The 550,080-nt window shown below is 39.2% G+C and overlaps 6 protein-coding genes, 1 long non-coding RNA gene and 2 other non-coding genes across 9 annotated transcripts; 5 read left to right on the top strand and 4 right to left on the bottom strand.

Moving 5' to 3' along the window:
• Positions 1 to 19,700: 19,700 nt before the first annotated feature.
• Positions 19,701 to 49,540, top strand: coro1a (coronin, actin binding protein, 1A). Its single transcript, XM_007251024.4, has 11 exons — positions 19,701 to 19,848; positions 30,716 to 30,919; positions 38,306 to 38,428; positions 42,023 to 42,152; positions 42,500 to 42,681; positions 45,769 to 45,888; positions 46,667 to 46,771; positions 47,808 to 47,953; positions 48,050 to 48,107; positions 48,837 to 49,052; positions 49,185 to 49,540. The coding sequence occupies exons 2-11, from the start codon at positions 30,722 to 30,724 to the stop codon at positions 49,275 to 49,277; spliced, it is 1,371 nt and encodes a 456-aa protein (XP_007251086.1). The 5' UTR covers positions 19,701 to 19,848; positions 30,716 to 30,721; the 3' UTR covers positions 49,278 to 49,540.
• Positions 49,541 to 54,311: 4,771 nt separating this feature from the next.
• cldni (claudin i) lies at positions 54,312 to 66,194 on the bottom strand. The gene is made up of 3 exons (XM_007251023.4): positions 66,065 to 66,194; positions 59,133 to 59,265; positions 54,312 to 57,111 (listed from the first exon to the last, which is right to left on the bottom strand). Exons 2-3 carry the CDS (start codon positions 59,262 to 59,264, stop codon positions 56,608 to 56,610), a joined length of 636 nt encoding a protein of 211 aa, XP_007251085.2. The 5' UTR covers position 59,265; positions 66,065 to 66,194; the 3' UTR covers positions 54,312 to 56,607.
• A 9,850-nt stretch (positions 66,195 to 76,044) lies between these two features.
• On the top strand, positions 76,045 to 124,486 carry ppp1caa (protein phosphatase 1, catalytic subunit, alpha isozyme a). The gene is made up of 7 exons (XM_007251022.4): positions 76,045 to 76,519; positions 109,650 to 109,781; positions 111,470 to 111,700; positions 113,986 to 114,090; positions 116,141 to 116,364; positions 117,975 to 118,109; positions 119,504 to 124,486. The coding sequence occupies exons 1-7, from the start codon at positions 76,465 to 76,467 to the stop codon at positions 119,618 to 119,620; spliced, it is 999 nt and encodes a 332-aa protein (XP_007251084.1). The 5' UTR covers positions 76,045 to 76,464; the 3' UTR covers positions 119,621 to 124,486.
• Positions 124,487 to 128,853: 4,367 nt separating this feature from the next.
• Positions 128,854 to 149,160, top strand: kmt5c (lysine methyltransferase 5C). The gene is made up of 9 exons (XM_049467893.1): positions 128,854 to 129,160; positions 132,874 to 133,006; positions 134,635 to 134,800; positions 135,140 to 135,249; positions 137,254 to 137,417; positions 137,650 to 137,669; positions 138,997 to 139,133; positions 140,589 to 140,746; positions 141,315 to 149,160. The coding sequence occupies exons 2-9, from the start codon at positions 132,894 to 132,896 to the stop codon at positions 147,026 to 147,028; spliced, it is 6,582 nt and encodes a 2,193-aa protein (XP_049323850.1). The 5' UTR covers positions 128,854 to 129,160; positions 132,874 to 132,893; the 3' UTR covers positions 147,029 to 149,160.
• Positions 149,161 to 196,692: 47,532 nt separating this feature from the next.
• shank1 (SH3 and multiple ankyrin repeat domains 1) lies at positions 196,693 to 463,971 on the top strand. The gene is made up of 27 exons (XM_049467895.1): positions 196,693 to 197,072; positions 324,041 to 324,592; positions 359,067 to 359,270; positions 361,823 to 361,894; positions 362,224 to 362,332; positions 367,604 to 367,758; positions 370,685 to 370,852; positions 373,711 to 373,827; positions 375,795 to 375,872; positions 377,513 to 377,579; positions 379,143 to 379,312; positions 379,951 to 380,075; positions 383,686 to 383,834; positions 386,513 to 386,626; positions 389,723 to 389,798; positions 430,631 to 430,713; positions 431,037 to 431,161; positions 433,310 to 433,445; positions 441,412 to 441,492; positions 449,429 to 449,437; positions 450,985 to 451,011; positions 451,131 to 451,187; positions 452,194 to 452,306; positions 452,849 to 452,969; positions 454,101 to 457,728; positions 458,938 to 459,843; positions 460,176 to 463,971. The coding sequence occupies exons 2-27, from the start codon at positions 324,092 to 324,094 to the stop codon at positions 460,258 to 460,260; spliced, it is 7,476 nt and encodes a 2,491-aa protein (XP_049323852.1). The 5' UTR covers positions 196,693 to 197,072; positions 324,041 to 324,091; the 3' UTR covers positions 460,261 to 463,971.
• Positions 463,972 to 469,001: 5,030 nt separating this feature from the next.
• On the bottom strand, positions 469,002 to 472,671 carry LOC103033075 (uncharacterized). Its single transcript, XR_454906.4, has 3 exons — positions 472,579 to 472,671; positions 471,371 to 471,427; positions 469,002 to 470,055 (listed from the first exon to the last, which is right to left on the bottom strand). It is a non-coding gene; the product is annotated as an uncharacterized LOC103033075 (long non-coding RNA).
• LOC125784544 (small nucleolar RNA SNORD88) lies at positions 470,143 to 470,232 on the bottom strand. Its single transcript, XR_007427326.1, has one exon. It is a non-coding gene; the product is annotated as a small nucleolar RNA SNORD88 (small nucleolar RNA).
• Positions 471,512 to 471,603, bottom strand: LOC125784545 (small nucleolar RNA SNORD88). Its single transcript, XR_007427327.1, has one exon. It is a non-coding gene; the product is annotated as a small nucleolar RNA SNORD88 (small nucleolar RNA).
• A 2,230-nt stretch (positions 472,672 to 474,901) lies between the features above and the next one.
• Positions 474,902 to 512,702, top strand: si:ch211-51c14.1 (protein kinase C and casein kinase substrate in neurons protein 3). The gene is made up of 10 exons (XM_007251017.4): positions 474,902 to 475,169; positions 487,478 to 487,545; positions 493,342 to 493,498; positions 495,084 to 495,319; positions 497,431 to 497,586; positions 499,475 to 499,650; positions 502,871 to 502,991; positions 504,762 to 504,838; positions 506,347 to 506,426; positions 507,686 to 512,702. The coding sequence occupies exons 2-10, from the start codon at positions 487,486 to 487,488 to the stop codon at positions 507,793 to 507,795; spliced, it is 1,173 nt and encodes a 390-aa protein (XP_007251079.2). The 5' UTR covers positions 474,902 to 475,169; positions 487,478 to 487,485; the 3' UTR covers positions 507,796 to 512,702.
• Positions 512,703 to 550,080: the final 37,378 nt, after the last annotated feature.

Here is a 550,080-nt window from a genome sequence, read left to right as displayed (position 1 = left end):
CCTCAGAGCCCTGGAGATTGCCTTATCCTAATCTCCATACGGCTAGATTGGATTTCAGTTCCGCTCTAAATTAAATTCCATTGCTTTGGAACCTTTAACCCCAATTAAGCGTGTAACCTTGTACTCTAGACAAGGCAAATTATTTTTCCTAATGGTTTGCTGTTTGCACAATGGCCGACAGCTCCAGCTGAGCTTTCCTGTGAATCTCGGCACTCCTGAGGTCCTCCAGTACCAACCAGAGAGATTATCGTGTGTAACGTGTCTCAGCACTTAAAAACTGTACAACGAGATGTACAAATTCGTCGGTACTTCTTTGCCAAAAGTTAGCAGCAGTATTTTTCAAAGGCCCTTGCGTGCGTGAATCGGTCAGCAAATCGTATTGCCATATAAATATATAAATATATACATGTATACATATATACATATCAGGGGTACTCAATAATAGGCGGACTTCTCCTCAATAGGATTTGATTCCTAAATATAAAATCTAGCAAACGATAAAAACTCTTAACTTTCCTTAAAAACCAAATTCAACAATGGCACTTCCACTATGATCAGAGGATTACTGGTTTGAATTCCAGATTATGCTGCTGGCCATCAGCAGCCAGAATCCGAGAGAGCACAATTGGCCATGCTCTCTCTGTACAGGTAGATGGTAATCTCTCTCTCTCTCTCTCTCTCTCTATCAATCATGCCCAAGGTGATGTCAGTCAGCGCAGGAATCTGTTAGTTGCTATATCAGAGCTGGGTATGAGCTGGTGATGCTATATTGGTCATAATTTGAAAATGTATCGTAATGAGGAGTCAATTTTTAAGAAAAGTATTTTTAGATTATTTCTATTGGCCATTCTATTGGACTCACATTGTTCATTAATGTGGATTAAAGTGCCAGCGCCCTATGCAGTGGAGCGAGTTTATACATCACAGTTACATTTCTCGGCTATGTCTAAGAAAAATGTGTATATTCCGCTGACAAAGCTGGCGTTCTTATTTGTAATACATTAATCATGTTTTAACACAAGAAAAAAAATAGTAGTTGTTCCAAGTAGGTGTTCCAATACTTTTTGTCCATGTAGTATAGTTTATTTTTGAGGACTATACTTTGGTCGTCAGCCTTGTTTTGTGTTATAGGTAATATTGCCTTTTGGATTTTGGATAAGTCATGGAAATTTTAAATATTTTTTTCCGTTTATCGGCTGAAGCTGTTTTGGTTCTAAAAAATAAAGTAATAATTTACTTTAAATTAGCTAGCTGGCTGCATGGGTACTACTACTAGTCTGACTGGAGATTTATCTGCACTATAACTGTACATTTGCACAGAGAAAAATGATAATTTAATGCTGTCTATTTTCTTTCAAACTAATATAAGGCATAGATGTGCAGAAATTTTATTCAGCTAGTATTTTATTCAAATAAGATAAAGACCTACTATAATCAGTTTTTCATGGATGTTTAGTTTTATTGTCCATGCCTGAACTGATGATTTTAAAGATTGTATGGTCATGAGAATTTGCACCGAAGGCATGAAAAAGTTAAGCATGAACATTTGAAAAATATTGGTTAAATAGTAAAAAAAAAAAAGTGTATGAAACCTGCATACAGATTTGAGTACCCCTGATGTATGTATGTATGTATGTATGTATATATATGAATTACAGTCACCTCAGGTTTAGTTTACTGTTCTTTGCTCTTTGAGCTGCCAAAAACACACGCATATATTTTCTGTTCATATGTTTTTATTGTTTATTGTTGAAAGCAGACAGCCACAGCCAACCCCTGCATTTCATTGACATTTCCATTCATTTTAGATTGTGCTTTATTGCCTGCTGCACTGAGTAGATCGGTTCTGCTGCAGACTGTACGCAAGAGAGACTAATAGATAGAACTGATGTAGAACTGTTCCCGGTGGACTGCGTTTGTGCATGCAAGTTTACCGCGTTTTTACCGCACTGTCGGACTTGTCGGAGCACTGGTGTGTGTTATATCAGGAGGACGAATCCCTCCTTCCAATTTTACCTCCTGGTTTACCTCCTAAATTTTTTTTTTCTTCTGTTTTTTTTTTATTATTTGTTTTTAGCAGCAGGAGCAGACTAAATAGTAACAGAAACGACTAAATACTCACAGAGCTTTACTGTCTCTACATATCTGTCAGAATCATACTCTCCTTTCTTTTTTTTTTTTTTTAGTTTTTTTTATTATTTATTGATTTTTTTTTTTACAGTTGTTGCCATTTGCCATGGCCATGGTGGTTTGTCTCTTTGTTTACGTTGCACGGGCATTTATTTATTTGTTTGTTTGTTTGTCTATTTATACGATGTGTAATGCATTCTGTTTACCATGCTGTTTTACATCATTTAATATAATGTACTATAACAATAATATATTTTATGAAAATGCTAAAATGATGCATGCTAGAAGAAGAGACCAACTAATTCTATTAGTAATCTGACCAGTAGTGAAGCCATCATATCCTCGTGTGACTGTAGGAGAGTCTATATAGGAGATCGGTGTGTTAAAAAAAAAAAAAAAAGAAGAGAAAAGAAAAGAAAAGTAAAAAAAAAAAAAAAAAAGATTTAGAACCAAGAAGTGCATGCTAGTTAGACAGTCTTGCCTATTTATTATTATTATTATTATTATTATTATTATTATTATAACCGGCACAACACAACACACTCCTAGACCAGACACACACATCTCCTCTGCATACTACCACTACTACTTCTACTACTACTTGCCAAATGAAGTATTCAGGGCATCAGGTAAAAGATCAATACAGAAATAAGAAAAGTTCCCCAATCCCGAAAAGCAGAGGAAGGTTATACATCCCTTTCCTATAATTTTATGCCCCCTTGCTTCTTATTCCTTTTAACCCCTTTAACTCCACATAAAAATACAATAAAAAAAAACATTTATTAACAAATAAATTATACAGATGCCCGTAACCATGAGTAGTGCATGTGAATAGCTTGAACAAAACTACAGAGCAGTTTCTCCAGAGAGAAGCCGAAGCCCACAGTATTATGTGTATGCAGAAAGCTGGCTGAATGCATGCGCATTGTGAACACTGATACAGCTTATACATTATATATGTGGGTCCGTCCAGCCCCAGAGCTTTACGTGTAGTCACAGGCAACTAAAGCTTCGGAAAGGCGCGTCCGTCTGTAGGAAAAGGGGACAAAACAGAGGCAATACAACCATATCAAACAACAAACTGCACTGTTTATTTTTTACGACAAACAAAAAAAAAAAGGGCTTCGGGTTAAAGTGAATATATATATCGATAATGAAAGTTGTCAACCCTGTCAACTCTTTATAAATAATGTAAATACCTGTATGTATGTAAATTGTATATGCATACGGTGCAGACAGTATCTAATGCAGACACTCGAATACGTTTTTATACCCATTCATGTATACAGCAGAGGTATTCTAAGTGAAGCTGTGGAATTGAATGTGTTTCGACTCACAGGATTAAAAAAAAAAAAAAAAAAAAAACGGGGTGAGGAGGGAACCTGTAAAAAAGGGAAAAACCGTGAAAAGGGAAGAGAGGGAAAATTGGGCGTTGCATATCAGATCTCCAGGGTTTGTTCAGCAACGTTAGATAGACACCATGATTGTGAATTCACCATGACCTCATAAGGAATAAGGATAGCTGTGTTGTTATCATAATAATGTAATGTCATAATAAATAAAAAAATATGCAGGCGTGCGCTTTACACTGATAGTCACCAACTGTATCTGATGTCATGAGGAATCGTGAATACGGCCTGATGATAGTCTGAGAGCTTCTGTTTAAGCATTTACACTGCTTATAAAAATAAAGGTGCTACAAAGGGTTCTATTTCATTTGGTTTAAAATATATGCATGTGAAAATCCTTTTTTAAAGGTTTCAATAAGTCAAAAGGTGTAAAGGTTCTTTACACAACTCTTTTACAGAAGTGATTCTTCTATGTCAGAGGTTCAGCCTGGTCTTGAGAAGAATTTGTACATATATGAGTAAAAAACTAAAATTTTTACAATTTATACTTGTGTACAAAATGTTTGTGCAAGCAAGAGAATGTAATAAAGTAAGCAGTGTTATTACCTTACCTAGGCCTAAACTTACCCCTATTACACATATTAAACCTTATACCTTATATAGCTCCATTAAACTATTTCTTTTTTAGAAGCTCCATTTAAAAAACAGTATGAATGTAACTGTAGTGTTTTCTCGATTCTTCTTCGAGTACATGGCAGATGAGGGTACAACAATAATTTAGTATCAGTGTATATCACAATTTAAAATGTTTTAATAACAGTGCTATGAGTTTTAAACACAAACACTGATGTATTTCGATATGCATTATTTACACTTGACACAGATTTAAGTCAATTACAGTGTGCATTAAATTAATTGGCAAACTTATTTTAAATATGGTACCTACAAACTTTGGAAAAATCGTTCACGCCAGTTTTTCTGTGGCTTTTAATGTATATACTGAGATAAATAGCTGATACACAGGTTGTGTCTATTTATACAACAATAAATAATAATAAATATATTAATTCAACTACACTTTTAGTCGTATGTGTACAAATTGTATGAGATTTTGTTCAAATATGGATCTTAAATTAAGTTTCCAATTCTAGGTTTAGTTTTTGCTGGGAGTTAAGAACATAATTTACACATAATGTCACACCGACCATAAATTACAAAGTCCAAAACTGGAAAATAGGTTCTGTGGCATCACTCAAACACCCCTTTGCATCACCTTTATGATTTAAGAGTGTAGCGCAGGAACGCTGAACGCCAGGCCTGTTTACATTTCAGCTTCGGAGCAGGACATGCGGCGAGCTCTGATTCTGCTCGGTTTGCAGTCGATGCCGTAGGGAACTGATGTTGAACCACATCGAATGTTGCTGACTGGGTTTTGGTGCAGACCTGACTCAGTCGGACGCATTGACCTTCTCACATTTCTAGGGATCGTGTGTTCTCTACTAAATGAACCCGGGACTTTTGCAGTGCGCAAAAGCACAAGACCTGCAAAATATCAAGCTCAACTTTGATGTGGTTCGTTTGATTGGTTGGTTGTAGATGCTGATTTCCGATGCGGTTCTCTTATCAGCCTGTGTTTAAAAGGGAGACGTTTGTTTGTTTGTTTTTCTGTTTGTTTCTATATCGAACTATTTTTTACATGAAGCGTTCAGGCGGGTTGTGGAAAGTGGGCTTCAGCTGAGGGATGGGGGTCTTGACAAGCTAATACCTCTGATAACAACTGGATATCTATGCAGATACATATAATATATATATATATATATATATATATATATATATATTAGACACACAAGCATGTTTGTGTTTGTTGAGAATTTAAAAAAAAGGTATGTTTCTCCAACTGTAATGAGGAAAAAGATCTGTGTAGTCACAGTGTAGTTCACTCACAGACATCTCCATCATGCCATCCTAGGGTTTCTGCAACCTGGGCACGTTTGATGATCTACTTATCTGACCTTGAGCCAGTTGTTATTTGCATTTTTTTTTGTCCCATTATTTTGTTCTATATCCTCTGGTATTGAAAACCTGAGAGCTGGTCCTGAATGTTTTACGAGTAAAGCTCCTTCCAGATCAGTGTAGAAGGGACTTTTAAGAAGTGGGTCCCTGTCTTTCTTTGAGTGCGTTTCCCCTCCAGGGGTGGATTTGGTGTAGAAGCCATTCCTAAGTGCTGCTCTAGGATGATTTATGGCCTATAGTTCCTAAAGTGGAGAGATAATGTATGGTAGAACGTCCCCTGCAGCATTTATGCTCTTGTAGCTTCTTGCTCTTGTAGACGTTCAGGGCAAAGGACAGGAAGAAACTGGAAAAGACGGAAAACAAAAACTACGCCACAAACGAGTGGCACAGGAGGATATGGGCGATTGGTCATCCTTGTCTGTGTACTGTGTCGTCTGATACAGATTCATGCATATGTTGAAATGTATGAAAACATGATTACTAATGTTTTTCCTTAGTATGCAGGTGCTGGATATCCTGTTAATGAGCATTTATAACCTGATAACGTTTATGATTATTATTAAAACTATTTAAACTGTTATTCTAGGAAGGATTGGGACTTTAAATGACACTGTTCACCTACTCTGATGAGGTTGCCAGTGCTAATAGGGGAAAAACTCCCCATGGGTTGCTCTCTGTCTGTCCTTGTGCGCTCACAGGTGTGGCGTCATCTCTCTCTTGAACGTATCGAGTTGTCGTTTGGGTCCATCTAGTGGTCAGATTTACTCTACTGCACCCTGGTGCCATTCAGGATGGGAGCAAAAAGTGACACTCATTCGAAACAACTTGAACACAAACCCGTCATTAAGTTACACTGACGTACATTTGTTTTAAGAACTCGTTTGTCAAGAAATGGCACATTTTTTCATTTTTTTTCTTCTTACATGATTTTGTCTTTCACCTGTGTGTATATTTCTGTTGGCCATTTGTACATTTCGTTGACTACTCCATGTGGTCCTTCATCCCTCCATCCATTTCACCCAGACAGATCCTTCCAACCCCCCTCAGTCTCCTGCAGCGATTGTGCAATAAATCGAAGTCTATATTTTTAAACTTTTCTCTGGACTCCAATTATTTATCAGTGCATGAAACACTGTAATAAACTGTGTGTGAAAAGTACAACAAAGAATGAGAATATCAAGACAGGAAAGGCTTTTATTATTGTAATGAAGTTATCCTGGTGATGAGAACCCAGCTAACAATTTTAGGTCAGTAGAAATTTTCCTGGAAGTTACATTCAATGTTCAGTAAGTTAGAATGTTCAATATGTCAAGTTTTCTAGATGTTTTTAGAACATTTTTATGTAACATTTTAAAGTTTTCTGGTATTGTTGCTGCAACGTCATTTGTGTCAAAATTTTAATTTTACCGTGGTATGAAAATGATTGGGCACCCCTAATAATTTTCAAGATTTTCTTTATAAATCATCGGTTGTTCGGATCAGTAATTTCAGTTAAATATGTCATAAAGCAGACAAACACAGAGATATTTGAGAAGAGGTTGAAATTCTACCCCTTTGAACAGACACAAATTGTTTTTTCCAGTATTACCAAATTATTTTGCGAGAGCTGAGGAGCAGTAAAGTTAAGTAGCCTCACCGCTGAACTAGCTACCAAGACGCAATGCTACTTTTTATGCTTGTTATGAAGAAAAGGGCTAATCCTGCCTCTGAATAATATCCGTTTCAAGGCCATGTTGCATTAACACTTCACTATACCGGTCATCCAAACAAAATTTGGCACATTCTACCTTTCATGAATGAATGATGAGGATACGTGAAATCCTGAGGGAAGGGGCACAGTTCTTGACATAGCTAGGAATGGTGAAGTATCCCTGGCTAAACATGGAGCTAGCATCCCCTGAGTGCATGGATTCTTGCAGTTAAACACAGGATAAAGGTAAGTAACTTTAATGGGACTTTAAAGAAGTGCCAACAAATTGATTGGTGATCATAGACCACTGAAGTCGTGTCGTTATTTTGTAGTCGGCGCCATGTTGTTTATGCCCATATTTGGAGCTCCTTTGGGGTTCCGTGTCTAAGTTCAAGTCAATAAGGGATTTGAATGGGCTTTTCAAAAACTGGCCTCTGTCACATTCTGTGGTAAATAAGTATGTTTAGAACCCTGTACGTTTTATTCTGTGTACATTTACCTCCTAAATATCACTGGATCCTCTGAATTACAAGATCGTTTAAGGGAAGTAATCAGCAAAAAATGCTAACTTTAAGCTAATGCTTAACTGACCTCACAGCACAGCGGCTGGAAATGACCCCGGACTTGAGTTTGCTCAACACCAGTGAACTCCCATCAGAAAGCGTTTTGGATTATTATGCTTCTTCGCAGAGGATCATTAAAACATTTTAAACAGGTGAAAACTCTTTCAGTAATGTTGAGCAGTGTGATGTTGAGCAGCGTAGTCTGTGTTAGAGCTTTAAAAGGCAGATAATAAGAGAAAGAAAGTGGCTCTCAGTTCAGCAGGGCTTCTCTGCAGGTTTAGTATTTAATTACGGTCATTAGTTTATACTAATTACAACACCTGACCCAAATAATCAACTAACAACTAACTAATCAACTAACTACCTGCCCTCACTGATGGTAAATGTTAAAACGTGTTACAGCTGGTTCTGGAGTATCACTGACCTGTTTTAGTGATTTTATGCTGTGACACTCTCAGCTCCCTCAGTAAGTGCAATTAGTTCATTATTAGGCTCAGCTGTGTGTAAAATGCTTCTAACTTACGGCTGGAGTTTGCTGTGTTGCGCCAAAAATAGTCTCCTGCTAATCTCTGCAGCGGCGCCGGGAGGTCAGTTCACTCTGCTGTAGCATTAGCTTAAAGTTAGCATTTTTCTCATTACGACTCTTAAACGATCTCATAATTCAGAGGATCCAGTGATGTTCAGGAGTAAAATGTACACAGAATAAAATGTACAGGGATCTAAACAGATTTATTTAATATAGAATGTGACAGAGACGTGTTTTTAAAAAACCCTATTAATTTTTCTCATAGAGAAAAAACACTTAGACACGGAAGCTGTACAACCACTACAGAATGACGCACAACTTCAGTGGTCTATAGACAAAGGACTGTACTACGGCGCACTCATCAGTAAACGTCTATTTTCTGGTCTATTTTCACACATAATATGCACCAGGTTATAAGGTGCATTATGCAACACTATAAAGGAAAGGTGTGGTCATGTTTTCCTTTCTTCCTTTCTGCTGGGTGGGAAAGCTAAGCTAAGTTAAATATACAAAACTAATTCTTAAAAAATACATTTTCTTTTAAGTCAAACGAGCACAGGGTATTAATCTACACAGACTTCTCTCTTGAAAACTGTTTATTTGGGTGAGTAAAGTGCTTCTGTTTATTTACAGTAAGCTTAAATTTCCAGATTTCCTCTAAGGCTGGGGGCAGCAATATCATCATTAGCAGCTAACGATTACTGCTAGCTGTGGTTAGTGGCTAATGCTGCCCAACTGTGCTGTAAGCTGGTAATGCTAATGTTCTAGCAGTGCTAGCCAGGGTTAGCAGCAGGCTTCAGGCTAATAATACTCAGCTCTGAACGGCAAAGGAGCTAGCGCTTAGCGGGTAATGCTAATGCTGCTTCAGTGGCTTTACTGTTCCTTACAACCAGACTGGTAAAATCATAGACTGTGTATAGCTGGACAGAGCATTGTCTCTTAAAAGTGAAGCCACCACAGGTCTGGCGCCCCCTGCTGTTCGGTTTCAGAAAGCTGTGTAACTCCACCCATCCCCATAGGTTTCAATGGCAAAACAGACAACTTTCAATCATGTATTTTTCTAATATACTGTAATTCTACCTCCATTATTTAAATGCAACAGCTAGTGTAACCTCTGCTTATATTGTCTATTTTTTATATCCCCACAGAATTCGTTTTTTAAAAACGTTATTCAGCTCTATTAAAAAAAGGTGTGGTTATTGTAAAAGGGCTGGTTATGGGCGGGACTGATAACAGACCTTCAGCTCCGCTCCGCCCCGCTCTGCAGTCTGTGACCGCAACGCAGCCCTTAGGGTGCACTGATGATTTTTGGAAAAGTTTGCCTTATAGTGCAAAAACGTTTTTTTAACTCCAACTGAAAAAGTAAAGCTCATTAGATTGTTTAGATTGAGTTTAGAACAGTTTCACACAAAATACAAACTAGTCCTGAGTTAGTTGGGAAATGAATTGAGGGTTTTAGCATACAGTCGCTGCTTTGGTCTGCAATGTGATTAATGTATTTACACCTAGGCCTGTACGATAAATTGTAATTGGGAATCATAATTGTGATATCAGTTTTTGTGATAAACACAAAGAAAATTTTATAACAGCAACATTTTAATTGCATTACCTGTATTCAGAAACACAGTCTGCTGAGATAAACTGCACCCTGCTGATCTCGACTATAGTTGTGACCTGTGTTGTGAAGGCGCGCTCTAATTTTGAAGGAGATGGTGTGACTGAAATCTGAAGGCTGCTCTAACATGGGTATCACCACCATACAAATAATAATAATTACTATTTCATAATTATTCATTTGGACCAATCAATTTCATTTGTTCCATAGGAGAGTACTCTTACCACTGAAAGTCCAGCCCGGGTTTTCTGGCTTGCCTACAACAACTCACCACATGCATACAAAGTGCAGGCTGCTGAAAACTGAACGGGGTAAAGTCAGCCCTATTGCCATCTCAAATGGTGCTTTTTCACCCAAAGAACTCTAGTTCTTGAAACAGCTCCTTTCGGGCTTCAGCAAACCAGCCCACGGTTCCACCAGTTTTAGGGTAATCGTCAAAACGTTGCATTATACATCATATTGCACAGCGGTGGTGAACATGGTTTACGCTAAAGAGCCTAGTATTCTTCCTGCTGCAAATGAACATTCCTGGTTCTGGTGTTGTGCCAAATTCAGCATCCCTGCCAGAAAAAGCGCCCCCTCTAGAGAGTGTGCATGTATGTCTTATTAGCTTTAACTTTTTTTTAGAAAATAAAAATACCCAAGATGCTGTTCTAAGCTACGCTGACTACTAGAAAAAAAAAGAAAAATAGTCATGTCACCTGCAGCCTCTCCCGAGAGAGCACATACGCTCTCTTTCGGAAGCACATACGCACCGTCTTCTTGATAAAAACGCTTTAACGTTACTTAGAAATACGCTCCAGAGAGGGGGTGCTTTTCCTGGCAGGGGTGCTGAATTCAGCACAACACTAGAACCAACTTTTGTAACGCAGCAAAGGATTTAAAATTAGGTTCACGAACCAGAACAGTAAAACCAGAAAGTAATGTTCAACTAAACAATGAAATATTAGGGGTAAGCTTGGATTTTTTTACTGTAAGTAAGTGTTGGGGATTCATCAATCTTAGTTGATGATCAAATATTTGCAATATTTCTCCCTCCCCAGAAACACAGTGGACATTCACAGTGAAATTCTTTACCAATAAGCGGAAAGTAAGTGAAATTTTTCCCAATGGAAATGTTTTTTCAGTTTGGATAGTCAAAGTTAGAAGATCTATCAGCTATATCTATCAGCTAAAATGAATGAAAAAAAAAAAACTATCATCGATTTGTTATTGATAGTACAATACTATAATGCCAAGAATGAGCATAAGTCCGCTCTAGTGTTGTCACAATACCAAAATTACGTCTTTCGATACAATACCTGCCTAAATATCTAATTACTGATACTGAAGCGATACCTCGGCTTAAATACAGAGCATCAGAAAAAGTAATGGAATAACAGATAGATGTTAAAACATTATTATTTTAATTAAACAAAAAACACTAACATTGTAATATTTATTCAGTGTTTGCTATCTTTTGAGCACAACCTTACAGCAGGAAAAATATTTTAACTTAATGAATCAAAATGAATCAACTTTTATTATATTATACTATTATATTATGTTACAGCTGCTGAGTTATTGAACATATCTGCACAAAAATAAATAAATCTCTGTTGCAGCAGCTGAGCTTTATGGTCATGTTATTAAAAACATAAACATATCTTCAGACAATATTTAATCCCTGTAGCAATATTTATTCTCATTTCCCTGCTTAAACATACACCACATGCTATTTTCACGACCATTAAAGCAGCACTAGGTAGGATTTTCTTGATTTTTGATCTTTTTAAAGAAGTAAAATTACAGCTTCAAACTCACTGCAGCGCTGCATTGAGGTGTAATAGGAGGAATAGCGGTGTTCTCGTGTCTGTGCCGGAGCTCCTATGAGCTCAAACCAGAGCTCATAGGACCAACGCTCGCGAGAACTGCGACCTGCTTTCCGACCCTTAGTTCTAACAGTTCTACAAGGACTACTGGTTCATTCTTTACAAACTAACATACACACAATCTGGCAGAAGCTGGAAAGAGACCGAATATGTCTGTGAAAGCCAGAAAGCGAGAAAGAGAAACTAATCCAGCTGAAACATTTATTATACTCTACAACTGTAGGGGGAGCCCACAAGCACAAAAACTCAATCCTACCTAGTGGAGCTTTAAGCAGGCCCAAGAACAATAAGCTAGTGTTAGCTACATACACAGTAATGTTTTTAGTATGTTTATCTTGCTCAAAACTTCCATAAAAAACAAATAACCTTTTCTCCAACCATTGCATTTATATGTTTATGACAGAATCTGCCTTTTCTATACATATTTACCTGACAATGGGAGATAATTAAAGAGAGACTCTTAAAACTCTTAAAGCTCTTCTAAGAAATAACCTCCTCACTGAAAGGACTGACGAGGGCTCCCCCTACTGTCCAGCTATGCACAAACCATGTTTTCCATAGTAGCTAAATCTCTTTAGGACTCTCATAGCAATAAAATCACCATTTCTCACTCAGATAACTTTTATATATATTAATGTCTGCTGTGTAAACCAACTCACTTGTGTCTTCTTTTTTTCTTTTGCAATGCATGAATTTTTAGCCTTTTTAATATATTAAACATAAATTAACTAAACAAAATAAACAGGATTATTCAGATTTTAACCTTTTTGACCCACACTGTATCTTTTTATATATTTTTGACTGTTTTAACTCTTGTATGTTATTATATATACCACAAGGACTGTCTGCAAAATTGCTGGTATTAGAAGCTGTGCTACTAATAAGCTGTTCTTTTCTGACTGAAGGCTCTTTTCCGCCGGCATGGTGCCGGTGCTGGTGCCAGGTTCCCGAACGGTTCTTTGCGTTTCCACCGCAAAATCACAGGTTCTCGGCCAGAAAAGCCGGTTCCGTTCTGGCCCCACAGTCTTGCTGGCCTGGAACCAGCGAACCTGTGACGCGAGCGTCCAAAGGGCGTGGCGCTGAAGCGTCTCCGGGGCAAAGTTGTTTACAAACATTACCTCCATTTACAGCTAAGAGCAGCAGAAGCAGCTAAATGAATAAAACTGAATAAACAGTGCTCCACTGAGGACAGCAGCAGTTTTAAAGTTTTAAAAGGAGCTCCGGTTCCGCCATGTTGTTTTCAAATTGCCCCACCGAACCTGTTGACGCCCACATTCAGATACGTAGTGAGTGACTCCTTAAAGCAGTGGAAACACTGGCCGGTTCTTAAAAGGTTCCCAGAAACCGGTTCTGGCTCCGGCACCAGCACATTGTTGGTGGAAAAGATGTATGAGAGAGGAGGCAAGTGCTGGAGTGCTGCGTGCGCACACACTCTCCCCTTGTGGCACTCTTTGGAAATACAGCTCTTATTTTAAAACACGCTCGTTAGTTTAGCATCGGTCCTAAATAAATGGAGTATTGTATTGTTTTTAATGACAAAGTATTGATTTTTTTTTTTAATAACACGCAATACTAGTCCGCTCCGATGATATTTATGATTTCTTGTAATTTGACATTTCAGTGAATGACCAGAATACCTCTGTAGCCTGATTTAAGGCTACTTGCATCCAGTACACCTATTATAGTGCACAGAGTGCCACCTGCTGGTATACTTTATTATTAGCTAGAATTAAATAATCACATCAGAAAAGTTTGTTTGGGGGTTTTATCTAAAATTATTAAAGTAGTCACACACACACACAAACACACTAAAAACCCTTCTGACACCCCTGTGCTCTCTAATTATAGCAGAGTAGGTCAGAAGACACACTCAGTTTTATCTGCACACAGGATCAGATCTTATACCAACAAGTTGACATGATGTGTGATAGAGCCAAACACAGACATACTGCTTACACAGATGACAAGGCAGATTAACAGATCAGCACTCTGCTGGTTTATGGTCTAATGGAGATTGCATCATCTACAGTCAGTGTTAGTGGCATCTTATTTCCTTAGATGACTTCGGCCAATTTTAGTGGTTCAAGTTATCACTTCAGTTTCCGTCAAAGTAGCACCTATTCTAACAGGCCAACATCTAGCTTTACTGCCAGGCTTTCTGTTCCCCAATTAGTAAGTGTTTTAGTTCAACTCATTTAGTACTACAATACATTACCAGACTGAAATTCAATCTTTTTGGACTTTTCAGATTTGAATCACTTAGGGTATACTCCTACTAGGCACTAGGTTCGGTTGAATCATGCTATATTTGTTTACAGGAACATCGCAGCACGTCGCATGTGTACCGTGCTCAAAGGCCAAGGGAACCATGCTCTAGAACCATTGCCAAATGTTCAGACTGCCAGCCCAAACCTGTATATTTTCTCTATATGTGTGCACAGTCGTGATCAGCTTGCACCAGTGTTGTGCTAAATTAGTACTGCAGAACTGAGGGTACAACAGATTATGCTCCTGATTTCCATTATTTCTGTTTATGATTCACTATTAATTTTAAATGTTTCGTTACAGCAAACAACAGAACAGTGCTTTTGACAGCAAGTTAAAATTTGCACCAGCAATGTGGCAAAACAGCATACAGTGGTGTAAAAAAGTATTTGCCCCTTTATGATTTTCTATTTTTTTGGCATGATTGATAAAACAAGTAAACACAAAATGCAGTTTTTTAATGAAGGTTTTTATTATTAAGGGAGAACAAATCCTTAACCGTAACCCTTACACTAAAACCCTAACCCTAACCAACATGACCAAGTGTTTGCCCTGTAAACCTAACAACTGGTTGTGCTACTCTTACCAGCAACAACTGCAATCAAGCGTTTGCGCTAACTTTGCAATTCTTTACAGAATTGTTAAAATTGCATCACACGCATGAACTGCCATTTTAAGGTCATGCCACAGCATCTCAACAGGATTCAGGTCAGGACTTTGACTGGGCCACTCCAAAGTCTTCATTTTGTTTTTCTTCAGCCATTCAGAGGTGGACTTGCTGGTGTGTTTTGGGTCATTGTCCTGCTGCAGAACCCAAGTTCATTTCAGCTTGAGGTCACGAACAGATGGCCGAACCAGCCCCAGACCATCACACTACCACCACCATGTTTTACTGTAGGTATGATGTGGTCTGGAATTTATTTCAAGCAGATTTGGGTGCAGAATTGAATCTGAGTGAGGATTTAACTAAGGTTGGTGTACTCTAAATTGCCCAGAAAATTGAAAACTCTAAATTGATCTGGTAAATTGGATACTCTAAATTGATCTGGTGTGTATGTGTAAAGTGTGTGGTAGGTATGTATATTTTGTGAGTGTGTAAATGTATGTAATGACTGTGCCCAGATATGGATTGGCACTCTGTCCTGGGTAAATGCTATAGTGCCTGATGCAGTCCTCCAGGTGGACGGTCATTTCCAGTTACGAGTACGCTGTGCGCTATTGGCTGCCGCTTCTCACCGGTGTGTGGATGAGTGTGGATGTGTAATGTGCTTGTGTGTAAAACGTGTAAATTGTAAAGCGTCCTTGGGTTTCTAGAGAGGCGCTATATAAGTTGAACTTCATTAATTCATACTTAAATGGAAGTCGATTATCAAAATCACCCAACAGAGTGGCTTGCAAATGTATTCATACCCTTCAATCTTTTTCACATTTTGTCTCCTTACATCCACACACTTACATTTATTTTATTAATATTTTAAGTGATAGACCAACACAAAGTAGCACATAATTGTGAAGTGGAACGAAAATAATACATGGTTTTCAAAATTTTATTTATTCAAATTAACATCTGAAAATGCTCATCACCCTGAACACCCCATCTCCACTGTGAAGCATGGTGGTGGCAGCATCATGCTGTGTGAATGCTTTTCTTCAGCGGGGACAGGGAAGATGGTCAGAACTAGAGAGATGATTGGAGAGATGTATCTCTGTGGACTGAGTGTGCTAACTGAGAGCCTAAACGCTCATCTTGTGATGCACTGTATGGATAATACTCTGGTTGCTGGTTTGGAGGAGCTTTACAGTGGACCATCATGCACGTTCTATTCAAACAAGCCCAGATTGGGACCTGAGTGTGGACTCATTTAGTCAGCACAAGTGTGAAAACACTTTAAACGCAAGTAAGGTTGATGGACTTAAATATAGAAATAGAGTGGCTTTCAAAAATATTCATATAACTTGAATTCTTTCACATTTTGTCACCCTACAACCGCAAACTTACCACTGACGGACCAACACAAAGTAGTGCGTAATTGTGGAGCAATGATACAGTGAGTCCAAGAAGTATTTGATCCCTTGCTGATTTTCTTTGTTTGCCCACTAATAAAGACACTATCCTTCTGCACTTTTAATGGTAGATATATTCTAACATGGAGAGACAGAATATCAAGACAAAAATCCAGAATATAATTTTAAAGAATATATTTTAATTAATTTGTATTTCAATGAGGAAAATAAGTATTTGATCCCTCTTGCCAAACACACTCAATACTTAGTGGCAAAGCCTTTGTTTGCAAGCACAGCGGTGAGACGTTTGTTGTAGTTAACCACAAGTTTAGCACACACACCAGGGGGAATTTTGGCCCACTCTTCTTTGCAGATCCTCTCTAAATCATGAAGGTTGTTGGGCTGTCGCTTGGCAACTCTGACCTTCAGCTCCCTCCATAGATTTTCGATCGGATTGAGGTCTGGCGACTGGCTACTGGGCCACTCCATGACCTTAATGTGATTTTTCTTGAGCCAATGCTTTGTTGCCTTTGCTATATGTTTAGGGTCGTTATCATGTTGGAAGACCCAACCACGGCCCATTTTCAGATCCCTGGCAGAGGGGAGGAGGTTGTCCCTCAGGATTGTGCGGTACATGACTCCATCCATCTTCCCAGTGATGCGGTGAAGTAGCCCTGTACCCTTGGCAGAGAAACACCCCCAAAACATTATGCTTCCACCTCCATGCTTGACGGTGGGCACAGTGTTCTTGGGGTCATAGGCAGCATTTTTCTTCCTCCACACATGGCGGGTGGAGTTGAGGCTTTGGAGCACCGGGCCGAGGTCTGTTGATTGTCATGTTATACTCTTTAAACTTTCTGATAATTGCACCAATAGTTGTTACTTTCACATCCAACACCTTACTAATCTTTTTGTAGCCCATTCCAGCTTTGTGAAGGTCAACAATTCTGACTCTGAGGTCCTGTGACAGCTCTTTGGTTTTATCCATGTTGGAGACTTGAAATCTGTGTGATCTGTCTGATTCTGTGGACAGGTGTTTTTCACACAAGTGATTAGTGAGAACAGGTGGCTTCAGGTCAGGTAACAAGTTGATTGGGAGTGTCTAACTGGTCTGTAAAAGCCAGAACTGCTAATGAATACTAAGGGATCAAATACTTATTTCACTCCATGAAATACAAATCAATTAATATATATTCCTTAGATTTATTTTCTGGATTTTCTTTTTAATATTCTGTCTCTCCATGTAAGAATACATCTACCATTAAAAGTATAGAATGATCATGTCTTTATTAGTGGGCCAACGAAGGAAATCAGCAAGGGATCAAATACTTCTTGGACTCACTGTACATGGTTTTCAAAAGTTTAATCAAATTGTAACGCTGAATTCCCACAGACTTTATCTTTAGCACAGGATTTAGAAGCTCCGGGCCTGGAGGCTGCGTGGTGGGTAGCTAGTTAGCTGTTAGCACACAGTACACATACACAGGAGTGGGCTTCACAAAGGGCTAATTTATTAGCACCACAGACCATACGAAGCCAGGTCACACGGCTGCTACTCATTCTATTTATACACAAAAGAAAAATACAGTATTCTTATCAACGTCACTTGGAGTAGTACAGAGTATCAAAAATGGAGGGGCAGCATAAAGTTGCAGTCCGAGCTCACCCTCCTCTCCTCGGGGTCTCTCTACTACTAGCCCTCATGGGAAAAAAACCCTGTATACATACACATAAAAAAAAGCTACCATCTCTTAAAGGGGCAGCGTAGCTGTACCCGTTACAAAATACAAATCTGAAAAGAGTGACAAGCAAAAGCATTCAGCCCACTTTACTCTGAAACCCCTAAATAAAATAGAGCGCAATCAATTGCCTTCAGTCACCTAATTAGTTAATAGTGTTTAGTGGTGTGTGATTTAGTCTTAGTTTAAATACACCTGTTCTGTGAAGTGGATTGTTAGTGAACACTAGTGAACAAACAGCATCATGAAGACCAAGGAATTCACCAGACAGGTCAGAGATAAAATCGTGGAGAACATTCCCCAAACTTTCAGCATTGCAAGGAGCACTGTTCAGTTCACCATCCAAAAATGGGAAAAGTATTCTACAACTGCAAACCAACCAAGACATGGTCGTCCACTCAAACTGACAGATCGAGCAATTAAAGCACTGGTCAGTGAATCAGTCAAGAGGCCCATGGTCACTCTGGAGAAGCTGCAGAAATCCAGAGCTCAGGTGAGAAAATCTGTCCACAGGACAACTATAAATCGAGCATTTCACAAATCTGGTCTTTATGGAAGAATGGCAAGAAGAAATTCATTGTTGAAAAAAAGACATAAGATGTCCTGTTTAAAGTTTGCAACAAGTCATGTAGGGGACGTGGAAACGTGGAAGAAGGTGCTGTGGTCAGATAAGAACAAAAGTGTAACTGTTTGGCCTACATGCAAAGCGTAATATTTGGCAGAACAGTAACACTGCTTATCACACCATGTGAAACATGGTGGTGGCAGCATCAGGGCAGGGGAGCTGGAAAGAGTTGATTGGAACATGGATGGAGGTAAATACAGGGCAATCCTGCAAAAGACTTGAGACTGGGAAGGAGACACACCTTCCAGCAAGACAATGACCCTAAACACACAGCCAGAGCTGAAAGAACATTTATTTGTTAGAATGGACCTAAATCCCATTAAGTATCAAGCAAAACATGAAAATTATTGTTCACAGACACTCTCCATCCAACCTGGCTGAGCTTGAGATATTTTGCAAAGAAGAATGGGCATAAATCTCAATCTATAGATGCACAAAGCTGGTAGAGACAAACTCCAAAAGACTTGTAATTGTAATTGTAAGTAAAGGGAGGCTCTACTACGTCTCTCATGAATCATGTATCATTTTTTGTTCCACTTAACAATGATGTGCTACTTTGTCTTGGTCTGTCATTGAAAATTTGTGATTGTAAGGTGACAAAAAGTCACAAAGTTCAAGGGGTTTAAATACACCATTCCCACTGTGAAACATGGGGGTGGGAGCATCATGCTCTGGGGATGCTTTTCTTCTTCCAACCTGGATGAGCTTGAGATATTTTGCAAAGAAGAATGGGCAAAAATCTCAGTCTCTAGATGCGCAAAGCTGGTAGAGATAAACCGCAAAAGACTTGCAGCTGTAATTGCAACAAAAGTAGGCTCTACTAAGTCACAATTATGTGCTACTTTGTGTTGGTCTATCATTGAAAATCTCAATAAAATACATAAAAAATTGTGGTTGTAAGGTGACAACATGTGAAAATGTCCTTGTGCAAGCCACTGTATCTGAACCTGATCACTATAATAGGAAAATCTAATACATACTGGTCCTTTAAGCAGCCGAATGCTTTAATTAGAGGGCGTATCCACAAATATTTGAACATGCAGTGAGCATTAAGTTAGTCTCTCAGACTGAACACCGAGGAGCTTCAGTCAGTAGAGGCTCGTGAACTGACTTCAGCACGGGCAGTTTAAAATCAGCGCGAGGCTCCGGGCTGCAGGTCCCCGCCGAGTCACATGGCGCGTGCAGGGAGGGAGACAGGAGGGCCACACAGAAGAGTCACAGTGTCATCTGCTGCGGCTCGAGCCGCTCGACGCTCTTTAAAAGGAAAAGAAAAGCAGAAAGAGGAGGAGATTCTCATCTGCAGCTCTCCGACTTTCACTTCCTCTCTGTGATCTGAACGCACATCTCCTGCTGCCAGTGCCGCCCTGCGCTCACTGCACACTTCTCTCTCTGCGCCTGAACCAGCCAGAGCCCAGCCCTCAGCCCAGCACTCGGCCTTCCACGACTCCTCATCTGCAGGTACTGTACCTCCTTCAGTTCCTTTACCATGTTTTTGACCACGCTTTCACCCTTTTGTTTTTACCTCAGCCAAATGCATGAACACCTTACTCTCTCTTTGCACACAGTTTTGTGTGTTCCATTCCTTTGTGTACTAATGAAGCATCCTTCATTTCCAGTTTTTGAGCTCTGGATGTTCAGGTTCTACTCTACAGCTTCTTCTTGCTAGAAGAGCTCGGCTACAGTTAAATGACCGCTGCAGTCCATTAATGAGTCAAAGCCATGCAGAGCAAAGAGCACAAAGTGGTGGGGTGAGGTGCGGCTGGAGGTTTGAGGAAGTAGGTGAACTGGGTGTTGTACAGCTCATCACTGTTGCAGAGGCTCCCATATCTTTAACAAACATTGGGCTTCATTCATCAATATTTTATTAAGAGTTTTCTGAGGTCTGTTTTTATGTTTTAACTTACTAAGAACAATCTACGCCGGATTCACGACATGTTCTGAAGCTGTGTTCTTAAAAAAATCTGTGTTTTAGCATAGAAACCTGCAATTTTCTAGAAAAATAAGAGCAGCTGCTCTTGGAAAGCAAAGGAAAGCAATGTACTGTATTATACCATTCAAAACTTGTGTGAAAGCGCAGCTGATGAATGGCTGTGATACACTCATCCGGTCTGCCATTTCCTGCTAAAATATTTAAATCCCAGTGGCTAAAAAAAAAAAAAAAACAAGGGTGAAAAATACCTGCATAGGTGGGGACACTGAATTTGACCATCAAGTATGGCTTTGAAGTGCTGGTCCTAAATATAGTCCTGGTAGCCTAAACCTTGATATTGAGGTACTGATGTATAATTTTCTGCGCTGTCTTCTCAAAAGTGTGCTTGGCAAGTTCTTCACGCAAGTAACAGACATGCTATTTTGATAAGAAGCCCTTAAATAGAGCGATTAACAGAGCAATCACTGAACAAGGCTGGGCTTTATCAACTTGCAGTTGCAAGAAACAGGATTTGAACACTTTGGGATTTGGGCTTTGATCTTTATCTAAGGCACAACAATAGACAAACACAGTCTGCTTAAACTAATGCCACACAAACAATTATATTACATTTGCATGATTTTATTGAACACATCATGTTAAAATTTACATTGAGGGAGGGAAAAAGTATGTGAACCCCTAGGCTAATGACTTTTCTAAGAGGATGTGATGAGGTTGTTGATGTCTTGGTTAAAGCTGCCCTGCCCTATAAAAAAAAAACTCACACCAGTTTTGAGTTTGCTGTTCTTAAGAAGCATTGCTTGATGTGAATCATGCCTCACACAAGCTCAAAGAGCTCTCAGAAGACCTACATTCTAAAATTGTTGACTTCCACCATGAAGCTGGAAAGGGTTACAAAAGTTGACATTCTTAAGAGCAAAATTCAGATAAGAAAACTGAAAAAAAAAAGTGAATATCAGATTCTTCGTACAAAAAAAGGGCATAAGTGGGCTTTATATGTGGATTTGTTCCTAAGAATGATTGGGGAACTTAAGCCTATTATGAATTACTTTAGATTTTATTTATAGTTGCCTACATCAGAACACAGCTAGTTTAGCTGTTAAGCTGAGTGTACGTTGTGCAGTGTATCAGTGAACGAGTGCGATCTACACTTTTGCTTTGAACTTCCTGCAGGCTTCACAGTGCAAAGGGTGCAAAGGGTGGTGACGATACACATGCACGTCAGGTTATGATGCTTGATTTTGATACAGAATATCATCAAGTGTTTGTAGTATCACAATAATATTTGATAGGGATGTAACGATACGACACAAACTTAATGTGGCACAAAAAGCCAACAGTTGACTTGGGAATAAAGTGAGAGATACAAAGAAATGAAAGAACAAAGAACTGAACCCACTTAACACCATATGGTCAAAAAAACACTATGGACAAAAGGGTCCATAGTTGGGACACCTGTTCATTCATTGATTTTGCCAGTACTAACAAAAAGATGTATTATTCTTCTTTGTATTTGGAGTAACTTTCTCTACTGTCCATAGAGAGCCTTCACGGCATTCATTCATTGTATCTCCTCATCCTCATTCTCTCATCCAGCTCATCCCTTCCCTCATCCTAGAACTACTGGACTATTGGACAGTTCCTCTTCTCCACAGCCCAATACTGGGAGCTTTATACCCCTTTAGCCCATGGCCATAGATAAATGCATTCATTAGAAAAGGTGTCCACAAACATCTGGACATATTTGGATATACTGTGTGATTTTCACTCTAACTGAAGCTCTAATCTGCAGATCTAGGTTTCCTGAAAGTATCCCAGAACAAAGCTGATTCTTAGATGGTGAAGCGAGCATCACACTGAACACTAAACACTCTCTCTACTCTCCACCAATTCAAATGATCTCAACACTAAGATGTTTTTGAGGAAAGTGGGCTCAGGGTTGGTAATATGCACAAGTTGGGGCACACCCAGTTAAATCATGTCAGATCTGTAAAAGAGACGCACTTCTGCACATTCTACAGTTTAATTGCCTTACTGTTTTTGTTGAATGTAGCATATTGCATAAAAAGGAACATTAAAACATATTAAATATTTTACATATTTTTTTTATGTAACATCCACTAAATAGATAGAAATTGGGTTTTAAATATGCATAAAAGGTGTATCTTAGTTTGTTTAGAGATAGTAATTGTAGTCCTTGTAGTACCATAGTATTAGAACATTGAGTATTGCAACTACTACTGAAAGAACAGAACTTTTAGTAATATCTCTTTTATAGTATTTGATAGTATCTTAGCATTGCAAAATGTATTACTTTAATGGTATTTGTACAGTATTTCTTCATCGTACTTTAATATTGAAACATGTAGTAGCTCTTTGCTGTACCTTAATATTAGCACATATAGTACTTTATTAGTAGTAGTTCTTTTTATCATACTTTACTGATAGTATGTGTAGTCCTTTTAGTACTTTAGTATTAGAACCTAGAGTATTTTAGCAGTACTATTTTTAGTTCCTTATAGTACTTTAGTATTGCAACTACTACTAAAAGAACAGCAATTATTTGCAGTAATACCTCCTTTATACTACTTTATAGTATCTTAGTATTGAAAAGTATTTTACTGTAATGGTATTTGTATTTCTTCGAAGTACTTTAATATTGAAACGTAGTATATTTGTGATATTTTATATCTTAATGTTTCTCAATATTAGAACATATAGTACTTTATTAGTAGCAGTTCTTTTTATCATACTTTACTGATAGTATGTGTAGTCCTTGTAGTACTTTAGTATTAGAACCTAGAGTATTTTAGCAGTACTATTTTTAGTTCCTTATAGTACTTTAGTATTGCAACTACTACTAAAAGAACAGTAATTTCTTTCAGTAATACCTCCTTTATACTACTTTATAGTATCTTAGTATTGCAAAATGTAGTAATGTAATGGTATTTGTTTGGTATTTATTTATAGTACTTTAATATTGAAACATGTAGTAGTTATTTGATGTACCCTAATATTAGAACATATAGTACTTTATTAGTAGTAGTACTTTTTATCATACTTTACTGATAGTACTTGTAGTCCTTGTAGTACTTTAGTATTAAAACATAGAGTATTGTAGCAGCATTACATGTAGTTCCTTATAGTATTTTAGTATTGCAACTACTACTTGAAGAGCTATACATTTTTAGTAATACTTCCTTTATAGTACTTTATAGTATCTTAGCATTGCAAAATATAGTAATATAATGGTATTTGTATGGTATTTCTTTAATATTACTTTAATATTGAAACATGTAGTAGTTATTTGCTGTACCCTAATATTAGAACATATAGTACTTTATTAGTAGTAGTACTTTTTATCATACTTTACTGATAGTACTTGTAGTCCTTGTAGAACCTTAGTATTAGAACATAGAGTATTGTAGCAGCATTACATGTAGTTCCTTATAGTACTTTAGTATTGCAACTACTACTTGAAGAGCTATAAATTTTTAGTAATACTTCCTTTATAGTACTTTATAGTATCTTAGCATTGCAAAATGTAGTAATGTAATGGTATTTGTTTGGTATTTCTTCATAGTACTTTAATATTGAAACATGTAATAGTTATTTGCTGTACCCTAATATTAGAAAACATAGTACTTTGTTAGTAGTAGTACTTTTTATCATACTTTACTGATGGTCCTTGTAGTCCTTGTAGTACCTTAGTATTAGAACCTAGAGTATTGTAGCAGTACTATTTGTAGTTCCTTATAGTACTTTAGTATTACAGCTAATACTTAAAGAGCAGTAATTACTATTAGTATTACCTCCTTTATACTACTTTATAGTATCTTAGTATTCTTTGTACTTCTTAATAGTACTTTGATATTCAATCATAGTACCTTTGTGATATTTTACAAGTACATGTGTAGGCCTTTTTTTGTTGTATCTTAATATTAGAACATATAGTACTTTATTAGTAGTAGTATGTTTTTTATCATACTTTACTGATAGTACTTGTAGTACCTTAGTATTAGAACATAGAGTATTGTAGCAGTAATATTTGAAGTTCCTTATAGTACTTCAGTATTACAACTACTACTAAAAGAGCTCTTATTTATACTATATAAGAATATATAGTACTTTATTAGTAGTAGTACTTTTTATCACACTTTACTAGAATTACTATAACTTTAATATTGAAACATGAAGTACCTTTGTGATACTATATGTACTTTAGAACATATAGTCATATACTTTAGCAGCAGTAGTTCCGGTAATACACAGCATATATCCAGTGAAAAATCAACACTGTTAAAATAACAGTGTTAAAATAAATTAACACTCTGAGTGGTAAAGATTCACACTCACATTGTTTTTTTTTTTTTCACTTATAGTGTTGATTTAATATGAGCAGGGTTGCTTTACTGTATAATACCTTATAGTATCTTAGCATTAGCAGCTTAACATTACACTTTTTATTACTAAAATGGTATTTGTATTTCTTTAAGATATTTTAATACTAGAACATTAGAGTACTTTAGAGTATTTTAGAAACTGTAGTTCCTTTATGCACTTGATTATGAGAATATACATATTCATAGTTATTTATCAGTATTATTAGTACTTTCTTATAGTAGGAGTGATAATGGAAGACTCTTAGAAGAGAATACGAGGCAGTTCTGTTATATGATATTAATACAATATTTATCTAACATTAGGGTTTTGGCCTTGCTCACTTAGTGAGAACGCTAGACTAAGAGGAAGCGCTGTAAGAGGGCTTTGCTGGGGTGTTTGCTCAGTAGGATGTGGTGTAACTGAAGTGTGCTGAGAACCTCCTCTCAAACACACGCGCCTTCATCACACCTCTCACACGCTGCCGCTCAGCAGCCAAACATAGACATACACTGCAGCCTGCAGCTGTGACGTGGAGCGCTAGGGGCCACATTATAAGTGTATTAAAGTGTGATCAATGTGTGTTAAACTCTTGGTCGGGTGTTAGTATCTACAAGAGGATGAAAGAGTATTTGTTTAAAGGCTGAATAAATAAATAAATACATACATACATACATACATACATACATACATAAATGCTGAATATTTATATTCCAGCAGACAAACCAACAAATCACAATACATTAACCTTAGCAGTGTTACTACAGTCACTACCCTAGCACTGGTATTTTAATTAAAAATTTATCTCAGTATTGCACATCCAATTATAAATTTACCCCAGTATTGCTATTCCAATCATACATTTTCCTCAGTATTGCTATTCCGATTATAAATTTACCTCAGCAGTGCTATTCCAATTATAAATTTACCTCAGTAGTCATATTCTAATTATATATGAACCTCAGCAGTGCTATTCAAATTATAACTTTACCTCAGTATTTTTATTCCAATTATAAATTTACCTTAGAATAGCACTGTGCTCTTCTAATTATATATTATCCTTAGCAGTGCTATTCCAGTTATAACTTTACCTCAGTATTGTTATTGCAGTTGTAAAATTGCCTTATTAGTGCTCTTCTAATTATAAATTTTCCTCAGCAGTGCTATTCCAATTATAGATTTACCTTACCATTGCTATTCTAATTATAAATTTACCTCAGTAGTGCTATTCTAATTATATATTAACCCCAGCAGTGCTATTTTAATGATAACTTTACCTCAGTATTTTTATTCCAATTATAAATTTACCTTAACAGTGCTCTTCTAATTATATATTTTCCTTAGCAGTGCTATTACAATTATAACTTTACCTCAGTATTGTTATTGCAATTGTAAAACTGACTGATTAGTGCTCTTCTAATTATACATTTTCCTCACCAGTGCTATTCTAATTATAGATTTACCTCACCATTGCTATTCTAATTATAAATGTACCTCTGTATCGATAATCCAATTGTAAATGTACCACAGTATTGATAATCCAATTATAAATTTACCTTAGTATTGCGATTTTAATTATGAAGTTGCCTTAGCAGTGCTATTCTACTTATGCATTTACACCAGCAGTGCTATTCTAATTATAAATTTACCTCAGGATTGCTGCTTCACTAATAAATGTACCTCAGGATTGCTGTTTCAATAATAAATTGACTTCAGCAGTGCTACTCTAATTATAAATTTACTTCAGAATTGCTATTCCAAAATTACATTCACGTCACAATTGTTATTCTGATTTTAAATTTACCTCACCAGTGCTATTGTAATGATAAATTTACCTCAGGATTGCTGTTTCACTAATACATTTACAGCAGGATTACTATTCCAATATTACATTTACCTCAACAGAGCAATTCTTATTATGAATTAACCTCGGTTGTGCTATTCCATTGATAAACTTTCCTCAGTAGTGCTCCTCAGTAGTATACAGACAAAAGCAGTCTAGCTAAGGCTACGTTAGCTCAGCTAATGTTGCTATCCTAGGCGTGTACCGCTTGTATCTGTCAGCTGGAACACAGCAAGCTTGAGGAGAGGTAGTAAACAGACACATGCATGAAAAGTGATAAGTGGTACTGAAAGCTTTATTTCATTTTATTTGCACAAGTAGAGTGTAGAAATTAACTGGCATTTGCTGGCAGTTGGCTCCCTTCCAGCTACCTCCCACTGTAGCTAGCTATACACCAGCACCCTGAGACATAACACTATCACTGTATGAAAAGCATGAATATCTGGCTTCTCCTCATGAGAAACAAAGCATGTTAGCCCAGATTTGACTGGACTGGACTCTAGGTTCAGCCCAGCTGATCATACTGTAGCTGCTGGGTTTACAGAAGTGTAGAGAGAGAAACAGAGAGGTGAGGAGAACAAAGAAGGATGCAGAGCTTCCCCAGCAGGCTGGTGTCAGATCAGCAGAGCCGTGCTGCCGCTCTGTTCTAGCATCCTCTTTCTCTTTCCTTCCTCTATTTCAGAACTCATGGCCTGAACGGTTTGACTCACATGCTCTTGATCAGCAGGGTGAAGCGCTGAGCGCAGGAAGCAGGCCAGGCTTTAATAGGCTGAAATATTCTGAAATATATTGGCATTAATGTGCTTCTGCCATCATTCCTGCAAAGCCAAATATATTCATTCCCTATAAATACAAAGTGGACTGGTTTGTTTTTAGGCTGGCAAGTTAAAATAGAGCACAATAGAGTCATTGCTAAAATCATCAGATTAATCTGCTCTGAAAGAAGACCGGACCACAATGCATGTTTTAAAAGTACTCTTCTGCATGCTCTGTGCAATTACACATTCTCACCAGAGAGGTCTCTAATTCCCCAAATCCCCTAAAACCACAAAAGAAATGTAATTATACAGCTTAGGAAAAAAATAAGAAACCCCTTCAGTTTCTAAATCAGTTTCTCTGATTTTGATATTTATAGGTATATGTTTGAGTTAAATGAACATTGTTTTTTATTCTATAAACTACGGACAACATTTCTTCCAAATTCCAAATAAAAATATTGTTATTTAGAGCATTTATTTGCAGAAAATTAGAAATGTTTGAAATAACAAAAAAGATGCAGAGCATTCAGATGTCAAATAATGCAAAGTAAACAAGTTCCTATTCATAAATATGTACAGAAATCAATATTTGGTGGAATAACCCTGGTTTCTAATCACAGTTTTCATGCATCTTAGCATGTTCTCCTCCACCTTTCACATTGCTTTTAAATAACGTTATGCCACTCCTGGTGTAAAAGTTGTGATCATCTTCCTCTTGATTATATCTATTATGGCTCTTATGTTTTTTCCAGAGCTGTATTTAAGGTGCTTTTATATGTAGTTTTTGCACATAAAGTACGTTATACCATATTTAGTAGTACTATTATTTACTTTAATGCAAAAACATATAGAGCCCTATCGTCCACCCTGCGCAAGGTGCGTCCTGATGCTCTTTGCTATCTTAGACCCCATCAACAGTCTATTTACACGCCTTGCACCCTTGTCGTTAAAATAGCGTCGGAGATTAGGAATATATCTACACTGATGGGTGTGGTAGTGTGGAAGTGAGGAGTGTTCATGTAAATTTCTGGCATGTTGCTATTTAGGTGGCAAAAAAAACACAGGAACGCCACTGACTGAAATTAACCTAGACAAGAGTCCAATTTTCTATAGGTGTACACCCCTCTTGTTAAACACACACACACAAACGCATGCAGAGCGCAAACCAGACTTTTAACTCAACAATAAAGAGAATAAAGCATTAAATAACATTGCTGTTCCCTTAAATGTGCTGCTGGTGTACCTTCACGGTGTGAACACACAGATCAGTTTCCTCTGCTGAGACGCACAAATCACTGTGCTGTTAAGATACACAAAACACATTAAAGTCAGAGCGCACATGCCTCTTAAAGGGAATGGCAAGTAACACCCTGATTGGTTTATTTCATGTTATGCCCGCATTTCGAGCAGCACAGGGCATATTTTTTGCAGCCTAATGATACCAAAGAAACATCGACACGCCCTAAATGAACCTGCTCAATCCGCAGTTGACCACAGAGATTAAGCCTAGTCTTGGACTACACAGTATTTTGAATGTAGATTTTCCATTAAAGAACAATATAGTCTACAACTAGGCTCTTTATAGTGTTTTAGTATAGTGATTCTTCATAGTGTTTTAGTAATTGATCATGTAGCATTAAAAGTTGTATTTTTTATAGTACATTAGTGTCAGAACACACAATGTTTTACTGGACATTCAGTTCTTTATAGCACTTTAGTATTAGAACATAAAGTACATTAACAGCAGTATTATAAGTAAGTCTTTAGTATTAAAAAGTAGTATTGTAGCAGTAGTACTTGTATTTATTTATAGTACTTTAGCAGCAGTGTGCATTAGGGATGCACCGGAATTAAAACTTTGGGCTGAAACTGAAACCGAAAAAATTAAACCTTTGGCCAAAGGTTGAATACTGGAAACATTTTTGCAGGTTTTTAATCATTTTTCCACTTAACCATTGCTGCATACACAGAGTGCCACATTCTATACTGGGTGAGATTTAATTGCATAATCATAAACATCTTTACAATACTTTAGTATTAGAACATAGAATACTTTAGCAGTAGGACATGTAGTTCTTAATAATATTTTATCAGTAGTACTTGTAGTTATTTAATAGTACTTTAGTTTTAGTACATAGAGAACTTTAGCAGTAGTACTTGTAGTTCTTATTAATACTTTAGCAGTAGTACTTGTAGTTCATTAATAGTACTTTAGTTCTAGTACATAGAGAACTTAAGCAGTAGTACTTGTAGTTCTTAATAATACTTTAGCAGTAGCACTTGTAGTTCTTATTAATACTTTAGCAGTAGTACATGTAGTTCTTTAATAGTTCTTTAGTTTAAGTACATAGAAAACTTTAGCAGTAGTACTTGTAGTTCTTATTAATACTTTAGCAGTAGTATTGTAGTTCTTATTAATACTTTAGCAGTAGTACTTGTAGTTCATTAATAGTACTTTAGTTTTAGTACATAGAGAACTTTAGCAGTAGTACTTGTAGTTCTTTAATAGTACTTTAGCAGTAGCACTTGTAGTTCTTATTAATACTTTAGCAGTAGTACTTGTAGTTCTTATTAATACTTTAGCAGTAGTATTGTAGTTCCTAATAATACTTTAGCGCTAGTACTCGTAGTTTTTAGTATTACTTTAGTTTTAGTACATAGAGTACTTTAGCAGTAGTACTTGTAGTTCTTATTAATACTTCAGCAGTAGTATTGTAGTTCTTAATAATACTTTAGCGCTAGTACTCGTAGTTCTTAGTAGTACTTCAGTTTTAGTACATAGAGTACTTTAGCAGTAGAACTTGTAGTTCTTATTAATACTTTAGCAGTAGTAATTGTAGTTCTTAATACTATAGTGCTAGTACTTGTAGTTTTTTAATAGTACTTTAGCAGTAGTACTTGTAGTTATTTACTTGTAGTTTAGATGGCTGCTTCAAAACTAGAACTTCAGTTTTAAAGTTCAATTTTATGTTATTTAATGTTGTATTTTTGCCAGGCATAAGTGTAAACTACTGGCCTGTGCTTGTTGTAGAAAATGTATATCTCTCTCTCTCTATCTTTCTCTCTCTCTCACACAGTCTCTCATTCTCTGTCTTTCTCATTCTCTCTTTCTCTCACTTGCTGCCATCTTAAGTGCTAAGCTTCCCTTTTAAGCCATTTCCGGTGTAACAGTTAATGGGTGTGCCGTTAAACCCTGTAGTAAATGTATGTGAGAAGCAGCTCTGAGTGTTTTAAACATGCAACTGGATTTAATTATTGAACAGAAAATAATGATGGAATATATAATCAAACATATTTTCCCTCTTTATCCCACAGCTATAAAGATTTTGAGGTTTTATATATATATATTTTTAATGGATGTGATGAACTCTGCATTACTTCTCTCACTCCCTCTCTCTCTCTGCCCTCCTGCAGGTCATCATGTCCAGGAAGGTGGTCCGGTCCAGTAAGTTCCGTCATGTCTTCGGTCAGGCGGTTAAGGCTGACCAGTGCTACGATGACATCAGGATCTCTCAGATGACCTGGGACAGCAACTTCTGCTCCGTTAACCCCAAATTCGTCGCCATGATCGTGGACGCCAGCGGAGGAGGAGCCTTCATCGTCCTGCCGCTCAGCAAGGTGACCACCGGTGACCTCCTCCAACACAACTACAGTCCAGAAACACTGTTATTCAAATCATTAAACACTAAAACTTTATTTCTCAGACAGGGATTAAGCATAGGTTTAGATTTTATGTTTCTTTCAAAGGAAAACACATCCTCCCAAACACTGTATAGTCCAATACTAGACCTAATTCCAGAACTAATTCCAGCTATAGTGCAGAAACACTGTTATTTAATTAATTAAACACTAAATGGTCGTTTCTCAGACAGGGATTAAGCCTAGTTCTAGATTATATTATATATTCCTATGAATGGAAAACCCACTCTGCAAAACACTGCCATATCCAAGACTAGACCTAATTTCAGAACTACAGTCCAACTATAGTCCAGAAATAATGTTATTTAATTCAATAAAAACTCTAAGAGACGTTTTTAGACGTGGATTAAGCCTAATTTTAGATTGCATGTTCTTTCATTGAAAAACACACCCTGCAAATCACTGCATTGTCCAAGACTAGGCCTAATTCAAGAACTACACTCCAGAAACACTGTTATTTAATTCAATAAAAACACCAAGGGCCATTTTTCAGACAGGGATTAAGCCTGTTAATTCTATACTGTATGTTTAATTCAGTGGTGAACTCACTCTCTAATACACTGTGCTGTTTAGAACTAAGTTTAAACTGTCCCAAAGTGTCTGTGTGGGTGTGCATGTCAGTTCCTCTCTCTCATAACAGCAGAATGCAAAGTTTCATAGCAGCTTTACAGGAATCTAGTAATAAAACAACAGATAACCTGATTTAAAACTTACATATAAATATAAATAAACTTAAAACTTAAACTTAAAAAAATGAATAAATGAATATTAAAAATTAAGGAGTTTAAGGAGTTTCTTTAACATGTCTAATTTAACTCAAACTTTAAACCTCTTTACCCTATAACTGAATAGTTGCCTGTTCTTAATAGTATTTAAACTATTAAACAGGACAAGAAAGAGGCAGTTGCACAATCATCATGTCCTCAGAGTGAAAACCGATGATACAGTGGTTTTAGGGTTAGCTGACTGAACAAAGCATTTAGAAAAGCTCCCTATATGTCCCTTACATATTTTTGGGAACTGCAGCTTTAGCGAACAAGATAGAAATATATTATAAATATAATTTCTGTCAAATTAAAACCTTGTATCAGCATTTTTAAAGCAGTTGTGGCTCGGTGGATAAAATGCCTGGTTATGGATTACAAGGTTGCAGTTTTTTTTACAGTATTAAAAAATATTAACATAATGATTGCCTTATTTCACCTTTTAACATAAAGTAAATCTGAATATTTGTTCTTTATTTGTATTGAAATTTTATGATTAATGCTCCAAACTGCTTGGAATAAAATATTTGGAGAGTAAAGGGTTTTGCTTGACAGCTGTATAAATATATATTAACTGTAAAAAGTGTTTAGAATGTGTTTTCAGTCATGTAAAAGCAGTGTGATTGTAGACACATCAGAGAGAAAATGATTTAATATATTCTAGTGATTTATACATGTGGAAAGCCACACAAATAAAAGGAAAGAAAGACAGAAAGTAAGAAAGAATGACAGCAAGAAAGAAATGTTAGATGTGTGCAGAAAGATGAACATAGCTGCAGATAATTACACTAGCTATAAAATATAATGAATTTAAACATATTGCAACTTGAGTAACTTGAAAAAATTCTATTGATCATAGGAGACAAGACAGTAGTGAGTAAATATCAACTAATAGCTGCTACAATATCTGAAAAAAACAGTTGGAATAGCGACCTGCAAGTTGTTTATGCTTGATATTATATTAAATTCTCTAGATATTAAATCTTTATTTTTCTTCTTTCAAATTTTTTGAAGTATAACAGTATCATGATGAATGGACCAATAGAATTTCTCAAAAAATTACTTTTTGATGTTAACGTCTAATGTAAGTTAGGTTTCTTGCTTTTCTTGTAAAGTTGCTTATAATAGTCAATATATGTCATATATTACACTGTAGTAACCAATTTTTTTTTTATGTTTTTTAGATCCCAAATTAATTGTGATAAAAATGTAATTGTCTATTGACTATTTTGTACCCCTTAAAATAGTTTTAAATATTTTTTTGATATACATGTATACAATATTTACAGCATTAACTTTAAAGGGAAGTGAATATAATATATAATTACTATAAATATTTAGTCATAAATCAAATAAAAGGTTAACATGCAGGCTCATTGACATTTATGGACTCTTTCCGCTAAATAAGCACAGTGGCCGATATTGAGGTCATGAAAAATAACAGTCTCAGCTCCTGCACTGCAGAATCAGTGGAGGCCTGGCTGCGAGTAGACGACCTGCATGACCTCTTCTTCTGCCTCTCCATCACCCAATAAGGAGAGGAGTCTGAGAGTGTGAATCAGAGTGTGTTTAGTAGAGCAGGTGTGTGAGAGGTTTCCACGTGCGGCTTTGTGTTTCCGGAGTGTTTGAGTTTGAAAAAGGCGCGCTGCAGGGTGTGTGTAGTGCTGAATGTGTGGGTTTGAGGCGAGTTCTGCTCCTCTCTGCGTCATCCTCTCTTTGAGTTTCTCGCGCCGCTGATCTCTTTACCTTATTTGGTAGCTTCTCTGTCTGCCGTCTGCACAGGATGTGGTGACAGTTTGCAAATCGAGCGAAGAGTGAGGAGACGGACAGCTGCCTGTTAGAGAGCTGTTCACACACACACACACACACACACACACTAAGAACTTGTTCACTGGCTGCTGGCTGATAGAGATCAGTAAAGTCATCGTTACAATTGTATTTCATTGAGGCCCAGTTCTGTGGAAATGAATTACAGCTTATTCACCTGAAAACAGCATCAGATTTGGCATCTCAAAAAATTAGAATATCATTGAAAAGTTACTTTATTGCAGTAATTTAGTTTAAAATTTGAAACATATATATATATATATATATATATATATATATATATATATATATATATATATATATATATATATATATATATGTTTTTTTTGTTTGTTTTTTTTAACACAGATTGATCTATTTTAAGCAATTATTTTGTTTATTATGGCCTACAGTCAATGAAACCCCAAAAACAGTGTTTTTTAGAAAATTACAATATTATATAAGATCTTTTAAAGGTACTTTTGGCTGTGTGCTGGAAAATGAAATTTTGAGTTTTACATTTTGAAATAAAGTAACTTTTCAATTATATTAACTTTTTTGAGATGCACATGTATTAGATTTTTGTGATGATGTATGATATATCAGTGATTATGTATGTTATAAACCATTCATTTTATATATATATATATATATATATATATATATATATATATATATAGAGAGAGAGAGAGAGAGAGAGAGAGAGCTGTCACAATAACCAATTTTTCAGATAAAATTTTGATGCACAAAAAATTGGGATAAATGCAATTTTCATTTTAAGACAATTTAAAAAGTGCATTTAACGGCTCAGATACAATAAAAATATAAAAGCATTTGAATATTACTTTAAAAGAAATGAGACTAGTGTAATAGTATACCATATCCATATCATTCATATTTAGACATTAAATTTTAAATATAAAAATGCATAATGCATATCCTAAATAAGTTTAATATAGATAAAATAAAAACACTGCTTTTGAAATCGACATACTGGTTTATTTACGTCATAAATGGACTCTTTGCTAAATAAGCACAATGTATTTTGCTTGTATTGGCTATTGTAATCTATCCCTGCACCATTATTTCTCTTTGTTTTCTACTTTATGTTATTGTGCTTTTAATTTCAACTATTCAAACTTTGCAATAAAAAGAATTATAAAAAACAATACACAAATAAGCACAATGGCCAGTATTGAGGTCAGCAAAAAGGATTGAGGTAATGTCCAAATATTGTATGAAAATGTATTATTTTTTTTTTTTTTTCAAGAATATACTACTATATAAGAGAGACATATATATAACTAGTTTTATACATGTTTTATACATTCATTACAAAAACCTATAAAAGCTTGTCTACCTCATAAAAAAACAGTAACTTATCAAAGTGCAGCATATTTAGTGCCTGCATATAAACTGCAAACAAACAATTAACATGAAATACAGTAAAAAGCAACTAGGGCTGCAACTGGTGATTATTTTGGTAGTCGACTAATCTGATGATTATTTTTTAATTTTAGCAATTATTTCTGCCATGTCCTCCATCTCTAAAAACAACAGAAACAGCTGAACATGAGCTTTTAAAGGCATTTAATTGTCTAGATGTTGTATAATGTAGAAAGTACTTGAAAAAATTAAATATTAAATATGTAATCTATTGAGTTTAAGCACTTTTGGAGACACAGACTAAGTTGAGTGTGAACTGTGTGAGTGAGAGGTTTACCCATCTTCCATTGCGCTTTTGTCTTCAGCACTTTGTATAATGCAGTACTGTTATAAATTAACGTTGACAATGAAATTAGTAGTTGATTAATTTAATTAATTAACACTGCCGATTATATCGACTAATCGTTGCAGCCCTAATAGCAAATGAGCTGCTTTTAGTAAAATATCACAATATTACAGTTTAAATATGTAGAAAAGTTGTTGAATATGTGTGAGAAATGCATGTGTTTTTTTATTCTGAATCACTGTGAGAAACACAGAACACAGAAAAACACTTGAGAAATAAGAAAATAAATTTGACAAATTTTAAACAATTCTATACATTTCCTATAAATAAGTGTGTTACTGTTCATTGAGCATCACTGGGATTCCAAAGGCTTAAACTGATGATAGACACTGCCCTCTTTCTTTTTTTCATAATACATTTTTATATTTACTGTTCCTGTATACATTGTAATTTGTGCTTTTTCTGTCTCTATCTCTGACCCGATCATCTCTCTTTCTCTGTCGTCTTAGACATTTATCTGAGAATGAATGGCCGTTCTGTCATCTCAGATTGGGTGCGTTTCTGAATGGAAGCCATTGTCTGTTAATGAACGCAGGAATTTTGCGTCAGGCCGGTGGTTTTTCTTCGGTTTGTGCACTGAGGAAGTTTTCTGTGTGAGAAACATCTTATTAGACGTTGACCCACATCAGTTTACTCTGGCAAAAGAAGCAGAGCAGGAGAGGGTGAAATAGAGAGTGAGCTAAAACAACAGGGGAGGAAAAGAAAGACATGAATCCACCTACTGTACAGATTTTTTATAGTATTATTGGTTTGGACACACATGATTTAAGGGGAGGTCTCAATTTTATTCTCCTCCTATTTTATTCCCAGGCCTAATAAATCCTCCCACTTCTCTTCACTTCTGTGCCAAACAACTTTACACCCCAGAATTTCAGCACAAATAGTGTCCAAGGTGTGGTCCACATTCTCAAATGTATTATTACTACAGCAGCATTATGTAGAAAATGTATATTTGGGGAGTGTAATTCACTTCTACTCCTCTGCAATAAATACAAATCACACTTTGAGCTCTCCTTCAGTAACAGCTGTACACATGCATTTCTGGACAAGCTGAGAAACACAGAAGCAACAATCATGATTTTCACCAAAGATCTACACTGCAGTAACAGCCCTTTTGACTGTTTTAGAGTCAGAATGACAGAGATGTCATTCTCCCTATTACAATTAGTGGAGCATCAACATGTTTCTAAAACTGATATTGAAGGCAAAAATTATAAATGTATGTATAGTACACAACGTTACAAAAGGATAAAAAAAAATAAAAACTAAACATAAGTTAAACATCTGCCAAGAAAAGTGAATCAGGCTCCTGCTATTTTGCTATATTAGTATATTTAAGAATAAATTTCATGAATAAATGATCACGGTTAAACTTATTCCTCCCATTGTTATTGCTTCAGTATGACACCTGTCTTATTATTATGTAAGAATTTATATGCCTTGCTTCTGGGCTCCCTCTACAAATGGAGAGCTGGACAAGCTAAGAGATACAAATACAGCAACTGAAGTGAAAGAATCATGTGGACTGAGGCTGTAAAGCAATATTAAAGGATTTTACACTAATATGAGAGTGTCTCATAAAGCTCCACAAAAGTTTCATAGTGCAGTAGAGCAGAGTACCAGAACAACAGAGACGCTATTCTCCCTATTCTAATCAGTGGAGCATCAACATGTTTCTGAAACTGATTATTAAGGCATAAATGCTGCATAATGTTGCTTTAAAAGCAATTTTACTGAATTTTACACTAATCTGAGAGTGTCTCATAAAGCTCCAACAAAGTTTCATACTGCAGTAGCAGCGTTTTTGACCGTTTTGACAAAGACATCAGTAAATCAAATGTCTGCTATTTTGCTATATTTAATATATTCGAGAATAAAATGCATGAAATATATAATCGTTTTTAAACATAATCCCCTACTTTTATTGCTTCATTTTGATCCCTGACTATAATGGGATTAATGTAGATTGGTGGTAGATTCAGGAGGACTGGTTTCCCAGACGGCAGTTACTGTATGCACAGTCTAGACTACATTTGCTTTCAGTGGTATAATCTATAGTCCTGTAGTCCTGTAGACCATTAGTTTAAACTGTAAACCTGATTTAGCCTGTCTGTGTAGTGGAGTGCGGTGTGTGGACGTTGACCTAAGCTCTTGGGTCTTCTGCTTTTAATTCTGTAAGCCTGATTTATATCTTCACAGTCTAAGGTCAGGTCTCAGTGCACCATGTTTTTCATCTTTCTCTTTCTTTCTCTCTCTCTCTCTCTTACTTTTTGTCTCCATCACACACCCAGGGCTCTGGATGGGAACTGGCTGCTGTGTGCTGTCGTCTCTAACATGGTTACAGCTAATTGGAGGCATAGCTGTATAACTGACATCAGCTGACAGAGTTCCTCTCATACACTCTCTCTCCCTCTGTCTGTCTCCCTCTGTCTGTCTCTCTCTCTTTCTCTCTCTCTCTTTTATGCCATGGCCCTCTGGTATGCATGACCCCTCTGGTACTCACCGGTACTCCCAGTACCCTGGAAAACCAAAAAAGTACAGAAAACTCTAAACGTTTGTTGCTATAAAGTAGGTCTATATGCTACAATGGTTTAATAAGCTTAAATTAAGCAAAAATCAATCTACCAAATCCCTGGTAAATGGTAACTTGCTCTTACAGCCTAAAACAGTCAGGCCAGGCAGTCAATCACTACAAAATATACACATGTATACCTGAGAAAAGGTAGTGCATGGGGAAACTACAATGACAGCAGGACCCCACACAAATATGCAAAAAGATGGTGCCAGGAGCCCATGAGAATGATGCAAATTTTACTGAAAGAGGCTGCAAACATTGTAATCCTAACCTCACTAAATACAATCAAATTCTCACAGCATTGATTCAAATCCAAAATCTAACCTCTGACCCTGAATCTGTCCCTGTCTCTGTCTCTCCTCCTGCAGACTGGCCGTATCGACATGTCCCAGCCCACCGTCTGCGGCCACACTGGACCCGTCCTGGACATCGAGTTCTGCCCACACAACGACAACATCATCGCCAGCGGCTCTGAAGACTGCAGTGTCATGGTGAGAGACCCTGACCTACCCTGGTAAAAAGAAAAAAACATATAGAGAAAAGTCTAAGCATGCTGTAAATATACTAACAGGTTTTTGTACTCACTTAAAATATATTAAAAGTACATTAATCTTATGCTTTTATCATTTTTGTAAAGTAAACTTTGATTATACTTCTTAAAAAGTACAATATAGTGTATTTTAATTAAATAGACTACTATGAAGTGCACTTCTAGTTTAATGTAATTCAATATACTTCTAAAATACTTATATCCAAATATACTTTTGTACATATTTAGCAAAGTGTGTTAAAAACAACTGTTACAGTAGTTCACTTAAAGTGCAATGTATCATGTAACTTTTTAAAAAGTAAATTAAATTACTACTACTAATTAAAAAAAAATAAAGTAAATTTGTAACATGCAAAAAATTGAAGTACAGTATATTAAAATATACTTTTATACCCAACAAATTATACTAAACGTTTGCTACTTACAAAAGGCAGGAACAAGAAGCATATTTGTACTCTAATGTAAAAAATATTTAACATCAATTGTCTACATTCTTAATATATCTTTTGTATACTGTAAAAGTGATACAGTTGTAATGCTTTATAAAAAATTATTATAATTTTACTGTAATCATATTTAAACTATGGGTTTACATACATGAATTAGTATGTTTAAATGTTACTTAAGTATATTTAAAATACTTCCATTTTAGTTCAGTTAAGAACACTCAGCACAATTTAAGTAAGACTTTTGTACTATTTTTATACAGTTAAAATATAAAAACTAAAAAAAAAAACCTACAAAAAAGTAGTTCCATTTTAGCACTCTTTAAATATACTGATTAATAAAGTGGCTAAAACAACACTTTAGTGCACTATTGCATAATAATGCTTAGTATACTTTAATATACTGTTTTTATCAGGGTATGACTATTCATTGTTAAACCATACCTGTCAAGTCTCCCGTTTTGGCCGGGAAACTACCGTATTTTACTCCTCTTTCCCGCCGTCCTCCCGTATTAGTATTTTCCCGTAAATTTCCCGTATTCTATTAAAATAAAAAAATATATATTATTGAGGAGACAGGGCACTGACCGCTCTGTGTCTCTTAACCAATCGTGGAGCCGATTCAAGGAGAAAGTCCCGCCTTTCAGGAGAAACAGCCAATCAGCTTGCAAAGGAGGGTCAGTGTGGGGAAGTTAACTGAACTAATCAGGGGTGGAGTGATCAAAATAAAGAAGTATTAATTAAAAATTATTGTGTAGGCCCCTTAGGACTAATTTTTACTGATGGAATATATCTGGTCCATGTCCTTTTAGTAAAAGCTCATGATACTATTTTTAGGTCACCAACAGTAATTTTGCAGAATTTGTGCACCCTTTGTTCAATTTTAAATCCATTAAATAAATAAAAAATATATCATATAAAAGAGTGCATTTATTACAAAAAAGACATGAAATCTTAATTTTTTAAAAAATATATAGAAAAGGGTTTTTAATTTGGCTGTATTAAAAGAATGACATATGTAGGAATGTCCACAACATTTCAGATTCTGATAATCTAATTGTAGTGTGTAAGTGGTTCATTTGTGGTTATTTTAGATTTTTTGTAAACCTGTCTTAAAATGTAAGGGGTACTGAACCTTCGTTGGGCTGGTGGGACGGCTTTAAGCGTACAGAGGAAAATATCCCTTATTTTTAAATCTAAAACTTGACAGGTATGTGTTAAACATACTAATCTTGAAGTCTAATTAGCCTAAATAATTTCATATAAGTTATGGGAGGATATATACAAGTGTCTACAGTAGTGATGCTGCTGTGCTGAACTGGGTATTGGCCGTATATGGTCACTTCCTGTGTAATTTTCACCTCTACCATATAAACTGCAGCATTAAGACACATTCGGGTTTTCTCTATGTCTTAGTCATCGATGGGCAATAGCTATGTGCATGTTACCAACAAGTCGTATGATGCCTGTTCACATGAAAACCTTGAAAACTGTTCAGTGTTTCACTGTTTTCAGTAAAAAAAAGTATCTGAACACATGTGGACAGACCTTAGTCTAGGGCTGGACGATTTGTAAAAAAAAAAATATATAATGTTGATATTCTTTAAATATATAAGCAATTCTTGATCTTGATTAAAATGTTTAGTTTTTACAATCTTAAAGTGATGCACAAGCTATTGTTTCCTTTACATTTAATTAAAATACCTTTTTAGTTTTTTTTTTTTCTTTTTTTTTTTTTACAAGTAGTAAGCAGCCCACTTCACCCTTAAATCCAGCTTTTATATTAAAAACTGTGCAAACATAACTCATCAGCATTTAAAATTAAAGTAGTAGTGTTCCTGAGTGGGGAGAGGGCAAAATAGCATAATAAATGGTATCAGTGTGCTTCTGCTACCATTCCTGCAAAGCCAAGTTTGTTTATTGTAAAACAATGTGGTCTGGAAGGTCCCAGGAACTTTTTTCCTGGATTTGTCAGCTTTTGCTGGTACCTGAGTAACCATGATGCTGCTAATTCTTGCTCAAATTCCCAGATTTATTTTCTCTGAATAAAGACAGCACCACAATGCCTGTTTTAAAAGTACTTTTTAGCATCCTCTTACCAAAAATCTACAGACTGTCTGGAAAACTTCTACTGACCAGACACTAGGACATGTTCCACATGTAAGATGCAAAGAAGTATTTGGATTTTAACCTTCCAGGACCTTATATCTATAGAGCCACCAACTGCTCGTATATACTGGGCTAAGGCAAGGAAGCTAAGGAGATGGCGGGACACCTTTGAGAGGGTAAAGCTGCTTCTTGTGCATAAGTGAACAAATTCTCAAAACTGTTGTGATATACTGCAGGAATATTCCTTTAGATGTGACTGTATTTTGATATGTCTGGGTGGGTCTGTCAGGAGCTTGGGTGGGAATCGTGGGTGGTAGGAGAAAAAAAAACAAAACAATAAAAACAATTGTTCACAAAAAAAATGTACAGACTGTCACTTTAGGGAAAAGTGTAAAATATATATAAAAATCACTGCCATATAAAATAGTTCTTTACAGGGTTCTGACATAAGCAAATGTCTGTCTAGACGGTATCATGATAACCATACTCCTGGCGATATGACAAAACACTGAATTAAAAATATATATTTCAAGAATACACTACTGCATGATACTAATAATGCTCTTCAAATCTCTCCATATATCCAGGATTAAAGTAAAATAAATGATTATGGAAAGATATAATCTGTCTCTAGTAGATATATAACGGGAAATGAGAGCAGTGTGAATTTTTCTTTTGCTAAAAACAGCAAAAAAAGTAATTCCCTGATGTGATAATTAGAGGTGGGTCATATGGCACGATATTTCAGGGTATAATAACGTTAATGATATTCCAAAATGTTGCCGATAACATTGCGTATGACACGATATGGCACACCCCTACTATCTACTGAGGTTCCCTCTGGCAGCTTTTATAAATTTATTTTTAAAAATAAATATGAATGAGAATAAACTGTCTATAACTGTGAATGAGAATATCTCACTTAATTTAGTGTAATGTTTATTCCGTGTGTGTGTGTGTGTGTGTGTGTGTGTGTGTAGATCTGGGAGATTCCAGAAGGTGGTCTGACGCAGCCTCTGAAAGAGCCAGTAGTGAAGCTGGATGGTCACTCCAAACGTGTGGGCATTCTCAGCTGGCACCCCACAGCACACAATGTCCTTATGAGTGCAGGTAAACCCACACACACACACACACACACACACACAGGCCAACACATGTGTCTGTATTCACACATCTCCACCCATGACTTCCTTTTGAGGGTACATGTAAATATATATGTACATATATAGTACTAGTCAAAAGTTGCTTCTTATTTAATGTCTTTCATTATTTCTTGATTTAAATATTGTTCTACATTGTAAATTAATATAAAAAACATGAAAACAGTTAAGGGACACAAATAAAATGGAATAATTGTCGCCCTCTGCTGTTTTTTTTTTTAAATGTATTGCATTGTAATCGCAGTGTCTCTCCTCTGTGTCCCCTGTATCCTCTGTCTTCTCTATCTGTAACTGCAGGCTGTGATAATGTGGTGATCCTGTGGAACGTGGCGAGAGGTGAGGCAGTGGTCAAGGTGGACTCTGTGCACACCGATCTCATCTACAGCGCCTGCTGGAACACAGACGGCTCACGCATCCTCACCTCCTGCAAGGACAAGAAACTGCGCGTCCTGGATCCCCGCAAGGGCACCGTCATCGCCGTACGTCTAATTACTCATCTTTTTTTTTTTTTTTACATTTTTAGCTTCACATATTTGTATCTCTAGATACATATTGATTCATAGTTATTTTTTAGATTTTATCTATGTGTATTTCTTTTCTCTATATTGTTTTTTTGTCCTTAAATTTCCAGATCTATATATTTCTAATCTCTACATATTTTTATAATTTTATGCTGTTAGCTTTATACATTTTTTACCAGTTTACCATTCAAACATTCATCTTAAATTGTTCTGCATTTCATATGAATACTAAAGCAATCAAAACTATGAAGAAAAAATATTGTGGGATTATTTACAAAACGCAAAAGTGTTGAACAAACCAGAATATGTTGTAGATTTAAATGTGTTCATTTAATCCATATTATATAAGAACATTAATCCAAGAACTACATCCACATATCCACATTAATCCAAGAACTACAAAGTTACCAACTAAGTAAAGAAAAAAATACTTTAAAATGAAAGTCAGTTAATCCAAAAAGAAATCAAGAACTTATCCTTAAGTAGAAAGTTTCTTTAAGTGCAGTCACAAAGATGATGAAACTGGCCCTCATCAGGACCTCCCTGGGAAAAGAAGAGCAAGAGTTACCTCTGTTGCATAGATAGGTTCATCACCAGCCTCTGAAACTTCAAGTTAACAGAATTAAAAGAGTATTTTGGTTTGTTTAATACTTTTAAGTTACTACATAATGTGTTTCTTCATAGTCTGGATGACTTCAGCATTAAATTACAATGTAGGAAAAAAATGTATAAAACTTTTAACTGGCACTTTAACTACCTTATATACTATACATTTCTCATTTCCTAAATATTAAATACATGTATTTTTTATTTTTATGTATATATATATATATATATATATATATATATATATATATATATATATATATATATATATATATATATATATTAACACTTCACTTCTATCCATCTAGCTTTTTGCCTTGTTTAATATAAACAGACAGTTTCACTACTAGCTGAATTGTTTATGAATGTGTATAACATTACATTGATTTATTTTGATTTGAAACACAAACGGTAAACATTAATAATCATAGACTAGAACTATTTGCTATTAGAATATATTCATATTCATATGTTCTTATGTACGAGTGTGTCATATAAGATTGTTTAATGATATATTAAACCAGTACACTGAATCCACAGGGCCACACCTGTGTTCTGTTTACAGAGATTAGTCTGTGTGGTTTTAGACTGAGAGGAGCCTGTTTCTGTCTTTCACATTTAAATACTGTTTAATATACTGTTTAATATACTCTTACCTGAAGTGATAGTTTATTTAAAAATTATTTTTAAACAGTATGTACTCAATCAGTAAGACATGTCTGGTTGTCTAGGCTTGCTTGGTATTAGCATTAGCCGCTAACTGCAGCGTTAGCTCTTTCTGCATTCAGAGGTGAGTATAACGGACTGTAGTCTGCGTGTTTACTGTGTTAAAACAAGCTATGTAGAATAAACCGCTGGCTGATATAATCTGGGTTACTGGAACACCTCAGTGTAGCGATGTCAAGCGGCGTGTACTAGCGCAGCAAAAACTGATGAATTAGAAGGGAAACATGGCGACCCTCTTAATTTTTAAATGTGCCTTAATTCGGCTTATGTATGAAAATAGACCAGAAAATAGAGTTTATTGATAGTGCGCCCTATAGTCTGTAGAATACAGTAGTTAGTAACAAGTAAAGGGAGCTTATGATGCTAACTGCATGACTAAATCTTCACAGGCTCGCTTTAACTTGCCTCAAATAATTTTTTAACAGTCTGTAATAAACCTATTAGTGTAGTTTTTTTCATTTTACATGATGTAAACTGGGGTAAATAAGCTCCTAGTAAGCTACATTAGCCTACTAGGTTAGTTAGCTTCTGTTCGAAGTTAAAGATCCACATGGGGTGAATTTTTAGACCCAATCCTATTTGTCTTTTTTTTATATATCCCTACCCCTTGTTTTTGAGTGTAACTCTTTCCTTTGGAACAGAGTTACAAGAGAAAGGGGTGAATTGGGACAATTCTTTGAACACTCAATACAGATAGCTGTATAACCCAGCAGTGTAGCGCTAAAGTTCAGCAACCTAGCTGCTGGATAACTAGTTAACTTTAGAGTATTGTATGTCTTCAGAAAGGGTGCAGAAATTAATTAATATTGTTTATTTCCTAACTGCTCTGTGATGGGGAGCTAAATGAGCTTTTATAAGCTTTCATTTTTAATTTTTACTTTTCTGTTTCACCTTAAATGCTGCAACCTCTGATGTTTGTTACACCATTTAAGGTGGAATGGGAAAGTTAGCTAGCTAGCTACCGACACAAAATACTAGCGATTTTTCATTGCCATAAAACATTGAAACTACACATTAAACTATGATAATAAAAGTAGTTATGATAATTTGTAAAATGGAAAATACTAAAATTTGAGGGTTTCTTTTTTTTTTTGCTTGTGCCGCCATCTTGCAATTGATTCTCATAGCCCTCTGTTTTGAGTGTGACTTTAAATAATCTCAGTTTGAAGGATCTTGTAGTTCTAACACTTCCATCTACCCCTTCAACCTAACAGCCTAACATGAATCAAGACTCTCTACCCCTCGACATGCATGCGCAAAGCAGAGGGGTAGGGCTAAGTGGAAGGGTTAAGGGGTGAAATGGGATTGGGCCTAAATATCATGCTTAGTTTATATCGTATTATAATATCAGATGTTGCAGTAAGCTATTATGAAGCTCATGTAGCAGCTGGATGAGTTCAGCATCAGTTGTTTGTTTTGTTCGCTGAGGAAGTTCAGCATCGGTTGCTAAGAACAACAACAAAAAAAAACAGGAAACGAAGAATCAAACGCCCACTAACTGTGTTATTTATTGTACTCTTATCACATACACATGATCATTATAGCACATTTTTTATCTGTATATTGTGTATCTGTTCTACCTGCTGTGCTCTTATCCAGGTCACAGTCCTTTTATCACTTTGTAAACGCATTGTTCATTGTTCATATGCTGTATGAAGTGTATTCTCGAATATGATGTATGGTGTGTGTGTGTGTGTGTGTGTGTGTTTACAGGAGAAGGATAAGCCTCATGAGGGCTCCAGGCCGGTCAGGGCTGTGTTTGTGTCCGAGGGGAAGATTCTGACCACTGGTTTCAGCAGAATGAGTGAGAGACAGGTGGCGCTCTGGGATCCGGTAAGCAGTCAATTACTGCAAATATGCAGATTAGTAAATTCAGAAACAGTACAAAAAAAAATATGAGGAGATTACTGTTTTGAAATGTTCTATAACTTCACAATACTGTGTATTTGTGTGTTAATAAAACGTACGAGTACAGTAATACTGCATGATCAATCCTACTGTTACTAATACTCATCTGAGTACTAATACTTTCAATAAAACTATTAAAATACTGTCCTCAATACTCACTAATACTGTAGCTGATTCTGTTTGTTACCAGTGCTCACCAATGCTGTCTTCAGTTCTCATTTATACTGTAACTAATACTGTTTCTGTTACTAATAATTAGTAATGTTGTCTTCAGTACTCCCTAATAGTGCCACTAATACTGTAACTAATACTGTTTGTTACCAATAATCACTAATGATGTCTTCAGTACTCACTTATTGCCACTAAAACTGTCACTAATACTTTTACTAATACTATATTTAATGTTGTTACTTATACTGTCACTATACTGTCTGTCACTAAAATATAACTATTGCTCTCATTAATACTACCACTATCACTATAATTGACAGTATTATTGTAATCACCAATTCCAATTCTATCACTAAAACTATCACTAATAATTAATACTGTAATCACTGTAATTAATACTGTTACAAATACTATTACTAATTTTATTATTAATATTGTCAATAATACTAAAACTACTAGCGTAATTGATTCTATTACTAATACTGTTACTGTAATCGTCTGATTGCGTGTGTGTGTGTGTGTGTATTTGCAGGACAGCTTTAATGAGCCGCTGACTCTGCAGGAGTTGGACACCAGTAGTGGAGTTCTGCTGCCCTTCTTTGACCCAGACACTTCGGTCGTTTACCTGTGCGGAAAGGTGAGGCTCAACACATCTGACCATCAGCAGCACAAATAAATCCTATATTGAAAATACTGTGTACATCAGGACTGGGCTTAATTCCAGTACAGTATAATTACACCTATTGAATTGGCCAAATTAGAGCTACCAAGTTCAGATATTTAATGCAGATTAGCCAAATTAGATACACAGAATCACAGACTGTGATTAAGCCTAGTCTTTGACGGTACAGAATTTTAAATAGCAATTTTCCATTAAAGGAACAAATGGTTTACTACTTGACTTTTACCTGTCTGGAAAACTACCTCAAATAGTCAAACAGTAATATATCTAAGATATTGATGATTTTGAATGTTTTTTTTCTAATCTAACCGTCATGTCTGAACAGGATTCAGACAGGCCAAAATGCAGATAAGATACTTTATTAAAGAATGTATCAAAACGGAGAGTAGTCAAAACGTTTAGTGTGAACACCAGTAAACAGTAACACAGAGAGCAATGGGATTCAATCCAAAGTTCATACAAAGACAGGAAATATATAACAGGAAAAAGGGTAGACAAAAATCGAGGTAGACAAAAAATAAGGTCATGCACAAGAGGGTAACAAAAGCAATGAAACAAACGCTTTGTAAGTGGTAAACCAATTAATAGTTGGTGAGTAGTGTGTGGAGTGAAGATGTATATATAGTGGTGTGAACAGGTGTGATCAATATTCTGGTGATTGACAATCTTCCGGTGTGTGGTACATTCTGGTCATCGTAGTCCAGGGGCTAGAGATCACTGGTAGAGCTGAGTGTGGTGGAGCAAATAAGGAGCATGTTAATTAACATGAATTAGTGAGTGAAACCAGGAAGGTTAAATTAAGGAAAGTATATAAACATGCAGTAGGTGAAGTTTGATTCAGAATTAAATATATCACTCTGAGCATCTCCTTTCATTTTTAAGGTAACTATAAAAAGCCATCATGTTCCAATGGACAATGTACAGTTCTCACACAAAATAATTATTATTGGTTTTTGTGCGTAAATATCTGTGCATATGTATGTGTTGACAGGGCGACAGCAGTATTCGTTACTTTGAGGTGACGGACGAGGCTCCTTACGTCCATTATCTCTCCATGTACAGCAGCAAAGAGAGCCAGAAGGGGATGGGCTACATGCCCAAGAGAGGACTGGAGGTCAACAAGTGTGAGATCGCCAGGTACACACCATTAATCCGCACACACACAAATATATACAACACAGCAGCTTATTAATTTCTACAAATTCATCATCATGATGTTTTCTCTAATTTCAGATTCTATAAACTCCATGAGAGGAAGTGTGAGCCCATTGTAATGACAGTGCCACGAAAGGTAATGTCCATGTTGCACTTCCACTTATTGTTCTCTCAGTAACCACTATTTTGTATCTCTATTCACTGACCACTTTTTATTTTTAATATAAACACCCACATTGTACATCCATTCACTGGTCATTTTAATAGAAACCCAAACTTTGAGCTTCCACAAACACATGCACTGGTCTCTTTATTAGAAACCCCTTCCCAGACATTGCAAGTTGCAAGAATTAATTATATATATATTTACATTAACTCACATCAACATGTCTCTTGCAATCATTTAGTCCCTCATGGGCAATGCTAAAATCACTATTACAACCTGTACCGTGGACAAGACTTTCTTTATTTATTTCCTTTATTTATTTCACTAGATGGTCCTTTATTTTTTTTATTTACTTTTACCAGACATGAACGCATCCAGTTCAGTAGGGGGGAAAAACACTGCCCGCCCACACTAAAAACTGATTGGCTGACTTACAAATACTTTGAAGAGAACGGGCCAATCAGAACCCTCTTTGTTTTGCATGCGCTTCATAAATATGCACATGAGTGGAGTGCCGTATTCTCTCTCTCTCTCTTTCACGAATGCGATTGGGAAAAAAAGCAGGAGATTTTATCTGATCTCATTTTAGTAGAAAACCTTTCTTTAAGCTTCCTCTCACTGGCCACTTTATTGGAAACACCCACTTTGGACAGTTTAATTTGATCAGCTGCTGTAACGGCTGTGTGTTGTGTGTTGCAGTCTGACCTGTTCCAGGAGGATCTGTATCCAGACACTATTGGACCGGAGCCGTCGGTGGAGGCTGATGAATGGTTCGCTGGTAAAGAGGGGAAGCCCATCCTCATCTCTCTGAAGGACGGCTTTGTGGCCACCACCAAAAACAAAGAGTTTAAGGTCATCAAGAGCCTCATGTCCACCACAACGGCCTCCTGCGGCCAGCGGCAGGGCAATGGCGAGGTATGACTACAATACACACACACACACACACACACGCACACATATTAGACTGAGCTTTCATTATCTGAATTTGATTTTAGAGCCATGCATGATTAATTAATATCTGTCTCTCTCTCCTTCTCTCTCTTTCAGGATGTGCAGGCGCTGCAGAATGAAGTGAAGGAGTTGAGGGAGATCGTGGAGGAGCTGAGTAAACGAGTGAGCGAGCTAGAAAGCAAAAACTGAGGGCCGGAGCGACGGACTCAACTGGAAATGTGAAAACATAAACCACACAAGTGTTTTAAGGGTAGAACCAAGGGGGGAGAGAGGGGATGGGGGGCTGTCGTGTTTTATGAAGGGATAAAAAGAACATTGCAGCTTTTTACAAACCAAATATCGCCTTTCAGGGATTTGAATTTATTTTCTAGAGTTTTTTAAGATGTTTTTCCAAACTCATTATAATATATGTCAAAATAGAGCATTTCAATAAATGTCAACAATATTTTAAACATTTTGATGTTGTCTTATTATTATCATTTTTATTATTAAAAAATACAAAAAATATAGGTACTGTGATAAACACTGAGGAGGAGCTACCGTTTTTCATCAGGGTGAATATAATAACGCCGTTTAGAGTGTGTTATTGATATTAATTACAAATGAGAGACTGCAGCTCTAACTCAGTGTGACAGAGTTCACGCTCTTTGGATAGGTGAGATCCTTTGCTCATCTGCTACTATTAAAGGAGCAATCAGTAGTAAACTGAGTGAGTGAGTGTGTGAAATGGCTGCAGCAGTCTAACTGATTTCAAAACACTGGAGAGAGTTGTCTGCCCCGCCCACCCCTCCACAGACATGAAGCTCACTCAGGTTGCCAAGCTCAGAACACTGAACCTACACAAATGAATGGAAGTCGAGTTCAATAATGCTAACCATTACACTTTATAAACCAGCTTATGTGGATTTTGTAAAACTCGAGTAACTCAAATTACTTGAGTATTCGTATACGTATCGTAAATTTATATTTTATCATATTTTAACTTTTTTAATCTTACTTTTTTAATCTTGAATTATGCAGTATGAATTTGCATTTACCTGCAATGCCGTGCTTTACCATATGATCGATGTCACTAATTCCCGCTTTCTCAGCAAACCTTGCTTAACTGTGCACTCGTTTCCACGCCAAGTATTTCTTCATAAATCACAGTTCTTGCGCGAGATGTTGCGTACGCACATTTCACCCTTTAGAAATGAGCCCCGAGGCCTCTGTCTAGGCCACTCCAAAGTCTTCACTTTGTTTTTCTTCAGCCATGCAGGGGTGGACTTGCTGGTGTGTTTTGGATCATTGTCCTGCTGCAGAACCCAAGTTCGTTTCAGCTTGAAGTCACGAACAGATGGTTGAATAATATCTTTAGGATTTTTTGGTAGACAGCGGAATTTATAGTTCCATTTCCATTGGTGTGTCTAGAGAAACTGTAAACCACAGTTAAACTTTGTTTTAACACTGTTTCACACAGGGCCATGTAAGTTTAGATTTTTTTCCTCCATTAATCATAAAAACCTTGATTTAAAACTGCATTACATGTTTGCTTGTGTTGTCTTTGACTAATATTAAAATTTGTTTGATGATCTGAAACATTAAAAAGTGACAAACAAGCAAAAAAAATAAGAAAGAGGACAAACACTTTTTCACACCACCATATAGGTTCAGATTCAATGACTGTTGAAGGAATAATTGTGAACAGGCCACCAGTAGCTGTTTGTTTTATTTCTCTTGTGTCCCCAATAAAACCTCAATAAAACTTCTGTACAATATCCGCTTTCTAACATGTACATTTCCACACTTCCTCTGTACCATTTTTATAGCTGCCACTAATGATTAGAATGTAGGCAGAAGCACAGCACAGAAGATACTGTAGACAGAAGATAGCACAGAAGATACCCGCAGTAGAGCTACAGCAAGTCATACTTGTCAGAGCGTGGAGGCCACAGGGGAGGAGACCAGCTGCTTTATCTGCAGACCACTTGCTGCACTTAAAAGGGCAGCTGTCAATATTGTAGCTCCTATTCACAGAGCTTCACAGGCTTTTCTGTGTAAAATGAGGAAGATTTTTCTGAGTTGGCAACACCTCTGCTACCTCTCTGTCATTGTGAATAAAAGCTGTTCTGTATCACTCATGTATTCTGGATATTTAATTGACCTACTCTTGATATTTAACATCTCTCTTTATCTTTATGTGAAGCACAGAGTCTGAGCTCTGAGAATACTGAGGAAACTTGGACATTAGCTTATAGATTTTGGATGATGGATTGAACAGTGCTCAAAGCTGGGATCTCAAAGTTTGGGAGATGTTCCTTGGTCTTCATGATGCTGTTTGTTCACTAGGGTTCACTAACAAACCACTAAGGGCTTCACAAAACAGCTGTATACAGCTTATACTGAGACTAAATTATACACAGCTGGACTCTATTAACTGATTAAGTATCTTCTGAAGGCAGTGGATTGCACAGTATTTTATTTAGGGGGTTCAGAGTAAAGGGGGCTGAATACTGGGTGTAGTGACCTTTTAAACAAAACGAACTAAAATGACTTAAGCCACCACAATTAGAAGAAGAGCTGGCGATAGCGGTTTGACTCGCTGTAGCGGGTATTATAACAAAGTCCATACCTTTAAAACGTTGGATATACCAATCCATTTATTGGTCTGACATCAGCAGTACATATTCCAGCAGTAGTTCCAGCGTTCATGGTCTTTAAATGTCCCGCTTTACACACACACCAATAGCGTTCACCGTGCGGTCAAAATACTGTTGACTTCCTCCCCAACTCTCCTTTCCCACTCTACCATACATTCACCTATAAACCTTGGCAGCGCCCCCAAGTGGAAAATGTCAATATAAACCAAAATTTTAAAGAAACATAAATAGCTCCAACACTGGGGCTGAATACTTTTGCACGTCACACTTTTCAGAATTGTTTATACATTTTGAAAATCATGAATTATTTGTGTTCCACTTCACAGTTATGTACTACTTCGTTTTGGGCTATTACTTCTCAATAAAATACATTAAAAAACACAATAAAATACAAAGTATACAAGGCTCTTAAATAGAAACATGTGTGTAAAATATACAGACCAAATGATTACCAAGTAATAATAACCCAGAATTATAAACACAGGGTTCAAACGGTTAATGTTGGCAAAATATTAAGACTTTCAACAGCAGGTCAAATTCAACAAATGTTCACTGTAAACTGTGTATTGCTGCCACTAGATGGTAGCATTTCCTTTTGTTGTTTTATTCTTGTGCATTGTTTTTTTTTGGGGGGGGGGGGCAAAAATATTATTTATCATAACCCTAACAGTCATCCAGATTCTGCAGGTTAGGCCAAAAATCCTTCTGAAACCACCCGCCCTGCCCTGCCCCCCCATACCCCTCCCCCCGACCGACACATTGATAAATACTACAATAACTATATATTCTCTGTCTTGACTGAGTTATATGAACTTAATACACATAAACAGCCCACAAATACAACAGCTACAAACTACAAAAGTATACAATAGACCCAACAATAAATGCTTAACTTTCCTACAAGTACAACCGTTCAACAAAGATCACTCATTTGTATGCCTACAGGACGCCACAGCAGCCAAAACATTAAGTACACACAAAAACTCACCAGTCAGGCAGCCTATTACTTAGTTTCAAGTTGAAGGGCAGGCTTTAAAAAGGCTTTTTAATACAATATGACACAATATCTGTATTTCCATGATAGTTAGCTAAATATTTAATTAATCCAGCATGCGCGCTCCGTTTTACGAGCGCAAAGAAGGCGTTAGACAGCCATGGCCCCGCCCCCGCTGTGAAAACCATGAATCTGATTGGTTAGATTGTCCTATGACTTTTCTAATAGACTTGTCACTCCCCGATCTGTACCCCCTGCCCGATTTGTGCCGCGCATGCGCACTGCACACTGAGCAGGGGGCGCAGATCGGGCAGCCACGGCTGTCAACAGTTGTCGGCGCTGTGAGATCGCTGATCAAGCTTAACTTCTGTTTTCTGAATTCTAGATAGACAGATAGGTGTTTAAAGTAATTAAAAATCGAAAATAATCTGTTAAAATGTGTGAGCCTGCGGTGTTTTTATTTATTTTTGTTACATATACCAAGTCTGTAAATTACTTCACATTTAAAAATTCTTTTTATTCTTAAAATACACAGCAAATTATTATAAATAACAGGTACAACACATTCATCAAAATATCAGCTTATTTTACTCTCAGAAAAAAGCATGAGAGCGAACCCATATCTCTCTCAACACACACACGCGCGCACACACACACACACACTTTCCTTGCCCATTCCTTCGTTGGAGGATGGCGTGAATGCTGTCCTCCAGTGTACGAGCTGTTTGCGACAGTGTGGGCGGAAGTACACCTTGGCATTACCTACCCGATCTGTGCCCCTGCTCATCTCGCTCAGTTTGCAGTGCGCATGCGTGCACATGCGCGGCACAAATCGGGCAGGGGGTACAGATCGGGGAGTGACAAGACTCATTACTACACCCTTCTCAAAATCAAAAAAGGGGCACACAGTCACGTGAGCAGAAGCTATTTTAAAAAGCTCTGATTGGTCAAGGACCGCTGTCAGTCAGATAAGAGTCCTACAGCAACTGAAAAACACAGACTAATGCTTAGAATTAGTTGCTGTTTTTTTTAGTTAATTTATAAAATAATTGCTTGCAATCACAACAATTATATTATATACTTCCTGATTAAATTTTTTTAAATTATTTACATGCACTTTTTGTCACCCCTTCTCTGAAGGGTTAGAAGGGCCTTACTGCACACCACTGCTTTCACTCATAAATAAAGTTAACACACAACATGACATTGAATTATACATATTAACAGATGATAAACAGGTGATAAATAGAAAGAAAAAAAAAGTTCCCAGAAAAGTGTTGGGTCACTAGAACCGTTTCAGTCTTCAATGTCTTAGAATAGATTCTATGGGCCCTATTTTATTGATCTATAGGCGAGCTGTCAATCACGCATGGCACAGCTTGATCTAGGGTGTGTCAGTGTGTCTTTGGTGTTGTGAGGGTGCAAAAAATATGCCTTGCACACAAACACACAAAAAGCATGTACTAATTTTCTGAATGAATCATAACAGGAACAGGAAATAAAACAATAAGTATTTTTGATGAGCTTTTGGATGTGTTCTGACCTCATCATAAAACATCACCTCAAAAATAACAATCAAGACACACAGAATGAGAAAAATTGGCTTTTATTACAAATATATAATGAGGCCCATTGTTTTAACAAGACAAAATAGTATGACATTACAATTCATTGTAAAATGCAATGAGTCTGTTTTTATAGTCACTTTATTATAATCCTAATTAATTATGATCTAAGAGCTTAATAACACGTTATTTCCCTGCTGATTAAAAAACAGTTATTGAAATGTTTATTTGACCTGAGGCTGCCTTTGTACACAACATCTCTGACCAGCGTTCAATGTGCTAAATCACCCCATACACCCATCAGCCATTACATTAAAACCACCAGCCTATTTATTGTGTATGTTGCCAAAATAGGTCTTGTTTCAACTGGTTGCTCTTTCTTTCTCAACAAATCTATCAAATGTTGGAGATTCACTGACGTACTGTTCACTTGCTGCCTAACAGGTATATATTATATCATTAGAACCATCATAATCAACATTCTTCACCTCACCACTCATCAGTTTTAATGTTATGGCTGATCGATGTTTGGACATTTAGCTACTCGTGTTGGCGTTAGCTGCTCAATTGGACAGATTTACCCGCACCACCAGCACAAACAAGAGACCAAACACACATTTAGACACGATATGATTATAGCATAGTGTTAACACTACACTGCTGTCCTGAGAAAACACCTCTTATCCACAACACCACATTTAATTATTATCTTTAACCCCCAGAGTCATCAAATCACCAGAGAGCATGAATAAGAATCAAACACACTTATCAGACTGAAGGTCTTCTCATGACAGCAGCAGCTTGTTAAGAAGTACAGAAGAATATATATATTTAAAAAAAACATGTAGGACAGAATACAAAGAATAAAAACATGAGCTGAACAAATATTTACAGATCTATATGTATCTATATGGACTTCGGTGGTGATTTCATATCTACTGAATCAAATCGACTGAATGTTTCGATTTCCTTTGTTCAATATGTCCCCGATATTCATTCTTTAAGGACGGGATAATTATCTCATTTCTATACAAAGCTCCTCAATTAGGGATGCACAGTGAAATTTAGCTAATTCTTGTCTCTAAACAAGTTGATCTGGGTTATAACAATTGTGCGCTGTATTTAAACCCTCACGTTTCTATAAAAAAAAGAAGATTACGTTAATTAAGTTGGAATTTTGGCTAATATAAAGAAAACCGTCACGCAGGGCACCTCTTTAGGTTTAAATTAGGGAGCATATTTCTAGCATATTGCTGTGTAGCTGTTTGTCGTATATATATATATATACATATATATATATCTATATATATATATATATACACTATCAGTCAACAATTGTTACCATTGTAAATTAATGCTGAAGTCATCCAGACTATAAAGGAACACATAAAGAATCAAGTAGTAACTTTAAAGTGTTAATTAAACCAAAATACTCTGTGAAGCATTTAGTACGCTCTTATCTGGGGTGCTGTTAACTTGCAGTTTCTAAGGCCGGTAACTCTAATAAACTGCAACAGAGAAAACTCTTGGTCTTTCTTTTCTGGGGCAGTCCTGATGAGAGCCAGTTTCATCATAATGTTTTTGATGGTCTTTATGACTGCACTTGAGGATACTTTCTAAATTCATGAAATGTTTCAGATAAATTTGATCTTTATTTCTTAAAGTATTTGTTTTCTTTACTTAGTTGACTAAAGTATTTCTTGACATTATATGGATTAGAACAGTACTTAAATAGGGATATTCACTGTAAACAAACTCTCTTACCAACCGACTGTAGATAAGTTCAGCACAGCTGTTAACTAAAAGCTGTTCCAGGTGACTCTAACTCATAAAGCTGACTGAGACGAGAGGTGCTACTCTTTTTTGTTTAACACTTTTTTGGTTACTAAATAGTTCTATAAGTTTTTCTTCATAGTTTGAATGACTTTAGTATTAATCTATAATGTTTGACATTTTAAAATATTGGAAAAAACACTGAATTTAAGGTGTGTCCAAACTTTTGACTAGTACATTATGTATGTATACTGTAATAAGGATGTGTAAATATGTCCCATTCCACACTATTGAAGAATTAGGACCATTTTACCATGTTCTAACAGGTATGTTGGAACAGCCATTGTTTGGTTTGGCTGTAAATAAAAAAATAATATATATAAAAAGTAAATTATGATTCAATTTAATTTGACTCAGTATTGCTATAAAAACTTTTTGGGGGCTTTCTTTGTTCACAATAATCAAATTTAACATTCCAAAATCAACGCAGTTCAGTCACCACCATCTTTACACCCCTACCTGCCAATAAACACCCTAAGACCACCCCTCTACACGTAGTTTTTGCTGGGGGCGGAGGCACTGTTGCTGTAATATTTGGCGGTTCCTCCTGAGCTGCCGGAGCGAGGTCGGCTGAAGCAGCACAGCAGACCACCAGCCAGCAGGAGGAGGATCCCACCAGCCCAGCCGATGAAGATGCAGGGCCCCAGCTCCCTCCGGCTGGCAGCGGGCACCAGCGGGTTGTTGAAGTTCTTGATTACGTTGTTGGCGGTCCAGCTGACAGGGATGATTAGGAGCAGGCCGGCGATGATCATGGCCACTCCAGCCACCAGGCACACTTTGGGCTTGGCGTCTTCGTTCTCGATGCAGGTGGTGAAGTCGGCGCCGGCGAACAGTGCTAGCAGGGCGATGGCGGTCAGCATGCAGCAGATGATGGTCATGGCACGGGCGGCCTGGAGGTCAGAGCCCAGGATCAGCAGGGATTCGTAGGCCTTGCACTGCTGCTGACCTGTGCTCTGCACCACACACTCCATCCACAGCCCCTCCTGTTGCACCTGAACATACAAATACACACATAGCAATCAGCGGGGTAAGAAAACATACATAAATTGATCATTTCATTAATCCTATGGGCTCCTGTGGTTTTTGATACTGTGAAGTGGATAAGACAGGGATCCCGCGGGCTCTTAAAAAGTCTTAGACTGTCTTAAATTAAAATCCAGGTAATTAAGGGCTCACGTTTTCTTAAATTTACTGTAAATTTGCTGTAGGCATTATATTTTCAGACGCTGCATTTAATGTCTGTGGGAAAACACAGTGCCCCAGCGTAATCACCTAATCCGGAGAGAGAACTAAGGTTAGCGGAGAGCTGGCTAACATTAGCAGTGAGCTAGCTAACATGCTAACTTTAGCCGCAAGTTAATGTTACAGAAGAGAGAACTAAGATTAGCGGAGAGCTAACTAACATTAGCCGAGAGATAGCTAACATACTAACTTTAGTGGCGACTTAGCTAATGTTTCAGAGGGGAGAACTAAAAGTAGTGGGGAGATAGCTAACGTTAGCGGAGAGCTAGCTAACATACCAACTTTAGTGTCAAGTTAGCTAATGTTTCAGAGGAAAGAATTAAGATTAGTGGAGAGCTAGCTAACATTAGCGGAGAGCTAGCTAACATACTAACTTTAGTGTCAAGTTAGCTAATGTTTCAGAGGAGAGAACTAAGATTAGTGGAGAGCTAGCTAACATTAGCAGAGCAATAGCTAACATACTAACTTTAGCAGCAAGTGAGCTAATGTTTCAGAGGAAAGAAATAAGATTAGTGGAGAGCTAGCTAACATACTAACTTTAGCAGCAAGTTAGCTAATGTTTCGGAGGAGAGAACTAAGATTAGTGGAGAGCTAGCTAACATTAGCAGAGCGATAGCTAACATACTAACTTTAGCAGCAAGTTAGCTAATGTTACAAAAGAAAGAACTAAGGTTAGCAGAGAGCTAACATATTAACTTTAGCGTTGAGTTATCTAATTTTACTGGGGAGAGAACTACGGTTAGAGGAGAGCTAGCTAACAATAGTGGCGAGCTTGCTAACATATTAACTTTCGCGACGTGTTAGCTAAAGTTACTAGGGAGTTTAGCGGAGAGCTAGCTAACGTTATCGGAAGGAGAACTAAGGTTAGCAGGGAGCTAGCTAACATGCTAACATACTAACAAATGATAACAAATGGGAAACGTTAAGTTTTGATTTCCAATACAATAAATTATTTTCTACCGAATAAATTATGACTAGAATTTTGGGTCTTAAATTATATTTTTTGAGGACTTAAAAAGGGTGCAAGAAACCTGTATAAGTACTTTACCAAAATCTGTATCAAATTTATATTGACAAAAATTTTGGGACACACAAACTTCTCATTCCTTCTCTGTTTCAACATTAAGGGTATTAAACAAGAGTTTATTCTGCTTTTGTTGAAGGAACTGCCTCTACTTTTCAGGAAGGCTTTCTACTAAAGGTCAGACTTTTAGATGTTCACCATTGTAAAAGTATTGGATGGAGCACTATGCTACCAGAGAGCACAGTTTGAATGCGCTACAGCTCAATGGCAATCATTTATATTTATTTATTCTATATATTCTATTGCCTACATGTTTTTTTAACAATGGGTGCAAATCAAATAACTGTATGGACTAATTTAATTAAATTAGAATTGGTGAATGCACCTATTATGGACAGAATGTAAGCAGATCTATTACAAATTACTAAATTTGTAGTTTAAGGAGAGTCTGTGATTGTTTAGGCGCATAGATAGCGATGCTAACAGTTGTACTATGGGAGTTCATTATCTATTAGCTACATTAGCTTAGTAGCTCCTGTGTAAAAGTTAAGAAGCCAATGTTTGTATGTTACGTGATGAAAAAATACAAATTCTGCAATGAAATGTGCAAAATAACGTCCTATATTGTCTACAAAGCCACATGCATGATGTTCAGTGTTATCATATTATCATATATCAAGTCTACAGCATCTGTATATTTCTTATTTCTTTTTTTTAAACAGGGTGTGTGTGTGTGTATGTGTGTACCTGTGCAGTGATGATGTTCTGTCCGGTGAAGGATGACACCTTCCAGTTGGGCAGGACGCAGGTAACAATGCCGGCGATGAGGCCCAACACTCCCAGCCCCACACACACGATCTGAATTCCTGAAGAACCCATCCTGAATGAGAGAAAACAGAACCGTTAGCATGATTTGTATTTAAGCAGTCAGTCTAAACAACAAACATGGGGTTCTAAGTGTAAACATTGATACAAACTGACACATAAACAATAGAATAGTACAGAGATTCTTAACTGGTGGGTCAAGACCCAAAAATGGTTCGCGGACACATTCTGGCAAGTTTTTAAAAAATAAATATTTTTTTCCAAAATTAAAAAGAATTAATGTTCATCTTTTATATTGGTAAAAAAGAGACAGATTGAGTTATTTTTACTCATATACTCTAAATGCAGAGATATGCAGAGAAGTGAACAATTTAAGTTAATTATTTAGTAACTTTTGTACATGTAATTATTATGTTTCTTCGCAATTTCTTAAAAATAAGGTCCTAAATTTACTTTACATGCATACGTATGTTTAAATGGGTTTCTGAAGGCTATTTGTTTGGTTTGTATTCTATGAAAGTGGGTCGCAACTTAATGACCATGAGAAAATGTGGTAACCAGGCTGAGACCAGTTGAAAACCTCTGGTAAAGTATATAGTAAAAGTTATAATAGTATATCGAACCTCAAAAAAATGATATAGATTTTTAATTAACAGTTCACATGTAAAGATTGGTGTCAGTATTATTTAAAGCCAGACTGTCAGAGATCTGTTTTTTTATATTAATAAAAATTATAATTGTAATTGTAAAACAAGTATACAGTATATATTTTACACTTCATGTTGGTGTCATTCTTATTTATTGTTTTAGATAGGAAATAGAAAGGAATAAGACCAAAATGCGGTCATGCTTATGCATGTTTGATAAATCAGAGGTTTTTCTGTGTGAAGTTAAAATAAATGCAGCAAACCAATCCCTTTCAATAGATACGCATTTAGGAGAAAAACTGAAGGTGTTATACTGTATGTACTATTTGCCACAAATAATCAACTAATAAGCGTTTCATATTTTACATGTTCCTAATATCAAGATATTGAGAAAAAACATGCCATATTGAAGATAAAATGCTAATTTATTGATCAAGTCATATAACAATAACAAAATGTTCTTTTAAAGAGGAATGGTTTCAGTTTTTGGAAAAGCACTTTTAGCACTTTTCTGGAGGCCTAGAATGTGATCAGGGTTCTTCTTTTGTAAAAACTGACTAACTTTTAGCCTGCCTCAGCCAGTTTATCAGTTTAGTAAAGCCATTGCTTCTTGGTGGCATCTAAAATGTGCTGATCATAACTGAAATTTAAGCAGGAAATGAAAGCTGTGGTTGGTGCTTTTAGAGCATACATTCCATTTGTGGTATAGAACACACAGACAAACCAGTGAGCACACATCCATTACAGTGCCCAAAGAGTAAAATAAGTTTAGATGTCTCAAATATTGATAAAGGAGAAAACCTGCCAATCCAGGGGATCAAGCTGGGGGCCTTCTTGTTCGAAGCCCACTTCTCTAATGTTAAGGCCATGATTGCCTCCAAGCAATTTTGATGGGTGGACCCCACTTGTAGCCATGATTTGGTGATAAGTGACAAATCAAGTGAAGATTTTCCTGAGAAAAACTTTATAAACCAGCTGGCTAATCAAATTTTTCAGACCAATCAAAGCTATGGGCATCCAATGTCCCCAAAATCTTGTTTCCTACCACATTTCATTGCTTTTCCCAACAATATGTTTCTAAACATGGCAACATGGTTTTATATGATGAATCTTTGCACATCTACAAGGGAAAGCTAAAGCATGGAAGAAAGTAATTCATAGCTAGAAAGGTAACAAGCAAGACTAGCCAGTATGCTAACCAGCTATGTTGATACATCCCCCATGTGACAACACAAACGAATCTAATACACCCACAAGAGACAAACTTGGGGTGACATGAGCACTGAGAACTCATGCTTCCTTCCCTCAGCAGCTGAAGTCTGAGCGAGAGAGCACAATTGGCCAGCTAACAGTTTAGCAAAGTTCGGAAAAGGTTACAGGAAGGTTAACCTGTAATGTTACAAAAAAAATGTTCCAAGAACATTCTAAAAATGTGTGTCATTATGATGGTTTACATCACATTATTAGACGAATACTAGACGAATACTAACATTTTGGAAAAATTTACAACAAGTGAAGTTTATAAATATTAAATAAAAATGTCAATGGGTCAAAAGTGACCCGGCTGAGATTTAATTTTCTATATCTTTGCAATAAATTAAATCAATCATTCAGTATTCAAGGTATTCTTCAATTAACTTGTTTTTGATTATAGTATGTCCTTATTTAATTTTGATCTTTCTTACTTTTTGAATAAAAGCCCTTTTTGTATCACTACACCTCTAATGCACATGGGTTAAAAAATATCTGCATTCATTTTCCTTGTAAATTCCTGTGTAGCTGAGGGATTCTTTAATATATACTAGCAATAAATTAATTCAGTCATTCAGAATTTAACATCGCTGGCCTTTAATGTTCCAAAAATTGTTAACTGGGTAGATGTATTGTAGATGTAACTCTCTCCCCTCATAACTCCTAGTGTAATGTTGGTCAACACAGGCATCTGTTTGTTGTTGTATTGGAGCTGGGGTTCCAGCGCTTTCCTTGGTGTGCATTGGCTGCCTAGGAACTGGCTTTACATGAATCCGAGGAGGCATATGCTGGTCTTTCTTCAACATCCTAGTGTTGGAAAGGTGGGAGAGGGTCATAGCTAGTGATAGGGCATTCCAAATTGGGTAGAAAATGAGGTAAACTTAGAAATAAACTGGCTATGCTAGGCTTTATAAACGTTGGGATGAATTTATAGAGTTGTTTTCAAGGGATTAAAGACAAGAAGTACATCTGGTAGATGAGGAATCCCTCTCTAAGCTTTAGTGTCTGTTTCAGCTCTTATGAATTGACTTGCACAACAGTGCTCTATTGCACGCAAACATGCGCACAAAGTGGCCCCGGGGTGGAATAAGCACAAGTAGCTTAGGCGACAATCCCACAATTCCTTCCCCTCCCTGTTTCAGCAGGTCCGTACAGGAATTTCGTAGCTTTTGGCTGCGGTTGGTTGAACAACAAAGTCTAGAAGAAATGCAGCTTCAGGCTCAAGTCCTGACAGGTTTTATCCCTTCTCCACCTGCTTCACCGCACCCAGACTCATCCCGGCCCAATCTCACCTAGATCTACTCTAAACACGCTAGGGTTCTGGGTTCTGTAGATGGATGGATGGTAGTTGGGTTTTTGAGAAGAGATTATGAGTGTTTTTCTTCGGAAAACTTCAATTAACCATTTAACGGTTGGTTTGTATTGTTTTCTATGAACCGAGGGTCCTCATGTAGGGCTTATATGGATGGAACATAGGCTAGGTGCGCTCGTATTTTGGGATCTGAGTGGATTTGTATGCATAGTATGTGTTGGGACCTAGTTTTTATCTTGTTAAATGGGCCCACATTTATCTTATATGGGTCCCAGTTAGGCCTAAAGTTAGGGGCCCATGATGTGCCCAACACTGACATTCATATGTGGGACCCACATGCAACCATGGACAAATCTTACTGGGTCTTAGAGTTGGGTCTCCCATAGAGGCCCCACATGCACATGATTTCTGGGTATTAAGTGAATAATAAGCCTTGGAATGCAATCCGATCTTAAGATTATTTTAAGAATCTTGAAATAAAGCCTAAATAAAAACATAATAATAATTTGATGAAGGGTCTTTTTTAATCAGTGCTCCTCACACACTCATCCTAAGTGGCCTATTGTCCACTTATTAAGCCGCCTACACAGCTTACTCAATGAAGAACCTCTTGATTCATATTCATCCCTCCAAATTTCTCATCTTTCCTCTTCAGATTGATTCAGAAACCACACATACACACACACAGACACACACACACAAATCCTTTCTTGCACTAACACGCAGCAGCATGTACTGGTGAAGGCCTGGCCTGGGGAGGAGGACAGGTGGTGAGTGGGCTCAAAAACAAAATGACTAACAGTAATTACCGCTGTTTTTAGTCTCCACTGATCTGTTCAACAGCTCTACGGCTGACTAACGGATAAAGCCGCATGCGGAACCATTCCTTCGCCTCCCTTCCACACTGTTTGTCTGCATTTCTTCAGTCTTGCATCAGTGAACGATCAGTGTCCACACAAACCGCAAGGCTTTTCGGCTTAGAAACCGCAATCTGAATGTCCATCGAGGTGACTCTGCATTGAGATGCAGTGAGAAGATGTAGCAATACACAGAATGTTTTATAATGAATCTGATAAAACGGGCCACTGTTCAGGATGCAAATCGGAATAGATAGGCACGATATTGGCTTTAAAGAACCATTAAGGATTATATTTTCTGTAGTAACTCATAAAATGATCAGGAAGTATGCTAAGTTAAAGCTCTTGACTGTGTGGTACGTCATGCTAAACTTCCCACCGCCATTCCCCCAGTCCCGTTCCCACACTCAGGGTTGTCAACTATTAACAACAGCATGCAAACCAACTGATTCAGCCATATAAAAATAGGCAAGCTGCCTATTTTTCTGCCGGACAGGTCATCACTAAGCTTCCGTAAGATTGCTAACCATAGGTGATGGGTAATTGTCATTTATTAGAGACAAGAATTTAGGACATTCAAACCTATATATTAACTGGCACGCTACAGAGTAAGACTTGTTGACGCTTGCCACTGTGTGTCAATCTGGCAACCCCCGTGAGCTCTGTGTCTGGGGAGGAACGGGTGGGGGAGAAGACTCTATCCAGTGTTTAGAAATTGGACTCTGTGATTGAAACACTTTGAAAGGGTCCATACAAAACACACATTAAAAGACCTTTTTTTGAATGCTCTTTTGTAAAATGACTTGTTAACAATCTAACAACTGATGCAATGGTTCTTTGTAGAATCTCTTTGAAGAACCACTTAAAACTAAAAAAATTCTGCATGTTCCTTGAGAGGGTTGCCTTCTAAGAATAATTTAGGATATGACTTTTACATTATGGCGCCAACTCTTCTCTCATTCTTCAAACTTATTTTAAGTTACTCAACTTCATACGTAGTATATCTTATATCAGTAGACCAGCTAGAAAGGATATTTGTCCAATTGTTATTTGTGAGATAAGTTTATTTGTTTGAAACACTTTGAAACACACTAAAAATCACTCAATTTAACTTCATTCTAATAAGACTATTCTAAGCCATGAAACTGCTGCTATCGGTTATTTGTGCAGTTCCAAGGAACCACGCCCTGAAGAACCATTTTTTTTAGATCTTTTTTAGACTTTTTAAAATGTACAGATCTTGCACACCATCCAAACATTATAGGAATAACTTAAAAAGTGGTATTGAACATGTACATAACTCTTTCTCAAATTCTTTAAACTCTTGATTATAGTTAATGATAAAATAGCTATTTATGCAATTTCATAGATGAACCACACTTTTTTTAAGTCCGAAGAACCTGTACTTTATCAAAACAAATAGAAACTGTCTTTATTATTTGTTGTGCTGTGGAATCTCTTTCATTTTGCCGCCATCTGTGTAAAAATCTGTCGACATGTTGGCGCCATTTTCCAACCTCATTCTAACCAATTCACACTTCACAACAGAGCTGCTGCTGAAATTACGTTCTGTGTGATTTCATAAAGAAACCTCACCCTAAAATACATTTTTAGAACTTCGTTGAGATATTTGACACAGAAACATTCCAAAAAGAACTCTATAACTCTGAGAATTGCTATAAAACGCAAAAACGCCCTATATAACAGTTCCAAACTCTAAAACATTCTTCAAGCTCAACAACTAATGCCAGACACTACACTTAGCAGTAGAGTTGCTGGAATTGTTTCATCTTTAAATGGTCTAAAAATCTATCTCATACTTCATTCTTCAACCCCCCTTTTAACAAGTATTTTTAAACTCTTAACAGTCAGTCTGCTAAAAAAAGGGTTCTTCATCAAATTAATGGAAGAGTCACACTCTAAAGACTTTTTTTGTAAGTACTTTTGTAAGTACTTTTGTAAGTACAGACCTGTCTTTTGACTCTTTAAAATCCTGAATTTTGTGTAAACCTTCTACGAATGATAAATTTAGTAAAGATTCTGTACTACATTATGGTGCCAAACTCTGAGCCATAATTTAACTACTGTTTCTAAACTTTAGAGCAGAACAGCCATTGGAAACGGTTCTTTGTGGAATTCCACCGAAGAACCACGCCCTTAAGAAACTGTATCCAATTCAAAATTTTGTCATGTGAAAATCTAAAAGCTAAAACATCTTTTTTTTTTCCTTTTCAGATGAAGTTCTTTCAAAAACCAAATCTGACACTTCTGTGGCAGTCTCTGCGGCTCATATATTCTTTTATGGTGTTCTTGATATTTTGTTGTGTATTAAGTAAAAAATTGCATACATAAAAAATATTCAAAAATAGTTATTGATTATGGTTCTAGGATGTATTTAAGTCAGGTCAAGCTACATTAATGTTGATTTAAGAAAAGTTTTAAAAATATAAAAAAAAACATTACCAAACAAACTCATTACCAACATTTATTTAAAAGTGCAATGGTTTGTAAAGTGCATGGCTTCAGCAAATCTGTTGTAATGCATGTATTTTTGAAATGTACTCAAATGTGTTACATTCAGTTCAGTTTTTTTTGTTATTATTATTTACAAACTAATAATTTTATAACATTTTAAGTACATTTAAGTATTTTGTTTATTCTTTATTTTCAGATCATTTTATGAATTTTGAAATTTTTAAGATGTAAATAATGCATGAACTGGAACAGTACTGCACAGAAACGCTCTAAACACACTGAAGCAATAATAAATGAGAAGATTTTCTGTACCTGCACTGTCTGTGAAGACTTGATGGGTTCTGTAGAGTTGCTGTAGAGTTGTGAGTAAGATCTGCTGCAGTGGTTGTGAGTGGAGTCTGGACGCTGGGTAACGGTGAGGTGATGGGAGGTGTATAGGTGCTGAATCCTTTTGTAGAGGAATGTAAGGGAGGAGGGTAGGGGCGTGCGAAGGTGGCGAGACTGGGCTTGTCCTCTCTCTCTCTCTTTCTCCCCTTTTTACTCTGCCTTATGCAAGAAAGCTTTTGAGGTTTTTTTGTGTTTCCATCTTGAAACTATGACGGATTTCTGCATCACAGAGAGTCAGGTGATCTCAGACAGACAAGACGTAAAACTGCAGCGTGAAGAAACCACAGAGGGCCTCCAGTTCCCCTAGTTCTGGTTTCTGCTTATTGTTTAGTAATAGGTTAGCGTGACTTTAATAAATCATGTATACAAACTAGTGCTGGGAGGTTAATCTAATTCACTCAATTCGATGAAAAGAATTACTGTTTTAGTTACATTTTCTAAATGTTATTATTAAGATTATACATCTTTGGATAAAGAAACTGCCAGAGGGAATCTCAGTAGATAGACTTGCTCTTTTTGTTCCTAAAATATAATTCAAATATATGAAGGTTATTTTGTACCTTGTTCAGTATAAAAGTCGCTTGTAGGGTTGAAGGGAGCTGCTTGCTATTCTGCTTTGTAAAAGAAAACAACAAATGTAAAAGAAACATTAGTTTATTAGTAATTTGTTAGCTCTAAATGGTCTGAACATCAATGAAATCTGTAATGTAATTAAGTAGAAGATGGTCGGTCACAAGCCATCAAACTATTTTAATGATTTTTTGTGTGGCATTATTTCACCCAAAAGCAGTGTGAAAGACTAGTGGAGAGCATGCCAAGTCATGTAAGCTGTAATTAAAAATTAGGGTTACTCCACCAGATATTGATTTCTAATTTTTTTCTGAGTTAAAACATTAATATTTTTTTATTCTCACAAACAGATCAACACAACAATAACACAAACATTATTCCAGCAACCATCCCATATATCTAGCACCGGAATGTTACTATTCACACACACACACACATACACACAGACTGGGCAGATATTTATCTTCTTTATTTCCTCTTTCTCTATCCATTTCAATTTCTCTGTTCTCTATTTCTTCACATACAAACCAAAAAATATATATATTTATCCATTGTTTTTATAGTTGTTTTGCTCTTCTTGTTCTTGTTCCTTGATATTTTTCTTTTTTTCTTGCTATATTTTGTCCTTTTGTTTTCTCTCACCTTTTTTGTTTTCTGTTTTTTTTTGTACATTTGTTTGTTTTTTTGTTTCCTCTTTCTTCTCCGCCCTTTTTGCATTTTAATGTGCTTATAATTTTATGTCTATAATATATCTTTGTATTAACACTAATAAAGATTACATGTCATTTGAAGAGGGGGGTTTCCTTTACATTATTTGAGGTTCGAAAGCACTGCATTTCTTTGATTATTTTGAATTTCTTATTTTCTGCTAAACAATGCTCTAAAAGACAATAATTAATTTAGAATTTGGAGAAATGTTTTCTGTAGTTGTCAGTAGAATAAAATATCAATGTTCATTTACTCGAACACATACCTATAAATAGTAAAATCGGAGAAAATTATCATTTTGAAGTCTTTGTAGTCTCTTGATTTTTTCCAGAACTGTATATGCTATCTTTTAGTGGCCATTTTTAAATATACATAAAATTTCAGTCAAAAATCAACCTATACAAACATACATATGTAAAACCTATATTTTAGACAATGATTAAAACATTGCTGCCACCCAAACACATAGTGAATACTGACTTTACAGAAGAAGGAAACAAATTGCAATGTTTAAATACTCTAATCTAGACAAGTCAATGTTTGAATTACAGTAATTATATTGTTAGACAGTGGGGATATGCTGAATATTCGTATATGTCAGGGGTGTCCAAACTTTTTTTGTGGGCCAGAAGGGGAAATTTGAAGGAATTATTTGAAGTTTGCCCGTTTTTCTGCGCTACAACTGCTCACCCTCTCCGATTTTAGATTCTTTGGCCCGTTTTTCTGCGCTTCAACTTCACTCTCTCCGCTTTTAGACTCTTTGGTCCATTTCTGACACCTAGCGTTCAAACTTTGAATCTCACATTATAAAAACCTGCTTAACAGCGGGCCAATTTTATTCTATTTCTAAAATACCCGCGGGCCGTACTTTGGACACCCCTGGTATATGTACTTTTATTTAAATTTGTTTACTACATATGTTTAATACACTGAACCAATCACGATTATATGTATGATCCATGCATTATGTATATGTGTCCAAAATACAATACTTACTTATATACAATATATACAATATATAGGTACATTTAAATGCATGTATGCCCAATCCTTCATGATACATGCACATATATGGCAATCTGGTATCAGATTTCCGTGTGGGGCTTTTAGGCCTGGTAGTGTGGCATGTGTGCATGATTCACCTCTGTAATGGTGCAATATTTTGAAATGTCAATCATGATGACACACTTGTCTTTTATGCTTTAGGAAATCATGGCAAAAAAGAACAGCTGTTCCTTTGTTTTGATACTTTTTTTTAAATAAAACCACAATTATTTAAAAGTTCACAATTTAACAGTTAAGATGAGTGTCAAATATAAACCCCCATTCTGAAGATCAGAGTTACAGAGCAACTTAGCAACTTAACATCATTAACATATGTACAGTTCTTCTAGATGACATATGTATATATTTAAACATAATAAAAGTGTACTTGAACTATATGCAGAATTATTAAAGTGTACTTTTTTTCTGCTTATAATCTGCATTTCAGCACACTTTGAAAAATATATACTTTATTTGGCTTCTAATATTGTACTGGGTTACTGTCTTATTATTATATATTATTATTATCTGGGTCTCTTTCCCACCACCGTAAATAAACCTGAGTCTGTAAGTTTCTCAATATTGAATCATTCTACTCTGAATGACTGTTTCAACACAACCACCAACCACTGAATCATGCAGACGTACTGGAACATGTATACAATTCCCCTTTTTAAATACCACATGTCATCACTGTCCTGCAAAAATCATATTTACTTATTGTTGCTGTTTTTTTTTTATATAATATGAATCTGGCAGCTGTTGAATCGAGTAACACTTCCCTGATAAATAAATTAAAAGAGATGCTTCAGATCAACTTAAAATATTTTTTACAAATATTTTAATTTGAATTAGAACATTTTAATTTGACTTAACGCTTTTCCTTCTCTTTCAAAGTGAGCCTATCCCAGCTGGCATTGGGCGGAAGGCAGGATTCACCCTGGACAGGCCGCCAATCCATCGCAGGCCAATACATCGCAGTCACCATCAAAAATGTCAAGATGAAATTGGCTCTCATCAGGACCACCCCAGGAAAGGATATACAAAAGTTACCTAAATTGTACAGAACAAGTTCCTCAGAGTTACCAGCCTCCTAAAAGCACCACAAATAGGAGTCAACTAAATGTTTCACAGAATATTTTTGGCTTGTTTAACTCTTTAAATCAATACATGTCATGCATTTTATTGTTGTTTTTAAAAGTCAGTGTATTTAATGTCATACCTACACTGAGTTTCATTACACTACATGATGAACTTGTGTTTCTTCATTGTCTGGATAACTTAATTTAGAAAAAAAAATGATTTAATGAAAAGGTGTGTCCAAACATTTAACTGGTAATGTTCATTACTGTGCAAAGGGTTTGGGGGAGAGTATATTAGCGTATTATACTGTATAAACTCCAGATCACACTTAAACAGATGCAAGTAAGCATAAATACCTAAAGGGTAGTTGAGATCTTGTGAGACTGTCTGTAAAACAAAGCTTCTTCTTCTGAATGCCCCCAGCCAGCATCCCAGTGGATGTGTTCAATTCCATGAGCAGCTCACCTGATTTAACATCATTAAGTGTCATGGTGTTGATATATATTGTATAAATAAAAGTAGACTCCTTTGAGGAAAACTGAATGAACTTAATGAATTTGGTGAATTGATATCACTACACTTTCTACGAATAGTATTTACATTCATTCTAATATGAGTAAATTAGTGTTTTATTTAAGATAATGATAAAGATAAGGAACTTTTAGCTTTGGCTTTCACAGTAACATTAACTAACTTAAAAGGAATAAAGGTTATACCTGTTTTTATATATGGAAGCTTAGTTCTTTGGAAGTTTGTCTGATTATCTAATAAATAACAGAATTCTCAGAAAGCTCTCATGATAAAAAACTAGCTTGGTAACAATATGAACTACTACAGTATATGAAAACTGATTTCCCACTACAAAGATTTCATCTGGAAACAGTGAGTCATAATATCATGATCAGTGAGTTTTGGAGATCATCCCACACCCTTTTCCCTGAAACCTGATCTGGAGCATCCCGAAACCAGGCGGGCCTTCCCGCGTCGGGTACAGATGTGAAGATCAGAGACTGAGTAATAGGATCCTATTTGGTAAGATAGGGGCGGATTCATGCTCACGCAGGGAAAGGTAAGGAAAAAAACTCTGTAAGGTTCAGGAGAGGAGATGATAAGTAGGAAGAGAATTTCAGGAATGTGGTGTCTTTGTTGACTAGAGACCAATCTGTAGTAACATCTGAGCTGAGACTGAGAACACTGATAGTGATGAGGGTTACAAACACAGAAATCAGGAGTTCTAGTTTCCTAAAATCATTAAAATCATTATCAATATCATGTTCTTTGTTTTTGTTTTTTTTGTCATACTGATATTTTTCTGATTATCAAACAAACTTATAATACTCAATACTAATATCAGACAGAGAAAACCTGAGTAAATATAAAAAAAGCAGTTTTAAAATGATGATTGTATTTAATAAAGAAAAAAACAACTAGCCCAACCAATCTAGCCCTGTGAAAAAAAGGGCTATAACTTGGTTGTGCCACCCTTGGCGGCAACAGCTGCAATCAAGGTTTAGCAATATCTGGCAATGATTCTTTCACATCTCTGTGGAGGAATTCTGTTCCACTCTTCTTTGCAGGATTGTTTTAATTCAGACACATTGGAGGTTTTTTAAGCACAAGTCCTTTTTAAGATCATCCACATTATCTCAATCAGACTTTGACTAGACCACTTGTTTTTTTTTGCCATTCAGAGGTGAACTTGTTTGTGTGCTTTGGATCATTGTCCTGCTGCAGAACCCAAGTACGCCTGAGCTTTAGGTCACAAGCAAATGGCCCTGAAGCAGCAAAGCAGCCACAGACCTTCACACTACCACCTCCACGTTTTACGTTATGTTTTATGCCAGATGTAACCAGACACACCAAAAAGTTCCACTTTTGTCTCGTCAGTCCAAAGAATATTTACCCAAAGTCCTGGAGATCATCCAGAATTGTATTATTTTTGGTCAGCAGTGTTATTTGCCTTGGAACTCTTTTATGGAGATCATTTTTAACCAGTCTCTTTCTTATTACTGAATCATTAACCCTGACCTTAATTGGGGCAGGTTCTATTTAACTGATTTCTTGATTGTACAGATCTGGCAGTAATCAGGCCTGTTTGTGATTAATGAAATTGAAGTTATATTATTTTGATATTAAAGTGTGTTTTAAAAATGTAAGTATGACAAAAGATTGCAAAAAAAAAAAAAGGAAATCTGTAAGGGGTCACATTTTTTTTTACGTCACTGTATAACACAAGTAAAAAAACATGACTGAAACCCTAGAATTCTAGAAAAACTGACCCAGTCAGAAATGCTCACAGTGGAGGTGAATGAAATAATTCAATAGTCTCTGAAATCTTCCCCACACAAAGTTATTAAAATGAATAGTCATAAAACACTGTTACCTACATACTTTTTATTTTTCAGATTTGCCAATATTTTCCCATCATCAATGTAGGACACAAATGCCTCCTAATTGCTTTACTGCAAACTATTTTTTTTTCCCTTTTAATTATTATTTTTTTAATGTATATTATTTGATGTTAGACACAGCAATCAAATTATCCTAACAGCTCATCAATTTTACATTGATTTAACATAATGGTTTTATATGTATTGTTTTTATATATACTTTACTTGCATCAAATATGTACATCTTGTTTGTATTCAGCGTCTCATCATCAGACAGTGTGTTCATAACTATTTGTTGAAAAAACTTCAGTAAGTATTGAGTAGGTTAGTGAGACTGTGTGTGTAGAAATATTAAGAGAGAGAGAGAGAGAGCGAGAGAGAGAAATCACAAGTCTGAAGAATGTGCTTTTGTACATTACCAACACAGACACATGATGGCGCCATTTCCAACAGTTAAATCCCCTTATTTTCATCAGCAAGGCCAAAAGTAACCCACAATTTGCTAAATATCCATTAACCCAACATTGATCAGCAATTGAACAGGGCCTAATGTGAGCCTAAGGTCACCATGCCCAGTTCTAAGTGTAATAGTGACCTAAAGGGGTGAAAAGTCCTCCTACTATTGAGCTGTGGAGCAGTGGATCAGTGTTCTCTGAGTGATGGAGCTCCGTTCAATACAATTGGGTACAACTAAACGTATTAAACCAGTCAAAAGTTTGGACACATTTTAAATTTAGTGTTTTCTCATTATTTTTAGCTCTTCTGTATTGTAGATTTTTTAAAAAGTCACCCAAACTAGAAAAAAAATCCATAAAAATTATTTAGTAAACAAAAAAGTGTTAAACAAACCAAAATATGTTGTATATTTTAGATCTTGTGATTTTCTCAGTCAACTTTATTAGGTTGCCTCTTGCAATATATTTCAAACAACAGCTGTGCCAGCTGTGTCAAAAGTTTTGAATTGATGTAGCATTGCCGAGTAGCATCTCAGCGCACTCGGAGGAAATTGCAGCGACTTTGTTCCGATACATCAGCTCACAGACACCTTGTGCTGAGCGAAATCACCCTTTGGAGTGATGAGGGGAGAGAGCACCATCCACCCACCTAGAGAGAGCAAGGCCAGTTGTGTTGTCTTAGGGCTCCGGTAGCCAATGGCAAGCTACATAAACAGGATTCGAACCGGCATAATCCATATTATGGCAAGGATAAATTCATCATAGTTCCCAGCCTGAGAAACCACAAGTTAAAGGCAAACCAGATAAGAAACACCTAAATGCTTCACAGAGCATTTTGGTTTGTTTAACACTTTTAAGTTTTATTACATAACCTAATGCTTTTCTTCATAGTCTGAATGACTTTCCTATTCATTTACAATTTAGGGGGGAAAAAAACATTAAATAAGAAGGTGTCAAAACTTCTGACCGTGACTGTGTGTATATATATGTTATATAAAGCTACACAAAGCTAGTTGGTGGATTAGCAAGGTAGTTCTGTCTATATTAACGTGATTCCTACTGAAACATTTTGTTCATGCTGTATATTAGATTAACCTTTTAGGAATTAATTGAAAAAGATCCTGCAGCTGGATTGTTATCTACAAATAGTTACATTTAGCTGCATAAATACTCTAATAAAATGTTCCAAAAAAAAAAAAGCTCCACTTGAGTAAAAGTACAAAAATATCTGCCTTCAATTGTACTTCATGCTAAATAACAGTACCATGATTTCTTATGACTCTAATGTTCTGTCTTTAGATTTTATTATGAGTACTAAAGAACTCATGTCTCCAGATGCATAAGAGAAATGTTGCTATGTGATATGGTACAATATGTAAAATCTTAAAAATGATTAAGACATAATACTAGAGTTAAATTGTAGCACCAAATATATATCATGTTTATCAAGTAGTATAGCAGTATATTATACAGTATATTAAACAGTAATAGTATAATATATTACAGTATAGTATATTACAGTCATCATGCTGATTCTTTAATTGTGATGTTTTTACAGAATAACTCATGCAAGACTGTATTCTGTTGATTGTCGTCCCTCCATACAAACCCATTGTTTTTTTTTTCATTACAGTTTTCTCGGTCACTTTGGAGAATTGAATCAGAATTGAATTTCTCAAAACCAGTTCTTAAATTTGCACATCACAGAAGCTATTTCTCATTTTATAAAAACAGCTAATTATTTTTTACATCCAATCAATTGCTTGGATATTGTGGATATCACAATATATTATACTTTACTCTGCTGAACAGTCCTACCCACCAAAACGGCTCACCATTAGTTCACTGCATTAATATTTACATTCAAATTAGTTAAATCTAGTTGTCAGAGTCAGTAAAGCAGATTTTATATTTCTATTTCTATTAGATTTTTCCTAGTCAATATCTCCTGAATTTACAACTAACTAAAGTTCTCCTAGATGCTCGGTGGAGCTGAAAAATGGATAATGGATGAAGAAACAAGCAGGTGGACATAATGTTATGCTTAATCGGTGTATATTGATATACAGTACAGTAAGTGATCTGTGATCTGACAATTGCTGTGATTTTAGAAGCAAAATATCTGATATGTATACATAACTGTACAGAATAATAATGAATGTAATTCATAAAGGTTATGTTGTTTATTCTGGAATGTAACATAATGGAATTTGAATGAAAGCAAATCATCCACCTGGATAAGCCTGGTTGTAACCTGATTCTCAGTCATTGAGTAAATCCTTATAGAGTAAACTGATACACGACCAAATTACTAATCAGTTTGACTTACTTGTTCGTAATCGATGACTAAAGAACTTTTTATTCTGATGACTCCAACAGGTTCTCTGATATATATACGTACCTTTGGGGCATGGATAAAGGATTTACAGGGAAGTAGGTACATTAGCTGCTCATCCATTATGTGGTGCTGTTTGTACAAACAGTTTTGAGGAATGCCCACAGTGTGGTGCAAATATTAATTCAGATTTGAGAAATGCATCAAAGCGACTGAGAAAAACTGTAACCAACACAAAATAAAGCAAATAATTCATTAAAATTAACAAATCAATAATAACACAAATAGTAATAAATACATTGGAGGGAAGCTAAACTGTGTACAATACAAGTCATTGTACAGAAGGTCGTAATAATAACGTTTCTTTATTTTAATGTTATTTTAATACATATACATATACAGTTTTTTTTCCGAATTGATAAACTAGAGTCAAGGGGAACAAAGTGCATATAGCCACTGTCAAGAATACAATAGACATTTTTTTTTGTTTCTATTTTAAAAACAATAAATTAAGGTTTCAATTAAAAAAGGTACATTTGTGAATGTAAAATGTGGCTAAATATATAATCAAATGAACAATGTAGCATTCTTTTTTTTTATTTTTATGATGATCAAAGCTAAACAATACAATAACAAGTGGCAGATCTACTAATTTTCTAACTAAAGTGGCTACCAAAAGGCCACAATATTCATAGAGGGGCCAAGTATTATTTCACCAGTCACACTATGTTCGAACACTTCAATGTAATTTTAAAAAGTGAGAAAGATTGACACAAAAAATCTTCAATCAAAATTTTAAGGATTAAAAGGAAAAGTGTATGTTGCAAATTAAAAACAGAAAAAATAAACTTAATATGTATTTTGAATATACTTGATTACTTTATTCTTTTTTGCAGCTATTAAAAAAATGCTGTCAATTTTGTGTTTTTTTGTGGATTTGCTTCTTAAATATTTTGTAGGTTTATGCTTTTTTTTCTTCTATATGTATATAGTCTGCTATCTTGAACATTTTCCACAAAATTAACTGCACAAAAATCTTCTTACCAATTTTACGTGTATTTTTAAAGGCCAGTAATGTGATGTAAAGTCCTGTAAAACGATTTTGGTCAAATTTTGGCATTGAAGTCAAGTATTTACATCGGTGAATGGTATCATTACCTCTCTACTCCCTCCGTCTTTCCTCAAGTGACATCACACCCTCACAACCTCGCTGCGTGATCGACCTGAAAATCGACCAATGAGAGGCTACAACTTCGCTTTCAAATCTTAAAATCTGCCCAATCAGCGCGAACCGAAGCATAGCGTCCCCGCCTCCTGCCCCATCCCTCCTCTTTTTTTAAAGTTCCGTAGTGAAGGAAATCAAGACCGCGCGGAGGGAAAAGGGGAGAAAAGTGCTGAGATCGGTTCAGGTTCTGACTCGGATCCGGGGAGAAGCGTGAGGAGAATTCCCGCTAGTGTATTTTTGTATTATATCAACCATTTTGGTTGAAGACTAAATACGGGTACATCTTATAAGCCTGCGAGCTAAAGGTTAGCAGCGGCAGGCTAACGGACAACCAAACGACAAAGGAAACACAGCCAGCAAAGCTCAGAGTTTAATAACCGTATATTTCCTTTTATAACTGTTTACCCTCTCGGGTTGGGGCCTTATTTTTTATTTAGCTCACTGAAGATTATTCCAGGCGAACAGAAGCCTGACCTGCTTGAATAGACGACAAGAAATATTTTAAAAAACTTAAAATGGCGGAGCCGGACAAATTAAACATCGACTCCATAATACAGCGCCTGTTGGAAGGTGAGAATTTCTTCTTTTCTTACGCGTTAATCTGTATTTTATCAATGAAATGAAGCACTGTTTAGTGTTTTATTCATTGCTATCGTGTTTTTTATTTTTACAGGCCGTGTACGATTTTATTATTCTATAAAAACACCACATTGTGTGGCCGGGTTAGCTAGCTAACAGCTAGTTAGCCTAGCTAGCTGTTAGGTTTGCTAACCGGTGTAAGTAATGTTAGCTAACGATAACGCAGCGCTCGGTTCGCTAACGTTACAGCCGACACTGGCTTCAGCTCGTGCTCGTTAGCTAACATGGCCAACTAACCAGCGCTAGCTAGCTTACCTTTACATTATTAACCGCGAAAAATGTAACCATTAACGTTATTTGTATTTCTAACGTGTTATATGTATTAAAAACGCCCTATCCAGAAATGGCTTATATAATTTTCACGTTCAGTCCGTTTTAGCTAATTGTCTTTTGCCTTTATTGTCATATTTGAAACGTTAGCTAGCTAACGAGATAGCTTAGCTAAGCTTAGCTTAGTTTAGAATAGCTAGCTAACTAGCTAAAATGCCATGAAATAGGTTACTTTAAAATGCACGATACACGTCCAACGCTTTGTTTTTTCCTTTTTTCTATTTTCTATATTTCTCAAAACATTTAACGGTAATTATAGTAATATAGCAATAATATTAAAAGCAATAATAGGCTAAAATAAGGCCTAAAATGCTAAAGAACCCCAACAAAATAAGGCGTTCTCTTTGCCCCACCTTACCTTTTTAACATTTATTTTGTTCATACATTTCTAGCTTAATTTAGCCTCAATGCAAAAATACCCAACAAACGTCTAAAATTCCACGTTACCTCCCTTTGAACATTTCTTTATCCTATTTAGTCTTATATATTTTTTTAGCCAAAATATATAAATACAAACATATTTAAAATGGCAGGTTGGTGGGTTGGTGTTTTGATTTGTATTTGTCAGAAATGTCTTATTTCTGATCAATGCAAATAAGCAAACCAGTCCCCATAAAATTGGGCATTTTATTTGGAACACATTTCCTTTTAACATTTATTTATTCATATTTATTCGTACGTTCCTATATTTATTTAGACTAAATGTAAAAATGCACAAAAAACGTTCCATGTTCCTAAAATTCCATGTCTGTGTTATTGTTTTATATTGATCATATCTCTATTTTTGATAAATGCAAATGAGCAAGCTCCCTTCCCCCCCTCTAAAAATATAATATAAATATAAATGGGCTTTTTTATTTAAATCATACATTTTTAACTTTCTTTACATATATTTGAAAATATTCTTTTATATATATATATATATATATATATATATATATATATATATATATATATATATATATATATATATATATATATATATATATAAAATAATATTTTCAAATATATGTAAAGAAAGTTAGAAATGTATGATGTGGTTTTCATATGGTTTTCCACTGTTTATGTATTTCAGTGACTGGTTTTGAGCTAGCTGTTTAACATTTGTCCTAACATGCTGTTGTGTTGAGTTTTGGAATATTATGCTTGCACTTGTCTGGATTTCCTTTCTTAAATTGTTACACTTTAAAAAGACTAGTCATTCTATTGCTGTGTTATGATTGCAATTCATGCAATCTGTGCATGCAATAGATTTTTTAAAGGATGGGCTGAGCAAATTCATTCATTTTCATTTATGTCATCACTAAATTGGCCAGTAAAGCTGTACCAGTGCTTCCTAATCTTAGTGCATGGCTCCCCCAGGAAGATAATGCTGCTTCCCTGCTCCAAGCACGCAAGTGTTCATTACGCCAAGCCCTGTTCGATCATATAGATACTATAATGTGTGGTACATGCGCATTATGAACTGCTGTACGTTATCTCCATTATCTACTTTGGGTGTGACCATGGTGTAAGTGGTGGAGAACTGATCTGTCAAACAACATTTGTGAGAATGTCCACAGATAGATATATACATGCTTAGTGTTTAGACATTAGGAAATAGTAGACATTAAGACATTTCAGTATTTTTATCTGAAATCAAAGTCATGCCAAACTTGGAGAAGAGTATTTATACTCCTCTAGCTAATGCTTGGCATTAGGTTTGGTGACCCTAGGTTCCCTAGAGCTACACATTCAATTGGTCACTGCTTACCTATGGAGATTATGCAAGGCTGAGCTGTATAGTGTTGCCTTGCATCAATTGTCTGTTTCAATAGGCCTTAACAATGGCCATTTTTAAGCACCGATATCCATACTATGCAGTTCCTCCTTTCATGCATTACACTGTGAGCTCAGATTAAGTTGCAGGATTGTTTGCTTAGCTGTGTCTTGTGACAAACAGCCTGAGAAGAAATGCCAAAAGAAACATACGTGACTGTCAAGAAAAGAGTTACAGTTCACACTTCACATATTTTTTATTTTCTTTTTATATATAAGATCAGGCACTGATAAGTGTTAAGGTAAAGTGCCTGAGCAGTTTATTTTGGTTGACTTGGCTATTTTCAAAAAAATAAGTAAATTAGGACAGGTACATTTAAAGAATTTTGGTTAATCAGGCTTGTTTTTAGGCCCCTGTTGTTTTTGGTTTGCAAGGCAAGTAAAATGCAAAGGCAATGCATGTCAGTATTGGTGTCGTACTTCACACTATTGGTAGAAGTGCACTAGAATGGCTTTGGAGTCTTGCCCTCGTTGAGGGCAGCAATAGCCTAAAGGTTAAAGGAGCAGGCTGTCAGGTTGGAAGGTCGCCGGTTTGATCCCCTAGACTGGCAGGAAGTAGGGGGCAGGGCGGCAAAGGAACAGCCCTTACTCTTCTTTTAACATTCATTTGCAGCTGAGGTGTCCTTGAGCAAGGTGGCTAACCTCCAGCAGTTCTCTGGGCACTATTTTAGCAGCATCTGGAAGAATGAGTGAATTCTCATTATTAATATGCATTTAATATGTAGATTTTCATTTAGATATGCCAAACCTGTATACATACTAATACTGGAAAAGTTAAGCATATTATTCAATCCCATTACTTTTTACAGTTCCCAATAGGGATGGGTGATGATGCCGTAAAATAATATCACAATATTTCATGGTATTTTCACGATAACGATAGTCTTGGCGATATGACAAAACACTAAATTAAAAAATGATTTCAAAAATACACTACTGCAACAAAATAAAAATGGTATTGCATTATTACATATGATGTGATATTGCACACTCCTAACTGAGATATTAAAAAATACAAGAATTTTATTAGATTTGTAACTGAAGACAATGATTCAGAATGTCATGATACTAATAATAATGCACTACAAATATCTCCATATATCCAGGATTAAAGTAAAGTAAATGATACTGGACAGATATAATCTGTCTCTAATAAAACATATATAATGGGAGTTGGTGATATGGCACGATATTTTAGGGTATAAAATCGCTCATGATATAATAAAAATTGACGATATTATTGTGTACGATACATTATGGCACATCCCTAGTTCCCAACACACTGCATTAAATATACATGTTTTTTATTTCATCAAAAAAGGTGTACAAATGTACACCAACAGCTTGTCTAGTCTTTGTAGAGAGGTATTCTCAGTAGAATCAGACTTCAAGCAAGGGGAGTTGGTAAATAAAGCATTGTGCTGTGGGGCAGTGGAGCTGTGTTCTTTAGAATGATAATGCTTTGTTCAGTATTATTGAGGTGTGTCTAGATCATCAATTAAAATGAGTGTTTTGGACAGTACAACAAGTTACCCCAACAAAATCAGGACAAACACTTATACCTTTTATACATTTTAAATTAAATTCATTGAGATTGCTCACCTTAGGCATTTCCTATATGGTTGCTATGGGGTAGCTAGTTGATTACTGTTCTGTTGTGAGTGGTTGCTAGGGTGTTAATAGGTTGTTGCATTGGGATGCTTGTGTACTAGCGTCGTAGTGAACTGATTGGACAAGAATGCTTGCTACCACCTTCAGGGCACCTAAGCAGACACCATCACAAAGAGTGGTGGTGCACTACTTTAAAACATGGTATTTAGGATCAGGTATCAGAATTTACTTTGTCAGGACTTAATGGAACACACCGTGGGTGTAACCAGCAGGTTAAATGCACAAACTTTAGTGTGCTGCTGTTCAGTGTGTGCTGAGGTCTTCATGGAGCAAAACAAGCTGCAAGAAGCTTCATATGTGGTTGACCAATGGTAGTCACATGATTTGCACACATCTGCATGGTTTCAGATATTATTTAACTTCATTGTGTCTCAGGGTTGTTCAGTCAGGCTGGTGGGAATGTTGTATTCTCTTTCTCACTTTCCATGTAACCTTTTTTAAATGTACTTTTAAGAGCCTGTAGTCAAATTTCACACATACTACAGATGCATGATACTGTAATTGAGTATCGACCAATGCCAATCCTGTATTTTCTAAAAAACTAAAATAGGATCCTATGAAAAGTTTTTTTTGTTTACATTTTCTCATTTTGAATTTTTTTGATTTAATAGTGATGTCAGGTGATGTAAAAATGTATCTAATTACATGCTCTGTTTTTAATCTAAATTAATCATTCGTCAAGGTGCTTTTAAACTGTAAAATTCAACTTCAAATGAATGATGCCAGTTGTTCAGTCAGTAATAGATGCTGTAAATACCCTGTATCTTACACCACACGACCATTTTTATAGATGCACCTTTTATTTACCTAAAAGTTACAAAATATGTATAGAAGAGGGTAACACTTCAGTATTTTCAGGAGATTCGAGGCTTTTTAAATATGTTTGCGTAACTAAACTTTAAAATGAGATACAACTATTAATATTTATAACTGCATTTTATTTAGTAAAATCTAAATAAATTCTCGAAACAGTCTTTGATTTTTTTTTATTTATATTTTCTGTCCTGGGGATTTTATCATTATGAAAAGGGCGTATTAGTGATGATGGGTGACAGCAACCAGCAATACATGGTCTTTTATAACAGATGAATGGTCCTGTTCTAGTTGGATGAATAGTTTCTGGAGTTTGATTTGTTATGTGGAGTATGGCTATAGTTCACTTAAGCCCTTAGTTATTGACCTCAGAATACCGAAATGCAGCTAGAAGTGCAATGCTAGCAAACAGCTAAACTCAACAGTAAGTTTGGTGTTAATCGCAATGCTAACAGTTTTCCGAGAATAATTATTCACTCATTTTTTAATAGCAGAATGATGCTACTGTGCCGGTTCGATATGGTAAGTTCTGCTCTTTGATATGATGGGTATTATGTTTACATTACACACATTTTCAGCTATAAATAAATGTCAGAACACCTGCACCAGGCTGCAGTGAAACATTTTTTGTGTGTTCTGTGTTAATCATCTAAATTCTTTTTTTTTTTTTCTCAATCACGTTATTCTGTCCATGTTTTCTGCATCACTACAATCACTTGGCCCTTCTAAAAGCATCTAAAAGTAAGCTGTCATGCACAAATACCTAACACTTGGCCAACTCACTGAAAAAAATCGCACAGCTTGCAAGTTCACATCATACAGTGTGTGTGTGTGTGTGTGTGTGCTGTTTTCAAGATGGATGTCTCCATTTTTCTGTTGTTTAATTTCTCTATTGATATTCCCATCACTCACACAGAAATTTGCAATCATTTTTCTGTACCTATCTTTGTCGATTCAGTCACACATTTACACATCTCTAATTGAACCAACCATACACATACCAGTCCCCCAATCGTATCTTCTATACCCCTCTTCTAATACTAGAACAGCAAAATATATATAAAAAAAACATGGTGATATTTTGTTTTTAATCTATATAAACATGAGAGAGATCTGATCCAGGATAATGCAAGTTCACTTTTTCATTGCTTGTGTATATGCATGTGTACATCTGTGTTGACGTAAATGTGCCTAATGTATCCATTTTGTTTGAAAAGCCAAGTGCAGGGTGCAAATAGGACTGGGTTGTTTGATCTTGTGTAAATGTTGTTTGGTGTCATTAGATGTTACACACTTCTCAGTCACTTATAACAGATCACATTCCTTCCTTTCTGGATGGCCTAAGGCAAAATGATGACTCCTTCTCTTCAATTGTTCTGCCTGCTTTCCATAGCCTTCATCTAATTTTTATTCCTCCATCTCTTTATGATGCCTCCAGTGAGTAGTGCAATTTGTGTTAGAACAAGTGAAACACAAAAATGGGTAATTTAAGTTTGTTGTGGATTTTGGTGCTTGGAATTGTAAGAAATCCTGACTCAGTGAGCTGATGTGGTGCATCTGCATGCCGTTGATTGGCCAGCCACTCCGAACGACTTAAACAGAATTACCTGATTTTCTGTAAGACTATTTTCTAAGTGCTTTGGTAGAGTAGTGCCTATGCAAATTCTGTGGCACTGCATTTGAGCAATTTATAGATTTATTCTTTCAAGTAAAAAAAATAATCATGAATAAGTAGATACGTGAAGTTTGTAGTAGCTGGTCCATTTGTGGTTTTCACTCGCAGGCAGTTAGTAGGCTGTTGCTATGTGTTCACTGGGGTGAAGTTGTTCTTGCTAGGTTGTTGCTGTGGAATTTCAGGTGGATGCTGAGATTGCTGAAGCGTTCCAGGTGGTTGTTGGGGAGTTTTTAGGCTGAGTTAAGGCAGTTGCTGTGGTATTCCAGCTAGTTGATATGGGGTAGCTTGGAAATATTTTTATGTTTGCTGGAGTTTTTGCAGTGTGGCAGTGATTCTGCTAACTGGTTTCTAAGGTGTTGCCCTGTTTTCTCAATGCAGTTGCTCTGTTATCTGGGCTAGTTTCCATGATTCTGCTAGGTTGTTGCTATGGTGTTGCATATATGTGGCAGTGGTATTCAAGTGTGGTATTATATGGCTTTTCTAGTGGATTGCTAAGGTGTCAGGTTGCTGTGGTGCCCTATATAGAGAGAAAAGGTTGCAATAATTGTTTAACTTAAAAGAAAAGCAACTAAAAATCAATAGAGAAATGTGGGCCATTTTAAAATGGCTCATTAAAAATGTATGTAAATGTATAAACATTGGAAAACTTAATTTAAATGGTTCAGTTTAAGTCTGTTTCTTACATTGTGAGTGAGAGCAAATTAGATTTGATATTATGCATCATGCACCTATTAGAGTTCATTAACTGCTGATTCATTGGGAAGATATATTTAATGATCCTCTTTCATAGGCTAAGTTACAGTAATCAGTTGCAGCACTGTAAAGAATTATAGATCAGGGCAGGTCCAAGAACAGCCCACTTGCAGCAGTTTTGTTTTTCATGCGTATCAAAGATCTCTTGCTCTGAGTGCAGCTCCAGCTGATTGCTGCAGAGCTGCTGTGTTTGCAGTGCGTTAGGCAAGTTATGACTATCGCAAATCATTTTTATGACTTGGACGCTCTGTTTTAACCGTGTCCAGGCAGCGGAGCGTGAGTGTGTACGCTAATTGAGGAGGAGGGAGAAAGCAAGCAAGCAGGTAATTAAACCTGTTGGCTGTTGCATAACAGGACGTCTGCTCTCCAGCGACCGGCTCCTCTCGGCAGCTTCCGCTCTTAGTAGAGCGAACAGAAAGGTCACAGCAGCTGAGGCCTTGTGTTCAGAGCTGTTCCCGGTTCAGCGGCTGCAGCATTACAGAAGCTGCTGAGAGGCTGTGGAGCAGAGCTGCACAATTCGGCGAGGATTAGAGGTGTAGCTTCACACAGTTGCTCGGAGTTGGTGTGATGTTTTGCTGATGTCTTCTTTCTACAGAGCTTCAGTTAAAGCAGCGCAGTAACCCTGTCTGTACCCATACCCATCTGTCCTCATTCTTATGCTGTTGACCTTTTTCATTCTATCTGTACCTTCACTCATTTTTACCTGTACTCCTCTTAGTTTCACCATGTTTATCTTAACTCTTCTATACCCATCTATACTGTAATCCATAAAACCCAGAACAAAATGTAAAGGAGTGTTATAGCAGGTTTGCAGTTAACGCTCTCCTTTGTTAAACATGGCCCTGCATTGCATGATCATTTTACAACTTCATTCAGTTAATCTACATTTAACGTTTTCATCTATTGTTTAGTGTATGCAGTGTATTCAAAACATTCACATACATGTACACTGCGTCCATGTTTTGTGAGAGGTCCACGCCTGTGTCTCAATCCACACACGCACTTCTTACCGTACTTTAGTGAACTAAATTTAATGAATGCTAATGAACACCTAATTGTTGCACAATATTTCTAACACACTATAAATTGTTTATTGTTCCCTGTTCTCAGTTGCCGCTGCCATCTTTGTGACGTTATGCAAAACAGTATATATTTTTTGCAAATTACTTGCCCCATCTTCCTTTTTTATATATATATTTTTTTTATGTTTGAATGAGTATGTATAGTACACAGTTGCATATTTGAAGCTGAGATTATACAGATTGATTGCTGCACACAATAAAAGCAACACAGTTTTGTATTGTAGTGTTTACTGTATTTGTGCAGAAATATATTGTCATTTCAAAACTCGGAGTATCACAGGCCAGTAGTGCAATAGCAGTTAATAAGCTGTCTGTATATATGCAGTGTTTCTGTAGAGGGTTTGACTGCAGACTTTTCTTATTTACACCTCCATGTTTTCTGCCACAGTTAAGAGATTGTTGCTGTTGCTCTCTGCAGACTGCGAATGAAATTCTGGGATTTGAAGGGAGCTGATGGAAGCTGGTGGTTTGAGCTCTTCTGAGTCAGATTCTGGCATCAGCTCAGCGCACTGCTTAAGCCCATGTGGTGGATGAATGTCAAAAGGTTTTAGCGAGCAGCGCTTTTATCTCGTCAGTGTTTTGATTGAAGGCTCTTAGTAGCGTTCATTATTCTTACAGGCCCTTTTGTTGCTCTGTCTAAATCTAAAATACTTTACTGGCACAAACAGCAGACTCGTTACATTGACTTTGTTACTGTTCTGATGTTTCTAAAAAAAATTAGCAGCCGTGGCTTTGAATTTACTGTCATGTCAGTGTTTGGGAAACGTATTTATTTACCGTAACATAACCAGCTGTTGTAATGCGACAGTTAAATAGAAACAAATCTCATTGCTAAATAAATGAATATTGAGTGTACAATATTTATATTTTTGTAATTCCATCTTTGCATTTTTAAAACATTATTGATTAAAGCAGTTGCTTTTAGGTTAATAGTTTATAATGTTTTAACCTCGTTACACGTAACTAACTAATCATGATTAACTTTGATAATTTTTTTTTAAATGTACACTTAATTGCATAGAATTTTTTTTAACTACCATCTAAATTTATATTAATTTATTAACAGTATTAATGAAGTCATGTTTGATTCCTTATTAAATATAATCCCTGGTGGCTGGGTTACTTAGAACTCATATCCACTGCAGCTGTATATTGTTTACACTGTAAAAAAAGATAATAATCGCACAGGGATTGTTGTCTGAATTATTTATATTTGAAACGGTGTAATGGTCAGGGTTATTTGCTGGTGTATGCAGTATTTCCTGTTTTGCATACATCTGAAATGCAGTAACCAGCACATGCATAGAGATGGGATGCCTGGTCTTCATGAAGGACACACTCGTCACACTGGTCGCTTGTTACAACTTCTGCTGACAGCACTGTTGTCTGTGCTCCGTGTTTATCTGGGGTTTGTGGTTGTCTGCCAAACAGGACGCAAAATGGGCAAGACTGATAACAGCCCTGTTTTTCTTATGTTATTCTGCTGACCAGTTTTCCTTTAGTGAGCTCACTAAATACATAGACAAGTTTGTTTTTGGTTCTATCAATCACAAAATCAAATATTGAATTATAATTGTTTAGTTGCAAGATTAAGAGTCACTAAAATAAAATAAAAAATAAGAGTTCTGCTAGCTTCAAAGGTCGATATGTTAAACATAGCATAAATTAATGTGGTATATTCTATCTAAAGATGATTGCTTGTACTTTTTTAAATTACTTTTATTATACACTGCTCAAAAAATAAAGGGAACACTCAAATAACACATCCTAGATCTGAATGAATGAAATATTCTCATTGAATACTTTGTTCTGTACAAAGTTGAATGTGCTGACAATAAAATCACACAAAAATCATCAATGGAAATCAAATTTATTAACCAATGGAGGCCTGGATTTGGAGCCACACACAAAATTAAAGTGAAAAAACACACTACAGGCTGATCCAACTTTAATGTAATGTCCTTAAAACAAGTCAAAATGAGGCTCAGTATTGTGTGTGGCCTACACGTGCCTGTATGACCTCCCTACAACGCCTGGGCATGCTCCTGATGAGGTGGCGGATGGTATCCTGAGGGATCTCCTCCCAGACCTGGACTAAAGCATCCACCAACTCCTGGACAGTCTGTGGTGCAACGTGACGTTAGTGGATGGAGCGAGACATGATGTCCCAGATGTGCTCAATCGGATTCAGGTCTGGGGAACGGGCGGGCCAGTCCATAGCTTCAATGCCTTCATCTTGCAGGAACTGCTGACACACTCCAGCCACATGAGGTCTAGCATTGTCCTGCATTAGGAGGAACCCGGGGCCAACCACACCAGCATATGGTCTTACAAGGGGTTTGTGCAGACACATGCACATTTGTGGCCTGCTGGAGGTCATTTTGCAGGGCTCTGGCAGTGCTCCTCCTGTTCCTTCTTGCACAAAGGCGGAGGTAGCGGTCCTGCTGCTGGGTTGTTGCCCTCCTACGGCCTCCTCCACGTCTCCTGGTGTACTGGCCTGTCTCCTGGTAGCGCCTCCAGCCTCTGGACACTACGCTGACAGACACAGCAAACCTTCTTGCCACAGCTCGCATTGATGTGCCATCCTGGATGAGCTGCACTACCTGAGCCACTTGTGTGGGTTGTAGAGTCCGTCTCATGCTACCACGAGTGTGAAAGCACCACCAACATTCAAAACTGACCAAAACATCAGCCAGACAGCATAGGTTCTGACAAGTGGTCTGTGGTCCCCACCTGCAGAACCACTCCTTTATTGAGTGTGTCTTGCTAATTGCCAATAATTTCCACCTGTTGTCTATTCCATTTGCACAACAGCAGGTGAAATTGATTGTCAATCAGTGTTGCTTCCTAAGTGGACAGTTTAATTTCACAGAAGTTTGATTTACTTGGAGTTATATTGTGTTATTTGAGTGTTCCCTTTATTTTTTCGAGCAGTGTATATTAATGAATGGAAGAAGTTGATTTAAGCTTGACTAAGCTTGTGTGGTGGGTGAAAAAATATGTAAATCAAAGTTATCGTTGTGATGTCATTGAAAGCAACAGCATGTTATTTATAAGTGTAACTGTGATGGGATGACTAACATTTAGCTTTGTTTTTACAAAACAATATTTTTATGGTAAATAAACTGACACACTTGCAATGCTTTGTTGGCAATTCACTGTTTCCCTTATGTTAGGAAACAGTTTAATGGACACGCCCATTTGTGGGTACCATTTGTCTTCATTGCCCACAGTAGGTGTAGTATATTTGCTCTTTTGCACCTATTAGTTTGTGGTTTTGAAGAAAATCTTTTTGAACATTTAGGTTTCAAAATGAGCACATTTGGAAAAAGCTAGATGTAATTTTTTAAGCACTTTGCTTTTTAAAACAAAAAATAATCAGCGAATTACATGATCTAACTGCTTGTGACTGCCCTATTAAATTTTTTTGTTCACATTATCTGAATAATTGAAGATAATGAGGTATTTGTGTGTCCTTTGCTCTCTGAGTGCAGTGTTAGATGTGTGGAGGTGGTGTTATTGGAAGAAATGCTAACTATGCAGAAAATCAGGCTAAAAGAGGATTTTTGCCCCCTGCTCTTTACCCTGAGAGCTGGAGGCTGCTGATCCACTTGAAGAATGGAAAAAAACGCGCAGTGGATTTCCGACGCTGACATGGCTGGTCAGTGTTTGTGCACAAACAGCCGCCTTCTTGAGCCTACTCGGCTTCTCTGTTTAGTCTGTGCTGTTTCTGGGTGACTGAGTGTTCCAGTCCAACAGTGTTGAATTGTACAAGTCCACTTTGCTTATTAGTGTGTGTGTTTGTGTGTGTGTGTACACGAATGTGCACAAATGTGCGTCATCTCTTGTATTTGTAGTGCTCCAAACAATGAATTCAAGTGACTCATGTTGCATTTCCTGTATTTAGTCTGAAAATGTGTGGGAGATTCATGCAAATGAGCTCTTCAGTCTCCTGTCGTTTCTTCTGACATCTCTCTCCACTCTGCCCAGTGATCCTGCCATCACTCTCCACTCTGCCCAGTGATCCTGCCATCACTCACATCATGTACTGCTGCCATCCACTATGGTGGCTTATGGCTACTCATCTAACTAATGACGAAGGCAGTAAGCTTGAAATTGCACATTTACATTTTATGGCATTTTATGGTGCCTTATCCCAAATGGCTCTGCAGTGTGTTCACGTTACAGAGATACCTGACTAGTGTTGGACTGGTTTCACACGTGCTGCATCTTGCTCTCCATTTTGACGCTCGTGTTAACAGATTACAAGCTTCACACTGTTGCACAAGCAAGTCAAGCAGCAAGACAGTTAAATAAGCAATTCCTGTAAAACACAGTGAAAATGAAACACTTGTGAAGCACTATTACCAAAAGAATTCGCTTGTCTGCCTTTGCGCACACACACGAATTTGGGTAATGTGTCTTGGTTCACAATCTCCACTCTAATTCATCCCAACAGTTTTCTATCCACCCAACGCCATGGCTAAGTTTCTGTTATTACCAATCACTTTCACTTTGTTATAATGGCCCTGACAGTTGACTGTGGAATATTTAGTATAAAATACATTTCTTGACAGGGCTTGTTGCACAGGTGGCATCCAATCACAGTACCACGCTGGAGTTTACAAAGCTTCTAAGAGCGACCCAGAATCAGTTTGAATGCCTAGGGTCCGGCTTGGACTGTTTATATATTTGGGAACAGATTCTCTGTAGAACTTGATTGCAAACAGTGGCATTTCTGAAATAAAGCTCACTTGACTGTGCAGACACACTAGGTGTAAAGCTGGCCTTGGGAGTCTTATCCAAAGACTGAGGTGCACTTGGAGTTTGGCAGCGCTGGCCAGTGCACTGTACCCATGCCAGACAGTTACTGCCAGTTCTTGGTGCTGGGTCATGGTGATCAATCATCCATGCCAGTATTGATGTTGCTTATGTCTGTGATAACCTTTGTGCATCATTAAATAATCGTTTGGTCTTTTTCCTGTGTTGTATATTCAGAATAATACTTCTATAGGATTTCATATCCAAATTTAAGTTTCCAATCTAGTCTTTTCAAATTCCAATAGAAGTCATTTATTGAATATTTTATTGTTAGTAAGTAAAACAAGAACAAAGCCCAAATCACTAAGGTCTGCTTATTGGCTGAATTAAGGCTCTTACATTGTAACATAGTTATTATGAAACTTTGTGTTGAGTCTAACTAATAAAAAAGGTACTTTTTGGTGGTCCAGTTTTCAGGAAAGTGGAAGATGAGACTATAATGTAAAAGCCAGATGTTTAATGTTAACGGTAAATCCCCTTCTGCTTCCCCAATTCCCATAACTAGCAGAACTTTTAGGTGATGAGCGTTTTACCAGAATTGGTATAATGATCTTTTCTCCTCACCTTCACATTTTTCTCTAGTGGGTGAAGTTTGTCAAATTTGCGGGTATAAAAATAAGAATTCAGGACTCTTACTTACCAATTTTAGATTTGGCTTGTTTTCCCATACATCAAACTTTCTTTCAGCTGTGCCAAGCAAAATAAGCTGGCAATTAGGGGTGAAAAAATAATAAAATAATGATATTTCATGGTATTTTCACAATAACAATACTCTTGCCGATATAAATTAATTTGTTTTTTTCAAGAATGCACTACTACAACAAAATGATTTTTTTTTATTTTATTATTGCATACGATTTATGTCACACCCCTACCTAAGATATTAAAAAATACAAGAATTTGATCAGATTTGTAACAGAATTCAATGATCCAGAATGTCATGATACTTATTATGCACTCCAAATATCCCGATATATCCAGGATTAAAATAAAATAAACAATACTGGACAGATATAATCTGTCTCTAGTAGATATATAATGGAAAATGAGAACAGTGTGATTTTTCTTTTGCTAAAAACAGTAAAAAAAAAAAAAAAAAAAAAGTAGTAAGTGGGTGATGGCACGATATTTTTAGGGTATAATATCGTTCACGATATTCAAAAATGTTGGCAATATTATCGCGAACGATACGATATGGCACACCCCTACTGGCAATCCAGGCTTGTTTTAAGAGAACTTCTAGAAAACGAAGGAGTCGCAGTCTCCAGTATCAAACAAAGTAATGTGCAGCAATTTAGGAAAATAAACTTGATGCCTCTCTTCACAAGTAGTTCTAAATGATTTCCTGGACCAGTCAATTAGATTAGCCGTTAGATTGTTTGTCTTATAAATACTTGCAGTGTTTCTTGTTAATAGAACATTGTCCGATTTTTCAAATTAATTTACTGTAGTATTTATTGACCTACATAAGAGCAGATTGTGAGTACTAGTGAACATATCTCTGTAATACCGCATTTATGGTTCATTTGTGAGAAGGTAGAATCTGTATAAACACATACACATGAACACATACACATGAAAAATGTGAAGTCTGCATTAATCATAGCTACTAAACAGCATATCCCTCACCTGAATGTTCTATTAAGCTTTTTAAATGCCATGTTATGTTTGGCAGTGTTTTATCACAGCACTCTTAAGCACTCTTAAGCTGCCATCCAGACCTTTCTGCATTTGCCTTCCCTCATTGGATTTGCTTTAACACCTCGTTGTGGGGGCGGAAGGGTGCACATGGACGTCCGTGTGACGGCTGATTTTCATATGAAACCAATTAGGAGTTGGGTCACGACTTGCGACACTCATTTAAGTGGGATTAGGCTGCGTGTCAAGACTTCACCATGCAGGAGAGTCATATGATATCAGCCTTGTTCAGGTGAGAAATGCATACTATTGCACTTGGAAATATTGGAAATAATGTGGCATGAAGTGCAAAGACATTTTCAAGCTATGTGTCTCTTTGTCATGGGACTATTACTAGTTACTAATATAACTACTTATTATTTCTAGTTATCAAACACTAGGGATAGGCAGTAAATCATTATAGAGAGGCTTCAAATAATGTGATTAGGTTCCTCAGACCTCTCCACAGTACTGTAAAACCTCTAAATTATCGATGTGGAATCAACTTTGTATTATTGTGTAACACTTATTGTTATATTTTTCGCTAATATTCCGATTAGGATGAACCCCTCACTTGTGTGAAATGTCTCAATCTGCCAATAAAGATTAAAATTGATCCTCTTGCAGTATTTTCTGGATCAGCACAGTATGTGTTGTATCTCTGTACCTTGCTCAGTACATAACCTTCCACCCTGCTGATCTTCCTAGTCAGTGTGTGTTTGTTTACTAACTGGCCTCAGATCATCGCCGTGTGCACATCACCTCCCCCCTTGCATTTGGTCTAAGCTCAGGGTTGCTTATTGGCCCCGTGGCTAATTTTAGAGTAAGCGCTGTCAGGGCTTTAGCCGCCCTTAATCTGGGTTTAAAGTGACGAGGAGCACCACCCTATTTATACTCACTTTTCACTGGCTGAGCTGAAGGGCTTCCGGTCATTGGTGAGGCCCTGAACTCTCTCTTTCACCGAGTCTCCGTGCACACATGCAGATCTCTGATTTTACCAGGTCCTGCAGTCAGCGAGCTCCTCCCACTGTGCCCTGACTCTCCCTTGACTGTGTTCCTGCCCCACATTCATTCCTCTTATTGCTCTGTTTGTGATTTCCCTGTAAAAAAAAAAAAAAAAAAAAAAAAAAAAAAATTGATCTCATTTAGTTTCTTTTTTAAATAACTGAAAATGAGAAGTAGTTGCTTCCTTCATGTGGTTGTGGTTTTCATTATTTAATTGAATATTGATTGCTACTTAAGGAAGGAGTGGTTCTCATTTTTTTTTCTTCCCCTTGTGATTTATTTGTTTTTTGTTAAATTCGATTTAAAGTCCATTTGGAGAGAACTTCCTGAATTGAAGGACTAGAGCATCATATTTTCTAACCTTCACCTTGTAATTCAGTGTAATATCTTGAATTTTATTAGACTAATGTTTGAACATACAAGTAATGTTAAACAAAAATCAGTGTTGGATTAAGTTGTAAATTTTCATATTTTCACTCAGAAATTCACAAATTATAGATCACAAACTCTTAAAATTAAAATCTATAAAATTAAATCTTGTACATTTTTCTTTCACTTAAAATAAAATGAAAAAGCCGGTGCATCTAAAAAGCAGTAACGTCAAAGAAACCACCATAGGACAATTAAAAAATGTAATCACTATATTTTTTTGGAACAGGTGAGATACTGGTTTAGAATTGCCTATGGGAAGAATAAAACATTCATGATTGTGTCCATTCTTGGTTAAAAGCTCGGTTCTCCTGTTTTTTTTTAGGAGCGCCATGCAAATGAACTGACTCCTGATTCACTTTCTTTTCCAACCTCGCAGCCCCTATCATAATGCTTGGATCTGATTGTCTGAGTAGTGTCGTGATGTATGCAACTCATTTAAAACGGCCTGCAAGTTTTGTGGGCCGTTAAATCTGAATTTTAAATGCAAGAAAAAAGAATTTATTTTCTTCACATTAACATTGGTATAGGGTATGTACCCTGAATGGGGTCTGCCTGTTGCTGACTTACTTGCTGTAGAACTAAAGACAGGGTCATGTGCACCCATGATTTTAACAGATTCTCATGAAGGCATCACCTCGTATCTTGCAGGAATCAAAGCATCTGCTGCAAACATTAGTCTTGATACTAGAAACCATAGAACATCTGCCTTGACAGGATGGATCATCATGAGAAGACAGCCTCCATGACTCTTTCTGGCACAAACTGTTCCTGGACCACTTTTTATTTTGGTACATAAATCATTCACCTTCTTCAGGAATGTGGGATTTGCAGTTGAACCGTGGTGTTCTGCAACCGCAGAAGCATCTGTTTTGCCCGTGAGGGTTTTACCTGTATGTAAAACCTGTTTACTGTGAGGTGTAGGTTGGTGGGATTGAGTTGTTGATCGTACACAAACAAGCCTTTTTCCAAATTGCACTAAGCCCTGTCTTGCGTAACAAACCTGGATCTGTGACTCACTGGAATACATTCCGAGTGTCTTTTCTAGCCTGCAGGCATCCATGTGAGATGTATATTTAAAGCAGGGCGCTCAACTGTTGTGATTCATTTTGTGACGCCGTACTCCAGGCCAATCTTAGCAGTTTTTGGCTGTGCAGGGGGGGTAGTGCATTTTTGAGTAGAGGATGAGTAGAATAGGATGTTGGCTAGGACTGGAGTTAACTAGTTGCTGACCCTCGCTGTCACATGCTTGCTCACTTTTGCGATTAAGATCATTCTTCTCTGGCGTTTGTATCCACCACTTTTCAGCTGCATTAAATTGCACTTGTTGCTGAAACAGATGTGTAAATGCTCACCTGCTGCTCATATCTTTGTCGCAATACTCTAAATTTAGTAGAAATCCTTCCCTTGACAGTAGGGACCCCTGGCATAAGTGTTTGTCTTTAAGGGTTTCAGAAAAGTCACTCCGAAAGGCCATGTTTGAATAGTGCCGTAGGTCTTTGTTGTGTATGAAGCAGTGTGGTGTGTTTGGACAGCGCAGGGTTTCCTCGTGTCTGCTGAGGCACATCGGCCGTCAGTGTCTGCCTTCAGATGCGAGTGGAAGGCTGAGTGCAGGATCAGTTGACCCATTTAATTCCCCAGCCTTGTTTGTTTGTATTGTATCTTGAATAATTGATTGCAGGAAAAGCTTGATTGCACATGATCTGGGACACTGGGGAATAGCCCGCACTGGCTAATGGGTCCTGCACTTTCCTCTTCTCGCTCTGTTCCATTTAAATGGTTCACTAGGACCGTCCTGAATGTGTAGAATGTTAAATTAAGGTCTATAATGGAACACTTCTGTGAAAATTAAAAACCTAGTTGATCACTGACCCAAGATTTTTTTTTTTTTTTTTTTTTTTTAAGAAGTGGAGATGATGGGCTAATGTTGGCTCGTCTCCCTGTAAACACATTCACCAAACATCTCCCAAGTCCTCTTTCAAAATACATCCAGATCTCCTTTTGTTTGGTGTGGTGTGGTTTAGAGCAGTGTTTTACTAATCCTCACTTTCATTTCAGAAAAGCTTTGCTAATTAGCCAGATCAGGTGTTTTGAAAGCCGGGTAAACCCTAAAATGTGAAAAAAATTGTATTGAGATGTTTGTCTAGTCAATAAATAAAATTGTAAAATTAAAATGTCATTTAGTGTGTTGCTGTATACACTGTTGCATATTACATTTCAAATTAAATTTGGATCACTTTTATCTGCTGTCTTAACATGCCTTGGCCATATCTAGTGATTTGGTAAGTGCGTTTGGTAGTTAGGACCAGACTGTTATATTATTGGCCTGGCACCTCTTCAGTCTTGTTCTAAAAACTGTTATCATGCAGGTGTTAAACCTGTTAAGTCTTTTTACCATATTGAAATAGGCATATTTCCTACTACTCCAGACAGGATTTAAATCAAGATAAAATCTACTAGAGCTTGTAGATGTTACATATTCCTTCCTTCCTTCCTCCAGGCAGAGCACCTCATTAATGTTTTAGTACAAGGAAAACCTGCTCTGTGTTCAGTGGTGAGCTGTGTGCCCAAAAAAGTGCATTTTAGTTTTTTTGCTGCAAGGCTGTGTTCACATTACAAGCTGTGGTGCTTTAGATTGTAGTTATATGAAATTATCAGGGAAAATCTGATTAAACAGAAAATGTTATTATGAATGGACGTTTTGCTGTTACATGAGTCTGTAACCTCATGAATGACCACCAAAAATAAACAAACCCTGACCGGGGCATTTAGCTCAAAGGTCATTTGGTCTGGACAGCTTGTCAGCTGTTGATGATTGGAGCGAGTGTTTGAAAGGGGATGTAGATGACTTTTTGAGTTAATAGACTGCTCTGCAATTATTTTGTAGATTTAAATGAGAGAAGTTTCAATTAAAATTAAGCACAATATGAGGACAGGCATAGCCTAAAGATTAGATGTTGGTTTAATGCCCACATCTGGCATCCAATATATGTATGAATATATATCTGATGTTTGGGCACGCAATCTGATTTAGTGCATGGTATTTTGCTAGAGCTCAACAATATATCGATCATTTTTTGTATTGTGATAAATGTTCTTATTTTATCGACAATAAGCATATCAAGGATATCAATACTTGAACACTGACCCAACAAATCACCCAGCTCTCAGGGGGTGATTTATGTACACCAATAGTGGTGGCTTTTATACTGTATATACAAGTCAATATCTGCATTTTATTGACCGAAATAAAGAAGTATATCGTGATATAGACTTTTGGCATATCGTCCAGCCCTATTAGAAGCATTGTGTCATTGTAATAAACCAGTACTTGATTGCAATGTGAACAATGTGACCAATGAAGACTGCAGCAACTTATGTGCAGACTAACAGTCTTGCGTTTGGTTTCTTATTTTTTGCATAATTGTCACTCCTAAATGTTTCAGATCTTTTCAGATATTTATTTACATTAAACACAAAATGTAAATTTGAAGGATTTGCGCGAGCATAAACTGCCTTTTTAAGGTCAGACCACAGCATCTCAATAGGATTCATGTCAGAACTTTGACTAGACCACTCAAGTCTTCACTTTATTTTTCTTCAGCCATTTAGGTGGACTTGCTTGTGTGTTTTGAGAGATTGTCCTGCTTCAGACCCCAAGTCCGTTTTAGCTTAAGGCCGTAAACAGATGGCCGGACATTCTCCTTCAGGATTTTTTGGTAGACAGGAGAATTCATGGTTTTATTTATCACAACTCTTCCTGATTTTGAAGCAGCAAAACAGTCTCAGGACCACCACACCCACCACCACAACCTTATCTAAGGCTGGTGAGGCCTGCAGTTCTTTGGATAATATTGGGTCTTTTGTGACCTCTTGGATGAGTCATTGCTGTGCTCTTGGGGTAATTTTGGTCGGCCGCCCACTCCTCATTTTCACTGTTTGTGGATAACAGTTCTCACTGTGGTTTGCTGGAGTCTTAAATCTTTAGATATGGCTTTATAACCTTTTCCAGTCTAATAGATCTCAAACCTTTTTTTTCTCTCCATTTGTTTGTTAATTTCCTTCAATATTGACATTATTTCTAGCTTTTGAGTATTTTTTGGTCTACTTTGCTTTGTCAAGCAGTTCCTATTTTTGGGTTTTCTAGATTGAGAACACATGGCAGTAATCAGGGAAAAAATAAGAAATAATGAAGGGGCAAAGACTTTTTCACACCACTGTGAATGTAAAGATTTTGTATTGTATGTTTTGGATAATTCCTGCTGATCTGTGTGGTGACAGCTGCTTTTATTTAGTGATGTTGGACAATTAGAAAAACAGAAGTAGGGGGTTTTGACGTATTTTCCTCCTTCAGAGAGATGTAAATATGTTTTTGTTGGCCATCCCAGAAGAGCAGGCCTGAACCCTGCATTGCTTTCACAGCGGTTCACTGATCCCTCAGGCTATGTGTGTGCAGCACATAGATGCAGACTGAAGTGTGTGTTTGTATGCAGCTTACGTGTGCATTTATGAAAACAGCAGCATGTGAAGGACATGGGCTTCAGTATGACAATCCCTTAAATCCCTGGTTTGCTTTTGCTGTGTAAAGCAGAATACAATGGAAAACACGTTGGCCTTTTGTAACCTGCATTTTGAATCACCCGTATAACAGTAGACCTCCCTTATTTTTGGTTGTGTAGGGGTAATTATTTTTAGCAACAGGTGCAGCATTGTCTTCAGTTCAGTTCTACCATTGGCATCTACTGTTTTAAAGCTCACCTTCCGCGAAAATCCAATTTTTCTAGTTTTTTGTGGAATACAGTACCGGTAGGTCTCTCCGAGTTGAATGTGTACACCTGCACATTAAACTGTTTTGCAGCCCCCATTGTCTGCAGGAGCTAAGCAAAGAAATCCCCCCTCCCCCCCTCCGAAAAACGGGTGAATTTTGAATTATCTTTCTGCCTACGTAGGCAGAAACTCACAGACCAGCCCACCTTGGCTCGAGAAACTCCCAGAGGCGGAGCTGAAGCGACGCAACATCACCGCTCATCAGTTAGGAGGTGGGAGGCAGTGAGCGGCAGAGCGGTGGAGGGGCGTCGCAGTGCTCCTAGCCAATCAGAGGAGAGATATTTGCATGCTGTTTGCATGTATGAATATTCATGAGCAAAGCTGGAATCCGGTCATTTTGGACACACCCCTAAAACAGTCCATTAAAAAAGAGCTATACAGAGACACCTGAGCACTTTTTTTTTTACAAAAACGGCTCACATGTCATTCATTCATACTAGAGACCACAACTAGACATTTTAAAATGAAAGAAAAAACGACGGAAGGTGAGCTTTAAGCTGTTCAGCTACTTAAGTATGTTTATAGAAAACAGTGTGTCAGAAACCTCACTAGTAAGAGATTCCTGAACACCTCCACGTGCTGTAAAAAGAGTGAGTGAAGATTTAGACATGCAGTTTGGCTTTTACTCAGGCTTTTATTATATTTAGCCACATTAACTTACATTAGTGCAAAAGGTCAAGACCCCAAACCAAAGGATCTTGGTTAAGTGACTGCATTTAGATGAGGGGAGGAGGGGAATGGCTTGCTATTCTATTAACACAGTAGTTCCCAACCCTGGTCCTGGAGGACACTCTGTCCTGCACATTTTAATTGTTTCCTGCTCTTGCACACCACCATCAATTTAGGAAAGGCATATAAATTAGCTGATTAGATGGATCAGGTTTGTGTGAGCGAGAGAGAGAGAGAGAGAGAGAGAAATGCTAAAATGTGCAGGACTGGTGATGAGAATCACTGCTTTAATGCACCAGTCTTTAATACTAGATAAGAATCTTAGATTCATTTTTACCTTTAAAAATTGTTTTTAGTGAATCACTGATCTAAAATCTGTTGACAATGCACAGTATGTTTCCAAGATGGGTGCAACATAAATTATACTGAGTGGCTTTTATCAACCTCTGGGAATAGAAAATGAGAGCAGTAATTTTCCCTTTTGTATGAGGCAGCAAAAAATGTTGTAGCTCTATTACACAACACACAACAGAAGTGTATGTGTAACAAGTATTCATTGTTAACAAATCTTTAGGTTACTTGCGTAACCCCGGTTCTCTGATAGCATGAGTGAGGTGTCTCACTATGGGATACGCCCCTTCCGCGTATGCCTCAGAAGCTCTATTCCACTACGCCAGCCAATGAGGCTGGCTGACAGCTGTGACGCTCGTGCTCCCACCCCCCGTATATAATACGGTGGCACAGCGTCACCTCCTCATTCAAAAAACAGGCACACCTCTTCCTCGCTTCACGCTGCAAGGAGGGTGGTCTGGTGAGACACCTCACTCATGCTATCAGAGAACCGGGGTTACGCAAGTAACCTAAAGTTCTCTTTCAAGCATTCGTTTCGGTGTCTCACTATGGGATATCCTAACTCCCGTATTGTCAGACAAGCCTGCCTGAACACACTGTCAACCAGCTAAGCCTCACAGTGGAGACTGAGTGTTCCCCGAGCCGGCGCTCAGCACCGCATGTGCTATAGTAGGTGCTGTTATGTCCAGTTTATAAAATCTGGTGAACGTATGAGGCGAGGACCAGCTCGCCGCTGCACACACCTCCTGAATAGAAAGGCCACTAAAGACCGCCCATGAGGTCGCTATGCCTCTCGTGGAGTGTGCCCGGATGCCAGGCGGGACTGCTAGCCCCTTACTGGTGTATGCCAAAGCGATCGCTTCTGAAATCCAGTGCGATAGTCTTTGTTTAGTAATAGCTCTCCCTGTGTACGGCTTAGCCCAAGATACGAAAAGCTGATCACTCTTCCTAAAGCTTTTAGATTTATCCACATAGATACGCAGCGCTCGCACAGGACATAGTGCATTTAACCGCTGCTGGTTATGTGAGGTAAAAGGCGGTGGATAAAATGCCTGCAGCTCCAAAGGGAGACAAGGCTGAATGACTTTGGGAATAAAAACAGGGTTTGGACGCAAACATATCTTTGTATCCCCCTGCGAAAACTGCATACATGAGGAGTGCACAGAAAATGCATGTATCTCACTCACGCGTTTAGCTGAGGCCAAGGCTAACAAGAGTGCTGTCTTAAAAGACAGGATCTTAAAGTCTACCTGGTCCAGAGGTTCAAAAGGTGCTGCCGACAAGGCTTCAAGCACCAATGACAAATCCCAAGATGGAGACAAGGGTTTGGAGACTGGTAGCAACCGCCGTGCCCCCTTCATAAAGCGGCACACTAAAGGATGCTGTCCCACTGTTTTCCCTTCAAATCCCAAATGGCACGAAGCAATAGCTGCGAGGTAAACCTTAACTGTGGAGAAAGACCTGCCTTTATCAATCAGGTCTTGGAGGAAAGACAGTATAATCCCCACAGAACATTGAAACGGAGTTTCAAGTTTATCTGAACACCACTGTTCAAACACCCCCCACTTGTATCCATAGAGGGACCTAGTGGAGGGGGCCCTCGCACTCTGAATGGTTTTAATAACATTAGGCGGTAAGCCTGTTGCACTTAAGTTAAACCACTCACGGGTCAGACCTAAAGGACTAGGCGCTCCGGGTGTGGATGAAACATCCCCCCCCCCTGCCTAAGTCAGTAGATACCTGCGCAGTGGGAGGGGCCAGTGGTTGCCCTGGAGAAGCTGCGTGACTGCCGTCAGCCAATGCTTGTCCGGCCCATGTGGAACCCCTAAGACTACAGTCAGACCTCTCTCTCTTACTCTGGCTAGAGTTGGGGAGATTAACGTTATCAGTGGGCACGCGTAAAACTGTGTGCGCATCCATTCGCGTGGATAAGCGCCGACCCCCAGAGTGGCACTCCGATTGTGCGGCGAGTAAAACAGAGGGCACTACGCATTCACTAGTGACGCAAACAGATCCAGCGTTACTCTCCCGTAACGCTACAAAATCTGTTAGACACTGCTCCATAAAATCAGTCTGCGTGCCAGCGTGCGTACCGGATGGGAACGCAGCCCTGCCTGGCGACTGACATACACCGCTGCTGCCGTACTCTCTATCCTCACGAGAACGTGGCATCTCTTTAGAACAGGGAGAAAAAGTCTGAGTGTTAGCTGAACCGCCAGCATCTACGGACAGTTTATGTGCATATATAGCTGCCGGTGATTCCACCTGCCATCCACTGTCCTCTCTTCGTGCATGCCCCCCCAAACAGACAAATCTGTTGTCACTACTTGTCTGGCATGCACTGTGCGCATAGGGACACCCTGTGTTAGGAAGCGCTCGCGCTTCCACTGACACAAAGCCATCAGCGCCGTTCGGGTGATTTTCACTTTCTAGCGCATGTGACGTAACTGGTCCAACCTGAGCGAGGCCACTCAGCGCCGAAACTCCCTCATGAACCATCGGTCCAGAGGGACACCGTCTATAGCTGAGGCCATCATGCCCAAAGGTGGGAATATAAGCTTCAGCAGAGCTAAATAAACTATCATTTTGAACGTGCGTGTCCGTAAATGATTGTTTAGAGCATGTAAATGCAAAATAGGTCTCACTAGTAAGAACCGGGAGTAGAACATGCCCCGAACTTGTCTGGGTGATGCTACTCTCATTACTCTTTCCTTCAGTAATTGGGAAATTTCCCCCTAAAGAATGTGAGCCGATTCCCCTGGGGCTGGAGAATGAACAAGACCCCTGAAACGGGGAGGCCGAATGTCGAACTGCAGCCTGCAGACATTTCGCTTTGCTCTGAGCACCTCGCGAGATAAGACGCATGTGCTCCCGTTGTTCAGCTATGGGGCGTTCGCGCCCTCTAGCGGAAACGGAGTGCAACTGCAACTGCCGTCCACTGGGCATGCGCGACACGGCCGCGTCAGGATAGCTTGTGTGATGCTTTCTAGCCCAGAAAGCAGGGAAACTTTCTGAAGCTTTTGTTCTAAGCATTTTATGTTTTGCAACATTTTGTGTTTTATTTTGACTCATAACATATGACAAGCATAAAACACAAACACTTCGCTTTATTTAACACATCACTGCTACAATGAGTGAGGGTGTGCTTGGTGTGCGAACTGGGCATGTTTGGCACACGGAACATACGGGAGCGCTGGAACTGCGTTCCGCCTGAACATTGGGGAGGGGAGCCAGCTAAACGGGGGGTAGATTGGCTCCCTCCTGGCGCCAGATACCCATCAGGCTGACTTCTTCTGCCTCCTCACTATCCCCGTAGGTGGGTTGGAGGGCGGCTGGGCAGCTTGTGGGGGTGGCTGGGGCTTCCTAGGCCAAGCAGCCTTACTCTCAGCGCTTCCGCTTTGACCCGGCTTGTCCATCTGGGGTTTCGGCCGTTTGGGGATGCGAAAGCTGACAGTCGGACGGGCCGCCGCCTGCGTGAAAGTAGAGCGAGGGGGGGGTGAGGGGCCAGGCTGTGATTTCCTGGGTAGGCACAGCTGGAGCGCTTCATCATCCCTTTTCTTTTCTTCGCACCGCTTCTGCATCAGTGCGAGAGCGGAGCCGAAGATGCCCCCGGGCACAACTGGTGCATCCAGAATGGCCTCTTTCTCCCTGTCTGAGAGATTCGCTAAGTTCAGCCACCTGCCTCTTTCCTGGACAACCATAGTGGCCAAGGCTTTGCCTGCCGCTTGGACCGCACATCTCTGAAGACGGAGGGAGAGATCCGTAATCACACAAATCTCCTCCCACTGAGGTGAGCCTGGCGTGGCTGACGTGTCGTCCTGCAGCTCAGCCTGTTAGGCTGTAAGCATGGAGATGGCGTTAAGGGCTCTCACAGACAGGGCGACCGCTTTATAAGCCCGATCGGTCATGCTGGACTGAAAGCGGTCTGCTTTGGAGGGCAGCGTGGGGCTGGAGACTGCTGAGCGGCTGGGGTGCAGGTGTGCTGCTACCAGGGGCTCCATGGGAGGCATGCGAAGAAGGCCTTCTTTCTCCATACCCTCCAGATCAAGAGCAGATGCTCCTTGGATAGGAGTTTTCCCCGTAAAGGGCTTCTCCTTCCAGCATGTAGCTAACTCCTCCATAAGCTCTGGAAATATGGGGAGTAGCTGTCTCGCTGCCCGCTTCGCCCTAGGCAATCTCTTTCCCTCGTAGCGTGACTTAGCGGTCTCCGCTAGCACGGCCGGCCACGGGATGTTCAGCTTTTCAGCTGCACGCTTGAGCACATCCTGGAGGTCCACATTCAGAAACTGAGAGGGTGGTGTCTCTCCCGATTCATCAGTGAGCTCCATGGCACATGGGAGTGTAGCCATCTGGGCGGAGGGGAGGAACGGGGAATCACTGAATTCATCATCCTCGTCAGAGATGAGAAATTCGGATCCGGCGTCCAAATCATCCTCTTCTCCCTCCAGCTCATCCTCTTCTGCGTCCAGCAGAGTGGGGAGGGGGGCGAGGGTGTCTAGCTGGTCACCCCAGCTTAACCCCGCGGGAGTGGATGATGCAGCGGGCATGGCGACCTGCTGTGTACTGGGCGGATTCGCATCGCCTGATATGAGCGGGTCCCCGCTCGACAGGCTGACTTGGCGTGCCAGCCTGCGGCGTAGGCTTTTGACAGTGAACCGCGCGCAGTGATCACACGAACCGGGATCTTTCAGCGCTGCCTGGGCGTGTCGCAGCCCGAGGCAAGCGGCGCATATGTGGTGCGTGTCCCTGCTAGATATTTTATTACCGCAGGGACACGACCGTGCGGGTTCACTATCCCCACTCGGCACTGCCTGCATTGCTGCAAACAATTAGCTGGTGTGCTAATTTGTGCTAAACTGCGCTATTCGGGGGACGACGGCGTGGTGGCCAATCTATTTCACCGTTAGCACAGGGAGCTAATAACTAGCCGCAGCGCTAAAGCTAATTTGGTGTTTAGCTTAGCTTGGCTCGTTAGCTTAGCTAGTTCGTTTAGCCGTCGTTTGGAGACAACCCGACTAAACAGGAAAATATTCGGTCTATGGTGAAGACCTAAATAAATCCTCTTTCTCTTCAAAGTCGCTAAGCGCCCGGCGACGGAGGTATTAACTCCGTCTGTGGACTGTTTAGCTTAGGCGGCCTGTAGAAGAGAGAGTGTGTGTGTGGAGGCTTCTGGAGTGAAGCGAGAAGAAGGTTTTGAATGAGGAGGTGACGCTGTGCCACCGTATTATATACGGGGGGTGGGAGCACGAGCGTCACAGCTGTCAGCCAGCCTCATTGGCTGGCGTAGTGGAATAGAGCTTCTGAGGCATACGCGGAAGGGGCGTATCCCATAGTGAGACACCGAAACGAATGCTTGAAAGAGAACTACACAACGTAATGGGGACAAACACAATGGTAATACACTCAACTCTGCCTTAGAGGCCGACCGATCGATCGGCCAGCCGATTTAATCGGCCGATTTTTGTTATTTTTTTATCAATCGGCATCGGCCGATTTTCTTATTTGGCCGCGCCGATTTTAATCCGGCACATCTGCGGGCAGCTACTTGGAACGCAGCGCAAGGTTTCAAGAGTGAGCAAGACTTGGGTAAGGCATCCATTTTTACAATCCAGTGTCCCAAAGTCTATATTTTCTCTCATGATTAGTAATCTGTGATGTTGCTTCATTTACTGAAAAAGAATAGAATTTCAACTGCATCGGTGTTGTAGCATTTCTCTCCAAACGAAACTATGCTTAGCGTTGATGGCAGGAGTGCATTTGGAATGCGCCCTGACTATGCAAGGCAAGCCCTATCTATAAGCTCTAGTATAAAATAACTGACGTCTCTTCTTCAGAAACGAAAATCTAAGTAAATAAAATCAAATTAACACTTGATATTTTCAGTATTTAAATTATTTTTAGACGAAATGAAAAAGGGCAGGACTAAAACTGTTTAAGGATATTCGCAGCATCAGCTGCGCTGAAATAATAATTACTGGTTAGTCAGGATTATTAGAGGACTGTACTTCTCCTTATATATAAACAGTGTTGGGCACGTTACTTTGAAAAAGTAATTAGTTATAGTTACTCGTTACTTCTCCAAAAAAGTAACTGAGTTACTAATGGAGTTACTCCACTATAAAAGTAATTAGTTACCAGTAAGTAACTATCGCGTTACTTTTTATTATTCGCCCGTCAAAAAAAGGAAATCAATTATGCATTTACTATTATTATTAGAAAAATAACAAAAAATAACAAACGAAAATAAACCCAAAATGTTGACAAAAATATAATCTAACGAATTTCAAAAAAATAAAACGAAATTCTCCACACAACCAAAGAAAATTACTAAAACTTGTAATACTGAAAAAAGCGGAAAAACGCGTCTGGGGATGAAATTTAACAAACCAAGCCACACTCAAAAGAAATATGTATATATAAAACAAAATAATGGACAAAAACAACAATTTAATGCCCGTTAAAATGGTATTAATATAACAGCTTCACCAAAAGAGAATAGAGCTTAGATCGTGCCCAAAAAATCCGACCCAGCCGGAGCCCGTGCACATTCTGCCCAAGCCCGAACCATAAACTGTCATTATGAGCCTGACCCGATCCGCCCCATAAACTGTCTGTTTTCGGGCTGATTGAATGAGCGAAATATAATCAGAATTATGTTAATTAACACTGTAACATAGAAGCATAGAACTATTATTTAATTTAAATGATTTTTAAGAACAGCTACACACAATGCTGCAAGTCAAACGCGGAGGCGTTCACGTGCGCCCAGAGCTACGTGATTACAGTTTTCATTTTTATTATAGTTTAATTTTATTTTATTTTTTCTGTTCATTTTAGGGTGGGCTTGCTAGCGCGAGCTCTTTACACAAGAACTAACGGACCACGAGTGCCGCGCGCTCGGCACAACAACTCCCGCTGTACAACTCCGCTGTACAACAGCGCTTATAAATAAATTAAACACAAAAATGAGGGTATTCTATCAGTAATTTCAGTTCGTTTTAGTTAGTTTTATAAACACAAAATACAGTTCGAGATAGTTATGTTTTTCCTTTTAATTACCGTTTTTATTAGATTCAGTTAACACAAATGTTTTTCACTTTCAATTTTCGCTATTTCGTTCGCTTTAGTGAACAATAATAATTGGTTACTTAGCAACATTGTGATTATCACACCAGAGCTTTATATAAAATAAAAATAGGAGCCCGATTTCGGGTCGGTCCTCAGGTCAGGTGGGATTCGGGCAGAGAATCTAAGCTCTAAAATAGAAAGCAGCAGCACCACAAAAACCGGAGCAGCTAAAAAGAGCTTAACGTCCTTAATTCGGAACTTGGGTTGTCCACGGCAATCACTGAATTGATTAGAGCACGCAAATCGTCACAATTGTGCCTCACTTCACCACGCCAAACCACAGGCACAGCGGCCAGAAGCTCAAGTTCACCGGACAGAGGAGGGGTTAACCAGGGCAAAGCGAAATAAAAAAAAAAAGTTCATAGAGCTGCTAAAGTAACGTGCAGTAACGGGGTGTCGGAAATGGTAACGGCGTTATAGTTACAGTCATAGTAATAAGTTAGATTACTCGTTACTGAAAAAAAGTAACGGCGTTAGTAACGCCGTTAGTTTTAACGCCGTTACTCCCAACACTGTATATAAATAAGCTTTATTGTAAACGAATTAATAAAACAAATAGTTTCTAAAATAATGGAGTTAAAATAAAACATCTCTTTTTCCTTCACTACAAACAGACATTAAATCATGCCGCCTCCTGCTGTTCTGCTGTAACTCACCCGTTTAAAGCGGTTTGCGCTGTTAGATATTAAATGAAACGATGAGCAGAATTTTCTGTTTTGTCGGGTTCTACTTTAGAACCCCCTCCAGACTTTTCTGATAAAAGCTCATTTTATCCTGAACCTATAAAGTCCGCGCTCTTCAGCTTTCTCAACTCATTTTCCGCTCACGCACCGAACCTCCAGTACAGCTGATGAGACGCGTTTCTCTGGCTAAGGAGCTCATTTGAAGAAGAAAAAAAAAACAGATAAAGCTATATTTAAATTACAGCACCTGTCTGTTTTTGCATTATTTATAATTTTATTCTTAATTTAAACGTCACCCATTTTTGTAAAATAATAGCTGCAGCCCTAATGTGAACATTTTATAACATTGTCCTCCCATGTCCATTCGTTTTCAACTGCATGGAGTTGAAGAAGAAATAAGCTTTGCCGTTTTGGAGTAACTATCTAAAGTTGTCACATTATGGAAGTCTTCTTGCACTCTGTTAAACATATTAAAATGAATAATTAATAGACTAACAGACTGCAACAAGTCATACATTTGTTAATTAGTAGGCCCCTACAGTAAATTTTATATAATAGCCAACATAATATTTCTACTATAAACATGAATATATAGTGTATATAGAACATATGTTATATAATGAATAAAATAAAATGTTATGGATAATACAATCTAAATAAAATTAATATTTTTTTTATTAACATATAGTGATATAGTAACATTAAAGTCACTATAAAATGCTAATTTATTTTCAATAAATTGTGTGAAGTTTACAACTGTTGTTCCTCCTCTTACTAGTATGATTTTAAGCATGCCAAATAAATATAATACGATAGCATATCGGCCCTAAAAATCGGCAGGTCACATCGGCCATCGGCTGACTCTGACCACTAATGATCGGTATCGGCATCGGCCTTAGAAAAACCCATATCGGTCGGTCTCTACTCTGCCTGCATCTTCAAAAGTGCCCAAACACAACAGATTCTAAAACACATTTCCTTATTAAATAGCAGCACTTTCCACATTTAATGGGAAATTACCTTTTTAATGGAATGGTATTTAAATCGCATATTCAACGGTTTTATCTTGTTTGAAAATGATTGAGAAGCAGAAAACGAGACCTGTTATCACACCAAGCAGAATTGGAGGGCATGGCTGAAATAATGGTTGACTAATCGAAAACATAATCACCAGATTAGTTGACTACCAAATTAATCATTAGTTGCATCTCTTTGGCCGTCTACAATATAACCACTTTCATTAATTCTTTTAAATGAGCAGTTACGCCAGGTTTAAGAGAATACAAATTATTTAACAGCCCACAAATTATTATCCTCACAAAAGTTTAGAAGAAGGTTGAAGGTCATTCATTCATTGGTTCAGCAATGCAACAGTATTAAATACACTATATGGACAAAACAATAATTTTGGCCCTTTGCTATATCTTGAGAGTTTCACAGATCAAGTTTAAATGCATTGTTTGGATTCAATCAGTATGTATTGTATTAAGGGTTCGTAAAAGAGGACAACACTTTATGAGCTTAACAAGTGCTTTACTGCATTACTGTCAGTCAGCATCTTCTCAACAATGTGTTCTTTTCTCTTCTCATGAATTACTTATTAGTTGTTTTACTAGCAGAGTTGTATTTTGTGCTGATCTCTGTAACAGAATGCCCTCTTTTTACTGCTAGTCTACTTTTCTTTCAGTTCAGGTGCTTCCAGATAATCAGTTAAGGAGCAGTCTAGTAAAAGTTACCTGCTCATTTGTGTTGGTTGCAAAATGTTGAGTTTTTGCTCTTAAACTGGGACATTACTTGGTTACTCTTACTGATATTGATTAGACTTTAAGTGCTGTTGGTTCTAATGGACACAGTGTTTTACATCTCTGATGTCCTCCGCATCAATGGTCAACAGTACCTTTGCTTCTGAATCAGGTAGTAAATGTATACGTGTTCTGCATTAATGACCATGTCTTGGGATTTCTGAACAGAAGCCATGCTGCTATTATCAATTTTTTTAAATAAAAGGTAATTAGACATGTTTCAGAATTTTGATGTAGAAATATTAATATTAGTAAACAGTAAATAGAAAAAAATAGTATTAAGTATTTCAAATGTTCCAGAACATTCCCAATAAAAAACATAAACAATTCAGAATAAAGTAAAAAGAAAAAAATGTAACAATTGTAAATGACTGACATGAACATGTAATACATTCACTTATACAGAAGGCCTACTAAGTTATCATTTTTTAAAATTCTAATAATTTTTACAAAGTTTTAAAATGATCATTCTAAAAATGCAATAGATGCACGTTAATTTAATAAAGAATTAAAGTAACGTGAAAAATTTCTAAAAAATTACTTAAAAATTTTGCAACTGGGAAATGTATTACATTAACCCTCTATGGCATAGTTTTGTGTATTTGACCGTTTATATTCTTACTATATGCCTTTATTCTTGTTGTGACTTAGATTTTTTTTTTTTTTTTTTGATGCCTTGTGCAGTAAGATCATTTTGTTAGATTAATCATGATTAGGCACTTTCTCATCTCTGGTCCTGGAGACCTCCTCCTCCTTTTTCCTTGCATATTTTAGGTGCTTCCTTCCTCTAAAACACCTGATTAAAAGCTGATCAGCTTGTTATTAAATGTCAAAATCTAAATTTAAGTTGGCAAATATCCACAGGGATTCTCAAGCTTTCAAAAATATTTTTTCCTCCTGGAAAACATAATTCCTGCCCTAGAGAGTTAATTAATTGTCTATACCCTGTTACATTATTAGGGTATTGGGTACATTTATAATTTTTTGAACAAATTAGTTGCTATATTGGATAACTAAAGAAATATTACAGCAGTAAATGCTACAAGCCACAACCCGCACAAACCTGTTCTTGTTCTTGTTGGAGCCGTTTTGTTTCTCATGATTGTTTCTGTTTCTATTGACGTGTGAGTCTCTCAGTAATTTCTAAGGAATTGTGCCGGCTCCCTTACAAGTAACTGCACATGTCAACATCTCTAGTGTTTTGATGCTGTTTAAAGAAATAACTTGTAAAATCCATTTATGTACAAGTGGTAAAATATTTGTGAAAATAGCTAGCAAAACATGCCTGTGTATTTATCCTTGTATTATTTACAATATAATAGCTGTGTATGGTTTAATCATTGTAAATTATTCAAATAATAACGTTCATTTGACTACCTCCAATTATTTCTTGTCTCTCTTTGCAAGTGTTTGCTATTTTTAACATCTTAAGCCTTGCCATTATTCCCTACCATTTGTACTGTGCTTTCAGTCTCACTGTCTGATGCTCATTTATTTATTTTTTTTTTTCCCTTTCACTCTCTGCAGTTAAGGGCTCCCGGCCAGGCAAGAACGTCCAGCTGACAGAGAACGAGATCCGTGGCCTCTGTCTCAAGTCTCGGGAAATCTTCCTCAGCCAGCCGATCCTGCTGGAGCTCGAGGCGCCGCTGAAGATTTGCGGTGAGTGCTTTCGGAGGCTGAGCTCTTTCTGACAGCACTGGTTTTTATCAGCCCCGCATCAGCTGCCGGCCTGAGCAAATGGTTCAGAACAGCTGCAGCCTCCGCTGGCAGGGAAGAATAAACAGACGCGGCTTTTATAGCACGTCCGATCTGCTATCTGGATGCTAATAAACCAGGCCTAGCGTGGACCCTTCGTCCTGCGCTGTCTGTTGCTTTAGTAACGTCACCTGCAGATAATAAACATTTATAAACTCGAGCGGGGAAAAGTTATGCCATCAGCCCGAGCCCAATGGAAAAACAAAGCCATGTTCGTGCGTTTTGTACTCATGAATGTGTGCTGTCTTATCAGTTTTCTTCATTAAAGTACACAGAGATTGTGGAATTGTGTATACAAAAATCTCTGGGAAAAGCCTTAAAAAAAATGTAGATAAAAAAAAAAAAATCCTTTGTTAAATTACTCTCCCAATGATTTTAATGTGACACAGTAAAGACAATTCTGGTTCACACACAATAATATCAGCACAATAATTTTACACGAAAAAAAAACAAACTTCATATTGCAATTTTTGTGATATTCTGAAACAGTATTTTTTGTTATTTACTGTAATTACCTAAAATTATATATGTTCACTTCATATACAGCACGTTTAGGTTAGGTTTTTGCTGTTACATTACTTTTATTTATTACAGTTGTTTTGTTCCACTGTTTTTATTTTATATATATAAGGGGTTTGGACAGTTATTGTTTAGGAAATAGTTTAAAACATTATAAACATTTTGTTATTTATATAAGTACAACATAGTTATTTTGTTGCAGTAGTGTGTTCTTGAAATACAAATCTTTTATTGCACACCTTTACTGGTTTAATGGCAGACTGAATTAAGACGATACAGTGAGAAAAGATAAATTTACCAACAAAATGGTCTATATTGTCTGTGCAATGCTGTTAAATTATGTAAATTGTGTTGCAAAAGTGGTGTTAATTTTGTTTTTGAGTGGGAATGTCCTTAATCTGGCATTTAATTTTTACCATTCCCAATTCTGCAGATTCTATACCCGTTCTATACATTAAGAACACCACTTATATAATCTCTACAAAGCAGCAAAATAAGGAAAATGTGTTTGTCTAGCTACCACCACAATACTCAATAGATGGAGAGAGAGAGAGAGATACTTCATTGATCCCGAAGGAACTTTAGCAGGCAGTAGCACTAGCAGTTACACAACACACAGTAGAAACAAACAATATTAATAGGGGTGGAACAACACAGTAAGAATATAAGATTATACAACATGCTAACTAAGGCTTAAAATTAACTATACCTTATACGATACAAATTAAAATAAAAATGCTGTAACCTTAAGATAAATATCTCACCTACTAGTGGTCAAACTATATAAAATATGAAAGTAACTGTAGATAAGGGGTAGTGCAGTGATACAGAATAAATTGAGAATAAGGGATGGCAGGTATCAGCAGATCTGACAATACTGAATATAAACCTGTGCAAGGTTTGTATTTAAGTGTAAGTATTGTCCAGGAGTGTGAATGTACCATCAAGAGTCAATATTGCCCAGGAGTTCAGATGTACATGTGACCTCTGTATCTCTTGTATCTGCCTCTGTGACCTCTTTTAAAATTTTGGACTATTATTGGTTCTAAAAATCAGTTGTTTCCTCCATACAGGTGACGTCCACGGTCAGTACTATGATCTACTGCGGCTCTTTGAGTACGGAGGCTTCCCTCCAGAGAGCAACTACCTGTTTCTGGGGGATTACGTGGACAGAGGGAAGCAGTCCCTGGAGACCATCTGCCTCCTGCTGGCCTACAAGGTCAAATACCCTGAAAACTTCTTCCTGCTTCGCGGCAACCACGAGTGCGCCTCCATCAACCGCATCTACGGCTTCTATGATGAGTGTAAGCACTTAACCTGGGATGTTCCATCTTGCCCATATGGATCTATGCGTATAACAGGCCACTAATACATTCACCGTTAGACGTTGTTAGATTTATTGCTGTGGATGTACACTTCATTAGTAACTCCATCCTTGTGCTTCTGCCAGCTGACCACTGGGCTACTGTATTACAGTGTAATCCTCCGACTGGCTGGGACAGTATCATATTTTATTTTTTTATGATGAGCTTATTTGCTTTGCATAGTGTTAATTTTAGTGTTTAGAACACTGATGAAATACAAGTTTCATTATGTAAAGGCTGATTTGTTAATGTAAGAAAAATTCTAAACAATAGTCTACGTATGGAAGTGTTTAAATTGCAGTTTTATAAGAATTTCAGTGCAATTTTAGTAATTCCAGTCATGAAGAGAAATTGATAATTGTTTACCTTTTATTGACCCAACACCATATGTTTTTGAATGATGGGCTGTTCTCTCCAAAGCGGTGATCCTAACATGGTTGAGGGTGTTTGGGTTTTTTTTTTTTTTTTTTTAAATCTATATCTAAGCATTTACTTTATAACTTACATGCAGTGTTCATGTCAGTCTGTAAACAAACAGAAAATAATTAACCCAGAATCTGATGGTATTGTAGTCATGTAAACACTGACTTGCACAGTTTTTGTAAACCCCTGCTGCCAGTAATATCATATAATGCAGTAATGTTTTGACACAACCCAAATGTACACACTGTTTGCTACATAGGTTCTTTGAGAACATGAGGGCTATCCCCACATGGGTTGAGTTTTCACTTTCATTCTGCTGCACGGATTCAGGCTGGCACTCTGTGAATGTTTGTGCATAAGGGGATTGCCATTAAGCGGGCTGTTTAGTCATGATCCCTCTGAACCCAGCAGGGATAATGAGGTCAGGATTCAGATAGGCCTTTAAAATAGTCTTCAAATAGGCTGGAGCAATAGAGATGTACAAATATCTGTCCGTTGCATTAAGTAAATCTGAAAGTCAGTTTTAGAATTGATTAAATGTAATGTTTTAATAATCTGTAATTATTATTATCTTTTTTTAAAAACCAAGGATATTAAAATGTAGTTTTTATTTTTAACCAAGAATAGATATAGAAATAGCCAGTTAGTTAAATTAGAATGATTCAGGAAGTTATTTAAATAGGATTATTAAGAAGATGTTTACAGTCTTCAGCAAGCTGTTTAGTTAAATTCAGATTTTTCAGGAAACTATTCGATTCAATTGGGATTCTTCAGGAAGCTATTCAGTTTAATGTGATTCTTCAGAAAACTCTTTGGTTAAATTTGGGTTTTGCAGGAAGCTAGTGGATTTATTGTGGGTATCTCAGGAAGCTACTTAGTTAAATTAGGCTTTTTAGGAAGCTTTTGAATTGAAAAAGGTTCTTGAAACTAATCAATACAGTATCTTTTAAGGAAGCTACTTAGTAAAATTAGGATTCTTTGGGTAGCTATTTTATTTAATAAGGATTCTTCAGGAAGGTACTTGGTAAAATGATGATTACAGGAATCTATTCCGTTAGTAAAATTAGGCTTCTTCCAGGAGATTTTCTATTATATGATTCAATTTGGAGTGTTTGGGTAATGATTTGGATTTAACAGAAGTTTTTTTATTTAATTGGGATTCTTTAGGCTGCTAGTTAATCTAATGTCTTTCTGGAAGCTACATGGTTAAATTATACTTATTTAGGAAGGTACTCGGTAACATTATGATTCTGGAATCTATTCAGTTTAATAGTTTCAATTAAATTGTTTTCAATTATTTGATTAGATTTATGATTCTTTAGGAAGCTATTCAGTCCAGTTGAGTTTATTTAGGTTATTTGGACTATTTAAGTTATTGAGTTTAATAAGGAAACTTTAGGCCACTATTTATTTAAAATGTTTTAATTTGTCAGGAAAGCTTTGCATAGGGTTATTTAGAAAATGTTTGATGCACTAAATGCTAAAGAATCCTAATTGATTAGAATTGTGAGGTCTGATATTAGCACCCTCAATAAAGCCTTGTGATTTAAATTAGACCCAGGTTGTGAGTTTTTCCATTACACCGGTTTATATGGACACTTCTGCATCTGACAGTGCTCATAATGGTGCAGCATCTTAGAATAGTCTGGATCTTGGTGACCCCAAGGAGGAGGAGACCAGGTTTCAGAGAAAGACTCTAGCGAAGTGACTCCAGACTGAATTTAATTACATGCTATTTAATAAGGATTTTTAAATAGCATATTCATGTCCTAATGCTGAGGTGTGTGCATGTGTGTCTCTAGGTAAGAGACGGTATAACATAAAGCTGTGGAAGACTTTCACAGACTGCTTCAACTGCTTACCCGTGGCCGCCATCGTAGACGAGAAGATTTTCTGTTGCCATGGAGGTGAGTGCAGACGGCGGCATCTCTGTGCTTATTTTAATCTGTCTCGTCTCAGAGATGATTTGAGTTTGTGTTTATACTGTTTTATTAAAGTTGTTGAATCTCATGATTCTGCTGGTCTGACGTTCTCTGGTGACTGATGTATTTGTATTATACCTCCAGTATTAAGAATAGATCTTGTGTGTAGGTGTATTGCACCATTAGAATTTGACATTGCATACTCCAATGTGGGTTAACATTCCAATGATGGATATAGGGATTGTCTGGGACAAAGAAATCAGTATGGTGTAAGGTGACCTTTATGCTGTAATCCATTTAGTAACATTACACAAAACCACTCCTATTATTCTGTAATTCTTTAATTGTCTATTACATGTGTCTGACCCACATTGTAAGTGAATATATTTTAATATTAAGGTAAAATATGTAAATAAGTGAGTTTTTTTTTCTGCTTTTTCATTTAATATTCTTTTACACTGTTATCTGGCAGGTACTGTATATTAGGGCTGCAACGATTAGGTGATATAATCAATGATTCTAAAAATACTGACTCCAAATGTTCATTGTTTATTAATTTGTAGCACTAGACAAAGTATTGGGGACAGAAACACAATGGGAGAAGGGTAACAGGCTCAATCACACAGTTTACACTTAACTCGACCTGCGTCTTCATAAGTGTTTAAACACAACAGATTACATTTCCTCAGTAATTGGCAGCAATTTTCACATTTAAAGGGCATTTGAAACATTTGAAAGGCGATGAAATTCCAAATTCCATATTTCTTGTTGGAGCCTGGCAGAAATGATTGTTCCTAATTGACTACCATACAGCCGTGCTGTATATCCAACACATGTTTATGTTCAACCAGCAATACAAGAGTGAAGCTTTAGATTTTTTTGGTTAGAGCGATAGATCTGTGGGGATGAGAAAGGAGTGACTGTAGCAGTGAGGATAGGGAAGAATGTAGATTGGGTATTTCATACCACTTGCATAGGATATCTTTAAGAATTAAGGATGTGTCTTTTCTTTACTTTTCAAGGAACACTTATTGTTTTTCAATTTTTATTATTTTTAAGCCACTGATCTTGTACTGTCAGAAGTTCAAAATTTAAAATTATTCAATGTCCTAAGTAAATCTTTGTCTTTGTAACTAAGCTACTGATTAGGCTGAAACACTAAAGTACACCTGTAAAGAGGAATACCACTAATTTGATCAAAAGTTTGGGGATAAAATGGTTTTAATGTTGAGAAACTTACCAACTCTTGTTTCTTTAGTTTTTGTTTTCCTTTCAGTTTAAACATGCCTGTTTAAATGGTTAAAGACTGTTGCTTTTAATAGACATTATGCCACATTTTGCTTGTGGGCTTTACCTTAATGCCTATAGTGTTGTAATTTGGGTTTAACTTTGAGACATCCACAAATTATCAGGCTTTTCACATGCATTTTTGGGCAAGCTGAGCTATAAAACAAAAAAAAGATGGGGACTGAGTCAGTAAAGTAGTATTTACAGAATTTTGATTATATATATGATTTGGCTTATTATGCAAAGGTTAGGCAGAATTGAATTCTGGTCCTGCTCACTGAGTGTTGCGTAGTGTGTTTTTCTGTACTGCCGATCTTAGAGTAGCAGTGATTAAGACACTATCCCTTTCTATCACGGCCAGTTGAGGGTCAACATGATTCCAAAGCTGCTGTTTTAAGGTAAAGTGCTGCATAATGTTTCATTAAAATGCACTGCACATATTGCACTGTGTCCCGGGCATCAGGCAGTGTATTCACAACCATTTTGATGTAATAACTTTGAGAAGCTTAATCCCTCTAAAAGCTCCCTCACACAGACGTCCAGTTCCATTCACCAAACAGTAAACAGTTCTGACTCAGCACGTTTTCATTGAACCACTTTCATGTTAATCCACTTTGAATGACTCTGTTTACATCTCCACCATTTAATTCTGGAAAAAATAGGTGCAATGCCCTCTAAAGAGGTTAGCCAGTCCTGATGCAGCTCTAACCAATTCCCATTGTGCATTTTCTTTTTTTCCCCTTGTTAGGTCTTTCTCCAGACCTGCAGTCTATGGAGCAGGTGCGGCGTGTGATGCGGCCCACAGACGTGCCGGATCAGGGCCTGCTGTGCGACCTGCTGTGGGCTGACCCAGATAAAGACGTGCTGGGCTGGGGCGAGAACGACCGTGGAGTCTCCTTCACTTTCGGTGCTGACGTGGTGGCCAAATTCCTTCACAAGCACGACATGGACCTCATATGCAGGGCACATCAGGTTAGATTTTAGACAACTCTTTTACTTCACAATTTAATTCAAATTCAACTTTATTAACTCCTGTTGGGAAGACTCCCTTAGAAAGTATGCAGCCTTTCTGATTGGCTTATGTATACTGAACATGTAATTAAAAATAACTGTATATGCAGTGGTGGCAAATTCATAACCAGAAGGTAAAAATCCTTCCTGGAATTTTGTTTCAACTGCCTGGAAATCTCTGCTCTTGGAACCGAGGATGGGACAAAATATTGATATCATTATATATTGTAGCATTTTCATTTGTGTTGTATTGTGTCAAATATCAGTATATTTATTGATTCATAGGTGCTCTAAACTAAGGCCCAATCCCATTTCAACCCTTGGCTCTACTCCACTGTTTTGCATGTGTACATCTAGGGGTAGGGGTTCACGATTCTTGTTTTGCTGGAGTGGGAGGGGAAACTATTAGGGCCCTTCAAACGGAGATTTTTAAGAGGCACACTCAAAACGGAGGGATATGAAAATCACTGGCAAGATGGCATTCTTTGGCACAAGTGACCAAAGAAAACCACAAATTTGCATATTTTCCTTGTTAAAAAATTATGATAGCCACTATATTACCATAGATTTGTGTGCGATGACCATGTTTTATGTCCATTTTCTTCATAACAAGCATACAAAAATAGTTCGTCTGAGTAGCAAGCTTGCTTTTCAACAGACTGCACAGGTTGAAGCATTTAAGGTGCAATGTAAAAATAAAATGAAACAAAAGCTAATTTCAGCTCCCCATCATAGAACAACTAAGGAATGGACAATAATAATTAATTGCTGCACCACCTGTGCCCTTTCTTAAGGCATATGATGCCCTAAAGGTAAATAGTTATCCAGAATCTAGGTTGCTGAACTTTAGCACGCCACTGCTGAAGCTATGTCTGTATCAGATACAGATACAGGTTCCAATTCTTAGGGGGAGGATTCTTACCCCTTCCTCTTGTAATTCTGTTCCAAGTGGAAGAGGTACACTCAAAAACAAGGGATAGGAATGCGAAAGAGAAATGAGATTGGGCCTAAAGCTTGCCCACCTTCCAAATTTTGTGTACCAAAGTTCAAAACTTCTTTACTCCAGGTGATGGTGCTAGTCAAATAAATAGGGTTAAAAAAGTAGTTTGTATTCAGTAACACAGATGCTGTAAAGTGTCAGAGAATTGTTTTGCGATACATCGAGTGTAGTGATGCCATCATAATTGTGGGCAGTGTATTGAGGTATGTATTATTATGTGAGATGCTATGTGATTCCCACCCATAATTGGAATAAAATCCTGTGTTTAATTTGCCACCATTTCAGAACTAATTGTCAGTTTGGACAAAAATGGCTTCCATAAAGACCAAAAAAGGTGAAAATCCATCTACCCCATAATAGACTCCACACAGTGCTGCCTCTGCTGTGAGCAAAGCTCATGCCGCTGAGGTTTTTCCAAGCTTATGAATTCTCTTAAGCTGCTTTGATGCTCTTCCTCTACAAAGCGTTCTGCATCTAAAAGCTCAGGCCACTGTGTGATAGGCTTTCTACTGAGCACAATCCACTCCGGTCAGATCCAAGCCAATGATAAAAGCTCTTCCTGTTCCCGCAGGTGGTTGAGGATGGCTACGAGTTTTTTGCTAAGAGACAGCTGGTCACCCTGTTCTCTGCTCCAAACTACTGTGGAGAGTTTGACAATGCTGGAGCCATGATGAGCGTGGATGAAACGCTCATGTGCTCCTTCCAGGTAAGAGGACATGGCATTACTAGTGCCGCACTGTTAATTGTGGCAGAGCGCGCAAACACACACACATACACAATATAATAATGTCAAAAATGTTTCTTTATCTTTGGTGACTGTCTATTTCCCAGCGACACACCTGTAAAACCATTGCTGCTGCAAATCGACATATTTATTCACATTCACATTCACATATTTATTTACATATTTCTGCATATAATTTATGCTGGCAGCCATGTTTAGCAGTCAAATGTTTTCCATTTTCTCCCCAATTTACACGGCCAATTACCCAACCCACTCATTAGGACTCCCCCTATCACTAGTAATGCCCCAACACACCAGGAGGGTGAGGACTAACACATGCTTCCTACGATACATGTGAAGGTAGCCACCACTTTTTTTTTCGAGCTGCTGCTGATGCAGCATTGCCGAGCAGCCAGCATGCTCGGAGGAAAGCGCAGCGACTCGGTTCCAATACATGAGCTCAGAGACGCCCTGTGCTGTGGAGCGCCAAAGAGCGCCATCTACCCATCCGAAGGGCCAATTTTGCTCCCTCTGAGTGCCTGCTGCCAAATTTCTTTGATTTTTACCAAATTGAAAACCTCTGGAAAATAATCAAGAGGAAGATGCATAATAAAGAGCAATTAAACCAAGCTGAACTGCTTGAATTTATGTGCCAGGAGTGCCACAAGTTATCTAAAAGCAGTGTGTAAGACTGGCCTAGGAAAACATGCAAAGACACATGAAAACTGTGATTAAAAACCAGGGTTATTCCACCAAATATTGATTTCTGAACTCTTAAAACTTTATGAATATGAACTTGTTTTTTTTTTTTTTTTTTTTTTTTTTTGCATTGTTTGAGGTCTGAAAGCTCTGCATCTTTTTTTGTTATTTCAGCCATTTCTCATTTTTTTGCAAATGTTCTAAATATTTTTATTTGGGAGAAATGTTGTTCATAGTTTTAGAATAAAACAACAATGTTTATTTTACTCAAACATCTACCTATAGATTGCAAAATCAGAGAAATTAGTCTCTTAAATTGTGTATATAATTGCTACACTCCCCAGTGTGCATCCTTACAGGCACGTCCCCAACATCCCCACCGTGCTTATCTGGTATACATACTCCCTTTTCTATATGATCAGTATTATTAAAATATGTAATGTATGCCTGACCTCATTTTCTTTTCGGTACACATACGCTGCTCTTTCGAATGTAGGTGTGTGTATGTGTGTGTGCGCGCACAGTAATCGCAGTGGAGCCAAGCATGTCTCTTTCTCTGTGCAGAAGTGCTCACACTCTCTCTGTGGGCGTGTGTGTCTATATATGGTAGCTCTAAAGAAAAGCAGCCTCACTCACCCTCCCCTCCTTTTTTCTCTCTCTCTCTCTCCCACTGCTAGATCCTCAAGCCTGCCGATAAGAAGCTGTATTCGTACGGAGGAGGAGGAGGAATGGGCTCAGGGCGTCCGGTCACTCCGCCGCGCAATTCTGCCAAGGGTGGAAAAGCCAAGAAATAGCACCAGCTGGACCACCCCCATTAATCCCACCCCCTTTTAAAAGGAATCCTCCTCCAGTGTTTTATCACCTAATTTCTGCTTGCTGCGCCCGTAGCTGACGGCTGGCTTCTCTCTCCTGCTCTCGTCCACACCCGGTGTCTGTTGATTTGAAACACACACGGACGTTTAGAATGGAAGTCAATGAAGCTTCTGCTCATTGGCTGCTGTTTTAAGTGGTTTTGAGTCTATGGTACATTACAATGTTACAAATGCAGCCAGATCGATATTAGCTGAAAAACACTGGAGCAGTCCTTTACCCCTCTCGCCCTCCACCCTACCCCACTCTCTACCTCCCTGCTTTTTTCCCCTTTGTCACCAAATGGCAACAAAGCAAAACAGTACCCAGGGTTTAAAGTCCTTTCTCTCTTTTTTTTTTCTTTTTTTTTTTTTCTCTCATTCTCAATTGTTTTTCCTTTTCTCTTCGATGCAGTGAGTGTGTGTATGCGTGTATTAATGTGAATGGACCGTCTGTGAGGTTTGTTATACTGTTTCTTCTATTTGTTTTTGTTTTTTTTATTCTCTCCTCCTTTCTCTCCATCTCTCTCTCTTTCTTCTACCCATCTTTCTCCCTGCCCTCCCCACTCACTGGCCAGTCTCTCTGTCCCAGAAGAGTCATGCTAATGGTCAGAAGAGAGCGAGGGGCGCACCAGTGGTCCAGAGAAAGGCGTAGGTGGTGACCCTTTTCTTAGGTGTCACTTTTCTTAGGTGTCACTGTTTCAATGCTGAAAACACACAGCTGCACATCCTCTCTTAGGTAGTGGTCTCTGATTGAATATTATGAACTGTAACACAGATGTGTGCGCACACACATGCTCTTTCATATTTCTACACACACACATGCCCACCCACACCCCCTATGACTGGGAGAGTAGTTGAAATGTGCAGGAAGATGCTGGCAGCATTGCGTGGATGTGCGGTGACTGTATAAAGAGGGAAGAGCTCGCCACAGGTGCATCATTTTCCATTTAGAGAATCTGTGATTTGAGAAACAATCATGTTGAAACTGTTGGTTTTTTTTTGTTTCTTTTTTTTTTGTTTCGTTTTTTTGTTGTAGATGGATCACAGAAGCTTTGAAACTTTCTTGCTTAATTTGTGTTTTTCCTTTTTTTTTTTTAGTCTCTTTTTTGAATATCAATTATCAATAAAGAGAATTGTTTATTTAAACATCCTGCACCATCCTGCATCATGTGTACCTACCTACCCCTCTTTCAGCTGCCTCCGGTTGCTTCTTTCTTTTTTTCTTCTCCTTCCCACCTTCCCGTCTTTTGGCACTACTGTGTATTTCCTTCTTGGTTTTAAAAGTTTTGCTCTTTAATCTGTTCTGTATTTTGGGAGGGGACTAAACATATCTCACTTCTAAGATTGGCTCGTTTTTGCTGATTGTTGAAAGATGAATGGATTTACACATGGATTTGCCTATTCCCGCTCTTCTTCTTCCCATCTGATGACCACTATTTGGCCACAGCATCCTTGAACTTCCTTAAAACTCATTCCTACCTTTGCTCCACACGCTGCTTTTCACAAAATCCGTCCATCTGAGGGTTCCACCCCTTCTTGGGGGTCTGACTTTTTCACACTTCATGCTTGGACTCTCACTTTCCCCTCCTTGTTTTTCCTCTTTTTTTTCTGTCACTTCTATTCCAACCCGTTTGCTCTTCGTGCAGACTTGCCAGGCTGGATTTAAAGTTTGACTGGGATTACTGTGGAGTTACTGCTGTAATTATTTAAGGATTTGGGAATCCTTTGGCCAGCCTCACGGACTCCTGCCTCTGATTCCGCCAGATGGCGCATTTCACCCCCGCTGACTTCACATTTCCCACGTTTCTGCTGTTTCTCCATTACATCATTCTGCTGAGGTACTGAAGACTGGCTGAGCATCAAATCCTGTAGTAACACTGCCTCCTGCTGGCCATTGGTGGTGGTGCTGAGCCAGGGGTGTTGGCTTGGCACTATTTGATACCGTCTCCCCCACATAAATTCATGTCTTGGGCATGATGGGTACAACTTTTGAAGCAGAGCTTTATTTAAACATTTTAAAATGGTTTAAATGGTCTGTTTTTGAAGGACTGCATTGTCTTATCAATAGCAGGCTTTGTTTTTAATGTGTGAAGTTATCAGGTCAAAGGAGAGCCATGATCTTTCACTAATGATTTTTTCCCTCATTGACCTCCACTTTTAGACAGCTGTTTTAAGTCATGCTTAAGCAAAATGCTGAAACGTGTGTTCTATGTGTGTGTGTTAAAAATGTGCCGGTGGAAAATGGAAACAGGGCTTAAAAGGGCAATACATACATGCATACTCTCTCTCTCCCCATGTGTTGATTTTAATATTAAACCATGTAGCACAGCCACAATCATCAGCCATGTTAAATTCAGGCGAGATAAGTGAATGATATTGTTTGTTTGAGATCATTAAGCTGGTTTGGACACTCTTTTAGCTGTAGCCTCACTACCAAAGCCTCAGCTTGTAGTTAGTAAAAATCACCAGGTCATTTAGGTTAAGATGTTGAGCTACGTTAACTTTTAATGCAAATTGCTGAACACAAATGAATTGGTTGAGTGTGTTGGCAGTAGTTCACACTTTTTTTTTTTTTTTATTAATTATTATTGAAGGAGCACTTTATCAGGTTCGTCTCGAAAAAAAAAAAAAAAAAATATGGTCATAAAAATTGCCAAAAAGTCAAGGAAAAGCCATGGAAATGTATTGGTTAAAACTGTATAAACCCCATTTATGCTAGCTAAACATGGCTAGGCTCGGTAGTATCTTTCTATCTGTCCTCAAACATTTCATTGTATTTAGGAGATACTTACTCCTAAAGGTGAGTCGCACTGGCTTACTGACTGACCACAATCCTAACCTTAGTTAACAGTTTTATTCACCTAATTTTACCAATATACACCTCCCCATGTTAGTTAGTTAGCTAGTTTACGTCGCTAGGTAGCTTAGCTTCTTTGCTATCAAGCTGAGGCTTTGTTTGTAGGCTGTGTAGCTCTGTCCACGATGAGGGGCTGTATTTTGTTGTGGTTAGTTCAGAACCTCATAACTAATACGAAACCTTTGGAAGGATATAAGTAAGTTTTTCTTTGAAGGTGGAACTTGGTTCATAATAAATGTTTGTTAAAAGCCTGCTTTAACCCTCTATACCATGATGTTGCACTAAGGCAACAAACCACTGTTTTGGTAATTACACAATCCTCTTTCATTTTTAATGTTATGTTTAAATATATAATGTCACAAGACAAGCCTCCATGAAAGAAAATGAGAGAGAAGAATTTGGTTTAACATTCGACCTGGAGGTTGAGTAATGATTTTAGCAACCAAAGCCACATAGAACGAAATATCAGTAATTGATTAGATAAATATAGTATAACATGTTTTACATTTAATAACCTTGAAGATACAATACTGAAACATGTACATGTGCATCAATATGTATTGAATTATTTTGAGGTTTTAAATTACATTTTAATTTTAATTGACCTATTTAAACAGTGTTTTTGATTTGCTGTCTTTTTACATCTTTTTAAGCATTGCTTGTTTTCCTTCCAAATAAAATAAATATCATGCTACAGAGGGTTAATAGAGTAGAAGATCCCTATGTATATCAAATATTCTTAATTATTCTGGGAAACTTAGTTTCTTTCATTGTCTAGAGAATTAATCTAAAGAAATTATTAAATAAAAAATTGTCTCCACATATTTATCCTTTAAGATAATAATTAACTATGACTACAATATAATCAATTTAAGAGGGGGAAAATCTCAGATGTGTTTACAGGCAGAGTTGGGTTGTATCTATATATAATAATAGATTTAATTATTACAGAAGACTCATTTCTCCACCATGTCCTATTGAGAGGGGTCCGTACACATACACTTACACACGCTACAAACAAAAAAATCAAATTATACAAAACACATAAAAAAACATGCCAGTTTTTTTTTTTTTTTCGTTATACATTTTAACAATTTTAGACCATATTTCTTCTTCCAGAGTTACGCTTTTTATAGGCCAGGTTTAGTTTCAGCAGCTACAGTTTGTGTGGAGTGTGTGAAATTCAGACGGGGGTGCTTTAATCATGTTGAGGATCATAATTGTTGTCTGATGGCCATTGCATTCAAAAGGCAATAGTCAAGTTTTTATAGCCTCCCCCCCCCCCCCCACCCAGTTCCACTGAATCCTCCTTTTTCTGTTCCCATCTCATTCGCTGTGCTCACTTGGGTGGGGGTGTGGTTTGAATGGAATTCCATGTGATGTGTGCGATGGGAGTGGGGTTAATATATGGACCTTTTTAAACATTTTAATACCCAAATCTTTGGGACCGAATAAATACATGTTATACAGTCAGATCTTTGGGCTGTCGGATAAGAGGCCCTCTATCCATCTGTCATCTTCTTCCCAGTGATTGTGCACATTTCTAACTATTTAAACTACAGCATCACTGATAGGAAAGATTTACTATTATTATTATTATTATTATTATTATGATTATTATTGATTATTATTATTATCAGTTTTATTTCTGATCTGTTGTTTTTACCTGATGGACAGCAGTGAGGTGATTTAGATAATGTATGTATTTTGTTTTATCTTTGATGACCAATCAGGGATGTTCTTTTCCTCCATGCACTGATGCTGGGTGACCTATAATCATTTTAACTGTAAGATTTTGAAGAAGCGAGTCGGCTGTTTTGAGTGGGAGGAAAATTTAAAAGTAAGAAGTAAACTGTTTTTTTATGTCATTTTGTTTTTTTTTTTTTTTTCCGAATTATCACAGATCTTCGTCTTTCTGTTACCAGGTAGAAAATAAAAATAGCGTATTTGTACTTGCTGGTTGGTTCTTTCATTTCGTGTTTCAATACTATACATAAAGATGATGGGTATGTCCTTAAAGGAAAACTCCGGTGTAAAATTTACTTTGGTTGTAGTAAAACATGATCATCAGTCCTAACCTTTTGTTGATTAGCCCACCTCTGTTTCTTCCGCAGCTTCCCAAGAGCCAGCAATGTTATTCAGTTTGTCCAAACACCCTTTGGATAGGGTGATGTGGGGCATATTCTTCTTTACTTCTACCAGTAAAACTCTACAAAGCATTTAAAAATTGTAAAAAGTTATATAACTTTAGAATAAACCCAAATAAACATAACGTCAATGGTGAGTGAGGGTCTATCTGTAATTAACTTTATATAACATTAAAATAAACCCAAATAAACATAGTGAGTGGTCAGTGAAAGTATCTACCTGTAAAACTCTATTTAACATTAGAATAAACACAGTCAGTGGTCAGTGAGAATGTCTACATGTAAAATTACATAACATTAGAATAGACCCAAATAAACAAAGTCAGTGGTAGTTGAGAGTGTCTACCTGTAAACTCTATTTAACATTATAATAAACCAAAATAAACATAAAGTCAGTGCTTAGTAATAGTATCTAGCTGTAATTAAACCTATATAATATTAGAATAAACCCAAATAAACAAAGTTAGTGGTCAATAAGAGTGTCTACCTGTAGAACTATATAACATTAAAATAAAACTAAATAAACAAAGTCAGTGGTCATTGAGTGTTTACCTGTAAAAATCTCTAAGTAACATTAGAATAAAACCAAATAAACATAAAGTCAGTGTGATCAGTGAGAGTTTCTACAGGTACCTGTCTAAACGTTGTTTTTGCACATATGGGGAAAGTAGTTTAAAATTCAAAAACGATCCTTGCCAGATCAGAAACTAAAATCCAAACCTGTAATTTAAGCTTGCTTCAGTAAGCAAATTAACTAGTTTCAAACATACAATTGGAAAGTCTACCTGGTCCATAGCTGTTTCTCAATATGGAGAACACAAGTTTGGACTCCTGTACTTGGCAAGAACGGACTCGCGAATGCATACTCCCGAGGATGGGATGACACAGAACTTTTATTCTGTAATTGGAATAGCTGCGTACTTGATGTCACCTCAGGGGAGCACATTTTCACATAGCTGCTTTTTTAACAAATAAACCACATATCTGATGTCTAAACCTCTACATTCTAAAAAAACTTCAAATTTTATTTTATTAGACAGCAGTACTATTTTGAAAACGTGTAACTTGCAGGTAGGTAAGTATTTGGGCTGTAGCTGATGACGTTTCCCGAGTCCACAAGAACACAAGTACAGACAAGAAACGGCCCGTATTTCTGTCTGGACTGGCTGTAGAAACTTTTGACTGGGATTCCTGCCATCTTTGTTTTCAATCAATTGAGTGTAATGTTGTCATGTGACCATTAAATGGTACACGCAGTGTCTCCATATGAGATCAAAGGTCAACATTTTAAAAAATTAAGTATCATGGTGCAGGTCTCAAGAGGTTAACATTAGATTAAACCAAATAGAGCTGTTGGTCAATAAAGTTATTGATATTAATATTAATTAGATAAACACAGGTTTTGCATGCATGGATTTGTTCAGTTCCACAAGTATTAGTTGTAAATTTTAATGGCCATAAGTAACGTTTACTATTAATCGTTTTGGACATAACAAATCACTTAATATATAAACACATTAAGAGCTAATCTGATTCACTATAGAGACTAACTATCGGTTTCTGGCGTATATTTTGGATTACTCATCACTGCCGAGGTATTAATCAGATGTGACACGGCTGCTCCTTCGTTGTGACTGATTGCAGCTCATGTTAGAGTTTGTAGCATGAATGCGTTATCCAGCACAATTCAGATCACTTTAGATAACCTTGCTAACTTATCTATATCTCTCAGATATCCTCTGCCTTTTAATCACAGCTGCACTCAGATCACTGATATGAATGTAAACACTCAATTTTTAAATTAATTTAAAAACCAGTCTCTATTAAGCACATTTAGTGGTGGTAATAAATTACCTGACTAAATTAGCTAGCCAGTTATCTTATATGTTCAGGAGAAAAGTAGTAGCTCTGGGTCGGTCTTGTAGTTTTTTTGAGCTGTAAGTCTCCAACTTTCAACTCACTGCCAATATTCACTCTTGTTATATTCCTTCTTTAGTCACTGAGCTTTTTTGAGACATGCTGAGGCTTTTTAGGCTGTGTAACAACTAAGGTTTAATTGAATTGTCCTGTGCCACTGATCGCTAGCTGTTGTGTATCATACTGGCAACCTTGTAAGTGTTGGGGAACGAGCAGCAGGTCATTTTAGGTCATCCTGATCATTTTATCATTTACTACTGAAAATTAGTTACATATTGGTCCTTTAAATTTGAATTTGGGAATACTGACCTTACAAAAGAAAATAACAGATATTTGTGTCCAAATTGTACAGAAATGGTCTTATTTTACCTGAGGATTCACAGGGTTGTGCAAATTAAAGTTAAAGAGTAATTCTTAAGTTCTGTAAATAAAATGAAATTGGCAACATTTTTGTTTTGGTCAGAACAATGATTATGTTCTTTAAGTAAGGGTGGCCAAAACTGAGTTTTTATAGAATTTGAATATTTTGTATACAGCTCTGGAAAAAAAAGACCACTTTAAAGTGATGAGTTTCTTTGATGTTAAAAACATATCAATAATATAATCAAGAGGAAAAGCCATCAAACCAAGCTGAGCTGCTTTAATTTTTGCACCAGGAGTGGCATAAAGTTATCCAAAAGCAGTGTGTAAGGCTGGTGGAGGAGAACATGCCAAGATGCATGAAAACTGTGATTATAAACCAGGGTTATTCCACTAAATATTGATTTCTAAACTCTTAGAACTTGATGATGAATATGAACTTGTTTTCTTTGCATTATTTGAGGTCTGAAAGCTTTGCATCTGCTCTAAATTACTATTTTATTTTTGAATTTGGGAGGAAATTTGTCCATAGTTTATAGAATAAAACAACAATGTTAATTTTACTCAAACATATACTTATAAATAGCAAAACTAGGGAAACTGATTCAGAAACTGAATTGGTCTCTTACTTTTTTCCAGAGCTGTATATTTGCGGAGTGACATAATGCAGTAATTTAGACAATTTCCAGTGGGTTTAATTTTTCATCTCATTCGCTCTTTACTGATGTCTTATGTCAAAATTATTATGTTTTGAGTAACAGGAATAAAAGTAACAGGAAGAGTTTTTAGTATAGAATTAGCATGAAAAATAGCTAAATGACGGCTATGCTAATAGCATGAAGACACTGAGCACATCTAGTTTTTTTCTCAAAATTTGTATTTTAAAAACAAATGAGGGAACTTAATTTTGGTATTCCCATGGTCTTTAGAATAACTAACTGACGTCACTTCCTGTCGTAGATGTGACTTGTAGAATGTTCCAGATGTTTCAGATGGGGTAATGTGTTACGGTAAAAGGAAAAAGTGAAACAGGGGACACAACCAAAATGTGTATGTTAACTTAAATATTACGGACTTATTATGAAAAAATACATCTCTAAAGGATTAAAAAAATTATATTTCACAAAAAAGTTCAAAGTTAGAAAGTGGGGACAGATAAAATTGCTATTTTTTCAGTGTTCTAAGTAGTTCTTAATAATGTTTTTAATTACATATTTTACTTTTGCAATTAGGTCAATGTGCAAGACATTATGCTTAATAATAAAACTTATTTTAAAGTAATTTTGTGTGCACATTTATAAATGTAATTTCCTGAGGACAGAATTGCACCCATTCCGTGAAATGGCTTATAAATAATATTTATTTTTGCTGTATTTATTTACTGAATATTCAGTGCATTGCTGCATATACATATCCTACATAAATTTAACCTAAATGAAATAGTTTTTAAACAAACTCGACAATATTTCAGGTTGATTCGCGTTAACTTGCGGCTCTCGGTGTGAAGAAAACATAACGGGTAATACTGAGTTCAGAAAAAAATACGTTGAAAAGGTTATTAAATTATTAAAAGGCCTGTTTAATATCCGAAATGTTTAATTTAATTATTGATTATTTCATGTAGTGTTTCAGGCAGGTATTTATAACCTGTGGGTCTGGTTATTTGTGCGGTAAAATCAGCGCTGAGGTGAATTTATCAGCAGCAGGTTCTGAACCGCTGCTCCTCCTTCGTTAGCAGTAGTGTGTCCTTGTGGGTCGAAGCAGCTTGAGCCCCTGGAAATGGGGCGGGACCACAGAGAGTCCGCGGACAACCGTCAGCCAATCCGCTGCGGTCGAACGGAGAATTCGCGCACACCGGACCAATTGGATTGCGGGAAGGACACGTCAGTGCTACGAATTGACCAATCAGCGCGGGACCGTAGATAACTGTGGCCGAACTGGTTTCTCTCCCCTATTCAGAGTCCAACTTCCAGCTTCGAATAAAAATCGAAAAATACAAACAGGCGGATTAAACTTCGCGGTTTAGAGGATATCGTGTGTTTGTTTGGATTCTAAAGGAGTCAGAAATATCGAGAACGCTGGGTTTGAGTGGACAATGGGGGCTCCCGAAGCGGACGATAACAACAATTGCTAGGCTAGGCTAGGCTACCAAATATTTCACTACGGACGAGCCGACCGAGGTTTGGGACGAAAGCCCGTCAGGTAAAACCCGCCAATATCACACAAAACCCGCATTCCGGGCCGAACATGCAGCGGTTCGTGTTTGAAAGGGGATGCAGGCGTTAGTGCACAGATTTGTGTTGGTGAATCGAGGCCAGCTGGGCTGGTCTCTGCAGCAGCTTCTCTCCTCCTCCTCCTGCTGCTGCTGCTTCGTTCACTCTTTGCAAAACAACAAACATGTCACAAACGCCCGCTCTGCTTTTAAACCGCCTAAAGAGCCTATTTACAAACAATGCTGTCTTAAAAATCGCTCTGAGACGCGTTAATTCAACCTTGTCACTGTTTTATTACCTTCTGACTCTCTTCTAAGTAATTACTGTAGCCACTGGCTGGCTAATACTATTAATAACTATCCTAACGCTAGCTGGCTTACAGTAGTGTGTCTGGACATGCATAACTAGCCACGTTAGCTTAGCTAGGTTAGCTTAGCGTGTTGCCCGTGTTTGACTGGATATTAATGAGTTTATATTTAAATTTGGTCTGGGTGTGTTTTAGCTGCTAGCTTCTTAACTGTAGGATATGAAGTCAGCTTGCTAAAGTATTTTTCTGAATCAGTGGTCTTCACACACCATGACTCCTGCAGGGTTCAGGCACAGCCCACCTCTATCACACCTGATTATCTAACTATTTATCTAGCTATTGCAGTTTCATTGTTTCAGCACCAAAGTTTTTAAACTGTTTTATTACCACTGTTTTTAACAAGCTGAGTGATTACTGTAGCTACTGGCTTGCTAATACTATTAATAACTAACTTAAAGCTAGCTGGCTTACAGCAGTGTGTGTCTGGACATGCTCTACTAACTAGCTAAGTTTAAGTTAGCTTGTGGCCTGTGTTTGATTGGATATTAATGAGTTTATATTTAAATTTGGTCTGGATGTGTTTTAGCTGCTAGCTTTATAAGCTAGCTGTTAAAGTCAACTAACTAGAAGCTTTTTTTTTCCTAATCGGTGGTCTTCACACACCATGACTCCTGCAGGGTTCAGGCACAGCCCACCTCTATCACACCTGATTATCTAGCTATTGCACTTGCATTGTTTTTTTTTTAGCACCAAAGTTTTTAAACTGTTTTATTACCACTGATTTTAACCAGCTGAGTGGATACTGTAGCTACTGTCTGGCTAAAATTATTAATAACTATCCAAACTAGCTTACAACAGTGTCTGGACATGCGCTACTTGCTAGCTTAGCTAACTAACTACATTCGTTGGCTTGTGTTTGACTGGATATTGATGAGTTTTTAAATTTGGCCTGGATGTGTTTATATGTCTATATAACAGCTTTAGGTTAGCTACAGCCTTTTTCTGAATCAGTGGTCTAAACACCATGACTCCTGCAGGGTTCAGACACAGCCCACCTCTATCACACGTGATTATCCAACTAACTATATAGCTATTGCAGGTGCATTGTCTTTTTTTGCACAAAAGTTTTCAAACTGTTTTATTACCACTGTTTTTAACAAGCTGAGTGATTACTGTAGCTACTGGCTAGCTAATGCCATTATTAACTAGGTTAGCTAACCTAACTTACAACTGAGTGGCTGTACATGCACTACTTAATGCACTTAATCTTGGCTAAATAACTAAATTCATTGGCTTGTGTTTGACTGGATATTGAGTTCACATTTGTCCTATATGTGTTATATACATATATAACTAACCTAGCTGTATTTAGTCAGTTATAGGTTAGCTAGAGCCTTTTTCTGAATCGGTGGTCCTCATCCACCATGACTCCTGCAGGGTTCAGGCACAGCCCACCTCTATCACACCTGATTATCTATCCGGCTAATGCAGTTACAATGTTTAAACAACCAAAGTTTGCAAACTGTTTTATTACCCTTGTTTTTAACCAGTTGTCTCTTCTGAGTGATTACTGTAGCTACTGTCTGTCTAATGCTATTAATAACTAGGTTAGCTAACCTATCTTAAAACTGTGTCTGCGCACAGGCATTGCTAACAAGCTAGCTAAATTCAGAAGCATGTATTTGACTGGATATTGATGATTTTAAATTAGATCTGGGTGTGTTTATTTAGATGAATATAGTTATGTATAAAGTCAGATAGCCAAGAGCCTTTTTCTAAGTCAGTGGCCTTTTACCATCTACCATGACTCCTGCAGGGTTCAGGCACAGCCCACCTGTAACTAACTACTTGCAATGTTTGAGTTTGAGTTTTGAGTTTGCATACCAGTATTTTTAGTAGTAGAATTAATCAACAGCCTTGTCTCACACGATTCTGTTATATTTATACACACCATGCTGTATCTACAGTCACAATGCACAGCTTGTTTTACTCTGACTGTTTATCACCTCAGTTTTATGCATGTTTGTCTCCTGAGTGATTGATTACAGCACTAATTCAGTACAGATAACAAATTGCACAAATCAGTGGCATGTCTGGTTAGTTTTATATAAATGTAGCTATCATTTGTGTCTGTTCACCATAATCACTCCTGCAGAGTGACAGAGGCACAGCCCACGATCAAGAAGGTGTGTTTAGTTCCATTGTATGCTCAGTTGATGATCAACTGATCAAAATAATGGTTGAACTGATCAAATTTATCCTTTATATACTGGATGTCTCAAAGGAGTGTGTGTGTAATGTAATCAGTGAGATGTAAACACAGCATTTCAGAGTTGTTTGGTGTGAACTGGTTTAGTGTAGACTTAAGTTTTTCACTTCGTAACTGTTTTATATATGAGAACCTTTCTTATTCATGTCTCGCACCTGAGTGATTACAATACTAGTGGTTAGGTGATGCTCTGAAATGAAGATTTTTGGCTGAAGCAGTACAAATTGGTACATTTGACAGAAGATCTAATATCAAATGTTGAACATTCTTTTTTTTTTTCCCCACAAAGATTTTCATTCATTTTTATTTTTTTCCGCTGTTGTTTAAATTAAATATTTTACACTTTTTTTTAAACATCCCAGTGGATTGTGAATTGATTTTGTCATCAAAACACTGTTTTTTGGTATAAATTATTTCTTTTTTTAACTTATTCTGCCGACCACTGAAAATTACCTTTTATTTTAATACATTACATTGCTTTCATTATTGTCATTTTTAGACCCTGTGTGTTACTGATATAATAATAAGGGAATTCTGAGCTGATACCAATACTACATATATACATATATCTGCTAATGCAAATATACACATTTATAACTTACAAAGAGAGTACACATCCCGGTCTAACTTTACAACTTTGAAACAAAAACAATAAATTGCTTAAATCATTGGATTTTAAAATGGCAATAGCATTCATAACACATCTGAGGAACTGTGGAACTAATGCAGTAGAATAACAGTGAGTGTACCTGCCTTCCTTAACCCCTGTTAAATCAATGGCATGTCTGTATTAATGAGCTTCAATTCGGACCAGCTTAATAAAAATAAAATATGTGTAAATTCTCCTGACTCCGGCAAACATCAACAGATGATGTTTAGCTCTATTTTATGCTCAAAGTACCCAAAACCTTTTCTAATCAAATTTAAATTCTACTGATTTAATTGGGATTTCTTGAAAAGCTCTGTAAAATATACTGACTTGAATGTAAACAGTAATATAGTGTAAATGCCTCCTAGAAGAGTACAGGCTGTTACTGCAGCAAAGGAGGACAATCTCCTATAAATATCCCTGGATCAGAGATATATATGTAACCAAACTCTTGTAACTTCTCCAATTGTCTTTCAGCATGTGGATGGTGGGCGAACATGGAAGGATCGTATAGAATGAGTGTGAGAGAGCTGTGCGAGACTGATGATCTGGCCACAAGCCTGGTGCTGGACCCCTTGCTGGGGTTCAGCACTCATAAGATGAACATAAGGTAGCGTTCGCACTCATCATTAGCACATACAAACACGAGCACACTCTCACACACAGTCTACATCTCACTACTTTGTAGAAAAGAAGAACATTTTGTTTGGTGGGAGCATGTGGGGGAATTATTAAAAACCTTTCTTACTAATTGCACAGTAGATGTATTGTTAATCCGAACATTCATTACATTTCCAATGTCTTTAAATTAAATATCCACATATCTAGCCAGTAGTGATCTGTGTCTATAGACAGCAGAACTGGTAACAAACACAGATACACTGTATCAGAGAGAGATTTGTTAGAATACAGATAAAATGGACATTAAGAGTGGACTTAATGGAGGGGTATAGATTATAGATGGTCTCCTGTTGTCATATATTGTTGATTATCTATACCCCTTTACATACAAAAGTACACTTAATTATACATAATTGTGCACTGATAGAAATAGGAATGTAAAAATGTTTTAATAGTTTTTTATTTGCTGGTTGCATTTTTTACGCTTAAAATCATCCACCAATAATACCATAATTATTACATGTTTGTAATGCATACATGTTTGTGTTGTGTGCAAAATTGTGTTGTGACGAATACTGAGTGTATGGAGTTTATATACAGCTCTGGAAAAAATTAAGAGACCACTTCAGTTTCTGAATCAGTTTCTCTGATTTTGCTTATTTATTGGTATATGTTTAAGTAAAATGAACATTGTTGTTTTATTCTATAAACTATAGACAACATTTCTCACAAATTCCATATATATAATAAAAGTATTATCATTTAGGGTATTTATTTGCTGAAAATTAGAAATAACAAAAAAGATGCTCAAATAATGCAAAGAAAACAAGTATCTTAATAATAAGTGAACATTGAGTGTTCGTTTCATTTTTACTTTAGGTTTTATTCTTATTTTTTCAATGTGTAGTGTTGACCTATCACATTTGCATTGGAAATCGTATTTGATTATACGACACTGCCTCAGCCAATGACAATTGTAAAACTATTAAGTAGACCCAAATAAACATAGTCAGTGGTCAGTGAGAGTGTCTACCTGTAATAAACTCTATATAATATTAAAATAAACCCAAACAAACACAAAGCCAGTGGTCAATGAGAGTATCTAACTGTAATTAACTCTATATAACATTAAAATAAACCTAAATAAACATAAAACCAGTGATTAGGGAGTGTTTCTACCTGTAAATCTCTGATAAATCACATCATTATCATATTGTTATACAGTGAGTGTATGCAACTAATGACTACTGCATTGAGGTTATGTTTGTATTTGACTAATTTATATATTAAAATTATGATTTAAATTTAGTGTAAAGAACAAGGACAATATTTTGATTACGTGAAACATGGAGATTGTAGATGGATAGGTTTTTGCTAAATTGTTAAAGGTGCATTATGTAGTATTTTCCTGCAGGTATGTTTTCTTTTACTGATGTTACTTATGCAGGTATCCTATGGCTTGTTATGAAAGAAAGACATTATACATATCTAATATATAAATATAGAATATATGTAAGAATCAGTGTTTTATATGTTTTTGAATGATTTATTTACATATATTTAAAACAACTTATTGTACCTTTTAAAGTAACATCATCTTAATGATATCTTCTTTAGTCCCCTCCCGGAAATCCGGCGATGGGGCTACCTGAGGGAGACCCTGCTGCGGTTCAAGCGCACCAAGGACTTTCAGGCCACCTTTGATGCTCTGCTGGACGGGGAGTGGACCAATGGCTACTTCACCAACCTGGGCACCCACCGACAGGAGCTCCTTAAACAGCATGTGTGTGAAACCTGCTCACATTCTCTTTTCTCAGCTACTGAGGTTTCAGCTCATTAAACCCCAGTTGTCACGGGTTCATCAACTCAGTGAAGATTGCTTGCTCTTGTGTCTGTGTGTGTGTGTGTGTATGTGCCTGTGTGTGTGTGCGTGCATGCTCTCCGTCTATAGAGATTTATTGTTGACAAAAAAAGGAGCCGTCTCTGTTGAGCCTAAAGGGAATTCTCTCTGATCTGGCGCTGAGTCACAGAGTGCACAGTGGTTATGATTGTCATTGGAGACATAAGTGTAGAATACTGTGTGTTCCAGTGTTTTAACTCTTTACTGTTCCTTGTTTTGTAGATGTACCGTTACCTCACTGCATTCCTGTTGGACAGTGGAGTGCAGATTGAGTCATGTGACCGGTATTCCTCAGAGACCAATGGAGCCAAAATCACAGCAACAAGACTCTGGTGAGAATGTTTATAAAATTCAAACAAAAACAGAGTAAAGAAAATCTGCTTATGTGAATCTCATAGATACTTTTCATTTAACATTCTCTCTTTCCAAACACAGTATGTCATCATCTTATGTCAGTATTCATCAAAACCATAGAATTCTAATGCACTGATCAGACCAATCGAAGATTAAAATCAAGCTAAAAATTAAATTACACCAACAAGACACTGGTGAGACATTATTTTGAATAAAAAACAAACAAAAATAATAACAATAAAAAAAAAACAGATTACATCATTGGCTCATAGCATAATTTACCATAGAATTAATATTTGTTTTTTGTGGACCAATCAGAGCCAAGATACCATTTAACAAAAACGTAAAATGACATTAACAAGACACTGGTGAGTATTCACTTAAAAAAAGAAAAAATAATAATAATGAATTAAAGTTAATAGTAAAAACAAACACAAAATAAGGGGAAAAACAGATTACTATATTAGCTCATGTCATCTACCATAGAAATAATATTTGATCTTTATGCACCAATCAGACCTAAGATAATATTTAACTATACATGAAATCACAGCAACAAGACACTGGTGAGACTTCACTTTTAATAGAAATAAAACAAACAAAATTAAGGATAAAAAAAAACAGCTCTGTCACTCACACTAGAATAATATTTGATATTTATGCACCAATCAGAGATAAGAAAACATTTAACTAAACATTGAAAGTAAACCACATTTCATGAATGTTAAAGTTAAATAATCTTACATTCAGGTTTCTTCTTCTTCTTCTTCTTCTTCTTCAAAAAAAAAGGAAATGATCATTGTTGGTTACCAGGACAACAGACTAATAGTTTAAAAGCTCATGTCTATGGCGTGCATTGCAGGTGGCAATTACTGGGGTCCAAGCATGACCCTTCAATATAAAACCAGTAGCACAAAATATTGTCTCCTAGAATAATAATAATAACATGGGATTTAAAGATTCATGTCTTTGTGGCATGAATTGAATTTGCATAGTTTAGTAATTAATACATTATCATTTCATATTAAAATTTGGGTTTCTTCTAATAATAATGCTCTTGGGCTGTGCTGTAGGGAATTATTTACGTCTGAAACAGTCAAAATGGAAATAAATGGTACAATAACAGTAATTCCCCTTCTTCTTCTGCTTCCTCTCTTTCTTTTTCTTCTTCTTATTACCAGTTATGATGACCCAGTTTATGTAAACACAGTTGTTTTGTTTATGGAAGACAGCTGCACATACTTGTGGAGATGTTCAATAGTCACATTGCAGGATGTTCAATATTGTGAAAGGGGGGTCTAATTGTTCTCATTTAATATAGTACCATATCATAATAAACCTGAAAGTGCTGTACAATCCTACTGGTAGCTGAGTTTAGTGTTTATTGCATTATAATAAATATATTAAAGTTATGCTATATTGTGTATGTGCGTATGTATATACAGCTTTGGGAAAAACTAAGAGACAACTTAAAAATGATGAGTTTTTTTTATTTTACCTAATTGAAAACCTCGGGAATACAATCAAGAGGAAGATGGATGACCACAAGCCATCAAACCAAGCTGCACTGCTTGAATTTTTCACCAGGAGCGCAAGCATAAAGTTATGCAAAAGCAGTGTGTAAGACTGGTGGAGGAGAACATGCCAAGATGCATGAAAACTGTGATTAAAAACCAGGGTTATTCCACCAAATATTAATTTCTAAACTCTTAAAACTTTATGTATGAATATGAACTTGTTTTCTGGTCTGAAAGCTCTTTGCTATTTTAGACATTTTTCATTTTATGCAAAAAAAAAAAAAGCTCGAAAATGTCTGTAGTTTACAGAATAAAACAACAATGTTCATTTTACTCAAACATGAACCTATTAATAGCAAAATCAGAGAAACTGATTCAGAAACTTCAGAAGTGGTCTCCTAATTTTGCCTATAGCACAAAGTGAGTGTTAATTGATAATTGTGATGTTCTGGTGGATTGATGCAGGTCGGTTGGAGAGCGGGTGGAGGTGCTGCAGGGCTGCATAGCCGAGCTGAGTCCGGCCGACAGTGCGGTGCTGAGGACCGGGGTGAATGATTTCAGTGTTATGTACTCGACGAGGAAGCAGTGTGCACAGCTCTGGCTGGGGCCGGCTGCCTTCATTAACCACGGTGAGAGCTGGATACACTCATACATAATGTAAACATGATGCTTATGTGCCGCGAGTTTCAATTACTGTATGAATGCGCACTGCAATACGACACGCTTCAGAGGGACACTCTTCAGTGTAACTAGTTATTGATTGACTGCCTGCTTGGTTAGAGAATGCATGTGATCCACACGGGAAGCATATTCACTTACTCATGTTTACTTTCTTTTTTTTTTTTTTTTTTTCGGTTGCAGACTGCAGGCCAAACTGTAAGGTAAGTCATCCAGTAATTCACTTCTCCAGAGTGTCTTTCTTCTGCTTGATAACAGTTACAGTTACCAGGGTGTCTGCAGGTCTTGAAAAAAGTAACCAAAAATATTTATTTGAAATTGGGAAGAAAATGCTCTAATGATGTTCGTCTAAAAAAGTAAAAAATTAATACTAAACAATGACTACCGTATTTTTATTTTTAGTATTTTAAAGCGCACTATCAAGAAACATCTATTTTTTATTCTATTTCTGGATTTTATGCGACACTAGTAACTAGTAGTAGGAACAGGGGTGTCGCCATGTTTTCTTTCTAAATTCAGCCGACCTGTAAAGTTAAGTAAACAAAACTATAAATCCTTAAAAAAAAAAAAAAAAAAACGAGTCAGAGAAGTCAAACTAATAACTGGATGTTAATCTACACAGATCTCTCCTGAAAAAAACTATATATGTGTGAGTAAAGCAGGTCCATTTATTTACAGTAAGCTTAGATTTCCACTAAGGCTGGAGCATTAGCATTAGTGGCTAACCGCTAGCTGTAAAAAAAAAAAAAAAAAAAAAAAAAGTAACTAGAGAAATCTACCACAACACTAAAGTTCAGAGTATAGAATATGTAGTGTATGTATTTAAAATTCAAAAATTACCCTTAAGCCTCTATGGCATAAATGTTATTTTTCTGAAGGATTATAATAAATATTTTAATTAGTCCCTGTGGTTATAGCAAATTTAGATTTTGACTTTTGATAACAAGCTGATCGTTTGAATCAGGTGTTTTAGAGCAAAGAGCACAAGTTTACAACAAGAGTATAAGAATATGAACAGCCAAAACATTTGTCTTTACACATTCTTGCACATATAAATATTTTTATTCATGACTGATAATCAAAACTTGGTTTGTTTCCTGGGGGCAACACTATGCCATAGAGAGTTAAAGCAATTTAAATGCTAAATTTAGATAGCAAAATTAAAAAAAGACTTCTTTCAGACAGAATACTAATGTCATTTCAGAAATTCTGACAGTATTTTAGCCTATGATACAATATGGCACACCCCTAATCAAAATATACAGAAATCACAAGCTTACTGTATCGTCTGTAACCTAATAGTGGTGCTGTGTGCTTTTTGATCTTAATTCTGTCTTTTAAAAAGACTTTTGCTTTTTTTTCTTTTTCACCATACCTGCAGATACCCTGAGTAACAACATTAATTTTAAAGTGGTTTAAGAGTCCCGTTTGCAAAAAAATGCTTTTGTTCTTTTAATTTAAACACTGTTAAACAAACATAAACACGACATAAACATCTGTCTTTTTTGCCCCTCGTTTTTCCTGCACCAGTTTGTACCTGGGGATAAGAATGGAGCATGTGTGAAAGTGGTCCGGCCCATCTCACCTGGGGAGGAGATCACTTGTTACTATGGCGACAGCTTTTTTGGGGAGGACAATGAGATGTGTGAATGTTGCACCTGTGAGAGGTGAGGTGTCACAAATGGGTGTGTCTGTCTTTTACCAGTCTGTACCTTTTATGTTTAGAAAAGTATATTTATATACCTGTATTTGTGCATTTGGGTCATTCTAGAGAAACTAATAGAATGGAAAAATATATATTTTGCCATGTTTTTCTTCTTTTTTTTATTTTTATTTTTTTACATATTTAAACACACACTTTGTATTACTTAAAGTAATGGCTAATTGAATATGAATATGCATTTTTTATGCATTTATTTCAATTATATTATGGGGCTGAAAGAAAAGCACTAATTTTTAGCACTAAAAATGTAATAAAATATTTTTTTAACAAAATGGCTGCAATTGATCATCAAACCACATCAATTAATCAACCTTTATTTTTACTCAGTTGAGGCTAACCCTCATTTTCAATGCAGCCAAGCATTTACAACTTAAAGGGACTGAGAAAAAAAAATCTAAATCAAGGATTTGATCAGGTTAAGCTAATATAAGGAGCTTCATAAACAAAATTATAATTTAATTAAGAAGAACTAAAATAATTCAGAATAGGCTAAAATTAAAAAGTAATAAAATATAGAGATTAATAATTTGAATAAAAACACAAATAAACACAAAAAAAAATTAAGTAGCTAAAATAATGCTAAGATTATAAAGAAAGTAAATGAAAATAAGGGAATAAAGGTAAAGCAGAAAATAAAATAAATAAAAGGCCAAAAAAAAGTTAAAAGGCCAAAAGGTAAAATAAAAAATAAAATGATGAAACAATTAAAAATGCATAAAGGTAACAGTCCAAAAGGTAAAGCAGAAAATAAAATAAATTAAAGGATTTAATAAATAAATGAAAAGGTCGAAGGCGAAAAGGTAAAACTGAAAATAAATAAGTAAATAAAATGAATTAAAAGGTAGAAAGCCAAAAGGTAAAGCAGAAAATAAAATAAAAGAATGATATAAATCAAATAAATAGAAAGGTAAAAGGAAACAAATAAACTAAAATGGTGTCAGTCATGATAAATCTGCTAAAATATGTTGTGTTATGTGTGTTTTATTTTTATAGCTCCCTAAGAATAAAGTAGGTCACACCAGTGAGTGCAATTAAAAGCTTTAGATGAAATCATGAGCTAAGTGAAAAAAAAAATTACAACTAACTGAAAAGAGACAGTGGATGTACAATGTGCTTTACTTTATAGATCTTCAGAACATATTGCAGGAATGCATGAACTCTTTGTGGTGTCTGAAACACTAAATAATTAATTAAAAAAAATATATATATATATATTTCTAACTTAATGGCTCAATAAGTTTTATATTTTTAAAAACAAAAAGATATTTTACCAATTAAGTCAATTTTAACCTTCTGTAGAATGGCCCATTTATGTTTTAACCTAAGCCTTTTTTTGGCCTTTTTAAGAATTGTGTCCTACCTGAAATATTTGATCTGTCAAATTTGTGCTTTTTTTAAGGAGGGGAGAAGGATTCTTTAAGCACAGACTGGAGAGGCTTCCTGAGTGGGTGGGCCCGAGTGATCCGTTAGGCCAGAAATATAAATTCAGAGAGACTGATCTGAGACTCAACCGTGAGAAAGGGAATGGTACTCCATTTCTCACTGTAGCCAATCCAGGTATTTGCTTGTGCATTTCTGTACTTTTATGATTCAGTACATTTAAATCAAGTCTAGATTCACACCAACTTATTTTAGATTTGATGGACTGGCACATTCCTGTTTAGGCCTCTCACAATAACTGTTATTAAATGAACATTAAGTCAGTCAGTAAGAAGAGCCCATTAACGTGAATGAGATGGTATGTCAACTTGGTTTAGAAACTAATGTCTAAATATTTTTCATTCTTTCAACAGGTGCAATTGCTTTATTATGCCATTATATTGACATATCAGTGGGATAAAATACCTTGATATTACAGTATTTTGTTGTCGCAATTGTTTCTCAATCAGGTCAATTGTTGTATTGTGACAGGCCTATTCTTATGACGGTCCTAAAACTTTGTTAAAGTGATTGAAGAAAAGACTAAATGAATTTTAATTCTAAATCATCTCCATGTCATTCTCTGTAATTTTAACCTAATTGTGATTAATTTTCATTATTTCCTTTTGTAACCACCTGTTTTTTTTTTTTCTCCCTGCATCTAACCTCCATCCTTCTCCTCTCTCTTCTGTCTCCTGTCTCTCAGCTTGCTCTGTAAGGAATTCCTTTTCCCAGCAGATGAAGAGGAACGCCCCTACAGTGAGCGGTAAGCTGACAAAGACTAAGAGGTGGAAAAGGGAGGAGAGAGCCAGACAAGCTGAGAAGAGGCAGCAGTATCTTCTTATGTCATCCTATTCTCATTTCAATCTGAAGGACTTAAACATTTGCCTGTACAATCACAAGGTGGACTTCCTCTTAAACTGCAAGGACCCTGCCAGCAAGGAAAGAGCTCTTCTGCAGAAGATCGAGAGTGAAAGACCAAAACTGGAGTGGAGAGAAAACAGACCGGACCCTTCAGCACTTACGGATGTTGAACTAAAGGGAGGTGAGGAAGGACAGGACCGCTCTAATTCTAACAACTTGTCGAGTAGAAAGGCTGCTGCTAAATTGAACTTAAAACCCTTCACTTTGCAAACAGTTTCAACTGTTTGCGATAAAGGATTTTCGAAAGCCAAGGGACGGAACTTGGGAGCTTCGGGCGTTCGAGTTGTTCGTCAGATGGCCATTTCTTCAAGGACCAGGCATATGCTGCGAAGTCGCCTGAGAGGTGTTCGACCCTTTGACCGATCTAAGCTTTCTGCCTTGAATAAAAAGAGGGTCAAAATAAACAACACGCAGACGTCAAAGCTTCATATGAGCAGCAAAGGCCGTTCTCAACCGAGAGGAGGGGCAGGAGGAGGACATGGGATCAGAAAGGGCTTCAGATGCATTTCAGTAAGAGGAGACAAGTCACACTTCAAAAAATACACTAGTCGGAGGGAAGCAAATGCAGGCAAGCCATTACAATCCCGGATCTCGCGAATGACCACAAAGGAGGAACAGCATGGCTTCGGGAATTGTCACAAAGAGATGTCTGACAGCGGGAAACACATCGCCAGCTCCAGTGCTGCTAAGGAAGGGGATTTCAGTTCCCTGATTGCTTCAGAGACCTCTGGGGAGAAGGACGAAAAAAACAGACCTTCTGTTGTTTCTGGCAGCCTCGATGTTACATCCTCCCTGCCCCCTTCCACGAGTCACTCTTCTGTCTCTCCCTCGTCAGGGTTGAAGCGTTACGTAAAAGTCAGTCTGGTCAGAGTGTCTCTCCCAGGAGAGCCAGCAGCTGGTAAAGCAGATGAGGGACAGGCTGAGAGAGAAGCTAACGCAAATCCTGCTAGAACATCTGCAAAGACGCAGAAAGCTAAGTGCAGAGGAGGCAAAGGTATCACTAAAGCTCAAGGTAAGAAAGGGGTGAGGGAAATGTACTTCACACCAGTAAACATGGGAAGTGCAGACAGGTTGAAAATGACATGTGATTTATTAAGTGGCAGAGATGCTGTTACACCTCAAAATTCTGTAAAGGAAATGCAGGAAGCACAATCGGGAAGCACAGAGATTAATGACAAGCAGGAAAGGCCTGAGGGCAAAAAGATAGAAAGTAATGATGAAAGGGTTACTGTTATCTCTGCTCATGTTAGTATTGAGAAAGCTGTAAAAGAAAGTGATGAGTTTGTGACTGTTGCTGGAGGTAAGAACAGAGGACTTGCCACAAGAGGTCAAACAAAAGAGAAAGTCAAAGGCATAGCTGAGGGGCAAGATAAGGAAAAGAGTGATGCTGAAAGGCAAGCAGAGGTCACGGGCCAAAAAGATGATATTGCACAGAAGAAGACAGACTTTTTGTTACAGATTGGGAGCAAAACTATTGTCCTAAAGGAGGCAAGAATCCTCTTACCTGATGTTTTCAAGAACTTAGGCAGTGAGATGACCAATCAGAAAGGGTACAGCTCTGTACTCAGGAATTCATCACGTCGTATTCAGAATAAAAAAGAGACTGATAAGTTAGTAACCCTTGCTGCTAATAGTGAGAAGAAGGACTCAAATGTAGGCACTGATCTAGTGAAGAACAACAACAATGGGACCTTAACTAAAAAAATGTCCCAGACTAATGCACAGATCCTGCGTTCTGGTGACCAGGGGGGTGTACAAACAGCCAAAAAGCGAGGAGTGGGCGTTACTCAGCTCTCGTCAGAGCTCATCTCTCCTGTTAAGGGTAGTTTGGACCACAATTCCCAGAGTAGCATCCCTTTAAAGAAACGGGCATTTCGAGAGTCACTTGAAAATGATGCAGATCAGGATGTGATTGTGACTGCAGTTGATTCCCAGTGTGCCGGTAAACTTGTAAAGACCAAGTTGTACACTCAGTTACCTATGATTAAAGCGAGCAATAGTGGTAATAATAATGAAGGTCAAAGAAACAAAGGTCAGAAGTTGCCTTTAGACTCTGTAGACTCAGGCGAGGTCATGGGACTAAAAAAGCGCCCTACAGCCAGGTCGTCTAAAATGTTAGCACTAAAGAAGCTGCACTCCAAAAAAGGCCTTGAAACCGAGCCCACAAACGCTCGAATTCTTCGAGACAGGAGCAGAACAGGTAACATGCAGGCAGAGAAGAGCTTAAAACATAACAGGACATCTACAATTACATCTGAGCTGGGGGTTATAGAAGAGGGTGATAACACAGTAAAAGAAACACATGAGGGAATAAGGGAGGGACGAGGCGGCAGACAGACGAGGCAAAAAGTAGCACAGGAAAAGGCAGTACAGATCGAGCAAGGAACAACCGAAAATGCACAAGCTAATAGTGATTTGTCTGCAACAGAATCTTCTTTTAATACAGAAGATGAGCAGGGCTGTAACTTCAAAATTCGTCTAAAGAGAAAGAGGGGGGCGGAATGGGAAATGGAGAATAGACCCAAAGGGGATGGTGCAGCGGAGGATGCAGGAGGTCCAGCACTGTGCACAGAAGACATTGACCCCTTTAAAGCTATTTTAGATTCTGTAGCAATTTTAAATTTGGAAATGGAGAGGATTCGAGGTCACGGAGAAGCAGACAAAAGTGTAGGACTGGAGCAAGCCACTAAAGCTGTGCAAGATGTCTTGGAACATTGCCGTAAAGAAAGCACTGCCAAGCCAAGGAAAAGACGCAAAAGAAGACCAGCAGTTTCTAGAATTGACAAAGAAAAGGATACCGGACAACAAATCACTGTTCAAGATATAAGTGGGACTCAGGGGACTCTTGGGCGACAGAATGTGCTTATGAAAACTCTCAAGAAGGAGACAGATCTTGCAGACATCAAACCTTTGCCTCTGCTTCGACTACGTCGCAAGGCTGAGGGAAGTTGGGAGGTGGAGGACGGCGAAGCTCCGAAACAAGATGGAAACCCAGGACCAGTGAATACTGTTTTGAGGGAGCCAAGAGTGGTGACGTGCAACTCTCCGGAGAGAGCAGTAGTGTTGGGAGAGGTGCCTGTCAGAAAAGTCAAGGAGGAGAATCTGTCTCCTTGCCAACACCATGCAATAGCTGGCAGCTATGACAGGGTTCAGGATTTCTCTAAAGGTGCACTAAACTCAGAGCATTTACCTCTGTCCTTATCTCTGTCCCCCTTGTCACTAAATTCCCCATATGCAGAAGGACTGACTGATGCAGCCCGTCTGAATAGCAGTTTTGATCTGAGAGCAAGGGCTCGGGAAACAAATGTGCCAGAGAATCCAGAAAAGGTCGAAAAGCCCAAGGCCGGAGGGGTTATTAGGACTGAGAGCAGTGAAAGGAGTGAAGTTTGCTTGAGTCAAAACTTATTACAAATCAACAAAAGCCTCTCTAAACTTCAAGCCATGAGCAGCCAGCAGCCGCAGCCATTAGATAAAAGCTTACCTGCTTACAATAGTGGAACTACCTCCTGTCCAGCTCAGTCCAAGCCCTTGTCTCCTCCCACATCACCTTTCAACACCGAGTGCACCTTTTCAAACTATTCTGAGGACATTTTAGATTTTCAGTGTCTGAATTTAGAAAACTATGATCAAACGAATGCACAAAGTTCGTTAACAGACTACTGCCCTGGGGAACCGCATAACACCGGATCCTTTAGTAGCCCCTTCTCTCAAAGTCCAGCAGATGGGTGGAATGCAGAGACCCCTTACCTTGGCTCTCCAAGCCCTGGGAGCAACTTTAGTACTGCGGAAGATCTGAGCTTTCCTGACCTTGGCCTTACACGTGATGAAGCAACACCGTTAAGCAGTGGACCATACTTCTCTTCCAAAGAAAAGACTCTCTGTCCTGAAACAAGTTCCGCATCTGCTAAAGATTCTGACAGGAATCAGTACTTTCCTGATGTTACATCAGGAAACATGTCAAGGCGTAACGTGATTTTCCAGACCAAGGATGATACTGCAACTCCACTGTGCTTGGCAGAGAAAACGTTAAGCAACCAAAGGGACTTAATCATGTTTAATGCATCCTCAAATACAAAGCAGAGGGTGCCACTCCCCTCTCGCCCGCAGTCTCAGGATAAGCTGCCTCTTGATAGCTCTAAGAGTCTGTCAGCCCAGTCAGACTTTGCGAGAATTCAAGGAAAGGACAAAGCTAACTTCCTTAACTCCGTTAATAAATCACAGCCTCTCTTTTTGGGCCAGTCAGCACATAGCCTGTACAATGCTGGATCGCAGGGTAACCCTGTGAAACCCTTCCACTCCCTTCACACAGGAAGCAAAGCCACTGCGTACTCAGAGTTGCCAGTGCCTCTCAATCTTGGCAGCACCCTTCTTCGTGGCTACGAGAAGAAGCCAATGCTTTTCCAGAGTTCAAACAGTTTGGTGAAAATTGAAGGACACAGCCAGAACATTTGTAAAAGTTCTTTGGGAAGTGACCCCAAGTTTTCTTCAAAGCCTCATAGCAGCAAGTCTGAGCTTACTGACTCTGGTCCAGGTCCGTCAGGTTCACACAGTCGCAAAGACTTACCAGCCAGCTGTCCTCAGAGTGGATATTTAAGATATTCGGACAGTTCCAGAGCAGAATCCAAGACTGTTACTTCAAACAAGGGACTACCTAAGCTCCAACCACAGACTGATCGAGTGTACCCAGTTTACTTCCTCAGCTCCAGCAAGACTACAGCAAGCGCTGTGAAGACCACATCTGTAGAAAAGACACAAAACCTTAGGGTTGACAACAATCCCAGTATTCTTCCTTCATTTTTTCCATCTAATTCTATCCTTCAAAGTCATAACGTACCCCAGAGTAAAAACACAAGGCAGGATAAGCCTCACGCTGTGGTCGCCCCCAGCCAGAACTCTCAACTCTCTGTTCCCCTTGACAGAAACCAGCTATGCTTCTCAAACTGTGATCCTTTAGACATGAACTTCAGCTCCTCGCTTTCCTCCGCCGTTTCACACGGCAGCCCGCAAGTAGGCTACAGGGATCCCGTGGCACAGGACATTCCGGCGACCAAAGCTGCTCAGCCATCCTCCTTCGTGTGCAATCAGTCCACTCACCCATCCTACGTTGTAAACTTCACCGGTGACCACTCGGTTACCCTGGACTACAGCGACGACGGGGAGTGCTTGAACTACTCTTCATCAGTGCCCACGAATTACACGTACCATTGCCTCATGGAGCCTTCCGGAACTCAGGGAAGGCTTATTTTAGAACCGTGCGGCCCCTCTAACATTTCACATTCACCTTCTGTGGGCAGCTTTGCAGGATCTAAAGGCCTGCCGGAGCAGACGAGTAAGGAGTCCCAGCAGCACGGGCAACCCGGTTGCCATTCGGTTATTTCGCATCACTTTCCGTCATCGCACTCGCAAAGCACCTCTCTGACGGACCGCAAGCCTAAGAGACTGAGGCTAGTGGTAACTGATGGTACAGTGGACCTGGATCTGCAGTACACAGATTAAATGAAGACTCTTTTATGACTATTCTGGTTCCAGAACTTATATTTATGATGATGCAAATACGTTCTTTTTTTTTTTTTTTTTTTTTTCCTCTCTCTAACTATATATAAATATAAAAATATATATATATATATATATATAAATATATATTAAAAGTACTTTTAAATGCATTGTGCTTAGCAATTCTGACAATAAGCTTTTTCTTTTTTGTATTTCTTGTAAAAAAAACAAATATTTCAAAAGATTATTTCATTGCCACCCATATTTGATTGTGTCGTAGGTTTATGTAAACCATTGCAGTTCTCTCTTCAGTAGTTCAGATCAGCCACATGATGGGGGTGTTAGACTGTCTTGTGGATATCCTTTCTCAATTCCCTCATCACTCTTCTGGTTAAATGAGTGTTGTTTGTTCACGGGGATGTAGAGCTTAAGCATGTGTGGCATGTTTGACTTGTTCTGTTTGTGGACCAAGGCAGGAAGCCTGTGTCTTTTCTTTTCTTTTTTCTCAACAAGTCCCATTTTCATCCCACCTCCTATTCAGCCAGCCCTGCTTTGCCAGTTTGCATTAAGAAGCACCATCAATAGTCAATAACGCACAAACGACGAATGTGTAGCTTGTGACGGAGCGAGTACCTTAGACGTCACCCTGTGTTCCAGGCTGGTTCCTCTGAGACAATACTGCTGTCACATACATGGTAACTCTATTAGCTGCTACCAGCTACTACATAAAACAGTAATAAAAGAGCCAGTTTCTTTAACACTGATTCAACACAGGCCTTGTCCTGGACTAATCTGCACAATTGCTACGTTCATATACCTATTTGCATTTCAGACTCAGACACTCCATGAAACATGAAGTACACACTTCCCATTTGTATGATGTGTATAAGTCCTACTATATGAAATGGGTCCATAAAACTAAGGTAATGTTGGTGTTATTTTTCAGTCATACAAAAACAGATTGTAACTTTTTTAAAATCTTACTTTAGATTCGAGTTGTTCTAGGCCTGTCACAATAAAAAAATTGTTTGGACTATATGTTGTCCTCAAAATAATTTAGATAAACAATATTGTTCTTAAATTAACATGATAATGTAATAATGCATAATAATGCAACAAAGCTTGATGCAAGAAGACATTGGATTTGGAATATAAAAAATATGTTTAAATATTCCAAGTAATTGAAATATAAAAAACATCAAAACACTGTTTTTAAACTTTTAACAATCAACATATTGGCTCATACACATTAATGGGCTCTCCTGGCTTATTGAAGTCAGCAAGAACAATTGAAAAATGTTAGATATGTCCAAATATTGTACTATAAATCAATAATTTAATTATTGTGACAGGCCTAAGTTGTTCTTTACATTCTGTCCAAAATACATGATTATTGGATCAATAGAAATGCTCCAAAATTACTTTAGGGGCTTTTTTTTTTTTTTTTTTTTACATTACAAGAAAATGAAAAATCTTCTTTTTAAATCTGTCAAAGTTGGTGTTTGGGGAAATACTAAGTTAATAAACTTGGTGTTATTACTCTAGAGATTGATCTAGCTCAATCTAGCGTGATTGTATGTCTAACTAAAGGGGTTCCCAACCTTGGTCTGTGGGGAACTCTCTGCCCTGCACATTTTATTGTTACCCTGCCTTCAACACACCTGACCCATGCCTGATTTGCCTTTTGGGAATGACAGCAAATGCTATTTTTTATTTGGTCAATTTTATACTGTACATTTTACGTTGACCTCCACTGAAAATCTTTAATGAGGTGTTTTTCCCCCTTCTTCTTTAAAGATGTAGTTTTGGAGAATCACAGGACAGATTCTAATTAATTTAGTATTATTATTTTTTAAAAGAAATAATCATAGTCAAATCTGTCCAATAAAAAAGGGTTAAGAGGAATTGCCAGTGGACAATCCTCCGTTTTTTATAGAATTTATACGTCTTGCTAAATGAGAAATGCTGCTTTGTGGTACAGCCACCCCCAATCCAGCCAATCAGCTCATTATTAGCAAGAGCCTTCCTGAGTTGAAGCAGGGCAGCGGGCTCTCCTGAGCCTGGGTTGGGAACCACTGTTGGCTGTGGGTTAACTAATTCTGATGCCCCTGGTGATAGGATTTTTTTTTTTTTTTTGAGTATTAAAAAAATGAAAGTTGCCATCTGTTGAAATTAATGCTTGGGAAAATATTCAAAAAGATTTTGTTCTTTTTTTCTTTATAATTTTTTAAATCAAAATTTAAATTTGGTCGTTTTTAACATTGTGTCCAAAGTTGGACCAATATAAATGCTCCAAAACGTTTTTTTTTTTTTTTTTTTTACATCAACTTCCATTAAAAGTTTGGATTTTTTTTTTTTGGAGTTTAGTTTTCCATAACAGGAACGATATGTGAAAATGTTGATCTGTTAATCTAAGCACAGAGGCTTAATCAATTAATTTCTAATCAGTTTTTGTTTAAAAAATGCTATAGATAATTCTCTTTTTAAAAATCTCATTTATTTAATTTGATTTTTTTTCCTCCTGAAGTGAGTGCTGTTTGTTTTGAGTGCATGCACACCTATTGTTCTTTTCCTCACCATGTGTTGAAGAGCACATATATAAGACCAGGACATTACAACCTTTACAACCCAATCTATCTGTCTTTTGTAGTACTGTAGTCTTTCTACAGCGTTGATGCTGGATCCATTTCTAAATCTGTTCATGTCTGTTTACTCCTGTTTATCTCCCTGTATAACAGTAGTAGTTATGGTACATTTGACATGGAGGGATACAATAATTATATATATATATATATATATATATATATATATATATATATATATATATATATATATATATATATATATATATATATATATATATATATTTTTTTTTTTTTAATCTTCCGTCGTCCGAGTTTACAGCTCAAACGGTCCTAAGGCGAGATGTCTGCATGAGTGTTTTCTGATCTGGGATCAGGCTGTTTTTTTTTTCTTAAACCTTACTGTTCTAGCCTTAGGAAGTTAGGAAGGATCAGGACAGAAGAAGTGCTGTAGCTCTATAGGTGCTGTGGCACGACGCCTGACACTACTTTTTCTACCTAACTCTGCATGCTGTGTATGGCATTTTAACTCCTATACGTAAAGCGACTGGAAGGCATATTTGTGAGTTTTACCTGGACATTTTCTTACGAGTTGCAGATTTCCGAGAGCAGTGGACATTAAAACCGATGTTTGTGATGTTGTGTCCAGCGTTTCCTCAGTGTACAAAAAAAAGGCCAATATGATATATTTATTTCAATATGCTCTAAACATGGTGCTTTAATATAACTTAATGTTTTGATTGTACTGTATACACAATGTATTTTACTTCATTTTTTTACATCTAGAACATCAGTGATTAAAGATGTAATGTTCCCCTTTTGCTCCTTGTGTCTCCAATGACCATCCTCTTTTTAGAGAGTTTGTAACACGATTAGTTGAAGTCTTAAGTACTGTTCCACTGTAAAGATGTAACAATGAAATGATATAAATAAAATGAAATGTTTGATTTAAAAATATATTTAACTTTTTATTCATCATACCAGACCCAGATTAAGCCTTAACTTTTTTTAAAGGCTTAATCCATGTCCAGGAAGTCCACCCTTTAGTCCCTTTAAAGGAAAACTCTTAAGGAGACTTAGGGTGTAGTGAGAACATGATATCCAGTATGAAATTTGTTAACTAGCCCACCCCCATTTACCCCCAGAATTCCTAAATACAGCACTTTAAGCCGATGCTCCCAACAGGCTTACAATGCGAGTAATGGGGGCATAGCGTTTCCATTACATTACATTACATTACATTTCATTTGGCAGACGCTTTTGTCCAAAGCGACTTACAATAATGAAGTACAAAGTAATAGGAATTTAGATAACCCATTTTTAGATAGGGCTTAAAGGAGGTCGAAGGGAAATAAAGGGATAGAGAAGTGAAGGAGGGGAAGAAGGAAATGAGATTAGAAGTAGTTAGTGTGTTAGAGGTGTTAGGAGAGTAAGTGCTCTTTGAAGAGCTCTGTCTTCAGGAGTCTCTTAAAGATAAACTCCTGATCTGGTAGTGGAAGGTAGTTTGTTCCACCATTGGGGAACTCTGTATGAGAACAGTCTGGATTACTTTGTGTAGACTGTGTTTGGTAAAGTGAGGCGACGTTCATTGCAGGAGCGCAGCGGCCGGGAGGTAGCGTAAGCCTTCAGGAGTGAGTGCAGGTAGGAAGGAGCCTGTTCTGTCATCACCTTGTAGGCGATTGTAAGAGTTTTGAATTTGATGCGAGCATCAACTGGTAGCTAGTGGAGCTCAATGAGCAGCGGGGTGACATGTGCCCGTTTTGGTTGGTTGAAGACCAGACGTGCTGCTGCATTCTGGATCATTTGGAGTGGTTTTACTACACAGGCCAGGAGGCCAGTTAGCAGGGCATTGCAGCAGTCGAGGCGTGAGATGACGACTGCTTGTACCAGGAGTTGGGTGGCCTGTTGCGTCAGAAACAGTCTAATTTTCCTGATGTTATAAAGCGCGAAGCGGCAGGATCGAGCAACCAAGGCCACATGGTGCGTGAAGGAGAGCTGGTCATCAACCATAACACCCAGGTTCCTAGCAACCTTTGTCGGTGAGAGAGAGAGAGTCGATGCTTATAGAGAGGTTGTGTTGAAAAGATGGTTTTGCTGGTATGACCAGAAGTTCAGTCTTTGAGAGATTTAATTGAAGGTGATGCTCCTTCATCCAAGAGGATATGTCAGAGAGACACGACGATATCCGTGCAGAGATTGAATTATCTTCAGGTGAGAATGACAGGTATAGCTGGGTGTCATCAGCAAAGCAATGGTAGGAAAAGCCATGTGAGTGGATAACCTGACCAAGAGAGGCAGTGTATATTGAGAAGAGAAGGGGACCCAGTACCGAACCCTGGGGAACCCCAGTGGATAGGGAGTGGGCTGAGGACAGCTGTCCTTGCCACGACACCTTGAACGAGCGCCCAGTGAGGTACGATCTGAACCATGACAGCACATTGTCTGAGATCCCCATGTTTGAAAGTATAGTTAGGAGGAAGTCGTGGTTGACTGTGTCGAAGGCGGCCGAGAGGTCCAGCAGAATGAGCACTGAGGACTGGCCTGCAGCTCTAGCAGTTTTCAACGCTTCAGTCACAGACAACAGAGCCGTCTCGGTAGAGTGTCCTTTTTTGAATCCAGATTGGTTCTGGTCCAGGAGGTCATTCTGGGAGAGGAAGCCAGAGACCTGATTTAAAACTGCTCTCTCGAGTGTTTTAGAGAGAAAGGGTAGTAGTGAGACCGGTCTGTAGTTATCAACCTGGGCGGGGTTGAGAGAAGGCTTTTTAAGCAGTGGTGTCACATGTGCTTGTTTGAAAGCAGTTGGGAAAACATCAGAAGTTAAAGAGGCATTGATGGTGTGAGTGATGGCCGTTTCCAATGCAAAGAAAACAATATTTTAAACCATTTACAAGCTTAAAGTAGCTCCACACTTTACACTTTATTGGTAGAATTATGAGTGTTCTGACATTCAAAACCAGGCACTGAAAACCTTTGAAACTGCACCTTCAGGTAGTTCCCTTTGTTCTCACGATATGTCGAATACAGGTTCTTCTAAAAAAATTTGCATATTGTGATAAAGGTAATTATTTTCTGTAATGTACTGATAAACGTTAGACTTTCATTTTTTTTACATTCATTACACACAACTGAAGTAGTTCAAGCCTTTTATTGTTTTAATATTGATGATTTTGGCAAAAGTAAAGAAAAAACAAAAAACTGCCGCTGTTTCTGGTCCCATATCTTTTTCTTCCCAAAGATTTCCCAGCCTATTCGTTCAGAAATTACTTTTCTTTGTCTTATGATGGCCTTCTGGACAGCAGTCAGGTCGGCAGTCTTACCCACGATTGCAGTTTATGAGTAATGAACCAGGCTGGGAGTTTTTAAAAGCCTCAGGAATCTTTTGCAGGTGTTTAGAGTTAATTCGTTTGTTCAGATGATTAGGTTAATAGCTTGTTTAGAGAACCTTTTCATGATATGCTAATTTTGTGAGAATTTCGGGTTTTCATGAGGTGTATGCCAAAATCATCAGTATTAAAATAATAAAAGACTTGAAATATTTCAGTTGGTGTGCAATGAATCTAAAATAGATGAACGTTTCATTTTTATCATTTCATTATGGAAAAGAATTAACTTTGTCACAATATGGACCTGTATATAGGATAGGTGAAGAGATTGCAAAAGTAAGACAGTGAAAATGTATGAATTCCAGCTGTTGCAAAAATTATTTCTTAATATTCATGCATTTCCAATCAATTAATTTTGCAGTGTGTTCCTCTATCCTTTCTATTCATTTGTGCTCATCAGTCAACTTAGTGTGACTTAATATAAGTCTAATTTGAGCTTGTTAATTGTGTAAAAATAGTGATTTCTTTGCCTGGGCAAGCTATGCCCCTATCACTAGCATTGTAAGTCTGTTAGGAGCAGCGGCTAAAAATGCTGTATTTCAAAATTTTGGGGCTGAATGAAGGTGAGGTATTTGACAAAATTTCATACAGGTTATCATGTTTCATTCCACCATTTCAAGTCCATTTCACACTGGATTTCTCCTTTAACCGACTAAGGCCTACTTGGCACTTGGTAGTTGATGAAGCCAAATCTTCTGCCATGTTGGTGATCCTGATACCCGAGTTTGCGCAGTAGAGACCAGAGGAGGGAGAAAGACTGTGGAGAGACAGCCTACTCATTTAAATAAACCCGCCCCTGAGGGCTGCCTCCACAGAGCTATACAAAGTCTATGGCCCTGCCCATACAGTAATTGTAACCAAGCCCTGTTAAAATAACTACACCTTTTTAAATAGAGCTGAAAAATGTTTTAAAAAACAAATTCTGTGAGGATATAAAAATTTGACAATATAAGCAGAGGATACACTAGCTGCTGCATTTAAATAAAGGAGGTAGAATTACAGTATATTAGAAAAAAACGTGATTGAAAGTTGTCTGTTTTGCCATTGAAACCTATGGGGATGGGTGGGGTTACACAGCTTTCTGCAACCGAACAGCAGGGGGCGCCCGACCTGTGGTGGCTTCACTTTTGAGACGATGCTCTGTCCAGCTATACACAGTCTATGGGGGCCACCTTCAGATAAAATGTAAAAAAAAGTACTGCAGCATAGATATTACCAGTCAAAAGTTTGGACACACATTCTAATCCAATTTTCTCATTCAATCTTAATATAGAAGACATTAGAGGGACACATGGAATTATGTAGTAAGGAGTAAAGAAAAGTGTCCTTAACAATTGATCTTAACTCTGATCTAAACCCAACTGAGATGGTGATTAGGGATGAGCTGGAGCTTCACAGCGTGAAGGAAAAGCAGCAACTATTGTTCAGCACTTCCAGAAACTCCTTCAAAATGCTGAGAAAACGATTCCAGGTGACTCTACCTCAAGAATACACTGAGATTAAAATACCAAGAGTGCAGATCTGTCCTCAAAGATAAATGTGGTACTTAGAAGATCCTTAAGTATAAAACATATTCTGGTTTGCTTAACACTTTGTGTTCCTCTGTAGCTTTAATGTCTTCAATATTAAATTTACAGTGAAAAAAGAAAGAAAACACATTGAATAAGGGAGTGGAAGAGAAGTGTGTCCAGTGGTGGATCTAGGATTTTTCTGAGTAAGAGGTGATCAAGGGGGCACAGTATTATTTCAGCAGTCTCACCATGTTTAAACACCTCGTGTAATTAAATAATTTAAAAATGCATACACAGTAAAATCTGTTTAGAGAATTTTGTGCCAAACATTTTACACAAATAAATCAAACAGAAAAAGGGTATACTGCAAATTTAAAACAAAACGTATTATTCTTTTTGTTCTATGTGCAATTTTTGATTGCAGATTTTATCATTTTGTGGCACCGATATTCTTGCACTTCTGGCACAAAAGGAGCTCCCTAAAATCCTACTTTTTTTTTTTTACCATTTTACATGCATTTTTACTGTGCATTCTCAAAACATCTCCCCTACAAAAGCTTTAATCATGCTGGACTAGTGTTTGGGCATGGGCTTGCATCAACCTATAATCTGATCATCGCTTTCCTGCAAAAGAACAGACGAGTGACAGATAACCTCACCCCTACAAATCTGGTCATGTCATTCCACTTGTTTAGAAAAAAAAGTTTATAAGCCAATGAAACAATAACTTAGCCCTGCGCACTACCCACTAAAAAAAGGGAAAAAAAAAAATAGATCTAAAGAGGCACATCAAAAGACCTCATTTTTACTAATTGTATGTAATTTTAACACTTTTTTAATTTTTATTTTTTTGTTTAGGGATGGCTTGTAAACAAAAAGGTCAATGTCAAATATAAAATAAAAAAGTTAAGCACAGGCTTCTAATCCAATAGACTGGAAAAACATATTTTTATGTTACTTATTTTAGATTTAATGTTAATATAGATTTTATATTTGAATCTTCTTTTGTGTGCACTGCAGACAGAAAACAGCATTATTGTTATTTATTGCTCTCAGGCCATGAGTTTCAAACACCTTTAGTGATATTCAGGGGTTGGACAGTGAAACTGAAACATCTGTAATTTTAGTGTGGGAGGTTTCATGGCTAAATTGGAGCAGCCTGGTTTGCAATCTTCATTAGTTGCACATTGCACCAGTAAGAGCAGAGTGTGAAGGTTCAATTAGCAGGGTAAGAGCACAGGTTTGCTCAAAATATTGCAATACACACAACATTATGGGTGACATACCAGAGTTCAAAAGAGGACAAATTGTTGGTGCACATCTTGCTGGCGCATCTGTGACCAAGACAGCAAGTCTTTGTGGTGTATCAAGAGCCATGGTATCCAGGGTAATGTCAGCATACCAGCAAGAAGGACGAACCACATCCAACAGGATTAACTGTGGACGCAGGAGGAAGCTGTCTGAAAGGGATGTTCGGGTGCTAACCCGGATTGTATCCAAAAAACATAAAACCACGGCTGCTCAAATCACGGCAGAATTCAATGTGCACCTCAACTCTCATGTTTCCACCAGAACTGTCCGTCGGTACAGTAAATTATTGTGGTCTAAAGCCAGGTGTTTCAGTTTCATTGTCCAACACCTGTATGTTGTGCAGTAAGCGATGTACAGATTTTATTCTGTAGTGAGTTTTTTTCAAGTAATAAATCCACTTACTACTATTACTACTACTCCTACTTGAAGTAAACAGTGTCATAGTGTCTCATACAGTGTATTCATGACAATCTGCTGCTCATGACAATCTTTCTGTGGGAGCTTTCAGAGCGATTTAAATTCTCCAGATGTCTGCTTCATTCTCTCAAAACAGAACACCCAATAACTAAATGGCTGTTTACGTCTGAACTGTTTAATTAAGCAGACATTTTTAATAATCATTTTTTTTTTTAAACTAAAGCTAATTAGCTAAGCAATCAAATCTGGTAAACCTTTCAACGCAGCTGCATTGAAAAGGATTGATCAAACTAGTGTTGTGGTTTCGCACATAAGCACTGCAAAAATAGCCAATTACTGCAATTCCTGATTGAGTTGTTCAGCTGTGAGAAAGCTTTGGAGCTTATTTGGTTATAAATCCCTTACAAATCCCAGCTGCGAGGGTCACATGACTGAGCATTCACCCCACCAGACCTAATAAATCTGCTGACTTCCAATCTTTCAATGAAGCAATATAATGTAATATAATTTAATATTCATTTTCCCCAGAGACAAAAGCTTCGAGGGTACCACTTGTGTCCACAACATGTATTTCCACACAAAGATGTGTTTCCAAGATCAAAGCTATTGATTTTATTTACAGTATGAATCTGAATATACTGTTTCTTAGTATTTACTTCCTAGTACATGGCCATTTTTTTTAAATACAGTTTTTTTCTGTCTTTTTTCCCACCTTCTTCCCAATTTACACGGCCAATTACCCAACCCACTCATACTCATTACTCCCCCTATCACTAGTGGTACCCCAACACCAGGAGGGTGAAGACTAACACATGCCTCCTCTGACACATGTAAAGTCAGACACCTTTTTTTTGAGCTGCTGCTGATGTAGCATTGCTGCGCTCGGAGGAAAGCGCAGTGACTTGGTTCTGATACATCAGCTCACAGACGCCTCGTGCTGAGCAACATCAACCTTATTGTGTGATTCTGGCTCTGCTTTTTTTTTATAAGCCGTTTGTTGTTGTCGATGTACAAATTGGTTTGTTTTGTTTGCCGTACAAACTGGTTCAATGACAGCCCCGGAATATTAAACAGAGACTTCCTCTGATGTAGTCCACAGTAATGAAAATGAAAAGCACTGCGAGTAGCATCCTAAATGCGCTTTCCAAAATCAAAGGTTGCTGTAAAGGCAAGTCGGAGCCTCCGGTCGGGATTATACTCGCTAACGTGGAGGAGTTAAGACTGTCAGGATCGCACTGATACAGAGCTGTGGGTTAAATGAGGGTTATTACTGAGTGATGTGTGTAAGTGTGCCAGCCCTATTCGGTATTACATTACCCATAATGCACTTTTCTTTACAGTATTTTCCATATTTGTCTGTGGCTCATTTATATTCCGTTTTCCCCCCTCCCCCTACTTCCACTTTCATCTTTCCCTCGCTTCTCTCTCAAAACGTTGTGTTAAGTCTATTTTTTTTTCATTGGCATCATTTTCTCTTCCAGCTGCATTCTTCGCTCTGGGGATCTTCGGGTTCTGGGTGTCTGTGTGCTTCAGCTTCCTGTGTTTTTGCAGCGTTCAGGGGCTGGGGTTCTTTCTAAACACACGGAGGCCTTAAACAACATCCTAATTTTTAATTAATTTTCAACAGGGTTGGGCATCCATTTATCTTCTTATCTGCATATTCCTCATCAGGGTAATTGTGAGTCCTGAAACCTCGGATCTGCAATCATTGGGCTCCCAGCATGCTCAGTGTCTGCTCTATTTTGGGGTTTGTAGTTTTAGTTTTAGGGGTATTTAGTCTTTTATATGCTAAAGTGGATGGCAAAACTTTAAATACCGCTTTAGCTTTTTTTCACATTTTGTCACCTTACAACCACAAATCTAAATGTATTTCTTTGGAATTTTAAACCTCTTGTTATATTACAGGTCAAATCGACCTGTTATCTAAAGCGCTGCCACTATGAGCGGGAGGTCGCAGGTTCGAACCCCCGCTCATGCAGCTTTGCCATCAAGCTGCCGGCGCTCAGAGGGAGCAAAATTGGCCCTGCTCCCTCCGGGTGGGTAGATGGCGCTCTTTCCCCACATCGCTACAGGGTGATGTCCACAGCACAGGGTGTCTGTGAGCTGATGTATCAGAACCGAGTCACTGCGCTGTGATGCTACTCGGCAATGCAGCATCAGCAGCAGCTCGAAAAGAAGCGGTGGCTGGCTTCGCATGTATCGGAGGAAGCATGTGTTAGTCTTCTTCTGTTGTGTTGGGGCATTACTAGTGATAGGGGGGGTCCTAATGAGTGGGTTGGGTAATGGGCCGTGTAAATTGGGGAGAAAATGGGAAAAAAAAAAAAATAAAATTATTAAAAACAAAATACCTATTATAAAGTTTGAAGATCTAGGGAAAATAGTTTTATAGTTATTTTTTCACTGTGAAACTTCTTCTGCTTGACTTAATAAGTATAAACTACACACAATATAAAAATGGTTCATCTCACATATTTGTAGCCACCCCCTGCAAAAACTAAAACTAAATTGCAATGATATGTAAAACAGCTCTGTTTTATTTGTTGGTCTTAAGCATGTATTTTTTTTTTTATTAAAAATGATTGCATTATCTTAATTGAACCATTCATAACCCGATAGAGGTAAGGAACACCATTGCGCTAAATATTGATAGAATAATTAGAAATGGAGTTAGTAATTAAATATTTACACTGTTTGTTAGGATTATGTTGGTTTTAGAAGTATTTTGGATAATTAAACATTCCCCAGGTCAAACTGACCCTGGAACACCATTGCTGTTCCTGACAAATGAACATAACAGGAGGGTTAAATGATAGACCAACACAAAGTAGCACATAATTGTGAAGTGATACATGTTTTTCAAAATTTTAATTAAATAAAAAATCTGAAAAGTTTGAAGTACAAAAAGTATTCAGCCCCCTTTACTTTAATACCCCTAAATAAAATCCAGTGCAATCAATTCCCTTCAGAAGTCACTTAATTAGACTTAATTCGAGTCCAGCTGTGTAATTTAGTCTCAGTATAAATATAAACACCTGTTCTGTGAAGACCTCATTGGTTTGTTAGAGAACACTAGTGAACGAACAGCATCATGACTAAAGACTAAAGGAACTCACCAGACAGGTCCGAGATCAAATTGTAGAGAAGTTTAACCCCTTGTACGGTGTTCATATTTTTTTCATATTTATATTAGTTTTTTACTAAACTGTAAAAGAAAATGAATTAAACTCAAGATATGAGTAGAAAATTTGTTTAGTTTCAAATTTACAAATAAAGCAATGTTTATTAGCTCTTGGCCAAACATACTGTATGTAATATAAATTGTGCGGGGGGGGGGGGGGGGTGTACAGTGTGTGTTTATGGAAAATGTGTTTTGATACATGTTTTTCTCAAAAAATGAGCCAATACCAATGAGTTTGAGTTAGAAAAAATATTTTTTTAGTACCATTTGATGAAAAATTAAAACGGGTCCCACAGACAAAGGGTTAAAGCAGGGTTAGGTTATAAAAACATATCCCAAGCTTTGAGCATCTCAAGCAGCACTGTTCAATCCATTATTCAAAAATGGAAAAAGTATTCTACAACTTAAAAACTACCAAGACATGAACGCAAAATTTACGCAAAATGACCGATCGAGAGCACTGTTCAGAAAAGCAGCCAAGAGGCCCATGGTCACTCTGGAGGAGCTGCAGAAATCCACAGCTCAGACGGGAGAATCTGTCTACAGGACAACTATAAAAGTCATGCACTCCACAAGTCTGATCTTTATGGATGAGTGGCAAATGAAAAACACTGGTGAAAGAAAGACATAAGAAGTGCTGTTTGTAGTTTGCCACAATCCATGTAGGGGACACAGCAAACGTGGAAGAAGGTGCTGTGGTTTTTGGGTGATCTATATTGATTAATATTGAGTATTAAAATCTCAATAAAACACATTTAGGTTTGTAGTTGTAAAATGACAAAATGTGAAAAAGTTCAAAGGGTATGAATACTGTTTCAAGCCACTGTATAAGGCTTTAAGGCTATTCGTTCAATATTCAATAATACCACATCTAAAAAAAGACTACTGCACACCCAGGGGGATGGGTGGGGTGGGTGCACGTCCTACTCAATATCCAAATGCCATCTCTGGACCATTCCCTTGCAAGTCCAGTGATTAATGAGAATGGGAACTGCGTCGCCTGACCTTTTAAGTTTTGAAAATTCCACCACTTATACTAACTAGCAGATTTTTCTTGCTACTTGCAAAAAAACGTACACTTATTCTTATTCTTATTAAGCTTCTGAGGCCAATTTAATGGATTTATCTCTTTCTTGGAAGTTTTTTTTATTCATGTTTTTGTTTTAATTTTGGCTGTATAGCTCTGAGTTGCTCAGCAGACTAATACACTGACTGTGTGGCATGAGGATCACTAGTTCTAATCATGCTGTCATGCTTGCATTGTCATCAGCAGATGTAGTCAGAGAGAGAGCAAAATTGGCCATGCTCTTTTTAGGTGCATTGTGTGGCTAGAAAAACCTACCTGTAAGCTGTAGTCCATCACAATCACTTGCAGGAAATTAAAAGACCATGTGAGTGTGCAGATATTTTTGACCCAGGGTGAGAATTATACAGTGATAAAAATGCACATATGTTACATTGAGCTTTACATTGAGATATATTAAGTTAGGTTTGAGTTTTATGTATTTCTTCATATGTTGTGCAGACATTATAAACAGTATATGTAAAACTAAATCTACATACTTATTTAAATATTCTGATCCACCTTAAAAGCTGAAGATGTTTAGGAAAGTGCCTAAAAAATAACATCATCCTGCAGCATTTAGGGTGGAATTAGAGCTTAGATTCTCTGCCCGAACCCGACCTGACCCGAGGTCCGACCCAAAATTGGGTCGGTTCGGGCCGATATTTCCCACCACATTCCTCGTGCCGGGTCGGGCTCCAGAAAATAGTCTGAGATGTAGGCATCTGTTTTTTAATTATATTTTTATTTTTAAATAAAGCTCTGGTGTGATACTCACAATGTTGCTAAGCAACCAATTATTATTGTTAACGAAAACGAAGCAAATAACGAAAACTGAAAGTAAAACTAAACTCATTTATTTATAAGCGCTGTTTTCACTCCCGCAGTTCCACAGCGGAGGATCTTGTGTCGATTCTGTCCGCGAAGCGGTAGTCGGATTCAGCAGGGAGTCGGATTCGGCACAACAGCCGCAGCGCAGCGGCACCTCTCGGTCTGTGGTGTTAGTTGTAAGCGCTCGCGCTAGCCGCAAAAAACGACAGAAAACACTGAGGGAGCTGCAGAATTATGTATGGGACTAGAATATGAGCACGAGGAGATAAAAGAGAAACAGGAGATACAGTATGTGAGAACCTTTACCTGTGAGTAGCTCATACCATAACACGCAAATCTCTCCCTCCCTCTCTGTGTCTCTCTCTCTCTCTGTCTCTCTCTCTCTCTGTGTCTCTCTCTCTCTCGCACGTGAACTCCTCCTAGTTTGACTTGCAGCACTGTGTTTAGCTGTTTTTAAAAATCATTTTAATTAAATAATAGTTCTATGCTTCTATGTTACAGTGTTAATTAACATAATTCTGATCATATTTCGCTCATTCAAACAGCCCGAAAAGAGACAGTTTATGATTTGGGTTGGGTCGGGCTCGGGCAGAACGTGCACGGGCTCGAGCTGGGTCGGGTCGAATTTTGGGCCCAATCTTACCTCTAGGTGGAATGGTGAATTAGCAGCATTTAATGTGGAATGGTAAAATGATAAAGTGATGGTAAATGGTAAATAACCAATAATATGAGGCAGGTAGACAAGAGTCATATGAGGAAGAATTATTGGTATTTTCCACTTTACGGCCAGCCACCAAACGTCAGTAGACATTAATTTCAGGTTGAATGTTGGTCATGACGTCATATGACAAAAATTTAACATCAGGCAAACGTCTATTGCAGTTACGTGTCTACTGTGAGTTTTCTCCTTTTGGGGGGTTGATTCAGGTCTTAATTAATGGGGTCAGACCCTTGATTCCTCTCATACTGCCCAGCTTTGACCCAGTAATTATGTCCTTATTAATTTCAGAACTCTGTTTGATTTTTTTGCACACCTGTGGCAAAATGTCTGAATGTAGCACCTGAATTCAATGATTAAGAGGTGTGTCCAAATCATTTTGCACAGAGTATATTGTCGTTCATTCTAGCACAGATAAAAAAGCAGCAGGAATCATAAAGAGTGTATAATCCATAATACAGTATGTACGCTTCACTCCATTCTGCATTTCTTGTTCTTTTCTGCTCGTTTTACCTCTTTTCATTCCCACATTCAGCTGTCTTCTGTCTGAATGTCTCAATAACTTGCCTCCTCTCGCTGCTCCTCCTCTTCCTGACTCTCTTCCAGCTCCTGACCCACTTTCTTTCTTCCTCGGTGGAGAGTGACGGGTTAACTCCGGAGCCAAGTGGGCCAGCTTTTTTCATAACGAGGACACATGCGGAAAGGCGGAAAGACGGCGAGGCAGCGGCTAGAGTGAGGTGATCTGAGCGTGTGCAAAGAAAGGTCGGACCCTTGAGGAGGCACTGCTGGAAACATGGTGGCGTAGTCCCACAAGCCTTGCCTGTCAGAGCACAGTAACCAGGGGCTCTTACACAGCAGTTGATTTATGCTTTTCCCAACCATCAGTGATATAGCCTCTAAGAGACAACGAGCATTTGACCTACATGAGAAATCTGAGAAATTACAGCTTTAGAAAAAGTTCTACCAGGAGACTCTAGTGCTACATCACTTCATCTCCCCACCAATCACCAGCTTCCACCTGCCTTTAAAGAACGTGACTTGCACTCTCTCTCCGCTGCTTCCGTTTTCCTCTTCCTCCTCCCCTCCACCTTCAGGATGTTCCTGCCAGTTGCCCAGGGGAAAGCTCCACCATGTACGGCAAGATCTGTGTGGATCCAGCTCTGACAAGACCGGGGCTGACAGCGGGGCATTTAGCAAAGACTTTATCCCAATCCCATTTCCCTTTTGTACAACTATTCCTTGTTTTTTTTATTAAAACGCTCTTACTAATTATTGGGACAACCCTTTGAATTGGGAAGCACCCAATTTACTCTCCTGTTTCCACCAGAACTGTCCGTCGCCACACTAAACAGTTGTGGTCTAAAACCAGGTGTTTCAGTTTCATTGTCCAACCCCTGTATGTGTGATAAAGTATTCCCCCCACATGAATTAACTGTAATTAACTACATTTTTGGAAATTTTACTTCAGTTTCCTTTGCTACAACGAGGCCTGATTAGTGCGAGGCCACACTTGCCTCAGTTAAGGTCAGTGTTAATGATTTATTAATAAGAAAGAGACTGGGCAAAAATGGTTTCATCTGGATCTTTTTGGAAGGTGTGTATCCCAGCACACCTGGCATAAAATTTACACATCAGAAAAAAAAAAGAAAAAATCAGAAAAAGATCATCATATTTAAAGTCAAACATGGTGGCGGTAATGTGATGGTCTGGGGTGCCTTGCTGCTTTAATAAACCAACCTTAATAAACCATGAATTCTGCTCTTTACCAGAAAATCCTAAGGGAGAATGTCCAACTATAAGTTCATGACTTTAAGCTCAGGTGTAATTGGGTTCTGCAACAGGACAATGATCCAAAGCACAAACAAGTCCACCTCAAAATAACTGAAAAAGCAAAAAGAAGTGTCCTTTGTCCAAATGAGATGCTGTGGCAGGACCGTAAACAGGCTGTATATTAAAAATGTAAGTATGATAAAAAAAAAAGTTTACCCTATTTATTTGATTAGCACCACCATGTGGAGTAATGAAGCAGTAACTTTAGTACATCAAACTGCGAGAGAGTTTAAAGAGTTTAAAGAACCAATGTTTCAATAAAGATATTGGTGTTTGTTTAGTCCCAGTTTTAACTGACTGTTTTTTGAAAAAAAAAAAAAACAAGCAAATCTGAGGTCTGCTCAGCAATGGCTTACTCACAATGTGTGAACTTCTTAAAGATGAGCTCTCACCATTTATTGGTAAGATATTAAAACATTAATAAGCTAATAATTAAGGCCCAAACTTATTTCTTCCCTTGGCCCTAGCACTTACCTCTACCCTCTGTTTTACGAGTACACGTCTAGTATTTTTCTTGTTTAAAATTATGATAAACACTGTATTGGCAAAGTTTAATGTGTAGTTTTAATGTTTTGTGGCCATTGTCTTCAAAAGAAGCATAAAAATAAAAATAAATAAAAAAGAGGAAGCTGTCTGAAAGGGATGTTCGGGTGCTAACCCGGATTGTATTCAAAAAACAGAAAACCACGGCTGCTCAAATCACGTCAGAATTCAATGTGCACCTCAACTCTCCTGTTTCCACCAGAACTGTCCATTGGGACAATAAACTATTGTGGTCTAAAACCAGGTGTTTCAGTTTTATTGTCTAACCTTGCGTCCACAGTTAATCCTGTTGAATGTGGTTCGTCCTTCTTGGTGGTATGCTGACGTTACCCTGGATACCGTGGCTCTTGATACATCACAAAGACTTGCTGTCTTGGTCACAGATGCTCCAGCAAGACGTGCACCAACAATTTGTCCTCTTTTGAACTCTTTTGAATGGTATGTCACCCATAATGGTGTGTGCATTGCAATATTTTGAGCAAATCTGTGTTCTTACCCTGCTAATCGAACCTTCACACTCTGCTCTTTCTGGTGCAATAATGTGCAATTAATGAAGATTGGCCACCAGGCTGCTCAGATTTAGCCATGAAACCTCCCACACTAAAATGACAGGTGTTTCAGTTTCATTGTCCAACCCATGTAGGCCCAGGTTTGTTTCTATAGTTTTTTAATGTGAAAATTAATTTCTTTTTCACACCACTGTAATTCTTGCCATTTGCTCATTTAGGAGTTTTTATCCTTTTAAGTAACACAAGATGCTGTGAAATATCATAGAGAATTGTCTTTTTTTTGTCGTGAGATGCCCATTTATTCCAACCATGGGGTGGTGAAATGATGGGGTGGTGAAATGATTAAAATCGTGTTAAAATAATGCTATTTTACAATATTAACAAAAACAATATATACTGAATATAACAATATAAATACAACAATATTACTGAATGAGCTTTTTACACACTATACAGTACATACAGTAATTATGCACTCTTTCATGGTGTGATTTGATTGTAATCTGTTCTATAATCCTAAAACTGAGACTGTTAAGATCTCTGTATCTCAGTGTGTCACTACGCCCCAAAAATCCCTCAGTCCCGTTCCCTTTTTAAGCTCCTGATCATGTGTTACTGCATGCACTGCCAGCCCCAGTTACACACTACTGTCCTCCATTTCACTGAGTATGAAGCGGGCTCGATCCCCTCTTTCAATTATTCAATAATCCTTCCTCCCACCCGACCAGCTTCCCAGCCTCCCACTTTCCTGTACATCGCAATGATATTGAGCGCTTACACTGACTCTCCAACCCCCCGCCACAAAGCACATCTCTCTCTCTCTCTCTGTACCTCTCTCTCTTTCACTTTATCTATCTCTTTCACTCTCACTCCCGCTTTCAGCCTCTCTCTCGTTTTCTCTCTTTCTGTACTCTCTCTTTTCTTCTCTCCCTGCCTCCCCCTATCTGTACCTCTTTGTCTTTCTCTCTTTCCTATCTCTGTTTACTCTCTCTCTTTTCCTCTCTATCTCTACCTCTCTCTATCAATCTCTTTTCCTATCTCTCTGTATCTCTTTTTGTTTTTCTCTCTCCCTGTATCCCTTTCTCTTTACTCTCTCTTTTCCTATCTCTCTGTATCTTTCTCTTTCTTTCTTTACCGCTCTCTCTGTCTCTTTCTCTGTATCTCTCTTTTTTCACCCTCTCTCTCTTTACTCTCTCTTTTCCTATTTCTCTCTGTATCTTTCTTTCTTTACCTCTCTCTCTCAGTCTCTTTCTCTGTATCTCTCTCTGTTTCTCTCTCTCTTTTCCCCCTCTCTCTCTGTTTCTCTCTCTCTTTTCCCCTCTCTATCTCTGAATCTCTCTCTTTTCGCCCTCATTCTCTCTGTATCTCTCTCTTTTCACCCTCTCTCTCTCTCTCTCTCTCTCTCTGTTTCTCTCTCTCTTTTCACCCTCATTCTCTCTGTATCTCTCTCTCTTTATGCCCTCTCTCTTTTCACCCTCTCTCTCTCTTTATCTCTCTTTTTTCACCCTCTGTATCTCTTTTTCTTTTCACCCTCTCTCTCTCTGTATCTCTTTCTCTTTTCACCCTCATTCTCTCTGTATCTGTCTCTCTATCTGTACTTCTCTGTCTGTCTGTCTCTCTCTCTTTTCCTCTTTCTTTTTTGTATAATTCTCTCTCTGTATCTCTCTCTTTCTCTCTGTATCGCTTTGTTTCTCTCTATCTCTTTTTCTCTCTATATATATCTTTCTTATCCCCTATCTCTCTCTGCATCTCTCTCTTTTCCTATCTCTCTGTATCTATCTCTCTGTATCTCTCTCTCTCTCTCTCTCTCTCTGTATCTCTCTCTCTCTCTCTCTCTCTCTCTGTCTGGCAGGGCTGTGGTGATCAAAGGATGTAGAAAGTGTGCCAGGGTTTCTGGGATGATCTGCTGCTGCTGCTGCTGCTGGGTTTGAACACACTCATATCCGAGTGCTGTAAAATCACGTATACAATCAGCCACACGCTGCTGAAGTATGTCAGCAGATGGATTCTTATCCACAGCATGATTCAGTAAATAATGCTTCACCAGCAGTGGATTTAAGAGAACCATTTAAAGGTCTTATGTTCCTCATGTTTTGCTAGAATGAGTGGATCACACACAGCAGTGCTGCTGGAATTTGTAAACACCTCAGTGTCATGTATAGAGAATAGTATGCCAACAAGAAATATTGTATCCTGTGGGCAGCATCCTAGTGGATGACCAACATAAACTGAGCAGCTTCTGTCTCTGACTTAACATCTACAAGAAGGAACCAGCAAGCTCCAGTGTTTAAAAACTCCAGCAGCACTGCTGTGTCTGGTCCACTTGTATTACCAGCACAACACACATTAACCACTGTAGTAAATGTGTTTAAAATCACTAGGCAACCAGCACGCTTAGAGGAAAGTGCCAGACGTCTGGCTCTGACTCATCTGCCAACAGATGCCTGTGCATGCCAGCATTACAATGAGAGTGATGAGGGGTGAGAGCTTCATCTACCCACACAGGAAGCATTGCCAAGGGGCTCTTTTGAGCTCTAGCTTTTGAACAGCATGATCTTGCATGGATGCTTTTAATACTTTTAAAGGTGTTTATGACCTAATTAATAACCATTAATAAACTCATTTAGCAGACGCCCTTATCTAGGGTGACTTACATACGTTCTTTGTTGTTTACTTCAAAAGATCCGTAGCTAGTTTGTGGAGACTAGGATCAAGAGATACATCAAGCTTTAATAATGTTTAGAACTCTAGGATATAATTTTTAAAGATTAGTTGAGGAACTCTTTGAAAAGATGAGTCTTCAGTCGACATTTGAAGACCGCAAATGACTCTGCTGTTCGGACACCCAGTGGAAGTTTGTTCCACCACCTTGGTCCTCCAGCACAGAGAAGAGTCGGAATGTTTGTTTTCTGTTAGTGTTGAGGGATGGTGGGTCGAGCCGAGCCGTACTGGAACCTCTAAGAGTCAAATCAAATCAAATTTATTTGTATAGCCCCTTTTACAACTGGTTTTGGCACAAAGCAGCTTTACAGAAACGTGATTACAGGACAAAGAGTCAGGCAGAAGACTAAACATAGAAAATACAAAATACACAACCCCCAGTGAGCGCAGAGGCAAGGAAAAACTCCCTCAGAGCTGCAGGAGGAGGAAGAAACCTTGGGAGGACCAAGACTCACATATAAGGGGGGACCATCGTACCACTGGTCAAATGGCTTTTAAATTAATTTTAAAAAGTCTTTCATACATCCACATAGGTCTTATATATTCAGGAGTATAGCAGCGCCACTAATGGCTTATAGAGTAAGATGGATGATGAGCAGCTGATCTGTGGTGGGTGGTGGATGGAGAAGAGCTGACTTCAGAAACTTCCAGTCTGGCCAGACAGGGGACATGAGAGCCTGAGGGTCCAACATCCATCGGTGTCTGGTCAGACAGGTGGGCAGTCAGTAACTCGGAGGAAGGCAGAGAAATGGAATTAGTTTTGACTGGATTTATGTACAACAGGGAATATAAAATATTATCAGAGTGTGGCTAATGACTCCGGGAAATCTAAATAAAACAGCCTAACTAAAGGCAGAGAGCCAGAAGGTAACATAGACATGGAGGCTCCCTGAAACCCTGGCATCCACCCACTCCAGCGTCCACAATCCTGAGTGACTGTGTGCAGTGGGAGAACAACAGCACCAGCATCTCAGTTTACTACAATTCCCTGTGTCCATGAACCCCTGGATCTGCAGCCTTATTTAAAGGGAGTCCCGAACATATTCCATATTCCAGAGTTGAGGCGCTTTATAAGAGAAAGCTCTTCCTCCTGCAGAGCTCCTCTGAATTTTAGGAACTACTAAGAAACCAGCACCCTGAGATCTAAGTAATCACAGTGGTTCATAATAGGAGATGAGGGTCTCGCAAATACTCAGGAGCGAACCCGTGTAGGGCTTTATACGTTAACAGGAGAATTTTATAGTCTATGCGGAATTTGACTGGAAGCCAGTGCAGTGCTGATAGGACTGGACTAATATGCTCAAAGAGCTCTTGGTTCAGATCTGGATTTGACCATCAGTGCCTTCGAATAGGAAGGAGCTGGTGCGTTTTTGGCTTTGTAGGCCAACAGGAAACCAGTGGAGGGAACACAGAGTCACATGACTGAACTTTGAAAGATTGAAGACGAGTCGTGCTGCGACATTCTGAATTTGTTGTAGGGTTTGCCTGGTGGTTCACAGTGGAAGACCAGCCAGTAGAGAGATGCAGTAGTCAAGTCTTGAGATAACAAGAGACAGTACAAGCCACAGACTGTATATAAGTATGGACAGCACAACAGGGGTTGAAAAGTGAAGCCACTACTTCTCTCACACCCTCTGGTGGCTGGCTCCAGTACAACTTTTAACCCCACCTATTTCCATTCAACTAAATGAGAGATGGTGGAATCTTTAATCAAAAACATTAAACATCCTGGATTTTTTTGGGAAGTTGGGTACTGTACATTCTGCAAGCCCCTCTCCTGTGTTAATAACCCCCCAAAGTTTTTCTTTACAGTTAATACGTTTTATAGGAGTTATTCCGTGATATTTAAAGGGGTGTGGCGATATGGTGATTGACAGCTGAAGGCAAGTTGATTGACAGGTTGTCTGAGAGCTTGAACATGCATCCCACTGTGATTCAGTTGCGGAGCTCACAGTCAGATCTTTCTGACGTTCAGATTTACTTTTAAAAAGGACATTTCTGAAGTAAAGCAATGGCTTGTTCAGCAGTTAAATGTTGTAACAGAGTCTCAGGGAAATGTTCTTTGCAGTTTTTTTCAGTAAGTGGATCATTTCCCTCCCTCTATCAATAGTATTCCTACTCTGTTCTTCTCCCTAATTTTAGTATCTAGGTTAGGTTTTTAACTTAGGGTTAGGTACGTAACGCTGGCTAACTACTAAACTAGGTTAGCCAACTCAGGTTAGCTAAGTTAAGTAACTTGTTTGGGGAAAATGACGGTGAAACGCAAAGAGTAATTGAGTGAGAGGGCGGGGTTTGGGCAGTCACACGGCCCCGCCTCCCACCAGTTCTGGCTCCAATTTGCCTCTACTGATGGAGTGACCAGTGAAGGAGATCATCGCTTTCAAGAAAACCTATAGTTCCTGGGATGGACAGAAGGTCAGTCTTGCTGGGGTTGAGTTTTAGATGATGAGAACTCATCCACGATGAGACATCACTGAGACATCCTGAGATGCGGGATGAAACCTGAGTGTCAGAAGGAGGAAAAGAAAGGATTAGTTGAGTATCTGTTACTGGTACTACATTGGTTCTATATAAACTGGAGAGTAACCAGTAGTCTCTAATTTTACCAAATTGAAAACCTCTGGAATATAATCAATGGGAAAAAAGATGATCACAAGCCATCAAACCAAGCTGAACTGCTTGATTTTTTGCACCAGGAGTAAAGGCATAAAGGTATCCAAAAGCAGTGTGTAAGACTAGGTAGAGGAGAACATGATGCCAAGATACATGAAAACTGTGATTACAAACCAGGGTTATTCCACCAAATATTGATTTCTGAACTCTTAAAACTTTATAAATATGAACTTGTTTTCTGAGCAGATGTTTAGATTGATAACTGATCCAATGCTTTAAAAGACCACCAATTGAAATCATCTTTAGAAAGCCAGTAATGGTTCTTCAGTGTCTCTTTTCCATTACTCCAGAACCCAGCCTACTACTGCAGTTTGACAGCAGTGGTTAGAATATGCTGGCTATTGTACAGTAAGGAGTGCCCAGGCTGAAATATGATGTATTTTTACCTCCTGTTGTCTGTTTCAGAGGGTGGAGGATTTCTCCTGCAGTGTGGGGTGTGTGGAAGCTGCAGAGCCGGTGTCGTTTATGAGACGGTGCGGGAAATGGAGGGATAAACGCCTCAGGGTAGAAGCTGAGCTGTAATATCAGCCTCAGTCTCAGAGACCCCACACACTGAACATATTTTTGTGTTTTCGCTCCTCTAATCTGCTTGACTCCACTTCAAATCAGGTAATTATCAGGCTCTTCAGGAGCTCAGCCTAATGTTGCAGTGGTGATAACAATGTGGCCGATTGTTAGATCCCAGGGTTTTGGGGACTTTGCGTGGAAACGTTCATTTTAGGCACAGCAGAGGGACTAATGGTAGAATGCTGTGTTTTGATATCGAATGAAAATATTTAAAAGGAGAACTGTAATTTTTGGTCAAAGTGGTGCAGTGGTCGGCGTTTGAACAGTGTAGTGAAGTGTAGTGCACCACCTGCTGAAAAGACCACTTCACCACATCCTGTGTTGTAAGAGCCTGGCTGTGACCGAAATGACTCCATACTCACTCATTAGTATTGCGCCATATAGGGAGACACTATGTAGTTGGTAAAAACAGGAGTGAATTCGGACACTACCTTGTCATTAACAGAGGTGGAAAGTAACGAATTACATTTACTCACTTTACTGTAATTGAGTAGATTTTATGAGTAATTTGTCATTTTTAAAGTAGTTTTTAAAATATGGAAGTTTAATTTTAGTCAAGTTCATTTTGACCCAAGTAATTTAATTCGCTACATTGTAAAACTCCCCGTTACTGAGTAAAAAATAAAATGCTGGGGAAAAAAGTTGCCGCAGATGAGTTGGCGCTCGGATGCTCGTGAGTGAAATAACGAGGCAAAAACGTCAACTAACATTTTTTTTGTATGATTTCATGTTGTTAATGAAACATTAAACAATCTGCTTGAATGTAAAAAAAAAAACATGTAAATATCAGTTAAAGCATAGCAATGGCAAGTTAAAAAATAATAATTAACTGTAAAACTATAAAAAATACAGTTTATAGTCACCTATTTAACAGTAAAGAAAAAAAAATGGATCATAGAAACCTATACCACTTGTTCTTGAAAATGTTTTATGGGGTGGTCTAAACAAAAACTGCCTGAAAGGTTCAAATTATTATGTGGAATAATAGTTCATTAAAAACGATTTAATTTATGATTTGTTGTACTTTTTTACATCAAATAATTAAAAGTAACTATGTAACTTTTACTCAAAGTACATTTTAAATTGAGTACTTTTTTACTTTTACTCGAGTAGATTTTTAGATGGGTACTTTTACTTTTACTTGAGTAGAATTTAAGCAAAGTAAAGGTACTTTTACTTAATTACAGTTTTTCAGTACTTTTTCCACCTCTGGTCATTATCATGCACCAGCACCGGTCGCTTTAACATGAACACCTGAAAGGCTGAACTGTGTTTAAAACTCCATAAGCACAAGAGCTAAGCTCTGAATTAAAGTTAGTGAAGTTCTGAGCTGATCTCTCTGACTGTTAAATTTACACTGTTTATAAATATAATCCTCACATTAATAAACTACATGAAGAAACATGGCTCGCAGTGTTGCCAGATTGGGTGGTTTCTTGCTAAATGTCGAGTTGTGTCTGAAATTGACTGGAGGGAACGCAGTGCTTTGGACAAGTGGACAAAACTACTAAGTGTTAAGAGTTTCATGGCTAAATTGGAGCAGCCTGGAGACCAATCTTCATTATTTACACACTGCACCAGTAAGAGCAGAGTGTGAAGGTTCAATTAGCAGGGTAAGAGCACAGTTTTGCTCAAAATATTGCAATGCACACAACATTAAGGGTGACATACCAGAGTTCAAAAGAGGACAAATTGTTGGTGCACGTCTTGCTGGTGCGTCTGTGACCAAGACAGCAAGTCTTTGTGGTGTATCAAAAGCCACGGTATCCAGGGTGATGTCAGCATATCACCAAAAAGGACCAACCACATCCAACAGGATCAACTGTGGATGCAAGAGGAAGCTGTCTGAAAGGGATGGTCGGGTGCTAACCCGGATTGTATCCAAAAAACATAAAACCACGGCTGCCCAAATCACATCAGAGTTCAATGTGCACCTGAAACTATTGTGGTCTAAAGCCAGGTGTTTCAGTTTCATTGTCCAACCCCTGTATATAATACACACATGCAGGTAAAATAATTTTAAATGTTTTTTTTTGTAATAAGTGATATTTCATATAAGGTATTTTATTTAAGATCATGTTGGAATAAACCTTTGTAATACTGCTGATATTTTGAACACCAGCTTGTTTTTGGGCGGTTTCACTTGAAACATCTACCATGAATACATGGGATGAGATATTTACAAATTTAGTGGTGGTATATGCGTGTAACGAGTCAGAGGCAGCATGCAAATGCAAGTCCGTACTTTCATTAGTGGCCACTACAAAACAAAAAGACAAAGAACAAAAACTGGGACAAAGAAAGAACACTGAGACTCAAAAGATTAAAGACTGTAAAATGAACAAAGGATCAACAAGGTTTGTCAAACAAAGAAGCGAAAACAAACAAAGAAACAAACTAACTAAAGAAACCAAAACAGAAAGTTTCACAATAAAGCAAGACTGAGGCTCAAACTGAGAGAAATCGCACGATAAAGCAGGTTAGAACACAACAGAGCCAACGTATTTATATGTATTTAATGTATTTATACACAGGCACAGACAAAGGACACCTGGAGAAGGAATCTGAGACCTCCCCTTGTTAGTTCTGAGACCTCCCCTTGGCTGTGATTGGTCCTAATTCTACATATTCTGTTCTGCGACCTCCCCTTGGCTGTGATCCTGTTTGTTCTAAAACCTACTTCTAATGTGATTTCTCCAAATTACCACCCAGTTCAATCTGAGACCACCCCTTGACTGTAGACCTATTCGCTTACTTGTTGGTTCTGAGACCTCCCCTTGATTGTGATTGGACCTATTTTTTACCTATTGTGTTCTGGGACCTCCCCTTGGCTGTGATTGGTTCTAATTCCTATCCTGTTTGTTATAAAACCTACTTCTAATGTGATTTGCCTTAATCACCACCCAGTTCAATATGGGACCACCCCTTGACTGTGGACTTAATCACTAACTTGTTGGTTCTGAGACCTCCCCTTGGCTGTGATTGGTCCTAATTCTACATATTCTGTTCTGTGACCTCCCCTTGGCTGTGATTGGTTCTTATCCCTGTCTTGTTTGTTCTAAAACTTACTCTTAATGTGATTTGCCTTAATCACCACCCAGTTCAATATGGGACCACCGCTTTGGACCTAATTACTTGTTGGTTCTAACACCTTCCCTTTACTGTGATTGGTTCTAATCAGGACTGAATTTGAGCCCAGCTGTGATTGGCCATGATTGACACTTTCCTTGACTGTAGCTGGTCCTAATTTCCAACTATTGTGTTTTGGGAACTTCCCTTGACTGTGATTGGTCCTAATTTCCACCTAGTGGGTTCTGGGAACTTCCCTTGACTGTGATTGGTCCTAATTTCCACCTACTGTGTTCTGGGAAATTTTCTTTACTGTGATTGGTCCTAATTTTCACCTGTTGTGTTTTGGGAACTTCCCTTGACTGTGGTTGGTCCTAATCACGACCTTATTTGTTCTGAGACCAACACCTAAGTAACGGCCGCTGTATTTGATCTAAGACTTTTTGACTGGCCTCTTGACTGTGATTGGTCCTAATTGTACCCCTTGTGTATTCTACGACCGTCCTCTGACTGTGGATGGTCTTAATCTCATTCTTAATCTTAATCTTGACTATAATTGTTTTTAATTGACACCTTTTTGCTCTTTCTTAAATGTAATTGGTCCAAATTGTCACCATGTGTGTTCTGAGACCTCCTTCTTGACTGTAATTGACCATAAAGACCAACCTGTTTGATCTGGGACCTGGTTGTGCCTTGCCTTTAATTACCAACTTGTTTGTTCTGAGACATCCCCTTAACTGAGATTGGTCAAAATTGTTGCCATTTATGGCATAGCATCTTAGATTTTAGGGAAAACTTTTGGGGCGGCAGCAGTATGTGGATGTGCATTGTCATGTTGAAATAGTGCACTGTAATGTGCACTTCTCTTGACTGTGATTGGTCCTTATCTCTTGCATGTTTGTTCTGAAACCTCCCCCTGGCTGTGGTTGGTCTTAATCAGTGACATGTTGGTTCTAATGCTACTTCCTGACTGCAGATGGTCTTAATCAGAGTCTTGTTTGTTCTGAGACCTCCCTCTGACTGTGATTGGTCCTAATCACCACCTTGATTGTTCTGAGACCTCCTCCTGAGCATGATTGGTCGTAATCACCCAGTAGTCCTAATGGTCCTAATAATATTTAGTCATTTGCACATATTTAGTGCTGTTTGTTCTTATACCTGCAGTAGATCTTTAGTCTTTAGTGTTGGGCTTTGATCGGTAAATTGTTCTTATTTATGGCATTGTCTTGTGTTCATTATCACAGGAACTGAAGTATACTAGACCCTATTTACACTTGATCACTTAATGTGAGCAGTATCTGGATCGTATCCTGATTATATTTTAGCCACCTGCATTTACACTTGGTAGCCAAATGTTTCTCCAGTTAGACAAACTGAAACCTTATTGCTGTCTGGGAGGAAATATGCAAATTTGTTCATTACACAGCAATTACTACTGGTGGTTCAGTTGTGCTGAAAGGAGGTTTGGCATCGGGAACAGATGCATTTATACTAATAATGTGTCACAAATGTGTCTCATACCACCTCCTTAGAAACTCTATAGATTGAGAGTGTGTAAAAACGCAAGGGTCTGGAAGTAAGGAAGGCGGGATGAAAAAATGACAAATAGATGAGTGCGGGTCAGTATGGCTGTGGATCATAGCTTGGGGACCTGCCCTGAAGGAGTGCACAAGGTTTGGTGGCTGTCAAACAAATTTGGTATGGGAAAAATAAATTGCATAATAATTACAAAAAATATACATTCGCAATGCGCACCCATAATAATAAAGCCGTGAGTGTAGTTATTCAAAACAGCACTATCTATACTTTTACTGCATGACAGTTTTTTGCATTTTAGTAAGCTATCGTTGCAGGCTGAGAATCAGCTACTGTGTAGTGTTCAAACTGGGGTGAGAGGAGCTAGCTGGGACAATAAGGTGAAAATAAATGATGGGACTTCATTTCCAAGTGTAAGCAGATGTGCTGAAGTTTTTTTTTTTTTGTTTTTTTTTTGAGTAGGTTTTCTCTTTTAACAATTTAAATTAGACCAGACAATGGAGAATGCAGCTGTAAGAGGAATCTACTAAAAAACGTTTAAAATGAAAGTCACACACCTGTCCCCATTACATAATAGTTCATGTGTTTGATTTAAATCTAAATGATTCTAATTCTTCCGATATGACCCACTCACCCCTCCTGGGAACACAAATTCATTTATAGTCCATATTTTTAAAGGAGTGTGGGGACCCCTAAACCTCTAATCCTAGAATCACCCCTGAATAAAGCTGAACCAACAAAGACCCTATCTTAAACCCAGCACAAGGTGCATCACAAGGCTCATTGCTGTCTTACACCCTGCAAACAGTCTGTTTTTATGCCTTCTGCCTGCGTTGTTTAAATTGCAACAGTGCTTGTCAATATATGTATGGCGATGGGTGTGGTGGTCTAGAAATGAGGTGTGTTTGTTTTGTCACCGGGGAAAGGACGCACACCAAATGACAAAATATGTTTTTTTTTTCCGGGTATTTTATTCTGATAAAGTTGTATTTAAAACAATAAAAATACAATTAATACACTGTAAAACCCTAACTTAGAACACAGTACAGTAGTTGGTAGTGGCACTAATTACAGAAAATTACATTACATTACATTACATTTGGCAGACGCTTTTGTCCAAAGCGACTTACAATAGTCAAGTACAATGTAAAATAAGTTTAAAGGAAAAACATCTTTGGATAGGGATAAAAGGAGGACAAAGGGGAATAATAGGATAGAGGAGTGAAGGAGAGGAAGAAGGAAATGAGGTTAGAAGTAGTTAGTGTGTTAGAGGTGTTAAGAGAGTAAGTGCTCTTTGAAGAGCTCTGTCTTTAGGAGTTTCTTAAAGATAGCGAGAGATTCTCCTGATCTGGTAGTGGAGGGTAGTTTGTTCCACCATTGGGGAACTCTGTATGAGAACAGTCTGGATTGCTTTGTGTGAATGTTTGGCAAAGCGAGGCGACGTTCACTGGAGGAGCGCAGCGGCCGGGAGGTAGCGTAAGCCTTCAGGAGCGAGTGCAGGTAGGAAGGAGCCTGTTCTGACATCACCTTGTAGGCGATTGTAAGAGTTTTGAATTTGATGCGAGCATCAACTGGTAGCCAATGGAGCTCAATGAGCAGCGGGGTGACATGTGCCCGTTTTGGCTGGTTGAAGACCAGACGTGCTGCTGCGTTCTGGATCATCTGTAGTGGTTTTACTACACAGGCCGGGAGGCCAGTTAGCAGGGCATTGCAGTAGTCGAGGCGTGAGATGACGACCGCTTGCACCAGGAGTTGGGTGGCCTGTTGCGTCAGGAACGGTCTAATTTTTCGGATGTTATAGTGCGCAAAGCGGCAGGACCGAGCAACTGAGGCCACATGGTGCGTGAAGGAGAGTTGGTCATCAACCATAACACCCAGGTTCCTAGCAACCTTTGTCGGTGAGAGAGAGAGAGAGTCGATACTTATAGAGAATTTGTGTTGAAAAGATGGTTTTGCTGGTATAACCAGAAGTTCAGTCTTTGAGAGATTTAATTGAAGGTGATGCTCCCTCATCCATGAGGATATGTCAGAGAGACACTGCGAAATCCGTGCAGAGATTGAGTGATCTTCAGGTGAGAACGACAGGTATAGCTGGGTGTCATCAGCAAAGCAATGGTAGGAAAATCCGTGTGAGCAGATAACCTGACCAAGAGAGGTGGTGTATATGGAGAAGAGAAGGGGTCCCAGTACCGAACCTTGGGGAACCCCAGTGGATAAGGAGCGGGCTGAGGACAGCTGTCCTTGCCACGACACCTTGAACGAGCGCCCAGTGAGGTATGATCTGAACCATGACAGCACATTATCTGCGATCCCCATGTTTGAGAGTATAGTTAGGAGGAAGTCATGGTTGACTGTGTCATATGCGGCCGAGAGGTCCAGCAGAATGAGCACTGAGGACTGACCTGCAGCTCTGGCAGTTTTCAACGCTTCAGTCACAGACAACAGAGCCGTCTCGGTAGAGTGTCCTTTTTTGAACCCAGATTGGTTCTGGTCCAGAAGGTCATTCTGGGAGAGGAAGCCAGAGACCTGATTTAAAACTGCTCTTTCTAGTGTTTTAGAGAGAAAGGGTAGCAGTGAGACCGGTCTGTAGTTATCAACCTGGGCGGGGTTGAGAGAAGGCTTTTTAAGCAGTGGTGTCACATGTGCTTGTTTGAAAGCAGTGGGGAATACACCAGATGTTAAAGAGGCATTGATCGTGTGAGTGATAGCCGGAATGATTGCAGGTGCGATAGTTTGCAGTAGGTTTGAAGGAATTGGATCAAGCGGACACGTAGTAGGACGGCTACGTGTTAGGAGAGCCAGTGTCTCGTTCTCAGTGAGAGGAGTGAACGAGGAGAAAGCAACGCCTTCGGTGGAGGGACACCGGGCAGTAGAGGATGCAGTAGGACTGCTACATTGTGCATCAGTAAACTGGTTGCTGATGGCCGCCACTTTGCCAGTAAAGAATGAGGCAAGTGTTTCAGCCGTAAGGCATGTAGCCGGAGGAGGAGGCGGAGGGTTGAGTAGTGATTTAAATGTAGCAAATAGTTTCCGGGAGTCTGTGAGAGAGCAGAATTTATTGTGATAAAATTCAGCTTTAGCAGTAGTGAGGTTGGCTGAGAAAGAAGCCAGGAGCAGTTGGTAATTTTTTAGGTCTGCTTCTTGCCATTTTCTTTCGGCAGCTCGGAGTTTGGAGCGTAGTTCCCTGAGTGTGTCATTTTTAAGCCATGGCTGCGGTTTGTTTGAGCTAATGGCTCGAGATGTAAGAGGACAGAAGTTGTCCAAACAGGAGCTTAGTGTGGAGCAGAGAGTGTCAGTGGCATCATTTACATTGAGTGATGAAAATGAGCCTGGTGGAGGCATATTGTCAGTCACCAGCGAGGAGTACTGGTCTGCTGAGAGATCTCGAAGATTTCGGCGGAACGAGACCATAGTAGGAGTAGCTGTGGGTTTATTTGAAATATGAACATTGAGTTTCATAAAGTAGTGATCTGAGACGTGCAAAGGAGTGACAGTTAGAGAGTCGGTGTCACAGTTACGAGTGAAGATCAGGTCTAGTTGTTTGCCAGCTTTATGTGTTGGAGGGCTGGGGACCTGCTCCAGTTCGAAAGACTGCATGAGGGATAGGAAGTCTGTGAAGCTGGTACTGTCATGGTGGATGTTCATATCCCCTAGAATGAGCATGGGACAATCTTGCTCAGGGATAGAATAGATAAATAACATTAATACCACCTTAATACCATTAACAGAGCTCTTTTTATATTTGTTTTTAAGCTCACCTCGATTTACACAGCTTTACTCAACAAGACTTGAGCATTTCATCAAGAGAACTTGGACAAACAGCTTCTGTAACCCAGAAAAATACAAGGCTTGACCACGAGGAGCACACTACCCCACAGAAACAATGCCATCTGCCCACATCTGGTTATGATTCATCCAAAATACATGTTTAGAAAGGCAATATAGGCATCTACTACTGTTATAGGCCAACTAAACCTTATATTGTTCAGTATTTCCTGATTTTTACCTCTTATTTCATTAGGATGGCTCTGGAAGGATCCTAAAATGGAGCACCACCATTCACTGCAGCTTGAGCCTCCTTCTCTACCATGCTCTTAGCTCCTCCCTTTCCTCTCTCAGGGTGACAACACTTCTGATTGTGTTTCTTAAAGTTACAGACACACATTTTAAAGGTGTATTCTCAATTCACCACCTGGCTACATTTGGATAAATTTTCTATTGCTATCTTGGCAATGGAAAACACAGGTACGCCACGGACTGAAAACAACCCAGACAGACGTCAACAGTCAGACGTTCATTGCTATCTTGGCAGTAAATTGTAAACAAAGATGCATTCCTAAAGGGGTGTTCCTCTGATACCTCCCAAGTCAGAGCACACCTGACTCTTAAACTTAAAGGGAATAGCAAGTGACAAGCATAATGATTCTTTGCAAATTACATCCAAAACACAACCACAATTATTTAAGAGGATAAGTATATGTCTTTTGCACCTTTTTTTTTGAGTTGCTCAAGGTGTGCTTTTTCCGTCGTTACGATCGTTAAAATAGTCGTAAAGATCGTTAAAATAGGCACATAAGTGTGAGAGAAGAAAAGAATGTTCTTTACAAATATACATGAGCATAAGTAAATGTATTAACATTTCAAAATCCTCAAAGATGTTCAAATCCATTAATTCTAAACCTCTGGTCCTAGAATCACCCCTGAATAAAGCTAACCAATCAAAGACCCTATCTTACACTCTAAATACCAAAGGCGATTGTGAATATATCTATGTCGATTAGTGTGGTGGTCTCAAAATGAGGCGTGTTCGGGTAAATTTTCTATCGCTATCTTGGCAATTAAAAACACAGGTCCGCCACTGACTGAAAACAACCTAGGTAGACATCAACAGATCATTGAATTGTCAATATAGGCACATCTCCAACGTGTATACCTCCGCTTGTTATGCCCCCTATCATTAAACTAGGGCTCTAAATGTGAGAGACGTAGGGAAAAGGAATGTTTCTCACAAATATACCTGAGCAGAAGTAAACGTATTAACATTTCAAAATTCTCAAAGACGTGCAAATCCATTAATCCTGCTCAAACACTCCGGGTTCAGCTCAGTCGGAGGTGTGTTAGAGCAGGAAAATGACCAAGCTCTGCTGCCCTGCGGGACTAGATTAGAATAATCCTGGTCTAGACCACACTCCAAACAGTCCTGGAGTCAAACTACCACCTAGGATTTAAACCATTCACACTGGCAAATGGCATGCATATATTTCTTTCATAATTATACATGCAGGGTCTTTCATTATGCGGTGTTAATTCAGCATGAAATTGTATATTGACTCTTTTTTTTTTCTAGCTAGCATGCTCGGTGTTCGCAGGCGGAGGGGAAGAAGGCTGAAGGACTGCTCCACTGGCTGCTTGATTCATTCTTGTGCACTGTAAAAGTGATTAAGTGTCTTAACTTAACCTGGCTGCTCAGATTAAAGGGGCACAGATTGATCCAGTGGTCTTAAGCACTGACACTATAATTGGAAGATCACTGGTTCGAATCCTGGTCATGTAGCTTTCCTTCAGCTGCCAGAGCCCTAAGAGAGCTCAACCCAAAGAGCAAAATGTTCTTACTCTTCTGGGTGGGGAAATGGTGCTCTTTCACCTTATCACTCCTAGGGTGATGTCGATCAGCGCAAGGTGTCTGTGAGCTGATGCATCAGAACCGAGTCACTTCGATTTCCTCCGAGTGCGCTGTGATGCTACTCGGCAATGAATGCTGCATCAGCAGCAGTCTGAAAAGAGGCGGTGGCTGACTTCACATGTATCGGAGGAGGCATGTGCTAGTCTTCATCATCCTTGCATTGTGGCATCACTAGTGATGGGGGATATACAGCTGACTTGCTGATAAGTGGGTGGGAAAATTGGCCTAGCTAAATTAGGAGAAAAATGGGAAAAATTAGAAATTAATTTATAAAAAAAGAAGTTCAATGAGCGCCAGTTTTTAAGGCAGATGGGTTATGTACTCTTTCTATTTACTCTTTCTGTACAAAATGTTATTAACACTTAATTGTAGGCCAGTGTTAATAAGACCACATGAAATCTACGTACACAAGCACTTAATAACAACTGACAAACATACATAAACTGTCAAAAAGTCTGCTTATGGCTACTTTGATGTCTAATCGACATACAGTAAGTACTATGTCAAGTGACATACATTTTTTCCCCATGATATTAGCACAGTGTATCACGTTATGAAGCTCTTTTTGCAGCATGTCTACAAAAGTTCACTTCTTTTCAACCGTGCAAAGGGTAAGACTGAGCACTGATGAAGACCATTAGCTCTGCAACCCTACTAGCCCACTGCGCTCCGCAAAACCAGCAAGCTGATTGGCTGTTTCTCCTGAAAGGCGGAACTTTATCCTTGAACTGGCTCCCTAATAAGCGTTAAGAGATTTCATAATTACACAGTGAACAGTGGCCTGTCTCCTCACTAATAATACAGCTGAGCTGAGTGAAACAATACGGGGCTACTGGAAAATTATTCGGGGCTAAAGCCCCGGAAGCCCAGGCCAGGCGACGCCCATGGATACACATATAATGTTCTCCTGGCAAACACCAAACCTAGATTCATCCATCTGATTGCCAGATGGAGAAATGTAAAGTGTGATTCGGCACTCCACAGAAAACATCTTCTGTTGGAATAGTGCTATACTCTCTCTCTGCTATGGATGATTGCAGCATCTCCAGGTCAATCTGACTTTAGAAAGGTCCTTTCTGCACTTAGACCAGACCTGAAAGTCCATTATCTAATAGCACAGTAATGACAGGACTCAACGGGAAGCTAGCAGACACTACAGGGATGTTCACACCACAGCTGATGTATGTCAGAGGATCCGGGCAGCTTCATGCCTTTCCAGGAACAGCGGTTCACCTTTTTAGGTCTAACAAGACGTGTGGTTTGAACAAGAGACAGGAGACATGGAGCAGTGCTGAAGTCAGAGAGCAGCTGTATCTGCTGCCTCACAGCCACTGGAGCAAAACGACAGAGTCAGAGAAAAGGCCAGTCTAATCCCTGACAAACAAGAGGAGAGAGGGAAAGAAAGGGGAAAAAAAGAAAGAAAGAGACAGCAGTGTAACTGACTGTTCATTTGAAAACTGTATGTCCTAATTCCCCTTCTAAATGATGATAGAAATAAGCTATTTTCTTGTGATTTAAAAGTCAGAATCAGGTGCAGCACATCAGGTAAAGATAATTAGAACATGGTTGGAGAGGATTTTGGAGGAGTCTGTCTTATTTAAACCTCATAAAACATACTGTACATTTGGTTGTTTCTTGATTGTTGGCCAGATCCAAAGAGCTCTCTGATGCCTTCAAAAGGAAGGTGATAGATATAGACAAGCATGAGAAGTAGAGGTTAGTTCGGGCGCGAAAAATCCAACCCGACCCAACCCAAGCCCGTGCACGTTCTGCCCGAGCCCGACCCAACCCGACCCAAAAACTGTCTGTTTTCAGGCTGTTTGAATGAGCGAAATATGATCAGAATTATGTTAAATAACACTGTAACATAGAAGCATAGAACTATTATTTAATTAAAATGATTTTTAAAAACAGCTAAACACAGTGCTGCAGGTCAAACGCGGAGGAGTTAACGTGCGAGAGAGAGAGAGAGAGAGAGAGAGAGAGAGAGAGACACACACACAGAGAGAGAGACAGAGAGAGACAGAGAGAGAGAGACACAGAATGAGAGAGAGATAGAGAGAAAGACAGAGAGAGAGATAGAGAGAGAGAGAGACAGAGAGAGACACAGAATGAGAGAGAGACACATAGAGAGAGAGAGACAGAGAGAGAGACACAGAATGAGAGAGAGAGAGAGACACACAGAGAGAGAGAGACACAGAGAGAGAGAGAGAGAGAGAGAGAGAGAGAGATTTGCTCTAATGAAAAGGGATTTAAAAAGATCTGAAGACAATAATAAAATACTTCTGAAGAAGTTGAAGTATCAACTCAAGCTTTTTACTGAAGTAAAAGAGTAAAAGTACTGCTTACAAAACTAATTAAAATATAAAAGTAAGAGTAATGTAAGGAGGGGGGGGGGGGAAATGAAGAGATGCACTATGCTCCATGTTTCAGCTGCATATATGCTCATTAAAAATTTATGCATTTTAGTACAATGCAAAAAAAAATGATTACATCAATAAGACATTCCTATTTTGTGAGGTAATTTCCTCTTTTCTTAAGAAGCTTCTTTCTTCAAAAGCTACTCTATTAGTTTCTGTCTATTCCACATTTGTTCTTTTTTCAGTTTTTTTTTTTTCTTTGAAAAAAAATCACAGGCTAAATTTTACCTGCTGTTTTTCACTGAACTCAGTGCTCTTCTCATTCTGGTCCTGCATGGATACACATCTCTGTTATTTTCCAGGCTTGTGTCAACTCATGTTAGAAAACAAGACTTTTGATCAATACTACTTCCTGTACCCCCTGTATAGTCTCAAAGCATGCCGTATATGTGCTTCAGAACAAACCGTTTACTTAGTCTGGGTGGTAGAACTTCATTCCTAGTCTTCATTCTCTCTGTACTGGGAGAGTGTTAAAAGGAAATAATTCTAAAGAAAATAATTCAAAATGTCAATAAAAGTGTTATCAAATGAAAACACTGATGTCATGAAAAACACTTATGACTGTAGGAATTTGGAGTAATGGGAAAATTTAGCAAAATTTGAAAAAAGACTTCTATAAAACAAGAAAATCAAAGGATTATCAAAAAACACCATCGAATTCTTGAAGAACACTTATAATAGTGTTCATTTTATATGTTTCAAGTACTAATACTGTAAGAATTTGATTAATGCAATGGCAAATATAGACAAATTGCCTATTCAATTGTGTATAGACCAGAGTTTGGAGTCCTATAAAACATGAAAATCAAAGTGTTAATATATCACACCACTAAATTCACGAAGATCTCTATTTCTTGTATTTAATGTATAAGTTTCAAGTGATATTACTGTAATTTGGATTATGGAAAGTCAAACTTAGAAAAAGTTCTATTCGATTTTACGTAAACCAGGTTTTGGAGTCCCATAAAACAAGGCAAATCAAACCATTATCCAACTACACCATTACATTTTTGAAGACTGTATCATTTGGAATAATGGGAGGTCAAACTTAGCACTTTGGTCAAATGGCCCATTTGTATAAACAGAGACTGAGACTGTAAAAAGATGGAGGCTGTGTAGCCGTTCCCATTCATTTAATGAAAATGAAGCCAAAATCTTCCACCATGTTGGCGATCCTGAAACCCAAGTCTGCGCAGTAGAGACCAGAAGAGGGAGAAAGACTGGAGAGACAGCCTACTCATTTAAATAATCCCGCCCCTGAGGGCTGCCTTCACAGAGCTCACACAGTCTATGGTCCCACCCGTACAGTCATTGGTCCCACCCATACAGTCATTGGTGTAACCCAATCCTTTACAATAACCACACCTTTTTGAATAGAGCTGAATAACGTTTTAAAAAACGAATTCTGTGGGGATATAAAAATTTGACAATATAATCAGAGGTTACACTAGCTGTTGCATTTAAATAACGGAGGTAGAATTACAGTATATTGAGAAAAAAACGTGATTGAAAGTTGTCTGTTTGCCATTGAAACCTATGGGAATGGGTGGGGTTACACAGCTTTCTGAAACCGAACAGCAGGGGGCGCCCGACCTGTAGTGGCTCCACTTTTCACTTTTGAGGGACGATGCTCTGTCCAGCTATACACATAAACCATAATTTTATTTAATTAACTTAATTTTTTTGTGTTGGGGCACCCAAATGGTTCCTTAAGCACAATTATTGTGCACAGTTATTGTGCTTAGGGAACCAAATGGCTTGCACCGACCTTGTTGATGAACAATAAGAATTCCCATGGTAACCAGGTGTAGAAGCATGTAGAAGCTGTAGGAAGACGAATTTAAACACCTTGCTTTACATCAGGATTTTTTTTCCAAACACTGTGAATTTTGCCAAATTTGATGCGTCACCACTGTAATAAGACCAGCGACGGCACCAGGATAGGAGTCCTCTGCTGCGTCATGCATCAACAGCTGTAAACACTGATTAGAGTTACTTACTTCAGGGCTCAGCAGAAAGTGATTGTGCTGTGTTTGATGCTCCTGTCAGCGTGAGTCGTGGAGGGCTGTTTAGACGCCATCATCATCTGTTACTGTGATTGTTGCTGTAGTAGCTTAGAAGGAACCCCTGTTTGTTGTTTCATTGTGCGCGAGAAGAATTAGTCTCGAGACAGATGGCGTAGTTCAGATTATATTATCTGAAATGACTAAACGAGACCACGATAACACAGGCTCAGTCATCAGTCATGTCTTCTGACTACCATTAATCGTACAGATATATAAATAATAGCTAAAGAATGCTGGTGTGCTTCAGGTCATTGTCCTGCTGCAGAACCCAAGTATGCCTGAGCCTGAGGTCATGAAGGTCACTATCCTTCAGGATATTCTGATAGCGAGCAGAATGCATATTTCCATCAGTTACAGCAAGTTGTCCAGACCCTGAAGCAGCAAAGCAGCTTCAGACCATCACACTACCAGCACCATGTTTTACATTCTGTATGATGTTCTTTTTCTAAAATTATATGTGTTAGTTTTACTCCAAGATGTTACTGGACATAAATCTTCCAAAATGTTCCGCTTTTGTCTCGGCAGTCCAAAGAATAACTTATATCTTACCAAAGTCCTCGAGTTCATCACGATGTTTGTTGGCAAATGTGAGATTGGCCTTTTTTTTTTTGTTCAGCAGTAGTTTTTTTTTTGCATGGGAACTCCCCCATGCAAACTATTTTCTTATTATTGTGTCAATAACACTGACCTTAACTGATGAAAGTGAAACCTGCAGTTCTTTAGTTGTTGTTCTGGAATCTTTTGATTCTTTTGTGACCTCCTGGATGAGTTGTCCATGCCCTTTTGGAATATTTTTAGTAGACTGCTCACTCCTAGGAAGGTTCATCACATCAGTTCTTTAGTTGTTGTTCTGGAATCTTTTGATTCTTTTGTGACCTCCTGGATGAGTTGTCCATGCCCTTTTGGAGTATTTTTAGTAGACTGGTCACTCCTAGGAAGGTTCATCACATCAGTTCTTTAGTTGTTGTTCTGGAATCTTTTGGTTCTTTTGTGACCTCCTGGATGAGTTGTCCATGCCCTTTTGGAGTATTTTTAGTAGACTGGTCACTCCTAGGAAGGTTCATCACATCAGTTCTTTAGTTGTTGTTCTGGAATCTTTTGGTTCTTTTGTGACCTCCTGGATGAGTTGTCCATGCCCTTTTGGAGTATTTTTAGTAGACTGGTCACTCCTGGGAAGGTTCATCGCTGTTCCATGCTATCTTATTTGTGAATAATATCTCTCACTGTGGTTCACCGAAGTCCCAAAACTTTAGAAAGGCCATTCCACTGAATGGGTGCCATTTGCTTGTTGCAACTCTTCCCAATTAAACTTGTTTTTTATTTATGTTTTTTCTACTCTGAATTTATTAACACATATATTTAACTATTCAAAACATGTTTTTGAAGAAAAGCGCAGCGACTGGGTTCCGATACATCAGCTCACAGATGCGCTGTACTGCAGACATTACCGTAGGAGTGATGTGGGGAGAGAGCGCCGTCTACCTACCTGGAGGGAGCAGGGCCAATTGTGCTCCCTCTGAGCGCCGGCTGCTTGATGGTAAAGCTGCATGAGCTGGGGTTTAAACCTGCGACCTCCCGCTCATAGTGGCAACGCTTTAGAGTGCTTGACCACTCGGCGCCCCCTATACTGCACTATTCTTAAAATAAAAAGTATTAATCATAAAAAAAGGAAATCTGTAAGGGTGTAAATATGTTTTCACGGCACTGTAGGTCTCATCTTTATTTTATTTATTATATTGCACTAAAAAGAATTGGTAATATCTCAGAAGAATATAAAATGCCTATATTTCTGTCGTAGTCATGTTTACACTGGTTCTATTCACCTCCTCTGTAAAGTAATCTGAATCCGTAAGTTTCTCTTCAATTTAGATTTAAATTCGGTGAACACTTTTACACTTTTAAACCCACTCTGAATACTGTTTATACCTCAGGCACTGAATCCTTCATTCAGAGGTTCTGAAATATCAGTGGAGTTTCCCCTGTAAGGTCTTTTCAGTCCTTCATTCAGTGGTAGAGGGGTAATTGGGCAGCTTTCCCGCCTTTCAAAGCCGGCGTGCTGCGAGGCTGTAAGGAGAGCAGCTGTGACAGCAGTTCTTCTCAACTGATCTGGCTTTATATCCTTTTTTCAAGGGCGCAGATGCAGCACCGGCGGTCAGAGCGAGAGAGCAGGAGGTGCAGAAACAGCAGCTCACTTCAGCTCCAGTCATCCTGCCAGAACTCCATCCAGCAGAGGCCGGGGAAAAACTCTGTCAGCCAGTCCAGTGTAGAAGTAAACAGTGCAGCCAAATTATGACAGTGTTCCTGAACCGTATCTCACATGACACTTCCACTAGTGGGCTCTTCTCCTTTCTTTAGTCAGTCGAGTGTTAGATTTTACCCTCAGCCGTGGCATGACTCAACCCTGTGCATTCCCTGTGCCAAAACCTGCAGAAGCACTTTCTTTGGTCTGTCCTTTTTTATTTTGTTCAGTTAGCCTAGCATTAGCTTTTATACTTTTAGCATTTTTAGCCATTTTAGCCTGACAGCTGACACAAACCTCTGATAATAAGCAAAAAGCAAAATCTTAGCAACTAAAACGATCTAATTTCAAGGCAATAAATCATAGCTTTACTTCCACAAACATGATATATATATTTCTCATGAAGAATCGGTAATAAATGCTGAACATGCATTTGCATTATTAATTATTACAGATACTGGGAAAAGTAAGTTAATACACTCACATATAAAACCAAGTTAATGAACTTGTGTCCTTTTACCTCTTTGTGGTAAAACAATTGTATCAGCCTCAGATGTCGTGTTGCTTTTATGACAGATAGATATGAAATAACAATAAAACAATAAAGAGTATTAAATTCTCCTGCTAATTAATCTTATTGAAATTAGCAATAAGTCATCTACAGGCAGTGTTGGGTGTTTAAAAAAAGTAATTAGTTATAGTTACTAGTTACTTCTCCAATAAAGTAACAAAATTTCTAACTGAGTTACTCCACTATAAAAGTAACTAGTTACCAGTAAAAGTAACTATTGCGTTTTCGCTGTTATTCCCATCACTGTCTACAGGTATGTATGTACAGTCATATGAAAAAGTTTGGGCACCCCTATTAATCCTAATCATTTTTAGTTCTAAATATTTGGGTGGTTGCAACAGCCATTTCAGTTTGATATCTAATAACTGATGGACACAGTAATATTTCAGGATTGAAATGAGGTTTATTGTACTAACAGAAAATGTGCAATATGCATTAAACCAAAATTTGACCGGTGCAAAAGTATGGGCACCCTTATCATTTTATTGATTTGAATACTCCTATCTACTTTTTACTGACTTACTGAAGCACAAAATTGGTTTGGTAACCTCATTGAGCTTTGAACTTCATAGCCAGGTGTATCCAATCATGAGAAATGGTATTTAAGGTGGGCAATTGCAAGTTGTTCTCCTATTTGAATCTCCTCTGAAGAGTGGCATCATGGGCTCATCAAAACAACTCTCAAATGATCTAAAAACTAAGATTGTTCATCATAGTTGTTCAGGGGAAGGATACAAAAAGTTGTCTCAGAGATTTAACCTGTCAGTTTCCACTGTGAGGAACATAGTAAGGAAATGGAAGACCACAGGGACAGTTCTTGTTAAGCCCAGAAGTGGCAGGCCAAGAAAAATATCAGAAATGCAGAGAAGAAGAATGGTGAGAACAGTCAAGGACAATCCACAGACCACCTCCAAAGAGCTGCAGCATCTTGCTGCAGATGGTGTCACTGTGCATCGGTCAACAATACAGCACAGCTCTTTGGAGGTGGTCCGTGGATGGTTGTCTGTTTAATTCTTACTCTGACAGGATTGTTTGTTTGGTGTGTTTGATTTCCTGTTTTTTTTGACACTGTGTTCATATACAAAATATTGGTACCACTACCGCCAGACTACCTTTAAAAAGGGCTTATAGATGGTTTACAGTTAGTTTATAAATAAGGTTGTAAATGCCTTAAAATCATTAATAATCAGTTATAACACATACGTAGAAAGGGCAACGATATAGATGGCTGTGGGTTCACTATTTGACAAACAACAGGTCATTGTTGCGCTTTCTACGTATGTTATAACTGATTATTAATTTTTTTTTCCCATTTTCTCCCCAATTTACACGGCCAATTACCCAATCCACTCACTAGGACTCCCCCTATCACTAGTGATGGCCAAACACACCAGGAGGGTGAAGACTAGCACATGCTTCCTCCGATACATGTGAAGTCAGCCATCGCTTCTTTCGAGCTGCTGCTGAGGCAGCATTCATTGCCGAGTAGCATCACAGCGCGCTGGGAGGAAAGCGCAGCGACTCGATTCTGATACATCAGCTCACAGACGCCCTGTGCTGTAGACATCACCCTTTAGTAATGTGGGGAGAGAGCGCCATCTACCCACCCGGAGGGAGCAGGGCCAATTTTGCTCCCTCTGAGCGCCGCCAGCTTGATGGCAAAGCTGCATGAGCTGGGGTTCGAACCTTTGACCTCCCGCTCATAGACCACTGGACCACTCGGCGCCCCCTAATTAATGATTTTTAAGGCATTTACAACCTAATTAGTAATGATTAATGAACTATTGTAAACCATTTATAAACCCTTTATTAAGGTAGTCTAATTTTAAAGTGGTACCTAAATATCTAAAAGTCTTGTATTAAAATTCCTCTTTATGTTTCACATCAGTGTCTGGATGAAAAAAAATCATTATAAACATCATAAAATCTAAAGTAGCTATCAATAAAAGGTTGCATGATAGTGTGTGTTTTCTAGTTTATACTCAATCTATCACAGCTGCACTAATTTACCCTACAGTAATTGCCCATGAATAAGAACACATGTCTGGTTATTGGGACGCAGCCCCAGTTCATGATAAAAATGATGCGTTAATAACTGCACACGCACGCAGAGCTGCTGCAGAAATGTGCTGTGTGTGCAGTTTCAGGATCCGCATTGTCCCGCATGAACACAGTCACATTCCTACTTCTCACTAATCCACATATAACTCACATACACACCGTGCTCTTACACACTTAATTAGATCACACACTCTTCCTCCCTCTCTCTCTCTAATACAGCGCTCTATAAATACAGCTCGTTCTCGCTCAGACGTGCTGGACTGAATACTGGGACACTGTGGTCAGAAATGTAAGTCAGTACAGAGGAGCGGCCTTCAGTCCGAGAGCATCGATTTTACACTGAGAGCAGATCAAAGCTGGAGTTTACTGAAGCTCCTCTCACTAAAATCTATCACCCCCTCTCATTCTTCATCTCTCTCTCTCATTCTTCATCTCCCAGCTCTCGCTTACTGCTTTTTCTCATCCTTCAACTGTTTCTCTCTCTCATTCTTCATCTCTCTCTCTCATTCTTCATCTCCCAGCTCTCGCTTACTGCTTTTTCTCATCCTTCAACTGTTTCTCTCTCTCATTCTTCATCTCTCTCTCTCTCTCTCATTCTTTATCTCTCTCTCTCATTCTTCATCTCTCTCTCTCATCCTTCATCTCCCAGCTCTCGCTTACTGCTTTTTCTCATCCTTCAACTCTTTCTCTTTCTCATTCTTCATCTCTCTCTCTCTCTCTCTCTCATTCTTTATCTCTCTCTCATTCTTCATCTCTCTCTCTCTCATCCTTCATCTCCCAGCTCTCGCTTACTGCTTTTTCTCATCCTTCAACTGTTTCTCTCTCTCATTCTTCATCTCTCTCTCTCTCTCTCATTCTTTATCTCTCTCTCATTCTTCATCTCTCTCTCTCTCATCCTTCATCTCCCAGCTCTCGCTTACTGCTTTTTCTCATCCTTCAACTCTTTCTCATTCTTCATTTCTTTCTCTCTCTCTCTCTCTCTCTCTCTCATTCTTCATCTCTCTCTCTTTCTTATCCTTCATCTCCCAGCACTCATTTACTGCTCTCTCTCTATAGCTCTCTCTCATCCTTAACTCTCTCTCTCTCTCTCATCCTTCATCTCCCAGCACTCATTTACTGCTCTCTCTATAGCTCTCTCTCATCCTTTAGCTGTCTCTTTCTCTTTCTTATCCTTCATCTCCCAGCACTCATTTACTGCTCCCTCTATAGCTCTCTCTCATCCTTTAGCTGTCTCTTTCTCTCTCTCATCCTTCATCTCCCAGCACTCATTTCTCTATAGCTCTCTCTCATTCTTCAGCTCTCTCTCTCATCCTTCATCTCCCAGCTTTCATTTTCTGCTCTCTCTAGCTCTCTCTCTCATCCTTCTGCTCTCTCTCTCATCCTTCAGTTCTCTCGCTCTCATACTTCAGTTCTCTCACTCATTGTCATCCTTCATCTCCCAGCTCTCGTTTACTGCTCTCTCTATAGCTCTCTCTCATCCTTCAGCTGTTTCTCTCTCTCATCCTTCATCTCCCAGCTTTCATTTTCTGCTCTCTCTATAGCTCTCTCTCTCATCCTTCGTCTCTCACCTCTTGTTTACTGCCCTCTTTAGCTCTCTCTCTCTTATTCTTTAGCTGTCTCTCTTTCATCCTTTGTCTTCCAGCTCTCATTTACTGCTCTCTCTATAGCTCTCTCTCTCATCCTTCAGCTCTCTCTGTCTCTCTCTCTCTCTCTCTTTCTCTCATTTTTCATCTCCCAGCTCTCGTTTGCTGCTTTCTCTATAGCTCTCTCTCTCATTCTTCATCTACCAACTTTTATTTACTGTTTTCTCTCAGCTCTTGTTTACTGCTCTTTGTGTTTCTCTGTTTCTCATCTTTCATCTCTCAATTCTTCTTTTCTGCTCCTTTTCTCTTTCTCTCATCCTGTCTCTATCAGCTCTTTTTTACTTCTCTTTCACTTCTCTCATACTTCATCTCTCAGCTCTCGTTTCATCTCTTACATCTCATTTTCTAGCTCTCTTTTTCTCATCCTTCAGCTGTCTCGCTCTCTCTTACTTCCTGTCCCAGCTTTTTTTTTTACTGCTCGCCCTATAGCTCTCTCTCTCATCCTTCATTTATCAGCTCTCATTTACTGCTCTCTCTGTCATTTCTCATATCTTTTACTGCTCAGTCTTCCTTCATCTCTTAGCTGTTTTTACTGCTCTTCCTCTCTCATTTCTCATTTCCCAGCTCTCTTGCTCTCTCATTTTTCATTTCACGTTCTCTCTCTCGCGCTCATTTCTCTTCTCCCAGCTCTCTTTCTCTCTCTTTCTTGCTGTCCTTCTCTCATCCTTCACCTCTCTTTCTCTTTCTCTCCTGCTTTCATTTCTCATCTCCCAGCTCTCTTGCTCTCTCATTCCTTATCTATCTGTTTCTTGCTGTCTCTTTCTCATCCTTCGTCTCCCAATTCTTTATACCGATCTTTCTCTTTCTCTTCTGCTCTAATTTCTCATCTCACAACTGTCCTGCTCTCTCATTCATCTCTCTTTCTTGCTGTCTCATCCTTTATCTTTCAGCTCTCGTTTACTGCTCTTTCTCTTTAATGCTGTCTCTGTATTTTCATTCTTTATCTCCAAGCTCTCCATCTTACAGCTCCCCTTCTCTCTCTCACTCCACTCCCCCTTTCTCTCTTTCCTCTCATTGTCTTTCTCTCAGCTCTCTCTCTCTCTCTCTCTCTCTCTCTCTCTCTCTCTTAGTATATCTATCTTAGTTCTTTATCTCACTCTGTACAGGAACAAAGTGGAGTGAAATTCCATTTCATCAGGATCGTGGTGCAACAAGAACAAAAAAATCGTTACAAACGACATGAAATCAAACATTCAAACATATGCTAGAACAATACAATAAAAATATAAATACTATAAATACAGCAGACAGTGGGCACAGTAAACAGATGGGACAGTGCAGCGCAGACACAGCACTCTTTACTGAATGTGTGTGGTGAGGATAAGGTGTGGAGTTATGTAATGTGTTAAGACATAAATACATGCAGTCTGATTATAACATACTCTCACTGATATAAAAACAAAAAAACGCAGGTGTGGTCTGATTAGGCACTGGGTCTCGCCATGAGAGGATCTAAAATCTTTCACTTACTACCCTACAAAAAGGCTCTCAGAGGCTTCTTTTGGGTTGTGCACACAGGGACACACTGGCACAGCTGATGATGCAACGAGAGCTTTGTGCAGCATCTACAAGCCCAGCTGCAACATCTCAGAACCTGAATGCCTCCATGCCCAATCATATCTCATCTTGTATCCAGGCTAGATGTGGCCTGGTCTGTTGAGAAGTGTGATGGTCTGTGGGCAGAAGCTGTTACAATGCCTGTCAGTGATGGCTCAGATGCTCTTGTACCTTCTCTTAGATAGCACTAATAAAAAAAAGTGTAAATGATGGGTGGGGTGATCCACAAATCTGGTAGCAAATGCAGCACATGATATAAATATCCGTGATGGAGGAAAAAGATACCTGAATAATGTTATCAACTGTACTCACTATCAGCTGTAGGTTAGATGTTACTATTTCTAAACCAAACGGTCTTTTTGTTTCTTTCTTTTTCTCACTCAATGTCTCTTCATTCCACATCTATTCTCTCATTCTATGCCCAACTCAATATTCTCTCTTCTAGTTTCCTCCTCCATCTCTCTCTCTCTTCTTGTCTTCTATTTATTTTTTAACTCTTTTCCCCTGCATCCATTTTGCTCTCTCTTCCTCTATTTATTTCTTACTCTCTGATCTCTTTCTCCACTCTCTCACCCTGCTCAGTATCGTCTCTCCTTACCCACTTTCTCTCTCTTTTCTCTTATTAAATCCTGTTTAATTTTCTCCGTATCATTCTTTTCATTAATACTTTTCACCTGCCTCTATTCTGCTCTCCCTTCCTCCTTTTCTCACTCTTCCTCTGATCCCTTTCTTTGCTCTCTCTTTTCTTTGCCGTCTTTACTGCTCAGACTTGTCTCTCCTTACCCACTTTTCTTCTCTTTTCTCCTATTAAATCCTCTCTCTCTTTTCTCGTATTAAATTCTCTCTCTCTCTCTCTCTCTCTCTGAACCCTGTATATAGATTACATACTTCATAATGAAGCTTTATCTGCAGATTCCCACACTATGTGTGTTTCTCTCTATCTCTCTCTCTTTCTATCAGTGTTTTTCTGAAATGAGTTGTTAAAGCATTTTTACTGGCTTTAACCTGGAGCACTCTCTCTATTCTCTCTCTATACTCTCACTTCTCTTCTCCTCCTTTCTCACTTGTGTTTTTTGTCCTCTATCTTTCTGTTTTCTTTCTTTCTGTCACACTATCACAATCCTTTCTCATCTTTCCCTCTTTTTTATTCTCTTTCATCTTTCTGTCTCTTCTGCTGGTGATTCCTCTGCTGTTCTCCCTGTTTCTTTCTCTTCCTCACTCGCTCTCTCTTCAATCCATGTCTCTTATCCTTTTTTTCTCTCCTCTTTCTACTTTCTGTCCATCATTCTGTGTCCCACACAATGTTCCCTCTCGTTTTTTTCATCCTCCATCTCCTCTCTTTCTTTCTCTCTGTTTTCTGTCCTAATGTTCTTTTGTTACTGGTACAGTCTTCTCCTTGTCTTTAACTCTTTTCCTCTGCCTTCATTCTGCTCTTCCTTCCTGCTTTTCTTACTCTTTTTCTACTGTAATCACTTCATCCACTCCTTTGCTTTCTTCTCTACTCAGACTTGTTTCTCTTAACCTATTTTTCTTTCTTTTCTCATATTAAATACTCTCTCCTCCTTGTCTTCTCTTTTTCTTTAACTCTTTTCTGCCTCTATTCTGCTCTCCCTTCCACCTTTTTTCACTCTTTTCACCTCTGATCCCTTCTTCCACTCTCTCACTCCTTTGCTTTCTTCACTGCTCAGACTTGTTTTCTTAACCCATTTTCTCTCTTTTTTTCAAAATACATCTCTTTCTCTTTTTCTCTCTCCTTGTCTTCTCTTTCTCTTTTCCCTCTTTAACTCTTTCGCTCTCTTTTCTCATACTAAACCATTTCTCTCTCCTAAGTGTCTTCTCTTTCTCTTTAACTCTTTTCCAGTGCCTCTATTCTGCTCTCCCTTCCTTCTTATCTCACACTTTCTCTGATCCCTTTATCCACTCTTTCACTCATTTGTTTATTTAATAGGAGAAAACAGAGAGAAAATGGGTTGAGGAACAAGTCTGAGCAGTGAAAAAAGCTAAGGAGTAAGATAGTGGATGAAGTGATCAGAGGAAGAAAGAAAAAAGGTGGACGAGAGAGCACAATAGAGGCAGGGTTAAAGAGAGTTAAAGAGAAAGAGAAGACAAGGAGAGAAGATTTAATAAGAGAAAAGAGAGAGAAAATGGGTTGAGAATCAAGTCTGAGCAGTGAAGAAAGCAAATGAGTGAAAGAGTGGATAAAGGGATCCTATTAAATAAACTCTCTCTCTATCTCTCCTTCTTCTTTAACTCTTTCTCCCTCTTTTCTCACATTAAATCCCCTCTCTCTCTCTTTCTCTCTTTTTTTGAACCCTCCATATTAATTAGACTTGAATTCATAATGAGGCTTCATCTGCAGATTCCCACAGTGTGTAGGTGTGTGAGTGTGAGTATGTGTGTGAGGGTATGTTTCTCTTTATTTCTCTTTATTTCTGTCTGTTTCTATCAGTGTTCTCTGGAATGAATTGTAAAAGCATTTATTCTGCCTTCTCGCTCAGCCTGGGCGTGGAGCGCATCCAGCCTGCTGCACTCTCTCTCTATCTCTTTCTTTCTCTCTCTCTCTCTCTTTCTCTCAGCTCTGTGAGAGACAACATTTCCCCTCCACAGCCTGGAGTCTCAACTCCATAAAACATCAAAGACAGAGAGAAGAAGCGAGCGAGAAAAGAGAGAGAGAAAGAGAGGGAGCTTTGCCTTGCATTGAAGCTCTGGCAGAGTGGATACAGAGAAAGATAGAGAAAGAGTGCAAGGGAGGAAGAGAGGGAGGCAGGGAGAGAAAGAGAGAGAGGACTGGAGGAGGAGGAGGAGGAGGAGGAAGAAGAGGAGGGGCGGGCAGGCGGGAGAGTGAGCGAGCGAGCGAGCGATAGAGGGAGCGAACGGATGAGAGGAGAGCCGAAGCAGCCAACCAGCTTAGAGAGACTGAGAGATCAGGGCTGTTTGAACGATTGAGAGAGAGAGAGAGGGAGGGAAGGAGGGGAGGAGAGAGAGAGCGAGCGTGCGAGAGAGAGAGAGAGAGATAGAAGTGTTACTATAGCCACGGCCACTGGATCGCTGACCGCCAGTGGAGGATAATATCCATCCCTCGCTCTCTGGACTGTCACTAAGATGTAATTTGCAGAGCTCCCATTGTTGCCGCGGCGACTTCCTTTCATCCATTTCCTTTTTCCTCCCTTCCCTTCTTTTTTTTGTTTTATCTGTTCTCCAGTCTCTCTCCACTCTCTCTTTTAGTGTCTCTCTACCTTTTTTATTTTTCTTCCTTTTTTTTCCTGCTGCTGCTGCCGGATTTTTTTTTTCTGTCCTTCGCCTTGTGCTGTCTCTCGGAAAGGAGGGATTTGTGAACATAGACGATTCTCTGCTGCAGCAAGACAGTAAGTAAGCTTGGCTGTATTGCAGCGAGTGTGTGAATGTGTGTGTGTGTGAGAGAGAGAGAGAGAGAGAGAGAGAGAGAGAGAGATGTACACACACACGAAAATGTGGCTGGAAGTGTGTGGACTCAAGCATTGAAAGCATCAAGATATTGAAAGGGAGGAAACCGGTCGAGGCTCTTGAAAGTGGCTGCAGAAACCTGATTGGTCTTTGAGTACTTCCCCTGTTTCTCTTGGTGTGTGTGTGTGTGTGTGTTTTGCCTCTGCAGAGCAGCAGGTGAGCTGAACACACATGTGGAGAGTGTTTTACTGTACAGATGTACAGATGTTTACCTTTGAACCCAAAGAAGAAGGGATGCTCACAGATCTTCAATTAACTAGGTGGAAAGATGCACAAGCAATGGGTGTGTGTATCTGGTCTCTGTATGTGTGAGTGTAAAATGGTGGTACACACACACACACAAGCTTACACATACACATACACACACAGGAAAGCAGGAAGAAGGAGAGAGAGAAAGAGAGAGAGAGAGATGCAGTCTCTTCTGTCACTCTTGCGAACGCACTCCCACCCAACCACACACTGGCAAGCGTGTAGACTCACTCACCCAGCAACACCCACTGACTGATCTATTAGCACGGCAGCCCTCACACACACACACACACACACACATGCTCAAATACATTCCACCAGTCTGCCTCACACACACTCTGATCCACTCCAACAGCTTCAACTTCTACACTATACAGTGCGTCCACATATTTCTGGACACGCCTTCTAACAAATGCATTCAGCTACTCCAACTAATGAAAGTTACCCAGGTGTGGAGGAGATACACATGAACCCGTTAGCGCCATGCCTAATGCCAGGTGTAGGCTAAAGGGGTGTAGAAAAAGCTGCCTAGCTTCCTTGAGATAATGATGGTGCTTCGCCCAATACAGTACTGTTGGGATGAGTTGGGTTGAGGGGGGATAAGCTGTGGTTAGAGATGAGGCTCTGAACATCGCTCTGAACATCGCTGAAAGCAATCAGATCCTCAAACAGCAATTCCTCAAAATTTAGTAAAAAAGGCAAAAGTCTTCTATGTACAGTAATAGACTCAATTACTACTCAATTACTCGATTAATACCCATGATTTTAGAAAGAAAAAAAAAGACAATGAACAATGAGCCGGTTTCCACATAGTTTTGTACTTTTTTGTATAGTGTGATGCATGGCTAATTGTTTTGAATTGTGTCTTGCATTATTACTTCAGCATGAAAGGGCGGGGCTAAATTACATTTGCATGTCCTATTAATTGGGAGGAGAATGACGAGAGGGAAGAGAATGCAGTACTTTGGTCTGGAATTCAGGCAGCTTATGCTTGTTGTAGGAAGCCAGTCCCCACCTCTAATAAGTGGAGTTGAGTCAGGAAGGAGAGATAACTAAGAGTTAATGGGAGGAGATGGAGGGTTTTGAGGACTTGCCATGATCATGTAAGCAAGTATTGTGTATTTATAGGATGCTAGATTGGGAAACTGAGTAGATAGATTAAAAAGTCTTGTAAAAAAAATTGGACCAACACCAGCAGATGACATGTCTCTCCAAACCATCACTGATTGTGGAAACTTCACACTAGACCTCAAGCAGTTTGGACTGTGTGTCTCTCCACTCTTCCTCCAGACTCTGCTTCCTTGATTTACGAATGAAATGTAAAATTTACTGATGATCAGTGATGGTTTGGAGAGGCATGTCATCTGCTGGTGTTGGTCCACTGTGTTCTATCAAGTCCATCAAGTCAGTGCAGCGTTTTACCGGAAAATGTTTTAGCACTTCATGCTTCCTACTGCTGACAACTTTTATGGAGAAAAGATGGCAACCTGTGGAGAATGATTGGTGAGTGAGAGATGAGGACATGCCCAATATGCAAATAGTGTGACCAACACTCAACACTCGTTCAACTAAAGAGTCAAAATGAGCAGGTGCAATGTACTTGGTCTGGCCTCAACAAGGGTTTAAATACAATTTGTTAATTTTGCCAACACATGTGATTTTAGTCAGAAGAAATAAAATCACATCAAGAAAAACAATTTTAAGAGAGGTCTCCAACAATCCTAAAGTTCCATACATGGGACCTACAGGTAGCTAATGCCACATTTGATGGCAAAGCACAGCATCTACCACCTGAACGAGGGCAATGAAAGCTATTCCATCTAAGTGGAACCAACAGAAGAGCAGATTTTTGAAGATTACAGAATGAATACATAAGAACACACAGTGCAGACCAGTCAGATTGCCCATGATAGGCCCTACTGTCCAGACACACATATGTCTGAATTGGATCTGGATGATGAGTTACACAGGCACCACTTACCTGCAGGAGGTGCTGGATGCACATCAGATCTGTAGTTGATCCACTTTACAACTTCTAGGATTGTAATGTCTTGGTGCCAGATACCACAGTACACACTGAGCTGTTTTAGTAGCAAGCAGTTGACCATTGACAATATATGGCAGTGCCAATGGTTCATATATTAGGCAGCAAGTGAACAATCAGTTCTAGAATGAGTCCTGAGATAGAATGCAAAATTAGATATTGAATATAATAATTAAAAAGTTAGGTTGTCAGCTCACGTCTTGTAGAATTAAGATCCTGCTCTGTATGGATGGCAGATAGAAGGTGGAGCTTACCTCTTAGGCGGATCATCCACGAGGCATTGGGTGGATAAAGAAAGGAGGGAAAATGAAATTTTGCATCTAAAAGCAGCAGAAAGAATGTGTAAGTCATATTTTTTTTAGCCAGATGGAAGCTGGTGATTGGTTGGGGAATCAATTACGTAGCATTGAAGTCTCCTGGTAGCAGCAACTCAGCTCTGATACATCAGCTCACAGACGCCTCGTGCTGATCTACATCACCCTTTCGAGTGATGTGAGGAGAGAGCGCCATCAACTCACCCAGAGAGAGCAAGGCCAATTGTGCTCTCTCAGGGCTCCAGCAGCTGATGGCAAGCTGCATGATCAGGATTCGAACCAGCAATCTCTCTCTATCATTGTGGCAGCGCTTAGCCTTCTAGACCACTCGGAGCCCCCGTATCTGTGACACTTTTGACCGGATCTCAAAAGCATCTCCAAATCATCTGTCAGGTTTTGTCGGATATACTTAGTATGCAGTGGTCAATACCTTACAAAGGTGCAACAGACAGGATCATGTGCACCAAACCATCACTGACGCTCATGAAGTTCCTACCTCACAAGTTTCAGCACTTGGGACTAAAGGATCTGCTGCTAAAGCCTTGGCACTAACATCTACTACATCTGTGGTAGCACAAGGAGGGCCTACTTAATATTAGTAAGAAGGTGGTGATAATTGTTTGGGCTAATTGGTGTTGGTGTGTTAATTTCCTTAGTAAAACAGTAGCATTTGAATAGATATAAAAATAACTTTGTTATTCAAAGTAGTAGTTTTACATCACTGTGTAAGTTCAAATTTAATCATCGGAATCTCTCCTCATGGGACACGGGAGTATTATTTATAGCTATAATTCATTTCAGCACCTGATTTGGTTAATCATTGCTTAGTAATAGATAGTTAAATCATGTAAGCTGATGATGGAATTGAACTCATCCCTTGGGGAGCTGACTGGTGCCCTCCAGGAGAAACCTGGAACCCACACTGAAAAAAATGATGTATAAAATGTACCTAAAAAAACATTCGCAACATTTGCTTTTTTTTAAGTAAATTTAATTTCAGATAAATTTAAGTAACTTCAACTTGGTTTCAAGGCTTAAATGTTACATAGAGTAAATAAGTGAACTGAACTTTAGTCAATCCTTTCTTTTAGTACATTTTACTTAATTTATTTTTGCTGAATCAAACCTTTCTTTTAGTAACCTTTACTTAATTTCTGTATACAATATTACATAATTACAATTACTTCATTTATACAATATTACTGAAATTTAAATATTTTTAGTTAAAAAACACATTCAAATATTTACATAATCTCAAAGATTCATTTAGTAAACAGACCAGGTCTCACTGTCTCAACACATGGATGGCATGTAATACATTCTTTTTAGTATACTAATATAAAGAATGTATTACATGCCATCCATGTGTTGAGACAGTGTAATATGTGTGTTTTAACTAAAAATATTTACATTTCAGCAATTAGAATATATTATGTATCATAAATGATTTGAGTAATATTGTATAATTATGTACAATATGTAAAGTACTATCATCTAATTATGTAGTATTGTTTGCAAAAAATTTAAAAAGTATACTAAAAGAAAGGATTGATTTAGCAAAAATAAATTAAGTAAAGTTTATTTAAAGAAAGGATTGACTAAAGTTCAGTTCACTTGCTGACTCTATGTAACATTTAAGTCTTGAAACCGAGTTGAAGTTACTTAAATTTATCTAAAATTAAATTTACTTAAAAAAAGCAAATGCAGAAAGTTGCGAAACTTTTTTAAAGTAAATTTTACTCATCATTTTTTTCAGTGCAGACGAATCTGATTCCAGCCAGTTAGCTACAATACAAAGCGTCCTTTATTCCCAAGCCTGTCCTCCCTAGCTCCTGGTGTTTCCCTGGACTTGTCCCCGCGTACGTATCCCTGTTTAATTTTCTTGTTTTGTTTGCCCAGTTTAATTTCTCAGTCTAGCTGTTTTCCTTAAGCTCTGCTTACCAGTTTTCCCTTTGTTTTTCCCCCATTCCCAGTGCTACTTCCTGGTTATTTGTTTTGGCTACTTCCTGGTCTTAGTGTTTTGGCAGTCTCTCTTATTTCCTGTTTTCTTGGTCCCTGTTTCTTTTGCCAGTTTGTATATTTGTTTGCAGTTTTTGCCCAACTATAGTGTGTAGCTTTATTCCCTTGATTGTTGTTTATTTTGTAATTTTGTTGTTTATTTCAATAAAGATTACAGCTTTGTTTTACATCCCAGTAGTGTCTCTTGTTTTCTCTCTGCCTGTTTACAGTCAGGCATGACAAACAGCAGTGCTGTATGGCCCAGGCAAGCTGTTTATTTTATTTTCTCATCTTAGGAGTGATGCATAACTGCATATCAGCTGTCAGACCTGTAATTCTTCTTTTCACTACTTAGACCAATGTTACTGACTCTTCTTGTACTAGTTTTCTCCAGTTTTCTCCATGAGTTTTGTGAATGTGTAGGAAACAGTATTCACCTCTCTCTGGCTTCATTTGTAATTTTAGAGTTATCTCTGTTTATGTGTCTTTTTTCAGTCATTTATGATGGACACAATCTGTTCCAGCACTGCTTTACTACAGACAAAGGCTTTGTTAATTGACATTTTTAAAAAATTCATTTCCAAAGCTCAGTTTATTTTTAATGCTACTCACCAGCTGTAAGCTGTTAACCAATTAACCCTTTGAACCCTAGGCTGTTTTGGTGTGTTTTTTCTCCGTTTTTGTCAGTTCCTCTTTCAGGTCTTATAACACAGTAATTATATCAGACAGACACATGCCCAGAGCTCTTTTACTCCAGAAGCCATATTTCTGTTTAAAATGTAATTATTTGATATGTATAAGGTGGCGTAATCGTCCTGTTTTCCTGGAACTGGCCATGTTTTGGTCAAACTTTTTTCAAACGCCTGTTTTATTTTACTTATTTTTGAATGTATAGAGTTTAAATATATTCACACTTAAGATATATTTTTTAAAAATGGTTAGACTATAATGTTATATAAGTTGTAAGCATAAGAATATTCTACCTTCCACTACCAGATCAGGAGAATCTCTCGCTATCTTTAAGAAACTCCTGAAGACAGAGCTCTTCAAAGAGCACTTACTCTCCTAACACCTCTAACAAACTAACTAATTCTAACCTCATCTCCTTCTTCCTCTTCTCTACTCCTCTATCCCATTATTTCCCTCTGACCTCCTTAAGGCCCTATCTATAGATGCTTTATTTTTAACTTCTATTATTTTTGTACTTAACCTCTTCTATTATTTGCACTTCAATATTGTAAGTCGCTTTGGACAAAAGTGTCTGCCAAATGTAATGTAATGTAATGTAATGTAATGTAAAGAATATTGATGACAGTTCATTACATGATTTATTATTACTTTGACAAAATACATGAACAGCAGATTTATTTTTCTTGATAATCACACCTCTAGAATACATGTAGATTCATAAAAACCTGACACTCAGAGCAGCCTATGCCTTTCAGTATTTTGATCAGGACCAATATGGCCAATAATATTCCAACTAATTACAAAACTGATTTACTGCACTAGATATTTATTTTCATCTGCTTATAATAACAAAAAATATTATAAAAAAGAGTTATTCCACAGAATTATGAGAAAAACACTTTTATTTAGGACACACAATGAAAACTATATACAAAAATGTAAACTTTTTAGTCTAAATAAATAAAACTGTGCAAAATAAGTACTACTATAAGTAGTAAAAATGCACATGCACCATACCTGCCTTCAGTTTGAGGTCAGGTACTTTCACTCTTTTTCTGTGGACACTATTTGGTAATTTATTGATATTATTTGGTTTGAAACATCATATAAATATGTTTAAAGCACTAAAAGTAAATAAAATTGGTTGGGGAAAACATTTTTTTTTGTGGGGAAAGTCAAATTTTTCAACATTTTAAGGAATCAGTGACTATGATGACGTCATGTGATTTACATTCACAGAGAGTGAATGTAAATACAACTGATTATCTGTTTTGAGCAAATATAAGTTATAATGGAAGAAGAAAACAAGGAACTTTGAAGGAGATCCTATTTTTCAGGTGTATTTCCCAATGGACTTTCCCAATGGACCACACTGAGATCTAATTATTATTTTTAGAAAGAGTAAGTTCTGCCATTTCTAACCATATTTTAATTATGCTGATGTGTGAAGGCCTTCCTGAGTATTTAAGCTGAGAACACAAGGTGCACAACCTGTAAGGTTCTAAGGGTTAATATTTTGCCAAGATTTACTATTCCTTTTAAACAATATATGAAGTTTTTTACAATATACTATTTTTAATATTTCTTTTTTTTTTTGTTAAATTTTTTTTTGTTAATTTTCCATCCATAATATTTTGAGTGCTTGTTTTTGTACCATTTTTCAGTTATTGACTGAACCTATTATTGACTGAGATTAAATGGCAAAAATAAAGAGGGAAAAATTGAAGGGTTCTAAAACTTTTAACCAGTAGTGCATATTGACGCTGTCCAATGAAAAACACTTATCTCCAAAACAGCAACTTTACAGGAGAGGGAAAAAACCTTCTAAACCGTCAACGGAAGTCAATGTAAAAAAAAAAAAATATTTCAGGTCATTTTTAAGAGTTTCTATTGGTCCGTTCATCAAGAAAGTTTGGCACAGTGTAAGGGACAGTTTGTCTGTTCAAATTATGTAGTAAACTAAAAATCGACAAAAATGGAGATAAGTGTTTTTTATAGGACAGCGACGATATACACTGATTTACACAAAGAATAAAGTGTGTGGGTTTGCTCTGTGGTCAGTAGGAGTTTTGTTATGGGCAGAAAGTTCAGTAGAATAAGATCAGTCTCCGTTTTTATTCTGTTTCATCTAAAGCAGGGCTGTTGTTTCAGTCAAACAGTGAAGGTGTTCACGGGTCTCCATGGATAATTTAGCTTTAACTCGTTGTTTCTCTGAATGCAGCTGCGTTTAGCTGTCCAGACCTGTGATTAGCTTCAGAGAGTTTGGCAGAAATGGGACATTTGACTGACATGAAAGCTGACGAGCTGCTTCGTAAACTGTTGGTGTCACACCAACCGTTTTGCTGACCTTTATGGCAAATGAAAAATGTCTATCGCACGTTAAATCAGTAGGGATCATACATTTTTACAAAAAAGAAAGGTAAACTTAAATAGCATTGGCTGAGGTTGTACGTGAAAATCAAGAGTCAGAATAATCTGTACAAACTGCATAGGGAGTTGAAGACTACCATGGCTGCATGACTACAGATTATATTTCTTTTAGCATTTTGAGCTTAGTTTAGTTGGTTATTTTCCTATTTTATATCTATTTTTCTGTTTTTAATAAATGTTGTTATTAGCTTCTAGCTTGTTAGCATACAGAATGTCTCCCTGGTCTTTTAAATGAATGTTGATTTATTCATTTAATAGCTGTATCTAATTATTTTAAGCCAGACAGACACTGTGTGATTTTTTTAATCGGGTGCTGAGAGCTCATCCGCATGTTTGAATGGTTTGTCCTGTACAAAAACGCACGCGATTTATATGCTGACACTGTACTGGCAGGCTGAGAGACTGAACGTCATGCAGCCCCAAAGCAGTAGAATTAGCGCCAGATCCCCTATTAATCCACCTGCACATCCTTAAAGGCGCGGATGAGCGCGTCACTTTCCTTTGTTAATTTATTTATAATTGATTTATATAAATGTGGTATATCATGATATATATCGTTATCGTGATATAAAAAATAAAAAAATATTTTTCCCATATCGCCCAGCACTACTTCTAAGTAATATTAATTCTTAAAATTAAAATTTTTTACCTTTTAAATCTATCGTTCTAGATTCCGCGAGATTTTATCTGACTTGCGGGCATCAGGGAGCCATTAGTGATAGGTGGTAGACTCCCGCAACTTCCGGGAGACTTGGGAAGTCTGCTTCAGTTCCAGTTTGTAGACAAAGCTAACATGTGGAAGAAGTTATTTTGGTCAGATGAGGCCAAAGTTTTTTTCAAAGTTTTTGGTTTAAATGCACAACACAAAATGTGTGGCTCAAAATTGATTTGGCAGACCATCATGTACACATCATCCCAACTGTGAAACATGGTGGTGGCAGCATCCTGTTGTAGGAATGTTTTCTTCTGCAGGGACAGGGAAGCTGGTCATGTTTGTGTCAAGCAGTATATTTACTTTTTCAAGGAACTGTAGTTAATGTGGGTGGTGTTTGACTTTCAGGGGCTATAATGATGTTGTCATATGATCTTTGTGGTGGTCTCTATCAGCCTCTGAATGTGGTTTGAGTGATCAGACTACTATGCACCCGTTAGACACATTGTATCCTGTTCACACCTGAACTTTGTGATGGCCAGATATGATCCAATCACCCAGAATACCTGTCAATGCCAGGTGTGAACAGGACCAAAGAGATCGTTTTCTTAAAACGGTGCAAATCCCAGCCGCCAGTATGTCTCCAACAACCCAAGCTGGTATCTCCTAGCCGGGGAGTTTTAGCACTTTCACAGACAGGGAGTGTGAGAAGGCTGTGATGTTATCACATATATCAGCACGGCTAGAACACTTCTCAACCAGATTGTGAGGTTGGAACTAACTGTTGTACAAATATATATATATATATATATATATATATATATATACATTTATAGGATTTGAGCCCCGGCTCTTTGCCTCACATCACAATGCCACAATGCAAAACATTCTCAGAGAGGTCTTTGCCATGGAGTGCCATGTTAAATATCCAGTGGACAATATGGGAGAATTGTGTTTTCACAATCTGAATTTAGAATTTTATACAGGTAAAGGTACATGGTGTCTTTTTTTTAGGCAACAAAGTGGTAATACTTATACCAATATGTTTTTTTTTTTTTCACCAGGGTGTTACTTTACATTACTTTACATTTACATTATGGAACCAACAATTACCTTCTGTGTCAAATCCTCTTATTTCTTAAAAGCAAATATTTTTTTTTTTTCATGAAATCTTTAATGAGTCTTTAATGTATTTTGGCTCAACCCTGTTAATGCCAGACCCACGGCGCCGCCACAGAGCCGAGCCGGCACAAACAAAGGCGAATCTTCTCATCTCGGCAGGGACGTGGGAGTGGGAGTTAGGTAAATGAGTGTTCTGTTGGATGTGCGCTTGTGTTGATTTGGGGTGGGAGTGTTCCCTGCCATTACCTTCTCTGAGTCTATTCAGAGGAATCTTTTGTCTCCGTTCGAGATGCTCCATAATATCTCCCACTCTCAGAATGCGGCCGGCGGAGAGAAAGCTGCAGGTCAGTGCGCTGGTCAGCTGTAATTATACGTGAGCGTGTACCGTCATAAAGGAGGAGGAGGCGGAGGGGAGGGGGAACTAATAATGCTGCAGAAAGAAAGCAACACTGTGTACTTTTTTATGTGGGGGAAAAACATGGTTTACAACAGTTTACTTTGCATGTAACTGATATAAACTCTTTAATTCCTGTCCATTACTCCAAATCTCAGTAGACAGACAAGAACACATGCACTGGGATTGCTGAATAATTTGGCATGCAGTTAGAGTGGTGCTTGAAAGTTTGTGAACTAGGGGTGGACGATATGGCCCTAAAATAATATCAGAATATTTTATGGTATTTTCACGATAATGATACTTTTCAAAAATTCAAAAAGTTTCAAAAATACTCTACTGCAACACAATGAAAATTACATTTTCTAATTGCATACGAAATTATATGGCACACCCCTAACTAAGGTATTTCAAATACAAACATTTTATCAGATTTGTACTAGAAAGTCAATGATCCAGAATGTCACGATACTAATAATGCACTCCAAATATCTCCATACATCCAGGATTCAAATAAAATGACTGATACTTATCATACAGAAACTGTCTCTAGTAGTTATACTGCTCTGGAAAAAAATTAAGAGAGCACTTCAGCTTCTGAATCAGTTTGTCTGAGTTTACTATTTATAGCTATATGTTTGAGTAAAATGAACATTGTTGTGTTATTCTATAAACTACAGACAACATTTCTCCCAAATTCCAAATAAATTGTCATTTAGAGCATTTATTTGCATAAAATAATAAATGGCAGAAATAACAAAATAGATGCAGAACTTTCAGACCTCAAATAATGCAAAGTAGTTCATATTCATAAAGTTTTAAAAGCTCAGAAATCAATATTTGGTGGAATAACACTGGTTTTTAATCACAGTTTTCATGCACCTTGGCATGTTCTCCTCCACCAGTCTTGCACGCTGCTTTGGGATAACTTTATGCCTTTACTCCTGGTGCAAAAATTCAAGCAGTTTGACTTGGTTTGATGGCTTGTGATCATTTGTCTCTCTCTTGATTATATTCCAGAGATTTTCAATTTGGTAAAATAAAAAAACTCATAATTTTTAAGTGGTCTTTTATTTTTTTTCCAGAGCTGTATAAACAGTACGGCTCAATCCCATTTGACCCCTTGGGCTTACCTCTTAACACTACCACTTTTTTTTCGAGTTCAAATTGGAACAACCCCTTCAAGCACTCGATACGTCATCAGGAGAGCTAAAGTTCACTAACTTAGCTGCTGCTTAACTAGTTAACATTAAGGTATCATATGTCTTCAAAAAGGTGGTGCAGTAATTAATTATTATTATTATCCTTATTATCCTTAATTACTTTGTGATTGGGAGCTGAAAATAGATTTTATTTGATTTATTTTTTATTTATTTATTTCACCTTAAATGCTGCAGCCTCTGCCGTCGGTGGAATGGGAAATTTAGCTAGCTGGCTGCTTAGATGATCTACCAGCGATTGTATTGCTTGTAATGAAGAAAATGGCCATGAAGTATAGAAATATAGAGGTTATCGTAATTTGTAACAAGGAAAATACTCAGATTTATGGATTTCTTTGGTTGCTTGTGCTCCATTTTACCAGTGCCTCTAAAAATCTCTGTTTGAAGGGCCATGTAGCCCTAACTGTTGGGCTATTGTCTATTTCATGTAACATATGAACATAACAACATCTACTAAACTAGGGTGACCAAACGTCCGTATTTCACGTCCTGTCCCGGGCGTACCGTTTTTTTTTTGCGCACGTTACAGCGTGTGACATAATCCCTGAGTCGCGTCAGTGAGAGCAGCCCTCTTCTTAAGGGGGGGTATGCAGCCTAGAGGGGGAGCCAAATTAAAGCTCCACATAAATTTCCTCTCCGGAGAAACAGCTTGCTGTTTTGCGGAGCGCACAATTCACACCCCCCCCCCCCCCCCCCCCCCAACGACTGAAATTAAATTCCACAGTCTCAGTCAGTCACCTCATTCACCACACCTCGTCCACATGTCTGCCTCTTTGTAAAAAGCTAAATATCTATTGAACCATTGAACAATTTATCTATGATAGGTTTAAAAATAAAGAAAACTTAAGAAAACGTTAAAAAAAAAAGAAAAAAATGTGGAATAACAGTTCAGCCTAACTGCTGCTCTTATAATAACATTTAAGAACATGGCAAAAAACTCATTTATGTAATTCACGTAAAAATGAAGTTATTGTAAAAAGTGACGGCCCATTTAAAAAACAACAGAAGTTGTTCATTTGTGTCATTTCTAACATATTTATGGTGTTTTTTACTCACTTTTTTCACTCCCACAACCTTAATCCTTTACAGCTTCAAAAACATGTATTATGCAAATTAGGCATTGACCTCATTTAGCCAGGTGTCCTGGTTTACCCAAATAAAAATATGGTCACCCTAACTAAACGTAAGTGATGGATCTACAGCACATTTTTAAGATATTTACCTCAGTGTATTCAGATGCTTCACTACTGCAACCGCACTGACATGTGGTTAATAAGTTACTGATTTTTGAACTCACAAAGTACCTACGAAGGACCACAATAAAGTATTACCATGTTCTTCAATGTTTACAGACTAAAATAAATCATCTTTTTCCAAACGTAAGAACTTTTTTGTATTTTTACTTTTTTTCATGGTGCTACAGGCTCTTTAACAAGTAGAGCGTTTACACATGAACCGTATGGCTTCAGGATAAACTGCGAGTAGAAACGCTTGTGCTGGAGCTGAAGTTGATGCTTGAAAGTGATCTGAATGTTCTTGGTTGCGCTTCTCCTCCCTCTGGTTCTCTCTCTCTTCTCTTTCTCTCCCTCATTCTCTCCTCTCTTTCACACACACGTATAAAGGCTGACGTGAGAACACAGGACGTACACAAAGACGCGCTCTCCTCCAGTGTAGCTCCTCAGTGCTCTGAGCTTCAGGCACAACAGGGTTGTCAAAACACTTAAAACCACTGAAACCACTGATCTCCTTCACTAACTCTCTCTCTCTCTCACACACACACACACACACATCGTCCTCTCTCAGGTTTAGAGTGAGCATTAGCAGTTCGGGGATCTGGGAGAGGATGACAGAGTGGATAATCAGACAGGCGAACAAAGGGAGCGCTAAAATTAGATACAACCAGCAACAGACAATGAGAGAACATCTCTTCTTCTCAACACTGAGATAACCTCCTGTCATTCCCTCTCATTTCCACAATCCAGCACACACACACACACACACACTCACACATTTGCACAGAAATCATTCATAGCTTGTTTATTGCTGTCAGAGAAACAAAAACTTTGTGCATTCATTTTTGACGCTTTTCACTTTTTGACATAAAGCCAAATCTGGCAGGTGTTCTTTTTTCATGTGTCCAAGTTTCATGATGAAATGAATGGACAATTCTTTTATTTTTAATTTTATTCCCTTTTCTCCTCATTTTGGGAGGCCAATTACCTACCTACCTAACCACCTACATTGCCTTGCAAAAGTAATCCCCCCCCCCCTTTGAACTTTTCAAACTTTTGCCACATTTCAGGCTTCAAACATAAAGATAAGAAATTGTATTTTTTTATGAAGAATCAACAACAAGCGGGACGTGAAGAGTGGAATGAAATTTATTGGATTTTTTTACTTTTTTTAGAAATAAAAAACTGAAAAGTGGGGCGTGCAATATTATTCAGGCCCCTTACTTTTAGTTTTAGTTCAGTGAGGATCTCTGAATGATCCAATGTTGACCGAAATGACTGATGATGATAAAATGTTCAAATTGATGGGAGGATGGATAGATCCAAATTCTGGAAGAAAACCTGTTGGAGACTTATCTTCCAACAAGACGATGGTCCAAAACATAAAGCAAAATCTACAATGGAACAATAACAAAAATAACAAATAAATAAACAAACTACATAAAAAAACATGGAACACTGAAGACAAAAAACACAGCAGGTCTGAGGCTAAACAAAACAGATTAACAAGATTTGGACAGAGTAACAAGACACGGTCAAACAAAAAGCACGACAGAGAACAAAGGAGCACATGGGGTATTTATACATAGGCACACACTAGGGACACCTGTGGAAGTAATGAGGAGGGAGGAGTTACAAATGAGACAGGAGGGGTTACAGATGACAAGGCGGGGCTAAGGCGGAGACAGGACAATAACCAAAACAATGCCATGTGCTCAAAAAAGCACCCTGATCCTGCTGCTATATCTCACAGCGAGGGGGGGGGGGGCTTCCCCCTCCAGCACACTGACTCTACTCCGTACGTGGCAAAACCAGCAAGCTGATTGGCTGTTTCTACTGAGAGGCGGAACTTAATTCCTGAACCAGTTCCATGATTGGCGTTAAGAGATTTCCCTTTCACACACAACGGTCCGTCTCCTTAATAATATTACAGCTGAGCTGAGCAAAACAATATCTTTTTTGGGGGGGACAAATCCACCTGTTTCTAATATTGGTTGGGACATGTCCCACCCATCCTCCCCGGTCCCTACATCATTGGTTCTTTTCATAATGAATGGACCAATATAAATGCTTCAAAAACACTTCCATTAAAAGCTGAAGTGTTACCACTTCTACTGTAAAGCGGCAATCTTATAAATCCATTTTTTATGTTTCAACAGTGACAATCTAAAAAAAACAAGTCTTTAAACGCAGCATTGGCGTGAAATCGATTTTTTTATTATGCCGCTAATTCTGCGATAAGCTTGTGTTTTATAGTTTATTGGGAGCAGATGTGCCCTGCCTGCTCTCGCCTCTTGTCTCAAGGCTGCTGCAGCTGCTGTGTGAAAGTTCTGCAGCTTCTTTGTACTTCAAACGCTTCTTTCATGCCTTCTTACAGTAAGACACACGGCAGAGAAAAAAAAAATCCTCTCAGCCATATTTCACATCAGTGTAGGAGAGAGAAATCAGGGCTCATGCCATTTTAACATGCATAGCTAGCTGTGCTCAAAGTGCAGGAATATCTGTGTGCCATGCTCTACGGATTTGTTTCCTTAAATTTCTCACAAAATAGGTAATTTCTACTTTCATCAAAGTAGCTGGGACACTGCCTATAACATGATGCTAAGACCTGTTCAATTTAACTCAATTCAGATTTATTTCTATAGAGTTTCTTACGATGGATATTAATTTAAAGTAGTTTTACACACACATTGCTGGCGCTCAGCCCATGCAGATCATGCACTGCGAGTATGGCATCAAGTGCTTTGGGGGGGGGTCTTGGTCGCATAGGGTTTCTATTATACCATCCATTAGCAATTAGCAATATTTATAAGGCATCAGGTTAGTAAGTAAAACTGCTTCTTTTCTACCAAAAATTCAGGTCAACTTAAATTTGACATTATGGGTGTGTACCAGAGTTCAAAACAGGACAAATTGTTGGTCCACAAGTCTTTGTGATGTATCAAGAGACACGGTATCCGAGGTAATGTCAGCATACCACCAAGAAGGACGAACCGCATCCAACAGGATTAACTGTGGATGCCAGAGGAAGCTGTCTGAAAGGGATGTTCTGGTGCTAACCTGAACAGCTGCAGTGCTGTTAACCAATCAAAGGCGATATGTTTGCATTAGGCCTGGACAATAATTCGATATCGGTATTTATCACGATAAGAAATGTTTCAATAATGGTGATATCTCTCTGGCTGAAGCACTTTTATGTTTATGTTGTAACTAAGTTATTTATAGATGATAATTTGACGGGGATGTCATGTTCCTTATATGTATATGAAGACATCTTGTATTCTTTATCCTGGTTGAAGCACATTTTATGTTTATTAATTAACATTTTAATCTAATAAATTTATTTACAAAAGAATAAGAAGCTCTGCCTCTGTTGTAATTTAAAGTTATTTTTATTGGTAATAGGTATATAGGTTATAGCTTTATGTTTGACAGGGATGTTTGACATGTTTTTATTTTTCTATATGCAAATAAAAGTGAGCACTGATTTATTTTGACCATTTTTATTTCTAAAATATTATATAGTTTTTATGGGAGGAGGTTTCAAAGAATTACATTGAATTTTCAGACAGTAGTAGGATTGTAGGGATTCTAAGCAGTTTTTCTGAGGCCTTCAAAGTGTTTCTATCGAAATTGAGAAATATATTTTAACATACATTTTTGCCATATCGTCCAGCACTAGTTTGCATGTATGAATATTCATGAGCAAGAGCAGAAATCCTGTCTTTCTTCAGAGACCTCTAATTCAGTGATCTAAAGCAGGGCTAAATAGAAACACCTGAACATTTTTTTTCTTCACAAAAAACAGCTTAAATGGCATTTATTCATACTAGAGACCACAACTAGACATTTTAAATGAATGAAAAAACGATGGAATGAGACCTTTTTGGAGTTAACTCAATTTGGTTTAGCGGCAATTTCTTCCATAGAAACTCCCATTGAGTTTGTATCTCAGTTCGATCAAAAATATATAGTTTGTCCCTGGAGCTCCTATACAACAATGTAAAGTGCAGATCCAACACACTTACACACTCTAATATTGGGATGTGCCTGTAGGTCTTCATTAGAGATTAGTAGATCAGGACTATATGTTGATGATTGGAATAAATCTCTCCAGGGTAGAAGCTCTGGTTTAACTCGAGTTTATTCAAAAACACCAGGGAACACCTTACATATGAAATGTCTGAAATATATTTTGTTGGATTTGTACTCCGTGTTCCTCCCTCTAAATGTGTTCCTAGTGTTCGTGAATAGTTGCAATAGCTGCGGGTTTAGACTGCTGCAGGGTCACTCTTAGAATTCAAAAGCTCAGAGGATTTTATTCGATTTAATATAGTTGTAAATGCTTAGGCATCACTTTTGCAGGGTAAAAGAGCCTCAGAAGCAGGTCTGTGAACAGTTGGCTGGGTTCGTGTTGGAAGTCAGTCACCCACAGTCTCCTCAATCCTTCATCTGGCCCTTTTCTACTTTTAGGGTTCTCTCTCAGCTGTTTCAGATCTGTGCTGATCGCGCCTCGATTAGATGATGTTCATGTGAGATCGCGTGTTCTCGAGAGTCCTGAAGAAAGCGCTTATTCAGCTGAGTAGCTGCTTCATTGTGTGGGACTCTCAGCAATGCTGCAAGTCGCACATCATCACAGTTACGAAACGGGCTGTGTTCCAATACAATTACTGAAGTCTCCTGGAGTGTCTCGGGTGGGTAGCCAAAAATAGGGAAAATGATTCAGTATGGGAAAAAGTCCAAATCATGGAAAACCCGTTCAGTCGAGTTAACTGCTAGAAAGTCTGTGAACTCATGGTTTTCATGACGTCAGTACTTATTCAATTAATACTAAGTAAATAAATCTATCTAGGGATATCTAGAGATATTTTCTGAAATGTTCAATTTCACCACATACAATAAAGTACATGGATAAAACTGTTGGGACACCTGCATATTCATTCTTTCTTCCAAAAAAAAGATGATAAAAAAGAGGGTATCACTTTAAAATGAGACTACCTTTATAAAGGGTTTATAAATGGTTTACAATTACTTTATTAATGGTTACTATCTAGTAATTTTCAGAGGAATGTTCCTAAATCTAATAAGAGATCTCTTTTTGGTACCATTTTAAAATAAGACTACCTTTATAAAGGGTTTATAAATGGTTTACAATTAGTTTATTAATGGTTGCTATCTAGGTTGTAAATGACTTAAATACATTAATAATCAGTTATAACACATACGTAGAAAGGGCAACAATGGCCTGTTGTTTGTTAAATAGTGAACCCACAGCCATCTATATTGCCCTTTCTATGTACCGTATTTTTCGGACTATAAGGCGCACCGTATTATAAGACGCACTATCAAAGAACGCCTATTTTCTGGTATTTTTCCATACATAGGGCGCATCGCATTATAAGGCGCGTTAAGTGACACTAGAAAGGGTGCCTATATCAAAGTGAACAGGGGTGGCGCCATGTTTCCTTTCCCCCGGGTGTCTTGCCGGTGGAGCGTCTCAGTATACAAATCTAGCTCTTTCAAAGTCAAACGAGTGCTGGATATTAATCTACACAGATTCCTCTCCTGAAAACTGTTTATTTGGGTGAGTAACGTGCTTCAGTTTATTTACAGTAAGCTTAGATTTCCAGATGTCCACTAAGGCTTGCTGCACCAGCGTTAGCATAGCTATCCGCTAGCACGCTAGCTAGTCCCCTAAACTAGTAAAGTTAACCCAAACTTAAACGACAGCGTTACACTGAGTAATCCTGCGTGTTCTGGTAAGACAGTGAAATATTAGCTAGCGATTCGTCCCCCGTAGCTTGTTTTAACACGGTAAACAAGCAGATTACAGGCTGATAAAACTCACCTCTGAGAGAGTTAGCGCTTAGCATCTAGCTAATGCTAGCCAGGCAAAGCAGCACAGACTTACAGGCTGATAACTCACCTCTGAACGGTGAACGCTTAGCGATTAGCATCTAACTCTAATAATACTGCTCCAGCAGTATTAAAAGTACTAAATTTAGATAATACTGATCTCTGAACAGTGAAAAAGCTAGCTAGCTTAGCGGTTAACATCTAGCTAATGCTATTGCTGCTCCAGCCACGGAGCTGCACGGCTCTGCACGGAGTGTGTGTTTACTTTAGATAATTTAGATAATACTGATCTCTGAACAGTGAATAAGCTAGCTAATGCTATTGCTGCTCCAGCCTTGGAGCTGCACGGCTCTGGACTCTGTATAGCACTGAAACTCTGTATAACGCAGCACGGAGTGTGTGTTTACTGCTACTTACAACCTGACGGGTAAAATTTAGATAATACTGATCTCAGTGAATAAGCTAGCTAGCTTAGCGGTTAGCATCTAGCTAATGCTATTGCTGCTCCAGCCTCGGAGCTGCACGGCTCTGGACTCTGTATAGCACTGAAACTCTCTATAACGCTGCACCGAGTGTGTGTTTACTGCTCCTTACAACCTGACGGGTAAAATCCATACAAAAGGCGCACCGTATTATAAGACGCACTGTCAATTTTTGTGAAAATTAAAAGTTTTTAAGTGCGCCTTATAGTCCGAAAAATACGGTATGTGTTATAACTTATTATTAATGATTTTTAAGGCATTTACAACCTAAGTAGTACCATTAATAAACTAATTGTAAACATTTATAAAACCTTTATAAAGGTAGTCTTATTTTAAAATGGTACCAAAAAGAGTTTATCCTGGTTTTGTTGGAGTAACTGCTTCCACTGTCTATGGAAATCTCTTATTAGATTTAGGAACATTCCTCTGAAAATTTGATTGCACTGAGCGACAGTAATGAATGTTAGGTATCACCAACTCTCGGTCTTGTCTCACTTCTCCACAGCTCAATACCAGGAGACTTTATATATATATACGTATATATATATATATATATATATATATATATATATATATATATATATATATTGCCAACGCCTTTAGCATTAAGAATAAGTTATGGTGTCAAAAATGTCATGTTCATCTTAGAGACAGAGATTTGTATTCTTTGACATCTGTACAAAACATGAAACTTTGAAATGGACAAAGACATAGAACACTGGTAAACCTTCCCAGGAGTGGCCTGCCGACCGAAATTATTCCAAAAGGGCATGAACAACTCATCCAGGAGGTCACAAATCAACCCAGAACAACATTTAAAGAACTGCAGGTCTCAGTTGCCACAGTTAAGGTTAGTGTTAATGATTCAATAATAAGAAATCTAACCAAAAAGAACATAAAGGACAATTGCACTTTTGCGAAAAAAAAAAAAAAAAAAACATCTTGATGATGTCCAGGACTTTGTGTAATTATAAGTGGAACGTTTTGGAAGGTGTGTGTCCTGTTACATCGTGTGTAAAACTAACATAATTTCAGAAAAAGACCATTATAGTGAAGTAAAACATGGTGGTGGTAGTGTGATGGTCTGGGGCTGCTTTGCTGCTTCAGGGTCTGGACAACTTGCTGTCATAAATGGAAGCAGGAATCCTGAAGGAGAATGTCCGGCTGTCTATTTGTGACCTCAAGCTCAGGCTTACTTGGGTTCTGCAGCAGGACAATGATCTAAAGCACACAAAGAAATACACCTCTGAATGGCTTTAAAAAAGAAAAACTAAACAAAATGAAGGTTTTGGAGGCTCTAGTCAAAGTCTGATTAAACAGGACTTTATGCTCAAAAACCCTCCAATGTGTCTGAAATAAAGCAAAATTCCTCCACAGAGATGTGAAAGAATGTGAATTACCAGTTATCAGTAAAGGTTTAGGGGGCAAACACTTTTTCTCACAGGATTAGAATGGTTTGGATAGTTTTTTTTTCCTTTAATAAAAAACATTCTCATTTAAAAAATGCTTTTTATATTTACTCAGGTTATCTTTGTCTGATATAAAAGTGTGTTTGATAATTGGAAACATAGCAATATGACAAAAAAGCAAAAACAAAAGAAATCTTTAGGTGGGGCTTTTTTACGCCACTCTCTCCTGAAAAGCTAGTGAGGTACGCTATTATCATCTAGATCCAGCTTTGCAAGTGGGTCATGGCTCAGTACCGGCCCACGCTTACTTCATTCATGACCCACATACTGCCTTTTAATGATGCCAATGACTTTGTCCTAATCTAGGGGCCAAAATACATTTGGCCCAATTTTCCCCCCAATTTCCCCTCCAGTTTTTATCACTTCCAGTTTTCATTTGTTTTTAGATGTCCCACCTAATAGCTACTGCAGGTCTTTATACCCACTATGACAGAGGTTCTCAATTTTTGTCTTAAGCAATACCACCCATAATCAAAGCAAAACATTTCAGTACCACCTTCCAGAGCTACTGTGTGGGTCTTACCTACTGTGCAATCTGCAAATGATTGATTGTTGTTCATTGTAAATGCAGTATGCCTACTGAGCAGTGATCTCAGTAATGCGTTACTTTAACCCTTGTGTGGTGTTCATATTTTTGTTACTCGTTTACTTTGTTACTTGTATTTAATTCAGCAAAATTAAGCAATTTTACATTAAAATGCTTTACACATGCTTGCTTCACCTAAATTGCAAGCAATAGAAACAGCTTGCATGGCTAATATTTGCCCTTTACCTTTCTTATGTTACATTTCTTTTAAAAAGTGCTACTCTTTTTTTATTAGTTTTTTTTAATAAAATGTAAAAGAAAATGAATTAAACTCAAGATATGAGTAGAAAATTTGTTTAGTTTCAAATTTACAAATGAAGCAATGTTTATTAGCCCTTGGCCAAACATACTGTATGTAATATAAATGTGTGTGTGTGTGGGGGGGGGGGGGTGTACAGTGTGTGTTTATCGAAAATGTGTTTTGATATATGTTTTTCACAAAAAATGAGCCAATACCAATGAGTTTGAGTTAGAAAAAATATTTTTTTTGTATCATTTGATGAAAAATGAAAACGACTCCCACAGACCCGAACACCACACAAGGGTTAATCTGATCGTTTTTTTCAGTAAGGAGTAATCTAACGCGTTACTATTTCCAATACAGTAATCAGATTAAGATTACTTATCCAAGTCACTGTGTGTTAATTTGTTTTATTTCCTTAGTAAAAAGATATTGTAGCATTTACAGTTGTTGGAAAAGTAAGGGGTTAAAGCTGAGAAACATAATGTATTCTGGGAATTGTAGTGTGGGTTTGTAGTCGCCTAGGTGCTGCTGCAGCATCTTAAGTTCTCAGTTCTCTCTCTCGCTCATTTTAGTTGTTTTTAGCACAGCCACTCGTTTTTACTTTCACGTCAGGACCAATCAGGCTTCAATAAATGCCCAGTACTTCACTTGAACCCAGTTTCTGCTCATCTTTCCTCTGGAAAAGAACCAAAATTTGTTTATTATCCCAGAACAGGTAGAATAAAAAGTTTAGCTTGTTCTGACTCACAGAGCTACGTTGAAAACTAGCTCCCTCTGAGCATCGTGACCACTGTCGAGAGGCTGTAATCAAGATAATGAAACACAGTCGTGGCTTTATTGCTGGAACTCACAATGGTTGCTGTCGGCCACAACCATGCCAAAATGACAACAGGCTAGCAAGCTAACAGGCTAACATGCTAAAACTAGCACTCGGGTTTAACACAAACACACTCCGCTCTTTTTACCTCAGACACACACTAACACACAAATAGATGTGTTTTTTTTCTAGCTGGAAATAAAGGCACTATTTTGAGTTTGTATCAGTTAAAGATGATCAGTATCAAGGTTGGTTGTTCACTCTGTGCGGAAGACAAAGTGCTACCTAGCTTCAAAAAGACAACGTGGAATCTGACTTTTTTCAAAGTAACGTTGCCATCACTGCTACTGAGCAGAGGCATGCAGACATAGACATCAGGTGGTGCTTTAGGACCACCAACTCTGCCCTTTATCACCCAAAGTGCCCTTTTGAAACTTCGTTTGTTTTTTTTAATATTATTATTATTAAGATTTTACTGAGGCCTGTGTGAAATGATCTTTTGAAAACCTGAGCGATTAAAAACGAGTGAAAACAGAATGCCCTGAAATCAGCTCACACACACCCGACCCTCTCTTCCTCTGTCACGTGACAGCACGCACGGCAACAGATAGGATTCTTCTCCCCCGTGTCCCACCAGCCAGGTAACATACACATCAAATAAAATCATCCCGTTTGCCCTCTAAGCCCAATGTTTAATTAATTTTGTTGTGCAGTAAAATGTCTCATAGTTAATATTGTATATTTATTTTATCAGTTGGTGGTGTGACATTTTTCCATTGAAAACTCACGTTTAGAGAATGTTACAAATAAAAGTCAAATTTCATTTAACATGTGCGTGTAATTTTTTTATAATGAAGTGCTCCACTTGCGCTAAAAAGTGCCCTTTTCCCCCCCTGAGCACTTGCCCCAAAAAATGTCTGTGCACGCCACTGCTACTCAGACATGTCAAAAAGCTTAAGCTTAAGAGGAAAATAACATAAGTGTGAGAGAATGTAATTGTAACATGGAGGAGGCAGGATGTAAACGCAAGTCTTTTTTATTTTCCATATTTAAACTAACAAAGAAAAGAACACCAGGGAATATAAAAAGAAAAGGTAACTAAAACAAAACACTATGAAACAGAGGATAAACTAAAATACTGAACCAAACAAGCAAGCTACGCAAACAAAGAAACAAACTAAATAAAGCAAACCTAAAACACTGAGGACAAACAACACAGCAGGTCTGTGGCTAAACAAAACAGATGAACACAATCTGGACAGAGTAACATGACAAATAGAGACAAAAGATGCGACAAACTACAAAGGAGCACATGGGGTATTTATACACAGGCACACACTAGGGACACCTGTGGAGGTAATGAGGGGGCGGGGTTACAAAGGAGACAGGAGGGGTTACAGATGACAAGGCGGGGCTAAGGCGGAGACATGACCAAAACACAGTAGCACATGGCTGGGAAACATGACAGGTAAACAAAACACGAGAACAGAGGACAGGAGCAGGAAGGAACCAAAAAAGGAAAGACACTGGACAGACACAGGCTAAGGTGTAACATTACCCCCCCTCAACGACGCCACTACCAGAGGCGCCGAGAGAGAGGGAACAGAAAAACAAAAGACAGGGCTAGACAAGACCTGGGGACGAACACAGGGGCTGGAACAGAGTCAGGAAACTAGACAGGGGGTACTAATTTGGACTGGAACGGAGACTGGACAGGTGGTAGAAACAGAGACTGGACAGTTGACGGGGCAAAATTAGATAAAGGAACAGGGACCATAACTCGGATGGGGACAGAAACCAATACAGTGACTGGGACAGGAACAGAAACACAACTAGACAAGGGCACAGGGACACAGACGGACACAGGAACCACAACTGGGAGAGATACAGGAACATGTACAAACAATAATGGCCCAAAATTTACAAAAGTCTGAGGGGCCAGCTGGGGTATAGCTCTTGGAGCTGGTGCAGGAGAACTTGGGGTGGGTCTAGGTGATTGTGAGCTGGGAGTTGGCCTGGGAGCAGGCCTGGGGGTGTACAAAGTTCTGGGAGTGGGAACAGGATCAGGGACAGGTGCCGCATGTACATGAACAGGGGCGGCAGTAAGTACAGGGTCAGGAGCGGCCAGAGCCGCGGGCACAGAGTCAGGGGCGGCCGGAGCCGCGGGCACAGAGTCAGGGGCGGCCGGAGCCGCGGGCACAGGGTCAGAGGCGGCCGGAGCCGCGGGCACAGGGTCAGAGGCAGTGGGTACCACGTGGGCGGCAGGCACTGCTGGTGCTGGAGCTGAGGCTGGAGCAGCGGGAGCTGCTGGAGCTGGAGCTGAGGCTGGAGCAGCGGGAGCTGCTGGAGCTGGAGCTGAGGCTGGAGCAGCGGGAGCTGCTGGAGCTGGAGCTGAGGCTGGAGCAGCGGGAGCTGCTGGCGCTGGAGCTGGAGCAGCGGGAGCTGCTGGAGCTGGAGCTGAGGCTGGAGCAGCGGGAGCTGCTGGAGCTGGAGCTGAGGCTGGAGCAGGGGGAGCTGCTGGCGCTGGAGCTGAGGCTGGAGCAGCGGGAGCTGCTGGCGCTGGAGCTGAGGCTGGAGCAGCGGGAGCTGCTGGCGCTGGAGCTGAAGGAGCGGGAGCTGCTGGCGCTGGAGCTGAAGCAGCGGGAGCTGCTGGCGCTGGAGCTGGAGTAGCGGGAGCTGCTGGAGCTGGAGCAGCGGGAGCTGCTGGTGTTGGAGCTGAAGCAGCAGGTGCTGGAGCTGGAGCTGAGGCAGCAGTTGCTGGAGCTGAGGCAGCAGGTGCTGGAGCTGGAGCTGGGGCAGCAGGTGCTGGAGCTGGAGCTGGGGCAGCAGGTGCTGGAGCTGGAGCTGGGGCAGCAGGTGCTGGAGCTGAGGCTGGAGCAGCGGGAGCTGCTGGTGCTCTTGAAAATCTGAGCTTCAGTAGCTCAAAGAGTCCCTCCACCGTCTTTGCCTTTTCAGGCCTTTGGTCCGACACAATGTCCGCCCATTGTGAAGCCCTACCCCTCAGTAAAGTCTTGATAAAAAGTACCTTTATAAGTTCTGGAAGGGTAGGGCACAACAAATGGTCGAGGTAGAGGGAGCACTGCATGATGAAGCCCTCACAGGTCCCGTGTTCCCCATCATATTCACAGGGGGAAGACATCAATGAGGGTAATACCAGCGGCTGTCCATCTTGAAGCATGGAAACAAGGCTCTCCAAAAACTCCTGCTGTTCCTGCATCGCCGAATAAAGACTTGCTACATCCTCAGTGGGTCGCATCTTATGTAACATGGAGGAGGCAGGATGTAAACGCAAGTCTTTTTTATTTTCCATATTTAAACTAACAAAGAAAAGAACACCAGGGAATATAAAAAGAAAAGGTAACTAAAACAAAACACTATGAAACAGAGGATAAACTAAAATACTGAACCAAACAAGCAAGCTACGCAAACAAAGAAACAAACTAAATAAAGCAAACCTAAAACACTGAGGACAAACAACACAGCAGGTCTGTGGCTAAACAAAACAGATGAACACAATCTGGACAGAGTAACATGACAAATAGAGACAAAAGATGCGACAAACTACAAAGGAGCACATGGGGTATTTATACACAGGCACACACTAGGGACACCTGTGGAGGTAATGAGGGGGCGGGGTTACAAAGGAGACAGGAGGGGTTACAGATGACAAGGCGGGGCTAAGGCGGAGACATGACCAAAACACAGTAGCACATGGCTGGGAAACATGACAGGTAAACAAAACACGAGAACAGAGGACAGGAGCAGGAAGGAACCAAAAAAGGAAAGACACTGGACAGACACAGGCTAAGGTGTAACAGTAATGGACTACAGAGTCTACATGGCATACCCTTAAACCCTAGGCTAATTAATTGGCTATTACAGTATTATTACTAATACAGGAACTAATATTGTGAATGGTGGAGTTCACCAGGGTTCAATTGTAGGGCCTATGAAACTGTAAAGAACTGATGTGTAAGCACTAAACACAACACACAACACAAACCTGTCAATTTTGGGGGAAAATGATTCATGGTTTTCAATTTTTTTTACGTGCAGAAGTATTTAGCCCCCCTATATCAATATTTGGTAGAGTCACTTTTCACATTTTCATTACATTACATTATTTACATTACGTTTGGCAGACGCTTTTGTCCAAAGTGACTTACAATAGTGTAGTACATAATAGTAATAGAAGTTCAAGGTAAAAAAAAAAAAAAACATTTTTTGACAGGGCCAAAAGGAGGTCAAAGGGAAATAATGGGATAGAGGAGGAAAGGAGGGGTAGAAGGAAATGAGTTTAGAAGTAGTTAGTTAGGGGTTAGAGGTGTTAGGAGAGTAAGTGCTCTTTGAAGAGTTCTGTCTTTAGGAGTTTCTTAAAGATAGCGAGAGATTCTCCTGATCTGGTAGTGGAAGGTAGTTTGTTCCACCATTGGGGAACTCTGTATGAGAACAGTCTGGATTGCTTTGTGTGAATGTTTGTTTGGTAAAGTGAGGCGACGTTCATTGGAGGAGCGCAGCGGCCGGGAGGTAGCGTAAGCCTTCTGTAGTGAGTGCTGGTAGGAAGGAGCTGTTCTGTCATCACCTTGTAGGCGATTGTAAGAGCTTTGAATTTGATACGAGCAGCAACTGGTAGCCAATGAAGCTCAATGAGCAGTGGGGTGACATGCCTGTTGGTTTTGGCTGGTTGAAGATCAGACGTGCTGCTGCGTTCTGGATCATCTGGAGTGGTTTTACTACACAGGCAAGGAGGCAAGTTAGTATGGCATTGCAGTAGTCGAGGCATGAGATGATTAGTGCTTGTAACAAGAGTTGGGTGGCCTGTTTTCTTGTCGAATTACAGCTGCAAGTCTAAAGACTGAGATTTTTTGCCCACTCTTCTTTGCTTTGAACTTCTCCATCACTTTATCTCTGACCTGTCTGGTGAGTTCCTTGGTTTTCATGATGCTGTTTTGTTCCACTTCACAGTTATGCACTACTTTGTGTTGGTATTTCACTTTAACCACTTGTGAGGTGACAAATGCTTTTTTTTTTGAGGGTATGAATGCTTTTGCTAGCCACTGTATATCCCAACTATGTTCAATGTGTGGTTTATGGACAGACTCTACATTTTAATGTATTTACATTAAACTGGCTTCAGATCTTTATACATTTCAAGATTTCTCTTAGGGATGGAATAGAACTCAGGTGCATCATCAATCACCAATGAGGTCACTTAGCCAGTCACTCCCACTGTACAAGACTGACAATCACCAGAGCTCACCATACCAAGAGGACAGACATTATTACAGCGTGAATCTGCAGCGGCGTGGCCCTGTAATGAGCGGGGTGAGGTATGAAGAATTCCCTGAGATGGTGTGAGGAGGAAATGTTCAAATGATCTGAGGTTTAAAAGGGGAAGCCGTTTTCCTCTGGGCTGCCCCAGACACAAAGGATCAGTTCTGCTTTATAAATTGTGACAGTGCATCAATCAAGAGCCATTAAACTCATGCAGAGTCTCGGGCGGAGGCTGCATGACTGGAGCTTAGTGGCTCTGGGTTTCACAGGTGAATGACAGCATCACAAAGCTGAGGGAGTGGATCAGAAATCAGTCTGCTTGCTGAGAAGATTCTGTCTGTTTCGTTCTGTTTTGTTCTAGTCTGTTCTATTCGATACATTCAGGACAGAGGTGGATTATTATATGGTGACATGGTATTCTAATCTTGATGCTTTTTTCTGTGGAAAACTACGGTTCAATTCCTAAGCTGGGCAAGGAGCTCTACACCACTCTACCAATTTTCACCTATAGTCGACAAACCTTGAGTAAGACTCATAACTCCTAAATAACTAAAGTATTGGGACACCTCTGCATTTATATATTATTTTTTTCTGAAATCAAGGGTATTAAAAAGAGTTTACCTCTCTTTTTGTTGGAGTAACTGTCTCTACAATCCAGGTAAGGCTTCTTCCTAATCAATTTTGAAGCAGTGCTGTGGGGATTTGATTGCATCCACTGGCAAGAGCATTAGTGAGATTATCTTTAATCCCAATCTGACTCATCCCAAAAATATTGGACTAAGCACTATCATTCCAAAGACAACAGTCAGCCAGGCAAAACAACCATCAACCATTGAGAATAAGAATGTGGTAGAATCTCTCACTACGTTTCCTGTAGTTGCAGATCAGACCTGCACAACGGTCAGTGGTGAGGAATTTTGGACCATTCCTCTTCACAAAACTCTTTCAGTTCAGCGATATTCTTGGGATATCTGGTGTGAATCACTCTCTAGAGATCTTGAGGCCACAGAATCTCAATTGGCTTGAGGTCAGGACTCTCCAGAAGGCGTATTTTCTTCTGTTGAAGCCATTCAGTTGTTGATTTACTTCTATGTTTTGGGTCGTTCTCCTGTTGCATCATCCATCCACTGTTGAGCTTTAGTGGGCGGAAAGATGGTCTTAAGTTTTCCTGCAAAATGTCTTGATAAACTTGGGAATTCATTTTTGAAAGCACAGACAAGGTGGCAGCTTTCATTTTGGCTTCAAAACGATGCAATGGGAGAGAATAGCTTATGGGTTGAACATGTCTGTTCTAGGTAGGTGTTATTTAGGGCAGTGTTCTCAACAACGCTTTTGGGTTCTTGAGCTGAGTTTGAGAGCGACCTGCTCAGACTCAATCGATATCAGTGGATCACTTTCATTTACCCTCCAGTATGGAACTCTTAATGTGGGGTTGCACTGCTATCAACTTCATTCTACTTCTACGACTCTCTCTCTCTTTTTCTCTCTCTATCTCTCTTTCTCTCTCTCTCTCTGTATATGTGAGTATGTTGCCTCGCTTGCCCTCTGTCCACTCCCACGGTCTGTTTGACTCTCTCTCTCTCTCTCTCTTTCTTTCTCTCTCTCGCTCTCCTCTAATATTTGCTGTGTTGGCTCTGGGGGAGGGAAAGGGGGCAGTTCACACTTTTCTAATTTAGCCCCTACTCACTCACTCTCTCTCTCCATCTTTCTCTCTCTCTCGTTCCCTCTCTCTCTCGTTCTGCCTGAGGTAAACGACTGATCTGGGACAGGCGGCCTCCCTTGCGCTCTGGCCTACTTCAGCAGTGTCCTCTCTCTCTCTTTCTCTCTCTCTTTCTTTCTCTCCTTTCATTTTCTGTTCTTTCTTAACCCCTCTCTCACTGTCTTCCCTTCTTTCTTCTTTCCATCCATTTTCTTCATCTCTCTCTGTCTTAGCTATTGAAAGTTGTCTCTTGCTCTCTCTCTCTTTCTCCATGCCATCTCTTTTCCTTTCTCCATCTGTCTTTCCCTCTTTTTTGCCCTTAGTCTTCATGTGTGACTGTGTGTGTGTGTGTGTGTGTGTGTGTGTGTGAGAGAGAGAGGAGATGGGGTTGGTTTTGGAGCAGTGGGGTGTCAGATTGCCCAGTGGGTGACTGATGGAGTAAGTCTGTCTGTGTATGTGAGTGTGTGTGTTTTGAACTTTAGCATCTGTCTGGTGTGTGTGCAGTGTGGTGTGACTGATTGGTTTGATGGAGATGGGTGTGTGATATGTGTAAGTGTGTTTATGTAGTTGTGTGTCTGATAGAGAGGTGTGTGTGAGTGTGTAGTTGTGTGACTGACGGACATGGGTGTGTGATGAGTGTAGTTGTGTGAGTTGGGTAGGTGTGTTTTTGTGTGTGAAGTTGTGATTTGTGTGTTTGTGTAGTTGTATGACTGGTGGAACTGATGGAGATGGGTGTGTGACATATGTGTAGGTGTGTGTCTGATAGAGAGGTGTGTGTGTGTGTGTGATTAATGGAGATGGGTGTGTGACATATGTAGTTGTGTGTGTGTTGTAGGTGTATGTGTAGTTGTTTGACTGATGGAGATGGGTGTGTGATTTGTGCAGGTGTGTATGTAGTTGTGTGACTGATGGAGGAGTTTGTGTTGTGTAGGTGTGTGTGTGTGTATGTAGTTGTGTGATTGATGGAGATGGGTGTGTGATATGTGTATTTGTGTGTGTTGTGTAGGTGTGTGTGTGTGTAGTTGTGTGATTGATGGAGATGGGTGTGTGATATGTGTAGTTGTGTGTGTGTACTTGTTTGACTAATGGGGATGAGTGTGTGACATGTGTAGTTGTGTGTGTTGTGTATGTGTGTGTGTAGTTGTGTGATTGATGGAGATGGGTATGTGATATGTGTAGGTGTGTGTGTGTTGTGTGTGTGTGTGTGTAGTTGTTTGACTGATGGGGATGGGTGTGTGACATGTTTAGTTGTGTGTGTTGTGTAGGTGTGTGTGTGTAGTTGTGTGACTGACGGAGATGGGTGTGTGATATGTGTAGTTGTGTGTGTTGGGTAGGTGTGTGTGTGTATGTAGTTGTGTGATTGATGGAGATGGGTGTGTGATTTGTGCAGTTGTGTAGGTGTGTTTTTGTGTGCGAAGTTATGTGACTGATGGAGATGTTTGTGTAGTTTTGTGTGATGGAGATGGGTGTGTGTAGTTGTGTGTGTTGTGTAGGTGTGTGTATGTAGGTGTGTCACTGATGGAGAGATGTATGTTGTGTAAGTGTAAGTGTGGGTAGGTATTTATTGTGTACTTGTATAACTGATGGAGATGTGTGTGTCTGTGTGTGTGTGTGTGGTTGTGTAAATGATGGGATCAGTTGAGAAGTGTGAGGTGTGTGTAATGTAGTGTCTCTGGTGTGTATGTAGTTGTATGATTGATGGGAATGATGAAGCGGTGTGTGTGTGTGTGTGTTTGTGTGTTGTATATGTAATTGTGCATTGTGTGTTTGTGTACTGTATAGGTAATTGTGTAGTTGTGTGACTGATGGAGATGGGTGTGTGTAGTTGTGTGTGTTGTGTAGGTGTGTGTATGTAGGTGTGTCACTGATGGAGATATGTATGTCGTGTAAGTGTATGCTGTGTGGGTAGGTGTTTATTGTGTAGTTGAATAACTGATGGAGATTTGTGTGTGTGTGTGTGTGGTTGTGTGATTGATGGGATCAGTTGAGAAGTGTGAGGTGTGTGTAATGTAGTGTCTCTCTGGTGTGTATGTAGTTGTATGATTGATGGGACTGATGAAGTGGTGTGTGTGTGTGTTGTATATGTAATTGTGTAGTTGTGGGGCTGATGGAGATGTCTGTTGTGTTGGTGTGTAGTTGTGAGACTGATGGGACTGATGAAGTGGTGTGTGTGTGTTGTATATGTAATTGTATAGTTGTGGGGCTGATGGAGATGTGTGTGTGTGTTGTGTAGGTGTTTGTGTAGTTGTGTGATTGATGGGACTATGTAAGATGTGTGTTTGTGTGTGTGTGTGTGTGCTGTATAGGTAATAGTGTAGTTGTGGGACTGATGAGGAGATGTGTATTGTGTAGCTGTGTGTGTGTGTGGTGTGAGACTGTGGCTGTTGGAGCTTGGGCACTGTGGGATGGTGTCTGCATCAGTGTGAACACAGCTTTATCTCACAGCAGTGTGTGTGTGTGTGTGTGTGTGTGTGTGTGTGTGTGTGTGTGTACACACACCTGCATACAAACAGAATAGAGATGCTTTGGTAAATCCCAGGGGATAACTAATACTCTCTCTCTCTCTCTCTTTCTCTCTCAACCCCCCTCTCCCTCTCATTCTTGCAATCCCTCTTTTTCATTCTTTCTGATATTGCCAGTAATTATCTCTCTCCCATTCTCTCCCTTATTTCCTCTCTTTCTCTCTTTTTGCTCTTGCCAGTAATTCCCTTTCTCTCTTGCTCTTTTTCGCTTTATCCTCACTCTCTTATCTCTTTCCTTCTTCTACTGCCAATAACTTTCTCACTAACTCACTTACACTCTCCCTCCCTCTCTCTCACTCTCTCCCCCCTCCTCTCTCTTTCTCTCTCTCTCTCTCTCTCTCTGTAGAATCTAGCTGTGTGTGAGGGTCGCTCATTCATGGCAATCAGTCCCACCGCTTGGCTTGAGCTTCCTGCTCTGCTCACAGTCTATTAGTTCTAATTGCGCCACTGAGAGAAAAAGAGATGGAGAGAATAAAAGAGAGAGAGAGAGAGAAAGAGAGAGAGAGATCTCCCAGCAGTCACCACTGCATCATCAAAGTGCAGCTATATTTAGAAGCAGATGCTGTTTTAGGGAGCTGCTCGGCCCAGATCAGCACTTGGAGCCCGGCACTGATGCTCCGTGCCCTTCTCCTTCCACTCTCAGCCCGACTGCAGCGTCTGCAGATCTGCAGCAGCTGCAGAACCTCAGATACAGCTCCTGCAGATCTACTGTGCTCCTGCAGCTCTGCTGCATGCTTGGGTTCTGCAGATCCTGTATATCTGCTATGTGTTAGGGTTCTCCTGTGCTTTTGGGTTCTGAAACTCTTGCAGTTTTGCTGTATTTTTAAGTTCTGCAGCACCTGCACATCTGCTATGTGTTAGGGTTCTCCTGTGCTCTCGGGTTCTGAAGATCTTGCAGAGCTACTGTATTCTCAGGTTCTGTGGCACCTGCAGATCTCCTGTGCTCTCGGGTTCTGCAGCTCCTGTAGATATACTATGTGTTAGGGTTCTCCTGTGCTCTTGGGTTCTGCAGCTCCTGTAGATTTGCTGTGTTAGGGTTTTCCTGTGCTCTCGGATTCTGCAGCTCCTGTAGATATGCTATGTGTTAGGGTTTTCCTGTGCTCTCGGATTCTGCAGCTCCTGTAGATATGCTATGTGTTAGGGTTCTCCTGTGCTCTCGGGTTCTGCAGCTCCTGTAGATATACTATGTGTTAGGGTTTTCCTGTGCTCTCGGATTCTGCAGCTCCTGTAGATATGCTATGTGTTAGGGTTCTCCTGTGCTCTTGGGTTCTGCAGCTCCTGTAGATTTGCTGTGTTAGGGTTCTCCTGTGCTCTCAGGTTCTGCAGCTTTTGTAGATATGCTTTGTGTTAGGGTTCTCCTGTGCTCTCGGGTTCTGCAGCTTCTGTAAATATGCTATGTGTTAGGGTTCTCCTGTGCTCTTGGGTTGTACAGCTCCTGTCGATATGCTGTGTATTAGGGTTTTCCTGTGCTCTCGGATTCTGCAGCTCCTGTAGATATGGTATGTGTTAGGGTTCTCCTGTGTGCTCTCGGGTTCTGCAGCTTCTGTAGATATTCTATGTGTTAGGGTTCTCCTGTGCTCCTGGGTTCTGCAGCTCGTGTAGATATGCTATGTGTTAGGGTTCTCCTGTGTGCTCTTGGGTTCTGCAGCTTCTGTAAATATGCTATGTGTTAGGGTTCTCCTGTGCTCTTGGGTTCTGCAGATCCTGTAGGTATGCTATGTGTTAGGGTTCTCCTGTGCTCTCGGTTTCTGCAGTTCCTGTAGATATGCTATGTGTTAGGTATGTCCTGTGCTCTCGGTTTCTGCAGTTCCTGAAGATATGCTATGTGTTAGGGTTCTCCTGTGCTCTTGGGTTCTACAGCTCCTGTCGATATGCTGTGTATTAGGGTTTTCCTGTGCTCTCGGATTCTGCAGCTCCTGTAGATATGCTATGTGTTAGGGTTTTCCTGTGCTCTCGGATTCTGCAGCTCCTGTAGATATGCTATGTGTTAGGGTTCTCCTGTGCTCTTGGGTTCTGCAGCCCATGCAGTTCTGCTGTGTGTTAGGGTTCTCCTGTGCTCTCGGGTTCTAAAACTCTTGCAGATCTGCTGTATTCTCAGGTTCTGTGGCACCTGCAGATCTCCTGTGCTCTTGGGTTCTGCATCTCCTGTAGATATGCTATGTGTTAGGGTTCTCCTGTGCTCTTGGGTTCCGCAGCTCCTGTAGATATGCTATGTGTTAGGGTTCTCCTGTGCTCTCGGGTTCTGCATCTCCTGTAGATCTTCTATGTGTAAGGGTTCCCTGGTGATCTTGGGTTCTGCAACCCTTGCAGTTCTGCTGTATTCTAAGGTTTTGCAGCACCTGCAGATCTCCTGTGTTCTCAGGTTCTGCTACGTATATGCTATGTGTTAGGGTTCTTCTGTGCGCTTGGGTTCTGCAGCCCTTGCAGATCTGCTGTATTCTCAGGTTCTGCAGCACCTGCAGATCTCCTTTACTGTCGCGTTCTGCAGCTCCTGTAAATCTGTTATGTGGTAGGGTTCTCCTGCTGTTCTGCTGTACGCTTATGTTCTGAAGCTTGTGCATATTTGCTATGTGTTAGGGTTCTGCAGTTTCTGTAAATCGGCTTTATCTTTAGGTTCTGCAACTCCTGCAGTTCTGTGGTATGCTCTGTATATTTAGGTTCTGCAGCTCCTGCAGATCTGCTGTATGCTGTTGGGTTCTGCAGAGCTGCTGTAGATGTAAATCTGCTCTCCTGCTGGAGTTTACAAAAGATGCCCCGTAGATTAACTCTCAGTATTGACTCTGCGGTGCAGCGGTTCCTCCCCCTCTGTTAGAGCCATAAGCTCAATCAATACATTCAAAAGGCAGAACTAAAATATTCACACACACACACACATGCACAGATACACACAAGCACATAAACACACTGGAATGTACTGGTAAATTAAAGGGGAGGTGCTCAGTGTGGCAACATGCCAGAGCTGAAAGGCTTCCGAACTGTTTTCCTGCACAACAACAGCCATAGAAACCCATTCCATGGAGCTCTTTACATTCTACTGTTCTTGAGCTGATCTGAAGACCACATGAAGTTTGTAGTGATTAACTCTTTAGAACGTTGGAGATCTCTGTAAATTATGCACCTCAGCATCCACTGATCCATTGATGTCCTTTCTAGTCATTCCCACTTTGTTATTTGTAATTATTATTGTTAGTAGTGGGGAATTTTCACAACATGATGTTACATAATAACAAAAGTTTGGGAGAAGGACCACGCCCGAACTCTACGTTCTAACTCCACCCCGTATCAATCAACCGCCCTATAAACACCTGCCCTAACTAACTACGTCTCATGACTCAACCCCCTTTATCTACTCTTCCACTTCTTATTAAATAAAAAGGGGGGGATATAACGGCACGCTTCATCAGGCACGCAGTTCAGAACTGCAGCCCAATTTTCCCTGAGTTCCCTTCCCTTTTTCTTCTTCTTTAGGCGTGGTCCGCACTTAGCAAATGGACAACTACAGTACCAAGATGGAATTCACCAAGCTCCTGAGAATGACCCATTCTTTCACAGACGTTTGTAAAAGTAGCACCAGTGTTCATTGAAGTGACTGGAAACTGAGGTCAATGATTTGGATTGGATTTGATTGAGTACCGGGTTGGACTTTCAACCTGCCTTCAGAACTGTCTTAATCCTTCGTAGCACAGATTCAACAAAGTACTGGAAACATTCCTCAGAGATTCTGGTCCATATTGACATGATAGCATCACGCAGCTGCTTTAGATTTGTTGGCTGCACATCCATGATGCGAATCTCCCGTTCCACCACATCCCAAAGGTGCTCTATTGGATTAAGATCTGGTGACTGAAGGCCATTTGAGTACATGACATGGAGCATTATCCTGCTGGAAGTAGCCATTAGAACGATGGGAACACTGTGGTCATAAAGGGATTGACATAGTCAGCAACAATACTCAGGCATTGACACAATACTCAATTGGTACTAATGGGCCAAAGTGTGCCAGGAAAATATCCCCCACACCATTGCACCACCACCACCAGCAGCCTGAACCGTTGATACAAGGCAGGATGGATCCGTGCTTTCATGTTGTTGACGCCAAATTCTGACCCTACAATCCGAATGTCGCAGTAGAAATAAAAAAATTGAGACTCATCAGATCAGGTAACATTTATCCAATCTTCTGTGTGAATTGTAGCCTCAGTTTCCTGTTCTTAGCTGAGAGGAATGGAACTCAGCGTCATCTTCTGCTGCTGTAGCCCATCCGCCTCAAGATTTGTTCAACGTGTTGTGCTCTTGTTCAGAGATGCTCTTCTGCAGACCTGGGTTGTAACGAGTGGTTATTTGAATTACTGTTGCCGTTCTATCCGCTCAAACCAGCCTGGCCATTCTCCTATGACCTCTGGCATCAATAAGGTGTTTCTGAAATACTCAGACCAGCCCGTCTGGCACCAACAAACATGCCAAGTTCAAAGTCACTTAAATCACCTTTCTTTTCCATTCTGATACTCGGTTTGAACTGCAGCAGATCGTCTTGGCCGTGTCTACGTGCCTAATTGCATTGAGTTGCTGCCATGTGATTGGTTGATTTCTCATGTGCGTCAATGGACAGTTTACCTAATTAGGACAGTATACCTAATAAAGTGGCTAATGAGTGTATGTTAGCATAGATACCCTGCTCTCATGATTTTAAAATGAATCTCTCTTATAGCTAAAGGAGTAAATTTGAGATAAGGGATAATCATTGATTTTTCAATGATCTAACAGCAGCTTTGGGTTGTTATTGCTGAAATTTGCACTCTAGAAATGCTGAAAATAAGCGAATATGCAGATGTGTGATAGTGTGGCAAACAGCCAGACGTCTTCAGTGCCAGAGGAGGATTTTGGACATTAGAAGAGACAGTGTTATGAAAAGGCAGTTCTGAGCAGATGGGCAGTTCTTTGATTAGCACCAATTGGAGAATAATATGCCTGGACAAACAGAAAGGCCTCAGTGGGCCATCAGGAAACTGCCCTCTCCTCATGTCTGAGCTAATTTAAAGACTGTTAGAACGTCTGCTAGACCAAACACTTTAGCTTAGGCTAATCGCTAAATGACTCTATTAAGTGTCATTAAGTACACAGCCTACTCTAAACTTAAACGCTTTACATAACCTACCCAACTCTACCCTACACATAACCTACTCTACACCTTCCCCTAACCTTAACTACTCTACCCTACACATAACCTACCCTACACCTTCCCCTAAGCTTAACTACTCTACCCTACACATAACCTACCCTATACCTCCCCCTAACCTTAACTACTCTACCCTACACATAACCTACCCTACACCTCCCCCTAAGCTTAAATACTCTACCCTACACATAACCTACTCTACACCTCCCCCTAACCTTAACTACTCTACCCTACACATAACCTACCCTACACCTTCCCCTAAGCTTAACTACTCTACCCTACACATAATCTACCCTACACCTCCCCCTAACCTTAACTACTCTACCCTACACATAACCTACCCTACACCTTCCCCTAAGCTTAACTACTCTACCCTACACATAACCTACCCTACACCTCCCCCTAACCTTAACTACTATACCCTACACATAACCTACCCTACACCTTCCCCTAAGCTTAACTACTCTACCCTACACATAATCTACCCTACACCTCCCCCTAACCTTAACTACTCTACCCTACACATAACCTACCCTACACCTCCCCCTAACCTTAACTACTCTACCCTACACATAACCTACCCTACACCTCCCCTAACCTTAACTACTCTACCCTACACATAACCTACCCTACACCTCCCCCTAACCTTAACTACTCTACCCTACACATAACCTACCCTACACCTCCCCCTAACCTTAACTACTCTACCCTATACATCACCTACCCTACACCTCCCCTAACCTTAACTACTCCACCCTACACATAACCTACCCTACACCCTCCCTAACCTTAACTACTCTACCCTACACATAACCTACCCTACACCTCCCCCTAACCTTAACTACTCTACCCTACACATAACCTACCCTACACTTCCCCCTAAGCTTAACTACTCTACCCTACACATAACCTACCCTACACCTCCCCCTAACCTTAACTACTCTACCCTACACATAACCTACCCTACACTTCCCCCTAAGCTTAACTACTCTACCCTACACATAACCTACCCTACACTTCCCCCCTAACCTTAACTACTCTACCCTACACATAACCTACCCTATACCTCCCCTTAACCTTAACTACTCTACCCTACACATAACCTACCCTACACCTCCCCCTAACCTTAACTACTCTACCCTACACATAACCTACCCTACACCTCCCCCTAACCTTAACTACTCTACCCTACACATAACCTACCCTACACCTCCCCCTAACCTTAACTACTCTACCCTACACATAACCTACCCTACACCTCCCCCTAACCTTAACTACTCTACTCTACACATAACCTACCCTATACCTCCCCCTAACCTTAACTACTCTACTCTACACATAACCTACTCTACACCTCCCCCTAATCTTAACTACTCTACACATAGCTAGTTGTGATTGTGAGGGGCTCTATGGTTGGTAAATAGCACTGATAGTACAATAGTTCTGTGCAGCTTTTTCTGCTGTATTTTTTTACAGTATGTACTGCAGGGTTATGTGCGAGGCTGCTCAGAGCTTGTTAACAGTGTTCTCTTGGCCATGCTGATGCTGTTCCCATCTGGCCATCCATCTTTTCCAATCAGCAGCTGGGCTGGTGGCCACTTCAGTTAGACAAAGGTAACTGGCCACACAGTCCCACTCAGCAAAGCCACTCGCTAGCTAAGCTATGTACCTCCTGAACAATAGCTACCCGGCAAACAGTCTGTATGAACTCACCAGTAGGGTTGAATGTTTTTTTCTGTTTTTTTGGGTTTTAGTGACTCTACATACCTAGTTTTAGTCTCTGTTTGGCTGCTGCTATTGCAGGTGGTGTTCTTCATGAAGGCTCTACATGCCAAAAATTATGAGTAAAATTTACTTTAAAAAAGTTTTGCAACTTTTTGCATTTGCGTTTTTTTTTTTTAGTAAATTTAATTTCAAATAAATTGAAGTAACTTCAACTTGGTTTCAAGACTTAAATGTTACATAGAGTAAATAAGTGAACTGAATTTCAGTCAGTCCTTTCTTTTAGTAAACTTTACTTAATTTCTGCATACAATATTACCAAATTACAATTACTTAATTTATACAATATTACTCAAATAATTTATGATACACAATATATTATAATTCCTGAAATTTAAATATTTTTAGTTTAAACACACATATTACACTGTCTCAACACATGGATGGCATGTAATACTTTCCTTTTAGTATACCAAATAGAATGTATTACATGCCATCCTGTTTACAAAATAAATCTGTGAGATTATGTAAATATTTGAATGTGAATCTAAAAATATTTAAATCAAACGCTGAACTTAAGAAGAGATTCCAATTTCCCAGCATGCTCTCTCTTACCAGACTTCCCTGACTCTGCTGATCAAGTTACGGATCATGTGACGCTTCGGCATTCCAGCTCACCAGATTTCTGAGATTTCTATCACCTGTCTTGACCTGTATAAATACCCCCTGTTTTCCTCTGTTCAGTGCCTGGTATTGGATCTATTTTTATAGCTTTTCTTCCCTGCATTTACTTTTCTCTCATCTTTTTTTTTGTGTATTTGACCACTTTTTTTACCTAGCCCTTGTTTTGTTTTGTAGTGGTTGTGTTTTGTTAGCCTAATAGTTGCCAACTTTTTTTATTATTTGTATATTTGGCGACCCTTTTGCCTTGCACTTTTACTCATTGTTGGATATCCTGTGTATGATCCATTATTCTGCCTGCCCATTCTGGTATGTTGTTTTTTTCTGCTGCCCTTTTGTTACAGATCTTGCCTGTCCCTGACTATTCCTGCAAGTTTAGCCCTGTATTTAATAAATTGTGTGATTGGTATCTGTGTGTCTGTTGTGTGTTTGGCCACCGTGACATTATGAGTCCTTTTTTCCTCATAACTAGATTAGATTAATTCATGCCTAGATAGTTTAGCTCTACCAGCACTGAGAAATGACCAACCTGGTGCCACATAAACTGAAGCAAACCGCAGTGTTCCACCTCTTCATATTGTGTGAGTATATTATCTTTTAGAGCATTGTGGAGATGATGTACCTGCAGTGTGCCTCAATCAATCCGCGTAACTCCAGCCCTCCCGCTGCTAAAGCTAGCATGCTAGTCACGTACCGTGCTAAAGAGCAGAGGAAACACGGCTGTTTCATCACTCAAAGCTCTCCATATTTATTTAAGGTTAACAAATTGTCATGCAGGATGTCAGACGCTTCATGAATATACAATGTGAGACACAGCTGAAGGTTGTTCCAATCAGTCATGGTGGAGCTCAGTCTACTCTGGAGATTGAGATGTGCTTTCACATACAGTCTATTATATTTATTATATGGACAAAAGTATTGGGACTACTACTACCACTATTGTTTCTTCTGAAATCTCCTTTTGTTGGATTATCTGTCTCTACTGTTTGTTGTATCTGATCTACTACACACAGTCCTATTTGGTTATACTTCTCTACAGGCACTAGAGAAGATGTGTGTGTGTGTATGTGTGTGTGTGTGTGTGCATTTGCACATCTGTGTCAGCAATATGTGCAACTTAAATTAGTAATTAAATTCATTCATTAGAAGGTGTCTACGCAATATATACAGTTATTTGCGGGTAAGACAGCTACACTAAGCTAACGCAGTCATGGGCAACGACTAAAAACAACACAATTAATGGTAAATATATGAAAATATATGAAAAAGTCATGAGAGAGCAGTGTGTAGATTGTTTGCAAAGTGTTGCATCAGTGGCCAGATGGCCTGAGAATGCCCACACCTGTATAAACGTTCATCCACACTTCATTTTCCTCCAAATTGTCAATACAGCGTTGCTCTGCTGAAGACTTTCAGGCGCTCTCTCCATCTCAATAGCTTTCTTTCTCACACACGTGCACACACACGCACAGCTCACACTAGAAAAAAAAAAAAAAAAAAACTACCCCAAGATATTATAATACAGAAAAAAAAAAAAAAAAAAAAAAAAAATATATATATATATATATATATATATATATATATATATATATATATATATATATATATATATATATAATATAATGTATTTTTGGCCGCACAGTGGCTGAGTGGTTAACACGTTTACCTGCCAGCACCGGGGTCTTGGGTTCAAGTGCCTATGTGTGTTTTCTCTGGTTTCCTCCCACAGTCCAAAAACATGGAAAACTGGATTTGCTTAAGTGCTTAGAAGAAGAAAAAAAAAATGGATATTGTAAATTATCCGAGTGTTAATGTATGTATGACTGGCTCCTCTGTGCCTGATACAGTCCTCCAGGTGGATGGTTGTTTCTGGTTGAGAGTACGCTGTGCCTAATTGGTTGCCGCTTCCCACCAGTGTGTGTGTGTATGTGTGTTGATAAGTGTTGAGTATAAATGGTTGTGTGTAAAATAAACATGATTGTAAAGTGTCCTTTGGTTTCTATACAAGGTGCTTTATAAGTGTAACTTCTACATCTAATGCTGTTTCTTTTATTTAAATTTAAATACCCTTTGTTAGAATGGGTAGATCACATTTTACATTTTTCTATAGTTTTATATTTATCCTGGTGATTTTAACACTTTTGTTTGTTTCAACTAAATACAGCATAACTTAAATATTGTGTTTCCATTAATACATATAGTAAGCAGTTATTAACCTTTAATAAGCACGGGCTAGTGCAAAAGAGACTTTTATAAACATAATTTTTGGATAATGCAAAATATTGCTTATTACTGTTATCATCCAAATTACAGAAATGTTTGAGATATTGTTTTTTGTCAATATCACACACCCTTAGTGTCAGATGCTGTCAGGCTGCCAGCTCTGGACTTACACTGCTAATTACGTAATGCCACAGTGTTCACTCTCTCCCAGCTTCTGATTGCTCACACCTGGTCCATTTAGTATAAATACCCCTCTGTTTCCTTAGCTACTTGCTGAGTATTGAATCTAGTTTGCTAGCTCTTCTACGACATGTTTCTTTTGTTTTGTGTTTTTTTTTGTCTACTACCACTACTCTCTTGCCTTGCCCTTCGTATCGTTTGTTTACCATTGCTGTTTACTCTTTTTGCCTTGCCCTTTTACCGTCTGGATGACCTGGGTATGACCTCATTTTGCCTTCTACACACTATATGTTGTCTCAAACTATCCCTGTAAGCCTTACCCCTTGATAATAAATTGTTTGATTGATATCTGCGAGTGTCTGTCCTTGGTTTGGTCCATGTGAAACCTAGTGGGTGGTAATAATTGTGATTGTCTGGCTAGAATTATAGAATTATATGATTAGACAAACCATTTTGGTAGAAATCTGGTAAAAATAATCACATCCACATTCAATGCATCCACATTTACACACTTAGTAGCTGAACCTGTTCATTTGAAGAGGTGTCCAACCATTGTTTGGACACCGTGTATCTTCCCTTCTTTCATAAGTCTATTTCACATCCTGTCCCCAGTTCTGTATTTATATGATCCGGTGAATGAGTCGGCCTCAGTGAATGAGTAAGCCTCTCATCCATTCCACCTACTCCCGAAGGCCTCCTCGTTCTCCTGCTCGCTTCTATCCTCCTCTGTGTCTCTGCTGAAGGCAGGCGAGGAAATAATACTTTTTCTGAGTGCAATTAATTACCTAGTTTCATGGGCAGTTCATGCATAAATGTGGGCACTTTAATTTGAGCACTAATTAGCAGCCATTAAAAAAAAAAGTCAACAGAATTTGTATGTATAAACTATATTAATTCAATAACCTCTCGTTTTATTCTTAGCATGCAACAGACTGTTTTCTACTTACCTAAGTAACAGCCAATCAATACATACATGACATGTTAAAATGTGCTTATGCATTTTAAAGCACAGTTATGTGAGAATAAGTATTTGCATAGTAAGTTTTGCTTCTGTCCTTACAGTTGAAGAGTATATTTTACTTTTACTCCACTGCAGTAAATACAAGTCACTTTGAGTCTCCAGTGCCACATTATGAACAGCTATACACATGCATTTGTTGAAAAGCTGAGAGATAAATGTATAAATGAGAGATATAAGATGCATGTAAAATAAGCATGTGAACTGTGATGATATACTTGTGCAGCTCCACCAAAGTTCCATAGTGCAGTAGCAGTGTTTCGACCCAGAGTGAGAATGACATAGAAGTGGACATAGAATAGATTAAAACCATATAAAAATGATCATCAGATGGATTTTTATAAAAGAAACAAAAGGCCATTTAATTTGATGAAACACAGCACCAAATTTTGCTATACTGTGCTTTTTGTTGCTTGGTGGCTGATGTGTTTTTGCTAGCTGGCTGTTATGATGCTGCTTAACAAATTCTACAGTTTTGCTGCAGTGTCTATCTGTCTATCTATCAACAGTGATGTGAAAAAGCCTTAAATACCCCTTAAATATATTTATATATATATATATATATATATATATATATATATATATATATATATATATATATATATATATATATATATATATATCCAAACCAACCTGGCCCTAAGTGAGTAAGTAAATATTCTCCAAAAGGGAATGGACCACTCATCCAGAAGGTCACAAAAAAACCCAGAACATCATCATCTACACAACTGCAGGTCACACCCACCTAAGGTCAGTGATCTTGGCCTGTCTCACATTTACCAACAGAACATCCTGATGATCCCCAGCAGCCCCGGTTCTAGACTGCTTTGCTTGGTGGGACAGTAGAACATAATCGGTGGGCAAAAATTAGCTTTTACCAACCAAGTTAGTAGCTTGCTTAACAGCTAGCTGCTGATACTACAAGTTAAGCAACAGAAGGGTTAAAGGCAATTAACACAGAGCAAATCACCAAACAAATCACCTTTTAACTAAATTTGAGGGGGAAAGGCCCCACTTAGCCACCCCCCTAGAACCGGCCCTGATCCCTAGGACTTTGGGTAAATATTCTGTGGACTGAGGAGACAAAAGTGGAACTTTTTGGAAGGTGTGTGTCCCATTACATCTGGCATAATGTGAGGAAAAAATCCATCCATCAGTTTCTGATTTTAAGCTCAAGTGTACTTGGGTTCTGCAGCAGGACAGTGATCTGAACCACACCAGTAAGTCCACCTTTGAATGAAAATGAAAAAAATAAATGAAGGTTTTGTAGTGGCCTAGTCAAAATGTGATTGAGATGATTGTGGCATGATCTTAAAGCTGGATTTCAACTGTTGTTGTTTAGGACGCAAATACCTTTTCAAGGTAAGGTTTCAAGTTTATCTCTTTAATATTGCATAATCAAACAAAATCTGGAGTTGGAAAGGTGTTGATATCTTGACAAAATTTAGTAAAAAAACATAAAGAATAGACAATAGAACAACAGTAATGTAAATCAGCTATATACTTGTAAAAAATACTACAAAATAAACTTTGTTAATCCAGCTAGTGAACTTGTTCCAGTACAAAGCTTCCAACATGCTGGGTATAAATGAGAGCATTCCTGCTCTTTGCCCCAGGCTATTTCCATTACAGCAAGATTTGGACCATTGCAGACTGGGAGCTTGCACAGTGGGTGTATGGATGAGGTCTGAGCTGCACTGGTGGACTGACTATAGGCTGGTGGTTGCGTGTGATTGGCTGGGACGGCAGTGTGCATGAATAATGAAGGAAGGCTGCGCTGGCGGTATTTATAGTAACTGCAGAGGATGGCGCTGCTGTGAATGGGGAATTATGTATGAGAGAGCCTCCCTAACCAACCGACTACCTGCCTACAGCGTGCCTGCCTGCCTGCCTGCCTTCCCGCCCGCCCGCCTGCCTGCAGGAGCGGAGTGTGAGCCCCCCAGAGCCCTGTGACTAACAGCTGCAAAAAAATAGCTGGCAGGCGGCACAAACTCCCAGTCTCTTATCTTTAAGCTGAGACAGTCAGACTCAACCGTCGTCGTGTAAACACACACTCTAAACAGGTAATCCCTACTCCCTGCTTTCTGGCCTTGCGTACGCTGCACTGCCGGCCTGGAACTGACAGCAGAAACACACACACACACTCAGATACACACACACTCTCTCAGATTCACACACACTCAGGGTCCCCCTCATTACCATCGCTGGTTTTTTTTATTCCTGGCTGTCAACACAAGGTCGGGTTGTTAATGGCTCACGAGGCACTCCAAAAAGTCCCGCCTCGAGTCGCCCGGCGAACAGCTGCCGAAGCCCCGAGGTAATTACGGAAGAGCTCTGCACTAATGATGGCCATGATGACCGAATTAACATTCACAGGCATCTGAATAGCCTAGAACACCATCATAACCACCAGATCACACTTCACTCCAACGCTTTATCTCTATAAACGCTCATCTTTACAATTACAGCCAAGGGCCTTTTCACACTGGCTAGTACCAGCGAGACATGCACCAATCAGGCACCGATCAGGCATAGCATTCAACCCACTGACATGTAAAGTATAGAACATTAATTACCTGATTTCCATGGCAACAGTCAGGGGCATTACTTTACAGTACCAGTCAAAGTATGTCAAAATGGGGGTATGGACCCACCTTCTCAATCGTTGTTTTATTTTTTTGTTTCCTACACTGTAAATAAATACTGTAGTCTATAAAGGAACACATAAGGATTTGTGTAGTTAAAACTTAAAAGTGCCAAAGTCAGAGCACACCTGCCTCTTAAAGGGAAGGACAAGTCCAACGCTGATTGGTTTATTTCACGCCAACATGTATAAAGTACTAGAGATCCAGACTTAAGTAAAAATACACAAGTAGTCTGTCAAAAAAGTGACTTGAGTAGACGTTAAAGAGCTCTTTAAGCATCGTACTTATGTAGAAGTATTCAAGTATTCAAATTCTTTTGTACTTAAGTATTGCAAGTATTGTAGTTTATTCAAAAATGTTCTACTCAAGTTCTAAAAGTAAAAGTACAAGTATTGTGTTGTGTTGTTTTTACAGAAATTCAAAAAGTCAAAAGTTTAAATATCATATTGTTTATATCATTTCAGATGTTTAGGCTAAAGGATGCTCACAATTCCTTTGGCTGTAGAGACAGAACAAGAACAGGAAAGAGTACATTTACATAAAGTCTTAAATTAACCGTCTAAACAAATTTACCCAAAAGAGAAGCTAAAACATTTTATAATATTTCTATCAAAAATTACCTCCTGAAGCTTTGTTTATCTGGTCTGAATTAAACAGCTAAAAGTGGAAAGAATTTTTCAGGGCATTGTCACGAAGTGACCCAGGCAGGGAGACGAGGAGGCGGACACAAATGCAGGTAAGGGAAAAATGAATGATTTAATAAATAAATAACAAGTAACAAATCTAGAAAATAAACACAAAGCAGGGATATATATAAGGAGCTTAGGGAGACGGAAATAAACAGGAAACTAGAAACATAAAACTAGAGATAAACACAGAGACTAAGGCGTGAGGAACATAGGCATTGAAACACAGAGAAACGCTGAGAGACAAAACGACATGGGAAGGTGCAAAGACCGACAGAGGACAAGGTGGCAGAGGAGGGCTATTTATAGTAACAGGAAACACTAAAATTAGAAACACCTGGGGAAGGGGCGGAGCTACAAATGAGACACACATGGAAAAGTACTGAGACAGGAGACACAGGGGAGCACAGGTCACGTGGGCAAGACATAGAGACACGAGACGAGGCCAAGATGTGACAGGCATCTGCTCACATTAAGCAATAAAATACCATTGATTAATTTTGACCTTTTTTTCACTTGAATCTGAATATGGCCCTTTATTTTGAAAACCATCCCAATATACACAACTGACTAATTGACTGATTGGCCACACACACATGCATACACACACACGCGAGCACACGCGTGTGGACAAACAGAATAAAGAGTGCTGTTTAATATTGTGTGCACACGTGTGTTTGGGCTCAGCGGAAATGCGGACTGGCGACGCCCCTTAACGAGCAACGAGGCAGCACGTTAAAAATGTAACGGACCAAAAGATTTAAACTCAGGGAAAATATGTAATGAAGTAAATGTAGAAGTAGGAGAAAAAAATAATGCTCCAGTAAAGTACAGTAAAGTTAAGTACTTCTACTTCACCCCTAATATCAGATCATCCTTATCATATTACATACAATACTGCACATAAGCTGTGGTCCAATCTGAAGGCAGCTGCCTAGATAGTCATCGCCTTCAATGGCATATTTTTTAACCGATGAGGAAACTTATGTTTCATTGCGTAGAGCCACTAAACTGGACTATCAAATTTTTAAACACACAGAGAGCTGCAATCACGCCACCCCACACAACCCCACACCACAAAAACCCCCACTGTGTCAAAATAAAAGACCCCCAGTATAAATTATGCATTAACACAAAACACAAAATTACAACTAAACCTGCTGTCTCACAATACTTTGTATAAGCCATCAAAGCTAAATCATCGAACTAAGCTACATTTTAAGCTATAGTACATTCATACACAGTCAGCTAATCTGTTTTTACCTTTTAGTTTTATACAACAAAAACATAACATGCGTCATGAATTTCTTATTTATTAATACATAAAATAAAAGTGTGACATTTACCCATACCCACTAGTTCAGATTTGATTCTAAAATAAGCATAGTGAATAAAAACACGACAAGCTAAATCAATAATGTTCAGAAACTCTTTATATAAGGAGCTAATGCTGCCTCCAGACAGTCTGGGCAGAGTTAGTCTAAATTAGGTAAATTAGGAACAGCGCTTTATGGACAACACAATCATAATTCCACTATTTACATATTAAATCACTGAGTTACAGGTTAATCTGCAGTTATTCCGGATAACAGTTAAAGCTTTTACACTGTACTGTAAACTACCTGGCGCTGCTAGCGCTAATGGCTTTAGCTTTTCTGGTAAATGTAATACCAGACAGATGATGGGGTGATGCTTGCCGAATGAAAGGTAAAGACTGGTTTATTTACAGAGCCGTAAACAGAATAACACAGCCAGATAACAGATCGAACAGAACTCACAGTGTAAACAGGAGACGTAGTAGTGAAAACAGTCCAAGATCCGAAGCCAGAGAGACAGTCCGATAATACAACAAATCCGATAATGGCAAAGACAAAAGGCAAAATCCGTAATACAGCAAAAAGGGTCATAACAAAAGGGCAGACAGAAAAAGGTTTGGAAAAACGCTCAGTACGCAACATGAGTCGGCAATACCTCGCAAAGTACATATGCTAACAGAGCCTTATATATACAAAACCTAGGATTACTATGAACCGGAACAACTTAGAACACAGGTGACTCTGAACGGGGGAGCGTAACACGATTGGGTGAGGGTGAGCGGCTGACGGTGACGTCATCGCCAGTGGGTTTATGGGAAATGGAGTTCGGCAGTGTGAAAGGAGAGCCTAGAGACGTGACAGTAAAAAAGCTAACGGTAGCTTCACCTGGTCAGGTCTTACTTTAAATGAAGTACAGGAGAAAACAACACTGAAAATCAACTTACAACAGTGCAAAATGTTCTAGTTTGATAAACACAGGCAGCAGTGAGTGGAAATTTGGAAAATTACTTACATTTGTACAGAAACTCCCTATTTTAGGCACATGCTGCCTCAAAATGCTGCCCTTCAGAATGGAACGCAGTTATTATCTGCTGAAATACTGTTGCTGTGTATCAGAATGTGTGCGGGGATCTCTTTCTGCACAAGTTCAAACCTTTCCCCACATTATACTTTAAAATCTCAGGCTTTTGAGGCGTATAATTTATTCACACGCTGCTCCACCGTAAACAAGATAAAGCAGAAATGAGGGTCAGCTGAGAGACGAGCAGCGTGGTTTAAAGATGAAAGATGGTGGAGCATTATAGTGTAGTATTAAATACAGCAGCAGAAGAGTTGCGTTTTAAACTGTGTTTAACATTTCCAACACTTTTCGTGTTTGTATTTATCTTCATTACCTTTTATCCTCATTACTGTGGGATTCTTCTTTCTAAAGATGTGTTACACAGCTGTATCTAACCACCATGCTGCCACCACTATCACTAACACTTTAATCTATTCATTTATCACACATTTATACACTATTAATATCTTTTTCCTGCTGTTTCTACCAACTAAATCAATACTGTTACATTCTACACTGTTATACTGCAGTATTATTAATACACGCTACCAATTAAAGCATTTATTAATATTAATATTAATTAATAATATTAATCAGACACCAGAATAATTGGAATAATTATTTTAATCACCTCTTCAGCTCATTATTTCACCTCTATTACAGCTGATTAGACTGGGAACACCAATAATCACTGCTGTTATACTGCAGTCTAGAGCTGTTTTTTACACAATCGAATAAAGTCAGATTCACAAGGTCCTAATTTGATTTGGTTGATTTAATATTTTAGAGAACTTATGTTGTAATTGTACAATGAAAACTAAACCTACTATTATAAAAGTGTTAGTATTTACCTGAGATATCAACCCTAGACAGACATTAAAGGTTTTGATTATTTAATTTACTATAATTTTTTTTTTTATTCTCTGAATGTATTTGGAGCCGTATTTAAGGTGGAATGGAAAACACTGAGTGAGAGCAAAAATAAGAACGTTTTTTAAAAGCAAAAGTAAAGAAAAATAAAGAAAAAAGAAAAAAAGGAATGAAATAACAAAAAAAGAAAGTCTGAATGATACAAAAAATAAAGGAAAAGAAAGGGAAAGAAATAAGAAAGATATTGAATATATAAAAATAAAAGAGAAAGAAAGATGTATGAAAATGAAACAAAAAAAGAACAAGTAAAAAGAAGAATAAAAGAAAAAAAAAAGAAAAAAGCCAAAGGGTAAAAGAATGTAATGAGGAGTAAAATAGGATGCAAAGAAAAAGACAGCAAAAAACAGAGAGAAGAAAAACATAAAGTAAGTGAAAAGACAGAAAGTCTGAATGATACGAAAAAAAAGGAAAGAAAGGGAAAGAAATAAGAAAGATATTGAATATATACAAAATAAAAGAGAAAGAAAGATGTATAAAAATGAAATAAAAAAGAACAAGTAAAAAGAAGAATAAAAGATAAAAAAAGATAATAAAAATGGTAAAAGAATGTAATGAGGAGTAAAATAGGATGCAAAGAAAAAAACAGCAAAAAAAAAAAAAAAAAACAGAGAGAAGAAAAAAATAAAGTGAGAGAAAAGACAGAAATACCAAAAGTGAAATTGGTTACAAATAAATTGTGACAAAGAAAGGAAAAATCTCACTCTCTTGCTCTTTTCACTCTTTCTAACTCGCTCTCTCGCTTCCTCTCTTCTCTCTCTTTCTTTTTCTCTGGGCCCTATTGTACCCCCTGGATAAGGTGTTGGAGATAGATAGATAAATAGATAGATAGATGGATGGATGGATAGATACTTTATTTATCCCAAAGCAAATTTAGGCATCCAGCAGCAACAACACAATACAATAAGAAACATATTCAAACATAAATTACAACACAGAAGAATAGAAAATATATAAGGCTATAAAAAACTTACTATACAACGTGAAGAATAAAACAATAAGTGTTTAGTAATATTCTATCTTGGCGACGAGATGCAAAAGCACCACACTGTTAAGATATCAATGCACCGAAGCACAACTGGCTCTTAAAGGGAATTACAACTGGCGCACTTATTGTTTTATTTCACGTTACGGCCTAAACACACCCATAAATAATTAGTTAATTAACTAATAAAAGAAAATATTCCGAAAAAGACGTTTATCAGACCGAGTATTTATGACCTCGCCCACCTTGGTTCGGGACCGCCCCCAGGCAGAGCTGAAGCCGGGCTGCAGCAGAGCTGAAACTGTTTGGTTAGCTGAGGAGGAGCTAACAGCTCTGTTCACACCAGCTAATTCAGGTTATCTATCCTGTGTAAGTAACTATAGGTTTAAATCGGATCTCCGGTTGATTCTGCGTTTTACCGAGACCTTAAATAAACACTTGGGAAGCAAGCTTTGACAAGGTTGCACAAATCAACAGAACACCGGTCAAAGTGAGCGCCGGATTTTATGAATCAGAGTGGATTTCGGGGCTTCGAAGTCTGAGGTAAAAGTTTAGTAGCGTTAGTTGAGCTGAAGGAAATGTTATCAATGGCGCAGGGAGAGCAGCTAGCAGCCACCACTTACACTGTGACGCTGAGAGTCTGACGCTTAGCAAAGTTTAAGGGTTAACTTTACCCACCGCTCAATGCTGTATCTTTATATCTAAGGCTGTATCTCTGAAAACATATTGTACTTTGAGTTTTAGAGCTGTAAAATTGACTGTGGGGAGGTGTCAGGTTGCGTTCTCTACGGCAGTGCTGTTAGCCAATCAGAGGCGATATGTTTGCATGTATGAATATTCATAAGTAAGAGCCGAAATCCTGTCCTTCTTCAGAGACCACGAATCCAGTGAACTAAAGCAGGGTTATACAGAAACACCAGAACACTTTTTTTTCTTTTTTTACAAATAAATGGCTCATGTGACATTCATTCATACTAGAGACCACAACTAGACATTTTAAAATGAATGAAAAAACAATGGAATAAGACCTTTAAAAGAATAAGTACATGCATTTTGCATTTTTTTTACGCCTGTGCAATACTGAAGATACACAGACGCCCTAAATCCTAAATCCAGCCGCATGATACGCAATTGACCGGTGCGCTATAGATTGCTAAAATAGGGCCCTCTCTCTCTCTCTCTCTCTCTCTCTCTCTCTACCTCTCTTTCTCTCTCTCTCTCTCTCTTCACTTCACCATCTCTCTCACAGCGTTGAATAGTGTCAAGAGTGTCAGATAAGTGAGAAGGGAAATGGAGAGATGAATGAGTGGAAGTCAGAGATTAAATCTGATTTAATACAGAGAGAGAGAGAGAGAGAGAGGGAGAGATCAAAGCATGTTTTATTGTCTTTATCTTTTCTATGTAGGCCAATCAATATCACTACTACACATCACACACTTTGATCCCTCTCTCTTGCCCTCTTTATCTCCTCTGTCTCTCTGCGGCACTTCCACTATTTTATTCACTCCTCCTCCACTCCATCATCTCCATCACTCGCTCCATTCCTTCACCTCTGTTCTCCTGCAGTGTATTCCGAGTTCTGTGACCTAAACCCTTTGTAAACCTGTTTTTTTTTTGCTTTTCAAATCTCAGTTTTATACATAATGAAGCCCTGAGCTCTTGTTCAGACTTGAACTTAATTTTTCTTTACACTTAATGCAGAGCAGTTTGACCATAGGGCCACTCGAGAGCTATCAAATTACACCACATAAATACACAGTACATCTGAATTACTTGTGTCAAAATGTACTTGAGTAAAAGTAAAATTGCCTATTTTAAAAAGTACTTTAAAAATGACAAATTACTCATAAAATCTACTCAATTACAGTAACTTGAGTAAATGTAATTAATTACTTTCCACCTCTGGTAGAGGTACAGGTATACAGTAAATAGCTCTATTTCTATAATGTTCTAATCAGTATTTTGGCAAAAACTACTCAACCAAGTAAAGAAAAAAATAATTTAAGAAATGAAGGTCAGTCAATCTGAAAAAAAAAAACAATTTAAAAAATTAAAAATAAATCAAGAACTTATCCTCAAGTATCCTCCAGTGCAGACGCAAAGACCATCAGAAACGTTATGATGAAACTGGCTCTCATCAGGACCGGCCCAGGAAAGGAAGACCAGGAGTTTTCTCAGTTCACTTTTAAGTTTAATACATGATTCCTTATATGTTCCTTTCCTTTCATTCCTATTCTGAATGATGTCAGTATTAATTGGCAATATAGGAAAGAAATATAAACACATTGAAAAAGAAGATGTGTCCAAATGTTTAACTGGTACTTTGTTAATATTTTGGTACTTTAGTAATTGTTTCTTCTTTCTCTGATTTTCTTTTACTCATTTCTTTCTCTTGCTGTTTTTCTGTCTTATCCCTCCTCCCTCTCCCTCTCTCTCTCTCTCTCTCTCTCTCTCGTTCAGTCAGCAGATTATACTGTAGATCTGTGTGACTCCCTTTATTGGACTAAGTTGCTGAGAGACACTTTGATATATTGGCTGCTAAAAATAATCTCTGTTCAGTTTACATTTGAGAAATAATCACCACAGAATTTACTCAGCGCTCGCAAAATACACTTAAGTCTTGCGTGTCTGCGTGTGTGTGTGCGTGTCTGAGTGTGTGTGTGTGTGTGTGTGTGTTAGACTACAGTATATTACATTAGATCTCTGAGTGGAAATAGAGGAGCTGTTGGTTTTATTACTCAGCTGGGAAGGCGGGGGCGGATCTTCGACTCTTACAGATCCAGACGTCACTGCAGCTGAGATATAAGTGCGTTTGTTAGCCAATAGAAAAGAATCACTAATAGAAGGAGACCACATTCTGGTTACAGACCCATATCCTGTCCTATCTAGTCCTGGACTTACAACTTTAGCTGTTTTAATTACACCTGTGAATGTTAATGCTTTAATCAATGTCATGGATCTGAATTGAGCTATGCCAAATTTTCCGCCCATTCAGCTGCTAGTTATATCCCCTATCACAGGTGATGTCACAACACAAGGATGGTGAAGACTAGCACATGCCTCCTCCGACACACGTAAAGTCAGCCACCACCTCTTTTTAAACAGCTGCTGATGCAGCATTGCCGAGTAGCATCACAGCTCACTTGGAGGAAAGCGCAGCAACTTTGTTCTGATACATCAGCTCACAGACGCCTTGTGCTGATCGACATCACCCTTCGGAGTAATGAGGGAAAATGGGAAATAGCACCATCTACCCACCCTGAGAGAGCAAGGCAAATTGTGCTCTCTCAAGGCTCTAGCAAGCTGCATGACCGGGATTCAAACCAGCAATCTCCCAATCAAAGTAACAGTGCTTTAGATCACTGGACCATTTTTTTTAATTATATACTCACACAGCGTTGCTTACACACACAATGCAGATCCCAGGGTACAAATTATGGGGGTTTGGGAGTGGAGCATTCTGACCCCCCTAATTAAGGTTTAAACACCCTCAAAATGTGTAAAACAATAGATTGGATGAATAAAACATTTATTTATCATTCTTACCAATAAGAGAGACAAAAAATGTACATTTACACATATCTTGTAGTGCACGTCCTATAGTGGGCGTGTCTTGTGGGATGCAGACTTATACTATTGATAGACATGTCTTGTAGTGGGCGTGTCTCATAGTGGGCGTGTCTTGTAGTCTTGCCGGAAGCAGACAGATATGACTGAAGACTTCAGGCTGAATATGTGTGTTTTTTAGGTGCTTTGAACTGAACGTTTTTAGTTTTTAAGGTGGAACTGAACATTCAAATCAGAAGCCAAGTGTAATTCCATGTGGACTGTTCGTCATATCTACACAACATAAGCAGAGATGTAAAAAAAAAAAAAAATCAAAAAGTACTTAACGAATACTACAAGGTGGAAGAAAAATATGTTTTAATATGTTACTAATAATTTTGTATTCTGGCGGTTTTAGTATTGAGGATTTAGTTGAGCAGATCTGCAATAAACTCAAATATTCATGTATGGAATCAATACACTGCTGTACAACCTTGAAGTAAAAACATTTTCTTGAAGTAAAAAAATGTATCATAGTTGGCTGAACTTAATATATTTATTCGAGGTAATTTAATAATGTATGCCAGAATTGACAACTAAACAAATGTGTTGAAATTAGTTACTAAAACATTTTTTTTATTAGATTAACAAACTTAGAAGTGTTTGTTGTAAATGTCAACAGAAAAACACTAATAAACTAAACAATTTTTTATAAAAATATAGAAAAAAAATATTAATTGGTTCAACTTAACTCAGTCACTCATCATTTCTCTTTGACCAGTTAAGTTGTAAATATTTTAAGATTATTTAAGTTAACTGAGTTTTGTTCAAACAACAGTAGTTTAATTAGCTCAACCATTTCTTTTCAAGTATATATAAATAATTTAGTTTATTTAATATATGTAAGAGCACAGTTTTGCTCAAAAGAGTTTAAAAGAGGACAAACTGTTGGTGCACGTCTTGCTGGAGCATCTGTGACCAAGACAGCAAGTCTTTGTGATGCATCAAGGGCCACGGTATCCAGGGTAATGTCAGCATAACACCAAAAAGGATGAACCACATCCAACAGGATTAACTGTGGATGCAAGAGGAAGCTGTCTGAAAGGGATGTTCGGGTGCTAACCCGGATTATATGCAAAAAACATAAAACCACTGCTGCCCAAATCACGGCAGAATTCAATGTGCACCTCAACTCTCCTGTTTCCACCAGAACTGTCCGTCAGGACAATAAATTATTGTGGTCTAAAACCAGGTGTTTCAGTTTCATTGTCTAACCCCTGTAAATAGTCTCAATAAAATACAATGCATCCCCCGGCTTACCTCAGAGCAGCAAAGCACTGCACTGCTTTCCACATGCTAAAGGAGACACCTCAGAAATCTCTAGTTTGGAGCACTTTAAATTATCAGATGATAAGAAAACACTAGGGGTGTCACGATCTCGATATTTTATCGAAATCGAATCGAAATGAGGTCACGATCTCGAGTATCGAAGTCAAAAAGAGGATCGACGATCCCTCCCGCGCGCGCTACGCAAATAGCGCAGCGCGCTACGCAAATGGCGCGGCACCAACACAGCGCATCCTATTCATTTAAATAGAGATAGCCACTGCATGAGCGCAGTCGGCGGGAGTGTGATCACTGTTTTTATCTGTCCAACGGGGGAGGGGGGGCGGGGGTTGGGCGCGCAGGTTTTGTATCTGTATCTAACGGAGGGGTGGGTGCGCGCAGGTGAGAGCGTGTGAACTCGCTGAAATGCGTGTGTCAGTGTGACTTGAGAACACTGACTATAGATCACAGTGAGGTGGATTAAAAATCTTAAACTTATAATTGACTACACCTGTTGCTTTCCATTGAATTAAAAAACATCTTTCTCTCAGATAAAGTAAACACAAGCGTGTTTCTGACTAAAATAAAAGCTTTTCAGGAGAGATATAAGTTATGTGTAAATATTTATAAGACAATACCCACATCACTTATCTAACCAGCCTGTACTGATTTCTGCCCCCCAATAATGCTTTCAATAACCTCTTGTAACCCCTGGGAGCCAGGGGTTACACTCTAATAGCCTTTAATAGTCTTCAGTAGCCTTTAAAAGACTTACCTGGCGGCCGTGGTGTGTCCACTAAACTCCGTAGTTATAAACATCCTGAGGTTAGCAGCGCGCTAACTGACCTGTTTATAATGTAATCCGAGCAGTGCCTCCGTGTCGGCTGTTCTAACCTGCTGCTGTTAGCTGCTTGGGCTGAAAGATGAACTGTAGTGAGCTGTATTATCCGGTTAGTGGGGTTAAAACCTTTATTTGTTTACAGAAACAGTAAAAACGGACTGGCTGAGCTCTGTAGCCCGTGGCTGGGCTGTACTGAAGTAGTGACTGAGTGAAGAGAGCGGGGCTTGTGCTGCTGCTGCTAGTGGTTGGATGAAGAACTGCAGCTTCATGTAATGAGCAGTTTCACCAGCCATCCACACACAGCTCTGATAAACTGCTTGTTTTAATAGTGCACACTGTTGCTACCAAAAAAAGTCACTAGATGGCATTACCATATATATCTTAATAAATAATAATAATAATATTTATAATATTTATAATAATAATAATAATAATAATAATAATAATAAATATATTATTTAAATTTTATGAGGCATAAAATAATAACAAGAAAAAAAAACAAGAAAATCGAGAATCGAATCGAATCGTGACCCTCAAATCGAAAATGAAATCGAATCGAGGATTTAGAGAATCGTGACACCCCTAGAAAACACTCACTGCAGTTTGTGATAAGAGGCTGGTACATCATAAGAGCATGACAGGTTTGAGGAATCACCTCAAATATAGAAGAGCAGCATTTCTTATCTGGGAAACACTCTGTCTTCATGCTATACAGAATATGCTTGGCCTGTTAGCATCATTTATTCTAAATTCCAGAGTTATGATGTGAACAACACCATTTATACTGTGGTTTTGGTATGAATTCTTATATAGACCTATAGAAACCGTACTACTGAGTGTAAATTGTTCACAGTAGTGGTGAATAAAATCTGCCACCCCAAACATTTCCTCAGAGAAAATTATTACACAAAATAATTACACATACACATAATGTGTAAGGCATAACTCTGTCCAATGAAAAACACTTATCTCCAAAATAGCAACTTTACAGGAGAAAGAAAAAACCTTTGTAAACTTTCAATGGAAGTCAATGTAAAAAGAGTTTATTTCAGGTCATTTTGAAGTATTATTCTATTGGTCTGTTCATCAAGAAATTTTGGCACAGTGTAAGGGTCAGTTTGTCTGTTCAAATTCTGTATTAAACAAAAAATTGATAAAAATGGAGATAAGTGTTTTTTATAGGACAACAACAATATACAGGGCGTGCTAAGACCAAATAATGCCGGGAGAAAACTTTAGTTTTTTGTTTGTTTTCAGATTTGGCACTATTTACCTTTAATAACATGACTCATTAAACCTGTGTGACGACGAGTGTAGGTTTGGATGGTAAATCAATGAAAAAATATTTGTGTTTGTGTTTAGTGATGTGTATATATATAAACAGCTCTGGAAAAATATAAGAGACCACTTAAAAATCATGAGTTTCTTTGATTTTACCTAACTGAAATCCTCTGGAACATAATCAAGAGGAAGATGGATGAACACAAGACATCAAACAAAGCTGAACTGCTTGAATTTTTGCACCAGGAGTGGCATAAAGTTATCCAAAAGCAGTGTGTAAGACTGGTGGAGGAGAACATGCCAAGATGCATTAAAACTGTGATCAAAAACCAGGGTTATTCCACCAAATATTGATTTCTGAACTCATAAAACTTTACGAATATGAACTTGTTTTCTTTTCATAATTTGAGGTCTGAAAGCTCTGCATCTTTTTTGCTATTTCAGCCATATTTTTTTCCAACAGAGTACAAATATGCTTTAAGATATGAAGCATTATGTAATAGTGTAGTTGTTAATGTAAAGTAGTGCAATTGTCATGCTGGACAGAACTCATTATAAATATATTATTACATAAAGTAATGATACAAGGGGTAGTCAAAATGAGCTGGGTCAATACGGTAAACAGTAGCCAGAGAGAGTAAACGTACCATACGCAGGTAACAGTCCAAGGGTCACACACGAGAAGACAAAAGCGATGGGCATACAAAAATCAGAAAATCAGATTAATGCTTTGTCAAATAGCTAAATTAGACAATCCTCGACAAGGTGTGAGTGGAATGAGGGTGTATATATCCTAAGGTGAACAGGTGAAATCAATATTCAGGTGATTGACTGCTGCACACAAAGTCATTGCACATTTTTTTAGCTCCCATAAGACATGGGAAAAGTCATTGACATATTTGTCAAAGAGTGTCAAAGAATATCCAAAGTCAATCTCTTTTTTTTTTCTCCAGTGAGAGTTTAGCCCTCTGTTGTATCATTAGTGAGAACAGTGAAGGCAATATGGCTGAAGTGTGGGTGTAAATAATTTATGAAGGTAAAGGAGTGGTCCAGAGAACAAGACGTACAAACTACAGTCTCTTCAACACTTAGTAAATCAACTGCAGAACACAGTATGACTGCTGATCGTGGGCATTATATATATATATATAGTTTTTCTACATTGTAAATACATTCTGAAGTTATTCAGACTATAAAGGAACACACAATGAATCATGTAGTAACTTAAAAGCATTTATACTCTGTGCAACAAAGGTAACTCTTGGTCTTCCTTTTCTGGGGCAGTCCTGATGAGAGCCAGTTTCATCACAACATTTTTTTTGTTGGTCTTTGCGACTGCACTTGAAGATATTATTAAGTTCTTGAAATTTTTCGAATTAAATGTGTTGTGTAAAAATTACAACAGCAGCAAATCTGTACTGTTTGTATGTGTGTGTGTGTGAGTGTGTGTTTGTGTGTGTGTATGCAGCTTACTTACTCTCTTTTATCTCAGCAGAGGAGAAAAGACAGCACATCTGGTTAAAAGTAATGTCTCCGCTTAAATAATGCAAATAACCACAATAGCAATCTCAAGGGTGGCAAAAATTAATCATACAATAGTTTGAAAAATATATATTATTGCGATATGCAACTCTCACTAAGAAAACTATCACTAATTATTCTTTGAAATACTGTGGTTATACAATATTTTTATCGTTGTTAAATACAGATTCTAACAGTTAAATGATATGCAAGACAATACATGTAAAAAAGCAATATGTTACACAATGGTAATATATATTTATACTAACAGTATAGCACCAAAGTAAACCCTTTCAGACTTTAAGCAGGACAAAATCCAAACTATAAAAATGATCTTAGTGAAATGTTCCTCTTGGCACTGGCTGCAACACAAACCCAGGCTTAACAGTTGGAGCAGTGTTCTTTTCATGAAATTCATGAAAATCCTTTCTATGATTTTTTTCAGCAAAAATACCTAAACTGCTCACTAACCCTTCTAAGAAATGTTCTATGTTGACATTAAAAGGACATAAAAACAGAAAATCTGATTTTTGAGTACAAGATGTTCTACTGTCTGCTCAGCACTTGAGTTAAATCAACCGCAAGACACAGTAAGATGGGGCTCATCACTGACATCCATATGTGGAGCCATATTGTGACTCCTGGATTAAACTTTACAGGATCCAAAGAGGTAACCCATACAGACCCCTTATGGGCATGTTATCTGAGCTATACAGTGGCATAAAAAAGTATTTGCCCCCTTACAGATTTTACAGGTTTGTTTTTGCGTTTTTGTCATACTTACATTTATTAGATTATCAAACAATTTAACAATTTAAACACTTTAATATCAGACAAATATAAACTGAGTAAATAATAAAATAACGGTACCACTTTAAAATAAGACTACCTTTATAAAGGGTTTATAAATGGTTTACAATTAGTTTATTAATGGTTACTAATTAGGTTGTAAATGCCTTAACAATCATTAATAATCAGTTATAACACATACGTAGAAAGGGCGACTATGACCTGATGTCTGTCAAATAGTGAACCCACAGCCATTTATATTGTTGCTCTTTCTACGTATGTGTTATAACTGATTATTAATGATTTGTAAGGCATTTACAACCTAATTAGTAACCATTAATAAACTAATTGTAAACCATTTATAAACCCTTTATAAAGGTAGTCTTATTTTAAAGTGGTACCAAAATAGCCTTTTAAATGATCATTTTATTTATTAATGAAAAAAAAAACTATCCAATCCAATCCAATCTGTGTGGAAAACTGTTTGCCCCCCATAAATGAACTGTAATTAATCACACTTTTTCACACAGGGCTAGATTGGTTTGGATAGTTTTTTTAACTATCCAAATAAATGATTATAATTTAAAAAGTGCCTTTTATATTTACTCAGATAATCTTTTGTCTGATATTAAAGTTCTTTTTATATTCGGAAAAAAGAATATAAATCTGTAGGGAGACAAATCATTTTTCGCGCCTATAGGGAAACCTTATTATACTGTTCCTCATAAAGGCCTTTCTAATAATCTCAACTTCTTGTGTGAGATAAGAGTTGCAGAGTTGTACGCTTTTTCTCTAAAATGTTTCTGCATTTTTCAAGACTGTCTGTGTGCAACAGGGGCTTCACAGTGCACATGCACCTCCAAGCCCCAGAAATGCACTCTCAAGCCCCAAACCTTCAGTGGCCAATGAAACTGGGTGTGTTCAGTCATAGAAGAGATCAGTATGAACATGTGGGTAAATTGAATGCTGATATCACTTTAGCCAAGTAGCTAACTACTTATTAAATGTAAATGTATCAACGTTTCAGGTAGATTGTTTTAGCTTCTATGAGTAGCTAGCTAGCTAGCATTAAGCACATTTTTTTGCTAAATTGCAACATGTCAGTTATAACAGTAGCAAGAAGCTAACTGGTTAGGTTGGCTAACTAGCTTACCTAACTGCTAATCAAGCTAACTAGCTATCTACAGTGTAACAGTAAGACAAAACATAGACACTAAAGCTTAAAACATTTAATATTCATGGGTTTACCTAACAATCAGTCCACCCACAATGCAACAACTTGGGGCTTGAGAGTGCATTTCTGGGGCTCGGTAGTGCATGTGCACTGTGAAGCCCATGTTGCACACAGACCCCTCCCGCATTTTTCTGAATTCCAGGAGCGTGTACGTGTCAGCAAGCCCTCTGCGGCCTCTTCCACGCTTTGTGATCTAAGAATTTGTATAAACGCAGCTCCTTTCTTCACTCTACGGTTTACAAGCTCCTGTAAATTTGACACCTCCTGTGCTCCTGTGAAATCTGGCTGCTATGAACACGACACAGCCCGTTCCCCCTCGCACCTGAGCTCCTGAAGGACCTCTTAATGATCTCGAGAGCTGAATCAGGTGTGTTAAAAGGGGAAAATGCAGGAATCTGCAGTGTATGGAGACCCCAGGTGTTAATAAGAGCATGATGGGACAGCTGTGGCTGGTTCAGTGTGAAGTGGTGTTCAAGTGGTCTCAGGTTTTGTACTCAACCTCTTCTGTCTACTTAACCAAACCATTTTCAGAATTCCTTAATGAAATAATTGGTTAGAATATTAATCAGCACTAAGGTCTCAAAATATTACCACAGCACACAGATACAGTTACAGTGGCTGAAGGGCATAATACAACAGTTTGTTTTGAGTCATAGCCAGTTAGCCTGACTTAGATAAGCTAGCTAAGTTAGCTTACAGGATAAACTACAGTCTGTGTTCTCTCTAACTGAGGCTCAAACTATTCACGTTTGTAAGATAGAGCCTTAAACCTGAAGAAAACATGCGTTTCTTAGACGTGTATTTAAGGCACAAGTGTTTTGAGGCACATCTTGTGGACTTTTTCACCCAGGTTTACTTGTTTTCTCTTGCTTTTAAACTTAGCATGTTGCTAGACTCACAACTATGGTGGTTCTGTGTTTTTCCCACCCATTTTCAGAGCATGACATCATCAATCAGTAAGCTGTAACTGTGCCCCCATTTAACTGCAACAAATAGTCGTCCTAATCAACAACGTCAACTATATAAAAAAATGTTGATTTCATTGTTAATGCATTGTTAACAGTGTTGGGCACATTACTTTGAAAAAGTAATTAGTTATAGTTACTAGTTACTTCTCCAAAAAAGTAACTGAGTTACTAACGGAGTTACTTCACTATAAAACTAGTTACCAGTAAAAGTAACTATTGCGTTACTTCTGTGTTATTCGCCCCATAAAAAAAATTAACAAAAGAAAATACATTATGTAATTAGTATTGTTATTAGAAAAATAACAAACAAAAATAAACCCAAAATGTTGACAAAAATATAATCTAACAAATAAATAAAAAAAAAGAAACGAAAAACTCCACACAATCAAAGAAAATTACTAAAACTTGTAATACTGAAAAAAAAAACGTAAAAACCAAATAAGAGTCTGGGGATGAAATTAAACAAACCAAACCACACCCAAAGGAAAAATGTATATATAAACAAAACAAAAGAATGGACAAAAACAACAATCTAATGACCGTTAAAATGGTATTAATATAACAGTTTAACAGCTGGATCCAACAGCTTCACCAAGGAGGAAAAGAGAAAACAGCAGAAACCGGAGCAGCTAAAGAGAGATTAACGTCCTTAAAACGGAACTTGGCCTGTCCACGTCTGAAAAGAATACAACAATTCTCTCATTAACCTCCACAAATTCTACAAATATCTAATAATTAAAAAAACAAAAGAGAGTAATATTCCTACCTGGAGTAAATCGTGGAACAGTGAAATGGTGATGATAGGAAGAGATAAACAACAGAGATGCACAGCAGAAACCGAATGAAGGCCTCAGACCCCGGCACAACACTACCAATCACCACGCCAATCACTGAATTGATTAGAGTACGCAAATCGTCGCAATTGTGCCTCACTTCACCACGCCAAACCACACGTAAACCCACAGGCTCAGCGGCCAGAGGGTCAAGTTCACCGGAAAGAGGAGGGGTTTAACCAGGGCAAACGACTTCCTAAACCCACCCACTACCCCCTTTTTAAATAGGGTTAGAGCGACCACCTCAAAATCAATCAATCCTTCCATCCCTTGTGACTCACACACACACTTGCGCCTTTGTCTGTATGCGCGAAATAAAAAAAAAAAGTTAATTGAGCGGCTAAAGTAACGTGCAGTAACGGGGTGTCGGAAAAGGTAACAGCGTTATAGTTACAGTAAGAGTAATTATTTATATTACTCGTTACTGAAAAAAGTAACGGCGTTAGTAACCGTTTATTTCAACGCCGTTACTCCCATCACTGGTTGTTAATGTGTGATGTGGAGAGAGAGCGCGCATGCAAGAGAAAAAAGGGCGAGAGAGGAAAGCACACACATACAGTAAGAGAGTGACAAATCCTGAGCGTAGTGATTGACGTCTCCTCGTGCTTAGTTAGCCAATGAGGTTTCAGTGTGGGTGGGACTTGCAGCGCATGAGAGAACGAAGTGGTAGAAAGCCTGCTTCCAACCCCGGCTAGCACCGCTGGAGCAGCATTAGCATTAGCCGCTAACCAAGCTCAAACTATTTTGCAGTCCGTGTTAAAACAGGTTACGTGGGACGAGCCGCTAGCTTACATCGCCCTGGCTTACAAGAACACTCAGGGTTTCTCAGCGTAGCGCTGGCGGGTAGCATTAGCTGCTAACTGCTAGTGTTTAGCCGCTAATGCTAGTGCTAGATGATGCTAGTGAAATGTTTCTCCATGCTACTGGCTTCAACACAAACCTAAAGCATGATGCACCCACCCCCATGTTTGACAGTTGGAGGAGTGTTCTTTTCTTCAAAAATACTTGTACTGCTCATTGAGAGTGAAATATTGGCTTTAAAGTACAAAAGTAAAGATACTGTTAGTGAAATGTTTCTCCATGCTACTGGTTGCAACACAAACTCAAAGCATGATGCACCCACCCCCATGTTTGACAGTTGGATTAGTGTTCTTTTCATACTATTCTGTACTGTTCGCTTTTTCAAAAATATATATACTCCTAATTAATTTTGAAATATTGACTTTAAAGGACAAAAATAAAGATGATGCTAGTGAAATATTTCTCCATGCTACTGGCTGTAGCACAAACCTAAAGCTTGATGCACCCACTCACAACCCACAGTTGTAGCACTGTTTTTCATGAAATTCTGGACTGTTCTTTTCTTTAAAAATACTTGTCATGCTCATTGGTAGTGAAATATTGGCTTTAAAGGACAAAAAAATGAGATGATGCTTATGCTACTGGCTGCAACACAAACCCTGCAACATGATGCACCCACCCCCACGCTTGACAGTTGCAGCAGTGTTCTTTTGTACTGCAAAATGATATTGAAATACTGGCTATAAAGGACAAAAATAAAGATGATGCTAGTTAAATGTTTCCTGTGCTACTGGCTGCAGCGCAAACCCAAAGCATGATGCACCCACCTCCATGCTTAACAGTTGGAGCAATGTTTTTTTAATGAAATTCTGGACTGTTCTTTATGGACTGACAAAAGTACAGAGACAATTCCGACTTTAAAGATGCAACCACTGTTTTTTGCTTTGAGCCCTATTTTATACCATGCCTTGTTTAGTAAACAATGATGCTTGTGAATATATATATATATATATATCCACCCCGGTGGGCGTTGTGGTCTCGAAATAAGGCGTATCGCTATCTTGGCAACAAAAATCCCCACTGCACCAGGTGCACTACTGACTGAAATGAGCCTAGTCAGACACTAACGGTCAGACGTTCATTGTGATCTTGGCAGTGAATTGTGAATTGATAGCAAAGACACACAGACACGCCTTAAATCAAGCTATGTGGTGCACAATTGACGGCTTATTTGAAGATCACTAAAACAGGGCCATTTTAGTCCATGTTAATAGATAACCGTGAGTCATGCAGTGTCAGAAACCACATGAGCAAGTCCATTAGAGATTTCTGAGCCCATGTTCCTCCACACAGTTTGAAGAAAGTGTTTGATGGTCTCAGCATTCTTTCTTCAATTCTGTCCATTCATACGAGCTTTCTTCATCCCTGGTGAGATTGTGAAATTGTGTGCTACGCTTGGCAACTCTAACAGTGTGTACCCAACTCACACTCCCACTGAGACATTTTAATCCCGAGTTTGCACATTCAAATCCCCGTTTCGCGGCGCAGCCAGCGCCAGTGCGCCCATCAGAAAAGAGCCGGACAAGCCCTAGATCCCTCCTGAGGGAGTCGCATCAAACGACAGCAGAGCCCATCTTCAAACCACAGCCATCTCTCTCTCTCCACACTGCCCTACACTGAAGCCAAGAGCAGCTTATCAGGAGATACTGGACACCCCTCTTTCTGATCTGCTGGTGCCTGTATGCAGGGGCGGATTTGGAAGTTCTGGGGCCCTAAACAATGCTTTTTTCAGGGGGCCCTAATCAAATGGATTCTTTTGTATAGCAAAATGCAATATTTAGGGTTCATACACCTTTTACGATGTAAAATTCAAGCACTTTTCAAGCACTTTCAAGGCCTATTTTTAAGTTTTTCTAGCACCTTTCAGCTGTGGTAAATTAATGATAACAGTGATATCTCAAAACTGCAATTCAGCGATAATAAATATATCGCAAAACTACTCTCCACACTTCACAGTGACTATGCTACAGAGTAAAAAATATACACTGCTCAAAAAAATAAAGGGAACAGTCAAATAACACAATAAAACTCCAAGTAAATCAAACTTCTGTGAAATTAAACTGTCCACTTAGGAAGCAACACTGATTGACAATCAATTTCACCTGCTGTTGTGCAAATAGAATAGACAACAGGTGGAAATTATTGGCAATTAGCAAGACACACTCAATAAAGGAGTGGTTCTGCAGGTGGGGACCACAGACCACTTCTCAGAACCTATGCTGTCTGGCTGATGTTTTGGTCAGTTTGGAATGTGGGTGGTGCTTTCACACTCGTGGTAGCATGAGACGGACTCTACAACCCCCACAAGTGGCTCAGGTAGTGCAGCTCATCCAGAATGGCACATCAATGCGAGCTGTGGCAAGAAGGTTTGCTGTGTCTGTCAGCGTAGTGTCTAGAGGCTGGAGGCGCTACCAGGAGACAGGCCAGTACACCAGGAGACTTGGAGGAGGCCATAGGAGGGCAACAACCCAGCAGCAGGACCGCTACCTCCGCCTTTGTGCAAGAAGGAACAGGAGGAGCACTGCCAGAGCCCTGCAAAATGACCTCCAGCAGGCCACAAATGTGCATGTGTCTGCACAAACGGTTAGAAACCGACTCCATGAGGATGGTATGAGGGCCCGACGTCCACAGATGGGGGTTGTGCTCACAGCCCAACACCGTGCAGGATGCTTGGCATTTGCCAGAGAACACCAGGATTGGCAAATTCGCCACTGGCGCCTTCACAGATGAAAGCAGGTTCACACTGAGCACATGAAAGACGTGACAGAGTCTGGAGACGCCGTGGAGAGTGGTCTGCTGCCTGCAACATCCTTCAGCATGACCGGTTTGGCAGTGGGTCAGTAATGGTGTGGGGTGGCATTTCTTTGGAGGGCCGCACAGCCCTCCATGTGCTCACCAGAGGTAGCCTGACTGCCATTAGGTACTGAGATGAGATCCTCAGACCCCTTGTGAGACCGTATGCTGGTGCGGTTGGCCCCGGGTTCCTCCTAATGCAGGACAATGCTAGACCTCATGTGGCTGGAGTGTGTCAGCAGTTCCTGCAAGATGAAGGCATTGAAGCTATGGACTGGCCCGCCCGTTCCCCAGACCTGAATCCGATTGAGCACATCTGGGACATCATGTCTCGCTCCATCCACCAACGTCACGTTGCACCACAGACTGTCCAGGAGTTGGCGGATGCTTTAGTCCAGGTCTGGGAGGAGATCCCTCAGGAGACCATCCGCCACCTCATCAGGAGCATGCCCAGGCGTTGTAGGGAGGTCATACAGGCACGTGTAGGCCACACACAATACTGAGCCTCATTTTGACTTGTTTTAAGGACATTACATTAAAGTTGGATCAGCCTGTAGTGTGTTTTTTCACTTTAATTTTGTGTGTGGCTCCAAATCCAGGCCTCCATTGGTTAATAAATTTGATTTCCATTGATGATTTTTGTGTGATTTTGTTGTCAGCACATTCAACTTTGTACAGAACAAAGTATTCAATGAGAATATTTAATTCATTCAGATCTAGGATGTGTTATTTGAGTGTTCCCTTTTTCTTTTTTTGAGCAGTGTACTTTTAAGTAATTAAATAGCAGGAATTAAGAATTTATTGGTGTCAGTTTCACACAATTTAAATACCAATGTTCCTCACCGCATGTTTACCCTATTCATTTGACTGAGTAGTTACTGTAATATGTCAAATTAGGGGGTGAGTTGAGAGCATTTATACATACATATACTCAAAATTATTGATTTGCTTTTTGTCATACCGCAAGAGATGGTATTATGTTTATGTGAACACAACCAGAATTGTGCTTTGTAATAGCAGAAAGAGATTAAATTAAAGCAAAATAAGTTTTATGATTCTAAATGTATCTGTAGAGTATCCAACTTAACGCCGGGCAAACAGCCCCGGAGATTGGCTTGTGCCACAGCGCTGACACCGGGCAAACAGCCCTGGAGATCGGCTTGTGCCACAGCGCTGACACCGGGCAAACAGCCCTGGAGATCGGCTTGTTCCACAGCACTGACGCCGGGAAAACTGTATTATTGTATTGTACGTGTAACGGTAATCCGGATTATTACTATTGTTACTACTATTATTATTTAGATAATAGTAGATAATAGATTTTTATTTAAGCGAACTTATTTAGTCAGATAGTTATTCATTGTAAAGTATTTTCAAGCACTTTCTCCAAAATTCCAGCACTTTCCAGGCCTGGAAAACAGAATATTTTCTTATATATAAGCATTTTCCAGGATTTCAAGCACCCGTACAAACCCTATTGACTGTCTCAGGTACCTCATCCTCATCAGACACTTCGTTTTTTTGCTGCTGCGAAAAAATTGGTGAGCTTTGTCAAGCTTTCTGTGCTGGACTTCCTTTCCTTAATTGTCTTTCTTTTTTTGGGCACTGCTGGAATAAGACCGTTTCATGGTGGTGCTGAAGCTACTTTAGTCTACCTCGCCTAGCTTAACTTGCATGTACGGTTTCTCTTTGGTGTCAAACAAAAATTTATAATGCTTTCATTTTTTTTGTTTTTTTTGTTTTTTTTGCCAATCTTTTGGCCAGCAGGGGGCCCCCTGATCCCTGGGGCCCCAAGCAATTGCGTGGTTTGCGTGGTGGTAAAATCCGCCCCTGCCTATATGCATGGGTGTGGTAGTGGGGACCTGAATACCCAGGGTTTTTTTATGTAATGTTTTTTTTTTTTTTTCGAATGAATTGGGCCATGCAATTAATTATTTATTAATTAATATGTCAAATATATTGAAACATCAACTGAGAGAATGAACTTCAGTCACAGTCCTTTCAACATATTGGACATTCTGAGGGGCCCCTCCTGGAGGGGAAAAATGGTTTAGTCTGCCCGACAGCGACCGGCAGGCAAGTGTACCGTCTGTGAGCCAAATTGAAGAGATGAGCAAAGACAAGGTGTGATCGTTGTTCAAGTATTCAAGGGCGAGCTCCCCCCCTCTGACAGCCCCCCCCCCCCCTCTACGTTGGTGAGAGAGAGAGAGACAGAGACAGAGAGAGAGAGAGAGATGCTGACTGGTAGAATTGCTTAAATGCGAGTTGTTTACCTGAAGTTTAAAGTAAGTTAGTCTTTCGGTTCTTTTTTCTTTTTGTCCTTTTTTTGCTCACATTTTTCATGTACTGGCATGGATAGGGGTCCACTGACATTGAGAGTGTATAGGGCCCAGAATTTGCTGCTACACCCTCTGCCTATATGTGTGTGTATATGTGCCGAATGTAAAGATAATGAAGTGACTGCGTGCGTTATTTAGTTGTATGTGCTGACTGTCCTCTATTTGACTGAATGAAAATACAAAGCAGAATTAAACTGCTTTATACAGCAATAGTGCAGTTTTTAAAGGCCTCATTCCATCATTTTTTATTTATTTTAAAATGTCTAGTATAATGGTCTCTAGTATAAATGAATGCCATGTGAGCCATTTTTTGTGGACAAAAAAAAGGGCTCTGGTGTTTCTATTTAGCCCTGCCTTATTTTACTGAATTAAGAGGCTCTGAAGAAAGACAGGGTTTTGGCTCTTGCTCATGAATATTCATACATGCAAACATATCGAACTAACGCCACTAAACTCCTAACCTCAGACTTGATGATTCGGTGCTTGAGCAGTTTTACCACCCCTCACCCGGGAACCCCCACCAGAGCCCCACCCACTAGATCAGCTGATGAAGATTATTTTGGTAGAGAGGCTCCAGACAAAACACAGCAGGATTAGCCAGCAGACTTTTTCTGATGGAGGGATCTGTACCTAGCATGGCATTTATATAGCATGGTAAAACCCTCAGCATATACATGGTGTGGCCAGCAGCAGCTTGGCTCATTCTGAAAGAAACGGAAACTGGCAGAAAAAATAAGATGGTGAGATCTCTTTATGCTTTTAAGTGATTTTGTACCAAAAACATCATGAACATGTTTTGTATAGGCCAGACCTGGGCATTGTACGGCCCGCAGGCCACAACCGGCCCTTCTGTTTTTTTACCAGATCTAATCAACAAATATACACCAGAAATACAACTGCATATCTGTAAAACAGTCTTTATAAAATGATAGCACAAAAGTGTTATTAACAGTTAACATTGTTAACTGTATTCATAATGTATGTAACATTACTGAAACATAAGACAAGAGTTTGGAGTCCTATAAAACAGGAAAATCAAAGGGTTATTAAATCACACTACTAAATTCTTAAAGATTTCTTTCTCATGTATTCAAAATATATGTTTCAAGTGATATTACTGTATCATTTTGGAGTAATGGGATACCAAACTTAGGAAAAATCTATTTTCAGTTGTTCATAAAATAGATTTGATCACAATTGTGTGCTGTCCTCCACATTTCCACATCAGATTTTCAGCCTGACTTTAATGCACTTGTTCAAGCCCAAAACAGGCTAGATTTCTTTTACTGAACACAAAAAAGAACTGATGTAGAACAAAACATACAAAGGCATTTATTGCATTTTTTTTGTATGAAATGATGCTGGTCTTTTGAAAAACTTTTTTTTTTTGTTTGTGTAAAGTTGTGTAGCTATATATATATATATATGTATTGAGCAGAATCGAGCTAAGAATGTTAGTCTGGCCCTCTAAAACTGATACAATTTCTCATGTGGCCCCTGGTATAACCCATAGACCTGTTTTATTCTAACTTGTGTAAAAAGAGTCCTATGTCATGGCTCCACATGGCAACTTTACAAAAGAAGAAATTAAAACCTTATTAACTTTCAGTAGAAGTCAGTTTTTGCTTTTTGTTTCTTTTGGTCCATTCATCATGAAATTTTATCATCACAATATAAAGAACCAAATGTAGATCATGGTATTTAATAAAGTCTCTTCCGACCTTGAGCTGCAGAAGTTGTGCTCCGAGAGAATCTGCTCTAATGGTGTTCATTGATAATGACTGTGTGAAGCAGGTTGTTAAAGTGCTGACTCCAGAGTTCAGCAAGTCGAGGTCAATTATGGAGTCTTTTGCTATATGAACAGCCATTCAGCACAAAGAATGTGGCATTAATCGGGAAAACGTTGAAATTTGAGGAATTACAGCTCATATCTGCTCCCTTTTTGGGCCCAAATTGTCAGGCTTTCATTTGCAGTCAGCCTTTTAGCTGTGTTTTTCCAATCAGTGCAGTGAATCTGACCCGTTCTCACAGGGGCTGAACCTGATAGCGCACCGCTGGGCTGAGCTAAATACTCCCCGAAGAGCTGCTGTTACAGCCGAGCGGGAATTAGCAGTTAGTAATTAGTACTGTTGCTTCTCCGGGGGTGTTGTTTCGCTTGTTTCTGATAGTTCCACCAAACTCCCCGCCCTTTGGCCTCCTTTTTTGTTTCCCACGGCAGCACCAGAAGGCTGTTAGCTTGCAGCGAATGTTATTTGGGTCATCTCCACAGTGTTACTCTGTGTTCACACACTCCATTTAGAGCATATAATCCATAATGCAATGCCTTGCTTCAGATCTGTTGCATCGCTTTGACCAGCAGCAGCTGAGGCGTCGGCTGTTATTCTAAATTCTGTTATTCTAAATTCTGTTCGCTCTTTTCCAGACACTTCTGTTGTATTCATATCTACAGGGGTTGAACAATGAAATGGAAACACCTGTCATTTTAGTGTGGGAGGTTTCATGACTAAATTGGAGCAGCCTGGTGGCCAATCTTCATTAGTTGCACATTATTGCACCAGTAAGAGCAGAGTGTGACGGTTTAATTAGCAGGGTAAGAGCACAGTTTTGCTCAAGATATTGCAATGTACACAACATTATGTGTGACATACCAGAGTTCAAAAGAGGACAGATTGTTGGTGCACGTCTTGCTGGTGCATCTGTGACCAAGACAGCAAGTCTTTGTGATGTATCAAGAGCCACGATATCCAGGATAATGTCAGCATACCACCAAGAAGGACCAAGCACATCCAACAGGATTAACTGTGGATGCTGTAAGAGGAAGCTGCCTGAAAGGAATGTTCGGGTGCTAACCCGGATTGTATCCAAAAAACATAAAACCACAGAATTCAATGTGCACCTCAACTCTCCTGTTTCCACCAGAACTGTCTGACAATAAATTATTTTGTTCTAAAACCAGGTGTTTCAGTTTCATTGTCCAACCCCTGTATCTTGACATAACATTAATTTATATTCACTGAAATATTTCCCAAATCTGTGGAGCACTTGTGTGAGGATATGGTTGCATTCAGTGATAAAATTGATCATTAGTGAGGTCAGTATGTACAGGAATGGACACTCATAATGATTACAATGGCAATGTGTACAAAATGTGTACAGGATACAGAAAACATATCAGCACAATAATTGTATGTTTTTCAAGTTCTCCCTATTAAATTAGAAAAAAATTAATAACCAAATTTTAAAAACTGCTTGTTTAAAGGCGTTAAACTTTGAATGTGGCCAAATTGACCCCAAACATAAAAGGAGGGCTAAGTTAAGAAAAGAAAACTTAGGAAATGAAGTTCAAGAACTTTGAATGTGTCCTCAATTGCAGTTGAAAAGACGGTTGGAAAGGAAGACCAAGTTCATCAGAGTTTTAAGGTTATTACATGATTCCTTATGTGTTCCTTCATAGTCTGTATGACTTCAGTATTGATTTAATATGTAAGAACAACAATAAAAACTTTGAATAAGAATCTTTGGTTACTGTATTTCTGCTCCATAAAGTCTAATTGTGTGCTTTTGCACATCTGTCTTAGTATGCATTTATTGGATAGGGCCCCGGGTGTCCACATATATTTAAACGTGTAGTGTTTCTCGTTCACACACTCAATTTAGAGCATTTAATCAATAATGTAACGCCCTGTTACAGATTTTTTGGATCACTTTGACCGGCTGCAGCTGAGGCGTTGGCCCATTATTCATATTTCTGTTCTTTCAGTTCGTTCTTTTCCAAAACCCTTCAGTTCTACGCACAAATATCCACATCGTTAATTAATAGTGAATGAAAGATTTCCCAAATCTATCCTCTGAAATGACAAGATGATTACACAGCCTGTCACAAACGCTATTTTCTCACTCGACAGGAATCAAACACCACCCTGCAGCGCTAATCTTAACTGGGGGAAATCCCATTCAACACCGCGACCTCGCTTCCGCTGCAGTTTCTCACTGAGTTCAACCCTTTTATTGCTCTTCAACGCACGCTTAGTATAGCGGCTGATCGAGCGCCAGTGAACGCCGGGGTCAAGTGGGCGTAATAAGGTCTTTCCCGCAGTCAATTATGATTACAGAGCACTCGATGGACATTAACTGTTGCAGCCATAAATCAATACAAAGTGGCATTTATGAGTGAAAAGGCCACGGCAGCAGCACAACAAACTGAGAAAACTGATGTACAGTGGTGCGAAAAAGTGTTTGCCCCATCATGATTTCTTAATTGTTGCTTGTTTGTCTCTTTTACATGTTTCAGATCATCAAACAAAAAAAAATAAATTAGTGAAAGACAACACAAAATAAACACAAAATAAAAAAAAAAGTTTTTAAATGAAGGTTTTTTTTTATTATTATAAAAAATTCAAACCTACAACCTGTTGAAACATGCAGTTCACAGGACCTGTGGGCTAAGTCCTGTAGTAAATAAGTTGTGAAATAAAACCTCCATGAGCGTCAAGAGAGTCATGGGCACCCAGAACCCTGGCACTGGTTCACTGGTTGCTGTTTCTTAGCCCACTTTTGGTAGATGTTGACCACTACATACCAGAAACAGCCCCCAAATCCTGCCTAATGTTGTGGAGATGATCTGGCACTTTATTCATCTAGCCATCATTGTTTTGCTCCTGTCAGAGTGTCTCAAATGTTCATGCTTACCCATTTATGATTTGCTTAATGGGGCATTAATGGCACATAATAATGGAGCATTAAAATGCTGTGCGAAAGACGATGATGTACAACACACAAATAAAATGATATTAAAATTGTATTCAGTAATAAGCAGCCAGTTAAAGCTCCACTAGGTAGGATCGAGATTTTGTGCTCGTGGGCTCCCCCTACAGTTGCAGAGTGTAATAAATGTATACAGCACTGTCGTAAAGCACACGCAAATCATTACAACCGTCATCAATTTGTCTCTTTTAGCATGAAATGTTTCCTTTATTGTAATCACGACTGAAACAAGACATTTCTTCTGTGTCTACAACTGATAAAACAGCGTGTTTACAGAGTAGCACTGTTAGCCCTCGCCACAAAACGCAAAGCACAGCCAGAAATAATACTAAAACAAAAACACAGTATCAGTAAAAGCTTTTACAAACCTCAGACTAAAATGTATATTTCAGTTTGGGGCAATTTACTGCAAGCTAAGCTTACAAACAGCCATATTTTACACTTAACATGATATATTTACACATTTAACCCATTTAAATGTTAATCACTGCTAGCTTCCGCCTGCTAGCCTACAGCTTTAGCAGTTAAAACAAACATTTAACTCATTTAAATTTATACATCACATATTTACACTCTGGTTGTTTTAATAATCTTTTAACTCTCTTATTAACATTTTACGCTCCTTACAAAACAGAAATACCCACTGATTTACTTACAATCTATCTTTACCTGGTACTATCTGAACTCACCGGAGCTTCTGCGGTACAGCACAGACGAACTGCAAAAAACGATTCGTTCGAATGAACAAATCTTTTTGGTGAACCAATTCTTATGATTCAGTTAATCTAAAAGAGCTGCTGTGCCCATCACTACTAGTTAGCTTCTGTAAAGAATTAACCAACTCCAAATAACGGGTTTTTGTAGTCCTTGTAGAACTGTTAGAACTACATACAGGTCGGAAAGCAGGTCGCAGTTCTCGATAGAGGCACAGTTCTCGCGAGCGTTGGTCGCGGCCGCCTAGGAAAACTTACAGAGTCTGGTTTGAGCAGAGAGGAGCTCCGGCACAGGCACGAGAGCACCGCTATTCCTCCTATTACACCTCAATTACACTTCCCACAAAGCAAGCCCTGCCTTCACTTATTAATGTTTCTCTCATAGACCACGCCCCTTTATATTTTTTTTCTTTAGAGAAATTACAAATGAAGCCAGAGTGCAGGGTACACTTTTTCCTACTCATTCAAAAAAGACTCTTGGAAACTGTAGAAAACTGGTACAGGAAGATTACCACCAAATTTTAATTCAACATTCTTTAGCTGTGAACAATGTCTCAAATAAGTGTTTAACATGAATTTATAGAGAATTAGACATAAAATACCTGCAGTGAAAATACAAATATGCACTGAAAATGTATTACAACTCATTGTGCTTAGAGTAAAAGGAACACCAAGTTATATATGGGGTCTGTGTGAAGATTTGATACATTGATTAGTCTGGAATTTGCTCAGATCAGATTTGGCTATCTTGACCTGTATCTGTGTGTAATGTGAACGAATCTGTCCCGGAAACACCTCACATGCGCACACTGATACGTGTATAAACGTCGCCTTCTTCACCAACATCAAAAAACTCATATTTGAGAGACGACTCGTAGATTTATAAAGGGAAATGGATGTGTTAGCAGCTCATATGTGGAGCATCTTTTGCTGGAGTGGAGAAACAGCAAACAGCTGGTCTGAAGAACATGCTTTTGCTGTTTTTTTAGCAGCTATAGCTGCACAGCTGCACCGAGAGATGCGGGGTTTGAGAGAGAAGCAGGTAGCGCATGCTTAAAAGCAAAAAGATGCATGGATTCTGATATGACTGTTCATATTCATGTCGCACGTCTATAGATCGGATACATATTCCATTTAGGACCACATATGAAAGAGACTTTTTTTTTAAAAGTCAGATTTAGTACATTCACACAACCATGAAAAAATCAGATCTGAGCCACATTGAGGCAAATATCAGATTTGAGTCACTTCAGCCTGGTAATGTGAACGTAGCCAAAGATTTATTTGTATTTACTACAGTGGAGTAAAAGTGATTTATACTGTTGTACTGTCCCCAAATGTAGGGGGAGCAAAGGAGCAAAACATACCAATTCTTGCATAAAGCTGCTTTATTCATCGCTAACTAGCTTGCAAAGTTCCGATAAATGCATTTCACAAGCACCATAACCCCCATCTGTCTCCTTTTCCAGTCTGTCCTCTTTATCTCTCTGTCTACAGAGGTTACCGATACAAAACCCAGTCCCATTTTCCTGTCATCCACGTCTGCGCTAATGCAAAAACATGTTTACATAAGCAATCCATCTCCACTCACCTTGAAGCACATGCCCCTTGACCTTTTCTTTGTATAGCTTGTGTGCTTTGATGCATTTTACTGATAAAAACGTATACATACGCAGCTGTTATTCAGCTGCTCTAAGCTTTTGCTTTTGTATTACTCTGCCTACATTGCTTGCTGTAGGCAAGTACCTCACCCAGCAGGCCTATACACCTGTATTCAGGCCCGGCCGCTCGTGTCGGGAACGTCTCAGCGGGATTTGCTCAGATCAAAGACACTTTATTCTGATTATAGCTCTCTTCCAGACAGATAGAAAAATAGAGAGACGGGAGAAAAACTAAAGGAGAAAAGGAGAAAGGAATAGAGACGGTCTGATAGTGTCATCCAGGCTCTCAGGGTCCATATCTTTAATATTTCAGAGCTTCTCTATCTCTCGTTCTCCTGCACCATTTGACACACTTCCCACAGAGCAAGCCCTGCATTCACTTATTAATGTTTCTCTAATAGACCACACCCCTTTATTATTTTTTTCCTTAGAGAAATTACAAATAAAGCCAGAGTGCAGGGCATACTGTTTCCTACTCATTCAAAAAAGAAATACAGATTGGAAGCCTGTAGAAAACTGGTACAGGAAGAGGTCTGGCTGACCCACATGGCAACAACACCTTAGCTCAGCCTAACAATTGACTTAGGGTGTTTTTTTTACATCAGCACTAGTTGGTCTGGTTAAAACAGACTCTGGATTGTTTGTACGATTAGTGCGGTTCAAATGAGCAGGTGTGAAAACTGTAATCACATTTGGGTGCAAAATAAAACAACCGGATTGTGGTGAAAACGTGGTCCAGTCTCAATCCGACCCAACTATCTAATATACCTCTATAATTGGGCTAAACTGCTGATAAGGCTCAGTTTAATCTGATATATTAGCCAGATAATGCTAATTACCACAGCCTTGAACAAACCTGTCTCTGCTGCTCCGTGCTCCGTTTACACATGCGGTCTGTGCTGCATTCACTGCTCACAGCAGTGCAACTCCATTTACTTGTACTCCATTAAGTGTATATCTGTAATGCGCTTCGCATTGAAAACACTGCGTTTGAAAGTGCAGGGGCAAATTTTCAGCATTCAGCATTTCGTTCTTGCTCACGTACCAGACAGCTCTGACCAATCAGAGGAGACAATGTGCTTGCGAGGTTTACTGGTGTGTATTTTGGTGCATTTAGGTTTGTGCCTGTGTGAAACCAAACCAAACAGAGAGAGAAAACACTCCAAGTAAAAAACTACAAGCAGTAAAGAGAAGAATTAGAATTAGCATTGCTAAGATGAGAAAATAAAAAAGCAGCTTGCCATATACAGCACTGCTGCTGGACTACTCATTTTGTCTAACTAGGATGTTCTAAAACTTTAGTTAGGAAGAGCATTGAGTCCTGCATTCACATACAGTTTTAATTTTCCTCTCAGAGACCAAGGCCCTTTAAAATGAATTATTAAAATAATCAAACGGACTAATTCGGTGCGATTTTATTTGTTTTAAACTGTAGCAAGAAGCTGTATCCAGGTCTTCATTAAGGTGGTGTAGTTTTAGTCAGTGTGTTTTAAAAGAACAATCAGTAATAAATATGAGATAATTTTCTTCCCCTTCTACTCCTCCCCAGATGCTAAGCTCACGCAGGTTGCCAGATTGACACACAATGGCAAGCGACGACAATCCTTACTCTGTAGCTGATCAGTCAATGTATATGTTTGCAGTGTCCAAAATGCCTATCTATCCTACACTATCCTACATGTATTGGTGGTAAATTACTCAGCTATGGTTAGCAACCTTACTGAAGCTCTGTGATTACTTGTTTCACTTGTTCAGCAGACAAAACCAGCTCAACCTTTTCTATGGCTGCAGTACACTTTTTTGCATGCTATCTATTGTCTAGACCTGGCAACCCGGAGTGTGGACGTGGGACTGGATTAATTGCAGTGGGTAGACCTAGAGACGTATCACACAGTTCAAATAAAAAAAGACTGTCTGAAGCTTAATGAAGGCTGATGTTTCCTTAATATTTGATGATACGTTCTGATCATGTTATAAGTTTCGACAGAAAATATAATTCTCAATTGTCCCTTAAAGCATGGTATGACTGTCTGTGGACTATAAAAATAAACAAAACATTATTATCTTAGACAATAGACACAGGTACTCTGTTCTATCTTACTTACACCCTGCACAAAGTGTGTGGGCGTGGTGGTCTTGGCAACACAGGTGCACCATGAGCGCTCAGAAACCGAAACAGGACTACAGTCTGTAATTATAGAACTACAATATTCTGCTACATGGACAGTGTAGCTAAACAATTTAAAAATAATGAGTTTATGAAATAATGAACAACAACAAGGGAGTGGTCATAATATGACAAGACAAACGATAGTAATGAAGAAGTGAACAGGTGAAATTAATACTCAGGTGATGATGTTGGTTGGAAGTTGTCATGTGATCAGTCATGTGAGAGAATGAATGAGTAATGTCAGTGTGTGGTGCATTCTGGGCAATGGAGTCCAGAGCTGGGAGATCACTGGTAGAACAAGGAATAGAAGATCTCTTGGTGTCAGGCGTGAAAGTTGACCAAATATCAATAATCTCTTCTTAAGAGATCCTGAATTGAATTATTAATGGTTTTCTCCAAGGCCACGCCCATTTTTCAACATTAATAAGCTGAAAAAATAACAGCTTTCCAAGGCTTTTATTCTCCTATTTCCTTTAAAATATAAAGTTTTCGAAGGAACAGCTCCCTAATTCACTTATTAGTGGTCTTTGCATGGTCATGGCTTCTTTGAAATATTAATATACTCCGCGCTGGTAACTCTGCTGTGCTAGTAATACTGATATCACCATTATACTGCCTGAGAATTGTTCATTTGTGCTCTAACATGAATAATGCAGTTCACACTTACTGAAGGCACCATCCGCCAGAGTCGAGGCCTAACAAAATGAACATGTGTTGCCAATATACTTCATTTAATTTAAATAGTAGATCCACCATCAATACCAGCAGGGCTCCTGCCCTATGAGCACATTTGAAAAATGATCATGTTATGGGATCCATAACAATATTTTGGGGGTGGGGTTTACTGAGAAGCTGGAATTGGAAAAGTAATGAGCCAATGAGTTTTTTTTTTGCTTTAGGAGATAAGCAGAACTGATTTTTAACAACTAAGTGGCACAATAGATGCTCCAACCTCTGCTTTAACTTTAAAATAGCCTTAGCTAGGGTGACCAAACGTTCGTATTTCCCGGGACATGTCCGTATTTCACGTCCTGTCCCGGGCGTCCCGAGTTTTTTTTTTTCAGAAAGTGAGGAAATGTCCTGGTTTTTAAATTACCTTCATTGGACCAGAGAGCAGTAGACAGCGTGACTGTCAGCGTGTCAGTTTTGATTTTTGGCTTTTGACTCTGATTCAGTTTGGTTTATGATTCTGGTCTGCCCTTGTCTGTTTTGCTCGTAATAATGTATATATAATAGAAATTGTACACAGCTCTGGAAAAAAATAAGAGCCCACGTAAAAATGATGAGGTTTTTTTATTTTACCAAATTAAAAACCTCTGGAATATAATCAAGAGGAAGATGGATGATCACAAGCCATCAAACCAAACTGAACTGCTTGAATTTTTGCACCAGGAGTGGCACTAAGTTATCCAAAAGCAGTGTGTAAGACTGGTGGAGGAGAACATGCCAAGTTGCATGAAAACTGTAATTAAAAATCAGGGTTATTCCACCAAATATTGATTTCTGAACTTTTAAAACTTCAGACTTGAGGTCTGAAAGCTCTGTATCTTTTTTTTTTTTTTTTTCAACCATTTCTCATTTTCTGCAAATAAATGCTCTAAATAAACGAATGGAGGTGGGCTATTAAAAAAAGGTTTGTACTCTTTATAATGTTTTACTACAACCCGATTCCATTTCACACCAGATTTCTCCTCTTTAAGAGCACAAGAAAGAAGTTCTCCTCACCCAGTTCTGATTGGACGCCCTCTATTCTGAAAGGGCGTGCACTATCCTAGTGCAGTTATGATACAAGTAGGACAAGCGTGAGCACACAGAAAGATTAAATAGTCTGCCTCCTCTGCGGTACCTGTCTCCATTTTTGGGGATGCAATATTGGCTCGGTCCCCCTTGACCCAATTTCACGACTATAGTAGGTTAATGCATGCTGTCTTAAAATAATGACTTAGTATCTCAAAATAATGAGATATAATTTATCGAAACAATGACTTACTATCTCAAAATAATGACTTAGTATCTTAAAATGATGAGATAGTATCTCAAAATATTGAGATAGTATCTCAAAATAATGACTTAGTATCTCAGAATATTGAGCTAGTATCTCAAAACAATGACTTGCTATCTCAAAATAATGACTTAGAATCTGAAAATAATGAGACAGTATCTCAAAATAATGACTTCGTTTCTCAAAATGATGAGATAGTATCTTAAAATAATGAGACAGTATCTCAAAATAATGAGATAGTATATCAAAATAATGACTTACTATCTCAAAATATTGAGATAGTATCTCAAAATAATGACTTAGTATCTCAAAATAATGAGACAGTATCTCAAAATAATGACTTACTATCTCAAAATAATGAGACAGTATCTCAAAATAATGAGACAGTATCTGAAAATAATGAGGCAGTATCTCGAAAAAATGACTTACTATTTCAAAATAATGACTTAGTATCTCAAAATAATGAGACAGTATCTCAAAATAATGACTTACTATCTCAAAATAGTGAGATAGCGTCTCAAAATATTGAGATAGCGTCTCAAAATATTGAGATATTATCTCAGAATAATGATTTAGTATCTCAAAATTTTGAGATAGCAGTTTACTTCATAATAATATAAAATATCTGCTGGATTATTATTATTTTTTTTTAGTTTTTTTAGGAATGGGCTTCAATAGTAAGCTCTTCACTGGCTCTGATTCAGGCAGTGTGGAATATTTCCTGCGCTGAGATGTGAGCCGCTCTTATCCTCTTCTGCAGGCTCTGTCACTGCGCTCCTGCCCGAGCCGTTCTGCTGTAATGACATTATCAGTGATTCCCTGGAGCTCCGCCGTCGACCCGGGGGAAATACAACACCGTCAGCTGGCCTGGAGCCATTCACCCCCCCCGCCGGGGTCATCTCTGTCAGACAGGTGGACAAAGAAAGCATGGAGAGTTATTTACCCGCACTGTCACTGTCGGAAACCATGTCCTGACCACGGGTGTCCCCTGTCTGTCACTCAAACATGAACTCTGAGTTAGATATGTGATGTAATCACATCAATACATCGATACAGTCTAAAAAAGCCGCGATGCACGTTCATACAGTACATCCAGTACACTCAGCTGATTAAACAATATGTCTAAAAGCTCGTTCTGAATGATGTTCTGCTGACTTTACAAATGGGATGTAAATACTGTGTCCCATATGCTGCAGTTCATGCATGCATGGATGCATTCCGCTTTATTGTTGCAAGCATGCAGTTAGGAATGCAGTTAACATCTGCTCAAAGAAATCAGCAAATAGTAGAAATGTGCAAAAAAAAAAGTGCCACCTACCTCTGCTGACTCTTTTACTACAATTGACATTTACTACAATTCCCATAATCCCACTTCGTAATCTTCTGTAGGACTCCAGGTCACTAGTCAGCCAATCCCAAGCTTTTCTCATGCTCACATTAAGCAAAAGTACATAAAGTTGTTCCACCTGTTTGGTATCAAGCTCTCTGTACAAATACCTGTCTGTATACACTCAAACTTTGCAAAGTATTGCCAACTTATTCAGTTGGGTTAAGAGTGTGATTTCTGTCTGTTTTCTGTTTTTTGCTCAATGGTTAAGCCCTTTTAAATAAGTTTATTGGGACTGTTTTAATATTTTGGCATCAGTTTGTTTTATCATTCTGCTTAGCACTTGCACTTTTTGGTCATCATCATTACTTTAGCTTTGTTTACTAACTGTCCTAATAAATAAATAAATAAATAAAAAATAAACCCTATTTTTTCTATCCTGTGTGCAAGAATCTGGCCAATCCTTTAAGCAGGACAAAGAAAAAGTTGGAAATACTTTGCAAAGTACAAGTGCAATCAGACATAAATTTATACAGAGTGCTTGATAACAAGCAGATGAGACAGATGGGAACAGCTATATATAGCTCTGCAAAAAAAGAGACCAAAATGATGACTTTCTTTGATTTTACCAGATTGAAAACCCCTGAAATATAATCAAGAGGAAGGTGGATGACCACAAGCCATCAAACCAAGCTGAACTGCTCGGATTTTTGCACCAGGAGTGGCATAAAGTTATCCAAAAGCCGTGTGTAAGACTAGTGGAGGAGAACTCTGAGCAGATTTGTCTCACTAAAAACCAGAGTTATTCCACCAAATATTGATTTTCTTTGTATTATTTGAGGTTTGAAAGCAGAGACTGTAAAAAAAGATGGACGCCGTGTCGCTGTTCCCATTCATTCAATGAAAATGAAGAGAAAATCTTCCGCCATGTTGGTGATCCTGAAACCCGAGTCTGCGCAGTAGAGACCAGAGGAGGGAGAAAGACTGTGGAGAGACCGCCTACTCATTTAAATAACCCCGCCCCTGAGAGCTGCCTCAAGGTTACAGGCTGTAGAGCGGAGCGGAGCTGACGGTCTGTTATTGGTCCCGCCCATAATCAGCCCTTTTACAATAACCACACCTTTTTTTAATAGAGCTGAATAACGTTTTAAAAAAACGAGTTCTGTGGGGATATAAAAAATACACAATATAAGGAGAGGTTACACTAGCTGTTGCATTTAAATAATGGAGTTAGAATTACAGTATATTAGAAAAAAACGTGATTGAAAGTTCTGTTTTGCCATTGAAACCTATGGGGATGGGTGGGGTTACACAGCTTTCTGCAACCGAACAGCAGGGGGCGCCCGACCCATGGTGGCCTCACTTTTGAGAGACGATGCTCTGTCCAGCTATACACAGTCTATGTTTGAAAGCTCTGCATCTTTTTTGGTATTTCAGTCATTTCTCATTTTCTGTAAATAAATGCTCTAAATGACAATATTTTTATTTGGAATTTGGGAGAAATGTTGTCTGTAGTTTAAAACAACAATGTTCATTTTACTCAAACATATACCTATGAATAGAAAAACATGTTTTGTTTTTCTATAGTTTCATAATTTCATTAAGTCTAGCCACTAATCTATGTCAAAATTAACCAAATTTAATTTTCAATAGAAATGCACCAAAATGGATTGCTAAAAATGGCTACCATTTCTCCTGTAGAGAATGTGTTAACCAAAGAAACCACGTCTCTGCCTCACTTTGACTCTTTTGCTAAATTTACAATCACTGTTGTGGAGTTCACACCTAGTAATTGTTTTAATTTGTTATTCTGTCATTCATTATACTGGAACAGTATAAAAGAGCTACAAGTCTCTGCATTACAAAATAGTGCTGTGAAATGTGTTTCTATCCAATGGCCAGGAGCTGTGTGTGTGTGTGTGTGTGTGTGTGTGTGTGTGTGTGTGTGTGTGTGTGTGTGTGTTTGAAGTTAAGGAATTAATTAAGTAGATTTTTTTATTATTATTATGAAGGATTAGAGGACTATTTTAGGACACTTCAGAATCAGCACAGTAAACAGTGCAATCTGTGATCCACAACTGAAGATAAGTGCAGAACAAACTGAGCTGCTGAGTGTTGATACCAGAGACTGTAAAAAAGATGGACGCCGTGTCGCCATTCCCATTTATTCAATGAAAATGAAGCCAAAATCTTCCGCCATGTTGGCGATCCTGATACCCGAGTCTGCACAGTAGAGACCAGAGGAGGGAGAAAGACTGTGGAGAGACAGCCTACTCATTTAAATAACCCCGCCCCTGAGGGCTGCCTCGACAGAGCTCACACAGTCTGTGGTCCCACCCATACAGTTGGTCCCAACTCCAGCCCTTTTACAATAACTACACCTTTTTGAAAAGGGCTGAATAACGTTTTAAAAAACGAATTCTGTGGGGATATAAAAATTTGACAATATAAGCAGAGGTTACACTAGCTGCTGCATTTAAATAAAGGAGGTAGAATTACAGTATATTGAAAAAAAAAACATAATTGAAAGTTGTCTGTTTTGCCATTGAAACCTATGGGCATGGGTGGGGTTTCTGCAGCCGAACATCAGGGGTTGATACTGATAAAAGCTAAGTTGCTGAAAGTTAATGCTAAAAAATGAAAGCTGATCTGCTGAACGTTGATGCTGGTGAAAACTGACCTGCTGAATATAAGTGTCAAATAAACTGGACTGCTAAATGTTAGTATTGATAAATGCTGATCTGCTGATTTTTAGTACTGAAAAAGCTGGACTGGTACATGTGGTGATGAATGTAAGTGCAGAACAAACTGGACTGCTGAATGTTGTGCTGAAAACCTGGGATGGTAAATGTTTGTGCTGAAAAAGGCTGAACTGCTGGCTGAGCTGCTGAATGTTGGTAATGAAAAATGCTGAGCTGCTGAATGTTAGTGATGGTAAAAATTGAGCTGCTGAATGTAAGTGATGGTGAAAGTTGAGCTGCTGAATGTTAGTGATGGTGAAAGCTGAGCTGCTGAATGTTAGTTTGGTAAAAATTGAGCTGCTGAATGTTAGTGATGGTGAAAGTTGAGCTGCTGAATGTTAGTGATGGTGAAAGCTGAGCTGCTGAATGTTAGTTTGGTAAAAATTGAGCTGCTGAATGTTAGTGATGGTGAAAGCTGAGCTGCTGAATGTTAGTGATGGTGAAAGCTGAGCTGCTGAATGTTAGTGATGGTGAAAGCTGAGCTGCTGAATGTTAGTGATGGTGAAAGCTGAGCTGCTGAATGTTAGTGCTGGTGAAAGGTAAGCTGCTGAATGTTAGTGATGGTGAAAGCTGAGCTGCTGAATGTAAGTGATGGTGAAAGCTGAGCTGCTGAATGTTAGTGATGGTGAAAGCTGAGCTGCTGAATGTTAGTGATGGTGAAAGTTGAGCTGCTGAATGTTAGTGATGGTGAAAGCTGAGCTGCTGAATGTTAGTGATGGTGAAAGTTGAGCTGCTGAATGTTAGTGTTGGTGAAAACTGAGCTGCTGAATGTTAGTTATGGTGAAAGCTGAGCTGCTGAATGTTAGTGATGGTGAAAGCTGAGCTGCTGAATGTTAGTGATGGTGAAAGTTGAGCTGCTGAATGTTGGTGATGGTGAAAGCTGAGCTGCTGAATGTTAGTGATGGTGAAAGATGAGCTGCTGAATGTTAGTGATGGTGAAAGCTGAGCTGCTGAATGTTAGTGATGGTGAAAGCTGAGCTGCTGAATGTTAGTGCTGGTGAAAGGTAAGCTGCTGAATGTTAGTGATGGTGAAAGCTGAGCTGCTGAATGTTAGTGATGGTGAAAGCTGAGCTGCTGAATGTTAGTGATGGTGAAAGTTGAGCTGCTGAATGTTAGTGATGGTGAAAGCTGAGCTGCTGAATGTTAGTTATGGTGAAAGCTGAGCTGCTGAATGTTAGTGATGGTGAAAGCTGAGCTGCTGAATGTTAGTGATGGTGAAAGCTGAGCTGCTGAATGTTAGTGATGGTGAAAGCTGAGCTGCTGAATGTTAGTGATGGTGAAAGCTGAGCTGCTGAATGTTAGTGATGGTGAAAGCTGAGCTGCTGAATGTTAGTGATGGTGAAAGTTGAGCTGCTGAATGTTAGTGCTGGTGAAAGGTAAGCTGCTCAATGTTAGTGATGGTGAAAGTTGAGCTGCTGAATGTTAGTGATGGTGAAAACTAAGCTGCTGAATGTTAGTGATGGTGAAAGCTGAGCTGCTGAATGTTAGTGATGGTGAAAGATGAGCTGCTGAATGTTAGTGATGGTAAAAGCTGAGCTGCTGAATGTTAGTGATGGTGAAAGCTGAGCTGCTGAATGTTAGTTATGGTGAAAGCTGAGCTGCTGAATGTTAGTGATGGTGAAAGCTGAGCTGCTGAATGTTAGTGATGGTGAAAGCTGAGCTGCTGAATGTTAGTGATGGTGAAAGTTGAGCTGCTGAATGTTAGTGATGGTGAAAACTGAGCTGCTGAATGTTAGTTATGGTGAAAGCTGAGCTGCTGAATGTTAGTGATGGTGAAAGCTGAGCTGCTGAATGTTAGTTATGGTGAAAGCTGAGCTGCTGAATGTTAGTGATGGTGAAAGCTGAGCTGCTGAATGTTAGTGATGGTGAAAGATGAGCTGCTGAATGTTAGTGATGGTGAAAGCTGAGCTGCTGAATGTTAGTGATGGTGAAAGCTGAGCTGCTGAATGTTAGTGTTGGTGAAAGCTGAGCTGCTGAATGTAAGTGATGGTGAAAGCTGAGCTGCTGAATGTTAGTGATGGTGAAAGCTGAGCTGCTGAATGTAAGTGATGGTGAAAGCTGAGCTGCTGAATGTTAGTGTTGGTGAAAGCTGAGCTGCTGAATGTAAGTGATGGTGAAAGCTGAGCTGCTGAATGTTAGTGATGGTGAAAGCTGAGCTGCTGAATGTTAGTGATGGTGAAAGCTGAGCTGCTGAATGTTAGTGCTGGTGAAAGGTAAGCTGCTGAATGTTAGTGTTGGTGAAAGCAGAAAATGCATTATAGAATTGTAAGACTGCACTGGATTTTTGGTCTGCTACTAATGACTCCTAAAATAGTGCACTCATAAAACATAGTTTTGGACATGGCCTAGATCTCATATCTAGTGTACTTGGCTATGCACACACACACACACACACACACACACACACACACACACACACACACACACACACAGACACTACACCTTGTCAATACTCTTTATATGGGTGCTCAATAGTAGTACACATTAGTGCTGAGCGTTATGGCCAAAAATGCATATCACGTTTTTTTCAAGATTCTGACGGTTTCACGGTATATCACTGTATTTTTATCATTTTTTATTTTATTACATATTTTTATTTGATTATTATTTTTTGCATGACTGGGCTTTGATATAGGTTTGTGAGTTACTCTACTGTGAGGAGTACATATAATATAAAACACTAAGGCTTTACAGTTGTTCCACATTGTGTACACACAAAATGTGGAACTATGCACACAAATCCAAAAACATGAGGCTCATGTGTCGACATTGTGACTCCAAACTGCTAAACTCTGAGCACAATTCCACATGTTCTCACTCAGATATCATTCTAAATCAAAGCTTTACAAATCACTAAACACAAATTGCATCATGTAGTACACTGTGGTCACCTAATAATCACTGACCTTCAGATACATAAATAATAAATACATTTTTTTTACCTCTTTGTATGTGAACTGAATTTCCTCTTAATGTTTCTGATTGTATTTGCATAGGTAAAAATTACAGTTTTGCAACAAACTACATACAGTAAAAACAGCTTACATTTGCGTCACATATACATGTAGTACTGTAATGCTATATGGGGAGGTCCTACACCACACTGAATAAATATAAAGAACAGAAAGCCAACCTAATTCCATAGACATGTATGCATTTGAATTTGTACAGTGGCCTCATGAAGTCAAAAACATAACCAAATACTTCTGATAATAGAGCTCTGAATTTATCTTGTCAGTGTTTATTTGATGCTCTGCGAGAGATGAGCATATAAATAGCTGTGTGTGTTGTTTTGGTGGAAGGAATCAGTTTTGCTAGAGATTTGTGGAGTTTCAACAAAGCAGTTCATCATTTTCAGTTTGTGTTTAGAGTTTTGAGAAACTGAGCCAAGTTTCTAGAAATGTGTTTAAACATTTGGGAAAAACTGTAAATTAAGGCTTTGATTAGTATTGGGTTTACTTCGTCCCACAAAATTAAGCAATATATGAAGAAATCAGACTTCATTATCAGAAAAACAGCTGAATAATATAAACAATAGACCTTAAAAAGAGATACACCAACAACTTTGCAAAATTATTTTTTTAAATAGTTCCATAAACACTATAAATGGACATAAAATACTCAATGTTTAAGTATTCAAAGATATATTTCTCAAAAGCTCTATTGCACAAGTAAGACACAAGTTTATAAATATATACATTTAGTATATGTTATTCCTAAAGCCATTAGAGTCATTACAGTATTTAAATAATCTACAATTCCCTTCTTTCTCTAGTTTACAAATACATTCAAATAATCCTTCAAGCTACAGTATTAATATATTTTAAAGGGCTGTAGTTACTGCTCTATTTTACTGGGATAAAAACACTTATACAGAGAAACGGCAGCAGGAGGCGTTCTGATTTCTCTGCAGGATGGAGCTAGCCCAGAGTTTGACTCTCTTCTTTGATGGTTCTGTTCTGCACAGCGCTCCGCAGCGCCCTCTAGCGTTATGGCGGTATGAGAGAAACACATACCGGTTCAAAATTCACCCCGTGGTGAACCGGTATACCACCCAGCACTAGTACACAACAATAAAGAAACACACAGACAGCTTTTATTTCTTTTACGTTTTCAAGATGCAGAAAATAAAGCTCTTGCTTGGTCTCTGCTTTCAGAAGGTCAGTTTGTTCAGAAGCCTGTATGTGGACACTAGGGGTGAAATGATTACTTGAGTAATTCGAGGGAAAAGCGCAATAACAATGCAGCATTAATGAACCTTAATAACATAACGACAGCACTGATTATTAGAAATACTGTCTAATGTGTGGTTAGTTTATAAAAACAGACAATTCTGGACTTAATACAGGTTTTATGTAAGTGAACACAGCTCTGAGCAGTTTATAAACAAATAAATGTCACCGGCTTGGTGAGATAAACTAGCAACATCTCTGCTGTTCAGAAGCTAAGATGCACAACATAATGCAAATGTTTATGCCTTTTTTATTGATTAATGCCCTATAGTTTTGATACTTATAAGAAATCCTTGTTGAAAATAATTTAACTTAATTTATTAAAGTGCTAATTATTAAATTATTATTATTCCTTTATTTATTTCTATTTGTGTTTGTAGTTTGGAAATGTATGTTGTGAATTTAAAAATATAACTAATCTAAAAAAGGAAATCAATTGGTCATTCATTATTAAGTGAAATGTCTTGTTTTCTCTTGTTTATTTTTAATTACTCTTTAAGCAAACAAATGTTTTATCCGATTACTCGATTAATCGAATCAATTTTTTAGTAGAGTACTCGATTACTAAAATAATCAATAGCTGCAGCCCTAGTGGATACTACTGACCTTTAAGCTCTTGATTATTGTTGTATTGTATTATTGTATTGTATTGTATTGTGTTATTATTATAGGCCTTATGAGAGTCTGAATTAAAGTTATTTAGGTGACTAGTAGTGTTTGGTCACTCAAAATACTGTAAATAAAAATGTACAACAAAGTACACCTTACTAAAAAGGTAGAAACTACCTGCTTCTTTAGTAATCAATAGTCCAGAACAGTGTGACGCTATAAGTTTAATAGATTTTGGGATATTTCTCTAAAGAGTTTATTCTGGACATCATGACGAAATGCTAGAAATTGAGAGAGATAGCCTACTTTAGCCAACCTGCCATTGGCTGCATAGAATTGTAAATGGTGGGGATAGTGATGCTCTTTATTTTGGATGCTAACGCTGTGGTAGCAAAGCAAACGGTTCCGTAGTGATATTAACTGCACCGCAGTGACACTTATGCAAAGGTGTGAAACCTATTCCATTTCATTACCCAGGTAGAAGTATAGATATTAGGGTTTAAAATATTTCGGGGGTAGTTAAAGTATCAACTAAAGCTTTTTACTCAAGTAAACGTGTAAAAGTTCTGCTTTTAAAAACTACTTAAAGTATAAAAGTAAAAGTAATGTAAGGGGATAAATGACATTAAGGATAAAAGCTTAAGACGCACCACAGGCGCCTAAACTTCTTCAGTCCCCTTGAGTCTCTTGTGTCTTTGCACGAATCATCTTCATACTAGGCTACATACGTCTGCTATGTTCTTGCTGGAGTGTGATGTGATGTGTACAGGTGTGATGGATGGTATAAACCAATAAGGTGTTGGAATTGTATGTGTTAATACTTCTCATCCATCCACAAAATAAAAAAATCACTCTGTCTGGATGGAGAGATTTATCGATTTTTTGAACAATGAGAACAATGGTAGTTTTTTCTTTACTTTTTTTGAAAGATTTTTAAGACACTTCTTAAATAGGGCTATTCACTGTATACCTGTAACTCTAACTCTTCACAGCTTCACAACTGATGCTCTTAAACACATTAAGAGGCAAGAAATTCAAGTAATTAACTCTTGAAAAGTTCCACACAGCTGTTAACTGAAATCCATTCCAGGTGTGAAGAATCTAAAATATAAAAAATATTCTTATTTTGTATTAAAAAAAAAACAATTCCACATTTTTTTAAATAATTGGGATGAATCTACAATGAATTTAAGGTATGTCCAAACTTTTGACTGGTACTGTGTTATGGTTGAACTCTAGCTCATGTCTTTTAGTGTGGAGTGTGGTGATCTCTCACCAAGTCCCAGTGTGCTTCCTCTTACCACCTACTAACACATAGTGGGTGAAATGGTTTTACTATTCTATATTATTTGTAGATACGTGTGTTACACTCTAATAAACTGGCATCCTGTTAAGGGAGTATTCCTGCCCTGCCTTTAATTAATGATAAATGATTCAGAGTAGACTCTGAACCTATCCTGACCCTGATCATAAGAAACAGACGATGGAATAAACAGACCTAAACCGTACCATTAAACATCATGTCAGAAAACGAGCAATAAAAGAATCTTTCTAATGATAGTAATTATGATATAATAATACACTCTTCAACACTATAGCAGTGAAAATGCATCTGAACTACCTGCCCAGATTTAGCTGCTCTTTTAAAAAAATACTACCTGCTAATTTTATTAATAAATATAATAATTTATTGTGTTATGACTTTGACATGCTTCCATTCTACACATCATACGTAAAATAAAGCATGACGAGGATGGTCTCATGGAATAATATGCTGCTTTCATCCATCCATCCTACCTTCCATCCATCCATTCATCCATCCATCTATCCATCCATGCACCTACCTACCTACCTAATCACCCATCCATCCATTCATCCGTCCATCCGTCTATCCATTACTTACCTACCCATCCATCTAAAGACATTCATTATATCATCAGTAAAATAAAACAGGGGATAGTATCTTGAAATATGTTTCTTTGCTGGTAACCAGATCACGTTAAATTGACAGCTTTGTTTGTAAAAACCCCAAATCATCCCTGAAATTAACAAATTGTGATGCTCTTTGCTATCTTACACCCCGTCAACACTCCGTGCGCCCACACTGTTAAAATAGTGTTTGAGTTTAGCAATAAATCTACACTTGATGAGTGCGGTGGTCTGGAAGTGAGGTGTGTTCAGGTAAATTTCTGGCGTGTTTCTTGGTGGCGGAAAACACTGGTGCACCACTGACTGATTAAAACCTTGACAACAGTCAAATCTTCTTAGCTGCGCAGGTTTAGATCACCGCTAAACAAAATGCGCTGTTAAGATAACAATTGTGCCAGAGTGCACCTGGCTCTTCTTAAAGGGAATGGCAAATATAAGGCTGATTGTTTTTTTTACGTTGAGTAAAACACAGCCATGATTAATGAAGAGAATTAGTTCATGCCTTTAGTGTTTTTGAGCTGCGCAAAGCGTACAATTTGCGCCTTCACCATACCGAAGACACACTGATGCCCTAAATCAAGCTGCACAATCCGCTATTGATGTCTCGCCTATAGATTGCTAAAATAGGGTCAATAATTTTCTTATCTTAATGATGCATAAACAATCATCATAAACCATATATGCTTACTAAATTCTTAGAGTCTCTTCCTGATGTTTCAGAAGCCTCACTGAAGGAGCACCTTGCTTTGAGATGTGCAGAACTTTATGTTTCAGCATAAAATAACAGCTCCATAATGGCCTAGTGTCCTAAGTGGTTAACTGGTAATTTTGCTAACTTATGAAATAACTGATTGATGTACAACTATAATCTACAGGGGTTGGACAATGAAACTGAAACTCCTGTCATTTTAGTGTGGGAGGTTTCGTGGCTAAATTGGAGCAGCCTGGTGGCTAATCTTCATTAATTGCACATTGCAAGAGCCACGGTATCCAGGGTTATGTCAGCATACCACCAAGAAGAACCAACCACATCCAACAGGATTAACTGTGGACAGAAAACATAAAACCACAGCTGCCCAAATCACGGCAGAATTCAATGTGCACCTCAACTCTCCTGTTTCCACCAGAACTGTCCGTCAGGACAACAAATTATTGTGGTCTAAAACCAGGTGTTTCAGTTTCATTGTCCAACTCCTGTAAACTTGTAACGCTTTGCTTATCTGTTGAGCATATTTATTTTATCTAGTTGTTTTAAAGTTTCCTCAGTATCCACAGATTCAGGCTGTTTACCTACATGCTGCCATATACTGCAGCTACTGTAGAACATCTGATGAAGTAATCCAGCTTTCTTTTAATAAACACATCATTTAGATTCATGTGTTTAGTTTAGACATGAGTAGAGTGAAGATGTGAAGTGTGCCAGGTGCTGATTCATAAGCTGCAGGTTTTCACCTACTGCTTGAGCTGTTACTGTAGAGATAAGCTGAGTAATCGAATAGCTCTGCTTGATTCCCTGAGATTGGAAGGTGCTCAGTTGGAGACTGACTTGTTTCACTGTGAATTCTTTAATCTGAGACACATTCTCTCTCTGTTTTAATATTACGCAACATCATTTCAGGAGATCTTAGTAGTCTTCTATTTGTGCCAGGGACTCTTCAGAAGGTAGAACTCTGCAGAACAACGCCTGCCTTGTGGTAATTCTGTGTTATTTTATTCTGGAACACCAAGTTCTGCACATCTCACAGCAAGGAGCTTCTTCAGCGAAGCTTCTGAAACATCAGGACGAGCCTCTAAGAATGCTTCCTGCACTAAAGCCTCTGATAATGAACAATAGTGAATAAGTGAATGAACCGAGAACAGGATTTCTCAGAAATCAGCCCAAATTGAGAAGCATTCATTTTCTCTTTTTATATTGGAAAAAATAAAAATAAAAAATAACTGCTTAAAATCAGTTTTGCACCAGAAAGTTGAGGCTGTGTGTAATTTAATCTCAGTATAAATACATCTGTTCTGTGAAGGCCTCAGTGGTTCGTTAGAGGATCATGGTCACTCTGGAGGAGCTGCAGAAACATGTGAAAGAAGGTACTGTGGTCAGATGAAACTAAAGTTGATCGTTTAGGCATAAATGCAAAGCGCTGTGTTTGGTTAAAAAAGTTACTGTTACCCCGAACACACCACACCAACTGTGAAACATGGTGGTGGCAGCATCATGCTGTGGGATGCTTTTCTTCAGCAGGGACAGGGAAGCTGCTCAGAGTTGATGGGAAGATACATTTATCTATCCATCCGGCTAGCAATACATCCACTTACCTGTCTTTCTACCTGTCTATCCCTATATCTTTCATCCACCTACCTATCTATCAATCCATTTATTCATTCATCCATCTATCCCTGCACCTATTTATCTACCTACCTACTTATCTACTCATCCATTCATCCATCCATCCATCCATTCATCCAGCCAGCCAGCAATACTTACCTACCTGCCTACCTACCTATCAATCTATTCATCCAGCTACATATCATCGATCTTTTCATTCAACCTTCTATTTATTGATTCACCCATCCATCCATCCATCCATCTTTCCACCTACTTACCTAGTCATCTATTCATCCACCCATCCATCTATCCAGCCAGTCATATCAATCTATACATCTATTCATCCATCGACCTACTCAACCATCCATCCACGCATTTATCCATCTATCCAGCCAGTCATATATCCACCTACTTGCCTACCCACCCACCTATCAATATATACATCCATCGACCTACTCAACCATCCATCCACCTACCTACTCTTCCATGCATCCAATCATACAGATAGCCAGAAATACATCCACCTACTTGCTTACATACCTTTCAATCTTTTCATCTACCCATCCTCCAACCCTTCCATCTATACATCCAGCTACTACTCATATACACTTCCATCAATCCATCCATGCATCCAGCCAGCCAGCCATACATCCATCTACTTGCCTACCCACCTACCTATCAATCTATACACCTCTCCATCCATCAACCTACCCATTCATCTATCCATCCAGCTATACATCCACCTACTTGCCTACCAACCTACCTATGAATCTATATAACCAACAAACATCCACCTACTTACTGTTCCATCCAGACAGCCAGAAATCCCCCACCTACATCTATCCACCCCCCTACCCATCCATCTATCCATTCATCTGTCCACCTACTTACATACTCATCTATTTATCATCCATCCATCTATCTATCCAGCCAGTCAAATAAATCTATGCATCTATTCATCCATCGACCTACTCAACCATCCATCCACCCATCTAGCCAGCCAGTCATATATCCACCTACTTGCCTACCAACCTACCTATCAATCTATACATCCATCGACCTACTCAACCATCCATCCACCCATCTAGCCAGCCAGTCATATATCCACCTACTTGCCTACCAACCTACCTATTAATCTATACATCCATCGACTTACTCAACCATCCATCCATCTACCTACTCTCCCATCCATCCATCCAATACGTCCACCTACCTTTCAATCTTTTCATCTATCCATCCTCCAACCCTTCCATCTATCCATCCAGCCACTACTCATCTACGCTTCCATCAATCCATCCATCCATCCGGCCAGCCATACATCCATCTACTTGCCTACCCACCTACCAGCTTACCTACCTATCAATCCTTTCATCTATCCATCCTCCTACTTATCCACCCATTCATCTATCCATCCAGCCATACATCCACCTACTTGCATACCATCCTACCTATCAATCTATACAACAAACAATCATCCACCTACTTACTGTTCCATCCATCCAGACAGCCAGAAATACCCCCACCTACATGTTAACCTACCTATCAATCTTTTCATCTATCCATCCTCCTACTTATCCACCAATTTATCTATCCATCTATACATATATCGACCTACTCAACCATCCATCCACCTACCTTGTCCTCCATGCATTTGTCCATCCAGACAGTCAGAAATACATCCACTTACCTGCTTACCTACCAATGAACCCTTTCATCTCTCCATCCTCCTCCATCCATCCACCTACTTATTTACTCATCCATGCTTCCGTCAGCCCATTCATCCATTGATCCATCCATCCACACAACCAACCAGCTAGCCAGCCATACATACATACATGCCTTGCTTACCCACCTACCTATCAATCTATACATCCACCTTCCTACTCTTACGTGCATCCAGACAGCCAGACAGCCAGAAATACATCCTGCTCACCTACCTGTCAATCTATACATATATCCATTCATCCATCAACCTACTCATCCATCCATCCAGCCAGAAATACATACACCTACCTGCTTACCTACCTATCAACCCTTTCATCTATCCATCCTCCTACCCATCCATCCATTCATCTATCTTTCCATGCATCTACTCAGCCAGCCAGCCAGCTCCCAAGCTCTCTACACCCACAAACATATAAATTAATTACAGTGTTACATCTCTGTGTTTTTTGCTCTGTTCTCTTGTGTTGTCTTCTCATCTTTATCTTGTCTTTCTTTATCCTCCCTCCATTTTTCCCTCACATCCTCTGTCCTCTGTCTGAATGGTACATTTATTCATGCTGCAGTCCCAATCTGATTACACAAACCATGAAATAAACTCACTCTAAAGAAAACACAGTCTAATGGAAATGCACACTTTGGCCAAAGCTCCATTTATAGTGATATAATTTAATATTCATAATTGGATTTGAAATTTAGTTGGTAATGTAAAAGTATGGAATTTCGATCGCCAGCCCTGTATGTGGCTAATTGAGAAATCCTGCTTTGTGAAAGACCCCCAGGGTTTTATGGCATTACATAAGAGCTAGATTGAAAATCTGGGGTGGGGGATTTTAAGAAATGGGTCATAACCATCATCATCGTCATCATCACCACATTCATTATAATTCATCATGCAGTTACCAGAGCGGATAAGCTCCGATGGGACTGGAGCGAATGGAGGGAGACTGGAATTAGGATGACTTGCTTCAGTTGTCCAGGATAGACGAAGAGTTGTAGAGGGATAGAGCGTAATGATACTCAAACATCATGATATTAAACATCTTTAATACAGAAGTAATGAAGAAATGCTTCAACAAACCAACACCACTTCACCTACAACATTGAAGGTTCTCCAGGGTTCTTCAGTAATGAAAATGATTATGTAAAGAACCATTGAGAACTCAAACAACCATTTAAGAATGTGAAGCAGTGTTCCATTTTAGCACTACAGTTTTCTACATTTTAATCAAGACCAACTACTTTTTTAAAAAAATCCACAACATTGAGGATATTGCCTTCAGGAGTCACTTAATTAGTTAATAGAGTTCAGCTCTGTATAATTTAGTCTCAGTATAAATATACCTGTTCTGTGAAGGCCTCAGTGGTTTTTTAGAGGACCATGGTCACTCTGGAGGAGCTGCAGAAATCCACAACAAGGTGCTGTGGTCAGGCTAAGCCCTAGAAATAGCAATCAAAGTGCACCTGGTTCTTAAAGGGAATGGCAAGTGCTACATTGATTGGTTTATTGCCTGTTATGTCCAAAACACACAATGAATAATTAAGAGAATTAGTACATTTAAGAGAATTAGCCTCTTGCGCATTGAGAGACAAGGAAGGTGTACTTTTGTCATTGTTCTGTGCCCTGGAAAAAAAACAATTAACAAACCACTTCAGTTCATTTTCTCTGATTTTGCTATTTATAGGTTTGTGTTTGAGTAGAATGAACACTGTTGTTTTTATTCTAAAAAGTACGGACAACATTTCTTCCAAGTAAAAATATTGTCATTTAGAGCATTTATTAGCAGAAAATGAGAAATGGCTAAAATAACAAAAGAGATGCAGAGCCTTCAGACCTCAGGTAATGCAATGAAAACAAGGTCATATTCATAAAGTTTTAAGAGTTCAGAAATCAATATTTGGAGGAGTAACCCTTATTTTCAAACATTTTGGCATGTTCTCCTCCACCAGTCTTACACACTGCTTTTGGTGCAACAATTCAAGCAGTTCAGCTTGGTTTGATGGCTTGTGATCATCCATCTTCCTCTTGATTATATTCTAGAGGTTTGCAATTTGGTAAAATAAAAAAAAAAACTAATAATTTTAAAGTGGTCTCTTATTTCTTGACATATTTTCCCACTTCTGGCATACAATCCTTATTCAAATTCTTATTATTATTCAGACGTAAGAGCTATAGTCATGTAAAACAGGTGGCAGGATGATGAACTTCATCCCGCAATAGCCACAGTTCTTCATGTAAACTATCACACATGCTAATCAATGTAATGCATCAATTGTACAAACTTTATTTTGCATTTAGGCCAAAAAACCTTTGGTTTCATCTGACCACAGAACCTTCTTCCACATGTTTGCTGTGTCCCCCTATAAGACTGAGTCAAACTGCAAACAACACTTCTGATGTCATTCTTTCAGCAATGTTTTTTTTTTTTATGAGTTGTGGATTTCTGCAGCTCCTCCAGAGTGACCATGGGCTTCTAACAATGTTCACAGTTCTTCCTATGACCTAACACTCATGCCAATCAATTTAATGCATTATTTGTCCAAAATTTATTTTGTGTGACAGGATGATTGGGTTAAGCTTGACAGACCCTGAAAAAGTAACAAATACTAAATGTAAAAGAACATTAGAAGTTGCCTTTTTTGGTTCCTGGGTTCTCCCCAGTTGTCCACTGTTTGCCAAAACGGGCATGAAAAATGTCATAAATTAATGATGAATAATTGCAGACTACTTATAGTATGTTGCTCCTTAAGAAATAGTATTTTCTTATTTACAACAAGTAGAACTGCTCATGTACTTTCAACATTTCCTCCAAAAGCAGGGTATTAAGAAGAGTTTATCCTTGCTTTTCTTGAAGTAACTGTCTCTACTCTCAAGTAAAGACTAGATCGTCGCTGTCCAATGAAAAACACTTATCTCCAAAACAGCTACTTTACAGGAGAGAGAAAAAACCTTGTAAACTTTCAATGGAAGTCAATGTAAAAAGAGGTTATTTCAGGTCATTTTGAAGAGTTTCTATTGGTCTACTTTGACACAGTGTAAGGGACAGTTTGTCTGTTCAAATTATGTAGTTATTATTGCTGTTAAGGTTTGATTGAACTTAGCTGCAAGAGCATTATGTTGGATGGTCACAACTCCACCTCATCCCCAACTCCCCAACTACCCCAACCCATAGATATTGGCTAGGGCACCATTATTCCAGAGAACACAGTTCCACTTCTCAACTAAATGCTCCACACCTCAATACTGGGGATATCCAGTATATATCCCTCTAGCCAACACATGGTATTAGGCTTGGTGCCACTAGGTTCATGAGTATCTGTTCTATTCTATTGGCAGTAAGTCTGTTGAGGGATTTGACACACTGAGTATGTGGGTTTGCACACCTGTATCAGCAATAGGTGGAACATAATGTCGCTAAAAGGTTGCACTCATTAGAAGGGTGTCCACAAACATTTGGACATATAGTGGAAGCCACACATACGTAGGGCTTTAGCCACTGGGTGGGCACGTTTGTGTATGTGTGTGTGTGTGTGTGTGTGTGTGTGTGTGTGTGTGTGTGTTGCAGAGAGAAATTGGACGCTCCAGTTTCGTGGTGTAAAAGTGGGGCGGTCTGTTCCTTGGAAGTTTCCCAGTGAAATGTCCTGGGGACCAAGACACTGAAAATATCCATCTATATACACGCTTTGTCCTACATAAAAGTGAGGGTGAAAGAGAGAGAGAGAGAGACAGGGGGAAGGAGACAGACAGAGAGAAAGAGAAAGGTCAGAACACCTGAGTGAAAGAGAGAGACGTGCCATAGAGAAAAAGCATAAAAAAAAAGAAACGAAGGAGAGATAGAAGAAAAGCATGAGAAAAGTTGAAAAGAAAGAAAGAGACAAGCAATAAAGTAAAAGAGAGAAATAGACTGAGAAAAAGTTTTAAAAAAGGGAACAAGAGGGAGAAAATGATAAGAGAAAATGAGTGAGAAAATGGGAAATAGAGAAAAAAGAGTGAGAAAGGAAAAAAGCAGAATAGAGATCAATAAAGAGTGTGAGAAAAGAAAAGAGAGAGGGTAGTAATAAAGAAAAAGAAAGACAAAGGGGAAAGAAAGAGAAGAGACAACAAAGAGAGAAAAGGGAATAGGGAATAGAGGGAGAGAAATAGTGAGAAAGGAAAAAAGGTGGAGAGACTAAGGAAAAGAGTGAGAAAGTGGAAAAGAGAAGAGAGATAGAGGAGAACGAGAGAGAACGGGAAAAAAGAGAGGAAAAGAATGAGAATAAAAAAGAGAATGCAAAAGAGAGAGGGGAGCAAAATAGAAAAAAGAGAGTAAAACGGAAAGAGAGAGTAGAGGGAGGTTAATAGTGAGATAGGAAAAAGGGTGGAAGGAATAAGGGAAAAATGAGGAAGGGAGAGTGGTGAGATTAAACGAGTAAGAAAGAGAAAAGATAGAAAGATAGAGGAAAGGAAAAAAGAGAGGAAATGAGTAAAAAGGGGCAAAGAGAGAGTAGAGATCCATTAAAAGAGAGAGAACAGGGGAAAGGAGGATGTAGAGAGAGTAGAGGGAGGTTAGTGAGATAGGAAAAATGGTGGAAGGATTAAGGAAAAGAATGAGGAAGGGAGAGTGGAGAGATTAAAAGAGTAAGAAAGAGGAAAGATAAAAAGATAGAGAGAGAAAAGAGAGAGAACAGGGGAAAAGAGGATGTAGAGAGAGGAAAAGAGTAAAAAAGGGAAAATAAGAAATGGGAGCAATAGAGAAAAAGTGTGATAGAAGGGAAAAATAATCTGATCAGTGAAAGAGGAAATAACTGAGGAAAGGGACCAGAGAAAGAAAGTGAGGAGTGATAGAGGAAATGAGTGATAAAAGGGAAAAAGAAAGTGAGCAGTGATGTGAGGAAGTGAGTGAGAAAAGGAGGAACATAGAGAGAAGAAAATAGTTGAAAAAGGAAGGAGTGAAAGGAAGGAACAACAGAGGAAAAGAGGGAGTAGGAGAAAAGAAAGAGAACAGGTTGAGGAAAAGAATGAGAACAGGAAAAAGAACAGATAGACAGAGGAAATGAGTTAGAAAGGGGGAAACGAGAATGACAAGCAATAGAGGAAATGAGTGAGAAAAGGGGAAATAGATAGTCTATGCATGCATGTATTAGGCAGAGACATATGTGCCCAATAAAAATACTCTTAGAGGCTACATTTGGGTAGTGAAGCCTCGATGATGCATTCAAAGAAATGTTCAGGTTCTATTTAGGATGCAAAGACCGTCAGGTTTGATCAACGTTTCATCACAAGGTTTAAATTTTGCCTTTGCTGTGGAGCGATACACTGATCCAACTGCTGTTGTGATGATCTGAGGATATCTTAATAAAAGCCAGACGCATTGACTGACATTTTTCAGCAGGAAAGTGCTCACCCACACACAGCGATGGCATTTTATATTCATTTCTCCACCAGATTGCAAGACTTTCTTGTCTTGCAGGGTCACCAGATTTATTACCATTTGAGCATTTATGGAACCAGCTGGGATGCCAAATTCTGCAACCTATAAGTGTGCAGGATCTACAGGCTCAACTACAAAATCTGTGGGTAGATGTACCACAGGATACCACATGGAACCATTGTGCCCCTACAATCGTATCTGATCTTGTATCAAGGCTCGAGGTAACCCGACAAGATACTAGAGCCTCCTTTGAAATTGAGCAGGTTTTTCTCTTTTTTTTCACTTCAACATTGCTATCACTTCCAAATATCAGTCATTATTTTTACATATATATAGTTACAATCGATTCCAACAACTCCTTCTTGGTGCATTATTTATTTCTTTTATCAATGAGTATATTACCATTTGAAAAGGACCTCAGGACAATACGAATCCATAACAGTTCAGTCTTATCTGATGGATGGGAGAGAAATGTAGTGTAAATTCAATTTTTCACTCACCCGTTCCTTTACAATCAAATAAAAACGCGGCACAGATTGGAACGTAACGGAATCTAACGCATTACACGTTCCGAAACGACCCGCGCCTTTCACGTTCACTGAGCCAGAACAACGTGACATTGGAAAATTGTCGGGATTTGCGATATTTCCCTGCAGATCCCTCAGCTGTGGAGATCATAATGATGGAGGAGAGATAGAGGGAAGTGTGAGTCGGTGATTGGATTATAAATGAGAGAGAGAGAGAGAGAAGAGAGATAGCGATCTCTGTCTCAGAATCTCTCTATCTATACCCCCTCATCGTCCCACGGAGGGCATCCATCACGGCGTTGTCTCTGTTCAGCTCTTTCTGCTCGCGTGTTTAATTAATCCGCTGTTCTTCTGGTTCCTTCGCTTCAATTCTTCACTTCCTTCACGTCTTCACTTTCCCTCAAACTTTCAAACTCCCCTGAGACCTCTGTCTCTCTATTTCTCTCTCTCTCTATCTCTCTCTTTTTTTCTCTTTCTGTCTGTCTGTCTCCTAACTAACATACTTTTATGCATTAGGCTGCAAAATTGTTCATAAAATGACATGTGAGACAAATACCAGAGCAACCACTTCCAAAAGTGTAGCAATTGAGTAGAAACACCCTAGAAACCACTAGAAATATCATATTAATGGGGATACAGAAACAAACATATAGAAATACTATAAGGCGCTTGAGCCAGCATAGCAACCACCTGGAACAACTGCAAGCCACTGCAACCACCAAGCAAAAGCCTAGCAACCACTTAAACCAATCAAACAAGAACCCAAAATCCATCTGTTATACCATACCAATCAACTGTGAGAACTACATGTCACTGCAACACACTAGCAGCCACCTGAGATACCACTGCAACCACCAAGCAAAAGCCTGGCAACCACTGCATCCATCAAACAAGAACTTAGAACCCATCTGTTATACCACACCAATCATCTGAGATAACTACATGTCACTGCAACACACTAGCAGCCACCTGAGATACCACTGCAACTGTGACACCCTTAAAAGTGTAGTCACATTTAAGTGATTATTTATTTTATATATTATATATTTATATTATTTGCATCTGTATATATAATCTTTTTGCTTTAAATGGGTTATTGTATTGTATTGTGAAACATCCAGTCCGGTAGAGGGAGCAGTGCTAAGGGGCGGGCGCTATACAGAGGCTTAGGTGGGCATCAGTAGATTAGTCTCAGATGAATCTGAGACCTGAAACTGAAAACACTGTCTCACCGTGTCTTCTCTGTATCCTGCATCCAGGTGGGGAAATATGTGAAACTGTGCAAGTATACATGTTTCTAAAGCACTATAATAGGGTTATTTGAGTGTGTATATGCTTTGGAAGTGTTACGGTGTGTAATATGAGCCGCTATGGTCCTGTGTGTTGGTGGACGCTCAGCATCGGGCAGCGTTAGCTCCCGCAGCCCACTAACTGCGCGCCTGGCCGGCGCTCTCGCTTTATTTCTCCGCCGTTAGCATTAGCCACCGCCGCTCGCTAACCGCGCCTAGCCGGCGCTCCGCTGTTATTCCCCTCGCTCTGGCGTGAGATATACCCGCTCTTTAACCGTCTTTCAGTCCGTCGCTATCTCTCGTGTGTTTTCGCTGTAGTATTTGCTATCTCCGCTCTGTAATAGTGTCCATTTGTCGCTATTTTCTCGTGTAGTTCTACTAGCATTAGCTAGCACGGCCTGCTAACTCTGCGCATGGCCGACGCTATTGTTCCCTATTACTCTGACGCTAGCATTAGCTACCGCGGCCTGCTAATTATGCACCTGGCCGACGCTATTGTTCTCTTTTGTCTTCCCGCTAACACTAGTTAACTCATTGGAGTAATTACGCGCCTTGCTGCCGCCATTTCGCGCCTGTATTAAGCGGCACCAGCCATTTTGACTCCGTAACACGCATTGTGTATGTTAAAAACACATAAATAAATGAGTTATATTAAATATGTATATATAAAACTAAACTAAGTCTCTGTAGGTGAAGTAAGTGTTTCTAAAGAGTCCAGTTTAATTCTACTCTCTATTAAAGAGCCTGTTTGGCTTTGTTAGGTGAAGCTAGAGCCTCTGCCAACCACAGTATTGGGTTTATTACAGTTGAATAAGCTACAGTTTTACATTTCTCTAATTAGTATTCCTGTTTTATTCAGTTATGTTCAAGTTTATTACTTTGGTCAATTAAAAATACTCTAAGCAGATACAAGTTTAAAAAAACTCAACTTAAAATGAGATTTAAAAGCACTAACATGGAGTTAAAGTGTGCTTAGTACAAGTTGATGGAATTTTGTTAATTAGTAACTGTGTAATGAAGGGTGTTAATGTAGAATGTGTGAGTATTGGTATATGTATGCGTATATAAATATACTAATATGAAGTAATATTTTTATATTCTTATATACATATATATATTTTTGTAGTAACAGTGTTGAGGAAGTGCGCTGATCAAGGTAACAGTAATGTGTACCTAGAGATGTACTGTGAGATACAGAGTTTTGGGTAACTAAGAAGGTTAAGTATCTTCTGTGTGATATGTATGAGGAGTGCAGAAATATGCAATGTGTTCGTGAAACTGCTAAAGAAAGAGTAAAGAGACTAAAGTGATTTGGTTTGTGTATGTTGTTGAATAAAGAAAAGAGATGAATCTGAGACCTGAAACTGAAAACACTGTCTCACCGTGTCTTCTCTGTATCCTGCATCCAGATTCTATCTAGGCCCTGCTAACCCCAGGGTCGCATAACTGCTACTACCTAACCCACGCCTGGGGGGTGTAACACAACCAGCAAGCAAAAGCCTTATCATCTAGGATACAGTAGCAAACACACTAAGGCACTAAGAAATACTAAGCCACTTGAGTCAGCATAGCAACCTTTAGCAGCCACCCAAGAGACCACTGCAACCACCAAGCAAAAGCCTAGCAACTACTTAAACCAATCAAACAAGAACCCAAAATCCATCTGTCATACCATACCAATGATCTGGGACAACTACATTTCACTGCAACACACTAGCAGCCACCTGAAATACCACTGCAACCAGGAAGCAAAAGCCTAGCAACCACTGCATCCATAAAACAAGAACCTAGAACCCATCTGGGATACCATACCAACCACCTGGAAAACTGCATGCCACTGCAGCACTCTAGCAGCGACATGAGATACCACTGCAACCACCAAGCAAAAGCCTGGCAACCACTGCATCAATCAAAAAAGAACTTAGAACCCATCTGTTATACCATATCAACCGCCTAGAACAACTGCATGCCATTGCAACACTCTAGCAGCGACATGAGATACCACTGCATCCATCAAACAAAAACATAGAACCCATCTGTTATACCATACCAATCATCTGAGATAACTACATATCACTGCAACACTCTAGCAGAGACATGAGATACCACTGCAACCACCAAGCAAAAGCCTAGCAACCACTGCATCCATCAAATAAGACCCTAGAACCCATCTGTTATACCATACTAACCACCTGGAACAACTGCATGCCACTGCAGCACTGTAGCAGCGACATGAGATACCACTGCAACCACCAAGCAAAAGCTTAGCCACCACTGCATCCATCAAATAAGACCCTAGAACCCATCTGTTATACCATACTAACCACCTAGAACAAATGCATGGCAACACTTCACCAACAACCTGAAACACCAGATTCAGCAGCACCCAAGCAACCACTCAGGATACTAAAGCAGTCACCTAGCAACACCAAACACTTATCCAATCAGAGACAAAATATTTGGTTGACGAGAATGAGACGAGATGAGATTTTAACAATATATATTGTTGAAATATGTGATTGAAAATATGGTAACACTTTACATCATATGTGAGCTTGAAAGGTCTTAGTGTCTACAAAAAAACTACAGTAAAACTACATTTCCCACAATGCAAATGCATGATCGATTGTGTTACCGGCGAAGTTACGGCTTACCGCCACTACGCACTAGTGTAGTCATCGATATGGAAACGCAGCTGTAATTTTGCAGACAAATGTTTATTGTAATCAAAGCATCTCTTTCGTTTGATGCAAGGCTGTTACGGTTAAAAAAAATTGTGAAATGCAACATCTGTCACACATTCTTAGCAGCTCACAATTTTTGATTTTATACTAATAAAGTATAAAATTACTCTTTTCAGTACATTCTTTGAGGACAGCCAGTATGTCGATGTGGCCCTTGGTGAAAATGAGTTTGACAGCCCTGCTTTATGTGGATTAGATTATGGATTATATGCAATAAAACTCTAAATTGAAAGTAAATGATACCCAAGCCTAACCCAAGTCCAACTCGAGAATGTGTGGGCAGGAACTGATTAACAGAATATGGAATAATGTGTTAACTAGCACTGCTTTTTTCCACCCAAAATGATCAACACATTTGTTTTGGTTACACCTGACAATAAATAGTGTAAAACATTGTTATAACCTCGTGAGATCTCGTGGAGATACCAGCACTGCTAGAAACTGTTACTGCATTAGGGAAAGATTACATAGCTTACTTCAGAAGCACACACACACACACAGACACACACACACACACAGTGTTTGTACATAAAAGGTATTTTACTCCAGTAGGATCAGCACTGTCCCCACAGAGACACAATCAGCGCGTTTTCATATTACTGCGGGGACTCACAAGCAAAGCCTGACAATTTTGACATTTAGTCCTAGTTAAAGAGTAAACACACACACACACACACACACACAGGCACACACACACACACACACACACCACACATAACACATCACACAGACTGGCATTGGTCCTTTCCTTTTTAAAGGGCAACAGTGTCTATCTTTTTAATCAGCTCTCTATTTGCTCTACCTCTTTTCTTCTGCTCTCTCCCTCTCCTTCCCTCTCTCGGCTTCTTGCTCTCTCTCTCTCTCTCTCTGCTCTTTCTCTCACTTTGCTCTGACTCTGTCTCTGCTTCTCTCTCTCTCTCTCTCTCTCTCTCTCTGCTCTTTCTCTCACTTTGCTCTGACTCTGTCTCTGCTTCTCTCTCTCTCTCTCTCTCTCTCTGCTCTTTCTCTCTCTCTGTCTCTGCTTCTCTCTCTCTCTGCTCTTTCTCTCACTTTACTCTTTCTCTTACTCTGTCTCTGCTTCTCTCTCTCTCTCTGCCTCTTGCCCTTTTTTCTCTCTCTTTCACTCTTATTCTGCTTCTTTCTCTCCTCTTCTCTCTCTCTCTCTGCTCTCTTTGTCACCCTCTCTCTGCTTCTTTTTCTCCCCTTGTCTCTCTCTCTCTGCTCTTTCTGCTTTTTTTCTTGTTCTGCCTCTTGCACTCTCTCTTTCTCTCTCTCACTCTTTGCTTCTTGCTCTATCTTTCTCTGCACTCTCCCTCTCTTACTGCTTCTTGCTCTCTATGCCTCTCTCTCTGTCTCTCTCTCTCTATCTCTCTCTCTTTCTCTCTCTCTGGGTGTAATGAAAAGTCAGCATATCCATATTCATATTCCAGTTTTTCAGGCTTTTATTTTGTGTAATATTGTAATTAGTGTGTTTTTGTTTTGAGGGGCTGCTGGTGGTCCCAGCCCTTAAACAGCCCATCTCCAACAGCCCCTCCTCGTCCCCTGCTCTTCTCTCCATTCTATCTCTTTCTTCGCTCTCTTCTTCTGCAGGTCTTATCTTCAGCGGTGCTCTAATGCTCATCTCTCTCTTCCTCTCTCTCTTTTTTTCTCTTTCTCTGTGCTGCTGTAGGCATTCATTTCAATTTAAAATTAAATACTAAAACAAACAAATATTTATTGTAGCACATTTCAGATGATCTTTACAGCTTTACAGAGATCTGAGATCAAGGGCCCTATCATACTCCCTGCGAAAGATGCGTTGCGATGCTTTTGCTATCTTACACCCCGTCAGCAGTCTGTTTTCACACCTTGCGCCCAGATGCTCATTCCACTCATTACAGATGATTGATGAAATGTTTATTTTGTGCTTTTTAGGGTGTAATTAGTGATGAACAGAAGCTCACTTTATAATATGGTGCACATCTTGGGTCTATTACTGACTTATTAAGCCCTTATTAGCTGTTAATAAACTCCAGCACAGCCATAACCTTGCCAAACTCACATAGATCAAACTGCTGCCAATTATAATAACACTAATAACATGTAGAATTAGCTAATAGTTAATGCTTAATAATCTGCTTAACAGGATGCTGACATAAATGTTTATTGTGCACTGTAATATCTAATACAGCCATTATTAATCATTTCCAAAGGTGGAAAAAGTACTGAAAATTGTAATTAAATAAAAGTACCTTTACTTTGCTAAAATTCTACTCAAGTAAAAGTACCCATCTAAAAATCTACTTGATTAAAAGTAAAAAAGTACTCAATTTAAAATGTACTTTGAGTAAAAGTTACATAGTTTTTTTTAATTATTTGATGTAAAACAAAAACAAACCATAAATTAAATCTTTTTAATGAATTATCATTCCAAATAATAATTTGGACCTTTCAGGCAGTTTTTGTTCAGACCACCCCATAAAACATTTTCAAAAACAAGTGGTATAGGTTTCTATGATCCATTATTTTTCTTTACTGTAAAAATGTTATGGTAATATAGGTGACTATAAAACGTATTTTTATAGTTTTACAGTTTATTATTATTTTCTAACTTGCCATTGCTATGCTTTAACTGCTATTTACATGTTTTTTTTTTACATTTAAGCAGATTGTTTAATGTTTCCAATTAAAACTTAAGGAATTTTCATGAAAGCTGATTCACACTGCTAACCATAATAAACACTGCTGGGAAAGGTTCAGCTGCGCTGCCATGGAGAACAAAACTCAATTTTTTTTTTTAATTCAGACAATTAGTTCCCCCCCAGCATTTAATTATTTACTCAGTAACGGGGAGTTTTCCAATGTAGCGAAGTAAATTGTCAAAATGTAGTTGAGTAAAAGTAAAATTACCTAGTTTAAAAACTTTGTAAAAAATTTGTAAAAATTACAAATTACTCATAAAATCTACTCAATTACAGTAATTTGAGTAAATGTAATTCATTACTTTCCACCTCGGTTCATTTCCACATATCAGACCCCTAATTAAGCACCAATAACACTTACACAGAATAAAGCTTAATAAATAGTGAATAAATAATTTACAAATGTCTAATTAAGGCTTTATTAAGCAAATAATAAGACATTATTAAGCGCTTAATTTTTGTTCCTTAAAATAAAGTGTTATCCTATAAAGCTATATGTTAACAATAGTTTCTTATTTATTAAAATATTAATTATATTAATTACAGTCTCGTCCATCGCTCTAAAATTCAGCTGGCTGCTTGAGACGCACGGTGGAGAGCACAGCAGAGTGTGCTTTTTGGAAGAAAAAAAAAGGCTACAGATATAAAACTTAGTTCAGTTAAAGAAACGTAAGATGAGTGAGCACCTGTAATGTTAATTAAATATTGTCAAATATAAAGGACAGGCTGAGTTTTTTTGGTGTGCTGTTTACATGATTTGAAACTGAAACTAATGTCAGTTAGTTTCTGCAGCTGCTTTAAAAGTTAGTAGGAGAGTAACGTGAGTGAATCATCACATGCATACAGAGAATTTGTTTCTGTCTGGTGGCTTAATTAATGTGTGTAAAGGTCAGGAGAGGTTTGCAGTGTTTATATTTAGTTCAATCCTTTATTTCCTTTTTGAACTTATACTAGTGCATCTCAAAGAATTAGAATAGCATTGAAAAGTTACTTAATTCCAGTAATTCAGTTAGATGTGAAACTCATATATTATATAGATGTATTACACATCTCCATCTATTTAAATTTCTGTTCTTGTTGATGATTATGGCTTACAACTAATGAAAATCCAAAAATCAGTGTCTGAGTGTGCCACATTCCTGCTGGAAAATGAAATCTGCATGTCCATAAAAGTTGTCAGCAGAGAGAAGCATGAAGTGCTTTAAGATTTTCTGGGAAAACAAAACTGCACTGACTTTAGACTTGATATAATAAAACACAGTGGACCAACACCAGCAGATGACATGTCTCTCCAAACCATCACTGATCATCAGTTATTTTGCATATTTATTTGTAAATCAAGGAAGCAGAGTCTGGAGGAGGAGTGGAGAGACACACAGTCCAAGCTGCTTGAGGTCTAGTGTGAAGTTTCTACAATCTGTGATGGTTTGGAGAGACATGTCTGATATCTGCTGGTGTTGATCCACTGTGTTCTATTACCGTATTTTTCGGACTATAAGGCGCACTTAAAAACTTTTAATTTTCACAAAAATTGACAGTGCGTCTTACAATACGATGCGCCTTTTGTATGGATTTTACTCGTCAGGTTGTAAGGAGCAGTAAACACACACTCCGTGCAGCGTTATACAGAGTTTCAGTGCTATACAGAGTCCAGAGCCGTGCAGCTCCGAGGCTGAGCAGCAATAGCATTAGCTAGATGCTAACCGCTAAGCTAGCTAGCTTATTCACTGAGATCAGTATTATCTAAATTTTACTCGTCAGGTTGTAAGGAGCAGTAAACACACACTCCGTGCAGCGTTATACAGAGTTTCAGTGCTATACAGAGTCCAGAGCCGTGCAGCTCCGAGGCTGGAGCAGCAAATAGCATTAGCTAGCTTATTCACTGTTCAGAGATCAGTATTATCTCAATTTTACCCGTCAGGTGTAAGGAGCAGTAAACACACACTCCGTGCAGAGCCGTGCCGCTCCGAGGCTGGAGCAGCAATAAATAGCATTAGCTAGATGCTAACCGCTTAGCTAGCTAGCTTTTTCACTGTTCAGAGATCAGTATTTTCTAAATTTAGCACTTTTAATACTGCTGGAGCAGTATTATTAGAGTTAGATGCTAATCGCTAAGCGTTCACCGTTCAGAGGTGAGTTATCGGCCTGTAAGTCTGTGCTGCTTTGCCTGGCTAGCATTAGCTAGATGCTAAGCGCTAACTCTCTCAGAGGTGAGTTTTATCAGCCTGTAATCTGCTTGTTTACCGTGTTAAAACAAGCTACGGGGGACGAATCGCTAGCTAATATCTCACTGTCTTACCAGAACACGCAGGATTACTCAGTGTAACGCTGTCGTTTAAGTTTGGGTTAACTTTACTAGTTTAGGTGACTAGCTAGCGTGCTAGCGGATAGCTATGCTAACGCTGGTGCAGCAAGCCTTAGTGGACATCTGGAAATCTAAGCTTACTGTAAATAAACTGAAGCACGTTACTCACCCAAATAAACAGTTTTCAGGAGAGGAATCTGTGTAGATTAATATCCAGCACTCGTTTGACTTTGAAAGAGCTATATTTTGTATACTGAGACGCTCCACCGGCAAGCGACCACCCCCGGTGGGGGAAGGGAAACATGGCGCCACCCCTGTTCACTTTGATATAGGCACCCTTTCTAGTGTCACTTAACGCGCCTTATAATGCGATGCGCCCTATGTATGGAAAAATAGCAGAAAATAGGCGTTCTTTGATAGTGCGTCTTATAATACGGTGCGCCTTATAGTCCGAAAAATACGGTATATCAAGTCTAAAGTCAGTGTAGTGCTTTCCTGGAAAATCTTACAGCACTTCATGCTTCCCTCTGCTGGAGAACAACTTTTATGGAGATGCAGATTTCATTTTCCAGCAGGACTTGGCACACTGCCCACACTGCCAAAAATACCAATTGGTCCTTTTGAGGGTTTTTAATTGGCTGTAAGCCATAATCAAAAAATAAACACATAATCAAGAAATAAACGCATAAAAAATGGTGGATATAGATGTGTGTGATACATCTGTATAAAATATGAGTTTCACATTTACAACTGAATTACTGAAATAAAGTAACTTTTCAATGATATTCTATTTTTTTTAAGATGCACTAGTATATGTGTTTGTGCTGTGTGCATATGCCTTTTACTGTGTGTGTGTGTGTGTGTGTGTGTGTGTGTGTGTGTGTGTGTGTGTGTGTATATTTGTTCTTCTTTGCAATGCAAATGAGCTTAGTTCATGTGAACACTGATTTTTTGCACTTTTGTCACAGGGAGGTCTCAGCCACGGGGCCATGGGCTAATTCACTGCTGTGTTCAGTGGACAGGAAACTGTTTGTGAGCACTAAACTCATCTCTGCCTGTCAGGATGACACACACACACACACACTGCTAGAAAAGGCTAGCCAGCGGTCAGGATCATTTCACATTCATCTGTGTGACCATCTGTCACACCAAGGACACACTCAGACTTCAGCCCACTTTGGACTAACCTAAAAAAAACCCTCTAATTTGTTACACTTAAACATATATATATTTTTTTCAACTTATATTTATGATTTAAGTCAAATCTAACATTTTGATTTTAAATCAATCAAACATACAGTCACTGGTGTGACCCATGCAGTCACTGGTGTGACTCATGCAGTCACTGGTGTGACCTATGCAGTCACTGGTGTGACCCATGCAGTCACTGGTGTGACTCATGCAGTCACTGGTGTGACCTATGCAGTCACTGGTGTGACCCATGCAGTCACTGGTGTGACTCATGCAGTCACTGGTGTGACCCATGCAGTCACTGGTGTGACCCATGCAGTCACTGGTGTGACTCATGCAGTCACTGGTGTGACCCATGCAATCACTGGTGTGACTCATGCAGTCACTGGTGTGACCCATGCAATCACTGGTGTGACCCATGCAGTCACTGGTGTGACCCATGCAGTCACTGGTGTGACACATACAGTCACTGGTGTGACCCATGCAGTCACTGGCGTGACCCGTGCAGTCACTGGTGTGACCCATGCAATCACTGGTGTGACCCATGCAGTCACTGGTGTGACCCATGCAGTCACTGGTGTGACACATACAGTCACTGGTGTGACCCATACAGTCACTGGTGTGACCCATGCAGTCACTGGTGTGACTCATGCAGTCACTGGTGTGACCCATGCAGTCACTGGTGTGACCCATGCAGTCACTGGTGTGACTCATGCAGTCACTGGTGTGACCCATGCAATCACTGGTGTGACTCATGCAGTCACTGGTGTGACCCATGCAATCACTGGTGTGACCCATGCAGTCACTGGTGTGACCCATGCAGTCACTGGTGTGACACATACAGTCACTGGTGTGACCCATGCAGTCACTGGTGTGACCCATGCAGTCACTGGTGTGACCCATGCAGTCACTGGTAACTTGAACAGTCATTGTTGAAACTCTTACAGTCATAGATGAGACTCATATAATCATTGGTGACCCATACAGTCACTGGTGTGACCCATGCAGTCACTGGTGTGACTCATGCAGTCACTGGTGTGACTCATGCAGTCACTGGTGTGACCTATGCAGTCACTGGTGTGACACATTCAGTCACTGGTGTGACCCATACAGTCACTGGTGTGACCCATGCAGTCACTGGTGTGACCCATGCAGTCACTGGTAACTTGAACAGTCATTGTTGAAACTCTTACAGTCATAGATGAGACTCATATAATCATTGGTGACCCATACAGTCACTGGTGTGACCCATGCAGTCACTGGTGTGACTCATGCAGTCACTGGTGTGACTCATGCAGTCACTGGTGTGACCTATGCAGTCACTGGTGTGACACATTCAGTCACTGGTGTGACCCATACAGTCACTGGTGTGACCCATGCAGTCACTGGTGTGACTCATGCAGTCACTGGTGTGACTCATGCAGTCACTGGTGTGACCCATGCAGTCACTGGTGTGACCCATGCAATCACTGGTGTGACCCATGCAGTCACTGGTGTGACCCATACAGTCACTGGTGTGACCTATGCAGTCACTGGTGTGACACATTCAGTCACTTGTGTGACCCATGCAGTCACTGGTGTGACCCATGCAGTCACTGGTGTGACCCATGCAGTCACTGGTAACTTGAACAGTCATAGTTGAAACTCTTACAGTCATAGATGAGACTCATATAATCATTGGTGAACCATACAGTCACTGGTGTGACCCATGCAGTCACTGGTGTGACTCATGCAGTCACTGGTGTGACTCATGCAGTCACTGGTGTGACCCATGCAGTCACTGGTGTGACCCATGCAATCACTGGTGTGACCCATGCAGTCACTGGTGTGACCCATACAGTCACTGGTGTGACCTATGCAGTCACTGGTGTGACACATTCAGTCACTTGTGTGACCCATACAGTCACTAGTGTGACCCATGCAGTCACTGGTAACTTGAACAGTCATTGTTGAAACTCTTACAGTCATAGATGAGACTCATATAATAATTGGTGACCCATACAGTCACTGGTGTGACCCATGCAGTCACTGGTGTGACTCATGCAGTCACTGGTGTGACCTATGCAGTCACTGGTGTGACACATTCAGTCACTGGTGTGACCCATACAGTCACTGGTGTGACCCATGCAGTCACTGGTGTGACTCATGCAGTCACTGGTGTGACCCATGCAGTCACTGGTGTGACCCATGCAGTCACTGGTATGACCCATGCAGTCACTGGTGTGACACATACAGTCACTGGTGTGACCCATGCAATCACTGGTGTGACACATTCAGTCACTGGTGTGACTCATGCAGTCACTGGTGTGACTCATGCAGTCACTGGTGTGACCTATGCAGTCACTGGTGTGACACATTCAGTCACTGGTGTGACTCATGCAGTCACTGGTGTGACTCATGCAGTCACTGGTAACTTGAACAGTCATTGTTGAAACTCTTACAGTCATAGATGAGACTCATATAATAATTGGTGACCCATACAGTCACTGGTGTGACCCATGCAGTCACTGGTGTGACTCATGCAGTCACTGGTGTGACCTATGCAGTCACTGGTGTGACACATTCAGTCACTGGTGTGACCCATACAGTCACTGGTGTGACCCATGCAGTCACTGGTGTGACTCATGCATTCACTGGTGTGACCCATGCAGTCACTGGTGTGACCCATGCAGTCACTGGTATGACCCATGCAGTCACTGGTGTGACACATACAGTCACTGGTGTGACCCATGCAGTCCCTGGTGTGACCCATGCAGTCACTGGTGTGACTCATGCAGTCACTGGTGTGACACATACAGCCAATGGTGTGACCCATGCAGTCACTGGTGTGGCCCATACAGTCAGTGGTAACTTGAACAGTCATTGTTGAAACTCTTACAGTCATAGATGAGACTCATATAATCATTGGTGACCCATACAGTCACTGATACGACCCATAGAGTCAGTGGTGACCCAGGTAGTCACTGGTGAAGCCCACACAGTTACCCATATAGTCAATGGTGTGACTCACAATCACTGGTGTGACCTAAACAGCTCTAGCTCCATATTATTAGGTTTATTATTTTATTTCACACAAAAGCTGAATTCAAAGCAAGAAAAACTGAGTAAACCCCACCTTATTTCCTGAACTGATAGATGCTGGGTATTTTTTCCTTTACCGTGTTGCTGCAATCATTATTTTACTGCTGTTACTGGTCTGGACTTTTTTTTACACACATTTTGTAACATCCCCATTTCATCTCTTCCAGAGCAAGGTCTGTTATTCGTGAATGTGAATGAATGCGAATGCAGTATGTTGGAAGCTGCGTCCTCGTCTGGGTGGGCTTTCACTCTGGCACTTGAACAGAACTGAGAATAATATAACCGTCCCTCTGTTATGCAGTTCCAGCTTTTCTTCTATTGTAACTGCAAGTCTTTCCATTTCTCCTGTTGCATCACACTTCCGTCAGTCTGCTGCTGTCTGCTATTCTGTTTGATGGCTCCGGTGAAGTCTCGGAGGCTGTGATTGGCGTGTGTTTTTGTATTATGTTAAATGGACCGTGGCATTTGTATGTGATATGTAATGATGCTTCTCACACTACTCTCAGTGTGAGCTGGAGAAATCGCGTTTGTCTGGGATGGATTCCCGACGGCATTCTGAAATACACAGGAATCTCCCTGGAGGAAAAAGACAGAGAGGGAAAGCTGTTAGCTGCAGCCTATTCCTTCCTACACTGCATACTTACTCATACATCAAATAAAATACAGTCAAACGTTTGGACACTTCATGAAAACCTTTCTATTTTTTTATCCTATTTAAACATGCGGACGTTTATACAAAACCGAGAGATCGCTGTAACCTATACACATGTCACTGGTGTAATCCATACAGTAATTGGTGCGTCCCACACAGTCACTGCCATGACCCATACAGTAACTGCTGTGACTTATGACACCTACCCAGTTATTTGTGTGATGCACACTGTCACTGGTGAGACCCATACAATCACTGGTATAACCAAAGCCGTCATTGATGTCACCCACACAATCACTGGTGTGACCGACACAATCACTAATACGACCTACGACCTATATAAGTTAGTGTGACCCACACAGTCACTGGTGTGACCCCCACTATTACTGATATGGCTATATACAATCACTGATATGACCTATACAATTTAGTGCAAAACCAGACCGTCTGTGGTGCAACGCATATAGTCACTGGTGTGACCCACACGGTCACCGGTGTAACCAAAACCGTCATTAATGTCACCCGCACAATCACTGGTGTAACCTATACAATTTAGTGTGAACCACACAGAGGCTAATGTGACCCACACAGTCACTGGTGTGTCCCATATAGTCACTGTGACCCATACAGTCACTGGTGAAACCCATACAGTCACTAGTGTGACCAGACAGTCATTGATGTGACCCCCACTATTACTGATATGGCTATATACAGTCACTGATATGAACTATACAATTTAGTGTGAACCAGACCGTCTGTGGTGCAACCCATATAGTCACTGGTGTAACCAAAACCGTCATTAATGTCACCCACACAATCACTGGTGTAACCTATACAATTTAGTGTGAACCACACAGTGGCTAATGTGACCCACACAGTCACTGGTGTGAACCATATGGTGACTGTGACCCATACAGTCACTGGTGTAACCCATACATTCACTGGTGTGAGCGAAACAGTGATTGATGTGACCCATACAGTCACTGGTGTAACCCATAAAGTCACTGGTGTGACCGAAACAGTCATTGATGTGACCCACACTATTACTGATATGGCTATATACAGTCACTGATATGAACTATACAATTTAGTGTGAACCAGACCGTCTGTGGTGCAACGCATATAGTCACTGGTGTGACCCACACGGTCACCGGTGTAACCAAAACCGTCATTAATGTCACCCACACAATCACTGGTGTAACCCATACAATTTAGTGTGAACCACACAGTCACTGGTGTGACCCATACGGTCACTGTGACCCATACAGTCATTGGTGTAACTGAAACAGTCGCTGGTGTAACTGAAACCGTCACTGATATGACCCACATAGTCATTGATATGACCTACACAATTTAGTGTGACCCGCACAGTCATTGTTGTAACCCAGTCACTGGTGTAACCGAAACAGTCACTGGTGTAACCGAAACAGTCCTTGATGTGACCCACATAATCACTGGTGTAACTGAAACCATCACTGATGTGACCCACACAATCACTGATATGACCTGTAAAATTTTGTGTGACCCACACAGTCACTGTTGTAACCTATACAGTCACTGGTGTAACTGAAACAGTAACTGAAACTCCCACAATCACTCATATGACTCATATAGCCATTGATATATCCTATGCAATTTAGAGTGACCCACAGAGTCACTGGTGTGACCCATACAATCACTGGTGTGACCCATATAATCAATGATGATGCCCATGCAGTCATTCATGCGATGTATCCGCTCAGCAGTGTGACCAACCAATGCAGTTATTGATGTAAGTAATTTGTTTGACTCATACTGTCATTTGTGCGACATATGCATTGGTGTAGTCAAAGTCAAAGTCAAAGTGGTTTTTATTGTCATTTCAGCTATATACAGAGTACACAGTGAAACGAAACAGCGTTCCTCCAAGGACCATGGTGCACATAAACACAGTGTAGACAGAACAAAGTGTAACTCACATAGTCACTTGTGTGATCCAAACAATTACTGATGAAACCCATACATTTTTAGATGAAACCTATCTATAGAATAGCACTCAAAGACCAGACCATAAGTCTTGTTTTTATACATGACTGTATATTAAAATGTTTTTTGCAGTATGACCTAATTCTATTGGGTAACAAAGACATACAGTATTGGAATACATTGCATTTTGATCGAGGTTCAGTTGGTATTAGGGTTTGGGTGTGTGTGAGTTTGTTCTTGATCTTTCAGTTTCTATTTTCTACCAATATATAATTTTCTTTCTCTTCACCCACAAACTGTGCATTTACTGTGCACATTTGTTTTTCCAGGGCAGGGAGAGAAAAAAGTAAAAAATAAAAAAGTTAAAAAACCCAGTGGGTGTTTCTCAAAACCCAGTGAGCTGCCCTGCTCTCCACTGCCTACATGGACAGATGTCTAGGGTGGGCAGCACTTTAACCAAAATAGAGCCATAAAAAACGGCTTTCTGAGATAAATTTCAGTTTGAAAGCGATTACATCATCAGCCATCCCCACCTCCTGCACACACCCGCTGTTTACTCACCTCAGCCGTCAATACTTCAGTACTACAGACTTTTGAAGTTGCGTGGTTCTTCAGGAGACAGCACCAAGCCTATATTAGGAACTCTGGGTCTAAGCTAAGGAACTCTGGCAGAAATGAATGGTGTTCTTCAAAAACATTGTCTGAATGTTTATGTGCATTTTTTGTTGGATCCATTGCTGACATGGATGTGCAAATACACACACAAACCTGTCTTGTCTATACTAATATATAGTACCTACTGCTGCTCGACCAATATACACCAGTTTGTCTATACTAATTTAGAGCAGGGCCTCAAGAACACACTCTCTGTTGTTTTGACCTGCACTCGTTTACTTGGCGTTTTCAATTCATCCCTTATTGCTCCCATTCACTCCCATGCTTGTTGCCCCCTTTCTCCACTTTGTTCACCAGCAAGCAGATCTCCAAACTTTAACCCACAGCCATAATAACTGGCACAACTGTAGTTGTTGTTTTTTAATCCCTTTTTTTAATGTTCTTTCCATTCACTCCCATTCATTTTCCCACAAGCCCAAGCCATAGAGTTTCTGTGCCTTCGACAGCCACCAAACTGCATGTACTCCTTTAGGGCAGCAATCAACTGACCCACACTTCAAAAAGTCATCTATCAACCACCTGAAACACATCTGGAACCACTTAGTAAACATCTGGTACATCTTGGTAACCTCAAAGCAACGCCTTAGGAACCAACCCCTTTCCATAGTAACAGCATAACAACAACCAACAGATATACTGTACCGACAGATGAATCTTCCATAGCATAACATAAACATCGCCTTCACCAACAACAAAAAAACGGGAAAAAAAAGGAAATGGATGGGTTAGCAGCTCATATGTGGAGCATCTTTTCCTGGAGTGGAGAACATGCTCAGGTTGAGGAGGAGATAAAAAGGCCAGGCGGTTTGCTTTTGCTGTTTTTTAGCAGCTATAGCTGCACAGCTGCACCAAGAGATGTGTGGGTACGAGAGAGAAGCACATGCGTAAAAGCTAAAAGACGCATGAAGTCAGATTAGACCGTTCACATTCATGTCCAATGTCCATGGATCAGATACATATCATATTTACGACCACATAAGAAAGTAACTTAAATCTGATTTGAAAAAAAGAACAGATTTTACACGTTCACACAGCCATGAAAAAATCACATTGAGCAAAAAAATCACATTTGAGTCACTTCAGACTTATAATGTGAACGTCGCCTTTTATATGTTCCCCTAAATCAGATGCGTATGCAATTCGTAGACATGCGGCATGAATTTGAACAGTCAAATCTGAACTGAGTCTTTTTGCGTTTACACATGCGATACATGCTTCTCTCTTGTACCCACACATCTCTTGGTGCAGCTGTGCAGCTATAGTTGAAAAAACAGCAAAAGCAAACCGCCTGGCCTTTTTTTTCCTCCTCGACCTGAGAATGTTTATGCACTTGTCAATGTGCCCACGTGAGGATTTTCAGATACAGATCACTTACATTTGTGAAGGTGAAACCGCCAAATCCGCGCCGCGTGGTCCAGCGGTCTAAAGCGCTGCCACTATGAGTGGGAGGTCGCAGGTTTGAACCCACGCTCATCAAGCTGCCGGCACTCAGAGGGAGCACAATTGGCCCTGCTTCCTCCGGGTGGGTAGATGGCGCTCTCTCCCCACAATACAACAGGGTGATGTCCGCAGCACAGGGCGTCTGTGAGCTGATGTACCAGAACCAAATCACTGCTCTTTCCTCTGAGAATTAGCGCCGTGATGCTATTTGGCAATGCTGCATCAGCAGCAGCTCAAAAAGAAGCGGTGGCTGGCTTCACATGTATCGGAGGAAGCATGTGCTAGTCTTTACCCTCCTGGTGTGTTGGGGCATTACTAGTACCAATCAATACAAAAAAATTAGATTTGAGCAACGTGACTTGTAATGTGAACGTAGCCGAAGTGACTCAAACCTGATTTGAATGTTCACACAGCCACGAAAAAAATCAGATCTGAGCCATGTTGTGCAAAAAATCTAATTTGAGTCACTTCAGCCTGATAATGTGAACGTAGCCCTAGCAACAGCATAGCAACCACTTACAATACTATAGCAACCAGTGAGAACCATTTTTCTAGTTATTTTAAGGGATTTTTTTTAATAAATATGTCAGAGATATCTGAGTGAGCAATAGGCTGGTTTCTTGTCTTGTGTCACAATTTATCAAATGATGACACATTTAGTTTACACTCAATTATTACATCATTATGACATCACACAATTTATATGCTTTTTAAGGCCTTAGCACATCCAATTTAACCACGATCCTCTTCCCGCCTCCCCGGAGAGACTATTTTACTCATACTTGAGGGTGTAAACCACAGCCTGAGTAGCTAATTGCCCCCCACTCACACTCTGATCAGGTCCTGAAAGCTGTTGTTGTGACACTTCTGGACAATATGTGATGTTTACGCTGCGCCATAAGACGTGCGTCAGGTGTGAAACCCACGCCAGGGGAATAGCTCACACTGCAGAGCCCTGTGGAGCCCTGAGACTCATTATCCTGCATCCATACCGTACAGCGGTACAGCGTGATCATGCGCACTCCAGAGCCCTGAGATCTGCTGAGATCTCTGTATGCTGAGGGTGAAGGTGTGTACTTATATATACCGTGCTGGAGTTACAGGTTTAAAGCACACACTCACATATAAGTGCACACTCCACACTGTGTGGAGTGCAGGGTGATGTAGTATCCATTGTCTTTCAGCTCCTGGGGCTCAGAGATCTGCACTGAGTTACCTGCACTTGAAAAGCTGTCAGCTGCCAGTGTATTATCTGCTTTTCCAGTGGCTTACTAAAAGTATTCATACCCCTAGAAAATTCTCACATTTTTATCACCTTACAAACACAAACTTACCAACACAAAATGATACAAGTTTTTTAATATTTTAATCAAATAAAAAAAAAATCTGAAAAGTGTAACCCCTTTCCTCTGAAACCTCTAAATCGCAACCAATCAGAGTGCAGCTGTGTGTTAATTTAGTCTCAGTATAAATATAAACACCTGTTCTGCGAAGGTCTCAGTGGTTTGTTACAGAACACTAGTTACCAAACAGCATCCCAAGGAGCACTGTTCAATCCTCATCCAAAAATGGAAAAAGGATTCTACAACTGGTCAGAGAAGCAGCCAACACTGAAAAAAAAAAAGTATGATTTGAGTATGATTTACTTAAAAAAAAAGTTAGGAAGCTAAATTTAAGAGCATATATTCAAGTAATATTCACTCATAATTCTCATAAGTGTATTTAACTACAATTTTTTTTTCAGTAAATGTTACTTTGCAACAATTCAATATTCAATTAGATTTTACTCAGTGTATCTTAGGTAGATTTTACTACAACAATGCAGCGCCACATTCTCCCATGGCTTTTATGGTTTACTAAATAGAACTAAATAGCACTGAGTTAAAACAACTTAAGTGTTCAATTTGTCCTTTTTAAAAAAATGATCTGTTTAGTCAAATAAACTAACAATTCATCTTTATTTTAACACACACTTTCAAGTTAATAAAACTTTAGTAATATTCACATAACTTCATTTTAAGTTAACCATGGGTATTCTCAACATATTTAGTATATTATTATTTAACTGCCATTACTGACAGGACAGTTAAACCAGAGACTGTAAAAAAAGATGGACGCGGTGTCGCCGTTCCCATTCATTCAATGAAAATGAAGCCAAAATCTTCCACCATGTTGGCGATCCTGACACCCGATTCTGCGCAGTAGAGACCAGAGGAGGGAGAAAGACTGTGGAGAGACAGCTTACTCATTTAAATAACCCCGCCCCTGAGGGCTGCCTCGCGGTCACAGACTGCAGAGCGGGGCGGAGCGGAGCTGACGGTCTGTTATTGGTCCCGCCCATAACCAGCCCTTTTACAATAACCACACCTTTTTGAATAGAGCTGAATAACGTTTTAAAAAACGAATTCTGTGGGGATATAAATTTGACAATATGAACAGAGGTTACACTCGCTGTTGCATTTAAATAATGGAGGTAGAATTACAGTATATTGGAAAAAAACGTGATTGAAAGTTGTCTGTTTTGCCATTGAAACCTATGGGGATGGGTGCGGTTACACAGCTTTCTGAAACCGAACAGCAGGGGGCGCCCGACCTGTGGTGGCTTCACTTTTGAGAGACGATGCTCTGTCCAGCTATATACAGTCTATGAGTTAAACTAATACTAAAACTGGAGCAGTATAGGAGTAAACTCGGCAAAGAGTGAACTCTATAGCTCAAAGCCAGCATACTGTGATCACTCAGAACACAGAATAAAGTTAATGGCCTGGCAATCATCATATATATTAGAATTACTGCACAACTAGGATAAGGTAGCTTTGGGCAACAGACAACACAATGATGGAAAGTAAGGGAGAGGCCACACCCAATATGCAAATATATGGTTTTCAGTTTTGCTTCTCACAAAAAGAAAAGAATTACAAAAACGTTGAACATTTTACTTTGGCATTTAGACTGAAATTTACAAATGCATTTGACGACAAACAATTACAAAAAAAACACCCAGTAGTGCATATAATTATATCTGAAATTCTTAAGTAACTAGACTGTACTAGATTGTTCTTGTAGATAGTACTTAAATGCATTTAATTAAATTTACAAAGTCAAAAAATCATTTTTTACAGTGAAGAGGCCCATGGTCACTCTGGAGGAGCTGCAGAAATCCACAGCTCAGGCGGGAGAATCTTTCCACAGGACAACTATAAAAGTCGTGCACTCCACAAATCTAGTAATAACTCTTTTTTAATACCATTAATTTAGGAAGAAATAAGCCATAATTAGCCAGTGCCCCAATACTTCTGTTTGTTTAGGTTTATTCTGATCTTATTTAGAGTTTTATAGAGTACCTTTTGATCAGTACTGGAAGCTACATGAGCGTAAGTGTATGTTCTTCTCTCTGTGTGTGTGTGTGTGTGTGTGCATGTGTGTCATCTAAGATGTAAGAAGATGTCTGTGAACATGGAAACGGTCTGTGCAGGTGGCATCTGTCCCCATGGCGACCAGCGGTGGCCTCCAGCTGAGAGCCACTCTAATGGTCAGCTTTACTAATCGACTCCTCCATCTCCTCAACTCCCACCCCTACTTATCCACTTATCCTCCCTCCGTCTCTCTCTCTCTCTCTCACTCACACACACTCTCTCTCTCTCTCTCTCTTACACACTCTTTCTCTCTCTCTCTCACACTCTCGCTCTCTCTCTCTCTCAGTCTTTCTCTCTCTTTCTCTCTCACACACTCTCCCTCTCTCAGTCTCTCTCTATGTCTCCCTCTCTATCTTACCATCTCTTTCTGTCTATTTGTCTTTCTCTCTCTCTCTCTTTCTCTCAGTAGTGTATCTGTGATGATGGAGGTTTATTCTGTAAATTCCTATTGATTTTTATACTCTGATATTGTTGTATTATGGGATGTGAGGTAAAGTCACTGTACTCTTAATATCTTAAGATGTTAAGCTGTTTTCCAAACCGTTTTTAAAGCCATTTTTTTTTTATTGTTGAGATTAGGGGTCTGCCATATCATATGAATCAGAATCAGAATCAGAATCACTTTATTTCGCCAAGTATGTTACATATACAAGGAATTTGTCTTGGTGAGAGCAACACGTGTATGACACATAACAAATACAGAGACTATAGACAAACATCACACTACAAAAGAATGAACAATAAACAATAAATAGAATAAGAATAGAGTTAAAAGTTCTACAGAAATAAAGAGCACTGAAGAGTGATAGGAGCTAAGAGCTAAATAAAATAAAATAAAATCTGTACTGTACACATATGAATATATTATTAGAACCGAATGTTTCTGAGGTAGGTTTATCTTAAATATTGCTTAGGAAGTTACAGAGGAACATCTGTATAGCTGTGCAAATAAGCAAAGTGCAAGTGAGCAGATTGTAAATCCAGTCAGTTGTGAATACAGTTCAGTGAGTGAGATGTTTGGAGACTCAGATGTGTCCACTGTGGTTAAGGAGTGCTAGAGCTCTGGGAAAGAAGCTGTTTGCGTGTCGTGTTGTGCTGGTTTTGATTGTTCGAAGCCTTCTACCAGAGGGGAGAGTCTGGAAGACGTGATGTCCAGGATGTGAAGGGGCTGTCATGATTTTGCCAGCACGCTTCCTCATCCTGCTGGTGTAGATTTCCTGAAGTGTTGGCAGGTTACATCCAATGATCCTCTCTGCTGACTTGATGACACGCTGGAGTAATCACAATATTGTTATTGTTAATTACAATATTGTATAGATAGATAGATAGATAGATAGATAGATAGATAGATAGATAGATAGATAGATAGATAGATAGATAGATAGATAGATAGATAGATAGATAGAGTAGAAACAAACAGCAATAAGAGGAGTACGGTAAGAGAGCAAAGCAAGAAATATGAAGCTAGGCCCAAGCTTTTGTTCTTCATGGCATTTTTTCTTCTTACATTAATCTTACTTTTATACTTTAAGTAGGGTACCACTTTAAAATAAGACTACCTTTATAAAGGGTTTATAAATGGTTTACAAATAGTTTATTAATGGTTACTTATTAGGTTGTAAATGCCTTAAAAATCATTAATAATCAGTTATAACACATACTTAGAAAGGGCAACAACATAGGTGGCTGGGGGTCACTATTTGGCAAACAACAGGTCATTGTTGCTCTTTCTACGCATGTGTTATAACTGATTATTAATGATTTTTAAGGCATTTACAACCTAATTAGTAACCATTAATAAACTAATTGTAAACCATTTATAAACCCTTTATGAAGGTTGTCTTATTTTAAAGTGGTACCTTAAGTAGTTTTAAAACCAGTACTTTTAAAAGCTTAATTTGATACTTCAACTTCTAGAGAAGTATTTAAAATCGTAGTATCTATACTTCTACTTACAAAGTAATTATTTTTTTACATTTTAGGCAGTGTGTTAAACTCTATTCAGGTGTCTGGTTCCATTCATCACTACAGTAAACCATTGTGACTTTAGAAATGATCTCTCTAGAACTCTAGAGTGTTTCACGCTAAACCCACTCCGAGTGACTCTGTTTATGTATTTGTCTAATTATGCAGATTAAAACAGACAAATTCCTATTTAAGCAGACCTTGTTCCTCTCTGTAATTCGTGTGTGGTTAGCGGAGTGTGCAGCGTGATGGTGGTTAGCTGGGTAATTAGTCTGAGCAGACGGTTTTGGTGTTGGTCCAGAACTCTTGGGTGTAGCTGCTTCGTACTCCAGTGTACTGAGATATTATACACTGCTGTATATAAGATGTTTGAGTGGGCAGATCAATGGAAATTGGCCTAACCTCAGCTTGTGTGCAGCTGTTGTTTTTCCTCTGACCTTTTCTTTAGTTTGTTTCTTTTTTTTTCTTGTTCTTCTGTAGAGCACAATGCATCAGTAGGTGTCGCAAAACTTTCACCCTTTCTTTTCCACACTTTCAACTGTTTTCACCCTTTTTTAATTTTACTATTCCTATTTCTACATCAGATTCAGTGTAGGCACTGCATTGTAAAAATGAAAAAAAAAAAAACTCAGTATTTTAAGGCAACTTACTGCACTACATTCTTGTGTTTCATTTCATCAAACCATTTGAAATATTAGTATTATTAAGGGAGATAAAAAAAAAAATTGGGTCATTGTCCTGCTGCAGAGCCCAAGTTCATTTCAATTTGAGGTCACAAACATATGGCCAGAAATTCTCTTTCAGCACTTTTTGGTAGAAAGCAGAATTCATGGTTTTATTTATCCCAGCAAATCTTCCAGGTACTAAAGCAGCAAAACCGCCCCAGACCATCACACTACCACCACCATGTTTTACTGTAGGTGATGTTCTTTTTATGAAATGCGGTGTAACATTTACACCAGATGTAATGGGTCACACACCTTCCAAAGAGTTCACCTTTTGTCTTGTCAGTCCACAGAGTATTTTCCCAAAAGTATTGAGTATCATCAAGATGTTTTCTGGCAAAATTGAGATGAGTCTTAATGTTCTTTTTACCCAGTCTCTTTCTTATGATGGAGTCTTTAACGCTGCAGTTCTAAGGCCTGCAGTTCTTTAGATGTTGTTGTGAGGTCTTTTTTGACCTCTTGGATGAGCACTCCTTGGGTAATTTTGGTTGGCTGACCACTCCTGGGAAGGTTCACCACTGTTCTACGTTTTTGCCATTTGTGGGTAATGATTCTCACTGTGGTTCGCTGGAGTCCCAAACTTTTTAAGTCATTTTTTTACTTTCTTTCTCATTTGTTTCTGAATTTCTTTGGATATTGGCATGGTTTCTAGCTTTTGAGTATATTTTGGTCTACTTTGCTTTGTCAGGCAGGTATTATTTAAGTGATTTCTTGATTGAGAACAGGTGTGGCAATAATCAGGGCTGAGTGTGCTTAGAGAAATTAAACTCAGGTGTGATAAACCTAAGTTAAGTTATGTTTTATCTGGGGGGCCAGCTGGACCTAGCCAGCATATAGTCTATATACACTCAGCAACACAGAAAACACAGCAACTTGCTCTTATAGCCTTAAACACTAAGGCCATATATTACACATATAAATCCCAAAAGAAAGCAGCAGCCTGTAGAGAATGATTACACCCTGATAGTGAATTAAAGGTGGGAGGACACACCCAATATGCAAATAGTGTGACCAAAATCATTAAAGACCCTAGTGGAAAAAAGTAGACTAAGCATTATCATGCTATAGTGCAATAAAGTGTGCTTGTAGCCACATTATTAATCAGTATATTTAAAGAGTGCTAAAATATAACTTTTTTGTACTTATTATACTTTAATTGTCTAAAAATAGTATAAAAGTCCTTAAAAGTGCTTAATATATTTAATTGTACTAAAATTGAACTATTTTAAATATACTTAAGTAACATTTAAACAAACTACTTTATGTATGTAACTCCATATTTTAAATATGCTCACAGTAAAATTATAATACATTTAATGAGTATTACAACTGTAGCACTATTATACACAAGGTATATTAGGAATGTACTAAGAATTGATGTTAAATATATGTGATCTATTTACATTGGAGTACAAATATGCTTCTTGTGCCTGTCTTTTGTAAATAGAACACTTCTAGTATACTTTGTTGGGCATAAAAATATATTTTATTGTACTGTACTACAATTTTTTACAAAAAATTTACTTAATTTTTTATTTGACAATTAATGTGTTATTTAACACTGGGTCCTATAATTTACTTAGATTTATATTTTCCTAATTATAATAGCAAGCATTGAAATGAGTAAATAAGTATTTTAGAAGTATATTGAATTACATTAAACTAAAAGTTAAACCAATTTTTTTAAATACACTATATTTTACTTTTTAGGAAGTATGATCAATGTTTACTGTCCAATATTTGAAGAAAGTATAATATAAATGTACTTTCAATAAAGTTTAAGTAAGTGCATAAATCTGTTATATTTAAAGTATATTTACAGCATACTTAGACATTTCTCAAGTACATATATTTTTTTTCACCATGGGAGTCAAACTGAGCATGTGTGAAATATAGTTAGCTTGGTCTCAACTGGGGTTCAGCTACAATAACTATGTAATAAAGCAATGCTTCCCGTGAAGTTTCGGTTTCATTTTCACCAGCATCACAAGAGCTATAAATTGGTTTTCCAGTGATTGACAGATCACCAAGGCGTATCACCAAGAATCCATTCCAGCTCCCTTTATAAAGAGCACAGTATTTGGCCACGCCCATTTATTTATTTATATACCTGATTATTTTTTACTTTTATATGTCATGTCTATATGCTACATAGAGTCCTATTCTACTGGCAGTACTTCTATGCTTGGCTTAGACAAGCTGTGTTTGTGTGTGTGTGTGTGTGTGTGTGTGTGTGTGTGAGTGTGTGTGCATTTGCACATCTGTGTCAGCAATTCAAAGGTAGAACTTAATAGAAGCCTAATAACAACCTCTCTTTCTCTCTCTTTCTTTCTTTTTCTCCCAATCAGTGAGTCTCTGGGGATGATGCCTTTGCCGTTGGTGCCACCCTCCCTGTCGCCATGACGATGCCACTCAGCCCCCTGTCCAGTGACGAGGAGCAACAGAGGATGCTGGGAAACAGTCAACACCTTTATCCAGGGGCGGAAGAGGAAGAGGAGGACGAGGAGGAAGAGGAGGAGTTAGATGATGAGTATCAGGATGAGGAAGGGCAGGAGGAGGAGAACGGGGAGCTTGATGGAGAGGAGGAAGAGGAGGAGGAAGAGGAGGATGTAAGAAGAGGAGGAGGAGGAGGAGGAGGAGGGCATCTAGGGGGCAGGGATGAGGGGCACAGGCAGAAAGGCACCATGGCAGGACGTCCAGCAGCAGAGCGACAGATCCGAGGGGGAAACCCCGGTCACACCACCAACCCCTACTCATCTAACCCCGGCCCCGCCCACCAACCCACGGCCAATCAGCAGCAGCCGAAACGCATCAGAGAGAGGAGCTCCAGCTCCGCCCCTGATGACACACACATCGCCATGATGGTGTTTCGCATCGGCATCCCTGACATCAAACAGACGGTGAGTACCGCACATTTAACTCAAATGACAGTGCAAAAACTGCATTATATTGAGGTTTTGGGTACTGGATTACACTTTAACTCAACTGAAAGAACAGTAACTGTATTATAGTGAAAGTTTAGATTTTGTATCACAATCTAACTCAATTAAAAGTGCAAAAAACTGCCCTATATTGAAGTTTTGGGTACTGGATTACACTTTAACTCAACTGAAAGAACAGTAACTGTATTATAGTAAAAGTTTGGGTTCTGTTTCACAATCTAACTCAATTAAAAGTGCAAAAACTGCCCTATATTGAAGTTTTGGGTACTGGATTACACTGTAACTCAACTGAAAGAACAGTAACTGTATTATAGTAAAAGTTTGGGTTCTGTATCACAATCTAACTCAATTAAAAGAATAGAAACACTACTCTAGAGGATTACATCGGCATCCATGACATCAAACATACTGTGAGTAACACACATCTAACTCAAATGAACGTGTAAAAACTTGTGCTGAAGTAAAAGGTATGAGTACTGTCAAACAATCTAGCTCAATTCAAAATATCAAAAGCTGTACTATAGTGATAGTATGGATACTGTAACACAAACTAACTCAATTAAAAATGCACTTACTATACTATATTAAAACGTATGGGTTTTGTGTCAATGCTCAGTTTAAGAGCAAAAACTGTATTAGAGGTAAAAGAGAAAGTTTGGCTATTGTATCACAATCTAACTCAATTAAAGTAGCAAAACTGTACTATGGTGGATGTTGGGGTAGGCAAACTGTATTATAGCAAACATATGGGTAATGTATTACAATCTAACTCAATCGAGTAAAAAAATCAGGATCTGTACTCAAGGGAAATTATGGATTCTGTATCACAATCTAACTCAATTAAAAAAGCAAAAATGTAGTATAGTGGATGCTGCGGAAGCTGCACTATGATGAAAATATGGGTACTGTCTCACAATCTAACTCAGTTGATTAAAAAAGCAGGATCTGTATTAAAAGGAAAGTTTGGGTTCTGTATCACAATCTAACTTATTTAAAATAGCAAAACTGTACTATGGTGGATGTTGGGGTAATGTATCATAACCAAACTCAATTACATAGCAGAAGCTGTACTATAGTGAAAATATATGTAAATATTTAAAATATGTATCTAACTCAATCGATAAAAAAACCAGGAACTTTACTGAAGGAACATTTTGAGTTCTGTATCGCAATCTAACTCAATTTAAATAGAGAATTAAATCTCAATTAAAAAGACAAAAACTGTACTAAAGCAAACATAAGGGACCGTGTTACAATCTAACTCAATTAAAAGGGCAAAAACTTTACTATAGCAAACATATGGACATGGTATTACAATCTAACTCAATCAATGAAAAAGGAGAAACTGTTCTAATAGGAAATTTTGGGTACTGTCTTACAATCTAACTCAATTAAAATAGCGAAAATATATTATGATGTATGTTGGGGTACTGTTTCATAATCAAACTCAAAAAACAAAAAAACATTAACTGTCCTATAGTGAAAATATGAGGACTGTCTCACAATCTAACTCAATTAAAAACATTAAAAACTGTACTAAAGCAAACATAAGGGACCGTGTAACAATCTAACTCGATTAAAAAAGCAGGATCTGTAGTAAAGAGAAAGTTTGGGTACTGTCTCACAATCTAACTCAATTAAAAGAGCAAAAACATATGGGCATGGTATTACAATCTAACTTAATAAATTAAAAAGCAGGAACTGTTCTAAAAGGAAATTTTGGGTACTGTCTTACAATCTAACTCAATGAAAAACACACAAACTGTAGGCATGGGTGCTATATCACAATCTAACAAGGCATGAGTAACGTTTAAAAGAGAGGAAGTAACTGCATTGCAGTGAAAGTTAACTGAACTCAATTAAAAAGAGCAGAAACTGTATTATAGTGAAAGTATGTGTGTTGTATCTGAAGCTAACTCCATTAACAACAGAAACCGTAGTATAGTATGGGTGCTTTATCACTTTTTGAAGCTATCTGAAGCTAACTCCATTAAACACAGAAGCAGTATGATAGTATGGGTGCTTTATCACTTTTTAACTCAATTAAAAGAACAAAGAAACTGTACTATATACAGAAATTGAAATGATAAAACAAACAGACAGAACCGTGCGGCTTTACAGCAGGTGTCTTCCAGATTATGAGTCACAGTAGAAACCCAAGAATGGAGAATGAAAGGAAATTGTGGCTGTGAAAAAGCTTTTCCTCGAGAGTTCAGCTGCGGCGGCATCAAACCCCTGCCTGAGGCCATTTTCCTGCCCATCAGGCAGCTGCCTGCAAGGACACCAGCCAGAGGAAACTTAGACGCAGCAGCTAGAAAGTCTTAGTGAATATTTTACTGCTAAAACCAGACGAGTTGTGGCCTGAGCCTTCAGCGCAGTGGGATCTGGAGCCAAACTAAACACTGTGGACTGCATCCACACAAGCAGGAAGGTCAAACCAGTCCGAGATGGGCATTGTACGGATTTCTGTCTTCATGTATTTGGGAAGAAATTGTGCTTGGTAAAGAATACAGTGATGTCTACATTTTCAGCAGTGAGGTGAGCTTGAAAACTAGTACTGCAGAACATGTGTCTAAATCTAAATTTAGTTTGAATACATGTCAGAAAAACAGCTCTGAAAAAAATAATGTAAATAAAATAAAAGACCACTTCAATCTTCATTAATTGCACATTGCAGCAGTAAGAGCAGAGTGTAAAGGTTTAATTAGCAGGGTAAGAGCACAGTTTTGCTCAAAATATTCCAATGCACACAACATTAAGGGTGACATACCAGAGTTCAAAAGAGGACAAATTGCTGGTGCACGTCTTGCTGGTGCATCTGTGACCAAGACAGCAAGTCTTTGTGGTGTATCAAGAGTCAAGGTATCCAGGGTAATGTCAGCACACCACCAAGAAGGACGAACCACATTCAACAGGATTAACTGTGGATGCTGTAAGAGGAAGCTGTCTGAAAGGGATTTTCGGGTGCTAAACTGGATTGTATCCAAAAAACATAAAACCACGGCTGCTCAAATCACAACAGAATTCAATGTGCACCTCAACTCTCCTGTTTCCAACAGAGCTGTCAGTCGGGACAATAAGTTATTGTGGTCTAAAACCAGGTGTTTCAGTTTCATTGTCCAACCCCTGTATATATTTGAGTAAAATTTAGTAAAAAGTAGTTACAAGTACAATTATTGTCATTTAGAGCATTTATTTGCAGAAAATAAGAAACAGTCAAACCAATGAAAAAGATGCAGAGCTTACAAACCTTAAATAATGCAAAGAAAACATCAGAAGTTCATATACATATAGAAACAACAATGCTAAAGTTTTAAGAGTTTAGAAATCAATATTTGGTGGAATAACCCTGATTTTCAATTACAGCTTTCATGCATCTTGGCATGTTCTCCTCCACCAGTCTTACACACTGCTTTTGGGTGACCTTATTCCACTCCTGGCACAAAAATACAAGCAGTTCAGCTTTGTTTTGATGGCTTGTGACCATCCAGCTTACATCTGCATGATTACAACCAGAGGTTTTTCAGTGGTGTTTAGGTCTGGAGATTGACCGTCAACTTATTTGAATGTCAGTCAGCAACCGCAGGATGATTTGAAGTGACCTATAAAAAGAATGGCAAATGACAGCTGGGTTGAAGTGAATAGAAAGAACAGTTCAAAACAGCAGGAGTGGCATTAAAGCCACATAAGCAAGTAAGTAAATAAAGTAAGAAGGTTAGTTGTGCATTGTGAAGCTGATTTAACACTGAATGCAGAAAATATGCTGCTGTGCTTTAAAACACAGTATTTTCAAAGTGTGAAAACAGCCTAGCATGGCACAGGAGCAACGATAGCTTTTGTTCATAGCTGTAGTAACTACAGGGCTAATAAATCAGATTAAACTGTACCTGAACAGCAGGTTAGCTCAAACAAAAGGAGTATATTTGACAGTTTTGTAGGATCGAGGTTGGATCACGTTCTTACCACAAATTTACCAATCTGGAGTTCGCTTGAAAACCCAGCTCTCGCTGCAGTTGTTTGGTGAGCACTTTAATGCAATTAATGATTTCACAACCCTGCCATCTAACATATCATCAGTGCCATATCTTCCCCCTCCTCCTGGGCACATGCCCAAACTTGCCGAACACACACACATGTCGACAGAATCATATATTAGGCTTAACTTTAGTGCCTTAGTTAGATATAAATCTAATGAACACACTCAGGGCCACTCAGTGTGAGGCAGTGTGTGATTCGCACGCCGAGTCTCAGCAGGGTGTGTGCAGTCCGGCCCTCGTGAAATAACAGTACATTCCACACATATACAAACAAATGGACAGAATAACAGAAACGCTGCCAGGCTAAAGCAAGTGGCCAGCTGGTCCACTATAGTGCATGCCAGTGCCTCTTCTTCCCCCTCTCTCTATCAATCTTTTTCTTTCATTTTTCTGTCACTGTCTGTCCTCTCTTCATCCCAGTCTCCCTCTTTCTCTCCCTCCTTCACTTTCCATCTTTTTTCTCTCACGCCTCTCTCTCTCTCTCTCTACTTTTTATGTCCTCATTACAGTCCTTCTCTCTGTCACACAGTATCTCTCACTTTCTCTCTCTCACACACACACACACACACACACACACACACACACACACACACACACATACACACCGTCAACCCTGCCATCTAACAGATCATCAGTGCCATATCTGCCCCCTCCTCCTGGGCACATGCCCAAACTTGCCGAACACACACACACACACACACACACATGTGCGCACATACACACACACAATCACAGAGTTTTGCTTTCTTTCCTTTAGTCCACTTTAAATCTATTCAGAGTCACAAAGCCTGACAGTGTGCGGTAAAACTTGATGTTTCATGCTTGGTTTAAGTGTAGGTTTTAGGGCAGGTTTCAGACTGGATTTTAGGCTGGACGTTAGGCCAGGTTTTAGACCAGGTTTTAGACTTGCCAAATTTCAGGTCAGGTTTCAGACTGAGTTTTAGGCTGGACTTCAGGCCAGGTTTCAAACTGGGTATTAGGCTAGACCTTAGACCAGGTTTTAGGTCAGGTTTTAGACTGGTCTTCAGGCCAGGTTTAAGGTCAGGTTTTGGACAGGGTTTTAGACTGGACCTCAGACCAGGTTTCAGGACAGGGTTCATGCTGGGTTTCAGGTCAAATTTCAGACTGGGCTTCAGGCCAGGTTTTAGACAGAGTTTCAGGACAGGATTTAGGCTAAACTTTAGACTGGGCATCAGACAAGGTTTCAGGCCAAGTTTTAGGCTAAACTTTAGACTGGGCATTAGACAAGGTTTCAGACTGGGCTTCAGGCCAGGTTTCAGGTCAGATTTCAGACTGGGCTTCAGACCAGGTTTCACACTGGCCAGGTTTCAGGCCAAGTTTCAGACTGGCCAGGGTTTAGGCCAGCAGTCGGACTGGGCTTTAGGCCAGGTTTCAGAATAGGCTTTAAGGCAGGTTTAAGGCCAGGTTTCATTTCATATAAAAGACTGCGCTTCAGGCCAAGTTTTAGACCAGGACCATGTTTCCGGGCAAATGTTTTTAGGGCAGGTTTGGGAGCTGGTTTTAGGATGGGTTTTGTGCCAGTTTTGATTCAGGTTTTAGGTCATGTTTCAGACAAGGTATCATTAATAGTCTAGATTAATAGACTAGATTCAGCCCAATTATCAGTGCTGTATTCAGATTTAATTTCATACATTTCAGACCAAGTCAGGCCTGGTTTTGTCCAGGGCAAGATTTGGGTTTGATTGTAGATTTGAGACTGTTTTTGGTTTGATATTTTAGAGCATTTTAGGGCATGTGTAGGTATTAGAGCCAGTTTCAGCCCAGGTTTCAGGCTGGGTTCCGACTGTGTGCTGATTTATCTCCAGCATCAGGCATGGGTTAGGTTTTCCAATAGATGTTCTTTTTCTGTGTAGTGGCTTGTTTGTATTTCCAGGAATCCATAAATTACATACATTTCATGTCTTTAGTGTCCATGTCATTAATCATCTCTAGTATTTATCTTCTTGTATTCTGTCTCTCTGGTATAATCTATAGCTATTCTCAGAATGCTGCATATTCTGAGAAAGAAACTGCTGATGACATTTAGCAGTGCAGATCTCAGTCACAGCACAGAGAATGAGAGGATGAGTTGATTAGGTGATGCTTCAGTGTGTTAAGCGTGTCTGACAGTATCTGCATTAATATGAATATGAGGAGCCATTAATATGTTAAATATATACCCTTTTTCTCCCAGCACCATGTTTTCTGCATCTACACCAGCACCTCATGCTCCTGGAGGTTTAGCAATTATGAACAATGGCAGTAATCCACATCTCTTAGAGTTTGAATTATGTCTGATCAGAATGTCTCAAAGTTTGGCCTTGAGTTTCATTTTTGTGCAGCTTCTAATGGAATGTTCACAGGTAAAACAGGTAAAAACTGGCTACAGCTCTAAAAAAAAAAAATAACAGACCACTTCAGAGACCTCAAATAATGCAAAGAAAACAAGTTCATATTTATAAAGGTTTATGAGATCAAAAACCATTATTTGTTGGAATAACCCTGGTTTTTAATAACAGTTTTCATGCATCTTGGCATGTTCTCCTCCACCAGTCTTACACACTGCTTTTGGATAACTTTACGCCTTTACTCCTGGTGCAAAAATTCAAGCAGTTCAGCTTAGTTTAATGGCTTGTGATCATCCATCTTCCTCTTGATTATATTTCAGAGGTTTTCAATTTGGTAAAATCAAAGAAACTCATTATTTTTAAGTAGTCTCCAGAGCTGTGTATTCTACATTTGAACTGATGCACATGTGCAAAACAGCAATGCTTCACAAAAGTTTCGGTTTCATCTGCGCCCAATTCTTTACCCAGTTTGCGTCCTTAATTCCTTTAAACTTGCAGCTTCACTACTCACCTTGTCTTTACATCCTTTTTTTGCTCCTTCGGGGTCTTCAGACTGAGTCACACTGCCACATATCAGAAATGTATTGGATTTAAAAAACACAAAAGCTACGTTCACACAGCAGGTATCCCAGACTTGATTTTGTCATAAAATCTGATGTTTATCTTAGGCTGTTCACACTTAATTAGTCTGTCCACTATTTATATATTGGATTTGAATACTACAGGGGTTGGACAATGTAACTGAAACCTGGTTTTAGACCACAATATATTGTCTCGACGGACAGTTCTGGTGGAAACAGGAGAGTTGAGGTGCACATTGAATTCTGCCGTGATTTGGGCAGCCGTGGTTTTATGTTTTTTTGGAATCAATCTTTCCGACAGCTTCCTCTTGCGTCCACAGTTAATCCTGTTGGATGTGGTTGGTCCTTCTTGGTGGTATGCTGACATTACCCTGGATACCGTGGCTCCTGATGCATCACAAAGACTTGCTGTCTTGGTCACAGATGCGCCAGTAAGATGTGCACCAACAATTTGTCCTCTTTTGAACTCTGGTATGTCACCCATAACGTTGTGTGCTTTGCAATGTTTTGAGCAAAACTGTGCTCTTACCCTGCTAATTGAACCTTCACACTCTGCTCTTACTGGTGCAATAATGTGCAGTTAATGAAGATTGGCCACCAGCCTGCTCCAATTTAGCTATGAAACCTCCCACACTAAAATGACAGGTGTTTCAGTTTCACTGTCCAACCCCTGTATGTGTTAAGTTGATCCTAAACAGAATTGAAAATATCAGTTTAAATCTGATTTTGCTGTTCATACAGCCACACAAATGATACATTCGTGCCATAGATGGTAAAAACAGATTTAATTTGTGTGACTTAAATCTAACATAGCCAAAGATACACACTACTGATACCCTGTTTCATTGCTGCAGCTCAGCTTAATTGGTGTAAACGGTGAGAGTTAAAGTGAAGTCCTGGCGATCATTGACTGAACACTATCTGAACACTTTAACTGAGTGTAGAGCTCCTCGACCTTCTGACTGCAGCCTCACTTCCTCTGTTCTCTTCCCACAGCTAAATCTGCTCTGTTTAAATCTGGGCAGTTTCATCTGGGATATCTAGCCAGATGAAAAAGCCCCCAAGCGTGCTCTTCATCTGTGTGTGTGTGTGTATTTGTGAGTGTGTGGAGATCTTATCCAAGCATCGTTCCCATTCAAATTTGCAGAGCTCGGCAGAATCGTATAAAGGCAGTCTTCCTCCCCCACTCCTCTCCTCTAAACACAGAGTTCATACTGCAGAGAGAGAGAGAGAGAGTGAGTGAGAGAGAGAGAGAGAAGAGATCCTCAAGGACACACAGCCGAGGTTTCTGACACACACTTTTCTTCACTGACCTCACAGATAACCCCCAACCACCAGGTCTACTGAAATGCCACTTTAGAAAGGGCTGAGGTAAGAAAAGAGATAGTAAAAGTCCATTTAAATGCATTTAGTGAGTGTGTGACTTTGGTTGGGGTGAAAAATGTTCAGACGCAGTTTAATCAGCCAATTTGCCACCCTGTTATTTTGTTTCAGGAAAAAAACACACATTTTATGCCTTTCTGTAATACAGGGCTGATGGAAAATTACGAAACATTGCTCACAATCCCCATATTAATAGGGCATAATTTCTCAAATTACGCGGCACAATTCCCAATATTATGGCGCATAGTTTCTCTTATTATGGGAACAATTCCCAATATTATGGGTCATAATTCCCAATACTATGGGGTATAGATTTTCATATTATGAGGCAAAGTTTTTTTTATATTATGGGGAATAGTTTTTTTATATTATGGGGCACATTTCCCAATATTAGGGGACATAATTTCTTAATATTATGGGGCATTGTTTCTCATATAATGGGGCAAAGTTTCTTATATTGTGGAGTATATAATTCCCAATAATATGGGGCATAGTTTCTCATGTTATGGAGCACAATTCCCAATATTATGGGGCATAGTTTTTCATATTATGGGGCACATTTCCAAATATTATAGGGCATAATTTCTCATATTATAGGACATAGTTTCTCATATTATGGGGCATAGTTTCTCATATTATAGGCTATATAATTCCCAGTATTATAAGATAAGTGTAAGGGCTGGTGCCCGGTCGCGGTATTCTCCGGGGCATTGGAGGGCGCCAGGCCAGCGCTGAGGGTTGATTGGCTAATTACCAACACCTGCTTTGAACACCTTATAAGCAGCGCCAATCAGCCACTCAGCGCTGGATCTTTGAAGCTCGTGAGAGCGAATCTATGCCGGTTTTCCGAGCGAGCCCCGGCTCTTTATCTCTTCCCTTCGTTGTTTCCCTTCGAGTTTGGTGTAGCTGTGTAGAGCAGTGAGCTTTGCAGCCGCCATCTCCCTCTCTCTAGTCTGGTGGAGCAGAGCAGTGTGCTCTCCTCCGCCGTCTTTGTGTGTGTCTGGGTGTAGCAGAGGCGAGGCACGCGGTATGCTCACCTTCTCTCTTTCCCTCGCTGTTTCTCCCCTCTCTGGTGAAACAGCATTTAATCCATAAGTACCTTAGTTCTTACCTCAGTTTTGTTTTCCTTGGAAGCATTTTGTTTAGTTAATCCTTCACCTCGTCACAGAAGAGGTAGCTCCGCTTCCGGCAATCCTTGTTTACGTTTTCTCCCCCTCACTTTCATGCACGCTAGGCGTGGCTTTTGTTTTCCACACGTTTTCACTCTCCGTCTGTTTTCGTTGCTCCGCCCCTTTCGGCGGAGGCTCTTTAAAGGGCGATTAAAGCGGCTGCATCCCAATCCGCTCGCTGGTGCAGCGGTTAGAGCACTGGACTGCGACTGTGACAGCCTGGGTTCAATCCCCGCGTGGAGTGGGGTTTAATAATAAGATTTATATATTTATAATATTATTATATATCATATTAATATATATTAACAATTGTATATCAATTATTATTATTGTTATTATTATTATTATTTCCCTTTTTCCTGTGTGTACCTGCTTTGAGATCTACTGTTCTGCAATTGGGTTCAACAACTCTCTGGGCTGGAGGGCTGCCTATCAGTAGCACTCCATCCCATTACAATAAGTTTCTCATACTGTGGGGCAAAACTGCCACAATTACGGGTAATAGTGTATCTTATTATGGGGCACATTTCCAAATATTATGGGGCATAGTTTTTCATATTATGGGGCACAATTCCTAATATTATGGGGTATAATTTCTTATATTATGGTGCATAGTTTATAATATTATGAGGCACAATTCTCAATATTATGGGGCATAGTTTCCATTTTATGGGGCATAGTGTCTTATATTATGGGGTACAATTCACAATATTATGTGGCATAGTTTCTCATATAATGGGGCACAATTTCCAATATAATGGGGCATAGTGTCTTATATTATGGGGTACAGTTCACCATATTATGAGGCATAGTTTCTGATATTATGGGACACAATTCACAATATTTTGGGCCATAGTTCCTCATATTCTCACAATTCACATTATTATGGGGCAAAGCTTTTCATGGTGAGAAGTTCTCTATGGTGAGCTTTTATACTTATATGTACGTTCATGTGTTTGCATCTCTCTGCAGTTAAACCACAAAGGAAAGGCAGGAACACAATGCTCAGCAAACCAATCACAGTTTCTAGGGAGATGTATGTCAGAACATAGGCTAGAGCATGTGGTACATGCTATGTGTACGGTATGCAAAAGATTTGCATTGGTAACAGTGTAAATTGATAAGTCTGGAGGTGATGAGCTGCTTTCCAGTATCAACAACACCATATTCTCCATACTCACCAAATAATTTGCTATTATATTGTATTGTTTTCTCCAGCTTTGTCTAGAGCTATCCAGTGGGAGCTTATGTTAAAAATTTTGTGGATGTAAATGTAATGAATAAATACTGTGATGTAACAGTTATGGGTTAGGTTTTGATTTACAGTTTTGTTTTGATTCTGCTGGAAATAAATAAGCACAAAGAAGACTCACAACCTGACCTCCAAGGGTTTTTTTTTTTTTTTTTCTTTTTAATACTCTACTGTATGTGGATCATTAATTTTTTTAACTACTATGGAAATAATTAGACCTTTCACATTTACTAATTTCTGTTTTGGATGATAAATTATCTCAGAAATAGTCATAAAAAAATACAATCATCATTTAAGACATTCCATAATTTTATGCCACTGATATAAGGATAATACAATACAATACTTTTCATTATTATGATACCTTGGATATTGGAATATTGGAATTGGAATATAAAAAAGCTTAAAGATCTTAAATAAATAAAACTTAAAAAATAACACTGCTTATTAACAACATACTGTCCTACTGCTCTTCTCAATTATTGAACACAATGGGCAATAATGTGGTCAGTAAGAATTATTGAAGTTATGACCACATATTGAACAATAAGTCAATAATGCAATTATTGTAACAGGCCTGTGCATAATGTTGGCATAAGCATGAGGAGTGGAGGTCTGGATCTGCCCACAGAGCTGAACACATCCACTGTACACTTCTATAGCAGTATTATTACAGGGTGCTATTTGGCACCATCAGCCAAGTTACAGCCAGCAGTCTGGCACCATCTCACTCGCCTCCGAGAAAACACATCAGCTCCCAGCATCCCCAGCTACTGCCCAGCTCATTACCAGCCCCAAGCTACACCTATACACTACACACACTCACCTATCATACCCCAGACCTTTTACTTACTGGCCACTTTATTAGAAACATCTACTTACATTGAGCTTTCACTCTCTGGCCACTTTATTAGAAACATCTACTTACTGTACATTGAGCTTCCACTCACTGGCCACTTTATTAGAAACACCTACTTACACTGAACTTTCACTCACTGGACACTTTATTAGAAATACCTACTTACTGTACATTGAGCTTCCACTCACTGGCCACTTTATTAGAAACACCTACTTACACTGAACTTTCACTCACTGGACACTTTATTAGAAATACCTACTTACTGTACATTGAGCTTCCACTCACTGGCCACTTTATTAGAAACACCTACTTACTGTACGTTGAGCTTCCACTCACTGGCCACTTTATTAGAAACACCTACTTACATTGAGCTTCCACTGACTGGCCACTTTATTAGAAACACCTACTTACTGTACGTTGAGCTTCCACTCACTGGCCACTTTATTAGAAACATCTACTTACATTGAGCTTCCACTCACTGGCCACTTTATTAGAAACACCTACTTACATTGAGTTTCCACTCACTGGCCAATTTATTAGAAACACCTACTTACAATAAGCTTCCACTCACTGGCCACTTTATTAGAAACACCTACTTACTCTACATTGAGCTTCCACTCATTGGCCACTTTATTAGAAACACCTACTTACTGTACATTGAGCTTTCACTCATTGGCCACTTTATTAGAAACACCTACTTACTGTACATTGAGCTTCCTCTCATTGGCCACTTTATTAGAAACACCTACTTACTGTACATTGAGCTTCCTCTCACTGGCCACTTTATTAGAAACACCTACTTACTGTACATTGAGCTTCCACTCACTGGCCACTTTATTAGAAACACCTACTTACATTGAGCTTCCACTCACTGGCCACTTTATTGGAAACACCTACTTACTGCTTCCTCTTACTGGTCTCTTTATTAAAAAGCATTCCCACAGCATGATGCCACCACCATGTTTCACAGTGGGGATGGTGTGTTCAGGATAATGAGAAGTTACTTTTACGCCACACATAGCGCTTTGCATTTAGGCCATAAAGTTCAACATTGGTCTCATCTGACCACAGCATCCTCCTCTGTGTGTTCCCTACATGTCTTGTGGCAAACTGCAAACCACACTTTTTATATCTTTTCTTCAACAATGGTTTTCTTTTTGCCATTCTTCCATAAAGACCAGATTTGTGAATTTCGATTTATAGTTGTCCTGTGAACAGATTCTCACACCTGATCTGTGGATTTCTGCAGCTCCTCCAGAGTGACCATGGGCCTCTTGGCTGCTTCTCTGACCAGTGCTCTCCTTGCTCGATCTGTCAGCTTGGGTGGATGGCCATGTCTTCATAGGATTGCAGTTGTAGAGTACTTTTTCCACTTTTTTGGATGATGGATTGAACAGTGCTGCTTGGGAAACTCAAAGCTTGGGATATGTTTTTATAACCTAACCCCGCCTTAAACTTCCCCACAACTTTATCTCTGACCTGTTTGGTGAGTTGGTCTTGGTCTTCATGATGCTGTTGGTTCACTAGTGTTTTCTAACAAACCACTGAGGGCTTTACATTACAGGTTTTTATATTTACACCAAAAAAATTACACACAGCTGGACTCTGTTAACTAATTCAGTGACTTCTGAAGGTGATTGACTGCACTGGATTTTATTTAGGGGTTTTAGAGTTTTTTTTATTGGATTAAAATATAATTGTGACGTTCCAACCAAAACTGGGACAGCATAGAATCCCACAGTAAACAAAACTGACAACTCAAACTGACTTTTTTCAGAAAGAGAAGGAGAGGAACAGAGGGAGAAAGGGCCTGTATTGAAGCTGTTAATTTCCACATCAATTAATTTCCACATTTCCACATCTATTTTTTAACACAGTTTTGATTTCCGGCCAGAAGAGACATTTTACTTTTCGGTCCAAATGCAGCAATAAATACATTATCAAACTAAATATCATAATGCTGCTATCAGACGTTTGTGTCTATGTTACCTTCTGTCTTGCTCCTTTTTGTTAGCCTGTTTGGCTATGTTCAAATTACAAGCCACATTGCTGTAATCTGATTTTTTGCTCAGATCGGATTTGGCTATCATGATGGTTTACATTCCCAAATGTAAGACACCAGTATCTGTGACTAATTTGAATGAATCTGTCCCTGAAACGTCTCAGATGCGCACACTGATACATGTATAAACATCGCCTTCTTCACCCACAGCAAAAAAAACAAAAAAATAAAGTCACATTTGAGAGACGACTCGTAGCTTTATAAAGGTGAAATGGATGAGTTAGCAGCATTTTTTGCTAGTGTGGTGAAACAGCAAACAGCTGGTCTGAAGAACATGTTCAGGTCGAGGAGGTGAACAAAAGGCCAGGCTGTTTGCTTTTGCTGTTTTTTTTAGCAGCTATAGCTGCACAGCTGCACCAAGTGATGTGTGGGTACAAGAGAGAAGCCCATAGCACATGATTAAAAGCAAAAAGACCCATGAAACTAAATTTGACCGTTCACATTCATGGCGCATATCCATGGATTAGATACATAACTGATTTAGAACCACATATAGAAGTGGTTAAGATTTGATACAAAATTCAGATTTGGCACGTTCACACAGCCATGAAAAAATCAGATCTTAAACACAAAAAAAATCAGATTTGAGTCACTTCGTCCTGGTGAACGTAGCCTTAAAGTCAGATGTGGCAGATTTGTTATAAATAACTTATAACCTTTCTCAAACTGATGATTGCACATCTGTCTGACCAGTCACTTGTCCTGCTGTTAATACTTGCCTCAGACTAGTTGCCCACCCTCTATTAATAAACTACAAAAACTACACTAAAGTTCACATGGACTCCTAACCGTTAATGTCCTAATTGCTGCTATTACTGAACCTATATTAATCTTATTACCATCATTACTTTCAGGACTATGTGCTTAAAAGTTTGTGAACACTTTAGAATGTTCTATATTTCTGCATAAATATGACTCAAAACATCATCAAATCTCCACACACAAAGTCCTAAAAGTAGATAAAGAGCTCCCAGTTAAACAAATGAGACAAAACAATTATACTTGGTCATTTACGTATTTAGGAAAATGATCAAATTTTAGATATTTGTGAGTGGCAAAAGTATGTGACCTCAAAGCTTAGCAGTTAACAGTTTTCAATCAATGGGACAAATTGTTACAAAACTGTCTATAAAGAGTTTGGACTCCACCAATCCACAGTCAGACAGATTGTGCACAAATGGAGGAAATTCAAGAGCATTGTTACCCTACCCAGGAGTGGTCCAACAACAAAGATCACTCCATGAGGCATATAATAGTCAGCGAGGTCACAAAGGACCATAGTGTAACTTCTAAGCAACTGAAGGCCTCTCTCACATGGTCTAATAATAATATTCATGAGTCCACCATCCGAGGAACACTGAACAACCATGATGTACAGAGAAAGATCAAACGGAGAGACCAAATATGAACAATATGAAGACAGTTTGTAGAGATCATGTGGACGAGCCAGAAGGCTATTGGAAGCATGCTTTGTGGACAGATGAGATCAAAAATAGAACTTTTTGTTCTAAATAAAAAGTGTTATGTTTGGAGAAAGAAAAAAAAAACTGTAATCCAACATAAGAACCTTATTCCTTCTGTGAAACATGTTTGGGCCTGTTTTGCTGCATCTGGGACAGGAAAGGCCAATATATCAGAGAATTTCCAGGACATCTATCCATGAACTGAATCTCAAAAGAAGGTGGGTCAGGCAACAAGACAATTACCATAAGCTAGGGTGACCAAACGTCCGTATTTACTGGGACATCCCGGGTTTTTTTCAAAAAGTGAGGAAATGTCCTGGTTTTAAATTACCTTTACCGTCAACAACAATCACAGTCTCACGGTTAGCGCACACACACCACTCGTTTCCAAAGGAAATGTTGTGGAAGGACCTTAAGCAAGCAGTTAATGTGAAGAAACCCACCAACATCCCATATTTGAAGCTGTTCTGTTACTCCAAGCTGGTGTGCAGGACTGATCAATGGTTACCAGAAAAGATGGATGGTGACATGCCATCAAACACTGCTTTAAACTAAACTGCTTGAATTTTGGTACCAGGAGTGGCATAAGATCACTCAACAGCAAAAAGAATGTGTAAGACTGGTGGAGGGGAACATGCCAAGATGCGTGAAAGCTATGATTAAACACCAGGGTTTAAACAACAAAGTTAAAACACTTGTGTTGTTCTTTTTTAATGAATATGTAAAATTTTTCTGTACACTATTTGAGGTCTGAAGGCACTACATCTTTTTCATAATTTGGACCATTTGTAATTTTCTGCAAATAAATGATACAAATGACAATATTCATATTTGGAATTTGGGAGAAATTTTGTCAGTAGTTTATAGAATAAAACATAGATCTATAAATAGCAAAATCAGTAAAATTGACCTTTTTAAATAACAATTTATACACATTATATAGTTATTTTTAATTGACTTTTTAGAGCATAAATCTAGTGTCCACTAAACACTCCTCTTCTAGAGTTCAGTGAATATATTAGGACATATCTAATCAAATATAAACGCACAATCTGATGCTCACATGATTGTGAAATCATTGTGCATCTATATTAACATGACACTGACAGTAAAAATGAGACTTACTCATTAGAATTAATTTTTAAATTGCTTAATTGCCGTCAGATCAGTGTATTCCTCCTCCCCTACCAGAGCTGGATTTTAACACACTGCTGTTTGTTGGTCATTTATATGCAGTAAAAACTCTCGTGTGTCAGTATTGGAGTGTATTCCAGCTTATCACAGCTGCAGCAGTGTGTGTTTATATCCTCAATCAGCTATTCCCTAACCAAACCACGCAGCACAGAGTGTGTGAGAAGTCGGGAGTGTGTGTTTATGGTACTCCAGGCACCCGGTTTGTATGTCAGTCACACACATAGACATCTCTATCAGTGCGTTCAGTGTAGTGGACTCTTCTGCATGAATAAGGAGGGAGATAGTGTCTCTCTTTCTCTTTCTCTCTCTGTTTTAGTGTTTTCACATCTACTTACATCTACATCTATCTACAGCTTTTAATCTGTTGTCACCTATTAAACAATAGAAAAAAGAACTGGTGTTGAACAAGCTATGGTCACTACTTCTACAGTCATATGAAAAAGTTTGGGCACCCCTATTAATCTTAATCATTTTTAGTTCTAAATATTTGGGTGTTTGCAACAGCCATTTCAGTTTGATATATCTAATAACTGATGGACACAGTAATATTTCAGGATTGAAATGAGGTTTATTGTACTAACAGAAAATGTGCAATATGCATTAAACCAAAATTTGAAACGGTGCAAAAGTATGGGCACCCTTATCATTTTATGGATTTGAATACTCCTAACTACTTTTTACTGACTTAGAGAGATAACTCTTGATCTTCCTTTCGTGGGGCAGTCCTGATGAGTGCCAGTTTCATCATAATGTTTTCAATTGTCTTTGCGACTGCACCTGAGGACACTTTCATGAAAATGTTCGGGATTCAATTTTTTTCGGTTTGACTGATAAAGTAATTTTGTCTTTTCTTAGTTGAGCAGTTTGTGCCATGATAATTCATAAGAATATTATTTAATACAAATATATTTGTAAAATAATTTACTTTATTTATTTTTATACGTCTCTGTATAAAAATCTGTCTTTCTTTACCTTATTCTCATGTGTGGCTTTTCTCTTACATACATTCTCTCTCTTCCTCTTTTTTATTTTCTCTCTTTCTAGCTCTCTTTTCTCACTCTTGCCTATTGTCTCTCTTGTTAAGTCTTTATCTGTGTGTGTGAGTTTGAGTGAAGGGCTGTTCGCATGTATGTGAGAAGTGGGTAAGTGTGTGTGTGTGTGTGTGTGTGTGTGTGTGTGTGAGTTTGTGTGAGTGTGTGTGTGGTACTGTGTTTCTGTATCAATTATTCACAGTCACCTCTTTTTTTCTAACAAGCTGCCATCAAATTTTAATTTGTGCAAGATGGTGAGATGGACGACAGGGAACACACACGCGCGCACACACACACATGCACTGACAAACACACTCTGTTAGCCTGTGGTAAACACTTGGGCTGGTGTGTAATTAGTCTGATTGGAAGGTAATTAGAAATTAAACACCTGTCAGAGTTGTGGAGTGTGTGGACGAGTGTTTGAGAGGGTGTAAACAGTGTGTAGGTAGTGTAGGCTGTGTAGGTGGTGCAGAAGGTCCAGCTGTTCTAGCTGCTGCTGGAAGCTAATTAATGGTGTGGTTTTAGAGATGTTAGATCTGTACTGGAGCCAGTTCTGGAATAACTGTAACTGTGGATTCCAACCACACTTCCACAGTTGTCCATTTAAGTGTTTGCTGGAATGATGGCGCTCCATCAAATACTCTTGAGTTGGGGATTTTGAAGTTGGGGATGAGGTAGGGTGGTGAACCGCAAACATTCTGACCTCAATACCACATGTTAGATGCAATGTTTAATACCCAAAGTTCCTGTGGGTCCTTAAAATGTCTTAAATTAAAATCTGTGAAATTAAGGTCTTAAATTGTCTTAAATTTGCTGTAGGTATTAAATTTTCAGACACGTTGCAAATAATGCCGGTGGAAAAGAACATACTAGCTTTAGCGGCGAGTTAGCTAAAGAGGGAGAACTAAGGTTAGCAGAGAGCTAGCTAACTTTACCGGTGAGTTCGCTAATGTTACCATGAGAAAACTAAGGCCAGTGGAGCTAACGTTAAACATGAGTTAGCTATGTTACCGGGAAGAGAACTAAGGTTAGCAGAAAGCTAGATAACATTAGCTGTGAGCTAGCTAGCGTTACCATAAGAGAACTAAAGCTAGCGGAGCTAATGTTAGCGGCAAGTTAGCTTTGTTACTGGGGAGAGAACTAAGGTTAGCAGAGAGCTGGCTAACATTAAAAGAGAGAGAACAAAGTTTAGCAGAGAGCTGGCTAACATTAACAGGGAGAGAACTAAGGTTAGCAGAGAGCTAGCTAACATTAGTGGCAAGCTAGCTAACATTAGCAGAGAGCTACCTAACATAAGATTAGCGGCAAGCTAACTAAATTACTAACATTAGTGGAGGGTTAGTACCCGTTTGTACGGGTTACCGTACAAAATGGAAGTGTTAAGTTTTGATTTCCAGTACAATACATTATTTTTTTTACCAAAGACATTATGATAAAATGTTTTGGTCTTAAATTTGATATATTGAGGTTTTAAAAAACATAAAATTTTACTTTTAAAATGGTGCAAGAACCCTGAATACCATTTTAATGACCTTGATTTCAGAAGATCCAATGCAACTTTCCCAATACTTTTGTCCATATAGTGTAGATAACAAAACTAAGACAAGATCAGAAGACTTTCTGTCCTACATCAGCATCTCTCACACCATACCTGCCTTTTATCTTTTTATCTTTCTCTCTCTCTCTCTTTTCTTTTCTGACTAGCATATCAGCTCTGTTTTACATGGATTAACTGTGGATTCCAACCACACTTCCACAGTTCTTCATTTCAGTGTTCGTTGGAATTATGTTGCTCCATCAAAACTCTTGAGATGGAGATGTTGAAGTTAGGGATGAGGTTAAGTGGTAAACCTCCAATATTCTGACCTCAAGATCACTTTTCTTGTTGTTAAATGCAATAGAATCCTCAGTAGAGACAGTTAAACTCAGTTTAATGCACTTTAAAACCTTTGATTTCAGAAGATCCAATGCAACCACACAGGTTTCCTCGATACTTTTGTCCATATAGTATAGATAACAAAACTGAGATCAGAAGACTTTAGGAGGCTCCAGAATAGTCTCTCACACTCTCACTCACACTTCCTCATCAATCCTCTGTCCTCCTTCTTTCTGTCTTACATCAGCATCTCTCACACCCTACCTCCCTTTTATCTTTTTATCTCTCTCTCACACTCTCTTTCTCTCTCTCTCTCTCTTCTGACTAGCATATCAGTGTGTAATCCCAGCACATCAGCTCCGTTCTACATGTCAGCTAATTTGGCCTCAATCAGCTGTAATTGCTGGTTAATTGTAGTTTAATGAGATCAGGGAGAGACTAGTGGTGCTCGAAGAGAGAGAGAGAGAGACATATACACACACACACACACACACACACACACACACACACACACACACACATATACACACACATATGCACGGACACAGTAAAGCCTGGGGGAAGGCTTTATGGACCGCAGAACATACACACTTATCTTGTATATACACACCGTACACACACACACACACACACACACACATATGGATTTACACAGTATTGCCTGGGGGATGAACACATGGACCAGAGAAACACACAAACACACACTCTCTCTCTTATTTTTGCTCTAACACCACTCTAACAGACCATAAACATTAACAACACAACACATACAACATATGTATGAGAAAGAGAAAGATAGAGAGAGAGAGACAGACAGACAGACAGAGTAGGAAGGAAATTTCCCTGCAGACCTCATTAAAGACTTCCAATCCCCCTTCGCTTGCCCTGCAGAAAAAGACCAGAGGGAGGGAGAAAGAGAGAGACATGAGAAAAATAAATAAAAAATTAAGAATCACAGTTAAAATTGACAGAGAGAAAGATAATGAAAAAGGAAGGAAATAAATATTGAAAATGAACAATTGTAATGAGAAAAGAATACAAACAAATCATGCCTGAAAAAAAATGTAAAGAGAGAGTGAAGGCTGGATGGAGGGGTGGAGGAAGAGAAAGAAGAAAGGTGGATGAGGGAAGTGGATTGGGAAAGAGGGGAGGAGGTAGATGGTAGGTAATCAAAAGTATGGAGAGAGAAGGGTGGAGGGAGGAAGGTACAGAAAGGGGGAGGTCTACAGAGGAATGAAGGATGGTGAAATGGATGGAGAAAGGTAGACAGAGGGGGATAAAGGAAGAAAGAGGGGTGGATAGAGGGATGAAGTGGATGAGAAGGAGTGGTGCAAAAGGTAAAGAAAAGAGAGAGAGAGATGGGTGAAAGAATGGAAAGGAAGGGATTGAGGAAGAAATAGAAGGACGGTTGGTGAGAGGAGAGGAATGGGTGGAGGAAAAGAAAGAGGAAAGATAGGTAAGGGAGATGGAGAATGGATGAAGAAAGGAAGGGGATGGCGGATGGTTATATGGAGGTGGAGGAAGGGGTGGAGAGAGATAGATGTAGAGGGAAGGATGAAGAAAAAGATGAAAGGGTGGATGAATGATAGCTGTTAGAGAGAGAAGTGGAGGAAGGGAAGAGTAGATAGAGGGATGGTAAGTTGTAAGGTGGAAGGTAGATGGAGGGGGTATAGGGGGAGAAGGAGCGGTGGATAGAGGGAGGGAGTGAATAAAAAGGAGGGGTGAATAAAAAGGAGGGGTGAATAAAGGAGAAAGATGAGAGACAGGGGAAAAGAAAAAAAAGGAAGATGGATAAGGGGAAGGGAGGGAGAGTTGGAGAGTGAGGGTGTAGATGGATGATGGTAGGTGGTTAAACGGATGGAGAGAAAAAGAAGGGTGGAGGGAGGAAGCTACAAAAGGGGGTGTAAAAGGGATGGAGGAAGGGAGAGAGGGAAGGATGGATGGTAGATGGAGAGAAGAGAAAGTGTGGAGGGACAGAGAGATGGAGGGAAGGATGGAGGAGGCGGAGGGAAAAGTTTGGATCGATTATGGGTAGATAAAGGGAGGGGTGGAGGAGGAAAGTGTAGCTGAAGGGTTGGAACGAGGAAAGTAGATGAAGGGGTGAATAGAGGGAGGGAGGGAGGGTATAAGAAAAAAGAGTGGATGAGGGAGAGAGAAGAAAGAGATGGGTGGAGGTATGGAAACGGAGGGCTAGAGGGAAGATGAATGGAGCAATAGAAGTGGCGCGAAAGATGGAGGCACACAATTTGGAAAAGGAGAAAAAGAAGTGGATGGAAAAAGATGGAGGGGTGGAATGGTCAAAAGAGGAAGGGTGAGGGAGGAATGTGTGGATGAATGGAAGTAGAAATGGGAGGGTGGATGGGAGATAGGGAGGGTGGATAGATGGAGAGGGATGGGTGGATGAAGGAGGAGAGAAAAGAGTGGATGTAGGAAGAGAGGGAGTAGTAGAAGGAGGGGTGGAAGGTGAAAGAGGGGCGGTAGATTGGTGGTAGTTGGTTAGAGTTTGGGTGGATTAGAGAAGAAGGGGAGGGATGAGTGGATGAAGAGAGAGAAGTTTATGGATAAAGAAGGAGAGGTAATAGATGAATGGATGGAAGTTGTGGATGTGGTCAGCAGGGAAGGATTAAGGGAGGGAGGATGATGGAGGGGTGCAGAAGGGAGGTGAAGGGCAGATGGAGGTAGAGAGAAGGATGAAAGTGTGGATTTAAGGAGGAAGAGGGAGGAGGTAGAAGGAGGGAGGGAGATGGAGGTGGATAAAGGTGGATTTAAGTAGGGAGAGAGAGGGATAGATGGAGTGAAGTGTAAGCAGAAATACTGTTTCATCACTAAAGCGTTTAAGCTTTGAGCACACACACACACGCGCACACACACACACACACGCTATAACCATACTAACCAGAAACCTAACTTAAACTTAAACCTAAACCTAAGTATAACCATACTAACCTTTAACCTAAACTCAATCTTAAAACTAACTCTAACCAGAACCTTACTAACCTTAAACCTAAACTCAAACCTAAAACTAACTCTAACCAGAACCAAACTAACCTTAAATCTAAACTCAAACTTAAAACTAACTCTAACCAAAAAACATATTAATTTTAAACCTAAACTCAAACTTAAAACTAACTCTAACCAGAACCAAATTAACCTTAAACCTAAACTCAAACTTAAAACTAACTCTAACCAAAAACCATACTAACTTTAAACCTAAACTCAAACTTAAAACTAACTCTAACCAAAAAACATACCAACTTTAAACCTAAACTCAAACTTAAAACTAACTCTAACCAAAAACCATAGTAACTTTAAACCTAAATTAAAAATGAAAACTAACTCTAACCAGAACCAAACTAACCTTAAACCTAAACTCAATCTTAAAACTAACTCTAACCAAAAAACACACTAACTTTAAACCTAAACTCAAACCTAAAACTAACTCTAACCAGAACCATTCTATCCTTAAACCTAAACTCAATCTTAAAACTAACTCTAACCAGAACCAAACTAACCTTAAACCTAAACTCAATCTTAAAACTAACTCTAACCAAAACCAAACTTACCTTAAACCTAAACTCAAACTTAAAACTAACTCTTACCAGAACTATTCTAACCTTAAACCTAAACTCAAACTTAAAACTAACTCTAACCAAAAACCATGGTAAATTTAGACCTAAACTCAAATTTAAAACTAACTCTAACCAGAACCTTACTAACCTTAAACCTAAACTCAAACCTAAAACTAACTCTAATCAGAACCGTACTAACCTTAAACCTAAACTCAAACCTAAAACTAACTCTAACCCGAACCATTCTTACCTTAAACCTAAACTCAATCTTAAAACTAACTCTAACCAGAACCAAACTAACCTTAAACCTAAACTCAAACTTAAAACTAACTCTAACCAAAAAACACACTAACTTTAAACCTAAACTCAAACCTAAAACTAACTCTAACCAGAACCATTCTAACCTTAAACCTAAACTCAATCTTAAAACTAACTCTAACCAGAACTATTCTAACCTTGAACCTAAACGCAATCTTAAAACTAACTCTAACCAGAACCAAACTAACCTTAAACCTAACCTTACATCTAAATCTAACCAAAACAATACAAACCCTAAACCTAACCTTTTGTTAACACTAACCAAAAACCATAATAACTTTAAACCTAAACTCAAACTTAAAACTAACTCTAACCAGAACCATACTAACACTAAACCTAACTTTACATCTAACCTGAACCATACTAATCTTATACATAACCTCAAATATAAACCTAACTTTTACCTTAAACGTAAACTTAAACTTAAAACTCTAACCATAACTATCCTCTCCGAAACGTAATTAAAATCTTAAACATAAATGTAACTGTAGTAACCCAAAACCTCATTTTTAAACTTAATCTTTAAACTGTAACTGTAACCATACCATCCTTAAACCTAATCCCAACTCTAACTGTAATAATACTAACCCTAAAACTTACCCTACCCTTAAACCTAAACACAACCTAAAACAACTGTAAAGACACTAACCCTTAACCTAATCCTAAACTTAACCATAACCATAATAGTCTTAAACCTGAACTTGAACTCTAATTAACTATAGCAACTCTAAACCTAAGCTTAACTCTAATCATAATCCAACTTTAAACCTACATAATTATAAAAAAATAACACAACAGTACTGCATTAACACGCTCCGCTTTAACATATCTTACATATTACACACACACACACACACACACACACACACACAGTGAAGGCTGGGGGGATGAATGCATGGCCCAGAGGAACACACACATACACATACACACACACTAAGCCTGGGGGAAGGCCACATGGACCACTTGAACACACACACACACACACACACTTTTAACACAACACAATCTGCTGCTCCTGTTAAAACTGTCAACCCCCTCACCCTCATGCACACACATTTGCTGTGTATGTGTTTTTCCTAATGGATACTGCATTGCATTTTATGCTCACACACACACACACACACACACACACACACACACACACACACAGATGTTTTATTACAGTAGTGTGACGACCCCCAATGATTTTTGTATTATTTTCTTGTGGACACAATGTTTGCTTGACAACTGCAGACATTGTGCAGTGGCATTGCTCGCCGTGTTACACATGGAAGTTGTTCGTATTCAGTACATGTCAGCACCTGTGACTGGTCTGTAAAAAAGAGGAGTGCAGTTATGGAGTGAATTTAACAGGTAAATGGAACTGTAGAAAGCATGCAAGTACGTAAACTTGCAAAGACATGTTCAGCTTTGTTTTTCTCTGAAAGCATGCAGAGGGTTTAACACTATGGCTACACCTAAAGCTAAACTCTAAATCTCAATTTATATACAGTTGTACTAAACCTATACTGAAACCTAACCCTAATTATAGCTGTAATTATGCTAACTCTAACCTAAAACTAACCCTAAATATAAATCTAAATATGGTCATACTAAACCTAAACCCAAACGTCCCAAAATCATAACCCTACCTATAACTGTGACTATACTAACCCTAAGCCAAAAAGGAACCCTGAACCTAAATCTAAATATGACCATACTAAACTTTAACCCAAACTTAACCATAACCCTAACTATAACTGTTAATTCTGCTAAAAACTAAACCTAAAATTAACCCTAAATTTAAATCTGACTATGGCCATACTAAACCTCCAAACTTAACCATAAACCTAACTATAACTGTAACTATTCAAACCATAAACCTAAAATTAACCCTAAATCTCAATCGAACTATGTGTTACGCCCTCGCTAGGTTTCCCTCTGTTTCCCCGGTGTTTCCACTGTTATTTTCCATTACGTGTGTGTAATTTGTAGCTCCGCCCCTTGTTACCTGTTTCCCCAGGTGTTCCTTGTTTCATGTTTAGTATATATAGTAATTGTTAGTCTACGTTTGCGGTCGGTCTTTGCACCTTCCCACGTTTGTTTGTCTCGTTACGCTATTTGCTATTGTTTATTCACGGTTTCGTCACGCTCTGCTTGTTTCTTGTTTATTTCTAGTTCCCTTTATTTCTTGTATATTTCTAGTCACGTTTAGTTCTTGTTTGTTTCTTTGTTTACTTTGTATATATTTACGTATTATTCCTTTGTATATATTCCCTTACCTTGTTTTGTTATTATCTGTTTAGTTTAGCTTAGTTCTTTGTTGGTTTTCCCTGTTTGTTTATGTATATAGATATTTTCGTTATTCCCCTGTTTTGTTTACTTGTTTATTTGTTATTTAATAAAGTCATGTCTTACCCGTTTAAACGTCCGCCTCCCGTCTCACCTCGCGTTACAGAAAGACCGACCGCCAAGGACGTTTATTCGGGAAACCCTTGGGTTGGATCCGGGCTGGCCATCCGTCATGCCCCCTTTGGGACCTCGGCGCAGGAAAATCCGAGGCCTCGAGGCCGGAGAAGGCCTCGGGCTGGGCGTTCTAAGAGGTCCCAAAAATCGGAGGATTTTCTTGGGGGGGGCTAACGGTTGGGGCCATCGGCCTCGCTCCTAACCGCGAGGTAGGCAAGGCGGGCAGAAACGCGGACTGTGAGGACTACTTCTGGGATTACGTGGACCTCCTCGCAGCCGCGTCCAGTTCGGAGGACGAGTTCTACCCCCTGACGAGAGCCCGCTTGCCGCCGCTTGCGGAGGCTATCCTCCACCCGCCTCCCAGGGCGCGCTCCACCTCGGCGGCTCCGCAGCTAGCTTCTGAGGCTAACCAGCTAGCTCCTCCGGCGGCTGCAGCTCGAGGCTTCCCCACGGCTACGCGGCTAATGCAGGTAGCATCTCCAGCGGCTGCAGCTCCAGGCATTCCCACGGCTACGCGGCTAACGCAGTTAGCATCTCCTGATTCCACGGGTCAAGTTTCTCTGGCTGCTACGGCGCTCGCATCTTCTACGGCTGCAGACCCAGCTTCCACGGCGGCCGCCGAGCAGCGCTTCCAGTCACCCGTAGCGGCAGCAGATCTTCGCTCCGGGGTTCCCATGACAACGGCGCTACACTGTACTGCTACTGCCACCCCGGAACCTGAATACGCTACGGTGAAATTAGGTCAAGTCTCCGTGCAGTCTTCAGCAGCCCGAGTCGTCACACAGACACCTACAGCCCAAGGGTCCAAGTCTGTTCATGTGAGTGTTCCTGTGTCAGCGGTGCCCGCCACCGCTAATGTCCCTGTGTCAGCGGTGCCCGCCACCGCCCATGCTCCAGGGTCAGCGGTGCCCACCGCCTATGTTCCTGTGCCAGCGGTGCCCACCGCCAATGTTCCTGTGCCAGCGGTGGCCACCGCCAATGTTCCTGTGCCAGCGGTGCCCACCGCCAATGTTCCTGTGCCAGCGGTGCCCACCGCCTATGTTCCTGTGCCAGCGGTGCCCACCGTCAATGTTCCTGTGCCAGCGGTGCCCGCCACCGCCAATGTTCCTGTGCCAGCGGTGCCCGCCACCGCCTATGTTTCTGTGCCAGCGGTGCCCACCGCCTATGTTCCTGTGCCAGCGGTGCCCACCGCCCATGCTACGATGCCAGCGGTGCCAGACACCGTCCATGTTCCTGTGCCAGCGGTGCCCACCGCCAATGTTTCTGTGCCAGCGGTGCCCACCGCCTATGTTCCTGTGCCAGCGGTGCCCACCGCCCATGCTACGATGCCAGCGGTGCCCACTGCTCCTGCTACGATGCCAGCGGTGCCAGACACCGTCCATGTTCCTGTGCCAGCGGTGCCCACCGTCCATGTTCCGATGCCAGCGGTGCCCACCGTCCATGTTCCTGTGCCAGCGGTGTCCACTGCCCATGTGCCAAAGCCAGCAGTGCCCACCGTCCATGTTCCTGTGCCAGCGGTGTCCACTGCCCATGTACCGAAGCCAGCAGTGCCCACCGTCCATGTCCCTGTGCTAGCGGTGCCTACCGCTCCAGCGCCGACCACGCCGCCAGCCCCAGCTGCTCAAGTCACCGCGCCGTCAGCTTCTGCTGCCCGAGATGCCGCACCGCCAGTGTCTACTGCCCGAGTCGCCGCACCGCCAGCTCCTGCTGCCCGAGTCGCCGTGCCGCCAGCTCCAGCTGCCCGAGATGCCGCACCGCCAGCTCCTGCTGCCCGAGTCGCCGCACCGCCAGCTCCTGCTGCCAGAGACGCCGCACCGCCACCAGCTCCTGCTGCCCGAGTCGCCGCGCCTCCAGCTTCTGCTGCCCAAGCCGTCGCGTCGCCAGCGAGGCCCGTCACCACACCCATGCCAGTCCCTGCACCCAGGACTAAGTTTTGCCCCAAGCCCCGTGTGCCCAGGTCTGCCCCAAGGCCTCCGGACTCCAGCCCAAGAACTTTGCCCAGGCTGGCTCCACGAACTTCCCCTCAGACTTTAGCCAGTCCTGGGCATCCCCAAGTTGTTCTGGTCCCCATGTCACTTCCTGTTCTGGTCCCCGTGTCTGTCTATGTTCCGGTTCCTGTCCTGTCTGGTTTGTCTGTGCCTGTTCCTGTCACCGTTTTCGTGTCTGTTCCTGTCAATGTTTTTGTTCCCGTTCCCATGTCTAGTCCTGTCCAGTCACCTGTCATGTCTCACGTCCAGTCATCGTCCCCTGTCCAGTTCCCCGTCCAGTCTCGTGTCTCGTCCAGTGTACAGTCTAATGTCCAGTCTCCGTTTATGCCCAATGTCCAGTCTCCAGTCATGTCCCCTGTTCCGTCTCCTTTCTTTGTCAAGTCTTCTGTCCCATCTCCTGTTTTGTCTCAAGTCAAGTCCCCGGTCTCGTCTTTTGTTTTTCCCGGCCTCTCCCCGCCGCAGGCCCCCGGGTTTCGTTTTTACGCGCCTCGGGAGCTGCGCGTTTAGGGAGGGGCTTCTGTTACGCCCTCGCTAGGTTTCCCTCTGTTTCCCCGGTGTTTCCACTGTTATTTTCCATTACGTGTGTGTAATTTGTAGCTCCGCCCCTTGTTACCTGTTTCCCCAGGTGTTCCTTGTTTCATGTTTAGTATATATAGTAATTGTTAGTCTACGTTTGCGGTCGGTCTTTGCACCTTCCCACGTTTGTTTGTCTCGTTACGCTATTTGCTATTGTTTATTCACGGTTTCGTCACGCTCTGCTTGTTTCTTGTTTATTTCTAGTTCCCTTTATTTCTTGTATATTTCTAGTCACGTTTAGTTCTTGTTTGTTTCTTTGTTTACTTTGTATATATTTACGTATTATTCCTTTGTATATATTCCCTTACCTTGTTTTGTTATTATCTGTTTAGTTTAGCTTAGTTCTTTGTTGGTTTTCCCTGTTTGTTTATGTATATAGATATTTTCGTTATTCCCCTGTTTTGTTTACTTGTTTATTTGTTATTTAATAAAGTCATGTCTTACCCGTTTAAACGTCCGCCTCCCGTCTCATCTCGCGATACACTATGGTCATACTAAACCTAAACCCAATCTTAACCATAAACCTAACTATAACTGTAACTATTCAAACCATAGTCTTAAAATGAACCCTAAATCTAAATATGGTCATACTAAACCTAAACCCAAACTTGACCATAAACCTAACTATAACTGTTAACTCTGCTAAAAACTAAACCTAAAATGAACCCTAAATCTAAATATGGTTATACTAAACCTAAACCCAAACTTAACTATAAGCCTAACTATAACTGTAACTATACTAAGAGCTAAACCTAAAATTAACCCTAAATCTCAATCGAACTATGGCCATACTAAACCTAAACCTGAACTGAAACTTAAACCTAATTATAGCTGTAATTATATTATCCCTAACCCTAAACATTAAACCTAAATCTAAATCAAACTACGATCATACTAAACTTAAACCAAACTTAAACATAACCCTAATTATAACTGTAATTTTACTAACACATACACTTAAAATGAACCCTAATTCTAAATCTAACTTAAGACCAAACTTAACAATGACCCTAACTATAACTGTAACTATTCTAACCCTATACCTAAAGTTAACCCTAAACCTAACTATGTCTATACTAAACCTAAACTTGAACTTAACCATAACCCTAACTCTAACCATAACATACTAACTCTAAACCTAAAATTAGCCCTAAACCTAACTATGAATATACTAAACCTAAACTTAATCAGAACCCAAAATATAACTCTAACCCTAACTCTAACCATAACTGTACTATCCCTAAACCTAAAATTATCCCTAAATCTAAAAATGGCCATACTAAACTTGAACCCAAACTTAATCATAACCCTACCTATAACTGTTACTATACTAACCCAAAACCTTAAAATGAACCCTAAACTTAAATTAAATTATATCTGTACTAAACCTAAACCTAACCATAGCTCTAATTTCAGCTCTAACCATAAACCTAAACAAAGTCAGAGCCCCAAATAAAAGACCTAGACCTAACTGAAGAAACTAACCATCGAAGCATATTAATCTGATCTTGCTTAAACATAAAAATACTAAACCTAAACTCAACTCTATACCAAACCTAACCTACAGACGTTAGAGTAGAATATTATTGCGCTGTTAGTATGTATTGTATTTATATTGATGGTTATCTGTGTGATGGTCCTGCTGAATGTTTCTGTGGATGCTCCTCTGATCAATAGATTATAACTGTATATAATAATAGCTGTTAGAGTGAGTACAGAATTACTGTCATTATGATTAATTACACTGAATTGTTCTGGGTTTTAAGTGGTTTAAAGGGAATTATTATAATCTCATAGCTGCTTGATTTTGTCCTGTGCTTTAATCGTTTCATCGAAATGAATGTGAATGTGAGGACTGGTTTGTGTGTGTGTGGTCATTCCTATGTACTTATTTATGGCTTGTGTCTAATTATCTAATAATTGGCAATATAGTATTTTTTGGATTGTTTTCCCAAAAATCATCAGTGTGTCTGATAATCTGGTGCACCTTATGTATGAATTTTACCAGTAAGGAACAGTAAAACCACTCTGCTGAAGTGCAGTGTTATACAAGAGTTTCAATTTAGTTCTCCAGCACCAGGGCTGGAGCAGCATTAGCATTAGCCGCTAACTGTGCTAAGCGCTAGCTTTTTTGCCGCTCAGAGGTCTGCGCATTTACCATGTTAAAACAAGCTACATGGGACGAACCACTAGCTAATATCGCCCTGGCTAACTGGAACACTCAGGGTTCCTCAGTATGGAGCTGTTGAGCGACAGTTACTACTATGCTAATGTTTTGCTGCTGCGCCCAGCCTTGAAATCTGGGTATCTATTTTCACTGTAAATAAAAGGAAGCGCTTTACTTATCCAAATAAACAGTTTTCAGGAGAGAAATCTGTGTAGATTAACATCCAATGCTTGCTTGACTTTAAAAGTAAATGTTTCTTTTTTTAAGAATTACAGTTTTGTTTACGTAGCGTAGCTTTACTTAACTTAGTTAACCCTCCACCACCCAGCAGCGAGACCTGCTGAAATAGAAGAAAATCATGGTGACACCCATGTTCCTTACTAGTGTCGCATAATGCGCTTTGTGTATGAAAATAGACCAGAGAATATTCTTTATGCACTTAAGTTGAAGGTTGCTTTTTCTTAACTTTTTAGAGTGAGATTATGCCTCTGCAATATATATTTAATTCATTTTAAGGCTTTTAACAAATTTTAACTAGGGTTGCCAATAATTAACCAGCAACAACTGAATACACCTGCAGTTTGCAGCCTGGCAAAGCATTAACGGAGGACACCCAGAGTTTGGTGATGTTCATGTGTTTCAGACTTCAGACAGTCATTGGCTGCAGAGGATTCTCAACAAAGTATTAAATCTGAACATTTTATTTACGGTGAAGTTCATTTGTTCGAGCCCCTTTTGAGCCCCTGAAATGAGAAAGCTTTGTAGAGAAAGGGTTATAATTCCTAAAAGCTTCTTAGGATATTTTTGTTCAACTCCTTGAATTAAACCTGAAAGTCTACACTTCAGTAGCATCCCATTTTTGTCCAGATGTCCAAATTCTTATGGGGCAAACTATATATATATATATATATATATATATATATATATATATATATATATATATATATATATATATATACAGCTCTGGAAAAAATAAGAGACCACTTCAGTTTCTATTTATAGGTATATGTTTAAATTAAATTAACATAAACTATGGACATTTCTCCCTAATTCCAATAACAATATTGTCATTTAGAGCATTAATTTGCAGAAATTGTGAAATGGCTGAAATAACAAAAAAGATGCAGAGCTTTTAGACCTTAAATAATGCAAATAAAACAAGTCCAGAAATCTATATTTGGTGGAATAACCCTGTTTTTTAATTACAGTTTTCATGTGTCTTGGCATGTACTCCTCCACCAGTCTTACACACTGCTTTTGGATAACTTTATGCCCCTCCTGGTGCAAAAATTCTTCAAGCAGTTCAGTTTGGTTGAATGGCTTGTGATCATCTATCTTCCTCTTGATTATATTCCAGAGGTTTTTAATTTGGAATAAAAGAAACTCATTTTTAAGTGATCTCTTATTTTATATATATATATATATATATATATATATATATATATATATATATATATATATATATATATATATATACTGTATATATATATATATATATATATATATATATATATATATATATATATATATATACTGTATATATGAACGCTGTTACAGCTGCTACTACTGAAACGGACATGTCCCCTGGCACACAAACACACCGCATTATGCATGTACTCCCGAATGCATGCTGCATGCACACGGTGTATACACACACACACACACACCACACACAAACATAAACATACACAGTGTACCATAGTGCTCGGTCTCCGAGGGACTGCTGAGATGTTTCTATGGCAACCTGCAGCTTGCTCCTCTAATGAACTGGTTGTCATGGCGACATGGGGTTGGCTGTGCACGAATTGAGAAAGTGAATAAAGGAAGAGTTTTACACTTTTAACACACGCAAACACACACACTCATACACACTCCCTACTGCACACCCAGTGAGCATGTGCGGTCCGCCTCAAGGTCATGGGCCCGTGGCTTTCCAGCTGTTCTCACACATCTGTTTCTCACAGCCTCTGGACTGGAGACATGAGACCCCCGCTCTGCAGCCCCTGGCTGCGGGGTTTGGATGCTGTGCAGCGTATCTGTATGGCAGTGCTGCAGCGTTACAGTGTGCCAGACTCGCTGAGCTACATGTGCCAGGCCTCATAGCCTACTTACACTGTCATCTGTATTCCTCACACACGCCCCTGTGTCTGACTGCAGCCCAGCAGTGTGTGAAATCGGAAAACCGGCACGGGTATGGAAGAGTGCGGAAGTGTGCAGAAGCGTGCGGAAGTGTGTGACAGTGGAGACGGATTCTGACGAACAGTTGCTGATCTACAAGCTGCTAATCCGCCACCTCTAAGAGCTTCACTCGCTCTTGTGCCGGCCTCCTTTGGTGGCCTCCTCAGTGACAGCAACTGAGAGCGAGCGAGAGAGAAAGAGAGAGAGAGAGAGATGAGTCTCCCTCTAGTGTCTGTCTTGCAGCACTGCTGGTGTGTAAAGACGTAAAAATGCACTCTGGATTGCTGCAAAACTGATTATGGTATAGGTGCGGTCTGACTAGACTCTACCTCTTGCCACAAGAAGGCATAGAAGTGCCCTATGAAAAGGAACTGAAAGATAACTTTTAGGTAGTGTACCTCCAGGTGAGAGATCACTGAATGCTAGATATGATGCACTCAAAGACATTTTTTCTCATTTGACAGACTTAAAGAAGGGACACATCATTTGACTGACAGAAACAGGAGAAGGCATAAAAGTACCCTATGAAAAGGTGCATAGGGACAACTTTTAGGTAGTGAACCTCCTGGTGAGAGATCACTGAATGCTAAAAAATGCACTCAAAGACATTTTGCCCATTACACTTTAAGAAGAAACACATAATTTGACTGAAAAAAAGGTGAGCAATCTGACAAATTGTAGAGAGAAAGAGATAGACAATGTGCAAAATCTCCCTCTAGTGTCTGCCTTGAAGCACTGGCAATGTGTGCAGAGTTAAAAATGCACTCTGGAGTGCTGCAAAACCGATTACCGGTGTGTTTTTTTAGATACTAGGTCTTGCCATAAGAAGGCATAGAAGTGCCCTATAAAATACCCTTAGGGACAACTGATAGTGTACCTCTTGGTGAGAGATCACTGAATGCTAGATATAGCACTGACAAGCATTTGACAAACTTTAAGAAGGCCCCAAGCAAAATGGGGTCTGCCAGATCCCCTCGAACTTGGAGTAGACGCCATGAGTGGGATTCTGATTTAAGTAATGTACTTTCCTGCACGAGACATGACAGAATTTAGAGGGGCAATCACACAGTTTGTCACATGCAATTCACAACCAATTTGTCGTCGTCTGGAGGCCCAAGTCAATTGATTGGTTTGCCTTACTGCAACGGGCCTGTTTACAGGTATGTTTAGACAGTAGTTGCTGCCCCTGCTGCTCTATAAAAAAAACATTTGGGTAGTGTACCTCCTGGTGAGAGACTGTTGACTGCTAGACATGCCTCTCCAATGCACTCAAAGACATGTTACCAAGTTAAAAGAATTTAAGAAGGGGTGCATCAGTGAACTGACAGAAACAGGATTATAATTTTGATAAACTGCCCTCTATCTAAGCAGTAAATCAGCAAGTGTTGCCTTTGTTTGCAGTGGTGTCATGTACAAGAAACTTGGACTTAAATAAACTTGAAATGCATTGTCTTTTGCAACAAATTCAGGTTCTGTTTAGGATCTGATTATGGTTGGGTTAGAGTATGGAAGCATTGAGGTAAAAGAACACACTGCTTCAGCTGTTGGTCTCATCTGAAAAGCCATCGCTTTCCACTACAAAGGGTATACTGACAGTTGATTGATATGTGCAGGACATCCTGTAGCCACTTGCGTTTTCTCTAATGGCAGGGCTTCCTAATAGCATTTTTCAGCAGGATAATGCTCACCCACACACAGCAAGGGTTTCCCAGGAATGTTTCCACCAAATTATATTGCAACACTTACTTGGTCATTAACATTAATGCATTTTAATACTCATTTACCAATACTAAGTATATAGCCTATATGAACAATTCCCTACATCTATACTTTTTTTTTAATAAATTCCAAAAAGCAATGTTATTAGACATTAGACAATTTATTTTTTCATGAGCTGTAAGGTAACAGACTGTTTTCTCTTCTTCTCTCTTTGCAGAAGTGCTTGCGGTTTAACCCTGAAGCCACTGTATGGAAGGCAAAGCAGCAGGTGCTGTGCAGTCTGACCGAGTCTTTACGGGACGTCCTGAATTACGGTCTCTTCCAGCCGGCCACTGACGGGCACGACGCCAAGTTCCTGGAAGAGGAGAGGCCACTCCGGGATTACCCACAGTCCTTTGAGAAAGGGGTGCCCTACTTGGAGGTAGAGCTTACTAAAATGAGCTAAAATAACTAAAGTGCATGATGAACCTAAAGTGTGTTACATTAAAAAGAGAATAGGTAATTTTAAGTAAGGTTAGTGGGAGGCGTAATGTAGGTTATATGTAGGGTATGTGGGGTAACCTTCCCTACACAGAACCTGCACTATACCTCCAATAACCTCAACTTACACAGATCCAGTCTTGCATTAAAGGTGTTTGAGATGGTCCAGACTTGTTCTGTCAAAATTTTTGTTGTGAATGTGCGTGGTTGGAACCAGTTCCTCAGATCTTTGGTTACCTTGGTGATATCTCAGTTCTGCACCAACATGAGTCACGAAGGCCCTTCACAAATCAAATTGTTATCTGTGAACCATAAAAGTGGCATGTTTACTTCATCTCAGGTATAAAAAAAAAAGTGTTCCAGTGCGGGTTTGTGTTGAAAATGAACACTAAATCAATGAAGTTTTATTCAATATTTCTTCTTAAATCAGTGATTATTAAAAAGAGTTTATTCTGCTGTTGTCCAGGAAAGACTTTCTACTAGATTTTGGATAATCACCAATATATCACCTGGTCTGACGAGTACTGGATAGAGCACCATAATTTTTAAGTGATTTATTTAACATTTATTTAAACATAAGGAGCTTCCTTAAGATTAAAATCTCTCTTTTTTTGAGGGAGACTTGACCGTGACTGCACTCTAATTCTAGTTACAGAAGATTACATCAGATCATTTACATGAAAACATTCCACACAAACACAGAACAAATATGAAAACACGTAAAATAGACACAGAAAGCAGCTTAGGAATTCCACTGCTGTGAGGAACTGCAACGTCTGTTACAGACAGTGTAAACATAGTTTTAACTTAGAATCTGTTCAATTCAAAGAAGCTAAAAAACACATTTAATTATCATTTTCAAAAAAGACTTCAAAGACTTAATCTGTTTTGTAGCCCTTACAATCAAAACAGAATTTGCAAGCGCTAGGTAAATTGCTGATCAAAACATTTACACAGATATCTAAATTCAACAAATATCTGACATGTGTGACTAGCTCAGATAATACTTTGTTATATTTAGGACAAAAACGGTAGTTCATATTATCAAAAAATCCCCAAAATTGGCCAAGGGTTCATAATTAAACTCAGTCAAGGAAAAAAATCTAAGCAAAACAGAAGAAAATCTTTCTGCACAATTCTAAACTAATCTTGGGAATCTTGTATAGCAGACCTCTAGAACAACAAGAATCATAAGTGCGGTTAAAATGTGACAGAGAATTACACAAATAGGAAGAGAATTTACCCAACAAAGCTTTATAAATAAGGAGACCAGTGTTGGTGTCTCATAAGACTTAACATAGGCCAAGATATCAAAGCATACATTACACAATGATATGTGCTGTAAACTATATAACCGGCAAAATAAAGAGGATTTAGCTTTGCATATTAATAAATACTGGGGGCATTCATACCTCCCTAGCCTACGTCCGCCATTAGGCAATGTGCCAATTGGTTCATGTCTATTTGCTCCTGAGTCCTATTCTTTCGGCAGTACTGTATGAGTACAAGAAAGAGATTTAGTATGAATGTACTGTATGAAAAAATACAAATGTTAACATAAAACAGTTAGGTTAAGTAAGGTGTTGGATAATCAGGCTTAATTATTTGAGCTTAAACAACTTGTTTATGTTTACAGTACAGGGAGTAGACATTTTGAATGTGTGCATTCATTGGCAGATGTTTGTCAGCAAAATTTGCAAATTAAAGTAGAACTCCTGTGTGAAAATGACTTGTGGTCTAGTGAAACAAGATAACGAGTACAAACTTTTGACCAATAGTCCACCTTTGTTTGCCATCAGCAAAACAAAATACAGCACTTTAAGCTGTAAAAGCTGCTCCCAAAAATGAGGCACTGAGAACTTTAAAAGTGCACAGAGAGTTTATTAAAAAGACTGTGTTAATGTTGTAAAAATAGCGAGTTCTTTGCATGGACTACACTATGCCCCTATCACTAGCATTGTAATCCTATTGGGATCATTGGCTAAAACCGCAGTGTTTCGAAATGCTCGGGCAAACAGAGTTGGGCTATTCAACAAAAGTTCATACTCATTATCATGTTTCACCACAATCCAAGTCCATTTCTCACCAGATTTCTCCTTTAAAGTAGCTGATTGCCTTCATTAGAGTGAGTTTTCACAAACATTTGGACAGTAATAAGGCCCTGGCTGCATTCACAATGTGATAATTGAAGTTTCTGGCCCATTTTCTCATATATTTGTACTGTTTTTCTTGGTGTAACAGGTGGAGAAAGCATTCAAAGTGATATTCAACAGTTTTCTATTCTATTGTAATCATGTTGGAAAAGTCAGGCTCTTGACTGTATGCTGCCAACGAACTTAATAGACATTTATTCTTTTCTTCTGCTTCAGATTCAATTTATTTGTAAACACATAAAAAGTCATTTTGGGGCAAACTACCTAGAAATGGCTGCCATCTCTTTGGCATTGTCTCTCTTGTTCTCATTGTGTCTCTTTCTGTCTCCCTCCAAAACAGTTTCGATACAAAACCAGAGTATACAAGCAGACCAACCTCGATGAGAAGCAACTTGCCAAGCTGCACACCAAGGTACTCGGCCTGGAGCCATGCAGTTCTAATTGGAATTGGAAGTGGGTCGTGTGTGTGGTGTGTGTGTGGCGTGTTATTCATCTGCGAATGTGTGTGTTCAGATCCATTCCCTTGTGTGTTGGCAAAAGGCAGTGTGTGCACACGTCCAATGCTGAATTGTGTGCTGTGTTACTGTGTGTTTATGTGTGTATTTATATGCCTGAATGGAGGTGTGTATGCTTGCTTGAATAAGCTAAACTGTCCAACAGTGAGTCCTTAGAGCTTTGGCAGACTGACTGTGTCTAAAAGAGTACAGGCTGATGCTCTGCTGTCTCTGCCTCCCCCTGCAGGCCAGTCTGAAGAAGTTCATGGACTACATCCAGACTGGATCTGTAGAGAAGGTGGCCAAGTTTCTTGACAAAGGCCTCGACCCCAACTATCATGACCCCGACACAGGAGGTGAGTTTATGATCAATCCATGCCAAACTAATTCAAAATGTTGGGCCTAAACGAATACATCTTGCACACCACCGGTGTGAAGTTTTCTAAAGCATTTACATAGTGGTTAGGAATCACAGTGATAAGTAGATTAACCCATAGCCTGTATATAAATATGTGCAGGACGTCCCCATTCACTCATTACGGCGTTTTGTAGCCAAAATATGGCCGAAATAGAAGCTGCCATCTTGCATGCCCTTGTGCCGTAGAATTAGTAGAATACTAATCAATTAATAGAGGGAAATTATCCACTTACAGAAAAAACTGCAGAGAACATTTCTCTGAGAATCTGTTACAACAGTTAACTGCTGAACAAGCCATTGCTTTACTTCAGAAATGTCCTTTTTAACAGTAAAGTCCGAATGTCGATTCACAATCTCAGGCGACTTGTCAATCGCCACATCGCCACACCCCTTTATATATCAAGGAATAACTCCTATAAAACACATTAACTGTAAAGAAAAACACTGGGGGTTATTAACACAGGAGGGGGGCTTGCAGAATGTACAGAACCCGACTTCCAAAAAAAATCCTGGGTGTGTAACTTTAGATAAAATACTCCGCCATCTCTCATTCAGTTGAATGGAAATAGGTGGGGTTAAAACTTGTACTGGAGGGCGTGAGAGACGTAGTGGCTTCACTTTTCAACCACTGTCGTGCTGTCCATACTTATATACAGTCTATGGATTAACCTAATCCATACACCAATAAAGACGGATACACCGAATATTTGGCAACTGAAAATATTAAGCTGAAAATGGCGAATTTGCTGTGAAATGATGGAATAGGGTCAATATCAAAATAACATACCTTTTGTGTCCACAAAATAAAAAAATCTTTTCACACAAATGCTGTGAAACATTACGTTTATCAAGATTACTTTTGAAAAAACACATTATTACAAATGTAGAGGAATGCTGACCTTCACTTTTTTGATGAGAGTTTTTACCATTTAGACATTTTAATTCAATTAAATTCATTTAGCTATTTTCAAAATATTTAGAGGTATTTTCATTGTGTTAGGAATCACATTGCTAGGGTTGAGTAGATGGGACTAATCCAGACACATTTAAATATGGATGTGTAGCCTGACAACCAAAAATATTCAGCCAATGTCTTTTATTGTTTGGCCAAATAGGTATTTACTTTAATTTATTTTAAATCATATTGCAGTGTACCATCTAGTCACACCTATTATTAACCACTTAAAATCAAAACAATTTACTCACCTAAATGAACGTTTTGTAGAGGAGATGTGTGTAGATTAACATCCAGGACAATATTTTTTTGTTTCAGAATTACATTTTTGTTTACTTAGAAATCCACAAATGGCAAGACCTGATAGATTTTATAGATATCGCTAGAAATTTAGTATCAATGTCCAAACTCTTTCCGAAGTCTGAAGATACAAGTTGTATCAAGATTATCAATAGTATTGCCAGCTAGCTAACTAAGTTAATTCAGCTAGCTATTAACTTGGCCTTAGCAAACATTAGTTTGTTTACCAAAAGACTGAAGTCCTATATAAATATCAAGTTGATTGGCTTGATTAGCACAGGTTACCTGAGGTAAATTTATATCTAATAACTACAATTGCGCAGCTCAAGTGTTCAAATGTTTAGAATGGTGCTGCTGAGGTAAATATGTTAATAGCTAGGTTAGCTAACTAGCTAGCTAACTAAGTTAACTACGAAAATAGCCCCGCTGAGGTAGCTAGCTACACTTAGCTCCCTAAGGGTCTTACACTGATTATTTATTTATTATTTGAAAAATATTTCTGTTTTATTCCAGAACTAGACTTTAGGACTCAATAGTTGTTGTTTTTACAGCCAAAAAGTAACATGTAACAAGTGAAGTCTGCTGTTCTAAGCACACTTTTCTAGATATCTGAACGTCTAAAAGCTCTCTAAAGCTCGTCTAAAGTTGACTTTGTGGATGACCATGTCCTAAATATGGACTTGCTAAATCTTTACCTTTTTCTTACTGTTTTAACTTTATATAATTTTTTAAAGAAATTCTTAGAAAAAGTAATTATATTTATTTTCTTAAGTGTCAGACATGGACGTCCATATGATGTTGACTCTGTAAATGCATTTTAAAAATACAAACAACACTTTTTATGCTTTTAATTTTAAATAACCATAACATAATTTAATTTTCCACAAAAGTGTGAGTAAAATGCACACAATTTAAACAGTGAAAAGTAATGCCCATAATTTTCATTACAACTGTTTAGTATAGTAAGATTGAATTATGTTGCTTAAATGTACAATATAATTGTATACCTTTTATATTTTGTGATATGTCTCTCCAGTTATTATATCAGAGACTATCATAGAATAAAAAAAAAGGTTTTTATTTGAAAATTACCGTTGTGGTAGAAAATAGATTGCACAACATTTTGAAGAAGCATTTTATATTATGTCTTTTTTTTTATTAAGAGCTTAAATACATTAAGAACATTTTATTTATTAATCTGGCCTATTCTGCCAGATTAAATGATATTATTTGCATTAGACTGATTTTACAGGGATAAATAACTGAATCATCGCTCATGCTGAACCACGCTTGCATATATGCATCGACATTAATATCTGTATGAATATTCAATGAACGTCTTTAGAATACACACAGCTGCACCTTCACACGACACATGCTTTTCTGCATATTCCTGTATGTATTTAATCATGTTTCCATGTTCTACACTCCCAAGAGTACAGCTAACCTTCTGGCTGCAGGCTTGTCCCAAGATACGTTTAGTCCTACTGTATGTATGACCAGCATACCGGCTAAAAGCCATTATAGAATACATGCTTCTACAACCCATACAGCCCTACTGTACTCAGGGTGTAAGAAGATATTATTCTGTTTTGCAATACTGTATTGGTTTTCAAAAACAAATTATATATATATATATATATATTATAAGTTTAAAATATAAATGTTGGTATCAGGCAGTGGTGCATTCAGTGTTATGTTTAACCATGAACCACTAGATGGCAGTGTTGTACTCAAACTTTTCTAATTGGATAAAAAGTACACTTTTTTTTATATTACTGTGACTTAACTACGATTTAGTATGATTTAAACAATCCAAATATATAGCCTTGCTTTCAGTACTGCAGCATATTTTTGTGATATACTGAATTTTAACGCCTGCATATCATGGTAAATATCCCATTGATCATCTTGCCAATTATAGGGCCCTAAAAAAATCAATTATATTTTTGGCAAAATCAATTTTATTTCGTTATGTTTTGTTTTTATTGACTTTATCATACCGATTTTTAGGCTTTTGATATAAAAAGAGTTAAACACAAATTGGAGCAAATAAGAACTTTGTATATATTGAAATTTGTGCAATTACATTTATCAATAGCAATGCAAATAATTGATATATAATAAATAAATTATTCTAAATAAATGCTGCAAAAATATTATAAACAAATATTTTATAAAATCTAAATTGTCAGAGTGCAACACATCTTTTTTTTTCAAACACATCTTTACATCTTCACATTTTTCAAACAAAGATTTTAGCAATGCTCTTAAAGGGTTAACGTTACATATTATGCTAAAATCTCTTTCTGCATGATTTTGTATTTCCACTTGGGGCTCAACTTCCAGTATAAACTATCCATTCATTTTCTGTGAATTAGTTGAAAGAGTTTGGTTTCAGGAATCATATGCTCTATTAGCTGTTTGCATTGTTCCCTGTAGCTGCTGTAGGTGAGTGAAAGTAACCGTTTAACGTTAGCCACGCTGAGCTAATGTAGCCGGTTAAGATTAGTAGTGCTGAGCTAAAGTATTCGGTTAAGCGTAAGCCAAGCTGAGCTACAGTAGCCGGTTAGCGTTAGCTGAACTGAGTTTAAGTAGCTGGTTACTGTTAACTAAGCTAAAATAGCTGGTTAGCATTAGCCGAGCTGAGCTAAAGTAGCCAGTTAGCATTAGCCAAGGTGAGTTTAAGTAGTCGGTTACCGTTAACCAAGCTGAATTAGCCGGTTAGCGCTAGCCGAGCTGAGCTAAAGCAGCCGGTTAGCGTTAGCCGAGCGGAGCTAATGTAGCCTGTTAGCGTTACCCAAACTGAGTTAAAATAGATAGATGAAGATGGAAGATTTGAAAAGCACCATTTGAAAACAGTTTTAAGCACCTAAATTAATCTTTCGCAATTAAAAGAAAAAAAATGAAAACACTGACAGATCCTCTGACTTTAACCCTTTTTTAAAGCCTCAACAAGCCAAATCTCCTAATCTCCACCACTGTTCTATATCTGTTCCATGCCTGTTAGAAAAAAAAAAACAGATATGGAACTGATTTGAACTGCAGCTGCATCATATTTATCATCATCTACTCATATTTACTGGACTTGCAGAAAGTCTAAACTGACAGCACAGGTTTAAAGAGTTAAACAGCTATCTGTGACAGGCCACTGTGTGACGACTGGCCTGAGGGGAGTTATATTAGAGGGTTTATGGTGTGATGGTTTAGTTTCCTCACGGTTTGGCTCCTCGGTGCTGTCACAGTCCTGCTGTTTTCACTGCCAGTCTGTCAGCCCCATCTCACATCAGACTCCAGCCTGCCAACTGCAGTGACAACTGCACTGCCTCATGACAACACTGGGAGGCAGCAGTGATCGCAGAAAGTCTGCTTAGATCAGCAGTTCCTGAGTAGTGCTGTCTGTATCAGGTGTGCTAGACAGAGCAACAATGGCTGACTTCACCTAGTGTCAGGAACATTGCAGGTGATATTGGGAGTTCTAGTGAGCGTGTGCTCAGCTCAGATGCTCATGTGAGGCTCACATGGGTGGAACGTGGGCGGGCTTAAGTGGGTTTCAGGTGGGTATGGGCTCTGAGTGGGTTTGTACATGTGTTTTTAATGGGACCCAGTCGGGCTATTTAGTTAAGTAAGGCTAAGTTAAGGAAAAAACTGTAATTCTTAAAAAAAAAAAAAACATTTTCTTTTAAAGTTAAACGAGCAATGTTAATCTACACAGATTTCTTTCCTGAAACTGTTTGTTTATCAATGTAAAGTGTGTAGGTAAAGTGTATAGGAAAGTTTGTGTGTTCAAATTATGTAGTAATCTAAAAAAAAAAAAGATACATATTTTTCATTGGACAGCGATGATTTTTTGCTAAATTTGATGCTAAATTTTTGACTCTATTCCTTTTGGAATTTGAGATGAAGCATTAACATATTGATTAACTGTTGTGTGTTTGTGCTTGTGTATTACAGAGACCCCCCTCACGCTCGCAGTGCAGTGTGAACCAGGGGCTGGGGAGGTGATCAGAGTCTTGGTGATGGGCGGAGCTCATATCGACTTCAGGGCCAAAGATGGCCTCACATCTCTGCACAAGGCCGTCCGAGCTCATGCACACACCGCCCTGCTGGTAAGAGCACAGAATAACAACGCAGCAGACACATTTTGTATTAGCATTTTACAACTTAACACACATGAATTTGGTCATTGGAGGCAAGTCGTGGCCAATCAGATAGAGATGGGACCAATCCGATACAGTATTGTTATCGATATTGGCCGATATTGACGTAATCAGTGTATTGGGTATCGGGTGACCGTGGCCGATCCGCTTAACGATCCATATTCCAGTCCGCAGCTTGAGCTGGATAATAAACCCGCTGTAACTTTAAACACGACACCATAGACTGTGTATAGCTGGACAGAGCATTGTTTCTAAAAAGTTAAAACCACTACAGGTCGGGCGCCCCCTGCTGTTCGGTTGCAGAAAGCTGTGTAACCCCACCCATCCCCATAGGTTTCAATGGCAAAACAAACAACTTTCAATCACGTTTTTTTCTAATATACTGTAATTCTACCTCCATTATTTAAATGCAACAGCTAGTGTAACCTCTGCTTATATTGTCAAATTTTTATATCCCCACAGAATTAGTTTTTTAAAACATTATTCAGCTCTATTCAAAAAGGTGTGGTTATTGGCTTACACCTAGCCGGGGTGGGACCATAGACTGTGTGAGCTCTGTGGAGGCAGCCCTCAGGGGTGGGTTTATTCAAATGAGTAGGCTGTCTCTCCACAGTCTTTCTCCCTCCTCTGTTCTCTACTGCGCAGACTCGGGTATCAGGATCACTAACATGGCGGAAGATCTTGCCTTCATTTTCATTGAATGAATGGGAACGGCGACACAGTCTCTGCACGAAACCCATCGCTGATTCGGATTTCAGTTCCACAGTTTACCCTGAACCCCCAGCAGCTTCAGTCTGCCTTTAGCTGTGTGCCTACAAAAATGTCAATCATCTGGAGAGTTTTCACTTTGGAAACGCTGAACAGCAGAACGGCTACATGTAATATTTGTAAAGTCAGCGTCCGGGGGGTGAACAGATTAACACCAGCAGTATGTTAGCCTAGCTAGCACTAATCTGACAGCTGTATTCTGGTGTTGTAAAGGTATTAACTACAGACTGGTGTAAACTATAGTCATAATCCACATATGCTATAAAACCGCAGGGTCTACAAACACTAACCAGCACAAACACACCCATCTGCTGTTAAAAAACTGAAAAATGTATTTAGTTTGTAAATACAGTTAACCTCATCGATTAGCCGTTAGCCATCTCCATTAATATCTGCAGTCTGTTAGCCTAGCTAGCATTGGGCCGACAGCTGCATTCCCCCATTGTAAATGTAATAAGTAACTCAAGAGAACTGTAGTCATAATCCACATTGAATATCATACCACAGATCCTACTCAATTTTACCAGCTCTAAGAAATCAATATGTTATTAAAAAACAGTGATTCAGCTCGGAAATACAGTTTGCGTTGCCGGTTACTTCGTCAAAAAAATAAATGTTTCCTGCGCAACCAGTGCAAAAATGAGTCTAGAGCCCTGTATTCAATATTTAACATATTTAATATTTAACTTTTCTTTTAAGTGTCTCATAAAAAATAAAATATTTAGTTTTAAAGAAAACTATTGTGTGTTTGTATATGAAGTGTGTCAAATAAATGACTTTGGAATGCATTTACATTAAATGCACTTGTGTATACTCTTTAAAGGGCTGTGTGGTCTGTTTCAGCCTTATTATGTAACCTTAATCATAGTACTAATAATAAACTAAAAGAGCCCTTTTATCGGTAGTTGTATCGTTATCGGCAGTTTTATATCGGAATCGGATTTGGAGCTGAAAAAAGGGGATCATCCCATCACTACAGAGTTATTTTATGCCAGGTTCAGACTACATAACTTTGTGAGTTGTCAGTCGTTGTGCTGTTCACACTACATGACTGGTTGTGCTGTAATCAGTTGTTGAGACTTGCCAACTATATGACTGATCAGCAATATGGGGTCACAAATTACACGTTTTAACTTTTTTTTCTGTGGAAAATCGCACTCACCTGGCTGCTCTCCAGAAACACTAAACGCACACGAAAACTAGCGATGCCATGCCAGATAATCTCTATAGTGGAGAATACACACTTACAATGAGTCCAACTTAAACGGGTTCATATGAAGCATCTGAGCAAAATCAGAGTTTATAAATGTTTGATCAGTTTTATACTGAAATATGTACTTATGTCCTCAACACAGAACTATATCAAATGTTTCAGCACCACAGTCATCATGTTTTATTGTCCTGAACTCCAGTTATATGCCTTTTAAACATGCTCTACCTGAATCTCCAGGATCAGCTCGCCAACCAATCAGCTTCCAGTAGCACTAATGCTAGTGCTTCACAGTGTAGATAAACTGAAATATATAGGCACACTTTCTTTGCATTTTTAGTAAAATACATTTTTCTTTTTTCTAAAATTAAAGAAATATTCATAACAAACAGTTTATTATTATTATTTTTAATTACAAGTTTTTAGTTTTAACTCCATTCCCATTGGCTGTAGGTAGCTGCTACTCCTGACTTCTAGTCGCTGACTGGGTCGGATATCTAGCATGCCAAATATTTGCCGGGTGTCTGCAACTGGTCAGTGGTCAGTTTTTGTCGGCTATCAACGAAAAAATGGGCTAAAAAAAGTATTGGGAAGTAAATATAGCCCTCGATTCTATGCCTGAGTCCAGTTCTAATGGCAATCTATCTTTACAGGGACCAGGCAAGCCGTGTGTGTGTTTGTAAGAGAGCATTTTCACATCTGTGTCAGGAATTAGTGAAACATAAAGAAGCTAAATGCATTAATTAGAATTGATGTCCACAAATATTTGGACCTATACTGCAGTGTATATCTCCAAACTTGGTCTACTCTATACGTTTAAATAAAAAAAAGTGGTGACACTAACTTGTATCTCCACCCTCACACACCTTCTGTTACACTCTGTATCTCCTGCATTAGACTCTGCTGTCTCTCGGGGCATCTCCGGACTACAAGGACCGCCGTGGGCTGACGCCGCTTTACCACACTGTGCTGACAGGGGGCGACACCTCCTGCTGTGAAACCCTCCTCTATCACAGGGCCAAGCTGGGCCTCCGAGATGAAAATGGCTGGGACGAGACCCATCAGGTACCTGGTTCGCTTATGTGTGTGTATGTAAGTGTAAGTGTGTGTGTGTATGTGTGTGTGTGTGTGTGTGTATATATGTGTGAGTCTGTGTATGTTTATTACATAACATTCTGTATGTCTCTAAATGTTAAAGTGCACGGACCTGCATCTCTGTTTCAGTTCATTCAGCATGAGGTCTCACTCTTACTCTGTCTCTCTGGCTGTCTCTCTGCCTGTCTCCCCCTCTCCTCCTCCACCATCCCTCCATCCTCCCAGCCCCACAGTCACCCCATCACTCCACGTGGAGAAGAAAGTGGAAGAGGTACACGAGCATCCTCTCTTTCTTCATCTCCATCTTCACCTGGTCGCGTCTGTGGGTGGGTTTTTGAAAGCCTGCAAAGCACAGCGTTTAGGCCTCTATCACAGTTAGGAAAGTAGGGGTGTAACCACGTGCTTATTTTTGAGATTGGTATAGTTTTAAATAAAAAAAAAATTGGATTAGTATCAATTATTGAACTAATTAGAATCGCTCTTTTACAGCCATGTGTGTTTACTGTGTATAACTTCACCAAAACCCAACATTTTGGAGGAATTGTTAAGGACATCCGACACATGACCTCACCATGCGTTCGCCTAAAAACTTAAAACCATTGTTTTAATTGAGCTATACACACTAATAGTGCACCAGCAAGCACTGCTGAATTATTTGCCACAGTGCTGCACCACCCAATATTTTTAATTATTACAATAAATTCAAAGCGAAATTATACTACAAACATTTATTTGACTTAAAATGTATGTGAATACTAAGATTTCCAATATTTTCAAATAAACTCTCTAGCTTTATTATGTTTGCTCACAGGAAACGGTGAGATGATGGAGAAGATAAGAGCAACAAACTTAACTTATTAGAAAGTAATTATCTAGTCCCCATTAAAATGTTGTCAACATGCTTTACCCAGGGTTTGTACGGGATAAACCTGGACAAGTCATGGAATTTGAAAATAGCAACTTTCAGGCCTGGATAAATTTAGGAAAAATAAAAATACCCAGAAAGTTTTGGAAAAGTCATGGAAATTTTGGTTTACAATCCTTCGCGTTTCCATTTATCGATGGAGAAAATCTATTTTGAGCTAACAAATAAATAAACTCAGAGTTAATTCAGTAATTTAGGCCAACACAATGGAGCTCTCAGGATCCGTGTGTCAATATTTTTATCAGATTCATTTTAGACCTACTGTAATCCATTTCGATAATAGTTTTAGTTGATTTTTGGTTTTATCGCCCATCTCTGCACTGATGTTTTAAAATTGTATGGTCATCAAAATTTGCCTTAAATTCATGGAAAAGTCATGGAAAAATCATGATTTACCTCAATGTCTTCTAAACATAGTACTAAAAAGTAAGAAAATTTGTGTTTGGTAGATTTTGGTATTTCTTTTTGGTATTTGGTATATCAATGCTGCTTAGCAATACATCTGATACAGTTTAAAATATTGTTAACTTCCTTTTAAAATGGGACCACATTTGTTAGGAACATGCGTTTGTGGGATGAGCAGCAGGGCAGAGAATGTGGGTTGCGCCCATTAAAAAAAAGGAAAAATTCAAATTCTCTCTGTTAATGCTAGCCAGCTTATTCTGCCATTGACCTGTTTGCTGTTTAAAGACCTTCTTGGGGTGTCGTCTTCTTGGGATGCCAACTTCACGGCCTGTCTCTGACATCCCCCATAATATGGAACTTGACCTTCAATTTGGAGATTAAATTTGTCTCACTCTAAATAACGCCTTTCCCATCTTCTTTTACCACCTGCCACTTTTAGGGCCTTTCACAGCCACTGCACACGTTCCCATGTGGTGCAGTGGTAGCACACTGGCCTTCAGTCCCAAAAGTTAACAGTTCAAATCCCACTTTGGGCAGCACCTAAACCAAAAGTGCACACTTTGCTCACTCAATTAATCCCATATAAAATAAACTATATAAGTAAATACAAACAAATAAATAATAAAAAAAGACAGCTTTTATGGAGATGCGGATTTTATTTTCAAACAGGACTTGGCACACTGCCCACACTGCCAAAAGTACCAATTGATCTTATATAATATTCTAATTTTCTAAAATACTGGTTTTTGGGTTTTCATTGGCTGTGAGCCATAATCATCAACAAATAAAGAAAACAACGTTTAAAATAGAGCTCTCTGTGTGTAATCTATCTATTTAATATATGAGTTTCACATTTTTTCAACTGAATTATTGAAATAAAGTAACTTTTCAATGATATTCTATTAAATTATATATGTTTTGAGATGCTCCTGTATATATGCTCTTGTAATAAACTGGGAATGACAGGTGTAATTGTGCTTTTTATGGCTAAATTCTAAATAGAAAACCACCAGAGCAGCTTCTTCTTTGTTCTGACAGCAATGATGTGCTCAGGCTTACTAAAGCTTTTGAGTTGTGTGACTTTTTTGTGTTGTATTGTGTGTGTGTGTGTGTGTGTGTGTGCAAGAGTGTGTCTTTCCACCTCTGTTCTGTTCCGCTGTGCCCTCTCTCTGTCTTTCACTTTCAGACTGGTGTTAATTAATAAAGGTGTCAGTGTTCTGACGAGGTATAAAATACCCTTCCTTTGCTCTTCTCTATCTCTCTTTCTCTCTTACCGTCTCTCTCTCTCTCTCTCTCTCTCTCGCTCTCTCCTCAAACACAATTCCTTCTTCCTTCTGCTTCTCTCCTGGATCTCTCTCTTACTCCATCTCCTCACCTGCGCTGTGTTCTTCCTCTTTCTCTCTCTCGTCTCTCTTTCTGTCCACTCATTTCAATGCTCTCTCTATCCCATATGCATTCTTTTCCTTCTTCTCCTCTTTCTCCCTCTTTCCCTCTGCAGGCCTGTCAGAATGGCAACTCGCAGCATCTGGAGCACCTCCTTTTCTACGGCGCCGACTCCACATCCCAGAACGCCTCAGGAAACACTGCCTTGCACATCTGTGCTTTATACAACAAGGTAAAGTTACTGTTTGCTGTGGATCCTGCAGAATAACTCTAGATTACAACATATTAATTGAACATGTGTAGCAGCCAGAGTTCAAACTAGGGTTCTTAGAAACATGAACACTCATTAAACACTTACTAGATGTAAAGGAGGTGAGATATTGAGGTGTTTAGAAGGTTGTGGAGCTTGAGAAGACCTTAAGTTGCTGTGGATCTTGCAGAGTAACACTAGATTAGAACATATAAGATGAACAAGTGCAGCAGCTGGAGCTCAAACTAGGGTTTTAGAAACATGAACACTCATTAAACACTTACTAGATGTAAAGAAGGTGAGATATTGAGGTGTTTAAAAGGTTTTGGAGCTTGAGAACACTTTAAATTACTTTTGATTCTGCAGAGTAACTCTAGATTACAACACGTTAGATGAAAATGTGCAGCATCCAGAGTTCAAACTAGGGTTTTTAGAAACATGGACGTTCATTAAACACTTACTAAATGTAAGGTAGGTGAGATATTGAGGTGTTTAGAAGGTTTTGGAACTTGAGAACACTTTAAATTACTTTTGATTCTGCAGAGTAATGCTAGATTAGAACACATTAGATGAGCATGTGCAGCAGTTGGAGTTCAAACTAGGATTTTTAGAAACATTCATTGCGTTCATTAAACACTTATTAGATGTAAAGGAGGTGAGATATTGAGGTGTTGAGATGGTTATGCAGCTTCAGAAGATCTTAAATTGCTGTGGATCCCGCAGAGTAATGCAAGATTACAACAGATTAGATGAACATGTGCAACAGCCAGAGTTCAAACTAGGGTTTTAGAAACATGAACGCTCATTAAACACTTACTAAATGTAAAGGGGGTGAGACATTGAGGTGTTGAGAAGGTTTTGGAGCTTGTGAAGACCTTAAGTTAGTGTGGATCTTGCAGAGTAATGCAAGATTACAACACATTGGTTGAACACGTGCAAGTTACAGAAAGTTGTTCAGGTCCTGAAGCAGCATCGCAGCCCCAGACCATCACACTACCACCACCATGTTTTAGGTTCAGTATGCTGATCTTTTTCTGAAATTATGTGTTAGTTTTACGCCAGGTGTAATGGGACACACACCTTCCAAAAAGTTCCAGTTTGTCACGCCAGTCCAAATAATATTTAACCTGGGGATCATCAAGATGTTTGTTGGCAGATGTGAGATGGACCTTTGTGTTCTTTTTTGGTCAGAAGTGTTTTTTGCTCAAATGGATACCATTTTTGTCCATTCTCTTTCTTATTATTGAATCTTTAACAATGAGCTTAATTGAGGACAGTGAGATCTGCAGTTCTTTAAATGTTGTTTTGGGTTCTTTTGTGACCTCCTGGATGAGTTGTCCATGCCTTTTTCGTAGTAATTTAGGTAGGCTGGTCACTCCTGGTAAGGTTTACCAGTGTTCCATGTTTTTTCCTTTTGTGTGGTTTGGTGGAGTCCCAAAGCCTTATAAATAAATAAATCTGTAGGGAGGCACTGTTATATAAGCTATATTGACAAATGCTTTAAACTTAAAACTTTAATTTGCCAAGTAGAAACCTTAGCTAACCATCAGTGACTGAAGACAGAGTGCTGTATGGTCAGTCAAATCAGTATCCTCAGATGTTGTTGCTTTAGGACAAAGATTAAAAGGATCATCCAGACTGTTATCAGTAACAATCATATCAATGCAATATTTGGGTATATGGATCTAGAGTAGGAGTTTGCTGTATATTTATTTTGTGGGTGAGTTTTGTGATGTGTGCTTAAGGAGCAGTTTGGTAAGTGATGAAGATGAGGGTGGTGATGGGGTGGAGGCGGGTGCGAGGTCGAAAGTCACGAAGGTGAGGAGCACCTGGGAGCTATATATAGGACCAGGAGGAGGAGTTTGGGAAATTGAGGCATGGTTCATATCCCAAAATTTTGTTAATTCTTAACAACACTGAGTACAGTATTTTGTGTTTGTATCATTTAGGAGAGCTGTGCGCGCATCCTGCTCTATAGAGGAGCTAAAAAGGACACAAAGAACAACAGTGGCCAGACACCCTTCCAGGTGAGTGTTAAAGAAATAGCACACCGAAAAAAATGTCTTGTGCTTCGCAGATCATTTTTATTATTTTATCCTTGCTTGATTTACTCTTTTATTTAAATCATTTTGCCACTGAAGTAAGAGTATCCTTAGACAAGCTGTGTGTGTGTGTGTGTGCGTGTGTGTGTGTGTGTGTGTGTGTGTGTGGTTGTGCAATTGCACATCTGTGTCAGCAATGGGCAAAAGTGTCAAAAGTATACACATTCATTACTTAGGTGGAAGTTATAAATTCTAGGGTTTAAAATACTGTGGAAGTTAAAGTATCAATTTAAGCTTTTTACTTAAGTAATATTGCAAAAAAGTACTGCTTTCAAAACTACTTAAAGTAAAACAAAAGTAAAAGTAATGTAAGAGAAAAAAATACCATTAAGAACAAAAGCTTAGGCCGCACCACAGGAGACTTTAGTGCATGGATCTTATATAAACAAACAGGGTGTCAGAATGGTATATTTTTATACTTCTCATCCTAACACAATCAGATCTATCACTCTATCTGGATGGAGAGATTTATTTGGATAGGGTTTTTTTAATTGAATGATGAAAAGCAAGAATAAAAACAAGCTGAAAAAAAAACAGGAGATACGAGGCTATTTTTAAAATGTAAGGAGTAGAAAGTTCAGATAATTGTTTGAAAAAGTAAGAAGTAGAAGGTTACCAGAGAGCTAGCTAACATTACAGAGGAGAGAACTAAGGTTAGTGGGGAGCTAGCTAACATTAGCGACAAGCTAGCTAACATTACCAGAGAGAGAACTAAGGTTAGCGGAGAGCTAGCTAACATTACCGGGGAGAGACCTAAGGTTAGTGGAGAGCTAGCCAACATTAGTGGCAAGCTAGCTAACATTACCAGGGATTGAGCTAAGGTTAGCGGAGAGCTAGCTAACATTACCCAGGAGAAAACTAAGGTTAGCGGCATCTAGCTCAAATTAGCAGTGATCTTGCTAACATTACAGAGGAGAGAACTAAGGTTACCGGGGAGAGAGCTAGCTTACATAACAACATTAGTGGCAGGTTAGCTACGTTACTGTACACAATGGATCAAAATTGAGAAAAAAAAAACAAAAACAAAAAAAAAAACAAAGATAACAAATGGGAAACATTTGATTTTTTTCTAATACAAAAAATTATTTTAAAACAAAAATTATGATTACATTATGACTACATTTTCGGGTACTAAATTATATTTATTGAGGTCTTAAAAAGGTCTTAAAAAGCATTAAATTTGACTTTTATAATGGTGCAAGAACCCTGCAAATATATAATCCAGACTTCATTAGCTTAGTAACTGAAGTTATGAGTGTTTTAGTATGAATGAATCCCAATTCGTGGTAGCCAATCAGAACAAAGCTAATTTTCACATGTCATTCTTAATAGGAGTTAGCAGATACATCCCTTTTAACTGAAATGAATAAAATATGTCCAGATAATGATGATGATATTCTACATAATTCCTCAAAATTGGACATCGTTGCAGGAAAATAGAACCTGGACACTTCAGTATTGATTTTTGTGAATTAAACAGTGTTATATAATTAATATTTATAGTGTTGATATAACTCTTGCCAGTGTAGTGTAACAGTGTTCACAACAGTGTGTGTGTTTTTCAGGTGGCTGTGATGTCTGGCCATTTTGAGCTAGGAGAGATCATCAAAAACCATCGGGATTCAGACGTAGGTGAGTGTAAATCATGTGTGTGAATCTCTTTCTCTTTTTTTTCTCTCTCTCTCTCTCTCTCTCTCTCTCTCCCCATAGCTGAAAAACTACAGCAATGAACTGCTGGAATAATTTCAAATTCTTTTTGGTGCATCAAAATAACAAATATTTTGACAATATATTGTCTCAAAAATAATTTTGAATGCTGATAGTTTTTATGACATTGTTATGATAAAAATATAATAGCATAATGATGCATTATACACATTATATGTAACGAGCATTAACATATTAATTACTAATAAAATTTACTTGAACTTGGAAAATGAAAAAAAAAAAAACAGTAACCCTTTTCCGAATATTAGTCTCAAATTAAAAATGTAATCACAGATAATTAGTGAGCAGCTTATTCATGTTTTTTATTATTTTGGACACATGACTGTAAATATTTGAAGTCCTAACATAACATAAATTACACTTTTATGAGGCTAGACAAACGACAGACACATGAAGATAACAAAAAGGGATTGAGCAAAAAGGTATAGTGAGGAGCATGCAGGGTTGATAACAAAATGGCAACATAAAAAAAACACATATAAAAAAGGGACGTCAGGCAGTCCAGGGTCAAACATGGTCAATCCGAGTCAGAGGAAAGAAAAGGCTTGTACACAATCAAAAACATATGAAACTGTTCTTCAGCCTCCATTGTCTGTAGTAGCTAGTAAAAGAAAAGCCTCAGAAAAACGAGTCGATCAGGAAAAGCTCTGACGTCTACATCAACCTGTGAGTTCATGGCCTCGCCCACCTTGGCTCAGGAACGCCCACAGACAGCGCTGAATCTGGGCTGCAGCAGAAAGAGCTATAGCCAAGGAGGAGCTAACAGCTCTGTTTACTCTGTTTACAGCTTCTGTTTACATAGCTAGTACACAGTGTTAGCTATCTTGTGTGAGTAACTGTAGGTTTAAATCGGATCTCCGGTGGTTTCTGTGTTTGACCGAGACCTTAAATAAACACTTTGGGAGCCCGGTTTGACAAGGCAGCAGAACTCGACAGAGCACCAGTCAAAGCGGCCGCCATTTGCGTTTTTTGGTTTTTGATTTCAGGATATAGAGCAGACTCTGGGGCTTCGACGTGGTGAGCAAGAGCCAAAGCCTCTCTTTCTACAAATAAAGCAGGGCTAAATAGAAACACCTGAGCAATTTTTCAAAAAAAAAACAGCTCACACGGCATTCATTCATACTAGAGACCACAACCAGACTGTTTAAAATGAAGGGAAAAAAACGATGGAATGAGACCTTAAAGGAATTTCTTTTAAAGCGTCTGTGACACAGACATTAACATGGACTCTTTTGGATAAAAAAATCCCAAATAACTAAAACATAAATAAAAAAAATAAAAAACAGTGTTTTTGAACAAAATCTTTATTCACTCATTCGCTCATTCATGTTAATGTGCTCCTCTCATTAGGTAATTGCAATAGGAAATACTGCAAATTATTTATTGTGGTTATACCTCACTTTTTTCTACAAGGTAATTATTGTGACAGGCGTAACTGTGTCATTGTTTCTAATGTTTTTCTATCAGTGCCGTTTCTGGAGTCACCCAAGTACGCCCCCCAGAGGCGGGAGAGTGGACGAACACTTGCTTTACCACATCCGCACCCATTCCTAAGAGCCAACAGTGATAACAGCATGAACCTACCTGAGTGGATGGCCTTCCCTAATGCTGCTGGCTCTAACATCGTCTCTGTGCAGGTAAACTGTGTGTGTGTGTGTGTGTGTGTGTGTGTGAGAAAGAGAGAGAGAAAAAGAGAAAGAGTTTGAAATGTCATAAATCTGTTTATTCTTTCAGTGAACATCAACAACTTTTTATAAAATTTAAAACTGCGTCCGAGGAAGACAGCATTTCTTGGACACTACATCATTGAGGGCAATTCAAAATTAAACTAATTGAAACCTGATTGCTTATTTAAAATGAACTAATTTCTTTAAGCATTTTTTTTCTAATTTTCTCCCAATTTAACTCGGCCAATTCTCCCATCCAGTCAGCTGCTAATCAGCTGTACATCCCCCAACACTAGTGATGCCACAACACAAGGATGGTGAAGACAGAGGACAGCGCAGCAACTCGGTTCTGATACATCAGCTCACAGATGCCTTGTGCTGATCGACATCACCCTTTAGAGTGATGAGGGGAGAGAGCGCCAACTACCCACCTCTGCTCTCTCTCAGGGCTCCGGAAGCTGATTGCAAGCTGCATGACCGGGATTCGAACCAGCTATCTCCCGATCATAGTGGCAGCACTTTAGACCACTGTTTTTAATTAGTTTTTTAAAATATTATACATCATCTATGTATATGTGTATGTATGTGTGTGTGTGTGTGTGTAATAGGGCCTGAAACATGGCGGGACACTGCGCAGCTCCAGCAGTCCCCGTGGTGCCAGGACCCGCTCCCCGTCCCGCGGACGAACAGGAGACAGAGAAGATCGCAGTCGGCAGACTCGCGGGAGACAGGGGTGAGACACACACACACATAGACATTTACACACATGGACACACCCTTTTTTTCGCATTAGCACATTATTACTGCTGTAATAAAAACATTCAGGCACTAAAATTACTGTTTAACATAAAAACTGTATATAGGAAAGCTCTTTCTCAAACCCTGCACATCAGCTTCATTAACCACAACCACGTGCATAGTTTTTTATAGGACAATTAGAGTTAAGATCAGAGCTAATTGTCTGTAAAATCTCACCGTTTGCCTTCATATTACACTGCAAGTGCCAGTTGTTGGAGTCCAAGCACTGCTCGCTATTATGGAGCCAGTAGACCTTTTTTTTACATAAGATTGTACAGAATTTTACTTCATATTACTTATAACCTTAATATACTGTAGGTCAGTATATATATATGGACGTCTCGCTCACTCGATATTTCATTCACTCATTCCCCCACTTGCTCACTCATTCTCTTACTCACTTATTTATTAATTTACTTCCTCATTTACTGACTCAGTCACTCGCTTACTCACTCATTTGTTAACATAATGTCTTATCTAATCACTCTTACCTGCAGGTATGTAACAGTAACTATAAGGTATCTATCTATCCTCCATTACTCATTCACTTGCTAACTTTTCCTTACTAATTAATTCGCTTACTCATTTACTCATTAACTCACACTTTGCTGACTGAATCACTCACTCACTCACTCACTCACTCACTCTTTCACAAACTAACTTACTCAACCTTCTTCTCTGACCTTTTCTTCTTTAAATTTCCCTCCACAATAATGTATCCAGCCATCCATCCATCCATCTTTCACTCACTTGCTTACTCACTAACTCACTCACGCACTCCTTTTCTGACTCAATCACCAATTCACTCACTTACTCACTAATTTTCTGACTCAATAACCCATTTACTCACTCAGTCACTAGCTCTTTAACTAACTCACTCACTTATCCCTTTTCTGACTCGTTCACTCATTCACTCACTCAGTCACTTGCTCTCTAACTCACTCACTCACTCACTCCTTTTCTGACTCGTTCACTCATTCACTCACTCAGTCACTTGCTCTCTAACTCACTCACTCACTCCTTTTCTGACTCGTTCACTCATTCACTCACTCAGTCACTTGCTCTCTAACTCACTCACTCACTCACTCCTTTTCTGACTCGTTCACTCATTCACTCACTCAGTCACTTGCTCTCTAACTCACTCACTCACTCACTCACTCCTTTTCTGACTCGTTCACTCATTCACTCACTCAGTCACTTGCTCTCTAACTCACTCACTCACTCACTCCTTTTCTGACTCGTTCACTCATTCACTCACTCAGTTGCTTGCTCTCTAACTCACTCACTCACTCACTCCTTTTCTGACTCGTTCACTCATTCACTCACTCACTCACTTGCTCTCTAACTCACTCACTCACTCCTTTTCTGACTCGTTCACTCATTCACTCACTCAGTCACTTGCTCTCTAACTCACTCACTCACTCACTCCTTTTCTGACTCGTTCACTCATTCACTCACTCAGTCACTTGCTCTCTAACTCACTCACTCACTCACTCCTTTTCTGACTCGTTCACTCATTCACTCACTCAGTCACTTGCTCTAACTAATTCACTCACTCATTTATTTTCTGCCTCACTCACTCACATACTCATACACTCATTTTCTGACTTAATCACCCAGTAGCTCATTCAGTCACTTGCTCTCTAACTCACTCACTCACTCACTCCTTTTCTGACTCGTTCACTCATTCACTCACTCACTCACTTGCTCTCTAACTCACTCACTCACTCCTTTTCTGACTCGTTCACTCATTCACTCACTCAGTCACTTGCTCTCTAACTCACTCACTCACTCCTTTTCTGACTCGTTCACTCATTCACTCACTCCTTTTCTGACTCGGTCACTCATTCACTCACTCAGTCACTTGCTCTCTAACTCACTCACTCACTCCTTTTCTGACTCGTTCACTCATTGACTCACTCAGTCACTTGCTCTCTAACTCACTCACTCACTCCTTTTCTGACTCGGTCACTCATTCACTCACTCAGTCACTTGCTCTCTAACTCACTCACTCACTCCTTTTCTGACTCGTTCACTCATTCACTCACTCAGTCACTTGCTCTCTAACTCACTCACTCACTCACTCCTTTTCTGACTCGGTCACTCATTCACTCACTCAGTCACTTGCTCTCTAACTCACTCACTCACTCCTTTTCTGACTCGTTCACTCATTCACTCACTCAGTCACTTGCTCTCTAACTCACTCACTCACTCACTCCTTTTCTGACTCGGTCACTCATTCACTCACTCAGTCACTTGCTCTCTAACTCACTCACTCACTCCTTTTCTGACTCGGTCACTCATTCACTCACTCAGTCCCTTGCTCTCTAACTCACTCACTCACTCCTTTTCTGACTCGTTCACTCATTCACTCACTCAGTCACTTGCTCTCTAACTCACTCACTCACTTATCCCTTTTCTGACTCGTTCACTCATTCACTCACTCAGTCGCTTGCTCTCTAACTCACTCACTCACTCCTTTTCTGACTCGTTCACTCATTCACTCACTCAGTCACTTGCTCTAACTAATTCACTCACTCATTTATTTTCTGCCTCACTCACTCACATACTCATACACTCATTTTCTGACTTAATCACCCAGTAGCTCATTCAGTCACTTGCCCTCTGACTCACTCACTCACTCACTCACTCACTCACTCACTTCTTTTCTGACTTAATCACCCATTCACTCACTTAGTCACTTGCTCTCCAACTCACTTACTCACTCCTTTTCTGACTCGTTCATTCACTAATTTTCTGACTCAATCACCCATTCACTCACTCAGTCAATTATTATCTAACTCACTTACTCACTCCTTTTCTGACCCATTCACCCATTCATTCGCTAATTTCCTGACTCAATCACCCATTCACTCACTCAGTCACTTACTCACTCACTGACTTGCTCGCTCACTGCTTTGCTGACTCCCCAGCTAACAACTTATGGTTAGTTAAATGTTTTCTGAAAGTTACAGTTAATGTTTTAGAACATTCAAATGTTCTAATAATGTTGAGATGCAAACCATTATTATGTCACATGTTTTCATAAAAAAAAAAAAAAGGTTTAAAATATCCAGTAAATTTCATTCCACTTCAGGATTGTGTCCCACTTGTTGTTGATTCTTCACAAATAATTACAATTTCATATCTTTATGTTTGAAGCCTGAAATGTGGCAAAATATTGAAAAGTTCAAAATACTTTTGCAAGGCACTGTAAGTAACCTTCCTGGAACATAAAAAAAAATACTACTAAATAAAAGAAATGCTTACACTCAATCTTTTCTTTGCTGACTCAATCACTGATTCACTCACTCAGTCACTTGCTCACTCATTCACTCACTCATGTTATCACTTACTTACTCACTCATTTACTTGCACACTCGGTCACTCAGTCACTCATTTGTTTACATTGGACAGTCTGAAGAGTCTCAATAAGTGGTTCTTGATTGCTGAGATTATTTAAAAAATTGTTGTGTGTTTGTGTGTGTGTGTGTTTGTGTGTGTGTGTGTGTGTGTGTGTGTGTGTGTGTGCGGTGTGTATTTAGGCCCGGCTCTATCAGCAGTCAGGGTACGGCCCCGGGGCAGCGGAGGCGTCTGTACAGCGCTGTACCAGGACGAGTGTTTGTTGCCACGCGCTCACACTCCGCCCAGGGAGAGCGTGAGATCAGCTTCAACAAAGGAGACAAAGTCAAAGGTGTGTGTGTGTGTGTGTGTTTGTGTGTCTCTGCATGTGCAGATGTGTTTGTGTGTGCAGTGGAGGAGCAGTTTATGATGTTATGGTCAGTCACTAAACTGTCTGTCTGTCTGTCTCTGTGTTTTCCCTCAGGTGTGGATAAACGTTGTCTGTGTATGTATACTTGGTGACATGTGTCGGTATGTCTGTGAATATGTCTGTGTGTCTGTGCGCTTGTCTAATTGTGTGTGTGTGTGTGTTTGTGTATTTACTGTGCATGCAAATGTAGATCGTAGACATTGTGAATATGCGTATGTTTGTGTGTGCGCGCACATTAGAGCTATATCCTCCTGAGACCCGAACGTTTGCTTGTTGTGCATTTTTAATTGATCATATCTATGTGGGATCAGTAGGACTGAACAAGTTTAAAAACTAAATTTTGTCTTTGTACAGAAAGTCTACAGTAAGTAAATAAACTAGTTTCAAACGTAAAATTGGATGAGAATTTTTATCTGGCCCATGTTTCTGTCTGGACTGGCTGTAGAAACCTGTGACTGGGATTCCCGCCATCTTATTTTTAATCAATTGAGAGTACTGTTGTCATGCAACCACCAGATGGTACAGGCAGTGTCTCCATATGAGAACAAAGGGTTAAACTTTTTTAAAAATGTAGAATCATGATGCAGGAACGTAATGTCCTCATAAGAGGACAAAGGGTCTCAAGGGGATATAACAGATATCAATCTTCAAATAAAGCCAAACATTAATTTCACTCCCCATTTTTACTCACATTTTTCAGATTATCAAAAAATGATCATGAGTCACACAAATAAGTCCCTTTAAGAAATTCTGCTTAATCTCACTTTACTATGTGTATAAGAACACCTATCACAGAATCATTTTTTCCATTTAAACCTCTAAACCACCACTGTCAAGACCAAAGAGCTGTTAAAGTATGTATGGGACAAGATTGTAGATTGACACAAGGCTGGAATGGGCTTCAAGGCCATCAGTACAAGTGGAAAAAATGGAAAAAAACAAGATAACAGTAAATCGCTCGTGGGATAAGGAGGACGCTAAATGCAGTTTAATGTAATGTACTGTAATGATTCTGAGTAAGGTGTAAGAAGTGTCAGACCTAATTGTTAATGATCTCAAGGGAGCTGGGAGCACAGTTACAAAGAAAACCATTGGAATCCTGTAGTCCCTCTGATGTAGAAGGCTCATGTACAACATTAATTTAACTTTTCATAACTTTTAAAATTTTTAGTTTATTTTTCTGAATTTTTGTTGATATACTTTCTCGCTCTGTTAAAATAAACACACCACAAGAATTGTTTGTGACTGTTCGTGCCTTTGTAAGGAGTTCAGAGATCAAATAATTACTTTCCCCACTGTAATATATATATATATATGTATATTTTTTACTTGTTGTTTAATAAAATTAAAACTATTACTCTGACAAATTATTAGAAACTTTTGAGCAGCGCAGAATGTGACAATAGCTCTGTTGAAAGAAAACTATTTTGAATATATATTTAATGCATATAATTAAAATAGTTACAAGGTAACAAAAGCCCATCTTTATGTTATTACGTTAAACTCATTTTGGTTTCATTGTAATATTACACAAGTACACAAGTAGTTAAAAGTACAAGCATTTCTATATAATTACTAAGTATTACAAGTACAAATATTTATTTATATTATATATTATATAATTATAACTTTAATATAACAAGTTGTATTTATTTATAAATGAAATATCAATTTCCTACTTGTAACTAATTAATAAATCATCGTAATTGTGGAGGTAATAGCTTTGTAACAATTGGGTAATAATATAATAATATTAAGTTAACGAATTGTATTTGGACACATGGACCTACTAAATAATAAATCAGTACTTGTAGAGGTAACATATCAGTAAATTAAAAGAACATGGTAATATTATGATAACAAATTGTATTTCTTATTAATTATTTGCAATTTTTCTAGTTGTTATTAAATAATAAAATATGTAGTATGTAATTCCTTTGTAAAATTATGAAAACTTTGTACTAACATACTTCTTACTTATTACTTTTAGTTCTATATGGATAATAAGTTAATATTTTAGTCAGTAACAAGTATAAAATGTATATTTAATTTATGGATAACTACAACTTGTTACCATAATATTACCATATTATATTTCTATATAGCTTAGGTTATATTTAATAGTTAAAAATATTTATATTTACATAGTAAGTATAAAAGTACAAGTATTTCTATGTAATTGTATATACAGTATAATGTAGTATACGAAGTTGTTTGAGTGTGTGTGTGTGTGTGTGGGAGGTGGTTGTGTGAATGGATGTGCATGTGTCTGTCAGTTCCCCGTGGTGCTGATGTGCTCTACTAGCTGGAGGTGTGTGAGTAGGAGTGTGCATGTAGGTCGAGTGTGAATGAGAGACTGATGCTCTGACTGGCACAATCTCAGCCAAACCACACACACACACACACACACACACAGATGAGAACGTACTCAAGTGACTTCAGTGTTGTGTGTGTGTTATTTGATTTGCGTGTGCCCTTTGCCCATGTGTTGACTTGCGTGTGAGAGTGTACGTTTCTGTGTATGCTCATGAATTTGTGATGTGGGCACTGCTCACACACACACACACACACTTCCTCTCTGTGTGCTCTCTCTCCTCCAGTGCTGAGCATCGGTGAGGGGGGATACTGGGAGGGAACAGTGCGCGGCAGGACAGGCTGGTTTCCCTCAGACTGTGTGGAGGAGATAGCCCCCCGCAGCCTGGACCACCGCTCAGGTGAGAACACACACACACACACACACACACAGGGGTGGAAGGTGTTGCAGTAATTGTTGTTTGTTACTACAGTTCGGCATAAACTTTTTGGAATACTACTTTACTTGTGTTCATGAAGCTAAAGTACTCATACTCAGTTTCTGTAACTAAATTACTGTAACTAAATTTCACTCAATTACATTTCAGTTAATTAATTTCACTCAATTACATTTTACTTAATTACATTTAGTTTCACTCAATTACATTTCAGTTAATTAATTTCACTCAGTTACATTTTACTTAATTACATTTAGTTTTGACTCAATTACATTTCAGTTAAATAGTTGAACTCAATTACATTTCATTCAGTTTCACTCAATTACATTTCACACTCCCATCTCATGCCTTAAGCACCCAAATTCACCCAAAACCATCTTACTCCTACTAAATTACTAAATTCTCACTCTGTTACTCTTACTCAATTACATCTTACTCAATCCAATGCACTCAGTTACTCACTTAAATCTCACTTGGTTACTCTCACTCACATTTCTCTCACATATCACTCAGTCACTCAATTGCATCTCACTCAATTACATCTCACTCAATTACATCTCACTCAGTTACATCTCACTCAGTTACTCTCACTCAATTACATCTCACTCAATTACATCTCACTCAATTACTCTCACTCAGTTACTCTCACTCAATTACATCTCACTCAATTACATCTCACTCAATTACTCTCACTCAGTTACTCTCACTCAATTACATCTCACTCAATTACATCTCACTCAGTTACTCTCACTCAGTTACTCTCACTCAATTACATCTCACTCAATTACTCTCACTCAGTTACTCTCACTCAATTACATCTCACTCAATTACATCTCACTCAGTTACTCTCACTCAGTTACTCTCACTCAATTACATCTCACTCAATTACATCTCACTCAGTTACTCTCACTCAATTACATCTCACATTACATCTCACTAAGTTACAATTTACTTAGTTACACTTACTCAATTACATCTCACTCAATTACATCTCACTCAGTTACTCTCACTCAATTACATCTCACATTACATCTCACCAAGTTACATTTTACTTAGTTACACTTACTCAATTACATCACACTCAATTACATCTCACTCAGTTACTCTCACTCAGTTACTCTCACTCAGTTACTCTCACTCAATTACATCTCACATTACATCTCACTAAGTTACATTTTACTTAGTTACACTTACTCAATTACATCTCACACAATTACATCTCACTCAGTTACTCTCAATCAATTACATCTCACATTACATCTCACTAAGTTACATTTTACTTAGTTACACTTACTCAATTGCATCTCACACAATTACATCTCACTCAGTTACTCTCACTCAATTACATCTCACTCAATTGCTCTTAGAAAATTACATCTCTCCTAGTTCCTCTTACTCAGTTACATCTCTTTTAGTTACTCTTACTCAAATAATCAGATTTAATCTGGGGCCAATGGCCAGTAACTCCGCCCCTAAAACGGGCAGTTGTCCTTGTAATTTTTGTCCGTTATCTGGAACTTTGAAAGACTGTAAACGGTATTTACAAAGTTAAAATAGTTCTGATTTTTTCATTGTAGTTAATCTTATTTTGTTTTTACTTTTCTCCTCCAATTCAGTTACCTTTAATTTGTTTTTAGAGTGGGTTTGCTAGTTTTTATTAGTTTTTATTCGTTTTTTATTAGTGCTTAGTTTTAGTTCGATTTTATTAATTCTAGTATTAGTTTTAGGTTTTTTTTTCATGCTTTGAGTTATTCGTGAGGTGCACGATTCAGAAAGGTGCTATGTAATAAAACTCAACAAAAGAAACCATAAAACAAATATTCAGTCACTGTCAAACAACCAACTGTCCACAAAAACTCTAACAGTCCACAAGCTACAGCCTTATGTGCAAAATACACTGCATGTAATACTGCTGCTTAAAATAGCCAATAGAACACACATGAACATGAAACACATCACATATCAGAGAGCTCAATCTGTGAAACTCATAAACAAACTCAGAAACACAATAAACTCTACAAGTTTCACTCATTTTCACCAAAATTATCAACTCAGAAATAGAGTAGGAAATGGACACCCAGCACAAGATACAGATACAGCTTTTTACCATATCGATACAGAACTAACTATACTGTATTTATCAGTTTATCCTCCTGCTTGGGGTTTTTCTGGTGTATGAGCTTCTTACAGCTTGAGTCAGCCAGGTAAAGGTTTTCACAGTTAGCACTCTTATGCTGCTTCTCAAATGGACTTGTAGCTTTATGGAGTCTATTTCATGTTCTGTAACTCCTGTTTCACTACAGGACATGTACTTTTATCTTCCTCACACTCATATTCTAATCCCATACAAAGTTTTCTGCAGCTTCATCAGTGTTTTCTGTCGTTATTTTGCGGCTAGCACGAGCACTGTAAACAAGAAGCAACATCACTGACTGTGAGGTGCTACAGCAGTACAGCATTGCTGCTGTTGTGCCGAAATCTGACTCCCTGTAGAATCCGACTCATACCCTTCATAAGTGTTGGGGCATTACTAGTGATAGGGGGAGTCCTAATGAGTGGGTTGGGTAATTGGCCGTGTAAATTGGGGAGAAAATGGGAAAAAATTAGAAATAAAATTATAAAAAAAAAAAAATTAGTTCCAGTTAGTTACCGAGTTTTCTTGTAATTACTGTTCCTATTGGTTTAAGTTTGAAATTAAAAAAAATGTTTTTTTACTTCCAGTTTTTGTGATTTCGTTCGTTTTCGTTAACGATAATAAACTTGGGTATTTACAGGGCAGGTAAAGTGTGTGACTCTGCAGTTGGTGTCTGGTTTTCGAGTTAGATGGTGTTTGATGTCTATTAATAGTTAACAGCAGTACAGTCGGTGGTAGAGGCAGAAGCCCAATCACACTTTCTCTATTGTGCTACTTCACACTGAGTAAACTCACCACAGCCTTCACCCTTCCTCACGATCGGGCCATGAGGAAAGAGAAACTTCTACCACACTCACAGCCACATTCATACACACGCAAACAGCAACCCGTCATCATGTGCACGCCGTTTTGTGTGTGTGTTTCAGAGAGCCGGAGCGAGAAAGCCAAGCGGCTCTTCCGCCATTATACTGTGGGATCCTACGACAGCTTTGACGCACCCAGGTAAGAGCAGATTGTTTTGTTAGGAGCGCTGCTGCGCTGAGATTCACACTTACACACACTCCTATACCCCACCCACCCCACCCCACCTCACCTTAGCCCTCACACACATACACACACACCTTCGCAGTACTAATTTTGTTGAACTGTGTGTCTGTAGAGATTAGCACTGTGATGTTTCTGTGTTCGGGAACATTTTTCTGAGGTTTAATGGTGGTTGAAGTGCTCTGTGGACATGATAATGAGCAAATCCAACAGCAAACTGACCTTCAAGTTCATAAACGTCCATCTAGATGTTGTTTATTAGAGTTGAGGCCATTTTAAAATTGAAAGTAGTCTACCGTATTTTTCGCATTATAAGGTGCACTGGATTATAAGGCGCACTATCAATAAACGTCTATTTTCTGGTCTATTTTCATACATAAGGCGCGCTGGATTACAAGGCGCATTTTAAGAGACACTATAAGGAACTTCTAGTTCAGCAGGTCTCGCCACTGGGTGGTGGTGTGGGGTAGCTAACTTAGTTAAGTAAAGCTAAGCTAATTAAACAAAACTGTAATAAAAAACGATGTTAATCTACACAGATTTCTCTCCTGAAAACTGTTTATTTGGGTGAGTAAAGCATTTCCGTTTATTTACAGTAAGCTAAGATTTCCAGATTTCTCCAGCACTAAGGCAGGGGCATTAGCATTAGCGGCTAATCACTAGAAGTTAGCTGCTAAAGCCACCAGGGAGAGCTACACTAAAGAACCCTGAGTGTTCCGGTAAGCCAGGGTGATATTAGCTAGCGGTTCATCCCACATAGCTTGTTTTAACACGGTAAACTCGCAGGCTAGCATTAGCACCACAACATTAGCAACTCTTAGACAAAGACTTTCTATTTAACAGAGGCTATGCTGGAGGGGCAGGTGTCTACAGACTTTATAAAATGTACTCTCCACCACATCCCAAAAGTATTGGATGAAGCACTATCATTCCAGAGAACACAGTTCTACTGTGCAGTGGAGCCACACCAGCATTAGGCCTGGTACCAATACTGCAGGGTCATGCTTATTCACTCCAGAGAGTCCTAATTTATTGGCACTACTCCCCTACAGGAACAAGACTAGCTGTCCGAGTGCATTTGCACATCTGTATCAGCAATAAATGCAGCTTAAAGTAGCTGAATGCATTCATTAAAAGTGGTGTCCACAAACATTTGGACAGACAGTGTAAGTTTGGTGTTACTTTAAGGGAGCGGAAAGAAGGAACACTTGTGGTGCAGCTGCTCTCTTACTCTAATGGCCTGAACCATCCTCCCTCTTTCTTTCCTCCGTGTCTCGTCCCTATTTCTGGCTTTATCTCTCCTCTCATCTCGTTCCGCTCTCTCTATCCCTCCATCGCTCTCGCCATTCCTCTCGCTTTACTCACCCCCTGTACTTTTTAATTTTCTCTCTATCACCCTCTCTCCCCCACCGTGTCTCCATCTGGAGGTTAGCCGATGAAGGGCACTCCAGAGAAAGAGAGGAGTGCGCGGAAGGAGGGATAGAGGGATGGGGGAAAAGGAGAGTCATAGACAGACTAACAGGGAGGAAAGAAAGGATGGCAATCAAAATAGAAGGCGCTCTCTCTCCCACTCTCTTTTTCTAACTTTTTTCTTTTTTCATTTTCTTAGTTCATCTCTATATCCCTGTCTGTCACTCTTCTTCTCACTTTTTTGTCTGTCACTATTTTCTATTTTGCTACATTTCTTTCTTTCTCTCACTTTCTTAACTATTTTTTCTGTCTTTCTCTCCCTCTCTGCTTCTGTCATTTTTCTTTCATCTTTTCATTTTTCCCCGTCTACCTCCTTTCATACATTTTCTTTATTTTTTATCTCTCTATCTATCTCTCTTTTTCTTTTGCTGTCCCTCTTTGTCTTTCTATTTCTCTTTTTGTTTTTCTTTCTCCATTTTTTGCTCTCTCTGTCAATTTTCTCTCATTGCCTTTCACTCCCTCTTTTTTATATCCCTCTCTTGTACTCTTTCTCTCTCTCTTTCCAGTCTCTGTTTTCCTTTTGTATTTTTTTGCTTTTTCAGACATGTCCTCTGTCTATCCCTCTTTTGCTCACCTCTCTCCTTCTGTTACTGTTCCACACTTTCTTTTTAAATCTCTTGCTCTGTCTCGCTCTCATTGTCACCTATAGTCTCTATCATTCTCTCTCTTCCTCTTTCTCTCCTTCTTTCCTTGCCTCGTCTCATTCTCTTTTTTTCACTTTCACGTTTTTTTCACTCTTTTTCCTGTGTATTTAATTTTACTACTTTTGCTAATTCTCGTTTTCTCACTTTTTCATTCTTATTTGTCTCTCCTTTGCTTCTCCTTCTGTGATCCCTTGTTTCTTTTTCTTTTCTGTTTATCTTCACCCTTCTCCCTCTTGACATATTTATTTCTTTTCTCTATCTCTCTCTCTTTCTCTCTCTGTTCTCCAGCTGGCCACGTTTGAATGATGTCCTCAACTTCCCTACTTCACTCCTTTTTCTATCATTCCTTTTTTTTAACCCATTTCTTTCTATTCTCTTTCCATTCTTTCCATTTCATTCCATTCTCTCTCTTTGTCTTTCCTTTTTTCCTGTTCTTTCTCTATTTCTCTCTGATCTCTGGTCTCCCCTTCCATTCTCTGTTATTCTTTTTGTATTTATTTGCTCTTTGGGACAGTCCATCTTATCTTTTTCTTTCACTCATTCTACCTCTTTCTTTGTTTCACTGTACAACACTTTTTAAAATCTGTCTTGCTCACATTCTCAATCATTGTCTGTGTCATTTTCTCTTTCTCTCCCTCTTTCTCTCCTTCTTTCTTTGCCTTTCACATTCTCTTGCCTTTTTTTACTTTCACATTTTTTCCCTTATCTAGGTATTTTTTCTTATTTAGTACTTTTGCTAACTCTTCCTTTTAACACATTTCTTTCTTTTTGTCTCTCTCTTTCTGTCTCTTTTTTCTGTCGCATTGTATGTTTTTATTTATTTTTTTCTGTCTCTTAGTTTATATCTTTTTGCACACTCAACGTTTCTCTTGCTTTCACCCTGACACTTTTTTAAACTCTCTCACACTTGCTCTTTCCATCATTCTCTTTCTCTCTCTGTCTCTCTCTCACTCTCTCTGTCTTTTATTCTCTTATTATTTCTCTCCATCTCTTGATTTCTTTTCTTACTTTTCCTCTCTCTCCTTTCTCTATTCTTGAGTGTATCTTTTTTGTCTGTTGTTATCTTGTACTTTTACTTGCTCTTTTTTTCCTTTTTCCTCTTCTGTTTTCTTTTTTCCCTCTCATCTACTCCTCCTTTATCTCTTTCTATCCTTTTTTGCTCGCTTGACCTCTCACTCTCTCTCTCTCTCTCTCTCTCTCTCTCTCTCTCTCTCTTTCTTTGGGTGTCTCTGGGTTCATAGGACAGTGAGATGGTCAGTGTGTGGTCTGATCTGACTGATTTGACCTGCTTTTATTGGTCTGATGCTGTGTGGCATTTTAACAAGCAGCCCTGAAACGCCCATCACTCAGAGTAATTACTTAAATTGATACACTACAGGAGAGAGAGAGAGAGAGAGAGAGAGAGAGAGAGAGAGAGAGAGAGAGAAAGACCTCTTAGCATACACTGACAGCTACCAAACCTCTTAAAAATAATTTTCCATAGAAACTCTATCTATCTATCTAAAATCAAATAAACATAAAGTCAGTGGTCAGAATGTGATGTTAGAATTTATTAATAGGAGAGGAAGGTTAAAGGTTTGGAAGCTATGGATTTGTTATGATTTAGTATAGATTTGTTTAGTTCCACTACCATTTCCTAATTACGTCATGAACTGAGGAAATGGCTACCTGAAAACACTTTCCTATCTTTTTACAGCCGTCTCCTACTTTGTGAGCATATGTTCCTGTAATTTTCAGAGTACAGAGAAGCTGTTTAGAGAAGCTTAGGCTACTGAACTACTTTAAACTAGTTTGAAAGAGTCTTGTTGGCCTTTCATAACAATAATTGCAAGAAAGCCGAATAGCCCCTGCAAGCTAACCAAAGCTTCTTCATTTTGGGGATCAATCCATCTTCTTGGCTAGACTTGGCTAGACTTTTTACAAAGAGGTAATAGTATGCTACTGATGGCTTTAAATGGGAAATAAAAAATACTAGCCTTCTTACTAAAGATTACTGGAAATACAGCCTGTGTCTAAAATATAGTAGTTTAGTGAAGTTTAGTAATCTTTAAGCCTTTATTGGGCAGAAATGCTAATGGCTAATGAAACTCAGCTAAACTCTTAACAACAGGATGTATTGTGGCATTCATAATTTGGTTACACAGACCTTCATCAATACAGTAACTTCTGAGACACTGTTGTCTTGTTGCCTTGCCTAGAATTTTTGCTACTACCCACATTGGGCCCTTTTTTTTTTTAGCAATCGTTGGTAGAGCTGACAACTGTGCACCGTGCAGCTTGATTTAGGGAATCTTAGTGTGTCTTTGCTATCGTAACAATGGGAGAAGTACATGTTGCATGGCTCAAAACGTGCAAAAGGCATATACGAATTCCCAGGTTTGCTCTTACTTTGGGGGATTGCTATTGAAATGGTGCAGCTCCGCAAACTGTGTTGCCAAGAAAATAAATATATGACTGTTGGTTGTTGTCTAGATTAATTTCAGCCAGTGGCACACCTGTGTTTTCCTTTGCCAAGATAGCAATACACCAGAAATGTACCTGAACACACCTCACTTCTAGACCACCACACCTATCGGCATAGATTTGTTCGTAAGCAGGCGTGAAAATGGATGGTTAGCAGGGTATAAGGTAGCAATAAGCATTGTGGCCATGTCCCAATTCCCCTCAGATTTGTACCCACAGTGCCCTGCTACCTCATACAAAAGCACTGCTTCCCTGAAAGAAAACCATGCTAACTTTCTAGAGTGTGAGTGTGTGGAATAGGGAGCAGAAAACCCACTCGGAGAAGAGTTCAGCTTTTCTCGAAGGTCACCTTCTGCTTGCCGCGTGTGTGCATTATACCAGCCGCGCTGGACCGGCTGACCGGCAGCCTGCAGCTCTTTGTAGGTGATGGTGTGTTTGAGCGTTGGGCTGCATTATGCGAGGCCGGGGGTTCGAGTCCGGGGTGAGTGTATTAACTAAACCTTCTGCTTTCACAGTTTTCCCAAGTGAGCCTTTAAAAGCCTGGTGCTGAAAAGAACTCAGCAAACCAATCCACAGCGAGATAGCGCCTTCTTTTTTCAGCCTTTCAGAACACGGCTCAGCTCGTTACTGAAAATATAGCCAGTATCTACAGTGTGACATCACTCAGTACTGTAGGGAACAGCAGTTCAGTTTGGATGAATGAGTGTTACTGACATTACTGAGGTGTTGGATTGAAACTGGGAATACTGGCCTTCCTTCAGGGGAGCTTCAACTGTGCTTCAAATGGTTCTTTGAGTATGAATAGCCCAACTGGGAGCCAGTGAGTTGATCCATGGATTTCATGTTGGTCCTACATATGGATGTCAGTGATGGAACCAGGAGGGGTTAAACATAGACCCCATCAGCTCATTGGGACCTAGAGGAGACTCATATGAGATTAAGATGGGCTGTAATCATGGAGCCCACCCTAATGGGAATTTTACAGGAGGTGTTTCTAATAAAGTGTAAAGTGTGTGGAAGCCCAAAGAAGGTGTTTCTAATAAAGTATCCAATAATTTGAAGCCTAAAGAGGGGGTTGTAATAAAGTAGCCAGTGAGTAGAAGCCTAAAGCAGGCTTGGCCAGAAGGCAGACACTCAGGGTAGGTGTTCCTAATAAAGTGGTGAGTGAAGTAAACTCTAAAGGTAAGTGGTTCTAAAAATTGGAAGCACAAGGCTGGAGTTTACAGTCAATTTGGCAAGTGTGTGGAAGTAGGTGTTTCTAAAAAAGTGCTTCTAATAAAGTGACCAATGTGTGGAAGCCCGAAGTAGGTGTTTCTAATAAAGTGGCCAGTGTGTGGAAGCCTATGATAGATAAAGTGGCTTGTAATTGGCATCCTACTGTCTAAGAGGCCAGTGAGTGGAAGTCTAAAGTAAGTGTTTCTGATAAAGTGGCCAGTAGGAGGAATTTTAAGGTAGGTGTTTCTAATAAACTGGCCAGTTAGTGTAACAATAAGTTGTATGTTTTTAATAAAATCTTTAGGGAAAGGAAGCACAAGGTACGTGTGTTTTTAATAAAGTGGCCAGTGGGTGTAAGTTCAAGTTAAGTGTTTCAAATACACTGGACAGTTAGTACAAGCACAAGGTAGGTGTTTCTAATAAAGTGGCCAGCGAGTGGACACGTATGATAGGTGTTTCTAATAAAGCGGGCAGCAAATAAAAGCCCAAAGTCTGTGTTTCTAATAATGTGGCCAGTGTGTGGAAGCCCAAAGTAAGTGTTTCTAATAAAGTGGTCAGTGTGTGGAAGCCTATAATAGGTGTTTCTAATAAAGTGGCCAGTGTGTGGAAGCACAAGTTAGGTGTTTCTAATAAAGTGGCCAGTGAGTGAAAGCACAAATCAGGTCTAATAAAGTGGCCAGTGAGTGGAAGTGTAAAGGTTTCTGATAAAGTGGCCAGTAGGAGGAATTTTAAGGTATGTGTTTCTAATGAACTGGCCAGTTAGTGTAACACTAAGTTGAAAGTTTCTAATAAAGTGAGTAGACGCCTAAAACAGGTGTTTCAATTAAAGTGGCGAGAGAGGGGATGCTCAAGGTAGGTGTTTCTAATAAAGTGGCTAGTGAGAGAAGATGCATTTGATAAATTGGACAGTGAGTATACATCTAAGGTAGGTGTTTCTAATATAGTGGCCTGTGACTGAAAATCTAAGTGACCAGAGTGTAGAAACACAAAGTAAGTGTTTTCAAAACAGTGGCCAGTGAGTGGAGGAACAAGACAGGTGTTTCTAATGTGGCCAATAAGTTGAAACTCAAGTTTGGTGCCTGGCCTGGGTTAACGTGTACTAGCTAAGTGTACAAAGCACATAATGTACAGCAGCTGCTCTGCACTGGAACACAGCTAGGAACCTGCGGACACACTGTAAGCGTACAGTACATGCCATATGTAGGCCCCGATTCTGGCACCAGTGCCAGTACAGACACACTTATTTGTACATACACATACACCTTCTGCTACCATCCACCCTCCCTGTTGCCCACTCCCCTCTATCTCTCTCTCCTCTCTCTCTCTCTCTCTCTCTCTCTGTCTTTGGCGTAATGTAGCATGCAGAGGGAAAACAGAAAGAGAGGGAAAGAGAAAGCGAGAGAATTCAGCTGTGGATGTTCAAGGCAGTGATGTGATAGTCAGTGAGAGAGAGAGAAGTGAGGAAGAGGGTGGCGGAGAGAGAGAGGGAGGGAGAGAGAGAGAGAGAGAGGTATCAGGCAGAAGAAAACATCGCCACGTTACGAAAGCGGCACTGACCGAGATGATGTGAGTCCTGCTTCCCCACCCCTACCTCTCTCTCTGTCTCTCTCTCTCTCTCTCTCTTTCTACCCCTCTTTCTCTTTCATCCACAATCATCCCTTTGAGAGTGCCTTTGTCTCTCCATCCATCTTCTGTTCTCTCTCACTCTCTCGCTCGCTGTCATGCTCTCTCTCTCTCTCTCTCAGCACCGTCATACGTCTCCCTCCTCGCCATCCATCCTTCCTTCATTCATGCCTTCCGCTTTGTTTACAGACATCAGCAGGTTATGGGGTAGGGGGGAGGGGTCTGTGCGCACGCGCCTGTGCCTCTGTGTGTGTGTGTGTGCGCGATGTGTGTGTGGTGTGTGTGTCGCAGGAGAAATGTGGAGTTTGGACGCAGAGGATGGCAATGAAAATGTGGGTGCAGAGCAGGTCCGTGCAGCAAGCTGAAGGGAGGAACTCGATAATCGCCTGAAAGTTTAAAGGACAAAAGAGAGAAAGAGAGATAGAGAGAGAGAGGGAGAGGAGCAGGAGTAAAGGTCAGGTGGACAGAAGGCAGAAGAGGAAGCAGATGGGTGTGGAGAGACACATCTGCCATGATGACGAGAGGAGGAAGGAAATGAACAGCAGGTTCAGGCGGAAATGATCGAGTACGTCCAGCTCAGAATACGGACCCCTAATTAGCTCAGGGTTTAGAGCTAATTAGGGAAACTTTGAAAATCATCTGAGAAGTGATGTCTGATTTCTGCTGGCAGTGCCTGAAGAGTTTTGATCTTTAAAGGCGCTTTGTAAACAGAGATTAGAGTGATTTTGCCTGATAACTGGGTCCAATTTTTGAGGATTTGGGTTGCTATCATAAAGGCAGTGTAAGCAATGTAAAGTCAAGGGAGCTTAAAATGATCAAACTGCAGTTTTTATATCATACACACTACAGAACTTTGTATGACATACCTACACTGTTAAAAGGACAATCCACTTGCGACATTTCTGTACTGGACTTCTGTATTTGAAACTGTGGAGAAACCTTTTTAGGTACTGTAAGATGAACATATTCTTAGAAAACCTTTTGAAGTTTGAGTGAGATAAATTTAACAGCTGCATCCAAATATGTACTTATTGACAAAAAGAAATACCTTGTTGAATCACCAAGCTAAGATACGGTTGTGTCACGTCTTGGATACTAGCTAAGATAAGGTTTGGTCACCTCCTGGATACAAGCTAAGATACGATTGGGTCACGTCTTGAATACAAGCTAAGATAAGGTTTGGTCACCTCCTAGGTACAAGCTAAGATACGGTTGGGTCACATCTTGAATACAAGCTAAGATAAGGTTTGGTCACCTCCTGGATACAAGCTAAGATACGATTGGGTCACGTCTTGAATACAAGCTAAGATAAGGTTTGGTCACCTCCTAGATACAAGCCAAGATACGGTTCAGTCACATCTTGAATACAAGCTAAGATAAGGTTTGGTCACCTCCTGGATACAAGCTAGAATACGGTTGGATCACATCCTGTATACAAGATAAGATACGTTTGGGTCAAGTCTTGGATACAAGCTAAGATATGGTTGAGTCACGTCTTGAATACAAGCTAAGATACGGTTGGGACACCTCCTGGAAACAATCTAAGATATGGTTGAGTCACATCTTGGATACAAGCTAAGATACAGTTGGGTCAGGTCTTGGATACAAGCTAAGATATGGTTCGTTCACGTCTTGGATACAAGCTAAGATACGGTTTGTTCACGTCTTGGATATAAGCTAAGATACGGTTTGTTCACGTCTTGGATATAAGCTAAGATACGGTTCGTTCACGTCTTGGATACAAGCTAAGATATGGTTGGTCACCTGGAAACAAGATAAAATACGGTTGGTCATGGAGGCGTACAGGTTCCATATGGCATGTTGCAGCTGGGAGCTGTAGATCCTACAATTTGATACAAAAGTAAAACAAAACTTAATATTTGGTACAGAAACCTTTGTTTGCTATTATAGAGGTCAGATGTTTCCTGTAGTTCTAGACCAAGTTTGCACACACTACATCCGGGATTTTGGCCAACTCCTCCACACATATCTTCTCAAGAGCTTTCAAGTTTCAGGGCTGACGCTGGGCAACATTGAGTTTCAGCTCCCTCCAAAGACTTTCTATTGGGTTCAGGTCTGGAGACTGGCTAGGTCACTCCAGGACCTTGAAATTCTTCTTACACAGTCTCTCCTTAGTTTCCTTGGCTGTGTGTTTCAGGTCATCGTCTTGCTGGACGACCCAGCCACGACCTTTTATCTTCAATGCTCTTACTGTGGGAAGGAGGTTGTTGACCAAAATAGTTTGATACATTACCCCATCCATTCTCTCTTCAGTACAGTGCAGCCATCCTGTCCCTTCTTATCCCCATTGCCTTCTCCCATGCCTCCTCTGGATCATCCAGATGGTCATGGGTGAACTGGACCTGGACATGTGCTGGCATGAGCAGAGCGACCTTGCATGCCCTGCAGTATTTTAATCCATGACGGTGTAGTGTGTTACTAATGATAATCTTTGAGACTGTGGTCTCAGATCTCTTCAGGTCATTGAGCAGGTCCTCCCATGTAGGTCTAGGGTGATTCCTGACCTTTCTCAGAATCCTCCGTACCCTGTAAGGTGAGATCTTGCATGGAGCCCCATTCCGAAGAAGATAACCATCATCTTATCTTTGTTCTACTTTCTAATTTCCAACTGCGCCAACAGTTGTTACTTTCTCGTTGTCCTGTCATACTTATGCAGGTCTACAATTGTGTTCCTGGTGTTGTAAGACAGCTTTTTGGTCATGGCCATTGTGGAGAGGTTGGAGTGTGGTTGATTGAGTGTGTGCAAAGAGGTTCAGTTAATACAGGTAATGAAAGCAGAATAGTAGAGCTTCTTAAAGAAACACTAACAGGTCTGTGAGAGCCAGAATTCCTGCTGGTCAGTAGGTAACTAAATACTTATTTCATGCAGTAAAATGCAAATTAAGTATTAAAAATCATACAATGCGATGTGCCTGACTTTTTTACGATTTTGTCTCTTACAAATGAAGTGTACTTACGATAAAAATAAGGTGTGAAAACTTGCAAAATCGGCCAGAGTATCACATACTCATTTTTCCCACTGTACATCTGAGCTGTTAGTAGCCCTCATTTCACTACTAGGGGCGACTGACTGTTGTATATTGGCTCCTCATATCATCTCTCCAGCAGTTGGGGCAGTGTTCACCAAAGGACCCCAAAGCAAAAAGTATTTAGGTTGTGCTAAATACTTTATAATAAGTGGTCCACTGTTGATGTCCTAGATAGCAGAACCATCAATCTGATCCTCTTTAAGGGCATCACAGAGGCATGTTTAACAGTTTTTGATATCTCATGAAGAGGTGCGCTACCCAGAAGTAGCCTCTGAGAGTCTTTTAATAGAGACAGTTGTTTGCCCTGCTCCTTCTCCCTAAGATGCAATGCACACATGGGTTGCCAGGTTCAGTACACTAAGCCTATGGGAACATGTGCAACAATGTATAATCATCTGTAAATGTCTGTAGGTAAATTGAGTCAACATAGAGTCAAACTTTCGGTTTCTGGCATACATTTCTTTTATTCTGGTTGCTACCAAGGTTGTAAACAGCTGTGGCTCGTCTGCTTCTACATGTGACTGATAACAGTTCACACTTGAATGTTGTAGCATGATGACATTAGGTAGCACTAGTCTGGATCATTTTATCTCTCACCACTGTATCTCAAATACTCAATAACCCTCGATATGCCTTTATAACCCAGTTGCATGCTGATCCCTGAAGATGAATTTAAGTACTTGAATGTTGATATGACTCAAGATGCCCATCAATACTAGTGGTTGTGTTATACAAAAAAAAACTATATATACAAAATTAGCCAGCTCTGCATCTGTCTTGTAGTTCTTCTTGGCTCTAAGCTGTCTCAATCTCGATCTCCAACACATGCATTGTCAATATTTACTTATGTTTCACCTCTCTTGTTGTGAAACTTTTTAGAAAGATGCTGAGGCTGCAGCACACTGTGCTGTACCTGGCAACCTAGGGTGTGGAATAGGACTGGGGAATAGGCAGTGGGCGGGATTAGAGTTTAAATTCTGATCTTAAACTTAACATGCTTCTTTAATATTTGATGACAATTCCTGATGATACAACAATTTTTAAGATAGTAGATAATAGAAAATATATTACATATTGATCAGTTAGTAGATTTAGACAGCCTAATGCTAAAAGCTAATGCTAAAAGCTAATCTCCCTAGTTATAAAATACATTGCTTTGCTTCCATATTGTATTTATGTTTTTAATATGAAAGTTTTACACATTGTGGACTGTAGATACAGTGTTCTGCCTCTGCTGTGAGACTTTATTACTGTAACCTCTTTCATTATCTAAGGGTTTCTCTGATCTCGCTCATGCCGGTAGATAAAGCTCAGGGTTCACACTCAGTTTCTCCATTTTCTTTGAGCTCTGCAGTTTCTTGAGCTGAAAATGTGAAGAAACGCTGAGCTGTAAGAGACCTGGGCGTGACGCTCCAGTGCTCAGCCTCAGCTGATGTGCAGATTAGCTCGGAAATACAGACACACCTAGGACTGGAGGATATGGCCAAAACTTGTATTATGATATATTTCTTGATATTTCTTATATTTCGGTTGATACAATATAATTCTGGTATCGATATTTTATATATACACTATATGGGCCTTTCCACCGAATGGGTGCCATTTGCTTGTTGTAACTCTTCCAAATAAAATGTGTTTTTTTTTTTAATCTTTTTTCATATACACATATATTTAAATATTCAATACATGTACCGATCAAACTCAGACAGCTTTACTTTATTTAATTTGATTTTCTCTCAAGAAAGTCTTTATTTTAAAGAAATGGTTGACTGCATGTTCAAATAATTGTTATTTAAATCGCTTGTTACTGGCACTCATTCCTGTTACTGGAACTCACTCCTGTTACTGGCACTCATTCTTGATACTTGATATATATATATATATATATATATATATATATATATATATATATATATATATATATATATATATATATATATATATATATATATATGTAGACAGATAGATAGTAGATGAACATCACTCAGTGACAGAAGCTGACATGTCGGCCTTGGCAGGCTTGGAAAGGTTAGCCGTGATGCCAACAGCCAGCCACAGCAGTCTTGAAGCAGTTAGCTAAAATGTGCAGTGCTAACAGCTGGAGTTGTCAGGCTTGGAGTGGGTTAGATGGTGTTCTTCTGAGCTGGATTACTCTCAGATAGTTGACAGACTAATGAAATTATTTAGATAGAGTGACTCTTGTTGTGTGTTATGACATTATTATCATGTCTGTACATTACTCCGGTCCTCAGTTACAGGACAAAAGCTCAGAATAGTGATTTGTAGCTGCCTGCTCAGTGCTGGTCTTAGGCGAGTTCTGAGAGATATGATTTTTAAACACATTTTGCTGATTCAGTATCAACATTATCGAAACATCAAAACGTTTTCTATCAAAATTTATTGATAATGATTTATTGTCCAGCCCTAAGCGTACCCAGACATTGAGTTAGTGGCTTATTCCTGTTTGTGAGAGTTTTATACCTTTAAAATGTAGATAGTGTTACACCTGATACTGACATTGTAGTTCCTAACTCAGCCTTATACCTTCCTGCCAGTGGACATGCTCCTCTCCAGAACTACAATCCCCAGCATGTATATCTGACAATATCACATGTTCAAACTTACGCTCATCATCCCTGGAATTCTAGAATGTGTTATAGCTGTTGTTATTTTTAATTTAAATGTTTAATATATAACTGTCTATAATACTGTTTGTTTGTTTTAGTTTCTGCCTGCCTATTGGGTTAAAGTACCGGTACTAAATATATTGTTTATTGCCCCGCTTTTACACACGTATAAAGTATTAAGATTATTTTCTAGTATCGGTATACCGTGCAACACTAGATCAAAGAATGTTACATGTGAAATATTTGGGGAATGGAATGTCCCATCAATCTGGCACCCAGTATCAGCCCTCGCTAAAACTCTAATGCTAATTAACGTGCCTTGCCATGAGCATGTTGACTGGCGTTTAGACTCACATACAAGGTAAAACTTCACAACTTGCACAGGTGCAAGTGTTCACAAGCTGTCCCACAAAGTAAACTAACACTTGATTATCAGTTCAGTTTACATACTGCTTTCCCATTCATTTTTGGAATGTTGGTGTATTATATAAAATAAGTAATACATAAGAAATAAGCAAACGACAGTAGGCCACTTTATTTCAGTATCATTTCGTTACCGCACATGAAGCAGAACTGAATTTTCAAGCACTAGGGGGTGCAGTAATCAGTTTCAGACAAGCAGAATTACAGTTTATCAGCAGAAAATAGCTTTTCTAAGACAAATCACTATTTTTTTAATATGATTCTACAAGAATTATGTATTTAAACATGTTTGCAGATGTAAGACATATATTTAAAAAAAAAATAGATAGATTACTGCTGATAATGCAGCTGAACTGAAATCAACCCACTGCACTGTAAATCAGTCCAAATCAGATGTTCCATCTGAAACTGTGACCCCGTGTGTCAGAGTGCGGGAAATATCCAGTCCTGATTCAGCAGTGTGGACTGTGCCGTTTCAGAGCGCCGGAGCTGTTATTAATGTTGTAGCTCTAATCCACACAACACAGCCAGCAGCAGCTAATCAACACTTCTGGCTCCCCTGCACCAGCACCACTGCTCCTCTGCATCTGAATTGCAGCTTCTAGCTTGTATGATCTGCTGTGTGTGTGTGTGTGTGTTTAGAGCTTTGTTTGTATCAATATGGTGAAAATATGGACATTTTGTGATTGTGGAAACATTTAGCAGCTTTTAGCAGTATTAGAGCATGAAAAAATAGACTGGATCAGTCATTTTATATAATATTCAAACTCAACAGGCATTTTAAAGCAACATTATGTAGCAGCCTTTTCTTAAAGGTCTCCTTCCGTTAAAATCCACTTTTTCTTGTTCTTTGTGAAATACAATAGGTCTCTCTGAGTTGTAAATGATGCTGCATATTAAACTGTTCCTCAACCTTCATTATCTGCAGTAGCTAGTAAAAGAAAATATACGATCAGGAAAAGCACCGTGTCTACGTCAACTTTTGAAATAGTATTCATGGTTTCGTTTACCTTGGCTCGTGACCACCCACAGGCAGTGTTGAAGCCGGGCTGCAACAGAGCTGACACAGCTAAAGAGCTTACAGCTCTGTTTACACCAGCTAGTTAATGTTAGCTAGCTTGTGTAAGTAACTGTAGGTTTAAAACGGATCTCCGGTTGATTCTGCTTTTTATTTTACCGAGACCATAAATGTACACTAGGGAAGCGTGGTTTGACAAGGTAGCACAACTTCACAGAACACCGGTCAAAGAGTGCGCCGTCCACGGTCAATTTTATGATATAAAATGGACTCTGGGGCTTCGACATGGTGAAACTTCCCAAGCACCGAGTCACCAAGCCTTAGTTTAGCAGAAAGAAACATTAACAATGCCGCGGGGAGAGCAGTGCCGCTTGGCCGTTGGGGAGTCTGACGTTAAGTGAAGTTTAAGGGTTAACATTACCTAGCACTCAGTGCTATATCTTTATAACTAAGACTGTATCTCTGAAAACATTTTGTCCTTTGAGTTTTAGAGCTGTAAATTTGACTTTAGGCCGAAGGCAGGCAGCATTCTCTGCTGCAGTGCTGTTAGCCAATCAGAGGCAGTATGTTTGCACGTATGAATATTCATGAACAAGAGCCGAAATCCTGTCTTTCTTCAGAGACCACTAATCCAGTAAAATAAAGCAGGGCTATACAGAAACAACCAAGCCCTTTTTTCACCAAAAAACGGCTCACTTGGCATTCATTCAAATTAGAGACCACAACTAGACATCTTAAAATGAATAAAACCTTAAAATGAATGAAATGAGACCTTCAAAATGAGCTTCAGATTCACGTTGATGCTCGGGCTTGAGCTATGAAGTTGCCAGAAACAAGAGTTGTTGTTAAATGGCATTTTAAGTGATAGACCGACACAAAGTAACACATAATTGTGCAAAAATAAAAGTGTAATAAAATAAAAGTTTTTTTTTTTTAATCAAATAAAAATCAGAAAAGAGTGATGTGCAAAAGCATTCAGCCAATTTACCAATACATAGTCAAGCCACATTTCGCTGCAATCACAGCTGCAAGTCTTTTGGAGTATGTCTCTACCAGGTTTATGCACCTAAAGACTGAGATTTTTGTCCATACTTCTTTGCAAAACAGCTCAATCTCAACCAGGTTGGATGGAGAGTTTCAACACATTGTAATATTTTGATGTATACTATTCCACTGTTGCTCCGGCTGTGTGTTTAGGGTCATTGTCTTGCTGGAAGGTGAATCTCCGTCCCAGTCTCAAGACTTTTTCTGCCTCCAACAGGTTTTCTTTCAGGTTTTTAGCTACATTCACCTTCCCATCAACTCTGATGGGAAGAAAAGCATCCCCACAGCATGATGCTACTGCCACCATGTTTCACTGTATGTATATTCAAAATCCGCCATTCCCTCTCCATGCTGAAACGCTGCTACTACTGCACTATGGAACTTTGGTGGAGCTGCACGAGACTTCTCTCTGGAACTGTGTAACGCTGCCCAACCATATTAGAGTCATATAAGTGTAAAAATCTACTCGTAATACTAGTCTACCACCTCAGTCCACATGCTTCTTTCACTTCATCAGTTGTGAATGAAGGGATGCACAAAAAGTGTTTTTTTTTTATTTCAGTAAAGTATGAATGAATTACACTCCCCCTCCCACTGTAGGGGGAGCCCAGGAGAGATAAATATACCAGTTCCTGAGTAATTCTGCTTTAATGCGTGAACAATGTGTGAACGCTCTATTCTGGAACAATTTACTGAATCAGAATTGTGCTTTAATAGCTGAAAGAGACAGGATCTAAAGTAAAAGAAGTATGTGGACTGAGGCTGATGAGTGAAATTGCAGGATTTTAAACAAATATGACTGGTTATGTAACATTCTAGAATTGAGGAGAGAGGTCTTGTGTAATGTTTTTAAGGTCAAAAGCTACATAATGTGGCTTTAAATGTTTGATTATACATATATTTTGACAGTTTTGTGAACTTCCCCTGTAGGTGAAATCAGATTTAGGTGAATGGTGTAAGAGAGAAGATACTTTTTCTGTGCAGGAATGTTCAGAGCTCTCTCTCTCTCACTCTCTCTCTCTCTCTCTCTCTCTCTCTCTCTCTCTCTCTCACTTTCTCTCTCTCTCTTTCTGCATTTTTATGAATGGGCGAGCACTGATAGACCAAGTGCATCTGAAGAGAGGAAGAGATGACACACAGGAGAGGACTGAGAGAGTGAGGGGATGAAGGGAGGTGTGTGTGTGTGTGTGTGTGTGTGCGCTAACAGACTGCTGCTCTGCATTTGAATTACATCTTCCAACTCATGCCATCTCTGGTGGTGCTGCAGGTGTGTTTTGGCTTGTGTATCCCAGTGTGTGTGTGTGTGTGTTTATTGCAGTATAATAGAGTGTATTAGATTCTCAAACAAACCCAGTGACCCCTCCTCCATTACACCCCCCTCACTCTGTCCATCCTTACATTACCTCATTTGTCTTACCTGTCTGTCTCTCCCTCTCTCTGTGTCTCTCTCTCTGACTTTCTCTCTCTCTGACTCTGTCATTTTACCACCTTCTTTTATTCTAACTTTGTTCTCTTTCTTCCTTTTGTTTTCCCTCACTCTATCTATCTCCTTTGACTATCTTCCCCTCTTTCTCACTCTAACCCTTTCTCCCCTGTTCTTTCTCTCTCACTTGTCCCATCCTCCCTGTCCTTCCCTCTCTCTCTGGATATTTCTGTACCTCTCTTTCTTTGGCTCTCTTACTCAGTTCATCTTTCTTTCTTTCTTTCTTTCTTTCATTGCTATATTCACATTTCCTCCGTTATCCTACTCTTTCTCTTTCTTTCGTACTAATTCCCTTTCTCTGCCCTTACTTTCTGCCCTTCTTTCTTTCTTTATTTATTTCTTTCTTTCTTTCCCTATATTCACTCTTCCTCTTTTATCCAGATTTCTCTCTTTCTTTTTGAATAGTTCCCTTTCTCTCCCCTTTCTATATGTCCTTCCCCCTCTCTCTCATTTTACCACCTTCTTTTATTCTATCTTTGCTCTCTTTCTTCCTTTTTATTTTCCCTCACTCTATCTATCTCCTTTGACTATCTTCCCCTCTTTCTCACTCTAACCCTTTCTCCCCTGTTCTTTCTCTCTCACTTGTCCCATCCTCCCTGTTCTTCCCTCTCTCTCTGTATATTTCTGTACCTCTCTTTCTTTGGCTCTCTTACTCAGTTCATCTTTCTTTCTTTCTTTTTTTCATTGCTATATTCAAATTTCCTCCGTTATCCTACTCTTTCTCTTTCTTTCGGGTTAGTTCCTTTTCTCTCCCCTTACTTACTTTCTTTCTTTCTTTCTTTCCCTATATTCACTCTTCCTCTTTTATCCAGCTTTCTCTCTTTCTTTTTGAATAGTTCCCTTTCTCTCCCCGTTCTATATGTCCTTGCCCCTCTTTCTTAATTTCTGTACCTATCTGTCTCTGTCCCACTTACTCTGTCCTTTCTTTCTTTCTTTCTTACTGCTATATTCACATTTCATCCTTTATCCAGCTTTTTCTCTTTCTCTTTCTAAAGAGTTCCTTTTCCCTTGCTCTTATCTCCTCCTCTTTTTCTCCTCCTCCCTTTCTTATAATGTTGCAGCTCTCTCTCTCTTCCTCTACCTTTCTTTCTCTCCCCATTCTTTCTCAATGTATCTCATCCTATTGCTCTCTCATTTGCTCACTCTCTTTTTCTTTCTCCTTACTCATTTCCGTCCTCTTCCTTGTAGTATCTCTTTCTGACTTTATCCCTCTCTGCCTTGCTCTCTCTCTCACTCTATCTCTCTTCCCTCCTCTATCTCTCTCTCTCCCTAGTTATCCCCTCTCTCATTCTGTTCCTCTCTGCTTAGCTCTCTCTCTATCTCTTTCCTTCCTCTATCCATCTCTCTCCCTAGTTATCACCCTCTCTCATTCTGTTCCTCTCTGCTTTGGTCTCTTTCTTCTTACTTCATCCATCTCTCTTGATCTTTTCCCTCTATCCCTTCACTCTCTTTTTGTTATTCTTCCTTTATCTAACTCTCTCCCCCCTCTCTCTCTTGGTCTCTTTCTTTCCATCTGTACCATTCTCTGTATTTTCATTTATCTCTGCATTTATCTCTTCTTTCTTTAGCCTTTATTTTTCCATCTCTCAACCTTGCTATCTCTATTTCTCCCTTTCTCTCTTTCCTCTCTCTCTTCCTTGTCCTCATTGCCCCTTTTCTTCTCACACACTTCTCTTTTCCTCTTCTATTCACCCTCTTTCTCTCCCTCTCTATCCCTTTCCCTCTCTCTCACTTACACACACATACATACACACACTCCCTCCTCCTCTGTCGCAGTCACAGTCAACAGTCTCTCTCCCTCTCTCTCTTTTTCTCTCTCTCTCTCTCTTTCTCTCTTTCTCTCTCCGTCTTAAGTATGAAGGGCTTGGGAGAGCCGGGCCCTGGCTCTCACTCTCTCCTCCGTCTCTCTCTTCTCTCCTCCTCTTTCCCTCTTCCTCTTCCTCCTCCTCCTCTTCTTCTTCTCGCATTCGCACCACTCTCTCCCTCTCTCCCTTACCCGCTCCCTCTCTCCCTCTCCCTCTCTCACTCTCTTGCTATTCTCCCGGCTGCTGGAAGACGAGCAGGAGGAGCAGCAGGAGGAGGGAGGGAGGGGGGAAATGGCGAAGGAGGGATGCAGAGAGGAGGATCTCTCTCTCTCCCTCTCCCTCGGATGCGGAGAGGAGGATCTCTCTCTCTCCCTCTCCCTCTCCTCGTCCTGGCCGTCGCTCGGCCCTATGAATCGCAGCGTCTGGTTCATTTACAGGTACTGGCTGTTTTTCTCTCTCTCTCTTTCTCTCTCGGCAGCGTCTCCGCCGGAGCAGTGGCGCGGAGATGGAGATGGAGGGGTAGAGAGAGAGAGTGTGTGTGTGTGTGAGGGAGAGAGAGAGTGTGACAGAGAGAGAGAGAGAGAGAGAGAGAGAGAAAACACTGCATGCATGTGCATGTGCGTGTGTGTGTGTGTATGTGATTCAAGAGACTGATGGATCGACAGACGGGGGTGTGTTGCAATGCTGCGTGTGCGTGCGCGCGTGTGCATTCGGACTTGTGCCTGCGTGAGTGTGTGTGTGGGGACGTGAGGTGCTCACGCAGTCCGGTGCATTATCCAGCACTGTGTGTGTGTGTGTGTGTGTGTGTGTGTGTGTGTGTGTGTGTGTGTGTGTGTGATAGAGAATTGCTGCCTCTGTCAATGTGTTACTGGGAGCAGAACACAATGTCTGCCTCCAGCCAGCATACTGTACCCACACACACTCATCTGATGGACAGAATGCTACACCAGTGTGTGTGTGTGTGTGTGTGTGTGTTTGTGTGTGTGTGAGCGCATGTGAGATTGTGTGTGTGTGTGCGTGTGTGTGTGTGTGCACCATGCAGAGAAAGTGTGTGCTCTATTAGCAGCTGGTTTGGACAGAGGTGCAGCAGGCAGGCTGAGATGCTTATGTGCTGTGTGTGTGTGTGTGTGTGTGTGTGTGTATGTGCTGTGTGTGTGTGTGTGTGTGTGTGTGTGTGTCTATATATCTGTATCTATATATCTGTTTCATATTCATAAGTCTAGTCAAATAATGCTGGTGTTTATTGCGTCAATGCTCGTCCACACATTCCATGTATATGAGTGTGTATATGTGTGTTTGTGTATATATGTGTGTGTGTGTTGGCTCGGTGTGTGTATGTCTAACGTATTAGGCCCTGCTATGCAGTCTGCTGTTGGGTTGTGTGTGTAGAATACTCTATATGTGTAGCGTCCAGCTATGCTGTGTGGACCCTCTCTGATTGGACGGTCTCGGACAGGTCTGGGTCCAGTCACTCTCTCTCATTGGTCTCCTTTCCACCATCTAGACCATTCTGATGATTCTCTCGTTCCAGGGTTGATCGAGTTCCTCGAGTTCTTGACTGATGAACTTGATTCAGTTATGCATGCCGCTGCCGCATTGCTTTCAGAATGCTTGGCTTGTGTAGTGTGAAGATATATAGAGATACTGGAGATGTAGAAGCACATTACACCCAAAAGTATTTATTCACTCATTCAGATGATTGAACTCATGTTCCAATGACTTCCATGGTCACAGGTGTACAAAACCAAGCACCTTGAAATTTTCTTCACTGCTAAATATTCCACAGTCAACTGTCAGTGATGTTATAACAAAGTGGAACGACTGGAAACGAAAGCAGCTCACTCTGTCAACATAAAATCACTAGTTTATCACTACAGTCCTTCAAACTTCAAGTGGCCTTCAGATCAGCTCAAGAATAGTAGATCATAAAAAAACTTCATAGGATGGGTTTCAATGGATGAGCAGCTCAATCCAAGCCTTACATCCCTAAATGCAATGCACTCGAGCGCATACTTTTGGCAATATAATGTATATAAAGTAAACCATAAAATAAAATAAAAATCTAATAGCTAAAGTGAATAATATTACTGATCTAGTTCCAGTAGGATCTGCCAAGGCATGGAAAATATGTAAATACAGCTCTGAAACTAAATTAAGAGACCACTTCAGTTTCTGAATGTATTATTTATAGGTATATGTTTGAGAAAAACGAACAAATTCCAAATAAACACTTTGTCATTTAGAGCATTTATTTACAGAAAATAACCAAAAAGATTTAGAGCTTTCAGACCTCAAATAATGCAAAGAAAACAAGTTCATATTCATAATAAAGTTTTAAGAGTTCAGAAATCAATATTTGGTGGAATAACCTTGGTTTTAATCAGTTTTTATGCATCTTGGCATGTTCTCCTCCACCAGTTTTACACACTGCTTTTGGATAACTTTATGCCACTGCAGGTGCAAAAATTCAAGCAGTTCAGCTTGGTTTGGTGGCTTGTGATCCTCCATCTTCCTTCTGATTATATTCCAGGAGTGTTCCAGAGCCAACTCCTCCCCTTTACTCCCCTACCTTTATTCCTTTTCTTTACTTCCCTCCATTTACACCTCCCCTTCCTTTACTCCTTCCCTTAATTCTCTGCTTTACTCCTCTTCCTTCATTCCTACACTTTACTCCCCTACCTTCACTCCTCCCCTTTACTCCCTTCCCTTTACTCCCTTCCCTTTAATCCCCTCCCTCCTTCACTCCCCTACCTTCACTCCTCCCCTTTACTCCCTTCCCTTTACTCCCTTCCCTTTAATCCCCTCCCTCCTTCACTCCCCTACCTTCATTCCTCCCCTTTACTCCCTTCCCTTTACTCCCTTCCCTTGAATCCCCTCCCTCCTTCACTCCCCTACCTTCATTCCTCCCCTTTACTCCTCTTTCTTAATTTCTCCCTTTTACTCCCTTCCCTTTACTCCCTTCCCTTTAATCCCCTCCCTCCTTCACTTCTCTCTCTTCATTCGTCCCCTTTACTCCCTTCCTTTCACTCCTTCCCTTTACTCCCCATGCTTCACTTCTCCCCTTAACTCCTCTCTCTTCACTCCTCCCCTTTACTCCCTTTCCTTTAATCCCCTCCTTCCTTTACACCCCTACCATTACTCATCCCCTTTACTCCTCTCCTTTACTCCCTTTCCTTACTCCCCTATATTTACTCACCGCCCTTCAATCCTCCCAGTTTCTCCCCTATGTTCACTCCTTCACTCCCCTCTTTTTACTGCCCTACCTTCACTCCTCCCCTTTACTCCCCTATCTTTACTCCTCTCCTTTACTCCCCTACCTTCACTCCTCCTTTTACTACCCTATTTTTACTCACCCCCTTCACTCCTCCCAGTTTCTCCCCTATCTTTACTCCTTCACTCACCTCTCTTTACTGCCCTACCTTCACTCCTCCCCTTTACTCCCCTATCTTTACTCCTCTCCTTTACTCCCCTACCTACACTCCTCTCTTTACTCCCCTATTTTTACTCCTCTCCTTTACTCCCCTACCTTCATTCCTCCCCTTTACCTCTTTCCCTTCAGTCCTTCCCTTTAATCCCCTCCCTCCTTTACACCCCTAGCTTCACTCCTCTGCTCCCTTTACTCCTCCCTTCACTCCTCCCCTTTACACCCTTCCCTTCAGTTCTTCCCTTTAATCCCCTCCCTCCTTTACACCCCTAGCTTCACTCCTCTGCTCCCTTTACTTCTCCCTTCACTCCTCCCCTTTACTCCCCATTCATCACTCCTTACCTTTACTCCCTTCCCTTCAGTCCTTCCCTTTAATCCCCTCCCTCATTTACACCCCTACCTTCACTCCTTCCTTATACTCCCCTCTCTTCACTTTTTTCCTGAGCTTCCTGTACCCCCATACTTCCGTAACTTCACTCCACCTCTTTCACTACTTTCACTGCTTCATATCAAAAACTTTTGTTGGAGAGTTAAAGGGTCATTATAATGAGGTGGTGCAGGGATCCAACATCATAACCTCACTAAGTCTCTTGCTCTGTAGTTGAATGTCATCGAGTCCTCACAGCAGTGCTGTAATGATACAAAAACAGAGGAGATAGTGACTCCAACAAAAGCAGAAAATACATTTTTAATACTCTTTATTTTGAAATGTTTTCCCATTACTTTTGTTCATACAGCAAACCTATGTTTGGTTGTGTGGTACTGTGTGTGTGGTACTGTATGTGTGTGTGTACTACAGCAAGCTGGCCTGCTTGGTCGGGAGCTGCCAGCAGAGGTTGTTTGTGTATCACACTTCAGGACTGGCCATTTTCCCTTTTCCTTCTTTCCTTTTTTTTTCTCGTAACACTGGGCAATGCCGAGTGGGTGCTATGGAGAGTGGTCACAGTTGATATCTTGATTTGTGTGTGTGTGTGTGTGTGTTTGTGTGTGTGTGAACTGCTGGAGACCAGAAGATGCTCTGAGAGAGAGAGAGAGGGAAAGAGCGGGAATGTTAGTTCACTGGTTGTGAATGAATGAGTCGGCCAAAAGATCTGAGCAGGGCTTCTGTGCTGACTAGTTACTTTGCTAAGACTTAGAGTGGTGAGCGAGTGAGGAGAGGTTTTAATGAAAGAAAGAGAGAGAGAGAGAGAGAGGGAACAGATGGAGCGGGTTGAAACAGTGAGTGTACAGTGGGATTAGCAGCATGCGGGTACAGCATGGTACAGTAGCTGCACCTGATTGAGAGACACACAGTCTTCACGTAATCTCAGACACTCCAACATCCAGAACTTTCTCACTTTCAGAGAAGGTCCTAGTTCATCAGATTACAGTAATGAAGGGTGAAGGAGGCATTGCAGGGAGCCACAGTGGCACCTACTGTGCAAAAATGGGGTCCTTTTTTTGTTCAGACAGCAGGTAAAATTGTTCTAAACCTGATCTTTTCTGATGTGAAACAGATGTGGCATTGGTGTGGCAGTGTGAACAGAAAAAGCAGACTGAATTTGACCATTTCAATTCCAGTTGAGGCCGCTTCAGAATTGTGACCCTCTCTGAACAGTCAGACCAGAATTCATGCGATTTTTACGTCAAAGAAAAAAAAAAGCCAAAAGAAAGACAGTGAAGAGAAGGGAAAATGCACATTAGCGCACAGGAAAAAAGAAGACAAATTGAGGGAGGGTTTCAGTGGCAGAACAACGAGGTAACAGACCTGCTAAATATAAATAATATTAAAAGGCTTATGTTGTAACCGCTGTGTGTTTCTAATGAAATGGTCGAATGTGGTCACATAACGTGTTTGCAGCATCAAAGGAAAATAAAAAGCTTAAAGACAAAGTTTAACCCCTTAACAGGCCTAGACCTCTGCAGTTAAATAAATTATATATATTTGGAATATATATTTGGTGACTCCTACAGGACGCTTGAAGAAACTGCGTATCTATTCTGTACTCCGCTTAATACAGGGGTGTCCAAACTTTTTTTGTTTGGGGCCAGAAGGAGAAATATATTTGAAGTCATGGGCCACAGACTCTGTAATGAAACAAATAATGAAATATACCACTTTGAATAATACTTTTTCCTGATTACTTTCATTTACACACCATTCTACTTGACTTACTATCTTAATCTATCGTTCACAGTGTTGTGTAAACTAAGATTTTTCATATTGATGTTTTATTTCATGATGTCTCTTAATATTAAACTCCTTAATTACAGCAATTTTAGACTCTTTTGCTGCGCACCCTCTCTGCTTTTAGACTCTTTGGCCCGTTTTTCTGCGGTACAACTGCGCATTCTCAATGCTTTTAGACTCTTTGGCCTGTTTTTCTGCGCTACAACTGAGCACTCTCTCCACTTTTAGACTCTTTGGGCTGTTTTTCTGCGCTACAACTGCGCATTCTCGACGCTTTTAGACTCTTTGACCCGTTTCTGACACCTAGCGTTCAAACTTTGAATCTCACATTATACAAACCTGCTTAACAGCGGGTCAACTTTCATTCTATTTCTAAAATACACCAGGGGTGTCCAAACTACGGCCCTTGGGCCATTTGCGGCCTGTTCCCTTTTTTGGAGCGGCCCGCGGGCCGTAGTTTGGACACCCCTGGCTTAATAGTTTCAGATCAGTAACAGGAATTAATTTCAAATTCTGCATGTTTTAAAATAGAAATTGTATTAAGAGAACTATTGTTTTTAAAATTCAATTTAGGAAAGTGCCAAAACTAACTTATTAACTATTATAACTATTAACTATCATTAATTATTATACATTACATTACATTACATTACATTTGGCAGACGCTTTTGTCCAAAGCGACTTACAATATTGAAGTGCAAATAATAGAAGAGGTTAAGTGCAAAAATAATAGAAGTTAAAAATAAAGCATCTATAGATAGGGCCTTAAGGAGGTCAGAGGGAAATAATGGGATAGAGGAGTAGAGAAGAGGAAGAAGGAGATGAGGTTAGAATTAGTTAGTTTGTTAGAGGTGTTAGGAGAGTAAGTGCTCTTTGAAGAGCTCTGTCTTCAGGAGTTTCTTAAAGATAGCGAGAGATTCTCCTGATCTGGTAGTGGAAGGTAGTTTGTTCCACCATTGAGGAACTCTGTATGAGAACAGTCTGGATTACTTTGTGTAGACTGTGTTTGGCAAAGCGAGGCGACGTTCATTGGAGGAGCGCAGCGGCCGGGAGGTAGCGTAAGCCTTCAGGAGCGAGTGCAAGTAGGAAGGAGCTGTTCTGTCATCACCTTGTAGGCGATTGTAAGCGCTTTGAATTTGATGCGAGCAGCAACTGGTAGCCAGTGGAGCTCAATGAGCAGCGGAGTGACATGTGCCCGTTTTGGCTGGTTGAAGACCAAACGTGCTGCTGCATTCTGAATCATCTGTAGTGGTTTTACTACACAGGCCGGGAGGCCAGTTAGTACGGCATTGCAGTAGTCGAGGCGTGAGATTACCACAGCTTGTACCAGGAGTTGGGTGGCCTGTTGCGTCAGAAACAAATTTTCGAATTTTTCCGATGTTGTAAAGCGCAAAGCGGCAGGATCGAGCAACTGAGGCCACATGGTGCGTGAAGAGAAGCTGGTCATCAACCATGACACCCAGGTTCCTAGCAACCTTTGTCGGTGAGAGAGAGAGAGAGTCGATGGTTATGGCAAAGTTGTGTTGAATAGAAGGTTTTGCTGGTATGACCAGAAGTTCAGTCTTTGAGAGGTTTAGTTGGAGGTGATGTTCCTTCATCCATGCGGATATGTCTGAGAGACACTGTGATATTCGTGCAGAGATTGAGTGATCATCGGGTGAGAACGACAGGTATAGCTGAGTGTCGTCAGCAAAGCAGTGGTAGGAAAAACCATGTAATTTCTATTACAAGTACAATTATGATTTTAGTAACATTTCTTACCAAACATGAAACCTTTTAATTTCATGCTTGAAAACAAATCATACTGATTTACTAGTGTAATATGAGACAGAAATAGAATAGCAAGCTTAAAACGCAGAATAGCTTTTGTGATTCTGGCAAGGATGAAACGGAAACTTCACGTGGAGCATTGCTTGTTTGTGCTTGTGTGTCAGTTACACAGAGCTACAAAACTCTTTAGACAAATGGCATATGTACGGCTCTGGAGAAAATTAAGAGACCACTTCAGTTTCTGAATCAGTTTACCACTCTAATTTTGCTATTTATAGGTAAATGTTTGAGTAAAATGAACATTGTTCTTTTATTCTATAAACTACGGACAACATGTCTCCCCAATTCCAAATACAAATATTGTCATTTAGAGCATTTATTTGCAGAAAATGAGAAATGGCTGAAATAAAAAAAGCCCCAGAGCTTTCAGACCTCAAATAATGCAAAGAAAACAAGTTCATATTCAAAGTTTTAAGAATTCAGAAAAAAAATAACCCTGGTGAAATAACCCTGGTTTTAAACAGCTTTCATGCATCTTGGCTTGTTCTCCTCCACCAGTCTTACACACTGCTTTTGGATAACTTTATGCCACTGCTAGTGCAAAAATTCAAGCAGTTCAGCTTGGTTTGGTGGCTTGTGATCATCAATCTTCCTCTTGATTATTTTCCAGAGGTTTTTAGTTTAGTAAAATCAAAAAAACTTACACTTTTTCTCTCTTATTTTCTTATTTTTTTCCAGAGCTGTATATGTCACATAAAAAGATAGTGTGAACAGCCAAAACAAACATGAGATTGGGTTGAAAAAGTGGAATTGGGGCCCTTTTACCTACTGTGTGGACATAGCCTCAGACACCTAACTGTTTTGGTCCAGAATCTTGGAATTTTCATTTTGGTTCGAACCAAAATAGCAGGTCTGAAAGATACCACTGAACTACTGTCCAGACCAAAGGACGAAAATTTGGTCTGACCAAAAGAAATAGTCTCAGCCAGGATTTCCTGAACCATGGTTTGGTTTGTCTGCAGTGTGAAATCACTTTTCTTGATGGATCAGACTTTTGGACCAGTTTCAAGAAGTAGAGACAGACTATCGTCAACCATTCACCAACAGATGAAGAAAAAAAATATGGTGGTGTGCTGAAATCTAACTCTCCTTTACATGCATGTGCATCAGGCAGCAGCAGTATGGATGCAATGGATTATGCTGGTGATTTCTGTATCTACTGTAACTGTAGATTAACCCATATATATATAAACTTTTGGACCAGTTACTGAAAGTTGAGACAGGCTATCATCAACCATTTACCAACAAATGTTAAAGAAAATATGATGTTGTGCCAAAATCTGACTACCCTTTACATGCATGTGCATCAGGCAGCAGCAGTATGGATGTAACAGATTGTGCTGGTGATTTCTTTATCTACTGTACCTATGGATTAACGATTATTTATAAACTTTTGGACCAATTACTAGAAGTTGAGACAGGCTATCGTCAACCATTTACCAACAGATGAAAAAAAAATGGTGTTGTGCCAAAATCTGACTCCAATTTTACATGCATGTGCATCAGGCAGCAGCAGTATGGATGCAACAGATTATGCTGGTGATTTCTGTATCTACTGTAACTGTAGATTAGCCCTTTTGGACAAATTACTAGAAGTTGAGACATGCTATCGTCAACCATTTACCAACAGATGAAAAAAAATGGTGGTGTACCAAAATCTGACTCCAAATTTAAATGCATGTGCATCAGGCAGCAGCAATATGGATGCAACAGATTATGCTGGTGATTTCTGTATCTACTGTAACTGTAGATTAGCTCTTTTGGACCAATTATTGGAAGTTGAGACAGGCTATCGTCAACCATTTACCAACAGATGAAGAAAAAAAATGGTATTGTACCAAAATCCGACTACCCTTCACTTTCATGTGCATCAGGCAGCAGCAATATGGATGTAACAGATTATGCTGGTAATTTCTGTATCTACTGTAACTGTAGATTAGTCCTTATTTATAAACTGAAATAAAGGAATCTGAGGGGAATCTTACACACTTATTCTTCTGCGTGAGCAGCATACACACCAAGAAGGTCGGCATCTTTCTGAACTGACAACATTCTTCACACCAATCAGTGTCAAGTATCGCAAGATGACAGGATGTAGGAAGCTTACTAAAAACTGCAGAGTGAAACCAAAACTGACCAGATCAGATATTTCCAATGTAGAACTTTTAGACGATACTTAGCAAGGCCATGGTGACCTTAAGCTCACATATGCCTCCTCCAGATAATTTCATTCAACTGCTTGTCTATGGAGATATGAATTCACTCATTAGAAGGGGCGTCTAGATACTTTTGGATACTGTACTTGACTCAACACATCCATCCAAAAATGTAAGCTGATACAGTTTGTTACCTTAATATGATACAGTATGATTGTAGCCTTGACCTCAAGCAAATGAATGGAGCACCATCTCTTTATAGGTTTCTGTAAAGAGCTGCATCTCATGATTCAGTGAATCACTGACAATATGACTCAGAGACCGATAAGAGTCACTGTTGGACAAACAACCCCCTGACTCACTAACACGTCAACTGACTCATTTGACACCTAGAAAAGCATACTGCCTTAACACTGTATGAGAACTCGTGAATCACAGGCAAACTGACCTGGCCTGGGGATTGGCTGAATCTTTGATGAATTGACTCCGTGAGCAAATGAATCACAGAGAGCGAGAACTGAGGGCATCACTGCTTATTGTTGGGAATTAGGAGCAAATTATAGGATTTAGATTTTATTTATTTTGGTGTTTATCGTACCTGCCTTATATGTCCTTCATAATGTCCTATATGTTTCCTATATTGATTAGCCATAACTTTAGCAACACTGACAAGTGAAGTGAAGAACATTGATGAACTGGTTCTAGCAGCAGTGATGAAGTGATGGATGTGTTAAATCAGGACAAATGGACAAGCGTAAGAATCTGAATCACTTTGATAAGGAGCAAATTCATTGTGATGGATGGAGGTAGAGACTAGAGTCGAAAATGGTCTCTATGGGAGAGTTCAAAAGCAAAAGAAAAAAAACACTGCTGACCAAAAAGAACACAAAAAGGCTAATTTCACATTTCCCAAAAAACATATTGATGATCCCCAGAACTTTGGGCAAATTCATTGTGCTCTTAAGACAAAAGTGGAACTTTTTGAAAGGTTTGTGTCCTTTTACATCTGGCGTAAAACTAGTCATATTAAATGTAAAACATGGTGGTGGTAGTTTTATGGACTGGGGCTGCTTTGCTGGACAACTTGCTGTAATAGAAGAAAGCAGAATTTCTGCTGTTTACCAGACAATCCTGAAGGAGAATGTCCAGCCATCTGTTTGTCACCTCAAGCTCGGGTGTACTTGGGTTCTGCAACAAGACAATGATCCAAAGCACACAAAGAAGTTCACCTCTGAATAGGTTAAAAAAATTGGGTTTTGGAGTGGCCTAGTGAAAATCTGTAAAAAAAAAAATGGTCATAATTTCAAATGTTAGCTAGCTCTCCACTTAACTTAGTTTTATCCCTGCTAATGTTAGCTAGCTCGCCGCTAATGTTAGCTAGCTCTCCGCTTAACTTAGTCCTCTCACTGCTAATGTTAGCTAGCTCACCGTTAAGGTTGGCTAGCTCTCTGCTTACCTTAGTTCTCTCCCCAGTAAAGTAGTTAGCGAGAGAGAGAGAGAGAGAGAGATATCACAAAAATGTTAAAGAGGAGAAAAGAGAGATCAGGAGGGGCAAGAACAGAAACCTGTAAGTAAAAGTCAGTTTTTTTGGCTAATTATGCTACTATTAAATGTTCTTGACTGGGATATAAAACTTACAAAATAATTAATAAAACACTAATGTTACAATGTTATTAATGCCTTTAAGATAAATAGCAATTCTGATAAAATCCCTTATAAACAAAACACTTCGTACATTCATTGTTGTTTTGCCATTTGCTTCAAAAGTGTAACAGATGTATATTTTGGGCACACTTACAGAACAAGTGTTAAAGGTGGAGAGAAGCTTCCAATAAAGTGAGTTTTGGCAAAACTGTTATGTCGAAGGTGTGTGTGTTTGTGTGTGTGTGTGTGTTAGGTAGGTGGGATGTGTGTGTGTGTGGGGGGGGGGGGTCCTCATTGAAAATTACCAGGCAGAATTAGGCAGAATTATGCTTTTCGCTGAACTCCATGGTCATTAGGTAATTTTAGTCCTGTCTGGATCGACATCTCTGAGTTTTGTTACCTTGCATTTAATAAAATAGCTATTCGTCCACTGCCAATAACCATTTGTACACTTTGGGTGTGCATTTCCACGGAGATCTACGTAAACACTACAGCGAGTGGATGTCACATGATCAAGAAAGCCAAAAAACTCACTAGTCCTTCTGTTTTTTTAATTGCAGTCCGGATATAAGAGTTTTATCACTGAGTAAAAGTGTGATAATTTTTTTCACAGACGTCCCCCTGAGAAACTAATCCTATCCTGATAGGGTTTTATTTACTTTTAAATTCAAGTAACCATAAAGTTACTAAGTAGCTATGCCATCACAAAATACTTACTAGTTACACACATTTTAAGTGTAAATAATTTAATTAAAATAATTATTTAGGTTTAAGTGTTAAGCATTTATAGTAGTGGTCTGTGTGCAACCGAGATATCAAGTCATGCTATACTTGCTAACGTGAACAGCAGTCAGTCACAATAGAGAAAATAATAGAATAGAGGTGTTGTATCTGATCACTTCCTCGGCAGTGAGAAGTATGCCCGAAAATAAAACCCTATGTCAGAAACCGAAATTTATACTCTATATTGACTTAATTTATCTACAAATGTGATACATATGTTGAGAAAATTCTTATGTCGAAAACGAGTAACGGTAAACCTTACTTATGGCCATTCCTAGCACCTAGCTAGGAAATTTAACTGTTTATTTATCTGCCTTTCATAAAAAAAAAAAGTCTATATAATGCTCGATACCTGTTTGGTAGAAGTTATTGAACTCGTCTTGCACTCATTCGTATAGGTTCAGTGTCCTCAGCTTGGCAACCTGAGTGAGCATGGTGTCTGGTGAGGGGTGGACAGGGAAACCTTCTGCTCTTATTTTATGCTGAATGCTCATTTAAGAGTGTAAAATAATGTAATATAGTATTAATTGATTAATTGAATTAACTCCACATGAGTCCTAATATTGAAAACAAGTGTTGTCATGAACCAGATCATGACATCTTCAGAATATCTTGAGGGGTGTTCACAGTATATGAGGGGATATGTGCAATATGTTAAATGAGCATCATTTTGCCAGACAAACAGCTCAGTCCCATTGAGGCATGGAGTTCACCAAGTCCCACAGGGTTCTGTGGATTTTAATGGATGTTAATTTGAATTATGACAGCAGTGTAGTTTCGAGTGAAAACTGAAAAGTGAGCTTACATATGTGGTCTAGATGAGTTGGATGATCTGGATGATAGATTTTTTAATGTATTTTCTATGAAAGTCTACAGTTTCAGGGGTAATCAGAATTTCAGTGGTCATCTTTGGCTGTGTAGAACTTTGTTTCAACTTTCCCAGGATTTAAACTCCCCCACATATTAAGCGTAAAAGTTACAGGGGTTGGACAATGAAACTGAAACACCTGTCATTTTAGTGTGGGAGGTTTCATGGCTAAATTGGAGCAGCCTGGTGGCCAATCTTCATTAATTGCACATTGCACCAGTAAGAGCAGAGTGTGAAGGTTCTGTTAGCAGGGTAAGAGCACAGTTTTACAACATTATGGGTGACATACCAGAGTTCAAAAGAGGACAAATTGTTGGTGCACGTCTTGCTGGAGCATCTGTGACCAAGACAGCAAGTCTTTGTGATGTATCAAGAGCCACGGTATCCAGGGTAATGTCAGTGTACCACCAAGAAGGGCGAACCACATACAACAGGATTAACTGTGGACGCAAGAGGAAGCTGTCTGAAAGCTGTTTTGTATCAAAAAAACATAAAACCACAGCTGCCCAAATCACGGCAGAATTCAATGTGCACCTCAACTCAACTATGTTTCCACCAGAACTGTCCGTCGGGAAAATAAATTATTGTGGTCTAAAACCAGGTGTTTCAGTTTCATTGTCCAACCCCTGTACTTGCATTGAACAGCTGAGAAACAGTATATAAGGTAATGCCTACCTAACATTTCTTGGTACATTACATAGAAAGTACATCGTTCCTATTGGCTCCTGGCATAATTTGTTATTTCATGATGTCCCCCAGTCCTTGCTTACAAGCAGGGCTACTTTCCCTTGGGTTTACAGTTATGTTTTTATGTAATGGTCGTTGACTCCCTGGCCATAGTGTTGTAGACTGTAGGAGCAAGTTACCGTTTTCTTTGCTGCAAAGTGTGACTTAATTCTGGCTAAGAACTGCATTGCAGTGGCTGTCTGCTGGATAGGGCTGCACGATATTGGAATAATCTGACATTGCATAGTTTTTTTTTTGGCAATATATATCGCAATATTAAACAATGCAGGATCCGTGACAGCACCAGCCCCGCCTCTTCCCGCATGCTGTCTTACGACAGAGATCAAGATCGACCGAGAGCTGAATCAGCACTTTAGAGTCAGCTAAGCACTCAAAACCCAAGGAAAACAGCAAAACAACAATAATCAAGCATTTAAATTGCCTTTAAAAAGGTACATATTAAAGTTTTTTCTGGGATTAAAATAGTGATTCCGGCTGTAACTGGAAATATCTGCGCAAAACTGGGTGAAATGAGGTGCAAAGCTTTGGACAGGCTGTCTGCGCTGCATTTACATCATGTGAATGCAAAAGGCAAAAGGGAAGGAGGGACATTTTTCTACTGTAATAAGAACTAAAAACACATGCTAACAGTATGACGTAGACGAAGATGTGTCTAATGGTAATCATGTTACTAACTTTTATTAAGTATTAACTGAATACACAAGGGAGGGTAGCACTGATCAGCAAGACTACACAACCTTTGTGTTTATAAATGGTGCTGGGAGGCAATTAGAGCTGCAACTAATAATTATTTTGCTAGTTGACCAATGTGATATTTTTTTTTTTTTGATTAGTCGGTAAGTCAATAACTAGTTCTGCCATGTCCTTTATCTCTAAAAAAAAGCATAGAAACAGCTGAAAAACCAGCCATTTAAATATCCAGATAATGTATAAATGTGGAAAATTCTAATATTTAATGGGTAAATATGCCGTGTGACATAATCTGTGTGAGTGAGCCCATTGCCCATCTCCCATTGCACTCTTATTTGTGTACTGCAGTACCCTTACAAATTAAGAATGAAATTTGTAGTTTGTAGTTAACAAATTTAAATAATCAAAATTGTCGATTATATCGACCAATCATTGCATCCCTAGAGGCAGTAGAAATGATGTACATTTTGTGTGATGTTTAGATTTCATTTTCTAAAAAAATCAACTTCCAGATGAGTGCTACATTAATTCTGTGTTTAATTTTATGTTCACACATACACACCTATATACTCAAAATGAGTTGTTGAATTTACATAGAACTAAGCATGCTTTTGATAGCAGTGCAAAAATATAAATAGTAAAATAAAGATTTTGACATTAGTTGACACTGAAACAAGCCAAATAATCAGAATGGCAGAAGTGAATCAAATATAAATGCAATGTAAATCATATTAATGGTCTTAGCAATTTGAAGTCAATACAGTAAAACAGTATTAACTGTAAACTGTTGAGTTGTTACACAGAGAACTGGTGTAGTTCATCTCTCTGTTTAACACACACAGGCCTCGTGCCACACCACACACATTTTTATGCCGCTGTCATCAAACACTCCCATATCTAAATATAGAGATGGTGCTGGATGTGCAAGCAGGGTTTCACACACTTGTTAACTTCTTTTCGGTTTTTCTCCGTCCAGCAACTCGAATTCAGACCCCCGATTAAGGACTCGCAGATGCCCGTCAGATGGAAGGATGGAAGCGTTGGTTCTAGATGACTAATTCTGTACAATATGGTTGCCAGGCTCTCACGCCATAGCTCCTCTCCTCACTGGGCATGTCTACATATTAGCTTGGCTATTTCTTATTTCTAGTTCTGGCCGTTGCTTAGGCAACCGCCAACATCTTACTTACTGTGCCCATCGCACATACAAACATCACATATAGAAAGTGAAGCTTCTGGAGGAAGATCTCAGAAGCGACGAGGCGCCATTTTGCAGGGTGTGGGACAGAAGGGTGGTTTTCCTGGTCGTTTTTGCCCTTCTTTGCCCTGTCTTGCTCTTTCTTTGTCCTCCTGCAACTTTTGCCCTTTTTACTCACATTGTTTCCTACCTGTTTGCCTTTTTCTTCACCATTTTTCCCAACCCGTTCCTTCTTTCACCATGTCTCTGTGCCCTGACTGAGACTGATTGTGTCCATGTGCCCCTGTGTCAGTATTTACTGAATGCCCAAGAGAGGCTAGCCCTGGTCAGCAAGACTACACACTGATGGTGTGTATTGGGTAAGGAATCCAACCTTTATGCTTATTAATGGTGCTGGGAGCCAATGGGAAAGATGAACATTTAAAAAGATTAACTCCCAGAAGAGTGTTACTTTAACTCTGCTTTAGAGGCTATTTTATGGTCACACATACAGTGGGTACGAAAAGTAGCCATCTTGACAGAATTATTATTTTTAAATGTCACATGGTCATAAGTATTTAGACCCTTTGCTTAATATTGAGTAAAAGCACCCTTTTGAGTTAGTACAGCCATGAGTCTTTTTGGGAATAAAGCAACAAATACCCTTGCAGATCCTCTCCAGTTTTGTCAATTGTGAACGTTGGTGGATAGACATTTTTTAGGTCTCTCCAGAGGTGCTCAATTGGGTTTAGGTCAGCGCTCTGCCTGGGCCAGCCAAGAACGTTCACAGAGTTGTTCCGAAGCCACCCCTTTTTTTATTTTAGCTGTATTCTTAGGGTCATTGTCTTGTTGGAAGGTGACCCTTCGCTCCAGTCTGAGGTCCAGAGCACTGTAGAAGAGGTTTTCTTCCAGAATATCTTTGTACTTGGCCGCATTCCTCTTTCCTTCAATTGCAACAAGTCGTCCTGTGCCTGCAGCTAAAAAAAACTCCCCCATAGCGTGATGCTGCCACCACCATGTTTCACTGTTGGGATTGTATTGGGCAGTTGATGAACAGTGCCTGGTTTTCTCCACACATAACACTAAGAATTAACGCCAAAAAGTAAAATCTGCTCTTCGTTAGACCAGAGAATCTTATGTTTCTTAGTCTTGAACTGAGGAGAGGTTTCCGTCGGGCCCCTCCGCCATAAAGCCCCGACTTGTGGAAAGCTGCAGTGATAGTTTCTCCAATCTCTGGGTGCTGTGAGGTCTTATATTTTTTTATTTTAGCAAATGGCTGCAATGAAACAACAATTGAAAGGGGTTCGAATACTTTCCGTACCCCCTGTATCCTCATATACACTCAAAATGAGTTGATTGAACTCACAAGGTGTTACACGTAACAGTTACAGTTAATAGCAGTGCAGAAATAGAAAAAAGTACTGTTTTGCCATATTTGACAATGAAACAAGCCAAATAATCAGAAGCGACAAGGCGCCATCTTGCTAGGCATGGGATGGGAGGATCGTTTTCTGGTTCTTGCTTTGCTCTCCCTTCGTCCTTCAACTCTTCCCAAAGTTTACCTTGTTCTTTCCTGCCCGTTTGCCTCTTTCTTCTCCATTTTCCCGCCGGTTTCTTCTCTCACAATGTCTCTGTGCCCTGATTGAGACTGATTGAGTTCATGCGCTTCAGTGTCAAGCTGACAGTTTCGTATTGCTCGCGTTGGCCCGAGCCTTCATCCTGGAGTATGGCGAGCGGATGGCTGGGGGCGCTCCTTGACCTTCGTGTTTGTGCATCTCCTCTGATCCTCCCTCTTTCAGCCGTTTAGGAGGAGGATGTGCTGATCGAGCGAGCATGGAGAGATTGCAGTAGCCTGTGTTGTGCAGTGCCTTTTGCTCTGAGAAGACACTCCGTCTCTGAGCGGCAGACAAGAGGACGACGCAAGTCCCAGCATTGCAAATGAAGGCAGGGTAGAAGGAGGCAGTGTTCCGAATCAAGCTGGGGGACCTTTCACAAGGCTCTGGGCCTAACAACTGGTTACAGTGGTACGGGTGCAGCTACAGCTGCAGTGAATTGCTGTTGTAGCTGGATGTCAAATGGTAGGACTGCTTGTGTACTGTGGACCGCTGACAGGGTTACACTATAGTAGTTTAATAGGCATTAAAAATGCCCATGAATCTGTCACAGATGTCACTGATTCACTGGTTGTCCTTCCCTGAAGCACTTTTGGTAGATACTGACCACTGCATAGCAGGAACATCCCCAGACATCCCGAGTTGCAAAAATTAATTTCAGGGTGATAACCCTAGACCTTATCTTGGACCCCCCAATCCCCTGCCCAACTCACCTCAACATGCCTTTTAATCTCAATAATTTATTCCTCCGTGGGCAATGCTAAAATTACTGTTACAAACTGTACAGCGAGGCAAAATTTTATTGTTTTTTTACTATTACAAGACATGGATATACTTTAGAGAATTCAGAGGTAAAATTAGTTTTCATGGGAGCCATGATGCTCTTGAATGCATCCTGTTCAAGAGGGGGAAAAAACACTGCCCACCCACACCAAAAACTGATTGGCTGAATCACAGACTCTTTACAGCAGGGGTCGGCAACCTATGGCACGCGTGCCACTGCTGGCACGCCAAGGCATAATCACTGGCACGCGACACGTTGGACCAGCATCAGCAAAAAAAAAAATCAGACTGACAGCACAATCCTCCAATCGAATTCGCTTCTCAACGCTCTGCACTCAGCTCCCGCCCATTTTCCCACAGACCCATATTTAAATTTAGCCTAATCAAAGTCAGTTAGCCCACCTAATAGCGTTACAAGAGCCTCCGGCTTAAAAAAACAAAGCTAGGGCATTTCAGCCCTCCTGGATGGAAGACTATGGTTTTGTGTATCGCAGCTCTGATCAACTGGATGGATGGACAGGACGTGAAGATGCAGCTGAAGAGCTCGCCACTGTGGGCACGCTAGACATCTGCACCAGAAAAGTTCGGCTGTCTCAAGAGCATTGCATTGGCCTTGTGTCAGTGTTCGGCTCAACCTACCTGTGTGAGCAGGTATTTTCGCACATGAAAAGTGTGCTCAGCCCTATCCGCAGCTGTTTGACGACGGACAATTTCGAGTCATATTTACGATTAAAAGTGACAAACTACAACCCCCAGATAAGAAAGCTCAGCCAAGAAAAGCAAGGACAGGGATCACACTCGCTGGTAGGCAAGGCATTCATTCAGTGCAAGTTACGCTTATCTATAAAGCCACGTTAATTCAGAGCTGGACTCACTGTTATTCTGATTACACAAAAAAAAATATATAGTAATAATAATAATAATAATTTTATTTTTAAAGCACATTTTCTATGTAAAAAAATCCAAATTTGTAGAACATATTCCCTTAGTTTGTGTGTGTTTTTTATTATTTATTATTGTTGATAGTGGCACACTCATTGACTAGAAATGTTAAAGTTGGCACGCCATGTCTGAAAGGTTGCCGACCCCTGCTTTACAGAGAACAGGCCAATCAGAACCCTCTCTGTTTCCTTGCTTTCACACACGCAATTGGGGAAAAAAAATTCGGTGTCATTTTGTGTTCCTTCCTCGGCCACTCATTCCAGATTCTGGAAGATTTTATCTTGTGGGCATCAGGGAGCGGTTATTGATGTGCGCTAGTCTCCCGCAACTTCCGGGAGACGGAAGATTTGAGAAGTCTCGATTCTATAAGACCTTTCTGAGGTTTTGGAGATGTTGTGACCATTCAGTAACCCAGTCATCACAGTTGGTTCTGATCAATGGGTCTCAGACTGTAATGGTTGCCAGTTTTTCTGCTTCAACACATAAACCTCAAAAACGGACTGACTGTTCACTTGCTGCCTAATACTGTATATCCACCCCTCGACAGGAGCCATTGGAAACAGATCATCAATACAATTCACTTGACTAGATACTACAGTGTGTTTAAAGATAAAATCCAGGGACAGTGCTGACAGGGATACAGTAAAGACTAGCTGTAGTAGTGTTGTCACAATGCCAAAATTAGGACTTTACAATTCCTGCTTAATATCATTATACCAATATTGAAACTATACCACATCAGAAATTAATGGAATAATAGAAGATCCAACATGGAACTGAAGTTATTTGTTTAACAATTTGAATAATAAAAGATAAAAAAAGTTATGCAGTTTCATTGATAATTAGATTTGTAGAGAGAGATGTCTAAGAAAAAATGTCAGTTTTGTCATTAGCTCCACCCCCACATTCACCTTTTAGACATAAAAAAAAAGTAATTGTTTGATGTTTTACTTCACTCAATCGCTGGAAAGCCGAGATCTGAAATGTACAGAGAAAGAGGCAGCCGGTCTTTTAGTTTAAGACATGTACTAGTGGTTCGTTTTCTTAGCTTGCTTTCAATAGGCTAGCCTTTTTCAGCTTGTGTTTTCAGTGATAAACAGGCAGGCTGTGTCTATCCAAAAATGCTTGGTGGTCACATGATCCATTGGAAGCTCCAATAATTCCAGGAAGTTCTTAGCAGGATATTTAAACAGTGAACTGCATTTTTTGGTCATTAGCAGTTGAAGAATGCACTAATTTACAATATTTATATTGGAAACCTTTCTGTATATGTAATTTCATTAATTGGCTAGGCTTTCTTTTTAAGTGAAAACGTTTCTTACTGTTTCTAAATAGACAATTTTAGACTCAACTCGACATTTGATATGAAACCACATAATCTGACAACGTTATGAGCCGGTGTACGCTGTTAATTTCATACGTTTCTCCATGTAGTTCATTAATGTGTAGATTATGTTTCTGAACAAGATAACTGTCATATTACTTCATGATCAGCACAGAGTTTTACTTACTTTAATTTAGAGCTCAGCTTGTGTGTGTGTGTACAGAGATTTTAACAGAGTTCAGCCCTTCACATTTTTGTCTTTAAGCGACCAGAGCAGTGCATGTTTATAATGAGAGAGTGTCCAACTTCACACTATAATTCGCATTTAAAATCCTTTAATTTTCCTAAAAATCATTAGTGCACCTTATGTATGCCTTATGTATGAATTTTACCTGTCAGGTTGTAAAAAGAATTAAAGCCACTCTGCTGAAGTACAGAGTTATACAGGAGTTTCAGTTTAGTTCTCCAGCACAGAGATTCAAGACTGAAGCACTATTAGCATTAGCTGCTAACCACAGCGCTAGCTCTTTTGCCGTTCAGAAGTGAGTATTATCGGACTGTAGCCTGCATGTTTACCATGTTAAAACATGCTATGTGCTACGTTAAAACCACTAGCTAATATCATCCTGGCTTACCGGTACACTCAGGGTTCCTCATTGTAGCGCTGTCAGGCGTCATTAGCCTTAACAGTTAGCCTTAGTGGAAACGGAAGCGCTTTACACACCCAAATAAACAATTTTGAGGAGAGAAGTCTGTGTAGATCAACATCCAGCGCTTGTTTGTCTTTAAAATATATATATATATATTTTAAGAATTGCAGTTTTGTTTTTTACTTAATTTAGCTTAGCTTTACAGGTCTCGCCATCCAGCAGTGAGACCTGCTGAGTTAGAAGGAAAACTTAACTAATTTAAGTAAACAAAATTGTAATTAAAAAAGACTTTCTTTTAAAGTCAAACGAGTGCTGGATGTTAATCTACACAGATTTCTCTCCTGAGAACTGTTTATTTGGGTGAGTAAAGTGCTTCCATTTATTTACAGTAAGCTTAACTTCACAAGGCTGAAGCATTAGCATTAGTGGCTAATGCTACCTGACAGTGCTACACTGAGGAATCCTGAGTGTTTTGTTAAGTCAAGGCGATATTAGCTAGCGGTTCGTTCTGTGTAGCTTGTTTTAACACGTTAAATGTGCAGGCTATAGCCCAATATACTCACCTCTGAATGATGAAAAAGCTAGTGCGGTTAGCAGCTAATGCTAATGGTGCTCTAGCCTCGGTGCTGGAGAACTAAACTGAAACTCCTGTATAACTCTGTACTTCGGCGGAGTGGCTTTACTTCTCCTTACAACCTTACTGGTGAAATTCATACACAAGGCGTAGTGATGATTTTTGGGAAAATTAAAGGGTTTTAAATGTGCCTTATAGTGCGAAAAATATGGTACGTTTTATGGTGTAGATGTTCAGCAGTGATGATATACATGCTCCTGCCAAATTTTGCCCACTTTTCCTTGGTGTATGACCACCGCGTCACGTCATCCCCCTCCCTAGGATTGAAGTAAGCAGTGTCACTATCTATGGCTCCAGAGTCTCCTCTGTAGACTTCCTATCTCTCCCTTCCCTCCCCTGCCCCTTTCTGTATTCTGTACCCAGCACTGCTGCTCACACCTCCAACCCCACTCTGTATTTCTCTTTTACTAACCTGCCTTCTCTCTCTCTCTTTCTCTCTCCCTCTCTCTCTCTCTCTCTCTCTCTCTTTCTCTCTCTCTCTCTCTCGCAGTGACTACATAATCAAGGAGAAAACAGTGCTCCTGCAGAAAAAAGACAGCGAGGGTTTTGGCTTTGTGCTGAGAGGGGCCAAGGGTAAGAAGGCGCATGCTCGCCACCCATCTCTCTCTCTCTCTCTCTCTCTCTCTCTCTCTCTCTCTTTCTCTCTCTCTCTCTTTCATTCTCTCTTTCCCCACCTCTAACTAACAGATGCAGGGTCACATATTGACGCATTGCCAAACAATCTATCTATCATTCCTCTGTCGTAATAGAGGCTGGGTGACATCATCTCTCTCTATCATCTACTCATCATTTCTTCTCCATTTCAGAGAGATTCAGAGACAGTCTACACCATATTACCCAAGCAATTCTACAGTCTACTTTGTCTGTGTGTGTGTGTGTGTGTGTGTGTGTTACAGCCCAGACCCCTATAGAAGAGTTCACACCCACCCCAGCCTTTCCAGCACTGCAGTACCTTGAGTCTGTCGACGAGGGAGGCGTGGCCTGGAGAGCTGGACTAAGAATGGGTGACTTCCTGATTGAGGTGTGTGCATTTCCTGTTGGGCATTTTTGTAGTTCTTCTAAAAGATTCGTTTGAATCATTAAAAGTGAAATGTTTCATTCAATTTGACTCATTTATTCCCTGGTACAATTTGAATTTGGAGGACCTGTGTGATCTATTAGCTTGAATTTTTTTAGGCAATGTAAAGAACAATTTGCAGATCCATAGTAAGATAAAAAGTAAATGGCAAAAACAAAATGAACATACAAGTTTTTGCATGACATAAAAAAAAAATATTTCCAGGTTTTAATCAGCACATTGAATCACCTTCCACCCCTTTTTTCCCAGTAATCCAGAAAATGTCTAAACATGACATGGAGGAGCTTTGCACGTGAATGTATATGTTCATAACAGTTGTACATACAAACATTACATAGACTTTATCCTGCTAGCCTGTATAGTAAAAAAAAGTCCAGGTAATGTCAGGGTGAGCTTGTGTGTAAAAAGTGCAATTTAGAGTAATTTTCCAGACTACTCACAGTGAGAGTGAATTTATACAGCTCTGGAAAAAAATAAGAGACCACTTAAAAATGATGAGTTTCTTTGATTTCATCAAATTGAAAACCTCTGGATTATAATCAAGAGGAAAATATATGATCACAAGCCATCAAACCAAGCTGAACTGCTTGCATTTTTGCACCAGGAGTGACGTAAAGTTATCCAAAAGCAGTGTGTAAGACTGGTTGAGGAGAACATGCCCAAACTTAATGCTTATTTGCAGCTTGTTTTAACATTTTGAGCCACAATGTGAACATACTATATACCTTATCAGGAGAGGATGAAATATAATAATACTTGAATAATTAGCACAACTACAAAATATGATCATAATTGGATTATGGACTGCATGTAAAAGCACTTAGTGTGTCATGTCATTCCTTCTGCATGTGCTACACAGGTGCAGAAACATGCACAACATTTTCTGTAAAAAGAAAACAAAGAAAATATCTAGTTGTATGTTGTACATATACAAGAACAGCTCCAAATAATGTAAAAAAAAGGCATATTCCCCTCTAATTCAGATACAGAAATCCAGCAACAACCACATTTTAGTCCAGGTAATTTCTCTTTCACCAATAACAACAGTAAAATGTTCAGTAACTACAATGAAATGACCAATATATAGGATTTTGCAAGTCACTCTGGTCATAATCAAAGTACAGGGGTTGGACAATGAAACTAAAACACCTGTCATTTTAGTGTGGGAGGTTTCATGGCTAAATTGGAGCAGCCTGGTGGCCAATCTTCATTAATTGCACATTATTGCACCAGTAAGAGCAGAGTGTGAAGGTTCAATTAGCAGGGTAAGAGCACAGTTTGGCTCAAAATATTGCAATGCACACAACATTATGGGTGACAAACCAGAGTTCAAAAGAGGACAAATTGTTGGTGCACGTCTTGCTGGTGCATCTGTGACCAAGACAGCAAGTCTTTGTGATGTATCAAGAGCCACGGTATCCAGGGTAATGTCAGCATACCACCAAGAAGGACCAACCACATCCAACAGGATTAACTGTGGATGCAAGAGGAAGCTGTCTGAAAGGGATGTTTGGGTGCTAACCCGGATTGTATCCAAAAAACATAAAACCACGGCTGCCCCAATCACGGCAGAATTCAATGTGCACCTCAACTCTCCTGTTTCCACCAGAACTGTCCGTCGGGACAATACATTATTGTGGTCTAAAACTAGGTGTTTTATTGTCCAACCCCTGTACTGTGATACGTTAGACCTGGTCACTTCATCTTGCATCTTGAATATCAGGACTTTGAATATCAAGCCACATAAAAATGCAAGTTTAAACACACCCAAGCTGCATTTAACACAGATACAAATCCCATCACTCAAAATACTTCACACATTTTAGTAGACACAATGAAAAAACACTACCAGTACAATCAAAACACTATTAATAATGGCAGTGCAACAAGTGGAATTGTAAACCTCTAACTGACCAATAGACAGGATGTCTTCATACTTCACTTCACATACTACACATTTATCTACTAGATAAAAAAGTGCATCACTGTGCATGAGCTCCTGGCTCCCTACTGCCACACACTCAGATTCATTTCTCACCTCCAGTATCACTGCATGCAGGTAATGGGCGCACCTGTTCTCTCTCTCCTCAGGTGAACGGTCAGAATGTGGTGAAGGTCGGGCACAGACAGGTGGTCAACATGATCCGGCAAGGTGGCAACAGTCTCATGGTCAAGGTAGTCATGGTGACCCGGAATCCCGACATGGAGGAGGGGTCGAGAAAGAAAAGTAAGGAAATAAGAAGAACGACGATACACACATTCAAATACAAAAAGATGCTACAAATGAGTTTTTGAGTGATGCCATAAAATAACATTTTAGTTGAATAAAGAACCATTTTTATTAAAATATATATGATGTGATTGTGAAAAAGAACATAAAAAGAACAATAAATATTGTTAAATTGTTTAATAGTGTCTTAACTAATTGTCAGGGCCAGACAGGAAGGAGACTGGTGCAGATACAATAAAATAACTTTTATTAAAGTTATAGAGTAAACAGGGGTAGTCAACAGAAACAGGGTCAATACCAAAAATGCACAGTGTAGAGAAACCATACCATAAACGGAGGACAGTCCAGAGTTCATACACGGAAAGGCAGTATCACAGGTTAGGCAAAAATCCAAAGTACAATAAACAGTCCAGGTCATACACGGTAATCCAACACAAGGGAGCAGGCAAAAATCAAAGTCGGTAGAAAACAAAAACAGGATCATACACGGAAAATAGCAAGGGCAAGAGAAACGCTTTGTATTGTAGGATTTACCAAACAGATACTCGGCGAGGTGTGAGCGTGAGCATGGTCCTTAAATACTCTGAGTAATCAGTACTCGGGGCTTCCTGGTGGCGTCATGTGACGTGACATGTGATCGGGAGTGTGTGTTGTGTCATGGAGTGGTGCGTTCTGGGTATTGTAGTTGTTACTGTGAGAATCGCAGATAGAGCTGGATGTGGGAGACACAGACGTGCTTTCAGCACCAGACATGACAGTACCCTCCCCCTGAGGGCCCGAAGCGGAGGCAGAACGGGGCCGACCCCGGCGACGACCACCCGGCGGACAGGGAGTACCGGCGGGAGGTGCAGGTGTCGGAGCGGAGGTGCCAGACAGACGGGGCTCACCAGAGCGAGAAACCCGACGAGTTGGAGCAGAGGAGGTCGGAGGACGCTTGGGACGTCCACGGGGCCTAGGAGCAGGCTTACCAGGAAAACGAGCATGAAACTCCACGAGCAAGGCAGGGTCCAGCACGTCTTTGGCAGCCACCCAACAACGCTCCTCCGGACCATACCCCTCCCAATCGATAAGGTATTGGAGTACACCCCCACGTCTGCGTGAATCCAGCACCTCCCGGACAGAATACGTGGACGACCCCTCCCCCTCCACAGCCGCGGGTGGAACATCAGCCGGTGCAGCGTCAGCGAGCGGACCCGGGACCATAGGCTTGAGGAGAGATACATGGAAAGAATTATTAACACGATACTGAGGGGGTAACTCCACCTTGTACGTAACTTCATTAATACGTGACAAAATCTTAAGAGGACCAATAAACTTAGGCAGGAGCTTTCTACAACTACCCTCAAACCTAAAGTCCCGGGTAGAGAGCCACACCCGATCTCCTGGTTGGTAGTCTGGGTTGTCACCACGGTGCTTGTCAGCACGCTCCTTGTACACGCGCAGTACCTCAGAGACTTTACGATGCGTGTCTTCCCACACCTGCTCACTGCGCTTCATCCATTCATCCACAGCCGGCACATCAGTGGACACCGCTGTCCAAGGAGCTAGAGGAGGCTGAAAACCCAGAACACACTGAAAGGGGGTGAGGCCAGAGGTAGTGTTAACTAGGGAGTTTTGTGCTATTTCAGCCCAGACGAGGTATTGTGACCAATCAGTGGGATGTTTGAAGCAGTATGTGCGGAGGAATTTCCCGAGTTCCTGATTAACCCTCTCACATTGACCGTTACATGTAGGGTGGAACCCAGAAGTGAGACTGACATGTACACCGAGATGTTCAAAAAATGCCTTCCACACACGAGAAGTAAATTGAGGACCACGGTCAGACAAAATATCTTCGGGGATACCAAAGTGTCTAAATACATGCATATAAATAGCTTGAGCAGTTTGGAAGGCAGTAGGCAGAGCTGGGAATGGAATAAATTTAACCCCTCTAGAGAAACGATCAACAATAGTGAGAACTGTAGTATAACCCTCAGATACAGGCAGATCAGTAACAAAATCAACCGCTATATGCGACCAAGGTCTCTCAGGTACAGGGAGAGGTAGTAGCTTACCGGCTGGAAGGGTTTTAGGCGTTTTACATTGCGCACAGACAGAGCAGGAGGTAACGAAAGAGTGAACATCAGCACGCATAGAATCCCACCAGTAACGGGCAGAGAGTAATTGTAACGTGCGTGTGACACCAGGATGACCAGAGGTTAAAGCGGAATGAGCCCAGGTGATGAGCCTGTCTCGAAACTGAACGGGTACGAACGTTTTACCCTGAGGACAGTCCTCAGAATTGGGCTGATTAGCGTTACTTTGGCGAATCTGATCGTCTAACTCCCATTGAATGGTTGCGATCTGAACAGAGGGAGGAAGAATGCGTTCAGCCTCCTGGGGCTGGGATGCGCTGTCCACAGTGCTGTAAACCCTGGACAGCGCATCAGCTTTAGTATTACGGTTTCCCGGACGGAACGAGATCGAGAAGTTAAATCTAGAGAAAAAAAGAGACCAACGTGCTTGTCTCGGATTAAGTCGTTTAGCCGTGCGGAGGTATTCCAAATTCTTGTGATCAGTATACACAGTGAACGGATGAACGGACCCCTCCAGCCAGTGACGCCATTCTTCTAGAGCTAATTTCACAGCAAGAAGTTCCCTATCCCCTATCCCATAGTTACACTCCGCAGGGGAAAGCTTGCGTGAGAAGAAGGCTACAGGAAACAATTTGGGTGGCGACCCACTACGCTGAGAGAGAACCGCGCCAACACCCGATTCGGAAGCGTCCACTTCCACTACGAAGGGAAACTCGGGATTAGGGTGCCTAAGTACAGGGGCTGAAGTGAACGCAGCTTTCAGCTCACTGAAAGCGCGATCTGCTTCGGTTGACCACTTCAGGATTTTAGCAGCCCCCTTAGTGAGAGCAGTCAGGGGCGCAGCAATGGAGCTAAAGTTACGGATGAACCGCCTATAAAAATTAGCGAAGCCAAGGAATCGCTGGAGTTCTTTAATGGTCTGGGGCACTGGCCAATTAGTAACGGCAGTTACTTTCTCATCGTCCATAAGGACACCGGAGGAACTGATAACGTAGCCGAGAAATGTGACCCTTTGAGTGTGGAACTCACATTTCTCGGCTTTGGCAAACAGACTATGTTCTCTCAGGCGTTGGAGAACTTGGCGGACATGCTGAATGTGTGTGGGGAGATCTGGTGAATAGATAAGGATATCGTCTATAAAAAGGACAACAGAGTGATTAATGAGATCGCGAAATATGTCATTCATAAACGACTGGAATATAGCTGGGGCGTTAGCGAGACCGTAGCTCATGACCAGGTATTCATAGTGGCCGTTGGTGGTGGAAAACGCCGTTTTCCATTCGTCACCTTCCCTGATGCGAATGAGATTATAAGCGCTACGGAGATCGAGTTTGGTGAAGTACACGGCATTACGTAACTGTTCGAGAGCTGCTGGGATTAACGGGAGCGGGTAAGCGAACTTTTTAGTAATGTCGTTTAAGCCTCTGTAATCTATGCAGGGTCTCAAACCCCCATCCTTCTTCTTCACGAAGAAGAAACCTGAACCAACTGGGGATTTGGATGGGCGAATGAAACCCTGCGCAAGAGCTTCACTAACATACTCTTCCATAGCCTTCTCCTCATCACGAGACAATGGGTACACACGAGCTTTGGGCAGTACAGAACCCTCTATTAAATCAATAGAGCAATCATAGGGGCGATGCGGAGGTAACTCAGTAGCTTTAGCTTTACTAAACACATCAGAAAAATCATAGTACTCGGAGGGAATATCAGGGGTATCTACAGAATTAGGGCTTTCGACAGAAGTAGATTGCAAAGAGAGTGAAATTAAAGATAAACAGTTCTCACGACAGAAAGGAGACCAGGCAGTGATGTCTCCCAGGCTCCATGAAATGACGGGGTCGTGTGTCTTTAGCCATGGCGCTCCCAAAACCAGTGGATGTTCTGTGCGTGGGAGCACATAGAGAGAGAGCTGTTCCACATGTAAAGCGCTGGCTTGAAGGGTGAGAGGAAGAGTCTGCAGGGTCACAGGTTTGGAGCGTACAGTCTCTCCATCGATGGCATGGATGGAGATCGACTTGGGGAGAACTTTCGTGGGTATGGCGTGCTCCTCCACCAAATCCAGGCTGATAAAGTTCCCCTCCGACCCAGAATCTACAAGCGCTGAGACACAAAAAACATCCGTTGGAGTGGTAATAATAACAGGCAACACGAAACATTTTTCTTTAAGTTTAGAAACAGGGGTACATACCACGTTAGCGCGTGGAGTACTCTCCACGCGCTGTCCCAGAGCAGACGCTTGAGCAGAATTGGGCCGGAGTTCACAGTTAGCCCTTAGATGATCTGGACCACCACAATAGAGGCACAGGTGAAGGCGTATGCGACGCTGCCTCTCAGCGACGGATAGTCTGGATCGTGTGATGTCCATGGGCTCAGGGCTGGGTGCAGGCGCAAATTCCGGAACTGGATTCCCGGACTGGAGTAGTGCAGGGCGAACCGCAGGAGTGTGGCTAACAGCTTTGGGCTTACGGGAGAGGAGCTGATCCAGACGGATAGACAGAGCGATCAGCTGATCCAGGGTGAGTGAGTCGTCCTTGCATGCAAGTTCTCTTTGAATCTCGGGGTTAAGTCCGTGTCGAAACATGGAGATGAGAGCAGGGTCGTTCCAACCGCTGCTAGCGGCTAACGTACGGAACTCCAGAGCAAAGGCTGCCACAGATAGTTTACCTTGCTTCAAGGAAATCAGAAGCTCTCCACTAGATTGCCCATAGCGTGTATGATCAAAAACGCTGCGAAAAATAGACAAAAAAGTGTCGTAGCTGGATTCAGAAATGCTCTCCCAAATCGCTGTAGCCCAGTCCAAAGCCTTGCCAGACAACCGAGAAATTATAAACCCGATTTTAGCTTTATCAGAAGCAGGAGGTGAGTTGCTAAAAAACACGGAGCACTGGAGCAGAAATCCATTACACTTCTCAGTGTTACCGTCATAGACCTCTGGTTTACACACAGCGAAAACGGGAGTAGTGGGTTTGTTAGGACTGGCTACAGGACTAACCACTGGGCTAGGGTTCTGGGTGGACAAACCCCGGAGGTGACTCATAATATCGGCTAGCTGCTGCTGTTGGTTAACCTGGTGGCGTGCTAGCTCATCAACAGCTTGGGTCACACCAGCGAGCGTTTGCTGGTGCTGACCTAAAAGCCGACCCTGGTTAGCCAAACCAGACTTAATAGACTCTGTATCCGCAGTCTCTGTCATTACGGCCGAGTATCTTGTCAGGGCCAGACAGGAAGGAGACTGGTGCAGATACAATAAAATAACTTTTATTAAAGTTATAGAGTAAACAGGGGTAGTCAACAGAAACAGGGTCAATACCAAAAATGCACAGTGTAGAGAAACCATACCATAAACGGAGGACAGTCCAGAGTTCATACACGGAAAGGCAGTATCACAGGTTAGGCAAAAATCCAAAGTACAATAAACAGTCCAGGTCATACACGGTAATCCAACACAAGGGAGCAGGCAAAAATCAAAGTCGGTAGAAAACAAAAACAGGATCATACACGGAAAATAGCAAGGGCAAGAGAAACGCTTTGTATTGTAGGATTTACCAAACAGATACTCGGCGAGGTGTGAGCGTGAGCATGGTCCTTAAATACTCTGAGTAATCAGTACTCGGGGCTTCCTGGTGGCGTCATGTGACGTGACATGTGATCGGGAGTGTGTGTTGTGTCATGGAGTGGTGCGTTCTGGGTATTGTAGTTGTTACTGTGAGAATCGCAGATAGAGCTGGATGTGGGAGACACAGACGTGCTTTCAGCACCAGACATGACACTAATCAGTATTTGACACTAGTCTGTCAAATAATAATCAGTTGAGACTAAGGTTCTGTAATACTATTAATTAATTTACTGATATTGTAAAAATATAGGAAAATGGTTCTTAGGAGTGCAGTGCATTGTACAGGGTTTTTTTAAGTATTGCCAAACATATCTGTAATAAAAAAATAAAATGAAATGCAGAAAATTACTACTTATTCCTAGAAAGTTAGATTAAAAAGCTAAATTTAGGGGCGCCGAGTGGTCTAGCGGTCTAAAGCACTGCCACTATGAGCAGGAGGTCGCAGGTTTGAACCCCAGCTCATGCAGCTTTTCCCTCCGGGTGGGCAGATAGCGCTCTCTCCCAACATTAGTCCTAGGGTGATGTCCACAGCACAGGGCGTCTGTGAGCTGATGTTCCAGATCCGAGCCGCTGCGCTTTCCTCCAAGCGCGCTGTGATGCTACTGAGCAATGCTGCATCAGCAGCAGCTCGAAAAGAGGCGGAGTCTGGCTTCACATGTATCGGAGGAAGCATGTGTTAGTCTTCGCCCTCCTGGTCTGTTGGGGCATCACTAGTGATAGGGTTGGATAAATTGGGGAGAAAATGGGGAAATTTTGAAATAAAATTATATTAAAAAAGCTCAATTTAAATCCTTGAAAATGGTAGTGACCCATGCTGAAACACCCTCAAAAGACTTTATCTCAACTTTAGGGCACTCGTGCAGGCCTAAATTGTCTTTAATTTTCCACTTTTATGTTGATTAGTTAAAACAACTCTAATTTCCTACCCACCTCATCAAAACTATTATGAATTTGTATTGTTTAAAAGAGTTATAACATTAAAAACAACACAAATTCATAACAGTTAACATAACTGCTACTAAATGTCCTTTTGCAATCGTCATGGGAACATTCATTTGCCACAAAATTAGAACAATGTCTGTAAAAGAACTTAAGCACAAAAAAAAAAAAAAAAAACATTCTGGCAGCAGGCTTTCTGGAGATTTAGCACTTTTTACAGATATTGTCTGGTACACCTGCTGCCAAAAATAGGTCATTTACATTTAATATTAATATATTAATGAATATTTATTGTCTGGGGCTCTGAGGGGTGTAGAGGTCTACGGCTCTGTCACTATGATCCAAATACTGGTTTGAATCCCGGATCAAGCTATTTTGCCATTAGCTGTTAAGTCTTTGCTGAGACCATTAAAATGATGCCAAACACGAAGACATTCACAATTCATACTAACAAGATACATTTCAGATCCAGCATTTAAAAGATTCTTCACCTCAGTAGATATCTTCAAGCAAGAGGTGTCAACTGCCCTTTGGCCAGGCTTCAGACTTAATTTGATTAAAATTTGATTAATGGTACATTCAACACAATGCCCAAGGTGAGGAGCGGAGGTGTGCAAAGACAATTAGGGTACCCCAATGAATAGCCTTACAACATTTATGTAGAAATATAGAAAATTCGGTACCACTTTAAAATAAGACTACCTTTACAAAGGGTTTATAAATGGTTTACAATTAGTGTATTAATAGTTACTAATTAAGTTGTAAATGCCTTAAAAATCATTAATGATCAGTCATAACACATGCGTAAAAAGGGCAACAATGACCTGTTGTTTGCCAAATAGTGAACCCACAGCCATCTATATTGTTGCTCTTTCTACGTATGTGTTAGAACTGATTTGTAATGATTTTAAGGCATTTACAACCTAATAACCATTGATAAATTGTAAACCATTTATAAACCCTTTATAAAGGTGGTCTTATTTTAAAGTGGTACCGAAAATTCTTAAGCACCACTGTATATCAGGAGGCATGTACCGTGTGCCGTGTATGAACGAGGATGGAATAATCGACCTTCCAAATTGGGGCCTGAATTCTGGTCTCTTATATTGTGGAACTTCCAGTGCTTTCAGAGGGCCTGCGACTATTCATCTGATTGGCTGTCCTGTTTCCGCCTGATTAAAACAGCATGAATAAGAAACTGTAGGCTGAATTGTCTGATACGTATATAATGTGCACCACAAAAACAAGCTGTTTTTATAGGCTGATGATAATTGTGATGATGATCTCTTTGATCATGACTGAACCTCTTTCTCTCTCTCTCTCTCTCCAGTCCCACAGCAGAGTAAGAGGCTGAGCACGCCGGCCATTGCACTGCGATCCAAGTCCATGACCTCAGAACTGGAAGAGATGGGTAAGACTTCGGAAATGCAAGGGGAACAAAAAGAGAGGGATACAGAAGAGTAGAGAGAGAGAGAGAATCAGACAGAGTGAAGATAGATGAGCTTGGTCAAGAGAAAGCTTGTGAAAGGAAAAGGGAACGAGTGAGAGAGTGAGGGCGGAGAAGAACAGAGAGCCAAGGAGAAAGAAGAGCGTTAACGAGGAACGAAGACCAGAAAGGAGGGGAAGATATAGGTGAAGAGAAGAGACAAGTGAAGTAAGGTGTTGAGATAGAGGGATGAGACAAAGAGAAAGAAGAGGACAGAGGGGTGGGAAAGGTGTTAAACAAACAACAAACAAAAAAAAAGCAAGAAACAATTCAGAATCTCAATCTATCTCACTGTTCTTTCAGAGGTTCCCCACTGTCACTATCAGCACCCCCACTACAGGTAACCCCCCCCCAAAAAAAATACAACCCCCATACACCCTCCCATCCACCTGTGTAACTGCCCCCCTCTTACCACCATCACTTACCCCAATCCCCCTCCCCCCACCACCTGCCCCCGCCTAAACTGAAGCCCCGCCCCTGCAGGTCGCTCGGCCACCACAGACCCACGTTTCCCAAGCGGCCGCGGTGTGTGTGTGTTGCCGTAGTAACGCTGCAGGGGGTGGGCGTTGCTGGAAAGGGAGACTTGTGTGCTGGCTGGTCTGGACTGGTTCTGAGCATGCTCAGTGTGGGGTGGAGAGGCGGCAGGAGGACGATGGCAAATCCCAGATCAGAACCGTCTCCCTAATCTAATGAGCTTTAATACAAGACGTGCCACCAGTACTGATGAACACACACACACACATACACATACACCTCAGATCAGATCAGCTCCAGCCTTTATAATGCTTTACGTAGAGTATCATCACAAGTTTGGACACACCTACTCATAACAGTAAAGATTAAGGATGTGATGATACACAAATGTCACAGTTTGGACTTCAGGGTTTTGTACAAGGAGATAGAAAATGCAACAAACCCCCCAAAGTTATTGCAAGTTGTTTCACCTATTGTTGTATACAGTGGCTTGCAATAGTATTCATACCCCTTGAACGTTTTCACATTTTGTCACCTTACAACCACAAAATTTTTGCTAGTATTTTGGGGTATATCTCTACCAGCTTTGCGCATCTAGAGACTTAGATTTTTGCCCATTCTTCTTTGTAAAATAGCTCAAGTTCAGCCAGGTTCGATAGAGAGCGTCTGTGACCAGCAAGTTTGTGTTAGATGTCTCAGTTGACCAATGAGATTTAGGTCAGGACTTTGACTGGGATATTCTAACACATAAATATTCATTGATCCAAACCTTTTTTTACTGTAGCTCTCTCTGTATATTTATGGTTGTAGTCTTGCTGGAAGGCAAATCTACTTCCCAGTCTCAAGTCTTTTGCAGGATTATCTTCCAGGACTGAACCGTATTTAGCACCATCTATCTTCCCATCAACTCTGATGTGCCGTTTGTCCCCTTCTTGTGCTGCTACAGTAATAAGCTAAAGTGATTGTAGCTGGTTAGCGTATGTCCTTGCTCCCAAATCTTTTCCATAGGTTTGCCTTTCTAGAGTATTTATTGGTTAAAAAAAAATACCAGTGCTTCAATTTCTGTTGTGTGTTTAGCTCCAGTTTAGTTCAACTGATGTATTCTAGTTTGGTTTTGAGGAAGCATATAGTGGTTGGGGTTTGCATATAGTGGTGTATGCATATCTAAAATGTAACTTTTCTTTTCAGGACACCTTTAATATTAAGAAAAACATACAAACATGTATAGCTCTGGAAAAAAATATTAAGATATGAATTCTGAATCAGTTTCTCTGATTTTGCTATGTATAGGTAAATGTTTGAGTAAAATGAACATTGCTGTTTTATTCTATTAACCATGGACAACATTTCTCCCAAATTACAAATAAAAATACTGTCATTTAAAGCATTTGTTTTTAGAAAATGAGAAAAAGATGCAGAGCTTTTAGACATCAAATAATGCAAAGAAAACAAGTTCATATTCATGAAGTTTTAAGAGTTGAGAAATCAATATTTGGTGGAATAACCCTGGTTATTTAATCACAGTTTTCATGCATCTTGGCATGTTCTCCTCCACCAGTTTTACACACTGCTTTTGGATAACTTTATGCCACTTCTGGTGCAAAAAATCAAGCAGTTCAGCTTGGTTTGGTGGCTTGTGATCATTGATCTTCCTCTTGATTACATTCCAGAGGTTTTCAATTTGGTAAAAATCAAAGAAACAATCACCACACACTGCAGACCATGTGATCATCCATCTTCCTCTTGATTATATTCCAGAGGTTTATAATTTAGTAAAATCAAAGAAACTAATCATTTTTAATTTGTCTTTTATTTGTTTTCCAGCTGTAGGTGTGTCCAAACATCCTGCCATCCATAGACACTTGTTTTGTCAATTATTACATTGCAGTTTCCTTACAAAACCTCTGGAGTTGTCCTCCAACCCACACACAGCATGTGTTCTTCAAACACACAAGTGCACACTCAGGCCTCACTGTCCTTAAGTGCATGTCTGCAGTCCACCATACTGAGTGTGTAGCGTGTCTGGACTGGGTAGCTGAGCTCTCCGTCACCTTCCAAGCTGGATTTTATAATTACCCCCAGTTGTAGCAGAGTGAGGCGTGGACTCGATCCTAAATACAGTCCTAATTAGCAGCTGCCAGTTCACAGTAGGCAAACGCTGTTTTCAGGAGACAAGGACAACTGTTAGCGTAGCACATGGCTGTGGTGATGCACGATTAGATAACAACATTAAAGCCTAGTGTAACACACAGAGCCCTTATATTACACTCTGCGCAAGGTGCGTTGTGATGCTTATTGCTTATTGCTTATTGTCTTACACCCCACCAATAGTCTATTTTCACGCTTTCTAACTGCATCGTTTAAATAGCAAAGGTGTTTGTGAATATATCAAAGCCGATGGGCATGGTGGTCTTAAAATAAGGTGTGTTCAGTTTTCTGGTGTATTGCTATCTTGGCAACAAAAAACACAGGGGCACCACTGACTGAAAACAGTTGCTACCTTGCCAGTGAATTGTCAACAGGCGCATTTTCAATGTACATACACACCCGGTCAGTCTCCTCTGCTAAGAAGCGCATAGCAGAGCACACCCGACTTTTAAGAGAAATGGCAATTGACACACTGATTGGTTAATTTCATGTTGTGGCCAAAACACACCCATGATTAATTTAGAGAATTAGTACATGCCTTTTGCATGTTTTGAACTGTGCAATGCATAGTAACATGATCCCTTAATCAAGCTGCACAGTTGACGGCTCACCTATAGTTTGCTAAATTAGGGCCCACAGTCACAGTGAGTCTGTATGTAGTCAATCAGCAAAGTCCTTTGATCTCTGTGCAGTGAACTGCAGTGGAGCTAAGGGGCAAAAAAGTAAAAGGAATGGAAGCTTATACTTCACTAGTTAGCATGGTGGTAATATAAAGCTCTGAAAAACAAATAAAAGACCACTTCAGTTTCTGAATCCATTTTTTTTATCTTGCTTTTTATAGGTATATGTTTGAGAAAAAAAGAAAATTGTTGTATTAGTCTGTAAACTACGGACAACATTTCTCCCAAAATCCAAATAAAAATATTGTCATTTATTGGGCATTCAGACCTCAAATAATGCAAAGAAAACAAGTTCATATTCATAAAGTTTTAAGAGTTCAGAAATCAATATTTGGTGGAAAAACCCTGGTTATTTAATCACAGTTTACTTGCATCTTGGCATGTTCTCCTCCACCAGTCTTACACACTGCTTTTGGAAACTTTTATGCCACTGCTGGTGCAAAAATTCAAGCAGTTCAGCTTGGTTTAATGGCTTGTGATCATCCATCTTCCTCTTGATTATAGTTCAGAGCTTTTTTTAATCAGGTAAAAATCAAAGAAACAATCACCACACACTACAGACCATGCTTATGGAGTTCTTGGTTCCATGCAACAGGCATTTTTAAGGTCCAGTTGCATACTTAGTATTAGTAATACTAACTAGTTTTTGAGTTTATATGGTATAGTGTATAACTGGGCAACAAAGGACTGGAAAAATAACAGGTACTATTTAAAACAGCTGCTATAGGATCAATTTGCAACTAGCTGAAATCCAGAGGTGGAAAGTAACTACTTACATTTACTTACATTACTGTAATTGAGTAGATTTTATGAGTAATTTGTAATTTTTAAAGTAGTTTTTTAAAATAGGTAATTTTACTTTTACTCAAGTACATTTTGACACAAGTAATTTACTTCACTACATTGGAAAACTCCCCGTTACTGAGTAAAAAATAAAATGCTGGGGACAAAAAAAACAAATTGTCTGAATAAAAAAAAAGAGTTTTGTTTTCCATGGCAGCGCAGCTGAACTTTTCCCAGCAGTGTTTATTACGGTTAGTGGGAGAGACGCTGTGTGAATCAGCTGGGGTCTGTGGGCTTTCATGTTCTTTTATGATATTTCTTTAAGTTTTTATTGGGAACATTAAACAATCTGCTTGGAGGTTAAAAAGAACATGTAAATAGCAGTTAAAGCATAGCAATGGCAAGTTAAAAAATAATAATGACCTGTAAAATGATAAAAATACGGTTTATAGTCGCCTATATGACCATAACCTTTTAACAGTAAAGAAAAATAATGGATCATAGAAACCTGTGCCACTTGTTATTGAAAATGTTTTATGGGGTGGTCTGAACAAAAACTGCCTGAAAGGTCCAAATTATTACATTTAATAATTATTTATTATTTATGATTTGTTGTACTTTTTTTTTACATCAAATAATTAAAAGTAACTATGTAATTTTTACTCAAAGTACATTTTAAATTGAGTACTTTTTTACTTTTACTCGAGTAGATTTTTAGATGGGTACTTTTACTTTACTTGAGTAGAATTTTAGCAAAGTAAAGGTACTTTTACTTAATTACAATTTTCAGTACTTTTTCCACCTCTGCTGAAATCATCTGACTACGTATAAAAAGAGCATTTTAGAAAGGCAGAGTCACTCATGGTTCCTGTAAACCTGCCAATCTTTTAAGAACCGGCCTGTGTTTCCTCTGCTTTAAGTAGTCACTCACTATGTAAGTGAATTTTAGCGCATTCCACAAACCGGAAACAGAGGTCAGGGTTTTTCTTGTGATGCTTTTTGGCCACTCACGTCACAGGTGCGTTTGTTCCAGACTAGCAAGATTGTAGGACCAGGACGGCACGACTTTTATGGCCTAGAACCTGTGATTTTGCGGTTAAAAAGCACAGAAACGTACAGGAACTTGGCACCAGCACCGGCACCATGCCCGTGGAAAAGCCCCCTTGGATGCAAACTATGCTACAAACTGTCTAAAAACCCACCATCTAAAGTACATATCATCAAAATAATTTCAATGGACAAGGCTGTCAGTCAATATTGGATGCTTGGGATCTTCAGGCCCTCAGGTAGCTTGTGTTGCTTATTGAATGCAGTCACATCTTCAGAGCTGTGCTCTAAAATTCTCTTGACAGAAGAGACAGTTACTTGTACCGAAGCATGATACACTCTTTAATATGCTCTTGATTTAGGGACAAAAAAATAAAAGGCCAGGTTTACTTTAAACAGTAGTGGTGGGACTAGGATTTCAACGTTTCCAAACTGTAAATGATGCATGTTAATCGCGTGAGATAGCTGTAAGTAAACTGTGCAGAAACTTCAGACAGGGACTTTGCAAATTGTTGTCTTACCGGCCATTTCCTCTCTGCGTCTTCATAACCTTCTAAATACGTGTCAGGTGTTAAATGCATGCTAGTGACGTGTCACCTTCTGCCATATGCCTATTCTAATGCGCTGAATTAATCGCGCTCTGGCTCCTTCACCTTATTTCCACCCTCTCACCTCTACACACACCGCAGTGTCCCACCTCTCCTGGCTGCTATGAAACGAAGTAACTGTGATCTGCAGAAATATCGCACTAGGAGATCAGCTGCAGTCTGGAATGGATAGGCAGGTTTATGTTTTAATGCTTTGAAGCCTAGGATGGATTTGAGATCGCAGCTAAAGCTTACTGCTGGTGTGCTTGAGCTTAAGTACGGACTTTGTGCTATAGGGTGACCATTCATTCCTATTTTTCCCGAGACGTCCTTTATTTTTGTGGTCTAAGAAAATGAAGATTTCAGGATTTCATAAAGAATTTGCGTAAAATCTATTTAATATCGTAATACATTTAAACTATTGTCTTTTGTAACTTACAGTACTTTTTGCACTATAAGGTGCACCGGATCATAAGGCTTACTGTGTGACAATAGTAAGGAACAGGGGAGTCGCCATGTTTTTCTTCTAATTCAGCAGGTCTCACCACTGAGTGATGGTGGAGGTAACTAACGTAAAGCTAAGCTAAGTAAACAAATCTGTAATTCTTAAAAAAAAAAAACATTTTTAAGTAAAACGAATGCTGGATGTTAATCTACACAGATTTCTCTCCTGAAAACTGTTTATTTGGGTGAGTAAAGCGTTTATTTCCGTTTATTTACAGTAAGCTTAGAATTCCAGATTTCCACTAAGGCTGGGTGCAGAAGCATTAGCATTAGCTAGCCACGGTTAGCGCTTGTAAACAGTGCCTGACAGTGCTACACTGAGGAACTCTAAGTGTTCCGGTAACCCAGAGCGATATTAGTTAGCAGTTGGTCCCACATAGCTTGTTTTAACACAGTAAACATGCAGGCTACAGTCCCATATACTTACCTCTGAACAACGAAAGAGCTAGTGCTTAGCACAGTTAGTGGCTAAAGCCAATGCTGCTCCAGCAGTGCTAGCCGGGATTAGCAGCAGGCTACAAGCCTATAATATTCACTTCTGAATGGCGAAAGAGCTAGTGCGGTTAGCAGCTGCAACAACTGGAAGTAAGTTTTTCTCGCACCCTCATTCAGGTGTGTGATGTTTAGAGGAGTTCCTACATTTACAGCCCATTTAAAATCATCCCACAGCATCTTGGATTTAGATCCAGACTTTGACTTTTATTCTTGACCTCTATTCTAGAACATTTAAATATTCCTTGGTGGGTTTTCTGGAATGTTTTGGGTCATTGTCATGCTACATGGTCCACTTCTGCTTCAGATAGTGTATTCTGTAATAAAGGGCTTGCCAGACTTGCTGCGGAGAACTTTAGTTCTGCGGTGTTTTTTTTTTTTTCTTCTGTACAGCAAGTTTTGCTGCTTCCACTTATCCCATGAATAACTAATTTTTTGTCTCTTTTCAATGGCAGATTACCTGCAGCTAATGTGGTGCACCTGAATCTAATTTTGCACATTTTAAGTAGCAATAAATGTGGGTGTGTCCTTATGTTTTCCTCATACGAGAATGGAATTTCTGTTAATTATATTGAACAAATAATTCATACAAGACATTTGTCCAATTTAATCTTATTTCCCAATACCGTCAACTCAATTTATGTTTTAATATGTTAAAAAGACAATGTTTTTTTTTTAGGCTGTTTATTATTGTTGGTCTTAAAAGCAAATGCTTATGTGTAATATTTATTAACATAGATGCAATTTTTTTGAGATATTTAATCCCTTCCACCCTCACACACAAACACACACAAACACACACACACACACACACACACACACAGCATCACAGTCCTAATTAAGACCTATCTGAAGTTCCCCGGCCACAGCATTCCAAATCCATCCAAACAGTGGACGCCTGTGTGTTCGCTTTATTAAAAAATAAAATAAAATAATTATCTGAATGTAAAATAAATCAATTGTCCTGAACAGCCAGCACTCACCTGCACTATACATACACACTCTCTATGCACAGACCTAACTCACTGTATCACTGAACCCTGCCTCTTCTAAACCCTCTTCCTGTACATGTGTGCTCTTCCCACCTGTGCTCTAACCCCTCTGACCCCTCTCCTCTCTTTACCTGCTGCGGCTGATGCCATGCAGTCGACAGAGGTAAGAGAATCCTCCTATACTTTACCTCTCTGTCCTGGGACAGGTTATGGTCTTTTTGAGTCTATATATTGTGTGTTTTGCTTATGATTGTGTGTGTGTGTTATTCATATGTTTTTAAAGAATGTATGTTTGTGTGTTCGGGATGCACTGTACATTTAAAAGAAAAACTGCAAAAAATCCATTGGGAAAAAAATAGACAAAATATATGTGAAATAATAAAAAATAAATAAAAGACCACTTCAGTTTCTGAATCAGTTTCTCTGATTTTGCTATTTATAGGTATATGTTTAACTAAAATAAACATTGTTGCTTTATTCTATAAACTAAGGACAAAATTTCTCCCAAATTCTAAACAAAAATATTGTCATTTAGAGCATTTATTTTCAGAAAATGAGAAATGTCTGAAATAACAAAAAGAAAAGATGCAGAGCCTTCAGACCTCAAATAATGCAAAGAAAACAAGTTAATATTCATAAAGATTTAGGAGTTCATAAATCAACATTTGGTAGAATAACCCTGAAACCCTGAAACAGTTTTTATGCATCTTGGCACGTTCTCCTCCAACGGTCTTACACACTGCTTTTGGATAATTTAATGCCACTCCTGGTGCAAAAATTAAAGCAGTTCAGCTTGGTTTGATGGCTTGTGATCATCCACCTTCCTCTTGATTATACTTTATTATAGTTTTAAATTTGGTAAAAAAATCTGGCTGTTAGTATGGCAGCTACACTGTTTCAGCTGTGTCTCTTAGTATAGCGACTTTAATATAGCTTTTAGCATGGCATCTACACTGTTTCATCTCTGTCTGTTAGTATAGTGGCTTTAATCTGGCTGTTAGCATGGCAGCTACACTGTTTCAACTGTGTCTGTTAGTATAGCGACTTTAATCTGGTTGTTAGCATGGCAACTACACTGTTTCATCTGTGTCTGTTAATATAGTGACTTAAATCTTGCTGTTAGCATCACGTCTAAACTGTTAAAGCTGTGTCTGTTAGTATAGCGCATGTAATCTGGCTGTTAGCATTGCGGCTAAAACGCTCCAGCAAGGCCGACTGCTGTGACTTCATATGTTTTTTCAAATTAAAAGCCCTTAACAGAATTTCGTAATTGCTATTTCATGACACTTCGTGAAATTCTGAAGCAGCATTTGTCTGCTGTAACGTTAAACATGTCTTAGTGTTCAGTTAAAAAAAGACAAAAAATGCATTTAGATAATTGAGTGTTGAAAAAAGTGGCAAAATAAATTAAAATCTGTGAATAAAAGTGATCAGTGTATTCTGTATTTTGTTATTCTGTCTTCAGCCAAATATTTTTAGTTTTGTTGAATTTTAAATTAGGGAAACAAATGATAATTTCAGTGCATCCCTTGTGTGTGTTTGGGTAAAAACAGGTGTATGTAATTACTGCAGTATAGCGTAGATCATGTATAAGTATAAATATAGATAAGGAAGTAAGTGCCACCTGCATGAGCGAATAGAGAGCTGCTGCTACTCTACTAGTGTTGTGACTGAACCTCACTCACTCACACTCCCTCTGCTTCTTCACAGCTTCAGCCCCATGGAAAAAAAAATCAGGTAAGGCGCCATGGCTCAGAGAGAGCCTGTAAATCTGTTTATGAGCTGCATCCACAAGCAGGAGTCACCATATGTGTGTGTGTGTGTCTGTGTCTGTGTGTGTGTGTGTGTGTTTACAGAGTTCGAATCCTCACAAGCTACAGAGAAGAAGAGGACAGTCTATCAGATGGCTCTGAGTAAGGAATATTTGCTGTCCTAGACGTATTAGACCATTCGAATGAATGTTTTTAGCTAACTGTGAAGAAGTACTGCCAATAGAATAGGACCCTCTGGAGCAGATAAACATAAACATGAACCTATTGGCACCGTATATAAAGTCATAATGCCAGTTATAAAGCCACCTGTACTTTTGGAATGAGTTGAAGTTGAAGAGTAAGGGATGGATGAGGTGGGGTGGTGATCATTCAACATCTTGACCTCATCATCCTGGCTCATGTCTTAAATGCAATCAATCAAATACCCACATCAATTGTCCAAATCCGTTAGAAAACCTTCCCTAGACAGTTTGAGACTAGTTACTCCCAACAACAGCAGGATAAAATATTTTTAAATAACCTTGATTTTAAAAGAGAGAATAAATGAGCAATGTCCCTAGTTTATTTTTGTCCATACATTGTGTCTGTTGTGTTTGCTGTGTAATTAATAATTTTAAACGATTAGGTGCTTTTTGTGTAGGTAGCAAATAAAGCAGAGTTAGGCAGGAATTGTTTGTTTTTTTGTTGCTTCTGGGCTCCCCCTAGAGTCTAGGAGTGTAATTCGTGCTTTAAGTCATTTCTAAAGGACATGCTTTACACATGCACTTCTGGACAAGTTAGATAGCAGCAGTGCAGTCATGAGTCGCAATGATTGCAACACTTTTCTTTCTCACACGTTACTTTCCAACAATGGTTATATGATATTTAAGCATAGAAATGATGCACAAAGTTGCTTTAAAGCTTCAGGATTGTTCCTTTATTATTATTATAATAATATTCTAAAAAAAGTATCTTGGTCATTACCAATCTGAGCCTAAATGCTGCCACTGCTCATTGAAACTTTGGTGGAGCTGCAAGAGATCTCTGTCCAGAACTGTATAACGTTCCAATTTGTTTAAAATCATGCTTGTTTCATTTCAGAAGTAGTAGGAAGTAGCACATTCACGAAGTGTCCTCCTTTTCAAAACTTGTTTCTTTCTTTTCTCAGATAAACTGGATGAGATTTTAGCCGCAGCACAGCAGACCATCAGTACCAACGAGACACCAGTGCCACGGACTCAGGGGGTGAAGCGGGAGAGAGGCCGAGGCTTTTATAATGAGGTGTGTGGTGTGTGTGTGTCTGCTTTGGATGTGTGTTTATGGTGATTTCTGTGTATTTACCAGCGAAAATGCCATGTCCACAGTTTTTACAGGCTCAGAATTACAGCACCCTCTGGTGGCCAAAAATGACACGTTTTAAGACATAAGATATCATCTGTGTCAGACAGAAATCTTATCTATGCAGTTTGGTCATTTTTCACTTCTTGGCATAATGTGAATCTATTAGTTCTTTATATTGTGTTAGATGTCCATGATGAATGGACCAATAGAAATGCTTGATAAGGACTTGTTCTTTTTACATTGACAACTATTAAAAAAGTAACACATTTCACCCTATATTGCACACTGCTCTTTACTTTCTTAACTACTTAATATTGACACAGTTAGGATCATACACTTTGAAAGAGAACCCCATAAAAAGTAGTAAACTAGGATTCTTTGTGTTTTAAGAGCATTTTAAAATGTATAATTATTCTTCTAAAATACTAAAATAACAGATGTTTAACTTTTTCCCCCTTCCTTCCAATCTTTTTCTTCACCAGCAAAATTTTGACCAATCAGGGATGGGATTGACGTCATCTGGGGCAGGGTTGGGATTCGACCGTGGCCCATTTGTCTCTGGCCACGCTCCCCAGCACGGTATGCTGCGACAGAAGTCCATCGGTGAGGCTGTCCGTCTGCCTGTCTGTCTGCTCACTTGTCTGTCCGTCCTGCCATGGTGCCGTCTGTCCGTGGTGCCTTTGCTTCTAGAGTGCCACACTCAATATAGCTTTGGGTGCAGTAGTTTGAATAATGGCTTAAATCCTGTGAGCTTTCACGTCTTCATTTTCCTCCACTGATTCAGTCTGGAATTATCTTGCTTGTCTAATAAGTACAAACACAGAGGCTCCTGAGGCTGACGTTGGGAGTTGCCAGACTGAATCACTGGACAAAAACACAGTGAACTCTCACAAGAATCAGGAGGGTTTGTGCCAGGCTACTATTGGCTACTATTGCTTTTCTTTCCCAAACACATCCAAAGTGGGATTGGAGCAAACCTGACAATACCGTCCATGCTTTGGCTGTTTTGGTAGCATCTTAGATAAGAAGTTAAACTGGGTTTTGGGAAGTAGTGCAATCACTGACCACAGTCACTTCACTTATTATTTAACTGCATGCAGTTTAACTTCATAGTTAAGCTGTGTTTTATAATAATAGCATTATACATGATTATTAGTCTTTCTAAGGAAGCTTAAAAAAAAAAACACGGTGCAAATCTTTCTTTGGCTAACTTAGGACTTAATTCCGCTTGGATTTAAAACTTTGTGTACTTTTTGTCTTAGTGCATGCTGCGTTGTAGTTTTAGATCGCTGCCTATTGTGCTTTGTGTGTCTTTCTTTTTTATGTTTACTGTAACACAGACATTCACTTTGCAACTAACAAATACAAGTAAGAACTGACAAAAAAGACCGCTTTGCTGCAGTAGAGTACTAACCTCTGCCTGTTATTAAGGATATCACTGTATAATGTGCCCAATAATGATAAACAGACAAGCTGGTGAACAAGCAGACAGACCGACAGACAGACAACAGAAGTATTACAAGATGGACTTGAATTCCATTTTAATTTCAGTGGTTATAGAACTTATTTTATTTTCCCCCTGTGGGTTTTTTTCTATCTCTTTTCCTATTCCTCCATGTCTATTCGACCTTTTCTATGGTCCTGGCTTTCACTCTCTAACATTATTGTCCTAAAACTTTTACTTAAGTTTTCAATCTTTCTTTCTTCTCACTCCTTTCATCTCTTGCTCTTCAGGGGTTCCAGAGGAGGAGAAGCAATTTCTTCATCCTCCAGCCATGAAGTTTGCACGAAGCCTCTCAGTCCCTGGCCCAGATGACATTCCCCCTCCCCCCACCACGGCACCCCCTGATCCTCCTTTCTCCTCAGCACCCCCTCTTGGCTGGAGGGGAAAGACATCCCAACAACCCTCAGTATCAGTTTCCCAGTCTACCTCCACCTCGAGCCACTATCAGCTTTACTCTCAGTCATCTCACTTTGCTCATGGACCCAGAGATAGGTCGCCTGGACCCCCTACAAGCTCTGCAGCAGCAGACCATGCAACTTCTTACTCCCATGCCCAGTCTCACTCCTCTGTCCCCAGTAGGACTGCCTCCAGGAAAGTGGTGGGTTACACAGGAGATTCAGCGTCGGCTGGAGGTGCAGCAGGAGCACGATCGGCTGGTTTGAGGAGAGGCTACAGCAATGCAGTCCCACCCACTAGTGTGGCCACAGTGATCCCCCAGCAGCAACAGACCACCCAGAGCCAACCAGCAAGGACGGAAAGAGGTGCAGCTGGATCGACAGCAGCAGCCGGAGTCCCAAAAGGAGGTGTGCGAAGAGGCAAGGGACCACTAGTCAAGCAGTCCAAGGTAGAAGACCTCCGTTCTGGGCAAGGCACGCTAGTAGGGAAAAGTTCTGTGGAGAAAAGCTCTATCCCTATCCCTACCATCATCGTGAAAGCACCCTCCACAAGCAGCAGTGGACGCAGTAGCCAAGGAAGCAGTGTGGAAGCAGAGCCTCCACCTAGTAGTGAAAGTGAAATTTCCAAACCTCCACCTGGAGCACCACCACCTGCCCCTACAATGCCCCCTCCTGCGCCACCCTCCATCCCTGCACCTCCACCCCCTTCACTTCCTCCTTTGCGGGCCCAAGAGAGCCTAGACTTTACCAGCCAGTTTGGGGCTGCTATTGTGGGAGCAGCTCGTAGGGATCGCGAGCGCTTTCACGAAGCCCGTCGCAAAAGCGCCTCCTTTTTCCTTTCAGCTGAGGAGGAATTAGCGGGCAGCACTGGAGGACTAGGAGGAGGAACAGGAAGGAGCCAGGTGTCTCAGCAGCCCCAGCAGCAGCAACTTGGCACCCAACCTTCACCACGCCTGAGGCCCTCCAAATCTATAGATGAAGGCATGTTCTCTGGAGACACCTTCATTCACCATGCCCGTAGCATGCCACCTGCCTTTGGACTGCCTGAGTACTCCACTCAAGCTCCATCAGGGGACTATCAGCCCAAGTCTGTTCCTGCTGACTTTTACTTGGCAGGTAGCCGTCAGCAGCCACAACAGCAGCAGCAGCCTCCTACCACCACTTTCATCCATCCCTTAACAGGAAAAGTCCTGGACCCTTCATCTCCCCTGGGACTTGCTTTGGCTGCTCGGGAGCGTGCCCTGAAGGATGATGGGCGCATGCGCAGGGAGAGGGGTGAGCACCACTTCAGCCGCCAGCTATCCAGTGTGGGAGCCTTCCCTCCTTCTCACTCCGTTGCTCCATCAGCCTCTGTCAGCTCTTCCGCCGCTCAGTCCTCTAGCTCTTCCTCATACCTCGTCACTTCATCTTCTTTGGCCGCGACTACGCCTTCCACACGACCTCCATCACCCAGGATCCTGAGGGGAACAGGAGGAGGTTGGGGAGACGATGGAATGGCAGGGGAACGAAGTGAGAGGGAAGCACCTGGAGCAGCTCCTTCATCCCGGGAAGGACTAAGGGTCCGTTTCTCTGAGGATAAAACTGTCCACACACACCACTACCAATCTCAGCACTACCAACCCACCCAGAAAGAACGGGAAAGGGAACGACAGAGGGAACGTTCACGGGAAAGGGAGAGGGAGAGAGAGAGGGAACGTGAGATGGAAAGAGTTCAGAGTCAGCAGCAGCCACAGCCATCTGCACAGCCAACTACTCAACAGCCTCGGAGACCATCCTTTTTGAGAATGGAAAGTGAGGCTGGAGCATATATTCTGTCCCTGACTCCCCCTTCACCTCCAGCCACTGCTGCACCCACACACCCAGGAGGGGGAGGGACTGGGGGAGAAGGATCCAGTGGTGGTGGGAGTCTCATGGTCCTCCCTCCTCCTGCACCATCAGTAGATGCAGATGATGAGTTTGTGTTTGCCGATCCTTTACCACCTCCCCTGGAGTTTGCTAACAGTTTTGACAGAGGAGCAGGTTATTCCGGGATGATGGCTAACAATGTGGCGATTAGGCAGCAGCAACAGCATCGTCACCCCCCTCCACCTCCACCACCTCCTCCTCCACCCCCCCAAAAAGACACTTTCATAACCGGCTTCCCCGCCCACACACCACTGCCCTCTCCACAGGCCGGCGACTCTACCGCCTCCAGTCTTACTTCCTATGACAGTGAAGTGGCAAATCTGACTCAGTCTGCCCCTTCACCATCTCCATCCTCTCCCAACCCTCCTCCACCAGCTTCGCCTTCCAGATTGCAACCTTCTGGCCCTCCTCCCCCTCCTTCTGTGTCTCCTCCTCCTCCACCTACCTCATACCATAGACCCTTCAGCTTAGCCCAGTCTCATCATCTCTACAACAGCGCTCCCACAACAGGTCGTGCTTCTTCCCCCACACCTCCACCTGTCTCAATCCCAGCTCCCCCTGCATACCGAGGACCTCCTGCTGCTCCTTCAACGGCTGCCACGTCTGCCCCTTTGAGGGGCACCTTTACCCTGTCCACGACCGCAACCTGTGCTACAGCTACAACCACCACTGCTAGTATTGCTGCTAGCACTGCTACTGGCATTGCCAGTAACATTGGTATGACCCCTTACACCCAGCGCATTGCAACTGTTTCCACAGTGGCTACAGGAAGTGGTAGTAGGCGGGCTAGTGCAGAGCACCACCCACCACCAACCTCAGTGTCAGGCAAGAGTGGGGAATCCCAGGAAACTGTGGTGGATTCTGGAATCGAGGAGCTGGACAGTCGTAGCAGCAGTGATCATCATCTGGACAACATCCTTGCTCTCAGTGGAAGGGAGAGGTTGGAGAGAATGGGCATGGGAAGTTTGGGTGGAAGCGGAGAGAGAGTGGGAGGAATGGTGGAGAGTGACAGGTTAAGTGGAGCAGACTTCTTGGAGTCCTACATGAGTTACCTGGATGGACAGACTTTTGAAATGCACAATGCCAAAGCAGCCAGCCCCGCATCCACATACCCGAAAACGCAGCGGTTTAGAGAGGGCAGCCGGGCCGGTGACCTCAGAAGGCAGACAAGCACGGCTCCTCCAGCATACCACAGGCGACGAGAGGAAGAAGAACCTGAAGAAGAGGAGCCAGAGGAAGGAGAGGAAGAAGACGTGAGCACCCGGGATGGATATGGGATTAGGGAAGGACAAGGCTTGGCACGCTCATCTGTAATGTACTTTGATCGCCCCCGTACCCCTGAGATGAAGCCTCTTTGGGGTGAAGGGTCAGGGGGGGCAGGGCAGGGCATTGGGGACAGTGGAACTCAGGCTGGAGGAACGTACATGGAAGGACGTAAACTCCATCCTCCCATGTCCGGCATGAAGGCAAGCATCATTAGTGAACTGAACACCAAGTTACAGCAGAGAAGCAAAGGAATAGAGAGCTGGGGATCACAGCGATCACTGAGCAGACACAGGTGTGTATGAGCATGTGTCCAGTATGTGTTAGACTGAACTACTGCGTCATTGTTCATGCATGAGAAAAAAGCATTGGACACAATATCTTTGACTACAGTGTATTGTGGGTATGAAGGTAAGAAGAATGGGAACCAGATCACCATTTCCAGACCACCACTTCTAATGAATGTTTTCAGCTAGTGCAGTCATTGCTGATACAGGTATTCAGTTGCAGTTTCAATTTTGAAAAATAGTCAATAGAATAGGAAGCTCAGGTCACTGAACCCAACACCACTTTTTGGCTAAAGGGTTGTAAGTCCCCCGTCTTTGGACTGTGGAACTTTACCTTTAGTATAAAATAGAAGTTTGTTTATATCTGTACACCAGCAAGGTGAATCTATTGCAAGTAGATATGCTGATCACCTCTATGTTAATCAGATAGGAGAACCTGTTAGGAGAGTTAGGAGTCTTGGCCAAGGACTATTATCGGTATAAAATGATGTGCTTGTCCAGCCAGGAAATTAAACCCTAGTCTAAAGCAGAGAAGACAGTGTTGTTTGCCACTGCACCACACCGACTGCATGTTTCTGTGATCCAAAGCAACAGTACATTGGATAAATACATGCAGAAGTAATGTTTGCTTGCTGACTATGCTAAGGACATGCTAAGGACCTTGCATGGATTTTCTAACCCTATGAAATGTCTTGTCCCATCCTTGCCTGCTCCTTGAGTGGTAATGGCTTCCTGAAACATGCATGAGATTGTGGTTGGGAGTCATCTCTGAATCGATCTGCATCCTCTGTGCGTACTCTGTCATTACATGTGCGTCTAAATTGTTTCCTCTTTTTGTGATTTCTGCTTTTATCCCTCTATCCATGTACATCTGTCTGTTCGTCCTCAGACACAGGTAACTGCAACACTATGCACTATACAGTTTGTTTCTTTCTGGATCTGTGGTTCAGAAACCTGGTCTTGGAGTGCTCTTGCTCCGCATGTTTTATTTTGCCTTTCTGTAACACACTTGACCCAAGTAATTAGCTAATTAGCAAACCTATTTTTGAGATGAGGTTGGTGTGTTACAGCTGGGAACACAATAAAAATGCTGTATGAGCAAAGCTACTTTAAGGTCGGAAACAATTGGCCTACATGTCTCTTTGTATCATTTTCCTCTATTTATCATGGTTGTTCTTTCTTTCTCTGTCTTAATCCATTTTTCTCCAACTCTTCAGGTTCTCAGAGGACTCCACAGGTGCCTTGAGTCCGCCATCGGTCCGCTCGCCTTCTCCATCTCCTCTTTCTCAGCCTAATCTGTCTCCCTCTCCCACCGCCTCCTCCCAACCTCCTCTCTATCCGCACTGGGCTCGTTCGCCATCTCCTCAGCCTCCAGCTGCCACGTCTCAGCCACCTCCAGCCCGCTCCCACTCTCCAGTCTCCCCTTCCTCTGCTTATGCCCCATATCCCACCTCTCCCAAACACAGGCCTGTGTATCGCACCAAAGCTTTGGAATTTCAGTTCATCCCAAGCCGGGAGTCCCGCAAGGCAGAGTCCCATCACTCGCAGCGCCGCAGAGCACCAAGTCCACTTATTTCTCCCTCAGATCGGCCCAAACTTGGTCCGCCACGGCCATCTTCCCTTCCTATCCTTCCCACCACACCCCTCTACAGCAGCCTCTATGACCTCCGGGGCTCCATTACCCCTCCGTCGCCCGCAAACCCTCTGGGTGACCCCTATTTCTCCCCTTCTCCACCTCTGTTTGCCCCTTCTGGTGCACCACCACCTCCAAATTCATCTTTGGTTGTGTCTCGCTCCCTCTCGCCCACCCATTTTCTCTCTGGGACATCCTCCCCACCCCTCCACTCAATAGCTCCACCCACATGCCTCAGTTACCCCCACTTGCCCCCTCCATCGCCCTCCAAACCCTTTGCATCCAAGCCCTTGCCCTACTGGACCAAGTACGACGTGGCTGACTGGCTGGCCTATCTGAACCTGGCCGAGCACAGGGAGCGCTTCCTTGACAACGAAATCGATGGCACGCACCTTCCTTCCCTTACCAAGGAGGACTACCTGGACCTGGGCGTGACCCGGGTGGGCCACCGCATGAATATAGAGAGAGCGCTCAGGAGGGTGATGGACAGGTGAGAAGAGAGAGCGAGAGAGCAAGTGAGAGAGGAGGAGAGGCGAGAGAGTGTGGAGAGGGGCGAATAACAGTGGAAGTGCATGAAAACTGAGAACATCACTGAGAGAGTTTGCTACTGCATGAGCTTGAACGATGGCTTGTATAGAAGGGAAAGGGGACGGGAAAGAGAAAGGAATCAAGAGAGCGGAGTTGCATGAGAGGAAAAATGAAAGATAGGAATAGAAAGATGAAGTAATAGGAAAAGGAATAGGGGGAGGATGTTTGCACGAAAGACAAGAGAACGAGGTTCTGTTCCTTGATAAAGCCTTTCCACTTTCCCTCCTGTATCAGGCTATCTAGCTCTTTTCCCATTTCGGCTCTCTCCCCTCGGGATGGACGGACAGAGAGGACAAGGGATGAGGGCCCCCGGCGCTGAGAGAGAAAGAGTGGGAGTGAGAAAGAGTGAGAAAGAGAGGAAGAGAAAACGTTGGGGGAACACTTGAGGAAGCTCAAGCAAGCGTCTGCTGCTGCTAGCCAAGGCTGACCCATTCCTGGATTAATGAAAGCCAAGAGGAACACCACACCATCATCCACCAGGGAAGAAAAAGAGGGAAAGAAATGAGGGAAATATCACCACCCCCGCCCAGGGTCATCGATTTTCCGGACCACAATCCAGACACACCTCACACTTCACCCGCAGATATAGACACATGGTACACTCACACCCTGTACATACACTAATCAAAGCAAGGCCTGATGTGATTAATACAGAAACAGGGAATACTAACAACTCAGAAACGTGACAGTAACATAACTGAGCCAAATATTTTGAGAGAAACAATCGAATGCTCTGTTACGTTCTTCGGTTTTATTCATTTAGATTTTTGATTTGTAACTCTTATCTGTTTTGTGAGTCTTGGGAAAATGGAATGGATAGAAAGAGCGATAGCGAGTCCTTGAGTGGAGTCTTTTTTTCTTGTTTATTCTCGGCCTTCAAGTTCGGTCCGCGTCGCTGACGACTTTATGCCTTATTCTCCCCTGTCCCAGCGGATTTGGTTTGGTTGAATTTTGCCTTTGACCAAAAATCCAGCTGAGAGGCGAGAATCCGCCCGACTTCTGGCGCAGCCTTCTCAGACGCTGCTCGATTGGTAGATTCCCAATTGACGAGAGAAAGAAGCTGATTGGTGGAGGCCAAACATAGGGAATAATGACATGACTGGTTTTCCTACTGCAAGTCATAAACAGCCGTGGCCAGTTTACTGCCTGATATATACTTGCTGAGCGTGTCGATGTGTGAACCCCTCTTTTGAATGCGTTTGGTGAGTGTGTGTCTGCGTGTGTGTGTGTGTGTGTGTCTGCGCGTGTGAACGCGTGTGATGTTTGTAGAGGTGTGAATGTGTTCAGTTTTTCAGTTTTTACCTCTGTTTGGCTTTGTGCCAAACCTCTTTGCTTTGGTCTTGTGCTGACGTTGTATTTCACTAGAACTTCTTTACCTTCTCATGTCATGAACTGACATATACGTAAATATATATATATTATATATTATATATAAATATATATATATCTCTATACAGACTGGTCACTGTATTACACACCCGTAGCAAAAAATAAGTGCCCAGACCAACTGAATAGACACACACACACACACACACATACACCCTCTATACACTTGCAAACACACACACATATACACACATACATGCACGCACGCATATCTACAGACACACCTACAAATATGAACACACAGCTTTTATTTATATTAGAAATATGGGACACCTAAATATATATCTATGTATGGATCAAAGCTGAATGACAATTAACAAAAAAGTGCAAAAAAAAAACGTCTAGAAGGAAGATACCAACAAAAAAGAAACGCTGAAAAATTGATCAATGTTTTTACTACGACAGACTCTCACAGCGTACAAGTGACTGCTCTACCATACAGAGGTTCAGGAAAGAGAGGGAGGCCAAAATCTCTCTTTTCAAACCACTCCCCTTCCACTCTTCCTCCTTCCAAAAAAGCACTCTTTCCAAGGAGGCGACGCAATGAGGAACGTGCATCCAGACGCCCTGGGTCCACAGGAATACATGCTTATATGTTTTAATATGACGATTGTTCTTATAACGAGTTTTTAAACTTTAAATGGATCTGGAATACTCCTATTGTTATAAAAAAAGAGAGATTTATTGTTATTTAGTGCAGTCATTCTCCTCAGTGTCCTTCCTGTTATCCATGTGAGGTTTTGGGTTACTGCATCACAGCTTTTCTGTTTCAGTGGTGAAGGTTTGCAGGCTTTCGGTCTGTTTCTTTTTGTCTCTTTTGGACTCGAGGCCTCTGTGACTTACTGTTTGGAAACTTTACATTCTGCTCCCCTTTACCACGCAGTCAAACCGAAAATGAACAAAAAAAATGCCGCTATATGCAATGACTATCAGTGAAACCACTTCTTTAAATGTGAAAAACACCTGTACTGTCCCACGTGGAACTCTACTTTTGCACCAGGTGTGTGGTAAGACGAAGCTGGCCACTCTCAGCCCTCAGTCCTCCCATCATGCAGTTGCTCCATCAGTGAAAAAAGGGCTTTTCCATCCCTTCTCCTTTCCTCTGACCAGTTAGCAAACTTGTCCCCCTTTTTCTTTGGTCTTCATTTCCAGGGGTTTGTTCCAAAGTTTGGGGAAGAGTTCTCCTCATCCATTTATTTTCCTACAGAGATAAAGAAACGTGAAAGAGAAAGAGAGAGAGCGAGAGAGAGAGAAATTTATTCATCAGACAAAAAAAAAAAAAAAACCCTAAGCAGCCGCTATGTTGAACAAAAAGCTGGAAGGAGATGCTGGTGGTGGTGTTGTTTGCCGATAACAGTAAGGACAATGAAACACATGATCATCCTAAATATGGTTTGAGATGTAAAGAAAAAGAAGTCCACCTTCTAAAGAATCTCTGTCTTCCAAATAATGTTTAACATGAAAAAAAAAGATCTTTGTTATTTATGCCCAATGCTTTCTACACATCCTGTCACAGTCCTCGTGTCTGTCTCGCTGGGATCATACTGTACTTTTGCCACGCGGTCTGAGGTTTGGTAGCTACAGTGTCTTCTTGCACTTTTGCAGCGGTGGTTCTCACAATAGACTGGACAGCAGAAGGCCTGTTACACACTTGAGTTCACACTTGAGGTTGTGTTTGTGTGCGCTCATATCGTTGTTGTGATGCAAAAACCTTGTGTCCAAAATGGCAAATTGGACACAAGAGAAGTTTTTTCCATTTTTAATGGAAGTCAGTGTAAAAATATTTTATTTTATTTTATTTTATTGTCATTTTGGAGCATTTTTATTGATCAATTCAAAGGTTTTTGCATGGCAGTAGATTTTTCAGTAGACTTTTTCAAATAATACATCTTGGAAATGATATTGGGCCCTATGGTGACATTTTAACGTGTTTTTTTTTTCTTTGTAAATTTGTCAACAGCCTTTACTTTCATATGGTTTCATTGTCACTTCACTTAAATTCTCCCAATATCCCAAACAGTACAAAAAAATAGTCCTGCCAACTTAAAGTAATAAAGTATTTGATAACAGAGTTTTCTTTTTATTATTATTATTATTAACCAGACTTAATAGTTAGTTAATCTAACGTTCTTCTAACTCACATGTTTATCTTAGGCATCTCAGTTTGGTCAACAATACAATTTGAGTATTGCCTCAAGCCCATTGGAACATGAACTGTAGCTGAAACTCATGATATCTGTCTAAGATGTTTAGTCTGTCTTCTAGGGCCACTCTAGAGCTGTGAATTGTCCCTAAATAAACTTTTTCTATTCTTTTACCACATAAATGTATATCATTTCACAGCTCAGAGAGAGTCAGGAGATCATACATGTTAAACCTAATAAACAGTAAACAAACTGGGGAAAAGTGGGAGGTAATACATATCTAAACATCTTATCTTACACAGTGTTTAAAAGAAAAATCTGGTGTGAAATGGACTTGGGATGTAGTGAAACCATAGACTGTATACAAGTATGGACAGGATGACAGCGAACAGTTGAAAAGTGAAGCCACTACATCTCTTACGCCCTCTGGTGGCTGGCTCCAGTACAACTCATAACCCCACCTATTTCTATGCATTTGAATTAGAGATTACAGAATTTTTAATCTAAAATTACAAACAATTTTTTTGGAAGTTCTGTACATTCTGTAAGCCCCACTCCTATGTTGATAACGCCCAGTGTTTTCTTTACAGTTACTGCATAATGAGAGTGAAAGGGGACATCCTGTCCATAGTTATATACAGTCTATAAGTGAGACATGATATCGAGTATGAATTTTGTCGAATAGCTGACCTTCATTCACCCCCAGCTTTCCGAAGTACAGCACGTTAAGCTCCCAACAGGCTTACAATGCTAGTGATAGGGGTATATTGTTCATCACAAATCACTATTTTTACACCATTAACAAGCTCAAAGTAGCTCCACACTTCAGTGGTAGAATTCTGAGGGCCCTGACATTTAAGGCACTGAGAACTTCCAAAGTGCACAGATAGTTTATTTAAAAAAAAAACAGTTTATACACAGAATACCTTCATGTAGTTCTCAGGCACCGCCATCTTGAAATTAAGTCACGATTAGTCGACTGGCAAGAACAAACAAATAGGTAGGATAGGGGAAGAGACTGCAATATTAATTCTGTGGAAATGCATGAATATTATACAGCTCTGGAAAAAAAATAAGAGACCACTTCAATTTCTGAATCAGTTTCTCTGATTTTACTATTTATAGGTATGTGTTTGAGTAAAATGAGCATTGTTGTTTTATTCTATAAACTACAGACAATATTTTTCCCAAATGCAAATCAAAATATTGTCATTTAGAGCATTTATTTGCAGAAAATGAGATACAGCTGAAATAACAAAAAAGATGCAGAGCTTTCAGACCTCAAATAATGCAAAGAAAACAAGTTCATATTCATAAAGTTTTAAGAGATCAGAAATCAATAGTTGGTGGAATAACCCTGTTTTTATAATCACAGTTTTCATGCATCTTGGCATGTTCTCCTCCACCAGTCTTACACACTGCTTTTGGATAACATTTTGCCACTCCTGGTGCAAAAATTCAAGCAGTTCAGCTTGGTTTGATGGCTTGTGATCATCCATCTTCCTCTTGATTATATTCCAGAGGTTTTCAATTTGGTAGAATTAAGCAAAGTCATTTTTAAGTTGTCTCTTATTTTTTCCAGAGCTGTATATATATATAGATATTTTCAGCAACAGCTGGAAGTCGTGCATTTCCACAGAATTCATTTTGTAATCGGTTTCCCTATCCTATCTGTTAGTTCATGGTTGTCAGTTGAATTAAAGTGACTTTTTTATTATTTTAATTGTGTAAAATATTTTTTGCATGGGCAAGCCTGTTGGGAGCATCACCTTAAAGCACTATAGTTTGAAATGCTAAGGTGAAGGAAAGTGAGCTATTCAACAGAATGTGTTGCTATCATGTTTCAATACACCAGATTTGTCCTTTAATTACTTTTAGCTGCAGCTCATTTACTAATGATTTTGAAACTTAACTCAATATGTATTGTTGATCAAATTGAGATTAACTAATGAAAAAACTGTGAATAAAAGTTGGCCTTAAACTAATTACACTATTTACAGCGTAATTTGAATTTTGGACATATTTTCTGGAGGCTATTATATATATATATTTTAATACATTATGTTGACTCATCATAAATTATGAAAAGTGTGCATGTGTACTTTTAATAAATGATTTCATCGTGTCGCGCACTTAAACCAAACCACAAACCCCAAGTGTGGACTCAGGACAGGCTGGGAGAGGACGTCTTGTCCTGGGGAAGAACAGCGCGAGGCGTAATAAAAAGTGAATGATCATAGTTTAGCATTAGCTTTCATAGGGGAGGGTGGTTCTTTTAACGTTTTGAGTTATGTTCACGCTCTCCAGCTTTACCGCTGCATCGTCAGGCCACGGCAACATCATAGCACAGTCATTGGCTTAATCATCATCCTGCAGAAGCTGATTTATATAGTCCTAGAGGAGTGCTTTGGGAAAACCACACCAGGCTATGCATATGCAATAGAGATCTGTGCCGAGAAGAGCAAGGTTAAGTACGTTCCTCATTTCACTGCCTCGTCTGAGCGGCGTGGCTACCTACGGCAACTCCATTCCATATAGACCCCATAATATGAATATAGTATCAGTGTTGGGACGCTGGTCAGATGTGTACCATTTGATGCAGTAGCTGAGCGGGGTGTGCAGAAAGCATCCTTATTTTTGTTTTGTTTTATTTGAAGAAGAAAAAAAAATAGTAATGAAAGAAAATTAACTATAAAGAGAGATGAGAGATTATTAACAGACTATATATGTATATGTGGTATACATATACACATTCATATATACATATGAATTACAAATGTTTTAAGATATGAATAAAGTTATTAGAATTATAATAAAGATGCAGGAATAACTTTGAATGCTTTGAGGTTTGTTTGGATTCATTTCTGACAGTTCATTACATCTATTACATGACATCACCAGACTGGGAAGGCCTTGATTAAAAAAACAAAAATTAAAGCTTAGTACTTACTGGGATTTTATTTGGCCAGCAGTTGTGAAAACAGATGTGTTACATTACTAAAAACACAGTTCTTTAGTAAATGTATCTTTCTCTTTTTTCTTGACACAGAAACATACAATTTCAGAGCTCTAAAGTGGAGCGACGTCTAACTGCCTGCTGAAGAGAACATAAGAGCAAATCCCATCAACAGTATACCGTATTTTTCACACTATAAGAAACATTTTGAGACACTATAAGGAACTTCTAATTTAGCAGGTCTCACCGCTGGGTGGTGGTGGGGGGGGGGGGGGGGGGGTAGATAACTAAGTTAAATAAAGCTAAGCTAAGTAAACAAAACTGTAATAAAAAAAGACTTTCTTTTAAAGTCAAACGAGCGCTGGATGTAAATCCACACAGATTTCTCTCCTGAAAACTGTTTATTTAGGTGAGTAATGCGCTTTCTTTTATTTACAGTAAGCTTAGATTTCCAAAATTAGCGGCTAATGCCTCCCGACAGAGCAAAAATGAGGAACTAGAATGAGTGCTCTGGTTAGCCAGGGCAATATTAGATAGCAGTTTGTCCCACGTAGCTTGTTTTAACGCAGTAAAAACACAGATTACAGTCTGATTTAGTCACCTCTGAACGATGAAAGATCTAGCGAGGTTAGCGGCTAATGCCACTCCAGACCATAGACTGTATATAGCTAGACAGAGCATCGTCTCTCAAAAGTGAAGCCACCACAGGTCGGGCGCCCCCTGCTGTTCGGCTGCAGAAAGCTGTGTAACCCCACCCATCCCCATAGGTTTCAATGGCAAAACAGACAACTCTCAATCATGTTTTTTTCTAATATACTTCAATTCTACCTCCTTTATTTAAATGCAGCAGCTAGTGTAACCTCTGATTATATTGTCAAATTTTATATCCCCACAGAATTCGTTTTTTAAAATGTTATTCAGCTCTATTAAAAAAAGGTGTGGTTATTGTAAAAGGGCTGGTTATGGGCGGGACCAATTATTATTTAAATGAGTAGGTTGCTATCCACAGTCTTTCTCCCTCCTCTGGTCTCTGGCCAACATGGCGGAAGATTTTGGCTTCATTTTCATTTAATGAATAGGAACAGAGACACGGCGTCCATCTTTTTTTTTTACAGTCTCTGCTCCAGACCCTGTGCTGAAGAACTAAACTGAAATTCCTTAATAAAGCTGTACTTCATTTGAGTGGCGTTACAGATTCTTACCACCTGACTGAAAATTTTACCAAATTAAAAAGGCAAACTGATGATTTTTGGGAAAATTAAAGGATTTTTAAGTGTGCCTTAGTGTGAAAAGTACAGTACATAAATGACATTTACTCCAGTTTACTCCAGTTACTTGCAGTTTCTGGAAAACAGTTCAGGTCAAATTTGTTAATATTTAATATTTAGATTACCAGGCTTGCACATATACTGATACACTTTAACATAAAAACACTAATTTTTTGAGTCACCTGTTTTTTTAAACAGTCCTGTGGCTATAGTACACAAAATAAAGCATTTAAGTAAGTTCAGTTTTCAGATGAGCCAGCAATGAGAATTGATCAGTAGTGATGACCTCAAAACACAGATTCAAACTAAATCTATTCATTTGAATCAGTTTTGTTACAATGCTTAAAAGTCCAAATTTTATCATGTGTTTTGGTACAGACTCAGTTTTTTTTTCTCCCCCGAAATGTTTCTAAGTGATCCATGAACTGTGCAAACATTAACATTTTAAACATTGTTTTTTGTGAAGAGGAGGGAAGGGAAAAAAGGAAAAAAACTGTAGTGCTTTATTTCTTAATTGAGCAAACCATTAGAATTCATAAAATATAATTTTAACTTTAAACTGTAGTTTAGTTTTGTAGTGGCTGATTAAACATCACTAGAGCAAATATTATTCCAAATCAGTTGGTTCGTTTGATTTCTTCCTCCAAACCCTACACTTTAATCACTATCAAATAGTCTTGAGCACCTAGAACGGACTCCTATTGTCCTTCTTTGGAGCATTGTTGGTACGTGCTGAAACTACACAAGACCTGTCCAACATTTGAGATTAGGACCCAACCACCTAGACCAGCTTGCCAAGTGTCCCAGGAGAGCAGTGTGTAAATTGATCATGACGTTTTACCTCAGGGTATGACTTGAATTTACACCTGTATAAAAAGGGGTTTATTTTTGAGCGAGTTTGAGGTTGAAAAAAAATTAACGTGAGCTGATTGTGGGTTCTGGACTGTACATTTTGTGAACATGTGTAGGAATTTAACATTTGTCAATCCACAGGATCACGTGTAAAAAAATAAGCCAGAAAAAGTACTACCACTCACAGTACAGTGGGTGGTAATGATAGTCAATAGATATTTGGGGGAGGGGGAGACTTTAAGGTCAACCACTGTTAAAACAATGTTGACAGACTTCACAACACCATGCCAAGAAAGCATAAATGGAAACAAATTTATGGAGGTCAAATCCACACTGTACAATCAGTCAACAACAAGTACAATACACTTGTTCTACTAGTGTTAGTCAAAGTCAGACAGTTACAGGTAAAAAGAAACAGTTATGACACTTACAAATCAAGAATTAGACAGACTGGTTTTACAGAATAAATAGTTTTTATTTAGTTCCGTATAAAGTGACATGCTTTAAACAAGTTATTTTCCAACTGGATTAATAAAAACATCAATGCACAATGAACACCAGATGGTGTAGGAGACCAACTTCCCACTTTAGGTACACTTCTCCTCAACACATTTTAAAGTGTTAAGTGAAGTATGTGGCACCCATGAAATACCTTAATTTAAGACTTCACTTGATAATTTTATCAATTTATGAGAAATCCAGAGTGAAATGAACTTGGGGTGTAGTTAAAGGGATGCTGCAAAGGCAGAAAGGACCGCAATAAAAAAAAAAAAAGTTGGAAATGTTGGAAATTTTTATAAAAATTTAAGCAGGACTTATGATTCACAACTTTAAATTAATTAAAAATAAGATTTTGGGTTTAGTGCCTCTATAAACATGGCAAGTACAAGGTTATCAAATAGCCCACCTCCATTCACACACAGCATTCCAAAATATAGCATAAGCTTGCTGAAAGCCCAACAGCTTACAATGCTAACTATAGGAGCACAGCATTGCTCATGGAAAAAAAAATAAAAATAATAATAAAATTTTGTAATCTGTTGTCCTATTCCATCTATTTATTCATGCTTGTCAGTAGACATCACAATCTCAAGATGGGGTGCTCTGAGAACTACCTCAAGTACTGTGTATAAACAGTTTTTTAATAAAGTCCAGTACTTTGTATTAAATGTCAGGGTCCTTGGTATTCTAATGAAGTATGGAGCTACTCCGAGCTTGTCCATGGTGCAAAAGATTTTTGCATGGGTAACATTATGCCCCCATTAAAAGCATGGTAAGTATGTTGGGACTATCACCTAAAAGTGCTGTATTCTGGAATGTCGGGGTGAACAGAGGCCTATTCTGAAAAAAGTATGTACTCATGTTTCACTACATCCCACCATTTCACAAAAGTTCTCCTTTCAGAACATAGTGGCAGCGTCTCCAACCTCTTTCGGACAGTTACTTAAATCTAAATATGTTCATACCATCAATCTTCAGGAATAAAGCCAGATGAACTGTTGAATCACCTGAAACAAGAGCAGAAAAAAAAAACTGGTGTAAGTCACAACTACTGACTATACAAAGCACATTTGTGCTGCACAAGAAAGAAACTAGTTCTCCTCAGACCCCACCATGTCAGGAGTGGGGCTGCACTCTGTATTCACAGACATTCAGAGCCCAGTGCAAAGACATCACTGGAGAACATCTAAACTAAGGTCATGTTATGTTCACACAGCAGGTAAAAAAAGTGGCCCAAATCCAATATTTAGTTTAGGTCTAGCTGGTCAATTTATTAAATGTCACCCTATCTTCAACCCATCTGAAAAGTTGGCAGCGTGTAATTGACAAACATGCACTAAAGAGCAGCGCTTCACATTAAGTTTCGCTTTAATCAGGATCAGAGTCAGGATCTCAAAAGCTATGGAAAGAAATTCAGACTGTGGCTGCGCTCATGAACGAAGGACACATTTTTCGGCCACTGTCAGGTAGATCATTTTATTCTGCTTTGAGGCTGTAGCCGTGATCTGTAGCTGTATTTGACCAATTCATTGGGAAAACTATTATTGGAAGAAACTCACATCGCAAGAACTCTGATTTGGACGTTGCAAGTGGCAATGCTGCAAACTGGATATGAATCAAATTTCAGTACCACATACTAAAGTAACCAAGTTATAATTGAAAAATGTCAGATTGTGTGTTTTGGCAGGGTTGGGTAATATAGCCCTTAAATAATCATAATATTTCAGGGCATATGTGCAATGATTTTCTTGGCAATATAAACAAATTATAATCTACTACTTTAAACATGTGGGAATTTTTTTATCACTATATGAATCAATAAGTTTGATTATAATTAAGTTAAATTGAATTTACCAAATAGCAAAAACCAAATGGTCCATTTTTGAAGCTCAAGTATCTACTTTCATATGAGCCATTAAGCACCAGGGTACAGTGTGTTCATAAAATTTGAAATTTGGCCTAATTTGAGGGTCCTTCTGTTTTTTTTTTTTTTTTTAATCAATGTAGATGGGTTAAAAAACTTCTCAAAGTTAAACAAGTTAATTCCACACATTTCTCCTGAAAACCATTTATTTAAGTGAGTGAAATGCTTTCGTTTATTTACGGTAAGGTTTAATTTCCGATATTTTGATTGAAATGGCCAATAAAAGAACAAAGTAACAAAAAAAATAAATAAATCTAATGTAAATACAAAATAGACTGCATTTAAGAATATCATGCAAGAATATATTTTTTTATATTACTGCGTACAATACTGTATGGCACACCTACTGCTGTGTGAACATAAATATAAAACAAAAAGCCTGCTGTGATCCGACATACCTCAGAATAATTGACGGAGACTCCAGAACAGTCTGGCCCTCACACAACAGAGTCCTCCTGTAAAACAGACACAGAATTCAGTCTCTAAAAACACAACAAAAAGACCAGGAAGTTAATCACAGAGCGAGCTTTAACCAGTAGAGTCTCCTCAGAGCTCCGCCATGTCAGGAGCGGAGCAGCACGTTTATCGCCACAGATATTCTGAGCCCAGTGCAAAGACATCATCAGAGACCCACTATAGCCGGTTTACCGCCAGTAAAACACCTCAACCCTTTTTAGATCCTGCATCCACTACAATAGACAATTTAATTTCTTTATTTAAAAAGGTTGTTTGAGAGCTGTTGATCAGAAGAGACCATGAACAGCCAATGAACAATTTTATAAACCAAGAAAGTAGCATGACCCCGCCTATTGCGAAAAAAAAAAAAAAAAAACAGTAGTGTAAGAACCATTGAGGAAAAGTTTAAACTAATCTTTACTAACTTAACGTGATTTAGAACACATTTTAATATTGTACTGTTCAGAAATAGTTTATGAAATAAAGGTGGATAAAACATCTGAATATATTTAAAAATTACATTTTAGTTATATAGATTTTATAATAGAATATTAGAATTAGATTTGTTAGTTCTTTCCTATGCATTGCAAACGGAAAACAAATCTTATAGTTTTCCCACATCACAGGAGATAATTCTGGAAGAGTTAGTGCCGAATTAAGACAACATTACGTTGCGTTCAGAATTATATAAACTAAATGTAATTTACAATTAAAACTCTATAAAAAATCTGCTCTGTTTTCAGACGGCACTGCACAGATTATGTTTATTATATAACGTTAGTTTAAGAAGGGGAGAAAGCACTTAAACTACACTAAACGATCCTAGCTAGAGAAATGAAAAATAAATGAATAAAAAGGACAAAAAAGTTTAAGCTATAAACACTGAGTAAACAAAATCAGAAAAAAGTTATCTTCATTATTTAAAACACGTAGCTAGCCTAGCTAACTTAGGTTTGCTAACGTAACGTATTTTAGACAGGCAGTGTACGGACTGACCCATTTAAACATTTTCTGTTGCTTTATATAAGAATGCAGTCCCGTGTAAATATTAGCCCTTACAAAAATAACTACAAATATCAGCTGCGTCTTCATTATAAATCTATTACATTATTTATTAATATTTATTAGTATTTTCTTAAAGATGTCTTACCCGCTTACTAAACGCAAAGCCTCTCCTCTCCTTGAGAAACAGTGAAGAAAGAGCGAGCTGCGGATCACATGGCGGCTTTTATATTCCACGCTCTGAAGGTCTCTTAAAGATCCGCCTGCTGTTCCTGACACAGAGCCTGTCAAAATAACAGTCCTCTTTCGACTGTTCAGTAAAACATTTTCATTTTTTTTATTAGATTGTGTAATATATCGTTTACAATTGATAAAATTTATAGAACAAATAAATACAATACAAAATGCAGCTAATACTTGATTAACTCAATACATATCATTAGTTATCATGAACAATGAAATACAAATTAATTTCATTTGTTTCCTCATATTTGTTTGTTTAAAAAATCCATAATTGCTTTTTATAAATGTTGTATTTTTGGATAATTAACTATTCTTAGGCTTTTTATGATATATTCAACTCCAGCAAAAAAAAAATCACTGAATGTAAGTGTATACTTAAATATTTTTTCTTTATGATTATAATAATTTGCAGTAAGAATGAAAAATATATATATTAACAGCAGTTTCAAGAGAATAGAAAGATTTTTATTATTCAAAGTAACAACTTATGTCTTTGAAATAAAACAAAAAAAATTAAGAGACCATATTGCTCTTTTTTTGTTTCATATATACAGTATTGTGGCGGCTCTGGGTTGTGTGTGTGGCTGCCTGTAGGCATGGTTCTGTTCTCCTGTGTGCGAGGATGACAGGGGTGGGGCATCTCCCTTGGGAGGGGTTATGCAGAGAGGGTGGGCACCACTCTGGATCTGCCATCTGGGAGACACACAGCTGGGTTGGTGGCCTTTGGGCTATTTAGCTCTGTGGTTTTATGGTTTAGCTCTCCTAGTCATGTTAAAGACTGTGAGTGAGTGGCAAGCCGGTTCAATAAAAGGAGCTGTTGAGCATTCCGCATGAGTCTCACGGGTGTTCCTTCCTCTTCCACGCCACAGTATTTAAAGGTAATCAGCTGTGCTTTTTCATAATAAGGGCATTCCAATGAAATTGGCCTCTCTGAGATATTTTATACTCTGAGTGAAATGTATGTAGAATATATTTATTATTACAGGATTAGTCTTGAAGGGGAATCCCCTGCAGAGAGGGGAAGTTCAGTAAGTTGTTTAGGTAATACATAAAACATGTAATTCAGTTTTTTGATTTAATGATTTAAAAAAAAAACAATGGGAACAGCTTTAATAACCGTTGTATATTCTTTATATTGAATGGGGAATTTGTTATTTCTAATAAATGTTTCATAAGAAAGAATATATCCATCCTTGCTAAATAAATGAGCAACAAAAACTATTTTTCAATTATAACATTAAGTGAAAAACAATGATTTCTTGCCAACAGTAATAACACTGTTATTCCACAAAAGCTCTTTATGAGGAGAAATTGTGGGAATTGTTTCCAGGCTAACACGACTTCCTGATGAAACCTGCCTAATTTAATTGGTACTTTTTTCAGGTAAGTAATTATATTTTATTATAAAAGGTAAACCACAAATTTTACTAAAAATATGGTTGAGAATTAAGGACCATATTGATTATTTGTTAGTCAACTGCTTTTTAAGCCAGTTTATTTTAAGTGTGTTACACTTAAGGAGACTGATAGCCCAGGACTACACTATAGCTCCAACTCAAGTTAAATAAATCAATAAATGCATTATATAGTTTATTGCAAATCATTTTAAAACATTTCTGTTGTTTCGTTCATCCCAAAATGTAGCTATGACAACAATAAAGGGAAGATCACAAGATTTTATTTATTTTTTTATTTTTATAGATATAATTCAAACATTGTGAAAGGAAAAAAAATAAATAAAAAACAACAATTTGATACAAATATATCCGAAAACCACAAGAAGATACAAAGCAGAAACAGAAAAATAATACAAAGAAGACACAAAAAGGCACAAAAAACATAATAAATATCAAGATTAAAAGAATTCTTATATTAAAAGAGTGAAGAGAAATGACAAAAAATGGAAATTGTCAGTAACTGATGTCTAAATATGAGTGTATATATAACACCGTGTCTATAACACCCTCTAGGGGTAATACTGTGTAATTACTTATAAAACTAAATTAGAGCTAAATAATCCTGCACAGCTGTTTTAGAGAGAGAGAGAGAGAGAGAGAGATAGAGAAAGAGAGAGAGAGAAAGAAGAGAGACGAAGAAAGAGAGAGAGACAAAGAGGAAAAGAGAGAGAGAGGAGAGAGGAAAGGAGGAAGAGAGAGGTACAGAGAGATATACAGAGATAGAGAGAGATAGAGAGGGGGAGCGAAGTGTGAGCTAGGGAGGGAGCAGAAAGAGAGGGAGGGAGGGAGCACGGCACAGGGGGAGAGACCGAGCCACCTCACCAAACATTGACAGTGAGTGAAAGAAGCTGCGGAGAAGAGAGGGAGAAAGAGAGAGAGGGAGAGAAAGAGAGATAGAGGAAGATAGGGGGAGAGAGAGAGAGAGAGAGAGAGAGGGAGGGAGTGGTGGACTTGGTGATCTACAGAGTGGAGTCTTAAGTTTCCAGAAGAAAAGAGACTGAATAAGTAAGTCAGTAAACTCACAGAGAAAAAGTTTGAGGTGAGTCTTTCCCTTCTTTTTTTCTGCTGTGTGTGTGTGTGTGTGTGTGTGTGTGTGTGTGTGTGTGTGGTGCAGTTGGCTCTTCAGTGGGTCGGTGTGGCATGTTATGCATGATCCATACTCTATTTCTGTCACATGCATTCACAAACTGCTATATATTTCCTTGGAGCTCGTGTGTGTGTGTGTGTGTGTGTGTGTGTGTGTGTGTGTATGTGTGTATGTGTGTGTGTGTGACTGTCAAAATGAGGACAGAGGGAGGAGAGAGAGAGAAAGAGGGTGGGTGAGGGGTACAGCAGTGCTATGAGGGGGATTGAAAGGGGGTCTCAGTCACTGCGGCTGTTGAACTTTTACAGAAGTTTGATTTTATTAGTTATATAAAACTTCATTTGATTTCAGTGAATTACGGTTAATTAAAGTGATCAAATTTAAGGGTCATTATATGGGTTCAGACTTCAGGCTCTCAGAACTACAGAACACACCCATTCATTAAATTAACGTTCTTAAAGGAGTTTGTTGAAACAGAAATGTTAGCATTGTTCCTAGTACCATATTATGTGACCAAGAACCACCAAAGAGTCTTTATCCATAGTAGACACTAAATAATTAATAGTGGGGACTTCATAGTAATTTCTAAAAATTCATAGTGACTACTGAAAAATTTTTCGTTGCAACAAAATAATACATAGTAGATACTAAATCATTTATAGTCGATATTAAATAATTCAGCGTAGATACGTAATAAGTCATAATGGATCCTAAATAATTCATAGTGTATACCAGATAATTCAGTGTAGATATGTAATAGGTCATAATGGATCTTAAATAATTCATAGTGGATACCAGATAATTCAGTGAAGATACTGAATAAGACAGGACACTCATATAAAACGATGCCTCCGCCCTTTACCCATCATTTGCAGTGAGCACACACACACACACACACACACACACACACACGCACACACACTAGCAACTACTTACCCATACATAGTAGGTACTGAATAATTAACATTAGATATGAATTGTATGCCAATTGCATAATAATAATCACACATAATTAGGAGTTTCTGTTGTTTTGTTTAGATTCATTGTAAAGTATATCACTTTTAAACTTAACATGCACTTATTAAACATAAAGATAACATATTTAGTTCATTTGTATCAGTTAAAATTATAACAAGTACAAAGTATAAATCCATTAAATTGTTTCTTAGCACACAGACTCTGCTGATGACCTCAGACTGCATATCCTGCTCTAACTCTGTTTTCAGCCCATAATTTAATTTAATAGTTGAGTTTCATGTGCAACTCTGAGTCTGAGAGAGAGAGAGAGAGAGAGTAAGAGAAAGAAAGAGACAGAGAGATTGAGGAAGATGAGAGAGAGAAAGAGAGAGAAAGAGAGAGAAAAAAGAAAAAGAGAGAGGAAGAAGAGAGTGTGAGAGAGAAAAAGGGAGGAAGAGAGTGAAAAAGAGAGATGCATTCTCTACACATCTCATCCATGACTGCAACACAAGAGGGAGAGAGGGAGCGAGGGACAGGAAGACAGGTCAGAGGTCAGAGGTCAGGATTATGATGGTTCATGGGAACGAAGAGTGGAAAATAGAGAAAAAGGGGGGATATAAAAAGAAAAAGTGAACTAAACAAGTAATAATGAGAGAGAGAGAGAAATATAGAGAAACAGAGCGAGAGATTGACTAAGAAAACAACAGAAAGTGAAAGAGAAATGTGAAGGCTAATAAATCCATCAGGAAAGCATTATCTCTTTATCTCTCTCTCTCTCTCTCTCTCTCTCTCTCTCTTTCTCTCAGTAGACCATTAGGCACTTAAACGGCAGCGTCAGTAATGGAGAAATTGAGCCTAAAGCACCATTAGACTGATTTGACCACGGACTGATCGATTCAACTGTGATACTTTAGAAAACGATTCAGTGAATCATCTCAAATTTCACTGTAAATCAGTTTATTGCAATTATTTTGGTCTGATTTAGATTAGGGCTGTGTAATTAATCTCATTTTTTTTTTGTTATTGCGATATGAGTTTACACAATAAACACAACATAACAGCTGTAATAATGATATAACAGCAAACTTGAGTTGCATTACCATATTTTTCGCACTATAAGGTGCACTTAAAATCCTTAAATTTTCCCAAAAATCAGTCTGTGCGCCTTATAATCCAGTGCACCTTATCTATGAATTTTACCAATAAGGTTGTAAGGAGCAGTAAAGCTATTCTGCTGAAGTACAGCGTTATACAGGAGTTTTAGTTTAGTTCTCCAGCACAGAGACTGGAGCTGTATTTACATTAACCACTAACTGCATTAAGTGCTAGCTCTGTTGCTGTTCAGAGGCAAATATATTGACTGTAGCCTGCTGCTAACCCTGGCTAGCACTGCTGGAGCAGCATTAGCATTAGCCGCTAAGCACTAGCTCTTTTGCCGTTTAGAGTTAAGTATATCAGACTGTAATCTGTGCTTTTACCATCTTAAAACAAGCTACATGGAATGAACCGCTAGCTAATATTGCCCACTCTGGGTTCCTCAGTGTAGCACTGTCAGGCAGCATTTAGTAGAGCTTTACCGCAGCTTGTGCTAGTGGGTATCTGCTAATGCTAATGCTGCTGCACCCATGAATTCTAAGCTTACTGTAAATAAACGGAAGCGCTTTACTCACCGAAACAACCAGTGTAAATTAACATCCTGTGCTCGTTTGACTTTAAAAGAACATTTTTTTTGAAGAATTACAGTTTTTTTTATTTAACTTAGCTTAGCTTTACTTAACTTAATTAGGTGCACCAGCACAAAAGGTTCGACTGCATTGCGTTTAACAAAGCAGTTTTACAGGTTCACTTTTTTATCACTATTGTCCACATGTAAATGATTAATTAACAATCTGTTTAACATTCATTCAATGCAAATATCATTTCGTTATTGATATGAACAGTAAAAATGCAACCACCTGTGGTGTACCTCATCACACACTGGCACTGCCAGGCTATGGAAGCCTTTTCTGCTGTTTCTGCCATTTCTGCTTGGTTTAAGTGCCGTAAACTGACGGCACTGTCCTGTAATGAATCAGTAATTAGTTAATCAGTTAGTAATCGAATCTGTAAATACTGTATATCTATTATAACCCAAGGCCAAGATATTAAAGTTTGATGTTCCTTTATTCGTATGCCAGAGGTTATTTTCAGGAGATTTGAGGCTACACAAATATGTCTTAAAGAGTAACTTATCTCTTTGGCATTTTTCAAAAATCTGCAGCAGAATTTTGTAATTATGAATTCATGACTTTCTGTCATGCATTTGTTTTAATACATTTGCAGGGGGCAATTTAGTATCTAAATTTATTATGTTGTACATTGATATTGGGATGTGTCCCAAAGCAATACTATGTAAATCTATGTCCATCATTAAGTGAAATGTCTTATTTTCTCTTGTATATTTATAATTGCTCTTTAACCAAGCAAAACTATGTTTTATCCGATTATTAGATTAATCAAAGGCATTTTTAGTAGAATATTTGATTACTAAAATATTTCATTGCTGCAGCCCTACACTACACATGCTTTACTTTAGGTTTGTGGTAAACTTTTGTTGTTACATTATTGTATTTTTGTTACATTCTTTATCTGTTACACTATTATTATATTATACCAAAATAAGGGTCTTGGTGAGTGACTGTTTAGAAAATAATATACAAATGATGCAAAATCGATTTTTTGTTTGTACTGAAATAAATTCTTCTTGAAATTAATTTTAAAAAATCAATGAGTTGTCATATCGCCAGAATTTTGGTATTGCAAAAATACTTAAAATACTAATATTGCAAAATATACTTAATATACTTAATATGAAATATTTTGATATTATTTAGGTGCTTATCACATAGTCCTATACTGTGAAACATCAGATTGATTTCACAGTTGACTAGGATAAAAGATTAGCATGTTTATCATTACTAATTCTAACTTACCAATATGGACAAAGTTAATTGATAGTTATTGATTTTAGCAATTAGAGAGAGAATGAAGATGAATAAGCGTCTCTCTCTGCCTTTTTTCTCTTTCTTTCTTTCGCTTTCCTTCTCTCTTTCTCCCTCCCTTACTCAGTCTTGTGATAGTAAGCAGTTTATTGCATTTGCCCAGCAGTATGCTGCAAGCTATGTCAGTCTGTCAATGGGGTGTGTGTTTGTGGTGTGTGTGTGTGTGTGTGTGTCTGTGCCTGTGTGGACATGCCTACCATCCACTGGTGTCTGTGACCGTGTGTTTTGCATGTTTGGGAGCAAGTTCTCCCTCACGAAAGATAGTTGGCCCCACCAGCTGGATGAGCAAGAATGTTCTGTGTGTGTCTGTGTGTGTGTGTGTCTGTGTGTGTGTGTGTATGTGTGTGTGTGTATGTATGGGTGTGTGTAGGGGTGTGTTGTTTCATACATTTCCATATCTCTCATATGTATAATTTATATGTATATATTATTATTCTTTCAGATAAGAAGTTACATAAATATAATACCAGCATTTTATTACACACAAATACTTATACTTAGATATACATGTACGTATATTCTCCATGGGCAAAAGTATTGGGACATACGTTAATTTATTGTTTTTTCAGGGGGATTCTGAAAAAAAAAAAAAAAAAACAGTTCTGCTGCTCCACAGCTCAATGGTGGGGGGTTACACCCCTCTAGCCCACACCTGGCATTAGGCACTGTGGCAATAGGTTCATACTTATCTGCTCCAGAGGTCCTATTCTGTTGGCAATACTTGGCAATACTCTACAGGAATTAGACAAGTAGTTGGATTAATAAATGCGTTTATTAGAAGTGCTGTTCACAAGTATCTGGGCATATAGTGAGTATACAGCTCTGGAAAAAAATAGAGTTTCTTTGATTTTATCAAATTGAAAACTTCTGCTGTATAATCAAGAGGAAGATAGATAATCACAAGCCGTCAAACCAAGCAGAACTGTGGCATAAAGCACTCGAAGTGGCATAAAGTTATGCAAAAGCAGTGTGTAAGACTGGTGGAGGAGAACATGCGAAGATGCATGAAAATTGTGATTAAAAATCAGGGTTATTCCACCAAATATTGATTTCTGAACTTTTAAAATGTTATGAATATGAACTTGTTTTCCTTGCATTATTTGAGGGCTGAAAGCTCTCCATTTTTTTTGTTATTTCAGCCATTTCTCATTTTCTGTAAATAAATGCTCTAAGTGACAATATTTATATTTGGAATTTGGTAGAAATGTTTTCCATAGTTTATAGAATAAAACAACAATGGTCATTTTACTCAAACATATACCCATAAATAGCAAAATCAGAGAAACTGATTCAGAAACTGAAGTGGTCTTTTATTTTTTTCCAGAGCTGTATATGAATGTACAATTCTTAACACTTAATGAAAACTAAATTGTGTGTTTGTGTGGGCCAGTGTATGTGTGGTGGTAGGTGAACTTTCACCCCTGTTTATTTTGGGATGGATCAGGTTTCAAAGCTGGGAAATGTGAGCATGGGCGGGGAGATTCCTCCTGCTGGAGAAATGCAACACTCTTACTGTCTGATTAGCAAATGCTCATCAGCTGTGCCTCATACGCTTATTCAATTAATCTGCTGCTCTTTTACAGCTCTACAGAGCATGCCCTGTCTTTATTTCTGTCAGAGAGTGGTAAAGTAGTTTAAACCAATCCTAAAAAAATGTTTTAAGCATGTACATAATTTCCATAAAATGCATACTAAATTACAGCAAACTTCTAAAATAGCTACAACAGTTCAATTTCAAAACACTGGAGAGAGTTGTCTGACCCACCCCTTCTTCCTAGACATGAAGCTTACACAGGTTGCCTGGCCATTCAATGTATAATTACATTTGTAGCTAAATTAATTAAGTACTTTTGACTTCTGGCATATATTTCTATCACTCTGGTCTATGCCAATATATTAAAGAGCTTTGGCCTTTGACCATCTGCTCCTCTGTTTTTGTAAATTGCAGTAGTTTACTTTAGCATGTTGTAGCATAATTACATTAGCCAGCACTAGTCTGGATGACTTTACCTATCTCAAATATTTGCTCCCTTGCACCCTCTGTCTTGTACTCCTTCTGAGCTCTAAGCTGTCTACATCTATCAAACGCATTGCCAGTGTTTACTTATGTTTTACTCCATCTCTGGTCATTGAGCTTTTTTGGAAGGATGCAGAGGCTGCAGCATGCTGTGTTTGTCTGCTGTTGTGTTCCATAGCTGGCAACCCAGGGTGTGGCAGTAGGACTGAGGAATGGCCAATGAGTGGGATCAAAAGCTTTGAAATGGACGTTTTAGAAGAACTTGCTTACTGAAGCACTGCTGTCAAGAGATGCGAGTGCTTAAACTTAAAAGCATGTTTTTTATGCACTCAGCTTATGCACTTTCTGAAATAATTTCTGATCTAACAGGGAAATTAAATTATATTTAAGAATATAAATCCAAAGCATGCTTGAAGAAAAGCATTGTTACTTTAAGTAGTGCAGCAAAAACAACCTGTGCAGGGTTAGGCTCACACTGGGTGTGTTGTTTGTGGCTGGAAAAGCTTTTTTCCAGCTGTTGTCGATGGGAAAGATGCATTTTGTGTGCTGGTTTTGTCCCATGGGTGTCTCGTGGCTCTGAATTAGGCACTCAAAGCTAAATTCATGAGCATTTTTGAACTGCCCAATCAGATCCAGGGTAAGGTGGGCCTTCAGTGACAGCTGTAAAGGGATTAGAGGAGGGATTAGTGACTGTTGTTTCTCACAGATCAAAATAATTATAAAAAACACCTTGTTTGCTATGATCAGAAGCACCAAGAAAGCATGATCGTCCTGATGGTAGCACCAGGTTATTGATGACATGGTAGTGGATTCGATGGCTGCCAACCACTCTGGGCATGTGTGCTCAGTGTATCAACTGTAGACATTCCATCTATGCTCATTAGAGGTATGGTAAATATGGTTGTCTTGTCTTGTCTTAGTCCCTTTAGGTTGCTAGAAAGGGACTTAATGTAACTCAAAGGAGGAACATGTCTTCAGCCTCTACTGGTGCCACTGGTATTATGTGTTCATGGAAGGACTATATAGTGGGTGGAATTTGGCTAATTCTTAGTACGCTATGTGTCCACATATTTGTGGACACCCCTTCTAATGAATGCATTAAGTTACAGTAAGTTTCTCTCATTACTGACATAGATGTGTAAATGTGACTGCACCTGAGGATACTTTTAAAGTTCTGTTTTTCAGATTGACTGACCTTCATTTCCTAAAGTATTTGCCATAATATAGATTAAAACATTTCTTGTTTTAACAAGGTAAACATGAAGGCTACAGTCCGACATACTCACCTCTGAACAGCGAAAGAGCTTGCGCTTAGCAGGGTTAGCCGGTAATGCTAATGCTTCTCCAGCAGTGATTGCCAGGGTTAGCAGCTGGCTACAGGCCGATAATACCTCTGAATGGCAAAAGAGCTAGTGTTTAGTGTGGTTAGTGGCTCATGCTAATACTGCTACAGTAGTGCTAGCCGGGGTTAGCAGCAGGCTACAGTCTGATAATACTCATCTGTGAAAAGCAAAAGAGCTAGCGTTTAGTATGGTAAGCAGCTAATGCTAATACTATTCTAGCAGTTCTAGCTGGGGTTAGCAGCAGACTATAGGCCAATAATACCTCTGAATGGCAAAAGAGCTAGCGCTTACTGCGTTTAGCGGCTAATGCTAATCCTGCTCCAGTCTCGGTACTGATAAAACTTCTGTATAACGCTGCAGTTTAGCGGAGTGGCTTTACTGCTCTCTACAACCTGACTGGTAAAATTTATACATAGGGTGCACCGGATTACAAGACGCATTGTCAGTTTTTGGAAAAATTAAGGATTTTAAGTGTGCTTTATAGTGCTAAAAAATATGATAATTAACTCTTGACAGGTTTAGCACAGCTGCTAACTGAAAGTTATTCCAGATGACTGAAAAAATGCCAAGATGTGCAAATCTGAGCAAAAAGTCTAAGCAAGAAGTGCCTAATTTGAAGAATCTAAAATATAAAACATTTGTTTAGCATTTAGCATTTGTTTAGAATTAGTATTAATTTACTATGCAAGTTAATTTTAAATAATGTAAAAAACAGCCTGAATTTAAGGTTTGTACAAGAGAAGTAGTAAAAGTACTATTTTGTCGTCACCCTTGTTTCTCCAAATGAACAGCTTTACAGGAGATGGATAAAACTTCGTAAGTAATACTGAAGCATTTGTGTTGGTTGATTTGTCCAGAACTCTAGACACAAAGTAAAAATAGCAAACATGCATATACAAGCTTTATGAGTGATATCAGCCACTTGAAGGAAAATATAAATCCATCACAATTATATTTAAACAAATAGAGCTGAGTAAATATAAATAATAAATACTCCCCACCTCTGCCTTTCCACACAGTTCTGCGTGCCTCTATTTCTGTAAACTCTATTTCTGTTTAAATTGTGAGCAGAGGAGTTTAACTGTGCAGATGAAAAGCCTGTAAATGTGTTTGTGGCGGGCGCTGCGCTGTCTGCCCAAGTTCATAAACTCTGTCTTTAAAGAAAATAAAGCTTGTAAATTACACCACATTCTCTCAGCCTGCTGGCATCCTGCGCACATCCACGCTCATGTGATCTCTCTCGCTCACAGAATTAGCGTAGAGAACATTCATTCCATTTATATAAACCACACACACACACACACACACACACACACAGCCACTCAGATGGAGCAGTTAGCTTCTGTAATTCTCAAGCTCTGTTTAGAATTAAAAAAGAAAATACATTTATGTAATGTACTCATTCAGCCAAGACAAATGCCAAATGTTTGGGTACTTAGGTTTGCTTCTTTGTAGTTTTTCACTGGAGCTACAAGGCTAATGTAGCTAATAAACAATGTAGCTAATTGTGCCTCACCAATTAGCGTGGTGCTAACTGCACACATTTAATGAGACACTCTCTTAGAAACTTTCTTAGAAGCTGTGTAAAGGGTTTCAGTAATCTCTAGTACTCTTGTTTATCTGGTTTCTGACACTGTATGACTCACTGTTATGACCTAAAAACTATTTAGCTAGCATAGCTGTGTTAGCACCACACTAGCTAATTGATAGGTTGAAGCTTCCATTGTTTGGAACTATCAACATCAGTCTCATAGCTCCAGGCTAAAACTGTAACAGGAAAGTTTAGACACTAAACATGTCTTGGCGGATTATCTATATTCGGTATAATGGGCAAAACTGTGTGTGTGTATTATGGCACATTTTTCATTTTACCATTGATTTAGGAAGCACAGTGGAAACCTAAGCCCAGTCTAGAAAAAACATAAACAGTGGAACAAAAATGGCAAGAAGGAACAGATCTGAGGACTTATTCACATTTAGTCTCTTAATAATACTTTTTCTTTGTGTTTTTGTAACTTCAACTTGTTTAACTAAGTCATTATTATTTAAAAATTGTGTTTTTTTTCTTTTAAGAGAAATTCTTTCTAGACCAATAATTATTCTTAAAGATATAGAGCCCTATCTTACACACTCCGCACAGCGTATTGTGGTGCTCATTGCTATCTTGCACCATGCCAACAGCCTGTGCTGTTAAAATAGAGTTTATTTTAATAAGTAAGCTATAAGTATGGTTCCTAAGTATATATTATGTAGTTAGTATACTAGGATCAATGTGGTAGATTGCAGTAGATTTGTAAGTGTCCTACTTCAATACTTCTTGGGACTAAATTGGTCCAATTTAACTCTCTCCTTCCTGACTCTACTTATAAGACAGGGAGGACTTGCTTTGTACAACAAGCTGAAGTTCCAAATCTGAAACTCCAGCCCAAAGTTCTCTTAAATATATCCCACCTTTTTTTTCTGTTCCCGAATATCCATAAGCTGATAGCATGTTTTAAACTAGCAAACCTCTAAATGAACTGTTTAAAATAAATAAAAATGCCTAGTTTAAAGTGAAATATTACCTGTACTGGGCTTTTCTAACATTGCACCGCAGTTCTCATACATCACATGTTAAATGTTTGTCAGCCCCCTTTGCATTCAACTGTTTTAAGTTAAACCCATTGCTTACCGAGATGTGCACAGGGTTCCCTTAAAAAGTCTTAAAATGTCTTAAATTAAAATTTTAATAATTAAGGTCTTAAATTGTCTTAAATTTACTGTAAATTTGCTATAGGTATTACATTTTTAGTAGGGCTGTCAACGTTAAAGCGTTAACACACGCTGTTAATTTGGAATCAGTAACGCGTTACTATTTTTTTAACGCAAGTTAATTAAGGCACCAAGCTTGACCACTACTTCCGCTCTGAACTTTCAGCTCCTCTCTCTCTCTCTCACACACACACACACACACACGCTCGCACGCACACACCCACACACGCTACACGCGCACGCACACACACACATGCGCAGGCACACGCACGGAAACACACAGACCTGCGCTTTCCTGCTTTCTGATCTCCTGATTTTTATTCTCATCAAATTAAGTTAGAATTCAGAAATCCTCACAACCAAGCTGAGACATTCACAATCCAATTTATCATCTATTCTTTATTCCAGCACCCTATGTTGATTTTATCTCCCCTCAAACATACAATTATTTATTATCATTTTAATTGACACCACTAATATACATATAATTGCAATTTACATTTCTTACATTCATTCTTCGATTTACATTTAAATATCCACTATAAAACATCGTGTCTGAAGAAAAACAAATGCGATTAATCGCAGTTAATCACTGAATTTTTCTGTGATTAATCAGATTACATTTTTTAATCGATTGACACCACTCATTTTTAGACATTGCATTTAATGTTGGTGGGAAAGCACATTCTAACATTTTCGATGAGTTACCTGGGAGAGAACTAAGGTTGGCGGTGAGCTAGCTAACATTAGCTGCAAGCTAGCCAATGATACTGGGGAGAGAACTGAGGTTAGCATAGAGCTGGCTAACATTAGCCGCTTGCTAGCTAACATAACTGGGGAGAGAAATAAGGTTAGCGTAGAGCTAGCTAACATTAGCGGTGAGTTGGCTAACATGCTAACATATTCTGCATCACAATGGAACAAAATTGAAAAAGAAAATTGATAACAAATGGGAAACCTTAAGTTTTCATTTTCAATACAATTAATTATTTTCTACTTTTTGCCCTTAAATTATATTTATTGAGGTCTTAAAAAGGTCCTAAAAAGCATTAAATTTGACTTTTAAAATGGAGCAAGAACCTGGTGCAAATGTACACACACATTTTGTCTAGTCACTATAGAGAAGTACCCAGTAGAAGCCAATAGAATAGGACTCTCTTGTGCAGATAAACATGAACATACAGACACCATGACTAATGTCAGACATGGGCAACAGAAAGTGATCATCTTAATACTCAATGCAATAAATCAAAATATTGCCTTCCCTGGACAATAACTCCAAAAATGCAAGAATGCAATGAATGAGCCTATTACTTTTATGAGAAATGTTTTTTCTGCACAGAAAATGTAAAAACGTATAGTGTTATTTATGATAAGCTAGATAAGATAGTAGAGTATTGGTGAACTTTTGAAAGTTTCCCTGAGAAAGACATTTAAAAAAATGTTGGGCCTCATTCAGCTCTGCTCTCTGTGGATTGTTTCCACTGTCGTCATAAACTGAACAAATTCCAAATAAGAAAACACTTGTTCGTGGAAAATCTTCGTAAAACTATTTCAGTGACTTTTAGGAAGAAATTTCTACCCTTGTAAAAGAAAAGTGCATTTAATTTGTATTTTAAGTATAAGTATAGTTATGGAAAAGTACATACTTTCAACATTAAATTTAATGCATACTTATATACATACTAAATGTACTATTTTGGAACTACTTATTGTATTATACTTATATTTTAATTGTAATAAAGCTATATTTAAATACAACATGAAAGCATTAGATTGTGCTTTTGAGTGTTTTTTTTTTTGTGTGTGTGTTTTTTAAACATAGTTTAAATAATATAATACACTTGTACTACGTTGCATATTGATGCACGTATTGTCTACACCTTAATGCTACTGGAAAGAAAATACACTAATGTGCACTTTAAACAGTATTTAAAGCCAAGACATATATTTTCTGTCGACACAAAGGATCATTTAAAGCATACTGCTTAAAATACATTTTATGGAAATACAGACAAAGGTACATTCTAATGTTTTTTTCTTAGAAACGTTTTTGTGAATACAGCTTAATGAAAGGCTGCTGTAGTTTCACAGTCTTATGAAATTTGTTCCAGATTAAGCTCACTTTATTTTCTCTCTCCTTTTCTCTTCCAGAGGTCATCATGTCATCACCCCCTCCGGAGAACAGCCCAGAGGATGCCAACCACCAGAGCTTCTGGATGGTGAGAGAGCAGACAGCGGTCATCCCTGATAAGATCTGATCTTGGTGCATCCAGTCTTTCAGAATATCCTACCCCCTCATCACTGGGTTTTCTGCGTGCATACAGTCAGTCCAGATAAGATTTAACCTGTAGGCTGCGTCTGTGTAGAACCTGGGAAATATAAAAGTACTCTATGCCGTAAGAGTAAGATTGCAGGGTTGATTTCAGCAGCGTGAGGAGACTGTATGAAGTCATCAGATGCCTGAATCTGTTTACTCTTTATCTGCTTTTGCATACCTTTACTGTATCAGTGTTATGTAACATTTAACATACTGGATGTAGCATTAAAACAGCAAAGCATTGGACAGCAAACAAATTTCTTTGCTACTTCCACTTGCAATTAGCCAGTATCTGCTTAGAATGTGTAACCAGTGAGATGGATGTATTGCAACCATGGAAATCAGTGTAGCCTAGTCCATACTTGGGCTGGCCATAGATGGAATGTGCATCAAGCATACACACACACACACACACACACACAGTGACATTGTGAACACTTGTGAGGGCTTTGCTCCTGGACTCTTTCTACAGTTAGTAAGTGTGGTTTACACCCTCCCATCCTTAAAGGACACACTTTTACTATGCATTTTTTGACAAGCTAAGAGATACCGAAGCAACATCTGTAGTGAAAGTAACATGTCGACTGAGGAACAAGATTTAGCCATTTAGAAATAGAATTAAATTTAATAAAACAGACTGATGGACAAATATCTGTCTGAAACAGAAATGCATCACAACACTGTCATCAAAAACCTGTTGCTCTTACCAATGAGCCACCACTGCCCCCATTAGTTCAATATGGGTGTACTCTCACACAGTAGATGTAATGCGAGCATTGAAATATGTAGAGTGCATTTAGTACATTTATCATAAATGTCTCCCAGTTCGGTTAAACCTCTAGAGGCATACAGGTTTTTTATGGCACTTTTTATTTCACAGTTGCCTACAGATGTTGTAGCTGGACCTGTTGACCATTATGCACACTCATAGGTTGGCAAAGCTGGTGACTGGGTAGTTTTCTCAGACAGGGTTCAGTTCCTGGTCTGGGTGACTATGCTGCGCTACACAAATACGAGTCCTTGGGCTAGACTCCTAACACTACATTGTCCCACCTAATATAATATGTAGTAGAATTTACCTTGTAAGTCACTCTGGACAAGAGTGTCAGCTAAATGTCATAAATGTAAATGTATTTATGGTAATTAGTTCCATGCTGTCGCATTATCAATGGAAATCCATGTTACATAATGACTAAAACAATGTGAACAGGTGAACTACACTAAGCCATTTATCAGTAGTGTATTTCTACTTCAAATGGATGTTTAATTCTAATTATATTGAAAATACTAAAACTTAACCTAATCTAAAATGACTCTAACACTTCAGTCTACATGCTTCTTTCGCTTTAGAATCTGCTGTAGTCTCAGCTTGCCAACAAATAAAACAGACATCTTCCTTCTCCTGTGACAAATCTGATTTTAACGCTTATTAATCACTTAGTGGGTCCCTGCTTTTTGCAGGGTGGGATGTCTGATTTATTAAAGCAGTACTTTCACCTTTGCAGCCTTGCTCCGATATTGATCAAAACATCTTTGTAGCTTTTGTTCTTTAACGATTGAATCTTTTTTTACCTCCACTCTTTCTTTCATTGTATCTTCTCTTACTCTGACTGACTCCTTTATATCTCTTATTTGTGTTCAATTTCCATTTCCATTGAACCCCAGCCTCCCACATGGTAGCTCATTGGCAGGCGGTGGTGTTATCCACTGTACCACACCAAACTCTTCCCAGCTCTGATTGTGTATTTTTGTGTTCTGTGTGCTCTGATTGGAGAGTTTTGTGTTCCTTTTGCTTTGACTGAATAGCTTTGTCTTATGCCTGGTTCACACTACACGACCTTTTGAGTGGTCAGGTTGTTGTGCTGAAATGCATTTGGCCACAAGAACACGCTGAAACTAAACATGCCAGATCTAGCAATTCCATGCCAGAGAATCTCTAAAGAGGAGAATACCCACTTAAAGTGAGTGCACAATGTAGCTAAAATGAGTAAAACCATCCTTTTTTATTCAGGAATATGTACTTATTTCCTCAACACAGAACTTTGTCAAATGTTTCGGTACCACAGATATGATGTTTTAAGGATTTAAACTCCAGTTATAACGTTTTTAAACATGTTCTGGCTGTATCTCCACCATCAGCTCACCAACTAATCAGCTCACAGTATCAGTACTGCTAGCATCATTACTGTGTAAACCTGTTTGCTGTTTACACTGCTCTGTTGTGTTATCTCACAGCTACGTATCCCATTACTTTTCAATGGGTAGCGTTGGCTCCATCAGACGCAGTTGCGCGGTGCATCATGGGTCCATCGTTTCGAGTCCGGGGGATGCGATGCAATGAAAGTTGAGCCGAGGTGAACTCTTTGCAAATAAATCCATCCAACATGATGCATCTATCCAATCCGAGAGCAGGTGTTTGCCTGATACGTGTCCTGAAAATGTTAGTCCTCTTTCAAGCTTACATGCTAATCGAACATTTATATTTATTCATATACATTTATATTTATTAGTAATAGCAAATAAAGCTTGTATGAAACCAGTTCCCATTTATTAAAGCAATTTAATTGGACGGCACAGGGAACGGCTTTGTAACGCCCACATGCGACCATTTGGAGGGGGGCAGTGCATTCATGTGTGTTGACGCGAAGAAGCAGTATAAATGCAGCGTAACTGAGTGGGTTTATGTTTACTATACTCTGATTAGCTATTTATGTGTTGTCAATGCTGGGAAACATTTTTTCTGCACTCTAATTGGATAGTCTTCTATTATGTTGCCTGTGTTCTGATTGGATATGTTCGTGTTTTCTCCACTTTAATAATAATAAACTTTTTTTTTGTTATCTGTGCTGCAATTGGACATTTCAGTGTTCTCTCTTCTCTGATTGGACGGAACTGAGCTTTTTCTTTCAGCTCTGGTGTTTGGGCTTTTAGTGTTTTGTGCTCACACTCATACACTGATCCTCAGTTGAAAGGAGAAACACAGCTTTTCCTGTCTGTCATGATGTTGGACGCCTCATTTTTGGCTGTTGGCCAAAAGCAACAGTGTGACTTTTGTTTTTGCCAGTTGCTTCTGAAGCGACAGCTTGGCTGGACGTGTAATTTTGTTGGGCCTGGGTGTGAATGGAAGATGACATGCTTGGGGTCCATAATTTGCTTCTGTGTTCTTTAGGACAGTGTCAGAAACCACAAAAAATTACTGAACATCTTCATGTGGTTTAAGGAGAGTATTACATTATGTATCATACAGTTTGCACCATGCTAATTGGTGTGCTGCTTGGTGTGTTAGCTACAGTAGCCTTGTAGCTCTAGTGTACAAGTTAGAAGCTAAACTTTAGAAAACCATCATGTCCTGTTTGACCCTTGATATGTAGAAAAAGTGAGGAGAGTTCTGTAAATGTGACAATGTGATTTTTAGCAGAGCTATTGCTTTAACGGCATGGTTGGTTTGTGTTTGGTTCTTAGCTGGGTACAACATTGCTGCTATGATTGGTTTGGCATTTGTGCCCTGTTTATGTGGGACACTGGGATTGGTTTGGCTGCTGACCCTCTGCCGTGGTCTTGGACAGCAGAGTGGATTCCTCAGCTGTTTTCACTTTCTCTCAGACTGGTAGAGAGAGAGAGAGAGAGAGAGAGAGAGAGGGAGGGAGAGATAGAGTAAGAAATAAGGCAGAGAGAGAAGAAACAAGAGACCGAGATAGGGCAAGACAGAGAGACAGCGACAGAAAGGGAGGGGGACAAAGAAAAAAAAGAGAGAGAAAGAGTGAGAGAGAGAGAGAGAGAGAGAGAGAAAGATTTGCTGGACGATAAGCTGTAGTAGAGATAGAGAGATGAATGCCAGGAAAATATGGAAAGGCTGTTCCAGCCTCCACATCGACACACAGGATGCCTCCTCTGGAAATGTCATTACATACACTCTTTCTGTCTCTCTCTCTCACTCTCCCCCTTGCTCACTGTCCCAATCCCCCACTGTCTCTTTTTTATCTTTGCAATAAGAGTTTTTTCAAAAAAAAAAATAAAATAAAAATAATGTCAAAATTTCAGCTTTTTGTGCTTTTGGCTTTTTGCGATTGTGATCCAGATCATGATGCTTGTCATTAGCATCCAGAATGCGAGAGAGAACTATTGATATGCTCTCTTTAGGTGGGTAGATGGCGCTATGTACTCTATGGGTGGGTAGATGGCGCTCTCTCCCCTCTGCTCCTAACTCCTAGTGTTATGTTGGCCAGCACCGGCTATCTTTTTTTGACTCTGAGGTCAGACTGAGTGGAGCCTGTTCAGTATTCAGTTACTATTTTATTGGCCATTCTGTCTGTCCTGTTGTGCTTCTGCAGTTTCCATCAAATACAAGATGCACTTTCTCATTTGGCACAGTTTGACCAACACATTTTATTAACTGTTGCTGCTGTACATCTTTTCGAACCTCAACTGAGTCCACCTGCTTGAATTGTATTGAAGCACACAGAGGATTACGGAATGCAGACATACACAAATCAGTCATAACAGTTAAAAACACCTGCCTAATTTTGAGTACCATATTTTTGCACACTATAAGGCGCACTTAAAATCCTTAAATTTTCCCAAAAATCTTCAGTTCGCCTTATAATCCTGTGCTCTTTATATATGAATTTTACCAGTCAGGATGTAGGGAGCAGTAAAGCCACTCCATTGAAGTACAGCATTATACAGGAGTTTCAGTTTAGTTCTCCAGCACTGAGACTGGAGCAGTATTAGCATTAGCTGCTAACCACGCTAAGCGCTAGCCCTTTTGCCATTCTGAGTATTATCAGCCCGTAGTCTGTGTGTTTACCAAGTTAAAACAAGCTAAGTGGGACGGATCGCTAGCTAATATTGCCCTGGCTTACCGGAACACTCAGGGTTCCTCAGTGTAGCACTGTCGGGCAGCATTAGCTACTAACTGTGGCTAGGTCTAGCCGCAGTTAGCTGCTAATGCTAAATGCTGCACCCAACCTAAAAACAGTTTTTAGGATAGAAATCTGTGTAGATTAACATCCAACGCTTAACAGATTTTTTTTTTTTTTTTTTTAAGAATTACAGTTTTTTTACTTGCCTTAGCTTAGATTTACAGGTCTCGCCACCCAGCATTGAGACCTGCTGCATTAGAAGGAAAACATGGCAACACCCCTGTTTCTTACTAGTGTTGTACATAATATTTCTGTGCACCTTATAGTGCGAAAAATACAGTAGGTCCTCCTGTGCCATCAAAATAGCTATTAATCCTTGAAGCATGAACTCAACTTGGCCTCAAATCTGCATGAACTCAAATCTGCCACCAAGAAACGAGTGGCTTCTTTGCAATACTTTTTGTAGGTACTGTCCACTGCATATAAGGAACATCCCACAAGACCTGATGGATGGTTTGGAGATGTTGTGATTCTCAGATTGTCTCAAATGTAGTTTAAAGTATCTACTGTAAGAACTGTAAGACTGTTTACTTGCTGCCTAATGTAGCCACCCAAGAGCTGCAATCGGAACCATATAATCACTGTTCTTCACTTCAGCTCTCAGGAGTTTTAATGTTATGTTATGGCTGGTGTAGTACTTATTAGCTTAGTTCAGGTGTGTTTGGAGTTGGATTACAACACACACACATGTACTGACATAGATGTTTACATCAGAATCATCTCATGACTCACATGTAATTGTATTCTCTCTCTCTCTCTCTCTCTCTCTCTCTCAGCCGGGGAACTACCAGCGGACGGTAAAGAGAACAGAGGATGCGTTCCAGGCGTGTAATGACATAGTGACGTGTTTTCAGGAGCGAGCACGTGTGGAGCGACAGTACGCCCAGCAGCTCAGCGAGTGGACTAACAAGTGGAAGCCCATAGTGGATGCCAGTGAGTACTGCCAGTATGAATTCAGTTGAAGAAGATTGCATAGGCCCTTCTTAAGAACAAAGTTAGTAAACACCCACATGGCATTGTGTGTGCAAGATGGCAGAATGCATGAAGAAACGTTAAGTGAAATATTTTTCCACCAATAAGAATCAACTCCAAACTTTTATGCGTTAAGTCCTCTAACAATATTTTGAAACAATACAGAATAACCACATTATTACCAAGAATTTTAGCAAGTTAGCCTGCAGCGCTAGCAGCTGGCCTTAACAGGGTTACAGTAGTGATGCCAACAGATTCAGCAACCAGGCTCAACACAGTTGGGTTGAGTTAGCTGCAATGCTAACAGCTGGGTTCAGCAGGGTTACAGCCACTATGGTAACAGACACGGCAACTAGGATCTTCAGGATTGGAGAAGGTTAGTCACAATGCTAATAGCCAGGATTCACAAGGTTAGAGCCTGTTGAGCCCGGCTCAACAGCTGGCTTTAGCAGGGTTGGAGCCACAATGCTCACAGACACAACCACTAGGATATTCAGGTTTGTAGATGGTGAGTCACAATGCTAATAGTCAGCATTCGCAGGGTTATAACCACAATGCTAACAGACACAGCAGCCAGATTGGTCTTGGCCAATTGACGTGAATAGATTTAAGGGATTAAGAAATTAAGGGAATTTCACACTAATCTATATTACCATATTTTTTGCACTATAAGGCTCACCGGATTATATGGCACACTATCAGTGAACTTCTTTTTTTTTTTTGGTCTATTTCCATACATAAGGTGCACCAGATTATAAGGCACATTATGTGACACTAGTAAGGAACAGGGCTGTCGCCATGTTTTCTTTTAAATTCAGCAGGTTTTACCGCTGGGGTGATGGTGGGGTAACTAAGTTAAGTAAAGCTAAGCAAAGTAAACAAAACTGTAATTCTTAAAAAAAAACACTTTCTTTGAAAGTCAAACAAGCACTGGATGTTAATCTACACAGAATTCTCTACTGAAAACTGTTTATTTGGGTGGGTAAAGTGCTTTCCTTTATTTACAGTAAAAGGTTTAATCACCAGCAGTAAACGATATTAATGTTGGCTCGTTCTCATAAAGCTTGTTTAAACACAGGGACTACATTCCAATATACTCACCTCTGAACAGCAAAAGAGCTAGTGCTTAGCGTGGTTAGCGTCTAATGCTAATGCTGCTCCAGCAGTGCTAGCCAGGGTTAGCAGAAGACTACAGGCCAATAATACTCACCTCTGAACGGCAAAAGAGCTAGTGATTAGCACGGTTAGCATCTAATGCTAATGCTGCTGGAGAATAAAACTAAAACTCCTGTATAACGCTGCACTTACGCTGCACTTCAGCGGAGTAGCTGCTCTCTTACTGCTCCTTACAACCGGACTGGTAGAATTCATACATAAGGCACACTGATGATTTTTGGGAAAATTTAGGAATTTTAAGTGGGCCTTATAGTGCAAAAAATACGGTATTGCTTTAAATATGCATTTAATTCTTTCATCCACCTCTCTCTCTCCCTCTTTCTCTCTCTCTCTCTCTCTCTCTCTCTCTCTCTCTCTCCCTGTTGTCTAGGTCCTCTGTATGGCTCTCTCCTGCAGGCGTGGCAGTGTTTCCTCTCTTCCGCTGATCGCCTCTCCACTCTTCACTCCTCCATCTGTCGCTCGCTCGTGTCGGAGGATGGAGACCGGGTCAGGACTTGGCAGAAGGAGACCTTCCATAAGAAGATTTTTGGAGGATTCAGGGAGTCGCAGGACTTTGACACAGGATTTGCACGTGCTCAGAAGCCCTGGGCCAAAAGACTCAAGAAGGTTATTAATGTTATTATTGTCAACATTTATTATAGCTTTTATTAATCTGTATAGAGTGTGCCTTAGACATGAAAAGGTAAAGGTCAGAAATGGAATAGTTGATAATTTGACTGATCTTTTACAGTGCTGAGATTGTGGTCAGAAAAAAATGACAAGATTGTGGAAACAATGTAGAAACCTTGTAGAAATCTTCCAAACTGCAACTTAACAATAGAAAGCAAAACATTGACTTTTCATGGAAGTCAATATAAATTGTCATTTTTTGAGAATTTCTTTTAGTCCATTCGTCAGGAAATTTGTAAAAACATGTAAAATCCAACACAGGACTGCCAGATTCACATTATGACATAAAGGCTAAAAAGGTGGACACAAGTAAGTAGATACAATGTTTTTACATAACAGCATCAATGTCCACTTGGTTACCCTACGGCATCTTTATTACTTAATGCGTCTTTATTACTTAATGTGGTGGCGCTAATCAAATGAATGGGCTAAACCTGCTATGAAGAAGATTGGTTGTCAAATTCTGTGAAACTGACACCAATAAATCCATACTTCCTGGTATTTCCTTATTTAGGAGTAGTTTATCATCTTCAGTAACACAGAAGGCACAGATGAATAACAGTATTAACATCTCATGGTTATTGTGGGAAACGCATCGTTATAATATTATATTGTGAGATGCCATGTCATTTTCACCCCTAAACACAAAGGGAAAAAAGAAAAACAGGACAGTGAAAATGTACCAAACTGCAGCCCATACTTCTTTTATAACGGGACAGCCAGTCAAGAACAGAACTCCTATATACAGCTCTGGACAAAATAAGGTACTACTTAAAAAATATGAGTTTCTTTGATTTTACCAAACTGAAAACCTCTGGAATATAGTCAAGAGGAAGATGGATGATCACAAACCATCAAACCAAGCTGAACTGCTTGAATTTTTGGCATCCAAAATCCAAGTTATCCGAAAGCAGCGTGTAAGACTGGTGGAGGAGAACATGCCAAGATGCATGAAAACTGTGATTAAATACCAAAGGGTTATTCCACCAAATATTGATTTCTGAACCCTCAAAACTTTATGAAAGTGAACTTCATTTCTTTTTGATTATTTGCATCTTTTTTGTTATTTCAGCCATTTTGTTATTTCTCATTTTTGACAAATAAATGCTCTAAATGACTATTTTTATTTAGGAAAAAATGTTGTCTGTAGTTTATAGAATAAAACAACAATGTTTATTTCACTTAAACATATACTTAAAAAATAGCTAAATCAGAGAAACTGATTCAGAAACTGAAGTGGTCTTTTCTTTTTTTTTCCAGAGTTGTATATATAAAATATCATATATAATATATGATTTAGAAATCTGAATAGGTAACATGATAAAGAGAGCTGGATTTTAGCTCAATAATCATATTTATGAATGCATGTATAATCTTAACTGAAGTATTCTTGAATTTATTCGTTTGTGCATGCAAGAAAACAGACCACGATACTGAAAATAAGCAGGCAGCATTTAACACAGCATCCACAAGATGGTGACAAAACCCATAAATCCATCAGTCAGACAGAGCGAAATGCAGAACCAGTGTTTTAGGCCATGTTCATAGGCTCTGAACTCCTGCTTTGAGTCTCGTGCTGTCTCAGGATTGGATGCATATGGAGAGGTCAGATTCTGTTGATTCAGGATCTGATTGAAATGTATTACTGCGCTGTGTTATCTTAAAACTATTAATAAAAACACAGAGCATGCTTCCACTGAGTTAAACATTAATCTCAGACTAAAATGAATCAATATAGAATCATTTAAATAAAAATAAATTTGAATCGAAATCTATCTTTTTTAAACCCACCCCTAGTCTGCACTGTGAGCTGATTTAAACATTTCCACACAGTGCAGGGTTAGGGTTGGGTGTGTTATATTGTGTGTTAAATTGAATTGAGCTGGACTCTGCAGGAGAGAGTTTAACTCAGTGGGAGTTTATTTAACACTGGTTGATTTTACTGTGTGCCGTTTATTCTTCACTAAACCCACAGCTGCTCCTGTCCTGCACTGTTGGTTCTGACTGGTGGTGTGTGTGTGTCTTTGTGTGTGTGTGTGTGTGTGTAGCTGGAGAAGGCGAAGGCTGCGTTCCACAAGGCGAGCCGTAAGGAGCACACAGCCCGGGAAAGAGAAGCTCATGCTCAGGGAAACCCCGACATCGCCATAGAGAAACAGAGGAAGATCCAGGAGGAGAGAGAACTCGCTCACCAGGAGACAGAGAAAGTGAGTAAACACTATACACCAATCAGCCATAACATTAAAACCACCAAGAGGTGAAGTCAGTAATATTGATACAGTAATATCTGCTTCCAGTTGTGCCTGGTGCCAGGCAGGTCTTGTTGGAGACCAGGCAGTGGTCAGTACCTACTAAATGTTCTCTCAGAAAACACTACTGGTGAATCAAAAATGACCAGTACTCTTGTTACCCATCTGTACACATACCAATTCATACTCATATCCATATCTATAACCATATATACCAATCCAAACTAATATCCATACCTGTAATCATCTATACCATACCCATATTCATGCATGCCCATCTATAACATAACTATACCCATACCAATACATACTCTTACCAATCCACATTCTACCATACCATAACTATACCCACACAGATCCATACCTTTACCGATCCACACTCATTCATACTCATATCCATCCATATCCATACCCACCCATACCATCTATACCCATATCCATACCCACCCATATCATCTATACCCATATCCATGAATACTCATATCCATACCCATACCCACCCATACCATCCATACCCATATCCATACCCATACTATCCATATCCAAACCCATACCCACCCATACCATCCATACCCATATCCATACCCATACTATCCATATCCAAACCCATACCCACCCATACCATCCATACCCATATCCATACCCATACTATCCATATCCAAACCCATACCCACCCATACCATCCATACCCAAATCCATACCCACCCATACCCATATCCATCAATACTCATATCTATACCCATACCCACCCATACCATCCATACCCATATCCATACCCACCCATACCCATATCCATCAATACTCATATCTATACCCATACCCACCCATACCATCCATACCCATATCCATACCCACCCATACCATCCATACCCATATCCATACCCACCCATACCATCCATACCCATATCCATACCCATACTATCCATATCCAAACCCATACCCACCCATACCATCCATACCCATATCCATACTATCCATATCCAAACCCATACCCTCCCATACATCCATACCCATATCCATCAATACTCATATCTATACCCATACCCACCCATACCATCCATACCCAAATCCATACCCACCCATACCCATATCCATCAATACTCATATCCATACCCACCCATACCATCCATACCCATATCCATACCCACCCATACCATCCATACCCATATCCATACCCACCCATACCATCCATACCCATATCCATCAATACTCATATCCATACCCATACCCACCCATACCATCCATACCCATATCCATACCCATATCCATACCCATACTATCCATATCCAAACCCATACCCACCCATACCATCCATACCCATATCCCTACCCATACTATCCATATCCAAACCCATACCTATCCATACCATCCACACCCATACCATCCATACCCATATCCATCAATACTCATCCATACCCATACTCACCCATACCATCCATACCCATATCCATCCATAGGTATATCCATCTATATCCATATCCATCAATACTCATATCCATACCCATACCCACCCACACACATACCTTCCTTATGAATATCCATTACAACACTATACCTATATCCATTCATACCCATCATTTTAAACATAACCAGCTCTATACCTTCCATACACATACCAGTATGTGCACATATCTAAACTCATCCAAACTTTTAAAGTGTGTAAATGTGACAAGACTCCCAGTGAAGTCTGAACTCAAACTCAGCTTCAAACAGACTTTAGATGTATCCTTGTTTGCTTCTCTCCAGTGTGATTCACTCCGTACAGATCAGCAGGGGGTTCCTTCCGCAGGCTGGGTTGTTGCTGAGGTACAAACAGACTAAAAATTCTGTGTGTGTGTGTGTGTAGGTTAGAGCCCGCTATGAGAAGGTTCTGGAGGAAGTGACACGTTACGCCCCGCGCTACATGGAGGAAATGGAGTCCATCTTTGACCAATCACAGGAGGAGGAGAGGAAGAGGATCAGCTTCCTGAAGCAGGCCTTCTTGTCCATCCACAGACACCTGGACGTCACCAACAACGAGAGGTAGGAGAGAGTCAGACTCATAGTAATGTGATGATTTTGGGTAACTTTTTATGTTGGATGATAATCACCCCACCTCACCCCAAACTCCCCATAATTCATCCCAACGTATTGGATGGAGCTCCATCATTAGAGAGAAGTTTCACGGCTCCACAGCTCAGTAGGCTTGAGACCCATTTATGCTTTCTACCCTGCCTATTCTTTACTAAGCCCCACCTCCATACACCGCCATAGGCTTAAAAACATGCTTTTTTAACCCACTGACATTGAGGTTGGATCTACTCTGCAACACTAGAAAGCTATAGAAGATCTAAACAAAAGAAGAAGAACTGCACTCCTTGCTCTACCCTAAATTTCATTTATACAATTTGAACTCCAAGTAGAAGTTTCCAAGTAGACAAATTCAACAGGAACATCCCCACAGATCAGATTTTCTGCTCTGAAACTTGGCAGGACTCACCAACCCCAAGTTCAAATCCAGTAGTTAGAGCAGCATTATTACATCATCAAGGCTCCTACGGGTGTTTGAAATCATGGAAAATGCCTGAATTTTAACATTCTTTTTTCTAGTCCTGAAAAGTCCTGGAATTTTGGAGAAAGTGCTTGAAATTATTTGAAATTTTAACTACATTTGCTTTACAAACTATCTGACTAAATAAGTTGCTTAAAAACTAAATTGCAGAAGCGTAAAATAAAAAAGGCTTCTGCTATTACTGATGACAATTCTGGTTGTGTTTACATAAACATAACGCCATCTTAAAGCCTCTTGCAGTGTGACAAAAAGCAAATCAATAATTTTGAGTATTTGTATAGTATTTGTATAAATGCTCTTAACTCACTCCCAAATGTAACATATTACAGTAACTGCTCAATTAAATGAATAGGTTAACATGTGGTGAAGAACATTGGTATTTAAATTGTGTGAAACTGACACCAATAAATCCTTAATTCCTGCTATTTACTTACTTAGAAGTATTTTGTTTCTCTGTAGCATAGTCACTGTGAAGTGTGGAGAATAGTTTTGCGATATATTTATTATCACTGAATTGCAGTTTTGAGATATCACTGTTATCATTAATATACCACAGCTGAAAGGTGCTGGAAAAACAAAAAAAAAATGGCCTTGAAAGTGCTCGAATTTTACATTGTAAAAAGTGTATGACCCCTGTACAATTTATCACTTTTATTTATATTTATTTATCTAGTTTCTGTTTTGTTATTTCAGTAGTACACACAGTACTGTCCAACTTTAACTTCAAAATCTGTAGACATACAGAACCAGTCAAAAGTTTGTACATACCTTCTTATTCAATGTTTTTATTTTTTATTTTTTCCTACATTGTAAATCAATCCTAAAGTCATCCAGACTATGAAGGAACACATAAGGAATTGTGTAATAAACTTAAAAGTGTTAAACAAACCAACATACTCTGATGAAGCATTTAAGTAGCCTCTTATCTGGGCTGTTGTTAACCCCTTGAAGGCAAGGATTTTTGTCAATTACGCTCCTAAATCTTGAGGATTTCTATTTGAGCATTACATAAAAAGCTTTCATATTTGATAAGAAACATAACTGAGAATTATCATTGTAATTGTAATAGAAAGTATATCTGCATTTGTCGAAATATAATGAATAAAAGCATGAAATTGGCTTTTTCCTGAACTTTGTTTTAAAATCAGTATTTTCCTGAGTACAAATCAAATAGTTCATGGCCTCCAAACATTTTGTTTTATTATGGTTGTCTATTTTTTACGTCTAAAAAAGGCAGCTTCTCCTAGTGTCCTATAGGAGATTTCAAATTCCTCAATTTTTTAGAGCGTGAATCATTTATTTTATTGCAGAGAAAAGGGGTTTTGTATCACCTACACCTGCAGCCTGTATACGGGTCAAGGCATGTTAATAGGCTGGTAACTCTTGGTCTTCCTTTCCTAGGGTGCAACTAAAAGCCAGTTTCATCATTACATTTTTGATAGTACTTGTGACTACACTTCTTGATTTTTTTTTTTTTTGATTCACTGAACTTAATTTCTTAAAGCTCACCTTCCGCGAAAATCCGATTTTTCTTGTTTTTTGTGGAATACAGTAGGTCTCTCCGAGTTGAATGTGTACACCTGCACATTAAACTGTTTTGCAGCCCCCATTGCCTGCAGGAGCTAAGCAAAGAAATCCCCCCTCCCCCCCTCCGAAAAACGGGTGAATTTTGAATTATCTTTCTGCCTACGTAGGCAGAAACTCACAGACCAGCCCACCTTGGCTCGAGAAACTCCCAGAGGCGGAGCTGAAGCGACGCAACATCACCGCTCATCAGTTAGGAGGTGGGAGGCAGTGAGCGGCAGAGCGGTGGAGGGGCGTCGCAGTGCTCCTAGCCAATCAGAGGAGAGATATTTGCATGCTGTTTGCATGTATGAATATTCATGAGCAAAGCTGGAATCCGGTCATTTTGGACACACCCCTAAAACAGTCCATTAAAAAAGAGCTATACAGAGACACCTGAGCACTTTTTTTTTACAAAAACGGCTCACATGTCATTCATTCATACTAGAGACCACAACTAGACATTTTAAAATGAAAGAAAAAACGACGGAAGGTGAGCTTTAAAGTATTTTGTTTTTACTTAGTTGAGTAGTTCTTGCAATAAAATATGAATTAGAACTTTACTCAAATAGGGCTATTCACTGTATACCTGTATATCTACCTCTTCACAACTTTACAACTGATGCTCTCAAACACATTAAGAGACAAGAAATTCAAGTAATTAACTCTTGACAAGTTCAGCACAGCTGTTAACTGAAAGATGACTCTACCTCATGAAGCTGACTGAGAAAATCCAGCCAAGATTCCATATGTTTTGGTTCATAGTTTGGATTAATTTAGTATTCGTCTCTGATGCAGAACCTTTTTTAAGATAATGAATTAAAACCATTGAATTTAAGTGTCTAGACTTTTTACTGGTTCTGTATTGTTATCGGGATATAAAAGGGCCTATATCAGGATCGCACAGCTTTAGTGAATAAATGTGTATAGTATCCTGCGGTAAACTGGTGCCTTTTCCAGGTATTCTGCCTTTCACCCATTCATTTGCTCCTGACACACCATGACACTGACCAGCAAAAATCAGTTAAAAAGTGAATGAATGATTTGTGTCTAAAAAAGCTGGACTAAATGAAACCTCTCTATGTCTCTCTTTCTGTCTCTCTCTCTCTCTCTCTGTCTGTCTCTCAGTGTGAAAGCTGTGTATAATGAGCTCCACGACACTCTGATGAGCATTAACGAGCAGGAGGACCTGCGCTGGTGGAAGAACACTCACGGTCCAGGAATGCCCACTGACTGGCCCCAGTACCAGGTACAGCTCTTCATTATTTAACACAGCTGTCTAATGAGCTGAGCGTCAGCTCATTAATCCAGATTATCTTTCCTTAAACTGTGTTTATTTACCCAGGCCTAAATATAACTGTAGAACTGTGCAAATGGTATCGGCTTGGTACAGTTGAAACCAGATATTTACATGCACTATATAAAAAGACACATATGCATGTTCTTAGCACGGTCTGACATAAAATCAGAATCAATCTTTCCAGTTTTGGGTCAATTAGGATTGCTAAAATTATTTATATTTGGCAAGAATAATGAGAGAAAGAGAATTTTTTTGCAATTTTATTACTTTACATACATATGTATTACATACAATTTTATTTACCTTTAAATACATTTCATTAGTATTTGGGACCATTGCCCTTAAACTATATAACTTGGGTCAAACATTTTAGATATCCATCTACAAGCTTCTCACAGTAGTTGGCAGGAATTTGGGCTCATTTCTCCTGACAGAACTGGTGTAACTGAGCAAAGTTTGTAGGTCACTGAATAAAATTGAGATCAGGGCTTTGTGATGGCCACTCCAAACATTGACTTTCTAACCAGTTTGGCACTATGCTTCGGGTCATTGTCCATTTGGAAGACCCATTCGTGCCCAAGCTTTAACTTCCTGGCTGACATCTTGAGATGTTGCTTCAGAATTTCCACAAAATGTTTTATTTTTCTGACGAAGGCATCTATTGTGTAAAGTGCACCAGTCCCTCCTACAGCAAACAACCCCACAACATGATGCTGCCACCCCCGTGTTTAACAGTTGTGATTGTATTCTCAGGCCTGCAAGCTTCTCCCTTTTTTCCCAAAGGTAACGATGGTCATTATGGCTAAATAATTTTTTTTTAGATTCGTCAGACCACAGGACATGTTTCTTTTGGAGTAATGGCTTCTTTCTGGCAAAGTGGCCTTTCAGCCCATGTCGATACAGTAATCGTTTCACTATGGATAATGACACACTCTTACCAGCTTCAGCTTCAGCATCTTCACAAGGTCGTTTGCTTTTGTTCTTGGGTTGATTTGCACATTTCGGATCAGAGCGCTGCTTTCATCTCTGGGACACAGTACCCATTTTCTTCCTGAAAATGCGGTTTGATGCTGGACATTCCCATGTTGTTTGTACTTGCATATAACTGTTTGAACAGAAGAACAATGCATCTTCAGCCATCTTGAAATTGCAGCAAAGGATAAAGCAGACTCAAGTTCAAGTCCACAACTCTCTTCCTGATATCTTGGCTGATTTTTAAGCCTTTTCCAAGATGTTACACAAAGAAGCAATGTGTTTCAGGTGTGCCTTAAGGACTGGTCAAAAATATAAACGAAATATATGTAAACATTTGACTTTGCAGAAAGTAATAAAAATGGCTAAAAATGATCTCTCACTCTCATTATTCTGCCATTTGGCAAATATAAATAATAAGTAATCCTAATTGACCTTATATATATATATTTCTTTTTATGTAGTGTATGTAAACTTCTGATATAAACAACTGTAGATGGGGTCAGTGGTGGTTCTCTCTCAGTGGTGGTTCTCTGTTTTGCTTTTTTCATTCCTTTTATGTGCTCCTCCTGAGCATACCCATAAATAGCCTGATGTTTGGTGTGGAGTGTGTGCTCAGCCAAAAACAACCGTTTTTAGTCATTTGGTTTATGATAGCATCTCTCTCTCTCTCTCTCTCTCTCTCTCTCTCTCTCTCTCATAATCTCTCTCTCATAATCTCTCTCTCCCTCTCTATCTCTCTCTCAGGATTGGGTACCAGACAAGAAACATAAAAAAGGAAAGAAAGAGGTGGTGGAGACGAAAGCGGTGGTTATGGAGAGGAGGTGAGTTAGTCTTGCATGAGTAAAGTGTAAGTCCACCTTATTACTTAAAAATATTATACAGTGTGTTGTCAGACTTTAGGAAAGATGTACTTAACATACAATATTGTCAAAGTTGGAATTCAGATGTTCCAATCACTTTCATGTACCACAAATGTACAAAACCAAGCACCTACACATGCAGACTGGGCCATGTAGTAGAGCTTGGTACCGTGTGCAACAAGCCCCGTTGGGAAATTCCCTCACTAGTAAATATTCCACAGTCAAATGTCAGTGCTATTGTAAAGTATATATATATATGGCTTAGTTAGTTAGTCACTATTTTAGTGACCAACATCTGTCAGTGTGTCTTAATGCTGCTGTCATAACGACGGAATAATTATGCTTTGCGCAGCTCGAAACACATAAAAGAAATGTACCAGATTATAAGGCGCATTATCAATAAACGTCTATTTTCTGGTCTATTTTCATACATAAGGCGCGCCGGATTATAAGGTGCATTATGCGACACTAGTAAGGAACAGGGGTGTCAACACGTTTTCCTTCTAATTCAGCAGGTCTTGCCACTGGGTGGCGAGGCATGTAAAGCTAAGCTAAGCTAAGTTATGTAAACAAAACAGTAATAATAAAAGTCAAATGAGCACTGGATGTTAATCTACACAGATTTCACTTTTAAAAACTGTTTATTTGGGTAAGTAAAGCACTTCTCCAGCTCTAAGGCTAAGGTATTAGCATTAGCGTAGCGGCTAATGCCGCCAGACAGTGCTAAACTGAGGAATCCTGAGTGTTCTGGCAAGCCAGGGTGATATTAACTAGTGGTTTGTCCCACGTAGCTTGTTTTAACATGGTACACACACAGACTACAGTACAATATACTCACCTCTGAACGGCGAAAGAGCTAGCACTTAGAGCAGTTAGCTGGTAAAGCTAATACTGCTCCAGCAGTGCTAGTCGGGGTTAGCAGCAGGCTACTGGCCGATAGTACTCACCTCTGAGCAGCGAAAGAGCTAGCACTTAACGCGGTTAGCAGCTAATGCTAATACTGCTGAAGATCTAAACTGAAACTCCTGTATAACGCTGTATTTCAGCGGAGTGGCTTTGCTGCTTTACTGCTTCTTACAACCTGATTAGTAAAATTCATTCATAAGGCGCACTGGATTAAAAAGCACACTGTTATTTTTTTTGGAAAATTTTTAAAAGGATTTAAAATGTGCCTTATAGTGTGAGATTTAGTTGAAATCTTGTGAGCTACTTTTATATAATAAAAGTTTGATCTAGATTTCTCCTGGGCACCCCCAGCCAGTGCCCCAGTGTACGTGTTAAATTCCAGCACTATCATACCTTATACAGCACTACTAAGCACTGATTCACCAAACCATCTGTTGGTCTGATTATACACTAGTAATGATACTGAACTGATACTTTTAATGTAAAACTTTTTGCTGAATGCACAATGTTTATAGTGTGTATGTGTTTTCTTTTCTCTCTCTCTCTCTCTCTCTCTCTCTCAGTGTAATGATTGGTGGAGTGAGGGTCAGAGCGCTGTACGATTATGTTGGACAGGAGCCAGACGAGCTGTCCTTTAAAGCTGGTAAATGACAAATATGCCTACACGGTATAATCTAATAGCTATCATGACTTAAACTTTACTAATGAAACACACTTATTACTAGCTGTTTTAAAGTTCCAGGTAGTTGCAGAGTGAAAAAGGACTATACAGACCAACGCAAAATTAAACATTTTAATCAAGTGTGACATGCAAAGGGATTCTGCTCTACTCAGTAAAGCCACCTTTCTCTGCAGTTACAGCTGCAAGTCTTTTTGGGTTTGTCTCTACCAGCTTTGCACATCTAGAGGCTGAGATTTGAGATTTTTGCCCATCCTTTTTCTTTATAAAACAGCTCTGGTTCTGCCAGGTTGGATGGAAAGCGTCTGTAAACAGCAAATTTCATGCTTTGCCACAGAAGCTCAATGGAATTTAGGTCTTTAGGACTTTGACTGACAGTGTCATTCTAACTCATGAATATTCTTTGATCTAATCCATTCCACTGTAGCTCTGTCTGTATGTTTGGGGTCATTGTCTTGCTGGAAGGTGAATCTCCTTCCTTGTCTCAAATCTTTTGCAGCCTCCAACATGTTTTCTTTCAGGACTGCCCTGTATTTACATTCCCTTTTCTTCTGAGGTTTGAGTGCCCGGCTTGGCAACAGTGACACACCTCAGTTTTAGTGATTACAAGTCTTAAATATTAGCTAGCTAACAACTTAAATTAACAGTATCAATAAAACAGCAACTACAATTAATTGTAAATTTCAGTGGTATAGCTCTGGAAAAAATGAGAGAGACTGAGTTTCTGAATCAGTTTATCTGATTTTGCTATTTATAGGTATATGTTTAGGTGAAATAATTTGTTTTTGTTTTATTCTATAAACTACGGACAACATTTCTCCCAAATTTAAAACAAAAATACCGTCAATTAGAGCATTTATTTGCAGAAAATGAGAAATGTCTAAATTAACAAAAAAGGCTTTGAACACCAGTCAGACCATTCTGGAATTAAGTTTGTAGACTCAACAGATTATTAATATACCACTTCTACCTTCTTTATACTTCCTCAGACGTGACACTGCTTTGAAACAGTCTGATTTAAGTAAGAATACCAAAAATCCAATATTGGTGGCATTAGCCTTAGCCTTAAGTACTTATAAGTAAATGCTAAGTATCAAGTACAACTATTTATACTTTACAGTGTGTGTATTTCTATGTGTGTGTGTGTGTGTGTGTGTGTGTATCATAGGAAAACAACAGGTACTTGACAATAGAGCCAATGTAATTGCTGTTTTTACCGACAGGTGAGGAGTTTCTGAAGATTGAGGATGAGGATGATCAGGGCTGGTGTAGAGGAATGATGGATGGAGGAAGAGAGGGACTCTACCCTGCTAACTATGTGGAAGTGGTGTAGGGCTGCAGGAGACACACACACACACACACACACACACACACACACACACAAACACATTCTCTCTGTCTCTCCATATGTTCCAGTGAAGGACTTTGAGTGTATTTGCATTCACGTTAATGGTGCATCTGGTGTATAATTAAAAAGGAAGTCCACTAATGATTTCAAATTGATAATTAGGAGGTTAACATGTACAATTCTCAGTTCTTGAGAATTTTTTTGAAGTGGTGTTGAATGAGTAAATCATCTGATGCATTTAATACCTGCCAAAATTCATCCCATGAGGATTGAATAGTCCTGTCAACTTTGATTTGTGTCTTTAAGGCGAACTCTTGAGATGGCAGCAGTATGTGGATGAGCACTGTCCTGCTGAAATAACGCACTACAGTGTTTTTTCAGAAAAGGTACCGTATTTTTCGCACTATAAGACGCACTTAAAAGGTATTACTTTTCCAAAAAATCAACAGTGCGCCTTATAATCCAGGTGAACCTTATGTATGAATTCTACCAGTCGGATTGTAAGGAGCAGTGTTATTAAGTTTCAGTTTAGTTCTCCAGCACCGAGACTGAAGCAGTAATAGCATTAGCAGCTAAGCGCTAGCCCTTTTGCCGTTCTCCCCTGCTAGCACTGCTGGAGCAGCATTAGCTGCTAACCACGCAAAATGCTAGCCATTCAGATGTGAATATTACCGGACTGTTGTCTGCTGCTAGCCTTGGCTACCACTGCTGGAGCAGCATTAGCATTAGCCGCTAACTGTGCTAAGCTCTAGCTCTTTTGCCATTGAAGGGTGAGTATATCAGACTGCAGTCTGCGCATTTATCGTGTTAAAACATGCTATGTGAGATGAACCGCTAGCTAATCTCACCCTGGCTTACTGAAACACTCAGGGTTCCTCAGTGTAGCGCTGTTGTGCAGCATTTACGAGCACTTAGCTGCTAATGCTAAAGCTAATGCTGCTGCACCTAGCCATAGTAAAAATCTGTAAATCTAAGCTTACTGTAAATAAATGGAAGTGCTTTACTCACCCAGACAAACAGTTTTCAGGAGAGAAATCTGTGTAGATTTACATCCAGCGCTTTTTTGACTTAAAAAAAAAGATTTTTTTTTAAGAATTAAAGTTTCGTTTACTTGGTTTAGTTTTATTTAACTTAATTAACCTACCCACTACCACTACCCAGTGGCGAGATCTGCTGAATTAGAAGGAAAACGTGGCATGGCGACACCCCTGTTCCTTACTAGTGTCACATAATGCAACGTATAATCCGGTGCACCTTATGTATGAAAATAGACCAGAAAATAGACGCTAATTGATAGTGAGCCTTAAAAATTCTGTGTGCCTTATAGTGCGAAAAAATACGATAGGTCCACAGGTTGCAGGACCTTATTAAGGTAACATAGGGCTGTCAGCATGCCTGTAATAAAGACACGCAAAGTGATCTAACATTGTACAAAACTGCCTTCTATACCATGGCACCAGGCTAAGTGTGTTGGGCTGTAGTCAAAGCCCCTGGTAGACCTCTGGTTCCATTCAGCACCACTGTAAAGAATAGGCCAAATTCTATTTTAAAATAATAATAAAAAAAAAAAAACTGTGTCAATTTTGCTATTATTATTTTTTTGTGTGTTGATTTTGATACATCAGGCCTGGACATTGTCTTAAATGAGAACTTTTACAATGTAAAATGGACTTTTAGTAGTAGTAAAAACATAATAAAAAGTACTTAACTTTCATGAATAGCACACCTCCGTTCTCCCACAGCGTTCAGAGATACAGAAATTTTAACAGTTTGTCCAAAACCCTTCAGACTGGGTGACATGGGGCATAATTTGCATCGATAAATTGCTTTTTTTCACTGTTATTCAGGCTCAAAGTAGCTCCACACCTCCTTGCTAGAATCTGGAGAGCCCTGACATTTAAAATGAGGCATTAATAACTTAAAAAGTGCACAAAAAGCTTATTAAAAACACTGTTTACATCCTATAATGCTAGCTTCAGCTCCGAGCACCGTCATCACTCCTCGTAATGCCTCGTTTTAAATGTCAGGGCTCTCCGGATTCTAGCAAGGAGGTGTGGAGCTACTTTGAACCACCTGGATGACGGTGGAAAAATCGATTTATCGGGGCAAATTATGCCCCATGTCACCCAGTCTGAAGAGTGTTTAAACAAACTATTAAAATGTCTGTATCTCAGAACGCTGTGGGAGAATGGAGGGGTGCTATTCATCAAAGGTAAATACTTTTTATCATGTTTTACTACACCAAAAGTCCATTTTACACCGGAGTTCTCCTTTAAGCCTCACAATGTCGATACAGGAAAAAAGGGGTTCATGCACCAAAAATGAAAGTAGCCCACCACAGACAGGGCTGCACTTCATGCTTCATGTGCTCCCAGCTGTTCATCCAGGCAGATCTGTCCAGAACCACTCTCTCCGATTCATATCAGTTCATTGTATATGTTTGTTTTATTTCAATCTTTTTCTTTTTTTTTCTCAGTGTAAAATGAAAAGGCCCAGGCAGAAAGTGTGACGGAGGTGCACAGTGGTGCAGTAAAGTGTGTAGATGAAGAAAAATAGGGTCTTTTTCAAGTGCCTTTTTGAAAGTGTTGATATTTGATTGATATGTTTGTGTTCGGTCTGATACTGTGGCTTCTACAGGGGCATTCGAACAATACAGAGACTTACAGTGAAATATTCTAATATATTGCAGGTTTGGAGAGAACTGCATTGATTCTTTTAATGCCTTAATACTATATGAAAAGTATGTGTATGTGTGAATGATGCTGTTTGGTCGTCATTTATATGAAAATGTAACGTCAGGCCAAGTTAAAATGAATTACAGTAACTGATTACAGGGCATTTTTGAGATATCTTAACTTATTTTGTTTTTCCTTTTGTATCTTAGTTTGGTTGACAATACATATTGAGTTGGGACATAAAAAAATAAGTACCGTATTTTACGGACTATAAGGCGTACACTAAGTGCACCGGATTATAAGTCACAATAATAAGGAACAAGGGTGTTGCCAAGTTTCTAATGGGGACGCTCCTTCTTAACTGTATTGTTATTCTCAAAAAACATTTATTTTAAAGTCAATTGAGCACTGGATGTTAATCTACACAGATTTCTTTCCTGAAAACTGTTTTTTTTTTTTTTTTGGGTGAGTAAAGTGCTTCCGTTTATTTACAGTAAGCTTAGATTTCCAGATATTCACTAAGGCTGGGTGCAGCAGCATTAGCATTAGCGGCTAACTGCTAAACTGCTAGTAAATGCCCCCCCCGACAGCGCTACACTGAAGAACCCTGAGTGTTCTGGTATTATACTTTTATTTGCACTTTTGATTTTTACGGTGTAAAAAATATGGTTAATGAGCTCCATCTGAAATTTAGATATGCCTTAAATATTGGGATGTTAGGTTGTTTAGTCTGTTGCTCCTCTCCCTAAAAAAAGTTTATATTCATTTTTAATTCCCATCTGCAGATTAGAATTCCTTCTATTGCATAATGTCTTGTAGGTGATTATTACGGACTATAGAGCTCTAAGCAATGCTCATTGCTATCTTACATACCGCCAACAGTCCATTTTCACGCCTTGCGCCTGATTAGTTTAAATAGCAAAGGCGCTTATGAATATATATCTACGGCGATTGATGTGGTGGCCTTGAAATAAGGTGTGTTCAGGTAAATTTTTGCCGTCAGTTTTGGACGTCAACAGTCAGACATTCATTGCTATTTTGGAGGTGAATTGTTAACACAGACCTCCAAGCAGCTGTATCATTAATAGTATTAATAGTAATCCACTAAAGTCAGACCACACCTGGCTCTTAAACTGAATGACAAATGACACTCTGATTTTTTTTTCCTGAACTTGAACTGAGAATATAGAATATTTTTGGATCTAAGTGGATTTCTGCAGCTCCTCCAGAGTGACCATAGGCCTTTGACCAGTGACCAGTGGTCTCCTTGCTCGATCTGTCAGTTTGGGTGGATGGTCAAGTCTTGGTAGGTTTGCAGTTGTAGATTGTTTTTTTTTTTTTTCATAATTTTTACTTTTTCATAATTTTTAGTGATGAATTGAACGGTGCTCCTTGGGATTCTCAAAGCTTGGGAAGTGTTTTAAAATCTAACCCTGCTTTAAACTTTTCTACTCTAAACTTTATCTGTGACCTGTCTGGTGAGTTCCTTGTTCTTTATGATGCTGTTTGTTCACTAGTGTTCTCTAACAAACCACTGAGGCCTTCACAGAACAGGTGTTTATATTTATACTGAGACTAAATTACACACAAAATTGTACATGGCTTTACAGCTCTCGAGTGGTGTGACTGTCTAACTGCCACATTGTCAAGAGAAGGTCGGAAATAAACAGTAAGCAAATTAAGGGAGGGAGAGGCCAAAGGCTAAACATCTTAAAGTCACAATTTTTCATTTTTAAAGTAAAAAATATAAGTTAGGAGAGATTTTATCTTTTCTTTGGCTTTTGAGTTAACTAAAAAAAAAAACTAAATAAATGTTCTGTAATCGGGTTTTTTTTTTTCAATTTTAAGTTGGCTTGACTTTGCATCGTTTACAGTGTGAGGATGAGTGGCTTGTATGGAAATATGCTCTCACTAGTACGCTGTCCAACGTATCCAAATTTGCGACAGCAGCCATGAAAGAACACAGCTGTGAGTCGGACAGCCGGGTCGCAGTCGGGCTTTTCGCAGGCTCTCGCTGTGTTTTTCTCTCTCTCTCTTTCTATATGCAAAGTGGTACTCTAACCAAAGGTGGTATTACATGCGTGTGAGTGTACGTGAGCCGCACACGTGGCAGATTATTAGATAACATGTATCGTATTCACAGTAGCTGTTGTTGTAGTACACGCGCAAAAGTTCATTTTTAAAGTGTCCAAATATGAATAAAGAGATATAATAAGATGCAAAGACTGCTCTTTTCTCTTGTTGTTGTTGTTGTAAAATGCTGGAATGGTTGAGTCAAGCTCGGCTGAGTGTGGGTAATATGATAATACCCATGGCAAAACTGTACAACTGTGTGTGTTTGTGTTTGTGTAAAGTCATATGTCAGCCCTGAGGGTCTTTCATCTCTTTTTTAGTGTCGGACAATTGTGCCACCCTCTCTCTCTCTCTCTCTCTCTCTCTCTCTCCCACAAGAGTGTGTGAGTCACATAAGTGTGTGTATGTCTTCTTTTCTGCAGCTCTGACTAACAGTGAGCCATCTCCACCCCCTCAGTCCATAGATCATGCCTCACGCACAGAGTGGCGGAGCTCCAGGTCGTGATGGTGGCGTAAAATAAAAGAGCAGTTCACCACATGTACAATCAATATTTCCAGTCTACACGGAAAAAAATTACGCGTAAAATTTACTTCAAAAAACTTTTGAAACTTTCTGCATTTGCTTTTTTTTTTAAGTAAATTTAATTTCATGTAAATTTAAGTAACTTCAACTCGGTTTCAAGACTTAAATGTTAAATAGAGTAAATAAGTGAACTGAACTTTAGTCAATCCTTTCTTTTAGTAACCTTTACTTAATTTCTGCATGCAATATTAACTACTTTATTACTTAATTTATACAATATTACTCAAATAGTTTATGATACATAATATATTATAATTCCTGAAATGTAAATATTTTTAGTTAAAACACACATATTACACTGTCTCAACACATGAATGACATATTCATATGGTAGTATACTTAAAAGAATGTATTAAATGCCATCCGTGTGTTGAGACAGTGAGACCTGGTCTGTTTGCAAAATAAATCTTTGAGATTATGTAAATATTTGAATGTGTGTTTTAACTCAAATTAAATATAATAACATCGTATAAATGAAGTAATTGTAATTAGGTAATATTGTATGCATAAATTAAGTAAAGGTTAATAAAAGAAAGGATTGATTCAGCAAAAATAAATGAAGTAAAGTTTACTACAAGAAAGGATTGACTGAAGTTCAGTTCACTTGCTGACTCTATGTAACATTTAAGTTTTGAAACCGAGTTGAAGTTACTTAAATTTACATGAAATTAAATTTACTTAAAAAAAAAACAAATGCAGAAAGTTGCAAAAAAATTAAGTTGCAAGTAAAATTTGCTCATCATTTTTTTTTTCAGTGTAATTTACACAGTTCTTGCCTATTGTCTGAACGTAGGTGGACCACAGATTTCTCAACTTCTGGTAAGAGGTGTTTCGCAAACATTAGATACAAGTTTAACTTCCAACTAACATTTTACAGCAGGATAATTCTCACCCACAAACAGCAAGGGTTTCCTAGGAACGTCTACGCCAGGATGCCCAGTCGCCAGATTCATTGCCCAACAAGTATTTATGTGAGCAACTGGGATACTGGGAAAGTGTGCAGGATTTAAAAATAAAAGACCACTTAAAAATGATGAGTTTCTTTGATTTTACCAAATTAAAAACCTCTGCAATATAATCAAGAGGAAGATGGATGATCACAAGACATCAAATAAAGCTGAACTGCTTGAATTTTTGCACCAGGAGTGATTAGCATAAAGTTATCCAAAAGAAGTGTGTAAGACTGGTGGAGGAGAACATGCCAAGATGCATGAAAACTGATTAAAAATCAGGGTTATTCCACCAAATACTGATTGCGGAACTCTTAAAACGTCATGAATGTGAAAACTTGTTTTCTTTGCAGTATTTGAGGTCTGAAAGCTCTGCATCTTTTGTTGCATTTTTGTTATTTCAACCTTTTCTCAAAGTTGCAAAAGCTGATTTCAGGGAGACTCCCGCAGCTTCAGGGAGACTTGGTTTGTCTGAAGTGACAATATTTTTATTTGGAAATTGGCAGAAATGCTGTCTGTAGCTGTCTGCACCAGGACACCAGACAGCTCTGACCAATCAGAGGACAAAGCATGCTCACATGGTTTACTCTTGCGTATTTTGGTGCGTTTAGGTTTGTGCCTGTGTGAAACCAAACCAAACAGAGGAAGAAAACACTTCAAGTAATGAACTTATAAACTAATCTGGACCATAGAAACCAACTACAGGTCAGATCCCTAGAAAGACTGGCAAGTGTGAAATTGTGTGCCTTGATGCAAACAACATCCTGAAGACCTCAGAAGATGTGTTATAGAGACGCATGAAGCTGGAAATAGATACCAAGCACTGCTAAAGAGCTGAGCGTAAATCAGTCCATGCTTGAAAACAATGAAGAAAATTTGTAATGTTGATTTTATTCTTCCACTGTTTAATACAGCAAATTAACGTAAAAATACAGTTGCTGTATTCACATTTGGGTAGAGTTACATAATCAGAATAATAATAAAAAAAAAACTAAACACTGTAATCTAGTGATGGGCAGATGAAGCCTCATTGGGTGTATGGCACATTTCCCAAACTGTATCGACACTGTGTTGAAACTGTGTTGCTGTATCACTTAATGGCGACATCTGCTGGACTAAGAAAGTCATTGCAAGCAACTGCGCGAGGAAATGCATCGGTCACGTGGTTTTCCTTAAAATGATACGCGGTCCGACACGGGGGTTCGCCTTGTTTGCTCACAGACATATTCGGTCTCTTTCCAGCTTCTGCCAGAGTGTCTGTATATTAGTTTGTAAAGAATGAACCAGTAGTCTTTGTAGAACCGTTAGAACTAAAGGTCGGAAAGCAGGTCGCAGTTCTCGCGAGCGTTTGTCGCGGTCGCCTCGGAAAACTGGTCTGGTTTGAGCTCATAGGAGCTCCGGCACAGACACGAGAGAACCGCTATTCCTCCTATTACACCTCAATGCAGCGCTGCAGTGAGTTTCAAGCTGTAATTTTACTTCTTTAAAAAGATCAAAAGTCAACGAAATCCTACCTAGTGCTGCTTTAAAACACAGTTTATTAACAATAAATACAGAAGTCCTTTTAATTCCTAAGTGTTTACTTAATTTTTTCTTGCAATTGTACAGCTGTAAATACATTTAGCCTATAGTTTAACCCCCACCCCCTGCTGGTGTGAGTGTGTGTATACAGTTGTTTAGTACAAAAATAATATGTTTTCTCCTTTTTATCTATCAAATAAACATTCACTTTCACTGATTATTTACAGAGAAGGTTTTATTGTAATTGTTGACTTTATTTAATTAACTAATCGCATTTGACTCATGATCAAATAAGCTGTAATTGGTTTTGGGCTCACAGATCTGCTCCCTACGCCCCGAAAGGAGAAGAAAATCAGCTGTATCTCATCCAGCAGTCCGCTGAAGAAAAATGATAAAAGCCCTGCAGGGAAAAGGCCACAGACATATCAAAGCAGATACAATCCCAGCGAAACGGCACTGCGGGGAAAAGGCTAGGCCATAAAGAGCTAAAATAATCATTGCAGGATGAACCTGGACTCGTTTACACTCATTAGGTTGCTCGTCTCACAGCGGATGCAGTGGCAGCCCATAACAATTAACATCAACTTGTTTGTCGGAGCAATTATGATGGAGGAGCAGCTCGTTAACAGCGCGGCTCACGCTCCCCTGATGACTGTTTGAGTTTCTAAATAAAGACCCCGGGGACGAATTAGTCAAGTGTGTTAATCAGGATACCCTCTGACCCCAAAAATAATAATAAAAAAACTACAGCATTAACATCCCAACTGCATCAGCTATTGGATATGGCTGCTGTCAATCAAAACCACTGACACAGAGCAGCCACTGAATCAGCTCCATCTACTAACTATTATTTATTTATTTTTTTACTTTCTTCTCATCACATTTTTTATTTATTTTTTTGTTTTGTTTTTTTAATAGTGCTGTCAGGGGATTAAAATATTAATTCAATTAATTACATGAACTGTGATTAATTAATCCAAATAAATTACATATAATCACATTCACCATCAACGTATTTTAAACTGTACAATTAAATGCAGTTGTACAATTGTAATCCACCCAACCATATGAGACCTGGCTATACCTATTTAAATTTGTATTTGCATTACTACACCAAAAAAAGTAAGGTATCACTTTAAAATAAGACTACCTTTAAAAGCGTTTATAAATGGTTTACAATTAGTTTATTAATTAGTTTCTAATAAGGTTGTAAATGCCTTAAAATCATTAATAATCAGTTATAACACATATGTAGAAATGGCATCAATATAGATGGCTGTGGGTTCACTATTTGGCAAAATACAGGTCATTGTTTTCTTTTTACGTATGTGTTATAACTGATTATTAATGATTTTTAAGGCATTTACAACCTAATTACTAACCATTAATAAACTGATTGTAAACCATTTACAAATCCTTTATAAAGGTAGTCATATTTTGTCAATTAGTAGTCTTAATTGACAAACAGTGGGAAGAAGATTTGTCATTAACTCCCAATACATATTTCTGGGTCCAGTTCAGTATAAATTCATCCACAAAAAAGAATTCAGACCACTTCAGTTTCTGAATCAGTTTCTGAGTTTGCTATTTATATGTATATGTTTGAATAAAATGAACACTGATGTTTTATTATTTAAACTACAGAAAACATTTCTCCCAAATTCCAAATTAAAAGTATTCTGATTTAGAGCATTTATTTTCAGAAAATGAGAAATGCCAAGCTTTCAGACCTCAAATAATGCAAAGAAAGCAAGTTCATATTCATAAAGTTTTTAGAGTTCAGAAATCAATATTTGGTGGAATAACCCTGTTTTTAATCATAGTTTTTTATGCATCTTGGCATGTTCTCCTCCACCAGTCTTACACACTGCTTTTGGATAACTTTATGCCACTCCTGGTGCCACAATTCAAGCAGTTCAGTTTGGTTTGATGGCTTGTGATCATCCATCTTCCTCTTGATTATATTCCAGAGGTTTTCAGTTTGGTAAAATCAGAGAAACTCATAAAAGTTTGGTTGACTCTTCTTTGCTTTCTTTTGTTGTAATTTTACCACACTAAAGGGTCTTCAAGCATGAACCACATTTTTGAGGTCATGCCAAAGCATCTCAATAGAATCTTCACTTTATTGATCTTCAGCCATTTAGAGGTGGACTTGCTGGTGTGTTTTGGGTCATTGTCATGCTGCAGAACCCAAGTTAATTTTAGCTTGAGCTCACAAACAGATGGCTGGACATTTTGTGGACTTTTTGGAAGACAGAAGAATTCATGGTTCCAGTTCCTCAGGTGTGAAAAGCCACAGTTAAGTTATGTTTAAAACATATATAATAATTCAATTATTTACATGTCCTGGGATTTATTCATCTGAATTAATTGTATATCATCACATTCATTATCAAAGTATTTTAACTGTACAATTAAATTAAATGTTAACTAAGAAGCAAGTGAATTAATGAATGAATAACTGTAATAGATCTAAAGGCTCCTTGTAATGAAAATCAGTTTGTTGATGCACTTTTATTCATCTAAAAATGACAAAACAATTATAGGAGACGGTCACACATGCCAGAGTTCATTTATAAGAGATTCTAGACTACTCAAATATGCCTTAAAGAGTTCCTACACTCTAAATCATTTTTATATTCATGTCTAAAAATATGTTGATCTGTAATAATACCTGCCCTGCTTAAAACATTGTTTCTTGGTCTTCATGATGCTGTTTGTTCACTACTGTTCTCTAACAAACCACTGAGGCCTTGAAAGAACAGGTGTTTATATTTATATTGAGAATAAATTACACACAGCTTGACTCTATTAACTAACTAAGTGACTTCTGAAAGCAATTGGCCGCACTGGATTTTATTTAGGGGTTTTAGTCTAAAGGGGGCTGAACACTTTTGAACATATTTTTTTTTTCAGATGTTTATTTGATAAAAAAAAAACACAAATCATTTTCATTTTACTTCACAATTATGTGCTACTTTGTGTTGTTTTATCACTTAAAAAATTTGTGGTTGTAAGGTGACAAGTTTATGAATACTTTTGCAAGCCACTGTATATGTGTATATGTTTTTCTTGTGTCTTTATTTGAAAATGTGCAAACATGCTCACATCCTCTACATCCTCTCACTCATGCAACAACATTTAAAAAATAGTTATGAGATAAAGACAGAGATAAACACCAATCTGCCAAAAGCCTGAAAACATCTGCCAGGTGATACTGATGACACTGACACTGAAGATGCGCATCTGGATCTGACACCTGTCAAAGTGTGGATATATGAGGCAGAAAATGAACATTCAGTTCTTGAAGTGAATGGAACGGACAGGTGTCAGAATCTGAGACACTTTGACAGGATCCAGGATGTGATAGCTGTTCGACTGGAGGGTCAGAACATCTTGGTCTCGTGGGTTTTACCAACCAAAAGTGCTTCAGGGGACAAATGATGAATCGGTGACAGGATCATGGATTCCCAAGGCTCTTTACTACTTATGACCTAAATGTCCTGCTGCTGCTGTTGATACCACAGGACAACAGGACACCTTCAGAGGTCTTGTGAGGTCCATGCCTTAATGAATCAGAGCTGTTTTAGTGGAACAAGGGGGACGTACACAGTATTAGGCAGGTGGTTTTACTGTTATGACTGATATAAGCTTATAAATTAATAATTCTATATATATATATATTACTGTGTACCTACAGATTAAACCAGAAGTTTACATACATTATATAAAAAATAAACGTATGCATGTTTTTCTCATTGTTAGGATTACCAAAATTATTTATAAAACGAGTACTGTATTCACATGTACTGAAAACAATGATGAGTAAAATTTACTTTAAAAAAGTTTCGCAACTGGGGCGCCGAGTGGTCCAGCGCTGCCACTAAGAGCAGGAGGTCGCAGGTTTGAACCCCCGCTCATGCAGCTTTGCCATCAAGGCTCCGGTGCTCAGAGGGAGCAAAATTGGCCCTGTTCCCTCCGGGTGAGTAGATGGCGCTCTCTCCCCACATCACTCCTAGGGTGATGTCTGCAGCACAGGGCGTCTGTGAGCTGATGTATCAGAATGGAGTCGCTGCGCTTTCCTCCAAGCGTGCTGGCTGCTTGGCAACGCTGCATCAGCAGCAGCAGCTCGAAAAGAAGCGGTGGCTGACTTCACATGTATCGGAGGAAGCATGTGTTAGTCTTCGCCCTCCTGGTGTGTTGGGGCATTACTAGTGATAGGGAGAGTCCTAATGAGTGGGTTGGGTAATTGGCCGTGTAAATTGGGGAGAAAAATGGGAAAAAAATGAAAAAAATTGACTGAAATTCAGTTCACTTATTTACTCTATGTAACTTTTAAGTCTTGAAACCGAGTTAAAGTCACTTAAATTGATCTGAAATTAAATTTACTTAAAAAAGCAAGTGCAGAAAGTTGCTTAACTTTTTTTTAAGTAAATTTCACTTTTTTCTTTTTTTTTTTTGTGTGGGCTAAAGGCCACTCTGCCAGAAAGAAGCCATTACTCCAAAAGAAACATAAAAAAGGCAGATTAATGTTTCCAAATGCACACAAAGGAACAAAGGTCTTAATTTCTGGAGACATGTGCTGTGGGCTTACAAACTAAAACTCAACAGTTTGGCCATAATGACCATCTTTACATTTGAAGGAAAAAGGGGGAAGCTTGCAAGCCTGAGAATACCATCCCAACTGTTAAACATGGGGGTGGCAGCATCATGCTGTAGAGTTGTTTTGCTGCAGGGGTTACTGGTGCACTTTACACAATAGATGTCTTCATGAGGGACGAAGATTATGTGGCAATACTGAAGCAACATCCCAAGACTTCAGCCAGGAAGTTAAAGCAGCCAGGAAGTTAAAGCTTGGGGTTTAACAAATGAGTCTTCCAAATGGACAATGACCCGAACATACCTGTCAAGTCTCCTTTTTTTGCTGGGAAACTATTGTATTCTACCCCTCTTTCCCACAGTCCTCCTGTATTAGTATTTTTACGTAAATTTCCATTATTATATTATAAATAAAAAAAACAAAAACAAAAAAAAAAACATCCAAACTGAAATGTCACTAATCTCGCGAGAACTGCCATCCAGGCTGGTAGAGCATTCTTAACAAAAAAAGTAAAAACTACATGTAAATATCGAAAAAAGTGTTTTTAATTAGAGAAAACATTATAAAAAATGACATATGTAGGAATGTCCACAGCAATTCTGTGTCAACAAAGGTTGGCTTTTTTAGATTCTGATCATCTAATTGTAGTTTGTAAGTGGTTCACAGGTAGTTACATCTCTTATTATTCTGGCATTTGGCAAATATTAATAATTTTGGTAATCCTAATACTCAAATGAGAAAGGTTTATTTTGATTTCATGTCAGATAATGAGAGATAAATATGCATATATGTTTTTTTTGTTATATATAATCTATGTAACCCTCTGGTTTCAGCTGTATATGAGTAACAGAGCAGTTGTGTTTTGTGTTATACTGGCATGAGGAAGGGTAGGGACCACCAGGGGGCGATGTTAGATTATACAGTTCTTTTTACCAGAGCAGCTCTGCTGTATGGAGAATACAAGAAAGCATCATTCTCTCTCTCTCTCTCTCTCTCTTTCTCTCTGTTTTTCCAGGACCCTGATGGGCTCCTTCAGGGTCAGTGATGGGACCAGAAGGGGTTAAACATGGGCCCCATCTGGGTGGTTCACAGCACATATGACCTAGATTGGACCCATGTGAGATAAAGCTGGATTGTTATGCCGGGGCCCATTTGGGAATCTAACTGGGTCCCAGTAACAACACATAAAAAACCCACCAGAGTCCATACCCACCTGAAACCTACCTAGCCCACGTTTCACCAAGACTTTTACTGGTTTCAGATGGTCAACGTTTGTCCAGGTGCTGGTAAACTAGCAGGTTAATCACATCTGGAGCTGAAATGACCTTGGTGGTTTAGCTTAGTCATGTTGGTCATACTGGACCTGTTCATTGTAGATTGGTCTTGTTGTTCATGTTGGTTGTGCCAACTTGGATTTACAGGTCCTGCTTATTGACCAGATTAGCCTTGCTGCTCAAGCCAACTTGGTTATACTGGTCCTACTCATTGACCAGCTTGGTCTGGCTGATCATGTTGGTCATGGCATCTTGGTTATACTGGTACTGGTCATTGACCATCTTAGTCTTGATGGTCATGTTGGTTGTGGCAGCTTGATTATACTGGTCTTGCACATTGACCAGGTTGGTCGTGCTGGTCATGTTGGTCATGCCAGCTTGGATATATTGGATCTGGTCATTGACCAGCTTGGTCTTGCTGTTCATGTTGGTCGTGCTATCTTGGTTATACTGGTCCTGCTCATTGACCATCTTAGTCTTGATGGTCATGTTGGTTGTGGCAGCTTGATTATACTGGTCTTGCACATTGACCAGGTTGGTCGTGCTGGTCATGTTGGTCATGCCAGCTTGGATATATTGGATCTGGTCATTGACCAGCTTGGTCTTGCTGTTCATGTTGGTCGTGCCATCTTAGTTATACTGGTCCTGCTCATTGACCAGCTTGGTCTTGTTGGTTACCTTGGTGATGTTGATCTTTCAGGGCATGAGCTTGGTCATGCTGGCCATACTAGTCATTCTTATTGGGCAGAATGATCATGCTGGTCATGCTAGTCAAACACTTTGGTCTTTTTGGTCATGCTGGTTATGCTGTTCAACCAGCTTGGTCATGCTGGTGACACTCTTGGACCATCATGGTCTTGTTGGTCTACTGGTCGACTAGATTTTTTGTGGTTTAGCCAGCATGGTCCTGCTTGATCATATTCTGGTCTAGAGATAAGCTGGTCTTTTACTTTAACTTTATCAGCTAGAGCAGGTCAGGCTGCTTTTTAGCAGGAGAAGAACAGACAGCTGAGAATCTGATTGAACCAAAACCACATCAGTAAAAGTTTTTTATCATAATCAATTCTGAAGCTCATAAAACGACCAAGTTGAAGCACCATCTTCAGATCGATGCAGCACGATGCATTTTTACTACCCCAGAGAATGTATGTGTGTGTGTGTGTGTAGTATATTCCTGTATTGGGAACTCCAGGCTGGAGTGTAAACACCCACAAGCGCTTGTGTGTAAGTGTGTGTGTGTGTGTGTGTGTCTGTGTGTGTGTGTGCAGCTATGACTCACACCCTCCTCCAGTGAGACTTACAGCAGACAAACAGTTCAGTAGTCTGTCAGTCACACTTGCTGTGTGTGTGTGTGTGTGTGTGTACAACTGGTTTTGTGTCTCTGCTTATTATTGTGGTTAATTTTAGAATTTTTTTAGACCAAATCTTTAAATATATACAGCCATGGCCTAAAGTGTTGGTAAATTAACATGATAAATTTTATATTAAAAAAATGTATTGCAATTACACACGTTTTGTTATATACATGCTTACTTTCTTTTTGTATATTGGAACAATACAAAACAAAGAAAAAGACAACATATTTTATTATTTCATTGCACATTTCAGTTTCAAATTAATATTTGATTGCACACCCTTTGGAAATAAAAACTGAAACCAGTCACTTCCTATAACCTAGAATTTTGCACCATTCTTTTTTTGCAAACTGCTCAAAAACTCTCATATTTTTTTTTAGATCTGGACTCTAAAACTGGTTACTTTAAAGCTCTCCAGTGCTTTGTTTCCATTCATCTCTGGGTGCTTTTTGAAGTATGTTTAGGGTCATTGTCCTGCTGGAAGACCCATGACCTAGGTCCTACACTGTGACCCAAAATCTTTTGGTAATCCTAAGATTTTATGATATCTTGCACACAGTCACCAAATGACAGAGGTAGCAAAACAACCCCAAAACATCTTTAAACCTCCACCATATTTGGCTGTGGGTACTGTTTTCTTTTCTTTGTAGGCCTCATTCTGTAGAATGATGTGCTTTACCTAAAAAAGTCTCTATCTTGGTCTCAACTCTCCTCTAGACATTTTCCCAGAAGGACTTTTGGCTTGCTTACATACAATTTAGGCAAACTGCAGTCTAGCTTTTTCCTGTCCCTGTGTCACCAGTTGGGTACTTTTGGGTCTCCTACCATAGCATTTCATTTTGTTCAAATATTAACAAATAGTTCATTCTAATTTATGAGACCACTTATAAATGACGAGTTTCTTTGATTTTAGCAAATTGAAAACCTCCGGAATATAATCAAGAGTAAGATGGGTGATCACAAGTCATTGTGAACTTCTTACATTTTTGCACCAGGAGTGGCATAAAGTTATCCAAAAGTCAAAAGCAGTGTGTAAGACTGGTGGAGGAGAAAATGCCAAGAAGCATGAAAACTGTAATAAAAAACAGGGTTATTCCACCAAATATTGATTTCTGAACTCTTAAAACTTTATAATTATGAACTTGTTTTCTTTGCATTATTTGAGGTCTGAAAGCTCTTTTTGTTATTTCAGCCAATTCTCATTTTCAGTAAATTAATGCTCTAAATGACAATTTTTTTATTTGGAATTTCGGGAGAGGAAATGTTGTCCGTAGTTTATTGAATGAAACAACAATGTTGATTTTACTCAAACATATACCTATAAATAGCAAAATCAATTCAGAAACTGAAGTGATCTCTTAATTTTTTTTCCAGAGCTGTATGTGTGTGATTGTATACAGTAGATTTACTAAATCTTCCTAATATAACAGAAGAACAGATGAGCTGACACTGTGAGGGCCTTTTTCTGATCCCTGAGAGGCAACAGTGTGTTTTCACACAAATCCCAGATTTCATTCAACATTCTGACATATAGTTTAAGGTCACCATTAGCTTCAGGCAGCTTCTTTCTCCACCAGTATAAACACACACGTCAGTGTGTCAGTCTGTGTGTGGCTGATATTCTTGTTTATTCCTGTAAATCTTAAAAAAGGCAAGAACATACAGGATAAGTGTATATCCGTGTGTAAGTGTGTGTGTGTGTGTGTGTGTCCTAATCTGTTTTATAGCTCCTATATTTCAGCCTCTATTGCAGCTTATGTAGGTGTTCCTGATGCTGGAGAGTTGGAGAAATGTCAGGGTTGAGGTCTGGAAGACCAGGAAAACTTACTTTAAAGGCTAATTTAAAGCTAAATGTGACTGCAAACAACCTTGAAAAAAACCTGGAGAGGAAGAGTCATCGGTCGTCGGTCACTCCTGGGAAGGTTCTCCACTTTTCTACGTTTTCGCCATTTGTCGATAATGGCTCTCATTGTGGTACGTTTGAGTACCACAACTTTAGAAATGGCTTTGTAATATTTTGTTTTTTAACACACTTTGCTAAAAAAGTACAAAGGTATATTTGGAAATAAGTATTTTAGAAGTATATTGAATTACATTAAAATACAGGTGTACTTTATAGTACTCTATTTATTTATAATACACTCTATTATACTTTCTTAAAAAGTATGAGTTTAAAAGTTGAAACATTTGATAAAACCATAATATTAATGTACTTTTAATATGTTTTAAGTAAGTACATGAATCTGTTAATATATTTACAGCATACTTTACAGCATTCTTATGTAGGTTGGGATTTTTTTTCTTCCTTAATAATAAAAAACCTATTTTAAAAATTGCATTTTGTGTTTATTTGTGCTGTCTTTGAATAATATTTAATTTTGTTCTAATCTAAAACTGATCTGTAAGATCAATTATTCCCCTATATGTTACAAAAGGCATTAATATATAGGGTAAAATGTGTATCAGTGTGTGTGTGTGTGTGTGCGTTCGCTAATCTTTAATGCTCCTCAGCCTCTAATGCAGCTTATTAAGGTGCTCTCCATGCTGGAGAGCTGAAAGGAGAGATGAAAGCCGTCTTACATTAAACTGGAAACACACAGAGACTGACTTCCATAATCAGTTCTGCTCTCGTCTTCACAGCACACGTCTAAACCCCCACTGCACCGAAACAGCTGCACACACACTGAGAACCACGGCGGCGGAGGTTTAAGAACACTGCGATCCGGGGAACGAGGGATTTGACCCCATCTGTTGCAGATATTGTGTCTCAAGGACGTTCCTGCACTAGAGCGTATATTTGACTGCTGTCTCTACAGCAGGACGTCTGTACTTCTTGACAAGCTGATGGGCATTGCCCTGACATCCCTTATTCTGCAGGAGCAAAATCTGCAAAAGCAGCAAAATATAACTCCAACTATTAGCACATCTACAGTGTATCACAAAAGTGAGTACACCCCTCACATTTCTGCAGATATTTAAGTATATCTTTGACAAAATGACACTTTGACACAATGAAAAGTAGTCTATGTGCAGCTTATATAACAGTGTAAATTAATGTCTAAACCAGAGGCAAGAAAAGTGAGTACACCCCTAAGAGACTACACCTCTTAATGTACATAGTGAGCACTGGTTGTCATTTTACGACTCGTTAGTGTTACTATGTCTCAGGTGTGCATAAGGAGCAGTAGTACAGCAGAAAGTTTGCAATACAGCTCTCCCACTCTCTCATACTGGTCACTGGAAGCTCCAACATGGCACCTCATGGCAAAGAACTCTCTGAGGATCTGAAAAGACGAACTGTTGCGCTACATGAAGATAGCCAAGGGCAAGGTCCACTCAGAACAGACCTCACGATGGTCATTCAAATAATCTGAGTGCACGTGCTCAGCGTCACGCCCAAATGCTGTCTTTGAAAGATAGGCGCAGGAGTGCTGTCAGCATTGCTGCAGAGATTGAAAAGGTAGGCGGTCTGTCTGTAAGTGCTCATACCTTACGCTGCACACTACATCAAAAATGGTTTGTCACCCCAGAAGGCAGCCTCTTCTGAAGTCTGTACATAAGAAAACCTGCAAACAGTTTGCTGAAGACTTGTCAATAAAGGACATGAATTACTGGAACCATGTCCTACGGTCTGATGAGACCAAGATTCATTTGTTTGGTTCAGATGATCTCCAGAATGTGGCATGGCGGCAATCAGGTGAGGAGTACAAAGATAAGTGTTGGGGAGTTACTCCAATATGTACTGTGTGAAATACTGAAGCAGAGCCTGATCCCCTCACTCCGGAAAGTTGCAGGGCAGTGTTCCAGCATGATAATGACCCCAAACCTCCACCACACCTCTAAGACGAGCACTGCTTTATATTGAAGAGGCAGTGGGTAAAAGTGATGGACTGGTCAAGCATGTCTCCAGACCTAAACCTAATAGAACATCTTTTGATTAATCCTCAAGTGGAAGATAGAGAAGCACAAAGTCTTGAATATCTGCAATCAGCTCTGTGATGTCGTCACAAAGCATTCCAGTGGCAACCTGTGAAGCTCTGGTAAACTCTATTGCCAGTAGTGTTAAGGCAGTTCTGGAAAATAATGGGGCCACACAAAATATTGACACTTCAGGAGCCACGGTATCCAGGGTAATGTCAGCATGCCACCAAGAAGGACAAACCACATTCAACAGGATTAACTGTGGATGCAAGAGAAAGCTGTCTGAAAGGGATGTTTGGGTGCTATCCCGGATTGTATCCAAAAAAAAAAAAACATGTGTGTGACAACCACGGCTGTCCAAATCACGGCAGAATTCAATGTGCACCTCAACTCTCCTGTTTCCACCAGAACTGTCCATCACCACAATAAATTATTGTGGTCTAAAACCAGGTTTCAGTTTCATTATTCAACCCCTGTACTCACTGACAAAAAACATAAAGCAACAAGAAAGTGACTATCATAGAGTTGGGCTGATGTAGTGTTAGGAGTCTTGCACCAGGGACTCTTAATGGTGTAACACAGTATAATCACCCAGAGAGAGAATTGAATTCCAGTCTCCCACATGGTAGCTCACAAGCAGGTGGAGGTGTTATCCACTGCACCACACCAACAACTACCTGCCTCTAGCCTGGATACAACAAGATGAGATATACTGTATGTTTGGGCATGGAGGCGTACAGGTTCCATATGGCATCCTGTAGCCCATTTGTAGGTTGCCAAATGCTGGCATCCCAGCAGGTGTTATAAATGCTCAATTGGCACTGAATCTGGTGACCAAGCAGGCCAAGAAAGTGTTGGAATCTGGTGGAAAACCAATCTCTTACTGGGAGATTCTTGATGTGTGTGGATGAGCATTATCATTATCTTATCATTATCTGAAGAATGCCAATAGGAAGCCCTATAATAAGTGGCAACATGTGTGGCCACATGATGTCCTTTGCGATAGCTAAGAAGATCATCACGTCAGCAGTTGGAGTGACAGCAACAGCAGCTTAACAGCAAAGGAAGGATGGAAGCCCTTACCACAAGATCTTCATGCTTAAACTCAACCATCATTCCAAACGGATTCCAAACAGAACACAGGTTTGTTCCAAAAAGCCAATACGATGGAAGTTGGTAGCAGTCCTTGTTTCCTGATCTCGATACCAATGGTGAAAAGAGTAAGTTCCGCCCTTTCTTACCATATATGTATTAATTATGTGTGAAGGGATTCCTGAGTAATTATGCTGAGAACACAAGGTGCCATTTTTGACGGAAAATACGTCCGTAGGTTTCTAAGGGTTAGGAACCAATGAAGTATCATGAATGCCCAGGGCTCAATAATGCAAACCATAGAGACCCCACCTCACAACATGATTTACAGGATTTGCTGCTAATACAGTGGCTTGCAAAAGTATTGATCCCCCTTGGTTCTTTCCATATTTTGTCACATTACAACCACAAACATAAATATACATTACATACATATATTTAATTGGAATTTAAAGTAAAAGACCAACACAAAGTGGTATACAATTGTGAAGTGGAAAGAAAAATTATGCATGTTTCATTTTTTTTTTTTATAAAAAACAAAAAAAAAATTGTGGTGTGCTAAAGTATTTAGCCCCCATTTTTTCTAAGTGCAACTAATTGCATTCAGAAGTCGCCTGATGACTGCTAATGACTAGAAAGTGTCCACCTGTGTGTATCACCAAACGACACACCAGAAAGGTAAGGAACAAGGATGTGGAGAAGTTTAAAGCAGGCTTAGGCTATAAAAAGGCCATTCTTTCCCACGCTTTGAACATCTCACGGAGCACTGTTCAATACACTATCAGGAAATGAAAAGAGTGTGGCACAACTGTAATCCTACCAAGACAAGGCCGACCATCTAAACTTAACCCTAAACTGAACAAGGAGAGCACTGATAATAGATGCAGCCAAGACGTCCATGGTGACTCTGGATGAAATGCAGAGATCTACAGCTCAGCTGAGAGAACCTGTCCACAGGACAGCTATCAGTCGTGCACTGTATAAATGTGGTCTTTATGGAAGAAAGCCATTGTTAGAAGAAAACCAAAAAAAGTCCCATTTGCAGTTTGTAGCACCTACAGAGGTCTATTAACTTCAATGCCTGTGCAACTCACAGCTAGTTTGACAACACAAGAGGACCTAGGCAGGTGATTTTAAGCAGGAAGTTTTAATGTTGTGGCTGATGCATGTATATAAACACTTTCTGAACCTGCTGCTTATTCTGGTTGTTTAGATTGCCTTGTTCTACCAGCATTCCGAGACTGTACGCTCCAGACGGCCCCTCAGAAACATCTCCCTCAGCCTGCCCTAGGGCCCGCTTACACACATCACCGCTCCTGCCGCTGAGAGACGTACAAAAGCAGCCGTTCGGCTGGAGCTCTGCGAAACCAGGACAAAGCTTCGAGTTTCACTCTACAGTTACATCACTGTGAGTGGATGTTTCAGACAGCAGAGCGTGAGCCGAGAAACCGCAGGTCGCTCTCGTACGCTTTTACCCTCCGTGCTGAGCAAAACCAGCTCCCGTTTTAACATCGCTGTAAGCGGAGACGAGGAGAGCGTGATCGAGGCTGTAAAATGCAGACTACTCACAGCGCTAAACTGTGATTTATTCCTGAAATCATTCCTGGTGCAGCAGCAATAATACAACGTGGTGTCAACGAAGAAGACCTGAAGAATGCACTGCAAAACTCCATGTCATGTTCATGACGAAAAAAGGCATAGCACGGTTTATCTAGTACAAACATGATAATACTTTCTAACTATAACAAAACAAAAGGCTTTAAACTGGGGCTACACTCACATTCAGTCGCCCCTAGTAATAAGGCAAGGGCCACTAAGAGCTCCACACACAGCTACAGTTATCAAGGAAGGGTTTTCCAACAGATTTCAACACTTCCTTGTCTTGCCAGGCCACCAGATTTATCATCAGTCCATCATTTATGGGACGAGCTAAAATACCAAGTTTGGCAACCCATGGGTGAGCCACAAGATGACCTATGAAACTTGTATCTCATCTTGTAACCAGGCAAGAGGCACATAATAGAGCCTCCTTTTAATTGTACAATAATAAATAATAATAAAAAAAATTGGTGGCATTGAAATCAAACTAAAGAATGCACTACAAAACTAAGGCATAGCATAGTTTATCCAAAAGCAAAAGCCCTATCTGGATGGGATTATTTTCTCAGGGGGACGTCTGTGAAAAATATTTCACACTTTTACTTAGTGATAAAACTCTTTTGCCTTTCTTGGTTGTGGTGGAAAAATAATGACAGGAAGAAAGAAATTTTCAGAGTCTCTGAGTCTTGATCAGAATGAGTAACAAGATTTATTGAGAAGACACACGTAATGAATACAGAGTGAACTCCTGCCTTCCAAGAGTGCCATGCTCTCTTTATACCTTTTAGATCCTCCCATCCCTTACTTCCCAATTATGGGCACAGTGCCACCATTGTGACACGTCAACTTCTTCTGACAGGTGGTATGACATAATCCCTTAGTGGGCATATCAGGCTGGTTCTCAAAACATTGTAAGCAGAAAAGAAGATGACCCTGGCGCCAGAATTTGTAGAACAACTGTGACGTGCATTCCTTAACACATACACATAGACACACACTGCTGGCGCCAGATAGAGAAAACTCTTACTCAGCATTTCAAAAAAGCTCACTGAGGGTAGAATGTTCACAGTACACATTATCATCGCATAGAACAAAAAGTAATATCATTAATAGTCGTCATTGTTTATGAATCATCACACGTCATTGATTATGAATCATTTCAATAAACACCTTCCATCACATTCCCCCCTTTGATTCTGAATCAATAATGAAATTTTCTTTTTACAGCTAATTTTCTTTACCTTCATTAAACAAACGGTCTAGCCCAAATGCAGTATCTAACTCTATTGTATCTACTGTAACTTGCAGGAACTGGCCTTTCTTCTGCATATGGCGGAACAAAAAATTAATAGATATATATTAGAAAAGAGTAAAAGTACATCAACAAATAAAATCTCGATAGGTCAACACATTCGCGCGCGAGAGAGAGAGAGAGAAAGAAAGAAATAAACTAAAGCCAGTCGAGGGACAGAGAGAACTCCTCATACTTCATCCAAGCAGTTATACATTTTGCAAATGACATGTGATTGTACAGAACTTATCAATATGATTACGTCAGCAGAGTCCAGTTAACAGCATGTTGTCCAGTTTTAATGACGTGATTAGCTCCAGCCTGTCTGAGCAACAAGTTCTTATCATGATGTTGTTCAGCACTGTGTCCTTCATGAACACAGCAGACAGTCCTTAAGTGTCCTAAAGTCTGTGAGAAGATGAGACAGAGGAAAAGAGTGGATGGAAAGATCTTCTGGCTATCTGAGGAGAGGTTTCCAGCACTTCACTCAGATAACTTGTTGTCTCCTAGTTCATATGCACTGGTCCCAGAACAGCAGAACAGCAGTGAAGCTTCTCTGCCACTCAGGGTCACGTTCTCCTCACAGCTCTCACTGTTGATGAAACCACTCTGACCTTCCTGATTCCTGAAAAAGTAAAAACAACCTCCAAAGCCTTGTGTCGCCGTGACAGTTAAAAAGAGAGCAAAGATCATAAGGTTATTAAGTGAATTATAAAGTGAACAGTAAAAATAATAACTGTATATATAAATGTATAAAACATTTAAGAATAAGAGTGTAAAGGTGTGGTTATCTCCAATCACACCCTTCACTCCCCCCTTCTAGACCAAATGGAATCATCCAAGATTCCATGATGGTCTACATAACGCCTAAGAAGCCCCGGGAGTAATGACAAATGTCCGCATACAGAGTATGAGAACAAGTGTTTCTTCATCTCAGCTGTGGACATGCTGGGGCCTATTGCACACCAGTCCCCACGCCGGACTCTCCCTGCCTCGTCATGCCCACCATGGATCTGAGAAGATTCATAAACAAATTTTACTACATTAACTTTCTCTTTCTTTTTTTTTTTTTTTTTTTCAGAATTACAACATAAAGTTATAAAAGTGTTAAAATCAAGTAATTTTTCCCAACATTGTCATTGTTTTTGCTCTAGACTATGGAATACATAGTCTCAACATTTATTCATCAAATACCTTCACATTGTCTAAATTTTTTACCATCAACCATAATAATGTATATTTTTTATACATTAATTAGACACTTTCTTACACTAGATGCTGAGCTTTGTTTTGATTAGACTATTGTAATGCATTATTCTCTGGATTACCAGAATCTTCAATTTACAAATAACATCTTGGTCAAAATGCTGCAGCTACAGTTCTAACTCACACAAAAAAAAGAGAGAAGATTATTTAGATTGGATTTTAATATTCATTTAGTGTGAAAAGTGTAAAAATCTCTTAATGGCTTAGCAGCTAAGTATATATCAGGACTCCTGACAGATCGACAATTCCAGCTCATTTGTTGAGAACATTTAACGTTGCCTTTTGTATTTATGCACCAAAGATTTGTAACTCTCTATCAGTTTATATCCATCAGGGATCACCCAGTTCTTCCTTTGAAGCACATCTAAAACTTATTTGTGCACTTCAGATTAATCTTAGTTGTATTTATTTTAAAATAGTTTGTTATGTGCCCAACATTCTTAATGCCAATCTATAGACCCACAATCCTCAACTTTACACATACTCAGAAATCCTTAAAGCATTGTTCAGAATATTTAGTCTGATTAGTGCTGTTATTTGAGGGCGAACACACAAAGAGCATAAAACACCCCCTTTTTATTTTAGTTATTGAGTAGAGAGTTCAGTTCTTCCAAAACACTGATGAGTATGATGCAGTCAGTGCATTTCCTCTATATCCTTCGTAAACTTATTTTCCATCTGTTAACTTGAGTCTAAAAACATTTGGCTGATGTTAGAATTTAAATGTGTGTGGAGTTGTGTCCACAAGCTGTTGTAGGCATGGTCCACCTAAGTTTAGACTAACTAGTTCCTATGACAGTGATTTTGAAGCTATGAGCTGCAGTGGTCCTGTTAGAAGTCATTAGCCTAATATTTATTTTCCTTGTTCAGTTCCAATATATATTTTTGCGAACTGTGCTACCTGTAAATTAATTGCAAAAAATAAAAACATATTTAAGTTTCACTTGTTTGGCATAGTTGCAAGACTGTTAGCTGGTGGTTTAGCAAGCTAGTTATTATTATATATATTGAATTAATTTAGCATTAATATTAATGCACATATAAGAGAAAGATTTCTATCTTACCCTATATATATTTTTTTTAAAAACTTTTGGAGCAAGCAAAGCTCTTTTTGTAGTTGATAGTCTACATTGATGTATTAATAAGATTTTAAATGGTTGATTTTTATTTAAGCCAGCATGCTTGGTTACTTTAGCTAGTTACAACTACATCTGAGTTTATATGTATTAATTTTGTCAAAAGCCAGTAAACAACTTCCCTTACATAAGCCTTAATGGAGATGATTGTTATTAAAAATGTTTTATACAAATCATAGTCATTAGGCAACATAAATTACATAATGTAAACCTAAAAAAAAAAAAAACTTTCCAGTGAAAATTGAGGGCCAATGTGTGATAGGCCTCTAATGTATTAATCTGCCAAGCAACCATGTTTGGCTACTGTTTACAATGAAATTAAAGATTTTTTTTTCCCCTGAACTAGATATTATTTTTAATTCATCAAAGTTTTTGATGAGAAACACTATTTAAAAGAGAAACAAAAAAAGCTAAAACCTCCCTTTTTTTTTCTTAAAAAGAAAGGTAAAACAGTCATAATTTGAGTCACCACCAGATTTAAAGTTTAACCAAACATTTTCTACATGAGGCATAAACATCAAAAAATTAAATAAAATCACTCCTTTTAATGGAAAAAAAGTAAACAGGCATAAAAATAAAAAATCTGGTCTCACGTCTCTGTTGCTGGCTCAGGCTGAGGGGTGGATCCACTGGGCTGATTGGCTGCTGGGGGTGGGTGGTGTTGATGGTTGAGCAGGTGCTGTCTGAAGCGGTCTCTGATCGCTCAGTTCTTCCAGATCTGAAACCAGTTTCCTGGACCAGTGCTGTAACATTTCAATCACAGCAGGTCCGGTGAAGACGCAGTCCAGCCATCGACCGACAGCTGGACCAAACACAGTCTCTCATCTGAGACTCTCCTCATGAAGTGCTCTGGTTCAGATGATGTTCACAGTACTGTTGCAGAGGACCCTGTCTCTGAGGGTCAAAACTCCTGTGATGAGCACCACCCCCGCCTTCTCAAACACCCAGAAAACAGCACTGAGCAACAATCAGTCAAAAGAAAAAAAAATCCCTCCAAAAAAAACCTTAAAAGAAAAAAAATAATAATAAAAAAGAAATCCTGAAAGGAATTCTAACATGGTTAAAAATTGTTTAGCCTCATGAAATAACTAAAACAAAAATTATTTCCAGCCAAACGATGCTTGATATTTCTAAACTGTATAAACATTAACATTATATTGTTGTGCTCTGATGGGGACTCAAAATATAGCCAAGAATATGCAAGCAAGTTCTTCATTGCGAGAAATAGAAAACATATGGAAAGCAAAACAGAAAGTTCCATATATATATATATATATTTTAAAAACATCTGATGTCTCCTTGTTTAAAAGTCAGAAAGAGAGACCCAATTCACTGCAGCTCGTAATAGATACAATATTAAGTTTGTCAAATTAAAGCTTTCCAAAGAAAGTAAGATCTTTCCTTACTGGTTTCTAAAATCTACCATCCTCATTAAGAGAATCAAAAGATCAGCATAGACTGAGATACATGAGAACCACTAGAGAAATTAGATATGTGTATTCTTTAAATCTCATTCAGCTGAGACTGAGCTGAAATCAGTCTCAATAAAAAAAGAATAATAATAGAAAAGGCCTAAACCACATGAAGACAGAAGCTGTGTTCAGAATGGCTCACTCATTAACTCTTTCACTATGTAGCATTTTCTATTTGCTAAACGAATTATGGAACAACCAAACAATAAAGCATGTTTGTCCTGCTCTGAGGACGTCTAATACAACAGCACTGCATTGCATTATAGTATATTTTGGAATTTCTAAATTTTGTGATGCATTAGGTTGTTTCATAGTGAACTATATAGGGAACAGAATGTACTGCTGCGGTTTTAAACAGTATTGCAAAAATGGTTTATACACTATATAGTGCACTATTTCTGGAATAGGGAGCGATTCTGACACAGCCACACACACATTATATTCATCATTAGATTAGCTTATAGAATATCAGAGACAAATGTTAGAAACATACACACTTACACACACGCACAGACACACACACACACACACACACACCAAATGTGATAGAAGATAGCAGAGAAGAGATGTTTTGTCTATCTCTCTCACTGCTTTATTCAACACACGCAGAAACACACACACACACACATTGTATCAAAAGCCTGGAATCCTCATCTCTTTTCTGTTTCAATCAGGGATGACTTTCACAATGTGGACATTTGTACATAACTCATCACTACTACTCAAACATGAAGCTGTCTCACATATTCACTAAACTGTCATCCTCAGAATTCTACAGCATTTTCCATAAAGATAATGAAACATGTTACATTGAACAGTTCCAGCATGGCTCAATATTCTGCCCTACTTTAATATATGTATATTGGGTTAATATGCTAATGATTCCAAACCTTTGAACAACACTACATAAACACACACACACACAGACATACACATATAGTCTTGGCTCATTTGATTGAAAAGAGCTGCGTCATGAATTTTTGGATTAAATTTCAATTCTTTAGTTACTTGGGATCCCATTTTGTTCTCTCATTCGATTTTAATGACTCAGAGTAATTTAGCCCCAATAATCACGTCTCACCTTCCTTCTTCTAACCCTGCTTAATACACAATCAGTACCCTGTACTATTATAGTATTATTTATGCACTCCTCCCCACGGTCCCGGGACCTATTACTCTAATGACACGTCTATCAATAGAGGCCTCGCTATGACCAGGCTAGTCTTCTCTTTAACTTCAAAGATATATTTACATACATCAATAAAGGCCTCGCTATGACCAGGCTAGTCTTGTACACCGTCATGTAACTATACACTGTCCAGGGCGGAGTGCTGAAGGAAGGATGGAGGGGAGTAAATTAATTTAAGAACAATTGTTTACATTTAAAATTTCCTTAATGAGTAAATTAGTTAACCTGTCACTCACCACCAATGTTTGTCGATGAGGCCTGGATTTGCGAATGGGGGGGAGAGGCCGCACTTACCCCCGCGGTACTTGTCCTTTATTCTGTGGAATTTTCCCTTGCTTCTGGGGCCCAGCTGTTTTGCTGGAGAGCGTCCTCGGCAGGTGCTAGTCTCTCCCCCTCCGCCGCAAGACCATGCTCATCCTGTTCCGTGACGCCAAATTGTGGTGGAAAAATAATGACAGGAAGAAAGAAATTTTCAGAGTCTCTGAGTCTTGATCAGAATGAGTAACAAGATTTATTGAGAAGACACACGTAATGAATACAGAGTGAACTCCTGCCTTCCAAGAGTGCCATGCTCTCTTTATACCTTTTAGATCCTCCCATCCCTTACTTCCCAATTATGGGCACAGTGCCACCATTGTGACACGTCAACTTCTTCTGACAGGTGGTATGACATAATCCCTTAGTGGGCATATCAGGCTGGTTCTCAAAACATTGTAAGCAGAAAAGAAGATGACCCTGGCGCCAGAATTTGTAGAACAACTGTGACGTGCATTCCTTAACACATACACATAGACACACACTGCTGGCGCCAGATAGAGAAAACTCTTACTCAGCATTTCAAAAAAGCTCACTGAGGGTAGAATGTTCACAGTACACATTATCATCGCATAGAACAAAAAGTAATATCATTAATAGTCGTCATTGTTTATGAATCATCACACGTCATTGATTATGAATCATTTCAATAAACACCTTCCATCACATGGTCACATGACATCACGTTCAGTAGCTCCTCCATTTCCACTCGCTGTTGTGTTTACGTGGACATCTGTAGAAAAGCGTGCAGTAGCAGTGGACAAATAGCTATTTTATTAAATGCGAGGAAGGCAGCGAAACTCAAAAGGTTTTTAAACGTGTTTAAATAACTGTCTTTGTGTTGCTAAGCCTTTGCTATATGGTATCTCAGGTGGTTGCTATGAGGTTGCAAATCCATTGTTCTGCAGTTTCACTGGCTTACTCCACTCCTGATTCAATGTGCCGTTTTAAAGTGTTTTTACCCCATTTTCTCCCCAATTTACAAAGCCAATTACCCAACCCACTCATTAGGACTCCCCCTATCACTAAAGATGCCCCAACACACCAGGAGGGTGAAGACTAGCACATGCCTCCTACAATACAGGTGAAGTTATCCACCACTTCTTTTTTAACCGCTGCTGATGTAGCATTGCCGAGTAGCATCAGAGCGCGTTCGCAGGAAAGTGCAGCGACTCAGTTTCGATACATCAGCTCACAGACGCCTTGTGCTGATCGACATCACCCTTTGGAGTGATGAGGGGAGAGAGTGCCATCTACCCACCCAGAGAGAGAGAAAGCAAGTCCAATTGTGCTCTCTTAGGGCTCCGGCAGCTGATGGCAAGCTGGACCATTCTGGGTCCATGTCATACCATTCTAAAGGCACTACCCCTGCCTGTTTTGATGACTGTTGTAAGACATGTTGAGGTAAGTTTACAGGCCTTACTTTTTTACTAGTATAGCTAATCCTACATATATACTATCTGCTAGTTGAGCTGCTCTATTAATGCATTTGATGCGAATAAAGTTTTACTACCTTAAACCATTACTTGGCCACTCCTGATTCTAATGCAATATGGCATATTAAAGCGTGGTAAAGCTTCAGTTTTAGAAGTGTTCAGGTTGTAGAGTTCATTTTTTCACAAGGTTGTTTTGTTTTGTGTGTGTGTGTGAGTGTGTGTGTGTTTGTGTTTGTGAGAGTGGACAAAGTATTGAGTAGCTCATAAATAAACCAGTGCTGTGTTTCAGGGTCCTGCTACTACAGTGTGTGTGTATGTGCTGGAAGGGCAACCTTACATAGCATCTGTGGAGGTGGCATGCATAAGTCTGATTATTGGTGTGAGTGTGTGTGTGTGTGTGTGTTGTACAGGGATTAAAAAGAGATGCTGTTTTCGTCTGCTTTTCAGTTTTTCATTCCTGCCCAGAATATTGAGTAATCAGGAAAATGGCTATACTCTCAATTAGGCTAATTAAATAAGAGGTTGGCAGGCCACTCTGGGACAGCTTAGAATGCTGTGTGTGTGTGTGTGTGTGTGTGTGTGTGTGATTCATTTATGAGTGTGGGTTTATAAGCTGCTCCTGCCCCTCAGCCAGGCTTAAAGGTAAGAGCAAATATAGTATCTTAATGTGTGCACATGTAAGCTCATGCATGCATGTGTTCTCTGTGTGTGTGTGTGTGTGTGTGTGTGCGTGTGTGTGCGTGTGTGTATGTGTGTGTGTGTGCGTACGCACCATAAGCTTCTGAATGATTGTGCAGTCATAAACTATAAACATCTCTGCCATTAATCCCAACTGTACAGCCTCTGTTATAAGCCACCGACTTCTAAAGCATCCATTCATCCATCCATACCTGTGTTTATACATCTATCAATCCATCAACCATCCATCCATTTCTGCTACTATTATTCCAACCATTCCTTAAATCCATCAGTCATTGTATCTCAAAGGAATTTTTCATTTATCTATTCTAGTATGCATCCATCCATCATTGTACTCATCCCTTTATCACTATCTGTACGTCTATTCCCATATCCATTTTCTAATTTCTGTATCCAAAAAAACATCCATATATCCATCCATCCATTCATTCACTCATCCATCTGATCCTGTAGCCATGCATCTCTACATTTTTTCTCTCTATCCATTCCTGTATCAATTATTCCTATATCCATCTATTAATCCCGATATCCATCCATCCATCCACCCATCCATCCATTCCTTTATCTATCCATTCCTTTTCCCTACCACCCATTTATTCACCAATCCATCTGTTTCTGTAGCCATGCATCCCTAAACCGATCAATTTGTCTATTTCCGTCAGTTTTTTAGCCATCCTTTCTTCCATTCATCCATCCATCCATCCATCCACCCATCCATCCATTCCTTTATCTATCCATTACTTTTCCCTACCACTCATTTATTCACCAATCCATCTGTTTCTGTAGCCATGCATCCTTAAATCGATCAATTCGTCTATTTCTGTCAGCTTCTTTAGCCATCCTTTCTTCCATCCATCCATCCATCCACCCATCCATCCATTCCTTTATCTATCCATTACTTTTCCCTACCACTCATTTATTCACCAATCCATCTGTTTCTGTAGCCATGCATCCTTAAATCGATCAATTCGTCTATTTCTGTCAGTTTCTTTAGCCATCCTTTCTTCCATCCATCCATCCATCCATCCATCCATCCATCCATCCACCCATCCATCCATTCCTTTATCTATCCATTACTTTTCCCTACCACTCATTTATTCACCAATCCATCTGTTTCTGTAGCCATGCATCCTTAAATCAATCAATTCGTCTATTTCTATCAGTTTGTTTAGCCATCCTTTCTTCCATCCATCCATCTATCTATCCATCATCAATTTATCCATTACTTTTCCCTACCACCCATTTATTCACCAATCCATCTGTTTCTGTAGCCATGCATCCTTAAATTGATCAATTCGTCTATTTCCATCAGTTTCTTTAGCCATCCTTTCTTCCATCCATCCATCTATTCATCCATCCATCCATCCATTCCTTTATCTATCCATTACTTTTCCCTACCACAAATTTATTCACCAATCCATCTGTTTCTGAAGCCATGCATCCTTAAATTGATCAATTTGTCTATTTCCATCAGTTTCTTTAACCATCCTTTCTTCTATCTATCCATCTATTCATTCACCCATCCATCCATACCTTTATTTATCCATTACTTTTCTCTACCACCCATATATTCACCAATTCATCTGTTTCTGTAGCCATGCATCCTGAAATTGATCAATTCGTCTATTTCCATCAGTTTCTTTAACCAGCCTTTCTTCTATCCATCCATCTATTCATCCACCCATCCATCCATTCCTTTATTTATCCATTACGTTTCCCTACCACCCATTTATTCACCAATTCATCTGTTTCTGTAGCCATGCATCCTTAAATTGATCAATTCGTCTATATCTTTAAGTTTATTTAGCCATCTTTTCTTCTGTCCATCCATCCACCCATCCATCCCTATATCATTTAATTATTCTTATATCCATCCAATTATCCTTATATCATCCATCCTCTCATGTCAAGTCTTTTATTATATCCATCTCTCCATGTATCATTTAATTATTCCTATCCACCTATTCGTCCTTATATTTATCCATTACATCCTTATATTATCCATACATCCTAGTATCTGTCCATTGCTTCCCCTTCCATCCATCCATTTATTCATCTGTCCATTCTGTAGCCACACTTTCTTCTATCCATCCATCCCTGTATCACTTAAGTATCCCTACATCAATCAATTCATCCTTCCATCCATTTATCCATACTTAAATCCATCCACCAAACCATCTATCCATTTATCCCTATATCTATCCATTACCTTTACCTTAATATCTATTTATTCACTCATTCATCTGTCTATCCTTATGTCCATTTATCAGTCAATACTTTCTTCTATCCACTCATCCCGTTATCCTATAATTATCCTTATATTCATGCATCCTTATATCTCTCCACCAAAACATCTATCTATCATTAATCTCTGTATTTATCCATTACTTTTCCCTTACCATCCATTCATTCACTCATCCATCTGTTCCTGTTGCCAATGATCCCTAAATCTATCCATTCATCTATTTCCATCAGTTTCTGTATCCATCCTTTCTTCTATCCATCCATCCCTGTATTACTTAAGTATCCCTATATCATCCATCTATTCATCATTATATGCATCCATGCAACCATCTATCTATCCATTACTTTCCACTTACCATCCATTTGTTCACTCATCCATCTCTTTCTATAGCCATGCATCCCTAAATCTATCCATTTCTCTCTATCCCCATCCATCAGTTTCCTTAGCCATCCTTTCTTCCATCCATCTATCCCTAAATTTAACTATCCCTATGTCCATCCATTCATCCATATATCCATCCATCTATCCATCCTTATATCCTCCACACATCCACCCCTGTATCTGCCCATTGTTTCCCTCTTCCATCATTCATTCACTCATCCATGTGTTCTTGAAGCCATGAATCTATCCATTCGTCTATCCCCATGTCCTTTATGTAGCCAACCTTTCTTCTATCCATCAATCCCCATATAATTTAATTATCTCTGTATCAACTAATCCTGTATCTTCCATCCATCCATCCATCCATCCATCCATTCATCCCTGTATCTATCCATTTATTCACTTATCTACCCGTATCCATTTATCCCTGAATTTATTCATCTCCATGTCAGTTTCTTTAGCCATACTTTCTTCTATCCATCCATCCCTATATCATTTAATTATCCCTATATCCATTAATCCATCTGTGGTAGGCCCCTGGGGTTAGGGGCGTGACCACTGTGACCCGGAAGGAGGAAGCACACAGAGATACACAGACACGGGGATTAAATGAACTCAAAACATACCTTTATTGGCTTTTAAGAGACAGGCATGGCTTTGCCATCTGGCATGGGGCGGACCCACAACTCCCCCGCCTCCTCACACCACACCATCCTTATATCATCCATCCATCCATTCAGTCTGTTTTTTCAGCCATGCATCCCTGAATCTATCCATTAGTCTACCCCATGTCCATTCTGTAGCCATCCTTTCTTCTATGCATCCATTCCCATATATTTGAATTATCTCTGTATCAACTCATCCTATATCTTCCATCCATCCATCCATCCATCCATTTATCCCTGTATCTATCCATTTATTCACTTATCTATCCATTATCCCTGAATTTATTCATATATCTCCATGTCAGTTTCTTTAGCCATCTTTTCTTCTATCCATCCATCCCTATATCATTCAATTATCCCTATATCCATCAATCCACCCTCATATCATCCATCCATCCATCCATCCATCCATTCTTCCATCCCTATATCTGCCCATTGCTTCCCCCTTCCATCCATTCATTCACTCATCAGTCTGTTTTTCTAGCCATGCATCTTTGAATCTATCCATTCGTCTACCCCATATCCATTCTGTAGCCATCCTTTCTTCTATCCATCCATCCCCATATAATTTAATTATCTCTGTATCAACTCATCCTGTATCTTCCATCCATCCATCCATCCATTCTTCCATCCCTATATCTGCCCATTGCTTCCCCCTTCCATCCATTCATTCACTCATCAGTCTGTTTTTGTAGCCATGCATCCCTGAATCTATCCATTCGTCTACCCCATGTCCATTCTGTAGCCATCCTTTCTTCTATCCATCCATCCCCATATAATTTAATTATCTCTGTATCAACTCATCCTGTATCTTCCATCCATCCATCCATTTATCCCTGTATCTATCCATTTATTCACTTATCTATCCATTTATCCCTGAATTTATTCATCTATCTCCATGTCAGTTTCTTTAGCCATCTTTTCTTCTATCCATCCATCCCTCTATCATTCAATTATCCCTATATCCATCAATCCACCCTTATATCATCCATCCATCCATTCTTCCATCCCTATATCTGTCCATTGCTTCCCCTTCCATCCATTCATTCACACATCAGTCTGGTTTTCTAGCCATGCATCCCTGAATCTATCCATTCGTCTACCCCATGTCCATTCTGTAGCCATCCTTTCTTCTATCCATCCATCCCCATATAATTTAATTATCTCTGTATCAACTCATCCTGTATCTTCCATCTATCCATCCATCCATCCATTTATCCATCCAGCAATGGATGGATGCTTAATTTCACATATCAATACAAACATACATTCATCCATTCACCTTGTCCACTTATGCATCAGTCCATACATACATACTTACTTTTGTGCATTAACCCATCCTTCCATCTAAGCATTGTTGTATCCTTCCATGCATCTTTCAATCCATCCCTCTATCCATCTATCCCTCCTTCCATGGAGTTGCTAAGCAATTGCTTTGGAATGCAATTGCTTTCTAACCTTGCTAATTTATTGATTTTGAACAGGTTAGAGGTCAGGGTTGTTTATTCTGGAGGTCAGGGATATTTTGGTCTAATGCTCAGGCAGGTCGCTGCTGTTGGCTGTAAGCATGCACACTCTTCGCCCTTTGAGCTTGTTTTTCCGTGTTTCTTGCAAGGTCTCTTCCTCCTCTCTGGTTGAGCCAGCTGGCTTGCATGCGTCATCAACTGGAATCAAACTAGCATGTACAAATATATTCACTTATTCAGAAAACTCTTTCATTTCCTCAGGCTAATTACAGTTAGCATCAAATGATAATGATAATGACAATATAATCATTTGCCACATTGTAGCAAAAACATTTCAAATCCTTCACTTGCTTTTATATTCTTTTTCTGTGATAATTTTCCAGGCAGTGGGTTTTGGGTCATCATCTTGCTACATAAAGAATAATCTCCCAATCAGTTTGGTTTCATCTTTCTTTAAATTCACAGACAAAATGTTTCTCTAGACTACTGAGTTCAGTGTACATCAATGAAGATTAATGAGCCCATCCCAGAATAAGCCATGCGAGCCCAAATCATGACACTACCACTGTGTTTCGAAGATGAGCTGGTATGTTTGAGATCATAAGCAGGTCCTTTCTCTCTCCACAATGGTAAAGGTTAATCTTTGCCTCATCAGTCCATAATCAGTCCACAGGCTTGTCTCTGTACTTCTTGGTAAATTGCAGCCTGATCTTCCTATTCACCTTATTAACAGTAGTTTTGAGAACACTAATAGTGTTCTGAGCACAGTAGATTGTGAAACCTTCACTCCTGTCCTCTGGAGGATGTTGCCGATGTCACTAACAGTTGTTTTAGGATTTTTATTTAAAGCACTCACACTCTTTCTGTAATCAACTGCTGCGTTTTTTCTTGGTCTACCTGTTTGGCATCTGTTATTAGTACACCAGTGACGACTTTCTTCTTCAGGACATTCCACACTGTTGTTCTGGCTATGGACAATATTTGTGCAATTACTTGTTTTTCCATCTTCTCTCAGAATCACAGTTGCTTATTTTTCACCCATTGACTTTAGGCTCTCTGGTTTTATGTTGTAACTCCTCTAAGCATAAACAGTGGCGCAAACAGGGGGAATGCGCCCCTATGCGACGCATAGGGGCGCTGGACTGGAGGGTGCGCCAAAACCAAGCCCAAATAAATTTGCGGAGCGCGGAGGGAAAGTAATGACAGGACGCTGACAATTATAAAACGCTTTCCCCCACCCGCTGACGATTTTAAAACGCATATCCGCCACCCCCTCGCTGACGATTTTTAAACGCATATCTGCCCCCCCCTGACGATTTTTAAACGCATCTCCGCCCCCCCCGCTGACGATTTTAAAACGTATCTCCCCCCCGCTGACGATTTTCAAACGCATCCCCCCCCTGACGATTTTAAAACGCACCCCCCCCGCTGACGATTTTAAAATGCATATTCCCCCCCCACCCCCCGCTGACAATTTTATCACGCATCTCCCCAACCCCCCCTGACGATTTTAAACGCATCTCTCCCACCCCGACAACACCCACCCCCCCGCTGACGATTTTAAAACGCATCTCCCCCCCGCTGATGATTTTAAAACGCATCTCCCCAACCCCCCCTGACGATTTTAAACGCATCTCTCCCAACCCGACACCACCCACCCCCCGGTTAAGATTTTAAAACGCATCCCCCCCCCCCCGCTGACGATTTTAAAACGCATCATCCCCCCCCCCCCCCGCTGATGATTTTAAAACGTAGCTCTCCCACACCGACACCACCCACCCCCCCGTTTATGATTTTAAAACGCATCCTCCCCCCCCAGGGGCGCAGATTTTACGTTAACATACACCCCAAAAAGTATGTAGTTGCGCCCCTGAGTATAAATGCACAGTCTGCCCAGATAAAACCCAAATCAGAAACTGAGTGATGTTTATTGTTTGAATAATTAATGTATCAGATTACACACCTGGACAACAAAACACACCTGACAGTTAAATGGTCCAATACTTTAGCTCACAAGAAAAACGGGTGTGTTCAGACAAAAGATGTTCTCTTGTGAACTGTGTCTCATGCTGCCTTCAAGTCGTGTCGGAAATATCGTATTTACGAGGTGAGAGCACCTCGAGTTTGTGGTGGAGAAGCCAGTGAGGAAACTCTGATTTTTAGATAAGCCCTGTGTTTTTCCAGTTGGGGACGTGTCATTATCAAGACGCAGACAGTTTGTATTGTAACTTGCTTAAAATTCTATTATTGCAACAACACTTGTAGCAATAATACAGGTTGTTATTAGCTAACTAATAAAATCACATGCAGCATGTGAAAAAATGTACAGTTGCAAGAAAAAGTATGTGAACCCTTTGGGATTACTTGGATTTCTGCATAAATTGATCATTAAATGTGTTCTGATAATTATCTAAGTCACAACAATAGACAAACACCGTCTGCTTAAACTAACACCACACAAAAAATATATATGTTTGCATGGTCTAGTATGATTTATGGTTCTAATGGGATATTGAAGTCTTTTTGGCTTCATTCTCTTGGAGTTGGGCAAAATAAACCTCCTGTTTTTTATGATGAAAGACCAAAAATATAAACAAAAGGATTTTCCTAATGGCCTCCATTTACACCCGACCCAAAAACACTCGGACGCATGTCAAGTCGTAATTGCGACTACCAGCCTCGTAAGTAGGAATTTCCGAGGAGGACTTGAAGGCAGCATTAGATCCAGATGTAAAAACCTGGAAATAAAAGCTAAAATGTTGATAATTTGTCTCATATTAATCGTTTAATGAAATAATTGGATTGACCTCACTGCTCCAGTCCTTTCGTAGGGCACTGTATCTTGTGGAGTCCATGCCTTGATGGGTCAGAGCTGGTTTGGTGACACGAATAACGTTCTCTGAAGGTTCTTATGTTGTTATAACTATGTATGTAGCTTCGGCTGCTATTACGACAGTAGGTTTGAAAGGGTTAATCAGGAATAAGAATATGATGGGAGCTGAGGAGGACAGAAAGAAAGAGTGGATGAAGGAGAGAAAGAAGGAGGGATTAGTGAGTGCAGTGGGCATTAGACAGAGCTGCAGCCCAGCGGGGGTTAATCATTACTGCAGCTTCACTTCCTCCACTGAGAGCCAGATGGCGAAGAGAGACTGAACACAGCACCCCCTGCTGGACTACACACTTATACACACACAGACACACATACATACATACTTACCCCCACACTTAAATACATTTTATACATACATGTGTTCATAATATATATTCACAAATATATATTTATATATTTATATGTGTATGTGTATGCGTGTTGGGAGTGTGTACACACATACACACACTCTGGCAGGTGCACACATTAACATACTTGCATGCATATGAACACGTTCATATGATCTGAACTGAACATACAGATGGCCAAAGGCATACGCACACACACACACACACACACACATATATACAAATACACACACACATATACAAAAACACACATATACATATGCAAGACGCATGCATAGGCATGCACACACAAATGCCTATGTACAAACTCACACATACACACACACACATATATACAAATACACACACATATACATATGCAACACGCATGCATAGGCATGCACACACAGATGCCTACACACATACACACACACACACATTTGTTCTTTCTCCCTCTTCAGATTGTGAGTCATTCCACTTTACCCACTGAGCGATTGTTCTGCCTCAGAAGCCTAGGCCCCTGACTGTGTGTGTGTGTGTGTGTGTGTGTGTGTGTGAGTGTGTGTCCAGCCCTGTGTCGACTCTGTTTCACTACCGGCAGCTGACTGGCTGTGTGTGGACTGGGCTGTGTGGGTGTGGAGTGTTGTGGAGTGTTTAGCTGTAGAGTGTGTTTAGTATAGTTTTAGTTTTGTTTTCAAGCATGGTTGAAACATCAGATCACTTAGGTGCACTGTATATAGGTCTGGACAATATAGGCAAAAAATATATTACAATATATTTCTGAATTTCTGTCGATACACTTTATTTATGATGTAATTTTAAAGCTGATCTGTTTGTAATTTTTAGAATTTAGGGCCCTCTCTGGTGAGAGTGGGCGCAGAGCATGGGGAAGAATCATTTTAAACTGGGCAGGTGTGATGCGGTCTCCTTTCAGAGCGGATGAATCTGATTCCAGGTTATGTTCAGTCAGAGAGAGAGAAAACTACACACTTAGTTTTTACTATGAGTGAATAAACTACTGAGCTCTGAGTTTCCCCTTCTGAAGTCTCCATTGCTCCACCAGCCGCTCGCGTTCAGTAAAACTGAGCCGGATCCTCTTTTAGAAGCTGTACGCGTGACGTACGTACGTAAAGACGCATGAAGTGGCCAGAAGAACTCTGTGGAAAAGCGATGAGACACCACCAGTTTTTAGAATGAATTATTATATTAGGCTTAGCAGGGATGGTCGTTCCAGCACACTGATACCACTAAACACAATATTTTGTCCTTTCTCCACTCAGAAACGCTTCTGCTTTCAGTTTAGAAACAGAATACTATGGACTGACACTTTAAACAATATAAAAGCCAGGCAAAAAGTTTGGAAAAAATGCTTGTATGTTATTAGTGTGTGTTGTGCTGATAGGAGTGGATCAGACACAGCAGTGCTGCTGGAGTTTTTCAACACTGTATCCACTCATACCTAGCTGCTCCACATAAATAAATAAAGTCAGAGAAAGAAACTAATCTGTTGCAAACGCACAAAGAAAGAGCCGGCCCAAGGCATACTCAAATTCTTCGGGCCAGTTAGCCCAAAGATATCATGATGAAAAAAATGATTATATATATATATATATATATATATATATATATATATATTCATTTATTTTTAACATTGAAGTAACATTGAATAATAAAAACAAATTTGGCATTACACACATTAAAGTGATCTCTATCTTATTTTTATAGTTCACAGGCACACTATGGTAAATAAGTTCTTAAAAGGGTACAAAGCTTGTCGCTGGGGCTGTATTTTATATCGAGTTACACCAGAGAGTACCTTTTTAGTGATTTTTTTTTGTAACCGTGATTTTTGTAACAGTAAAAATCCTAAACATTATCATCAACTGAATATGTGTCAAAAACTTAATGATGGCTGGCTTTCAAATGAAAAAGGTATAATTAAAATATACAGCTCTGGAACAAATCAAGAGACCACTTCAGTTCCTGCATCAATTTCTTTTATTTTGCAATTTATAGGTATATGTTTGAGAAAAAAAGAAACATTGTGGTTTTATTCTATAAACTACAGACAACATTTCTCTTAAATTCCAAAAAAAAGAGGAAAATAAAAAAGATGCAGAGCTTTCAGACCTCAGATAATGCAAAGAAAACAAGTTCATATTCATAAAATTTCAGAAATCTATATTTGGTGGAATAACCCTCATTTTTAATGACAGTTTTCATGCATTTTGCCATGTTCTTCTCCTCCACCAGTCTTACACACTGCTTTTGGATATCTTTATGCCACTCCTGATGCAAAAATTCAAGCAGTTCAGCTTCGTTTGATGACTTGTGATCATCCATCTTCCTCTTGATTATATTCCAGAGGTTTTATTTTTGGTAAAATCAAAGAAACTTATCATTTTTTAAGTGGTCGCTTATTTTCCCAGAGCTGTATATTATTTATTAGTACAGTGATACAGACTACTGAATGTACCTTTTGTCTGGTTAAATTGTATAAATCTGTACTTCCTGCTGTTAGGGAAGACTTTGTACCCTGTAAAGACCAATATTATACAATTATAGGGTACAATTATGAAAGCGTACCTTTGAGTACCAAAAAGTACTTATATGGTACCTCTGTTTGTGATGTAGTGGACTTGATAAGATTTTTTTGTGTGAAAATAGGTCAAATTAATTATAGAAAATAAGTAAAATAGGCATCCAATCTATTTATTTTAATTTATTTAACATGGATGCAACTACACAACAAATGCACAACACAATTTGATTATAACAATCCATATTACCAATGTTTTAGTAGAGTATTAACTCTAGAATGGCTAAAGCTTAAGTTTTTTTCCTGTTAAGAAAACCCATGCTCTCGATCCCATGCAAGGCACTTACAGGGGTTGGACAATGAATCTGAAACACATTTTAGTGTGGGAGGTTTCATGGCCGAATTGGAGCAGCCTGGTGGCCAATCTTCATTAATTGCACATTATTGCACCAGTAAGAGCAGAGTGTGAAGGTTCGATTACCAGGGTAAGAGCAGAGTTTTGCTCAAAATATTGCAATGCACACAACATTATGGGTGACATACCAGAGTTCAAAAGAGGACAAATTGTTGGTGCACGTCTTGCTGGCGCATCTGTAACCAAGACAGCAAGTCTTTGTGATGTATCAAGAGCCACGGTATCCAGGGTAATGTCAGCATACCACCAAGAAGGACCAACCACATCCAACAGGATTAACTGTGGATGCTGTAAGAGGAAGCTGCCTGAAAGGGATGTTCGGGTGCTAACCCGGATTGTATCCAAAAAACATAAAACCACGGCTGCTCATATCACAGCAGAATTCAATGTGCACCTCAACTCTCCTGTTTCCACCTGAACTGTCCGTCAGGACAATAAATTATTGTGGTCTAAAACCAGGTGTTTCAGTTTTGTTGTCCAACCCCCGTAATTCCTATTGTTATGCTATCGACTCACAGCATGTCTACACTTTTAGACCAACCTAGTTAAGGCTTAGCCCAAATATATATACTTTATTTAACTCTAGTATCGTTCATTTCTAATACTCACCTTAGTGACGGGAGTGTTGCAAACCCTGTTTAACTCCGGCCCAAAAGTCTTCTTGGTTTTTCACCCCATTCCAGCTCCTCAGGCTTGGTCCATACTCTAAAAATAAAAAATCTCCAATCTCTCTCTCTCTTTCTCTCTCTCTATCCGTTCTTCTCCCCGGTCACAGTTCATTGCTCATGCTTAATTAGCAGCTGTCTAATTCCTTCTCATTAGGTTGCGAAACCAAACGCCACAGACACAACAGATAAACACAGTCTCACTGTTTTGCAATTTAATTCCCTAAAGTT

The sequence above is a fragment of the Astyanax mexicanus genome, chromosome 19, assembly GCF_023375975.1.
Source record: "Astyanax mexicanus isolate ESR-SI-001 chromosome 19, AstMex3_surface, whole genome shotgun sequence".
Classification (NCBI taxonomy): Eukaryota; Metazoa; Chordata; class Actinopteri; order Characiformes; family Acestrorhamphidae; genus Astyanax; species Astyanax mexicanus.
The sequence above is the reverse complement of the archived record's forward strand: the minus strand, read 5'-3'. Positions and strand labels throughout refer to the sequence as shown.

Bases quoted from the DNA above. Each gene is read 5' to 3' on its own strand.
- coro1a (XM_007251024.4), top strand. From the start codon at position 30,722: ATGTCCAGGAAGGTGGTCCGGTCCAGTAAGTTCCGTCATGTCTTCGGT. The intron at 45,889-46,666 runs GTAAGCAGTCAA...GTGTATTTGCAG, and splicing joins AGGTGGCGCTCTGGGATCCG to GACAGCTTTAATGAGCCGCT. The intron at 48,108-48,836 runs GTAATGTCCATG...TGTGTGTTGCAG, and splicing joins TAATGACAGTGCCACGAAAG to TCTGACCTGTTCCAGGAGGA.
- shank1 (XM_049467895.1), top strand. From the start codon at position 324,092: ATGACGATGCCACTCAGCCCCCTGTCCAGTGACGAGGAGCAACAGAGG. The intron at 324,593-359,066 runs GTGAGTACCGCA...CTCTCTTTGCAG, and splicing joins TCCCTGACATCAAACAGACG to AAGTGCTTGCGGTTTAACCC. The intron at 370,853-373,710 runs GTACCTGGTTCG...TTCCCTCTGCAG, and splicing joins GCTGGGACGAGACCCATCAG to GCCTGTCAGAATGGCAACTC.
- si:ch211-51c14.1 (XM_007251017.4), top strand. From the start codon at position 487,486: ATGTCATCACCCCCTCCGGAGAACAGCCCAGAGGATGCCAACCACCAG. The intron at 495,320-497,430 runs GTTATTAATGTT...GTGTGTGTGTAG, and splicing joins GGGCCAAAAGACTCAAGAAG to CTGGAGAAGGCGAAGGCTGC. The intron at 499,651-502,870 runs GTAGGAGAGAGT...TCTGTCTCTCAG, and splicing joins GACGTCACCAACAACGAGAG to TGTGAAAGCTGTGTATAATG.
- kmt5c (XM_049467893.1), top strand. From the start codon at position 132,894: ATGGAAGGATCGTATAGAATGAGTGTGAGAGAGCTGTGCGAGACTGAT. The intron at 134,801-135,139 runs GTGTGTGAAACC...CTTGTTTTGTAG, and splicing joins AGGAGCTCCTTAAACAGCAT to ATGTACCGTTACCTCACTGC. The intron at 135,250-137,253 runs GTGAGAATGTTT...GGATTGATGCAG, and splicing joins ATCACAGCAACAAGACTCTG to GTCGGTTGGAGAGCGGGTGG.
- ppp1caa (XM_007251022.4), top strand. From the start codon at position 76,465: ATGGCGGAGCCGGACAAATTAAACATCGACTCCATAATACAGCGCCTG. The intron at 111,701-113,985 runs GTAAGCACTTAA...GTGTGTCTCTAG, and splicing joins CTACGGCTTCTATGATGAGT to GTAAGAGACGGTATAACATA. The intron at 116,365-117,974 runs GTTAGATTTTAG...CTGTTCCCGCAG, and splicing joins TCATATGCAGGGCACATCAG to GTGGTTGAGGATGGCTACGA.
- cldni (XM_007251023.4), bottom strand. From the start codon at position 59,264: ATGGGTTCTTCAGGAATTCAGATCGTGTGTGTGGGGCTGGGAGTGTTG. The intron at 57,112-59,132 runs GTACACACATAC...TTGTATGTTCAG, and splicing joins AGAACATCATCACTGCACAG to GTGCAACAGGAGGGGCTGTG.